Below are 576,716 nucleotides of genomic sequence, written 5' to 3' on the forward strand. Positions count from 1 at the left end.
TTATATATATGACAAAAAGTAGTGGACCCAGCACCCATCCTTGATCACAAGCCTCCAGTCTGAAAAGCAACCCTTCACCACCAATCCTCGATTTTCTACCTTTGAGCCGGTTCTGTATTGAAATGGCTAGTTCTCCCTCTGTTCCATGATATCTAACCTTGCTAACCAATCTTCCTTGGGGAACCTTGTCAAACCCCTTACTGAAGTTCATATGGTACCCTGGGATGTAGGCCATCAGGCCCAGGGGACTTGTCTGCCCTCAATCCTAATAGTGTGCTGTGTATCTTTTCCCTATCGACGTTGATTCTTTAAGTTTTACTGTTTCTGTAGCCTCTGACTTGTCCGTTCCAATAGGAATGGTACTATTGTCCTCCAACTTGAAAACCGAGGAAAACTATTGACTTAGCATCTCTGCCATTTCAGTGTTCCCCCCTTAAGTCACCGGTTTCATCTTCCAAGTGTTAGAAATGGGGTAAAGTGTTTTTTTTTGCAGATATAGAAAAAGCATACAGAAAAGGGGTACAGCAAGAGAACTATTAACCCTGCAGGTATTTAGGGACTTTTCAGTGTATAATTGTGGTTAATTAAATACTAACTTTGGTGTGTAATTACTATAACAAAAAGTTATTTTTGTAAAATTATGCTTTCAGCAAAAAACGTAGATAGCCAAAATGCTTGAGCTATACAAAATGATACAAGTTAATGAAATGTCCGAGGATGGAATGTACCAGCAGAATTGATATGAAATGTTAAACCAGGTCTAGATGTACTGTCGACAAAATAAATGTATGTGTCAGCACTTACAGAAAGGAAGGTTGCCAACCTGGGGAAGGGGGAAGTAATAAGGGTGGAGTGCAGCTGGGCAGTGGTCTGGCACAGTAAGAGAGATTGGGTAATTAGGAGTCTGGAGAGATGACCTCACTCAGCTCAAAGGGTATAACTGTACACTAACCTAAGTTCTAATTTACTTCAATTGCTGATTTGTTTATGCAATTGAAGCCCTTACTTGCAAGTTCGTAATACATTTTCTTGTTTCCAGTTTTGGTGGTCTCGTCTATATTTTATTAAATCTTGTTTCTGACACAAGGGACCAACATTTACCTTAGTGACTCTGTTCCCTTTAGCGTACCAACAGAAGCTTTTGCTACACTTTTTGATATTTTGTGCTCGGTTTCTTTCGTAATTTACCTTTATTCATTTGTTAGTATCCCTTTGATTATATTTGAAAGTTTTCCAATGTTTGAGCCTTCCAGAGGTCTGGAATAATATTTCGAAAAAGACTGAAAAATTCAAAAATAGTCTCCGTTAAAACTTAAAAAAACCCGCACCTTTCAGTTGTCTTGGGGCAAGGAACACGATCTCCCGCCCGTTGTCTCCGATTGGTTGGATGACCCATGTAGCCACGCCCGCTGCACGCGTAGTGACGTCACGAGCTCGGACCCCACCCCTTGAGAACCGGCGCATGCGCAGTATGGGCCCTGAAGCAGGACAAAGGCAGTGTGACTGAGTGTGGGAGAGGAATGGCGCCGGCGGCTGAAGGAACAAGAACAGGAGCCGCTGGAAAAGCTGAGCAGGTCCGGCAGCTCGTGTCGGGAGGAATGTGAGGAGGTGTTTCGGGTCCGGGGATCCTCCTTCAGAACAGGACCAGGTTTCAGGAACATCCCGGGGAGGTCACCAGGCCCGAGCGCCAAGACCTGGCTCCTGCCCCGGGGAGAGGAGATAGTGAGACAGGGTAGGATTGGGACCCGCGGGAGGAGGGAGACTGGGGAGTTTATAAACTCCTAGGGGGAGGTCTGAGGCCTCGGAATAAAACCCACAGCCCCAGTGTTCACTTCATTGGGAAGGGATCTCTCGGGTTGCCGGTGCAACCTGCCGCCATCTTTGTCAGGGTAAGGCGCTGTCTTGGGGCGGGGAGCGCGGGCGGCCATCTTGGTGAGGGCAACATTAACCGTCATTTCCGGAGGAGAATTCCAACCTTGTGGCAAGCTTGGACAGCAGGAAGTCATTCAGCAAATTTACCTGTTTTCTTTTCTCAAGCAACCTTGACATTTCATTATCATGTCCCTGATTCAGCTTCATTTCCAGCACCTTTGGAGGCAGCTTGTTCAAGCTAATTGTTACCTAAATGAAGTTTTCCTCCATACACACACAAGGCTATCTGGCTGCATGAGGGTATTCAGGTTTCTGTGTCCTGGATAATATGTGATCAGCAGGCATCTGGCAATCTACAGGAATTGCCGCCTATGTTATGTTTATTTAACTGTAGTGACATTAATCACATATTTTGTGAATTTCTTTTGCAGGAAGACACGCGGAAAGAAATCTGAAAGCAAATGACAACAACTTCTGACAGAGACACTTGATTCATTGGGACTTGAATATCAGCAACTGTTCAAATCGAGAAGAAACGTTTGCTTTTGTTTGCTTGAGAGATTTTGGATATTGGTGTGGCAGGAAGAATAGTGAGATACACAAGTGAGGGAGATTCAGTGCGCTGACTGTGCAAACTGCTTCAACCTATTGACTCAGCTTGGGGGATAAAAATCTAACCATTCACGGTGGGGAGAGACTGTGAACACATTTTGCCTGTAATTTCAAATCCAGAGCGACATAAGGAAAGCTCTCCCTATAGGGAAACCGTGGAAATGTGAGTATTGTGAGAAAGGGTTCCCTTGCCCCTCGGTGCTAGAAACTCACAGACGCGTTCACACCAGGGAGAGGCCAGTCACCTGCTCCATGTGCGGGCAGGGATTCAGTTGGATGGACAACCTGCAGGTGCACCAGTGGGTCCACACAGGAGAGAAGCCATTAACATACCCTATGTGCGGGAGGGGGTTCGTGCAGTCATTTACACTCCTGATCCACCAGCAGGTCCACACGAGAGAGAGGCCATTCACATGCCCCGTGTGCAGGAAGGGCTTGTGGGCAACGTACAGCAACATGAGCGGGTCCACACAGGGAAGATGCCGTTCACCTGCTCAGAGTGTGAGAAGGAATTCATTAATTCTTCCAGCCTGCTGACCAACCAGCTGGTCCACGCTGGAGACAGCCCACTCCCCCACTCTCAGTGCGGGAAGGCTTCTCCAGCTCCTCCCACCTGTGGAGGCACCAGTGAATTCATGTGCCATTGCAGGGGAATTGAAAGAACAACGGCTGAGTACCATTAGCGCCTGGACTATCAACCCAGTTCTGGGAACTCACACGTTTGAATCCTGTTGTGGCAGATGACGGAATTGGAATTTGGTCAGAAATCTGGAGTTCAGAATCTAACGATGAAACCGTTTTCAGGGCAACAAAGAAACCCCCCATCTGATTCACTCATGTCCTTTTGAGGGAGGGAAACTGCCGTTGTGGGAAAGGATTCACTCAGTCATCCCAGCTGCATCCTTTACCTGATCTGACCTACATGTGACTCCAGACCCACAGCAATGTGGTGGACTCTTGACTACGCTCCCTCATGTCTGGAAAATAGGTGGGGAGAAATTTACTTGGATACAGAGCATAGGTTGAAATTGCTGAGTGAGGCAATACTTCCTCTGGGTTAAGGCTGTACCAAGGATCCAATTACAAAGGGACACGTCTGTGCTGACCAATAGTAAAGAAAGTGGGGATGGGGAGTGTATGTACTATGACCTTGAACTGTTTTAAAATGAAATAAATTGATTTTCATATGCCTTTTTGCTGGGGAGATCTGAAGCAGTACTGAAGTTGGGTCACAATAAAGGTGACCTGAACTTACCATCAGACTCAGACACTGATATCTATGAGATCCAACAGGTTTTTGTTTTAAAGCTGCTAATTTCTTTCAGCCCCTAACACTAAGCTTCCAATTTTATGTATCAGAAGGAGCAGTGAACTAGTAGCTAGTATTGTTAGAAACTGTTAAGTCTGTCATCTCTGCACTTACTGCATTGTTTCATCTGCATTGTAAAGTTTACTGCCTGCAGCGGGAACGTGTGGGCTGTGTTCACTAGAAACTAAAAATCACACAACACCAGGTTATAGTCCAATAGGTTTATTTGGAAGGACTAGCTTTCGGAACACTGCTCCTTCATCAGGTAGCTGTGGAGCAGGATCATAAGGCACAGAATTTATAGCAAAAGATTAGTGTCATGCAATTGAAATGATATATTGAACCAACTTAGATTGCTGTTAAGTCTTTCTTCTTTTAGAATGGGTTGAAGGTTTCTGTTCATTAATATGTAAATCCCAGAACTAGTTTTAAGTCACATTCTCCAGATAACTTCAGGTTTTATAAAAAGAGGTGACATCTCACCTCAGTCAATGCATTAAAGGTGTAAGGTTTGAGTCTGTCTGTATCCCAATCTTGAGTTAGACTGGTTGTATTTTCAAAGTAGGGATTTATAAAATATGATATGGCTTGACTGCCTGCAGATTGCACACATTTTGTGGAAAACTGAATGTATCTGCAAATATAATTCTGAAAATCCAAATTCACCCCGTAGACTTGTGTGTGTGTGTGTGCACATAAGAGAGTGCGTGTTTGCATGCTTGGTAAAGTGTCATGATTTGGAGATGCCGGGTGTTGGACTGGGGTGTACAAGGTTAAAAATCACAACACCAGGTGATAGTCCAATAGGTTTAATTGGAAGCATTAGCTTTTGGAGCGCCGCTCCTTCATCAGGTGGTTGTGGAGGACACAATTGTAAGGCACAGAATTTATAGCAAAAAATTATAGTGTGATGTAACTGAAATTATACATAGAAAAATACCTTGATTGTTTGTTGAGTCTTTCATCTGTTCAAAAACCATGATAGTTTCACTTCTTTCATATGTAAATAGAGTCATAGAGATGTACAGCATGGAAACAGACCCTTCGGTCCAACCCATCCATGCCGACCAGATATCCCAACGCAATCTAGTCCCACCTGCCAGCACCCTGCCTATATCCTTCCAAACCCTTCCTATTCATATACCCATCCAAATGCCCCTTAAATGTTCTCAGGTTAACTGTAACAATTGGTGTTCGCTAACGTCAATTGTTACAGTTAACCTGAAAATGTAACTGATGTAAATCACAAAACCTTTTTTAATTTACATATGAAAAAAGTGAAACTATCATGGTATTCGAACAGATGAAAAACTCAACAAACAATCAAGGTATTTTTAATGTATAATTTCAGCTACATCACACTGTAAACTTTTGCTATAAATTCTGTGTCGTATAATTGCGTCCTCCACAACCACCTGATGAAGGAGTGGCGCTCTGAACGCTAATGCTTCCAATTAAACCTGTTGGACTATAACCTGGTGTTGTGTGATTTTTTAACTTGGTAAAGTGTAAGTGTGATGGAGTGTAAGCCTGTGGAAAGGGTGTATTTGTGTGTGTACCTGAGAGAGAGCGTGTGGATAAAAGCGAGGGGTTGCATTTTGGTAAAGCAAACAAGGGCAAGACTTGTACAGTAAATGGTAGAACAGAGAGACCTGGGGGGGAGTTCTTTGAAAGTTGCATCACCGGTAGACAGGGTGGTTAAGGTGGAGTTTAGCACACTTGCTTTCATTTTTCACGTCATTCAGTGTTGGAGTTGGGATGTCATGTTGAGGTTGTACAGGATGTTGATGAGGCCACTTTTAGTGTACTGAGTACAGTTCTGGTCGCCCTGTTATAGGAAGAATACTATTGGAGAAGGTTTGGAAAAGCTTTCCCAGGATGTTACCAGGATGAAGGGTTCAAGTTATAAGGAGAGGCTTGGACTTTTTTCACTGGAGCGTAAGAGGTTGAGGGTGACCTTGTAGAAATTTATAAAATCATGAAGGTTGTAGGTAAAGTGATTAGCAAATGTCTGTTCCTTCAGTGAAGGAGAATTAAAAACTGGGAGACATTTTTTAAGGTGAGAGGAGTGAGATTTTAAAAGGAACCTGAGGGATAACGTTTTTTTCATAGACGTTAGTTTGTGAGTGAATGAACTTCCAGAAGTGATAGACATAGGTATAGTTACAACATTTAAAAGACATTTGGATGGTGTAATGAAGGTGTAGGTGTGTAGTGTACCTTTTTGAGAGAGAGGAAGCGAGCAAGGACTGACTGAAAGCACAAAGTGTGCTGAACAATTTAAAAATGTAACATTTGGTTGAAACAAATAGCTGGGGTTGTGTTGCCATGGAACAAAAACAAATTCAATTCAGCCAATCAGTTTAAAGTATGCCCCGATACCCCTATCGAATTTGAATTTTACTGTTTGGAATGACACCAAACCAATGAAATGATCTGATGTTTTGGGGTATAAAACCAGACGTTTTGAACAGTTAGAGGGGAAACAGCAAAGACAACCAAGCAAGCACCAACACAAGGCCAGCGGATATCTCTCTTGAAGAGACAGGTTCTTCCATTTCTATCACTGGGTGACCCAAATGAGACATTTTTACTGATAGCTGCATAATGATCTTCCTGCTGGATTTTTTTCAGGGGGTACAGTTTCTGGTGAGAGAAATCCTGTATCCTGGGAAGGTGGGTAAATAAGTAAAAGTGCTGTTAATAGTATTTTAACTGTGGAACCACCAGCTCTTGTGGGGGCAGTGCATTCCTCAAAAACATTTTGGAGGAATTCTGTATAACTGTGAGACTGAAAACAGTTTTTCCCACTGAGCGTTAAACAGATACTGAGAATGTAACACGTTTTAAACTGTGTTCTTGGGAAATGGAGGAGGATTGAACTTGCCAACATGAACCAAACTTTGCAGAGAAAGGAAATTTCCTGGGACGGAAGAGCTTGATAGCAGTCAATAATTGTCAGATTATTTGATGAAGATAACAGCTCATATGGGGTGATTACTGGGGATCCCAGAAGATTTGTACAGAACTTGAAAAATCTTTAATTAGGTTTGAAACGATGTTTTGTGTTTTGATTGATAAGGTTTATCTGAAGGAAGAAACTGCTAACTTTAAAAAATCAAGGTTAAGGAGGGACATATTGATTATATGATTGATTGAGGACAGATAAAAAGACATTTATTGACATTGACAATAGGTGCAGGAGTAGGCCATTTTGCCCTTCGAGCCTGCACCGCCATTCAATATGATCATGGCTGATCATTCCTAATCAGTATCCTCTTCCTGCCTTATCTCCATAACCCTTGATTTCACTATCTTTGAGAGCTCTATCCAACTCTTTCTTAAATGAATCCAGAGACTGGGCCTCCACTGCCCTCTGGGGCAGAGCATTCCACACAGCCACCACTCTCTGGGTGAAGAAGTTTCTCCTCATCTCTGTCGTAAATGGAGATTGGAGTAGAGCTCAGAGTGATACAATTCTAAAGTTTCACTCTGTGAATGAATGGAAAACTGCTTAAAGATTGCCTCCTGGTCTTCTACTTCACCAATTAAAATTGGTTTGACAACTCTTGTAATCATAGAATCCGCACACTGTGGGAGCAGGCCATTCGGCCCATCGAGACCACACTGACCCTCCGAAGAGCATCCCACCCCAAAACCCATCTCTGAACACTGTGGGGCAATTTAGCAAGGCCAATCCACCCTAACCTGCCCATCTTTGTGACCATGGGTGAAACTGGAGCACTGAAAGGAGGGCAGAGGAATGTGCAAATCCCACACACAGTTGCCAGACGGTGGGATCGAACCCGGATCCCTTGCAGTGTGAGGCAGCAGCGCTAACCACTGAACCAGCGAAATGGCTGATCTTTAAAACATTGAGAATAGCTAAAATAATGTATTTAGAAACATCAATAAAGTCTGAAAGCATATTCAATTGCTTCAAAAAAACTGCAGACATCATTCTGAAACTTGCAGTTAAGCCACAGTTGAGAACAGGCTGTGAGGGAGGAATGAACTATTCCTAGTCTTGTGAAATTGGTACAGAATATGTAGAAATAGAGTCATAGAATTGCAGAGCACAGAAACAAACCTTTTGGTCCACGCCGACCACACATCCTAAATTAATCTAGTGATCTGTTTGCCAGTATTTGGCTCATATCTCTCTCAACCCTTCCTATTCATACAGAGGCCTTTCCAGAACCCATCCAGAAACCTTTTACATGTTGTAAATGTATCAGCCTTGACACACGGCCTCTGGCAGCTCATTCCATACACGTACCACGCCCTGCGTGAAAATTGATCCCTTTTGTCCCCTTAAAACCCTTCCCCTCTCACCCTAATCCGATGCCCTTCCAGTTTCGGACTTCCTCTACCCTGGGGAAAAGACATATAAAATTGAGCAGCCAGACAAAGTTCAAAAAGAATAAAATGTTGAGTCCCAGGAAAACAAAGTTGTCGCACCAGTCTTTTTTTTTCTCTCCTATTAGCATTTGGACTGAAAATCTGTCGGCTATACCAACATCTCCACAGGACATGCTACGCATGCTTCTCGGTGTCAGCAAGCACTGCGCATGTACGCCGGTGTCAGCAAAATACTGCGCATGTGTCCCGGTGTCAGCAAAATACTGCGCATGCTCCTATCTGACAGCGGAAACAGCGCGCCACATTCTTTTGATAGACCTATAGAAAGCGCTAGAAGACCGGAAGGAGTGTGGTCTTCTTGCCATTGAGAGCGCACCTATTCTCTGAATGCGGACATTGGACCATGAGCTTGTGAAGCTGTAGTTGCTGTTCCTGTCTGTCTGAATGAAAATTGAGCTTCACCTCAGACTGCAACTTTCCTCTGTCCAACATCTGTGAGTACAACACACTCTTTTCTCAGCCCCTTTTCCATTTTATTTTTTCATTCTGGAGTTCAGTTCTTGACCTGCAGCAAAGTTGGTTCAAGTCTGTGTCTTAATTAGCAAACACATGGCAAATGCAGTAACACAGTGTGAAGTTATAGTCTTTCCTGTGAAATAAAAACAGAAAGGAGATGCATTGTTTAAATACGTTGTTTATATTGGGATGTGGAACAAGTGAGAACTGCAGATGCTAGAGATCAGAGTCGAAAAATGTGGCGCTGGAAAAGTACAACAGATCAGGCAGCATCCGTGGTGCAGGACAGTCAATGTTTTGGGCAAAAACCATTCATCAGGAATGATGTGTGGATGTACAAAGGTGCCTCAGCTACGTTCTACTCAGGCTTTCTATCCCAGTCAATGCCAGTTGTCAGATAGGTGCAGCAAGCAATGAGCAAGGCAAGTGGTGTATTAGCAAGAGGAATTGAGTTCAGAAGTGGGGATGTCTTCCTGCAGTTAGGGGGTCATTGAATATATTCAAAGCTGAGTTTATCTGAATTTTAAATGTTAAAAGTAGTTATGGGCGAAGGCAAGGAAATTTTTTAAAAACTATTTTATTAGAAACTTTTTCAAATCTTTTACAAAACATCTATAGACAAAAAAGAACAATACCAAAATACAGAAAGATAGAGGCAGTACAACAATGTCATATCAAGATACTATTAATAATGAACTAACGACTATTCTACCAGAACAACCGTACCTACTTAGCTTAAACTAAACTACAATCAAATGTTTAAAAAATTAAATTAAACTGAATTCAAATTAAATTACATCACATTATTTTATTCTATTTCACTCACTACACCTCCACTGAGGCTCCCATCCCTGGGAGCTCCAGTTATTGTACCCATAATCTTTTCCCCCAGCCTCCCTTCCCAGGGCCCCACTGGTGCCCAAACTGATTCCCATGGCATACCACGGCCCTAATCAATATTGCTGATAAGTCTGCATCCATATAATTTAGAAAGGGTTGCCATGTCTTGTAAAACCGCTCTGTTCTGTGGTGCACCATATTCATGTGGTAGTCTTGGGGGAGGTGCTCCATCACTAGCCGATGCCACCCCATAAGACCTGGGTTTTTTTCCCCAATGTCTATTTCATTAAAATGTTCTTCCTTGCATAGTGAGTAAGAATGTTACACAGTCTCTTCCCATGTTTCCCAGGAGAGGGCAAATTTGCCAACCCCAGAAGAAGAAATGCCAGATCCACTTTAACTTCAATCCCAAGGATGTCCTTCGACTCCCTTACTATAGCACTCCAGAAAGTCTGGATCTTAAAAAATGACCAATAGCAGTGTGAGAGAGAGAGCCTCTACTAATTTTACATTTGGGACACCCTGGTGATACTCCTCTCTTGAACTTAGCTAGCCTCTGTGGCACCATATGAGCCCTGTGTAAAATCTTCAATTTCATTGCCTTTGCTGTGTTACGTATTGAAATTTTCCTTACATTTTCCCATATTTCTTTCCATACTTCCAATGAAGTATCCTCTCCGAGCCCCTGATTCCACATCCTACAGATTCCCTTCATGTCCCATAAGGCACGTCCCTTTTGTAAATAATACAAAGTACTGACTGAAGGAACACCAACACACTGGAGTACTCTTTCTCCACGTCTGACCTGTAAAGCTGAGCTGGGACCATCGTCTTTTTCTGTATATAATCCCTTATCTAAAAGTACCGGAATAGGTACAATCCATATTTCTGACTTAGCTGGCTAAATGACATCAAGACCTCCCTCTTGAATAAATCTCCCAGACAGGAGATTCCCTTATTCTCCCATGACTTAAAGCTGGAGTCCATTGCCCCAGGTTTAAATCCTTGGGCTTCCACCAATGGGGTAAACAGTGAGGTCTTAAGCCAACTGCCCTCATCTTGCCTCATTATCCTCCAGGCTTTCACAGTATTTAAAATGATTGGACTCTTACACTGCTCGGTCATGGATTTAATCTTATCCATAAATAATTAGGGGACATCGCAACGGCGAGGCTTCAACATCAAGCCAAATTGACCTCGAATCACCCCCATGCCCAGCCACCCAGATATGGTAACAAAGTGCATATTTGATGTCTCTTCAAGTCTGGAAGGTTCACCCCACTCCCTCACCCTGCGAGAGCTGCAATTTGGTAAATTTAATTAAGGGGCGCCTGCGACACCAAATAAAAGAACCTAGCCAACCATTGAGCCTCAGTAATACTCATCTGGGTAGCAACAACAGGAGCATTCTCAAGGGGTACAACAGGCGAGGAAGAACATTCATTTTATTCAGGGCTATTCAGCCTAACCATGATAACGGTAATCCGTCCCACCGCTGCAAATCCTGCTTTATCCTGTCGAGTAATTGTACATAGTTAGCCTTATACAGGTGGTGGAAGGTAGGGGTAATAATTCCCAAATACAAAAATCCTTTTGACGACCATCTAAACAGGAACTGCATTCCATCCTTCAGATCAGGCACCTCCACTAATCCCCCCACCAGCATGGCTTCCGATTTTGTAAAGTTGATCCTGTAGCCCGAAAAACAGCCAAATAAATTAATTGTTTGAATCAATCGAGAAACTGACTCCTCCAGATTGGCCAAGAACAAAAGGATGTCATCAGCACATAGGGTGATCTTATGCTCGCCCATTCCCACCTCTGGCCCCACTATTTCAGGATCCCTCCTGATAGCTTCAGCTAATGGCTCAATTGCCAAGATCAATAGCAGCGGTGAAAGAAGACATCCCTGTCGACTACCTCTCCCAGTATTAAAGTTATCTGACTTAGTGCCATTTGTGATGACTGCTGCCTTAGGATCATTATACAACACTACCACCCATCTAGCAAAGGATCCCCGCAGACCAAAATGTTTGTGGAGCCCAAACAAGTACAGCCATTCTATCCGGTCAAATGCCTTTTCTGCGTCTCAGGAGACCACCGAACCCAGGATCAATCTTTGCGGCATACCTGCACCATGTTCAGTACCCTCCTGATATTGTTGGAGGAGCTACGACCCTTAAAACCCATCTGATCATCTTTCATAATATAGGGCAACACCTTTTCCAACCTCAGGGCCAGCATTTTGGGTAGAATTTTTAAATCTACGTTCAAAAGTGAAATGGGTCTGTATGAAGCACATTCTTCAGGCTCTTTCCCCTTCTTTAAAATGAAGGTGATATTAGCCTCCCTAAGAGAGGGTGGAAGACAAACCTGTGTATCTGAATAGCTATACATCCCCAGAGGTGGCATTTATGAATTCCTTATAGAATTCACTTGGGAATCCATCTGACCCCGGTGCGTTGCCACTCTGGAGATGCTTTATTGTTTCCTGCACCTCCTGTATCGTCATAGGTGCATTCAACAGGGAAACCTGTTCCGCCTTTATACTGGGGAGGGGCAGGTTCTCCAAATTCAAACAATCTTTGTTTGGCAAAGGGGACCCTTTTTTGCCACCTGTGTGTGCAATGAGTCGAGAGCAGCCCAGAGAGCTGCAGCTTGACCAGTGAAGGCCTAATATAATATACTTCCTCAGCATCTGTTGTTGCTCCTCCCTCTGCTTCCTTCTAGTTGTTTAATACGAAATAACTAGGCCTCATAAATATGCCTTAGTGGCCTCCCACAGTATTGCCGGATTACTGGCCTTACCTGAGTTGATATCCCAGAAGACCCTGAACTTTCTTCTGATGTACTCAACGAATTTGCCATTCCTTAACAGGAATGGGTCCGTGCACCAGTGCCATGCATCCATTCCACCACCCTTGATTTTACCATCTAAATACACTGGTATGTGGTCTGAGACAGCTATCTGCCCAATTTTACAAGCCAGTGTTATATCCAAAATATCTGATGACATAAAAAACATGTCAACTCGCGTGTGGCACTTGTGTGGGTTGGAATAGAAAGTAAAGTCTCTTCCATTCAGGTGGAGGTGCGTCCACACATCCACTAACCCCAACTCCTCACACTGGGGCAGCACGGTGGCTCAGTGGTTAGCTCTGCTGCCTCACAGCACCAGGGACCAAGGTCCGATTCCGGCATTAGACGACTGTGTGTGGAGTTTGCACATTCTCCCCGTGTCTGCATGGGTTTCCTCTGGGTGCTTTGGTTTCCTCACACAGTCCAATGATGTACAGGTAAGGTGAATTGGCCATGCTAAATTGCCCATGGTGTTAGGTGCATTAGCCAGAGGGAAATGGGTCTGGGTGGATTACTCTTCGGAGGGTCAGCGTGGACTTGTTGAGCCAAACGGCCCATTTCCACACTGTAGGGAAACTAATCATGTCCACCAACTGCTTAGATTGTGCAGTCATACATGAGAGGCCCCTTGTTACCCTGTCTACCTCAGGATCTATGAGGTGATTAAAATCCCCTCCTATGATTGTGCTGTGCACCCCAAGACTCATTAATTTAGCAACTGCATCAATCAGAAATGTAAGAGGGTGCATGTGGTGGGGTGGGGGAGGATACACATTCAGGACGCCATACTCTTCTCCATGTAGTTGAGCTTTAAGAATGATGAACTGTCCAAGTTCATCCTTAATTTGCTCAATTACCTGGAAAGGGAGGTTCCTTCTTATCAGTATAGCCACTCCTCTACTCTTAGAGCTAAAGGAGAAGAATACCCTATCATAACTCCCCCACCTTACCCATAGCTAACATCCTGGATCCTTCCAGCTGAGGCCGTGCCCTAGCCCCAGGCAATTCACAGATGAAAAAAAAACGTTATTTACATTCTGAGAGTTAAAAATGGATGCCCATTCCCCCCTCTCCCGCCCTCCCCCCACCCCCTCCAACACACACCCCACCCCCCCCCCCCCCCCCCCACACACACACACACACACACAAAACCCTTCTCCATACATCTTAACCAGAGGTATAGCCACCCCCAAACCAAAACCAAAAGGACAGCAGTTAAAACAAAAGTCCCCACATAATGCACAACTGACCGATATACTAAATAATTCTGGTTTTACATCAAGGCAGTACAGAGAAGCCGATAACCACAAAAAAAATGGAGAGAGGAAAAGAAAAGAAGGGGCAGAAAGAACTGTACCATTGTCCATATCGATGGCCCCATCCTGACCTGAGTCCTTGAATTCAGAGAATTCACAAAGTCCTTCACCTTTTCTGTTGAATCAAAATGAGATACCGACCTCCCGTGAGCGAAATGCAACATGGCCAGGGACCTCAAGGAATATTGAATGTTCAGATCCCTTAATTTTCTCTTAACTTCATTAAAAGCCCTTTCTCTTCTTAATTCTTGCTCCTGAGAAGTCCTGAAAAGATATTATTCTTGAGCCTTTGTGCATTAAAGCCAGTGGATCTCTTCCCAGTCTTCTTGGTGTTTCAATCACTAACTGTTTTTCTTTATAAAGCAGGAGTCGCACAAGGACCGTGCAGGGGTGTGGGTCTGGTCCTGACATGCACATTGCAATTCGGTGGGACTGCTCTAAGCCAACAGGCCCGACTCCAACTCCAGCCCCAAGAACGTCAGGAACCACTTCTCCAGGATTCCAACGAGGTCTTCGCCTTCCTCACGTTCCGGAAGACCCACGAGCTGTAAGCTTTTTCTCTTACTTTTGTTTTCCAGGTCGTCCACTTGCTCCTGAAGGACCCGAACCTGGTCTTCCAGCGTTTGGATCCTTCCTCCTGAGACCTCCGCCACGGTCTCCGATGCCACGGTCCTCTCCTCCTCTGCCTATTCTCTTTGGTCCAACATTTGAATTTCCTGCTCCATGCTTTTCCAGCGTGGCAGATAGTGGTTCCACCGCTGCTTCAATCTTTTCTCAGAGTTTGGCAAACTCCGAGAGTAACTGCTGCCCCATTAAATCCAAAGGGACTGCTCTGGGAGTTTGAGCAATGGCTCCAGGCACCCCCGATGCAGTAGGGGAGTGCCCTGCCTGCTGCACCCCTTTCGGCCCCTTTCCTTCATTTGCTTTCATTCTGGTCCTAAAGCTGTCAAACCACAATTATAGCAGCTCCAGATGTTCACTAAGTTTATATTAGTATTTTTTTCTCCTAAGGATGGTTAATGAGGGGGGGGGGGGGGGGGGGGTGTAAAGGTCCACATTGCCAGAGGATATGGCACAGAGCCCAACACAGCAGACCACTCAGACCACCGCCATCTTGGATCTCCAAGAAAATGGTTTTCAGACCAGTAGAGAACAACTACAGGATCATACAGCACAGAAACAGATTCTTCAGTCCAACTAGTCCATGCTATGTTCTCAAATTAAACTGGTCCATCTGCCAGTGACTGGCCCATATCTCTCCAAACCTTTCCTATTCATGTTCTTATCCAAATGTCTTCTAAACATTGTTACTGTTCCTGCATCCACACTTCCTCTGGACATTGATTCCACACACAAACCACTTTCTTAAAAAAAAGGTTCTCCTCATATATTTTTAAAATCTTTCTCCTCTCCCCTTCAAAATTTGCTCCCTCATCTTGAAACCCCCACCCTAGGGAAAGGACATCTGCTGGTCACCTCATCTATACCCCTCATGATCTTATAATCCTCTCTATAAAGTCACCTCTCAACCTCCTACAGTCCAGTGAAAAACATCTCAACCTATCCACCCAGATGTAAGTATATTCATATCCAGTTATGATCTGTTCAGTGCTGGCGCAAGCTCGAAAACCAAATGGTCTACCCCTGCTCATACTGTGTGAGACCATAAGACATGAGAACAGAAATTAGGCCCTTCAACCCATCGAGTCTGCTCCGCCATTCAATCATGGCTGATAAATTTCTCAACCTCATTCTCCTGCTTTCTCCCCATTACCTTCGATTCCCTTGATACTCAAGAAGCTATCTATCTCAGTCTTACATATACTCGGTGACCTGGCCTCCTGTGGCAATGAATTTTATAGATTCAGCACTCTCTGGCTGAAGACATTTCTTCTTATCTCCATTCAGAAAGGTCTTCCCCTCTCTTACCAATGGAGACATCTTGTCAATGTCCACTCTGTCCTGGCTGTTCAGCATTCTGTCTGTTTCATTTAGATCCCCCCCTGAGTGTGGGCCTATTAATCAGCATGGACCAGATCCTTCAGGATGAGGTACAGAGGAATTAGGTTCAGCAAAGTGAGAATGGGGGAGAGTCTGAGGGATGGGGATTTTCAGCTTTCTGGGAATGAGAGAGGAAAGAAAGTTTGATATAAATTAGAATTGATTACATAGGCTGATTGGCCAAGGAGTGGCAGATGGAGTTTAATTTAGATGAGTATGAGATTTTGCATTTTGGTAAGGCAAATCAGGGCAGGACTTATACACCTAATGCTAAGGTCCTGGGGAGTGTAGCAGAACAAAAAGACCTTGGAGAGCAGGTTCATAGTTCCTTGAAAGTGGAGTCGCAAGTAGATCAGATAATGAAGGAGCTGTTTGATATGCTTTCCTTCATTGGTCAGTACATTGAGTTAGACCATGTTTTGGAATACCACACTCAGTTCTGATCTCCCTGCTGTAGGAAAGATGTTGTGATACTTGAAAGAGTTCAGAAAGGATTTAGAAGGCTGTTGCCAGAGTTGGAAGGTTTGAGCTCCAGGGAAAGGCTGAATAGACTGGGTCTATTTTCCCTGGAGTGGAGGCTGAGGGGTGACCTTATAGAAGTTCATAAGGGGCATGGATAGGATGCATAGCCAAGATCTTTTCCCCAGGATATGGGAGTCCAAAAGTATAGGGCATAGTTTTGAGATGAGAGGGGTAACCTGAGGGGAAACTTCCTCACAAAGATGGTGATGTCTCTGTGGAATGAGCCGCCAAAGGAAGCGGTGGAGGCTGGTACAATTACAACATATTAAAAGGCATCTGGATGGGTACATGAATAGGAAAGGTTTTGACGAATATGGGCCAAATGCTGGCAAATGGGACTGGATGAATTTAGGATATCTGGTCGGCACCAGCAAGTTGGGCCGAAGGGTCTGTTTCCGTGCTGTATGACTCTAATCGTCCTCAGTGAAAGTAGAAGTGTGGTTGTGAAGAAGAGACTTTCAGAGCAGTTTTCAAAGATGTTTTGCCCTGACTGGGAGCAGAAGTTACAACAAAATCTTTCAGTTGTGAGACAGTAACTGAGTGAGGGAGCACATCTGGAATTCTAGTGGAAAGTGGGAATTCATTGCACTGTGGGGAAAAGTGCTTTCAGGTTTACTGGCAGTAAGTACAGTGTGCTGAGTGGAGAACCTAGTGAAGGGTTAGGTGAGTTTTTGTTTTAAACTGCTCATTTCATTCAGCCTCCAACATTGTATTTCCAACGCTGTCCATCAGAAGGAGCGGTGAATCAGTAACTGGTATCGTTAGAAGCCTTACGGTTTTCAGTACAGCAGATATTGCATTGTTTCATCAGCATTGTAAAGGTTACTGGCAGCAGTGGGAGGTGTGGGCTGCATTCACTAGAAATGATTAAGCAGTTACAGAACACACATACAAGAGGGCAGGGTGGGACTTGTCTTTCGATTTGCAGAAAGTGGGAGGTTCTGTGAGCTGTCATCCTGAGTGCACACAATCATTGAAGCCCTACAGTGTGGAATCAGGCCATTCAGCCCATAAAGGCAACGCTGACCCCTCTGAAGAGCATGCCACACAGACCCACCCCCACCCCACCTATCCTGTCCTGTCATTTCTGCTGGTGAATTAGACTAGGACTAGGGGACATGGCCTCAAGATTAGGGAGAGTAGATTTAGGACAGAGATGAGGAAGAACTGCTTTTCCTGGAATGTGGTGAATCTATGGAATTGTCTGCCCAAGGAAGCAGTAGCAGCAGCTTTATTAAGTATATTCAGGATACAGTTGGCTGGGTTATTGCATTGTAGGGAATTAAAGGGTAGTGGGGACAATGCAGATAGGAGGAGCTGAGATGATGATCTTAATGAATGGCAGAGCAGGCTGGATGGGCCAAATGGCCTACTCCTGCTCCTATTACTGTGAAACTATAACTGTGCATTTCCCATGGCTAACCCACCTAACTTGCACATCCCTGGACACAATTTGCAATTTAGCCTGGCCAATCCAAATCAAGGCCGGTGAGCAGTGTGGTGATGTGGAAAATGAACGTTGGAGAACGATAAAAAGGGACAAGGAGGATAAACGTACCAGCAATCAAAGCTGGATTCAAAAGATCACAAAAAATAAAAGTAAAAGCTGAATGTGTGCTGCATTGTAACAAAAGTGAATGAATTGGCTGCACACATTGAAGAGAATAATTATGATCTGAGACTCCTTACAGAGTGGTTTAATGGGAAGCTCGGTAAAGGTAGAAGATTGGCATTGCTAATCAAAGCACTGATCACAGGGTAGCCTGGTGTCAGCTCGGATTTCAGGTCCTGATTTCTCTGTCCTCTGTTGATCTCCCTGTTCCCACAGAGTAAGGTGTCGTATGTCCTCCGCTCTGCTGGGTTTTTGCTGAAGCTTTGACCCCCTTTTCCACCTTCCAGAACAATAAAACATTCAGCCACTCAAGGCCCAACCCACATTGCCCCAGCCTGTCAACCATCCAGAGAGACTATCGTAGTGGGGAATAAACAAGAAAAATGAAACAAAATTAGGAATAAATAGGTGAGCATGTTTAATGTTTGTTCGTTAGGAGGTAAGCCAGAAATCAGGGTCTCCCAGGATTCTTATGGTACCCAACTTGAGGAATTCTGTCTCCCTTCTATCTAACTATTAGTACCCAACTCTGATTTATAACAACATTTACAGAAATAAAGCATTTGTTATCAAAAAGGCATAGAGATAAACAGCATAGACATAGACATTTGCTTTCTCTCATGCACGCACACGTGCATATAAGTGTATAGGGTGAATTTGTATTTGTAGAATTATATTTATAGATACATAGAACATGACAGCGCAGTGCAGACCCTTCGGCCCTCAATGTTGCACCGACCTGTGGAACCAATCTGAAGCTCACCTAACCGACACTCTTCCATTCTCGTTCATATGTCTATCCAATGACAATTTAAATGCCCTTAAAGTTGGCGAGTCTACTACTATTGCAGGCAGTACGGTCAACACCTCGACTACTCTGAGTAAAGAAACTATCTCTGACCATCTGTCCTATATCTATCACCCCTCAATTTAAAGTTATATCCCCTCGTGCTAGCCATTGCCATTCAAGGAAAAAGGCATTCACTGTCCAACCTATCGAACTCTCCGATTATCTTATGTCTCAGTTAAGTCATCTTTCAACCTCCTTCTCCCTAACGAAAACAGCCGCAAGCCCCTCAGCCTTTCCTCCTAAGACCTTCCCTCCATACCAGGTAACATCCTAGTAAATCTCCTCTGAACCTTTCCCAAAGCTTCCACATCCTTTCTATAATGCGGTGACCAGAACTGTGCGCAATACTCCAAATCTGGCCGCACCAGAGTTTTGTACAGCTGCAGCATGATCTCATGGTTCTGAAACTCAATCCCTCTACCAACAAAAGCTAACACACCGTGTGCCTTCTTAACAGCCCTATCAACCTGGGTAACTTTCAAGGATCTACGTACTTGGACACCGAGATCTCTCTGCTCATCTACACTACCAAGAATCTTACCATTAGCCCAGTACTCTGCATTCCTGTTGCTCTTTCCAAAGTGAATCACCTCACACTTTTCCGCATTAAACTCCATTTTCCAGCTCTCAGACCAGCCCTGCAGCTTATCTATGTCCCTCTGTAACTGACAACATCTTTAGTCAGTATCCACAACTCTACCGACTTTAGTGTCATCCGCGAATTTACAAACCCACCTTCTATGCCCTCATCCAGGTCATTTATAAAATGATGAAGAGCAGTGGACCCAAAACAGATCCTTGTGGTAACTCACTCATAACTGAACTCCAGGATGAATATTTCCCATCAACCACCACCCTCTTTCAGCAACCAATTTCTGATCCAAAAATTTGATTTTGTTCAAAAAATGCACAGGCTGCTGGCAGTCAATGCAGGCAATGCATGCATGTAATATTTTGTAAATTTCACTTTGGAAACAGAACCTGTCAGATTCAAAATTGGGATACAGACTGACTGTGACCTCATACCTTTAATGCATTGTCTGAGCTGAGATGTCACCTTTTGTTACAAACCTTAAGTTATCTCGAGAAGGTGATTTGTAAGAAGTTCTGAGATTTACATATTAATGATACCTACAACCCATTCTAAAAGATTAAAGACTGATGGTTTGCCACGTCTGTATGTTTAGTTTCTCACTGGTGTTGGTGTCAATGCCTTGATCCCGTGTCTGGTTGTTTCTAAAGATGCTGTATTGCAGGTTTATCCTGAATTTATACAGTTTTCCTTTGCTTCCCAAAAACAGATCTGCTCACACTGAGCAGTATCCCAATGTCGTGAAAAATGTTAACTTTCAGGTAGAGAGTTATTCAAGAGATGTTTTTACTTTTTTGGCCCTGTAAGGTCCTGAATTAGCATCCTTCAGGAGAATTAGAGTGGAGTGAGAATGGATGGGGGGGAGAGAGATTGGGATGGTGCTTTCAATTTTGTGGAATAACGAAAGAAAAGATTGTTTTGCAGAAAAAGAATTGCTTGTTCTGAATTTCTACCCTGGGCTGATGTTAAAGTGGAGATTTGAGACGGCCCAGGGAATCCCTTGTGGTCTCAGACCTGTAAAGCCTCTCTCTTGATTTGTCCCGGAAATCGTACTGTTTGGAAGTCTGGAATAAAATCCTGTTATGGACAGTTTAGTATAATTTTAGTTATCCCCTTTATTCACTAATAGCATCACTGTGACAACATAACATTGATACCTATCAGCTAAACTAACTAGGTTCTAATAATCTAGGAGAGTAGGTTACCAGCTGTTCAAATGCCCAGCAGGCTACTCCAATGTATTGATACAAAGTGGCTTCCTTTGTACAAAAGTTTGAAAAAGAAATTGCATGTTCTTAATTAGACAGATAACAGTGAAAGACAATAATTCATAAGGAAGAAAAGCTAATTGACAGATCTGTGAAGCTTGACTAATCGCTCCTACAGGCCCTAAGCCATTCGTCAGGTGGGAAAAACAGTTGAGTTAGGCGCCTGCTCGCAAGATAAACTCCTCTCATAAAGAGGTACCAGTCTCAGCTGATTGGAGAGTTCACAAGATAACCTTGCACAGCTCACATGTCAGATACAGTTGTTTTATAAAACGGCTTCTTAGTAAGGAGGGCAAACGTTCAATCATAAAATGGCTTCCCGACACATTGTGCAAGAATCTCTTCAATATTCGACCCAGAATAATTTCTAAGCTAGGAGCAGACTCCTGCTGTTTAAACACTAAATCATTCTGTACCTGAGGCTGAGATGTTACTGTAAGGTTGCATTTAAACTGATTCATTCGTCTTCGAATGAAACATGCCTTCTTTTCAAGTTTGTGTTTGAAATTCAAATAAGACATAAGATCTGATTAGTTAGAATTGACAGTGGGGCAGTCTGTAAAGTCTGTAAAAACAGCAAGTAAGTTAAAGCTTTATCAGTATTTCCTTTTACAGAGTTTGCATTTCATAACCAGAATTGGCTACTCAAAAGCATCAAAAAGTCTCAAAATGCAATTAAATTCAATCCATAGCAGCTAAGCACTAAGAGTTAATTTTCTACTGGATTCAACAGCCTCAGCATTAAAATGGTGTCTCTCTCTAGTGTCCTTTTGAACTCTCAATTCAGGGTTTTGTAACAGCAAAGATTTATTTTCTCTGTGACTGCCCTGCTTGCAAGGGGTATAAGAATCCATTATAATTGACAGCAACTGACCGTTAATTACAAAGTTTTTGATAGTACCAAGTTTCGTTTCAGGGTCAGAATGAAACACTGTCATTAATTTCACAAGGGAACGGCTGTGAATGTTATCACTTGGTGTCCTGTTCATACAGATTCACCGATGCTAAGGCAAACGTTCTTAATTGTCTTACAGCATCCTGCTATCACTTGGTAAGCCCAGATGTCCCTATCTTTTGCATTCTTTAAGATCCCCCCTTTTCTGAGCCTTGCTGTCTGTCTATGTTCCAGTGAAATAAATGTGTTCCATAATTCAGCATTACATTTAGTCTAAATGTTTAAAGACAAGTTTTAAGGCTACAGACCTTCTCAGTGACAATGATGACTTTTGTAATCTCTTTTTACAGAGTATTTGATCTGAAAACTGAAGTTTAAAAATCAACAGATGAAGGGCTTATGCCCAAAACGCCGACTCTCCTGCTGCTCAGATGCTGCCTGACCTGCTGTACTTTTCCGCACTTTTCGACTCTGACTCTCCAGCGTCTGCTGTCCTCAATTTCAAGTCAATGTCTGACAGTTGTTCAGTCCATTGGGACTGTAACGAGTTTTGACTAAGATTCTGTGAGAAGGAGCAAAGTTTTTTGGTCCCTGTTTCAGTAAGTTTTCAGCATCAGTGGGACTGAATGAGAGACCCTACTGTTACAGCGCACTGAGTGTGGAACCTAAAACAGTTATCCAGCCTGGAAAGAGGAATTCACGGCGGGGAGGGACTGTACACGTGTTTGTGTGCCGTTGAAGCTTCAGCCATGGAGAAACCTGAGGAATCCCACCCCGTGCAGAAACCTTGGAAGTGTGGCGACTGTGGGAAAGGCTTCCATGTGCCGTCTGTCCTGGAGGCTCATCAGCGCAGTCACACTGGGGTCAGGCCATTCTCCTGCCCTGAGTGCGGGAAGGGGTTCAGCAGTTCCTCCACCCTGCTGAGGCACAGACGGGTCCACACGGGGGAGAGGCCCTTCAGCTGCCCGGAGTGCGGGAAGGCCTTTAGCAATTCCTCTGACCTACTGAAGCACCAGCGGGTCCACACCGGGGAGAGGCCATTCGCCTGCCCAGAGTGCGGGAAGGGGTTCAGCAGTTCCTCCGCCTTGCTGACCCACCGGCGGGTCCACACAGGGGAGAAGCCCTTCAGCTGCCCCAAGTGTGGGAAGGCCTTCACCCAGGCCTTTTCCCTGCTGAGGCACCAGAGTGTCCACACAGGGAAGAGGCCATTCACTTGCCCAGTGTGCGGGAAGGGGTTCAGCGATTCCTCCGCCCTGCTGACCCACCGGCGGGTCCACACTGGGGAGAGGCCTTTCAGCTGCCCTGAGTGTGGGAAAGCCTTCACCCATGCCTCCAACCTGCTGACCCACCGGTGGGTCCACACCAGGGAGAGGCCCTTCAGTTGCCCCGAGTGTGGGAAGGCCTTCAGCAATTTCTCCCACGTGCTGATCCACCGGCGGGTCCACACCGGGGAGAGGCCATTCACTTGTCCTGAGTGTGGAAAGGCCTTCAGCAATTCCTCTGACTTACTGAAGCACCAGCGGGTTCACACCGGCGAGCGGCCCTTCAGCTGCCCTGAGTGCGGGAAGGCATTCACCCAGGCCTGCAACTTGCAGAGGCACCAGCGGGGGCACCAGCGCTCCCAACAATCGGATTCTGTCGGTGAGGCTGCTGTGGGTCACCCCCAGGACTGAACCTCCTGCCCAGTCTGACAGTGGGAGAGTTGGTGAGCTTGTTTTGTTTTCTGCTGTATTGCACCCACTCCCACGGTGGCTCAGTGGTGAGTAGCATTGCCTCACAGTGCCAGGGACCCGGCATTGGGGCAACTATCTGTGTGGAGTTTGCACATTCTCCTCCTGTGCCTGCGTGGGTTTTCTCTGGGTGTTCCGGTTTCCTCCCACAGTCCAAAGGTGTGCAGGTAGGGTGGATTGGCGAAGCTAAATTGTCCCAGTGTTCAGGGATGTGTAGGTGTGGTGCATTAGTCAGGGGAAATGTCGAGTAATAGGATAGGGAAATTGATTGGGTTACTCTTCAGAGGGTCAGTTTGAACTTGTTGGGCTGAAGGACCAGCGTCCACACTGTAGGGATTCTGTGATTCCATGAACTTTGATCCATTGGGCGCTACTGCACGTTCTCACTGAAACAATCTGCACAAACCTCAGCCTGTGAGACCATCAAAGCAGACGTTAGGCCATTCAGCACATCGAGTCTGCTCTGCCATTCGTGAGAGACAAAAACAAACTGCAGATGCTGGAATCGAAAGTCGGCAAGCAGGAGGCTGGGAGAACGCAGCAAGCCAGGCAGCACCAGCAGTGACGTCAGTGTTTCAGTTATTAACCCAAATCATTGACTTCTCTACCAGAAATGATTTACCAGGATGTTGCTGAGAGGTTGAATAGACTGGGGCTGTTTTCCCTGGAGTGTCAGAGGTTGAGGGGTGACCTTATATGGGTTTATAAAATCATGAGGGGTATGGATAGGGCAAATAACAAGGTCATTTCCCTGGAGGTTGGGCAGTCCAGAACCAGAGGGTTTATGGTGAGAGGGAAAATATTTAAATTGGACCTAAAGGGCAACCTTTTCATACAGAGGGTGACGCATGTATGGAATGAGCTGCCAGAAGAAGTGGTGGAGGGAGGTACAATTACAGCTTTTAAATGGCATCTGGATGGGGACATGAATAGGAATGGTTGAGAGGGATATAGGTCAAGTGCTGGAAACAGACCCTTTGCTCCAACTCATTCATGCTGACCAGATATCCTAAATTAATCTAGTCCCATTTGCCAGCACTTGGCTTGTATCCCTCGAAACTCTTCCTGTTCATACACCCGTCCAGGTGCCTTTTGATTAGATTCCCTACAGCGTGGAAACAGGCCCTTCGGCCCAACAAGTTCTCACCGACCCTCCGAAGAGTAACCCACCCGAACACTACAGGCAACTTAGCATGGACCTCAAGGGACAAGTTTTCACACTGAAGGTGGTGCATGTACAGAATGAGCTGCCAGAGGAAGTGGTGGAGGCTGGTACAATTACAACATTTAAAAAGCATCTGGATGGGTATATGAGCTAAATGATGACAAATGGGAGTAGATTAAATTTTGGATGTCTGGACGAGTTGTAGCGAAGGGTCTGTTTCAGTGCTGTACATCTCTACGACTAGGCCTCTCGGGTTCACACACACACAATCTGTCAGTAACGGTTCGGTTGAAGCAATGTGGTATCTTTTAGAGACTTCGAGTCAAAAGAGATGCACAGCAGTGAAACAGACCCTTCAGTCCAACTCGTCCATGCTGACTGCATATCCCAAATTAATCTCATCCCATTTGCCAGCACTTGTCCATATCCCTCTAAACACTTCCTATTCATGTTCTAATCCAGATGCCTTTTAAATGTTGAAATTGTACCAGCTTCCACCACTTCCTCTGGCAGCTCATTCCATACATACACCACTCTCTCCGTGAAAAGGTCACCCCTCAGGTCCCTTTTAAATCTTTTCCCCCTCATCCTAAACCTCTAGTTTTGGATTCCCCACCCTGGGGAAAAGATTTTGACTATTTACCCTATCTGTGCCCCTCATAATTTTATAAATATCTACCAGGTCACTCCTCAGCCTCCGATGTTCCAGGGAAAATACCTGCAACTTATTCAATCTCTCCCTATAACTCAAACCCTCCAACCTCAGAACCATCCATTTAAATCTTTTCTGAACCTTTTCAAGTTTCACTACATCCTTCCTGGAGACACAATTTGCAGGTGTTCAGTGTTATGGACCAGGCAAGATCCCCTCAAAACATTCTAGGAAGGTAGCCCAGACCCTAACTTTTTTTAGTTGTTTTAGGCAGAGGTATTTCAGGAGTGATGTAGCTGGTCAAATCACTTGGCTTCCAGGAAAACAATTTATTTACACACCGCCGAATGAAACCTTCGTGACCACTCCATTGACTGGTGTTGCCACCTTCAGGGTAAAATCGACTGAACGCCCAGATCTCTAACTCCCCCTCGCGAGAGCCAAGAGTCCTCAGTTCTATTGAGAGGGGGAAATTGGCCGTCAGTCATCTCTGTATTAGAGAATGCATCGTTTAAAAAAAACTGAGAAGGGGATTCCTGACAGAAGATTCAACAGAAGGCGGCACAGAGTATTCCAAGAGACACGTAACCTGGCTGTAATCTGAGAGACTAAATTCCATTTTTTGTTACGAGGGGCAATCGTATTTATTGTTGAAACTTTATTGCTGGAACAGCACAGCAGGTCAGGCAGCATCCAGGGAACAGGAGATTTGACGTTTCGGGCACAGGCCCTTCTTCAGGAATGAGCAGAGAGTGTTCAGCAGGAGAAGATAAAAGGTAGGGAGGAGGGACTTGGAGGAGGGGCGTTGGAAATGTGATTAGGTGGAAAGAGGTCAAGGTGAGGGTGATAGGTCGGAGTAGGATGGAGGCGGAGAGGTCAAGAAGAAGACTGCAGGTCAGGAAGGCGGTGCCGGGCTGGAGGGATTCGGCTGAGACAAGGTGGGGGGAGGGGGGATGAAGAAACTGGTGAAGTCCAAGTTCATCCCCTGTGGTTGGAGGGTTCCCAGTCGGAAGATAAGACGCTCCTCCTCCGACCGTCGCGTTGTTGTGGTTTGGCGGTGGATGAGTCCAATGACCTGCATATCCTCGGTGGAGTGGGAGGGGGAGTTGAAATGCTGTGCTACAGGGTGGTTGGGTTGGTTCGTCCGGGTGGCCCAGAGGTGCTCTCTGAATCGCTCCGCAAGTAGGCGGCCTGTCTCCCCAATATAGAGGAGGCCACACCGGCTGCAGCGGATGCAGTAGATGATGTGGGTGGAGGTGCAGGTGAATCTGTGGCGGATATGGAAGTTTCCTTTGGGGCCTTGGAGAGAAGTGAGGGGGGAGGTGTGGGCGCAAGTGTTGCACCTCCTGCGGTTGCAAGGGAAGGTGCCGGGAGTGGAGGTTGGGTCGGTGGGGGGTGTGGATCTGACAAGGGAGTCGCGGAGGGAGTGGTCTCTACGGAAAGCTGATAGGGGAGGGGAGGGAAATATATCCTTGGTGCTGGGGTCTGTTTGGAGGTGGCGGATGATGCGCTGTACATGGAGATTGGTGGGGTGGTAGGTGAGGACCAGTGGGGTTCTGTCCTGGTGGCGGTTGGAGGGGCGGGGCTCAAGGGCGGAGGAGCGGGAAGTGGAGGAGATGCGGTGGAGGGCACCGTCGACCACGTCGGGGGGAAAATTGTGGTCCTTGAAGAAGGAGGCCATCTGTGTTGTACGTATTTTGAACTGGTCCTCCTGGGAGCAGATGCGGCAGAGACGAAGGAATTGGGAGAATGGGATGGCGTTTTTACAGGGGGCAGGATGGGAGGAGGTGTAGTCCAGGTAGCTGTGGGAGTCGGTTGGTTTGTAGTAGATGTCCGTGTTGATTCGGTCGCCTGAGATAGAAACAGAAAGGTCTCGGAAGGGGAGGGAGGAGTCCGAGACTGTCCAGGTGAATTTGAGGTCGGGGTAGAAGGTGTTAGTGTAATGGACGAACTGTTCAACCTCCTCGTGGGAGCACGAGGTAGCGCCGATACAGTCATCAATGTAGCGAAGGAAAAGATGGGGTGTGGGGCCAGTGTAGTTGCGGAAGATGGATTGTTCCACATACCCTACGAAGAGGCAGGCATAGCTGGGGCCCATGCGGATGCCCATGGCTACTCCTTTTGTTTGGAGAAAGTGGGAGGATTGGAAAGAAAAGTTGTTCAGGGTGAGGACCAGTTCGGTCAGTCGAAGGAGGGTGTCGGTGGAAGGGTACTGGGTGGTACGGCGGGAAAGGAAGAAGCAGAGTGCTTTGAGTCCTTCGTGATGGGGGATGGAGGTGTACAGGGACTGGATGTCCATGGTGAAGATGAGGCGTTGGGGACCGGGGAAGCGGAAATCCTGGAGGAGGTGGAGGGCATGGGTGGTGTCACGAACGTAGGTGGGGAGTTCTTGGACTAATGGGGACAGGACCGTGTCGAGGTATGCCGAGATGAGTTCGGTTGGGCAGGAGCAGGCTGAGACGATGGGTCGTCCGGGGCAGTCAGGTTTGTGGATTTTGGGCAGGAGGTAGAAACGGGCGGTGCGGGGTTGTGGGACTATGAGGTTGGAGGCGGTGGATGGGAGGTCCCCTGAGGTGATGAGGTTATGGATGGTCTGGGAGATGATGGTTTGGTGGTGGGGGGTGGGGTTATGGTCAAGGGGACGGTAGGAGGAGGTATCTGCGAGCTGGCGTTTGGCCTCAGCGGTGTAAAGGTCAGTGCGCCAAACTACTACTGCGCCTCCCTTGTCAGCTGGTTTGATGGTGAGGTTGGGGTTGGAACGGAGGGAGTGGAGGGCTGCGCGTTCCGAGGGTGAGAGGTTGGAGTGGGTGGGAGGGGTGTGGGAGTTCAGGTAGCGGTTAATATCGCGGCGGCAGTTTGCTATGAAGAGGTCGAGGGCAGGTAGGAGGCCAGCACGGGGTGTCCAGGTGGACGGAGTGTGTTGGAGGTGGGAGAAGGGGTCGTCAGAGGGTGGGCGAGAGTCTTGATTGAAGAAGAAGGCACGGAGGCGAAGGCGGCGGAAGAATTGTTCGATGTCACTCCGTGTATTGAATTCATTGACCCGAGAACGTGTGGGAACGAAGGTGAGACCTCTGCTGAGGACTGATCTTTCATCCTCAGAGAGGGGCAAGTCTGGAGGGATGGTGAACACACGGCAGGGCGGGGAGCTAGGACCTGGTGTGGGACTGGAGCTGGATGTGGGGGCGGGGTTAGGCCTGGGGGCGGGGACAGAGGTCGGCGTGGGGGCGGAGTTGGACATGGTGATGGAGACCGGGGGGGGGGGGGGTGGTTTGGCGCGGTGACGGAACTTGGCCGGGGGGTGGAGTTAGGCGTGGTGGCGGAACACGGCGGGGGGGCGGGGTTAGGCGTGGTGACGGAACGCGGCGGGGGGGCGGAGACACATGCGGCGATGTGGTCCAAACGTAGATTGCTGACGTCACTGGGGGCGGAAGTAGCTGCGGCGACCACGGAGACAGAGTTCTTCCCCATAGCCGCGGAGGTCGCCAATCTGTTGGCGATTGTCTTCATGACGATCGCAGAGCAGGTTGTCTGTGCGGCGATCCCGGAGGCGGTTGTTTGGGCCGCAATCATGAAGGTTGCGAGGTCGGTGGGGGCGGAAGTGACGTCATCGGCGGCGGCGTCTGCGGCTATTGCCGCGGGCGCTGTAGCGGCCGCGTGTGTAATGGCGCCGGACTGGTTTCGGAGGCCGATGGAAGTTTCTGGAACGGTTGAGGAATCCGGAGTTTGGGGGTAAGTGCATGAAAGTTTTTGGTACTTACTGCCTTTAATTTCCGAAATGGCTAGAAAGAACTGTTTGTTCAGTCTATGGATTTTTCTGTAAATGAAGAACAGTAGAGGTCCTTTACAGGTCTGTGAGAGAGTTGTCCTGAGCTGGGGTAGGTCGAGTTGCAGGGAATGTAGGTAGCGGCGCATGGCTGCAAGCGTGGAGTGGAGGATCCGGAGGGAGGTCCGTTGCTGGAGGCTGCGGATTTGTTGCAGGTACTGGTAGTCCTGGTTGGGTCCAAATTGTGTTGGTCGGAAGGTGATCTGGAGTCCATGGGGGATCAGTCGGTTCCGTAGGCAGGTGCTGAGAAAGGAGATATGGCTGTGGTAACGAGTCTGCTTCAGAATGTGGCTGAAGAGCTTCTGTGCAGAGGAGATGACCTGGGGTGTGCAGTGAGAGAGGGACTCACTGAAATCTTTGTAGAGAGAGGCAGAGAGCTTCTTCAAGGAAGGCATCCTTGTAAGAGGATTCGCAGTAGGTTGAAATCTTCGAGGAGAAAGTGAGGTCTGCAGATGCTGGAGATCAAAGTTGAAACTTTATTGCTGGAACAGCACAGCAGGTCAGGCAGCATCCAGGGAACAGGAGATTCGACGTTTCGGGCACAGGCCCTTCTTCAGGAATGAGCAGAGAGTGTTCAGCAGGAGAAGATAAAAGGTAGGGAGGAGGGACTTGGAGGAGGGGCGTTGGAAATGTGATTAGGTGGAAAGAGGTCAAGGTGAGGGTGATAAGTCGGAGTAGGATGGAGGCGGAGAGGTCAAGAAGACGACTGCAGGTCAGGAAGGCGGTGCCGGGCTGGAGGGATTCGGCTGAGACAAGGTGGGGGAGGGGGGATGAAGAAACTGGTGAAGTCCAAGTTCATCCCCTGTGGTTGGAGGGTTCTCAGTCGGAAGATAAGACGCTCCTCCTCCGACCGTCGCGTTGTTGTGGTTTGGCGGTGGATGAGTCCAATGACCTGCATATCCTCGGTGGAGTGGGAGGGGGAGTTGAAATGCTGTGCTACAGGTTGGTTGGGTTGGTTCGTCCGGGTGGCCCAGAGGTGCTCTCTGAATCGCTCCGCAAGTAGGCGGCCTGTCTCCCCAATATAGAGGAGGCCACACCGGCTGCAGCGGATGCAGTAGATGATGTGGGTGGAGGTGCAGGTGAATCTGTGGCGGATATGGAAGTTTCCTTTGGGGCCTTGGAGAGAAGTGAGGGGGGAGGTGTGGGCGCAAGTGTTGCACCCTCCTGCACCTCTTTCCACCTATCACATTTCCACCACCCCTCCTCCAAGTCCCTCCTCCCTACCTTTTATCTTCTCCTCCTGAACACTCTCTGCTCATTCCTGAAGAAGGGCCTGTGCCCGAAACATCGAATCTCCTGTTCCCTGGATGCTGCCTGACCTGCTGTGCTGTTCCAGCAATAAAGTTTCAACTTTGATCTCCAGCATCTGCAGACCTCACTTTCTCCTCAATCGTATTTATTGGATCATCATATCACGAGAATCTTGTTTCATTCCAGAACAGTCAGTAGTTAGAAGGGATTTATTTGGTTTGTTAATAGTTTAGTTCATCTGTTCACCGTTATTGTTGGATAAATAAATGGATTTTTGTTGCTTTAAGTGTCAGGGATTTATTTTTAACATTAGAGCAGGTTACACCACTTTTCACATTAATTTTACAGATTATAGGGCGATGCGCTTCTCTTTGGGTGTTTCGGTTTGAGATCTCTGGTGGGGTGGGGGTTGGTGTCTAACAGTATTGACGTGATGTCATGCTGAATACAGTGGAGTCAATACTAATCCCAGCCTCTTGCTCTGGTTGTGGGTGAATTAATTTGGCCACTGACTCAGAAACAACACACAGAACCAACTACTGAAACAACGATTCACACGTCATTGCACGTAGCAACTAAAACTAAAAACCCTCAAGGAAGCAAGTTCAGTCTCACCGCTGCCACACTCCCCCCACCCGGCTATCACCTGATTGCTGGCAGAATTTAACCGAGTTTCCATCGACAGTGCCCATCTCTGGAAATGTCAAGGGGTTTGACGCAATATTGTTCTTCCAATACTGCTGCTGCATCATTCTGGAGCGAGAACGTAGAACAATACAGCACAGTTCAGACCCTTCAGCCCTCGATGTTGTACCAGCCTTTTATCCAACTTGAAGATGAGACTAGCCTGCATTCCCCTCAATTTACTGCCGTCCATGTGCTTGTTCAGCAGTCGCTTAAATGTCCTTTAATGTATCTGACTCTCATTCCAACCCTGTAAGTGCATTCCATGCACTCACCATTCGGAGTAAAAAACCTACCTCTGCCATCTTCCCTAAACCTTCTCCCAATTACCTTAAAATTATGCCCTGTCATGACAGACAGTTCTGACCTGGGGAAAAAGTCTCTAGCTATTCGTTCTATCTTTGCCTCTCAACATATAGTACACCTCTATAAAGTCACCTCTCATCCTTCTTCGCTCCAATGAGAAAGGCCCTAGCTCCCCCAACCTAAGACATGCCCTCCATTCCAAGCAGCATCGAGGTAAATCTCCTCTATACCCTCTCTCAGCTTCCACAGCTTCCTGTTGTGGTTCTCTTCACCGAGCTGGGAATTTGTGTTGCAGACGTTTCGTCCCCTGTCTAGGTGACATCCTCAGTGCTTGGGAGCTTCCTGTGAAGCGCTTCTGTGATGTTTCCTCTGGCATTCTCCCTACACATCTTCCCTAAAATTAGGTGACTAGAAGTGAACACAATATTCCAAGTGTGATCTAACCAGTACTCCATACAGCTGCAGCATAACCTTGCAGCTCTTAAGCTCAATCTCCCCGCTAACGAAAGCCAACACACCGTACACCTTTGTAACAACCTTATCAACCTGGGTGGCAACTTTGAGCGATCTATGGACTTGGACTCCAAGATCCCTCTGTTCCACCACACTGTCAAGAATCCTGCCTTTAACCCCATAGGTTGAACAAACAGAGGAGTTTGGTGAAATGAGAATCATTAGATAAATGCTACTGAGCGAACTGATGGTGCTATGGGCTGGCAAATCTCTGGGTACAGGTGGACTTCATCAGAGAATTTTAAAAGGTGGCTAATGAGTTCATATTTGCATTAATGTTAATTTTCCAAGATTTATTAGATTCAGGCAAGTTTTCCTCAGACTGGAGAGTAACATATTTAATACTTCTGTTCTCAAAGGGAAAGATACATCATGGAAAATGTGGTCCCTTGAGTCTATGGCAATTAAACATTTGTTTTTGAATCAATTAAAGAGATTATAACCACCAAGGCAAAAAGCTTGTGGTAATTGAAAAGAATCAGCATGCTAATATGAAAACGAAATGTTGTTTCACCAATTTATTCATAGAATTCCGAGAGTGTGGAAAGAGACCATTTGGCCGATCAAGTCCTGCACCAACCCTCAAGTGCATCCCACCCAGATCCAGACCGCCACCCTACTCCCGTAACCCTGCATTTAGCATAGCTAACTCACCAAGCTTGTACATCCAAGGACAATACGCAATCCAGCATAGCTAATCCACCCAACCTACACATCTTTGGACTGTGGAGCCCCCAGTGGAAACTCACTAAGACATAGATAGAACATGCAAACTCCAAACAGATAGTCGACTCAAGGCTGAAATCAAATAGGTGTCTCTGGCCGTGAGAGGGAGCCACTGTGCCACCATGCTATCCTAAAGGAATTCTTTGAAAGAGTATGTAAATTGAAGCCTGCGGATATACTGAACTCGAATATCCTAAAGGTGTTTGACATGTTTTCACGAAAAGCATACTACACAGAGGAGCTCATGGTGTAGAGTATAGTTATAGAACATCAACTGACTGGCAGAAAACAGAATATGCAAAAAATGGTTCTTTTGTCAAATTGGTTGTATATGACAATGTATGGTGGGGTTCCAACAGGGATCTCTGCTGGCTCCTCAACTTTCTACAATTATATAGATGACTTACAGGAGGGGATCAAAGGTATGTGGTTACATTTGCAGGCAACACAAAGATAGATGGAGATGTACATTGTGGGGATGACATATCAATGATGCAGATTGATAGATTGGTTAAATAAATAAGCAAAACTCTTGCAAGTGGTGTACAATATGGTAAAATGCAATTTGTTATCTACTTGGAGAACAACTGCATAATTCTGAGATGTAGAGGGATCGGGGGGCCTTGCAAATAAGTCACAAGTTAGAATGCAAGCACAGCAAGTGATTAGAAAGGCCAATGACATAAATGTAAGGCGATTATGCCTCAGTTACAGAGCAATGGTGGGACTACATCTTGAACACGGTGCTCGGTTTTGATATCCTTACCTAAGGAAGAATGAAAATGCATTAAAGGCAATTCACAGAAGGTAAACTAGATTGACACCCACAATGAACAGACTGTCTAATGGAAAATCATTAGACAGGCAGGTCTAACTTTCAACCAGAGTTTGGAATAGCAAGGGGTGATTTGATTGAAGTTTCTATGAGCCTGAATGGTCTTCAAAAGATGGATGTTGAGGGATGTTTACTTACTGTTGTGAACGAACAATTAGATCACCCATTTATAGAGTCAGAGATGTACAACATAGTAACAGACCCTTCGGTCCAACCCGTCCATGCTGACCAGATATCCCAACCCAATCTAGTCCCACCTGCCAGCACCCGGCCCATATCCCTCCAAACCCTTCCTATTCATATACCCATCCAAATGCCTCTTAAATGTTGCAATTGTACCTGCTTCCACCACTTCCTCTTGCAGCTCATTCCATACACATACCAACCTCTGCGTGAAAAGGTTGCCCTTTAGGTCTCTTTTATATCTTTCCCCCCTCACCCTAAACCTATGCCCTCGAGTTCTGGACTCTCCGACCCAGGGAAAAGACTGCCTATTTATCCTATCCATGCCCTCATAATTTTGTAAACCTCTATAATGTCACTCCTCAGCCTCCAATGCTCCAGCAGCTCAAATCCTCCAACCCTGGCAACATTCTTGTAAATAGTTTCTGAACCCTTTCAAGTTTCACAACATCTTTCCAACAGGAAGGGGACCAGAATTGCACGCAATCTTCCAACAGTGGGCTAACCAATGTCCAATACAGCCGCAACATGTCCTCTCAACTCGTACTCAATACTCTGACCAATAAAGGAAAGCATACCAAATGCCTTCTTCACTATCCCATCTACCTGCAACTCCATTTTCAAGGAGCTATGAACCTGCACTCCAAGGTCTCATTGTTCAGCAACACTCCCGAGGACTTTACCATTAAGTGTATAAGTCCTGCTAAGATTGGTTTTCCCAAAATGCAGCACCTCACATTTATCTGAATTAAACTCCATCTGCCACTTCTCAGCCCATTGGCCCATCTGGTTAAGATCCTGTTGTAATCTGCGGTAACTCTCTTCGCTGTCCACGACACCTCCAATTTTGGTGTCACCTGCAAACTTACTAACTGTACCTCTTATGCTCGCATCAAAATCATTTTGGTAGATGACAAAAAGTAGAGGGCCCAGCACCGATCCTTGTGGCACTCCACTGATCACATGCCTCCAGTCTGAAACACAACCCTCCACCACCACCCTCTGTCTTCTACCTTTGAGCCAGTTCTGTATCCAAGTGGCTAGTTCTCCCTGTATTCCATGAGATCGAACCTTGCTAATCAATCTGCCATGGGGAACCTTGTCGAACACTTTACTGAAGTCCATATAGATCACATCTACTGCTCTGCCCTCATCAATCCTCTTTGTTACTTCAAAAAACACAATCATTTGTGACAAAGAAGGAGGGAAATTTTTTGGAAGGTTGTGCAGCTTTGGAATACTTTGCGACAGAAGATAGTGGAGACAGGACCATTGAATATTTCTTAGGCAGAAGTAGATTAATTCCTTTGCCTAAGAAGAGGTTATGGGGATGGATGTGAATGTGCAATGTATAACACAAAGTAATCAGCCATTATCTTCTTGGAGTGAAGCAGCTTAATGAGCCGAATGGCTTACCTCAGCTCCTAATTTGGACATTCATATATTCTGCTAGCTAGAATGACCTGAGTTTGACCAGCATATATTTCCAATAAACCCATGTTGATTCTGCTCAGTCCTATCATTAATTTTTAACTGTCCTGTTGTTGTACCTTTCATTATAGATTCCCTGTGCTCTCTTCCTTCTTTCTAAAACAGTGGGATGACATGTGCCACTTTCCAATTACCACTTTCCAGTGAACTAGCGTTAACCACCAAGCCCAGGGAATTTAGCTACTTTAAATCCTATTCAATTCTCTGATGCATTTTTGTTTCATACATATTAATATCCGTCAGTTCTTCATTTATACTAGCCCCTACAATCGCCATAATTTCTGGAAGCTATTAGTATTTTCCACTGAATGACATTTCCATCACTGAAACTCTTACCAGCAACATCCTGTGATTTAAACCTGTGACCTCCTGATTCAGAGAGAAGGCTGATCCCTACTAGCAGCTGGTTTGGATGTATGACTGTCACCAACACGGGGGCAGTTTGGGAAATCCATTCTTGTTGGGCCAGTAAATACTCAATTCATGCTGCTCAGCATCAAAGGAGTTGACAGTGTTAAGACAGTGTCAGTATCAAAGGAGTTGACAGTCAGTAATTTGATTTATCTGAAACAGGTGAGATGTTTCCTGCCTCTGTGCCAAAAGCAAAGATCATGTCCAAAGAATCTGTCCCTAGTGGAGGTTTACTGCTAACAATTGGAGTCCAAGACCTTTGTCCTTGGTTACTGATAGCTTATTGCTCGAGAGGTTGGATCAAGGGGAACACCTATCTAGTTCTTGGTCAACTATCAACTATCCAAGGGCAGAGGGGCATCAACTTGTGCAGAAAGGAGCAGGAAGAAGCTAAACAACATTCATGGGTTAAACGAATGAGTGGAAAAAAATGTTTAATGTCACCCAATACGACAAAATCAGACCATTTACTTTTCACCCAAGAAAGACTGATTGGAGAACTGCTAAATTATGAGAAACTAAGCACTATAAAAGGGAAAAAAAGACTTTGGAGACCAAGTACACAAATCATCAAAAGTAGCAGACAGGTACAAAAACCAATTGAAAAATACAAATAGAGGCCTCTATTACAAAGGAGATGAAATACATGGGGTTGAAAGTTATGTTTCAGTTCCAAGCATCATAGAATTCTAACATCACAGATAGACACCATTGGCCTTTCATGTCTGATAATTGAATTCTGGTGGAGTTTCCTCGCTTTCACATTTGTGGTGTGAAATTCTAACACCACCTCTGCACACTTCTGGAGACCTCGAGTTTACAGAATCACGCCACATTCCTCTCTACCTCCTCCAGGAATAACCATTTCTCCTGAGATACTGCCAGTTCCTCAGATTACTTGGTACCCCCGAATCCAATCCGCATGTCAGGAAATCTCTGGTGCTGCCCCGACACCAACAGTCACCCTTGGAACTGAAGAAAATGCAGAAATCTAAGGTGCAAAGAGACTTGGGTGTTCTAGTCCAGGATTCTCTCAAGGTAAACTTACAGGTTGAGACAGTAGTTAGGAAGGCAAATGCAATGATGACATTTAATTTGACAGGACTTGAATGTAAAAGTCGGGATGTACTTGAGGCTTTGTAACACTCTGGTCAGGCCATATTTGGAGTATTGTGTGCAGTTTTGGGCCCAAATCTCAGGAAGGATGTACTGGCCTAGGCGTGTGTTCAGAGGAGGTTCACGAGAATGGTCCCAAGAATGAACATCTGAACAAATAAGGAATGTTTCAGGACTCTGGGTCTATATTTAATGGAATTTAGAACGATGACGGGGGATCTAATTGAAACCGACAGAATTCTGAACAGACTGGATGTTGGGAAGATGTTTCATAGAACATAGAACATAGAACAATACAGCACAGAACAGGCCCTTCGGCCCACGATGTTGTGCCGAACTTCTAACCTAGATTAAGTACCCATCCATGTACCTATCCAAATGCCGCTTAAAGGTCGCCAATGATTCCGACTCTACCACTCCCACGGGCAGCGCATTCCATGCCCCCACCACTCTCTGGGTAAAGAACCCACCCCTGACATCTCCCCTATACCTTCCACCCTTCACCTTAAATTTATGTCCCCTTGTAACACTCTGTTGTACCCGGGGAAAAAGTTTCTGACTGTCTACTCTATCTATTCCTCTGATCATCTTATAAACCTCTATCAAGTCACCCCTCATCCTTCGCCGTTCCAACGAGAAAAGGCCGAGAACTCTCAACCTATCCTCGTACGACTTCCTCTCCATTCCAGGCAACATCCTGGTAAATCTTCTCTGCACCCTCTCCAAAGCTTCCACATCTTTCCTAAAGTGAGGCGACCAGAACTGCACACAGTACTCCAACTGTGGCCTAACCAAAGTCCTGTACAGCTGCAACATCACTTCACGACTCTTGAATTCAATCCCTCTGCTAATGAACGATAATACTCCATAGGCCTTCTTACAAACTCTATCCACCTGAGTGGCAACCTTCAAAGATCTATGTACATAGACCCCAAGATCCCTCTGTTCCTCCACCTGACTAAGAACCCTACCATTAACCCTGTATTCCGCATTCTTATTTGTTCTTCCAAAATGGACAACCTCACACTTGGCAGGGTTGAACTCCATCTGCCACTCCTCAGCCCAGCTCTGCATCATATCTAAGTCCCTCTGCAGCCGACAACAGCCCTCCTCACTGTCCACAACTCCACCTATCTTCGTATCATCTGCAAATTTACTGACCCACCCTTCGACTCCCTCATCTAAGTCATTAATAAAAATTACAAACAGCAGAGGACCCAGAACTGATCCCTGCGGAACTCCACTTGTAACTGGGCTCCAGGCTGAATATTTACCATCTACCACCACTCTCTGCCTTCGACCGGTTAGCCAGTTTTCTATCCAATTGGCCAAATTTCCCTCTATCCCATGCCTCCTGACTTTCCGCATAAGCCTACCATGGGGAACCTTATCAAATGCCTTACTAAAATCCATGTACACTACATCCACTGCTCTTCCCTCATCCACATGCTTGGTCACCTCCTCGAAGAATTCAATAAGACTTGTAAGGCAAGACCTACCCTTCACAAATCCGTGCTGGCTGTCCCTAATCAAGCAGTGTCTTACCAGATACTCATAAATCCTATCCCTCAGTACCCTTTCCATTACTTTGCCTACCACAGAAGTAAGACTAACAGGCCTGTAATTCCCGGGGTTATCCCTATTCCCTTTTTTGAACAGGGGCACAACATTCGCTACTCTCCAGTCCCCTGGTACCACCCCCGTTGCCAGTGAAGACGAGAAGATCATTGCCAACGGTACTGCAATTTCCTCTCTTGCTTCCCACATAATCCTAGGATATATATCCCGTCAGGCCCGGGGGACTTGTCTATCCTCAAGTTGTTCAAAATGTCCAACACATCTTCCTTCCTAACAGGTAGCTTACCAGTCCATTTCACACTCTCCTCTTCTACAATACGGTCCCTCTCGTTCGTAAATACTGAAGAGAAGTACTTGTTCAAGACCTCTCCTATCTCTTCCGACTCAATACACAGTCTCCCACTACTGTCCTTGATCGGACCTACCCTCGTTCTCATCATTCTCAGGTTTCTCACATACGCATAAAATGCCTTGGGGTTATCCTTGATCCTATCCGCCAACGATTTTTCATGCCCTCTCTTAGCTCTCCTAATCCCTTTCTTCAGGTCCCTTCTGGCTATCCTGTATCCCTCCACTGCTCTGTCTGAATCCTGTTTCCTCAACCTTATGTAAGCCTCCTTCTTCCTCTTTACCAGACATTCAACCTCTCTCGTCAACCAAGGCTCCCTCACACGACCATTTCTTTCCTGCCTGATAGGTACATACATATCATGGACACGTCGTATCTGCTCTTTGAAAAAGTTCCACATTTCCACCACATCCTTCCCTGACAGCCTATGCTCCCAACGTATGCTCCTCAAATCCTGCCTTACAGCATCGTAATTTCCCTTCCCCCAATTATAAAATCTACCTTGTTGTGCGCACCTATCTCTCTCCATAACCAAGGTGAAAGTCACAGAATTGTGGTCACCATCACCAAAATGTTCACCCACTAACAAGCCCACCACTTGTCCCGGTTCATTACCGAGTACCAAATCCAATATGGCCTCCCCTGTGGTTGGACAATCTACATACTGCGTTAGAAAAGCTTCCTGGACACACTGCACAAACACCGCCCCATCCAATCTACTTGATCTAAAGAGCTTCCAATCAATATTTGGGAAGTTGAAGTCGCCCATGACTACGACCCTGTGGCTTCTGCACCTTTCCAAAATCTGTTTCCCAATCTGTTTCTCCACATCTCTGCTGCTATTGGGGGGCCTATAGTAAACACCCAACAAGGTGACTGCACCTTTCCTATTTCTGACTTCAGCCCATACTACCTCCAGAGGCAGATCCCCCTCAAACTTCCTTTCTGCAGCCGTTATACCATTTCTAATTAGCAATGCCACCCCCCCTCCTTTTTTCCCACCCTCCCTAATCTTACTGAAACACCTGTAACCAGGAACCTCCAACAACCATTCCTGTCCCACATCTATCCACGTTTCCGTGATGGCCACAACATCGTAGTCCCAGGTACCGATCCACGCCTTAAGTTCACCCACCTTATTTCTGATACTCCTTGCGTTGAAGTATACGCACTTGAGCCCATCTCTGTGTCCGCAAGTAGTCCCTGTCAGTGCTACCTTCTCCACAGCCTCCCTACAGTCTTGGGCATCCTGACAAACAGCTAACCTACTTGCTGGACTACAAGTCCGGATCCCATCCCCCTGCCAAATTAGTTTAAACCCCCCCGAAGAGTGCTAGCAAACCTACCCCCCAGGATATTGGTGCCCTTCTGGTTCAGGTGCAACCCGTCCTGTTTGTACAGGTCCCACCTTCCCCAGAATGCAGTCCAATTGTCCAAATATCTGAAGCCCTCCCTCCTACACCAGCCTTGCAGCCACGTGTTCAACTGCACTCTCTCCCTATTCTTTGCCTCACTGTCACGTGACACCGGCAACAACCCAGAGATGACGACTCTGTCTGTCCTAGCTTTTAGATTCCAGCCTAACTCCTTGAGTTCTTGAATGACCTCCCCACCCCTCTTCCTACCTATGTCGTTGGTGCCAATGTGCACCACGACTTCTGGCTGCACACCCTCCCCCTTAAGGATTCTGAAGACACGGTCTGAGACGTCTCGGACCCTAGCACCCGGGAGGCAACAAACCATCCGTGAGTCTCGCCCATGTCCACAGAACCGCCTGTCCGTCCCTCTAACTAGAGAGTCCCCTATAACTAGCGCTCTCCTCCTCTCCCCCTTTCCCTTCTGAGTCTCAGAGCCACAGACCCCTTCACTGCAGCTTACACCTGCAACGCTGTCCCCCCCAACAGTTTCCAAAGCTGTATATTTATTTTTTTTGCTAGGAAAGGTTAGGAGCCAAGGGCACAGCCTTAGACCAAAGGGAAGACCCTTTAGAATGGAGGTAAAGAGAAACTTCTTCAGCTAGAGTGGTGAATCTATGGAATTCACTGCCACCGAAGACTGTGGAGGCCAGGTCATTGAGTACATTTAAGCTGTGAAAGATAGTTTCTTGAGTATGAAAGGGATCAAGGGTTACTGGGAGAATTGGGTTTAGAAACTTATCAGCCATGACTGAATCGCAGAGCAGTCACAATGGGCTGAATGGCCTAATTTCAGCCCCTATGGTCTTATGATTCACTGATGTGTGGAGGGGTGAGGAACGGGGGGAAAGAGATGAATACAATTAAGGGGAAGCTGGATACAGATGAGGGAGAAAGGAAGAGAAGGAAATACAAGAATTGTACATTAAATTACAGAACACATGCAGAGGGATCTGGGCATATAGATCCCTGAAAGTGGCAAAGCATGCAGCACGTGGTCAAGAAGGCATACAGCATGCTTGTCTTGAGTGTAAGAGTTGGTGAGTTATGTTACAGCTATTTATTCCGGCCACATTCATAACATTGCGTGCAGTTCTGGCCAGCATGCTACCGGAAGGACGTGGATGCTCTGGGAGAGGGTGCAGAGAAGGTTCACTAGGATGTTGCCTCTCATGAAAGCAAAAATCCTCTTTGGATTTCTTTTGATTTGCGAAAACAGGTACTAATGTGGGTCTTTTGTAAAAGCAAAGTGGTATAAAGCAAACGTGCGATAAGTGGGGGATATCAGTTTGCTGATGAGGGATGGGAAGGGGCGATGAAGAGGGGTAGGTGGAGGCTCAGGCAGAGCAAAAACACTTATAGAGGCCAATTGAGCCGACCAGCCTAGCCCTGTGGGACAGAGACAAATGTATCTATTTCAGACCTACCTGCAGGGGTTGGACAAACATTACACTCCATCCAGGGTAAAAATGTCCTCCATCTGTTTCTGCAGATCAATTCCGTAGGGAAGGTGCTATCAGACAGCACTGGAAGTAAAGTGGGTGCGAGAGCAGCAAACCCGACAGAAAGGATCCTCTTGCCCCTCCCACTTCACCCACTAAACAGGGTTCAAGGTGTGACTCAGCGGCAGTAACAGCAGAATACACTGGCACGAGAGTGTGTCCAGCAGAGATTCACACGATCGATCCCTGGAATGGTACGCCTAACATACGATGAATGGCTGATGATCCTGGGATTGTATTCATTTGCGTTCAGAAGGTTGAGGAGAGATCTAATAGAAACTTACAAGATCATGCTTGGCTATGAAAGGCTGGATACTGGGAAGTTGTTTCCATTAGGCGGAGGAGACTAGGATCCAGGGACACAGCCTGATAATTCGAGGGGGTCAATTTAGAACAGAAATGAGGAGACATTTCTTCAGCCAGAGAGTGTGGGCCTGTGGAATTCATTGCCAGGGAGCGCAGTGGAGGCCAGGACGTTAAATGTCTTCAAGGCAGAGATTGCTAAATTCTTGATTAAGGAATTAAGGGCTACAGGGAGAGTGTGGGTAAGTGGAGCTGAAATGCCCATCAGCCATGATTAAATGACAGAATGGACTTAATGGGCTGAATGTCCTTACTTCCACTCCTATGTCTTATGGTCTTAATTCATCGATGTTGACTAGATATTCTAAATTAATCTAGTCCCATATGCCAGCACATGGCCCATACCCCTCTGAACCCTTCCTATTCAGAAACCATCCAGATGCCATTCACATATTGTAATTTTACCAGCCTCCACCATTTCCTCTGGCAGCTCATTCTTTACGCTCAATACCCTCTGAGTTAAAAAGTTGCCCTTAGGTTTCTTTTAAATCTTTGCTCATCCACCTCACCCTAAAACTATTACACTTTAGTTCTGGACACCCCCAGACCCAGGGGACAATACCTTGTCTATTTTCCCAATCCATGCCTTTCATGATTTTATAAATGTATACAAACGCCTCTGCCGCACTCGAGAAAACAGCCCAAAACAATTCAGCTCAAACCCTCCAACACTGGCAGCATCCTTGTAAATCTTTTCTGAACCCTTTCAAGTTTCACAACGTCCTTTTGATAGGAGTGAGAGCAAAAGTGGCCTAACCAATGTCCTGTACAGCCACAACATAACCTCCCAACTCCGATACTCAGAGGATTGGGAAAGTTGTATTTTGTGGGTTTTGAAAACTGGGAAAGAATGGAAGTATAACCTGAACTTTTGAGGGTCAGTTTGGAAGCATCAACAGTTCGGGGGGGTGGCAGAAAGAAGAGATGAGGGAAGGAAGCCAAATGTGCTGCAGCCAACACGGAGCAAGAACAGAGGATGTAAAACTGTTGCAGCCAGCTTGAAGCTGCAATGTGGATCATTGCACGTGCTGTACTTGAACCTGATGCATTTATTTGTGGGAATCAGATGCATTTTAAAAATAAAAATGAAGTATCTCCCCCTCCCCAATTGCTATCATCCGTCCCTCCTCACCCGGGTAATTAAGACACATACCTGAGTTGGCAGAGTAGATTCCCTCCTTGGATTCACTCCAGTTGCTACAAGTGAACAGATTTCCCCCTCCCTCTCTCCCTCCCAGGATGAGGAGTTGCCCAGAGGAGGGTGTTTCACATTGAAAGTGAAACTGCCACTTCCGCATTGTGATGTCAAAAATGGGGCAGGGAGAGGGGACAGGCCAAGAGCAGAACTCTGCAGCAGATGGAAGGAGAGCAGTTTGCAAAAATCCCTTCCCTTCAAAGAATCCTCACAGTGTGGAAGCAGGCGACTCGGCCCAACAAGTCCAAACCAACGTCTGAATGGTAATTCACCCATATCCCTCCCCTTATTGCCCTACATTTATCCCAGAGTAATACACCGAACTTACACATCCCTGGACACTATGGAGGGAATTTAGCCTGGCCAATCCACCCTTGAAGATCTGGATCCCAGACGGGACCCCTCCGTCTCGAGATCGGTCAAAGAACGAACAGAATGCAGACTGTACAAAGCAAAGTTATCAGTTTAATAAAGCAAGGCAGTCTGACACAATTCTGTCCAGCAACACAGAAGTTAAAGCTTCTGAGCTCCGTGGCGAAATTGCAGAATTACTTTCGAAAATTACACATCATTTACATGTTTTTTAAGAGACAGCACAGCCTTAAAAGACCAATCAAATGGAATAAGGTGACATGATTGACAGCAGGTTAGTCCAATATTTCCTAGGAAACAGATTGTTTTACTCTCAAAATCATCCTGTGCTTGCTAGTTCAAGGTTAGTTCGAATACCAAATTCATATGATTCATATTATGAAACTCCATTGTTTTCTTTTCCCCAAAGCTAACCAACTCAGCAAAGTAGCAATTCAAGTTCACAGTGTCAAATCATAACCTGAAGCTATTTTAAATTGAAAAGCCATTTTGTGGTTAATAAAAACCAACATACACCTGTTGCTCCTAACAACAGCCTAAATTCAAATTTTAAATTCTCATCTGCCCCTGGGTTCATCTCCATCATTGCAAGCTCATCAGACGAGCCCCTTGCAAGGGGTGGGGGGGGGATGATAAAGATCGAACTTGCCCTGCTGTGTGGACTTGCCATGGCCAGCATTGGTGCACAAGAAGGGACAGTTTACCTGTGCGATCCCGAGCAACCAGAGACTGTGCACCAACTATGCCAGGAGGATGTCCTTGTCTGCTGAGGGACTGTACATTACCAAGAATGACTATTGCAGTGGTCAGAGATTGAACAGGAGAAAGTGAGGGCTGCAGATGCTGGAGATCAGAGCTGAAAATGTGTTGCTGGAAAAGGGCAGCAGGTCAGGCAGCATCCAAGGAACAGGAGAATCGACGTTTCGGGCATAAGCCCTTCTTCTGAAGAAGGGCTTATGCCCGAAACGTCGATTCTCCTGTTCCCTGGATGCTGCCTGACCTGCTGCGCTTTTCCAGCAACACATTTTCAGCTTCATCAGAGATTGAACAGTTCATTTACAGAACAAGTCTAAATGGTCTTTACCCTGTAAAGGTGTTGTGTGCCAGTTTGATACCAGTTGTGCTATGAGCTACCCTGGTAAGCCTTGCCCCATCCAAATAGGTCACACCACAAAAGAGAAGATAGGAAAATGTTATCTTTCGATTACAATTTGTTTCTTCAAAGTCACAATAGAATATTTGGCAGGGATGAAGTGGTCTGTTATGTGCTGACTTCAGCAAAAGACTTTTTGACCCCTAATGGCACCAATGTCTTCCCAATTATGGGATGGGTGGAACTGTTCTGGTACAATAACCGCATCTCTTACCAAAAGACCTATCTATTGAACAGCCTTAAGGAAGTCACAAAGACAGGCATGCCTCTTATTGGCAAGGTCCCTCCCTTACCTACAGTAAACCTGGTTATTATTTTGAATACAGTAAGTACTCCTCATGCTGTAACTGTAGGAACATAGTCTCCCCTGAGTTTTGCATAGAATGGAAGAACCCAAAAGCTCTACAAAACAGTAATATCACTCTTTGGGATATGCAGCTCTCAGTGACTTTTTTCTGTAGGAGGATTTTCAGGAGTTATTAGCCATCAAAACCGTACTTATATCGTTTGTGGCATCACCCTTTTGGGTAATGAGACAACTGCTGCTTTATTGAGATCAGGATTTAAAATTTGAATTTAGGCTGTTGTTAGGAGCAACAGGTGTATGTAGGTTTTTATTAACCACAAAATTGCATTTCAATTTTAAATATTATTTTAAAATAAATATAACAAAATAGCTTCAGGTTATGATTTGACATTGAACTTGAATTGTTGCTTTGCTGAGTTGGTTGGATTTAGAAATAAAAGAGAACAATGGAGTTTGCATAATATGAATCATAAGTAATTTGGTATTCGAACTAACCTTGAACTGGCAAGCATGGGATGATTTTGTGGTAAAACAATCTGTTTCCCAAGAAATATCGTTGGACTAACCTGCTGTCAATCATGTCACCTTGTTACATTTTATTGGTCTTTTCTTGTAATTCAGGCTGTGCTGTCGCAAAAATAAATAATTCGTAATTTTCGAATGTAATTGTGTAATTTTGCCACGGAACACAAGCTTTTAACCTGTGTTGCTGGACAAATCTGTGCTAGGCTGCCTTATGTCATTAAGCTGATAACGTTGCTTTAAATAGACCGTACTCCTAGTGATTCTTTTGACCGATCTCGGACCGAGACACCCAATTGAGGGGGTCCAGACCTTCACCCCAACCTGCAGAACCCCGAACACTATGGATACACTTACCTCGGCCAATCCACTCTAACCTGCACATCTCTGGACACTGGGGGTAAATTAGCATGGTCAACATACACTAACCAGACCATCCTTGGGGATTATCAGTAATTTAGCATGGCTGAACCCCTCTCCTAACCTGCACATCGCTGGACAGTATGGGGAATGAAGCTCGGCCAAGGCCGAGGTTACCACGAGGTTGGAATTCTCTCCCAGAAATGACAGTGGATGGTGCCCTCACCAAGATGGCCGCCCGCGCTCCGCGCCCCAAGTCAACATGCGCCTGACCTTCACAAAGATGGCGGCTGGTTGCCAGGCAACCCGAGAACGCCTTCGCCGGTGAAGTAAACACTGGGCCTGTGGTGATTTTATTGGAGGCCTGAGGCCTCCCCCTCGGAGTTTATAAACTCCCCAGTCTCCCTCCTCCTGCGGTCCCCAATCCGACCCTGTCTCACTGTCTCCTCTCCCCGGGGGCAGGAGCCAGGTCTTGGCGCTCGGGCCTGGCGACCTCCCCGGGATGTTCCTGAAACCTGGTCCTGTTCTGAAGGAGGGTCCCCGGACCCGAAATGATTTCTCTCGGCACGAGCTGCCGGACCTGCTCAGCTTTTCCAGCGGTTCTTATGACTTCAGCCACCTACACCATTCTGCTCCCACACTCAGTAACACTGCCTCAGTCCCGCTGCAGGACCTGCACTGCACATGCGCCAGCTCACAAGGGGCGGGGTATGTGACGTCTCCCGGGTTGAGGGGGCGTGGCTGGGGAGGCTACCAACCAATCGGTGACAATGGGGGCGGGGCGATCGCTTTGCCGGCCCCCAGCCTCCAGAAAGGTGTTATTTTAAAAAGTTTCAACGTAGTGTTTTTTTAACTTTTCAGCCTATTGTGAAATGTTATTCTGGACCTCTGGAAGGGTCAAACATTAGGAAAGTTTAAAACATAAACAAAGGCATATTAAAAAATATAAATAAAAATAGGTAAGTTAACTTACAAAAGAGACCTCGCACTAAATATCAAAAAGGACAGCAAAAGCTTCTGTTGGTATGCTCATGGGAATAGAGTCGCTGAGCTCAGTGTGGTACCTTGGAAGATGAGAACTGTGAGTTCATGGGGGAACATTGAAGTGGCAGAGATGATCTCAGTTTTTATGTTGGCAGACAACAGAACTATTCCTATTAGAATTGGCAAGTCAGAGTCTATAGAAAGGGTAGAACTTAAACGTTGAGAGGGTAAAGGTACACAGTAAACTATTTGGATTGAGGACAGACAAGTCCACTGGTGCTGATAGCCGACACCCTGGGTCCTGAAGGAAGTGGCAGCGGAGATAGTGAACTCATTAGTTACAATATTCCAAAAATCTCTTAACATGGGAAAGATTCATTGCGTCTATTTAAGACTGAGATATACATATGTTCCTGATTGTCAAGGGGATCAAAGGTTATGGGAAGAAAGCTGGAGAATGGAGTTGAGAAACATCTCAGCCATGATTGAATGGTGGAGTAGACTCGATGGACTGAATGGCCTAATTTCTGCTCCTGTGTCATATGATCTTATGGTTCCATTGGTTTGGAAAAATGTTAATGTAACACCTGTATTCAGAATGGGAGGGAGGCCATATGTGGGAAATTGCAGACCAGTTCGTTGAACATTTGTTATAGAGTCATAGAGATGTGCAGCACGGAAACAGACTCTTCAGTCCAACTTGACCATGTCAAAAGATATCCTAACCTAATCTAGTCCCATTTGCCAGCACTTGACTCATATCCCTCTAAACCCTTCCTATTCATCTACCCATCCAGATGCCCGTTAAATGCTGTAATTGTACCAGCCTCCACCACTTCCTCTGGCAGCTCATTCCATACAAGCACACCCTCTACATGAAAAAGTTGCCCCTTAGGTCCCTTTTACATCTTTCCCCTCTCACCCTAAATCTATGCCGACTAGTTCTTGACTCCCCCACTCCATCGAAAAGACCTTGTCTGTTTATCCTATCCATGCCCGTCATTGTTTTATAAACCTCCATCGGGTCACCCCTCACCCTCCGAACCTCCAGGGAAAACAGCCCCTGCCTATTAAGCCTCTCCCAAACACTCCAACTCTGGAAACATCAGTGTAAGTTTTTTCTGAAACCTTTCAAGGGAGAAGGCAGGAAAATGGGGGTGATGAGCAGTCTTGATTGAATGACGCAGCAGACTTGATAGGCTGAATGGCCTAATTCTGCTCCTATATTTGTGAACTTTTGAACTCTGGAGCAGGCAGGACTTGAACCCAATCCAGGGTTAGGGTGACTACCTCTGTGCGACAAGACATCCAGAAAATCATCAAATCCTCCCCATCGGGGAATTGCACCCCCAGTCTCCTGAGTCACAGATGGGGATACTAACCACCAAACTACCGAGGATGCTGGACAGTTGCAAGATGATGGAGATAGGGGTGGAGAATAGGTGGGTGCTTCAGGAACTATTATAGACATGAAAGTGTGAATGGCATCCTTATGTACTGTGTAAAAACAAGGACTGCAGATGCTGGAAACCAGAATCTAGATTAGAGTGGTGCTGGAAAAGCACAGCAGGCCAGCAGCATCCGAGGAGCAGGACTAAGCCAGCCAATGATCTGACCTGTGCCACACAAGCACAGTCCCCCTGGAGTGTTACCTGAGGTATGTTCAGGCTGTAGGAAGAGATCCAATTCCCTGTTTGATCTGGAATGTAATCCCCACAGGCACACAGGGAGTGGTGATCCACTTGCTCCACATGTGGGAAGGGATTCACTGAGTCATTCAAATTCAAACACATCATTGACTTCCTACTGGACAGAAAGGATTAAACTTCTCAGCAACAACCACTTTTTAAAAAGTTTCATTTTTATAGTCGTAGCGAGAATCACAGTTTCTCAAACTGTGGGACAATACTGGTGATGTTGAGAGACCAGGTTTGGAATGCATGGCCGCCCAGGTAATAATGGTTGCTATGGGGCTCACAGTGATGACTGAGGGGCCTTTAGATGCTCGGTTCTTTCTGTGTTGTTGATGAGGCTTGGCCTCATGGACTGCTCTCTGAAATCAGATTCAAAATAAGTTTTGAAAATTATGAGAAAAATCATACCCAGAAAAGACAGTGAAAAACTGTTCACCATGGTAAAAGCATTGAGAATAAGAATGCAGATTCCAAATCCATTACAAGGAAGAAAATGTGATGTGAGAAAGAAATTTCCCACAGTGAGTAAATAGATCTGGAAGACAGCGCATGGAGCAGTGGTTAAAGCAGGTTCAGTTAAGAGCATTGGAAAATTATTTGATGACAAGCAATGTACCAGTTTCCAAGGAAATGTCAGGAAAATGACACAACGTCAGAAAGCTCATTTAGAGAGCTGCATGGACACAATGGGCTGAATGGCCTGCTTATGTGATTTAGTAATTCAGTGGTTCATAATTGCTTATCAGGTCTTCGTCAGTTGTGAACGTCAAGCTAACATCTGCTATTTTGTATGGTCAGTCAGATCAATGTTTTATAACTGCAGGGATTGGGACTAGGACCCCAGGTATTCACAGTATGTGTCAATGATTTAGATGAGGGAACTAATTGCAATATGTCACAAATTGCAGATGACACGAAGCTGGGTGGAAGGGTGAGCTGTGAGGAGGATGCAATGTTATTTGGACAGGCTGAGTGAGTGGGCAAATGTATGTCAGATGCAGTTAGTGTGGATAAATGTGAGGTTATCCACTTTGGTAGTAAAAATAGAAAAGCAGATTATTTGAATAACTGGAACCTGGGAGATGGGAATGTTCACCAAGAACTAATCCAAGATGGAGGACCGGAAAAGTTGTGGCTGTAAGAGCTGCTCCTTTGTTGAGATATTTTCAGTGTTGGAGGTGATTTCCTTGAATTCCAGAAGCAGAAATTAATATTTTATATGTCATGGCATTGTTTTGGAACTTTAGAGTAAAAAAAATCAAGACAACAGCACTTTCAAAAAGAAAGACAGCCAAAGGCAGCGATAACATGGTCTGTAAGGGAGAGAGAGAGAAAGAAACCTATCCTACTAACTGACACAGCAGTGAATCTGCATAGTTACTGCCTTTGCTGTTTGAAATCATGTATCTCTGGACATCTTGGAAAAATTAACAAACAGCAAAATTCGCAACTGATCTTAGAGGAACATGTGTAGGAGAGCTCACAGCACAACAACAGATTAGTGCATAGTTTTTAACGTAACCTTGCTGTACGTCTGCAGTAATGAATAGAGTGGGTTCTTTCTTGATTATATGTTTTGAGATTTTAGACCAGCAAGTCCACAACAGGGAATGGCCAATCACCTGCTCCAAGCACAGGAAGGGATTCATCAATTCCTCCAGCCTGCAGAGGCACTAGCGGGTCCACACCAGGCACAGCATGCTCACCTGCTCTCAGTGTGGGAAGGGCGTCACACCCTCCTCCCACTTGCAGAGGCACCAGTGAGTTCATGTGCCATCACAGGGTGATTGAAGGAACAAGGGCCAAGTGCCATTATTGACTGGACTATCAACCTAGTTCTGGGGACTCCTGGGTTCGAATCCAGCCACAGCAGATGGCGGAATTGGATTTCAGTCAGAAATCTGGAATTCAGAATCTAATGATGAAATAATTTTCTGGGAAAAGAAAACCATCTGATTCACTCATGTCAGGGTCTGTCTGCAACCCAATCTTGAGTCAGACCGGTTCTGTTTCCAAAGTAGGGATTTATAACATGTCACATGGATTGACTGCCTGAAGATTGTGTGCTTTTTGAGCAAAATATAATGTATATGCAAATAAAATTCTGCAATTACAATTTCACCCCATAAGCTGATGTGTGTGTGTGTGCATGAGAGCGTGTGTGTATGTGCCTAAGAACGTGTGTGTTTGCATACGAGCATTCTTGGTAAAGTGTGTGAGTAATGGGGTACAAGCCTGTGTGAGTGGGGTCACTTGTAGTGTGACATGAAACCAAGGTCCCTGTTGAGGCCATCCTCATGGGTTCTGAACTTGGCTATCAGTTATACAACACACATTGGAGCGGGCAGGGTGGGGCTTGTCTTTCAATTTGCAGAAGGTGGGAGACACTGGATGCTGTGATCCAGGGCAAACACATCCTGGAGGATATTCTCCAGAGAGATGGAGCTGGAAGACAGGCTGCAGACATGTTGAGGGTAAAGCGGGAAAGTTAACCAGACACGTTTTTCTGGGAGACGGTCATTCCCCTCTGAAGAGAGCCTTTTGTTTGCATCAGTGGACAGGGTCAGGAGGGTGTAAGTGCAGGTCTGGCAGGTAAAGGGGATCTGAGAGAGGGCTGCAGGTGGGAGGAGCTAACTGGTTGGGCAGTGGGAATAAAAACAACATTGGGGAGGGGGAGGTGGTGGTAAGTGACAGAACAGTGATAGGGATGGTCTCCGTTCTTTGCAGTTGTCAGCAGGAGCACAGATGGCATTGGTGTCTGTTTGGTGCCAGGATTCAGGAACTGATGTGCGCTGGGCTGGAGAAGTGGGAAAGGGAGTTTGCAGTGGGTGTGGTCCAACAATGTCAGGAGGAGAGAGCCTCTGCTGAGGGCACATGGGAAGTTAGAAACTACTAGGACAAAGCAGAACATCAAAGCTCTGGGCAGCACGGTGGCTCAGTGGTTCGTACGACTGCCTCATGATGTCAGGGACCTGGATTCGGTCCTACTCTTGAGCAGCTGTCTGTGTGGACTTTAACACGTTCTCACCCTTCTGTCTGCGTGAGTTAACTCTGGGTGCTCCAGTTTCTTCTCACAGTCTAAATATCTGCAGTTCAGGGCGGATCGGCCAAGCTAAAGTGTCCACATATGTGCAACCGAGGGTCAGTTAACCATGGGGAACTGCAGGAAAAACGGGTGGGTCTGGATCGGATATGTTTGGAAGGTCAGTCTGAATTTTATGGGCCAAATGGCCTGTCGGGATTATATGATTCTACTGCCTTAGCCAAGCATGTATTGAGAAATGATTGCCTCATGTCTGCTGTGGGTAGAGTGGGTTCCATTTCATGAGACACTGACACCAGTCCTGAGGAAGGTGGGATTTTCCTGTCAGTCCCCCAACCCTTTGCCCCCCCCCCCCTCCCGTCCACTTTCTCTCCTCACACTCTGCACCCACCAATTCTCTGTGCTCAGCCTTCTTCTCTCTCTTCCCCTCATTTTCTGCACCCCACCTCTGTCCCGTCATTTTCTCTCTCTCTCTACCCCGCTCCCCTGTCCATTCTCTCTCCCTTCTACCATTCCCCCATGCTTTCTCGTTCCCTCTTTGATTGCTGTATCTCTTTCTCAGGAAAGAGAGAAAATCGATAGTGATGACTCTACCTGGAAGACAGGGGTGTGCAAGAAATGGCTGATCTTTTAAATTAAGAACAGCTAAAATTATATATTCAGAAACATTGTTAACATCTAAAAGCATATTAATTTATTTTTTAAAAAGCTGCAGTCATGTTTCTGAAACTTGCATTGAAATAGACGCATAGAGTCATACAGCAGAGAAACAGATCCTGCAGTCCAACTCGCCCGTGCCCTCCAGATATCCTAAATTAATCTAGTGACCCATTTGACAGCATTTCGCCCATATCTCTCTCACACCTTCCTATTCAGATACCCATCCTTTCAAATGTTGTAACGGTACCAGCCTCCACCACTTCCTCTGGGCAGCTCATTCCACACACACACCACATTCTACATGAAAGTTACCCCTTAGGTCCGTTTTAAATCTTTCCCCTCTCACCCTAAATCTATGCCGTCTAGTTTTGGACTTCCTCTACACTGGGGAAAAGACATACAAAGCCGGACGAAATTCAAAAGGAATAAAATGTCGAGCCACAGGGAAAAATAAAATTGTGGCTACAGCTTTTTTCTCCTATTGACATTTGGACGCTTAAAATCTGTCAGTAACGCCAGCACCGCCACAGAGCGTACTGCGCATGCTTCTCTGTATCAGCGAGCACTGCGCATGTGCTGCGGTGGCAGCAAAAGCACTGAGCATGCTCGTCGCTGTCCGCGGAAACGGCGCTTGACTTCCTTCTGAAGGACCAATGGTGAGACCCGGAGGACCGGAATGAGCCTGATCCTCCTGCCAATCAGAGCCGCCTCTTTGTCTGAATGCGGAAGTTGGTCCGTGAGTTTCTGAAGCTACTGTTGTTCCTCTCTCTTGCTGTTGTTCCTCTTTGAATGAAGATTGAGCTTTATCCCAGACTGCAACTCTGCCCAACATCTGTGGGTACTGCACTCTCTTTTCTCACCCACTTTTTCATTTCTTTTTCGTTCTGGGATTCAGTTGCTGACTTGCACGAACTGAAGGGAAAGGGAGTGAATCCAGGGAGGGGACAGACTCTGGAAAAGTTGGTCCAGGTCTGTGCCTCAATTGGCAAACGCACAGCAAATGCAGTACCACAATGTAAAGTTAAAGTCTATTGATTTAAAAAAGGCAGAAAGGAGGTGCATGGTTTAAATGATAATATATTGCTATGTGGAGAAAGTGAGGACTACAGATACTGGAGATCAGATTCTGGATTAGTGGTGCTGGAAGAGCTCAGCAGTTCAGGCAGCATCCAACGAGCAGTCAAATCGACGTTTCGGGCAAAAGCCTTTCATCAGGAATAAAGGCAGAGAGCCTGAAGCGTGGAGAGATAAGCTAGAGGAGGGTGGGGGTGGGGAGAAAGTAGCTTAGAGTACAATAGGTGAGTGGGGGAGGGGATGAAGGTGGGGGTGGAGGGGAGGGTGGAGTGGATAGGTGAAAAACAAGATAGGCAGCAGGGACAAGTCATGGGGACAGTGCTGAGTTGGAAGTTTGGAACTAGAGTGAGGTGGGGGAAGGGGAAATGAGGAAACTGGAGAAGCCCACGTTGGGGTTGAAGTGTTCTAAGGTGGAAGATGAGGCGTTCTTCCTCCAGGCGTCTGGCAGTGAGGGAGCGGCAGTGAAGGAGGCACAGGACCTCCATGTCCTCGGCAGAGTGGGAGGGGGAGTTGAAATGTTGGGCCACAGGTCGGTGTGGTTGATTGGTGCGGGTGTCCCGGAGATGTTCCCTAAAATGCTCTGCTAGGAGGCATCCAGTCTCCCCAATGTAGAGGAGACTGCATCGGGAGCAACGGATACAATAAATGATATTAGTGGATGTGCAGGTAAAACTTTGATGGATGCGGAAGGCTCCTTTAAGGCCTTGGATGGAAGTGAGGGAGGAGGTGTGGGCGCAGGTTTTGCAGTTCCTGCGGTGGCAGGGGAAGGTGCCAGGATGGGAGGGTGGGTTGTATGGAGCGTGGACCTGATCAGGTAGTAACGGAGGGAACGGTCTTTGCGGAAGGCGGAAATGGGTGGGGAGGGAAATATATCCCTGGTGATGGGGTCTTTTTGGAGTTGGCGGAAATGTCGGTGGATGATGTGGTTTATGCAAAGGTTGGTAGGGTGGAAAGTGAGCACCAGGGGCGTTCTGTCCTTGTTACGGTTGGAGGGGTGGGGTCTGAGGGCGAAGGTGCGGGATGTGGACGAGATGCGTTGGAGGGCATCTTTAACTACGTGGGAAGGGAAATTGCGGTTTCTAAAGAAGGAGGCCATCTGGTGTGTTCTGTGGTGGAACTGGTCCTCCTGGGAGCAGATACAGCGGAGGCGGAGGAATTGGGAATACGGGATGGCATTTTTGCAAGAGGTAGGGTGGGAAGAGGTGTAATCCAGGTAGCTGTGGAAGTTGGTGGGTTTGTAAAAAATGTCAGTGTCAAGTCGGTCGTCATTAATGGAAATGGAGAGGTCCAGGAAGGGGAGGTAGGTGTCAGAGATGGTCCAGGTAAATTTAAGGTCAGGGTGGAATGTGTTGGTGAAGTTGATGAATTGCTCAACCTCCTCGGGGGAGCACGAGATGGCGGCAATACAGTCATCAATGTAGCGGAGAAAGAGGTGGGGAGTGGTGCTGGTGTAATTACGGAAGATCGACTGTTCTACGTAACCAACAAAGAGACAGGCATAGCTGGGGCCCATACGGGTGCCCATGGCTACCCCTTTGGTCTGGAGGAAGTGGGGGGATTCGAAGGAGAAATTGTTAAGGGTGAGAACCAGTTTGGCCAAACGAATGAGAGTGTCAGTGGAAGGGTACTGTTGGGGACGTCGGGAGAGGCAGAAACGGAGGGATTGGTGGCCCTGGTCATGGCGGATGGAGGTGTAGAGGGATTGGGTATCCATGGTGAAGATGAGGCGTTGAGGGCCCGGGAAATGGAAGTGTTGGAGGAGGTGGAAGGAGTGGGTGGTGTCTCGAACGAATGTGGGGAATTCCAGGACTACGGGGGTTAGGACAGTGTTGAGGTAGGTAGAAATGAGTTCAGTGGGGCAGGAGCATGCTGAGACAATGGGTCGCTGGAAAAGCACAGTAGGTCAGGCAGCATCCAAGGAGCAGGAGAATCGACGTTTCGGGCATGAGCCCTTCTTCAGCCTCATCGAGCTCATGCCTGAAACGTCGATTCTCTTGCTCCTTGGATGCTGCCTGACCTGCTGCGTTTTTCCAGCATCACATTTTCAGCTCCGTTCTCCAGCATCTGCAGTCCTCACTTTCTCCGAGACAATGGGTCGGCCAGGGTGGTCAGGCTTGTGGATCTTGTGAAGGAAGTAGAACAGGGCAATGCAGAGTTCCCGGACTATGAGGTTGGAAACTGTAGGTGAGAGATCCCCTGAGGTGATGAGGTTCTGTATGGTCTGGGAGATGATGGTTTGGTGATGGGGGTGGGGTCATGGTCGAGGGGGCGGTAGGAAGAGGTATCCTTGAGTTGGCGTTTGTCTTCAGCGGTGTAGAGGTCAGTGCGCCAGACTACCACTGCGCCCCCTTTATCTGCTGGCTTGATGGTGAGGTTGGGATTGGAGCAGAGGGATTGGAGGGCTGCGCGTTGAGGGTGAGAGGTTGGAGTGGGGTAGACAGGTTGAGACGGTTAATGTCCTGGCGGCAGTTGGAAATGAAGAGGTCGAGGGCAGGTAATAGGCCAGCGTGGGGGGTCCAGGTTGGTGCAGTGTGTTGGAGGTGGGCGAAGGGGTCCTCAGAAGGTGGTCGATTGTCCTGATTGTGAAAGTAAGCTCGGAGGCGGTGGAAGAAATGTTCAACGTCACGGCGTGTATTAAATTCATTGATGCGTGGACAGAGGGGGATGAAGGTGAGTCCTTTACTGAGGACTGATTGTTCGTCCTCAGTGAGGGGAGGGTCTAGAGGGATGGTGAAAACTCGGCAGGGCTGGGAGCTTGGATCTGGTGTGGGTGTGGAGCTGGGAGTGGGAGCGGAGCCAGTAGCTGGAGTGGGTGTGATGGTGGGAGGAATGGGGGTGGAGTCATGAGCAGGGGTGGGGTTCCCCTCAGGGTTCTGGGGGCCGGGAATGGAAACAGTGGGATCTGTGGGGGGCGTGTCAGCAGAATGCAGGTGAGTGGCGTTGGTGGGGGCGGAAGTGGTGGCAGACACGGCGGGATGGGTGGCGGAAGTCACTGAGCGTGTGACATCAGTGATGAAGTGAGGGGCGGAAGTGATGTCACGTGTGATGCATGAGGAATTGTGAGGGGCGGAAGTGGTTGTGGGAGTGGCCATGATGGGGGCAGAAGTGACATCATCAATCAGCGTGGGGGTGGCAGCTGCGCCAGAGTCAAGTGTGGTGCTTGAAAAGCACAGCAGGTCAGGCAGCATCCGAGGAGCAGGAGAGTCGACGTTTTGAGCATGAGCCCTTCATCTGGAATGATGTGTGGATGTACAAAGGGACCTCAGCATCCTTCTGCACCAGTTGTCAGACAGGTGCAGCAAGCAGTCAGCAAGGCAATAGGAATTGAGTTCAAAAATGGGGATGACTTCCTGTAATTAGGGGGGGTCATTGAATATATCCAAGGCTGAGGTCATCTGACTTTTGAACAACAAAGAAGTGGATGCTTATGGGGAAGGCAAGAAAATGGTTTTGAGACCATTACAGAATCATACAGCACAGAAATAGACCCTTCAGTCCAACTAGTCCATGCTATGTTCGCATACTAAACTAATCCCGTATGCCAGTGTTTGGCCTATATCCCTCTGTCACAAAGCTGGTCCTTTTTCTAAAAGCTGGTCCTTCTTCTCAAGGATACTGTCTCTTTGGTTTTTTTCAGAGTGGTGGTAAAACGGCCCCGGGATCCAAAACGGATGGTTTAGTACAGAAATGAAAAGGGTATTAGTTGGCTTTTTTGTTTATACGTCAACAGATGAGACTTTAGGCCCAAGCTTTTATGTTTTTGAAGTGACCTGCATAATGAAAGACGAGTGATCTGTGGTGAAAGCTGAGGCCTTGTTTAAGTGAGTTCAGCAGTGGACTGTGTGGAGAAAGGTTGTTAAACTCTCTCTCCTTCTGCCCTTCTAACTTCGACCTGTCAGCCTCTGTTTCAGTTTTACTGTATGTTTAAGGGGTTTGTTTATTGGGACTGTTGTGTACATTTGGAACAGCATAATTAAGTCTAGTTTAGACAGACTGAGTTCTGTGGGTACTCTATATTCCGTTATTTGTGTTCCATTCTATATTCTCGTGAATACATTAATCGGTTTTAAAACCTGGTAGTCAACCTAGCTAACTTTGGGTAATTTTCACTGTGCACTTACTGAAACAGATAGCAAAGTTACGGTCTGTGCTGCCTGCTTAAGCATGTTTTGAGTGGTCTGGCCTAGTCCATAACACGTCCAAACCTTTCCCATTCATGTCCTTATCCAAATGTCTTTTAAACATTGTAACTGTACCTGCATCCCCCACTTCCTCTGGACATTCCACACACAAACCATTCTCTATGGGAAAACAAAGGTGTCCCTCCTGTCTTTTTAAAATCTTTCTCCACTCACCTTCAAAATTTGCTCCCTAACCTTGAAACCCACACTCTAAGGAAAGGACACCCATCATTCACCTCATCTATACCCCTCATGACTTTATAAAGCTTGATAAGATCACCTCTCAGCCTCCTATGCTCCAGTGAAAAAGGTCCCAGCCTATCCACCAAGATGTAGGTATATTCATATCCAGTTCAATGTTGGTGCAGGCTTGAAAGACCAAATGACCTACTCCTGCTCCCAGTTCTCTCTTACTATGTCCAGGACAGCAAGAGACCATAAGACCTAGGAGCAAAAATTAGGCCATTCAGCCCATCAGGTCTGCTCCACTATTCGATCATGGCTGACAGGTTTCTCAACCCCATTCTCTTGCTTTCTCCCCACAACCTTCAATATCCTTGATGCACAAGAACCTATTTATCTCTGTCTTGAATATACTCAGTGACTTGCCTAACACAGCCTCTGTGGCAATGAATTCCATAGATTTCACACTCTCTGGCTACAAAGGTTTCCCCTTTATCTGTGTTCTCAAAGGTCTTCCCTTTACTCTAAGGCTGTGCCCTTGGGACCTAGTCTCTCCTACCAATGGAACCATCTTCCCAACATCCACCCTGTCCAGGCCAATCAGTATTCTGTATGTTTCAGTTAGATCCCCCAGGCATGGGCCTGTAAATCAGCGTAAACCAGACACTTCAGGATGAGTACAGCACGGGTTAGGTTCAGCAAAGTGAGAATGGAGGGAGGATGTGGGGATGGAGATTTTCAGCGTTTAGGAAATAAGAGAGGAAAGAAAGTTCAATCTAAATTAGAATTGAATGGATGGGCTGATGGGCCGAGGAGTGGCAGATAAAGTTTCATTTAGATAAATGTGAGGTGTTGCGTTTCGGAAAGGCACATCAGGGCAGGGCACTTAATGGTAAGGCCGTGGGGAGTGTTCCTGCATCAAGAGACCATGGAGTTCAGATGAGTAGTTCTGTGAATGTGGAGTCACAGCTAGACACGGTAGTGAAGAAGGCGTTTGGGGGCACTTGCCTTTATTGAGCAGAGCATTGAGTACAGGAGTTGGGAGTCATGTTATGGCTGTACATGACATTAGTTAGGCCACTTTTGGAATACTGCATTCAGCTCTGGTCTCCTATGTTAGAAAGATGTTGTGAAACTTTATAAGTGTTTGGAAATGATTTACAAGGCTGTTGCCAGAGTTGGAGGGTTTGAGTTATAGGGAGAGGCTGAAAAGACAGCGGCTGTTTTCCTGGAGCGTAGGAGGCTGAGAGATGACCTTGTAGAGGTTTATAAGGGGCATGGATAAGGAGTCCAAACGAGGGAGAGAGAAAAAGAAATTTACACTGCAGTGAATCTGCACAGTTACTGGACATTGCAGTGCATCTGGGAAAGGTTAATGAACAGCAAAATTCACAGCTGACCATGGAGGAACCTGTGTGGGGGAGCTCACAGAACAGGAACAGAGAAGTGTATAGTCTTTAACGTGTAACCCAGCTGTAAGTCTGCAGTCGTGAATGGAGTGGATTCTTTCTTGATTATATGTTTTACTGACATCTGTCTCTTGATTAAATTTTAAAAATATAAACCACAAGCACTGTGTTAGCCCGGAGCACTTTTTTTAGAGCAAAAAGACAGTACTATTTTCTGGGTCTGTAGATTGTGAAGGAGCAAAGGTAACCTTTATGAGAGTGATATGCTCTTCCTGTCAGATGTGGGAGATTAGGGAGAGTATCCATGTTACTGGTGATTATGTCTGCAGTAAGTGTGTTTGCTTACAAATCCTATTGGATAAGTGGCAGCAACAGTTCGAGGTAATGAGGAATTTACAAGACCTGGGGCTATGATGGTTTGGCAGTTATAGGAAGGGAGAAAAGCCGCAGCTACAGTCAGGGAGATGGGTTAACTCCAGGAAAGGTAGGGGGGGTAGGCAGGTAGTGCAGGAGTCTTCTGTGGCTGTCCCCATTTCAAACAAGTCTGCTGTTTTGGAAAATGTAGGGGGTGATGGTCTCTCAGGGAATGTAGCACGAACAGCAGTGTTGCAGGATGTGGAGATCTGGAAAGAGGAATTCACACAAAGCAGGGGCTGTACACACGTTTGTGTGCGGTTGAAGCTTCATCCATGGAGAAACCCGAGGAATCCTGCACCATGGAGAAACCGTGGAAGTGTGGCGACTGTGGGAAATGCTTCAGTTTCCCGTCTGCCCTGGAGACTCATCGGCGCAGTCACACTGGGGAGAGGCCATTCCCCTGCCCAGAGTGCGGGAAGGGTTTTACCCGCTCCTCCAACCTGATGGTCCACTTGTGGGTCCACACAACGGAGAGTCCATTCTCCTGCCCCGAGTGTGAGAAGAGCTTTGCCCACGCCTCTACCCTCGTGGCCCACCAGCGGGTCCACACTGGGGTGAGATCCTTCCCCTGCCCTGAGTGCGGGAAGTCCTTCAGCAAATCCTCCACCCTGCTGGCCCACCGGTGGGTCCACACTGGGGAGAGGCCCTTCAGCTGCCCTGAGTGTGGGAAGGCCTTCGGTAATTCCTCTGCCCTGCTGAGGCACCAGCACATCCACACCGGGGAGAGGCCGTTCCCCTGCCCTGAGTGCAGGAAGAGCTTTAAACGCTCCTCTGACTTGCTGGACCACTAGCGGGTTCACACGGGGGAGAGACCATTCAGCTGCCCTGAGTGCAGGAAGGGCTTTACCCAGGCCTCCAACCTGCTGAGGCACCAGCGGGTCCACACCGGGGAGAGGCCGTTTGCCTGCCCCAAATGCAGATGGAGGTTCATGTCATCCAGTAACTTGCAGAGACACCAGAGGGGGCACCAGCAGATTCCGCCAGCGACGCTGATGTGGGTCACCCCCAGGACTGAACCTCCTGACAGTTCTGACAGTGGGTGCAGTGGGAGCGTCAGCGAGCTCTCTTTGTTTTCTGCTAGACAGCACCCCCACACCCCTCCCATCTTCCCCCAACCCCAGGTTGGCTCACGGGCGGCACAGTAGCTCAGTGATTAGTGCCACTGTGTCACATCGCCAGGACCGGGGGTCGATTCCACCCTCAGGGTGACTATCTTTGTGGAGTATGCACATTCTCCCCCCATGTCTGCAAGGGTTTCCTCTGGGTGCTCCCACAATCCAAACATGAGCAAGTGAATTAGCCAAGCTAAATTGTCCCAGAGTGTTCAGGGATGTGTAGGTGCAGTGTATTGTTTAGGGGGTAATGTAGACTAATGGGGCAGGGGAATGGGTCTGGGTGGGTTACTCTTCAGAGGGTCGGTAAGGACTTGTTGGGTTGAAGGGCCTGTTTCCCTGTAGGATTCTGTGAGCTTTGCTTGCAGTGCTGCTCACTGAGCCTGGGACTGCACGTTCCCACTGAAGTGATCCGCACAAACCTCAGACGGCAGCCAAACCAATGTACCAAACTAAAGGGGTAGCCATGGGCACCCGCATGGGACCCAGCTATGCCTGCCTCTTTGTCGGGTACATGGAACAGTCCATTTTCCTCAGTTACACCTGTTCCTCCAGTACATCGATGACCATATTGGTGCCACTTCATGCTCTCACAAGGAGTTTGAACAGTTCGTCATCTTTATCAACACCTTTCACCCCAACCTCAAATTCACCTGGACCATCTCCCTTTCCAGGACCTCTCCATCTCTGGCGACCGACTAACCGTGGACATCTACTACAAGCCCACCGACTCCCACAGCTACCTAGATTATGCCTCCTCCCACCCCACCTCCTGTAAAAACGCAATCCCTTATTCCCAATTCCTCCGCCGCATCTGTTCCCAGGATGACCAATTCCACCTAGAAAATCCCAGAGGGCCTCCTCCTTCCAAGTTCGCAATTTCTCTTCCCACGTGGTCGACAATGCCCTCCAGCACATCTCCTCCACATCCTGCAACACCGCCCTTGAACCCCACCCCTCCCAACGGAACAAGGACAGAACCCACCCCCAACCATCCTCACCTTCCACCCCACCAACCTCCGGATACATCACATCAGCCTCTGCTACCTACAAACGGACCCCATCACCAGGTATATTTTTCTCTCCCCACCCCTACCAATATTCCAGAGAGGCCATTTCCTCTGCGACTCCCTCGTCAGGTCCATGCACCCACAACCAGCCCACACCCCACTCCCGGCCCCTTCCCCGCCACCACAGGAAGTGTAAAACATGTGTCCATACCACTCCTCTCACCTCCATTCAAGGCCCCAAAGGATCTTTCCACATCTGACAGAAATTTACCTCTACCTCCACCAGTGTCATCCACTGTATCCATTGCATCCAATGTGGTCTTCTCTACGTCGGAGAGACAGGACGCCAACTTGTGGATTGTTTCAGAGAACCTCTCTGGGACACCCACACCCACAAACCTAGCTGCCCTGTGGCTGAACACTTCAACTCCCCCTCCCATTTCATCAAGATCATTGAGGTCCTGGGCTGTCTCCATCGCCAAACCCTTACCACCTGACGCCTGGAGGAAGAACACCTCTTATTCCACCTTGGGACCCTGCAACCACGTGGGATCAATGTGAAATTCAAAAGTTTCCTCATGTATCCTCCTTCCCTTCCTCTTCCGCCCCCCCCACCTTATCACAGCCCCAAGCCTCCACTCGCCCTCCTGACCTGTCCATCACCTTTCCCATCTATCCGCCCCACCCTCCTCTCCGACCAATCGTCTTCATCTGCTTATCGCATTCTCAGCTACCTTCTCACCAACACCACCCCCCCCCTTCCATTTATCTCTCACCGCTCCCGGCCCACAAGCCTCATTGCTGATGAAGGGTTTATGCCCTAAATGTCAATTCTCCTGCTCCTTGGATGCTGCCTGACCTGCTGTGCTTTTCCCGCACCACACTCTCGACTCTGTCCACCTATGTTGTCAGAGATATAGGACCTGCTCCAAATTGATCCACAGTCCAGGTGATGGGACAGGAAACCGCTTCCTTTCTCGAGACAAGTCTCCCGAAGAGAACTTGCTGGCTAACTGATGTACTGAACTTCACAGTGCCCCACTGCTCTCAATTATCTGGAAGGTGTCCACACATGTGCCTAAGGTGGTGCTCGAGACCTTTAATATCTCTTTGGGATTGATCCCCATTCATTTGAGGCTGTGTAGTCATACAGCCTGGAAACAGACCATTCAGGACATGATCCCCAACTAAACTAGTCCCACCTGCCTGCTCCTGGCCCTTATTTGATAGTCATAGTCATAGAGATGCACAGAACGGAAACAAACCATTTAATCCAACTCATCCATGCTGACCAGATATCCTAATATAATCCTACCGAAGGATGCAGGATTAAGAGTTCTCTTTGGCAAGAGACCTTCACAAGCTGTAGTAATGGACTCACCAAATTATGGGATCAGGAAAAAAAGGATTTTCATCTCATACTTTGGAGACATGGTAACTAGATTTAGCCTGTCTACAATAATATATATAAAGAGGAGGGGATCATAACACAGGAAATGGAAAAATGAATAAGGAATGGAAGGGGTGGGGGGGAATGGTAGCTAAAATACAGTGAAATGGGGGATTTCATTCAAACCTAATTTAGAGGTATGCATGAAAATATAGAGACTGCAGTACTGAACATGACAGTAAAATATCCCTTTTAGAAAGTCGCATGTGCAAGAAATCAGACAGAGATACATAAAATCCCTACAGTGCAGAAAGAGGCCATTTGTCCCATTGAACCTGCACTGACACACCAAAGAGCATCCCACCCAGGATCATCCTGTTCTCCTGCATTTAGTATGACTAATCTACATAACCTACACATCACAGAGCAATTTCGCATGGTCAATCCACCTAACCTGCACATCTTTGGACTGTGGAAGGAAACCCATGGAAGGAAACAGACTGTGGAAGGAAACAGGGAGAACATGTAAACTCCACACAGACACTCACCTGAGCCTGGAATTGAACCTGGGTCCCTAGTGCTGTGAGGTAGCAATGCCAAGCACTGTGCCACCCTAATATGATATAACATTTAAACAAATGCTCTAAGCTGCAAATTTGTCCATGTGAAGAACTTACTGCAAATGATTTGAAGCAAGATCCATATGAATTGTGTTTTGGAAGAGATCCAGAACATATGTCATTAATGATTGAAAATCTTCGACCTTTGGAATGGTCTGTGAGAGAGAGTGTTGGAGTCAGATTCAATTATGGCATTCAAAAGATAGTTGGATCATTAAACTGAAAAGGAAAGTAATCCATGTTCGGTGAAGAGTAGTACTGGATACTGTGGGTGATTATAATTAGGTCAGTCAGGTGAGTTCCCTTATTGGAGGTGTTCACCTGCTCTTAACATTTCACTTCAATAACCTTTAGATTCCCAATATCTGTTGGGCACTTTCTCTGTTCAAGTGTCTACTCGAGTGACTCGGTGTCAAATTTTGTTCATGAATTGTTCCCCTGATATCTCATGAGAGGGGCTATGATATTAGCAGTGGTATCTAAATAGTTGTGGGTCACAATGTGCTCAAGTGAGAAAGAATAAACTGACCATTCTTAAATATTCATTTTTAAACCATGGAAATAAAATTAATGTTTGGAAAATATACAACTTGTCATGTACTAAGAAGATCAGAAATAGGAATGGAAATAGGCAATTGACTGTTGAGAAGCTCTGTCTTTCATCACCATCCATGGCTGATCATTTATCTGAATTCTCTTTCCTGCACGTTTTGTTTTCCATGTCTTCACCTGATGAAGAGGCTACGCTCCAAGCGCGTACGATTTCAAATAGACGTGTTGGACTATAGTTTGTGTGACTTATGACTGAAAAAAAATTGAGTTTGTTATTACACATACTGGAGCAGTGGGATTTAAACCTGAGCCTCAGGGCTCTATGCGAGACTACAGCTGCATCACAAAAAAAACCTCTGTAGTAAATAGGTCCTCTTCTGTTGAATGAGAGGAAACATCTTCTTCCTCAACATGAGACACAACCACTGTACCCCTACAGCCCATTACAGTAAATTGAGCCCATCTCCTGTTGAATGAATGGGTGAGAACACCTTCCTCCTGAACCCCTCGAGCCCATTGTAGTAAAGGGGCGGGGACAGTGAAGGGCCTGCGAACCTCTCCACCAATCCTAAAGGCTGCGGTCGGTGCGGACGAATCGGAGAGCGACAATCCGGGTTGTGGCTTCCTTTTTGACTGCAAAGCCGGCCGCCATTGGTCAGGTGGAGTAAGGTGCACTCTGATTGGAGGAGGCGCGGATGACGCACGTCACTGAAGGAGGAGACGGAAAGAAGAAGAAAAACAAAGATGGCGGCGCGAGGTTGCGGTTTTCTCATCGACTCAGCGGGCGGTTTCTGACGGAGGGAGGGGGCAGACATGCACCGTTTACCTCAGAAAATACATTTTAAATTAAAGCCGGAACTTTTCAAACAAAAGTTGTGAAGAAAAGGAGACAGTGCCCGGTGGGGTTTATTGTTTATTTGTGTATAATTCCCGGGGCCCGGGAAGGGGGAGGTGACGGTTATCGGGTGAACGAGAAAACAAATTAAAAATGTCGGCGGTGGAGGAGAGAGAGTCGGCGCCCGCGGCTTCTTCGGCGGCGGCCGGAGCCCAGGAGCTCAACAACCCCCCGGAGCTGGAGGAAGGTCCGAGCTCCAAGAAGCGGGGGGTCCGGCTGGAGGCTGGATTTGCTCAAGGCTTGTATCTATTAACTTATTTAAATGGTACCTACTGTATGGGGCTATGGTTTACATTAAAACCGGAGGGTCATGTCAGAGTGTTTGTTTATATTGAGCAGTTGTAGTTGGTAAAATACACTCCCTGGAGGAGCACCACCTATGATGCTGCATTTCTTGCCTTCTGCCCTTCGCCCATTTGTTATCTCCCATTTGATTTTACATTTTATTTGGTCAAATTTAATTTCACAATAATCGGACATGGTATTCACTGTGTGCTATCAATTTGTTTGTTGGAATATTGTAAGACAAAATTAATGGTGTCATGTCATTTCTGATGTCAGAGTTTCACATTGAATGTGCAGATGTGAATACCACATGTGAAAATAAATCAAGAACTCCTGCTTTTAACAAATGCAGTTCACTGATATTAATGGCTTTGTCTCATTTCGGGGTGCTGATTCAAGTCTGACCAACAGACTCTTTCATCCCGTCATCCAACTTTATTAAAGTCTGATAGGAAATAACTCTGGCAGGCTAAAATTTATACAATTTATTTATAAGATTTATTTACACGTCCGTTGTGCTTGACGTGGTCTCCTTTGCTTTAGGGAGACTGGACTTGCAGAACGTTTCGGAGAACACCTCTGGGACAAGCGAAGTAAATGATCCACTGTCCTGTGGCTGAACACTTTAACTACCCCTCCCACTCAGGTAAGGCATGTGTGTCCTGGGCTGCCTCCATCGCCAAACTCTAGCCACCTGACACCTGGAGGAAGAACACTTCATCTTCCATTATGGGACCATCCAACAATTGGGATCAGTATAGATTTCACCAGTTTCCTCAATTCCACCCTCCCCCTCCCCCTTAACAAGCTTTATGGGATAGTTAAGTATGGGATCAGAAAAAAAAATGCATTTTCATCTTATACTTTGGTAAACATGGTAACTAGACTTAGTCTACAATAATCTATAAAGAGAAAAGGATCATAAGTCACGGTAATGGAAAAATTGATAAGGAATGAAAGGGGGAATGCTAGCTAAGATACAGTGGAAATGGGGGGAATTTCATGCAAAACTAATTTAGAGGTATGTGGGAAAATATAGACACTGCAGTACTGAACATGACAGCAAACTGTCCTTTTCAGAAAGGTGCATTTGCAAGACGTCAGACAGAGATGCATAAAATTCCTACAGTGCAGAAAGAGGCCATTTGTCACATTGAGTCTGCACTGACCCACCAAAGAGCATCCCATTCAGAATCACCCCATGCCCCTGCATTTACCATGGCTAATCCACCTAGCCTACACATCATGGAGCAATTTAGCCCGGTCAGTCCACCCACCCTCCATATCTTTGGACTGTGGGAAGAAACGCCTGTAGACAGGGAGAACATCCAAACTCCACACAGTCTGTCACCTGAAGTTGGAATTGAACCTGGGTCCCTGGCGTTGTGAGGTAGCAGTGCTAAGCACCGTACTACCCCAATATGTTATAAAATTTGAAAAAACCCACTAAGTTGTAAATTTGTTCATATGAAGATATTACTGCAAATGATTGGAAGCAATAGTCCAAATGAAATCTTTTTGAGTGTGATCCAAAACGTAATTCTAATCTAATGATTGAAAATGCTTCGACCTCTGGAATGGTCTGTGAGAGTATGTGTTGGAATTAGATTCAATTATGGCATTCAAAAGAGAGTTGGAACATTAAACTAAAAAGTAAAGTAATTGCAGTGTTCGGTGAAGAGAAGTACTAGGTTCTGTGGTGATTATAATGTCAGTTAGGTGGATCGCACAGAATATGAGTTCCTTGATTGGGGCTGTTAACCTGGTCCAATCGGGGAGCCCTGGCTGACAGAAACAGGCATGTCAGAGGTTCTTTTCACTCTGAGCAAACTGGACCAGTGTCAAGGTTTCTGCACATGTAAATAAAGGGTAACATGGTGACACGCCTCTGTGGGGTTGTTTCAGGTACAATCCCCATATTTCCAGGCTGGCTGTCTCCCATTGGATAGTTGACATGTGAATCTCCTGGTCAAGGAGGCGCATGTCTGGGGATTGACCAATAGGAAGCCCAGAAGGACTGGAAGGTGCCTGCTCCTCCTACCAATCAGAATTCCCCACCCCCTCCCCATGTCTAAATGCAGAAGTTGGACCATGAGCTTCTGAAGCTGCTGCTGCTCCTCTCTCAATGAAGATTGATCTTCACCTCAAAGTGCAACTTTCTCCCTCTGTCCAATATTTGTTGGTACAACACTTTTTTTTCGAAGGATGCCATCTTTTCTGATCATCACAGTTAAAGGGGTGTCTTCCATATGATATTCAAAGGGACGGTCAGTTAGGAAGGCAGGGTCATGTCTTGTGTTATTGTGTGGTATGTGTGAAAGCTGCAACAAGACATCTCAACTGCGATGCTCAGTGCTCTGACTGATGAAAGCAAGCGGGCCAAAAGCCTTTCCTGTCTACCTGTGACTCCACTTTCTAGGAGCTATGAACCTGCACCCTAGATCTCTCGGTTTGAATACTGCATGTGAAACAGATTCGATGCTTATTGGTAGACATTATTAGTTGGTGCTTATCTCGACTATTTCAGTACCTTATCTCGATACATAATTCCTGGCTCTCTAATCGTATACTTTTGTTATTCTTTTCTGCCTTTAATATAGCACTGAATCTATTTCACATGCAGTGTCTCCAACCAAGAAGTTCGAGACACTGCATGTGACACTGCAGTGTCTCGAAGAAGTCCTAGAAAGTGGAGTCATGGGTAGACAGGGAGATGAAGAAGACTTTCAGCATGCTTGCTTTCATTGGTCAGAGCATCGAGTATAGGAGTTGGGACATCTTGTTGCAGCTGTACAAGATGTTGGTAAGGAGTACAGCATGCAATTCTAGTCACCCTACTGTTGGAAGGATATTACTAAGTAGAAAGGATGCAGAAAAGATTTACTAGGATGCTACTTGGCTAGAAGGAGAGGCTGGATAGGCTAGGACTTCTTTTTTCCCCAGGAGCACAGGGGACTGAGACGTGATATAAAATCACGAGAGGCATAGATAAGGTAGACAGCCAAAGCTTTTTCCCCATGTGGGGGTCTAAACTTAGAGGACATAAGTTTAAGGTGAGTGGAGGAGAGATATAAATGGGTCCAGAGGGGCAAACGTTTACACGGAGAGAGTGGAGAGTGTCTCGAACAGATTGGCAGAGGTGGTGGTGGAAGCGAATACAATTTTGTCGTAGAGTCATGGAAACAGACCCTTTGGTCCAACCCGTTCATGCTGACCAGATATCCCAACCCAATCTAGTCCCACTTGCCAGCACCGGGCCCATATCACTCCAAACCCTTCCTATTCATATACCCATCCAAATGCGTCTTAAATGTTGCAATTGTACCAGCCTCCATCACATCCTCTGGCAGCTCATTTCATACACGTACCACTCTCTGCGTGAAAAGGTCTCTTTTATATCTTTCCCCTCTCACCCTAAACCTATGACCTCTAGTTCTGGACTCTCCGACGCTAGGGAAAAGACTTTGCCTATTTATCCTACCCATGCCCCTCATAATTTTGTAAACCTCTATAAGGTCACCCCTCAGCCTCCGACGCTCCAGGGAAAACAGCCCCAGCCTGTTCAGCCTCTCCCTGTAGCTTAGATCCTCCAATCCTGGCAACATCCTTGTAAATCTTTTCTGAACCCTTTCAAGTTTCACAACATCTTTCCGATAGGAAGGAGATCAGAATTGCATGCAATATTCCAACAGTGGCCTAACCAATGTCATGTACAGCCGCAACATGACCTCCCAACTCCCAACTCCTGTACTCAATACTCTGACCAATATAGGAAAGCATACCAAATGCCTTCTTCACTATCCTACCTACCTGTGACTCCACTTTCAAGGAACTATGAACCTGCACTCCAAGGTCTTTGTTCAGCAACATTCCCTAGGATCTCCCATGGGGAACCTTGTCGAACGCATTATTGAAGTCCATATAGATCACATCTACTGCTGTGCCCTCATCAATCTTCTTTGTTACTTCTTCAAAAAACTCAGTCAAATTTGTGAGACTTGATTTCCCAAGCACAAAGCCATGTTGACTATCCCGAATCAGTATTTGCCGTTCCAAATACATGTACTTCCTGCCCCTTAGGATTCCTTCCAACAACTTGCCCACCACCGAGGTCAGGCTCACCAGTCTATAGTTCCCTGGTTTGTCTTTACCCCCCTTCTTAAACAGTGGCACCACGTTTGCCAACCTCTTGTCTTCTGGCACCTAACCTGTGACTATCGATGATACAAATATCTCAGCAAAAGGCCCAGCAATCACTTCTCTAGCTTCCCACAGAGTTCTTGGGTACACCTGATCAGGTCCTGGGGATTTATCAACTTTTAACCGTTTCAAGGCATCCAGCATTTCCTCCTCTGTAATCGGGACATTTTGCAAGATGTCACCATCTATTTCCCTACAGTCTATATCTCCCCCATTTTTTGTGGCTCCACACAAAGGCCCCCTTGCTGTTCTTTGAGGGGCCCTATTCTCTCCCTAGTTACCCTTTTGTCCTTAATATATTTGTAAAAACCTTTTGGATTCTCCTTAATTCTATTTGCCAAAGCTATCTCATGTCCCCTTTTTGCCCTCCTGATTTCCCTTTTAAGTATACTGCTACTGCCTTTATACTCTTCTAAGGATTCACTCTATCTATCCCTGACATATGCTTCCTTCTTTTTCTTAACCAAACCCTCAATTTCTTTAGTCATCCAGCATTCTCTGAACCTACCAGCCTTCCCTTTCACCCTGACAGGAGTATACTTTCACTGGATTCCCATTTTCCAGCCGTCCCTTTACCTGCGAACATCTGCCTCCAATGAACTTTCAAAAGTTCTTGCCTAATACCGTCAAAATTGGCATTTCTCCAATTTAGAACTTCAACTTTTAGTTCTGGTCTATCCTCTTCCATCACTATTTTAAAACAAATAGAATTATGGTTGGTGGCCCCAAAATGCTCCCCCACTGACACCTCAGTCACCTTCCCTGCCTTATTTCCCAAGAGTAGGTCAAGTTTTCCACCTCCTCTAGTAGGTACATCCACATACTGAATTAGAAAATTGTCTTGTACACAATTAAGAAATTCCTCTCCATATAAACCTTTAACACTATGGCAGTCCCAGTCGATGTTTGGAAAGTTAAAATCCCCTACCATAACTACCCTATTATTCTTACAGATAGCTGAGATCTCCTTACAAGTTTGTTTCTCAATTTCCCTCTGACTATTGGGGGCTGTATAATACAATCCCAATAAGGTGATCATCCCTTTCTTATTTCTCAGTTCCACCCAAATAACTTCCCTGGATGTATTTCCAGGAATATCCTCCCTCAGCACAGTTGTAATGCTATCCCTTATCAAAAATGCCACGCCCCTTCCTCTCTTGCCTCCCTTTCTATCCTTCCTGTAGCATTTGTATCCTGGAACATTAAGCTGCCAGTCCTGCCCATGCCTGAGCCATGCCTGAGCCTGTAATTGCTATGATATCCCAGTCCCATGTTCCTAACCATGCCCTCAGTTCATCTGCCTTCCCTGTTCGGCCCCTTGCATTGAAATAAATGCAGTTTAATTTATTAGTCCGACCTTGTCCCTGCCTGCCCTGACTGTTGACTCACTTCTGTTCTCAGCTGTACCCGTCTCAGATCGATCTCTTTCCTCACTATCTCCTTGGGTCCCCCCCCCCACCAACCTTGCTAGTTTAAATCCTCCCAAGCAGTTCTCGCAAATTACCCTGCCAGTATATTCGTCCCCTTCCAATTTAGGTCCAATCCGTCCTTCTTGTACAGCTCACTTCTACCCCAAAAGAGATTACAATGATCCAAAAATGTGAATCCTTCTCCCATACACCAGCTCCTCAGCCATGCATTAATCTGCTCTATCCTCCTATTCCTGCCCTCACTAGCTCGTAGCACTGGGAGTAATCCAGATATTACTACCCTTGAGGGCCTCCTTCTTAAATTTCTGCCTAACTCTCTCTAATCTCCCTTCAGAGTCTCAACCTTTTCCCTTCCAATGTCATTGGCTCCAATGTGGACAATGACCTCCTACTGGCCCATCTCCCCTGTGAGAACATTCTGCACCCTCTCTGGGACAGCCTTGATCCTGGCACCAGGGAAACAACACACCATTCTGCTTTTTCTCTGCTGGCCACAGAACGTTTTATTCCTCTACAAACACTGCTCCAGGTTAAATTAATAGCTATGGCTTATATTTTATGTTTAATCAAAAGACTTGTCTCCAAAAACACATCATCAAGAAAGAATCCACTATACTCACTACTGCAGCTTTTCTCTTGGGACAGACTTAAAACAACAATTAACTTATCTAATTCTGTGCTGTGAACTTCGCCCAATAGTTCCTCCAAGATTCGTTGTGAATTTCACTGTTTGTTAATTTTCCCAGATGCACTCCGATGTCCAGCGATACACGAATTCAAACAGTCATTGAAGAAACATTTAGACAGATACATGGATGGGAGGGGTATGGAGGGATATGGCCTAAATGCAGGGGAATGGGACTAAATTAATTGTGAAAACTAGGCATCATAGGAACTGTTTCCATGCTATAGACCTCTATGACTCAATTTCAAGACAGAGGGTTAGAATCGTAGAATCCCTACAATGGGGAAGCAGGCCATTCGGTCCACCAAGTTGCCACTGACCCTCCAAAGAACATCCCACTCAGATCTACCCCAACCCTGCATTTTCCATGGCTAATCCCCTGAGCTTGCTTATCCCTGGACACTGGTAGTTTAGCATAGCCAATCCACCTAACCTACACATCCCTGAACACTATGGGTACATCTGCACGGCCAATTCACGCTAACCTGCACCTCTTTGACTGTGGGAGGAAACCGATGCCGACACTGGGGTAATGTTCACACCCCACATGAACATTGCCCAAGGTTGGAATTGAACCTGGTCCCTGGTGCTGTGAGGCAGCAGTGTTAACCACTGAGCCATTGTGCTGCCCCATGGTTATTATGATACTAAAGGTTTTAATTTGATATTTTAAGTTAAGAACAACACCTGTGCCCCCTGTAACCCTGCAAGTTTATTTTTGTTTCAAATACCCATTCAGTTTTGAAATCATTGATCCTTTGACTGGTGGGGAGAGTTTCAAAAGAGATTTACCAGATGTTGTTGGGGATGGAGGGTTTGAGCTATGTGGATAGGATGGATCGGTTGGGACTCTTCTCACTGGAGCTTCAGACATTGAAGGTGACCTGGTAGAGGTTTATAAAATCTTGAGGGGTATAGATAAAGTGAATGAGGTGTATTTTCCATAGGCTGGGGGATTTCAAGACTAGATTAGATTAGATTAGATTACTTTACAGTGTGGAAACAGGCCATTCGGCCCAACAAGTCCACACCAACCCGCCGAAGCGCACCGACCCAGACCCATTCCCCTACAGTTACCCCTGCACCTAACACTACAGACAATTTAGCGTGGCCAATTCACCTAATCTGCACATTTTTGGAGTGTGGGAGGAAACCGGAGCACCCGGAGGAAACCCACGCAGACACGGGGAGAATGTGCAAACTCCACACAGTCAGTCGCCTGAGGCGGGAAATGAACCCGGGTCTCTGGCGCTGTGAGGCAGCAGTGCTAACCACTGTGCCACCGTGCCACCCACTAAGGGGCACATTTTTAGGGTGAGAGGAGACAGAAGTGGCAAAGGTCTTTTACACAGTGGTTCATGTGTGGAATGAACTGCCAGAGGGAGTGGTGGTGCTGCTACAATTACAACATTTAAAAGGAGAGGTGTGGGGGGGATATTGGGTCAGCAGCAGGCAAGTGGGACGAGTTTAGTTTGGGATTATGTTCAGCATGGACTAGTTGAACCGAAGGGTCTGTTTCCATGCCTTACAACTCGAGGAGTCATTCAGGTTACAATGGTCTGACTATCCAGATAACGCATGTGCTCACATCCCTATTAGTCTCTGATCAAATGTTACGGTATATAAGATAACAGAATGTAAAGGAAGATCTTTTGGTTTTGGGGATGTGAAAACCAGAATTGTCTCCTCTAAATCTCTGCGCTGACTTTCATAATCTCTTTATACAGGTTACAAGAAGGGAAGGATCTACAGAGAGAAGTCTGAAAGCAAAAGTCATTTCAGGTCTGAAACAGACACTCAACTCGCCATGATCTGAAGATCACAAGTCTCTGGACCTCAAATGTGAAACATTTATCTATTCTGTTGGCTTCAAAAGTTTTTAAACATCAGTGCGATTGGAAATGCATGGAATGTGAGAACACGCACAGATGTGTGTGAAAGTGTTCGACTGACCATCAGAGGAAGTATTCCCAGGAACACTACCTGAGTGAGAGTCTTCCTGTGTACTTGGCTGTGGAAGGAGCTTGAACCAGTTAGACAGATCGAATCCTCACTGCACAATTGTTACGGACCAGACCGGATCCCCGAACAAATACTTTAAGAAGGTAGCCGTGACCCTCATTTTTTTCTCATTTTAAAGCCATATGTGAAATGTGACTGCTGGCCGTTAAGCAAAACATGATTTGCTTAAAGGCTGTCATTAAAATACAGCTAAAGAGAGGAATTTAGGATAATTCTGCAGACTGGAAACTTAATAGACACAGAGTAACTGTTACTAACTAACTATTCCGATACAGTAACATCCCTTTAAACACACCCTTTTTGGCAAAAAGGCGAATTCCAACACACATTTTCACATCATGTTCTCCAGAAGGAACAAACCAACGAGCAAATTCAGAGAGAGTAGCAGCCAAGAGACACTTACTGAAGCTTCCAACTCCTCCTGCTTAAGGCAAAAATCTAAAATAAAAGTAGGAAATGTGGTCGAGGGTGCTGGACACACCCAAGCTGCTCCCATTGGTCTGTTCTGAATGTTGTGGTTGTGCTAGCCTCCGCCACTTCCTCTAATGGCACGTTCTGTGTGCGCACCACCCTCTGGGTTGGGGGTGGAGGTTGCCCATTGGGTCCTGTTTGTGTCTTTTCTCTCTCATCTTGGACCTATGCCCCATGGTTCTGGACTCCCCCATTCTTGGGGGTGGGGGGGGGATCCTTAACTATTCACCCTACCCACACCCCTCATGATTTTGTAAACCTCTATAAGGTCACCCCTCTTCTTGTAAATCTCATTAATGCAAAGCCAAAGATTCATCAATGTCCAACTGACAGATGTCCAGCTCCCAAAATAGTCTCTCATATTAATTTCCATCAGAAAGTGGTGATGCCAAGACAATGTCTTGCTCCCTCTGAGGTAAGGACTTGGCCACTTCATCCGGCCGATAGTTGTATGAATCGTAGAAGAATCATGGAATCGCTACAGTGCAGAAACAGGCCCTCAGCCCAACAATCCATACTGAGCCTCTGAAGAGTAACCCACCCACACCCATTCTTCTACCCTATTGCTCTACATTTACCCCTGACTAATGCACCGCACCGACACATCCCTGAACACTATGGGACAATTAAGCATGATCAATTCACCCTAACCAGCACATCTTTGGATTGTGGGAGGGAATGAAGCAACCAGAGGAAACCCACACAGACACTGGGAGACAACTTGGAAACTCCACACACACAGTTGCCCCGAGGGAGGAATCGAACTCTGACTCAGCCAGCAATTCAGACCCTGGCAATTTCCACTCACTTCCAGCCTCTTGTCTCAAAAGTGACTGGAATTGAAAGATTCCATCTGAAGTTTTATTTCTCTTCAGTTCCGACCTTCACTGTCGGTCAACGAATCTCTGTTTCCTTTGTCACAATTCTGACAACCTTACAGAGGGGAGGGAGCAACTGGAGATTTATTTTCAGAGTCTAGATTTATTTTCAGAGCAACTCCAATTCACGCTGTGTCAGTCGGTTTCCCTTCGTATGATCAACCTTACCCATGTCGTCTTTTCCCCAGAGATGGGGAATTGAAGATTAGAGGGGATGAATTTGAGATGTGAGGGGAAAGACTTAGGAAGGACCTGAGGGGAAACGTCTTCATGTAGAGGTGGTGCAACAGTTCTGGTCGCCACATTACCAAAAGGATATGGGCGCTTTGGACAGAGTGCAGAGAAGGTTTATGAGGATGTTGCCTGGTGTGGAAGGTGCTAGGTATGAAGAGAGGTTAGGTTTGTTTTCATTAGCAAAAAAGGAGATTGAGGGGGGACCTGATTAGGTTTACAAAATCATGAAATGTATAGACAGGGTGGATAGAGATAAGCTTTTTCCCAGGGTGAAGCCCTTCACCCTGGGAAAGGTCATGCTTTCAAGGTGAGAGGTGGAAAGTTTAAAGGGGATACATGCGGCAAGTACTTTACACAGAGGGTGATGGGCACCTGGAACCATTGCCAGCAGAGGTAGTAAAGATAGGCATGGTAGATTCATTTAAGATGCATCTAGGCAGATGCATGAGTAGGTGGGGAGCAGAGGGATACAGATGCTTAGGAAGTGGGCAACAGGTTTACACAGTAGGTTTGATCGGCTCAGGCTTGGAGGGCTGAAGGGCCTGTTCCTGGGCTGTAAATTTTCTTTGTTCTTTGTATGTGGAGTTGGCTGCCAGAGAAAGTGGTTGAGACAGATACAATAACAACGTTTAAAAGGCATCTGGACGGGTTTTTGGATCATAGAATTATAGCATCTCTACAGTGTGGCAACAGTCCCTTTGGCCCAAAACATTCACACTGGCCTTCTGAAGAGTATCTCACCCAGACCCATTCCCCTATTATTCTCCATCTTCCTCTATAAGAGTACCCTTCAGTTTCCAGAGAAAAAAATCCCAGTCTATCCAACCTCTCCCTATAACTCAATTTTTCCAGACTCGGTAGCATCTTAGTAAATCTGTTCTGCACTCTTTCTAGTTTAATAATTTCCTTTCAATAGTAGGGTGACTAGAACTGAAGGCAGTATTCTGAAAGTGGTCTCACGAAGATCTTATAAAGCTGCAACAAAATGTCCCAACTCAATAAATACTGAGAAACTGGACATTGGTAATCAGAAACAAAAACAGAAGTTGCTGGAAAAGCTCAGCAGATCTGGCAGCATCTGTGGAGAGAAATCAGAGTTAACATTTTGGGATCAGTTTTGAGGGGCACCAGACCCAAAACGTAAACTCTGATTTCTCTCCATGGGATGCTCCAATGCTCAGTGCTCTGACCAATGAAAGCAAGCGTGCTGAAAGTCATCTTCACCGCCCTGCCTACCTCTGAGTCCACGTTCAAGGAACTATGCACCTGCACCCTCTAGCTCACTTACAATTGACATGTATGTCCTGCCCTGGTTTGACCCACCAAAATGCATTGATCGAAATTAAACTCCATCTGCCAATCTTCAGTCCATGGCCCACTTAGAGTCATAGAGTAAGACAGCATGGGAACAGGCCCTTTGGCCTAAACTGGTCCATGGTGCCCACCCAGCTAGTTCCAATTAGAGTCATAGAGATATACAGTACAGAAGTGATCCTTCAGTCTAACTCATCCATACTTACCAGATATCCTAACCTAATCTAGTCCCATTTGCCAGCACTTAGCCCATATCTCTATAAGCACTTCCTTTATTCATATACCCATCCAGATGTCTTTTAAATGCTGCAGTTGTACCAGCCTCCACCACTTCCTATGGCAGCTCATTCCAAACATGCACCACCCTCTGCTTGAAAAAGTTGCTCCTCAGGTCCCTTCCCCTTTCACCCTATACCTATGCCCTATAGTTCTGACTTTCCCACCGCAGGGAAAAGACCTTGTATATTTACCCTGTCCATGCTCCTCATGATTTTATCAACCTCTAAAGTCACCCCTCAGCCTCCGATGCTCCAGGGAAAACAGCCCTCTGATTTTGGTGCAGTATCTTGTATAGTTTCAGCTGACCTCAATGTATTTCCAATGAAGTTAATCATTTCACTGAATGATAAAGAGATGGACAGGGTTGTGGTCTGGCCCCGGACCTTTGTGACGTTTCCCAGACTCTGATCTCCCTCCTTGAGGCCTTTTCACACTGGATCCTGTATTCATGTAACATTTACCTGCTGCATCGTGGCAACCGCCAATTCATTGGATACTTGCCCATCGCTTCAGGAACCTTTTAAATTCCTCATTAAAGACGATCCAAATGCATATTGATCTTTGATCAGTTCCATCAAATTTATGGTTACACCTACTGTTAGAATTCTTTAGCTAATAAGTTGTTGCTTCCCATGTTTACCAGTCACCTCTATCTTTATCCTTGGGTGTCTTATGATGTATTCATTCACCTCACATTCCAATGTCTGCTAATTTCTGTATCAATGATTCGTTCCTCTCCGTATGATATGGGGCTGCTTTCACTATCTGAAACTGGTTGGAATCTTTTCTTCTAATGCTTTAATGATTTTTTTGTTCTGCAGGTAGATCTGTAACTACTAAAGGACCTATATCTATAAATATTTGAAGGATCTTCGAGTCATAGAGATGTACAGCACAGAAACAGACCCTTTGGTCCAACCTGTCCATGCCGACCAGATATCCCAACCCAATCTAGTCCCACCTGCCAGCACCCGGCCCATATCCCTCCAAACCCTTCCTATTCATATACCCATCCAAATGTCTCGTAAATGTTGCAATTGTACCAGCCTCCACCACATCCTCTGGCAGCTCATTCCATACACGTACCACCCTCTGCGTGAAAAGGTTGTCCCTTAGGTCTCTTTAATATCTTCCCCTCTCACCCTAAACCTATGCCCTCTAGTTCTGGACTCCCCGACCCCAGGGAAAAGACTTTGTCTGTTTATCCTATCCATGCCCCTCATAATTTTGTAAACCTCTATAAGGTCACCCCTCAGCCTCCGACGCTCCAGGGAAAGCAGCCCCAGCCTGTTCAGCCTCTTCCGATAGTTCAAATCCTCCAACCCTGGCAACATCCTTGTAAATCTTTTCTGAACCCTTTCAAGTTTCACAACATCTTTCTGATAGGAAGGAGACCAGAATTGCACGCGATATTCCAACAGTGGCCCAACCAATGTCCTGTACAGCCGCAACACGACCTCGCAACTCCTGTACTCAATACTCTGACCAATATAGGAAAGCATACCAAATGCCGCCTTCACTATCCCACCGACCTGTGACTCCACTTTCAAGGAGCTATGAACCTGCACTCCAAGGTTTCTTTGTTCAGCAACCTAATCTAAATATTAGAACAGATTGATTAAATAATTAAAGAGTCGACAGAGTTATTATCGTTTTACTTGTCAGAACTATCTTAAGCAAACATTTTTCCCAAGATGTCTAACTCCTGTCAACTATGTTCCGCTGCATTAACCATGGCTAGTTGTCTGTGTCCTGCTCAGTTATGGCCAGTCAGAACAGGAAAAGACTTTGGCTTTTCACCCTATCTGTGCCCCTCATCATTTTATAAACTTCTGGAATTGTCTGAAGACAAGTATCTGTGATGCTGGAGATCACTGGAGGAGGCCAAGATGGATCATCCACTTGGTACTTCTGGCTGAAGATTGCTGTGAGTGCTTCAGCCTGATTTTTTTGTGCTGATGTGCTGGGCTCTTCCATCATTGAGGATGGGGATATTGGTGGAGCCACCTCCTCCAATGAATTTGTTAATTGTCCACTACTGGATAGGGTAGGACTGCAGAGCTTCGATCTGATCCATTGGTTGCATTATTATTATTCACAATTTATAATAATGATTTGGAGTTGGGGATAATGGGTCACAGGTCAAAGTTTGCAGAGGACTGTGAAACTTTGCAGAGGAACATAGATATTTTGAGTGAGTGGGCAAAGGTCTGCAGATGGAAAACAATGTTAATAAATGTGAAGTCATCCATTTTCATGGGAATAGCAGTAAAAAGGACTATGACTTAATGGTGAGAAGTTGCAGCATGCTGCTGTGCAGAGGGACCTGGGTGTCCTTGGACACGAATCAGAGGGTTGGTCTGCAGGTGCAACGAGTAATTAAGACGGCAAATGGAATTTTGTCCATCATTACTAAAGGGATTGAGTTTAAAAGGCGGGAGTTATGTTGGCCGTTCCAACAATCAAGTTTACGCCATTCCCTCCGAAGAACGTTTCTCACAGATCCCCCTCCCACCCTATCCAGTCGTTTCTGCTGGTGGGTGAGACCTGGACTAGGGGTATTGGCCTCAATATGAGGGGGAGTAGAATTCGGACAGAGATGAGGAGGAACTGTTTTTCCGGGAGAGTACTGAATCTTTGGAATTCTCTGCCCAAGGAAGCAGTAGAGGCAGCTTCATTAAGTATATTCAAGACACAACTGGATGAGTTTTTACATAATAGGGGAATTAAGGGTAGTCGGGATCATGCAGATAGGAGGAGCTGAGACAATGAATCGATCAGCCATGATTTTAATGAATGGCAGAGCAGGTTCAATGGGCCAAATGGCCTGCTCCTGCTTCTATTACTATGAAACTATAACCCTACATTTTCCATGGCTAACCCATCTAATCTGCACATCCCTGGACACAATGGGCAATTTAGCATGGCCAATCTAAATTGAGGCTTGTGAGCATTGTAGTGATGTGAATAATGAACATCAGAGAATGATAGAAGGGGACAAGGAGGATAAATGTATCAGCACTCAAAATTGGATTCTAAAAATCACAAAACTTGAAACTAAAGAGTGTGTCGGAATGTGTGCTGCATTGTCACAAAACTGAATGAATTGACTGCACACGTTGAAGAGAATAATTATGATCGGAGACTCTCTACAGCGATGCGGCTTCAGGATGACAAGGATTAGATCCTGAATATTGAGGGGGTGCCATTCAAGTCAAATGGGAAGCTAGGTAAAGGTAGAGAGTTGGCACTGCTCATCAAAGCACTGATAACATGGTCGTGTGGTGTCAGCTTGGATTTCAGGTCCTGATTTCTCGTCCTCTGTTGATCTCCCTGTTCCCACAGAGGAAGATGTCAGCTGTTCTCAGCTCTGCTGAAGCTCTGACCTTCACCCCCACCCCCACCCCCCAGCCCTAACACCTTCTGGAACAATAAAACATTCAGTCGATCAAGGCCCATTCCACAATCTCCCAGCCTTAGGTCGCTTTTAAATCTTTGCCCTCTCACCCTAAACCAATGCCCTCTGGTTTCAGACTTCCCCCACCCTGGGGCATAGATGTTACCCATTTCCCCTATCCGTGCCACTCATGATTTGATAAATCTCGACAAGTTCACCCTCTGCTTCTGACGGCCCAAGGGCAACATCCCCATCCTTTTCAGTCTCATTTTATACCACAAACCCTCCAACCCTGGCGACATCCTTATCAATCTATTGGAGTTTCACGATATCTTCCTATCCTATAGGAGGGAGACCAGAATAAATGCAACATTCCAAAGGTGGCCTAACCAATGTCCTGTACAGCTGCAACTTGACCTTCCAACTCCTATACCCAATGCACTCAGTGGGTCAAATGGCCTCTTTCTGCACTGCAGATGTTTTATGATTTTAATTGATATAATATGTAGATTTATATTAAATATAAATTGCTTCATATGGTGTAAGTCTGATATTCACTGTTGTATAAGCTGCATGGCTATGATCTTTTACCTAATATAGTAATGGAATTACATGCTGTATTTCTTGTCATCAATTTTATTTAATAGGTGAGCAGGAAGTCATTCAGCAACTTTACTGGCTTTATTTTATCAAGCAGTGGAGTTTAATTTAGATAAATGTGAGTTGCTGCATTTTGGGAAAGCAAATCTTAGCAGGACTTATGCACTTAATGGTAAAGTCCCAGAGAGTGTTGCTGAACAAAGACACCTTGGAGTGCAGGTTCATAGCTCCTTGACAGTGGAGTCACAGATAGATAGGATAGTGAAGACGGCGTTTGGTATGTTTTCCTTTATTGGTCAGAGTACAGGAGTTGGGAGGTCATGTTGCTGCTATACAGGACGTTGGTTAGGCCACTGTTGAAACATTGCGTGCAGTTCTGGTCTCTTTCCTATCGGAAAGGTGTTGTGAAACTTGAAAGGATTCAGAAAAGATTTACAAGGATGTTGCCAGGGTTGGAGGATTTGAGCTATAGGAAGAGGTTGAATAAGCTGGGGCTGTTTTCCCTGGAGCGTCGGAGGCTGAGGGGTGACATTATAGAGGTTTATAAAATCATGAGGGGCACGGATAGGATGAACAGACAAAGTCTTTTCCCTGGGGTCGGGGAGTCCAGAACTAGAGGGCATAGGTTTAGGGTGAGAGGGGAAATATGTAAAAGGAACCTAAGAGGCAACTTTTTCACTCCAGTACATGTATGGAATGAGCTGCCAGAGGAACTGGTGGGAGCTGGTACAATTGCAACATTTAAAAGGCATCTGGATGGGTATATGAATAGGAAGGGTTTGGAGGGATATGGGCCGGGAGCTGGCAAGTGGGACTAGATTGGGTTGGGATATCTGGTCGGCATGGACAGGTTGGACTGAAGGGTCTGTTTCTGTGCTGTAACCTGTATGACTCTATGATGTTTCATTTTCATATCCTTATTCAGTTTCATTTCCAAGTCATTGTAACCAAATGAAGTTTTCCTCAATACACACTTAAGGCTATCTGGCTGCCTGATGTGTCCTGGATAATATGTGATCAACAGGCATCTGGTAATCTACAGGAGTTGTCATTTTTTTTAGATTACTTAGTGTGGAAACAGGCCCTTCAGCCCAACAAGTCCACACCGACCCACCAAAGCGCAACCCACCCAGGCCTATTCTCCTACATTTACCCCTACACCTAACACTACAGGCAATTTAGCATAGCCAATTCACCTAACCTGCACATTTTTGGACTGTGGGAGGAAACCGGAGCACCTGGAGGAAACCCACACAGACATGGGGAGAATGTCCAAACTCCACACAGTCAGTTGCCTAAGGCGGGAATTGAACCCGGGTCTCTGGCGCTGTGAGGTAGCAGTGCTAACCACCATGCCGCCCACATTATATTTATTTCACTGTACTGACAGTGATCACTTATTTTGTGAATTTCGTTGCAGGAAGACATGAGGAAAGAACCAAATGTTACATCAACCTCTGATGGAGCCACTTGATTTATTGGGAAAGGAAATCAAGGAAATCGTACCAAACATCATCTTCACTATCCTATCTACCTGCAACTCTGAAGGAATTATGAATCTGTACTCCAAAGTCTCTTTGTTCAGCAACACTCCCTAGGACCTTACCATTAAGTGTATAAGTCCTGATCTGATTGGTTTTTCAAAAATGCAGCACTTCGCATTCATCTGAATTAAACTCCATCTGCCACTCCACAGCCCATTGGCCCATCTCATCGAGATCCTGTTTTAATCAGAAGTAAACTTCTTCGCTGTCCACTATACCTCCAATTTTGGTGTCCTCTGCAAACTTACTCCACCTATGTTCATAGCCAAATCACTTATATAAATGATGAAAAGTAATGGACCCAGCACCGATCCTCGTGGCACACACTGGTCATAGGCCTCCTGTCTGAAAAGCACCCCTCCACCACTGTCTTCTACCTTTGAGCTAGAACTGAAAAAAATAATTCTGAGGTCAAAATGCCTTCCCTCGTTGTGGTTCTGTTCGCCGAGCTGGGAATTTGTGTTGCAGCCGTTTCGTCCCCTGTCTACGTGACATCCTCAGTGCTTGGGAGCCTCCTGTGGAGTGCTTCTGTGATCTTTCCTCCGGCATTTATAGTGGTTTGTATTTTCCGCTTCCGGTTGTCAGTTCCAGCTGTCCGCTGCAGTGGACAGATACAAATCACTATAAATGCCGGAGGAAACATCATAGAAGCGCTTCACAGGAGGCTCTCAAGCACTGAGGATGTCACCTGGATAGGGGACGAAACGTCTGCAACACAACTTCCCAGCTCGGCGAACAGAACCACAACAACGAGCACCCGAGCTACAAATCTTCTCCCAAACTTTGAATGCCTCTCCTCTTCTTCTCCTGCTCACAGTATGCTGGCTGTAGCCAGCCAGCTGAGAGTCAGTCCTCAACGGAGGAGATTCCAATCTCCTGGTATTTTTTTTTTACTGAGGTAACTAAATCTCTTGGTTAAACTTTTTTTTAAAATCCGCTCACATTTTTTTCCCCAGCACCCATGTGTGTGCGGAGGTGTGAGATAGCAGATACATTCAATTTTGCTCAAAGCGCACAATCTGCAGGCAGTCAATCCATTTTTTATTTGGAAGTAGAACCAGTCTGACTCAACATTAGGAAACAGGCAGGCTCTAACCTCACACCTTAAATACATTGTCTGAGCTGAAATGTCACCTTCAAATTACATCGAGAACGTTCCTTATAAGTAGTTCTGGGATTTACATATTAATGAACTGAAACCTGCAACCCATTCTAAAAGCTGAAAGACTTGACAGCAATCTAGATTTGTTCAATTCAGTTGTATGACACAGAATTTGTCCCAAAAAATTACAATGTCTTGTGATCCTGCTCCACAGCTACCTGATGAAGGAGCAGCACTTCGAAAGCTCGTCCTTCCAAATAATACCAGGTTATGTTCCAATACGTTTGTCTGATTTTTACCTTTGTTTCTCGTGAACACAGCCCACACTTTCTGCTGCAGGCAGTAACCTTTACAATGCTGATGAAATGATGCAGTACCTGCAGAGATGAAAAACTTAACAGTTTTAATTTTAATTCTGTCTTATGATCCTGCTCCACAGCTACCCGATGAAGGAGCGGTGCTCCAAAAGCCGGTACTTCCAAATAAACCTGTTGAACTATAACCTGGTGTTGTGAGACTTTTAATCTTTGTTTCTAGTGAATACAGCCCACATCTCCCACTGCTGCCAGTAACCCTTACAATGCTGATGAAACAATGAACCCGAACTCCTGAAAAATTTATAATTTCTCACAATTCTGCCACTCGTTCACTTCTGATCCAGGACATTGGAAACTTAGTGCTGGAGGTTGAAAGAAATGAGTAGCTTTAAAACAAAAACTTGTTGAATCTCTCAGCTTTCAATGAGAGTCTGAGTCTGACGGTGAATTCTGGTAACCTTTATTGCAACCCTGCTTCATTACAGTTTCAATTTTTCCCAGAAAAAAGGTGCACGAAAAGTAGCGTTTTTTAAAAAAACAGTTCAAGGTCAAAGCGCACACACTCCCCATCCCCCACTTTCTTTACTATTGGTCAGCACCAAATTATCCCTTTGTAACTGGATCCTTGGAACAGCCTTCACCTGGAGGAAGTATTGCCTCACTCAGCAGTTTCAGCCTACACTCTGTATACAAGTTAGTTTCTCCAGCTCATTTGCAGGAGGGAGGTGCAATCATGAGTCAACCACACTGCTGTGGGTCTGGAGTCACGGGTAGGACAGACCGGGTAAAGGATGCAACTGGGATGACAGTGAATCCTTTCCTGCAAAGGTAGCTTCATTCTCTAAAAAGGACTTGAGTGAATAAGATGGGAGTTTTCTTCCCCTGAAAATGGTTTCATCATTTGATTCTGAACTCCAGATTTCAATTGCGCCATCTACCATGGTGGGATTCAAACCTGGGAGACCCCAGAACTGGGTTGATTGTCTAGTCGAAAATGGTACTTATCCGTCACTCCTTCAATTTCTCTGTGATGGCACGTGAACTCGATGTCTCTGGAGGTAGGAGGAGCAGGTGAAGCCCTTCCTGCACTTGGAGCAGGTGAATGGCCTCTCCCCAGTATGGATCCGCTGGTGGGTCAGCAGGTTGGAAGAATTGGTAAATCCCTTCCCACACTCAGGGCAGGTGAATGGCCTCTCCCCTGTGTGGACCCGCTTATGCTGCCGCAAATTGCTCAAATGATTGAATCCTTTCCCACACACAGAGCAGGTGAATGGTCTTTCCCCTGTGTGGATCCGCTGGTGGTTCAGCAGGCTGGAAGAATCAATGAATCCCTTCCCACACTCTCGGCAGGTGAACGGCCTCTCCCCCGTGTGGAGCCGTTCATGCTTCCTCAAGTTGCTCACACGACGGAAAGCCTTCCCGCACTCTGAGCAACCGAACGGCCTCTCCCCAGTGTGGACCCGCTGGTGGGTCAGCAGTGCAGATGAATGCGTGAACCCCTGCCCGCACACCAAGCACGTGAACGGCTTCTCTCCCGTGTGGACCCACTGGTGCGCCCGCAGGTTGGAAGAATTTGCGAATCCCTTCCCACACACTGAGCAGATGAACGGCTTCTCCCCGGTGTGAACGCGTCTGTGAATTTCCAGCACTGAGGGGGAAGGGAATCCTTTCCCACAGTCCCCACATTTCCACGGCTTCCCCATGGGGAGAGTGTTCCTTGTGTCACTCTGGGTTTGAAATTACAAACAGAACGGGTACACAGTCTGTCCCCACCGTGAGGGGTGTGATTTTGATTCCCCCAAGCTGAGGAAATGGTTTGAAGCACTTTTTCACAGTCAGCACACTGAATCTCCCTCACTTAGTTTTCTTCCTGCCACACTCGTGTCCAAAACCTCTCAAGCAGACCAAAGCAAACATTTCCTCTCAACTTGAATGGCTGCTGATATTCAAGTCCCAATGAATCAATGAGCTCTGCCAGAAGTTGATGTATCAATTGCTTTCAAATTTCTTTCCCCATGTCTTCCTGCAAAAATAAACTCACAAAATAAGTGATCACGGTCAGTACAGTTAAGTAAAGATACATTGATGGCAATTCCTGTAGATTGCCAGGTGCCTGCTGATCACATTATCCAGGTCACAGAAACCTGAAAACCCTCATGCAGCCAGATAGCCTTAAGTGTGTATGGAGGAAAACTTCATTTAGGGGACAATGACCTGGAACAAGCTGCCTACAAAGGTGCTGGATCAAGATATGAAAATAAACTGTCAAGACTGCTTGCAAAAAGAAAGCCAGGAAAGTTGCTGAATGAGTAAGGTGGGGGATAGGTCCCAGGGAAATAGTGAGGAAAGAGATTAACCCGAGATTCGTACAGTTGGGAAAGGGAGTGAATCAAACAGTCAGGGCAGGAAGGAATAATGCAGAGAACAACGAAGGACTGAAGTTATACTGCATTTACATCAAAGCAAGAGACCTAACAGGGAAGGCAGATGAAATCAGGGTTCATGGTCAGAAACATGGGACTGGGACATCATAGCAATTACAGAAATGTGGCTCAGGGATGGACAGCTCAATGTTCCAGGATACAAATGCCATAGGAAAGATACAGGGGGGACAAGAGAGGTGGGGAGTGGTGTTTTGATAAGGGATAGTATTACAGCTGTACTTAGGGAGGATATTCCTGGGAATACATCCAGGGGAATTATTTGGGTGGAATTGAGAAATAAGAAAGGGATGATCACCTTATTGGGATTGTAATATAAACCTCTAATAATCAGCAAGAAATTGAGATACAAATTTGTAAGGAGATTTCAGTTATCTGTAAGAATAATAGGATGGTTATGGTAGGGGATTTTAACTTTCCAAACATTGACTAGGACTGCTAGCGTTCAGGGTTTAGATCAAGAGGAATTTGTTAAGCGTGGACAAAACAATTTTCTGAGGCAGTATGTGAATGTTCCTACTAGAGAAGTTGCAAAACCTGACCTACTTTTAGGAAATAAGGCAGGGAAGGTGACTGAGGTGTCAGTGCTGGACCACTTTGGGAAAGGGACAGACCGGATCTAAAAGTTGAAGTTCTAAATTGGAGGAAGGCTAATTTTGATGGTATTAGGCAAAAACTTTCAAACGTTGATTGGGAGGCAGATGTTCACGGGTAAAGGGATGGCTGAAAAATGGGAAGCCTTCAGATATGAGATAATAAGAGTCCAGAGACAGTATGTTCCTGTTAGGGTGAAAGAAAAGGCTGGTAGGTGCAGGGAATGCTGGATGACTAGAGAAATTGAGGAGCTGGCTAACAACAAGAAGGAAGCATATGACAAGTATGGACAGAACAAATCGAATGACTCCTTAGAAGAGTATAAAGGTGGTAGGAGTATGCTTAAGAGTGAAATCAGGAGGCAAAAAGGGACATGAGATAGTTTTGGCAAATAGGGTTAAGGAGAATTAGAAGGGTTTTTATAAATTAAGGACAAAAGGGTAATTGGGAGAGAATAGGGCCCCTCAAAGATCAACAAGGCAGCCGATGTGTGGAGCTGGAGTAGATGAGGGAAATACTAAATGAATATTTTGCATCAGTGTTTACTGTGAAGGAGGACATGGAAGATATAGAATGTGGGGACATAGATGGTGACGTCTTGAAAAATGTCCACATTACAGAGGAGGTAGAGCTGGATGTCTTGAAACACATAAAAGTGGATAAATCCTCAGAAGCTAGGCAAGTGACTCTTGGGCTCCTTGCTGAGATATTTGTATCATCGATAGTCACAGGTGAGGTGTCGGAAGACTGGAGTGGCTAACGTGGTGCCACTATTTAAGAACGGTGGTAAGGAAAAGCCAGGGAACTATAGACCAGCGAGCCGGACATCAGTGATAGGCAAGTTGTTGGAGGGAATCCTGAGAAACAGGATTTACATGTATTTGGAAAGGCAAGGACTAATTAGGGATAGTCAGCATGGCTTTGTGCTTGGTAAATCAATCAAACAAAGTTCCTCATGGAAGACTCATTAGCAAGGTAAGATCTTATGAAATACAGGGAGAACTAGTCAACCGGATACTGAACTGGCTTGAAGGTAAAAGAAAGAGGATGGTGGTGGAGAGTTCCTTTTCAATCTGGAGCCTGTGACCAGTGGTGCCACAACGATCGATGCTGAATCCACGACTTTTTGTCATTTATATAAATGATTTGGGTGTGAACATAGCAGGTATAGTTAATAAGTTTGCAGATGACACCAAAATTGGAGATTCAGTGGACAGCGAAGAAGGTTGCCTCTTATTAAAATAGGATCTTGGGCTGAGGAGTGGCAGATGGAGTTTAATTCAGATAAATGCGAGGTGCTGCATTTTGGAAATGCAAATCAGATCAGGACTTATTCAACCTCAATGTCATGGAGATGTACAGCATGGAAACAGACCCTTTACCGCACTTAGGTGGTAGTGTGGGGGTTAAATTAAAATAAAAGAGAAAAAAAAAATGGAAACAGACCCTTCGGTCCAACTTGCCCATGCTGACCAGATATCCAAAATTTATCTAGCTGCATTTACCAGCCCATCTCTCTCTTGACCTTTCCTATTCAAACACCCATCCAGAGGCCTTGTAAATGTTGTCATTGTACCAGCCTCCACCACTTCCTCTGACAGCTCATTCAATACATGCACCACCCTCCACATGGAACTTTACATCGTTCCACTCTCATTCTCAACCTCTTGCCTCTACGTCTGGACTCCCCTACGCCAGGAAAGAGACCTTGTCTATTTACCCTATCCATGCCTCTCATGAATTTACAGTAAGATCACCCCTCAGCCTCCAACACTCCAGGGAAAACAGCCCAATCTATTCAGCCGCTCCCTGTAGCTCAAACCCTCCAACCCTGGAAACTTCCTTGTAAAGCTTTTCTGAACCTTTTCATCCTTGCTACTCAAATACTAATTTTACACAGAGGGTGGTTCATGTGTGGAATGAACTTCCTGAGAAAGTGGTGGATGCCGGTAGAATTAAAAGACATTTGTTTCAGTACATGAATAGGAAAGGTTTAGAGGGATACAGTCCAAGAGCAGGCAGGAGAGACTGATTTAATGTGGGATTATGGTTGGAATGGACTGGTTGGACTGAAGGTCTGTTTCCATGCTGTATGACTCTATGGCAGGCTTTCAGTTCTTGAAAGTGGAGTCACAGGTAGACAGGTCAGTGAAGGTGGTGTTTGGTACACTTCACAGGACATTGGTTAGGCCACTTTTGTAGTATTGCATGCAATTCTGGTACCAGTGATCCCACCCTGACATGCCATGCACTAGAGATAATGACTAAAATTGACTGGGTCACAGAATAAAATCATAAAACCCCTGCAGTGCACAAAAAGGCTATTTGGTCCATTGAATGCATCGGGTCTAGGAATTGGGAGGTCATGATGCAGCTGTACAGGACATTGGTTAGGCTACTTTTGGAATATTGCATTTGATTCTGGTCTCCCTGCTACAGGGTAGGAAGGATGTTGTGAAACTTGGAAGGATGTTGTGAAACTTGGAAGGATGTTGTGAAACTTGAAAGGATGCAGGACAGATTGATAAGGATGTCGCCAAGGTTGGAGGGCTTGTGGTATAAAGAGAGGCTGTTTCCTTGGTGCATCAGAGGCCGAGGGATAACCTTGTCAATGTTTATAAAATCATGAGGGGCATGAATAGAATAAATAGGGAAGCATACTTCCCCAGGGTGGGGGTGTCCAAAACCAGAGGTCATAGGTTTAGGGTGGGAGGGGAAAGATTTAAAAGTGACCTAAGGGTCAATGTTTTCACACAGAGGGTGGTGCGTTTATGCACTGAGCTGCCAGAGGAAGTGGTCAGTACAATTACATTTAAAAGGCATCCAGATGGGTATGTGAATAGGAAGGGTTTGGAGGGATAAAGGCCAAATGCTGGCAAATGGACCTAAATTTACATAGGATACCTTGTCTGCAAGGATGTGTTGGATCGCAGTCTATTTCCGTGCTGTATGTCTCTATGTCTATTTGACTACAGATGCTTTATTTCTGTTGATGCAAATATTTTTATCAATCATGCCTGGGTGGTAATACTTAGAGTCATAGAGATGTACAGCATGGAAACAGACCCTTCGGTCCAATCTGTCCATGCCGACTAGACATCCCAACACAATCTAGTCCCACCTGCCAGCACCTGGCATAGATGTAAGGGAGCGAGAATTCCTCAATTAGGGCACTATAAGAACCCTGGGAGACACCGATTTCTGGTTTACGACCTAACGAGCAAACATTAAGTACAAGCACCTATTTATTCTCAATTTGGTTTCATTTTTCTTGTTTTATTCCCTGCTACGATGATTCTCTCTGTCTGGATGGTTGACAGGCTGGGAGATTGTGAGTTGGGCCTTGATTGACTGAATGTTTTATTGTTCCGGAAGGTGTAAAAGGTGGGGGGGGAGGGGGGGGGGGGGGTCAAGGCTTCCTGCAGAGCTGAGAACAGACTGACATTTTACTCTGTGGAAACAGGGAGATCAACAGACGGCAGAGAAATCAGGACCTGAAATCTGAACTGACACCAGACTACCCTGTGATCAGTGCTTTGATTGGCAGTGCCTCTACCTTTACCTAGTTTCTCATTTGACTAGAATGCCACGTACCCCTTCAATATTCAGGATCCAATCCTTGGCACCCTGAAGCCATGTCTCTGTAAGGAGTCTCAGATCAGAATCATTCTGTTCGATGTGTGCAGTCTATTCATTCACTTTTGTTATGATGCAGCACACCTTCAGACACACAGTCTCCAGTTACAATTTTTGTGATCTTTAGAATCCAGCTTTGATTGCTGGGACATTTACTCTCCTCGTCCCTTTCTATCATACTCTGATGTTCATTTTCACATCACAACATTGTTCACCTGCCTTGATTTGGACTGGCCATGCTAAATTGCCCAGGGATGTGCAGGTTAGCTGGGTTAGCCATGGGAAATGCAGGGTTATAGTTTCATAGTAATTGAAGCAGGAGTAGGCCATTCGGCCTGTCAAGCCTGCTGTGTCATTCATTAAGATCATAACTGATCTATCCATTGTCTCAGCTCCTCCTACCTGCATTATCCCAACTACCCTTCATTCCCCACCATGCAAATACTTACTCAACTGTGTCTTGAACATTCTTAGTGAAGCTGTCTCCACAGGTTCCATAGGCAGAGAATTTCATGGAGTCACTACTTTCCGGGAAAAGGAGTTCCTCCTCATCTGTGTCTTAAACCGATTCCCTCTAATCTCGAGGCCATGACCTCTAGTCCTAATCTCACCCACCAGCAGAAATTACTGGATTGGTTGGTGGTGGTGATGGTGGGGTGGGGGCGGGATGAGGGGGAAGCATTTCGGAGGGACCAACGTGGACTTGAGGGGCTGAACAGCCTACTTCCACACTGTAGGACTTCTATGATTTACCGCACTTATTTTTGCCTTGGATCACAGCTCCCAGAACCTCCCAGCTTCTGCAAATTAAAAGACAAGTCCCATTCTGCCCTCTCGTATGTCTATTATTTAACTGCTTTATCATTTCTAGTGAATATCGCCCACACCTCTCACTGCTGCCAGTAATGATTAGATTAGATTACTTACAATGTGGAAACAGGCCCTTCGGCCCAACAAGTCCACACCAACCCTCCAAAGAGCAATACAATGCTGATGAAACAATGCAATACCTGCAGTACTGAAACCCGTAAGGCTTCTAACGATACCAGTTACTGATTCACCGCTCCTTCTGATGCACAGCATTGGAAATACAATGTTGAAGGCTGAATGAAATGAGCAGTTTAACTCAAAAATCCACCTAACCCTTCACTAGGCTCCCCGCTCAGCCCACTTTACTTACTGCTGGTAAACCTTAAACCACTTCATCCCCACAGTGCAATGAATTCCCACTTTCCACCGAAATCCTAGACGTACCCATGTACTCAGTTGCTTTCTCACAATTGAAAGATTTCATTGTAACTTCTTCTGCTTCCAGTAAAGGCAAAACATTTTTGAAAGCTGCTCTCAAAGTTCAGTCTTCACAATCACACTTCTGCTTTCACGGAAGATGATTAGAGTCATACAGCACAGAAACTGAGCCCTCAGTCCAACTCATCCATGCCGGCCAGATATCCTAAATTAATCTAGTCCCATTTGCCAGCATTTGGCCCGTATCCCTCTAAACCCTTCTTATTCATGTACCCATCCAGATGCCTTTTAAATGTTGTAATTGTAGCAGCGTCCACCACTTCCTCTGGCAGCTCATTCCAAACATGCACTACCCTCTGTGTGAAAAAGTTGCCCCTCAGGTCCATTTTAAATCTTTCCCCTCTCAAATGAAACCTATGCCTTCCAGTTTTGGATTCGCCTGCCATGGGGAAAAGATTTTGGCTATTCACCCTATCCATACCCCTTATAAAATTCTGTAAGGTCACCCCTCAGCCTCCGATGCTGCAGAGAAATTATCCCTGGTCTATTCAGCATCTCCCTATAGCTCTAACCCTCCAGCTCTGCCAACATCCTTGTAAATTTTTCCTGAACTCTTTCAAGTTTCACAACATTGTTCCATAGGAGGGGGCCCAGAACTGCACACACTATTCCAAAAGTGGCCTAACCAATGTCCTGTGCAGCCATGACAATGACCTCCCACCTCCTATATTCAATGCTCTGGCCAGTAAAGGAGAGCGTACCAAATGCTTTCTTCACTATCCTGTCTCCCTGCAATTCCACTTTCAAGGAACTAGAACCTGCAAGGTCTCTTTGTTTAGCAACATTCCCCATTAACTGTGTAAGTCCTGCCCTGATTTGCCTTACAAAATGCAACACCTCATATTTATCTAAATTAAACTCATTCTACCACTCCTTGGCCCATCAGCCCATCCTATCAATTCTAATTTATATTGAACTTTCTTTCCTCTCTCAGCCCCGAAAAGCTGAAAAATCTCCATCCAACACACACTCCCTCCATTCTGACTTTGCTGAACGTAATTCCTGCTGTACCTCAACCTGAAGGGTCTGGTTCATGCTGATCAACAGGCCCACACTCGGGAGGGGGGGCAGGGGGTGGAATCTAGTTGAAACGGACAGAACACTGAATGGCCTGGACAGAATGCACATGGGGAAAATGGTTCCATTGGTAGGAGAGACTAGCACCTGAGGGCACAGCATTAGAATAAAAGGAAAACCTTTTAGAACAAAGATAAAGAGAAATCGTTTCAGCCAGAGAGTGGTGAACATGTGGAAGTGACTGCTACAGAAGGCTGTGGACGCTAGTCACTGAGTATATTTAAGACGGAGGTAGATAGGTTCTTGAGTATCAAGGGGGAAATCGAGGGTTACGGGGAGGAAGTGGGAGAATGGGATTGAGAAACTTACCAGCCATGATTTAATGGCAGAGCAGCCCCAATGGGCTGAGACACCTAATTTATTCTCCTGTGTTTTATGGTCTCTTGCTTTTCTGGACACAGAGAAAGAATTGGGAGCAGGAACAGACTGTTTAGCCTGTCGAGCCTGCACCAACATAAGTGGATATGAAGATACCTACATCTAGGTGGATAGGCTGGAAATATTTCCACTGGAGCAGAGGAGGTTGAGAGGTGACCTTATCGAGGATTATAAAATCATGAGGGGTATAGATAAGGTAAATGGCAGATATCTTTTCCCTTGGTGGGGGTTCAAGATTAGGCAGCAAATTTGAAGGTGAGCGGAGAAAGATTTTAAAAAGGCATAACGGGCACTGATTTTTAAAAACACAAAGTGGTTTGTGTGTGAAATGCATGTCCAGACGAAGGGGTGGACACAGGTACAGTTAGAACATTTAAAAGACATTAGGATAAGTACATGAATGATGAAGTTGAATTCAGATAAATGCGAGGTGCTACATTTTGGAAAAACAAATCAGTGCAGACTTATACACTTTATGGTGAGGTCCTGGGGAATGTTGCTGAACAAAGAAACCTTGGAGTGCAGTTCATAGTTCCTTGAAGGTAAAGTCGCAGATAGATAGGATAGTGAAGGCAGTATTTGGTATGCTGTCCTTTATTGGTTAGAGCATTGAGTAATGGAGTTGGGAGGTGATGTTGCATCTGTACAGGACATTGGTAAGGCCACATTTGAAATATTGCATGCAACTCTGGTCTTCTTGCCATCAGAAGGATGTTGTGAAACTTGAAAGGGTTCAGAAAAGATTCACCGGGATGTTACCAGGTTTGATAGATTTGAGCTCTTGGGTGAGGCTAAACAGGCTAAGGGTGTTTTCCTTGGAGTGTCAGAGGCTGAGGGGTGACCTTACAGAAGGGCATGGATAGGGCAAATAGACAATGTCTTCTCTGTGAGGTGGGGAGTCCAGAACTAAAAGTTTAGGGTGAAGGGGAAAGACATAATAGGGACCGAAGGGGAGCTTTTTCACAGGAGAGTAGTGCGTGTATGGAATGACCAGCCAGAGGAAGTGGTGGAGGCTGGTATAATTACAGCATTTAAAAGGTGTCTGGATTGGTCTATAAATAGGAAGGGTTTAAAGGGATATTGACCAAGTGCTGGCAAATAGGACGAGATTATGATAATTGATCATCATGGACTAGTTGGACTGAAGGGTCTGTTTCTGTAACCAATCTATACTGGTCTTAAAACCATTTTTTTGCCTTCCCCCATAACCATCCACTTCTTTGTTGTTCAAAAATCAGATGAACTCAGCCTTGGACGTATTCAATGTCGCCCTAACTGCAGGAAGGCATCCCCACCTCTCAGCTCAATTCCTCCTCCTAATACACCACTTGCCTTGCTTGCTGCATCTGTCTGACAACTGGCACTGACTGGTGTAGAATGACATCTACATCTGTACATCTACACATCATTTCTGATAAAAGGTTCCTGCATTTACCCTGTGTTTTTCAATTGAGACACAGAACTGAACTAACTTTCCCAGAATCTGTCCCCTCCCTGGATTCACTCCATTTCGCTTCAATGTCTGCAAGTCAACAGCTGAACCCCGGAATGGAAAATGGGGTGAGAAAAGAGAACACTGTACTCACAGATGTTAGACAGAGGAAGAAAGTTGCAGTCTGGGCTGAAGCTCAATCTTAATTCAGAGAGAGGAGCAGCACCAACCTCAGAAGCACATGGTCCTACTTCCGCATCCAGTCTATAGGTTTGCTGTGATTGGCAGGAGGCCCAGTCCCCATCCGGTCCTCCAGAGCGTCCCATTGGTTCACCAAAACAAGATCGTGGGGCGTTTCCCCGTGTCGCATGACCAACACGCGAAGTTGCTGACATCGAGTAGCATGGGCAGTATGGAGATGCTGGTTATTACTGACAGATTTTCAAAGTTAAAAACCACACAATGCCAAGTTATAGTCCAACCGTTTATTTATTGATTTCCAATTTATTTGGAATCACTAGCTTTCGAAGCGCTGCTTCTTCATCGGGTGGTTGTGGAGCAGAATCATAATACACAGACTCTTTAGCAACAGGATTGCAGAGTCATGGAATGTAATATTAAACAAATTTAGCTTACCTCTATCATCTTTTAGAATGACCATGTTACTTTCGATTCCTTCGTATGTAAATCCCAAAACTTTTTAAAAGTTATGTTCTCAAGATAGGTTTTAACAATAGGTGTCATCTCAATCAGATAATGCATTGAAGGTGTTAAGTTAAAGTCTGTCTGTGTCCCAATGTTACGTCAGACTGATTCTATTTCTATCGAGACGCATGTGTCCAAAAATGAGACAGATACTAAGGAGTGGTGAGTGTGATGGTGGGATGAAACTTGTTAATATCAGTGTCATTAGTTCAGTGACTCCTCGCCATGGGTCCAGAGGAAGAAAGATCATCAATATATCTGGTGTATAGTGTTGGTTGGAGGACCTGTGCAGGAAAGAAAGACATAAGACTATGGGGTGAATTTGCATTTGCAGAATTATATTTGTAGATACATTCTATTTTGCTCAAAAAGTGCACAATCTGCAGGCAATCACTCCATGTAATATTTTATAACTTCCTACTTTGGAAATAGAACCAGTCTGGCTCAAGACAGGCTCAAACCTTACACCTTTCATGCATTGTCTGAGCTGAGATGTCACCTCTTTTTATAAAACCTTCAGTTATCTCGAGACTGTGACTTAAAAAAAGTGCTGGGATTTATATGTTAATGAACTGAAATCTGAAACTTATTCTAAAGATGAAACACTTCAAAGCAATCTAGGTTTGTTCAATATATCATTCAATGTCCTTTAGCTACAAATACTGTGTCTTATGATCCTGCTTCACAGCTACCCAATGAAGGAGCAGCACTCCAAAAGCTAGTACTTCCAAATAAACCTGTTGGACTATAACTTGGTATTGTGTGATTTTTAACTTTGTTTCTAATGAAAACAGCCCACACCTCCCACTGGTGCCAGTAAACTTTACAATGCTGAGGAAATGATGAACCTGCAGTCCTGAAAAATGAACAATTTCGAATAATACGAGCTACACATTGACTGCTCCTTCTAATATATGGCATAAGAAACCTCGCACTGGAGTTTGAAAGAAACGAGCAGCTTTCAAAGAAAAACCTGTTGGATCTCATAGCCTTCCATGTCTGAGTCCTTCGGTAAGTTCAGGTAACCTTTATTGTGGCAAAAGTGAGGATTGCAGATGCTAGAGATCAGAGTTTGGATTAGAGTGGTGCTAGAAAAGCACAGCAAGTCAGGCAGCATCTGAGGAGCATGAAAATCGACATTTTGGGCAAAAGCCCTTCATCAGGAATCAGATTCCTGATGATTGGCTTTTGCCTGGAACGTCGATTTTCCTGCTCCTCAGATGCTGCCTAACTTTTATTGTGACCCACTTAGTTACAGCTTCAGATCTCCCCAGCAAAAAGGCATAGAAAGAGTAGCTTATTTGCATTTTTAACAGCTCAAGGTCAAAGCGTACACACTCCCCTGCACCCCACGTTCTTCACTGTTGGTCAGCTGAGTTGTCCCTTTGTAATTGGATCCTTGGAACAGCCTTAACCTGGAGGTAGTATTGCTTCACTCAGCAATTGCAACCCATACCCTGTATCCAAGTAAGATTCTCCCTGCTCATTTGCCGAGGGGCTTTCAAGCATCAACCACACTGCTGTGGATCTGGAGTCACGTGTAGACCAGACCAAGTAAAGGATGCAGCTGGGACGACTGAGTGAATCCTTTCCAACAACAGCAGTTTCCTTCCCTAAAACATGAGTGAATCAGATAGGGATGTTTTTCTCATCATGAGGTCCTAAAATCCAGATTTCTGACTGAATTCCAATTCCACCATCTGCTATTCAAACCCGGGAGTCCCCAGAACTGGGTTATTAGTCCAGTCGATAATGGCACTCGGCTGAAGCTCCTTCAATCCCCCTGCAATGGCACGTGAACTCACTGATGTCTCTGCAGGTGGGAGGAGCGGGTGAAACTCTTCCCGCATGGAGAGCAAGTGAATGGCCTCTCCCCGGTTTGAACCTGCTGGTGGGCCAGCAGTGTAGATGATGGAGTGAACTCCCTCCCGCACATGGAGCACTTGAACGGCTTCTCTTCCACATGAACCCGCTGGTGCTTCTACAGATGGCCCATCTCACTAAATCCCTGTCCGCATACGGAGCGGGTGAACAGCCTTTCCCCTTTCCTCCATGTGGATGCGTCTGTCGGTTTCCAGCATCGATAGGAAAGGGAATCTTCCCCCACAGTACCAACATTTCCACATGGGGGGAAGCTTTCCTTGTGTCACTCTGTGTTTCAAATTACAAACAGAAAGGGTACACAGTCTCTCCCCACCGTGAGTGGTAAGATTTTGATCCTCCAAGCTGAGTAAATGGTATGAAGCACTTTCCACAGTCAGCGCACTGGATCTCCCTCACTCGGGTGTCTCACTTGGATTTTCCCAAAGTCCCAACATTTCCATGGTTTCCCCATGAGGGGAGCATTCTTTGTGTCGCGCTGGGTTTGAAATTCAAAACAGAATGGATACATAGTCTCTCCCCACTGTGAGGGGTGAGATTTTGATCCCCCAAGCTGAGTAAATTGTTTGAGCATTTTTCACAGACAGCGGATTGAATCTCCCTCACTCGGGTGTCTCAATATTATTCCTGCCATACCAGTGTTCAAAATCTCTCACATAGACAAAAGCAAACATTTCTTCTTGAATTGAATGGCTGCTGATATTCAAGCCCCAATGATTCAAGTGGCTCTGTCAGAAGATGATGTATCATTTGTTTTCAGATTTCTTTCTGCATGTCTTCCTCCAAAAACAAATCACAAATTGAGTGATCACTGTCAGTACTGTTAAATGAACACAACATTGGTGGCAATTCCTATATATTGCCAGATGAGTGCTGACCATATATTATGCAGGACGCAGAAAACCCTCATGCAACAAGATAGCCTTCAGTATGTTTGGAGGAAAACTTAATTTAGATCGCAATAACCTGGAACAAGCTGTCGACAAAGGTGCTGGAAATGGAGCTGAATCACGAATATGATAATGAAATGTCAAGACTGCTTGGGAAAAGAAAGCCAGTGAAGTTACTGAATGACTTCCTGCTGTCATCGTAAATACAAAAGAGACAAGCAATATAGAATGTAACTCTATTACTGCATTAGAAGGTGAAAAATCATAGCCACAAAGTTTTTATAACAGCCAATAATATCAGATATACACCATATGAAGCAACAGATGTCTACATTTGAAATCAATGTGCCAATCCCTTAAATACTGCTCAGTTCCATGAGAAACTACCCTTATAATTTTGAACATGAGGAAAGAAGTAACCTTTTCCAGGGTACAAACTCTATACGTGCCAAACCGAGGGAATACACAAGGAAAATGTCTTTGAGAGGGACAGAGAGCATCTGAGCACCTTTGGAGAGCCTGCTCCCTCCATGGAGTCACTCCAGTTGCTACAAGTGAACAGTCTCCACCCAACACAACCCCCCCACCCACGCCTCTCTCTCTCCTCCTCCCAGGATGAGGAATAGAAAGGGGAAACATTGCTATGCTCCCAGATGTTGCCCAGAGGGAGGGAGTTTCACTCTGAAATTGACAGGGCTACCTCCACGTTGAGACGTCCACAATGGGGGAGGGAGGGGAGGACACTTTGCAAACTCCTTTCGCTCTCCTCCACGTCAATGCAGTTTGAGTTCAAGCAAAGCACAGGGTTTAATTTTAGCTTTGCACTCTCAGAAAACTCCCACCTCTGTGAATCCAACACTTTACTCCCCCCTCCACTCCATGGAAATATCGATTTGAGAGATTCCAGAGTTGGAGTTGCTACCATACCTGCTGTCGGGGTGTGGTGTAAAATTATGTCCCAATACATGTGTGAATCATAATGCAACACATGTATTGGGCCAAGCAGTGGAATGTGGCTACCAATAATCCACATCCTATGCTTCCCTCAGCACCGTTCTCGGGATGCCTCTCAAATGTCTATCAGTGGCACTGGCAGAATCACACCTATTTGTTGACCACTTATAGCAGTGCTCGCCACTTTACCAAGGTGCAGTGGAAAGTGCTGATGAATCCTTGGAACATTTCCCTGGATCGGTTTAAGCGAGCATTGGACCGATCCGAGGAGCTTAAGCAGATATTACGAAAGCATCAAACCAATGTCACCAAGGTTACGGTGTCTACCTTTATACATGGACAGGAGGTAGTACATGCTGCCCGTGTAGTGGACGTGGAGTCAGCTCATCATTGGTGGGACATATTGAGTGGTATGTCCTCCACTGCGGGGACATTCCTGTTCCCACCCTTGTCGATCCTGGTAGCGGTCCTGGTGATTTTAACATGCTGTAATGTCCTGACTTGCTTGTATATTTGGCGTGTACGTAGGCGCTTGTTAGAAAGAATACATATGGGCATAATGTAACACATGTATTGGGCCAAGCAGTGGAATGTGGTGTAAAATTATGTCCCAATACATGTGTGAATCATAATGCAACACATGTATTGGGCCAAGCAGTGGAATGTGGTGAAAGGGTTAAAATTGTGTCCCAATACATGTGTGAATCTAACCGAAAATGGAAGGTGTCGCTTAGTCCCGTGTGAATCTTATTATACACCTTCCCGTGTGAATCTTCTTATCTGTATGTAACCAGAATGGAATGTGTTTTTTAGCCTTGCTCTGCTGTTCACATGAATGTTTATATCTGGAAAAGAGTATATCAGCTGGAAAAGTCTCCAGTTCGGTAGAGTCTGCTCCGGGGTTGCGTTTAACCGCCGAGCGTGGGTTGTTGGCAACCGCTCTACGAGAACTGACGGCTCCCAGTTCCGGTAACACGTAGAGTGAGTATAAACCAGACCCGTTGTAAGTACGAGACCTGGTTGTGGCGACGCTGCGGGGAATAAAACACTTATATTCTAGCAGACTCGCCTCTTGGCTGTTTGTTCTGTGTCAGACTACTTTCCTGCGAGCCTGGTCCTTGACCTTGAGAATTTTTTAAAACACGGGGGTTTGGTAGAAGCTGTTTATTTTAATGAACCATTTCAATTCAACTTCATCCTGGCCATTCAAATACTAATTTTACACAGAGGGTGATTGATGTGTGGAATGAACCTCCTCAGGAAGCGGTGGATGCGGGTACAATAAAAAGACATTTGTTTTAGTACATGAATAGGAAAAGTTTGGAGGGATACAGGCCAACAGCAGGCAGGAGAGACTGATTTAGTTTGGGATTATGGTTGGCATGGACTGGTTGGACCAAAGGTCCATGACTATGCTGTATGACTCGATGGTAAGTTCATAGTTCCTTGAAAGGGGAGTCGCACATAGACAGAATAGTGAAGAAGGTGTTTGATATGCTTGCCGTTATTGGTCAGTGCACTGAGTGCAGGAGTCGGGAGGTCATGTTGCGACTGTAGAAGACATTGGTTAGGCTACGCTTGGATTATTGCAAGCAATTTTGGTACCAGCGATCCCACCCTGACACACCATAAACCAGAGATAGTGACTGAAATTGACTCTGATACAAAATCAAATCATTAAATCGCTGCAGTGCAGAAAGAGGCCATTTGACTCATTGAATGCATTGGGACAGGAGTTGGGAGGTCATGTTGTAGCTGTACAAGACATTGGTTCACCCACTTTTCGATTCTTGCATTCGATTCTGGTCTCCCTACTGTAGGATAGGAACGATGTTATGAAACTTGAAAGTGTGCAGAAAAGATTGATAAGGATGTCGCCAGGGTTGGAGGGTTTGTGGTATAAGGAGAGCCTGAATAGGATGGGGCTGCTTCCCTGGAGTGTCAGAGGCTGAGGGGTGATCTTATGGACATTTATAAAATCATGAGGGGCATGGATAGGGTAAATAGGCTAGAGGAAGTGGTGGAGGCTGGTACAATTACAACATTTAAAAGGCATCTGGATGGGTGTGTGAATAGGAAAGGTTTGGAGGGATATGGGCCAAATGCTGGCAAATGGGACACTAGATTTATATAGGACATCTTATCAGCATGGATGTGTTGGATCAAAAAGTCTATTTCCGTGCTGTATATCTCTATGTCTATTTGATAACAGATGCTTTATTTCTGTTGATGTAAATATTGTTAGGGAGAGAGAATTCCTCTAGTAGGGGACGATAAGAATCCTGGGACACCCCTAATTCTGGTTTACTATCTAATGAACACACTTTAAGCACCAAATGTGCATTTATGTCTCATTTTGTTTCATTTTTCTTGTTTTATTCCCTGCTCCGATGATTCTCTCAGTCTGAATGGTTCTCAGGCTGAGAATATTGTGGATTGGGCCTTGATCGACTGAATGTTTTATTGCTCTGGAAGGTGTAAAAGGGGCTCAAAGTTTCAGCAGAAAGCCAGCTGAGCTGAGAACAGACAACATCTTTCTCTGGGAACAGGGAGAAGAGGACAGAGAAATCAGGACCTGAAATCGGAGCTGACACCAGAGTACCATGTTATTAGTGCTTTGATTAGCAGTGCCAACCCTCGACCTTTACCTCGCTTCTTATTCAACTTGAATGCCATGTACCCCCTCAATATTTAGATCCAATCCTTGTCATCCTGAAGCCATGTCCCTGTAAGGAGTCTCAGATCATAATTATTCTCTTCAATGTGTGCAGCCAATTCATTCAGTTGTGTTACATTGCAGCACACATTCAGCCATACAGTCTTCAGTTTCAATTCTTGTGTTCTGTAGAATCCAGTTTTGATTGATTAGGTTAGATTCCCTACAGTGTGGAAACAGGCCCTTCGGCCCAACAAGTCCGCACCGACACCTGAAGAGTAACCCTCCCAGACCCATTTCTTTCTGATTAATGAACCTAACACTATGGACAATTTAGCATGGTCATTTGACCTGACCTGCACATCTTTGGACTGGGACATTTACTATCCGTGTCCCTTTCTATCATTCTCTGATGTTCATTTCCACATCACTACATTGCTCACCTGCCTTGATACGGATTGGCCATAAAAAATGCATGTTCATACATTCCCAGTAATAGAAGCAGGAGTAGGCCATTTGGTCCATCGAGCTACTCCACCATTCATTAATATCATGGCTCATCTATCCATCGTCTCAGCTCCTCTTACCTGCATTATCCTGACTATTCTAAATTCACCTACCATACAAAATCCCATCGAACTATGTCTTGAATATGGCTGCTTCTACTGCTTCCTTGGGCAGAGAATTCCAATGATTCACCACTCTCTGGGAAAAGCAGTTCCTTCTCCTCTGTCTTAAACCTACTCCTCCTAATCTTGTGACCTAGTCTCACCCACCATAGAAACAACTAGATAGGGTGGGTCTGGGTGGCATGCTCGTCGGATGGGTCAGTGTAGACTTGATGGGATGAGTGGCCTGCTTCCACACTGTAGTGATTCTATGATTTACCGCAGTTGTGTTTGCAATGGACCGCAGCACCAGAACCTCCCACCTTCTGCAAATAGAAAGACAAGTCCCACCCTGCCCTCTTGTACATGTGTTATCTAACTGCTTAATCATTTCTAGTGAATACAGCCCACGCCTCCCGCTGCTGCCAGTAACCTTTACAAAGCTGATGAGACAATGCTATACCTGCAGTACTGAAAATCATAAGGCTTCTAACGATACCAGTTGCTGATTCACCACTCCCACTGATGGACAGCATTGGAAATACAATGTTGGAGGCTGAAAGAAATGAGCAGTTTAAAACAAAAACTCACATAACCCTTCACTCGGCTCCCTGCTCAGCACACTTTACTTAAATCACTTCAACTCCACATTGCAACAAATTCCCACTTTCCACCAATATCCTGAATGTCCTCACTCACTCAGTTGCTGTCTCACAAATGAAAGATTTCATTGTAGCTTCTGCTCCCAGTCAGGACAAAACATCTTTGAAAGCTGCTCTGAAAGTCCAGTCTTCACAATGACACTTCTGCTTTCCTTCAGTCCAAATTGTCCGTGCTGACCAGATATCCCAAATTAACAGTCTTATTTGTCAGCACATAACCCATACCCCTCTCAATTCTCCCTATTACCAGATGCCTTTTGAAATGCTTTAATTATACCAGCCTCCACCACTTCCTCTGGCAGCTCATTCTATACACACAACACCCTCTGCGTGAGAAAGGTGCCTGCAAAGTTCCTTTTAAATATTTCCCCTCTCACCTCAGACCTACTCTGGGGAAAAACTTTTGGCTATTCACCCTATCCATGCTCCTTATGAACTTCTATAAAGTCAACCCTCAGCCCCCAATGATCCAGAGAAAACAGCCCAGTCTATTCAGCCTCTCCATATAGATCAAACACTCCAACTCTGGCAATAGCCTTGTAAATCTTTTCCAAATCCTTACAAAGGTTCGTAACACTTTTCCTGTAGCAGGGAAACCAGAACCAAATACAGTATTCCAAAAGTGGCCTAATCAATGTCCTGTACAGCCGCAACATGACCTCCCAACATCTGTATTAAAATGCATTGACCTATTAAAGCAAATATACCAAACACCTTCTTTGCTATCCTGTCTACCTGCGACTCCACTATGAACCAGCACTCCATGGTATGTTTATTCAACAACACTCCTCATTAAATGTGTAGATCCTGCCCTGATCTGCCTTTCCAAAATCCATATTTCAAAATGGGGTCGAGAAACGTATTAGCCGTGATTGAATGGTGGAGCAGATCTGATGGACTAAATGGCTTAATTTTTGTGCCTATGTCGTATGGTCTCTTGCTGTCCTGGACACAGTGAGAGAATTGGAAGCAGGAATAGGTCATTTGTCTTTCCAGCTTTCGCCAGTATTGAACAGTTCATAACTGGATATAAATATACCTGCATCTAGATGGATAGGCTAGGACTTTTTTCACTGGAGCATCAGAGGTTGAGAGGTGACCTTAGAGAGGATTATAAAATCATGAGAGGTATAGATGAGGTGAACGGCAGGTATTCTTTCCCTAGTGTGGGTGGTTCAAGATGAGGGAGCAAATTTTGAAGGTGAAGAAAGAAATATTTTATAAAGACATGAGGGGCACCTTTTTTTAAAAAGATAAAGAGTAGTTCGTTTGAGGAATCAATGTCCAGAGGAGTTGCTGGATGCAGGTACAGTTACAATGTTTAAAATACATTTGGATAAGTACATGAATAGGAAAGGTTCAGAGGGGTATAGGCCAATCATTGGCAGGTGGGACCAGTTTAGTTTCAGAACACCGCCAGCATGGACTAGTTCAACTAAATGGTCTGTTTCTGTGCTGTATGACTCTGTAACTGTTCTGTACTGGTTTTAAAACCATTTTCTTGCCTTCTCCCATAACTTCTTTGTTCTTCAAAGTCACATGAATTCAGCCTTGAATACATTCACTAACCGACCTAACTGCAGGAAGACATCCCCACTTCTGAACTCAATTCCTCTTGCTGATATACCACTTGCTTTTCTCATTGCTTGCTGCACTTTCTGACAACTGGCAGTGACTGGTGTAGAAGGACACTGAGGCCCCTTGGTCTATCCACACATCACTCCTGATGAAGGGCTCGTGCCCGAAACGTCGACTCTCCTCCTCCTCAGTTGCTGCCTGACCTACTGTGATTTTCCAGCGCCACAATATTCAACTCTGATCTCCAGCATCTCACTTTCGCCACATCTCAACATATCACCATTTAAACAATGCACCTCCTTTCAGCTTTTTTTTTATACTGCAAAGGCTAGAACTTCACATTGTGGTACTGCATTTGCCATGTGTTTGCAAGTTGACACACAGACCTGGATCAACTTTTCCAGAGTCTGGCCCCTCCCTCGGTTCACTCTTGAACCCCAGAATGAAAAGGTGGTGAGAAAAACACTGTTGTACTCACAAATGTTAGACAGAGGAAGGAAGTTACAGTCTGGGGTGAAGTTTAACCTTATGCAGAGAGAAAAGAGCAGCAGCAGCTTCAGAGCTCATGGTCCAACCTCCACATTTCCACAATGGCCTGCTCTGATTGGCAGGAGGACCAGACTCCTTCCGGTCCTCCAAGATTGTCCACTGCTCCACGGAAAGGCGCTCGCGTGCCGTTTCTGCGTATTCCCAAGAGTCTCCACAGTGCTTGCTGACACTGGCGGTCATGCGCAGTGCTTGCTGACACCGCGGAGCATGCTCAGTGTGCAGGAATTTGTAACAAATTTTCAAGTTAAAAATCACAAAGCACCTGGTGATAGTCCAACAGACTTATTTGGAAGCACTAGCTTTCGGAGCCCAGCTCCTTCATCGGCTGATTGTGCAGTATAACATCGTAAGACACAGAATTTATGATCTTACGATCTTATATTCCACAACCACCTGATGAAGTAGCAGCGCTCCGAAAGCTAGTGCTTCCAAACAAGCCGATTGGACTGTAACCTGGTGTTGTGTGATTTTTAACTTCGTACACCCCAGTCCAACACGGGCACCTCCCGATCATGACAAATATTAAGCGTCCAAATGCGAATACGAGAGAAAAATGCCGAAGCTATTTTATTTTGCTGATTTTTTTTCCCTGTGCCTCGACATTTTATTTCTTTTGCATTTTGTCAGGCTGCTCAACGTTTCTGTCTTTTCCCCTGGATAGAGGTATTCCAAAACTAGAGGGTAAAGGTTTAGGGTGTGGGGGAAAGATTTTAAAAGATCTAAAAGACTAGGACGAGAACATTCACCCCTTACTGGGGGAAAGTGAGGACTGCAGATGCTGGAGATTAGGGTCGAGATTGTGGAGCTGGAAAAGCACAGCAGGTCAGGCGGGATCCGAGGAGCAGGAGACTCGACGTTTCGGGCAAAACCCTTCGTCAGGAAATAGCCATGGGGAACTGCAGGGCTGTGGCGTAAACGAGTGAGTCATAGTGGGATGCTGTTGGGAAGGGCTGAAGAAGGGCTTATGCCCGAAACGTCGATTCGCCTGTTCCCTGGATGCTGCTTGACCTGCTGCGCTTTTCCAGCAACACATTTTCAGCTCTGATCTCCAGCATCTGCAGACCTCACTTTCTCCTGCTGTTGGGAAGGTCGGTGTGAATGGCCTGTAGGGATGATATGGTTCCACTGCCTTAGCCACGCGTATTTTGAGAAATGTGGGAAGAGTGGGTTCCAGTTCGTGGGACATTGACACGAGTCCTGGAGAAGGTGGCATTTGTGCTGTCTCTCTCTTTACATTCTGCCCCCTGTCCATTTTCTCCCAATCCACTGCCCCCTGCCCATTCTCTCTCCTCACACTGCACCCTCTATTTTCTCCCCCAACCCTCTGAACCCCTGTCCATTTCCCTCCCTTCTCCACCACCATCAGCGACCCCCACACCGCCCCCCCCCCCCGACCCCCACAATCGTCCTTTCTCGTGCCTCAGCCCTCTTTGATCGCTGTATGAAGTCTTTCTCAGGGAAGAGAGAGAATGGATGGTGATGACTTTACCTGGGAAACACGGCATGTGAGAAATAGCTGATTTTTAAAATTGAGAACAACTAAAACCATATTTTCAGAAACTTCGTTAAAGTCGGGAAGAATGTTATTTTTTTTTCAAAAAAAGCTGCACAAATCTTTCTGAAACTTGCATTGATGTATGTGCAGTTAGGCCACAACAAAGGACAGACTGTAAGGAGTGAATGAGTGAATAAAAGACAAGTCCAACCTTGCTCTCGAGAAGAAGGTGAAAAATGCAGATGCTGGAGATCAGAGTCGAGAGTGTGGTGTTGGAAAAGCACAGGTCCGGCAGCATCCAAGGAGCAGGAGAATCGACGTTTTGTGCATAAGCACTTGGCATTCGGCCATCGCTCCTTCAATCCCCCTCTGATGGCGCGTGAACTCACTGGTGCCTCCCCAGGTGGGAGGAGCAGGTGAATCCCTTCCGGCACTTCCAGCAGGTGAACGGCCTCTCTCCAGGGTGGAGCCGCTGGTGGGTCAGCAGTGCAGCTGACTGAGTGAAACCGCTCCCGCACATGGGGCTTCTCTCACTTGTGGACTCACTCATGCGTCTGCAGATGGCTGATCCGACTGAAGCCCTTCCTACACACTGAGCAGGTGAATGGCCTCTCCCGGTGTGAATGCGTCTGTGGGTTTCCAGCAGGGATGGGGAAGGGACAGACCCCACATTTCCAAGATTTCCCCTTTGGAGGGAGCTTTCCTTGTGTTGCTCTGGGATTGAAATTACAAACAGAACGGGTACTTAGCCTTTCCCACCTTGAGGGGTGAGACTTTGATTCCTCCAAGCTGAGTAAATGGTTTGAAACACTTTTCACAGTCAACGCACTGAATCTCCCTCACTCGGTGTCTCAGTATTCTTCCTGCCACAGGACTGTCCAAAATCTCTCAAACAAACAAAAGCAAACATGCCTTCTTGATTGGAATGGCTGCTGATATTCAAGTCCCAATGAATCAAGTGGCTCTGTCAGAAGTTGATGTATCATTTGTTTTCAGATTTCTTTCTGCACATCTTCCTACAAAGAAAAATCACAAAATAAGTGATCACTGTCAGTACAGTTAATGAACATAACATAGGTGGCAATTCCTGTAGATTGCGAGATGTCTGCTAATCACATTTTATCCAGGCCACAGAAACCTGAAAACCATCATGCAGCTAGATCGGCTTAGCTGTGCATGGAGGAAAACTTCATTTCAGTCACAACAACATGGAACAAACTGCCTACAAAGATGCTGGAAATGGAGCTGAATCAAGGATATGAAAATGAAATGTTAAGGCTGCTTGAGAAAAGAAAGGCAGTAAAATTGCTGAATGACTTCTGCTGACCTATTAAATAAAAAATTATGACAAAAAAAGGACGTAACTCCATTACTACATTAGAAGGTGAATAATAATTACAACAGAAACTTTTACAACAGCCAACAATATCAGATATACACCATATAGAACAAAGAACAAAGAAAGTTTACAGCCCAGGAACAGGCCATTCAAGCCTGAGCCGATCTAAATGTACTGTCTGAACCTGTCGGTCAATTCCTAAGCATCTGTATCCCTCTACTCCCCACCCACTCATGCATCTATCCAGACGCATCTTTCATGAATCGACCGTGCCTGCCTCTACCACCCCTGATGGCAACGCGTTCCAAACGCCCACCACCCTCTGTGTGAAGTAAAACGCATTTTCACTTTGAGTAAGTGCTGCCCTTGCCGCGTTCATTGTAACGGGAACTCTGCCCCATCCCCATCTCGTTAAACGAAGCTGCTTTTTGAGAGTATCGACTGGCCGTTTTTGCACAAGGCAGTGTAAGAAACAAGGGCTCGCCTGAGGTTTGAACCCGGGATCTCTCGCATGCCCACGCACTAGAAGGCCCAAGTCAATGCACCCCTAGACCAACGACTCACAGGCCACGAGCATTCTACATTTTTTGAGCAATGTGCCTATCCCTTAAATGCTGCTCAGTTCCTTGAGAATCTAATCTTTTAGTTGTGAACATGAGGAAAGGAGCAATCCTTTTCTAGGGTGCAAACTGTATACGTGCCAAACTGAGGGAATACGCAAGCAAAATAGCTTTAAGAGAGATAGAAAGTATTTGAGCACCTTTGGAGTGTCTGCTCCCTCCCTGGATTCACTCCGGTTGCTACAAGTGAACAGTGTTTCACCCACCCCGACCTCCCCTTCCCCCTCGCTGCTGGAGGATGGTATATGGAAAGGGGGAGACATTGCTTGGCTCCCAGATGTTGCCCAGAGGGAGGGAGTTTCACTCTGAAACTGACAGGGCTGCATCCGTATTGTGACGTCAACAATGGAGGGCGGGCCGGACAGCTGTCCTGCAGTTGAGGCACGTGTGGAGGGGAGGGCACTTTGCAAATCCAACTCTCCTCCAAGTCAATGCAGTTTGAGTTCAAGCAAAACAAGGGGTTTAAATATACTTTAGAAAACCTCCTTTGTGCCGTGGGAAAACTCCGGCCGCGGGAAATGCAGTGTTACAGATTCATAGTAACAGAAGCAGGAGTAGACCATTTGGTCAACTCCGTCATTCATTAAGATCACAACTCCACCAACCTGCACTATCCCGACTACCCTTAATTCCCCTTCCATGCAAAAACCCATCCAACTGTGTCTTCAATATACTTCATGAAGCTGTCTCAACTGCTCTCTTGGGTAGAGAATCCCATGGAGTCTCACAGAGTGACACAGATGTACAGCATGGAAACAGACCCTTCGGTCCAACTCATCCATGCAGCCCAGATATCCTAACCTAATCTAGTCCCATTTGCCAGCACTTGGCCCAAATCCCCATAAAACCTTCCTACCCTCCAACCTCCAACCCTGGCAACATCCTTGTAAATCTTTTCTGCACCTTTTCTAGTTTCACAACATCTTTCCGATAGGAAACAGACCAAAATTACATGCAATATTCCAAACGTGGCCTGACCAATGTTCTGTACAGTGGCAACATGAGCTCCCAACATCTATCCTCGATGCTCTGACCAACAAAGGAAAGCACACCAAACGCCTTCTTTACTATCCAATCTGCCTGCGTTTCTACTTTTAAGGAACTGTCAACCTGAACTCCAAGGTCTCTTTGTTCAGCAACACTTCCAAGGAACTTACCATTAAGTGTAAAAGTCCTGCTCTGATTTGTTTTTCCAAAATGCAGCACCTCATATTTATCTACATTATCCTCCATCTGCCACTGCTCAGCCCAATGGCCCATCTGATCAAGGTCCCGTTGTGATCTGAGGTAACCTTCTTTGCTGTCCACTACACCTCCAATTTTGGTGTCATCTACAAACTTGTTAACTATACCTCCTCCGTTTACATACAAATCATTTATATAAATGACAAAACGTAGCGGACCCAGCATCAATCCTTGTGATACACCATTGGTCACAGGCCTTCAGTCTGAAAAGCAACCCTCCTTCACCACCCTCTGTCTTTTGCCTTCTAGCCAGTTCTGTATCCAAATGGCTAGTTGACCCTGCATGCCATGAGATTAAACCTTGCTCACCAGTCTCCCATGAGGAACCTTGATGAACGCCTTCCTGAAGTCCAGAGAGATCACGTCCATCGCTCTGCCCTAATCAATCCACTTTGTTACTTCTTCAAAAAACTCAATCATGTTCATGAGACATGATTTCCCAAGCATAAAGCCATGCTGACTATCCCTAATCAATTCTTGCCTTTCCAAATACATGTAAATCCTGTCTCTTAGGATTCTCTCCAAAAACTTGCCCATCATGGATGTCAGGTTCACTGGTCTATAGTTCACTGGCTTTTCCTTACCACCTTTCTTAAATAGTGGCACCACATTAGCCACCTTCTAGCCTTCCGGCACCTCACCTGTGACTATTAATGATACAAATATCTCAGTAAGAGGCCCAGCAATCACTTCCCCAGTTTCCCATAGAGTTCTCGGGTACTCCTGATCAGGTCCTTGGGATTTATCCACTTTTATGCATATCAAGATATCCAGCAATTTCTCATCTGTAATATGGGCATTTTTTCAACATGTCACCATCTACTTTCTCACATTCTATATCTTCCATGCCCTTCTCCACAGTAAACACTGATGCAAAATATCCGTTCAGTATCCTGCAACACCACCACCCCCCCCCCCCCCCCCCCCCCCCCATCTACTGCAGCTCCACACAAAGGCCGCCTTGCTGATCTTTGAGGGGCCCTATTCTCTCCCTTGTTATCCTTTGGTCCTTAATGTATTTATAAAAACCCTTTGGGTTATCCATGACTCTATTTGCCAAAGCTATCTCATGTCCCCTTTTTGCCCTCATGATTTCCTTCTTAAGTATGCTCGTACTGCCTTTATACGGTAAGGATTCACTCAATCTCTCTGTCGATACCTGATATATGCATCCTTCTTTATCTCATTTTCTCTAGTCATCCAGCATTCCCCAACCTGGGTGGGTTGCGCTTCGGCGGGTCGGTGTGGATTTGTTGGGCCGAAGGGCCTGTTTCCACACTGTAATCTAATCTAATCTAATCTAAACCTACCAGCCATTCCTTTCACCCCAACAGGAATATACTGTGTCTGGACTCTTGTTATCTCATATTTGAAGGCTTCCCATTTTCCAGCAGTCCTTTAACCTGCGAACATCTGCCCCAATCAGCTTTTGAAAGATCTTGCCTAATACCTGAGTCTTTCTCCAATTTAGAACTTCAACTTTTAGATCTGATATGTTATTTTCAATCACTATTCTAATGTTAATAGAATTATGGTTGCTGGCCCTTAGGTTTTGCACCCTCGCCAGTATGTACATCCACATTGTGAATTAGAAAATGTCCTTGTACACACTTAACAAATTCCACTCTTTGGCAGATAGGTAAATGGGCAGGAGTTATACCTTGGGTCCACTCTTCCTTCATTCCCATCAACCCTAACCCCATTCCCACCCCAATAGTCCAACGGCACTTTCCCCTGCAACTGCCGAATGTGTGACACCAGCCCATTTACCTGCTCCCTCCTCACTATCCAAGGGCCCAAACTTACCTTCCAGATGAAGCAGCACTTTACCTGCACTTCCCACAACCCAGTCTATTGCATTTGCTGCTCACAATGTGGTCTCATCTACATTGGGGAAAACGAAGCATAAACTGGGTGACTGCTGCACAGAACATCTACGTTCTACCTGCAAAAAAGACCCTGAGCTTCCAGTTGCCTGCCAATTCCACACCCCACCCTGTTCCCTGGCCAACATCTCTGTCTCAGGTTTGCTGTAGTGTTCCAGCGAAGCTCAGCACCAGCAGAACGAAGAGCACCGAATATTTCACTTGGGGAGCATACATCCCTCCGGTCCCAATATCGAATTCAATAATTCTAGGGCCTGAAATCCATAGTATCCTCGTCCCTTCCACACACACCAAGCCTTGTTATCACATAGTCTGTCATTACACACTACCTATTCTTAGCCATGAACAGTCTCCATTCACCCTCCCACGCAAATCGTTATCAACTCCTTTTCCTGTCCAACAGTTCTTCCCTCGCTTTGGGCTCTGTCCTGATCTATCATTAACTGCATCCGCCTTCCTCCCACAATATCTCCTGCATATAAACCAACGTTTTCCCAGTCACCATCAGTTCTGTGGAAGGGTCACCGGCAACTCCTGTTTTTTGTTTCTGATATACAGAATCCACAGTTCTTTCACCTTTTTATTGAGGTAGAGGTGTAAATTGTTTCGAGAGACAGAAGGTGTGCGGGGGGTGGGGGGTTGGGGCGGGGGGGGGGGGGGGGGAGACAGAACAGACATGAACTGTTGATCTCCGTTGTTCCTCATAACGTAAAATCATTGCAGTGCGATCACTTCCCTTAAGCATGAATAGAGGTTCCCTGCCCGAGCTTGTGGCGCAACGGTAGCGCGTCTGACTCCAGATCAGAAGGTTGCGTGTTCGAATCACGTCAGGCTCACTAACGTCAACTTCTTGCATTTCAAATCAAGAAAGGAGTAGGTTCACTCCGTATATCTGTTGAGACAAATATTCATTGCGGAAACTTTCGATCACACGTGAAGCTTTGCAATCTGTTTGATTTGTGAACCCTGTGTCAGGGGGGTGGTGTGCCCATTTTCTGGGTAAATGCGCAACTCCCCCAGTTCATCACGGGATTGAAACACAGCCGCCTCCCCCTGGGCAGCCGCTTCGCGCATTGGTGACAGCGCGGTGTGAGTAACTTAATACCAATATTTTTACAACATAATCCAAAGATTCCAAGCTTTATGTTTCAATCTATCATGAGAGTGACAGCGAGTTCAGATAGAAATGTTTCCCACCAACAGCAAATCCTTTCCTCTCACTGGACACAGTTAAAATTATCTTTATTCAACAGAAGGAGCGGAAACTCTCGTCTGACGGCCCCTCTCCACATTAACGGTGAGCCTGAATTTTATAAACGGTGTCAGTAAAATCCAGTGGCGGACACTGATTTGGTTCAATCGATTTTTTTGCCAAGAGTAATTCACCGAGAGGATGCTGCTGTGTGAAACAGCGTGGGGAATTACTGCAGGGCCTCCTGCGCATGGGACACACCGCAACTGATGTGTTTCACCTTCACCAGTTTATTCCTATCTCGGAGAAGAGAGGTTTGATGATTCGGATCATAGCAGCCAGACAGAGGACAGGAGAAGAGCACTCAGACTTTCACAAGCTTGTCACCACAGCTGGGTCATCGTGGCCCGTGTGTCAGTATAGGATAGTGAGCTGCATCTTCTGACCGGAAGCACAGCAAATTGGAGTGCTGGTGGGACTATCACACAGGAGAAAACGGCTTCGACCTATCAACTGGAGTGGCTCCCAATGCGCAACTCCGCTCACCTCAACTGAATAACTGTTAACAAATTACTCAGTGATTCAAAGGAATACTCGGTTTTGAATCTGCATTGTGTCATGTACCTTCGAGAATGATGTCAAAATACCTTCATTGCTGTGATGGAGTATCCTGGTGGGCAGAATATATCCGTTGTCAAATTTCCGAAGTTCTGTTGGTCCAACTCAGAATCACGAAATGTGGGACAGCGCAGACTGAGGCTACGCAGCCCACCTTAGCTCTGCTGGTTCAACACAATATGTAAATAAGTGTCTCATTCTGTCGCCTTCTCCCTGTAAATCTGCACATTGTTACATTGAACGTGACCACCGAATTCCCTTTTGTGTCCATTGAATCTACCTCTTTGTCACTGTCAGACAGCGACTTACTGACCCCACTCCCTGTGTGAAAACGGTCTTCCTAATGTCACTTTTACTTATTTTCCTGATGACTTTAAATCCCGGCCAAATCGTTCTCGATCCTTTCAGGCCTGGGAGCATTTTCACTGCATTATTTCCTCTGTCTAAAACCCTCATGACGTGGAAAACTTCAATCAGACCAGCTTTCAGTCTTCTGTTCACCAAAGACAGCTGCCCCAAACTTTCCAATTCCCTTCATTGCTGACATTCCTCAGGACGGCACTATTCACGTTAACCTGTTCAGCGCTGTCTGCAATCACTTCACTTCCCCGCTTCCTGAAGTGTCACCCTCAGAATTGAGCGTAATACAAGTAGAGGATTCATTCAGACTCGGATTGCGCGGGCGAAAAATCTGCAATACTTGTTTTCACTTTGAACACGTGTTTCCCTTCGCCGTGTTCACTGCAATGGCAGCTCTGCGCCGTCCCTAATTCAGGCAGTCCGATCTTATTTAACAAAGCGGCTTTTTGAGAAAATTGATCGGGCATTTTTGCTCAGGTCAATTTAAGGAATGATGGTTCGCCTGGGATTGGAACCCCGGAACTCTCACACGTCTGCATTCGCTAGAAGACCCAAAGCTAGAATCATATCCCAGACTAACGAGCCACCAGCCATGGGTGCAGCCACCCCCTGAAGCAGCTGAGACTTGCTCAGTACGAAATACATTGTACATTGCTCCCAGAATTGCAAGAAGAGAAGAGTTTCAAGGACATCTGCTTCTCAATCTGTGTCCCTGCTCCCAGGACGCTGCTGTTTGTCCCGTCCCCAGGGACCGGGCTCTCTCCACTGGTGGATAATTGAACCATTTCGTTTCTACTTGCAAGCTGTGCTGGTGGAAGGCAGAGCCCATTCACTCTTCTGCTCTCTCACACTATTACGTGAGGCAGGAGAAGTCAGTTACAGGAGAAAGTGAGGTCTGCAGATGCTGGAGATCAAAGTTGAAACTTTATTGCTGGAACAGCACAGCAGGTCAGGCAGCATCCAGGGAACAGGAGATTCGACGTTTCGGGCACAGGCCCTTCTTCAGGAATGAGCAGAGAGTGTTCAGCAGGAGAAGATAAAAGGTAGGGAGGAGGGACTTGGAGGAGGGGAGTTGGAAATGTGATAGGTTTCCACCTATCACATTTCCAACTCCCCTCCTCCAAGTCCCTCCTCCCTACCTTTTATCTTCTCCTGCTGAACACTCTCTGCTCATTCCTGAAGAAGGGCTTGTGCCCGAAACGTCGAATCTCCTGTTCCCTGGATGCTGCCTGACCTGCTGTGCTGTTCCAGCAATAAAGAAGTCAGTTACAGTCATGCGTAGGAAATGGGCAACTTTGAACTTGTTACAAAGGTCTTGTTAACGGAGAGATAGAAAAATGCTGTGCTGTCGGGACAGAGAGAAATGGACACCGGAGACTCTTCCCTCAGGTAAATTGATATGAGTGCATTTTTGTGCAGCCTGCTTGGTGTTCAGAACTTGTCTTGACAGCAATCCCGCAGAAAGTCTTTTTTACATGGCTGTTGGTTTCTTTACTGCAGGAAATGGACTAAAACAGCAAGTCATGTGTTTCAACTTCACCGCATTATCAGCTCATTGGCATCTCAGAGAAGTGGTTTTGCGATTCAGTTCATAGGAAACCGACGAAGAACAGGAGAAGACCACTCAGACCTCCAAAAGCACGTCACTTGAACGGTGTGAGTTTCGCGACAGTATCGGCATGATAGGGGACATTTCGACACTCAGGAAGTCGTTTGAAAGGCAAGATGCTGAACAGAATACCATCGCAAAGGAAAATCGCTCAAGGAGACATTGAACAACAGCAGGGGATGGTTTCGATCCATCGACCTCTGGGTCTAGCACGCTCCCGCTGCGCCACTCTGCTCCTACGCCCAGCATCGTATTCCACAGGTCCCTGCAGCCTTTCGTCGGGCGCGTGGCATGCACGTTCGAGACTGATGTCAAAGATCTCCACTGCTGTCGTCTTATATGGTGTTGCGCAGACGTATGGAGGCTGTGTAAATATAAACGTTTTCTAACTTCCCACATTCTGTTGGTCGAACTGTGATTTCACTCTGAATAGACGCCATGCGGCCCACCTTCGCTCTGCTGGGGCGACACAGTAAGTGAACGTGGGTCTCTATTCGTATCATTCTCTTGCCTTCTCCATGTAATTCTGCACATTGTTACTTTCAACATGACCACCGGATTCCCGTTTGCGTCTAATGAATCTGCCTCTTTGTCAGTGTCACTCCCTGTACGAAAGCGTTCTACCTATTGTCACTTTTGGTTCTTTTCCTCATGACTTTAAAACTCTGCCGAATCGTTGCCGATCCTTTCAGGCGTGGGAACATTTTGACTACATCACTTTCTCTGTCTAGACTTCGCAAGCTTCAATCGGGCCAGATTTCAAACTTCTGTTCTCTGAAGAGAGCTGTCCCAAATTTCCAATCGACCCTCATCGCTGACAGCCCTCAAACACCGCACCACTCACATCAACCTATTCAACGGTATCGCCAATCATTTCACTTCGCTGCTTTCTGTCCCATTGGTACGCCAGGGAGCCCAACCTCGTTAAACGAAGGTGCTTTTTGAGAAAATTAAGCAGGCACGTTGGCACAAGTCATGAAACGCAGGCTCGTCCGGGATTTGAACCCGGGATCTCGCGCACGTCTGCGTCGACGAAGACCCAAAGCGAGAAACATACCCCTAGACCAACGAGCCACACAGCAGGTGCACCTGCGCCCCCACTCTACCTCTTGAACCAGCGGAGTCTTGCTCAGAGTGAAGTATATTTGACATTGAACTGGCTGGGGCTGTTTTCTCTGGAACGTCGGAGGCTGAAGGGTGACTTTATGGAGGTTTACAAAATTATGAGGGGCATGGATAGGATAAATAAGCAAAGTCTATTCCCTAGGGTCGGGGAGTCAAGAACTAGAGGGCATAGATTTAGGGTGAGAGGGAAAAGATATAAAAGAGACCTAAGGGGCAACTTTTTCACGCAGAGGGTGGTGCGTGCATGGAATGAGCTGCCAGAGAAAGTAGCGGAGGCTGGTACAATTGCAACATTTAAGTGGCGTTTGGATGGATATATATAATAATAGGAAGGGTTTGGAGGTATATGGGCCGGGTGCTGGCAGGTGGGACTAGATTGGGGTGGGATATCTGGTCGGCATGGACGGGTTGGACCGAAGGGTCTGTTTCCATGCTGTACATCTCTATGACTCTATGAACAGCTGCTTCTCATTCTGTCTCTCAGCTGCCGTTTGCCCGTCCCCAGGAACCGGGCCCTCTCTACTGGCAGAAAATTAAACCATTTTCTTTCTAAACTTTTCTCTGACACCGGAGTGACCAGTGACAAGCATTGCCCTCCTCAACATAGGGTACAGAGAACAGGAGAAGACCCCGCAGACCTCCACGAGTGTGTCATCTCAACTGTGCACATTGAGTGAAATTAATGTGAAATATTTACGTCGAAGTTTTTTGGGAAGCAGATGAGAAGGCGAGGTGCACAACAAGCTGCTAAAGTCGACATTGAGTGAATAGGAAAGATGGTTTCCCTTCTGGGTTATGCTCCCATCACGCACCGGCAGACATATCGCCGGCAAGCAAATATTAACTCTGTCTAAATTGCCACATTCTGTTTTTACGAACCGTGATTTCACTCAGAAGCACAATTTACCTGCTCCCTCCTGAATATCCTTCCAGGCTCGAACATATCTTCCAGGTGAAGCAGCACTTTACCTGCACATTTGCCGCAACCTAGTCTCCTGCATTCGCTGCTCATAGTGTCGTTTCCCCAACGGAGCATGAAGTATAAACTGGGTGACTGCTTCGCAGAACATCTCGGTTCTGCCCGCAAAAAACGGCCCCGAGCTTCTGCTTTCCTGCCACTTTAACATGCCACCCTGTTCCCTGGCCAAAATCTCTGTCTCAGGCTTGCAGCAGTGCTCCAGCAAAGCTCAGCTCCAGATGGAAGAACAACGCCTCATATTCCACTTCAAAACCCTACAGCCCTCCGGTCTTCAAGATCGAGTTGCACGACTTTAGGGCCTGAAATCCCCCATATCCTTGACCCCTACCACACACATACGAGCACCTTGTTATCACATAGTCTGCTACGACACACTACTTATTGTTAGCCACGAACCCTCTCCATTAACAGTTATTCACCCTCCCACACTGATCGTTATTCACTCCTTTGTCCCTCCTATTGTTCTCTCTCTGAGCTGGCGGGAAAGAGAGCAATGTACACTGGAGACTCTGAGCCAGCTGAAACTTGAAATACATTCCACTTTGCTCCAAGAATTGCAAGCAGCAAAGAGTTTCCAGAACATCTGCTTGTCATTCACGTCGGAACCGGCGTGGCGAATTACTGCAGGGAAGGCACAAAACCACAAGGCTATGCGTTTTCAACTTTATCAGCTCATTGGCATCTCAGAGAAGTGGTTTCGCGGTTCAGTTCATAGGAAACCAACGAAGAACAGGAGAAGACGACTCAGACCTCCAAAAGCCCGTCACTTGAACGGTGTGAGTTTCGCCACACTATAGGTATGATACGGGGCATTCAGACAGTCAGGAAGTCTTTTGAAAGGCAAGATGCGAACGGAGTCCCATCGCAAAGGAAAGTCGCTCAAGGAGACACTGAACAATAGCAGAAGATGGTTTCGATCCATCGACCTCTGGGTGACAGGCCCAGCACGCTCCCGCTGCGCCACTCTGCTTTTACCCACAGCGCTGTTTTCCACAGGTCCCTTCAGGCTTTCGTCTGACAAGACTGTTGTCAAAGATCTCCACTGCTGTCGTCCTTATATGGTGTTGCGCAGATGTATGGAGGCTGTGTAAATATAAACTTTTTCTAACTTCCCACATTCTGTTGGTCGAACTGTGATTTCACTCTGAATAGACGCCATGCGGCCCACTTTCGCTCTGCTGGGTCGACACCATTTCACTTGCCTGTTTTCTGCCCCATTCGTTCTCCAGACAGCCCAACATCGTTTCACGACGGTGCTTTTTGAGAAAATAAATGGGCCATTTTTGCACAAATCAAGTTCAGAGACTTGATTTTTTTGGGAAGCGGATGAGAAGGCAAGGTGCAGAACAGAGCGCCGTTATACGGGAAAGCTGCTAAAGACGACGTTGAATGAATAGGGGAGAATGGTTTTTCTTTTGGGTTTTGGTCCCAACGCGCACGCGTTGTGCCATTCTCCTGCATTGCTCGGCAGTTTTTCCAGAGAAGTATTCAGCTTTTCATCTGGCGTGTGGCAGGCACGTTTGAGAATGAGGTCAAAAGATCTTCACTGCTGTCGTGTCATATGCTGTTGTACAGACATATCGTTGATGTGCAAAAATAAACTCTTTCTAAATTTTTAAATTCTGTTTTTCGAACTGTGATTTCGCTCAGAATCACTAATTATCAAAACTCGCAATATTCAAACTTTAACAAAGTGCTCATAGAAATGATTAGTGAACACCTGGAAGAAATTGTTCCAACCTTACCTGGGGAATTTCGCTTTGACGGGTCTTGAACTTTAAGTGGAAGGAAGGGAAATTTGCCTCGAGGCTGTTTAATGTGGAGATGTGTTCTCCATGTAAACTGGTCGTAGTGGACCATCCCAGTGCTTCCCGATGCGGGGCTGCCTGACCCCCAGGGCGATTTACTTGTAGCAACTGGAGTGAATCCAGAGAGGGAGCAGATTCTGCAAATGTGCTCAAATACTTTCTATCTCTCTTTTAGGTATTTTCCTTGTGTATTCCCTCAGTTTTGCACGTATGCAGTTTGCACGCTGGAAAATGCTTTTTTCCTCATGTTCACAATTAAAAGTGTAGTTTCTCATGGAACTGAGCCGCATTGAAAGGATTGGCATATTGATATATATGTGTACACGCATTTAGTTGAAGATTAGATTAGATTAGATTAGATTTGAATGAAGTTTTCCTCTAAACACACCTAAGTCTATCTGCTGCATGAGGGATTTCAGGTTTCTGTGTGCTGGGTATTATGTGATCAGCAGGAATCTGGCAAACTACGGGAACTGCCACCTATGTTATGTTCGTTTAAGTGTCCCGCCAACGATCACTTATTTTGTGATTTTTTTTTGCAGGAAGACGTGCCGAAAGAAATCTGAAAACAAATGATACATCAACTTCTGACAGAGCCACTTGATTCATTGGGACTTGAATATCAGCAGCCATTCCAATCAAGAAGACATGGTTGCTTTTGTTTGCTTGAAAGATTTTGGAAACTGGTGTGGCAGGAAGAATACTGAGACACCGAGTGAGGGAGATTCAGTGCGCTGACTGTGAAAAGTGCTTCACACCATTTACTCAGCTTGGGGGAATCAAAGTCTCATCCCTCATGGTGGGGATAGACTATGTCCCAGTTCTGATCGTAATTTCAAACCCAGACCAACACAAGGAAAGCTCCCCCAATGGGGAAACTGGGGAAATGTGGGGACCGAGGGAAAGGATTCCCTTCCCCATCCCTGCTGGAAACCCACAGACGTATTCACAGCGGGGAGAGGCCATTGACCTGTTCAGTGTGCAGGAAGGGCTTCAGTCGGATCAGCCATCTGGAGACGCACAAGTGAGAGAAGCCATTCACGTGCCCCATGTACGGGAGGGGGTTCACTCAGTCAGCTGCACTGCTGACCCACCAGTGGGTCCACACCGGAGAGAGGCCGTTCACCTGCTGTCAGTGCCGGAAGGGCTTCACCTGCTCCTCCCACCTGGGGAGGCACCAACGCGTTCACGTGCCATCGCAGGGGGAGTGAAGGAGCGATGGCCGAGCGCCGCTAACAACCCAGCTCTGGGGACTCTCAGGTTCGAATCCTGTCGCGGCAGATGGCAGAATTGGGATTCGGTCAGTAGTCTGGACTTCAGAATCTAAGGATGAAACCATTTTCAGAGGGCAAAAACCCATCTGATTCACTCATGTCCTTTTCAGTGATGGAAACTGCCGTTGCGGGAAAGGATTCACTCAGTCGTCCCAGCTGCATGCTTTACCCGGCTGTACGAAGGATCCAATTACAAAGGGACAACTCAACTGACCAATAATAAAGAAAGTGTGGTGGGTGGAGTGGGGGGGAGTGTGTGCACTTTGAGCTTGAGGTGCTTTTTTTAAAGAAAAGCTACTTTTTGTACCCCTTGTGATGTGGAGATCTGAAGGTGTAACAAAGTTGGGTCACAGTAAAGATTACCTGAACTTACTGTCAGGCTTAAACTCTCATTGAAAGCTGTGAGATCCAACAGCTTCCCATTTCTTTCTGCCACCAGCACCGAGTTTCCAGTGTCGGTCTCAGAAGGAGCAGTGAATGAGTAGATAGTACTGTTCGAAATTGTAAATTTTTCAGGACTGCAGGTTTATTGTTTCATTGGCATTGCAAAGTTTACTGGCAACAGTGGGAGGTGTGGGCTGTATTCACTGGAAACATAGTTTTAAAATGACACAAACACCAGGGTATAATCCAACAGGCTTATTTGGAAGCACTGGGTTTTGGAACGCTGTTCCTTCATCAGGTAGCTGTTGAGTAGGATGGTAAGACACAGAATATATAGCAAAAGATTATAGTGTCATGCAACATAAATGATATATTGAAGAAACCTGTTAAGTCTTTCATCTTTTAAAATGGGTTGCAGATTTCGGTTCATTCATCTGCAAATCCCAGAACTTCTTTTTAGTAACATTCTCCAGGTAACTTAATGTTTTATAAAGGGAGGTGACACCTCAGGTCAGACAACGCATGAGAGCTGTGAGGTTAGAGTCTGTCTGTATCCCAGTCTCGAGTCAGACTGGTTCTATTTCCAAATATATAATCCTGCAAATGCAATTCACCCCAAAGACTTCTATGTGCGAGTGCATGCATGAGACAGAGCGTCTGTGTGTGTGTGTGTGTGCATGCTGGGTAAAGTGTGCGTGTGATGGACTATAATTGTGTGAGAAGGTGTGTGCATGGATGTGAGTGTGAGGGGTGTCTCAATGTGTGTATGAGAGAGAGCCTGTCTTTCAGAGTGGGTCTGCATGACCGTGTGAGTACTTGAGTGTGTGTCTGTGTGTGTGTGTGTGTGTGTGTGAGAGAGAGAGAGAGTTTGCGTGTGTATTGTGTAGCTGTGTCCTGTCTGTATTGTGTCCTGTAGTGAGACATGGACCCACGGTCTCAGCTAAGGTCACTCTCGTGTGTTCCAAACTTGTTATCAGCCTCTGCTCGGCTACTAGATATGATTAAGCAGTTAAGCAGCTTCACAACACACACTGGAGAGGGCAAGGGCTTATGTCTGAAACGTTGATTCTCCTGCTCCTTGGATGCTGCCTGACCTGTTGTAATTTTTAAGAATCACATTCTCGACTCTGACCTCCAGCATCTGCAGTTCTCACTTTCTCCTCATGGGCGAGGTGGAACTTGTCTTTTATTCACTCATTCACTCTTACGGCCTGTCCTTGGTTGTGGCCTAACTGTGCACATATCAATACAAGTTTCAGAAAGATTTCTACAGGTTGTGTTTTTAAAAAAAGAACATTCTTCCAGACTTTAACTGAATATATGATTTTAGCTATTCTCAATTTTAAAAATCAGTCATTTCTCTCACACCCTGTTTCCCAGGTAGAATCGTCACCACCCATTCTCTCTTTCTCCTTAAAAGGGCTTGATACAGCGATCAAAGAGGGCTCAGGCACCAGAAAGGACGGGGCCGGTCGCTGGTGGGGGTGGAGAAGGGAGAGAAATGGAGAGGGGGACAGGGGTTGGGGGGTAGAGAAGGACTGGGGTTCAGAGGGTTATGGGGAGAGACTGGAGATGCAGTGTGAGGAGAGAGAATTTGCGGGGGGGGGGGGGAGAAAATGGACGGGGGGTGCAGAGTGTGGAGAGAGAGACAGCACAATCCTACCTTCCCCAGAACTGGTATCAGTGTCCCACGAACGAACCCACTCCTCCCACAGCAGACTTGGGGCAATCATTTCTCAATATACGCGTGGCTAAGGCAGTGGAATCATATCATCCCTACAGGCCATTCACACCGACCTTCCCAATAGCATCCCATCCAGACCCACTCGATTATGCTACAGCTCTGCAATTCCACATAGCTATTTCCTGATGAAGGGTTTTGCCGGAAACGTCGATTCTCCTGCTCCTCGCACACTGCCTGACCTGCTGTGCTTTTCCAGCACACACTCCCGACCCTAATCTCCAGCATCTGTAGTCGTCACTTTCGCCCTGTAGGGGGTGAATGTTCTATGCCGAGTCTTTTGAATCTCTTCAAATCTTTCCTCCTCACCCTAAACCTGTACCCTCTAGTATTGGAATATCTCTACCCTGGGGTAAAGACAGGAACGTTGAGCAGCCAGACAAAATACAAAAGGAATAAACCGCAGAGGCACAGGGAAAAAAAGCATTTCGGCAAAACAAAATGGCGTTGGCATTTTTCTCTTGTATTCGCATTTGGACACTTAAAATTTGTCATGATCTGGAGGTGCCCGTGTTGGGCTGGCGTGTACAAAGTTAAAAATCACACAACACCAGGTTACAGTCCAAACGGCTTGTTTAGAAACACTTAGCTTTCGGAGCGCTGCTCCTTCATCAGGCGGTTGTGGAGTGCAAGATCAGAAGATCATAAATTCTGTGTTACCATGTTATACTCCACAACCGCCTGATGAAGGAGCAGCGCTCCAAAAGCCCGTGCTTCCAAATAAGCCTGTTGGACTATAACCAGATGTTTTGTGATTTTAACTCTAAACTTTGTCAGGAACACCAGCATCGTGACAGAGCATACTCCGCGGTGTCAGTAAGCACTGCGCATGTCTGCCGGTGTCAGCAAGCACTGTGCAAGTCTGCCGGTGTCAGCAAAGTACTGCGCATACTCCTGGGTGTCCGCCGAAAAGGCGCACGAGCTCCTTTCCATTGACCAATGGAGAATCTTGGAGGACCCGAAGGAGTCTGGTCCTCCTGCCAATCAGAGTCGGCCGTTGTCGAAATGCGGAAGTTGGACCGTGAGCTCTGAAGCCGCTGATGCTGCTCTTTTGTCACTGAATGAAGACTAAACCTCACCCCAGACTATAAATTCCTTCCTCTGTCTAAAATTTGTGAGTATAATAGTGTTTTTGTCAACACGTTTTCCATTTTCTTTTCATTCTGGGGTTCAGTTATTGATTTGTAGCAAATGAAAGGAAAGAGTGAATCGAGGGAGGGGACAGACTCTGGAAAAGTTGATTCTGGATCAGTGGTGCTGGAAGAGCACAGCAATTCAGGCAGCATCCGAAAAGTTTCGAAATCGACGTTTCGGGCAAAAGCCCTTCATCAGGAATAAAGGCAGAGAGCCTGAAGCGTGGAGAGATAAACTAGAGGAGGGTGGGGATGGGGATAGAGTAGCAGAGAGTACAATAGGTCAGTGGGGGAGGAGATGAAGGTGACAGGTCAGGGAGGAGAGAGTGGAGTGGATAGGTGGAAAAGGAGCTGGGCAGGTCGGACAAGTCCAGACAAGTCAAGGGGTTCATGTTGCTGGAGGTTAGAAACTAGGATGAGGTGGGGGAAGGGGAAATGAGGAAGCTGTTGAAGTCCATATTGATGCCCTGGGGTTGAAGTGTTCCGAGGCGGAAGATGAGGCGTTCTTCTTCCATGCGTCTGGTGGTGAGGGAGCAGCGGTGGAGGAGGCCCAGCACCTCCATATCCTCGGCAGAGTGGGAGGGGGAGTTGAAATGTTGAGCCACGGGGCGGTTTGGTTGATTGGTGCGGGTGTCTCGGAGATGTTCCCTAAAGCGCTCTGCTAGGAGGCGCCCAGTCTCCCCAATGTAGAGGAGACCGCATCGGGAGCAACGGATACAATAAATGATATGAGTGGATGTGCAGGTAAAACTTTGATGGATGTGGAAGGCTCCTTTAGGGCCTTGGATGGAGGTGAGGGAGGAGGTGTGGGCACAGGTTTTACAGTTCCTGCGGTGGCAGGGGAAAGTGCCAGGATGGGAGGGTAGGTCGTAGGGGGCGTGGACCTGACCAGGTAGTCATGGAGGGAACGGTCTTTGTGGAAGGCTGAGAGGGGTGGGGAGGGAAATATATCCCTGGTGGTGGGGTCTGTTTGAAGGTGGCAGAAATGTCGGCGGATGATTTGGTTTATGCGAAGGTTGGTAGGGTGGAAGGTGAGCACCAGGGGCATTCTGTCCTTGTTGCGGTTGGAGGGGTTGGGTCTGAGGGCGGAGGTGCGGGATGTGGATGAGATGCGTTGGAGGGCATCTTTAACCACGTGGGAACGGAAATTGCGGTCTCTAAAGAAGGAGGCCATTTGGTGTGTTCTATGGTGGAACTGCTCCTCCTGGGAGCAGATACGGCGGAGGCGGAGGAATTGAGAATACGGGATAGCATTTTTGCAAGAGGTAGGGTGGGAAGAGGTGTAATCCAGGTAGCTGTGGGAGTCGGTGGGTTTGTAGAAAGCTTTTTGGATGCTGCCTGAATTGCTGTGCTCTTCCAGCACCACTGATCCAGAATCTGGTTTCCAGCATCTGCAGTCATTGTTTTTACCTCTGGAAAAGTTGATCCAGATCTGTGTCTCTCTTTGCAAACGCAGTGCCACAATGTAAAGGTATAGCCTTTGATGTATGTAAAAAAAAAAGCAGAAAGGAGGTGCATTGTTTATGTAGTGATATGTTGAGATGTGGCGAAAGTGAGATGCTGGAGATCAGAGTTGAAAAGTGTAGCGCTGGCAAACCACAGCAGGTAAGGCAGCAACTGAGGAGGAGAGTCGACGTTTCGGGCACGAGCTCTTCGTCAGGAAAGATGTGTGGATGGACAAAGGGGCCTCAGCGTCCTTCGAAACCAGTTACTGCCAGTTGTCAGACAGGTGCAGCAAGCAATGAGCAAAGTGATATATTAGCAAGAGGAATTGAGTTCAGAGGTGTGGATGTCTTTCAGCAGTTAGGCCCGTCATTGAATGTATTCAAGGCTAAGTTCATTTGCCTTTGATGAACAAAGAAGTGGATGGTTTTGGGGGAAGGCAAGAAAATGGTTTTAAGACCAGTATAGAACAGTTACAGAGTCATACAGCACAGTAACAGACCCTTCAGTCCAACTAGTCCATGCTGACTATATTCACAAATTAAACTAGTCCCACCTGCCAATATTTGGCCCATATCCTTCTGAAACTTTTCTATTTGTGCACTTATTCAAATTTATTTTAAATGTTGTTACTGTACCTGCATTCACTACTTCCTCTGGATATTCATTTGCCACACACTCCACACTCTTAAATGAAAAGTGTGCTCCTCATGTCTTTTTAAAATTTTTCTCCTCTCACCTTAAAAAGATTGCTCCCTATTCTTGAAACTTCAGCTGATATTGACCTCCTCTATGCCCCTCGTGATTTTATAAACCTCAATAAGGTCACCTCTCAACCTCCTATGTTCCAGTGAAAAGTTTCCAGCCTATTCATCTAGATGTAAGTAGATCCATATTCAATTATGATCTGTTCAATGCTTGTGCAGGCTCGAAAGACCAAATGGCCAACTCCTGCTCCCAATTCTCTCACTGTGGCCAGGACAGCAAGAGACCATAAGACATAGGAGCAGAAATTAGGCCATTCAGCCCATCAGGTCTGTTCATATCATTCAATCGTGGCTGATAGTTTTCTCAACCCCATTCTCCCACGCTCTCCCTGGAACTCTCCATTCCCATGATACTCAGGAACCTATCTACCTCAGTCTTAAATATCCTCAGTGACCTGGCCTCTACAACCTTCTGTAGAAATGAATTCCATAGATTCACCACTCTTTCACTGAAGAAGTATCTCCTTATCTGCGTTCTAAAACGCCTTCCCTTTACTCGAAGGTTGTGCCCTCGGGTCCTAGTCTCTCCTACCAATGGAAACATCCTCTGAAAGTCTACTCTGTCCAGGCCATTCAGTATTCTGTATGTTTCCATTAGATCCCCCTGAGTGTGGGCCAGTTAATCAGCATGAAACAGACCCTTCAGGATGAGGTACAGCAGGGATTAGGTTCAGCAATGAGAGAATGGAGGGAGAGTATGTGGGACAGAGATTTTCAGCTTCTAGGGAATAAGAGAGGAAAGAGAGTTTAGCATAAATTAGAATTGATTGGATGGGCCAAGGAGTAGCAGACGGGGTTTAACTCAGAGAAATGTGAGATGTTGCATTTTGGTCCAGCAATCCAGGCAGGACTGACACAGTTAAGGGGAGTGTCGCAGAACAAAGAGACCTTAGAGTGCAGGTTCATAGTTCCTTGAAAGTGGAGTCTTACATAGACAGTATAGTGAACAAGATGTTTGGTATGCTTTCCTTTATTGGCCAGAGCATTCAGTATAGGAGCTGGAAGATCATTTTGCGGCTGTACAGTACATTGCTTAGGCCATTTTTGGAATACTGCATTCAATTCTGGTCTCTCTGATGTAGGAAAGATGTTATGAAACTTTTGAGAGGGGTCAGAAAATACTTAGAAGGCTGTTGCCAGATTTGGAGGGTTTGAGCTGCAGGAAGGGGCTGAACAGGCCAGGGAGATATTTTCCTTTGGAGCATCAGAGGCTGAGTGGTAACCTTTAAAGAAGTTTATAAGGGGCATGGATAGGGTGAATACCCAAGATCTTTTCTCCATGGTAGGGGAGTCCAGAACTAAAGGGGCAGAAATTTAAGGTGAGTAGGGAAAGGGACCTGAGGGACAACATATTTTCAGACAAGGTGAAACGTGCATGGAATGAACTGCCATAGGAAGTGGGGAGGCTGATACAATGACAATATTTAAAAGCCACTGGATGGGTACTTGAACAGGAAGGATTTAGAGGGATGAGTAAATGCTGGCAAATGGGACTAGATTAGATTGTGATATATAGTTGGCACGGATGAGTTGGGCCAAAGGGTCTGTTTCTGTGCTGTATGACTTTAATCATCTTCAGTGAAAGCAGAAGTGTTGTTGTGAAGACCGGACTTTCAAAGCAGCTTTCAAAAATGTTTTGCCCTTACTCAGAGCAGAAGAAGTTACAATGAAATCTTTCATTTGTGAGACAGAAACTGAGTGAGTACATCTGGGATTTGGTGGAAAGTGGGAATTCATTGCACTGTGGGGATGAAACCCTACCCTATCCAGTCATTTCTGCTGGTAGATGAGACTCGGCCCCAAGATTAGGGGAAGTAGATTTAGGACAGAGATGAGGAGGAACTGTTTTTCCTGGAGAGTAGTGAAACTATGGAAGTCTCTGCCCAAGGAAGCAGAGAAAGCAGCTTCGTTAAGTATATTCAAGACACAATTAGATGGGTTTCTGCATAATTGGGGAATTAAGGATAGTTGGGACCCTGCAGGGAGGAGGAGCTGAGTTGATGGATAGATCAGCCATAATCTTAATGAATTGCAGAGCAGGCAGGACGGGCCAAATGGCTGACTCCTGCTTCTATTACAATGAACCTATAACCCTGCATTTCCCATGGCTAACCCAACTAACCTGCACATCCCTGAACACTATGGGCAATTTAGCCTGGCCAATCCAAATCAAGGCTTTTGAGCAATGTCGTGATGAGGAAATGAACATCAGAGAATGATAGAAAGGGACAAGGAGAGTAAATATACCAGCAATCAAAACTAGATTCAGAAGATCACAAAAACTGAAACTAAAAACTGAATGTAAGCTGCATTGTAACAGAAGTGAATGAATTGACTGAACACATTGAAGAGAATAATTATGATCTGAGACTCCTTACAGGGACATGGCTTCAGGATGGCAAGGACTGGATCCTGAATATCGAGGGGGTAGTCAAATGGGAAGCTCAGTAAAGGGAGAGGGTTGGTGCTGCTCATCAAAGCACTGATCACAGGGTAGTCTGGTGTCAGCTTGGATTTCAGGTCCGGATTTCTCTGTCCTCTGTTGATCTCCCTGTTCCCACAGATGTTGGTCTGTTCTCAGCTCTGCTGGATTTCTGCTGAAGCTTTAACGCCCCCTTTTACACGTTCGGGAAAAATAAAACATTTAGTCAATTGAGACCCAATCCATAATCTCCCAGACTGTCAACTAGTCCAAGTAAATCTGAAGTAGGGGTCTCCCAGGATTCTGATAGTGCTCTACCTGAGGAATTCTCTCTCCCTTACATATAACTATTAGTACCCAGCTATGATTTACAACAATACTTGCACCAACAAAAATAAAGCATCTGTTATCAAATAGACATATGGATATGCAGCATGGAAACAGGGTTTCTCTATTACACACATAGAACCACACTCTCCATGGAGATGAATTTGAATTTGCAGCATTACATTTGCAGATACATTCTATTTTGCTCAAAAATTCTAAATTGGAGGAAGGACAAATTTGACGGTGTTAGACAAGAACTTTGAAAAGCTGATAGTGTGCCAATGTTTGCAGGTAAACGGACGGCTGGAAAATGGGAAGCCTTCAGAACTGTGATAACTAGAGTCAAGAGAAAATATATTCTTGTTAGGGTGAAAGGAAAGGCTGGTAGGGAAAGGGAATGCTGGATGACTGGAGAAATTGAGGATTTAGTTCAGAAAATGAAGGAAGCATATGTCAGGTATAGACAGGACAGATTGAGTGAAGCCTTACAGTATAAAGGGAGTAGGAGTATACTTAAGAGAGAAATCAGGAGGGGAAAACAGGGGACATGAGATAGCTTTGGCAACTAGAGTTAAGGAGAATCCAAAGGATTTGTACAAATACATTAAGGACAAAAGAATAAGTAGGGAGAGAATAGGGCCCCTCAAAGATCAGTAAGGTGGTCTTTGTGTGGAACCGCTGGAGGTGGGGGAGATACTAAATGGGTATTTTGCATCAGAGTTTACTGTGGAAAAGGATATGGAAGATAGATGGGAAATAGATGGTGACATCTTGAAAAATGTCCATATTACGGAGGAGCAAGTGCTGGATGCCTTGAAATGAATAAAAGTGTATAAATTCCCAGGACCTGATCAAGTGTACCCTAGAACTTTGTGGGAATCTAGAGAAGTGATTGCTGGGGCTCTTGCTGAGATATTTGTATCATTGATAGTCACAGGTGAGGTGTCGGAAGACTGGAGGTTGATTAACGTTGTGCCACTGTTAAAGAAAGGTGGTAAAGACAAGCCACGGAACTATAGACCAGTGAGCCAGACGTCGGTGTTGTTGGAGGGAATCCAACTGAGGGACAAGATGTACATGTACTGGAAAGGCAAGGACTGATTAGGGATAGTCAACATAGCTTTCCGTGTGGGGAAATCATGTCTCACAAACTTGAATGAGTTTTTTTGAAGAACTAACGAAGGGAACTGATGAGGGCAGAGAATACATGTGATCTATATGGACTTCAGTAAGGTGTTCGAGAAGGTTCCCCATGGGACACTGGTGAGCAAGGTTAGATCTCATGGAATACAGGGAGAACTTGCCATTTGGATACAGAACTGGCTCAAAGGTAGAAGGTGGTAGTGGAGGGTTGTTTTTTCAGACAGGAGGCCTGTGACCAGTAGAGTGCCGCAAGGATCTGTGCTGAGTCCACTACTTTTCATCATTTATATAAATGATTTGGATGTGAGCATATGAGGTATAGCTAGAAGTTTGCTGATGACACTAAAATTGGAGGTGTAGTGGACAGCGAAGAAGGTTACCTCAGATTACAACGAGATCTTGATCAGATGGGCCAATGGGCTGAGAAGTGGCAGATGGAGTTTAATTCAGATAAATGTGAGGTGCTGCATTTTGGGAAAGCAAATCTTAGCAGTACTTATACACTTAATGGTAAGGTCCTAGAGAGTGTTGCTGAACAAAGAGACCTTGGAGTGCAGTTTCATAGCTCCTTGAAAGTGGAGTTACAGGTAGTGAAGAATAGTATAGTGATTGGATAGTGAAGAAGGCATTTGGTCTGCTTTCCTTTAATAGTCAGAGTATTGAGTACAGGAATTGGGAGGTCATGTTGCGGCTGCACGGGACATTGGTTAGGCTACTGTTGGAATATTACATGCAATTCTGGTCTCCTTCCTATCAGAAAGATGTTGTGAAACTTGAAAAGGTTCAGAAAAGATTTACAAGGATGTTGCTAGGATTGGAGGATTTGAGCTATATAGTGAGGTTGAATAGGCAAGGGCTGTTTTCCCTGGACCGTCAGAGGCTAAGGGGTGACCTTGCAGAGATTTAATTAAATCATGAGGGGCATGGATAGGATAAATGGACAAAGTCTTTCCCCTGGGGTGGGGGAGTCCAGAACTAGAGGGCATAGGTTTAGGGTGAAAGAGACCTCAGAGGCTACTTCTTCACTCAGGGAGTGGTATGTGTATGGAATGAGCTGCCAGAGGAAGTGGTGGAGGCTAGTCTGGATGGGCATGTGAATAGGAAGAGTTTGGAGGGATATGGGCAAGTTGCTGGCAGGTGGGACTTGATTGGGTTGGGATAACTGGTCGTCATGGATGAGTTGGACTGAAGGGTCTGTTTCCATGCTGTCCATCTATGACTGTATAACTCTAAATGCACAATGTGCTGCCAGTCAATACATGTAATATTTTGTAAATTCCACTTTGCAAATCGAAGCGGGCTGACTCAAGATTGGGATACAGACAGACTCTGACCTCACTCCTTTCATGCATTATCTGAGCTGAGATGTCACCTTTTCTTATAAAACCTTAAGTTATCTCGAGAAGGAGCCTGACAGGAAGTTCTGGGACTTGCATATTATTGATACCTGCAACCCATTCTAAACGATGAAAGACTTAACAATCCAGGTTTGTTCACTATATAATTTCAGTGGCAGGACACTATAATGTTTTTCCATAAATTCTGTGTCTTATGATCTTGTACTCCACAACCAAATGAATAAGATGCAGTACTCCGAAAGCCGGTGCTTCGAAATAACTTGTTGGACTGTAACCTGGTATTGTGTTATATGTAACTTTGTCCAGGTTGGGGTGGATTCGCCATGTTAAATGACCCATAGTGTTCTGATTTGGATGGGTTCAGGTGGATTGGCAGTGTTCAGTTACCCATATTGTCGAGGGATGTGCAGGTTAGGGTGGATTGGCTGTGCTACTTTACCCATAGTGCCCAGGGATGTGCAGGTTAGCATGGATTGGCCGTGCTAACTTAACCTACACACCCCTGGGCACTATGGGTAAGATGGATTCACTGTGCTAAATTCACTCTTTCATTAAGAGAGTGGTGCGTGTAAGGAATGAGCTGCCAGAGGAAATGGTGGATGCTTGTACAATTATGACATTTGAAAGGTATCTGGATGGAAATATAAAATGGAAGGGTTGAGAGGGATATGGGCCAAATGCTGGCAAATGGGTCTAGATTAATTTAGAATATCTGGTTGGCATCGACGAGTTGGACTGTTTCCATGCTGTATATCTCTGACTCTGGCTTGCCACATCTGTACGTTCAGTTTCTCCCTGGTGTCGGTGTTAATGCCTTTGATGTCTCATTTTGCTCTCTCCTTTCCAGGGATGTTAACCACTTCATGTCTGGTTGTTCCTCAAGAACTTGCATTGCAGGTTCACCCTAAACTGACACTATTTTTTCAGCTTCCCATAATCATACCTGCTCACTCTCAACAGTGGAGTTATCCAAAATTCAGAGAGATGTCAGTCTTGAAGTTTTTGCTGTTCTGTCCCTGTAAGATCCTGAATCAGCACCTTCAGGAGAATTAGTTAGAGCAGTGTGAGAACAGAGGGGGAGAGAGAGAGTGCGATGGTGCTTTCAATTTTCAGTGTGGAATAACAAAAGAAAAGAATGTTCTACAGAAAGTAGAATTGCTTGTTCTGAATTTCTACCTTGCACTGACAGTCATGACTTTTGTAATCTCTTTTTACAAAGCATTTGATGATCTGAAGATGGAAGTTTCAAAATCAACAGATAAACGGCTAATGCCCGAAACATCAACTTTCCTGCTCCTCGGATGCTGCCGGACCTGTTGTACTTTTTCAGCGCCGCACTGTTCAACTCTGACTCTCCAGCTTCTGCAGTCCTCACTTCGACGTCAATGTCCGACAGTCACTCAGTCCATCAGGACTGCAACAATTTTTGACTGTGATTCTGTGAGAAGGAGCAAAGCCTTTTGGTTCCTGTTAGAGCACGTCTTCAGCATCAATGGGACTGGATGAGAGACCCTACTGTTGCAGCGCACTGATTGTGGAACCTGAAGCAGTTATACGGCCTGGAAAGAGGAATTCACGGCAGGGAGGGGCTGTACATGCGTTTGTGTGCAGCTGAAGCTTCGGCCATGGAGAAACCCAATGGATCCCGCCCCGTGCAGAAACCGTGGAAGTGTGGCGCCTGCGGAAAAGGCTTCTGTGTCCCTTCTATCCTAGAGACTCATCAGCGCAGTCATACTGGGGAGAGGCCCTTCAGCTGCCCCGAATGCGGGAAGGCCTTCAGCAATTCCTCTGACCTGGTGAGGTACCAGCGGGTCCACACAGGGGAGAGGCCCTTCAGCTGCCCCGAGTGTGGGAAGGGCTATACCCAGGCCTCCACCCTGCTGGCCCACAGGCAGGGGCACACCGGAGAGAGGCCGTTCTTCTGCACTGAGTGTGGGAAGGCCTTCAGCAATTCCTCCATCCTGCTGGCCCACTGGCAGGTGCACACTGGGGAGAGGCAGTTCACCTGCTCTCAGTGTGAGAAGGGCTTTACCCGCGCTTCCCATCTGCGGAGGCACCAGCGAGTTCATGTGCCATCGCAGGGGGATTAAAGGAGGGATAGCCAATTGCCTTATTGACTGGACTATCAACCCAGTTCCAGGGACTGCCAGGTTTGAATCCTGCCGTGGCAGATGGTGGAATTGGATTTCGGTCAGAAATCTGGTGTTCAGAACTTCATGAAGAAATGATTGTTTGGGGGACATCACCCATCTGATTCACTCACATCCCTTTTTAGGGAAGGAAACTGCTGTTGTAGGGAAGGATTCACTCAGTTGTCCCAGCTGCATCCTTTACCCGGTCTGGCCTACACGTAACTCCAGACCCACAATAGCATGATTGACTCTTCATTGCCCACCACTGCCACCGGTCATTGAGTGGGTAAACACTTACTTGTTTACAGGGTATGGGTTGAAATTGCTGAGTGAGGCAATACTTCCTACAGTTAAGGCTGTACCAAGGATCCAATTACAAACTGACAACTCGGTGGTAACCATAGTAAAGAAGGTAAGGTGGTGTGGGGTGGGGATGCACGCTTTGACCTTGAGCTATTTAAAAAGCAGCTACTTTTTCTACACCTTTATGCTGGGGGGGATCTGATGCTGTAACAACGTTGGGTCACAATAAAGGTTACCTGAACTTATCGCCAGGCTCAGACTCTCATTGAAGGCTTTGAGCTCCAAGAGGTTTTTGGTTTAAAGTTGCTCATTTCATTTCAGCCTCCTGCACTAAGTTTCCAATGTCATGTATCAGATGGAGCAGTGAATGAGTAGCTCGTATCGTTAGAAGTTGTAAATTTTTCAGAAGTGCAGGTACTGCACCGTTTCATCAGCATTGTATAGTTTACTGGCAGCAGCGGGAGATGTGGGCTGCGTTCACTGGAAACGGTGTGGAGCTGCCGGTGTTGGACTGGGGTAGATAAAGTTAAAAATCACACAACACCAGGTTATAATCCAACAGGTTTATTTGGAAGCACTAGCTTTCAGAGTGCTGCTCCTTCATCGGGTAGCTGTTGGTCGGGGAATAACACACCGATTGTATAGCAAAAGATCACAGTGTCATGTGACTGATAGGATATATTGAACAAACCTAGATTGTTGTTATGTCCTTCATCTTTTAGAATGGGTTGCAGGTTTTGATTCATTAATATGTAAATCCCAGAACATCTTTAAAGTCACGTTCTTGAGATGACTTAATGTTTTATCAAAAAAAGTGACATCTCAGTTCAGACAATGCATTAAAGATGTGAGATTCGAGTCTGTCAGTATTCCAATCTTGAATCAGACTGGTTCTATTTCCAAAGTAGGAATTTATAAAATATTGCATGGATTGACTGCCTGCAGATTGTGGGCTTTTTGAGCAAAATTGAAAGTATCTGCAAATATAATTCTGCCAATACAAATTCACTCCATAGAGTTTTGTGTGTGTGTGTGTGTGTGTGAGTGTGGGTGTGTGTGTGTGTTTGTGTGTGTGTGTGAGAGTTTGTGTTTGAGTGCGTGCATAAGAGTGAAGTGTGAGTGTGATGGAGTTTAAGCCTGTGAGTGTGTTGTGGGGTGTATGTGTGTGTGCACCTATGAGAGAGGTATGAATAAATGTGAGAGGTTGCATTTTGCTAAACAAGGAAGGGCTGGACATAGTGAGTTTTGAGAAGATTTGTAGCTCAGGTTGAGGTTTTGGATGTAGGTTTGCTTGCTGAGCTGCAAGGTTCATTTCCAGATGTTTCGTTACCTACTGGGTAACGTCTTCAGTGGGCTTCAGGCGAAGAATTTTCAGCTTTGCTATGTATAGTTAATGGTAGGTCTCTGGGTTGTATTGTAGAACAGAGACACTTTGGCAGTGGTGGCGGGGGGAGGGGGGGTGGAGTTAGGGGGTTCAGGTATATAGTTCTTTGAAAGTTGCATCACTGGTAGACAGGTGGTAAAGAAGGCATTTCGCACCATTGCCTTCACTGTCCACCCCATTGAGTATAGAAGTTGGGACATCACATTGAGGATGTACAGGATGTTGGTGAGGCCACTTTCTGGGTACTGAGTACAGTTTTGGTGGCTCTGTAATAGGAAGAATACTATTAGAGAGAGTTCCGTAAAGATTTACCAGGATGTTGCCAGGACTGGAGGGTTTGAGTTATAAGGAAAGGTTGGGACTGTCTTCATTGGAGTGTAGCGCGTTGAGGGGTGACCTTACTAAGATTTATAAAATCATTAGGAGTGGAGGTACAGTGAATAGCAAAGAGCTCTTCCTTAAGACCATAAGACACAGGAGTGGAAGTAAGGTCATAAGTCCACTCCGCGATTTAATCATGGCTGACGGGCATTTCAACTCCACTTATCATACTCTCCCCATAGAGATACCAAGATTCCTTGCGATACCAAGAATTTATCAATCTCTGCTTTGAAGACATTTAATGTCCCGGTCTCCACTGCGCTCCATGGCAATGAATTCCACAGGCCCACCACTCTCTGGCTGAAGAAATGTCTCCTCATTTCCATTCTAAATTGACCCCCTCTAATTATCAGGCTGTGCCCATGGGTCCTAGTCTCCCTGCCTAATGGAAAAAAAATTACCAGCATCCACGCTTTTTAAGCCATGCACTATCTTGTAAGTTTCTGTTAGATTTCCCCTCAACCTTCTAAACTCTAATGAATATAAATCCAGGATCCTCAGCTGTTCATCGTCTGTTAGGCCTATGATACCAGCGATCATCGTGTGAATCTCCGCTGGACACGCTCCAGTGCCACTATGTCCTTACTGAGGTGTGGGGGCCAAAATTGGACACAGTATTCTAAATGGAGCCTAACCAGAGCTTTATAAAGTCTCAGTAGCACATCGCTGCTTTTACATTCCAACTCGCTTGAGATAAATGACAACATTTATATTTGCTTTCTTACGCATGGACTCAACCCGCAAGTCAACCTTTAGAGAATCCTGGACTAGCAGTCCCAGATCTCTTTGTACTTTGGCTTTATGAATTTTCTCACTGTTTAGAAAATAGTCCATGCTGTATTCTATTTTTCCGAAGTGCAAGACCTCAGATTTGCTTACATTGAATTTCATCAGCCATTTCCTGGACCACTCTCCTAAACTGTCCAAATCTTTCTGCAGCCTCCCCACCTCCTCAGAACTACCTGCCTGTCTGCCTAACTATGTATCGTCAGCGAACATCGTGGGAATGCCCCCAGTCTTTTTTATCCAGATCATTAATATATAAAGTGAACAGCTGCAGCCCCAACACTGAGCCCTGCGGGACACCACTTGTCACCAGCTGCCATTCCGAAAAAGAACCTTTTATCCCAACTCTCTGCCTTCTCTCAGGCAGCCTATCCTCAATCCATGCCAGTAGCTCAACTCGAATACCATGGACCCTCACTTTACTCAGCAGCCTCCTATGAGGCACATTATCAAAGGCCTTTTGGAAATCTAGGTAGATAACATCCTCTGGGTTTCCCAAGTCTAACCTACTTGTTAACTCTTCAAGTTTGTCAGGCACGACCTCCCCTTGCTAAATCCATGCTGACTTATTTTAATCCGGCCATGCACTTCCAAGAATTTAGAAATCTCATTCTTAACGATAGATTTTAGAATTTTATCTACAATTGAGGCTAATCGGCGTATAATTTTCCAGCTTTTGTCTTGATCCTTTCTTAAACAAAGGACTTACAACAGTGATTTTCCAATCATCTGGGACTTTGCCTGACTCCAGTGATTTTTGAAAGATTACAACCAACATCTCTGCTAATTCTTCAACCACCTCCCTCAGAACGCTAGGCTGTAGCCAGGAGGGCCAGGAGATTTCCCAATTTTTAGACCTATTAGCTTTTCTAGCACTTTCTTTTTTGTAATGGCTATCATACTCAACTCTGCCCCTTAACTCTCCTTAATTGTTAGGATATTACTCATGTCTTCAACTGTGAAAACTGACACAAAGTATTTATTAAGTTCTTCAGCTATTTTCTTATCTCCCATCACTAACCTTCCTGCACCAATTTGGAGCAGCCCAATTTCTACTTTTGCCTCTGGTTTGTTTCTTATGTATTGCAAAAAAACTTTTACTATCATTTCTAACATAACTGGTCCACTTACCTTCATATTTGATCCTCTCCTGCCTTATTTCTCTCTTTGTTATCTTCTGTTTGTTTTTGTAGTCTTCCCAAGCTTCTGATTTCCCAGTGGTCTTGGCCACTTTATAGGCTCTCTTTTTCGTTGATACATTTCCTGACTTCCTTTGTCAGCCATGGCAGTCTTCTTCCCCCCTCCCTCCCCACGCTGCCCGATAATCTTTATTTTTGGGGGGATGAACCGCTGTACTGTGTCCTCAATTACACCCAGAAATTCCTGCCATTGTTGCTCTACTGTCTTCCCCACTCGGCTCTGCTTCCAGTCAATTTTTGACAGTTCCTCCCTTATTGCCCTTTATTTAACTGTAACACCATTACATCTAATTTTGCCTTCTCTCTTTCAAACTGCACACTGATCTCTACCATATTATAATCGCTGACTCCTAAGTGTTCATTTGCTTTAAGATTTTTAATAAAGTCTGGCTCATTAAATAGCACTAAGAATTGAAATATGCTCACTTCGGCCACAATTGAGGACAGTGTGTTAGGGGCGAATGGCCTATTCCTAGCCTTTTGCAATTGGTTCTGGCTCTGTGGAAATAGAACCATTGAGTTGTAGAGCACAAAAAACAATCCTTCGGTATGTGCCAACCAGATAGCCTAAATTAATCTCATCCCATTTGCCAGCACTTTGTCCATATCCCTCTAAAACTTCCTATTCATGTACCTATCCAGATGCCTTTTAAATGTTGTATTTGTACCAGCCTCCACCATTTTTCCTGGCAGCTCATTCAGTTCACAATTCAGCCTCTCCCTGTAGCTCAAACCCTCCAACCCTAGCAACATTCTTATAAATAATTTCTGAACTCTTTTAAGTTTCACAACATCCTTCTTGTTTAGTGAGTAATAGGCTGTGAACAATCTATTTTGTTCAGGTCGTAAGAGGGGGCTTTTCTTGAGGCGAATTAACTTTCACACTTTTTTTTTAATCCTTGGGTTCCTTTTAAATCTTTCCCCTCTCACCCTAAACCTGTGCCCTCTAGTTTGGGATTCCCCCTCCCCTGCGGGAGAGACAGGCAAAAGGAATGAGATGTGCAGTCACAGGGAAAAAAATTGTGACTCCCGCCTTTTTAATCCCAAATTGGCAATTGGACACAAACTCTGTCAGTAACAAACAGCGCCGGTCGCCATTGGTCAGGTGGAGTAAGGTGCGCTCTGATTGAGCGGAGCGTGGATGACGCGCCTCACAGAAGGAGGAGACGGAAAGAAGAGAAAAACAAAGATGGCGGCGCGAGGCTGCGGTTTTCTCATCGACTCAGCGGGCGGTTTCTGACGGAGGGAGGGGGGCAGACAGGCATCGTTTACCTCAGAAAATACCTTTAAAATACATTTCAAATTAAAGCCGGAACTTTTCAAACAAAAGTTGTGAATAAAAGGAGACAGTCCCCGGTGGGGTTTATTGTTTATTTGTGTATAATTCCCGGGGCCCGGGAAGGGGGAGGTGACGGTTACCGGGTGAACGAGAAAACAAATTAAAAATGTCGGCGGTGGAGGAGAGAGAGCCGGCGCCCGCGGCTTCTTCGGCGGCGGGAGGTGGAGGAGCGGCGGCGGGGGGTAAAGTCCGGCGGAGCACAAGCTGGAGGAGAGGCTGCACTCGGTGCTGTGCTGGACCGTGAGCCTGGAGCTACCCGCGGCTTCACTCTACCAGGTACCGGGCTGGGCTGAGGGGGAACCCGGGGGATAAGGCGGATCGCCATTAGCCTGGAGCCACAATCACTCCCATTCCTAAAACAAACATAATTTCTATTAGAATCACCATCTAATCCTCCATACACCTTCTATAATCCATGTAGGAGGGCAGGCTGTACCATCTGACTGAACTGTTCCGATGTTAAATTGTGTATAATGTATAGATATCTTTTTTTATAAAATATACAATGTTATTTAACACATTAGATATGAAATACTGTCATCATAGGATTTGCAGCACTTCACAGCGCTGTAGAAGGTCACAGGCAATATTGTGTACGAGAGCCTGTGTAAACCTCTATGGTTATGTTTTATAAATGTGATTTGAGGTAATTGCACGTAAAATGGGTAGGATTGTGTGTGTGTGTGTGTGTGTGTGTGTATGTAGGTATGTTATTTAGATCCTGGGGTTTTGTCTTGCCCAGTGATGGAGGGAGGGGAGTGGGCATACTAATTAATCATTTTACAAAATCCAGCATTTTGTTGAAAAGCTTCATTTCTTTGCGATTGTCATCTTCCAAAGAATCAACCTACCCAGTATTTAAATGGACATGTGCACATCTTTAGTTGTGTATGAATGCTGGAAATCTTTTTTTAAAAAAAAAATTCTTTACTTTATTTCCTGTTCTCCATGCATGGCGAATTGGACGTGTTTGATTTCTTTTTCTTGCAAGTGTTGTGAAAAGTAGTCTGATCATGTAAAAGTCGACCCTAGTTCTTCATAGACAACCGACCCATGTTTGTGAGACAGTGTGATGGCCGTCATGTTCCACTCCAGCTCTGCAGTCTGTCGGTTGTTCGGCTCTGTTCCTGTCTTCCAGTCTGTTGTCTGTATATTCCACTCAGTTTTCAGAATTACCATAATTTTTTTTTGCTTTATTCATCAGTTGAGCTTCTGCTTATGATACGGTATGAATCTTGACAGGCATGAATTTCAGCCCCTCAAGTAGTATCCAAGTAACAGTCGACCCCCTAAATTTAACCTTAAAAAGTAGTCAAAAATTTGACTATTACTTGAGTATATACGATATAAATGAATTAATGTTCATTGCTTCTTCGCTTTACGCTATTTTGCCTTATGAAAGGTTTCATAGGAACGCTCCACTTTTGGATAGTGGGGAAAACCTGTATCAGTACAACACAGTCACAAGCCATTCTTATTTGGTTTAGGCACCCCTGTCAAGCCTGTGCCAATTCTTAATTTTCACTTGGACCTGCTATTTATTGCCCATGTGCGGTTTCTATCCTTCTGTTCATCTCGCGTTCATGTGTCTATCAAGATACACCTTAAACGTTGCTAAGATGCCTCCTTCCACCACCCATCAACCCTCTGTGTGAAAAATCTTCCCCTCCACTTCTCCTGTAGACTGCCCTCCTCTTGCCTTGAACCTGTGCCCTTTTGTTGTTGTTCTTTTCACTCTGGGGAATAAAAAAACCTCTGAGTAACATAGAATCCCTAGTGTGGAAAAGACCATTCGGCGCAACATGTGCACACTGACCCTCTGAAGAGTAACTGACACAGACTTATTCACCTACTCCTATTACGCAACATTAGCCCTTGACTAAAGCACCCTCTCCCAGAGCATCCACGTTCCTTCTGATAGCGTGGTGACCAGAACTGCATACAATATTCCGAATGTGGTTGAAATAAATAGCTGTAATGTAACTTGCCAACTCTCACACCCAGGAAAGGCAAGCATCCTATGTGCCTTCTTGACCACCATACCCACCTCTGTTTCCACTTCCAGATCCCTCTGCATGCCAGTGCTCCTAAGAGTTCTGTCATTTATTGTACAGTTCTTGTATTTCTTTCACCCTTGTGGCTGTATCCAGCTTCCCCTTAATTCTACTCTCCCTTCATCTCTTTGCCCACTCATCACCCCTCCACACATCAGCATATCATAAGACCATAGGAGCTGAAATTAGGCCATTCATCCCATTGAGTCAACTCCACCATTCAATCGTGGCTGTTAACTTTCTCAAGCCCATTCGTCCCGGAACCCTTGATCCCCTCGATACTCTAGAACATTTCTGTCTCCATCTTAAATCTGCTCAATGACCTGGCCTCCACAGCCTTCTGTGGCTGTGAATTCCATAGATACACCACTCTCTGGCTGAAGAAGGTTTTCCTTATCTCCCAACTAAAGGGTCTTCCTTTTCTTCTTAAGGCTGTACTCTCGGGTCCTACTTTGTCCTAACAATGGAAACATCTTCCCAACATCCACTCTGTCCAGGCCGTTCAATATCCTGTAGGTTTCAATTGTAACCCCCCTCATCCTTCTAAACTCCATATAGTCCCAGAGTCCTCAAAAGTTCCTCATATGTTAAACGTTTCATTCCTGGGACCATTCTCGTGAACCTCCTCTGAACACCCTCCTGGGCCAATACATCCTTGCTAATAGGAGGCCCAAAACTGCTCTCAATGCTGCAAATGTGGCCTGACCAGAGCCTTATAGTGTCTCAGAAGTACATCCCTGCTTTTGTATTCAAGTCCTGTCAAAATAAATGCCATTATTGCATTTGCCTTCCTAACTACTGACTCAACCTGCAAGTTTACTTTGAGAAAATCCTGGACTTGAATTCCCAAGTCTCTTTGCACTTCGGATTTCTGTATTTTCTTCCCATAATCCTTCTGTTCCAACAGTGACTGTCTGGTGTCAGGGCAGCACTAGTGATTTACTGACATGTGGATTGTATTTGGGGATACCAAGGAATGTCAGGAACTGCGAGTATCTCAGGAGCAGTCGTTATTCCTGGAAGAGGCAGACAGGAATGTGGTGTGGTCCTGTAAACTCCAGAACTTTGATAACTTCATGAGTCAGCAATAACACTTTCTGGACCAAGAAACGAAAGGGCCAATGAGAAACTGCTACAAGGGAGTTAACAAATAACATACATTAACTATCGCTGGGAAGAAGGAGGCAAAACAATGAGCTGTTTCTTTGGACAGATGAGATAATGGTGTTTAATAACTGTGTGACAAAAGGACAATTAATTCTGCCTGTAGAAGGAAGGCCTTGGTGTAGAGGGCATACAAGGAGCAGGAAAATCAACATTTCGGGCAAAAGCCCTTCATCAGGAATCCTGTATTCCTGATGAAGGGCTTTTGCCTGAAACGTTGATTTTTCCTGCTCCTTGAATGCTGTCTGAACTGCTGTGCTTTTCCAGCACCACTCTAATCTAGACTCTGGTTTCCAGCATCTGCAGTCATTGTTTTTACATTGGCGTAAAGGGGTTAATTGCAGGACAGGCTGTTTCAAACAGGTGGAAAACCCTCAAGGATAAGAAGGTAAGCTACAGACCTGAGGTCTCCAGAAGTGTGGGGAGATGGTGTCAGAATCTAAAGAAACGTTACACCACAAATCTGAAAGTGACGGAACTCCACCAGAATTCAACTCCAGAATGTTTCAGCTGCAGTGCTTGGAAGAACAACCCTGCATCAAACCCCTGTAAACTTCCAGAGATGGGCACTGTTGGTAGAAACAATGTTAAATTCCGCCATCACTTGGGTGATAGCCAAGATTTGGGGGGTGAGGGTGAACTTGCTTACTTGAGGGGTTTTATATTTTGGTTCCTCCTTACAATAAAGTGTAAATTATGATTCAACAGTTGGTTGTCTGTGCAGTTTCTGAGTCAGTATTCAAATTAAAGCGATTCACCCACAATCAGAGTGAGAGGCTCGGATTAATAATGACTCCTTTGCATTCAGCAGGACGGCACGTCAATACTGTTATAAAGCGAATGCTGAATCCCCTCCCCTCTGAGATCTCAAACCGAAACACCAAAAGAGGAGCGCATTGCCCTATAATTGGAAAATTAGTGTGAAAAGTAGTGTCATCTGCTCTAGTCTTAAAAACAAAAATAAATCCCTGACACTTTAAAAATCAACAAAAAGCAATTTACATATCCAACTTGAATGGTGAACAACTGAACTAAACTATTAACAAACCTAATAAATCCCTTCGAACTACTGACGATTCTGGCATAAAACGGGATTTTTGTCATATGCGGTTCCAGTAAATACAAGACCCACTAAAACAACAAGAAATAGAATTTCGTCTCTCAGAGTACGTTTTACAGAATATTCTCAGCATCCTTCTATTGAATCTTTTGTCAGGAATGCCTCCTGCAATTCCTGCTCTTCTGGTTTTTTTGTAAATGATGCTCTCTCATTCACAGCTGATGTCTCTCTCTCGTGCTGAGGACTCTTAGCTCTAGCAATGGGGAGTTAGCTCTGGGGTTCTGTCCAACTGTCCCCTTCTTTTATGCCCTTGATGCCATATTGAGTTTTTACAATAGGATTGGTCCTCTGTTGTCAAAACCATCAGATTTAAATTTAATAGATATTGGTAGCCAAAGGACCGGATTTAAATTGATTGGCTAAATTGAAAAGACATTATCTTGGCCTGTTAACTGTACAACCTTGTGATAGAAATGTTTCTGTTTGTGTGCTCTCTGTTGTGATGATGTTACTCCTTTAAGAAGATTATGTCATCTTGATTTTTTTTCTCCCAGAGGGGTTGTAAAAGGCAGAGGGTCCGATTCGACTGGGCTAAGGGACTTCACTAATGGCCAACAGATGTTGGCAAAGGCAACAATCGGAAAAAGGTTTGAGATTTTTTTTTCCTGAAACACTTCTACAGCGAAACAGTCTGTAAGGTCACCCCTCAGCCTCTGACCCTCCAGGGAAAATAGCCCCAGTCTATTTCAGCCTCTTGCAACAGCTCAAACTCTCCAACCCTGGCAGTATCTTTGTAAATCTTTTCAGAACCCTTTCATGTTTCACAACTTGTTACAAACATGTCGACTAATTCAGAGAAGCCTCTCAATTACAGCTGTAAATAGAGAAAGTGTGTTTAATCATGAGTCATGAATAAAGGCTGTATTAATATTTTATTGTGAAGTTTTACTCCTACATCTCCAAACAGAGCATACAAACATGATCAGAGGGGAGTGATTGAGAAAATATGTGGGGCAAAAATTTTAGAGTGTGGCTTGTGTATGGAATGAGCTGCCAGTGGAAGTGGTTGAGGTCGGTACATTAACAACATTTAAAAGACATTTAGTCAAACACATGGAGAGGAAAGGCTTAGAAGGATAGTGGCCAAGTGCAGGGAAATGGGGTTACTGTTGATGGACATTTTGGTCGGCATGGACCAGTTTGGGCCGATGGGCCTGTCTCCGTGCTGTAGCACTGACTCGTGTCTCTTTGTCTCTCCAACAGTTTTGAGTTTTCAGATGAGCATCTCACTTAATCACACTGAATAAAATCCGATCTCATGAGTCAACTCTGATGTGGAAGTGCTGGTGTTAGATTGGGCTGGACAAGGTCAGAAGTCAAATGGCACCAGGTTAGAGTCCAACAGGTTTATTTGAACTCAAGATTTCAGAGCACTGCTCCTTTGTCGGTGAAGTGATGAAGCAGCAGCATTGAAGAAGGAGCAATGCTCCTAAAGCTTGTAATTTCAAATAAACCTGTTGGTCTCTAAACTGGTGTTGTGTGATTTCTGATATCTTCAGCTGTGGGTTTGTGTCGAACTTAATGAGATATTTTGTCCAACTCGGCATTTTTAAACAGTATCACTTGGAGGGATTCACTTGAAACCTTTCAACAGGTGAGTTCAACAAGACTGAACTATTCAAAGTTACTTGGACTCAATTTTAAAACTTGCATCAGGACCGGTAGACATAGAGATGTACAGCACGGAAACAGACCCTTCAGTCCAAATCATCAACGCTGACAAGACATCCTAAATTAATTTGGTTCCATTTGTCAGTATTTGGCCCATTATCTTTCTGAACCCTTCCTGTTCATGTCCGAAACCAGATGCCTTCTCAGTGGTATAATTGTACCAGCCTCCACTTTCTCTGGAAACTCATTCCATACATGCACTACCCTCTGCGTGAAAACATTGCCCCTTACATCCCTTTTAAATCTCTCACCCAGCCAAATAGCCTCTCCCTGCAGCTCAAACCCTCCAACCCCCGCCAACATCCTGGTAAATTGTTTCTGATACAGAAGTCAATGTTTTGGGAAGAATCCTTCTTCAGTCCTGAAGGAGGGTTAATACCTGAAATGCTAACTTCACCTCCTAATGCTACCTGGCTTGCTGCGTTCTCCCAGCCTCCTGCTTGCCTACTTTGGATTCCAGCAACCGCAATTATTTTTTGTTTCTAACAAATGGTGGAGCAGACTCAATGGGCTGAATGGCCTCATGTCTGCTCCAGTGGTCTTGTGGTCTTAGGTTTCTGCAGATTCTTAGGAACGTGCAGTCCCAGACTCCGAGTAATGTCGCCCACTGGAAGCAAAGTTTATGGAATCACAGAATCCCTACAGAATGTAAACAGGCCTTTTGGACCAACAAGGCAACACCAACCCTCCATACAGTTACCCACCCAGACCTATTCTCTTAACCCTATTACTTTACATTTACTTGGAGAAGGTGAGGATTGCAGATGCTGGAGATCAGAGGGAAGAATGTGGTGCTGGAAAAGCACAGCAGATCAGGCAGCATCCGAAGACCAGGAGAATCCTGATGAAGGACTTATGCCCAAAACGTCGATTCTCCTGCGCCTTAGATGCTGCCTGACCTGCTATGCTTTTCCAGCACCACACTTTTGACCAGTCTACATTTACCCCTGACTACTGCACCACACTTACACATCCCTGAACACTATGGACAATTTGGCTAGGCTAACTCACCCTAACTTGTACATCTTTGTATTGTGGGAGCAAAAGCGGAACACCCGGAGGAAACCCATGCAGACACGGGATAATCAAACAGTAGATTCAAACCCGAATCCATGGCTCTATGAGGCAGCTGTGCTAACCACTGAGCCACCATGTCGCCCCGAACCACTTTAGAGTTGCACTTGGGGGTGCGAGGCAGTGTGCAGTCCAGAAATTTTTTGACAATTGGTACAGTGGGAAAGTTGGTGGGCTTTTAAGAGTGGGGCACAAGGTTTAATCCACAGTAGCGTCACTGGCAGTATCCGATTGTTGGGAGCACTGGTGCCCCCGCTGGTGTCTTTGCAAGTTGCTGGAAAATGTGAACCTCTTGCCACACTCAGGGCAGCCGAATGGCCTCTCCCCTCTATGGACCCGCTGGTGGGTCAGCAGAGCAGAAGAATTGCTGAAGCCCTTCCTGCACTCAGGACAGTAGAACGGCCACTCTCCCATGTGGATCCGCTGGTGGGTCAGTAGGTGGGAGGAGCAGTTAAAGCGTTTCTCGCACTCTGGGCAGGAGAACGGCTTCTCCCCAGTGTGGACCCGCTGGTGCCTCAGCAAGTGGGAGGAATTGCTGAAAGCCTTCCCGCACTCGCGACAGCTGAAGGGCCTCTCCCCCGTGTGGACCCGCCGGTGGGCCACGAGGTTGGAGGAGACTGCAAAGCCCTTCCCGCACACTGAGCAGGAGAATGGCTTCTCCCCGGTATGGACCCGCCGGTGGGTCAGCAGTTGGGAGGGCTGGGGAAAATTCTTCCCATACTCCGGGCAGGCAAATGGCCTCTCCCCAGTGTGGACCCGCTGGTGTGTCAGCAGGGAGGAGGAACTGCTGAAGCCCTTCCCACATTCAGGGCAGGGGAACGGCTTCTTGCCTGTGTGGACCCACTGGTGCCTCAGCAGGGCAGAGGAATCGCTAAAGGCCTTCCCGCACTCGGGGCAACTGAATGGCCTCTCCCCCGTGTGGACCCGTTGGTGCTTCAGCAGGTCAGAGGATTTGCTGAAGGCCTTCCCACAGTCAGAGCAGGGGAAGGGCCTCTCCCCGGTGTGGACACGCTGATGCGCCAGCAAGTGGGAGGAGTGGGTGAAGCTGTTCCCGCACTCGGGGCAGGTGAATGGTCTCTCCCCAGTGTGGACTCGGCGGTGGTCCAGCAGGTGGCAAGAGCGGATAAATCCCTTCCCACACTCTGGGCAGGAGAACGGCCTCTCCCTGGTGTGACTGCGCTGATGAATTTCCAGGGCAGATGGGACACTGAAGCCTTTCCCGCAGTCACCACACTTCCACGGTTTCTCCATGGGGCGAGATTCCTCTGGTTTCTCCATGGCCGAAGCTTCAGCTGCACACAAACGCGTGTACAAACCCTCCCTGCCGTGAATTCCTCTTTCCAGGCTGCATAATTGTGACCGGCTGCACATTCAATGCGCTGCCACAGTAGCGTCTCTCATCCAGCTCCACTGATGCTGAAAGCGTACTGAAACAGAAACCAAAGAATTTTGCTCTTTCTCACAGAATCATAGTCAAAAATCATTACAGTCCCATTGGATTGATTGACTGCCTGTCATTGACATGAAAATGAGGACTGCAGACGCTGGAGAGTCCGTCAAAATGTGTGGTGCTGGAAATACACAGCAGGTCAGGCAGCATCCAAGGAGCAGGAGAGTTGCTGTTTCGGGCATAAGCCCTTCAACTACTGAATTTGAAACTTCAGTCTTCAAATCTTCAAATGCATTGGAAAAAACAGATTATGAAAGTCATCACTGCCAGTCAGGGTAGAAATTCAGAACAAGCAATTCGACTTTATGCGGAACATTCTTTTCTTTTGGAATTCCATGAAATTGAAAGCACCATTACCCTCCTCTGATTGCTCTACATTTACACCTGATTAATGCATCTAACCTACACATCCTGGACACTATGGACAATTTAACATGGCTAATTCACCCAAACCTGCACATCTTTGGATAGTGGGAAGAAATCCGCCGCAAACACCAGACGGAGAATGTGCAATATCCACACACACAACGGCCCCGAGGCTGGAATTGTATCTGGCTCTCTGGTGCCGTGAGGCAGCATCACTAACCACAGACACTGTACCTTCCTTTTCCAGTCCCGCCACCAAGTCACTCAGCTTGAGCTCAAGCAAAGCACTACGTTTAATTTTCGCTTCACACACACTGAACTTTCGGCCCGTCCCCACTTCCCCCACAGGAAATGCAAACAGCTGGGGGGTTGCCACATCGAATCCCTACATTGCGGAATGAGGCCATTTGGCCCAACAACTCTCCATTTACCTCCGACTAATATACCTAATCCACACATCCCTGAACACTATGGGGCAATTGAGCATGGCCAATTCATCCTAACCTGTACATCTTTGGACTGTGGGAGGAAACCGGAGCATCTAGATGAAATCCACACAGCCACGGGGAGGACAATGTCTGTGTGGAGTTTGCACAGTCACCTGAAGCTGGAGTCAAATCCTTGTCCCTGGTGCTGTGAGGCAGCAGCGCTAACCACTGAGCCACGTGCTGCCCGTGTGTGCTGAAAGAGATGCAATGTGGAACTTTATTGACTGTACCGCACAGTGGATTGTTGAGTAAGGTTGAGTCTCAAAGGATCTGGAAAGAGGTAGCCAACATTTAGGAGCGCATTGCGACAGATGCTGGAATCCGTCCTGAAAACAACAAATGCTGTAGATCACAGCTGGTCAGGCAGCGTCCACATAGAGAGAGCAAGCTAACATTTCAGGTCTTCTTTGAGATTTATAAAATCTTGATGGATACAGAGAAGGTGAATGCAGGGAGTCATTTCCCTGGAATGAGGGATTTCAAGACTAGCGGACATATTTTTAAGGTGAGAACAGAAAGATTTAAAAACAAAATAAGGGGTAACATTTTTACACAGAGTGCTTCACGTGTGGAATGAATTTCCAGAGGAAGTGGTAGATGCGCCTACAGTCACAACATTTAAATGACATTTGGATAAGTACATGAATAAGAAATGTTCAGAGGGATATTGGGCCAAGTACATGTAGGTGGGACTAGTTTAGTTTGGGATTATGGTCAACATGGACTGGTTGGACGGAAGGATCTGTTTCCGTGCTGCGTGACTCTGACTGGATACAGTGGATGTGGGGAAGATGTTTCCACCAGTAGGAGAAACGAGGACCAGAGGACACAGGCTCAGGGTGAAGGAATGCCTTCAGAACTGAGATGAGGAGGAAATTCTGCAGCCAGAGGATGGTGAATCTGTGGATCTCATTGCTGCAGAGCGCTGTGGAGGCCAAGTCGTTGAGGGCATTTAAGACAGGGATAGATAGGTCTTTGATAAGTAAGGGGATCAAGGGTTACGAGGAGAAGGCAACAGAATGGGGTTGAGAAACATATCGGCCATGATCGACTGGTGGAGCAGACTCAATGGGCCAAATGACCTCATTCTGCTCCTGTGTATTGTAGTGTTAAAACTGGGCAGATTACTGAAGTGGTTTTCATGAACAATTTCAGAGTCCTGAAGTAAAGTCGTAGAGGTGTACAGCACGGAAACAGACCCTTTAGTCCAACTCGTCCATGCCGACCAGTTATCCTAACCTAATCTCGTCCCATTTGCCAGGACTTGGCCACTATCGCTCTAAACCTTTCCTGTTCATATACCCATCCAGATGCCTTTTAAATGCCTTAGTTGTACCATCCTCCATCACTTACTCTGACACTCATTCCATACATTCACCACCCTCTGCATGAAACACTTGTCCCTGAAGTCCCTTTTAAAATCTTTCCCCTCTCACTCTAAACCTATGCCCTCTAGTTCTGGACTCCACAACCCAGGGAGAAGACCTTGTCTGTTTATAAAATCATGAGGATTATGGATAGAATAAACGTGTCGAAGGTCACCCCCCCCCCCCCCCCCCCCCCACACAAAAGCTTCTGACGCTCCAGGAAAACAGTCCGAGTCTATTCTGCCTCTCCAGATAGCTAAAATCCTCCAAATCTGGCAACATTCTTGTAAATCTTTTCTGAACCCTTTCAAGTTTCACAGCATCCTCCTGTTAGGAAGGAGACCAGAATTGCACACAATATTCCGAAAGTGGCCTAACCAGTGTCCTATACAGCTGGAACGTGACCTCTCAACTTTCCTACCCAATGCTCTGACCGATAAAGGAAGGCAATACAAATGCCTTCCTCACTGTTCTATCTACCTGCGACTCTACTGTCAAGAAGCTATGAACCTGCACTCCAAGGTTTCTTTGATCAGCAACACTCCCTCGGACCTTACCTGATTTGCTTTTCCAAATGTAATACCTCACATTTATCTAAATTAAACTCCATCTGCCATTCCTTAGCCCATTGGCCCATCGGATTAAGATCCCATTGTCATCTGAGGTAACCTTATTTGCTGTCCACTACACCTCCAATTTTGGTGTCATCTGCAAACTTACTAACTATACCTCTTATGCTCACATCCAAATCATTCATATGAATGATGAAAAGTAGTGGGACCAGCACCAATCCATGTGGCACAACACTGGTCACAGGCCTCCAGTCTGAAAATCAACCCTTCACCACCACTCTGTCTACTACCTTCAAACCAGATCTGTATCCAAATTGCTAGTTCTCCCTGTATTTCTTGAGATCTAACCTTGCTAACCAGTCTCTCATGAGGAACCTTGTTGAATGCCTTTCTGAAGTCCATGGAGATCATGTCGACTGCTCTGCCCTCGTCAATCCCTTGCTGCTTCTTCAAAAAATTCAATCAAGTTCGTGAGGCATTATTTCTCACGCACAAAGCCATGCTGACTATCCCTAATCAGTCCTTGCCTTTCCAAATACATGTAAATCCTGTCCCTCAGGATTACCTCCAACCACTTGCCCTCCGGCAATGTCAGGCTCACTGGTTGATAGTTCCCTGGCTTTTCCTTGCAATCTTTCTTAAATATTGGTACCACCGTTAGACAACCTCCAGTCTTTCATCACCTCACTTGTGACTACCGATGGTACAAATACCTCAGCAAGGGACCCAGCAATCACTTCTCCAGCTTCCCACAGAGTTCTAGGGTACAACTGATCAGGTTCTGGGGATTTATCCACTTGCATGCATTTCAAGACATCCAGCACCACCTCCTTTGTAGTATGGACATTTTTACATTTTTCAAGATATCATCATCTGTTTCCACACATTCTATTTCTTCCATGTCCTTCCCTACAGTAAACACTGATGCAAAATACTTGTTTATTATCACCCCCAACTCCTGCAGCTCCACACATCGGCTGTCTTGCTGATCTTTGAGGGGCCCTGTTCTCTCCCCAGTTACCCTTTTCTCCTTAATGTATTTATAAAAACCCTTTGGATTCTCCTTAACTCTACTTGTCGAAGCTATCTCATGTTTCCTTTTTGCCCTCCTGAGTTTACTCTTAAGTATAATCCAACTGCTTTGTACTGTCAGGATTCACTCGATCTCTCCTGTCTATACTTGTCATATGCTTCCTTCTTTTTCTGAACCAAAAGCTCAATTCCTCTCGTCATTCAGCATTCACTACACCTACCAGCCTCCCCTTTCACCCTGGGTTCCAGATGAGAGTGGTGCTGGAAAAACACAGCAGTTCAGGCAGCATCCAAGGAGCAGGAAAATCGATGTTTTGGGCAAAAGCCCTTCATCTAATCTATAATCTGGTTTCCAGCATCTGCAGTCCTTGTTTTTACCTTGTTTTTCCCCTTTCACACTAACAGGAATATACTGTCTCTGGACTCTCAGTTTCTTATTTTTGAAGGCTTCCCATTTTCTAGCTATCCCTTTACCTGCGAACATCTGCTCCCAGTGAGCTTTTGAAAGATCTTGCCTAATACCAAGTTAGCCATCCTCCAATTTAGATCTGGTCTATACTTTATCATCACTCTTTTATAGCTCATAGAATTATGGTCACTGGCCCCAAAGTGCTCCTCCACTGACAGCTCAGTCACCTGCCCTGCCTTATTTCCCAAGAGTAGGTCACGGTTTGCACCTTCACTCGTCAGAACATCCATTGACTGAATCAGAAAATTTTCTTGTACACATTTAAATTCCTCCTTAACTCTACTTGTCGAAGCTATCTCATGTTCCCTTTTTGCCCTCCTGAGTTTACTCTTAAGTATACTCCAACTGCCTTTGTACTGCCTTTAAACACTATGGAAGTCCCAGTCTATGTTGGGAAAGTTAAAATCCCTGACCATAACCACCCTATTATTATTATTACAGATAACTGAAATCTTACAATTTTTTTCTCAATTTCCCTCTGACTATTAGGGAGTCTGTAATAAAATCCCAATAAGGTGATCATCCCTTTTCTTATTTCTCAGTTCCACCCAAATAAGCTTCCTGCATGTATTCCCAGGAATATCCTCCCTAAGCACAGTAATATATCCCTTATCAAAAAAGCCACTCTCCCTCCTCTCCTGCCCCCCTTTCTATCCTTCCAATGCCATGTGTGTTCTAGAACATTAAGCTGCCAGTGCTGTCCATCCTTGAGCCATGTTTCAGTAATTGCCATGATATCTCAGTCCCAAGTTCCTAACCATCATCTGCCTTCCCTGTTTGGCCTCTTGCAATTGAAATAAATGTAGTTTAATTTATCAGTCCTACCTTGTTCTCTGCTTTGTTACTTCCTGCTCTGATTGTTTAACTCAGTCCCTTTCCCAACTGGACCAGTCACAGACTGATCTCTTTCCTCACTATTTCTCTGGGTCCCTGCAATCCCTGCCCCCCACCCACCCCTACCTTACTAGTTTAAATCCTCCTGAGCAGCTCTCGAAAATCTCCCAGCAATATATTAGTCCCCTTCCAATTCGGGTGCGATCCATCCTTCTTGTACAGGTCTTTTCTACCCCAGAAGAGATTCCAATATTCACATTTTTGGATCCTTTCTCCCATGCATCAGTTCCTCAGCCACACATTCATCTGCCTTGTCCACCTATTCTCACCCTCACTAGCAACATTCCCCATTAACTGGTTAAGTCCTGGATTGCTTTCCTAAAATGCAACACCTCACGTTCGTCTAAATTAAACTCCATCTGCCAATCCTCGGTCCAGTATTCCATCCGATCGATTATAATTTATAGCAAACTCTCTTTCCTCCCTTATTCCCTAAAAGCTGAAAATCTCCATCCCACACACTCTCCCTTTCATTCTCATTTTACTGAACCTAATCCCTGCTCTGCCTCATCCTGAAAAGTCTGGTTCATGTTGATGAACAGGCCTACACTCAGGGGGGATTTAATTGAAACATGGCTTAGCTGAATGGCTTGGACAGAGTGCATGGTGGGGGAGATGTTTCAGTGGTAGGAGAGATGGGGACTCGAGGGCACAGCCTTCGAGTAAACGGAAGATCTTTTCGAAAGGAGATAAGGAGAAACTTCTTCAGCCAGACAGTGGCGAATCTATGAAATTTACTGCCACAGAAAGCTGCGGTAGTGAAGTCACTGAGTATATTTAAGACTGAAACAGATGATAGGTTCTTGAGTATCAAGGGGAGAAAGCTGGAGAATGGGGTTGAGAAATTTATCAGCCATGATTGAATGGTGGAGCAGACCCAGTGGGCTGATTGGCCTAATTTCTGCTCCTGTGTCTTATGGTCTCTTGCTGTTCTGGACACAGTGAGAGAAACTTGGGAGCAGGAGTAGGCCATTTGGATCTTTCAAGCCTGCACCAGCATTCAACAGATCATGACTGGATATTAATATACCTACATCTAGGTCGAAAAACTGGGAATTTTTTTCACCGGAGCATAGAGGTGACCTCACAGAGGATTATAAAATCACAAAGGATAGAGATGTCCTTTCGCTCAGATGTGAGCTTCAAGATTAGGGAGCACATTTTTAAGGCGAGAGGAGAAAGATTTTAAAAAGACATCAGAAGCACCCTTTTTTAAGAGAGTAGTTTGTGTGTGGAATGAATGTCCAGAGAAAGTCCAGAGGTCAGATCAGTTTTCCTTCGTGTGAATCCAAGGAAAGCGATGGGATCAGACGTAGGACCAGGCCGTGCATTCAGAGCATGTGCAGATCAACTGGCAGAGGTCTTCCCGTACACCTTCAACCTCTCCCTGCAGCAGGCCACTGTCCCTGCCTGTTACAAGAGGGCCAACATCATCCCTGTGCCTCAGAAGACTCATGCAGCACGTCTCAATAACTACCGCCCAGTTGCCCTAACTTCGGTGGTCATGAATTGCTTTGAAAAGCTGGTCATGGCATTAATCAACTCCAGCCTTCCCACTACTCTTGCCCCACTCCACGTCAGATGCTATATCATTTGCTCTTCCCTCCTCCCTAGAACATCTTGACACCAAGAACAGGTACGTAAGAATCCTACTTATTGACTACAATTCAACCTTTAACATTATTATCCCCTCGAGACTGATTACTAAACTTAGTGATCTCGGACTAAGCCCCACTCTCTGCAACTGGATCCTCAGTTTCCTTACCCACAGGCCACAATCAGTGAAGACTGGGGACAATATTTGATCCTCACTAACACAACACTGTAGCCCTCCAGGGGTGCATACTCAGCCCCCTACTGTACTCACTGTATACCCACGACTGCGTCACCAAATACAAGACTAATGCCATTTGCAAGTTCACTGGCACCACTATAGTCAGTCAAATCTCAGATGGCAACAAAACAGACTGCAGACGGGAGGTGGAAGACCTGGAAAAATGATGCACTGAAAACAAACTAGATCTCAATGCTAGCAAAACCAAGAAACTCGTTATTGACTTTTGGCGGGATGTTACTCACGCACCCATACACATTCAGAGCACAGAGGTGGAATGAGAGGAGAGTGTCAAGCTCCTGGGAGTGGTCATCCACAACAAGCTGTCTTGGATGTATCACTACCTGGTATGGCAACTGTACCATTCAAGATTGGAGATGGTTACAGAGAGTGGTGAACTCAGCCCAGACAATCACAAAGGTCAACCTCCCATCTATAGAATCCATCTACCAGGCCTGCTGTCAAGGGAAGCCGCCAGCATTCTTAAAGATCCATCCCACTCTGGCAATGCTTGTCTCCAACCTCTACCATCGGGGACAAGGTACAGAAGCCTGAACAAACGCACCAGCCGGTTTTGTAACAGTTTCTACCCTACTATTGTTAGAACACTGAATAGACTCTCAAACTCTCAGGATTTGCCTGAACGTTTGTTTTTGTTTTTGCCGCTGTTTACCTATTATTTACTATGCTACTTAACTATGTGATCGCAAGACAACACTTTTCACAGTGCCTCAGGACATGTGACAATAAATAAATTCCATTCAGTTCAAGTGGTGGATGTAGTCCAGTTAAAAGGGTTAAAAAACATTTGGATCAGCACTTGAATAGGAATGGTTCAGAGGGATATGGGCCAAACACTGGCAGGTGCAACTAGTTTAGTTTGAGAACATAGTCAGCATGGACTAGTTGGACAGAACAGTCTGTTTCTGCACTGTCTGACTGTCTAACTGTTCTATACTGGTCTTAAACCCATTTTCTTGCCTCCCCCATCCACTTCCTTGTTGTCGAAAATTCAAATGAACTCAGCCTTGAATATATTCAATGAACCCCACCCCCAACTGCAAGAAGACATCGCCACCTCTAAACTCAATTCCTCTTGCTAATGTACCACTTGCCTTGCTCATTGCTTGCTGATATAGAAGGACGCTGAGGCCTGTTTGTACATCAACACATCATTCCTGATGAAGGGCTCGTGCCTGAAATGTCGAATCTCCTGCTCCTCAGATGCTGCCTGAACCTGCTATGCTTTTCCAGCCCTACACTTTTCGACTCTGATCTCCAGCATATGCAGTACTCACTTTCTTCACATCCCAATATATCACTATTTAAGGAATGCGTCTCCTTTCTGCTTTTTTTTAAAACAGCAAATGCGATAACTTCACATTGTGCTACGACATTTGCCATGTGTTTGCTAACTGAGACACAATCTTGGACCAACTTTTCCAGACTCTCTCCCCTCGCCGGGATTCACTCCCTTTCCTTTCAATTACTGCAAAACAAAAATTGAACCCCAGAATGAAAACAAATGGAAAAGGGGGTGAGAAAAGAAAGTGCCGTACTCACAGATGTTGGACAGAGGAAGGAAGTTGCAGTCTGGAGTGAAGCTCAATCTTCCTTCAGAGAGGAACAACAGCAGTAGCAGCTTCAGAAGCTCATGGTCAAACTTCCGTATTCAGACAATAGCAAGGCTCTGATTGACAAAGGAACCAGGCTCCTTCCGGTCATCCCGAGCTCCCCATTGGTCCATCAAAAGAAGGTCGCGGTCCGTAATTGCGGACAGCGTGGGGCATGCGCAGTTCTTGTTAACGCCGCTGAACATGCGCAGTACTTACTGACACCGAGGAGTATGCGCAGTGTGGTCTGTGGCGATGCTGGTGTTGTTGACAAGATTTTGTACCCGAATGTCAAATGTCAACAGGAGTTTAAAAAAAGCTGAAGCCACATTTTTTTAAACCTGTAGCTCGACATTTTATTGCGTTTGCATTTTGTGTGACTCCTCAACTTTTGAATGTCTTTTCCCCAGGGCAGGGGAGTCCCAAACTAGAGGGCATAGATTTCGGTTGAGAGGGAAAAGATTTAAAGGGACCTCAGGGTCAGAAAAAAACACTTTGAAAGTTAATTCCCCTCAACAAATGCCCGCTCTTATGCCCTGAACAATATAGATTGTTCACAGCCTATTAATCATGAGTAGCAATGATGTTGTGAAACTTAGAAGGGTTCAAAAACGATTTACAAATATGTTGCAAAGGTTGGAGGGGTTCAGCTGCAGGGAGAAGCTGAATAGGCTGGGGCTGATTTTCATACAGCGTTGGATGCTGAGGGTTTATAAAACCTTATAGACATTTATAAAATCATGAGGGGCATTGAAAGGTTAGATAAACAAGGTATTTTCGCTAGGGTGGGAGAGTCCAGAACTAGAGGGTATTCATTTTGGGTGAGAGGGGAAAGATATAAAAAGGACCTAAGGAGCAAATTTTTCACGCAAAGGGTGGTGCATGTATTGAATTAGCTGCCAGAAGAAGTGGTGGAGGCTGGTACAATTACAAAATTTAAAAGACATTTGGATGGGTATATGGGCCAAGATTAATTTAAGATACCTGGTCAGCATGGACTGACGGGTTTGTACAACTCTATGGTTCTATTTCTGCATAGTCAGAATCAATTTCACAAGACTAGGAATAGGCCGTCCACAAATTACACCCTGTCCTCAACTGTGGACTAACTGGACATATTTGAATGCAAGTTTCAGAAAGATGTCTGCAGCTTTTCTATAAAGTTGAACATGCTTTCATGATATTTCTGAATATATCATTTTAGCTATTCTCAATTTTAAAGATCAGTCATTTCTCATGCAGCCGTGTCTACCAGGTAGAGTCATCAACATCCATTTTCTTTCTCTCTTCCTAGAAGGGTTTGATACAGCGATCGAAGAGGGTTTGAGGCATCCGCAAGGACAGGGAGTGGATGGAAGAGAAGGAGAGAGAATGGACAGAGGGGCAGAGTGTCAGGGGGTGAGAGAGATAATTGACAGGGGGACAGAGGGTGGGAGGATGAGAACACTGGGGGGAACAGAGGGTGATGGGGATGGAGAAGATTGTGGGGACCGATGGTGAGGGAAAGAAAAAGACTGGTGGGCAGAGGTGGGGAGGAAAAGAATGCAGGGCAGAGGGTGGGGGTTGAGAGAGAATGGACGGGGACAGTGGGTGGGGAGAGATTGGACAGGGGGGCAGAGGGTGGGGGGGAGAGACTGCCCAAATCCCACCTTCCCCCGGACCGGTGTTGATATCTCATGAACTGGAACCCACTCCTCCCACAGCAGACTTGTGTCAATCATTTCTCAATATATACGTGGCGAAAGCAGTAGAATCATAATTCTGACAGGCCATTCGGCCCATCGAATTCACACTGACATTCCAAATAGCATCCCATCCAGACCCATCCGCTGACCCTACAGCCCTGCAGTTCCTCATGGCTAACCCACTCTAATCTGCACACTTCAGCATTGCCAATCCACCCTAAACTGCAGATCTTTGGACTGTGGGAGGAAACCAGAGCACTCGCAGGTAACCTACACAGACACAAGGAGGAGGACGTGCCAAAGTCCACACAGACAGTTGCCCAAGGATGGAATCAAACATGTACCCCTGGCACTGTGAGGCAGTGGTACTAACCACTGAGCCACTGTGCCGTCCAGAGTTAGTTTCTAACTTTTCACGTACCCTCAGCAGAGGCTCTCTCCTGACATTTGTGGACCACACCTGCTGTAACCTCCATTTCCCACATCTTCAGCCCTGAGCACATTGGTTCCCGAATCCTGGCATCAGATAGACACCGATGTCATCTGCCCTCCTGCTACCAACTGCGGAGACTGGAGACAATCCCTGTCACTATTCTGTCCCTTTCCACCATCTCCCCAATGTTGTTCGTACTCCCAGCACCCAGCCAGTTCGCTCCTCCACTCCCTTGCAGCCTTCTCTCCGATCCCCTTTACCTGCCTAATCCACGCTCACACCTCCTGACCCTGTCCACTGACTCAATCAGAAGGGTCTGTCCGGAGAGGAATGACCAACTCGTGGAATAAAATGTCTGGTTATTTTTTTCATCAAAGGTCTGCAGCCTGGCTTTCAGCTCCATCTCTCTGAGCCGAATGTCCACCAGCATGTGTTTGCCCTGGATCACAGCATCCAGAGCCTCCCACCTTCTGCAAATCAAAAGACAAGTCCCACCTTACACTCTCCAAAGTGTGTTGTGTAACTGCTTAATCATTTCTGGTGGCCGAGCAGAGGCTAAGTTCAACTTGGATTCCAAACTTGGGTATCAATAGCCATGAGGATGGCTTCAAATGGACCTTGGGTTGACGTCACACTACATGTGACTCCACTACACTATACAGTCTCTCTCTCTCACACACACACACACACAGACACACACACACTCACACACACACACATGCATGTAAGTCAATAGGGTGAATTTGCAGAATTATATTTGCAAATACATTGTATTTTGCTCAAAAAGTGCACAATCTGCAGGCAGTCAATGCATGTAATAATTTTATAAATTCCTACTTTGGAAATAAAACCAGTCTGACTCAAGATTGGGATACTGATAGACTTGAACCTCACACCTTCCATGCATTGTCTGAGCTGTCACTTCTTTCTTTAAAATAGAGTCATAGAGTCTTAGAGATGTACAGCATGGAAACAGACCCTTCAGTCCAATCCGTCTACGCCAACCAGACATCCCAACCTAATCTAATCCCACCTGCCAGCACCCAGCCCATATCCCTCCAAACCCTTCCCATTCATATACCCATCCAAATGCCTCTTAAATGTTACAATTGTACCAACCTCTGGCAGCTCATTCAACACGTACCACCCTCTGCGTGAAAACGTTGCCCCTTAGGTCTCTTTTATATCTTTCCCCTCTCACCCAAAAGGAATGCCCTCTCGTTCTGGACTGCCCAATCCCAGGGAAAATACTTTCTCTATTTATCGTATTCATGCCCCTCATAATTTTGTAAACCTCTATAAGGTCACCCCTCAGCCTCCGACGCTCCAGGGAAAACAGCCCCAGCCTGTTCAGCCTCTCCCTATAACTCAAATCCTCCAACCATGGCAACATCCTTGTAAATCTTTTCTGAACCCTTTCAAGTTTCACAACATCTTATGGGCGGCACGGTGGCACAGTGGTTAGCACTGCTGCCTCACAGCACCAGAGACCAGGTTCAATTCCCGCCTCAGGCGACTGACTGTGTGGAGTTTGCACGTTCTCCCCGTGTCTGCGTGGGTTTCCTCCGATTTCCTCCCACAGTCACAAAGATGTGCAGGTCAGGTGAATTGGCTATGCTAAATTGCCCGTAGTGTTAGGTAAGGGGTAAAGGTAGGGGTATGGGTGGGTTGTGCTTCAGCGGGTCGGTTTGGATTTGTTGGGCCGAAGGGCCTGTTTCGACATTGTAATGTAATCTGTAATCTTTCCGATAGGAAGGAGACCATGCAATATTCCAACAGTGGCCTAACCAATGTCCTGAACAGCTGCAGCATGATCTCCCAATTCCTGGACTCAATACTCTGACCAATAAAGGAAAGCATACCAAACGCCTTCTTCACTATCCTATCTACCTTAAGTTATCTCGAGAATATGACTTAAAAGAAGTTCTAGGATTTGCATATTAATGAACTGAAACCTGCAACCCATTCTAAAAGATGAAAGACACAACAGCAATCTTGGTTTGTTCAATATATCATTTCAGTTGCATGACACTGATCTTTTGCTATAAATTCTGTGTCTTATGATCCTGCTCCACAGCTACCTGATGAAGGATCAGCGCTCCGAAAGCTAGTGCTCCCAAATAAACCTGTTGGACTATATCCTGGTGTTATGTGATTTTTAACTTTGTTTCTCATGAACACAGCCACAACACTTCCTGCTGCTGCCAGTAAACATTACAATGCTGATGAAACGATGCAGTACCTACAGAGATGAAAATCTTAACAGTTTCTAACGATACTTGCTACTGATTCACTGCTCCTTCTGATACACTTCTTTGGTAGCGTAGTGCTGGAAGCTGAGTGAGCAGCTTTAAAACAGAAACTGTTGGATTTTAAATCTTTCAATGTCTGAGTCCGAATTTAGGTAACCTTTATTGCGACCCAACTTTGTTACAGCTTCATGATCTCCCCAGCAAAAAAATTACAAAAAGTAGCTTTCCTTTTCTTCAACAGCTGAAGCTCATAGCACACACACACACACCCCTGACCTCCCCTGACACCCCAGTTGCTTTATTATTGGTAAGCACTGAGGTGTCCCTTTGTAACTGGATCCTTGGTACAGTCTTAACCCGGAGGAAGTAATGCCTCACTCAACGATTTCAACCCATATACTGTATCCAAGTAAGTTTCTCCCCACTCATTTTCCAGGGGCAGGGGTGGGGACAGGGGTTTAAAGTCGACCGTATTGCTGAGAGTCTGGAGTCATGTGTAGGCCAGACCCCGTAAAGGATGCATCTGGGACGACTGAGTGAATCCTTTCCCACAACAGCAGTTTCCTTCCCTAAAAAAATCATGAGTGAATCAGATGAGGATGTTTTCCCCCTGAAAATGGTTTCACCATTAGATTCTGAACTCCAGATTTCTGACCAAATTCCAATCTGCCATGGCGGGATTCAAAACCGGGAATTCCCAGAGTTGAGGTAGTAATCCAGTTGATAATACCACTCGGCCATTGCTCCTTCGATCCCAGTGATGGCACATGAACTCACTAGTGCCTCCGGAAGTTGTCCACCCAACCAAATCCCTTCCTGCACTCAGGACAGGAGAACAGCCTCTCCCAGTGTGGACCCACTAGTATGTCAGCAGGGAGGATGAACTCATGAACCTCTTCCTGCAGTGACAGTCGGTGAACGGCCTCTCCCCAGTGCGGACCCAAGGATGTTTCAGCAGGCCAGGAGAATTGACGAATGTATTCCTGTACTTGGAGCAAGTGAATGACTTCTCCCTGGTGTGAACATGCCAGTGCATCAGCTGGTTGCACAGCCAACTGAATCCCTTCCCACACACAGAGCAGGAGAATGGTCTCTCCCCTGTGTGAATGCTTCTATGAGTCTCCAGCACTGACGGGGAAGGGAACCCTTTCCCACAGTCCCCACATTTCCACAGTTTCCCCATGGGGAGAGCTTTCCTTGTGTCGCTCTGGGTTTGAAATTACCAACAGAATGGGTACACAGTCTCTCGCCACTGTGAGGGGTGAGACTTTGATTCTCCAAACTGAGTAACTTGTTTCAAGCACTTTTCACAGTCAGTGCACTGAATCTCCCTCACTTGGGTGTCTCCGTAATCTTCCTGCCAAAGTGTCCAAAATCTCTCAAGCAGACAAAAGCAAACATTTCTTCTCAATTGGAATGGTTGCTGATATTCAAGTCCCAATGAATCAAGTGGCTCTGTCAGAAGTTGATGTATCATTTGCTTTCAGATTTCTTTCTACATGTCTTCCTGCAAAATTAAATTCACAAAATACGTGATCACAGTCAATACTGTTAAATGAACATAACATAGGTGACAATTCCTGTAGTTTGCCAGATGCCTGATCACATATTATCCAGGACACAGAAACCTGAAATCCCTCATGCAGCCAGATAGCCTTAAGTGTGTATGGAGGAAATCTTCATTTCGGTGACAATAACCTGGAACAAGCTGCTGACAAAGGCACTGGAAATGGAGCTGAATCAAGGACAATGAAAATGAAATGTCAAGGCTACTTGAGAAAAACAAACCAGTAAAGTTGCTGAATGACTTTCTGCTGTCCTATTCAATAAAAAAGATGACAAGAAATACAGAATATAACTTCAGTGCTAGATTAGAATGTGAAAAATAATAGCCACAAGGCTTTTATAACAGCGAATAATATCAGATATACACCATATGAAGCAACATATGTCTACATTTTATATCAACGTGCCAAACCCTTAGATTCTGCTCCATCCCATGACTAACTACCCTTTTAATTCTGAACATGAGGAAAGAAGCGATCTTTTTCCACCATGCAAATTGTATATAAATAAACCTATCAAACTGAGGGGAAAAAAAATTAATATACCGTTAAGAAGGACAGAGAGCATCTGACACCTTTGCAGAGTCAGCTCCCTCCCTGGATTCACTTCAGTTGCTACAAGTGAATAGTGTCTCCTTCCTCTCTCTCTCCCTCCCAAGATGAGGAATGGAAAGGGCGAAGATATTGCTTTGCTCCCACGATTTCTCCATGATGTGGGAATCCTTGTCTCTCTCCAGCTTTGGGAATCGGTTGAAAGACCACTCATATATGGAACGTGTTCCATCTATTGCTGCTGCAAATGGGGTGTTGCTATTTCAGGCTGTGTACCCGCTTAAAGCTCTTCCCACAGTCAGTTCATTGGAACACTCTCACTCAGGTATGCATACCTCAGTCTCACTGATGTTTGAAACCTTGTGAAGCAGACAGGACAGGAGAGAAATAAAAAAAATTCTACTAGATTCAAAGGCCGATGATATTCCCGTGCCAATGAATTGATTGTCTCTATCAGATCTTGTTTTGAGATTTCTGGCTGTAAATCCTCCCTTTCTCATATCCTGTAAAAGGAGATCACAGAAGACATTGCTGTCTACACAGTATAGAAATTCAAAACAGACAATTCTGCTTTCTGTGGAATATTCTTTTCTCCTTCCCTCAAAAATGTGAATCGTAATGCTACAGTCTCCCTCCATTCTTACTCTACTGTGGCTATTATCACCCTCATTCCCGTTCTCCTAAAAATGCTGAAAAATGTTGACTAACAGATCCTGTGGAACCCTAGGTCTGAATATCATACATAAGTTGAAGCATTTTATCCATATCTCCCCTGTCAAGGTCCCACAGGATGTTTATAAGCCCTTCGCCAAAATAATCCATTCACCCCATCGAATCTGCTCCACCATTTATTACCATAATGATTAATATTATAATCCAAAAATCCACATTCATGCCTTATTATTGATTCCCCATTGATTAAAATTCTGCCCAACATCTGCCTTAAGTATACTTAGTGATTGAACTTCAATAGCCCTGTATTCATTACCCTCTGAGAGAAGATATCCACCTCATCTCCATCATAAATATGCAAACACTTAAGATTAGAGGCTATTCCTTCTGGTCTGAGACTCTCCTACAAATGAACACTACCTTTTTGGCAACTAACCTTTCAGGCCCACTAAAATTCTGATATTTATTCATTCAGATCTCCTCTCATTCTTCCAAACTCGAACGAATGCTCAGCTCAGCTCCGCAACATTGCAAAATTAGCAAACACGTCAATTCCCGGGATTAATTTTGTGAACGCTCTCTCACCAGCTTCCAATGTTTCTGTCATCTCCTCTACTTTGAGGGACCAGAGTGCAAAACACGCAAGTTACAGCATAATAAAAGAATGATAAATAATAGACATTTTTCGAGCAGAAATTCGAAAATGTGCAAAAATAGTCAGATGGAAAAGAGTCCAATCATGTAGTGGTAAGGAGCCTGATGGCTTGGGGGAAGAAACTGTTGCCTAGTCTGGTCGTGATAGATTGAATTGGGAGGTGGGTGTGAGGATCTAAAGTTGGAATTTAGGCAACAAAATATGTACATTTTTATTTCAACAAAATGGCTTCTCGATTTAGAAGAATACTACAAAATGGCCTGTGAACCATACTGCTGAATATACTGCTGATTCGCAGAATTAACTTGCAGTTCAAAGATAAGAGGACAATAGAATTTTCATAAGATGAATACTGACACATTATTTGACCATTTGAACTAACCTTGAACTAATACATGGCATGACAATTTATGTAAATTAGATATCCTTCTTAAAGAAAATATCATTGTATTAACTTGCTGTAAATCATGTCACCTTATTATATGTGATTGGTCTTTCTCGTAATTAAGACTACTATTTCTTAAAAACCATATAAATAATGTGCAATTTTCAAATGTAATTGCGCAACTTCATCATGGAACACAGAAGCTTCAATCTCTGTGTTGCTGGATAGAATTGCGTTAAGATACCTTAATTCAATAAACTAGAGAACCTTGCTTTTCGAATACACCGCATTTGTCGATTCCTTTGACCGATCTCGAACCAAGAGGCCCCTCTTGAGGAGACGCAGATCTTCATTTTGGTGCCGTGACACGTTTCGGCTCGGACAGATTGTGAACAGCAGTGTACGAGTTAAATGTCCTTCACTATTGAGTGTTGAGGAATCCGGCCTGCCAGACGTGATTGTTTTTAGAACGTTTGGTTTTCCTGTCAGTCAAGTGGTGTCTGACGTGACCAGTCCAGCCCGAAAGAATCGGTCTTAGCAATGGATGAGTCTGGGGGACTTGTTAAATGTTTAAAAAGGGGGGAGAGATTAATTGAAGTTGAGGGTGCTTTGGTACTTACGGATAGTGTTCTTCGAAAATTGCTGAACTCTGAGGGGAGGGTTGAAATCTGAATTCCCAAGCTTTATTAATTTTTGGTTTTTTAAAAAAATTCTTTCTCCCGAGCTTCGTTGCTTTCAGAAATAAAACAAAATCAATCTCCAGAGATTGGTTATTTTCTGGCGTTATCTTTTTAATAGAAAAAAATTCGATCGCTTAAAATTCATTTATTTTCGGTTGGGGTTGTGTTAACTTTGTTGAAACTTTATTGCTGGAACAGCACAGCAGGTCAGGCAGCATCCAGGGAACAGGAGATTCGACGTTTCGGGCACAGGCCCTTCTTCAGGAATCATTCCTGAAGAAGGGCCTGTGCCCGAAACGTCGAATCTCCTGTTCCCTGGATGCTGCCTGACCTGCTGTGCTGTTCCAGCAATAAAGTTTCAACTTTGATCTCCAGCATCTGCAGACCTCACTTTCTCCTCGTTGTGTTAACTTTGTTAGTTTTCGGTTTAAAAACAAACTCCGATTGCCTAAACTTCGTTTATTTTCGGGTTCGTTTCATTTGAACTTCGTTATTTTTCGGGTTGTAGCTTCGTTTATTTTGGGGTCGCGTCATTAAAACTTCGTTACTTTTCGGTTTAAAGAAACTCCGATTGCCTTCGTTTATTTTCGGGTTCGCGTCGTTAAACTTCGTTACTTTTCGGGTTTTAAAAAAACTCCGATTGCCTTGATTTAGAGATGCCGTTGTTGGACTGGGGTGTACAAAGTTAAAAATCACACAACACCAGGTTGTAGTCCAACAGGTTTAATTGGAAGCACACTAGCTTTCGGAGCGACGCTCCTTCATCAGGTGATAGTGGAGGGCTCGATCGTAACACAGAATTTATAGCAAAAATTTGCAGTGTGATGTAACTGAAATTATACATTGAAAAATTGATTGTCTGTTAAGCCTTTCCTCTGTCAGAATACAGTGATAGTTTCACTTCTTTCATGTGTAAATCACAAAACCCTTTTTTTAAAGTTGCATTCTCGGGTTAGCTGTTAACAGTGGCGATACCTAGATAATATTTTGAAGGAGTTAGCCCCCTATGTTCTCTGTCTATGACCTGATGTTTAGATTGATTCTAATCTAAAAAGTGATATAACAGAGTTTTACATAAATTCATACAGTTTTTGAGCTCAGAGTTCTACATGAATGTATGCAGTTTTTGAGCAAAGTGCAATGTAACTCTGCAAGTACAAATTCACCACACAAAATATATGTGTGCATGTGGGTCTTTGTCTGTCTGTGTGTGTGTGTCTGTCTGGGTTGGGAGTTGAGAGTGTGAGAATGTGTGTGTGTGCGTGTAGTCAGTGCAGAGTGTCTTAAGTCTGTGAGGAGGTGCATGTGTGAGTGTGTGTGTCTATAAGGGTGTGTGTGGGCGCCTGTGTGCGCGTCTGTGTGTACCTGTGCCTGTGTGTGTTTGTGTAGGAATATATGTGAGTGTGTGTGTAGTGCAATGGTGATCACCTGTAATGTGACATGAACCCAAGGTCCCGGTTGAGGCCCTCCCTATGGGTACCGAACTTAGCTATCAGCCTCTGCTCGGCCACTTTCCTCTGCTGCCTGTCCCGAAGTCCACCTTGGAGGATGGTCACCCGAAGGTCCGAGGCTGAATGTCCTGGACCACTGAAGTGTTCCCCAACTGGGAGGGAACCCTCCTGTCTGTTGATCGTTGTGTGGTGCCCATTCATCCGTTGTCGTAGCCTTTGCTCGGTTTCCCCAATGTACCATGCCTCCAGGCATCCTTGCCTGCAACGTATAAGATAGACAACGTTGGCTGAGTCACATGAGTACCTGCCATGTACAAGGTGGGAGGTGTTCCAACGCATAATAGTGGTATCTATGTCCACAATCTGACACGTCTTGCAGCGTCCACCGTGACAGGGTTGCATGGAGTTGTCCTGAGAGCCGGGCAGTTTGCTACGAACAATGATCTGTTTGAGGTTTAGCAGTTGTTTAAAGGCAAGTAGTGGAGGTATGGGGAAGGTCTTGGTGAGGTGCTCATCCTCATTGATAATGTGTTTCAGGTCACGAAGAACATGGCGTAATTTTTCAGCCCCTGGGAAGGACAGAACAACGAAGGGTACCCTGTCAGTTGCAGCATATGTCTGTCTCCTAAGGAGGTCATTACGGTTCCTTGCTGTGCCACAGGCTCCCCGACCCTGGGGAAAAGACTTTAAGTACTCACCCTATCCATGCCCTTCACAAACGTCTATAAGATCACCATGCAGCCTCCGATGCTCCAGGGTAAATATTCTCAGCCTATTCAGCCTCTCCATGTAGCTCAAACCCTCAAAATCTGGCAACAGCCTTGTCAATCTTTCGAAGTATCACACATGTTTCCTACAGCAGGGAGACCAGAACAGAACACAGTATTCCAAAAGTGGTCTGACCAATGCCCTGCACATCCACAACTTAACCTCCCAACTCCTGTACTCTCTGTTCTGACCAATAAAGGCCAGCATACCAAACGCCTTCTTCACTATCCTGCCTACCTGCGACTCCAATTTCAAGGAACTGTGAACCTGCAGTCCAAGGTCTCTTTGCTCTACAACACTCGCCTTAACTGTGTCAGTCCTGGCTGGATTCACTTCTCCTTATCAACAGCTCAAGGCCAGGAGCCTGGAATATTTGAGGTCCTTTTCATATATGGAGTTGTTTTTCTTATTCCTTGACTGTTGATATGGTAGTTTACTGGCCTTGTAAGTCTGCTGTTAGGTCGGTTTAACTTTACTATTTTTTTCTGCCTGTCTGCAAAGTCAGGCCCTTACTTCCCTGTGCTTTTATAGATTTCACAATAAATGTTAATTTTCCATTACACCGCTGGGTACCTTTTAAATGCTGTAATTGTACCAGCCGCCACCACTTCCCATGGCAGCTCATTCGTTACACGCATCATCCTCTGAATATAGGAGTTGCCTCTTCGGTTCATTTTAAATTTCAGTTAATTCATTCACTTTTGTTACAATACGGCACACATTCAGACACACCATGTATCGTTTCAGTTTTTGTGACATTAGTATCCAGTTTCGATTGTTGGTCCATTGGTGACGCTGTTGCTTGGTGACGGTGAGGCTCCCCCGGCCCCGCCCATCCCCCCGTGCAGACGTCACGCGGGGGCGAAGGCGGTTGGGAGGAGAAGTCGCTCGAGCGGGGAAGCAGCGGGAGGGCGGCCGTTAGGAAAATGGCGCCGTGCGGCCCGGGGCAGACACCTGTCACTAACCTTGTACTTGTACTTTTTAATCGTCACTGATTTTTTTAAAATCCTTGTACTTTTCACCCTTGCGGACTAATCTAATTTATAGATTAAGGTGTAGGTTATGTTGGATTGGCCATGCTAAATTACCCATAGTGCCCCGGGATGGGCAGGCTGTGGTGGATTGATCATGTTAAATTACCCATAGTGCCCTGGGATGTGCCGGTTAGGGTGCATGAGCCATGGGAAATACAGGGTAAAAACAAGGACTGCAGATGCTGGAAACCAGATTCTTGATTAGAGTGGTGCTGGAAAAGCACAGCAGTGCAGGCAGCATCCGAGGAGCAGGAAAATGGACGTTTCAGGCAAAACCTCTTCATCAGGAATAGAGGCAGAGTGCCTGCAGGGTGGAGAGACAATTGAGAGGAGGGTGAGGGTGGGGATGGGGGTGGTGGGAAAGTAGCATAGAGTCCAATAGGTGAATGGGGGTGGAGATGGAGGGGATAGGACAGGGAGGAGGGTGGAGGGAAGGTAGCAAAGAGTACGATGGGTGAATGGGGGTGGGGATGAAGGTGATAGGTCAGAGAGAAGGGGGGAGTGGATGGGTGGAAAGGAAGATAGGCAAGTAAGACATGTCATGGGGACAGTGCTGAGCTGGAAGTTTGGAGCTGGGGTGAGGTGGGGGAAGGGGAAATACAGAGTGAGGGGATGGATATGGGTGGGACACTCTTCAGAGGGCCAGTGTGGAATAGATAGGCCGAATGGCCTGCTTCCACATTGTTGGGATTCTATTGAATCTCCCCAAAAAGGAGCATTTTATCGGCATCTATCTTATCAAGCCCTTTTCAGAATTCTATTGGTTTCAATAAGATCATAGAGGTATACAGCACAGAAACAGACCTTTCGGTCCAACTTGTCCATGCCGACCAGGATTCCCAAACTAAACCAGTCCCACTTGCCTGCATTCGTCCCATATTCCTCGAAACGTTTCTATTCATGTACCCATCCGAATGTCGTTTAAATGTTGTAACTGTACCTGCATCTACCACTTCCTCAGCAAATTCATTCCACATACAAACCACCCTTTGTCAAAACAGTGCCCCTCCGGTTCCTTTTAAATCTCTCTCCTCTCACCTTGAAAGAATATGCCCCCTAGTTTTGAGCTCCCCTACACGAAGGAAGAGCCCTTTGCTATTTACCGAACTTCACTCCTTATGATTTTATAAATCTCGATGAGGTCACCCCTCACCCTCCTTGTGCTCAGTGAAAGATGTCCCGGCCTCTCCTTATAACTCAAAACTTCCAGTCCTGGCAATGTCCTAGTAAATCTTTACCGAACCCTCTCTAATAGTCTTCTTTGTATTACAGGGCCACCCGAACTGTACCGAGTACTCTAAACCACCCTGTCTACCAGTGATACAACTTTCAAAGAACTACGTACCTAAACCCCACCTCCCCATGTCTCGGGTTTGGAGAGATACGGGCCGGGTGCTGGCAGGTGGGACTAGATTGGGTTGGGATATCTGGTCGGCATGGATAGGTTGGACCGAAGGGTCTGTTTCCATGCTGTATATCTCTATGACTCTATGTCTCTCTCTTTCACAACGTGACCCAGGGTCCTACAATTAACTGTACACATCCTGCCCTTTCTTGTTTTAGTAAAACATAAAGCCTTGCGTTCATACCTGTCTCATACACACATACACCCACACTCTCACAGACTTATACTCCAACACACTTTCACTTTACCAAGCATGCACACACTCTTACATGCACACTCACGCACAAACTCACATGCGCACAATCACAGCAATCTAGGTTTGTTCAATATATCCTATCAGTTGCATGACACGGTGATCTTTTGCTATAAAATGTAATGTCTTTGATCCTGCTTCACAGCTACCCAATGAAGGAGCAGCACTCCAAAAGCTGGTGCTTTCAAATAAACCTGGTGTTGTGAGAGTTTTAAAATTTTATCCACCCTAGTCCAAAACTGGCACCTCCACATCTAGTGAACACAGTCCCAGTGCTGCCAGGAAACTTTACAATGCTGATGAAATGACGCAGTACCTGCACTCCTGAAAAATTTACAATTTCTAACGACACTAGCTACTCATTCACTGCTCGATCTGAAACACAACATTGGAAACTCAGTGCAGGAGGCTGAAAGAAATGAGCAGCTTTAAAACAAACCTCTTGGAGCTCAAAACTTTCAATGAGAGTCTGAGACTAGCAGTAAGTTCAGGTAACCTTAATTGCGATCCAGTTTTGTTACAGCTTCAGATCCCCCCCCCCCCAACAAAAAAGCAGAGAAAAAGTAGCTACTTTTCAAACAGCTCAAGACCAAAGTGCACGCACATCCCCCCACAACCACACTTTCCTTAGTATTGGTCACCACCGAGTTGTCCCTTTGTAGTTGGATCCTTGGTACAGCCTTAACCTGTGGGAAGTATTGCCTCACTCAGTAATTTCAACCTGTATCCAAGTAAGTTGGATGGGCAGTGTCGAGTCAACCACACTGCTGTGGGTCTGGAGTCACGTGTAGGCCAGCCTGGGTAAAGAATGCAGCTGGAACGACTGAGTGAATCCTTTCCCACAACGGCAGTTTCCTCCCCTAAAGAGGATGTGAGTGAATCAGATGGGGGTTTTCTCCACCCACCCCCCCAACAAAAAATGGTTTCATCATTAGATTCTGAACTGCAGTTTCTGACCCAATTCCAATTCTGCCATCTGCCGCAGCTGGATTCGAACCCAGCAGCCCCGAAACTGGGTTGACAGTCCAGTCGATAATGGCATTCGGCCGTCGCCGCTTAAGTGCGTCCATAGTTGGGAGGAGCAGGTGAACGGCCTCTCCCTGGTGTGGAGACACTGGTGGATCAGCAGCTTAAATCGAGCAGGTGAACCCCGTCCTGCACTCGGGGCCCCTGAAGGGCCTCTCCCCCTAGTGGAGCCGCTAGTGCCTCTGCAGGTGGCTCACCTGACTGAACCCCTCCCCAAACTCTGAGCAGCTGAAAGGCGCCTCCCCCGTGTGGATCTGCCGGTGGCTCAGCAGGGTGGAGGCCTGGGTAAAGGCTTTCCTGCACTGGGGGCAGCTGAACGGCCTCTCCCCTGTGTGGATCCGCCAGTGCGTCAGTAGGTTGGAGGAATTGCTAAAGGCCTTCCCGCACTCTGTGCAGGGGAACGGCCTCTCCCCCAAGTGGATCCGCCGGTGCCTCAGCAGGGCGGAGGCCTGGGTAAAGGCCTTCCTGCACTGGGGGCAGCTGAACGGCCTCTCCCCCATGTGGACCCGCTGGTGGGTCAGTAGGTTAGAGGAATTGTTGAAGGCCTTCCTGCACTCGGGGCAGCTGAAGGGCCTCTCCCCGGTGTGGACCCGCCGGTGGGTCAGCAGGGCTGAGGAATCACGAAAAGCCTTCCCGCACACGGGGCAGCTGAAGGGCCTCTCCCCTGTGTGGATCCGTTGGTGGGTCTGAAGGTTGGAGGAATTGTTGAAGGCCTTCCTGCACTCGGGGCAGCTGAAGGGCCTCTCCCCCGTGTGGATCCGCTGGTGGGTCAGCAGGGCAGAGGAATCATGAAAAGCCTTCCCGCACTCAGGGCAGATGAAGGGCCTCTCACCCGTGTGGACTCGCTGGTGGGTCAGCAGGTTGGAGGAATCGCTGAAGCCTTTCCCGCAGACATAGCAGAAGAACGGCTTCTCCCCAGTGTGGCTGCGCCGATGAGTCTCCAGGACAGACGGGACATGGAAACCTTTCCCACAGTCGCCACACTTCCACGGTTTCTGTATGAGGCAGGATTCCTCAGGTTTCTCCATGGCCAACGCTTCAGCCACACACAAACGCGTGTGGAGCCCCTCCCCACCGTGAATTTCTTTTTCCAGGCCGTATAACTGCTTCAGGCTCCACACTCAGTGCACTGCAACAGTAGGGTCTCTCATCCAGTCCCACTGATGCTGAAAATGTACTCAAACCGGAACCAAAAAGCTTTGCTCCTTCTCACAAAATCATAGTTGGAAAATTGTTGTCGTCCCGATGGAGTGAGTGACTGTCAGACATTGATGTCAAAGTGAGGACTGCAGACAATGGAGAGCCCTTCATCTGTTGATTTTGAAACTTCTGTCTTCAGATCGTCCAATACTCTGTTAAAAAGAGATTACAAAAGTGATCATTGTCAGTGCAGGGTAGAAATTCAGAACAAGGAATTCTACTTTCTGTGGAATATTTTTTTCTTTTGTTATTCCACAAAATTGAAAGCACCATCCCACTCTCTCTCTCCCCGTCTGTTCTCACTCCGCTCGAACTAACTCCCCTGAAGATGCTGATTCAGGATCTTACAGGGGCAGAAAAGCAAAAATGTCAAGACTAACGTCAAGACAAATCCACCTGAAAGTGGGATACTGCTGAGAGCGAGCAGGTCTGCCCCTCAGGTCCCTATTAAATCATTCCCCTCTCAGCTCAAACATATGCCCTCTCGTTCTGGACTCCCATACCCAGGGGAAAAGACCTTGGATATTCACCCAATCCATGCCCCTTATGAACATCCATCAGACAATAGACAATAGGTGCAGGAGTAGGCCATTCTGCCCTTAGAGCCAGCACCATCATGGCTGATCATCCGCAATCAGTATCCTGTTCCTGCCTTATCCCCATAACCTTGGATTCTACGATCCTTAAGAGCTCTATCCAACTCTTTCTTCAAAGTATCCAGAGGCTTGGCCTCCACAGCCTTCTGGGGCAGAGCATTCCATACACCCACCACTCTCTGGGTGAAGAAGTTTCTCTTCAACTCCGTTCTAAGTGGCCTACCCCTTGTTTTTAAACTGTGTCCTCTGGTTCAGGACTCACCCATCAGCGGAAACATGCTTCCTGCCTCCAGAGTGTCCAATCCTTTAATAATCTTGTACATCTCAATCAGATCCCCTCTCAGCCTTCCAAACTCAAGCGTACGCAAGCCCAGTCGCTCCAATCTTTCAGCATAAGATAGTCCCGCCATTCTGGGAATTGACCTCGTGAACATATGCTGCATTCCCTCAATAGCCGGAATGTCTTTCCTCAAATTTGGAGACCAAAACTGTGCACAATATTCCAGGTGCAGTCTCACCAGGGCCCTGTATAGTTTCAGAAGGACCTCTTTGCTTCTTTACTCAATTCCTCTTGTTATGAAGGCCAGGATGCTATTAGCTTACTTCACTGCCTGCTGTACCTGCATGCTTACTTTCATTGACTGATGTACAAGAACACCTAGATCTCCTTTACGTAACTTGACTCCATTTAGGTAGTAATCTGCCTTCCTGTTCTTGCCACCAAAGTCGATAACCACACATTTATCCACATTAAACAGCATCTGCCATGCATCCGTCCACCCACCTAGCCTATCCAGGTCACCCTGTATTCTCCTAACATCCTCCTCACATTTCACCCTGCCACCCAGCTTTGTGTCATCAGCAAATTTGATAATATTACTTTTAATACCTTCATCTATATCATTAATGTAAATTGTAAAAAGCTGCAGTCCCAGCACTGATCCCTGCGGCACACCACTGGTCACTGCCTGCCATTATTCTTACTTTCATTATCACTATTCTTTGTTTCCTGTCAGCCAACCAATTTTCAATCCATGTCAGTATTTTGCCCTCAATACCATGTGCCCTAATTTTGCTCACTAACCTCCTATGTGGGACTTTGTCAAAGACTTTCTGAAAGTCCAGGTATACTACATCCACTGGATCTCCCTTGTCCGTCTTCAGAGTTACATCCTCAAAAAATTCCAGAAGATTAGTCAAGCATGATTTCTCCTTCATAAATCCACGCCAACTCTGACCGATCCTGTTACTGCTATCCATATGTGTTGTAATTTCATCCTTTATAATTGACTCCAGCATTTTTCCCACCACTGAGGTCAGACTCACTGGTGTATAATTCTGTTTTCTCTCTCCCTCCCTTCTTAAAAAGTGGGACAACATTAGCCACCCTCCAATCTGCAGGAACTGATCCTGAATTTATAGAACATTGGAAAATGATCACCAATGCATCCATGATTTCTCCCAGTCTACCTGCATGTTGAAATCCCCCATAACAACTGTACTAATATCTTTGTGACAGGCCAATTTCAGCCCCTTATTCAACTTACACACTACATCCAGGCTACTGTTTGGGGGCCTGTAGATAACTCCCATTAGGATCTTTCTACCCTTAGAATTTCTCAGTTCTCGCCATACTGACTCTACATCCCCTGATTCTAGGTCCCCCCGTGCAAGGGACTGAATATCATTCCTTACCAACAGGGCTACCCCACCCCCTCTGCCAGTTAGTCTGTCCTTATGATAGCATGTATACCCTTGAATATTCATTTCCCAGGCTCTGTCCACTTGAAGCCACATCTCAGTTATCCCCACATCATCGTAACTGCCAATTTCCAAATGAGCCTCAAGCTCATCCACTTTATTTCGAATGCTTCGTGCATTCATATTTAATATTTTTAATTTGTTACTCCCCTCACCCTTCCTATCAATCCCTATTTCACTTGACCTTATGGCATGATCCTTTTCTTTTGAGTTTTCTGCTCCATTGATTCCATTGTCTTTCTTGACTTCTCTTGTTCTAACTTTCTTCTTAAACTTCCAGTTTGTCCCCTCTATCCACCTCCCCCCCCCCCTCCCCGCCATTTAATTTAAACGCAGCTGTGTTGCAGTGGCAAACCTACCTGCCAGAATGCTGGTCCCCCACCTATTAAGGTGCAACCCGTCCCTCTTGTATAATTTATCCTTACCACTAAACATCAGCCTCTCATGCTCCAGGGAAAATATCCCTGGCCTATTCAGCCTCCCCCTGTAGCTCAAACCCTCCAACCCTGGCAACAGCCTTGTAAATCTTTTCCAACTCCTGTCAAAGTTTCACAACATCTTCCCTCTAGCAGAGAGACCAGAACTGAATGCAGTATTCCGAAAATGGTCTCACCAATGTCCTGTACAGCTGCAACATGACCTCCCAACACCATACTCAATGCTCTGACCAATAAAGGAAAGCATCCCAAACGCTTTCTTCACTATGTTCCTGAGACTCCGCTCTCAAGGAACTATGAACCTGCAGTCCAAGGTCTCTTTGTTCTACAACTTAACATTTGTATAAGTACATGAATAGGAAAGGTTCTGAGGGATATGGCCCAATCTAGGTGGGACTAGCTTAGTTTCTGAATATAGTCAGCATGGACTAGTTGGACTGAAGGGTCTGTTTCTGTGCTGTCTGACTAACTATTCTGGACTGGTCTTGAAACCATTTTCTTGCCTTCCCCCACAAAAGTCCACTTCTTCGTTGTTCCAAAATCAGATGAGTTCAGCCTTGAATATATTCAATGACCCTCTAACTGCAGGGAGACATTCCTACTTCTGAACTCAATTCCTCTTGCTAATATACCACTTGCCTTGCTGATTGCTTGCTGCAACTGTCTGACAACTGGCAGTGACTGGTGTAGGAGGACGCTGAGGCCCCTTTGCACATCCACACATCATTCCTGACGAAGGTCTGGTGCCTGAAACATCAACTCTCCTGCTCCTCGGATGCTGTCTGACCTGCTGTGCTTTTCCAGCACCACACTTTTCGACTCTGATCTCCAGCATTGGAAATTCACCTCCTTTCTGCTTTTTTTTCCATAGCAAAGGCTGTAACTTTATATTGTGGCACTCCATTTGCCATGTGTTTGCCAACTGTGGTCTTCTCTACATCATGGAGACTGAGCATAAACTTGGGGAATGGTTCGCCGAGCATCGCAGCTGGGTCCACAGAAGCCGACTGGACCTCCCAGTCGCCACTCATTTTAATTCCCCTTCCCAATTTGACCATCTTTGGCCTCTTCCATTGCCACAACAAAGCAAACTGCAAATTGGAGGAACAACACCTCATCTTGTGCCTGGGCAGCCTGCAGCCCTGAGGATCAACATTGAGTTCTCCAATTTCAAATCACCTCCCTTCACCACTCTGGAAAAAGGTGGTGAGAAAAGAGAGTACCGTGCTCAGAGATGTTGGACAGGGGAAGGGCATTGCAGTCTGGGGTGAAGCTCAATCTTCATTCAGAGAGAGATAGGAGAGCAATAGCAGCTTCAGAAGCTCATGGTCCAACTTCTGCATTTAGACAATGGGGGGGGGACTCTGATAGGCAGGAGGACAATTCCAACTCTGGACTCCTCCCGTGGGTTAAACTTGTATGTCTGATGATCTTGCTCTATGGGTTATTGACTGTGTACATTATGCAACTCGCGGTGGTGCCCGTTCGGTCGCCCTCTTTCTCCTGACGGCTTGGTGGCATCCCCGCCTCCAACAACGAGCTCAAAGGGTTAGCGGCCGGTGTCTTATTTGTCAGGAACATAACCCCGGAAAAGGCTTGCCTTGCACTCCGTGTAGAACTCCCTTACCGGAGGGTCCCTTTGAGACACTTCAACTGGACTTCATTGAGTTGCAGAAATGTCAGTGCTATAAATATGTTTAGCTTATTGTTGATGTTTTTTCTAAGTGGATTGAAGCCTACCCTTCCCCTAACACTGCTGCTGAGACTGTGAAAATTTTGCTTAAGGAAATTATTCCCTGCTTCGGTATACCTGCGTGCATTAGCTTGGACAATGGATCGCACTTTGTTGGTAATAGTAATGAAGAACTCTTGATGAAGTACAGATTTGAGACGGCCCAAGGAATTCCTTATGAACTCAACTTGCAAGCCTCTCTTGGTTTATCCCGGAGATCGTACCTTTGGTAGTCTGGAATTTTACAAAAACTCTTGCAGACAGTTTTAGTTTAATTTTAATCATTCCTTTCCTTTACTAATAGCATCACTGTTACAACATAACCCTGATACCTATAAGCCAGGCTAACTGGATTCTAACAACCCAGGAGAGTAGGACATTGTTCTTCCTTCAAGAGCCCTGGCAGGCTACTCTGTTGTACTATCACAAACAGACTACCGTTATAGCTGAAAACGTGTTGCTGGAAAAGCGCAGCAGGTCAGGCAGCATCCAAGGAGCAGGAGAATCGACGTTTCGGGCATGAGCTCCTGCTCCTTGGATGCTGCCTGACCTCCTGCGCTTTTCCAGCAACACATTTTCAGCTCTGATCTCCAGTCCTCACTTACTCCTAGAAGACTACCTTTATACACAAGTTTACAAAAGACGATACTGTCACAAACACAAAAAGTTAACAAAAGCACTGCATGTTCTGAACTGGACAGATAATAGTGAAGGACAATAATTCAAGGGAGAAGTCAATTTGTAGCGAGTTTCATTTTGAGGTCAGAATCAAACATTGTTATTAATTTCACAAAGGAACAGCCATGAATGTTATCACTCGGTGTCCTGTTTATACAGATTCACTGATGTTCAGGCAAACGTTCTTAATTGTCTTACTCTCCCTGCCTATTTTCTATTGTGCAGCAAATGTGTTGTATAATTCAAAATTAAACATTTTTAGTCAAAATGCTTAAGGATAAGTTTTCCAATACTGTATGAGCCCTCCTGCCACCTGTTTGCTGATGTCTTTTAACTCTACTGCAGGGTCATATGAGAATTGCTTTAATGGAACCAGCTTTGGGTGTGTATGTTCCACATAACATCTCCTGCCTATTTGAGACTTGTCTCACCCACTCCTGTAAGACAAAGGGGCCATATACCTCCTGCCCGTATAGACAAACAGCTTGCGTTCCACTGGCTGGGATACAGCAGGCCTTATGTGGCATAAGTAACTATACCCATCTCCATGTACGGAATCCTTCCCTTGCGCATTTATGGGTCCTGTTTCTTTTCAGAATCTCATACTGTCACCAAGACCATTTGCAAGAGAGTTAAGGGAGAGCCTAATGGGAACAGAATTCTGAGGACCATTGTCTACCAGATGCACAGCACAGAAACAGGCCCTTTGGTGCAACTCATCCATGCTGATCAGATATCCTAAATCAATCTGGTCCCATTTACCAACACCTGGCCCACATCCCTGTAAACCCTTCCTATTTGTGAAGGGCACTGCTTGTCATTGGCCACTCGGGTGTTTCCTTTCTTCCTGGTGGTGGAAATTGAATAAAGATTCATACACCTTGTGTCTCTCACTGTGTCTCACACCTGCACACACACAACATGGGTTCTGGGGAAAAAAATAAGCACTACCGCAGTTAGGCGGTAGCATGGGGGTTAAAAGGAAAAAAAAAATTAAAAAAATACACAGGAGTGACAGACATCCTGTTCATTCTGAGAGCTGCCAATTTAAAAAAAAATGAACCCTTCCTATTCATTTACACATCCAGATGCCTTTTAAATGTTGTGATTGTACCAGCCTCCACCACTTCCTCTGGCAGCTCATTCCTTACATGCACTACCCTCAACATAGGCATTTCCCCAAAGGTCTCTTTTAAATCTTCCCCACACCCTCACCCTAAACCTATTACCCTGTAGTTCTGGACTCCCCCATCCCAGGGAAAACACCTTGACTATTTATCCTATCCATGCCCCTCATGATTTTATAGAAATCTGTCGGGTCACCCTTCAGCCTCTGGCGCTCGAAGGAAAAACAGCCCAACCCTGGTCAGCTCAAACCTTGACAACATTCTTGTCAATCTTTTCTGAATCCTTTCAGGTTTCACAACATCCTTCCTCTAGCAGAGAGACCAGAACTGCACACAACATTCCAAAAGTGGCCTAACCTGGTGCAGCTACAACATAACTTCTCAACTCATCTACTCAATTAAAGGATTAAGAAAGTTTTCAAAACCCACAAAAGACACTGGAGAAAGAATGGAGGAACTTTTACGGGTCAGCTTGGACATCAGGGCGGGGGGATGGGAATGAGGGAAGGAAGCTGAATGTCCAAGGTGGAGGAAGAACAGAGGGTGCAAAACCGGCTTGAAGCTGCAATGAGGAATATTGCATGTGCTGTACTTGTACCTGTTGCAGTTACTGGTGGGAATCGGATGCATTTTAAACATCAAAACAGAAAAAATGTCCACCCCTCTCCCTTTCCAATCTCTATTCTTCCGTCCCTCTTCACTGGGGTAATTAAGAAACCTACCTGAGTTTGTGGAGACTGCTCCCTCCCTGAATTCACTCCAGCTGCAACAACAGAAGAGACTTCCCCGCCTCCCGTCTCTCCGGCCCTCTCAGGATAGGAGTTGCCCAGAGGGAGGGAGTGTCACTCAAACTGACAGGGCCACTTCTGCCTTGTGACGTCATTAAAGGGGCGGGGAAATGTGACGGTTAAGGGGCGGGGCGAGGTGGACAGCGGGCCACCTCACTGCACCTGCGCGGCCCTGCAGCAGAAGGGGAGGAGAACCCCTTCCCTTCAGGGAATCCCCACAGTGTGGAAGCAGGCTACTCTGACCCACGAGTCCACACTGACCCTCCCAAGGGTAACCCACCCACACCCCCACCGCTCTACATTTAACCCTGAGGAATACACCTAACCTGCACATCCCTGGATATTATGCGGAATTTGGCATAGCCAATCCACCCTAACCTGCACATCCCTGGGCAGTATGGGTAATTTAGCAGGGTCAACCCACCCTAATCTGGACAAAGTTAAAAACCACACAACACCAGGTTTTGTCCAACAGGTTACTTTGGAACCAGCAGCTTTCGGAGTGCTGCTCCTCCATCAGGTGGTTGTGGAGAATAATACCACAAACACAGAATTTATAGCAAAACATTCTAGTGTCCTGCCACTGAAATGACATATTGAACAAACCTAGATTGTTAAGTTTTTCATCTTTTCAAATGGGTTGCAGGTATCATTACTGTGTAAATCCCACATCTTCCGTCTGTCACCTTCTCAAGATAACTCAAGGTTTTATAGCAAAATGTGACATCTCAGCTCAGACAGTGCATTAAAGGTGTGAGGTCAGAGTCTTCTGTGTCCCAGTCTTGAGTGAGACTGATTCTATTTCCAAAGCAAAATTCACAAAATATTGCATGTATTGACTGCCTGCAGATTGTGCATTTTTTGAGCAAAATAGAATGTATCTGCAAATTTAATTCTGCAGATACACATTCACTGCCATGGACTTCTATGTGTGCGTATGCGCATGAGGGAGGCAGATAGATAGAGAGAAAAAGGGAGAGAGAGAGAACAGAGAGAGAGAGAAAGGGGGAGAGAGAGTGGTGCAGGCAGGCTGAGAGAGAGGTGCGGGCAAGCAGGCAGACAGAGAGTGTGTTTGTTAACCACCTCCTTGCCTGGTCAGCCTTTTTCCCTGTCTACAATTTGCTTTTATAGAATCACCTCGCGTACATTGTTATGAATATTGTCTAATAAGAGTAGATGTATTTAGTCGATGAATCAAAACCATCCCAATGGCTGAAACAGCTGACACTCTAATGTTGGACAAGTGGGAAATATTTGCATCAGTTAACCAAAACTCTTTAGAGTTTACATTCATGGGTACGCCAAGCCTCGGCATTAGGACCGGGGCATATTGGAGCTGAGATGGAAAGGCCCGTTCCTAGTCCTGCTGGGTTACCCGGTCAGCAGTCAGGGTCAAGGGGAGGCCGCATGGACACACCCAACACAATGCAAACGAGCGCCACCTCCTGGAGGAACATCAGAAGACCCCGTCAGAGACACATCTTCAGCCTTCATCCGTGAATGGCTCAGCCTGATCATTCTGCCTTTCACTGCACTCTTTCTTATCTTTCTTTCACGAACTATGTTTGATTGGGCCTGATAACCTCTAGTAAACAGAAATTACAGTTTAATATTTTCTTTATGCACAGAAGGTCAACCATTCTAGCTGCTGGCTATGTGCCCATATCCCCATCCATCCCGAACTCGTACCAAGCGAGTCCTTATGTAGTTTGAGCGACTTGAAGCTTTCTTTCCCCCTGCCTTTGGAACTGCTCGATTGGAAATCAAAGTCACCCCGCAGACAATCCTGTGCTCGGCTCAGTTCACTGTTGTGGCCCTCCTCTCCAGTGATCTCCCAGTTGCCGAGATTTCCCCTTCCTGATGAAACCCCTGATGATGATTCCCAATCCTTGGAGCCTTCTGCCCCTGTCCTTACTGAACCCGAGGACTAACAGTCCGATCTCCAAACACTATCTCCTGACAATCCCCCTGGCTCTGGGTATAATCCCCCTTTTGCTGACACCCCCAATCTCCTCTTTTTAATAAAAAAGGAGGGATTGTGGGAGAATTTGATCAAAATTGACACAAAACTGCGTGGAAGCCATTTTATCACAAAGCAATGTTTAAAGGAAAATGTAGACTGTTAACATAATGCTGTCTGAGCCCTGGCTAAGGAATTCTGTTTTGATAGCCTGACCTTGTAGCTGCAGGCTGTCTCTGCTCCTCAGGCCATTAGACTGTGCTGCTTCATAGAATGATGGATTGGTTATCTCTGTCCCTTATCCGTAATTCGAGCCTAGCTGAACCTGCAGTATAAGATAACATTCAGTTTTGCAGGCATTAGGAAGTGTAGGTCTGGACAATGTATGTGAACTTTACAACTGCCCCTCAGTTGCATAATTAATGGAGAGTGGGGCTTGTGTTTGACATAAAACTTGTAACATTCTGTATTTTATTGGAATACATCGGATTTTGTTTTGAACTAAGAGGTATTCCCCATGGCAATGAATAAAGCTAGTTAATTGCTCAAGTTCTCCTCTCCTGACTACTTTGCTTTAAATGATTTGACACACGAGTTACTTTGCCCCAACAATACTAATAGTTACATCTAGGGAGAGAGAATTCCTCAAATAGGGCACTCTCAAGATCCTGGGAGGCCCCTATTTCTGGTTTACTTCCTAATGAACAAACATTAAGCATTTATTTATTTCTGATTTTGTTTCATTTTTCTTGTTTGATTCCCTGCTCTGACTACACTCTGTGTCTGGATGGGTGACAGGCTGAGATTGTGGGTTGGCTTTCAATTGACTGAATGTTTTCTTGTTCTGGAAGCTGTAAAAGAGGCGTGAAAGCTTCTGCAGAAGTCCAGCAAAGCTGAGGACAGACCGACATCTTACTCTGTGGGAACAGGGAGATCAGAGGACAGAGAAATCAGGCCCTGAAACCCGAGCTGACAGCAGACTACTGTGTGCTCAGTGCTTTGGTGAGCAGTGCCAACCCTATGCCTATACCTCGCTTCCCATCTGACGACACCTCAATATCCAGGATCCAATCCTTGCCATCCTGAAGCCATGTCTCTGTAAGGAGTCTCAGATCATAATTATTCACTTCAATGTGTGCAGTCAATTCATTCACTTTTGTTACAATGCAGCACACATTCAGACTCACCATGTATCATTTCAATTTTTGTGATATTAGTATTCAGTTTCGATTGCTGATACATTTCCTCTCCTTGTCCCTTTCTGTTGTTCTGATGTTCATTTTCCACATCACTACATTGCTCACCGGCCATGATTTGGATTGGCCATGCTAAATTGGCCACAGTGTCCAGGGATGTGCAGGTTAGGTGGGTTAGCCATGGGGAATGCAGGGTTATAGTTTCATAGTAATAGAAGCAGGAATAGGCCATTTGGCCCTTCCAACCAGCTCCGCCATTCATTAAGATCATGGATGATCTATCCATTGTCTGAGCTCCTCCTCCCTGCATTGTCTCAACTACCCTTAATTCCCAGACTCAACAGAGACACTCAGCATTGCAGCTGTACTGCTACCTGATAAACAAATTCTTTCCTTCCATGGGAATATCCTTCTCTTTGCAAGGACCTATTGCACACTTATCAGCTACTAACCAACACCGTCCAGACACTACGTCGCTGGGCAATGTGACTTAGTTACTCAATATCATGCAATTAACAGTTTGCTAATTGTTAAATGACTGTAACCTATATAATCACATAACTCTCTGTTTCTCGTCGGAGTGACTTGTGACTATTAGGTCGACTTGGCTCTCCCCGTGAGCTCCCGAATAAACAGTCAATAACTCAAGGTTTGTGTGTCATGATTACTTATCCAATACTTATTGGACTACTACGAGCAAGTCACCCACAGCATAATCCACTTCCATCCCCAACATGGATCAAGAGGCCATCCTTTTTTGCCAGACAAGTGAATGTATCAAGCTCAGGAAACAAAGCCTGTCAAACATTAACAGGCACAGATCTAAACCAACCTTTTCCAGAGTCTGTCCCTTCCCCTCGATTGACTTCCTTTTTCCCTCAGCTCCTACAAACCAACAGCTGAACCCAAGGATAAGAAAAGAAATGGGAAAGGGGGCGAGAAAAGAGAGTGCGGTACTCCAGATGTTAAACAGTGAAAGGAAGATGCAGTATGTACTGAAACTCAATCTTCATTCAGCGAGAGAAGAGCTTCAGAAGTTCATGGTCAAACTTCCATTCAGACAATGGCGGGGGTTTTAATTGACAGGAGGACCAGACTCCTTCCGGTCCTCCTGGGATTCCCAAAGGTTGGTTGCACCGTCCATCAGAACGACGAGGGACGGGGCCCCATTCCGATCTCACACATGAGCCCCATGAACATTGCTCACAGCTGATAGAGCAGTATCTGGGTCGCATGGGATTGTGGGTAGGACATCAGCCATGAACGAGATGAAATAAAGAGTCCCATATGCCTTCTTAACGGTCCTTTTTCATGTGTTCATGACATACACACCAGGAGACAATCTTTAATCGATATTCAATTGATCCACTGAGTGAAACACTACAGATGTTTAACTCGAAACTCTATTTCCAATTCAGTGTCAGTATATCGCTCTTTGTCCGTCCTCAAATAAGGACCAAATCATGCCTGCCTTGAAGAAGTTTTCCTCTTCTCTCTACAAGAATCTCAGGGAGTCCCTCTCCCACTGCAACTCTCAGGTCATTTCCTCTGCCCTGAAGCTCTTCAAACTTCCAGCTCAGCACTGTCCCCATGACTTGTCCGGATTTGTCCGACCTGCCGAGCTCCTTTTCCACCTATCCACTCCACCCTCTCCTCCCTGACCTATCACCTTCATCTCCTCCCCCATTCACCCATTGTACTCTATGCTACTCTCTCCCCACCCCCACCCTCCCCTCGCTTATCTCTTCACGCTTCAGGCTCACTGCCTTTATTCCTGATGAAGGGCTTTTGCCTGAAACGTCGATTTCAAAGCTCCTTGGATGCTGCCTGAACTGCTGTGCTCTTCCAGCACCATTAATCCAGAACCAAATCAAAGCCCGACGTCTATTCCACCTGAACACTGATTTTTTTTTAGTTTGCAGATTCCAACCATTTATTAAAAGTTATTCATGGTACGTGAGCATTGCTGGCTGGCCAGCATTTAGTTCCGCTTGAAAAGGTAATGGTGACCTGCCTTCTTCAACTGCTGTGGTCCACACGCTGTACAGTGACCCATAATGTCCTTACGGAGGGTATTCCAGGATTTAGACCCAGCAACACTGAAGGAACAGCAATATATTTCCAAGTCAAGATGGTGAGTGGCTTGGAGGGGTACTTGCAAGAAGTTGTGTTCCCAAGTATCTGTTGCCTGATCCTTCTAGATGGAAGTGGTTGTTGGTTTGGAAGGTATTTTCTCAGGATCTTTGGTGAATTTCTGTGTTGTGTCTTGTAGATCATATGCACTCCTGCTTCTGAACAGTCGGGCAGAGGGAGTGGATGTATGTGGAGATGGTGCCAATCAAGCAGGCGACTTTGTCCTGGATGGTATCAAGCTTTTTGAATGTTGTTGAAGCCGCACCCATCCAAGCTGGTGGGAGAGTAGTCCGTAATACTGTTGACTTCTGCCTTGTAGAAGATGGGCAGGGTTTGGGGAGTTTCTTGCCACAATATTCCTGACCTGTTGCCTGCACTTGTTGCCATTCTGTCTGTTAGTCTAGTTGAGTTTCTGGTCAATGGTAAACCCCAAGGATGTTGATAGTGGGGTGTTTAGTGACAGTAACACTGTTGAATATCACGGGGCAGTGGTCAGATTATCTCTTTTGGGGATGAGTCATTGTTTGGCATTGGCGTGGCATAAATGTTACTTGTCACTCATCAGCCCATTGGATATTGTTAAGATCTTGTTGCATTTCAAACTGAACTGCTTCAGTTTGTGAGGAATTGTGAACATCGTGCAATTATTGGTGAATATCACCACCTCTGACCTTATGATGGAAGAAGGTCACTGATGAAGATGGTTGAGCCTAAGACACTACCCTATGAATTCCTGCAGAGACGGTCCTGGAACTGAGATGACTGACCTCCAACAACCACAGCCATCTCTCTGGGTGCCAGGTACACCTTAACAATTAAGATACATAACAATTATTTTAAAACAAATTGAAGGAATACATACGAGACACCCCTCTTCTGGGAGACGCCAGTGCAAGTTTTTCTGTTCCAGAAACAATCTGATAAATGTTTACTGTCATCAACTTTTTTGATCTTGGCCAGCCACAGCTCTCCCTGTCCATTCCCCCCATCACCCACAGATCCCACTGTCTATTATCCCCCGCCATCTACAGCGCGCCTTGTCCATTCTCTTTCCATCCCCAGCTTCTTGTCCATTCTCCCTCTATACTTCAAACAGCCTGTCCATTCTCTCTCACGCAACCCTCTGCAACCCTGTCATTTCATTCCTCACCCTCTGCCTTCTGACCAGTCCTTCTACACACCCTCTGCCCCATCTATTCTCTCTCCACCACACCTTCTGCCCCCATCTATTCTCTCACCACACCCTCTGTCCCATTTCTATTCTTCCAGGCCTCCACCATCTCCTCTCTATCCATTCTCTCTCTCTCCCTCCCTCCCCCCACCATCTGCCATCCCCGCCCATTCTCTCTCCCCTGTTGTGGGGAAAAACACTAGGCTCGGATTAAGAATTGAGGTTCAATGACAGAGTTTATTGCACGAGGAAATACCGGGGCACCGGGGATAGAAAGGCACCAACAGAACAGTGTCAGCTGCGAGACTTCTCTCGACCTGGAGCACACGTCAAGAAACTTTTATACATCTTGTGATACAATCGGTCAGGGATGAGATTATTGCCTTTGTAACATGATTTGTTTATGGTAATCCTTGTAGAATTGTTGATAGTTTCGGTACAGTCTTTGTCAGTTCAGGCACAGCCTTTGTTAATTTCCGCACAGTCGTTGTCAGTTTCAGTGCAGACATTGTCCATTTCAATGTCTGCATGGAAATCCATTGTTGTAGTAATGGGCGCTAATTGCTCTTCCTGAGAAGGGGGATTCCTGCAGCCCTGGCTATTAGCATTTGGTATTGAATCTGTATCAAGCTGTTAGCACTTCTATAATGGGTGTTGGCTGGACCCAGACACTTCGGCGGGCAGTGTTCATTACTCATGTGTATTCTCTCCCCCACCCGCCTTAAACTAATCACCTGGGTTGTGAGTCCATTGTGCTGGCATTCTGGTGGCCCCAGGCAGTATCTGTATCAGCTCTGCTGTTTCTCTCCGTATTGTCATCTGGCGGCCATCTTGTGTGCCAAGTTGGCCAACTGATGGCTCAGTGATCATCTTGTGTATCTGTGTGTCTAGTGTCACCCTGCCCTGTGCCATCTCCCACTTCTCCGCCACACCCATTCTTTCTCCCCCGCCCAATCTCTCTACCAACCCCACTTATTCTCTCTCTCTCTGTTCCCCCCCCCCCCCACAGTTTCTCTCTGTCCCCCATCCATTCTGTCTCTTTTCTCCCCAGCCCCAACCACACCCTTCTTTTCTCATGCCTCGTACCAGCTTTGACCGCTGTATCAAGCCCTTCAAAGGACACACACACACAGAGAAAATGGATGGTGATGACTCTACCTGGGAGTCGGGAGGGGTGAAAAATGGAGAAAGTGAGGACTGCAGATGCTGGAGATCAGAGCTGAAAATGTGTTGCTGGAAAAGCGCAGCAGGTCAGGCAGCATCCAAGGAACAGGAGAATTGACGTTTTGGGCATAAGCCCTTCTTCAGGAATTCTCCTGTTCCTTGGATGCTGCCTGACCTGCTGCACTTTTCCAGCAACACATTTTCAGGGGTGAGAAATGGCTGATCTTCAAAATTGAGAATACCTAAAATGATATCTTCAGAAACATCGTTAAAGTCAGAAAGCACGTTCAAGTTTTTCAAAGAGCTGCTGAAATCTTTCTGAAACTTTCACTGAAATAAGCATAGTCAGGCCACAGCTCAGGAGAGGCTGGGAGGTGTGAATGGGCGAAAGTGAGGACTGCAGGTGCTGGAGATTAGAGTGGTGCTGGAAAAGCACAGCAGGTCAGGTAGCATTTAAGGCTTTTGTCTGAAACTTCTATTTTCCGGCTCCCTTGGATGCTGCCTGATCTGCTGTACACTTCCAGCACCACTCTGATCTTGACTGTAAGGGGTGAATGGCCTAATGAAGTTGTTCCAACTATCTAGAAATAGCGTCACAGAGCACAGAAACATACCCTTCGGTCTATGCCGACCAGATATCCTGAATTAATCTAGTGACCCATTTGCCAGTATTTGGCCCCTTATCCCTCTGAATCTGTCCTATTCATACCCCCATCCAGATGCATTTTAAATATTATCATTGTACTAGCCTCCACCAATTCATCTGGCTGACACGCACCACTGTCTGTGCAAAAAGGTTACCCCTCAGAAACCTTTCCCCTCTCACCCGAAACCCATGCCCTCCAGTTCTGAACTCGCCCCCCAACGTGGGGAAAAGACATACAAAAGTTGAGCAGCCAGACAGAATGCAAAAGCAATGAAGTGTCGAACCACAGCGAAAAAACAAATTGTGCCTCTACCCCTTCGTGGGCGGCACGGTGGCACAGTGGTTAGCACTGCTGCCTCACAGCGCCTGAGACCTGGGTTCAATTCCTGCCTCAGACGACTGACTGTGTGGAGTTTGCACGTTCTCCCCGTGTCTGCGTGGGTTTCCTCCGGGTGCTCCGGTTTCCTCCCACAGTCACAAAGATGTGCAGGTCAGGTGAATTGGCCATACTAAATTGCCCGTAGTGTTAGGTAAGGGGTAAATGTAGGGGTATGGGTGGGTTTCGCTTCGGCGGGTCGGTGTGGACTTGTTGGGCCGAAGGGCCTGTTTCCACACTGTAACGTAATCTAATCTAATCTAATCTTATTTACCCATTGGCATTTGGACTCTTAAAATCTGACAGGAACACCAGCATCCCCAGTGAGCATACTGCGCATGTTATCCGGTGTCAGCAACGCAGTGCCAATGCCCACCGGTATCATCGCGTTCCGCAAAAAAAGGCTCGCGACCTTCCTTTGATGGCCCAGTAGGGAACCCTGGAGGACCGGAAGGAGACTGGTCCTCCTGCCAATCAGAGCCACAGCATTGTCTGAATGCGGAAGTTGGACCATGAGTTTCTGAAGCTGCTACTCCTGCTCCTCTCTTTCTGAATCAACATTGAGCTTCACCCAGACTGCAAATTCCTTCCTCTGTCTAAGATCTGTGAGTACAGCACTCTGTTTTCTCACCCCCTTTTCCGTTTCGTTTTCATTCTGGGATTCAATTGTTGATTTGCAGGAACTGAAAGGAAAGGGAGTAAACCCAGGGAGGGGACAGACTCTGGAAACATGGTCGAGGTCTGTGTCTCAATTGGCAAAATAGACAGGCAGGAGGCTGGAAGGACACAGCAAACCAGGAAGCATCAGGAAGTGGAGAAGTTGATGTTTCGGGTGGAATTCTTCTTCAGGACTGGGGATGGGTGCTGGGGCAGGGGTCTAAAGTGGGGATAAGTGAAGACAGGGAGAGGTTACGGCCTGATGAGTCAATGGGTGAAAGAAATCAGGTTAATGAAAGGGAGAAGTGGAAATGAGGGGCACGGGGCTGAGAAGGGAGTCGGGGGGTGGAAAGGGAGGTTATTTGAAATTGGAGAACTTGATGTTGAGTCCTACAGGCTGTAGGCTGCCCGGGCGGAAGATGGGGTGTTGTTCCCCCAATTTGCGGTTTGGTTCGTTGTGGCAATAGAGGAAGCCTAAGATGTTCTTGTCAGAAAGGGAGTGGGAAGGGGAATTAAAATGAGTGGTGACTGGGAGGTCTGGTCAGCCTCTGCAGACCCAGCTGTGATGCTCGCCAAACTGTTCCCCAAGTTTACACTTGGTCTTCCCGATGTAGAGAAGACCACAATTTACAAACTGACAAATGCAGTATCTCAATGTGAAGTTATAGCCATTGCTGTGAAAAAAAGCAGAAAGGGGATGTATTGTTTAAATGGTGATATATTGGGATGTGGAGAAAGTGAGAACTGCAGATTCTGGAGATTAGAGTTAAAGTGTGGGGCTGGAAAAAGGCAGTAGGTCAGGCAGCATCCGAGGACCAGGAAAGTTGACATTTTGTTCCTGAGCACTTCATCAGGAATGATGTGTGGATGTGCAAAGGGGCCTCAGCATCCTTCTACACCAGTCACTTCCAGTTGTCAGACAGGTGCAGGTGAAGAGCTTTTGCCTGAAATGTCGATTTTTCCTGTTCCTCAGATGCTGCCTGACTGGCTGTGCTTTTCCAGCATCACTCTAATCTCGACTCTGATTTCCAGCATCTTCAGTCCTCACTTTTGCCTGGATAGGTGCAGCAAGCAATCAGCAAGGCAAGGGGAATATTAACAAGAGGAATTGCGTTCAGAAGTGGGGATGTCTTCCTGCGTTAGGGGGTCATTGAATATTATTCAAGGCTGAGTTCATCTGATTTTTGAACACCAAAGAAGTGGATGTTTCTGGGGGAAGGCAAGTAAATGATTTAACACCAGTATAGAACAGTTACAGAGTCAGACACCAACAAAACCAGACCCTTTATTCAAACTAGTCTAAGGCCGACTATATTCACAAACTAAACTAATTCCACCTACCTGTGATTGGCACATATTCCTCCGAACCTTTCCTATTCATATACTTATCCAAATGTCTTTTAAATGTTGTTACTCAACCTGCATCCACATTCATTCCACATACAAACCACTCTGTGTAAAAAAGAAAAGTGCCCCCCCCCCCGCCTTTTTAAAATCCTTTCTCCTCGCACCTTCAAATTTGCTGCCTAATCTTGAAACCCCCACCTTAGGGAAAGGATACCAGCGGTCACCTCATCTCTGCCCCTCGTGATTTTATAAACCTCTGTCAGGTCATCTCTAAACCTCCTGTGATCCAGTGAACAAGTCCCAACCTATTCATCTCGATGGTTGTGAATCTGCCGATAATCTGTTGAATGTTGGTGCAGGCTTGAAAGACCAAACAGCCTACTCCTGCTTCCAATGCACTCTGTGTGTGTCCAGGACAGCAAGAGAACATAAGGCATCGGAGCAGAAATTGGACCATTCAAGGTTTGCTCTGCCATTCAATCATGGCTGATAGGTTCCTCAGCCACATTCTCCCACTTTATCTCCGTAACCTTTCATCACCTTGAGACTCAAGAACGTCTCCATCTCAATCTTGAATATCCTCGGTGACCTGGCCTGCACAGCCTTCTGTGGCAGTGAATTCCACAGATTCACCGCTCTCTGGCTGAAGAAGTTTCTCCTTATCTCCATGCTGAAAGGTCTTCCCTTTACTCTAAGGCTGTGCCCACTGGTTCTAATCCCTCCAACCAATGGAAACAGCTTTCCAAATTCCACTCTGTCCAGGCTGTTCAGTATTCCTTGTTTCAATTAGGTCCCCACACCCCCCCAACCCCCTCCACCCCCACCCCCCCCACTCCACCCTGAGTGTGGGCCTGTTAATCAGCATGAAGCAGACCCTTCAGGATGAGGTCCAGCAGGGATTAGGTTCAGCAAACTGAGAATGGAGAGAGGGTGTGTGGGGTGGAGATTTTCAACTTCAAAGGAATAAGAGAGGAAACAGAGTTCACTATGAATGAGAATTGATCAGGTGAGCTGATGGGCCAAGAAGTGGCAGTTTAGTTTAAGAGGTGTGTAGTTTGCATTTTGGTCAAGCAATCCAGGCAGGACTGACACAGTTAAGGGGAGTGTTGCAGAACAAAGAGACCTTAGAGTGCAGGTTCATAGTTCCTTGAAAGTGGAGTCACCGGTAGACAGGATAGTGAAGAAGGCATTTGGTATGCTTTCCTTTATTGGTCAGAGCAGAGAGTACAGGAATTGGGAGGTCATGTTGCAGCTGTGTAAGTCCACATTTGGAAGACTGCATTCATTTCTGGTCTCCCTGTTATAGAAAAGATGTTGTGAAACTTTGAAAGGGGTCGGAAAAGATTTTTAAGGCTCCTGTCAGAGTTGGAGGGTTCGAGCTACAGGGAGAGACTCAAATGGCTGGGGATATTTTCCCTAGAGCACTGGAGGCTGAAGGGTGACCTTATAGACATTCGTAAGGGGCATGGATAGGGTGAATAACCAAATTACTTTTGCCAAAGTAGAAAGGTCCAAAACTAGAAAGTATATGTTTGAGGTGAGGGAGAATTTTAAAAGGCATTTGGATGGGTACATGCAAAGGAAGGGTTTTGAGGGATATGAGCCACATGCAGGCAAATTGGATTAGGTTGATTTAGGATATCTGTTTGGCCGGACAAGTTGGACCAACTGGGCTGTTTCCGTGTTGTATGACTCTAATCTTTGGTGAAAGCAGAAGTGTGATTGTGAAGGCTGGAGTTTCAGAGCAGCTTTCAAAGATGTTTTGCCCTTAATGGGAACAGAAGAAGTTACAATGAAATCTTGCATTTGTGAGACAGCAACTGAATGAGTTGCATCCAGGATTTTGGTGGAAAGTGGGAATTCATTGCACTGTGGGGATGAAGCTCTACCTATTGAGTAATTTCTGCTGGTGAATGAAACCAGGCCTCAAGATTAGGAGGAGTAAATTTAGGACAGAGATGAGGAGGAACTGCTTTTCCTGGAGAGTAGTGAATCTTTGGAATTCTCTGCCCAAAGAACCAGTGGAGGCAGCTTCATTAAGTATATTCAAGACACAGTTGTATGGGTTTTTGCAATGGTAGGGGAATTAAGGGTAGTTGGGATAATACAGGGAGGAGGAGCTGAGAGAATGGATAGATCAGTCATGATCTTAATGAATGCCGGAGCGGCTGGATGGGCCAAATGGCCTATTCCTGCTTCTATTACTCCGAAACTATAACCCTGCATTTCCCATGGCTAACCCACCTAACATGCACGTCCCTAGACATTATGGCCAATCCAAATCAAGGCCAGTGAGCAATGGAGTGATGTGGAAAATGAACATCAGAAAACAATTGAAAGGGACAAGAAGAGTAAATGTACCAGCAATCAAAACTAGATTCTAAAGATCACAAAAATTGAAACTAAAAATGGTGTGTCTGAATGTGTGCTGAATTGTAACAAAAGTGAATGAATTGACTACATACATTGAAGTGAATAATTGCAATCTGACACTCCTACAGAGACATGGCTTCAGGATGACAAGGATTGGATCCTGAATATTGAGGGTGTCCTCAAATGGGAAGTTAGGTAAAGGTGGAGGGTTGGCACTGCTAATCAAAGCACTGATCACAGGGTAGTCTGGAGTCAGCTCAGATTTCAGGTCCTGATTTCTCTGTCCTCTGTTGATCTCCCTGTTCCCTTCTACACCTTCTGGAACAATAAAACATTCAGTCAATCAAACCCCAACCCACAATCTCCCAGCCTGTCAACCATCCAGGCACAGTGTAGTCACAGCAGGGAATCACACAAGAAAAATGAAACCAAATTTGTAATAAATAGGTGCTTGTGTTTAATGTTTGTTCATTAGCAAGTAAACCAGAAATAGGGCTCTCCCAGGATTCTTATACTGCCCTATTTAAGGAATTCTCTTCCCCCTTATATCTAACTATTAGTACCCAGCTATGATTTACAACAATACTTACCAACAGAAGTAAGGCATCTGTTCTCAAATAGGTAGAGACATACAGGATGGAAATAGACATTTTCTCTCTCTCATGACCACACCGCACCACACCGCACTACACTTCACTTGCAGAGCTGGGCTAAAATGTCACTTTTTGTGATAAAACTTTAAGTTCTCTTGAGAAGGTGCCTTACAGGTAGTTCTGGGATTTGCATGTTAATGATGCCTGCAACCCAATCGAAAAGATGAAAGACTGAACAATCCAGGTTTGTTCAACATGTCATTTCAATGACATGGACATTGTCATGTTTTTCCATAAATTCTATGTCTTATGACCTTATTCTCGACAACCACCTAATGAAGGAGCAGCGCTCCAAATGCTAGTGCTTCCAAACACACCTGTTGGTCTCCAACCTGGTGTTGTGATTTTTAACTTTATCCATTTTAGGGGGGGATTTGCAATACAAAATTATCCATAGTGTGTAGGGATGTGCAGGTTAGGATGGATTGGCAGTTCTAAATTACCCATAGTGCCCAGGGATGTGCAGGTTAGGTGCATTAGTCAGGAGCGTTAGTATTGTTAGAAACATGTTTAATAAAATTTAGACGAGACCACCAAAACTGGAAACAAGATAATTTATCCTACGATCTTGCAAGAAAGGGCATCAAATGCAGAAGCAAATGAGCAAATTAGAACTTAGGTTAATGTACAGTTATACGCTTTGAGCTGAGTGAGGGCATCTCTCCAGACTCCTAATTACCCAATCTCTCTTACTGTACCAGACCACTGCCCAGCTGCACTCCACCCATATTACTTCCCCCTTCCCCAGGTTGGCAACCTTCCTTTCTGTAAATGCTGACACATACATTTATTTTGTCAAGATCTGGTTTAACATTTTGTATCAATTCTGCTGGTAAATTCCACCCTCGGACATTTCATTAACTTGTATCGTTTTGGATAGCTCAAACATTTCGGTTATCTCAGCTTTTTGCTGAAAGCATAACTTTACAAAAAGAACTTTTTGTTATAGTAATTACACACCAAAGTTAGCATTTAATTAACCACAATTATACACTGAAAAGTCCCTAAAATACCTGCAGGGTTAATAGTTCTCTTGCTGTACCCCTTTTCTGTATGCTTTTTCTATATCTGCAAAAACGTACTTTACCCATTTCTAACAATTCCCCCATTTCTTTTCTTAACCATTTGTTGTTTTTGCAATCTTATTTTCTGCCCTCTTTTCACCCTATGGTGTCGAGGTTCACAATCTAGTCATTTCTGACCTTCTAAGTTTGTACCATTATTGGTTGTTGTCCTCCCAAAGACATTACCAGCTTAGTCATTATCCATTTTATCACATTAAACCCTATCAGTAAACCTACAATTATTAGTAGCTCATAAATGCCTAAATTCACTAACCGTTTTCCCACCCGGTCAATCTCCAGTTACCCCATCCCCATCCTTCATCTTTTCGGAGTTCATCTTCAATTTCTCTATTTACTATTTCCACCTTATCTTCCACTATGGAAGAGATGTCTGGGATGAAGGTGCAGCATTCTTTACCAATCAGAGCACAGGTTCCCCCTTTTTTGGCCAAAAGATAGTCTAAAGCCATTCGATTCTGTAAAGCTGTCAGTCTTGTGGCAATCATTTCAGTGGTTATGGCCGATATTTGGGATTGAGTTTCTCCCATCGCGCCGGTGGTATCATTAATTAAATTTTCAAGGGCAGCCACTATTTCTGTATTTCCACCCCTGCCCTTGTAGTGCCGTAGTTTGGGAGTAGTGTCCACAGTAGATGGTCTCCTTCTGAGACCTCTCTGGTCTTGCGTCTTATCCCCCCCTCCTTTCTCAGGTTGGGCTCATGCTTTTCTATTCGGAGGTGAGGGACTATATAAGCGAGGTAACAGCAGCCACTCCAACCTTTCTGGTTTTGGGGAAGTGTTTCGTCAACTTCATAACATGACACATTTGATCACACGAACATATTTTTTCCCAGGAATAAATGGATAGGCCTTCAGACCGCATACCCAATATGTTCCGTTTAATATTTGGGGAGTGGTCATGGCAGTGGCTTGACTGGTGTGGACACAAGATGATTTTCCCAGTTGGAAAGGTGCAGCATCATTCTGATTACAGAAACAGGTGGTATTTACTGCTCCTTTTGGTGGGGAAATTCTAAGACTATCAATAGCGCCCTGATTTTTCGGGGCTGGCCTTGGGATCCATCCCGCAAAGTTATATTTGCTTCTTTCAAACCTCCACTTTGTATTATTTGAACCCACATCAAATTATTGTATATCGTACACTTCTTTTTTAGTGAGCGGTATTACCGAGGTGGGGATCCCAGATTCGCCATGGTGTGGGACCTCTGCACAGACCCAACAGTCGGCAAGTCCCTCTTGTTTAGCATAATTCTGGCACAGCGTAGTGAAGTGATTTTTCCCACTTCCTTGAATAGTTAGTACTACAAACATTACAATACTATACCAGTATCTACCCATCTCTGAACTCTGCCTACCATCCTGTCTTAACATTTTAGGTGTCACACAGCCCTTACAATCAATAACAATATATATATATATATATATCAGCAAACGTTAAAAGAGTCTTTTGTCTCCGTTCATTCTTTCTTTCTTAACTTTCAGAGGGTTGTCTGTAGGATGAGCGTGCCAGTCCACCTTTGGGGCATTCACAGGACCTTTAACGCGAGTGTGATGACTCCACCCTTTCTCAGCAGTCCGAATAGCTGTTTCACTAGTTAGGAGGGTTAGGAATGGTCCCTCCCAGCTCAGGTGCAGTTTGGTATCTTTCCAGGTCATGATCAGGACCCAATCACCCGGTTGTATTCGATGTGCTGCAAACTCGAGTGGCAGTGTCTGTACCAACAGGCCTTTATTCCTAAGAATAGACAAAGAAGAGCCGAGCGCCACAGTATAGTTCTTTAAAAACTTATCATTGAACTCTGACCAGCCGTTAGGCAGTCTTTCAGCCTCGATAATGCTTCCCTCTATCCCGTCTACTACAGTATATTCATTGTGCTTTTTACCCTCAATCATCCGGGAGGACCCGTCGATAAACAACCGAGCTCCCGCATGCAACGGTACGTCTCTTAAGTTCATTCGCACTTTAGTCTGATATTCAGTAATATCAAAGCAGTCATGTTCTGGATTGCCAGGGGCTACCCCCCTCTCTCCGCCACAGAAATGCAGTTGGATTCAAGCAACTGTCTGTGACTAACACAAGGTCATTCTGTTCTATTAAGATTGTCTCATATTTCAAGATCCTGGAGTCTGTGAGCCATTGTCCTGCATTCTGATTTAAGAATTCTTTGCCTTTTACTCCAGAAACCTTGAGACCTTTGTTAGTTAATTTAACATGGGCGGCACGGTAGCACAGTGGTTAGCACTGCTGCTTCACGGCGCCAGAGACCCGGGTTCAATTCCCGCCTCAGGCGACTCTCTGTGTGGAGTTTGCACATTCTCCCCGTGTCTGCGTGGGTTTCCTCCGGGTGCTCCGGTTTCCTCCCACAATCCAAAAAAAAATGTGCAGGGGTTAGGTGAATTGGCCATGCTAAATTGCCCGTAGTGTTAGGTGAAGGGGTAAATGTAGGAGAGTGGGTCTGGGTGGGTTGCGCTTCGGCGGGTCGGTGTGGACTTGTTGGGCCGAAGGGCCTGTTTCCACGCTGTAAGTAATCTAATCTAATCTAAAGCTTAGGGATGATCGTTCTGCTCCCGTATCCACTAAAAATACTGTTTCCTCTCCTTCAGGTCCCACCTTTAAATTTATCAAGGGTTCCCGGTGGGTCACAGGAGGAGGGAACCCCTGACTCCCCTAATCTTCATCAAAAATCATCAATGATACCGCTTCTCTTTGTCGTCCTAACCTTGGACATTGTCTATCGTATTTTTTTCAACCGCTGCAACCATTATTTTAGCTTTTTGTTTTTATTTTTGTTTCTCCTCTTCCCTTTTCACATACACTTTCTGTGCCTCATATCGCAGATCATCTATCTGGTTTTCACTCCAGCCTTCTAATTTCTGTAATTTCTTTTGTATGTCCGGCTATGATTTAGTCACAAATTGGACCTTTAAAAGTCCCTGTGCTACCGGATCATCGGGATTCATTCCCGAATATTTTCTAGTGGCTTATTTTAATCTCTGTAAAAAGGATGACAGGGCTTCCTCCTTTTCCTGTCTTACTTGAAAAGCTTTAAAAAACTTCTGAGATTTAGGTGCTGCTTCTTTAATACCCAAAATGACCATTTCTCGTAAGTCCCTCATTTTTCCTCTATCATGTTCATCCATACCCTTCCAATGTGGGTCCACATTGGGGAATTTGTTTTTGGCTGGTATCACTCCCTCACCCACCGGATGTCTCTTTTCCATTCCCTCAGAGCACCTCTTCTAATCATGCCCCTTTCTTCTCCTGACCGTACCTGATGTGGGGTGCTGACTACTAAGGCTCCCCTAAAAGTAAGTTTCCGACTCTCCTCTACCAATAAGGCTATTGCTACCACTGCCTGCACACACACTGGCCAGTAATGTAGTTTTCCATTCTTTAATTAACAATGAATTAATGCAGTCATGTTTTAAATTAACCATGAATCAATAAAACAGGTCACTGAGAATGTATGAAGGAATCCTGCCAATTAATATTGATTCAGGCTAACACAATTGAATTATTATAAATATTAATTATTAATTATATATTTTTGCTCAAGCACATTCATTTATAAGAACCTCAACAGATTCAATAGCACCTTTTGCAGTTAATCAAATCCCCAATTTGGTGGCAATATCTCATCATGAACGCAAAACTGATTCTTCGTGCCTCTCATCACAAAACTGTTGCCATAATCCAATTAACTTTTGTTTTTGTTCCCACTCCCTTGGGCTTAAAATTTAAGGATGACCTTGCTGTCCCCATATTGACTAGGAAAACTACGTCCTCTTTGTAAGGTGCCATCTTTAAATTTATCAAGGGTTCCTGGTGGGTACCCGGGGGCAGGAACTCCTGACACCCCTATTTTTCATCAAGGTTCATAAACGACACTGCCTTTACTTCCGTTTTCGGATCTGGACACTCTCTCTTAAAGTGACCTGTCTTTCCACAGTAATAACATCCCGCCTGTGGGGATTTCCACTTTGATCCTTCTTCCTGTCTACCAGACCCCTTAACATCTCCTCCCCGATCCTTTCTCCTCCCTTTTGTAACATCTCCTCACCCAATGTTTTGTTTAAACCTTGATTCTTTTAAAGAAATATTGCAATTTTTCTTGCTCCCTGTAATCTCAAATACAATTTATCAATTGATGCTTGCTTTTCTTTAAAGCCTGTTCCTAACTATACATTTTGGAATCTTACTTGTAAATATATATTTATATATTATAAATTCTTTTATTCGGTGTTTAATATTCAAAATGCAAAATGCACACAGTTCCCAACTCTGAAATCCACCACAATCACCCGGTTCCAGTCCCCTGATTCAAATCCAAAACTAGTCCTCCCAAGTAGTCCTGACCAGTCATTGCTCAATTGCAATGCTATAGATCGTGAAATAACCAGAGCTGCCTTAAAAGGATTTGTCTATTCAAGTTAAAACTTCAACTGTCCTCCATAAATCGCTTTTATGTAAGGATAAAAGGGATTAGTTAGAAACTGATAGTCAGGCAGTCATGACCTGTAAAAAGAACATTTTATTTCATAATCTTGCAAAATCCTTAACCTTAACAGAAATCATGTTAAAATTTCCATAATAGAAATCAGATTCAAAACAATCCCGGATCTCAAGCTCCAGGGAACATTCAATCACCAACAAACAAATGTGCATTCACACTGAATCACAAAGGGTTAAACTTTCTACTAGCTGTACAGCTCTTTTCTCTCTCTCTCTCACACACACACACACAGACACCATGTCTCACAGACACTTTGCGTTTCCCGCAACGACTCCTCTAGCTTTTGAATATTTTTCTGGGCGTCTGCCATAAGTTAGTTACAAAGTGCACCCTCAGTAGCCCTTCAGCTACTAGCCCTTCTGATACGAAGCATGATCTGATTCCTCCTGACTGTAAGGCTGTTTTTCATTGACATTTAATCTTTTTGTTTTTTATCCTTTCCTCGCGTCCGAGGATTGTACTTCCAATCTCTTAACATTTTTCCTAAAGGACTGTCCATTGGGATGTGGTCCTCGAACGTCCCTCTCATGTCCCCTTCTACATCTAAATTGCTATTCTTATTTCCCATTTTAATACTCGGCCGTTTTCTTTATATAATTTCAATTAACCTCTCTGAAGTTCGGTGTTACCTTCTTCCACACCCACTTCAGGGTCCTAATCTCCGCGTGGGGGTTTCCCTTCTTAATAACCGGTCTAAGGCTGGGTGATCGAATCAGTTAGACACCTTATTTGTTAGATTAACCTAGCCAATTAAAGACCTTTATTCTCTATTTTTTTAAGTTGCCAATTCCTCCCGTACTTCTCGTACGGAACCGACCACCAAGGTAATACTTAAAGGTCAATTTTCATACCTTGGTCTGTGCACATATGTTACTTGGTCGAATGCGCACCCCGTCCCGCGGCAATACCAGACAGCAAAATACGTTGTCAATCGAGGTCGCCCGAAATTTACCTTTATCCGGGTCTTATGTACACAAGAGTAACCTGACTGAACCACCACGTCTTACTGCCCTTCGCACCGTGGCGAAACAGCAAGTAATGCTGCAAATCCCGGCCGCCCGCGAATGTGGGTCTTACGTCCATAAGAGTTACCCGACCAACCCGCCGTGTCTTAGTGCGCCTCGCTCGTGGCAAAGACTGACAACAAAACAAAACCCGCTGCCTACCCCAGTCACCCAGATAATACTTATTTAAGACCTTTTTCTTACCCGGGTCTTGTGCACAAGAGTTACCCGACCGACCCTGCTGCATCGCGTCTGCCCGTCCTGTCTCCAGGGTCTCCCAGTCCGGATCAAGCTCGCCCAGAGCTGCCTCGGCAACAAGGGGAAACTAGAGATCGCCGAAATCAGCGAGGTGCACCTTCTCCGTTTCTCCAAGAATGCCGAGTGACCGGAGCTTGGGATCCCGGAACACGCCCCCAAATCTTTTAGAAACAAGTTTAATAAAATTTAGACGAGACCACCAAAACTGGAAACAAGACAATTTATTCTACGATCTTGCACGAAAGGGCATCAAATGCAGAAGCAAATGAGCAAATTAGAACTCAGGTTAGTGTACAGTTATACCCCTTGAGCTGAGTGAGGGCATCTCTCCAGACTCCTAATTACCCAATCTCTCTTACTGTACCAGACCACTGCCCAGCTGCGCTCCACCCTTATTACTTCCCCCTTCCCCAGGTTGGCAACCATCCTTTCTGTAAATGCTGACACATACATTTATTTTGTCAAGATCTGGTTTCACATTTTGTATCAATTCTGCTGGTACATTCCATCCTCGGACATTTCATTAACTTGTATCGTTTTGTGTAGCTCAAGCATTTCAGTTATCTCAGCTTTTTGCTGAAAGCATAATTTTACAAAAATAATTTTTTGTTATAGTAATTACACACCAATGTTAGCATTTAATTAACCACAATTATACACTGAAAAGTCCCTAAATACCTGCAGGGTTAATAGTTCTCTTGCTGTACCCCTTTTCTGTATGCTTTTTCTACATCTGCAAAAACAACACTTTACCCCATTTCGAACAGTTTTGAACAAAAAGGCTAGGGGAATGGTTGAGGGTGAGTTACCCTTTGGAGGGTCGGTGTGGACTCGTTGCGCCGAGTGGCCTGCTTCTACACTGGGGATTCTCTGAAGGGAAGGAATTTCTGCAAACTGTGCAGGGCAGCACAGGCGGAGTGCGGGGTCCCGCTTCCGGCCGAGCCCCGCATCTCGTCCCGCCCCTTTCTCTTGCCCCGTCTCCCATACCCTCCCCCACCCCCGACCCATTGATGGCGTCACAATGCGCGGAAGTGGCCCTGTCAGTTTCAGAGTGAAACTCCCTCCCTCTGGAGGAATTGTTCATCCTGGGAAGGCGAGAGAGGGGAGGGGTGGAAATCTGTTCACTTGTAGCAGCTGGAGTGAATCCAGGGAGGGAGCAGATTCTGCAAACTCAGGTATGTGTCTTAATTACCTGGACGAGGAGGGATGGAAGGATGGGGTGGGGCTGTTTTCCCCAAAGTCTGAAGGGTGACATTACAGACATTTTATAGAATCCTGAGGGGCATGGATAGGGTCAATACTCAAGGTCTTTTCTTTCAGATGGGGGAGTCCAGAACGAGAGGGTAAGAGGTTTCCGGTAAGGCCGGGGTGGGGAGATGTAAAAGAGATCTTAGGGGAAACTTTTTTGATGGAGAGGGTGGTGCAGTTATGGAATGAGCTGCCAGATGAGGTGGTGGGTTCTGGTACAATTCCAGCAGTTAAAAGGCACGTGGATGGGTGTATGAATACGAAGGGTTCAGTGGATCGGGGCAAGTGATGGCAAATGCGACTGGAGCCATAGAGATGTACAGCACGGAAACAGATCCTTTGGTCCAACTCATTCTTGCCGAACAGATAGCCAACCCAATTTAGTCCCAGCTGTCAGCACCCGGCCCATATAGGGGCCAAGTGATGGCAAATGTGGCTAGATTAATGTAGGATATCTGGTCAGCTCGGACAAGTTGGGCCAAAGGGTCTGTTTCCGTGCTGTATGACTCTAATTATCTTTGGTGAAAGCAGAAGTGTGGTTGTGAAGACTGGGCTTTCAGAGCAGCTTTCAAAGATGTTTTGCCCTGACTGGGAGCAGAAGAGTTTCACTGACGTGTGTCGGTGTTAATGTCTTGATGTCTCAATTTGCTCCCACCTTCCTGGGGACGTTAACCATTTTGTTCCACAAATAGCTGCATTGCAGGTTACCCCATGAATTGACACACTTATGTTTGCTTCCCAGAATCAGACCTGCTCACTGTCAACTGTATCCCAGTGTTGTGGAGTTATCCAAAATGCAGAGAGATGTCAGTCTTGACGTTTTTGCTTTTCTGCCCCTTTAAGATTCTGAATCAGCACCTTCAGGGAATTAGTTAGAGTAGAGTGAGAACAGAGGGGAAGGGAGAGTGGGATGGTGCTTTCAATTTTGTGGAATAACAAAAGAAAAGAATATTCCACAGAAAGTAGAATTCCTTGTTCAGAATTTCTACCCTGCACTGACAGTGATGGCTTTTGTAATCTCTTTTTACAGAGCATTTGAAGATCTGAAGATGGAAGTTTCAAAATCAACAGATGAAGGCCTTATGCCCAAAATGTTGACTCTCCTGCTCCTCAGATGCTGGCTGACCTGCTGTGCTTTTCCAGCGCCACACTTTCTGACTCTCCAGTGTCTGCAGTCCTCACTTTGACAGTCACTCAATCCATCGGGATTGCAACGGTTTTCAACTATGATTCTGTGAGAAGGAGCAAAGCGTTTTGGTTCCTGTTTGAGTACGTTTTCAGCATCAGTGGGACTGGATGAGAGACCCTACCATTGCAGTGCACTGAGTGTGGAGCCTGAAGCAGTTATATGGCCTGGAAAGAGGAATTCACAGTGGGGAATAGGCTCTGCACACGTTTGTGTGTGGCTGAAGCTCCAGCCATGGAGAAACCAGAAGAATCCCGCCCCGTGGAGAAACCGTGGAAGTGTGGCGACTGCAAAAAAGGCTTCAGTTTCCCGTCTGCTCTGGAGACTCATCGGCACAGCCACACTGGGGAGAGGCGATTCCCCTGCCCTGTCTGTGGGAAGGGCTTCAGCGATTCCACCAACCTCCACACCCACCAGCGGGTCCACATGGGGGAGAGGCCCTTCAGCTGCCACAAGTGTGGGAAGGCCTTTTCCCAGGCCTCCAACCTCCAGACCCACCAGCGAGTCCACACAGGGGAGAGGCCCTTTAGCTGCCCTGAGTGTGGGAAGGCCTTTACCAATGCCTCCAACCTCCAGACCCACCGGCGAGTCCACACGGGGGAGAGGCCCTTCAGCTGCCTCGAGTGTGGGAAGGCCTTCAGCAATTCCTCCCACCTGCTGACCCACCGGCGGGTCCACACAGGGGAGAGGCCCTTCAGCTGCCTCGAGTGCGGGAAGGCCTTCAGGAATTCCTCCCACTTGCTGACCCACCAGCGGGTCCACACGGGTGAGAGGCCCTTCAGCTGCCCTGAATGTGGGAAGGCCTTCAGCAATTCCTCCCACCTGCGGAGCCACCAGTGGGTCCACACAGGGGAGAGACCCTTCAGCTGCCCTGAGTGCGGTAAGGCCTTCAGTAATTCCTCCCACCTGCTGAGGCACCAGCAGGTCCACACCGGGGAGAGGCCTTTCAGCTGCCCTGAATGCGGGAAGGCCTTCAGTAATTCCTCCACCCTGCTGAGGCACCAGCAGGTCCACACCGGGGAGAGGCCCTTCAGCTGCCCTGAGTGCGGGAAGGCCTTCACCAATTCTTCTAACCTGCTAGGCCACCAGCAGGTCCACACTGGGAAGAGGCTGTTCCCTTGTACAGAGTGTGGGAAGGCCTTCAGGTATTCTTCTCACTTGTTGACCCACTGGCGGGTCCACACCGGGGAGAGGCCCTTCAGCTGCCCCGAGTGTGGGAAGGCCTTCAGGCATTCCACTAACCTGCTGACCCACCGGCGGGTCCACACAGGGGAGAGGCCGTTCCCATGCCACGAGTGCGGGAAGGCCTTCAGCAATTCCTCTAACCTGCTGAGGCACCAGCGGGTCCACACGGGGGAGAGGCCCTTTCGCTGCCCCGAGTGCGGGAAGGCCTTCACCCGCTCCTCCTACCTGCGGAGCCACCAGCGAGTTCATGTGCCATCGCAGGGGGATTGAAGGAATGACGGCCAAGTGCCATTATCGACTGGACTATCAATCTGATTCCGGGGACTCCCGGGTTCGATTCCCACTGCAGCGGATGTTGGAATTGGAATTTAGTCAGAAATCTGGAGTTCAGAATCTAACGGTGAAACCATTGTCGGTGGGGTGGGGGTGGAAGAAAACTCCCACCTGATTCACGCAGTTCTTTTTTTAGGGAGAGGATTCACTCAGTCGTCCCAGCTGCATCCTTTACCTGATCTGGCCTACACGTGACTCCAGATCCACAGCAGTATGATTGACTCTGCACTGTCCATCCAACTTACTTGGATACAGGATACGGGTTGAAAATGCTGAGTGAGGCAATAATTTCTCCAGGTTAAGGGTGTACCAAGGATCCAATTACAAAGGGCAACTTGGTGGTGACCGATAATGAAGAAAGTGAGGGGTTGGAGGGAGTGTGTGCACTTTGACTGTGAGCTGTTTTTAAAACATTGCTACTTTTTCTATGCCTTTCTGCTGGGAGATTCTGAAGCTGTAACAAAGTTGGGTCGCAATAAAGATTACCTGAACTTCACGCCAAGTTCAGACTCTCATTGAAAGCTTTGAATTGCAACCAGGTTTTTGTTTTAAAACTGCTCATTTCTTACAGGTGAAAGTGAGAACTGCTGATGCTGGAGATCAGAGTCAAGATTAGAGTGGTGCTGGCAATGCACAGCAGGTCAGGCAGCATCCAAGGAGCAGGAAAATCTACATTTTTCAGGCAATGTTGATTTTCCTGCTCCTCAGATGCTGCCTGACCTGTTGTGCTCATTTCTGACAGTCTCCTGTACTATGTTTCCAATGTTGTGTATTGGTTGCAGCAGTGAATGAGTAGCCAGTATTGTTAGAAATTATGAATTTTTCAGGAGTGCGGGAACTACATCATCCCATTGTCATTGGACAGTTTCCTGGCATCACTGGGAGGTGTGGGCTGTGTCCACTGGAAATGATGTGGAGGTGCTGGTGTTGGACCAGTGGGGTGGATAAAGTTAAAAATCACACAACACCAGGTTATCTTCCTTCTGGTTTATTTGGAAGCACTGGCTTTTGGAGCGCTGCTCCTTCATCAGGTAGCTGTGGAGCAGAATCATAAGACACAGAATTTATAGCAAAAGCTGACGGTGTCATGCAACTGTCATGCAAGATATTGAACAAATCTAGATTGCGGATTAGTCTTTCATCTTTTACCATGGGTTGCAGGTTTCAGTTCATTGATATGTAAACCCCAGAACTACTTTTAATTCACCTTCTCGAGATGGTTTAAGGTTTTATAAAAATAGGTGACGTCTCAGCTCAGATACTGCATAAAAGGTGTGAGGTTCGAGTCTGTATCCCAATCTTGAATCAGACTGGTTCTATTAACCAAAGTAGGAATTTATAAAATATTACATGCAGTTTGTGTGCTTTTTGAGCAAAATTGAATATATCTGCAAATATAATTCTGCAAATGCAAATTCACCCCATAGACTTATGTGTGACTGTGTGTGCATGAGAGTGTGTGTGCGCGCATGCGAGTTTGTGCACATATGCTAATGAAGTGTGTGTGAGAGATGGAGTATAAGCCTGTGATATGGTGTGAGTGTTAGGCTGTGTGTGTGTCTGAGCCAGTGACAGACAAAGGCAAGGGGTTGCATTTTGCTAAAACAAGGAAGGGCAGGACGTGTACAGTTAATGGTCGGGCCCTGTATCGTGTTCTAGAACAGATTCATGGGGGGGGGGGGGCGGCGTGGAGGGGTTCTGGTATATAAAGTTAAAAATCTCTCAACGACATGTTATCGTCCAACTGGTTTATTTGGAAGCACAAGCTTTCGGAGCGCTGCTCCTTCATGGAGTGTTTGTGGAGCAGGTACATAAGACACAACCACCTGATGAAGGAGCAGTGCTCCAAAAGCTAATGCTTGCAAATGAGCCTGTTGCAGTATCACCTGGTGTGGTGTGAATTTTAACTTCATACACCCCAGTCCAACACCGGCATCTCCAAACCGGGGACATAGTTCTTTGGAAGTTGCATCAGTGGTAGACAGGGTTGTGAAAGAGGCGTTTAGCACACTTTCCTTCATTGTTCACACCGTTCAGTGTAGGAGTTGGGACATCACGTTGAGGTTGTACAGGATATTGGTGAGACCACGTGGAGAGGACTGAGGACACTTCTGTTCGCCCTATCGACGACCACAAGTTGATGGGTGACCTTATTTCGATTTATAAAGTCTTGGGGCGTATAGGAAAGGTAAATATCACAGAGGGAAAAATTATGCATCTCCCCTTTTTTACTTCTCTTGGCATTTGGACACTTAAATTCTGTCAGTAACAGCCTCATCGCCAAAGAGCATACTGCGCGTGCTCGCCGGCGTCAGGATGAAATTGCGCATGCTCTTCAGTGCACGCAAGGCACGCCTCGCGACTTTCTTTTGGTGGGCCAATCAGGAGCACTGGAGGACCGGAAGGTGACTGGTCCTCCTGCCAATCAGAGCCTTCCTATTGTCTGAATCCAGAAGCTGGAACACGAGTTTTGGAAGTTGCTGCTCTCTCTCTGAATGAAGATTGAGTTTGTTCCAGACACCCTTTTTACTTCTGCTAATCTAATCGTTTTACCACATCTGTCTGTAGCGTGCACCACCCCCCCGATAGCTGGGTCTTATTACTTTTGCTGATGCAGCACAGGGTCTTATTTGGTTACCTTGTTCAAACTAACTCCCTCTGTGCGTGACCATTGCTATTGTCATGTCAAAACATCTGCTTCTACCAGTCGACCACCTCCCTTTTCAGTTAGTTATGTTTTTGGAATATACCCTCATGCCTTGCGATTTTTGCAGAAGCAAGATGCAGCTACTTGTAACTGCTTGCAAGCATATTTAGCTTAACATATTCCCCCCAGCACGGACGAGTTGGGCCGGAAGGTCTGATTCTGTGCTGTAACACTGGAATTGTCTTCGATGAATGCAGAAGTGTGGTTGGACTTTCAGAGCAGCTTTCCAAGATGTTGTGCCCTTACTGGGAGCAAAAGAAGTTACAATGAAGTCTTTCGTTTGTGAGACAGCAACTGAGTGAGAGTACATCTGAGAGTTTGGTGGAAAGTGGGAATTCATTGCACTGTGGGGACAAAGCCCTACCCTAGACAGTCATTTCTGCTGATGGATGAGACCAGACCTCAAGTTGATGGGAGTAGATTTAGAGCTGAAAATGTGTTGCTGGAAAAGCGCAGCAGGTCAGGCAGCATCGGGCATAAGCCCTTCTTCAGGAATGAGGAAAGTGTGTCTTCTCTATATCGGAGAGCGAGTGCAGAAGCTGCAGATAAAAGGGGGTGGTGGTGAAGTGGGGGTAGGTCGAGATAGTTAGAGGAAACAACCTGACTGGTCAATGGGAGGAATGAATCTGGTTGGTGGCAGGGAGGAGGATGGGAATGGAGTTAGGGAATGGAGAGGGATGTTTTTTTTGAAATTGGAAAACTCAACGTTGAGTCCTTCGAGCTGCAGGCTGCCTGGAAGATGAGGTGTTGTTCCTCCAATTTGCGGTTAGATTCGTTGTGGCAATGGAGGAGGCCAAAGATGGTCATGTCAGAAAGGGGGTAGGAAGGGAAATTGGAATGGGTGGTTACTGAGAGGTCTGGTCGCCCTCTGCAGACACAGCTGCGATGCTCGGCGAATCGTTCCCCAAGTTTGCACTCACTCTCCGATATAGAGAAGACCACAATTGGTAAACATATGGCAAATGCAGTACCACAATATGAAGTTATAGCCTTGGCTGTGGAAAAAAAAACACAGAAAGGAGGTGCATTGTTTAAATGGAGATGTATTTGAATGTGGAGAAAGTGAGAACTGCAGATGCTGGAGATCAGAGTCAAAAAGTGTGGTACTGGAAGAGCACAATAGGTTAGATAGCATCCGAGGAACAGGAGAGTTGACGTTTTGGGCACGAGCCATTTATCAGGAATGATGTGTGGATGGACAAAGAGGCCCCAGCGTCCTTCTACACCAGTCACTGTCATTTGTCAGACAGGTGTAGCAAGCGATCAGCAAGGCAAGTGTATATTAGCAAGAGGAATTGAGTTTAGAAATGGGGATGTCTTCCTGCAATTAGGGGGTCATTGAATATATTCAAGGCTGAGTTCATCTGATTTTTGAACAACACAGCAGTGAATTTTGTGGGGGAAGGCAAGAAAATGGTTTTAAGAACAGTTCCAGAGTCATACAGCACAGAAACAGACCCTTTAGTCCAACTAGTCATAGAGATGTACAGCATAGAAACAGACCCTTCGGTTCAACCCGTTCATGCCAAGCAGATATCCCAACCCGATCTAGTCCCACCTGCCAGCATTTGGCCCATATCCCTCCAAACCCTCCCTATTCATAATACCTGTCCAGATGTCTTTTTAAATGTTGCAATTGTACTAGCCTCCACCATTTCCTCTGGCAGCTCATTCCATACACATAATACCCTCTGTGTGAAAAAGTTGCCCCTCAGATCTCTTTTGTATCTTTTCCCCTCACCCTAAACATATGCCCTCTAGTTCTGGACTCTTTCCCCCTGACCCCCTTCCCCGGATAAGGCTTTGTCTATTTATCCTATCCATGCCCTTCATGATTTTATAGGTTACTCCTTAGCCTCCAACGCTCAGGGGAAACAGCTCTAGCCTCTCTATAGATCAAATCCTCCAACCCTAGCAACATCCTTGTAAATCTTTTCTGAACACTTTGAAGTTTCACAACATCTTCCCGATAGTAAGGAAACTAGAATTGCACACAATATTCCAAATGTGGCCTAACCAATGTCCTGTACGGCTACAACATAACTTCCCAAATCCTATACTCAGAGGATCGGGAAAGTTTTCAAAACCTACAAAAGACAACTGGGAAAGAATGGAGGGACAAACCAAACCTTTGAGGGTCAGCTTGGAGGCATCAAGGTCTCAGGACAGGGGTGGGGATGACCCCAGCTATGGGCCACATGCCAGCAAATGGGACTAGATTGATTTAGGATATCTGGTCAGTACAGTCGTGTTGGACAGAAGGGTCTGTTTCTGTGCTATATATCTCTATGACGAACTTTTGCCATGTCAATAGGTTCACTTTCACTCTAATGCCGGTGTTAATGCCTTGACGTCTCATTTTGCTCCCACCTTCCCGGGGACGTTAACCGTTTTGTGTCTGGTTGTTCATCAAGAAGCTGCGTGGCAGGTTCACCCTGAATTGACACTTTTTGCTTCCCAAAATCAGACCTGCTCACTCTCTGCAGTATCCCAGTGTTGTGAAAGATATTAACTTTTCAGATGGAGGTATTCAAAATTCAGAGAGATATCAAGTCTTGACATTTTTGCTTTTTCTGCCCCTGTAAGATCCTGAATCAGCACCTTCAGGAGAATTAGTTAGAACGGAGTGAGAATAGAGGGGGAGAGAAAGTGGGATGGTGCCTTCAATTTTGTGAAATAACAAAAGAAAAGAATGTACTGCAAAAAGTAGAATTGCTTGTTCAGAATTTCTACCCTGCACTGGCAGTGCTGAGCTTTGTAATCTATTCTGACAGAGTTTTTGAAGATTTGAAGAGGGAAGTTTCAAAATCAACAGATTTTGAACGGCTGATGCCCGAAACATTGACCCTCCTGCTCCTCGGATGCTGCCTGACTCCCCTGTGCTTTTCCAGTGCCACATTTTTCGACTGACTCTCCAGCATCTCCGGTCCTCATTTTGATGTCAATGTCTGACAGTCACTCAATCCACCAGGGCCAGCAAAGATTTTCAACCGTGATTTCTGTGAGAGGGATCAAAGCTTTTTGGTTCCTGTCTGAGTACGCTTTCAGCATCAGTGGGACTGGACGAGAGCCTCCACTGTTGCAGCGCACTGTGTGTGGAGCCTGAAACTGTTATACGGCCTGGAAAGGGGATTTCACGGCAGGGAAGGTCTCTACACGTGTTTGTGTGCAGCTGAAGCTTTGGCCATGGAGGAACCAGAGGAATCCCGCCCCGTGGAGAAACCGTGGAAGTGTGGTAACTGTGGGAAAGGCTTCCATTTCCCATCTGCCCTGGAGACTCATCGGCGCAATCACACCGGGGAGAGGCCATTCCCCTGCACCGCTGCGGGAAGGCCTTCAGACATTCCTCCCACCTGCTGGCCCACCAGCAGGACCACACGGGGGAAAGGCCTTCTGCTGCCCCGAGTGCGGGAAGGCCTTCATGTTTTTCTCCGCCTGTTGGCCCATCGGCGGGTCCACACAGTAGAGAGGCTGTTCAGCTGCCCACAGTGCAGGAAGGCCTTCAGGTATTCCTCCACCCTGCTGAGCCACCGGCGTGTCCACACGGGGGAAAGGCCCTTCAGCTGCCCCGAGTGTGGGAAGGCCTTCAGCACATCTTCCACCCTGCTGAGGCACCAGCGGGTCCACACCGGGGAGAGGCCGTTCACCTGCTCTCAGTGTGGGAAGGGCTTCACCTACTCCTCCCACCTGCACAAGTACCAGCGAGTTCACGTGCCATCGCAGGGGGATTGAAGGAGTGACAGCCGAGTGCCATTATCGATTGGACTATCAACCCGGTTCCGGGGACTCCCGGGTTTGAATCCCCCCACGACAGATGACAGAATTGGTATTCAGTCAGAAATGTGGATTTCAGAATCTAACAATGAGACCGTTTCAGGGAGAGGGTGTTGGGGGGGAAAAAGCCCCCATTTGATTTACCATCTCCCTTGTTAGGGAAGGGAACCGCCATTGTGGGAGAGGATTCACTCAGTCGTTCCAGCTGCATCCTTTACCTGGTCTGGCCTACATGTGACTCCAGACCCACAGCAGTCTGGTTGACTCTACGCTGCCCTCCCACCCCCCCCCCCCCCCCCCCCTCTCCCCCGGCAAAGGAGCGGGGAGAAACTTAGTTGGAGACAGGGTATGGGTTAAAATTGCTGAGTGAGGCAATACTTCCTCCGGGGTAAGGCTGTACCAAGGATCCAATTACAAATGGACAACTTGGTGCTGGCCAATAGCAAAGACAGTGTGGTGGTGGGGGATGGGGGTGGGTGAGTAGGAGGGGAAGTGTGGTGGCGGGGGAGGAGGGGAGGTGTGGTGTGTGCACTTTGACCTTGAGCTGTTCAAAAAGCAACTACTTTTCCTCTGCCTTTTTGCTGGGGGGATCTGAAGCTGTAACAAAGTTGGGTTGCAATAAAGGTTACCTGAACTTACCACCAGGCTCAGACTCTCATTGAAAGCTTTGAGCTCCAAGAGGTTTTTGTTTTAAAGCTCATTTCTTTCAGCCTCCTGCACTAAGTTTAGAACATAGAACAATCCAGTGCAGAACAGGCCCTTCGGCCCTCGATGTTGCGCCGACGTGCGAACTATTCTCAGCTCGTTCCCCTACACGAGCCCAAAATCATCCATGCGCTTATCTAAGGATTGTTTAAATCTCCCTAATGTGGCTGAGTTGACTACCTTAGCAGGTAGGGCATTCCACGCCCTTACCACTCTGTGTAAAGAACTTGCCTCTGACATCTGTCTTAACTACAAATTGAGGGGTGATAGCTTTATGTCCTCTCGTACAAGCTGACGTGATCATCCTAGGAAAAATTCTTTCTCTGTCTACCCTATCTAATCCTCTGATCATTTTTTTATGTCTCTATCAAATCCCCCCTTAGCCGCCGCCTTTCCAATGAGAAAAGACCCAAGTCTCTCAGCCTTTCCTCATAAGACCTTCCCTCCAGACCAGGCAACATCCTGGTAAATCTCCTCTGCCCCTTTTCCAATGCTTCTGCATTCTTTCTGTAATGGGGTGACCAGAACTGTACATAATATTCCAAGTGTAGCTGCACCAGCGTTTTGTATAGTTGCAGCATGATATTGCGGTTCCGGAACTCAATCCCTCTACCAATGAAACCTAACACACCATGTGCCTTCTTACCAGCACTTTCCACCTGGGTTGCAACTTTCAGGGATTTATGCACATGGACTCCAAGATCCCTCTGCACATCCACACTACCAAGAATCTTTCCATTGACCAACTACTCTGCCAATCTGTTATTCTTCCCGAAGTGCATCACCTCACATTTACCTGCATTGAACTCCATTTGCCACCTCTCGGCCCAATTCTGCAGTTTATCCAAATCCCCCTGCAACCTATAACATTCTTCCAAACTGTCCAGTACTCCACCGACTTTAGTGTCGTCTGCAAATTTACTAATCTATCCACCTATGCCTGCGTCTAAGTCAGTTATAAAGATGACAAACATCAGTGGTCCCAAAACATCCTTGTGGAACACCACTAGTAACTGGACTCCAGACTGAATATCTTCCATCAACCACCACTCGCTGCCTTCTTCCAGATTCTAATCCAAACTGTTAAATCACCCTCAATTCCACGCCTCTGCATTTTCTCCATCAGCCTACCAAGTGGAACCTTATCAAAGGCTTTACTGAAGTCCAAGTATACCATATCAACTGTCCTACCCTCATCTACATGCTTGGTCACCTTCTCAAAAAACTCAATGAGGTTTGTGAGACACGACCTGCCCTTGACGACACCATGTTGACTATCTGAAATCAAATTGTTGCTTGCTAGATGATTATAAGTTTTATCTCTTATAATTCTTTCCAAAATCTTTCCTACAATAGAAGTAAGGCTCACTGATCTATAATTACCTGGGTCATCTCTGCTGCCCTTCTTGAATAAGGGCACAACATTTGCAATCTTCCAGTCCTCAGGTACTAAACCCGTAGACAACGACGACTCAAATATCAAAGCCAAAGGCTCTGCTATCTCCTTCCTAGCTTCCCAGAGAATCCTCGGATAAATCCCATCCAACCGAGGGGACTTGTCCACTTTCACGAATTGATAACACCTGTGCGGAGCTAACCTCGATCCTTTCAAGTCTAATATCTCGTACCTCATTCTTTTCCTGAGTGAACACCGATAAGAAATGTTCATTTAGCATCTCCGATCTCTACAGGGTCCACGCTCAACTTCCCACTTCTGTCTTTGACTGGCTCTATTCCTACCCTAATCGTCCTTTTATTCCTCACATACCTACAAAAAGCTTTAGGGTTCTCCTTTATTCTATTTGCTAAAGACTGCTCTTCTTAACTCTCTCTTTAAATCCTTCCTCGGTGATCTGTAATTCTCCATCGCCTCATCTGTACCATCTTGCCTCATCAACACATAAGCCTCATGGAACAGCATCATAAGACACAGAACTTATGTCAAAAGATCAGTGTCATGCAACTGATAGAATATATTGAACAAACTTAGTCTTCATCTCTTAGAATGGGTGTGCGCTTTGGTTCATTAATATGTAACAATGTTCTTGAGATGACTTAAGGTTTTATAAAAAAACATCTCCGCTCAGACAATGCATTAAAGGTGTGAGATTTGAGTCTGTCAGTATTCCAATCTTGAATCAGACTGGTTCTGTTTCCAAAGTCGGAATTTGTAAAATATTAGATGCATTGACTGCCTGAAGATTGTGTGCTTTTTGAACAAAATTGAATGTATCTGCAAATATGATTCTGCCAATACAATTTCACCCCATAGTGTGTGTGTGCATGAGAGAGTGAGAGTGTGTGCATGGAGTTTATGCGTGAGCGTGCGCAGAAGTGTGTGTGTATGCTTGGAAAAGTGAGTGTGATGGAGTGTGATAGAGTGTTGAGGGGTGTGTGTGTGTCTGTTTGAGAGATAGAGTATGTGTGTGAGAGAGAGGCTTAATAAAAGCAAGGAGTTGCATTTTTGCTAAAACAAGGACTTGCACAGATAATGGTCGGGCCATGAGTCGTGTTATAGAACAGACAGTCATGGGGGGTAGTGGGGGATGTTCAGGTATATAGTTCTTTGGAAGTTGCATCACTGCTAGACAGGGTGGTTACGGTGGCATTTCGCAACATTGCCTTCATTGTTCACACCATTGAGTATAGGGGTTGGGACATCATGTTGAGGTTGTACAAGATGTTGGTGATGCCACTTTCAGAGTACTGAGTACAGTTCTGGTGGCCCTGTAAAAGGAAGAATACTATAAGAGAGGGTTTAATAAAGATTTACCAGGATGTTGTAAGGACTGGAGGATTTGAGGTTATAAGGAGAGGCTGAGACTTTATTCACTGGAGCACAGGAGGTTGGGGGGTGACCTCATTGAGATTGATAAAATCATGAGGAGTGGAGGTAAGGTGAATAGCAAATGGCTCTTGCTTAGCATAGGGGAACTCAAAACTGGGGGGGCATTTTTTTTAAATGTAAGGAGAGAGATGTAAAAGAAACTGGAGGGGCAATATTTTGAAAGAGGGTGATTTGCATGTGGAATGAACTTGCTGAGGATGTGGTAGATGCAGATACAGTTACAACATTGAAACAGCATTTGGATGGGCACATGAATGGAAAGGTTTAGAGGGATATGGGCCAAATGCAGGCAAGTGGGACTGGTTTAGTTTGGAATCCTGGTCGGCATGGACGAATTGGACCGAATGGTCTGTTTCTGTGCTGTATCCCTCTATTGAAACCAGTAGAATTCTGAAAGGGGCTTGACAGGATAGATGCAGATAAAATGCTCCTTTGTGGGGAGGGTCATAGAGTTCCAACAATGTGGAAGCGGGCCATTCAGCCCATCTATTTCACTCTGGCCCTCTGAACAGTATCCCACCCATACCGAACCCCTTACTCCGTATTTCCCATGGCCAATCCACCCTAACCTGTACATCCCTGGTCACTATGGGTAACTTAGCACGACCAATCCTCCCTAACCTCTACACCCTAATCTATAAATTACCTTCTCATGCAGAGCTTTTCTAAGAAAAATGTCAGTCTAACTCAACATTGGGACACAGAGAGAATTCACAATTATTGTCTCTTAAAGGGATATTTCTGCTTATAAATAGGGCAATGTCTCTTCGAAATGTAGATTCACTTAGATATAACTGCGTCACTTTACATATTAAGATATCCCTTTGAATGTGCCCACATCCCTTTGAAATGTAATCTTGTCCATTTAAACCTCTTTATTTGCAGAAATAGCCCGTAAAAATGTCCATGTCCCTTTAAAATGCAGATTTCCCCCTATAGATATGACGCCGTTCCGTTAGATGTGGGAATATCTGTTTAAGTTGAGCCGTGAGCTTTCCCAATGTAGACAGGGCTCCTGGAAACGTGGCAGTGTCCCCCCTGCAGCTGCAGAGCGAGACAGGAGAGTTTGTTTTTGTGAATGAGCAGTTGTAGCGCGAGGTGGCTGTTGCTTGGTGACGGTGATGCTCCCCCGGCCCCGCCCATCCCCCCGTGCAGACGTCACGCGGGGGCGAAGGCGGTTGGGAGGAGAAGTCGCTCGAGCGGGGAAGCGGCGGGAGGGCGGCCGTTAGGAAAATGGCGCCGTGCGGCCCGGGGCAGACACCCGTCACTGGGCACCGCCGCCTTCCTGGTGCAGCTGCTGTGTCACGGCCACACCGGCCGGCTGTACAGCAGCCAGGAGCCGGTGAGCATTCTGGAGGCGGATGGGGTTAAGGGCCTGCTTGGGAACTCGTCGGCCGCCTGGGTGGTGGAGTTCTCCTGGTCGTGGGGCGGCCCCTGTGTCAACTATGGGGCCACCTGGAAGGTACTGGGCCCGGGAGGTGAAAGGTGAGGCAGATTGGGGGGGACGGAGGGGAAGGAATGTGGGGCCTGTCCTGTCATAGTGACATTTTACACTTACTTTCCATCTGCTTTTACTGGCGCCTGTGCTGTTTCCCTCTCACTGTTTGTTTTAATCCTTGTGCTGTTTCCCCCTCACTGTTTGTTTTAATCCTTGTGCTGTTTCCCCCTCACTGTTTGTTTTAATCCTTGTGCTGTTTACCCCTCACTTTGTTTAATCCTTGTGCTGTTTACCCCTCACTGTTTGTTTTAATCCTTGTGCTCTTTGCTGTTACTTGTGCAATTGCTGAGGTTAGTGTGTAAATACTAGTGAAGGAGATTATGCACCAGCATGTATATGTTCCTCAATCATTGAAGGGGGGGACCTATTGAGAATGGTTAGTAAAGCATGTGGTGCACTAAGCCTTGTTAACATGGATATAGTTTGTTATTTGGAAAAGTAGACTTTATTATTTAAAGTCACAGACCCATTCGGTCCAACCTGTCCATGCCAACCAGATATCCTAAATTAATCTAGTCCCATTTGCCAGCACTTCCTGTTCATATATCCATTCAGATGTGTTTTAAATGCTGTAATTGTACCGGCCTCCACTACTTCCTCTGGCAGTTCATTTCATATGGGCTCCCCCATCCAAAGGAAAATACCATGTCTAGTTATCCTATCAATGTCTCGCATGACGATATAAAAGCGTATAAGGTCACTCCTCAGACTCTGGCAAGCTACGGAAAACAGTCCCAGTCTGTCCTTATGTCTCTCCTCACCCGGGTAAACAAGACACATACCTGAGGTCGTAAAGTCTGCTCCCTGGAATCAATCCAGTTGCTACAAAGTGAGCCTGCTCCGCAATCATTAAGATCATGGCTGACCTGTCCATCGTCTCATCTCCTCCTCCCTGCACTGTCACAAGGAACCCCTTAATTCCCCTACCAGGCAAAAACCCACCGAACTGTGTCTTGAATATACTTAATGAAGCTGCCTCTATTGCTTCCTTGGCCAGAGAGTATTCCATAGATTTTGATGAAGACCTTTTGCCCAAAACATCTATTTTCCTGCTCCTCGGATGCTGCCTGACTTGCTGTGCTTTTCCAGCATCACTCTAATCTAGACTATTCCATAGATTCACGACCCTCTGGGAAAAGCAGTTCCTCCTCATCTCTGTCTGAAAGCTACTCCCTCTAACCTTGAGGCCCAGTCTCACCTACCAGCAGAAGTTACCGGACAGCGTACGGCTTCATCCCCACAGTGCAATGACATTAGGAAGATGTTTCCATTGGTAGGAGAGACTAGGACCAGAGGGCACAGCTTTAAGAATAAAGGGAAGACCTTTAGAAACAGAGACAAGCGATGTCGCCTTTTCTGCTGACAGCGAGGAGTATGGACAATGTGTTGGTGATACCGGTGACACCAGCGACACCCTCCAACGCATCTCGTCCCCATCCCGCACCTCTGCCCTCAGACCCCACCTCTCCAACCGTAAGAAGGACAGAACTCCCCTGGTGCTCACCTTCCACCCTACCACCTTCGCATAAACCAAATCATCTGCTGACATTTCCACCACCTCCAAAAAGACCCCACCACCAGGGATATATTTCCCTCCCCACCCCTTTCCACCTTCCGTTCCGTCCGTGACTACCTACAACCCACCCTCCCATCCTGGCACCTTCCCCTGCCACCGCAGGAACTGCAAAACCTCCTCCCTCACCTCCATCCAAGGCCCCAAAGGAGCCTTCCACATCGATCAAAGTTTTACCTGCACATCCACTAATATCATTTATTGTATCCGTTGTATTGTAAAGTTAACTCACTGTTAACTTTAGCTTGGTCATACACTTGAATTTTCTTCACTTTATTATGGGGTGCCTGGGTCGAGGGTGGGGCACTGGTCGGGAGAGGATATGATGGGTTTTCGGAAAGGAAGTGATTCCCCCGGAAACGAGGGGGAAAATCTCCGTTTAAATATGTTTTTGTTTTTTTATTTAGAAATAGTTTTTTATTATATTGTGAATGTATTAAAGAATCTTTATTTTTGTGAATTTTCTATGGTCTATGCTCGTGGTGTTTTGGATGGTGTTTCTCCTCCGGGGGGGTCTCGGACTTGCCTGGATGATTATGGTTAGTCATTCGATTAAATGGTGCACCTGGAATGTCAAGGGGAGTAATTCTCCAATCCAAGGGAAGAAAATATTACCAAACCTCAAAAAAGAAAGGGTTGATATAGCTCTTCTACTGGAGACCCATTTATTGGATAAAGGACATTTGAAATTACAACAGGGTGGATTTGATCAGGCCTTCTATTCTTCCTTCAGCTCAAAAAGTAGGGGAGTAGTCATTCTTATTTGGAAGAATCTCCCTTTCAAAATCATAAGTCAGATAAAAGATGAATCTGGACGATATATACTAATTAAAGCCCTTATAAATGGAGAGGAATATGGGATTTTAAACCAGTATTGTCCCCCGGTGCATCCTTTCAAATTTATAACGGAAGCCTTCTCCAAACTGATGGCTCTCGGTGCTCGTCATACAATTATAGGGGGAGACTTGAATTGCATTATGGAGCCGGAAATAGACAGGATACCCAAGAGTACTACGGGTGTATCCCCCAGATCTAGACAATTGTCGGATTTGAATCAAGAATTAGGATTAATACATGTGTGGAGGTGCCTCCACCCGCAAGGCAGAGATTTCTCTTTTTACTCTAATCCACATAAATGTCACACGAGAATTGACATGTTTTTTGCCCCCTCGAGTTTTTTAAATTCCATATCATCCTGTAAAATAGGTGATATGATAATTTCTGATCACGCTGTTGTGTATATGGAAATCAAGGCTAGGAACAATGAGGCATCCCCCTGACATTGGTGTATGGGTTCCTTCTTAACGAAGGATAGTAAATTTGCAAAATATTTTGCTCAAGAATTTAAAGCTTTCTTGGAAATTAATTTAGGTACGGCAAGTAACCCGTCAATGATGTGGGAGACTATTGAAGCTTATGCGCGAGGTCTGATCATTTCATACTCGGTGACCCAGAAAAAATTAAAGGGAGAACAACAGCGTCTACTTGCTGCTCGCTCAAAAGCAGCTGAAACAGCATACGCTGACAGACCTTCTATTGCCAAATTACAAAGGATTACGGTCCTTAGGACAGCTCTGAATACCACGCTCACCCAAACGGCAAAGAGGGAAATATTATTTGCAAAACAAAGATTATATGATTTCGGCAATAAACCTCGTAGATGCTTAGCATTTCTTGCAAGGAAAAAAAGGGCCCCTCAAGCTATCACGGCTATCAGGGAAAGTGCTGGTACTCTGACTCACGATCCTAAAAGGATCAACACAATCTTCGGAAAGTTTTATTCTGATCGCAGGATTGTGAAGATAGAGCCAGGAGGATGCAGTCCTTTTTTAAAAGCCTTTCCGGACTTAACCCGGAACAGGTATCGGTCCTGAATGCTCCCCTAACAACCCAGGAAATACTTGACGCGATCAGGTAACTTCAGAGCGGTAAGGCACCTGGCCCAGAGGGCTTTCAGGTTTAATTTTACAAAGAGTTCACAGGAGTATGAGCTGGCCCACTTATGGACATGTATAACTACTCATATAAGTCAGGGCTGCCTCCTGCCTTCACTGAAAGAGGTGAATATCTCCCTTATTCTCAAAAAAGGAAATGATCCAGATGATTGTGTGTCTTGCTAACTGTAGATTTTAAAATTCTCTCTAAAACATTAGCATTGAGGCTAGAGATATGTGTCTCAACACTGTATAATGATCCCAAAGCAGTTGTGATCACCAATGAATTAGGTTTGGATAGCTTCAGTGTGGGTCGGGGCTGCCGTCAGGGATGTCCTCTCTCACCGTTGCTATTCGCGCTAATAATTGAGCAAATGGCGGAAGCTATACGGGCTGACTCTAATATAACGGCCCCGAGGGTTGGTACAGGTTAAACATAAAGTTACCCTATATGCAGATTATGACCTCCTTTTTCTTAGTAATCCTCTGATGTCCGTGCCTCACTTAATCCAAGTTATTAATACATGTAGTGCATTTTCAGGCTACAAAATTAATTTTTCAAAATCAGAGGCCATGCCTCACTAGTATGTCCCACTTATTGGATGGAGGATTTCTTATACTTAGGCGTTTTCATCACCCCAGTATTTGGCCAGCTATACAAGGTCAATTTTGTGCATCTATTGAAAAGGGTAAGACAGTGCCTTAAACGCTGGGGAAACCTTCCAATTTCCTGGCTCGGTAGAATAGCCCTAATTAAAATGAGTGTCTTGCCCTGTCTCTTATACCCTATGAGAATGCTTCCGGTGATGCTGCCGAGGCCGGCACTGCGCAGATTGTATGGTTGGCTGGGTTCTTTCATCTGGAATCCTAGACGGCCCCTCATTAAGTTAAGGAAGCTACAGCTTCCACAGGCAAGGACGTAGGGCTGGACTTTCCAGACTTTAGGAAGTATCAGTTAAGTTCCTTGTTAAGCTACATAGCCGATTGGGTCACGTCTGACCCGCAATCAATCTAGATGGACATCGAGGCTTCTCAAGTACAGTGCCCTCTTATTAAACTCTTATTTTTAGATCAAATGAAAATCATTACGGACCACTGTAGAAACCCTACAGTACTAAACACAATTAAAGCTTGGAATATAATGTTGCAAAACGAGGGTAATTCACATAAAACATCCCCCTATACTCCTATAGTGGGGGCATGGGGTTTTCAACCAGGGCTTACAGATGCCATATTCAAATCCTGGAGATCCAGCGGTATCTCCTGTTTAGGGGATCTGTTTGAGAAGGGGGTCCTGATGTCTTTTGAACAGCTGCATCAGGAATTTGGATTACCTAATGGAGACCTCTTTCGATACTTCTACATTCGAGACTACATACAGAAGACGACTACGTTATTAGATGTTCTCTATAAATCAGATAGAGAAGGTAGGTTGTTGTGGCCAATAGGTCAGCACTCTTTATCATTTATTACGTGATGAAGTGTTGGAAGATATGGGCCGTCCGCTTAGAACATTGGATCAGGATTTGGGGCTGGAAATTTCTACAGAAATGTGGAATGACATCTGGGAAAATGCCAAAAAAAATCTCCATTTGTAGCAGAACCCAGGCCATTCAGTTAAAGATACTCCATAGGGCCCATATGGCACCGGAAAGATTGGAGATGCTCCTGTCCTAAATTTTGCCAGTGTGTCCCAAATGTAAAGCAGAGGTGGGCATTCTTACACACCGCTTATGGACATGCCATAAGATCCTCAAATACTGGACCAAAGTAGTAAACGCCCTGACAGAAATCTTGGGAACGGAAATTACAGTAGATTCAGTATCTCCTCTTCTGGGCTACTCGAGCTTACCTTCTCTGGATGTGCACGGGAGGAAATTATTTTCCATTCTCTCCTTCTATGCAAGAAAAAATATCTTAGTAAACTGAATTGGCACAGATTAATCATGGAATGTATTCCCTTCGACTTCCTTACAAATATGGTGCACCAAAAAACTGAATTATTCTATAAAATATGGCAGCCCTTTTTGAATTTCATAGATACAGATATTTCGGCCATTCTTTCAAGGGTTTTCATCTAGTTGAGGTAACAGTTCTGGCTCGGGCCCCTTGGGAGAGGAATCCCGCATGAATACTGGTTTTATTACGACTTGATGTTAACTCATCCCGAGCATGTACTTCACTACTTCATTACTATGTTATCCTTTTTTCTTTTGAATAATGTAAGATATTTGATCATACACTCTGGTTAGTTATAGGTTGGATTAGTAGTTGAGTTTTGTCTTTTTCTTCTCTGTATCTCTTCTTTTTGTTTGACAGGTTTTGGCTATTTATTTAATATTTAATTGTATATTAGTGTTTGTACTTGTTTTTTTTATTTGTAAACTTGTAAAAACATGTTAAATTTTCAATAAAAATATCTATAAAAAGAAAAAGGATCATCTGTACAGATGCATGAGTAGGGGGAGAGCAGAGGGATACAGATTCAGGAATTGCGTGATAGGTTTACACAGGGGATTTTGATCGGCTTAGGCTTGAAGGGCCGAAGGGCCTGTTCCTGGGTTGTAAATTTTCTATGTTGAGGTTGTACAGGATGTTGGTACAGTTCTGGTCACCCTGTAATAGGAAGAATACTATTAGAGACAGTTCGGTAAGGATTTACTTGGACGTTGCCAGGACTGGAGGGTTTGAGTTATAGGGAGAGGCTGGGACTTTTTCACTGGAGTGGAGGAGGTTGAGGGATGACCTTATTGAGATTTGAAAAATCATGAGGGGCGAGGGTAAGGAGAATAGCGAGGGGCATGCGCGGTTATGTCGAGCTGGGAGTGGGGAAGTGAAACAAAATTGTGGCTCTACCCTTTTTTCCTCCTATTGATATTTGGCCAGTTGAATCTGTCAGTTACACCAGCATATCTACAGAGCCTACTGCGTGTGCTCCTCAGTGTCAGCAAAAAACTGCACATGCTTCTATCTGTCTGTAAAAATGGTGCATGAATTTCATTTGCCGGCCCAATGAGGAGCCTGGTCCTCCTACCATTCAGAACAGCCCTATTGTCTGAATCGGAGACGTCGATTTTCCTGCTCCTCTGATGCTGCCTGACGTGTGCTTTTCCAGCATTACTCTAATCTTGACCCATGAGCTTCTGAAGCTGCTGCTGCTCCTCTCTCTCTCTCTGAATGAGGATTGAGATTCATCCAAGACTGTAATTTCCTTCCTCTGTCCAACTGCACTCTCTTCTCTCACTCCCTTTTCTATTTCTTTTATTTTCATGCTGGGATCCAATTGTTGACTTGCAGCAACTGAAAAGAAAGGGAGTGAATCCAGAAAGAGGACAGACTCTGGAAAAGCTGGTCTTGGTCTGTGCCTCAAACACATGGCAAGTGCAGTACCACAGGGTGAAGTTATAGCCTTTGCTGTGGAAAAAAAAAGCAGAAATGAGGTATATTGTTTAAATGGTGATATATTGGGAAGTGGAGAAAGTGAGGACTGCAAATGCTGGAGATCAGAGTCAAAATGTGTGTGGCGCTGGAAAAGCACAGCAGGTCAGACAGCATCCAAGGAGTAGGAAAGTTGACGTTTCAAATACGAGCCCTTCATCAGGAATGATGTGTGGATGTGCAAAGAGGCCTCAGCGTCCTCCTGCACCAGTCGCTGCCAGTTGTCAGACAGGTGCAGCAAGCAATCAGCAAGGCAAGTGGTATATGAGCAAGAGGAATTGAATTTAGAAGTGGGGGTGTCTTCCTGCAGTTAGGGGGTCATTGAATATATTCAAGGCTGAGTTCATATCACTTTTGAACAACAGAGAAGTGGATGGTTCTTGGGGAAGGCAAGAAAATAGTTTTAAGGCTAGTACAGAACAGTGACAGTCATACAGCATAGAAACACACCCTTCTATCCATGCTGACTATATTCACAAATTAAATTAATCCTACCTGCCTGTGTTTGGCCCATGTCCTTCCGAACCTTTCCTGTTCATGTACTTATCAAAATGTATTTTAAACATTGTAACTGTACCTGCATCCACCACTTCCTCTGGACATTCATTCCACACACAAACCACTCTTTTTTTTTAAATAAAGTGCTCCTCATGTCTTTAGACTCGTTCTACTCTCACTTTAAACATTTGCTCCCTAATCTTGAAATGACACCTGCCATTCACCTCACCTATACCCCTCATGATTTTTTAATAATTTTTAAACCTCTCTAAGGACACCTCTTAACCTCCGATGCTCCAGTGAAAAAAGTCCCAGCCTCTGCATCTCGATGTAGGGAGATCCATATCCATTTGTGATCTGTTCAATGCTGGTGCAGGCTTAAAAGACCAAATGGCCGACTCCTGCTCCCAATTCTGTGTCCTGGACAGCAAGAGACTATAAGACATCGGAGCAGAAAGTAGGCTATTCAGCCCATCGGGTCTGCTCATACCATTCAATCGTGGCTGATCAGTTTCTGAGTGCCATTCTGCTGCTTTCTCCCTGTCACCCTCGATCCCCTCAATACTCAAGAACCTAGCTATCTAAGTCTAAATATCCTCAGTGACCTGGCCTCTGCAGTTTTCTATGCCAATGAATTCCATAGATTCACCACTCTGACTGAAGAGGTTTCTCCTTATCTCCATTCTAAAAAGTCTTCCCTTTCCTCTAAAGCTGTGCCCTCGGGTCTTAGTTTCTCCTATCAATGGAAACATCTTCCCAACATCCACTCTGTCTAGGCTGTCCAGTATTCTGTATGTTTCAATTAGATCTCCCCTGAGTATGGCCCTGCTAATCAGCATGAACCAGACCCTTCAGGATGAGGTACAGCAGGGGATTAGGTTCATCAAATTGAAAATTGAGGGAGAGTGTGTGGGATGGAGATCTTCAGCTTCTAAGGAATAAGAGAGGAAAGAGAGTTCACTATAAATTATAATTGATTGGATGGGCTGATAGGCTAAGGAGGGGCAGATGGAGTTGAACTTGGAGAAATGTGATGTGTTGCATTTTGGTCCAGCAATGCAGGCAGGACTTACACAGGGGGAGTGTTGCAGAAGAAAGAGACCTTGGAGTGCATGTTCATAGTTCCTTGTAAGTGGAGTCGCAGGTAGACAGGATAGTGAAGATGATGTTTGGTATGCTTTTCTCTATTGGTCAGAGCATTGAGTGAAGGAGTTGGGAGGTCATATTGTGGCTGCACAGGACATTGGTTAGGCCACTTTTGGAATATTGTGTGTAATTCTGATCTCCATCCTATGGAAGGATGTTGTGAAACTTGAAAGGGTTTGGAAAAGGTTTATAAGGCTGGTGTCAGAGTTGGAGGGTATGAGCGAGAGGGAGAGGCTGAATAGGCTGGGGCTGTTTTCCCTTGGTGTCGGAGGCTGAGAGGTGACATCATAGAAGTTTATAAGGGGCATGGATAAAGGTGAATAGCCAAGGTCTTTTCCTCTGAGTAGGGAAGTCCAAAACTAGAAGGCAGTGGTTTGAGCTGTCTCAATCAGATCCCCTCTGTCTTCTAAACTCAAGGGTATACAAGCCCAGTCGCTTCAGTCTTTCAGTGTAAGGTAATCCCCCCATTCCAGGAATTGACCTCGTGAACCTACGCTGCACTCCCTCAATAGTCAGAATGTCTTTCCTCAAATTTGGAGACCAGAACTGCACACAGTACTCCAGGTGTGGTCTCTCCAGGGCCCTGTACAGCTGCAGAAGCACCTCTTTGCTTCTATACTCAATTCCTCTTGTTATGAAGGCCAGCATGCTATTAGCCTTCTTCACTACCTACTGTACCTGCATGCTTGCCTTCATTGACTGGTGTACAAGAACACCCAGATCTCTCTGTACTGCCCCTTTACCTAAATTGATTCCATTGAGGTAGTAATCTGCCTTCCTGTTCTTGCCACCAAAGTGGATAACCATACCTTTATCCACATTAAACTGCATCTGCCATGCATCTGTCCACTCACCTAACTTGTCCAGGTCACCCTGTAATCTCCTAACATCCTCATCACATTTCACCCTGCCACCCAGCTTTGTATCATCAGCAAATTTGCTAATGTCATTGCTGATACCATCTTCTATATCATTAACATATATTGTAAAAAGCTGCGGTCCCAGCACGGATCCCTGCGGTACCCCACTGGTCACTGCCTGCCATTCCGAAATGGAGCCGTTTATCACTACACTTTGTTTCCTATCAGCCAACCAATTTTCAATCCAATGTAGTACTTTGCCCCCAATACCATGCGCCCTAATTTTACTCACTAACATCCTGTGTGGGACTTTATCAGAAGCTTTCTGAAAGTCCAGGTACACTACATCTACTGGATCTCCCTCGTCCATCTTCAAAGTTACATCCTCAAAAAATTCAAGAAGATTAGTCAAGCATGATTTCCCCTTCATAAATCCATGCTGACTCTGTCCTATCCTGTTACTACTATCCAGATGTGCCGTAATTTCCTCCTTTATAATAGACTCCAGCATCTTTCCCACCACTGAGGTCAGACTAACTGGTCTATAATTTCCTGCTTTCTCTCTCCCACCTTTCTTAAAAAGTGGTATAACATTAGCCACCCTCCAATCCTCAGGAACCGACCACGAATCTATCGAACTCTGGAAAATAATCACCACCGCATCCACGATTTCCCGAGCCACCTCCATCAGTACCCTGGGATGCAGACCATCAGGCCCCGGAGACTTATCAACCTTCAGACCTAACAGTCTCTCCAACACCAAATCCTGGCAAATATAAATTCCCTTCAGTTCAGGTCCTTCAGCCACTGTTACCTCAGGGAGATTGCTTGTGTCTTCCCCAATGAACACAGATCTGAAGTACCCATTTAATTCCTCTGCCATCTTTGTTCCCCGTAATATATTCCCCTGTTTCTGTCTTCAAGGGCCCAATTTTAGTCTTAACCATTTTTTGCCTTGCACATACCTAAAAAAGCTTTTACTATCCTCCTTTATATTATTGGCCAATTTACCTTTGTACCTCATTTTTCCTCTGCATATTTCCTTCTTAGTAATCCTCTGTTGCTCTTTAAAAGCTTCCCAGTCCTCAGTTTTCCCACTTATCTTTGCTATGTTATACTTTTTCTCTTTTAACTTTATATGTTTCTTAACTTTTCTCGTCAGCCACAGCCACCCAATGCCGCCTCCTGGGATCTTTCTTCCTTTTAGGAATGAACTGATCCTGCAACTTCTGCATTATATGCAGAAATATCCGCCATTGTTCCTCCACGGTAATCCCTGCTAAGGTATTGCACCATTGAACTTTGGCCAGCTCCTCCCTCATAGCTCCATAGTTCCCTTTATTCAACAGAAGTACTGTCACTTCTGACTGTACCCTCTCCCTCTCAAATTGCAGATTTAAGCTTAATGTATTATGGTCACTACTTCCCAATGGCTCCTTCACTTCGAGGTCTCTGACCAATTCTGGTTCGTTACACAATACCAGATCCAGAATTGCCTTCTCCCTGGTCGGCTCCAGCACCAGCTGCTCTAAGAATCCATCTCTGAGGCACTCCACAAAGTCTTTTTCTTGAGGTCCAATACCATTCTGATTCTCCCAGTCTACCTGCATGTTAAAATCCCCCATAACAACTGTAGTGACATCTTTAAGACAGGTCAATTTCAGCTCCTGATTCAACTTACATCTGACATCCAGACTACTGTTTGGGGGCCTGTTGATGACTCCCAAGAGGGTTACCCTTAGTATTTCGCAGCTCTATCCACACTGACTCTACATCCCCTGACTCTAGGTCCCCCCGCGCAAGGGACTGAATATCCTCCCTTACTAACAAGGCCACCCTACCCCCTCTGCCTGCCGGTCTGTCCTTACGATAGCACATGTAGCCTTGAATATTTATTTCCCAGGCCCTGTCCACTTGAAGCCACGTCTCAGTTATCCCCAAAATATCGTATCTGCCAATTTCCAAAAGAGCCTCAAGCTCATCCATCTTATGTCTAATGCTTCGTGCATTCATGTATAGTATTTTTAATTTGTTACTGCTCCCACCCTTCCCATCAACCCCTATTTCACTCAACCTTACAGCATGATCCCTTTCCGAGTTTTCTGCCTCATTGGTAGTTGTCTTTCTTGACTTCTCTTGTTCTAACTTTCCCTTCAATTTCCTTTTTAAACATCTAGTTTGTCCCCTCCCCCCCCGCTACTTCGTTTAAATGTAGCGGTGCTGCAGTAGAAAACCTGCCTGCCAGAATGCTGGTCCCTAACCTATTAAGGTGCAAACCGTCTCTCTTATAGAATTTATGTTTACCACAAAATATACCCCAGTGATCCAAGAACTTAAATCCTTGCTTCCTGCACCAGTTCCCCAACCACATGTTCAAGTCCATTATCTCCCTGTTTCTGGCCACACCAGCACGAGGAACTGGAAGCAAACCGGAGATAATCACTTTGGACGTCATGCTTTTCAGCCTTCTTCCTAGTTCTCCGAAGTCCCGCTGTAGTATGTTCCTCCTCTTCTTCCCGACATCATTTGTGCCGACATGTACCACCCACCTCTGGCTCTTCACCCTCGTCCTTGAGGATTTCCTGCACTCTGTCCGCGATGTCTTTCACCCTGGCACCAGGAAGGCAACACACCATCCTTAAATCCCATCTGCTGCCACAAAAACCCCGGTCAGTTCCTCTCATGATGGAGTCCCCTATTACCACGGCTCTGTGCGATGTCCGACTCTTCCGCTCTGCCTCTGCGCCAACTTTTGATTGACAGACCTGGCCGCCTTGCGAACTGGCAGTGTCATCAGTCTCTACTGTTTCCAAAAGCTTCAACTTGTTCCTGACAGGTACTTCTCCCGGGGTCTCTTGCACCTGTCTCCTCTCTGCCTTCCTCATCGTCTGCTCTCTTCTGGTATGGTCAGTGTAATAACCTCACTGAAGGTCTTATCCAGAAAGATCTCGTTCTCTTGGATGAGCCTAAGGTCCTCGAGTTCTTTCATCAGCGCTGCAATATGCTCGGTCAATAGCTGAATATGCACACACTTTCCACACATATACGAGCCAGACACACCAGAGTCGTTGCCCTCCCACATCAAGCACGTAGCGCACTGAACCAGCTGGGCAGTCATGTCTTCACCCTCTTCAACTGTGGTGTAATCACTTCACTCAAACTTCTTGTCAAAGATTCCTGAGCTGAAGCCTCACTCTTCGATCCAAACTTCCTTAGACCCTCTTTTTGTGGCAAGTCTGAGGACCTGGGGTTAGAACTCACCCACTCTAATAGCAATCACTTACCTTCCCGACCGGCTTTGCGCTCCGCTTGAACTTCCGCCCAGCTCCTGCTGCTCTCTGCTGTGAAAAGACTGTTGGCGTCGAGGTAAGTTCTTTATATAGCAATCACTTACCTTCCCGACCGGCTTTGCGCTCCGCCTGAACTTCCGCCCAGCTCCCGCCGCTCTCTGCTGTGAAAAGAAAAGGGTTTTGGTTAACTGATGGAAATATTTTCCACTTGTCCAACAATCCAATATCAGCTGTTTCAGTCATTGAGATGGTTTTGATTAATCTACTAAATACTCTTATTAGACAATATTCATGACAATGTATGCGAGGTGATACTATATATGCAAGTTGTAGACAAGTAAAAAAGGCCGACCAGGCAAGGAAGTGCTTAACAAACACAGGGCATCCCTCTTCGAGTATGCATCTTGTTTGTTTACAAATTAAACACGCTTCAGATCTTTTCCTAGCTGCTTTCCCAAAATCTGGGTACCACCAGGTTTGAGTATGTTAACAATAATGTACATCAACTGAAATAGGCAGCAGCAAAGAATGAACACAAACCAGTCCAGCAGGGGTCACCCACATTTTGGTTTGAGTATTGAGGGATTACCCTTTTTGAGGCCCCTGTGATATCAGTACCATACCCAGGCTAATGTGCATTGAAACCAGATTATGAAGTGTTAACTTTTCTGCAAACTTCTGCCTGTGTGTGTCTCTCTGTAACATTTTCCAACTTTCTTCATATCTCAATTTGTCAGCTCTTGTTTATTCCTTCCTTCCTTCCAAGGCTAATGAAGCACACGCTTTCCAGAACAGTCCAAATTAGGGAGTTGAGCCTCGTAAAGATTAGATTAGATTAGATTACTTACAGTGTGGAAACAGGCCCTTTGGCCCAACAAGTCCACACCGCCCCGCCGAAGCGCAACCCACCCATTCCCCTACATTTACCCCTTAGCTAACACTACGGGCAATTTAGCATGGCCAATTCACCTGACCTGCACGTCTTTGGACTGTGGGAGGAAACCGGAGCACCCAGAGGAAACCCACGCAGATACGGGGAGAACGTGCAAACTCCACACAGTCAGTCGCTTGAGGTGGGAATTGAACCCGGGTCTCTGGCTCTGTGAGGCAGTAGTGCTAACCACTGTGCCACCCACAAATCCTAGCTATGACACATAGCTGCCTAACCAAGTATGCAAACTCTCAATATCTGTAAGCCGTTCCATTTGCAACTCGAACACTCTTTTCAAAGTAAGTTGTTCGTGTCTCTGCATGAGTCCACAACCCGGTGAAATACAACGGAGTCTTTAATGGTTGCCCAATGTGTCCTGTGCCAAATTCATTCAAGTCTAGATGTCCTGAAGTGAACAATTGTACTTCAGATTTCTACGACCCAATTAAAACTAATGTTGGGCACTCTAATGGATCGGGGGCATTTTACATAAATAATTATTCCCTCCGGTGTGGAAACGGGCCCTGCAGCCCAAAAAGTCCACACCGATGCTGCGAAGAGCAACTCACCCAGACCCATTCCCCTACATTCACCCCTGACGAATGCACCTAACACTATGGGGCAATTAAGCATGCCAAATTCACCTAACCTGCACATCTTTGGACTGTGGGAGGAAATCCGCTCAGACACTGGGAGAATGTGCAAATGCCACACAGACAGTTGCCCGAAACGGGGATTGACCCAAATCACTCCAAAAGTTACTGCTTCCAAAAATAGACAAATTATTTTCCCTGGGATCGGGGAGTCCAGAACGAGAGGGCATAGGTTTAGGGTGAGAGGGGAAAGATATAAAAGAGACCTAAGGGGCAAATTTTTCACGCAGAGGGTAGTACATGTATGGAATGAGCTGCCAGAGGATGTGGTGGAGGCTGGTACAATTGCAACATTTAAGAGGCATTTGGATGGGTATATGAATAGGAAGGGTTTGCAGGGATATGGGCCGGGTGCTGGCAGGTGGGACTGGATTGGGTTGGGATATCTGGTCGGCATGGACAGATTGGACCGAAGGGTCTGTTTCCATGCTGTACATCTCTATAACATTCCAAAAGTTACTGCTTCCAAAGAAGCCTGTTGGACTCCAACCTGCAGTTGTGTAATTTTAACCTTTATCCAGGTTAAAGTGGATTAGCCATGCTAAATTCCCCATAGTGCCCAGGGATGTGCAGGTTAGGGTGGATTGGCTATGCTAAATTAGGCATAATGCGCATGACTCAGGGTGAAATGTCGAGCAGTGCGGATAGGGGTGGGTGAGTGACCCTTGGGAGGGTCGGGTCGGTGAGGCCGAGAGGCTTGTTTCCACACTCTGGGAATTGTCTGAAGGAGGAGTTTAGGGAAAGTGTTGTCCTCCCCCTGCTGCAGGGCAGCGCATGCGCAGTGCGGTGGCCCGCTGACGGTCTCGCCCTGTCCTCTTTCCGTCACTATTCTCGCCCCGCCCCTCGATCCTTTATTGACGTCACAACGCGGAAGTCGCCCTGTCAAAGTGAGTCTCCCTCCCTCTGGGCAACTCTTCATCCTGGGAGGGAGACAGAGATGGGAGGAGGGGAAATTGTTCACTTGTAGCAACTGGAGTGAATCCAGGGAGGGAGCAGACTGCGCAAACTCCGGTATGTGTCTTAATTATCCGGATGAGGAGGAACTGAAGAATCGACGTTGGGATGGCGGAGGGGTAGATAGCTTTTCTATTTTTATGTTTAAAATGCACCCGATTCCCACCAGTAACTGCAACAGGTGCAAGTACAGCACATGCAATATTCCTCATTGCAGCTTCAAGCCGGTTTTGCACCCTCTGTTCTTCCTCCACCTTGGCTCCAGCACATTCAGCTTCCTTCCCTCATTCCCATCCCCCCGCCCTGATGTTCCAAGCTGACCCTCAAAAGATCGGTTTGTGTCTCCATTCTTTTTTGTGGGTTTTGAAAACTTTCCCAATCCTCTAATTATAAGAGTTGGGAAGTTATGTTGTAGCTGCACCAGACATTGGTTAGGCCACTTTTGGAATGTTGTGTGCAGTTCTGGTCTCTCTGCTAGAGGAAAGAGGTTGTGAAACTTGAAAGGGTTCAGACAAGATTGACAAGGATGTTGTCAGGGTTTTGAGCTGAACAGGCTGGGGCTGTTTTCTCTCGAGCGCCAGAGGCTGAGGGGTGACCCTACAAACTTTTATAAAATCAGGAGGGGCATGGATAGGGTAAATAGACAAGATCTTTTCCCTGGATGGGTCATAGGTTCAGGGTAAGAGTGAGATTTAAAAGGGGCAACTCCTATATTCAGCAGTTGGTGCGTGCAAGGAATGAGCTGCCAGAGGAAGTGGTGATGGCTGGTACAATTACAACATTTGAAAGGCATTTGAATAGGGTAGGGATGGGTAATTGAATAGGAAGGGATAGAGGGACATGGGCCAAGTGCTGGCAAATGGGACTATATTGATTTAGGATATCTGGTCGGCATGAACAAGTTGGACTGAAGGGACTGTTTCTGTGCTGTACATTTGTGATTCTGGCTTGCCACTAATGTTTGCCATGTCTGTATACTCAGTTTCTCTCTGCTGTTAGTGTAAATGCCATTGTTAGAAACAAAACTCACTTATAAATCAGCCGGAGACAAAGCCGTGGAAACAAGGACAATTTATTACAAACTTGCAAGTCCGGGCACCCCGCTAGCCTGGCAAAGAATGCAAAGTTATGCAATCATTTTTATACAGTTTGTGTGTTGCAGGCTCACATCCCTTTCCCTATTCTTACCCTATCATAATCATTTATTTCATTTCATTCCCTTATTTGGACTAACCTTAAGATAATTACTTCACTTGTTTTTCTCTTTCCTTATCTCTGTACGGCTCCCCTTGGATGACTGCATTCTTTGTCTTGTTACTATAAGCTTTATTGTGAAAATGCCCTTCCTTCCTTCTTTTTGTGGTCAGCTACAACACTCTATAGTTATTTCCGAGCTTAAAACGATTTTCTTTAAAACTACTTCTTTAAAAGACCCCTATATTCATTAAAGTCTTGGCCTTAAGTATACTACATGCTACAAGAATTCCATGACCGTTTGTATAATGTCTCACCCCTCCCCATCTACAGAAGTTACACTCCACTAGCTCTTACAACAACTACCTTTCTATATCGCCTGCAGCAAACTACATTTCTTATTTTCCACACCATGATGTCTCATTTTGCTCCCCACGTCCTGTCAATAGGTACACCTGGAAATGACTCTGTCAATCACACAAGCAATTGTCTATTCTTTGATACGGCCGGGTCGGTAGACTCTGATCAGCCCAGAAGGATGAGTACTCCTAGACCGCCAAAAGAATTCGCCGACTTTACCAGAGTTTGCAGAGAGCTTGTGTACATTGTTTATAGTCAGACGTGCAGCATGATCACATATTAACAACCAATCAGATCCCACAAAGTCCTTGTCCACTTTTGACTGAGCCTATCATAATTTCTTGTAAACAACCTGTTCTTGGAATTGTATTTGTCCTCTCTGGTGATTAGGGCTAAGCTGTTACTTCTGCAATTAATGGTTAGGTTCACATTGTTACTTCTGCATTTGCAATTTTCTTCACCGGATTTACGTCAGTCTATGGTTTCATATTTGTTCTGAGTCATGAGTATCTGCCTGACTCAGTTCCAACCGAGTTAGCCAAGCAGAAACCATTTTGTCCTACCTCCCAGATGCCCACACCCTCATTCCTCCCTTTGATCGCACCACGATAATGGAAAGGGAAGGCTAATCCAAACAAATCTATAATACAATCCCAATAAGGTGATCATCCCTTTCTTATTTCTCAGTTCCACCCAAATAACTTCCCTGGATGTATTTCCAGGAATATCCTCCCTTAGCACAGCTGCAATGCTATCCCTTATCAAAAATGCCACTCCCCCTCCTCTTTTGCCTCCCTTTCTATCCTTCCTATGGCATTTGTATCCTGGAACATTAAGCTGCCATCCCTGAGCCATGTTTCAGTAATTGCTATGATATCCCAGTCCCATGTTCCTAACCATACCCTGAGTTCATCTGCCTTCCCTGTTAGGCCCCTTGCATTGAAATAAATGCGTTTAATTTATTAGTCCTACCTTGTCCCTGCCTGCCCTGACTGTTTGACTCACTTCTGTTCTCAACTGTACCCGTCTCAGTTCGATCTCTTTCCTCACTATCTCCCTGGGTCCCACCCCTCCACCTTACTAGTTTAAATCCTCCCAAGCAGTTCTAGCAAATTTCCCTGCCAGTATATTAGTCCCCTTCCAATTTAGGTGCAATCCATCCTCCTTGTACAGGTCACTTCTACCCCAAAAGAGATTCCAATGATCCAAAAATGTGAATCCTTCTCCCATACACCAGCTCCTCAGCCAGGCATTCATCTGCTCTATCCTCCTATTCCTCCCCTCACTAGCGTGTAGCACTGGGAGTAATCCAGATATTACCACCCTTGAGGACCTCCTTTTTAAAATTCTACCTAACTCTCTCTCTAATCTCCCTTCAAAGTCTCAACCATTTCCCTTCCAATGTTGTTGGTTCCAATGTGGACAATGACCTCCTGCTGGCCCCCCTCCCCCGTGAGAATATTCTGCACCCTCTCTGAGACATCCTTGATCCTGGCACCAGGGAAGCAACACACCATTCTGCTTTTTCTCTGCTGGCCACAGAAACGTCTGTCTGTACCTCGGACTACAGAATCCCCTAACACAATTGATCTCTTGGAAGCAGACGTACCCCTCGTTGCATTAGAGCCTGTCTCAATACCAGAAACTTGGCTGTTTGTGCTACGTTCCCCTGAGAATCCATCACCCTCTACATTTTCCAAAACAGCAAAACTGTTTGAAATGGGTATATCCACAAAAGACTCCAAACAGGTATGCTGTTTTGGAAAATGTCGGGGGTGATGGATTCTCAGGGGAATGTAGCAATGCAAGGGGCCTAACAGGGAAGGCAGATGAACTCAGGACATGGTTAGGAACATGGGACTGGGATATCATAGCAATTACGGAAACATGGCTCAGGGGACTGGCAGCTTAATGTTCCAGGATACAAATGCTACAGGAAGGATAGAAAGGGAGGCAAAAGAGGAGGGGGAATAGCATTTTTGATAAGGGATAGCATTACAGCTGTGCTAAGGGAGGATATTCTTGGAAATATATCCAGGGAAGCTATTTGGGTAGAACTGAGACATAAGAAAGGGATGATCACCTTATTGGGATTATATTATAGACCCCCCTCAATAGTCAGAGGGAAATTGAGAAACAAACTTGTAAGGAGATCTCAGCTATCTGTAAGAATAATAGGGTGGTTATGGTAGGGGTTTTTAACTTTCCAAACATCAACTGGGGCTGCCATAGTGTTAAAGGTTTAGATGGAGAGGAATTTCTTAAGTGTGTACAAGACAATTTTCTGATTCAGTATGTGGATGTACCTACTAGAGAAGGTGCAAAACTTGACCTACTCTTGGGAAATAAGGCAGGGCAGGTGACTGAGGTGTCAGTGGGGGAGCACTTTGGGGCCAGTGACCATTATTCTATTCGTTTTAAAATAGTGATGGAAAAGGATAGACCAGATCTAAAAGTTGAAATTCTAAATTGGAGAAAGGCCAATTTTGACGGTATTCGGCAAGACCTTTCAAAAGCTGATTGGAGGCAGATGTTTGCAGGTAAAGGGACAGCTGGAAAATGGGAAGTCTTCAGAAATGAGATAACAAAAATCCAGAGAAAGTATATTCCTGTCAGGGTGAAAGGCAAAGCTGGTAACTATAAGGAATGCTGGATGACTAAAGAAATTGAGGGTTTGGTTAAGAAAAAGAAGGAAGCATATGTCAGGTATAGACAGGATAGATGGAGTGAATCCTTAGAAAAGTATAAAGAAAGTAGGAGTATACTTAAGAGGGAAATCAGGAGGGCAAAACGGGGACATGAGAGAGCTTTGGCAAATAGAATTAAGGAGAATCCAAAGGGGTTTTGCAAATATATTAAGGACAAAAGGGTAACTAGGGAGAGAATAGGGCCCCTCGAAGATCAGCAAGGCGGCCTTTGTGTGGAGCCACAGAAAATGGGGGAGATACTAAATGAATATTTTGCATCAGTATTTACTGTGGAAAAGGATATGGAAGATATAGATTGTAGGAAAATAGATGGTGACATCTTGCAAAATGTCCAGGTTACAGAGGAGGAAGTGCTGGATGTCTTGAAACGGTTAAAGGTGGATAAATCCCCAGGATCTGATCAGGTGTACCCGAGAACTCTGTGGGAAGCTAGAGAAGTGATGGCTGGGCCTCTTGCTGAGATAATTGTATCATTGATAGTCACAGGTGAGGTGCTGGAAGACTGGAGGTTGGCAAACGTGGTGCCACTGTTTAAGAAGGGTGGTAAGGATAAACCAGGGAACTATAGACCAGTGAGCCTGAGCTCGGTGGTGGGCAAGTTGTTGGAGGGAATCCTGAGGGACAGGATGTACATGTATTTGGAAAGGTAAGGACTGATTCGGGATAGTCAACATGGCTTTGTGCATGGGAAATCATGTCTTACAAGCTTGATTGAGTTTTTTTGAAGAAGCAACAAAGAAGATTGATGAGGGCAGAGCAGTAGATGTGATGTATATGGACTTCAGTAAGGCGTTCGACAAGGTTCCCCATGGGAGACTGTTTAGCAAGGTTAGATCTCATGGAATACAGGGAAAACTAGCCATTTGGATACAGAACTGGCTCAAAGGTAGAAGACCGTGGGTGGTGGTGGAGGGTTGTTTTTCAGACTGGAGGCCTGTGACCAGTGGAGTGCTACAAGGATCGGTGCTGGGCCCTCCTACTTTTTGTCATTTACATAAATGATTTGGATGCAAGCATTAGAGGTACAGTTAGTAAATTTGCAGATGACACCAAAATTGGAGGTGTCATGGACAGCGAAGAGGGTTACCTCCGATTACAACAGGATCTTGACCAGATGGGCCAATGGGCTGAGAAGTGGCAGATGGAGTTTAATTCCGATAAATGCAAGGTGTGCATTTTGGGAAAGCAAATCTTAGCAGGACTTATACACTTAATGGTAAGGTCCTGGGGAGTGCTGCTGAACAAAGAGACCTTGGAGTGCAGGTTCATAGCTCCTTGAAAGTGGAGTCGCAGGTAGTTAGGATAGTTTGGTATGCTTTCCTTTATTGGTCAGAGTATTGAGTACAGGAGTTGGGAGGTCATGTTGCGGCTGTACAGAACGTTGGTTAGGCCACTGTTGGAATATTGCGTACAATTCTGGTCTCCTTCCTATCGGAAGGATGTTGTGAAACTTGAAAGGGTTCAGAAAAGATTTACAAGGATGTTGCCAGGGTTGGAGGATCTGAGCTGCAGGGAGAGGCTGAACAGGCTGGGGCTGTTTTCCCTGGAGCTGAGTCGGAGGCTGAGGGGTGACCTTATAGGGGTTTATAAAATTATGAGGGGCATGGATAGGATAAATAGACAAAGTCTTTTCCCTGGGGTTGGGGAGTCCAGAACTAGATTAGATTAGATTACATTAGATTACATTACAGTGTGGAAACAGGCCCTTCGGCCCAACAAGTCCACACCGACCCGCCGAAGCGAAACCCACCCATACCCCTACATTTACCCCTTACCTAACACTACGGGCAATTTAGCATGGCCAATTCACCTGACCCTGCACATCTTTTGGACTGTGGGAGGAAACCGGAGCACCCGGAGGAAACCCACGCAGACACGGGGAGAACGTGCAAACTCCACACAGTCAGTCGCCTGAGGCGGGAATTGAAACCGGGTCTCAGGCGCTGTGAGGCAGCAGTGCTAACCACTGTGCCATCCTGCCGCCCACAACTAGAGGGCATAGGTTTAGCGTGAGAGGGGAAAGATATAAAATAGACCTAAGGGGCAACCTTTTCATGCAGAGGGTAGTACGTATATGGAATGAGCTGCCAGAGGATGTGGTGGAGGCTGGTGCAATTGCAACATTTAAGAGGCATTTGGATGGGTACATGAATAGGAAGGGTTTGGAGGGATATGGGCCGGCTGCTGGCAGGTGGGACTAGATTGGGTTGGGATAGCTGGTCGGCATGGACAGGTTGGACCGAAGGGTCTGTTTCCATGCTGTACATCTCTGTGACTCTAAATGCCCTTCAAGGTGGACCAGCCATCAACATCCTGTAGAGTGGCACCACCATCTTTGCAGCTCATCTGGTCATATTTATCATGGCCATCAACATGTGTGTGAGCCATGGGATTGCAAAAGGAGCATCTTCTGGGGCAAATCTATATCACTAAGGGACCTCATAAGCCTAGCAATTAAATACCTAACAATACCGACAAACAGAAGAAAATTATTCTGACATACATAGCTAAATTGATAAGCCAATTGTACCAAGAGCCCGATCCCCATTTTCCCCAACTGGTACCTTCAAGGAATACCTGGATCTCGTCTTGTATCTTAGTAATAGTGCGATCAGGAATGCCCATAATGCATTTATCTTGGACAATGGTGCAGACCTCACCTTCCTGGGCGAGTATATAGTCTAAGGCATACCGATTCTGCATAGAGTAAAGATGCAGATCTGATAATCCCAGTTTATTCTGTTCCAGAGCCTCTTTAGTCTTATTCCCGAGAATAGTCAGGCTGTAACAGAGGGAATTGTGGTTCTTTTGACTTATCACCCCAGCCGATCCTTCCAGCCCCCCGGTACTCGGTGGGGGGGAGGAGGTGGAGAAGGAGTGTTTGACCTTGAGCTATTTAAAAAGCAGCTACATTTTCTCTGCCTTTTTGCTGAGGGGATCTGAAGCTGTAACAAAGTTGGATCGCAATAAAGGTTACCTGTACTTACTGCTGGGCTCAGACTCTCAGTTGAGCTGCAAAGCTTTTTATTTTAAAGCTGTTCATTTGTTTCTGCCTCCTGCACTAAGTTTCGAATGTTGTGTATCAGATGTAAATTTTTCAGGAGTGCAGAGTTTGTCATTTCATCGCATTGTAAAGTTTACTGGCAGCATCGGGAGCTGTGTGCTGTGTTCAGTAGAAATAATGTGGAGGAGCCGGTGTTGGACTCGGGTGTGTAAAATTAAAAATCACGCAATACAAGGTTTATTTGGAAATACTAGCTTTCGGAGCGCTGCTCCTTCGTCAGGTAGTTGTGGAGAATAAGATCATGATCACAATTTATATCCAAAGGAGTCTAGTGTCACAGAAATGTGATACATTAAACAATTCTAGATTTAAATCTTTTAGAATAGATTTCTGCTCTTTGGTTTGTTAATCCCAGAACGTGTTTTAAATAGCATTCTCAAGAATGTAATTTAAATGCAGAGCTTTTCTAACAATGTCAAGTCTGACTCGACATTGGAACCCAGACAGAATTCACAACTATTGTTAGAAAAGTTCTGCATTGAAATGAAATGTATCACCACCACCCACGGTGCCCCTGTGCATTCTTGCCTGCCACCCACTGTGCCCCCAATCCACTGCCCTCCATGATCCACAGCATTGTGTCCATTCCATCTCTCGCCCAACACCTCCATTCTCTCTGTCATGCCACCCTCTGCACCCTTGTCCATTTTCTCTCTCTTGTCCCCCTCCCTCAGCTCACCCCCGTCCATTGTCTGTCCCTGCTGTGTGCCCCTCCTCCAGCCCTCTTTGATCGCTGTGTATCAAGCTGATGAAGAGAGAGAATGGATGTTGGGAGACAGGAGGGGCCAGAAATAGGTTATATTTAAAATTGAGAACAGGTAAAATTATACATTCAGAAACATTATTAAAGTCTGAAAGCATGTTCAATTTTTTAAGAGCTGCTGGAATCTTTCTGAAAATTGCACTGAAATATGTGCAGTTAGGCCACAGCTCAGGATAGGCTGGAAGGGTGAATGGCCTGTTCCTAGTCTTGTGATATTGGTTCTGATGATGCAGAAATAGTCATAGCGTTGTATAGCATGGAAACAAACCCTTCAGTCCACGCCGACCAGATATCCTAAATTAACCTAGTGACCCATTCGCCAGAATTTGACCCATGTCCCTCTTAAACCCTTCCTATTCATATCCCCATCGAGATGCCTTTTAAATGTTGTAATTGTACCAGCCTCCTCCACTTCCTCTGGCAGCTTATTCCATACACGCACCATCCTCAGCTTGATAAGGTTCCCCCAACCCCCACCTTCCCTCTCTCCCTCCCAAGATGAAGAGTTGCCCAGAGGGAGGAGGTTTCACTCTGAAACTCAGAAGATCATTTCCACACAGTGACATCAACAATGGAGCAAGAGGTGTCTGGGTAATGTGCTGGGGAAGGGGCAGGGCCAAGCTGAAGGCGGGCCCCCACACTGCACCTGCTGCACATGGCTGGCCGGATGGTCCGCGCTGCCTTGCAGAGTTTGCAAAAATCCCTTCCCTTCAGAGAATCCTCACATTGTGGAAGCAGGTCACTCTGCCCAACGGGTCCACACTGACTCACCGAAGGGTAACTCACCGACACCCGTTTCCCCTATCCCGATTGCTCGACATTTACCCCCAACTAATACACCGAACTGGGCAGTATGGGTAATTTAGCGCAGCCAATCCACCCTAACCTGCACATCCCGGGGTACTATGGGTCATTTAGCATGGTCAATACACCCTTCACCTGGACTAAGTTAAAAAGCATACAACACCGGGTTAGAGTTAAGCAGGTTTATTTGGAAGGGCTCCTATTTGGAGCGCTGCTCCTTCATCAGATGGTTGTGGAGAATAAGGTCATAAGGCACAGAATTTATGGAAAAATATTATAGAGTCCTGCCACTGAAATGATATCTTGACAAACCTGGATTGCTGAGTCTTTCATCTTTTAGAATGGGTTACAGGTATCATTAATGTAAATCTCAGAACTTCCTGTAAGGCACCTTCGAGAAAACATAAGGCTTTATAACAAAATGTGACATCTTAGCTCAGACAATTCTTTAAAAGAGTGAGGTTAGAGTCTGTGTGTATCCCAATCTTGAGTCAGACTGGTTCTATTTCCAAAATGCCAGAAGTTTCTCCTTGCCTCCATTCCCTTTACTCTGAGGCTGTGCCCACTAGTTCTAGTCTCTCGAGTCAATGGAAACTTTTTCCCAACTTCCATTCTTTCCAGGCCATTCAGTATTCATTACGTTTCAGTTAGAACCCCCCTGCTTGTGGGCCTATTAACCAGCGTCAACTGCATCCTTCAGGATGAGTTCCAGCAGGGATTAGGTTCAGCAAACTGAGAATGGAGGGAGTGTGTGTGGGATAGAGATTTTCAACTTCTAAGGAATAAGCGAGGAAAGAGAGTTCACTATAAATTAGAACTGATCAGGTGGGCTGATTGGTCCAAAGTGTGGTAGATGGAGTTTAAATCAGAGAAATGTGTGGTTTGCATTTTGGTCAAGCTATCCAGACAGGACTGACACTGTTAAGGGGAGTGTTGCAGAAGAAAGAGACCTTGGAATGCAGGTTCATAGTTCCTTGAAAGTGGAGTTACCAGTAGACAGGATAGTGAAGGAGGCATTTGGTATGCTTTCCATTATTGGTCAGTGCATTGAGTATAGGAGTTGGGAGGTCATGTTGTGGCTGTGTACGACATTGGTTAGACCACGTTTGGAAGACTGCATTCATTTCTGGTCATCCTTTTACAGGAAAGATGTTGTGAAACTTTGAAAGGTGTCGGAAAAGATTTACAAGGGTGCTGTCAGAGTTGGAGGGTTCGAGCTACAGGGAGAGGCTCATTCAGCTGGGGATATTTTCCTGAGAGCATTGGAGGCTGAGGGGTGACCTTATAGACGTTCATAAGAGGCATGGATAGGGTGAATATCCAAGGTCTTTTCCCCAAGGTAGGAGAGTCCAAAACTAGAAGGCATATATTTGAGGTGAGTGGGAATTTTTAAAGGCATCTGGATGGGTACATTAATAGGAAGGGTTTAGAGGGATATGGGCCACATGCAGGCAAATTGGAAGTAGATTAATTTAGGATATCTGTTTGGCCGGACAAGTTGGACCAAAGGGTCTGTTTCCGTGCTGTATTACTCAAATCTTCTTTGGTGAAAGCAGAAGTGTGATTGTGAAGGCTGGAGTTTCAGAGCAGCTTTCAAAGATGCTTTGCCCTTAATGGGAGCAGAAGTTACAATGAAACCCTGCATTTGTGAGACAGCAACTGAGTGAGTGAGGACATCCAGGATTTTGGTGGAAAGTGGGAATTCATTGCACGGTGGGGATGAAGCTCAACTTATTGAGTCATTTCTGCTGGTGAGTGAAACCAAGTCTCAAGATTAGGAGTACATTCAGGACAGAGATGAGGAGGAACTGTTTTTGCTGGAGTTTAGTGAATCTATGGAATTCTCTGCCCAAGGAAGCAGTAGAGGCAGCTTCATTAAGTATGTTCAAGACACAGTTGGATGGGTTTTTGCAATGATAGGGGAATTAAGGGTAGTTGGGACAATGCAGGGAGGGGAGGATCTGAGACAATGGATAGATCAGCCATGATCTTAATGAATGGCAGAGCAGGCTGGATATGAAACTACAACCCTGCATTTCCCATGGCTAACCCACCTAACCTCGACATTATGGGCAATTTAGCATGAACAATCCAAATCAAGGCCAGTGAGCAGTCTAGTGATGTGGGAAATGAACTTTAGAGAATGATGGGGACAAGGAGAGTAAATATACCAGCAATCAAAACTGGATTCTAAAGATCACAAAAATTGAAACCAGAAACGGTATTTGAATGTGTGCTGCATTGTAACAAAAGTGAATGAGTTGACTGCACACATTGAAGAGAATAATTGTGATCCGAGACTCCTTACAGAGACATGGCTTCAGGATGACAAGGATTGGATCCTGAATATCGAGGGTTTGGTCAAATGGGAAGTGAGGTAAAGGTATAGGGTTGGTGCTGCTAATGAAAGCACTGATCACAGGGTAGTCTGGTGTCAGCTCGGATTTCAGGTCCTGATTTCTTGGTCCTGTGCTGATCTCCCTGTTCCCACAGCGTAAGATGTTGTTCTGATCTCCGCTTTGCTGGATTTCTGCTGAAGCTTTGTCCCCCCTTTTTTTTTCACTTTCCGGAACAATAAAGCATTCAGCCAATCAAGCCTCAACCCACAATCTCCCAGCCTGTCAACCATCCAGACACATAGTGTAATCATAGCAGGGAATCACATGAAAAATGAAACCAAATTTGAAACAAATAGGTGCTCGTGTTTAATGTTTGTTCATTCAGAAATAGGGGTCTCCCAGGATTCTGATTCTGTCCTACTTGAGGAATTCTCTCTCTTACATCTATCTATGAGAACCCAGCTATGATTTACAACAATATTTACACCAACAGAAGTAAGGCACCTGTTCTCAAATAGACATGGAAATAGACATTTTATCTCTCATGTGTGCACACACACAAGTCCACAGGAGTGAATGTATATTTGCAGAATTATATTTGCAGAGCTGAGCAGAAATGTCACTTTGTTATTAAAATTATATGGAGAAGGTGCCTTCCAGGAAGACTGGGGTGTGCATATTAATGATACCTGCAACCCATTTGAAAAGATGAAAGATTAACAATCCAGGTTTGTTAAATGTATCATTTCAGTGGTAGGACACTGTCATGTTTTTCTATAAATTCTGTGTCTTATGATCTTATTCTCCACAATCACCTGATGAAGGAACAGCGTTCCAAAAGCTAGAGCTTCTAAATAAACCTGTTGGGCTATAACATGGTATTGTGATTTTTAACTTTGTCTAGGTTAGGGGGGATTGGCTATGCTAAGTTATCCATTGTACCCAGGGACGTGCAGATTAGGTGTGATAGTCAGTGAGTAGAGCATCAGGTGTAGGGGAATGGGTGTGGGTGGGTTACCCTTCAAGGGTTGGTTTGGACTCGTTGGGCTGAGTGGCCTGCTTCCACGCTGTGAGGATTCTGTGAAGGGAAGGGATTCCTGCAAACTGTGCACCTTGCCCTGACCCTTTTGTTTCGTCCCTTCTCCCTCCCCCTCCCTCACCCATTGGCGTCACAACATGGAAGTGGCCCTGTCAGTTTGAGTGAAACTCCCTCTCTTTGGGCAACTCTTTATCCTGGGAGGGACAGAGAGGGGAGGGGGGAAATCTATTCACTTGTGGCAATTGGAGTGAATCCAGGGAGGGAGCAGACGCTGCAAACTCAGGTATGTGTCTTAATTACCCGGGTGAGGAGGGACAGAAGGATGGGATGGGGCTGTTTTCCCCATTGCGCCACAGCCTGAGAGGTGACATTATAGACTTTTATAAAATCATGAGCATGGATAGGATAAATGGACAAGGTCTTTCCCTTGGGATGGGGGAGTCCTGAACTGGAGGGTCATTGGTTCAGGGTGAGGGCAGTGGGGAAATGTAAAAGAGACCTCAGGGGCAACTTTTTCATGAAGAGGGTGATGCGTATATGCAATGAGCTGCCAGAGGAAGTGGTGGGGGCTGGTACAATTCCTGCAGTTAAAAGGCATCTGGATGGGCGTATGAATAGAAAGGGATCAGATGGAGAGTGGCCAAGTGGTGGCAAATGCAACTGGAGTCAGAGATGTACGTCACAGAAACAGACCCTTCGATCCAACTCGTCCTTGCTGACCAGATAGCCAACCCAATTTAGTCCCAGCTGCCGGCACCCGGCCTATATAGGGGCCAAGTGATGGCAAACGTGACTAGATTAATTTAGGATATCTGGGCAGGTTGGGCCAAAGAGTCTGTTTCTGTGCTGTGTGACTCTAATTGTCTTCAGTGAAAGCAGAAGTGTGGTTGTGAAGGCTGGACTTTCAGAGTATGTTTTGCCCTGACTGGGAGCAGAAGCGTTTGACTGAAGTGTATTGGTGTTAATGCCTTGATGTCTCATTTTGCTTTCACCTTCTCGGGATCATTAACCATTTTGTGTCTGGTCCTTCCTCAAGAAGCTGCATTGCAGGTTCACCCTGAATTGACACTTTTTTTGCTTCCCAAAATCAGATCTGCTCACTCTCAGCAGGATCCCAGGGTTGTGAAAGATATTAACTTTCAGGTGGAGTATCCAAAATTCAGAGAGATGTCAGTCTTGATGTTTTTGCTCATCTGCCCCTGTAAGAACCTGAATCAGCAACTTCAGGGGAATTAGTTAGATCAGAGGGGGAGAGAGAGTAGGATGGTGCTTTCAATTTTGTGGAATAACAAAAGACAAGAATATTCCACAGAAAGTAGAATTGCTTGTTCAGAATTTCTACCCTGCACTGACAGTGAAGACTTTTGTAATCTCTTTTTAACAGTGTATTTGAAGATAGAAGTTTCAAAATCGACGCGTGAAGTCCTTATGCCCGAAATGTTGACTCTCCTGCTCCTTGGATGCTGCCTGACCTGCTGCGCTTTTCCAGTACCACACATTTCGACACTGACTCTCCAGCGTCTGCGGTCCTCACTTTGACGTCAATGTCTGACAGTCACTCAATCCATCGGGACCGGAAACAATTTTCAACTGAGTCTGTGAGAAGGAGCAAAGCGTTTTGGTTCCTGTTTGAGTACGTTTTCAGCATCAGTGGGACTGGATGAGAAACCCTACTGTTGCAGCGCATTGAGTGTGGGGTGTGTAGCAGCAGGAATTGACGGCAGGGAGGGACTGGAAACGTGTTTGTGTGCAGCTGAAGCTTCGGCCATGGAGAAACCCGAGGAATCCTGTCCCATGGAGAAACGGTGGAAGTGTAGTGATGGCAGGAAAGGCTTCTGTTTCCCGTCTGCCCTGCAGATTCATCGACACATCCACACAACGGAGAGACCATTCTCCTGCCCAGAGTGCGGGAAGGGCTTTGCACAGGCCTCCGCCCTGCTTAAGCACCAGCGGGCCCACACCGGGGAGAGGCCATTCCCCTGTCCCGAGTGCGGGAAGGCCTTCAGCAATTGCTCCGACCTGCTGAGGCACCAGCGGATCCACACAGGGGAGAGACCGTTCCCATGCCCCGAGTGCGGGAAGGCCTTCAGCAATTGCTCTGACCTGCTGACCCACCGGCGGGTCCACACGGGGGAGAGGCCCTTCAGCTGCCCAAGTGTGGGAAGGCCTTCAGCAATTCCTCCAACCTGCTGAGGCACCGGCAGGTCCACACCAGGGAGAGGCCTTTCAGCTGCCCTGAGTGTGGGAAGGCCTTCAGCGATTCCTACCACCTGCTGAGGCACCAGCAGGTCCACACGGCGGAGAGGCCCTTCAGCTGCCCCGACTGTGGGAAGGCCTTCAGCAATTCTTCAACCCTGCTGAAGCACCGGCGGGTCCACACGGGGGAGAGACCATTCCCCTGCCCCGAGTGCGGGAAGGCCTTCAGCGATTCCTCCCACCTGCTGACCCACCAGCAGATTCACACGGGGGAGAGGCCGTTCTCCTGCCTCGAGTGTGGGAAGAGATTTACTCAGGCCTCCAACCTGCTGACCCACCGGCGGGTCCACATGGGGGAGCGGCCGTTCAACTGCCCCGAGTGCGGAAAGGACTTTACTCGCTCCTCCCATCTCCGGAGGCACCAGCGAGTTCACATACCATTGCAGGGGGGATTGAAGGAGCGACGGCCGAGTGCCATTATCGACTGGACTATTAACCCAGTTCCAGGGGGTCCCGGGTTTGAATCCCACTGCAGCAGATGGCGCTATACAGGGTATGGGTTGAAATTGCTGAGTGAGTCAATACTTCCTCCAGGTTAGGGCTGTACCAAGGATCCAATTACAAAGGGACAACTCAGTGGTGACCAATAGTAAAGAAAGTGGTTGGGGGTGGGGTGGGGAGTGTGCGCGCTTTGACTTTGAGCTGTTTAAAAAGCTACTTTTTCTCGGCCTTTTTGCTGAGGGGATCTGAAGCTGTAATAAAGTTGGGTCGCAATAAAGGTTGCCTGAGCTTGCTGCTGGGCTCAGACTCTTATTGAAAGCTTTGAGCTCCAAGAGTTTTTGTTTTAAAGCTGTCATTTCTTTCAGCCTCCTGCACTAAGCTTCCAATGTCGCGTATCAGATGGAGTCGTGAATGAGCAGCCAGTATCGTGAGAACTTGTCAATTTTTCAGGAGTGCAGAGTGTGTCATTTTATCGGCGTTGTAAAGTTTCCTGGCAGCATCAGGAGGTGTGGGCTGCGTTCGCGAGAAATTATATGGAGGAGCCGATGTTGGACTGGGCTGGATAAAGTTAAAAATCACACAACACCAGGTTATAGTCCAACAGGTTTATTTGGAAGCATGAGCTTTTGGAGCACTGCTCCTTCATCGGGTAACTGTGGAACAGGATCATAAGACACAGATTTTATAGCAAAAGATCACAGTGTCATGCAACTGAAATGACATATTGAACAAACCAAGATTGCTGTTAAGTCTTTCACCTTTTAGAATGAGTTGCAGGTTTCAGTTCATTAATCTGTAAATCCCAGAACTACTATTAATTCACGTTCTCGAGATGACTTAAGGTTTTTTTTAAAATAAGTGACGTCTCAGCCCAGACAATGCATTAAAAGTGTGAGGTTCGAGTCTGTCAGTATCCCAATCTTGAAACTAAAACCAGTCTAATTCAAAGTAGGAATTTATAAAATATTACACTGACTGCCTGCAGTTTGTGCACTTTTTGAGCAAAGTAGAAATATCTGCAACCCATTCTGAAAGTTGAAAGGCTTAACAATCCAGGTTTGTTCAATATATCATTTCAGTGGCAAGACACTGTAATGTTTTTTCTATAAATTCTGTGCTTTATTCTCCACAACCACCTGATGAAGGAGCAGCACTCCAAATGCTGGTCCTTCCAAATAAACCTGTTGGACGATAACCCGGGTTTGTATGATTTTTAACTTTGTCCAGTTTAGGGTGGATTGACCGTGCTAAAGTACCCATAGTGCCCAAAGAGGTGCAGGTTTGTGTGGATTGGCTGTGCTAAATTACAGTGTTCAGGGGTGTGCAGGTTATGGTGAACTGGCAAGGCTAAGTTACCCATAGTGAAGATCTTGACCTCTCTTAAGGGGCCTTTTGGTTGGAGATTGGTCAAAAGAATCAATTAAATGCAGTCTGTACAAAGCAAGGTTATCAGTTTAATAAGGCAGCTTGACGCAATTCTGTCCAGCAACACCGTGATTAAAGCTTCTGTGTTCCATGGCGATGTTGCGTGATTACATTAGAAAATTACACATTATTTATTTGTGTTTTTTTTAACAGACAGTACAGTCTTAATTACAAAAGACCAATCAAATGTAATAAGGTGACATGATTTACAGTAGGTTAATCCAATGATATTTCCTGGGAAAGGGGTCTTAAGTACGTAAATGGTAGCAGTTCAAGGTTAGTTCAAATGGTCAATTAATGTGTCAGTGTTCATTTTAAGAAAAGTCCATTGTCCTCTTATCTTTGGATTTTAGCTTAATTCTGCAAAACAGCAGGACAAGTTCAGAGTTCAATCATTATTCTCAGCCATTTTGTTGTATTATTTTAAATTGAAAAGCCATTTTGTGGTTAGTAAAAATCTACATATACTTGTTGCGTCTGACAATAACCTAAATTCAAATTTTAGATCCTCACCTGAAGCATCAGTGTCTGAGGGGTGACCTCATAGACGTTTGTAAGAGGCATGGATATGGTGAATACCCAAGGTCTTTTCCCCAGGGTAGGGGAGTCCTACCCTGTTTGAGGTGAGATGGGAATGATTTCAAAGGGATCTGAGGGGCAACTTCACGCAGAGAGTGGTACATGTATGGAATGAGCTGCCAGAGGGAGTGGTGGTGGCTGGTACAATTACAACATTTTAAAAAGCATCTGGATGGGAATATGAATAGGAAGAGTTCAGAGGGATATGGGCTACATGCAGACAAATGAGACTAGATTAGTTTAGGATATCTGATTGGACGAATTGGACCAAGGGTCTGATTCCGTGCTGTATGACACTAACACTAATTGTCTTTGGAGAAAGCAGAAGTGTGGTTGTGAAGACGGGACTTTCAGAGCAGCTTTCAAAGATGTTTTGCCCTTACTGGGAGCAGAAGTTGTTACAATGAAGTCTTTCATGTGTGAGACAACAACTGAGTGAGTGAGTACATCTGGGATTTTGGTGGAAAGTGGGAATTCATTGCACTGTGGGGATGAAGCCGTGTCCTATCCAGTCATTTCTGCTGGTGGGTAAGACCAGGCCTCAAGATTAGGGGGAGTAGATTTAGAACAGAGATGAGGAGGAGACAGTGAGGACTGCTGCTTTTCCTGGAGTGTAGTGAATCTAGGGAATTGTCTTCATTAAGTATATTTAAGACACAGTTGAATGGGTTTTTGCATGGTAGGGGAACTGAGGTTAGTTGGGGCAATGCAGGTAGGAGGAGCTGAGATGATGGATAGGTTGACCATGATCGCAATGAATAATGGAGCAGGCTAGAATGGCCAAATGGCCAACTCCTGCTTTTATTTCTACGAAACTATTTCCCATAGCTAACCTACTTAATCTGCACATCACTGGGCACTATGGGTAATTAACATGATGAATTCATTCTAACCTGCACCTACCTGGACACCATGGGTAATTTAGCACAGCCAATCTAACCGAATCCGCACAACACTGAACACTGGGTAATTTAGCATGGTCAATCCACCCGAACCTGGACAAAGTTAAACATCACACAACACCAGGTTATAGCCCAACAGGTTTATTTGGAATTACTAGCTTTCAGAGCACTGGTGGTTGTGGAGTATAAGATCATAAGGCACTATGATGATATATTGAACAAACCTGGATTGTTACCTCTCTCATCTTGTACAGTGGGTTGCAACTATTATTCGTATGCAAATTGTGATAACATAAGGTTTTATCACAAAAGGTGACATCTGGGCTCACTGGTTCGCACTGCTGCCTCACAGCCCCAGGACCTGGGTTCGATTCCAGCCTCTGGCGACAGTCTGGGTGGAGTTTGCACATTCTCCCCGTGTCTGCGTGGGTTTTTTCTGGGTCCTCTGGTTTCTTCCCACAATCCAAAAATGTGCAGGTTAGGTAAATTGGCCATGCTAAATTGCCTATTGTGTTACATGCATTAGTCAGAAGTAAATACGGGGAATGAATCCTGGTGGATTACTCTTCGGAGTGTCGGTGTGGACTTGTTGGGCCAAAGGGCCTATTTTGATACTGTAGGAAACTAATCTAATCTCGGCTTAAACAATGCATTAAAAGTATGAGGTCAGAGTTTGTCTATATCCCAATCTTGAATCAGACTAGTTCTGTTTCTAAAGTAGGAATTTATAAAATACAATATGTTCTGACTGCTTGCAGATTGTACATTTTTGAGCAATGTATCTGAAAATATAATTCTGCAATTGCAAATTCACCCCCAAGGACTTGTGTGTGCTTACATGCATGAGACAGCGAAAACGTCTATTTCCGTGCTGTATATCGGTCTATTTGATAACAGGTGCTTTATTTCTGTTGGTGTAAATATTGTTGTAAATCATAGCTATGTACTAACAGTTACATGTAAGGGAAAGAGAATTCCTCAAGTAGGGCATTATCAGAATCCTGGGAGACCCCTATTTCTGGTTTACTTCCTAATGAACAAACATTGAGCATCAGCACCTATTTATTTCTAATTTTTGTTTCATTTTTCTTGTTTGATTCCCTGGTATGATTACACTTTGTGTTTGATTGGTTGTCAGGCTGGGAGATGGTGGGTTAGGTTGCGATTGACTGGATGTTTTATTGTTCTGGAAGATGTAAAGCGGGGAGGGGTCAAAACTTCAGCAGAAATCCCGCAGAGCCGAGAACAGACCAACATCATACTCTGTAGGAACAGGGAGATCAACAGAGGACAGAAATCAGGACCTGAAATCCGAGCTGACACCGACGACCCTGTGATCAGTGCTTTGATTAGCAGTGCCAACCCTCTGACTTTACCTAGCTTCCCATTTGACTACTCTCTTGATATTCAGGATCCAATCCTTGTCATCCTGAAGCCATGTCATAATTATTCTCTTCAATGTGTGCAGTCAATTCATTCACTTTTGTAACAATGCAGCACACCTGCAGATACCCTGTTTTTAGTTTCAATTTTTATGATCGTTGCAATCCAGTTTTGAATCCAAATACATTTACTCTCCTTGTCTCCATCGTTTCTCTGATGTTCATTTCCCATGTCACTACATTGCTCACTGGCCTTGATTGGGTCCCCCCACCTTATCTCAGTCCCAACCCTCGGACTCAGCACTGCATTTTTGACCTGCAATCTTCTTCCTGGCCTCTCTGCCCACACCCCCTCTCCGGCCTATCACCCTCACCTTAACCTCCTTCCACCTATCGCATTCCCAATGCCCCTCCCTCAAGTCCCTCCTCCCTACCTTTTATCTTAGCCAGCTTGGCACACCTTCCTCATTCCTGAAGAAGGGCTTGTGCCCGAAACATCGATTCTCCTGTTCCTTGGATGCTGCCTGACCTGCTGCACTTTTCCAGCAACACATTTTTCAGCTTCCTTCGTCATTTCCGCCACCTCCAAACAGATCCCACCACCAAGGCTATATTTCCCTCCCCTCCCCTATCAGCATTCCGGAAAAACCACTCCCTCAGTGACTCCCTCGTCAGGTCCACACCAACCCAACCTCCACTACCGGCATCTTCCCCTGCAACCGCAAGAAATGCAAAATGTGCGCCCACACCACCTCCCTCACTTCCCTCCAAAGCCCCAAGGGATCCTTCCATATCTGTCACAAATTCACCTGCACCTCCACACACACCATTTATTGCAGCCGCTGCACCCGATGTGGCCTCCTCTACATTGGGGAGACTGGCCGCCTACTTGCAGAACGTTTCAGAGAATACCTCTGGGACACCCGCCCCATAGTGGAACACTTTAACTCCCCCTCCCACTCCGCCAAGGAATGCAGGTCCTTGCCCGCCTCCATTGCCAGACCATGGCAACACGACGCCTGGAGGAAAAGCGCCTCATCTTCTGCCTTGGGATGAATGCAGATTTCTTCAGCTTCCTCATTTTCCCCCTCCCCCCACCTTATCTCATTCCCAACCCTGGACTCAGCACCGCCTTCTTGACCTGCAATCTTCTTCCTGACCTCTCCACCCCCACCCCATCTCCAGCCTATCACCCTCACCTTAACCTCCTTCCACCTATCGCATTCCAAACGCCCCTCCCCCAAGTCCCTCCTCCCTACCTTTTATCTTAGCCTGCTTGCGCAGTCTCCTCCTTCCTGAAGAAGGGCTTGTGCCCGAAATGTCGGTACTCCTGTTCCTTGGATGCTGCCTGACCTGCTGTACTTTTCCAGCAACACATTTTTCAGCTTTGATTGGGATTGGCCGTGTGAAATTACCCATAGTGCCCAGGGATGTGCAGGTTAGGTGTATCTGTCAGGGTAATGTAGAGCGGTAGGGGAATGGGTATGGGTGGGTTCCCCTTCAGAGGGCCGGTGAGGACTCGGGCCGAGTGGCCTGCTCCCACACTGTGGGGATTCTCTGAAGCGAAGGGATGTTTGCAAACGGTGCAGGACAGCGCAGGCGCAGTGTGGGACAGCTGGCTGCTGCTTCACCACGCCCACCTGTTCCTTTTATGACGTCACAACGTGGAAGTGACAAACAGATTGAGTGAAAATCTCTCCGTCTGGGCAACTCTTCATCCTGGGGTGGGAGGGGGGGGGAAATCTGTTCACTTGTAGCAACGGGAGTGAATCCAAGGAGGGAGGAGACCCTGTCAACTCAGGTATGGGACTTAATTACCAGGTGAGGAGGGGCAGAAGGGTAGAGATTGGGAAGATGGAGGGTTAGATATCTTTTCTGTTTTCCTTTGCGAAATGCACCCAATTTCCACAAGTAACTGCAACAGGTATAAGTACAGCACATGCAGCTTCAAGCCGGCTGTGCATCCCCTGATATTCCTCTGCCTTGGTTCCAGCACATTTGGCTTCCTTTCCCATCCCCACTCCATTCCACATTTAAAAGGCGTCTTGATGGGTATATGAATAGGAAGTGTGGAGGGATATGGGCTAAGTGCTGCCAAACGGGACCAGATTGATTAAGGATATCTGATCGGCATGGATGAGTTGAACCGAAGGGACTAATCCTGTGCTGTATAGCTGGTAGACAATGGTCCTCAGAGTTCTGTTCCTATTAGGCTGGTGCTTAGCTCTGTTGCACATGGCCTTGGCGACAGCATCAGATTCTGAAATGAGAAAAGACCTAAAATATGTGCGAGGGAGGGGTTCTGTTCCAGGTCCATACATGGATATGGTGTAGTTACTTATGCCGCAAAAGGCCTGTTGTCCCCCAGCCAATAGAACGCAAGCCGTTGATGTACACAGGGAGGAGGTCTGAGGCTCCTTTGCCTTACGCAAGTGGGTGAGACAAGTCTCAATTAGGCAGGAGATGTTATGTGGAACATGAACAATTGCACACCCATAGCTGGTACCATTAAAGAAATTCTCATACGACAGTGGAGTTAAAAGGTGTCTGTAAACAGGTAGCAGGAGGGCTAATACAGTATTGGAAAGTGATACTGTATTTCTTTCAGAGAGTCGGCAGTAGGGAGTCTGACAAATAGATTGGGATCAGAGGACTGGGGATGGGTCAAGAAAGTCATCTACCGATAGAGAAGAGTAACGTACTACTGCCTCTGGGGTGAGCAGCGTTCTGTGGACCTGTATAAATAAGTTGTTTGTAGACTTAGGAGTTTCCCCAGCAGGCTTCCCTTTTCTCGAGCAGGCCTGTCCTGCAAAAAGGGATGGTGTTCCCAGGCGTCCTTAAAATATTTACCATAATAACGGAATGGATCAGTTTTATCCTCACTCGGCTTGCGTCTGCAGGTAAAATCAAAAAGACAGGTTCGGTAACGACATGATTTCTACTGTCCAGATGGACCATCTGGTCTTTCTGATGTAAGAGTCCATTGTAATAATCAATCTTCATCACGTTCCACACGTCAAAGGCGTCTGGTCCGGTGCACTGGATGACATCTCCTCAGCACGGGTGGTGGATAATCTCTGATCATTCCTGGTTGCATCCATATTTAGTGGCTTTCTCCATCAGATGTTGTATGTGATCAAACAGGTCAGTAGATATGCAATCTCCCACATGTCCCTCCTCTTATTACAGATACTTGAACTAAGAATAGCATTAGAACAACAGCAAAATTCAAAAACCCAAATGGACAGGGTCCACTCCTTTTCTTGGGATTCCAGTATTCTCTCCTCCTCTTCCCCCCTTTTGATTGGTGCGGCCAGTCAATTTACAATGGTGCAGGTGGACCCAAGCCGTGTGCCCAGCGACTTTGACCACCGTAGGGGTGGGAAGTAAAACCTGGAAGGAGCCATCCCATCTTAACGAGCACCAATGAACCAGGCTCTACCCGTGACAAGGCTGAAAGGGAGGGAACATTGCCGTAGGCCGCACGTATAACGTTAGTTAGAGCAAGAACATAGCCAATCATTGCTTCGGTCATGTGGTGGAAGTGGACTGAGGAGGGAGCCGAATTGTTCCGAGGGGTACGGAGCGGGCAACTGCAGGGAATCTCAGCTGGAGACAGTTGTGTCTCACCTACAGACGTGGATCGCACCTGAAATAAGGCCACAGGGAGTAGCATAACTAATGCATCCACTAGAATACAGAAGGAGCTTGATACGATAAGGAAATGTTAACCACACTGTTGGCTCTCGATGCAGGTGCAGTGGCACTGAATCACAAGATAAAAGTGACCTCACCGTTATGACCTCAGTTATTTACCAGTTAATATCAGTGGATCAACTATCTGTCAATGAAGTGATATCGTGTATTGATTGGTAATTGTCTGAATATACAATGCGATCACGGCCCATGTTTTCCTTTAAGAAAAGTGTACAAGTGCCTCTGTATTAAGCCATGTGCGCAGTTCCTCTGAGGAATACAGAAATGTTTCCGGACACACTGTATCCAGCCATATGAAGAAATAAAGAGTGAAGTCTAAAACAGTCATACCGATGGTGAGGGTTCATTGATTGATCGCAGAACCGAGTGACCCCACCAGGGGTCTGATTTTCACTTGCAAACTCAGGTATGTGTCTTAATTACACAGTGAGGAGGGACAGAAGGATAAAAGATTGGGAAGGGGATGGGATAGATGTCTTTTCTGTTTTTACTTTATCTTTTCTTTTCTATCAGGGACTGACACTGATGACCTTTGTAATCTCTTTTCACAGAATATTTGAAGTTGTGAAGACGAAAGTATCAAAGTCAACAGATGGAAGGCTTAGGCCAGAAACATTGACTCTCCTGCTCCTCGGATGCAGCCTAACCTGCTGTGCTTTTCCAACGCCACACTTTCTGTCTCTAACTCTCCAGTGTCTGCAGTCCTCACGTTGACATCAAAGTCTGACAGTCACTCGATCCATCAGGACCACAACAATTTTTGACTATGGTTCTGTGCCAAGGAGCAAAGCTTTTTGGTTCCTGTTTGAGTACATTTTCAGCATCAGTGGGACTAGATGAGAGATTCTACTGTTGCAGTGCACGGAGTGTGGAGCCTGAAACAGGGATACGGCCTGGGAAGAGGAATTCACGGCAGGGAGGGGCTCTACACGTGTTTGTGTGTAACTGAAGCTTCGGCCATGGAGAAACCCAAGGACTCCCGCCCCGTGGAGAAACCATGGAAGTGTGGCGACTGTGGGAAAAGCTTCCGTTTCCCGTCTGTCCTGGATACTGATCGGCACAGTCACACCGGGGAGAGGCTGTTCCCCTGCACAGAGTGCAGGAAGAGCTTTACACGGGCCTGCAACCTACTGACCACCAGCAGGTCACACGGGGGAGAGGCCCTTCCCTTCAGCTATTCCACCACCCTGCTGAAGCATCAGCGGGTCCACACAGGGGAGAGGCCCTTCAGCTGCACCGAGTGCGGGAAGGGATTTACCTGGGCCTCCACTCTGCTGACCCACCGACGGATCCACACCGGGGAGAGGCCATTCACTTGCCCAGTCTGCTGGAAGGCCTTCAGTGCTACCTCTACCCTGCTAAAGGGGAGAGACCCTTCAGCTGCCCTGAGTGCAGGAAGGCCTTCAGCGATTCCTCTGCAACATCAGCGGGTCCATACAGGGGAGAGGCTGTTCGCTTGCTCAGTGTGGGAAGGGGTTCAGTCAGCTGAGCCACCTGTGGAGGCATGAGCAGCTCCACGAGAGGGACAGGCCCTTCGGGAAGGGGTTCACCTGCTCGGTAAAGCTGCTGACCCACTGGTGGGGGTAGTGGCCATTCACCCGCTTTCAGTTCAGGAAGGGCTTCACACACTGCACCCAACTGTAGAGGCACCAGTGTGTTCATGTAGGGTCAGGGGTTGTGCAGGTTAGGGTGGATTGACCCATAGTGCCCAGGGATGTGCAGGTTAGGTGTATTAGTCAGGGGGGGTAAATGTAGAGCACTAGGGGTGGGGGAATAGGTGTGGGTGGGTTACCCTTTGGAGAGTTGGCGTGGACTCGTTAGGCCGAATGGCCTCGCTGAAGGGAAAGGATTTTTGGAAACTGTACAGGGCAGCACTGGCGCAGTGCGTGCAAGCGGCCGTCCGGAGTAAGCGCAGTGCGGCAGCATGTTTTTGGGCCTCACTCCATTGATAATATCACAAGGCGGAAGTGTCCCTGTCAGGTTTGAGTGGAACTCCCTCCCTCTGGGCAGCTCTTCCTCCTGGGAGGGGGAGGGAGAGGGAGGAGAGGGCGAAATCAATTTTTGTTTAAGGTGGACGTGTGGGGCGAGTCCAGAATCAGATGGCAGACGTTTCAGGTGAGAGGGGAAAGATATACCAAGGGGCAACCTTTTCATACAATGAAGAAAAGCTCTGCCTTTAAATTACATTCTTGAGATTTGATATTTAACAGAAGTTCTGGGATAACATTCCAAGGAACAGAAACGTATTCTAAAAGATTTAATCTAAAATTGTTTCGTGTATGACATCTCCATGACACTGGACTCGTTTGCCTATACATTTTGTGATCGTGATCTTATTCGCCACAACCACTGCTGAAGGAGCAGTACTCTGAACATGAATGCATCCAAATAAACCTGTTGGACGATAACCTGGTGTTGGGTGGACTGGATTTGCTAAATTATCCATAGTGTTCAGGGACGTGCAGGTTAAGGTGGATTCGCCATGGGAAATACAGGGTAGGGGGTGGGTATGGGTGGGGTGGACTCAATGGGCCCAATGGACTGCGTCCACATTGTCTATAACTTACCCCCACAACGGAGCATTTTATCTGCGTGTGCCCCGTTAAGCCCCTTTCAAAATGTTACTGGTTTCAATAAGATCACTTCTGGTTCTTAGAGTCATAGAGGCATACAGCTCAGAAACAGACCCTTCAGTCCAACTGGTCCATGTCGACCAGGATTCCCAAACTAAACCAGTCCCACTTGCCTGCATTTGGCCCATATCCCTCTAAATGTTTCTATTCATGAACCCATCCAAATGTCTTTTAAACATTGTAACTGTATCTGCATCTCCCACTTCCTCAGCAAGTTCATTCCCCAAACAAACCACCCTCTGAGTCACTGCCCCTCAGGCTCCCTTTAAATCTCTTTGCTCTCGCCTTAAAGAAATTGCCATTCGTTTTGAGTTCCCCTACGTAAAGGAAGAGCCCTTTGCTATTCACCTTCCCTCCTCCCCTCATGATTTTATAAATCTCAGTAAGGTCACCCCTCAATCTCCTACGCCCCAGTGAAAAACGTTCCAGCCTCTCCTTCTATCTCAAACCCTCCAGTCCTGGTAACATCCTGGTAAATCTTGTCCAAATGCCCTTTAATAATAATCTTCTTACAACAGGGCAACCAGAAATGTACTCAGTACTCAAAGTGGCCTCATCAACATCCTGGACAATCTCAACATGATGTCCCAACTCCGATCCATGACAGTGTGAACAATGAAGGCAAGCATGCGAAACACCTCTTAACCACCCTGTCTACCAATGATGCAACTTTCAAAGAATTATGTCCCTGAAAACCCCATGTCTCTCTGTCTTACAACACGACCCTGGGCCTTACCATTTACTGTACAAGTCCTGCCCTTGCTTCTTTTAGCAAAATGCAATCCCTCGATTTGATCCATACCTCTCTCGTACACATGGTCTCTCTTTCAGACACACACACACTTACACACACCCTCTCTCTCATTCATGCGCGCACACATGTCAATGGAGTGAATTTGTATTGGCAGAACTATATTTACAGATACATTCAATTTTGCTCAAAAAGTGCACAATCTGCAGGCAGTCAATCCATGTAATATTTTATGAATTCCTACTTTGGAAATAGAATCAGTTTGATTCATTGGGGGGGTCATTATAGGTGATCATTATGGGGGACTGTAACTTGCCCAACATTAACTGGAAATGCTTTCACTCTGGTACGTCTTATGGATCAGTTTTGTCCAGTGTGTGCAGGAGGGTTTTCTGGCACAGTATGTCGAAGGGCTGACTAGAAGGAAGGCCACACTGGATCTGGTACTTGGTAATGAACCAGGCCAGGTGTTTGATTTAATGGTAGGTGAGCACTTTAGAGAGAGTGACCATAATTCAGTTAGGTTTCATTTAGCGATGGAAAGGGATAGGAACGTGCCGCAGGGCAAGAATTATTGATAGGGCAAGGGCAATTCTAATGCAATGAGGCAAGACTTAGGATGCATAGAATGAGGTAGCAAAATGCAGGGGATGGGGACAATTGAAATGTGGAGCTGGTTTAAGAAACAGATATTGTGTGTCCTTGGTTGGTATGTCCCTGTCAGACAGGGAGGAAGTGATAAGGTAAGGGAACCATGGTTTTCTACAGAAATTGCATCTCTTGTTAAGCAGGAGGAGACCTTTGTGACAATGAGATGAGACGGTTCAGATGAGGCCATGGAGAGCTACAGATTAGTTAGGAAGGATTTAAAGAGAGAGTTAAAGCAAACAGAGGACATGAGCAGTCTTTAGCAGGTGGAATAAAGGAGAACCCTAAAGCTTTCTATAGGTATATGAGGAATAAAAGGATGACTAAGGTAGGAATAGAGCCAAAGACAGAATTGGGAAGTTGTGTGTGGGCCCTGTGGAGATCCAAGAGGTGTTAATGAATATTTCTCATCGGTCTTCACTCAGGAAAAGGAGACTATTGTAGGGGAGAAGAATGAGATACGAGATATTAGACTAGAAAGGATCAAAGTTAGTAAGGAGGAGGTGCTATCAATTCTAGAAGGAGTGAAAGTAGACAAGTCCCCTGGGCCGGATGGGATTTATCTGAGGATTCTCTGGGAAGCTAGGGAGGATATGGTGGAGCCTTTGGCTTTGATCTTTGAGTCATCATTGTCTACAGGTTTAGTACCAGAGGAGTGGAGGGGTGCAAATGTTATGCCCTTGTTCAAGAAGGGCAGTAGAGATGACCCAGGTAATTATAGACCAGTGACCCTACGTCTGTTGTAGGGAAGCTTTTGAAAAGGAGTATAAGAGATCGGATTTATAATCATCTAACAAGTAACAAGTTGATTTCAGATAGTCAACATGGTTTTATCAAGGGCAGGGCATCTCTCACAAACCCCATTGAGTTTTTTGAGAAGGTGACCAAGCATGTGGATGAGATTATGGCAGTTGACGTGGTGTACATGGACCTTAGTAAAGCCTTTGATAGGGTTCCACATTGTAGGTGTTGGAGAAAATGCAGAGGCATGGGACTGGGGGTGATTTAGCAGTTTGGATCAGAAACTGGCTTGCTGAAAGAAGACTGAGTGGTGATTTATGGAGAATAATCAGCCTGGAGTCCAGTTACTAGTGGTGTGCCACAAAGATCTGTTTTATGACCACTGCTATTTGTCATTTTTATAGATGACTTGGACGTAGACATAGGTGGATGGGTAAGTTTGCAGTTGACACTAAAGTTGGTAGTTCCAAATAAACCAGTTGGACTATAACCTGGTGTTGTGTGATTTTTAACTTTATCAACCTCAGTACAATACCAGCACCTCCACATAGTTTCTCATGAACACAGCCCACACCTCCCAGAACTGCCAGTAAACTTTACAATGCTGATGAAATGACACAGTACCTGCAGTCGTGAAAAATTTACAATTTCTAACGATACTAGCTCCTCATTCACTGCTCCATCTGATACACAACATTGGAAACTTAGTGCAGAAGACTGAAAGAAATGAGCAGCTTTAAAAAAAAAACCTCTTGAAGCTCAAAGCCTTCAATGAGAGCCTGAGCCCAGGGTAAGTTCAGGTAACCTTTATTGTGAGGAGAAAGTGAGGTCTGCAGACGCTGGAGATCAAAGCTGAAACTTTATTGCTGGAACAGCACAGCAGGTCAGGCAGCATCTAGGGAACAGAAGATTCGACGTTTCGGGCACATGCCCTTCTTCATTTATTGTGACCCAACCTTGTTACAACTTCAGATCCCCCCAGCAAACAAGTGTACAAAAAGTAGCTTTTCTAAAAAACAGCTCAAGGTCAAAGCCCACACACTCCCATCCCCCTGCCTTTCTTTACTATTGGTCAGCACTGAGTTGTCCCTTTGTAATTGGATCCTTGGTAAAGCCTGAACCCATAGGAAGTATTGCCTCACTCAGCAATTTCAACCTATACCCTGTCTCCAACTAAGTTTTTCATGGCTGTGGGTCTGGAGTCATGTGCAGGTCAGACCGGATAAAGGATGCAGCTGGGACGACTGAGTGAATCTTTTCCCTAAAAAGGAAGTGAGTGAATCACATAGGAATTTCTCCACCCCCACTCCCCAAAAATGGTTTCATCGTTAGATTCTGAACTCCAGATTTCTGACTGATTTCCAATTCCACCATCTGCCGCGGTGAAATTCAAACCTGGGAGTCCCTGGAACTGGGTTGATAGTCCAGTCAATAATGGCACTCGGCCGTCGCTCCTTCAAACCTCCTGCGATGGCTCTGCAGGTGGAAGGAGTGGTTAAAGCCCTTCCCGCACTGAACCTGTCAGTACCTCAGCAGGGCAGAGGAATAACTGAAGGCCTTCCCTCACTCGGGGCAGCTGAAGGGCCTTTCGCCTGTGTGGATCCACCGGTGGATCATCAGGGCGGAGGAATTACTGAAGGCCTTCCCGCACTCGGGGCAGCTGAAGGGTGTTACGCCTGTGTTGATCCACCGGTGGATCAGCAGGGCGGAGGAATTACTGAAGGCCTTCCCGCACTCGGGGCAGCTGGAGGTCCTCTCGCCCGTGTGGATGTGCCAGTGGGTCAGCAGGTGGGAGGCCTGGGTAAAGGTCTTCCCGCACTCTGGGCAGTGGAGGGCCTCTCCCTGGTGTGACTGCCAATGAGTCTCAAGGTCAGACGGGGCATAAAAGCCTTTCCCACAGTCGCCATACTTCCATGGTTTCTCCATGGGGCAGAATTCCTCCGGTTTCTCCATGGCCAAACCTTTAGCTGCAGACAAACACATATAGAGTCCCTCCCTGCTATGAATTCCTCTTTCCAGGCCGTATAGCTGTTTCAGGCTCCACGCTCAGTAGGCTGCAAAGGTGGGTCTCTCATCCAATCCCACTGATGCTGAAAACGCACTCAAATAGGAACCAAAAAGCTTTGCTCCTTCTCACAGAATCACAGTCAAAAATTGTGCTGGTCCCGATGGATTGAGTGACTGTCAGACATTGACGTCAAAGTGAGGACAGTGGTTACTGGATAGTCAGTGTAGGAAAGTCCGGCGCTGGAAAAGCACAGAAGGTCAGGCAGCATCCGAGGAGCAGGAGATCGATCTGTTAATTTTGAAACTTCCATCTTCAGATCTTCAAATAATCAGTAAAAAGAGTCATCACTGTCAGTACATGGTAGGAATTCAGAACAAGCAATTCTACTTTCTGTGGAATATTCTTTTCTTTTGTTATTTCACAAAATTGAAGCACCATCCCAGCCTCTCTCCCCCTCTGTTCTTACTTCGCTCTAACGAATTATCCTGAAGGTGCTGATTCAGGATCTTACAAGGGCAGAAAAGCAAAAACATCTCTCTACATCTTGGATACCTCCACCTGAAAGTTAATATCTTTCACAACATTGGGATACTGCTGAGAGTGAGCAGGTCTGATTTTTGGAAGCAAAAAAAAACAATGAGTTTGCAATAACCCCTTCTCTTCAGACAATCCCCACAGTATGGAAGAGGCCACTCAGCCCAACACGTCCACACCGACCCTCCAAAGCCACACCCATTTCACTACCCCTATTGCTCCACATTTACCCCTGACTAATGCATCTAACCTGCACATCCCTGGGCACTGTGGGTAATTTAGCATGGCCAATCCACCCCACACAACACCAGGTTAGAGTCAGAGGTTTATTTGGAAGGACCAGCGTTCGGAGCACTACTTCATCAGGTGGTTAAGATCATAAGGCACAGAATTTCTACAAAAATATCAGTGTCCTGCCACAGAAACGATATTTTGAACAAACTTGGATTGTTAAGTGTTGTATCTTTCAGAATGGGTTGCAATTATCATTAATGCGTAATCTGAGAAATTCTTGTTGGTCACCTTCTCAAGATAACTAGGTTTTATCGCAAAAAGTGACATCTCAGCTCAAGATAATGCATAAAAGTGAGGTCAGAGTCTGTCTGTGTCCAAATCTTGAGTCAGACTGGTTCTATTTCCAAAGTGGAATTTACAAAATATTACATGGATTGATTGCCTGCACTTTTTGACCAAAATAGAATGTATCTGCAAATATAATTCTGCAAATTCAAATTCACCCCCATTGACGTATACGTATGTATGTGCATGAGAGAGAAAAAAGTCTATTTCTGTGCTGTATATTAAAAAAACAGTGAGGGTAAACAGCACAACGATTAAACAAACAGTGAGGGTAAACAGCACAAGCGCCATTAAAAGCAGATGGAAAGTGAGTGTAAAATGTCACTATGACAGGACAGGCCCCACATTCCTTCCCCTCCGTCCCCCACCCCCCAACCTGCCTCACCTTTCACCACCCGGGCCCAGTACCTTCCAGGTGGCCCCATACAGCAGCGGTCCTGTGACAACCCCGCTGTCAGATGGAGAACTGGATTATGCGGACCCGACCCGAAGACACCAGAGCGGGGAAATGGCTTCAGCGTGGAGCCGGACAGCTACCTCAGCCCTGGGAGGGTGCAGCAGTTTGCTGTCACCACGGGGATGCACACAGCTACCCCAGAGGGGCAAGACCAGCAGCAAATGGACAGTGTCAACCTTGTAAACTGTTAAAATGGGGTTAAAAATTGCCAGCATCAATGTACGTAGTATCAAATCGGCTACGCGATGTGTTTCTATGATGGCCTTCCTGGCCAACGTTAAAGCCGACGTCCTGTTTCTGCAGGAGTGTGGGATACCGCACCTCAGCAGCTACAGGAGATGGTCGAGCTTATGGGCCCATGGGCCGTCACTTTGGTCGGGAGGCAATGTTAGCCGCGCCTCCGGGGTTAAGGAGGCGGTGGGTGAGCGCCTCCTCGTCGCCGACGTCAAGTACAGGAATGCTCCCCTGAGACTGATTAATGTGTATGCCCCAGTGGGTAAGAGTGAACGGTTGGCCGTCCTGCAGCAGCTTCCACTGTTATTGGCTACGTCCAGGCCGGTCATTGTGGCCGGAGACTTCAACTGTATCATTGATGCAGATGGACGATCCGGCGGGGGGGACAGTAAACTGGACACCACATCCAGAGCCCTGACGGACACGATAAAAGATGCCAAGCTGCACGACGTCTTCAGCACCCCTGCAGATGGAGCGCAACGTCGATACACCTGGTCACGGGCAGACGGGTCTATCCGCTCAAGGATAGATTACCTGTTTTTGTCCCGAACGTTCTCGGTCAGATCCACCGACGTCAAGCCGGTGTTCTTCTCTGACTGTCACCTACAGGACGAGCACCGGGCTGGTAAGGGAACGTGGAAGCTGAACACAAAGCTGTTGACCCCGGGAAACATTGAGGAGCTCAAGAGGGACTACGCAGGTTGGAGAATCGTGAAGCCCCTCTTTGAGTCCCCAGCAGACTGGTGGGAAACAGTAAAAGGGAACATCAAGAGGTTCTTCATCCTCAAAGGTGTTCAGGAGGCGAGAGAGAGGCGGGGAAAACTGTCCCAGCTCCAGGAAAGTATGCAGAATCTGCTCCTGCTGCAGACGATGGGGGTGGATGTCATGGAGGACCTCAAAGAGGTGAAGGGCCAGCAAGCCTCGCTCTTTGCTTCGGAGGCCTCCAAGATAATCTTCCGGTCCAGGGTCTGCTCGGTGGAGCAGGACGAGACGTGCTCACGTTTCTTCTTCCAGAAGGTGCACAAAGAGAGCTCCGTGCTCAGCAGCCTGAAGGAAGAAGATGGCTCGATAACGTCATCTCAGGCTGACGTCATGAGGATCAGTAAATCCTTCTATGCCAGTCTGTATGACGCAAAGCTGACCGACAGCACGGCCTCCCAGTCGTTCCTGTCCTCGATCACGGAGGTCACAGACGACAGAACACGGGAGAGGCTGGACCAGCCGCTATCTCTGGACGAGCTGACCAACGCCCTCGAGTCCTTCGAAAAGAATAAATCTCCCGGAAGCGACGGCTTACCGGTCGAGCTCTATTCTGCTCTGTGGGATTTGATTGGCCAGGACCTGCTGGAGGTGTATGTCAGTATGCTTCGGGCAGGTACCATGAGTGAATCCATGAGGAAAGGCATTATCACCCTCATCTACAAGCGGAAGGGGGAGAGGGAGGAACTCAAAAATTGGAGACCAATCTCACTGTTGAATGCGGATTACAAAATTCTGTCAAAGGTAATCGCCAACCAGGTCAGGTCTGCTCTGGGGTCGGTGATTCACCCTGACCAAACCTGTGCTGTGCCGGGCAGGAAGATCGCTGAGAGTCTCACACTCTTCAGGGATACGATCGCCTACGTGCAGGACAGAGGGTTGGACACCTGCCTGATCAGCCTGGACCAGGAGAAAGCCTTTGACAGGATATCACACAGGTATATGAGAGATGTTCTCTCCAAAATGGGTTTTGGGGAGGGAATCTGCAATTGGATCAGACTGCTCTACACCAACATTGTCAGTGCAGTCTCAATCAATGGGTGGGAATCAGATAGCTTCCCAGTCAGATCTGGAGTCAGGCAGGGCTGCCCTCTCTCTCCTGCCTTGTTTGTGTGTTGCATAGAGCCATTTGCCGAGTCCATCAAGAAGGATGCGAGCCTGAGAGGGGTGACTATTCCTGGCAGCGGGGGCCTGCAGGTTAAGGCCTCCCTGTACATGGATGACGTCACCGTTTTCTGCTCGGATCCGCTGTCCGTGCACAGACTCATGTGCATATGTGACCAGTTCGAACGGGTCTCGGGGGCCAAGTAAACCGATGCAAGAGTGAGGCCATGCTCTTTGGGAACTGGGCCGACCAATCCTCGATCCCCTTCACCGTCAGGACCGACCACCTGAAGGTGCTGGGTATTTGGTTCGGGGGGATCTAGGGCGTGCGCCAAGTCTTGGGAGGAGCGTATCAGCAAAGTGAGGCAGAAACTGGGCAGATGGACGCTACGGTCGCTCTCCATCGCGGGAAAAAACCTGGTCATCAGGTGTGAGGCACTGTCATTGCTATTATAAGTGGCACAGGTCTGGCCTATTCCCAGAACCTGTGCCGCCGCAGGCACCCGGGCCATCTTCCAGTTCATATGGAGGTCAAAGATGGACCGGGTCCGAAGGGACTTGCTGTACAAAGATCTGGGCAACGGGGGAAAAAATACACCCAATGCCACCCTCACCCTGATGGCCACCTGTGTGTGTGGCTGCATCAAGCTGTGTGTGGATCCCCGGTACGCAAACACCAAGTGTCACTACGTACTGAGGTTCTACCTGTCCCGGTGTTGCGAAGGATGGGCCTGGCCTCGCTGCCGCGGAACGCTCCGAGTAGTTAGACCGTTCCGTATCACCTGTCCTTCGTGGAGAAGTTTATGAAGAAAAACACCTTTGACCATAAGTCCATCAGGAAGTGGTCAGCACATAGTGTCCTTGAGACCCTTCAGGAAAAGGAGAGGGCGGATCCTATCGAGCGGTTCCCTGAGCAGACTGTCAAAGCCATTTGGCAGAATGCCTCATCACCAGAACTTTCCAACAAGCACCATGACATGGCTTGGCTGGTGGTGAGAAGGGCTCTGCCTGTGAGATCCTTTATGCACGCCCAGACTCTCAGCCATACCGCACACTGCCCTCGAAGCGGCTGCGGGGGGGAAGAGACTGTCACACACCTCCTTCTGGAATGTGCCTATGCAGAGGAAGTCTGGAGAGGAATGCAGTGGTGTTTGTCGATGTTCGTCCCGAGCAGCGCGGTGACGCGGGACTCCGTGCTCTACGGCCTGTTCCCCGGGATGCACACCGAGACAAACATCAACTGTGCCTGGAGGATCATCAACTCGGTGAAGGACGCTCTCTGGGCGGTCCAAAACTTGTTGATCTTCCAGCTGAAGGAGTTGACCCCGACTGAGTGTCGCAGACTGGCACATTCCAAGGTCCATGCAGTCATTTGGGCTCTGACACCTCAGCTAATTATATGGGCATATGATTGAAAAATGCACAGACCTGTATATAAAAATGATAAATTGTGATCTCTGTATGTACATGTTTACATATGTATGGCATGACCAACTGTACAGACCATCAAATTATTTTATGAATAAAGTATATATTTGAAATTAAAAAAAAAGGTGGCCCCATAGTTGACACAGCCGGCCGGTGTGGCCGTGACACATCAGCTGCGCCAGGAAGGCGGCGGTGCCCAGTGACGGGTGTCTGCCCCGGGCCGCACGGCGCCATTTTCCTAACGGCCGCCCTCCCGCCGCTTCCCCGCTCGAGCGACTTCTCCTCCCAACCGCCTTCGCCCCCGCGTGACGTCTGCACGGGGGGAGCCTCACCGTCACCAAGCAACAGCCACCTCGCGCTACAACTGCTCATTCACAAAAACAAACTCTCCTGTCTCGCTCTGCAGCTGCAGGGGGGACACTGCCACGTTTCCAGGAGCCCTGTCTACATTGGGAAAGCTCACGGCTCAATTTAAACAGATATTCCGACATCTAACGGAACGGCGTCACATATAAAGTGGGCAATCTGCATTTTAAAGGGACGTGAACATTTTAATGGGCTATTTCTGCAAATAAAGAGGGTTAAATGGACAAGATTACCATTCAAAGGGATGGGGGCACATTCAAAGGGATATCTTACTATGTGAAGTGACGCAGTTATATCTAAATGAATCTACATTTCGAAGAGATGTTGCCTATTTGTAAGCAGAAATATCCCTTTAAGAGACATACTCATATCTAAAGTGGTAAATATACATTGCGCTTAGAGGAGCAGAACACATTTAAAGGGCTGAGCTACAAGTAACGGGGCATTTTTATATTTAAAACGATACATTGAAATCTAAAGAGACTTGGACATAATTAATGGTATATGGTAATATTTACAAAGCATGACCATATTGGAAATAGTGCAGCCACTTTGAAAAAGGGGTTTGGGGTGGCCGTGAGATGGTTAATTTTTAAGGAAATAAGCAATTTATTACGATTTGAAATGATCTTGAAGGGGTAATGTAACCAGTAAATGGCAAAGGTAATTGCAAAATTCTTGAAAAGAAAACGATTCCAGATATATGCGGATGCAGGAAAATAATTCAACAAAAGAGCCATTATTAATTTGATGGACCAAACAATCTCCTTTTGAGAGATCTAAATGGGAGCATCAATATTTGAAGAAGAAATTCCTATTTTTGTCCTCCCCCCAAAAGTCTCTGTCTTGTCAGAGTACAGTGCAAGCCAGTACAATTTGTTATGCCACAGTAGACCTTGCAACTCAACCTCACGGTGGCACAGTGTTTAGCACTGCTGCCTCACAGCGCCAGAGACCCGGGTTCAATTCCCGACTCAGGCGACTGACTGTGTGGAGTTTGCACATTCTCCCCGTGTCTGCGTGGGTTTCCTCCGGGTGCTCCGGTTTCCTCCCACAGTCCAAAAAGATGTGCGGGTCAGGTGAATTGGCCATGCTAAATTGCCCATAGTGTTAGGTTAAAGGGGTAAATGTAGGGGTATGGGTGGGTTGCGCTTCAGCGGGTCGGTGTGGACTTATTGGGCCGAAGGGCCTGTTTCCACACTGTAAGTAATCTAATCTAATCTAATCTCACCGAATATTCATATCTGTGTTCTTAGCAGTCAAATACTGGCTCTACCAGTGATGCTCACATTCCACGAACAAATAAAACAGATTATGGTGCTGCTATCACTGCATGTGCCAGAATTAAAAGGATCAGAACAATTCTGAACTCACACTACACACAGTTTGTGTACAATACCATTATTTCTACTTAGTCTGTACCAAATTAAGAGCAGCCAGTTTACATTTCAGTGGCAATTCTGCATGTTGACTTTCTATCATCACAATCTCTTTGACGTTCTTGTATGTGCCTAAATTAATCTTCAGATTATTCAATTGTGAAACAATGTTACTAGACTAAAAATTCACAACTTCACCAACTGCCAAAACATTTTTTTTAGGCTATTTGGGCAGTAGCACTGACAAATGAAACATCAAAGAAATACAAAGGTATGAAGAGGGTTACATACATTTAACCAAATACAATGGCAGTGCAGAGAATTTCAGAAAAAGTGCAATAAATATTCACTTTTTACCCCTTGTTCAACTCATTCAAGAATTTCAAATTGAATTTGTGGTAATTCAAGAGCAAATGGCAACATTCGTTTGTTAATAGATTCACCATAAATTGTGAAAGATCACTTTTATCAAAGTCACAATGTTTAATCCCAAACGGAGCAATTAAGTACAAAGTTACTTTCAACTATTTAATAAGACACTGCAAACTTTATTTCAAATGAAAATACAAACATTTTATAATTTGGATAAGATCTTTAGAAAGGAAATATATTAAACAAAATAAACAAAATAGCTTTCCTGGGTATCAATATTGATAACAGTTGTGCAGCAATTATTTGGCAATTGACCAACTAATTGAAATGATTTCAGAATAAATGAGCTGCTTCATTATTATACATTGAGATATTTTAATACCAATCACATGAAAAGAAAATGGTTGCCTTAAAGAGCCAGGTAAAGTTAAATAAAATAGAAAAGCATCTTACAGAATTCACTTCAAATCATCTCTGGTGAATCACAAAAAGATGATGCTCAATAAACCAAATGATGGACAATCACTGGTAATGATGGAAAAACACTATAAAGAAGGTAGATATCTCAATTATACCTTAAAAGAATATCTACTCTGCCTTGGACAAGAACAACTGAAAGTTTTTTTTTGTCTGATTGAAATCTACAATAGCCAAGCTTTAGAAAATCCATCACTGAGCCCGATCTTGAATAAACGTTTTTTTCCCCAGGAAATCCTTTTCAACTTTCGGGCTTCTCCAGCTACAATTAGCATGAAGGAAAGGTGAAGCTCAGTGGGGAAAGGCTGAGTAATAGCATATCTAGGCTCTCACCTAAGTATTCTCCGAAGAAAAACATACATCTGGATGGGGACATGAATAGGAAGCATTCAGAGGGATATGGGCCAAATGCTGGCAAATGGGTTACAAATTAATTTAGCATATCTGGCTGGCCTGGACTGAAGGGTTTGTTTCTGTGTGCTCATTACAGATACCCCTCTTCTGGGATCCCCATATAAGCTGTTATTTTCATAAAATAATCTGACAATTGTTGACTTCCATCAACCTCCCGAGAAATTTCCTCTCTCTGCAAAGTGTTGTTCACGTTGGCAAGTTCAATCCTCCTCCGGTCCTCAGGAACACACTCTATAATGCACAACGTTCTCAATACCTGTTTAACATTCAGTGGGAAACTACTTTCAGTCCAACAGTTAGACAGAATTCCTCCGAAATGTTTTTGGCAAATGCACTGCTCCCACAAGAGCTTGTGGGCCCACAGTTCAATTGCTTTTAACAGCCTTTTTTTTTAAATTTCCCCACCTTCCCAGAATACAGAATTTCTCCCACCAGAAACTGTTTGCCCTGAAAAAAATCCAGCAGGATGATGATTATGGAGCTATCAATAAAAATGCCTCATATGGTTCACCCATGGAAGAACACCTCTTCAAAGTTACTGTTCCATTTGCCCTTTCAAAATTCCTCAAATTTAAGGTGTTCCATTGTAGCATTTAATTATGATCCATTAAAAGCAGTATCCAGTCTCATCTGAGTGCGGAACCAACTCAACTGACTGAACAAGCGAAATAACTTTTCTGTCTGCTCTTCAGATGTGACATCCTCTCCCTCTCTCTGTTGATGCTCCCTCTCAGTACTCCCTCTCAGTACCACTCTCGGAATACAATTGCTGATCAACAGTTTACTTGAACTGTTTAACATAAGGATTTAAAACCTGCTAGCCTGATCTCGCACAAAGCACAAAAGCCAAACTGTTCACCCGTGCCTGCACAGAGGAGAAATTTCACTTGGAATAGATCACAAAATAAGAACCGTTTCCAGTCCCACAACTCATGTGCTTCCCATGGACAAAGTTAAACATCACACAACACCAGGGTATAATCCAACAGGTTTGTTTGGAAGCACTAGCTTTCGGAGCGCCGCTCCTTCATCAGGTGGTTGTGGAGAATGAGATCATGATTATGGAATTTAGAGCCAATGGAGTCCAGTGTCATGGAAATGTAATGCATCAAACAATTTTAGATTAAATCTTTCACCTTTTGAATGGGTTTCTGTTCTTTGGTATGTTAATCCCAGAATTTGATTTTAATTACCTTCAAGAATATCATTCAAATGCAGAGCTTTTCTAACAATAGGTGTGAATTCTGTCTGCGTCCGAATATTGAGTCAGAGTGACATTTTTCTTAGAAACTCTGCATTTAAATTTCATTTTTGAGGAGGTAATTTATAGATTAGGGCGTAAAGGTTAGGGTGGATTGGCTGTGCTGAATTACCCATAATGACCAGGGATGTGCAATTTAGGATGGATTGTCCATGGGAAATACGGAGGATGGGAATGGATATGGGTGAAACTCTTCGGAGGGCCAGAGTAAAATAAATGGGCTGAATGGCCTGCTTCCACATTGTCGGGGGAGTCATAGAATCCCAACAAAGGAGAATTTTGTCTGCATCTATCCTGTCAAGCCCCTTTCAGAATTCTACTGGTTTCAATAAGATCACTTCTGGTTCAGAGAGGTATACAGCACAGAAACAGGCCCTTTGGTTCAATTCATCCATGCCAATCAGGATTCCAAAACTAAACTAGTCCCACTTGCCTGTGTTTGGCCCATATCCCTCTAAACCTTTCTGTGCATGTACTCATCCAGATTCCACATGCAAACCACCTCTGTCAAAACGTTGCCCCTCAGGTTCCTTTTAAATCTCTCTCCTCTCACTTTAAAGAAATATGCCCCTGAGTCTTGAGCTCCCCTACGCTAAGGAAGAACCCTTTGTTATTCACCTTACCTCCACTCCTCATGATTTTATCAATCTCAATAATGTCACTCCTCAACCTCCTGTGCTCCAATAAATAAAGTCCCAATCTCTTCTTATAACTCAAACCCTCCAGTCTTGGCAACATCCTGGTAAATCTTTACCGAATCCTCTCTCATAGAATTCTTCCTATTACAGGTTCACCAGAATCGTACTCAGTACTCTACAAGTGGCCTCACCAACATCCTGTACAACCTCAACATGATGTCCCAACCCCTATACTCAATGGGGTGAACAATGAAGGCAAGCATGCTAAATGCCTTCTTGACCACCCTGTATAGCAGCGATGCAACTTTCAAAGAACTGTGTACCTGAACCCCACCATGTCTCTCTTTTGCAGCACAACACAGGGCCCTAGCATTATCTGTACAAGTCCTGCCCTTCCTTGTTTTAGCAAAACACAAGCCCTCGCTTTTAATAGCTCACTCTAAGACACCCACACATAGACGCCCCCAACACTCTCACAGGCTCATACTCCATCACACAGTCACTTTACCAAACATGCACACACTTTACGTGCACTCTCATGCACAAACTCACATGCACGCATTCACACATCACTTTTTGGGCAAACTTGTATTGGCAGAATTATGTTTGCAGATACATTCTACTTTGCTCAAAAAGTAGAGAAACTGTAGGCAGTCAATCTGTGTAATATTTTATAATTTCCTACTTGGGAACTAGAACCAGTCTGATTCAAGATTGGGATACTGACAGACTCGAACCTCACACTTTTAATGCATTGTCTGGGCTGAGATGTCACTTTTTAAAAAAAAACCTTAAGTCATCTCGAGAATGTGAATTAATAGTAGTTCTGGGATTTACAGATTAATGATCTGAAACCTGCAACTCATTCTAAAAGGTGAAAGACTTAACAGCAATCATGGTTTGTTCAATATGTCATTTCAGTTGCATGACACTGTGATCTTTTGCTATAAAATCTGTGTCTTATGATCCTGTTCCACAGTTACCCGATGAAGGAGCAGTGCTCCAAAAGCTCATACTTCCAAGTAAACCTGTTAGACTATAACCTGGTGTTGTGTGATTTTTAACTTTATCCAGCCCAGTCCAACATCGGCTCCTCCATATAATTTCTCGCGAACGCAGCCCACACCTCCTGATGCTGCCAGGAAACTTTACAACGCCGATAAAATGACACACTCTGCACTCCTGAAAATTTGACAAGTTCTCATGATACTGGCTGCTCATTCACGACTCCATCTGATACGCGACATTGGAAGGTTAGTGCAGGAGGCTGAAAGAAATGACAGCTTTAAAACAAAAACTCTTGGAGCTCAAAACTTTCAATGAGAGTCTGAGCCCGGCAGCAAGTCCAAGTAACCTTTATTGCGACCCAACTTTGTTACAGCTTCAGATCCGCTCATCAAAATGGCAGAGAAAAAAGTAGCTGCTTTTTAAACAGCTCAAAGTCAAAGCGCACACACTCCCCCCAACCCCCCATCACTTTCTTTACTATTGGTCAGCACCAAGATGTCCCTTTGTAATTGGATCCTTGGTACAGCCTTAACCTGGAGGAAGTATTGACTCACTCAGCAATTTCAACCCATACCCTGTATAGCGCCATCTGCTGCAGTGGGATTCAAACCCGGGACCCCCTGGAACTGGGTTAATAGTCCAGTCGATAATGGCACTCAGCCGTCATTCCTTCAATCACCCTATGTGAACTCGCTGGTGCCTCTGGAGGAGGGAGGAGCGCGTGAAGTCCTTTCCGCACTCGGGGCAGCTGAAGGGCCTCTCCCCTGTGTGGACCCGCCGGTGGGTCAGCAGGTTGAAGGAATTGCTGAAGGCCTTCCCACACTTGGGGCAGCTGAAGGGCCTCTCCCCCGTGTGCACCCGCCGGTGCCTCAGCAGGTTGGGGGAACTGCTGAAGGCCTTCCCGCACTCAGGGCAGCTGAAAGGCTTCTCTCCATTGTGGACTCGACGGTGCCTCAGCAGGTTGGGGGAATGGCGGAAGGCCTTCCCACACTCGGGGCAGCTGAAGGGCCTCTCCCCCGTGTGGATCCGCTGGTGAATCAGCAGAGAAGAGGAATTGTTGAAGGCCTTCCCACACTCGGGGCAGCTGAAGGGCCTCTCCCCAGTGTGGACCCGCCGATGGGTCAGCAGGGAAGAGAAATCGCTGAAGGCCTTCCCACACTCAGGGCAGCTGAAGGGCCTCTCCCCCGTGTGCACCCGCCGGTGCCTCAGCAGGTTGGGGGAACTGCTGAAGGCCTTCCCACACTCTGGGCAGCTGAAGGGCCTCTCCCCGGTGTGGGTCCGCCGGTGGGTCAGCAGGTTGGAGGCCTGGGCAAATCTCTTCCCACACTCAGGGCAGGAGAACGGCCTCTCCCCTGTGTGGGCCCGCAGGTGCCTCAGCAGGTGGGAGGCCCGGGTAAATCTCTTCCCGCACTTGGGGCAGTTGAAGGGCCTCTCCCCCGTGTGGGACCGCTGGTGCCTCAGCAGGTCGGAGCATTTGCTGAAGGCCTTCCCACACTCTGGACAGGAGAATGGCCTCTCCCCTGTGTGGATGCGCCGATGAGTCTCCAGGGCAGACGGGAAATGGAAGCTTTTTCCGCCATCACCACACTTCCACCATTTCTCTACGGGGTGGGATTCCTCAGGTTTCTCCATGGCCGAAGCTTCAGCTGCACACACACACACACTTCCAGCCCCTCCCTGTCGTCAATTCCCCTTTCCAGGCTGTAGATGCTGCTACACGCCCCACACTCAATGCGCTGCAACAGTAGGGTCTCTCATCCAGTCCCACTGATGCTGAAAACGTACTCAAACAGGAACCAAAATGCTTTGCTCCTTCTCACAGAATCATAGTTGAAAATTGTTTCCGGTCCCGAAGGATTGAGTGACTGTCAGACATTGTCATCAAAGTGAGGACTGCAGACGCTGGAGAGTCAGTGTCGAAATGTGTGGTACTGGAAAAGCGCAGCAGGTCAGGCAGCATCCGAGGAGCAGGAGAGTCAATGTTTCGGGCATAAGAACTTCATGCGTTGATTTTGAAGCTTCTATCTTCAAATCCACTGTTTAAAAGAGATTACAAAAGTCATCACTGTCAGTGCAGGGTAAAAATTCAAAACAAGCAATTCTACTTTCTGCGGAATATTCTGGTCTTTTGTTACTCCACAAAATTGAAAGCACCATCCCACTCTGTTCTCACTCTGATATAACTAATTCCCCTGAAGGTGCTGATTCAGGATCTTACAGGGGCAGAAAAGCAAAAACATCAAGACTGATGTCAAGATAAATCCACCTGAAAGTGAATATCTTTCACAACACTGGGATACTGCTGAGAGTGAGCAGGTCTGCTTTTGGGAAGCAAACAAAAAAGTGCAAATTCACCCTGAACCTATGACCCTCCAGTTCGGGACTCCCCCATCCCAAGGGAAAGACCTTGTCCATTTATCCTATCCATGCTCATGATTTTATAAAAGTCTATAATGTCACCTCTCAGGCTGTGGCGCAATGGGGAAAACAGCCCCTCCCCACACGGGTAATTAAGACACATACCTGAGTTTGCAGCGTCTGCTCCCTCCCTGGATTCACTCCAGTTGCCACAAGTGAATAGATTTCCCCCCTCCCCTCTCTGTCCCTCCCAGGATGAAGAGTTGCCCAAAGAGAAGGAGCTTCACTCAAACTGACAGGGCCACTGCTGCATTGTGATGCCATCAATGGGAGGGGGAGGGAAAAGGGATGAAACAAAAGGGGAGGGGCGAGGTGCACAGTTTTCAGGAATCCCTTCCCTTCAAATAACCCCCACAGCGTGGAAGCAGGCCACTTGGCCGAACGAGTCCAAACCAACCCTCGAAGGGTAACCCACCCACACCCATTCCCCTCGACCAGTTGCTCTACTCCCTGACTATCACACCTAATCTGCACGTCCCTGGGTACAATGGATAACTTAGCATAGCCAATCCCCCCTAACTTGGACAAAGTTAAAAATCACAACACCATATTATAGCCCAACAGGTTTATTCAGAAGCTCTAGCTTTTGGAACGCTGTTCCTTCATCAGGTGATTGTGGAGAATAAGATCATACGACACAGAATTTATAGAAAAACATGACAGTGTCCTGCCACTGAAATGATACATTTAACAAACCTGGATTGTTAAGTCTTTCATCTTTTCAAGTGGGTTGCAGGTATCATTAATATGCACACCCCAGTCTTCCTGGAAGGCACCTTCTCCATATAATTTTAATAACAAAGTGACATTTCTACTCAGCTCTGCAAATATAATTCTGCAAATATACACTCACTCCTGTGGACTTGTGTGTGTGCACACATGAGAGAGAAAATGTCTATTTCCATCCTGTTTATCTCTACCTATTTGAGAACAGATGCCTTACTTCTGTTGGTGTAAATATTGTTGTAAATCATAGCTGGGTTCTCATAGATAGATGTAAGAGAGAGAGAATTCCTCAAGTAGGACAGAATCAGAATCCTGGGAGACCCCCATTTCTGGTTTACTTCCGAATGAACAAACATTAAACACGAGCACCTATTTGTTTCAAATTTGGTTTCATTTTTCGTGTGATTCCCTGCTATGATGATACTATGTGTCTGGATGGTTGACAGGCTGGGAAATTGTGGATTGGGGCTTGATTGGCTGAATGCTGTATTGTTCCGGAAAGTGAAAAAAAGAAGCGGCGGGGGGGGGGAAATCTTCAGCAAAAATCCAGCAAAACGGAGAACAGACCGACATCTTACGCTGTGGGAACTGGGAGATCAGCACAGGACCAAGAAATCAGGACCTGAAATCCGAGCTGACACCCTGTGATCAGTGCTTTCATTAGCAGCACCAACCCTCTACCTTTACCTCGCTTCCCATTTGACCAAACCCTCGATATTCAGGATCCAATCCTTGCCATCCTGAAGCCATGTCTCTGTAAGGAGTCTCGGATCATAATTATTCTCTTCAATGTGTGCAGTCAACTCATTCACTTTTGTTACAATGCAGCACACATTCAAATACCGTTTCTGGTTTCAATTTTTGTGATCTTTAGAATCCAGTTTTGATTGCTGGTATATTTACTCTCCTTGTCCCCATCATTCTCTAAAGTTCATTTCCCACATCACTAGACTGCTCACTGGCCTTGATTTGGATTGTTCATGCTAAATTGCCCATAATGTCGAGGTTAGGTGGGTTAGCCATGGGAAATGCAGGGTTGTAGTTTCATATCCAGCCTGCTCTGCCATTCATTAAGATCATGGCTGATCTATCCATTGTCTCAGATCCTCCCCTCCCTGCATTGTCCCAACTACCCTTAATTCCCCTATCATTGCAAAAACCCATCCAACTGCGTCTTGAACATACTTAACGAAGCTGCCTCTACTGCTTCCTTGGGCAGAGAATTCCATAGATTCACTACACTCCAGGAAAAGCAGTTCCTCCTCATCTGTGTCCTGAATCTCCTCCTAATCTTGAGACCTGGTTTCATTCACCAGCAGAAATGACTCAATAGGTAGGGCTTCATCCCCACAGTGCAATGAATTCCCACTTTCCACCAAAATCCCGGATGTACTCACTCACTCAGTTGCTGTCTCACAAATGCAGGATTTCATTGTAACTTATTCTGCTCCCATTAAGGGCAAAGCATCTTTGAAAGCTGCTCTGAAACTCCAGCCTTCACAATCACACTTCTGCTTTCACCAAAGAAAATTAGAGTCATACAGCATGGAAATAGACCCTTTGGTCCAAATTGCCCAGCCAAACAAATATCCTAAATTAATCTAGTCCAATTTGCCTGCAGGTGGCCCATATCCCTCTAAACCCTTCCTATTCATGTACCCATCCAGATGCCTTTAAAAATTCTCAAACATATGCCTTCTAGTTTTGAACTCTCCTACCTTGGGGAAAAGACCTTGGATATTCACCCTATCCATGCCTCTTATGAACGTCTATAAGGTCACCCCTCAGCCTCCAATGCTCTCGGGAAAATATCCCCGGCCGAATGAGCCTCTCCCTGTAGCTCGAACCCTCCAACTCTGACAGCACCCTTGTAAATCTTTTCCGACACCTTTCAAAGTTTCACAACATCTTTCCCGTAAAAGGGTGACCAGAAATGAATGCAGTCTTCCAAACGTGGACTAACAAATGTCCTACACAGCCATAACATGACCTCCCAACTCCTATACTCAATGCACTGACCAATAAAGGAAATGCCTCCTTCACTATCCTGTCTACTGGTAACTCCACTTTCAAGGAACTATGAACCTGCATTCCAAGGTCTCTTTGTTCTGCAACACTCCCCTTAACGGTGTCAGTCCTGCCTGGATTGCTTGACCAAAATGCAAACCACATATTTCTCTGAATTAAACTCCATCTACCACACTTTGGCCAATCAGCCCACCTGATCAGTTCTAATTTATAGTGAACTCTCTTTCCTTGCTTATTCTTTAGAAGTTGAAAATCTCTATCCCACACACTCTCCCTCCATTCTCAGTTTGCTGAACCTAATCCCTGCTGTAACTCATCCTGAAGGATGCAGTTGATGCTGGTTAATAGGCCCACAAGCAGGGGGGTTCTAACTGAAACAAAGAATACTGAACGGCCTGGAAAGAGTGGAAGTTAGGAAGATGTTTCCATTGGTTGGAGGGATTAGAACCAGTGGGCACAGCCTTAGAGTAAAGGGAAGACCTTTCAGAATGGAGGTAAGGAGAAACTTCTTCAGCCAGAGAGTGGTGAATCTATGGAATTCACTGCCACAGAACGCTGTGGAGGCCAGGTCACTGAGGATAATTAGAATGTAGAACAGTACAGCACAGCACAGAACAGGCCCTTCAACCCACAATGTTGTGCCGACCATTGATCCTCATGTGAGGTAAACCTAATATACAAACCCTCAAATTTCTGTGACCATATGCATGTCCAGCAGTCTCTTAAATATCCCCAATGACCTCGCTTCCACAACTGCTGCTGGCAATGCATTCCAAGCTCTCAACTCTCTGCGTAAAGAACCCACCTCGGACATCCCCTCTATACTTTCCACCAAACAGCTTAAAACTATGACGCCTCGTGTTAACAATTTCTGCCCTGGGAAAATGTTTATGGCTATCAACTCTATCTATGCCTCTCATTATCCTGTACACCTCAATTAGGTCCCCTCCCTTCCTTCCCTTTTCCAATGAAAAAGGTCCGAGCTCAGTCAATCTCTCTTCGTAAGATAAGCCCTCCATTCCAGGCAGCATCCTGGTAAACCTCCTCTGAACCCTCTCCAAAGCATCCACATCTTTCCTATAATAGGGCGACCAGACCTGGACACAGTATTCCAAGTGCTGTCTAACCAAAGTTTTATAGAGCTGCAACAAGATCTCACGGCTCTTAAACTCAATCCCCCTGTTAATGGGAGCCAAAACACCATATGCTTTCTTAACAACCCTGTCCACCTGGGTGGCAATTTTAAGGGATCTACGTACCTGCACACCAAGATCCCACTGTTCCTCCACACTGCCAAGAATCCTGTCTTTAATCCTGTACTCAACTTTCAAGTTCGACCTTCCAAAATGCATCACTTCGCATTTATCCAGGTTGAACCCCATCTCCCACCTCTCAGCCCATCTCTGCATCCTGTCAATGTCACGCTGCAGCCTACAACAGTCCTCTATACTGTCAACGACACCTCCAACCGTTGTGTCGTCTGCAAACTTGCGAACCCATCCTTCAATCTCCTCATCCAAGTCATTAATAAAAATTACAACGAGTAGAGGCCCAAGAACAGAGCCCTGTGGAACACCACTCACCACTGACTTCCAGGTAGAATATTTTCCTTCCGCTACCACTCGCTGTCTTCGTCGACCAGCCAATTCTGTATCCAGACAGCTAAATTTCCCTGTATCCCATTCCTCCTGACCTGCTGAACGAGCCTACCATGGGGAACCTTATCAAGTGCCTTACTGAAGTCCATATACACCACATCCACCGCTCGACCCTCATCAACTTGTCAAGTAACATCCTCAAAAGAACTCAATAAGATTTGTGAGGCATGACCTGCCCCTCACAAAGTCGTGCTGACTGCCTTTAATCAAGCCATGCTCTTCCAGATGGTCATAAATCCTATCCCTCAGAATCCTTTCTAACACCTTGCAGACAACAGACGGGAGACTGACTGGTCTGTAATTGCCAGGGATTTTCCTATTTCCTTTCTTGAAGAGAGGAATTACATTTGCCTCCCCCAGTCCTCAGGTATGACTCCGGTGGAGAGCGAGGATGCAAAGATCTTCGCAAGCGGTGAAGCAATCACATTTCTCGCTTCCCAAAGCGGCAGAGGACAAATCTGGTCTGGCCCTGGCGACTTGTCAATCTTAATGTTTGTCAAAATTTTCAATACATCGGCTTCCTCAATCTCTATCTGTTCCAGCATGCTTAACTGCTCCTCAATGGTTTCATTCACTACAAGGTCCTTTCCTTTAGTAAAGACAGAAGCAAAAAACTCATTTAGGGCTTCCCCTACCTCCTCAGACTCTATACACAAGTTCCCTATGCTATCCCTGATCGACTCTACTCTTTCTTTGATCATTCTGAGATAGAGACGTTCTTGAGCATCAAGGGGATCGAGGATTATGGGGACAAAGTGGGAGAACAGGTTTGAGAAACTTATCAGCCATAATTGAATGGCGGAGCAGACCCGATGGGCTAAATGGCCTTAATTTCTGCTCCTGTGTCTTACGGTCTCTTGCTATCCTGGACAGAGGGGGCGAGAATTGGAAGCAGGAGTAGGCCATCTGGCTGGTCAAGCCTGCACCAGCATTCAAAAAGATCATATATGCTGTTATGTGCTGTATAGCTCTACAACTGTTCCGTACTGGTCTTAAAATCATTTTCATGCCAACCCCCATAAACATCCACTTCATTGTTGTTCAAAAATCAGATGAACTCAGCCTTGAATATATTCAATGACCCCCTAACCGCAGGAAGGCATCCCCACTTCTGAGCTCAATTCCAAATATACCACTTGTCTTGCTAATTGCTGGCTGCACCTGTCTGACAACTGGCAGTGACTGGTGTAGAAGGATGCTGAGACCCCTTCCTACATCCACCATCATTCGAGATGAAACGTCAACTCTCCTGCTCCTCGGATGCTGCCTAACCTGGTGCTTTTCCAGTGCCAGAGAGAGTGAGAGAGCCCGAGAGAGAGCGAGATACAGGGCTCCCTATTGGTCTATCAAAATAAAGTTGCGCGCCTTTTCTACGGAATGATTTGGAGATGCTGGTGTTGGACTGGGATGTACAATGTTAAAAATCACAACACCAGGTTACAGCCCAACAGGTTTAATTGGAAGCACTAGCTAGTGCTATAACCTGATTCTGGATTAGTGGTGCTGGAAGAGCACAACAGTTCAGGCAGCATCCAAGGAGCTTCGAAATCAATGTTTCAGGCAAAAGCCCTTCATCAGGAATAAAGGCAGTGAGCCTGAAGCGTGGAGAGATAAGCTAGGGAAGGGTGGGGGAGTTGAAATGCTGGCCTACGGGGCAGTGATCCACACGGGCCCCCGATCCACACCCACTCCCCTATCCCCATTGCTCTACATTTAACCCTGAGTCATGCACCTTACCTGCACACCATGAGGAATTTAGCAAAGCCAATCCACCCTAACCTGCACATCCCTGGGCACTATAGGGAATTTAGCATAGCCAATCCACCTTAACTTGGATAAAGGTTAAAATTACAACTCCAGGTTGTAGTCCAACAGGTTTCTCTGGAAGCAGTAACCTTTGGAGTGATATGAGACATAAGCATGGAAACAGACCCTTCGGTCCAACCTGTCCATGCCGAACAGATATCCCAACCCAATCCCACCTGCCAGCACCCGGCCCATATCCCTCCAAACCCTTCCTATTCATATACTCGTCCAAATGCCTCTTAAGTGTTGCAATTGTACCAGCCTCCGCCACTTCCTCTGGTAGCTCATTCCATACACGTACCACCCTCTGCATGAAAAAGTTGCCCCTTAAGTCTCTTTTATATCTTTCCCCGCTCACCCTAAACCTATGCCCTCTAGTTCTGGACTCCCCGATCCCAGGGAAAAGACTTTGTCTATTGTTGGAAGCAGTAACTTTTGGAGTGATTTGGGTCAATCCCCGCTTCGGACAACTGTCTGTGTGGCATTTGCACATTCTCCCAGTGTCTGAGCGGGTTTCCTCCCACAGTCCAAAGATGTGTAGGTTAGGTGAATGTGCCATGCTTAATTGCCCCATAGTGTTAGGTGCATTCGTCAGGGGTGAATATAGGGGAATGGGTCTGGGTGGGTTGCTCTTTGCAGCGTCGGTGTGGACTTTTTGGGCTGAAGGGCCCGTTTCCGCACCGGAGGGAATAATTATTTATATAAAATGCCCCCGATCCATTAGAGTGCCCAACATTAGTTTTAATTGGGTAGTAGAAATCTGAAGTATAATTGCTCGCTTCAGGACATCCAGACGTGAATGAATTTGACACAGGACACATTGGGCAACCATTAAAGAATCCGTTGTATTTCACCGGGTTGTGGACTCATGCAGAGACACGAACAACTTACTTTGATAACAGTGTTTGATTTGCAAATGGAACGGCTGACAGATATTGACAGTTTGCACACTTGGTTAAGCAGCTACATGACATAGCCAGAATTTAGGAGGCTCAAATCCCTAATTTGGACTGTTCTGGAAAGTGTGTGCTTCGTTAGCCTTGGAAGGAAGGAAGGAATAAACAAAAGCTGACATACAGATATGAGGAAAGTTGGAAAATGTTACAGAGAGATACACACAGGCAGAAGTTTGCAGGAAAGTTAACACTTCATAATCTGGTTTCAATGCACATTAGCCTGGGTATGGTACTGATATCACAGGGGCCTCAAAAAGGGTACTCCCTCAATACTCAAACCAAAATGTGGGTGACCCCTGCTGGACTGATTTGTGTTCATTCTTTGTTGCTGCCTATTTCAGTTGCTAATGTACATTATTGTTAACACTCAAATCTGGTGGCACCCAGATTTTGGGAAAGCAGCTAGGAAAAGATCTGAAGCGTGTTTAATTTGTAAACAAACAAGATGCATACTCGAAGAGGGATGCCCTGTGTTTGTTAACCACTTCCTTGCCTGGTCGGCCTTTTTTACTGGTTTACAACTTGCGTATATAGTATCACCTCGCGTACTTCGTCATGAATATTGTCTAATAAGAGTAGATGTATTTAGTAGATGAATCAAAACCATCTCAATGACTGAAACAGCTGACACTGGATTGTTGGACAAGTGGGAAATATTTGCATCAGTTAACCAAAACCCTTCAAAGTTTACAGTCATGGGTACGGCAAGCTGAAGAATTAGGACCGGGGCATTTTGCAGCCTGCTTCCTTGGGCAGAGAATTCCACAGATACACTACTCTCTGGGAAAACCAGCAGCCCTCACTTCCTCCTCCTCAACTCTGTCCTAAACCTACTCCCCCAAAGCTTGAGGCCTAGTCTCATCCACCAGCAGAAATGTCTGGATAGGGTAGGGCTTCATCTGCAAATTGCAACAAATTCCCACTTTCTCCCAAATTCCCAGATGTACTCACTTAATTGCTTGCTGTCTCACAAATGAAAGATTTCATTGTACCTTCTTCCGGTCCCAGTAAGGGCAAAACATCTTTGAAAGCTGCTCTGAAAGCCCTGTCTTTGCAACCACACTTCTGCTTTCACCGAAAACAGTTAGTCATACACCACAGAAACAGATCCTTCCGCCAACACGTCTATGCCAACCATATATCCAAAATCAATCTATTCCATTTGCCAGCATGTAGCCCATAGTCCTCAAAACCTTTCCTATTCATGTACCCATCCAGATGTTGTAATTGTACCAGCCTCCACCACTTCCTGTCAGCTCGTTCCATACATGCAGTACCCTCTGAGAAAAAGTGGCCCCTCAGGTCCCTTTTAAATCTTTGCCCTCTCAGCTCAAACCACTGCCTTCTAATTTTGGACTCCCCTACCCAGAGGAAAAGACCTTGGCTATTCAACCTATCCATGCCCCTTATAAACTTCTATAATGTCACCCCTCAGTGTCCGACACTACAGGGAAAACAGCCTTAGCCTATTCAGCCTCTCCCTCTCACTCAAACCTTCCAACTCTGACACCAGCCTTATAAACCTTTTCCAAACCCTTTCAAGTTTCACAACATCCTTCCATAGGATGGAGACCAGAATTACACACAATATTCCAAAAGTGGCCTAACCATTGTCCAGTGCAGCCGCAACATGACCTCCCAACTCCTTCACTCAATGCTCTGACCAATAGAGAAAAGCATACCAAACATCATCTTCACTATCCTGTCTACCTGCGACTCCACTTACAAGGAACTATGAACATGCACTCCAAGGTCTCTTTCTTCTGCAACACTCCCCCTGTGTAAGTCCTGCCTGCATTGCTGGACCAAAATGCAACACATCACATTTCTCCAAGTTCAACTCCATCTGCCCCTCCTTAGCCTATCACCCCATCCAATCAATTCTAATTTATAGTGAACTCTCTTTCCTCTCTTATTCCTTAGAAGCTGAAGATCTCCATCCCACACTCTCTCCATTTTCAATTTGCTGAACCTAATCCCTGCTGTACCTCATCCTGAAGGGTCTGGTTCATGCTGATTAGCAGGGCCATACTCAGGGGAGATCTAATTGAAACATACAGAATACTGAATGGCCTGGACAGAGTGGATGTTGGGAAGATGTTTCCATTGACCCGAGGGCACAGCTTTAGAGTAAAGGGAAGACATTCTAGAATGGAGATAAGGAGAAACCTCTTCAGTCAGAGTGGTGAATCTATGGAATACATTGGCATAGAAGACTGCAGAGGCCAGGTCACTGAGGATATTTAGACTTAGATAGCTCGGTTCTTGAGTATTGAGGGGGTCGAGGGTGACAGGGAGAAAGCAGCAGAATGGCGCTCAGAAACTGATCAGTCATGATTGAATGGTATGAGCAGACCTAATGGGCTGAATAGCCTACTTTCTGCTCCGATGTCTTATAGCCTCTTGCTGTCCAGGACACTGAAAATTGGGAGCAGGAGTCGGCCATTTGGTCTTTTAAGTCTGCACCAGCATTGAACAGATCACAAATGGATATGGATCTCCCTACATCGAGATGCAGAGGCTGGGACTTTTTTCACTGGAGCATCGGAGGTTAAGAGGTGTTCTTAGAGAGGTTTAAAAAATCATGAGGGGTATAGGTGAGGTGAATGGCAGGTGTCATTTCAAGATTAGGGAGCAAACTTTTAAAGCGAGAGTAGAACGAGTCTAAAGACATGAGGAGCACATGTTTTTTTTTAAACAAAAGAGTGGTTTGTGTGTGGAATGAATGTCTAGAGGAAGTGGTGGGTGCAGGTACAGTTACAATGCTTAAAATATATTTTGATAAGTACGTGAATAGGAAAGGTTCGGAGGGATTATGGGCCAAACACAGGCAGATGGGATTAGTTTGTGAATATAGTCAGCATGGATTAGTTGACCTGAAGGATGTGTTTCTACGCTGTATGACTGTCACTGTTCTGTACTAGCCTTAAAACTATTTTCTTGCCTTCCCCAAGAACCATCCACTTCTCTGTTCAAAAATGATATGAACTCAGGGGGTCATGGAATATATTCAAGGCTAACTGCAGGAAGGCATTCCTACTTCTTAACTCAATTCCTCTTGCTCATATACCACTTGCCTTGCTGATCGCTTGCTGCACCTGTCTGACAACTGGCATTGACTGGTGTAGGAGGACGCTGAGGCTCCTTTGTCAATCCACACATCATTCCTGATGAAGGGCTCTTACCAGAAACGTCAACTTTCCTACTCCTCGGATGCTGTCTGACCTACTGTGCTTTTCCAGCGCCACACATTTTGACTCTGATCTCCAGCATCTGCAGTCCTCACTTTCTCCACTTCCCAATATATCACCATTTAAACAATACACCTCATTTCTGCTTTTTTTTTCCCCACAGCAAAATTTACAACCCAGGAACCCTGTGGTACTGCATTTGCCATGTGTTTTAGGCACAGACCTGGACCAGCTTTTCCAGAGTCTGTCCTCTTTCTGGATTCACTCCCTTTCTTTTCAGTTGCTGCAAGTCAACAATTGGATCCCAGCATGAAAATAAAAGAAATAGAAAAGGGAGTGAGAGAAGAGACTGCTGTTGGACAGAGGAAGGAAATTACAGTCTTGGATGAATCTCAATCTTCATTCAGAGAGAGAGAGAGAGAGAGAGAGAGAGAGAAGCAGCAGCAGCTTCAGAAGCTCATGGGTCAAGATTAGAAAAGCACACGTCAGGCAGCATCAGAGGAGCAGGAAAATCGACGTCTCCGATTCAGACAATAGGGCTGTTCTGAATGGTAGGAGGACCAGGCTCCTCATTGGGCCGGCAAATGTAAGTCATGCAGCATTTTTACAGACAGATAGAAGCATGTGCAGTTTTTTTGCAGACACCGGCGAACATGCGCAGCGCTTGCTGACACCGAGGAGCACGTGCAGTAGGCTCTGTAGATATGCTGGTGTAACTGACAGATTCAACTGGCCAAATGTCAATAGGAGGAAAAAAGATAGAGCCACAATTTTGTTTCACCTTCCCAGCCCCGGCTCTAGATAACCGCGCATGTTCCTTGCTTTTCTCCTTACCCTCACCCCTCATGATTTTTCAAATCTCAATAAGGTCATTCCTCAACCTCCTCCATTCCAGTGAAAAAGTCCCAGCCTCTCCCTATAACTCAAACCCTCCAGTCCTGGCAAAGTCCAAGTAAATCCCTCTCTAATAGTATTCTTCCTATTACAGGATGACCAGAACTGTACTCCGTACTCTAAACAAAATGGCCTCACCAACATCCTGTACAACCTCAACATAGAACAAAAAAAATTTACAACCCAGGAACAGGCCCTTCAAGCCTAAGCCAATCCAAATCCCCTGTCTAAACCTATCGCGTAATTCCTGAATCTGTATCCCTCTGCTCTCCCCCTACTCATGCATCTGTACAGATGCTGAAAATGTGTTGCTGGAACAGCGCAGCAGTTCAGGCAGCATCCAGGGAACAGGAGAATCGACGTTTCGGGCACAAGCCCTTCTTCAGGCCCGAAACGTCGATTCTCCTGTTCCCTGGATGCTGCCTGACCTGCTGCGCTGTTCCAGCATGAACCAAGGACAAACACTAATATACAATTAAATCTTAAATAAATAGCCAAAACCTGTCAAACAAAAAGAGAAGAAAAAGACAAAACTCAACTACTAATCTAACCTATAACTAACCAGAGTGTATGATCAAATATCTTACATTATTCAAAAGAAAAAAGGATAACATAGTAATGAAGTAGTGAAGTACATGCTCGGAATGAATTAACATCAAGTTGTAATAAAGCCCGAGCCAGAACTGTTACCTCAACTAGATGAAAACCCTTGAAAGAATGGCCGAAATATCTGTATCTATGAAATTCAAAAAGGGCTGCCATATTTTATAGAATAATTCAGTTTTTTGGTGCACCATATTTGTAAGGAAGTCAAGGGGAATACATTTCATGATTAATCTGTGCCAATTCAGATGTCCTAGAGGGCCCTCAGCCACCCAGTTTACTAAGATATTTCTCCTTGCAGAGAAGGAGAGAATGGAAAATAATTTCCTCCCGTGCACATCCAGAGAAGGTAAGCTCGAGAAGCCCAGAAGAGGAGATACTGGATCTACTGTAATTTCCGTTCCCAAGATGTCTGTCAGGGCGTTTACTACTTTGCTCCAGTATTTGAGGATCTTATGGCATGTCCATAAGCGGTGTGTAGGAATGCCCACCTCTGTTTTACATTTGGGACACATTGCAGATGCTCCTGCCCTAAATTTTGCCAATCTTTCCGGTGCCATATGGGCCCTATGAAGTATCTTTAACTGAATGGTCTGGGTTCTGTTACAAATGGAGATTTTATTTGGCATTTTCCCAGATGTAATTCCACATTTCTGTAGAAATTTCCAGCCCCAAATCCTGATCCTATGTTCTAAGCAGACGGTCCATATCTTCCGACGCTTCATCACGTAATAAATGATAAAGAGTGCTGACTGAGGGTACACCCACTGGCCACAACACTCTACGTTCTCTATCTGATTTATAGAGAACATCTAAGAACGCAGTCATCTTCTGTATGTAGTCTCGAATGTAGAATTATCGAAAGAGGTCTCCATTAGGTAATCCAAATTCCTGATGCATTTGTTCAAAAGTCATCAGGACCCCCTTCTCAAACAGATCCCCTAAACAGGAAATACCCTTGGATCTCCAGGATTTGAATGTGGCATCTGTAAGCCCCGGCTGAAAACCCCATGCCCCCACTATAGGAGTATAGGGGGATGTTTTATGTGAATTACCCTCGTTTTGCCGCATTATATTCCAAGCTTTAATTGTGTTTAGTACTATAGGGTTTCTATAGTGGTCCGTAATGATTTTCATTTTATCGAAAAATAAGAGGTTAATCAGAGGGCACTGTACTTGAGAAGTCTCGATGTCCATCCAGATCGATTGCGGGCCTGACGTGACCCAATCGGCTATGTAGCTTAACTGATACTTCCTAAAGTCTGGAAAATCCAGTCCTCCCCTTGCCAGTGGAACTTGTAGCTTCCTTAGCTTAATGAGGAGCCGTCTATGGTTCCAGATGAAAGAACCCAGCCAACCATACAATCTGCACAGTGCCAGCCTCGGCAGCATCACCGGAAGCATTCTCATAGAGTATAAGAGACGGGGCAAGACATTCATTTTAATTAGGGCTATTCTACCTAGTCAGGAAATTGGAAGGTCTCCCCAGCGTGAAGGTCCTGTCTTACCCTTTCCAATAGATGCACAAAATTGGCCTTGTATAGCTGGCCAAATACTGGGGTGATAAAAATGCCTAAGTATAGGAAACCCTCCAGAGACCACCGAAAGGGGAAGTGGGACATACTAGTGAGGCCACCCATCTGCATGGCCTCCGATGTAGCCTGAAAATGCACTACAAATGCATTAATAGCTTGGATTAAGCGAGGCACGGACATCAGAGGATTACTAAGAAAAAGGAGATCATCATCTACTTATAGGGTAATTTTATGTTTACCTGTACCAACCCTCGGGGCTGTTATATTAGAGTCAGCCCATATAGCTTCCGCCATTTGCTCAATTATTCGCGTGAATAGCAACGGTGAGAGAGGACATCCCTGACGGCAGCCCCTACCCACACTGAAGCTATCCAAACCTAATTCATTGGTGATCACAACTGCTTTGGGATCATTATACAGTGTTGAGACCCATTTGGCAAATACGTTTCCAACGCCAAACCTTTCCAATGTATAGAACAGGTATGACCATTCAACCCTGTCAAATGCCTTCTCCGCATCCAATGAGACTACTATTTCTGGTATTTTTTCCTGATGACAGACTTGATTCACATTCAAGACCCTTCTAATATTATCAGATGATCTACGGCCCCTAATAAACCCAGTCTGCTCCTCTTTTATGATATATGGCAGTATCCCCTCTAGCCTCAATGCTAATGTTTTACAGAGAATGTTAAAATCTACAGTTAGCAAGGATATTGGTCTGTATGATGCACAATCTTCTGGATCCTTTCCTTGTTTGAGAATTCAGTGAAGGTGGGAAGCAGCCCTGACTTATATGAGTGGTTGTACATGTCCATAAGTGGGCCAGCTAATACTCCTGTGAACTCTTTGTAAAATTAAACCTGAAAGCCCTCTTGGCCAGGTGCCTCACTGCTCTGAAGTTGCCTGATTACGTCAAGTATTTCCTGCGTTGTTGGTGGAGCATTCAGGAATGATACCTGTACTGGGATTAAGTCCGGAAAGGCCAGGCTTTTAAAAAAGGACTGCATCCTCCTGGCTCTATCTTCACAATCCTGCGATCAGAATAGAACTTTCTGAAGATTGTGTTGATCCTTTTAGGATCGTGAGTCAGAGTACCAGCACTTTCCCTGATAGCTTGAGGGGCCCCGTTTTATCCTTGCGAGAAATGCGAAGCATCTACGAAGTTTATCGCCAAATTCATATAATCATTGTTTTGCAAATAATATTTCCCCCTTTGCCGTTAGGTGAAGGCGGTATTCAGAGCAGTCCAAAGGGTCATAATCCTTTAGTAATTTGGCAATAGAAGGTCTGTCAGCGTATGCTGTTTCAGCTGCTTTTGAGCGAACCTCAAGTAGACTCTGTTGTTTTCCCTTTAATTTTTTCTGGGTCACCGAGTATGAAATGATCACAACTCTCGCATAAGCTTCAATAGTCTCCCACATCATTGACGGGTTACTAGCCGTACCTGAATTAATTTCCAGGAAAGCTTTAAATTCTTGAGCAAAATATTTTGTAAATTTACTATCCTTCATTAAGAAGGAATCCATACGCCAATGTCAGGGGGATGCCTCATTGTTCCTAGACTTGATTTCCATGTACACAGCAGCGTGTTCAGAAATTATTATATCTATTTTACAGGATGATAAGGAATTTTAAAAAGTCGAGGGGGCAAAAAACATGTCAATTCTAGTGTGACATTTATGTGGATTAGAGTAAAAAGAGAAATCTCTGCCTTGTGGGTGGAGGCACCTCCACACATGTATTAATCCTAATTCTTGATTCAAATCCGACAATTGTCTAGATCTGGGGGATACACCCGCAGTACTCTTGGGTATCCTGTCTATTTCCGGCTCCATAATGCAATTAGAGTCTCTCCCTATAATTGTATGACGAGCACCGAGAGCCATCAGTTTGGAGAAGGCTTCCGTTATAAATTTGAAAGGATGTACCGGGGGACAATACTGGTTTAAAATCCCATATTCCTCTCCATTTATAAGGGCTTTAATTAGTATATATTGTCCAGATTCATCTTTTATCTGACTTAGGATTTTGAAAGGGAGATTCTTCCAAATAAGAATGACTACCCCCCTACTTTGAGCTGGAGGAAGAAAAGAAGGCCTGATCAAAGCCACCCTGTTGTAATTTCAAATATCCTTTATCCAATAAATGCGTCTCCTGCAGAAGAGCTATATCAATCCATTCTTTCGAGGTTTGATAATATTTTCTTCGTAGGTTTGATAATATTTTCTTCCTTCTGATTGGAGAATTACTCCCCTTGATATTCCAGGTGCACCATTTAATCGAATGACTAACCATAACCATCCAGGCAAGTCCGAGACCCCCTGGGAGGAGAAACACCATCCAAAACACCTCGAGCATAGACCATAGTAAATTCACAAAAAGTGATTCTTTATTACACTCACACTATTATAATAAAAAACTATTTCTAAATAAAAAAAACAAAAAGATATTTAAACTGAGATTTTCCCCCTGGTTTCCAGGGGAATCACTTCCTTTCCAAAAACCCATCATATCCTCTCCCGACCAGTGCCCCACCCTTGACCCAGGCACCCCATAAGAGTGAATAAAATTCAAGTGTACGACCAAGCTAAAGTTAACAGTGAGTACCCTCCCTCCTCCCCACCCACCCCAACACCTAGATATATTTGGTGATGTTAATACACACTTATAACAGCACACAAACCAATAGCCACTCTCAGACAACAACTCACCAAAACGAAGGACCCGATACCCAGCATGAGCAAAACTAACATAGTGTACAAAATCCCATGCAAGGACTGCACAAAACACTATATAGGACAAACAGGAAGACAACTAACGATCCGCATCCACGAACATCAACTAGCCACGAAATGACATGACCAGCTATCCCTAGTAGCCACACACGCAGACGACAAGCAACATGAATTTGACTGGGACAACACTACCATTATAGGGCAAGCGAAACAAAGAACAGCCAGGGAATTCCTAGAAGTTTGGCACTCATCCACAAACTCCATCAACAAACACATAGACCTGGACCCAATATACCGGCCACTACAGCGGACAGCTGAAACTGACAACCGGAAGCGGCAGGGACAGGCCACTATAAATGTCGGAGGAAACACCACAGAAGCGCTTCACAGGAAGCTCCCAAGCACTGAGGATGTCACCTAGACAGGGGACGAAATGTTTGCAACAAAAACTTCCAGCTCGGCGAACAGAACCACAGCAGAGCACTACAGACTCAGACTTGCTGGGTTGCCGCCATCTTGGATTTCCCCCGCCCAGATGCACCTTCAATAAATCTACCGTCCCTGCCTCTACTTCTGCTGGCAATGCATTCCAGACATCTATCACCCTCTGAGTAAAGTACTTTCTGTGTGCATCTCCAACATGATGTCCCAACTCCTGTACTCAGTATGTGAACAATGAAGGCAAGCGTGCAAAACACCTTCGTCACCCCCGTCTACCAGTGATGGAACTTTCAAGAACAATGAACCCGAACACCCCCAGGTCTCTGTTCTACAACACGACCCTGGCCCAAATATAACCTGTACAAGTCTTGCCCTCTAATTTAGCAAAATGCAACCCCGCACATATCCATACCTCTCTCATACACACGCTCTCTCTCAGACACACACATACACCACTCTCTCAACACACACACCCTCGCGCAGGCTCATTCTCCATCACAATCACACTTTATCAAGCATGCACACATGCAAATACACACTCACCGACGCACACAGTCTTATACACAAACACACTACACACACTTTCCTGATGAAGGGCTTTTCCCCGAAACGTTGATTTTCCTGCTCCGCGGATGCTGCCTGACTTGCTGCAATACCACATTCTTGATCCTAAACTTGTTACCCTCTAGTTCTGGGCTCCCCCATCCAAAGGAAAATACCATGTCTATTTACCTTATCCATGTCCCTCATGACGATATAAAAGCGTATAAGGTCACTCATCAGACTCTGGCACGCTACGGAAAACAGTCCCAGCCTGTCCTTATGTCTCTCCTCACCCGGGTAACCAAGACGCATACCTGAGGTCACAAAGTCTGCTCCCTCCCTGGATTCACTCCAGTTGCTACAAGTGAGCCTGCTCCACAATCATTAAGATCATGGCTGATCTATCCATCGTCTCATCTCCTCCTCCCTGCACTGTCACGAGGAACCCCTTCATTCCCCTATCAGGCAAAAACCCACCTAACTGTGTCTTGAAAAAACTTAATGAAGCTGCCTCTATTGCTTCCTTGGCCAGAGAGTATTCCATAGATTTTGATGAAGGCCTTTTGCCCAAAACATCTATTTTCCTGCTCCTCGGATGCTGCATGACTAGCTGTGCTTTTCCAGCACCACTCTAATCTAGACTATTCCATAGATTCACGACTCTCTGGGAAAAGCAGTTCCTCCTCAACTCTGTCTGAAAGCTACTCCCTCTAACCTTGAGGCCCAGTCTCACCTACCAGCAGAAATTACTGGACAGGGTAGGGCTTCATCCCCAATTGCAATGACATTGGAAAGATGTTTCCATTGGTAGGAGACTAGGACCACAGGGCACAGCTTTAAGAATAAAGGGAAGACCTCTAGGAACAGAGATAAGCGATGTCGCTTTTTCTGCTGACAGTGAGGAGCATGGATAATGTGTTGGTGACACCAGCGAGCAGGTGCGCTGTTGTTCACACCACAGAACAGACACAATGTGCTCTGTGGCGATGCTGGTGTTATTGACAGATTTTAAGTGTTCAAATGCCAAGAGGAGAAACAAAGGGTAGAGCCACAGTTCTTTTTCCCCATGTGGCTCAACATTTTATAGCTTTTGCATTTTGTCTGGCTGCTCACTTTTTTTTTTAAATGTCTTTTCATCAGTATAGGGATGAGGTTCACAACAAGAGGGCATAGGTTTAGGGTGAGAGGAGAAAGATATTAAAGGTACCTAAGGGGCAACTTTTCCATGCAGAGGGTGGTGCACATATGAAATGAACTGCCAGAGGAAGTAGTGGAGGCCGGTACAATTACAGCATTTAAAACACATCTGAATGGATATATGAACAGGAAGGGATTAGTAGGATATGAGCCAAGTGCTGGCAAATGGGACTAGATTAATTTAGGATATCTGGTTGGCATGGACAGGTTGGACCGAATGGGTCTGTTTCCGTACTGCACATCTATGACTCTAAATAAAAAGTATATTTTTCCAAATAACAAACTATATCCATGTTAACAAGGCTTAGTGCACCATATGCTTTACTAACCATTCTCAACAGGTCCTGCCCTCTGAATGACTGAGGAACATATACATGCTGGTGCATAGTATCCTTCACTAGTATTTACACACTACCCTCAGCAATTGCACAAGTAACAGCAAAGAGCAAACAGCACAAGGATTAAAAAACAGTGAGGGGAAACAGGACAAGGATGAAACAAACAGAGGGGTAAACAGCACAAGGATTAAACACACAGTGAGGGGTAAACAGCACAGGCGCCAGTAAAAGCAGCTGGAAAGTGAGTGTAAAATGTCACTATGACAGGACAGGCCCCACATTCCTTCCCCTCCTTTCCCCCCCCCACAACCTGCCTCACCTTTCACCTCCCGGGCCCAGTACCTTCCAGGTGGCTCCATAGTTGACACAGGGGCCGCCCCACGACCAGTAGAAATTCACCACCCAGGCGGCCGACGAGTTCCCAAGCAGGCCCTTAACCCCATCCGCCTCCAGAATGCTCACCGGCTCCTGCCTGCTGTACAGCCGGCCGGTGTGGCCGTGACACAGCAGCTGCGCCAGGAAGGCGGCGGTGCCCAGTGACGGGTGTCTGCCCCGGGCCGCGCGGCGCCATTTTCCTAACGGCCGCCCTCCCGCCGCTTCCCCGCTCGAGCGACTTCTCCTCCCAACCGCCTTCGCCCCCGCGTGACGTCTGCACGGGGGGATGGGCGGGGCCGGGGGAGCCTCACCGTCACCAAGCAACAGCCACCTCGCGCTACAACTGCTCATTCACAAAAACAAACTCTCCTGTCTCGCTCTGCAGCTGCAGGGGGGACACTACCACGTTTCCAGGAGCCCTGTCTACATTGGGAAAGCTCACGGCTCAATTTAAACAGATATTCCCACATCTAACGGAACGGCGTCATATCTAAAGGGGGAAATCTGCATTTTAAAGGGACATGGACATTTTAACGGGCTATTTCTGCAAATAAAGAGATGTAGATGGACGAGATTATATTTCAAAGGGATGTGGTCACATTCAAAGGGAAATCTTAATATGTAAAGTGACGCAGTTATATCTAAATGAATCTACATTTCGAAGAGACGTTGCCCTATTTATAAGTAGAGACAATAGGTGTGAATTCTGTCTGCGTCCCAATGTTGAGTCAGACTGACATTTTTCTTAGGAGAAAGTGAGGACTGCAGATGCTGGAGATCAGAGCTGAACACGTGTTGCTGGAAAAGCGCAGGTCAGGCAGCATCCAGGGAACAGGAGAATCGACAACCCTTCTTCGCTCGTGCCCGAAACGTCGATTCTCCTGCTCCTTGGATGCTGCTTGACCTGCTGCACTTTTCCAGCAACACATTTTCAGCAGCTGACATTTTTCTTAGAAAAGCTCTGCATTTAAATTACATTCTTGAGAAGGTAAGTTATAGATTCGGGTGTAGGTTAGGGAGAATTGGCCGTGCTAAGTTACCCATAGTAACCAGGGATGTACAGGTTAGGGTGGCTTGGCCATGGGAAATACGGAGGAAGGGGTTGGGTATGGATGGGATACTGTTCAGAGGGCCAGAGTGAAATCGATGGGCTGAATGGTCTGCTTCCACATTGTCGGACTTCGATGACCCTCCCCACAAAGGAGCATTTTATCTGCATCTATCCTGTCAAGCCCCTTTCAGAATTCTACTGGTTTCAATAGAGGTATACAGCACAGAAACAGACCATTCGGTCCAATTCGTCCATGCCGACCAGGATTCCAAACTAAACCAGTCCCACTTGCCTGCATTTGGCCCATATCCCTCTAAACCTTTCTATTCATGTACCCATCCAAATGCTGTTTCAATGTTGTCACTGTACCTGCATCTACCACATCCTCAGCAAGGTCATTCCACATGCAAATCACCCTCTTTCAAAATGCCCCTCCGGTTCCTTTTAAATCTCTCTCCTTACATTTACAAAAAAATGCCCCCCTAGTTTTGAGTTCCCCTATGCTAAGCAAGAGCTATTTGCTATTCACCTTACCTCCAATCCTCATGATTTTATCAATCGCAATGAGGTCACCCCCCCCCAACCTCCTGTGCTCCAGTGAATAAAGTCTCAGTCCTTACAATATCCTGGTAAATCTTTATAAAACCCTCTCTAATAGTATTCTTCCAATTACAGGGCCACCAGAACTGTACTCCATACTCTGAAAGTGGCCTCACCAACATCCTGTACAACCTCAACATGATGTCCCAACCCCTATACTCAATGGTGTGAACAATGAAGGGAATGTTGCGAAATGCCACCTTAACCACCCTGTTTACCAGTGACGCAATGTCCAAAGAACTATTTTCTATAACACGAGTCATGGCCCGACCGTCATCTGTACAACCCCTTGCTTTTATTAAGACACACGCACGCACGCACACACACACACACACACACACTTTTCCAAGCATGCACACACACACTTCTGCGCACTCTCACGCACAAACTCTCACTCTCTCATGCACACACACACACGCACACAACTCTATAGGGTGAAATTGTATTGGCAGAATTATATTTGCAGATACATTCAATTTTGTTCAAAAAGTACACAATCTGCAGGCAGTCAATGCATCTAATATTTTACAAATTACGACTTTGGAAACAGAACCAGTCTGATTCAAGATTGGAATACCAACAGACTCAAATCTCACACCTTTCATGCATTGTCTGAGTGGAGATCTTTTTTATATAAAACTTTAAGTCATCTCAAGAACATTGTTACATATTAATGAACCAAAGCCCGCACCCATTCTAAGAGATGAAGACTAAGTTTGTTCAATATATTCTAATCAGTTGCATGACACTGATCTTTTGATATAAAATTTCTGTGTCTTATGATGCTGTTCCATGAGGCTTATGTATTGATGAGGCAAGATGGTACAGATGAGGCGATAGAGAATTACAGATCACCTCGGAAGGATTTAAAGAGGGAGTCAAGAAGAACAAAGAGAGGACACGAGCAGTCTTTAGCAAATAGAATAAAGGAGAACCCTAAAGCTTTCTGTAGGTATGTGAGGAATAAAGGATGATTAGGGTAGGAATAGAGCCAGACATGCGAGTTGTGCAAGGTTACTTTATGAACTCTCCAATTAGCTCAGACTGGTATCTCTTTATGATAGGAGTTTATCTCGCTAGCAAGCTGGGTAGGTTTTTACCACCTGATGGATAGTTCAAAGTCTGTAGGAGCGATCAGTCAAGCGCACACAGATCTATCAATTAACCTTTCTTCCTTACAAATTATTGTCTTTCACTGTTATCTGTCTAATTAAAAATATGCAATGTTTTTGCAAACTTTTGTATGAAGGGAGCCACTTTGTATCAGTACATCAGAGTAGCCTGCTGGGGCACTGGAAGAGCTGGTACTCGATTCTCCGAGTTATTAGAACCTGGTTAGTTCAGCTTATAGGTGTCAGTGTTATGCTGCAACAGTGGTGCTATCAGTAAATAAAGGGGATGACTAAAATTAAACTAAACTGTAAGAGGGTTTTATTCCAGGCTTCCAAAGAGTACGATCTCCAGGACAAACCAAGAGAGAGGCTTTACAGGTCTGAATCCATGAGGGATTCCCTGGGCCGCCTCAAATCTCCACTTTAACATGAAAGGTAGGACAAAATGGCTTCTGCTTGGCTAACTCGGTCGGAACTGAGTCAGGCAGATACTTGTGACTCAAAACAAACAAGGATCCACAGACTGACATAAATCCGGTGAAAAAAATTGCAAATGCAGAAGTAACAATGTGAACCTAACCATTGATCACAGAAGTAACGGTTTGACCCTAACCACCAGACAGGACAAATACGATTCCAAGAACAGGTTGTCTACAAGAAATTATGATAGACTAAGTCAAAAATGCACGAGGACCTTGCGGGATCTGATTGGTTGTTACTATGTGATCTTGCTCAATGTCTGACTCTAAACAATGTACATAAGTTCTATCCAAACTCTGTATAAGTCGGCAGATTCTTTTGGTACTCTAGGAGTACTCATCAGTGGCCCAGTGGTTTGCACTGCTGCCTCACAGCACCAGGGGTCCCAGGTTCGATTCCAGCCTCCGGGGGCTGTCTGTGTGGAGTTTGCATTCTCCCCGTGTCTGTGTGGGTTTTCTCCCACAATCCAAAGATGTGCAGGTTTGGTGTATTCGACATGCTAAACTACCCATAATATTAGGTGCATTAGTTAGAGGGAGATGGGTCTGGGTGGGCTACTCTTCAGAAGAGAAAGTGAGGTCTGCAGATGCTGGAGATCAGAGCTGAAAATGTGTTGCTGGAAAAGCGCAGCAGGTCAGGCAGCATCCAGGGAACAGGAGAATCGACGTTTCGGGCATAGGCCCTTCTTCAGGAATCAACTTCAGAGGATCGGTGTGGACTGGTTGGGCCGAAGGGCCCGTTTCCACATTGTTGGGAATCTAATCGAATCTAATCTTTCTGGGCTGATCAGAGTCTACTGACCCGGCTGTATCAAAGAATAAACTATTGCTTGTGTGATTGACAAAGAGTCATTTCCAGGTGTGTTTATTGACCAATCCTAGAAATCCGAAGATCCGGACTCGCAGTCCGAACAGCCAGACAGGAAATGGTTAATGTCCCCAGGATGTGGGGAGCAAATAAGACACCAAGGTATTTACCAGGGAGAAACTGAACATACAGACGTGACAAACATTAGTGGCAAGCCAGAATCACAGATGTCCAGCACAGAAACAGTCCCTTCAGTCCAAGCTGACCAGATATCCTAAATCAATCTAGTCCCATTTGCCAGCACTTGGCCCATGTCCCTCTAAATGCTTCCCAACATATACCCATCCAGATACCTTTTAAAGGTTGTAATTGTACCAGCAGCCACCACTTCCTCTGGCAGCTCATTCTTTACACACACCACCTTCTGTATATAGGAGTTGCCCCTTAGATTTCTTTAAAATCTCACCCTCGCCATAAGCCTATGAGCAATCCCAGATCAAAGATCTTGTCTGTTTACCCTCGCCATGCCCCACGTTATTTTATACAAGGTTGTAGGGTCACCCCTGTGGGATATAGGTAAAGCAGTGTTACTTCTGCAACCATAATTGCTTCTGCAAGGTAAATGAACTAACGCCAGGGTATAATTGTTTCAGCCAAGAGTGGAGTTAACAAGAATGAAAGCTATGTGAAGGAAATATATAATTGCTTTTGTATTAGCTAAAATGTGCATCCATTGTTTGCAGGCACATTTCATGTAAGATGTTACAGACAAACAGATAAGGTGCTGTGAGGGGAGGGGGTGTGGGTTAAGCTAGATATGCTCGTACAAACAGTTATAAGCATCTGTTTCCTGCTTCTGCAAAAACAAAAACAAACACAATCAAGGAGTTCAGAAGGCTCAGTGTCGGCGAAAAATGGGAGGAAATGTTGCTTTCGGAAACAAGGAAGCAGCTGGCAGTGAAAGGGGACATACGCTAACACTTTGTTCACGCACAAGGCCGGATAAGGCAAGAAATAGACAAGAGTAATGGGCGCCACCGGGAAAGAATGGAGGGACAAACCGATCTTTTGAGGGTCAGCTTGGAACATCAGGGCGGGGGGGGGAGGGGGGATGTGAATGAGGGTAAGAAGCTGAATGTGCTGGAGCCAAAGTGGAGGAAGAACAGAGGATGCAAAACCTGTTTGAAGCTGCAATGAGGAATATTGCATGTGCTGTACTTGTACCTGTGGCAGTTAATGGTGGGAATCGGGTGCATTTTAAACATCAAAACAGAAAAGATAACCAGCCCTCCCCCTTCCCAATCTCTATCCTTCAGTCCCTCCTCACCCGGGTAACTAAGACACATACCTGAGTTTGCAGAGTCTGCTCCCTCCCTGCATTCACTCCAGTTGCTACAAGTGACCAATTTCCCCTCCTCCCATCTCTGTCTCCCTCCCAGGATGAAGAGTCGTCCAGAGGGCGGGAGACTCACTTTGAAACTGACAGGGCCACTTCCGCGTTGTGGCGTCACAAAGGAACTAGGGGCGGGGCGAGGAAAAGTGACGGTACAGAGCACGGGGCGTGTCCGTCAGCGGGCCGCCTCACTGCGCATGCACTGCCCCAGCAGCAGACGGGGAGGACAACTCACTTTCCAAAACCCCTCCCTTCAGAGAATCCCCACAGTGTGGAAGCAGGCCACTCGGCCTCACCGACCCTCCCAAGGGTCACCCACCCACACCCACTCCCCTACATTTAACCCTGAGTAATGCACCTTACCTGCATATTATGCCTAATTTAGCATGGCCGATCCACCCTAACCTGCACATCCCTGGGCACTATGGGTAGTTTAGCATGGCCAATTCACCCTAACCTGCACATCCGTGGACACTATGGGTAATTCAGCATGGCCAATCGACTTTAGATTAGGTACTGGAAAAGCACAGCAGTTCAGGCAGCATCCGAGGAGCAGGAAAATCGACGTTTCGGGCAAAAGCCCTTCATCAGCAATAGAGACAGTGTGCCTGCAGGGTGGTGAGATAAATGAGAGGGAGAGGGGGGTGGGGAGAAAGTAATATAGAGTACAATAGGTGAATAGGGGTGGGGATGAAGGTGATAGGTCAGACAGGAGGGTGGAGTGGCCTGTTCGGATCCGAACTCCGCTTGGTTAAAGGTGGTCCGGAATCCGTGTAGGATGAGTTGGTTACGGAGGCAGGCACTGAGGAAGCAAATGTGGCTGTGGTAGCGAGTCTGTTTCTGGTCATGGTTGAAAAGCTTCAGGGCAGAGGAAATGACCTGGGAGTTGCAGTGGGAGAGGGACTCCCTGAGATTCCTGTAGAGAGAGGATGAAAACTTCTTCAAGGCAGGCATCCTTGCAAGAGGATTTGCAGTAGGGTTAAAATCAACTCGGTAAAAACAAGGACTGCAGATACTAGAAACCAGATTCTAGAATCACACAACTCCAGGTTGTAGTCCAACAAGCTTCTTTGGAAGCAGTAACTTTTGGAGTGCTGCCTCTTCATCAGGTGGTTGTGGAGGATAAGATCCTAAGACACAATTTAGAGCAAAACATTCCAGCGTCCTGCCACTGAAATGGTATATTGAACAAACCTGGATTGTTAAGTCTTCCACCTTTTCAAATAGGTTGCAGGTCTCATTACAATGTAAATCCCAGAACTTCTTGTTGTCACCTTTGAGATAACAAGGTTTTATAGCAAAAGCTCACATCTCAGCTCAGACAATGCATTAAAGGTGTGAGGTCAGAGTCTGCCTGTATCCCAAACTTGAGTCAGACTGGTTCTATTTCCAAAGTCAAATTTACAAACTATTACATGTATTAACTGCCTGCAGATTTTTGCTTTAAAAAATGCACATAGAATGTATCTGCAAATATACATCCACACACACACACAAACAAGTTTGTTGGTGAATTTGTCCATGCAGAATTATCTTACTTTGCTCAAAAACTGCATGAATCCATGTAAGATTCTGTAAATCAGTTTAACCATTGTGGCACAGACAGTCTCACACAGGGGAGCTCACACCAATTGGTAAAGTTCACTTGAGGATTTAACTATTTTAAAAGGTTTTGTGATTTACATTTGAAAGAACTGAAACTATCATGGTCATTCGAACAGATGAGAGACTTAACAAACAATCCAGGTCTTTTTCAATGTATAGTTTCAGTTACATCAACTATAAACTGTTGCTATAAATTCTGTGTCTTACAATCTTATATTCCACAATCCCCTGATGAAGGAGCTGCACTCTGAAAGTTAGTGCTTCCAATTAAACTTGTTGGACAGACTTCCTCAAGTAGGGCACCATAAGAATCAGGGGAGACCCCTATTTCTTGTTTACTTCATAATGAACAAACATTAAGCACGATCGCCTATTTATTTCTAATTTTGTTTCATTTTTCTTGTTTCATTTTTCTTGTTTAATTCCCTGCGATGATGTGGGAAAATTGTTAGATTTGGGTCAGCCATTTTGTCACATATTAAAGCCTGGAAACAATTTTGAATCTCAGCTTAGTGCCTGCTTGTTAAAGCTTGTGTTTCCCAGGCTCAGCGGAGACGGTTGGCCTTGCAGCTGTACTGCTTCCCGATAAACAAATTCTTTCCTGACATGGGGCTTTAATTCCATCCCCCACAGTTGGCGAGTCAGGCAGGAAATACCCTGGTCCTGCCAGGTCACCGGCCGATATCCTTTGAGAGATGAAATATAGAGGGTGGTTGCTGCTTTTGTTGTGTCCAAAATAAAGAAGAAAGCTAGCCAGGGACAAAAGTGCTATTAGAAATGTTGATACAATTCTCCCTACTCAGCCACAAGATACTAGTGAGAGACTCAACAGGGTCCTGGCGTCTGGATGTAATACTGCTGAGAGCACTTGTGCTTTACAAAGTTAATAAAAATCAATTTGCTTACCCCAGGGTTTTGAGAGGTGAAACCCTATTTGATAAGCCCTGGACCCACACTGAGGTCCATGGCATGTTTCAAGATGCCCCCAATCTGTTCGAGTGCCCAACATTAGTTTTAATTGGCGAGTAGAAATCTGAAGTATAATTGCTCGCTTCAGGATGTCCAGACTTGAGTGAATTCGACATGCAGGACACATTGGGCAACCATTAAAGACTCCGCTGTATTTCCCCGGGTTGTGGACTCATGCAGAGACACAAACAACTTGTGTTGAAAACAGTGTTTGATTTGCAAATGGAACAGCTGAGAGGGATTTAGAGCTTGCACACTTGGTTAAGCAGCAATGTGTCACAGCCAGGATTTATTTTCTTTTTTTTCTCTTTTTTTCTACAAGCCCAGCAAGCCCCCGCCCCTCCCACCTTTCCCCCATTTATTTTCTCTTTTTTTTTTTTTTTTTTTAAATTTAACCCCCACACTACCGCCCAAGTGCGGTAGTGCTTATTTTATCCCCAGCACCCATGGTGTGTGTGTGCAGGTGTGAGACACAGTGAAAGACACAAAGTGCACGAATCTTTATTCAATTTCCACCACCAAGAAGATAGGAAAACACCCGGGTGGCCAGTGACAAACACTGCCCTTCACATCAAGGGACAGTGCTGTGTGATCAAAACAGTGAAGGGGAGGGGAGGGACGGGACTAAATCAAAATAGAATTGGAGGGAGAAATGATGCACTCCACTCCCTGCGGCGCCCACCTCTCCCTGAACAACTCCAGGGTGTTGGTGGACACCGCGTGCTCCTTCTCCAAGGACACCCGGGCTCTAACGTAACCGCGGAAGAGGGGCAGGCAGTCGGCCCTAACGACCCCCTCCACGGCCCGCTGCCTGGACCTGTTGATGGCCAGTTTGGCCAGGCCCAGGAGCAGACCCACGAGGAGGTCTTCAGACCTGCCCTCCTTCCTCCGTACCGGGTGCCCAAAGATCAGGAGCGTGGGACTGAAGTGCAGCCAAAAACAGAGGAGAAGGTTTTTAAGGAAATCAAAAAGGGAGTGCAAACGCCCACACCCAATATATACATGGTCCACGGACTCCACAGCGCCACAGAACAAGCAGTTGGGCTGGGAGTCCGTGAACCACCGCAATCTGCGGTTGCAGGGGACTGCTGCGTGCAGCACCCTCCACCCCAGATCCCCGAGAGAAAGGGGGAGGACTCCCGCGTAGAGAGCCCTCCACTGGGGATCCCCACCGCCCGGTGGCAAATGGGCACGCCAAGGCGTGTCCGGACGGTGGATGAGGGAGAAGAGGTGGATGGTGTGCAGCAGCAGTCGGTACAGGGCCTTTCTCTTCACCTCCCTAAACGAAACGAAATTAAAATTTCGGAGGCGGCTCAGGTTGTGGGGCACAGGCTCCCGCGGGAAGTACGGGACCTTGGGGCCAATTTGAAATTCCGTCCGGGCTGGGGTGAGCGCGGACGGGATCCCACCGCACACCTGAGCGTCCTCCAACTGGTGCACTACGTCGGGTCCGAGCACCGCCGTTTTGAGGCGTCGGATGGCGGTGGCCACGTACTGGACGTCTACCGCTGCCCTGCCTGCTATGTCCTGCGGCAGCGTCCAGCCCAGGCCCCCGGCACCCAGCACGTCCCCGACCCTGGTCACCCTCGCCGCCGCGGCCCTCCCCTCCGACAGCCACTCGAACCCGCGAGTACGGAGGTGCGGATTCCTGAGCAACGGCTCCCTGACGACAGCCGCTACTCCAGCCGGAGGGTAGGCGCGACGCGATTCGACCATGTTCCAGACAGTGATCAGGTCCTGGTAAAAGACAGGCAGCGTCTTGAGGGCGACCTCCAAACCGTCACGGTCGACGAACAGGAGCTGCGTGTCGTAGTTGAGGTTACGCACCTGGCGGAAAAAATACGTCGCCAGGGCGCACCACCTAGGAGGAGGCTCGACGTGAAGGTATCGCCGCAAGGTCTGAAGGCGGAAGGTCGCGACCTGGGTGCGGACGCACACCAGCGACTGACCGCCCTCCTCAATAGGGAGACTCAGAACCTGCGCGGCGACCCAGTGCATCTTTTTGTCCCAGAAGAAATCGACCAACGTTCTCTGGATGTCAGCGACAAAGCCAGGAGGAGGGACCAAAGTGACCAGCCGGTACCACAGCATGGCGGCCACCAGCTGGTTTATGACCAGCACTCGACTCCTGTAAGATAGCACTCGGAGCAGTCCTGTCCAGCGGCCTAGGCGAGCCGAGACTTTGGCCTCCAGCTCCTGCCAGTTGGCCGGCCAGGATTCCTCGGCCGGGCCGAGGTAGACCCCCAGGTAGAGGAGATGGGTGGTACTCCAGCTGAACCCCCGTAACTCCTCCGGCAGAGAGTCCACCCGCCACGGGCCGACCAGTAGTCCGGAACATTTGGCCCAGTTGATCCTGGCGGAAGACGCCGCCGAGTACACGGCCTGGCACTCGCGCATCCTCCCCAGGTCAGCCGGGTCGGTGAAAGTGAGGAGCACGTCGTCGGCGTAGGCCGAGAGGACCACCCCCGTGCCCGCGCCGCGCAGAACCAGCCCCGACAACCTCCTCCGCAAGAGGCGCAGGAATGGCTCCACGCACAGGGAATACAGCTGGCCGGACAGGGGGCAGCCTTGACGCACTCCTCTCCCGAAGCGAAGGGGCGCCGTCAGGGACCCGTTAACTTTAACCAGACACTCTGCGGCGGCGTACAAAAGTCGGATCCGGGCGACGAACTGCGTCCCGAACCCGAATGCCCGCAGAGTCCCGAGCAGGTACTCGTGATCGACCCTGTCGAACGCCTTCTCCTGGTCGAGAGACAGGAAGGCGCTCGGCAGACCAGCCCGTCGACAGAAATGGATCAGGTCCCGGACCAGGTGGACGTTATCGTGTATCCTCCGGCCCGGGACCGTGTAGGACTGGTCCGGGTGAATCATGTGGGCCAGCACGGAGGCCAGGCGAGAAGACAACACCCTGGCGAAGATTTTGTAATCCGTGCTGAGGAGGGAGACCGGACGCCAGTTCTTCAAAGAACGAAGGTCCCCCTTCTTTGGCAGCAGGACGATGACTGCCCTGCGCCAAGAAAGGGGCAGCAGTCCGGCATTTAGACACTCCCCCAGGACCTGTGCGTAGTCGCTCCCCAGGACGTCCCAGAACGCCCTGAAGAACTCCACAGTCAGCCCGTCCAGCCCCGGGGTTTTGCCCCTCGAGAGCCGGTCAAGGGCGCCGGTCAGCTCCTCTAAGGTGACGGGAGCGTCGAGCCTTCCGGCGTCCTCCGGGCTGAGCTGCGGCAGGTCCTCCCACAGAACTCTGCGAGCATCCTCGCTGGACGGATCCGGAGAGAACAGAGCCGTGTAATAGTTCCGGACGTGGGCCCTGACTCCCTCCGGATCCGAGACGAGGGACCCGTCGTCGGCCAGCAGCACAAGGAGCTGCTGACGGGTGCCACGCCTTTTTTCCAGCGAGTAGAAGAAGGGGGAGCCGCGGTCCAGGTCCTGGAGGAGCTGGATCCGCGACCTCACGTACGCGCCCCGAGCCCCGACGAGCTGCAGGTCCCGGAGCGCGGCCTTCTTCTCTTCGTACACCCCGCGCAGGGCCGGGTCCGCGTCGGGCTGACCGAGGCGTGACTCCAGGTCGAGCAACTCCCTCTCCAACTCCCCGATCCTGGATTTCCGCCTCTTCGTCGACCCCCTCGCGTACTCCTGACAGAAGACGCGGACGTGAGCCTTGCCCACGTCCCACCATAGCCTCAGGGAGGGGAAGCTTCCCCGCTTCCTTCTCCAGCCGGCCCAGAAGCGACGAAACGAGTCCCGGAACCGCTCGTCCTCCAGCAGCAGGTTGTTAAAGTGCCAGTACGCGGAGCCGAGCCTGGCGCCGAACGGAAGGAGTTCCGCCCACACCAGGTGGTGGTCCGTGCACGACACCTGCCGCATGGAGGCCTTCGGGAAACAGGAGGCGTACGCCCGCGAAACGTACAGGCGGTCGATTCTGGACACTCCGACCCCAGGCCTCACGAAGGTGAAGGCGATGGAGTCGGGATGGAGATTCCGCCAGACGTCCACCAGGTCGAAGGACTTGACCAAGTCCCCCAACCTCTTCCCTGACGCGCGGTCAGTGCGGGCACCGCCGTGGTCCCTGCCCTCGAGGACGCAATTAAAATCTCCCCCGAGGACGACGCACTGGCCCTCGTCGATGGAAGCGAGATGAGCGGACACTTCTTGGAAGAAGCTCGCTTGCCTCGGCCCGGCCGGGGGAGCGTAGACGTTCACCAAGTGAAGCACCGCGCCCCCCAGCCGAACCGTCAGGTGAAGCAAACGGCCTGGCACTGGCTCCCTGACCCCCAAGATCTCCGGCTGAAAATGCGGGGCCAACAGGATAGCCACCCCGCCAGATCTGCGGGTGAGGTGACTCATGTAGACCCCCCCTCGCCACTCCAGGAGCCAGGTGGCTTCGTCTCCCGGGGTAGTGTGGGTTTCTTGCAGGAAGCACACCGCATACCTCCCGTCCCGAAGGACCGAGAGGGTCTGGAATCTGCGCTGCGACTCCCTGCTGCCGTTGATGTTGAGGCTGGCTATAGTTGTCTCCATGTCGGAAGCGTTGTGCAACCACCACCAGTACAATTAACAAACCCGTGTATATATTTACAGGGAGGACGAGGGAGGGGCACTGAAGTCCCTCGCCCTCACCAGGAGTGCTCCCAGGAAGTTCCTGACTCGCTTTCGCTCATTGACATCGAGCCCAGGCGCCTGGCGGGCAGCGAGGGCCGACCAGTAAACTTTCTCAAAAGAGCTCCAGCGGTCGAGCGCCAGTTGGGCTCTATCCCGGCGACTCCGAGTTTCCTCGACAAATTCCCGGAGTTCCTCGAGGGGGATGAGGGAGAGATCGGTGGGGGGCACCCGGGACTCAAAAAAGTCACTGCAGACGGAGTCCGCGTCGTCCCCGGTGTCCGCCACCGATCCCGAACCCTCCTCCGGGAGGTCGCCCTCGGTCACCGACCCCTCCCCCACCGAGAGAATGGGGGCTGGTCCGGCGCCGCCAACCGGCCTCAAACCCCCGGCGACCCCACCCCCAGGGTCACCGGCGGTACCTTCCTCGACGCACCCCTTCCCGGAACGCCCCGAGTTCGGGTCGTCGGGCGGCAGAGGCTCGGGGCCCCGCTCCTCTCCCGACACCGGGACGCCTGGCTCCTCGGGGAAAAGGTCATCCCCCAGGAAAAGGTCATCCCCCAGGGCCAAGGCCCCCGGAAAAACAGTCTGGGAGGGAGGAGCGAGGATAACACCCTCCTCCCCTCCACCGCTCGACGACCCAGCAGAGGGTCCCCCGTCGTCGCCCGCACCACGGCCCTCGTGGTCATCGAGGTCCTCCCCAGGGGCCGGAGGAGTCAAGGCAGCAGGAGGCCCTGCTGTAGCCCCCAGGGGTTTGGGCGAGTCGGGCCGCGGTGCGGGACAGTCGAGGGGCACCGTTGGCTCGTCCCCCGGAGAGGGGCAGCGCCGCCGGCGCGCTGCAGGAGAGTCCCTCCCCTCCAAGGGCCGGTGCCTCTTCCCCAGAGAGACCGGGGGGGATTTCTGGGCCTTCCCCTCCCCGCCCGCCTCGGTGGTCATGGGGCCCGGGGTCCCTCCCCCCAGCCTTTCCCGGAATACGAATGGCTGGGGGAAGACAGGGGGCGTGGCCAGGGTGGGGAGGGCCAGCCGTGTCACTTCCTTCCCCACCCCCGGTTTATCAGGTGAGGGTGGGCGGGGCAGGGGCCTAGTTCCCTCTCCGGGGCCCGGAGACACGGCCGTTGCAGGAGGCGGAACAGCGGTGGCCTCCCCCAGGTTAGTGCCAGGGCGTGGCTGGGTTGGGCAGGGCTCGGGCTCGGGGGCCCCCGGGCCAGGTGTTAAAGCCCGAGGGGTTTCTCCATCGGGGTGGGGAGTGGGTGTAGTGTCATTGGGGTCAGGGTCAGGTACAGGTTCGGGGGTTTGAGGGTCAGGGGTCCCGCGCCGGGGCGACGCTGGCACGGCCGCAGGGGCATTGTCGTGCCGGGGCGGGGTAGGTCGTGGGCTAGGTTCCGGGGAAGGGGATAGGGTGGTCTCCCCATGGGCGGGCTTGACGCGTCGCGTCTTTCTCTGCGCCTTCTGGCCTGCCGGACGCTCACCCCCCTCCCTGCCAGAGGCTGGAGCATTGGGAGCCTCTGGCTTAGCCTCCGGTGCCGGGGCCTGTGGTGTTGACTTCGGGGGAGGGGGAGTGGGTGCGGCGGCACCACCGTCAGCCATTGGTGTGGGCTGGGCGGCTTTCTGGGCGGGGCAGTTTTTTCGTATGTGCCCTACCTCGCGGCACAGGTGGCACCGCACGCCGTCCGCCGTCCAGAAGGCGCGATAGGCCGCGCCCTCATGGAGGACAGTAAATGAGCCCTCGGTGACCTCCTCCCGGGCCAGGCAAATGAACACCTGGCGCCGGAAGGAGTAAACGTGTCGGAGGGCAGGGTCCTTCAGACCGAGCAGGAGCGGCTGGACACCCGACCGGATCTCCCCCAGGGTGTTGAGGTGGGGGAGGAGGAGCTCGCTGGCAATGAAGGGCGGGACGTTAGAGATCACGACCCTCTGGGCCGTAACCTCCAGAGGGTCGACGGGCAAATGTGTCCCGCCCACAGCGAGCCCCCTCTCCACGGCCAGGTGGACCGCCTGCTCGGTCCTCAGGAAAAATACGGCCTTCCCGTACATGCGGGCCGCAGCGACGATGGCCAGTGGGCCGACCACACTAGCCATGGCCTTGCTGCAGGCCTCGATGGTCATGTTGGGGTGGGGATAGGCCTTGACCCCCAGGCGTTTGGTCAGGTGCCTGAAGGGGGTCGACGTCGCAGCCGGGGTTGTGGGAGCCGGGCCCAAGGCAGCGGCTACCCCGGCGTAGGTGCGGCTGGGCCCGGCGACTTTGGGGCTCGCCATATTCTGCCGCCTTGTACTTCGGCCCCAGGCAGCGGTGGAGGTGGGCCCCTGGTAGCAGCAGTGGTGGAGGGGCCCGAGGCGAGTCGCCAGAGGCAAGTCCCAGGCAGCGACAGCGGTGGCAGAAGCGGACCTCGGGCGAGTCCAAGGTAAGCCCTCGGTCGCAGTGGTGGGGGCAGACCTGTTGGGGAGAGTCCCCGAGGCAAGTCCCAGGCAGTAGTGGTGGAGATGGGCCCAAGGCGAGTCCCAGGCAGCAGCGGTGGAGGCAGGCCTCTGGCGAGTCCTGGGAAGTCCCCTCGGTTGCAGTGGTGGGGGCAGACCTGTTGGAGAGAGTCCCCAAGGCAAGTCCCAGGCAGCCCCAAGCCGAGTCCCAGGCAGCAGTTGCGGAGGCAGGCCTCAGACCACAGCAGCAGCGGTGGAGGTCCCGCGAGGGGCCCCAAGGCAAGTCCCAGACTGTATTGGAGGCAGGCCCCAAGCAGCAACAGCCGAGACAGGTCCGGGCAGAGCCCCAGAGACCTGCGGTGGCGAGGCCTAGGCCGCAGCTCCAAGACCAGGAGCCAGACCAAAAAGGCTCCCACCTCCTGCCTTTCTCCTTCTTCTTCTTCTTCTTCTCCTTCTTCTTCTTCTTCTTCTTCTCCTCCTTTCTCCCTTCCTGTGTGAGGCAATAGCAGAGGAGAGTCCCAGCACACAGACAGTCACTCACTCCCGCCGGCGCGCTGCAGGAGAGTCCATCCCCTCCGAGGGCCGGTACCTCTTCCCCAGAGAGATCGGGGGGGATTTATGGGCCTTCCCCTCCCCGCCCGCCTCGGTGGTCACGGGGCCCGGGGTCCCTCCCCCCAGCCTTTCCAGGAATACGAACGGCTGGGGGAAGACAGGGGGCGTGGCCAAGGTGGGGAGGGCCAGCCGTGTCACTTCCTGCCCCGCCCTGGGTTTATCAGGTGAGGGCGGGCGGGGCAGGGGCCCGGTGCCCTCTCCGGGGCCCGGAGACACGGTCGCTGTAGGAGGCGGACCAGCGGTGTCCTCCCCCAGGTTAGTGCCAGGGCGTGGCTGGGTTGGGCAGGGCTCGGGCTCAGGGGCCCCCGGGCCTGGTGTCACGGCGCCAAGGTCGGGCGTCAAAACCCGAGGGGTTTCTCCATCGGGGTGGGGGGTGGATGTGGGGTCAGCTGGGTTAGGATCAGGTAAGGGTTCGGGAGTGTGGGGGTCAGGGTTCCCGCGCCGGGGCGACGCTGGCACGGCCGCAGGGGCATTGTCGTGCCGGGGCGGGGTAGGTCGTGGGCTAGGTGTCGGGGAAGGGGATAGGGTGGTCTCCCCGTGGGCGGGCCTGACGCGCCGCGTCTTCTTCAGCGCCTTCTGGCCTGCCGGACGCTCACCCCCCTCCCTGCCAGAGGCTGGAGCATTGGGAGCCTCTGGCTTAGCCTCCGGTGCCGGGGCCTGTGGTGTTGACTTCGGGGGAGGGGGAGTGGGTGCGGCGGCACCACCATCAGCCGTCGGTGTGGGCTGGGCGGCTCTCTGGGTGGGGCAGTTTTTTCTAATGTGCCCCACCTCGCGGCACAGGTGGCACCGCACGCCGTCCGCCGTCCAGAAGGCGCGATAGGCCGCGCCCTCATGGAGGACAGTGAAATTGCCCTCGGTGACCTCCTCCCGGGCCAGGCAAATGAACACCTGGCGCCGGAAGGAGTAAACGTGTCGGAGGGCGGGGTCCTTCAGACCGAGCAGGAGCGGCTGTACACCCGACCGGATTTCCCCCAGGGTGGTGAGGTGGGGGAGAAGGAGCTCGCTGGCAATGAAGGGCGGGACGTTAGAGATCACGACCCTCTGGGCCGTAACCTCCAGAGGGTCGACGGGCAAATGTGTCCCGCCCACAGCGAGCCCCCTCTCCACGGCCAGGTGGACCGCCTGCTCGGTCCTCAGGAAAAATACGGCCTTCCCGTACATGCGGGCCGCAGCGACGATGGCCAGTGGGCCGACCACACTAGCCATGGCCTTGCTGCAGGCCTCGATGGTCATGTTGGGGTGGGGATAGGCCTTGACCCCCAGGCGTTTGGTCAGGTGCCTGAAGGGGGTCGACGTCACAGCCGGGGTTGTGGGAGCCGAGCCCAAGGCAGCGGCTACCCCGGCGTAGGTGCGGCTGGGCCCGGCGACTTTGGGGCTCGCCATATTCTGCCGCTTTGTACTTCGGCCCCAGGCAGCGGTGGAGGTGGGCCCCTGGTAGCAGCAGTGGTGGAGGGGCCCGAGGCGAGTCGCCAGAGGCAAGTCCCAGGCAGCGACAGCGGTGGCAGAAGCGGACCTCGGGCGAGTCCAAGGTAAGCCCTCGGTCGCAGTGGTGGGGGCAGACCTGTTGGGGAGAGTCCCCGAGGCAAGTCCCAGGCAGCCCCAAAGTCGAGTCCCAGGCAGTAGTGGTGGAGATGGGACAGCCAGGATTTATGAGGCTCAACTCCTGAACTTGGGCTGCTCTGGAATGTGAGTGCCTCATTAGCCTTGGAAGGAAGGAAGGAATAAACAAAAGCTGACAAACTGAGATATGAAGAAAGTTGGAAAATGTCACAGAGAGACACACACAGGCAGAAGTTTGCAGGAAAGTTAACACTTCATAATCTGGTTTCAATGCACATTAGCCTGGGTATGGTACTGATATCACAGGGGCCTCAAAAAGGGTACTCCCTCAATACTCAAACCAAAATGTGGGTGACCCCTGCTGGACTGGTTTGTGTTCATTCTTGCTGCTGCCTATTTGAGTTGATGATGGTCATTATTGTTAACACTCACAAACCTGGTGGCACCCAGATTTTCAGAAAGCAGCTAGGAAAAGATCTGAAGCGTGTTTAATTTGTAAACAAACAAGATGCATACTCTCAGAGGGATGCCGTGTGTTTGTTCACCACCTCCTTGCTTGAACGGCCTTTTTTAATTGTCTATAGAATCACCTCGTGTACATTGTTATGAATATTGTCTAATAAGAGTAGATGTATTTAGTAGATGAATCAAAACCATCTCAATGACTGAAACAGCTGACACTGGATTGTTGGACAAGTGGGAAATATTTGCATCAGTTAACCAAAACACTTCAAAGTTTACAGTCACAGATACGTCAAGTCGAAGAATTCAGAGTGGGGCATATTGGAGCCTGCTTCCTTGGGCAGAGAATTCCACAGATACACTAATCTCTGGGAAAAGCAGCAGCCCTCACTTCCTCCTCCTCATCTCTGTCCTGAACCTACTCCCCCAAAGCTTGAGGCCTAGTCTCAGCCACCAGCAGAAATGACTGGATAGGGTAGGGCTTCATCCTCTCAGTGCAATGATTTCCCACTTTCCACCAAAATCCCGGATGTACTCACTTAGTTGCTTGCTGTCTCACAAATGAAAGATTTCATTGTAACTTCTTCCGGTCCCAGTAAGGGCAAAACATCTTTGAAAGCTGCTCTGAAAACCCAGTCTTCACAACCACATTTCTGTTTTCACCGAAGACAGTTAGAGTCATACACCACACAAACAGATCCTTTAGCCCAACTCGTCTATGCCAACCATATATCCGAAATCAATCTATTCCATTTGCCAGCATGTGGCCCATATTCCTTAAAACCCTTCCTATTCATATACCCATCTAGATGCAGAGGGATGTGGGCCAAATGTTAGCAAATGGGACAAGATTAATTTTGAATTTCTGGTCGGCATGGACGAGTTGTACCAAAGGGTCTGTTTCCGTGCTATATGACTCTAATCTTCTTCGGTGAAAGCAGAGGTGTGATTGTGAAGGCTGGAGTTTCAGAGCAGCTTTCAAAGATGTTTTGCCCTTAATGGGAGCAGAAGAAGTTACAATGAAGTATTGCATTTGTGAGAAAGCAACTGAGTGAGTAACTACATCCGGGATTTTGATGGAAGGTGGGAATTTGTTGCACAGTGGGGATAAAGCCCTACCCTATTCAGTCATTTCTGCTGCTGGATGAGACCAGGCCTCAAGATTAGGAGGAGCAGATTTAGGACCGAGATGAGGAGGAACTGCTTTTCCCAGAGAGTAGTGAATTTATGGAATTCTCTGCCCATAGAAGCAGTAGAGGCATTTTCACTCAGAGAGACCTTGGAGTGCAGGTTCATAGCTCCTTGAAAGTGTAGTCACATGTCAATAGGATAGTGAAGATGGCGTTTGCTATGCTTTCTTTTATTGGTCAGAGTATTGAGTACAGGAGTCATGTTGTGGCTGAACAGGACATTGGTTAGGCCACTGTTGGAATACTGCATGCAATTCTGGTCTCCTTCATATCGGAAAGATGTTGTGAAACTTGAAAGGGTTCAGAAAAGATCTACAAGGATGTTGCCAGGGTTGGAAGATTTGAGCTATAAGGAGACACTGAACACGCTGGGGCTGTTTTCCCTGGAGTGTCAGAGGCTGAAGGGTGACCGTATAGTGGTTTATAAAATCATAAAGGGGCATGGATAGTATAAATAGACAAAATCTTTTCCCTGGGGTGGGGGAGTCCAGAACTAGAGGGCATAGGTTTAGGGTGAGAAAGGAAAGATATGTAAGAGACCAAAGGGGCAACTTTTTCACAGAGGCTGGTGTGTATATGGAATGACCTGCGAGAGGAAGCTGTGGAGACTGGTGCAATTGCAACATTTAAGAGGCATTTGGATGGGTATATGAATAGGAAGGGTTTGGAGAAATATCGTTTGGGTGCTGGCAAGTGGGACAAGATTGGGTTGGGATATCTGGTCGGTATGGGACGGGTTGGACCAAAGGGTCTGTTTCCATGCTGTACATCGCTATGACTCTAAACTCAAATACACAGTTGAATGGGTATTTGCAATGGTAGGGGAATGAAGGGTAGTTGGGACAATGCAGGGAGGAGGAGCTGAGTTGATGGATAGATCAGCCATGATCTTAATGAATGGTGGAGCAGGCTGGAAGGGCCAAATGGCCGACTCCTGCTTCTATTACTATGAAACTATAACCCTGCATTTCCCATGGCTAACCCACCTAACCTGCATATCCCTGGACATTCTGGGCAATTTAGCATGGCCAATCCAAATCAAGGCCAGTGAGTAACGTAGTGCAGTGGAAAATGAACATCAGAGAATGATAGAAATGGACAAGGGGAGTAAATATACCAGCAATCAAAACTGGATTTTAACGGTCACAAAAATTGAAACTAAAAACAGTGTGTCTGAATGTGTGCTGCATTGTAACAAAAGTGAATGAATTGACTGCACACATCGAAGAGAATAATTATGATCTGAGACTCCTTACAGAGACATGGCTTCAGGATGACAAGGATTGGATCCTGAATATGGAGGGGATAGTCAGATGGGAAGCTAGGTAAAGGTAGAGGGTTGGCACTGCTCATCAAAGTACTGATCACAGGGTAGTCTGGTGTCAGGTCGGGTTTCAGGTCCTGATTCCTCTGTCCTCTGTTGATCTCCCTGTTCCCTATTACACCTTCTGGAACAATAAAACATTCAGTAATCAAGCTCCAACCCACAATCTCCCAGCCGGTCAACCATCCAGGCACAGAGTGTAGTCATAACAGGGAATTAAACAAGAAAAATGAAACAAAATTAGAAATAAATAGGTGCTTATGCTTAATGTTTGTTCATTCGGAAGTAAACCAGAAATAGGGCTCTCCCAGGATTCTCGTGGTGCCCTACTTGGGGAATTTTGTCTCCCTTCCATCTAACTATTAGCACCCAGCTATGATTTACAACAATATTTACACCAACAGAAATAAAGCATCTGTTATCAAATAGGCAGAGGGATACTGATGTAGATTTTTTATTCTCTTTCATGCAAATACACACACACGTCCATGGGGGTGAATTTGTATGTGCAGGTTCGGGGGGGGGGGGGGGGGGGGTGGGTGGGGGGGGGGGGGGTTGGCTAGGCCAAATTACCCATAGTGCCCAGGGATGTGCAGGTTAGTCGGGGTAAATGTACAGCAACAGGGTGTAGGGGAATGGGTGTGGGTGGGTTAACCTTCAGAGGGTCGGTATGGAGTCTTTGGGCCCAGTGGCCTGCTTCCACACTGTGAGGATTCTCTGAAGGGAAGGGGTTTTGCAAACTGTGACACGCCTCTTGATATGTTGATGTCACAGCAGGGAAGTGGCCCTGTCCGTTTGAGTGAATCTCACTGTCTGGGCAACTCTTCATCCTGGGAGGGAGACAGAGATGGGAGGAGGGGAAATCTATTCACTTGTAGCAACTGGAGTGAATCCAGGGAGGGAGCAGACTCCGCAAACTCAGGTATGTGTCTTAGTTACCCGGGTGAGAAGGGACGGAAGGATCGACGTTGGGAAGGCGGGAAGAATAGATATCTTTTCTGTTTTGATGTTTAAAATGCACCCAATTCCCACAAGTAAGTGCAACAGGTACAAGTACAGCACATGCAATATTCCTCATTGCAGCTTCAAGCCGGTTTTGCATCCTGTTCTTCCTGCGCCTTGGCTCCAGCACATTCAGCTTCCTTCCCTCATTCCCATCCCCCCACCCTGATGTTCCAAGCTGACCCGCAAAAGTTCGGTTTGTACCTCCATTCTTTCGCGGTTGTCTTTTGTGGGTTTTGAAAACTTTCCCAGTTCTGAGTATTGGAGCTGGAAGGTTACGTTGTGCACTCTCCAGGACATTTGTTTGGTTACTTTTGGAGTATCGTGTGCAGTTTTTGTCTCTCTGCTAGAGGAAGGATATTGTAAAACCTGAAAGGATTCAGATAAGATTGACAAGGATGTTGTCAGGGTTTGAGCTGAACAGAGTGGAGCTGTTTTCTGTCGAGCGCCAAAGGCTGAGGGTGACCCTACAAACGTTTATAAAATCATGAGAGGCATGGATAGGGTAAATAGACAAGGTCTTTTCTCTGGCTGGGTTATAGGTTCAGGGTGAGGGTGAGATTTAAAAGGAACCTAAGGGGCAACTCCTATATTCAGAGGGTGCTGTATGTAAGGAATGAGCTGCCAGAGGAAATGGTGATGGATGGTACAATTACAGCAATTAAATGGCATCTGGATGGGTATATGAATAGAAAGGGTTTAGAGGACATAGGCCAAGTGCTGACAAATGGGACTGGATTAATTTAGAATACCTGGTTGGTACTGATGAGTTGGACCAAAGGGTCTGTTTCTGTGCTGTACATCTCTATGACTCTGGCTTTCCACTAACATTTGCCACGTCAATAGGTTCACTTTCTCTCTAATGTCGGTGTGAATGCCTTGATGTCTCATTTTGCTCGCACCTTCCTGGGGACGTTAACCATTTCGTGTCTGGTTCTTCCTCAAGAAGCTGCATTCCCGATTCACCCTGAATTGACACACTTTTTATTGCTTCCCAAAATCAGACCTGCTCACTCTCAGCAGTATCCCAATGTTGTGAAAGATATTCACTTCCAGGTGGAATTATCCAAAATGCAGAGAGATGTCAGTCTTGATGTTTTTGCTTTTCTGCCCCTGTAAGATCCTGAATCAGCACCTCCAGGAGAATTAGTTAGAGCGGAGTGAGAACAGAGGGGGAAGAGAATGTGGGAGTGCTTTCAATTTTGTGGAATAACAGAACACAAGAATATTCCATAGAAAGTAAAATTGCCTGTTCAGAATTTCTACCCTGCACTGACAGTGAGAGCTTTGTAATCTCTCTTTACAGAGTATTTGAAGATCTAAAGACGGAAGTTTCAAATTCAACAGATAAAGGCCTTATGCCTGAAACGTTGACTCTCCTGCTCCTCGGATGCTGCCTGACCTGCTGTGTTTTTCCAGCGCCACACTTTTCGACTCTGACTCTCCAGCGTCTGCAGTCCTTATTTTGACGTCAATGCCTGACAGTCACTCAATCCATCGGGACCGCAACAATTTTCAACTATGAGTCTGTGAGAAGGAGCAAAGCTTTTTGGTTCCTGTTTGAGTAGGTTTTCAGCATCAGTGGGATTGGATGAGAGACCCTACTGTTGCAGCGCACTGAGTGTGGAGCCTGAAACAGTTATATGGGCTGGGAAGAGGAATTCAGGGTGGGGAGGGGCTCCACACGCGTTTGTGAGCGGCTGAAGCTTCAGCCATGGAGAAACCCGTGGAATCCCGCCCGTGGAGAAACCATGGAAGTGTGGCACCTGTAGGAAAGGCTTCCGTTTCCTATCTGCCTCGGGCGGATTCCTCGGATTGGGATTTTTGCAAATGGTGCAGGGACTGCATGCGGCTTGGCCCCACCCCATTACCCAGACACCTTACCCCACCCCCTCGTTCCATTGTTGATGTCACTGCGCGGAACTGGTCTTGTGAGGTTCAGAGTGAAACCCCCTCCCTCTTTATCCTGTGGGGGGGGGGGGGGGGGGGGAGAGAGTAAATGAACTTTTGTATCTCTTTGCCCCAGGTTTGGGTTTCGGGGGGAGTCCAGAACTAGAGGGCATAGATTTAGGGTGGGGGGAGTGGAAGATTTGTGAGGGACCTAAGGGGCAACCTTTTCACGCAGAGGGTGCTGAGTTCATGGAATCAGCTGCCAGAGGAAGTGGTGAAGGCCGATATAATTACAGCATTTAAAAGGCATCTGGATGGGGATATGAATAGGAAGAGTTTAGAGGGACATTGGCCAAATTCTGGCAAATGGGTCACTAGGTTAAGTTAGAATATCTGGTTGGCGTGGACTGAAGGGTTTGTTTCCATGCTGTACAACTCTATGACTTTATTTCTACATAGTCAGAACCAATTTCACAAGACTAGGAACAGGCCATTCACCCCTTCCAACCTGTCCTGAGCTGTGGTTAAACTGCATATAATTCAGTGCAAGTTTCAGAAAGGTTTCAACAGCTCTTTTTAAAAATTTAACATGCTTTCAGACTTCAACTATGTTTCTGAATATATCATTTTAGGTATTCTTAATTGTAAAGATACGCGTACCTAGTGAACACGACCCACACCGCCGGGTGCTGCCAGTAAACTTTACAATGCTGATGAAATGATGCAGTACCTGCACTCACGAAAAATTTACAATTTCTAACGATACTAGCTCCTCATTCACTGCTCCATCTGATACACGACATTGGAAACTCAGTGCAGGAGGCTGCAAAAAAAATGCAGGAGTCTGCTTTAAAACAAAAACCTCTTGGAGCTCAAAACTTTCAATGAGAGTCTGAGCCTGGCAGTAAGTAAGTTCAGGTAACCTTTATTGTAACCCAACTTTGTTACAGCTTCAGATTCCACCCCCGCACCCCCCCTCACCAAAAAGGGGTTGAAAAAGTTGCTGTTTTTTTTTTAAATAAGCAGCTCAAGGTCAAAGCGCACACACTGCCACCCCCCTCCACCTCTCTCCTTTACTATTGGTCAGCACCGAGTTGTCCCTTTGTAATTGGGTCCTTGCTACAGCCGTAACCCATAGGAAATACTGCCTCACTCACCAATTTCAACCCATATCTTGTCTCCAAGTAAGTTTCTCTCCACGCATTTGCCAGTGAGGGGAGGGCAGTGGAGAGTCAACCAGACTGTTGTGGGTCTGGAGTCACGTGTAGGCCAGACCGGGTAAAAGGAGATAGCTGGAACGACTGAGTGAATCCTCTCCCACAACGAGTTTCCTTCCCTAAAAAGGACGTGAGTGAATCAGATGGGGGTTTCACCACCCCCAACCCCCGAAAATGGTTTCACCGTTAGATTCTGAACTCCAGATTTCTGACCAAATTCCAATTCCACCATCTGTCGCGGTGGAATTCAAACCCGGGAGCCCCTGGAATTGGGTTGATAGTCCAGTCGATAATGGCACTTGGCCATCACTCCTTCAATCCCCCTGCGGTGGCACGTGAACTCGCTGGTGCCTCCGCAGGTGGGAGGAGCAGGTGAAGCCTTTCCAGCACTCGGGGCAGCTGAAGGGCCTTTCGTCTATGTGGACCCGCTGGTGAGTCAGCAAGTTGGAGGCCTGGGTAAATCTCTTCCCACACTCAGGACAGCTGAAGGGCTTCTCCCCGTGTGGACCCGCTGGTGGGTCAGGAGGTGGGAGGCCCGGACAAAGGCCTTCCCGCACTCGGGGCAGCTGAAGGGCCTTTCCCCAGTGTGGAGCCGCTGGTGCCTGAGCAGGTTCGAGGAATTCCTGAAGGCTTTCCCACACTTGGGGCAGTTGAAGGGCCGCTCCCCTGTGTGGATACGCCAGTGGGTCAGCATGGTAGAGTCCTGGCTAAAGCCCTTACCGCATTCGGGGCAGGAGAACGGCCTCTTCCCCGTGTGGATGTGCCGATGAACCTCCAGGGCAGACGGAGCACGGAAGCTTTTACCGCAGTCGCCACACTTCCACCGTTTCTCCACAGGGCGGGATTCCTTGGGTTTCTCTATGGCCGAAGCTTTAGCTGCACATGTGTGGAGACTGTCCCCAACTTGAATTCCTCTTCCCAGGCCGTATAGCTATTACACGCTCCTCACTGAGTGCACTGCAACGGTAGGGTCTCTCATCCAGTCCCACTGATGCTGAAAACGTACTCAAACAGAAACCAAAACGCTTTGCTCCTTCTCACAGAATCAGAGTTGAAAACCGTTGCGTTCCCGATGGATTGAGTGACTGTCAGACATTGATGTCAAAGTGAGGACTGCAGACACTGGAGAGTCAGTGTTGAAAGGTGCAGCGCTGGAAAAGCGCAGGAGGTCAGGCAGCATCCGAGGAGCAGGAGAGTCAACGTTTTGGGCATAAGCCCTTCATTTGTTGATTTTGAAACTTCCGTCTTCAGATCCTCAAATGTAAAAAGAGATTACAAAAGCCATCACTGTCAGTGCAGGTTAAAAATTCTGAACAAGGAATTCTACTTTCTGTGGAATATTCTTTTCTTTTGTTATTCCACAAAATTGAAAGCACCATCCCACTCTCCCTCCCCCTCTGTTTTCACTCCACTCTAATTTTCCTGAAGGTACTGATTCAGGATCTTACAGGGGCAGAAAAGCAAAAACGTCAAAACCGACATCTCTCTGAATTTTGGATACCTCCACCTGAAAGTTAATATCTGTGGGATACTGCTAAGAGTGAGTAGGTCTGATTTGGGAAGAGTGTCAATTCAGTGTGAACCTGCAATGCAGCTTCTTGAAGAAGAACTAGACACAAAATGGTTTACGTCCCTGGGAAGCGGGGGAGCAAAGTGAGACATCAAGGTATTAACATAGACACCAGAGAGAAACTGAATGTAAAGATGTGGCAAATGTTTGTGGAAAGCCAGAGTCACAGATATACAGCACAGAAACAGACACTTGGATCAAACTCTTTGGTGCTGACCAGATATCCGAAATTAATCTAGTCCCATTTGCCAGCACTTGGCCCATATCCCTCTGAGCCCTTTCTATTCATATCCCCAACCAGATGACTTTTAAAATACTGCAATTGTACCAGCCTGAGCCACTTCCTCTGGCAGCTCATTCCATACATGCACCACCCTCTGCATGAAAACAATACCCCTTTAGGTTGCTTAAATCACCACCGCCCCCACTCCCGTCCTCAACCTTAACTTATTAACCTCCAGTTCTGGACTCCCCCATCCCAAGGAAAAGACCTTGTCTAATTACCCTCTCTCCCCTCACCTCACCTCTTCATTTTATAAAAGTCTTTCAGGTCACCCCACCCCCCCATCTATCCGTCTCTCCTCACCTTGAGTTTGCAGAGTCTGCTCCCTCCCTGGATTCACTTTAGTTGCTACAAGTGAACATATTCCCCTCCCTCCCTGGATGAAGGGTTCCCCTGACATGGCACGTCCGCGTTGTGACGTCACCAACGGAGCGAGGCCGGCAGCGGGGACCCCCACACTGCGCCTGCTCCGGACAGCGGCCGTCTGGTCCGCAGTGCGCCTGCGCCGTTTGCAAAACAGCTTTCCTTCGGAGAAGCTCCATAGTGTGGAAGCAGGCCACTCGGCCCAGGGAGTCCACACCGACCCTCCGAAGAGTAACCCACCCACACCCATTCCCTCCCCCCCGCCATTGCTCTGCATTTAACCCTTACGAATGCACCTAACCTGCACATCCTATGGCTAATCCACCCTAACCTAGACAGACATCCTAAATTAATGTAGTTCCATTTGCCAGCATTTGGCAGATGCCTTTTATATTGTGTCATTATTCCAGCCTCCACGACTTCCTCTGGCAGCAGGTTCCATATATCCACCACCCTCTGCGTGAAAAAGTTTCTACTCACTTCCCTTTCCCCATTCGCCTTAAACCTATGTTCTTCTAGTTCTGGACTCCCCTACCCTGGGGAAAAGACCTTGCTCTGATCCATGCCCCTTATATACTTTTATAAGGTCACCCCTCAGCCTCTGATGCTCCAGGGAAAATATCCCTGGCCTATCAGCCTCTCCCTGTACCTCAAATATTCCAACTCTACCAACAAGCCTTATAAAAGTTTTCCCACCCCTTTCAAAGTTTCACAACATCTTTCCTATTGCAGGGAGACCAGAACTGAATGTAGTATTCCAAAAGTGGACTAACCACATGTCCTGCACAGCCACAACAGTACTTGCCAAATCCTGTACTCAATGCTCTGACCAATAAAGGAAAGCATACCAAGGTCTCTTTGTTCTGCAACACTCCCCTTAACTGTTTAGGTCCTGCCTGGATTGCTTGACCAAAATGTAAACCTCACATTTCTCTAAATTAAACTCCACCTGCCACTCTTTGGCCGATCAGCCCATCCGATCAATTCTGATTTATATCTCTTTCCTCCCTTATTCCAGAGAAGCTGAAAATCTCCACCCCACACACTCTCCCTCCATTCTCAGTTTGCTGAACCTAATCCCTGCTGTACCTCATCCTAAAGGTCTGGTTCATGCTGATTAACAGGCCCACACTCACCGGGGGGGGGAGAGAGATCTAATTGAAACATACATAATACAGAACGACCTGGACATTGGGAAGATGTTTCAATTGGGAAGAGAGACTAGGAACAGAGGACCTTTTAGAATGGAGAAAAGGAAAATTTTCAGCCAGAGAGTGGTGAATCTATGGAATTCCTTGACACAGAAGGCTGTGGAGGCCAGGTCACTGAGGATATTTAAAACTGAAATAGATAGGTTCTTGAGTATCAAGGGGATCGAGAGGTATTGGGAGAAAGCAGGTGAATGGGGTTGACAAACTGATCAGCCACAATTGAATGGTATGAACAGACCTGATGTGTGAATGGCCAAATGTCTGCTCCTGTCTTATGGTCTCTTACTGTCCTGGACATAGTGAGAGTTGGGAGCAGGAGTAGGTCAGTTGGTCTTTCGAGCCTGCACCAGCTTTGAACAGATCATAACTGGATATTAATCTACCTAGGCTGGGATGTTTTCAACGGAACACAGGAGGTTGAGATGCGACATTATAGAGAATTATAAAATCATGAGGGGCATAGATGAGGTGAATGGCAGGTGTTGTTTCAAGATTAGGAGCAAATTTTTAAGGTGCGAGGAGAAAGATTTTAAAAAAGATATGAGGAGCACCTTTTTCCTTTGAGAGAGTGGTTTGTGTGTGGAATGAATGTCCAGAGGAAATGGTGGATGCAGGTACAGTAACAACGTTTAAAAGATGTTTGGATAAGGACATGAATAGGAAAGGTTCTAAGAGATATGGGCCAAACACAGGCAGGTGGAATGAGTTTAGTTTGTGAACATAGTCAGCACGGACTAGTTGGGCTGAAGGGTCTGTTTCTTGCCTTCCCCCAGAAACATCCACCTCTTTGTTGTTCAAAAATCAGATGAACTCAGCCTTGAATATATTCAATGACCCCCTAACTGCAGGAAGGCATCCCCACTTCTGAACTCAATTCCTCTAGCTTCGACTCTCCTGCTCCTTGGAAGCTGCCTGACTTGCTGTGCTTTTCCAGTGCCATACTTTTTGACTCTGATCTTCAACACCTGCAGTCCTCACTTTCCCCACATCCCAATATATCACCATTTAAACAATGCACTTCCTTTCTGCTGTTTTTTCCCCCCACAGCAAAGGCTATAACTTCACACTGTGGGACTGTTTTTGCCAATTGAGACACCGATCTGGATCAACATTTCCTGAGTCTGCTCCTCCCTGGATTCAGTCTTTACATTCAGTTACTGCGAGTCAACAATTAAAGCCCACAATGAAATAAAGAAATGGAAAAGAGAGTGCCGTACTCACAATGTCAAACAGAGGAAGGAAGTTGCATCATGGAGTGAAGCTCAATCTTCATTCAGAGAGAGAGAGGTGCAGGATCAGCTTCAGAAGCTCATGGGACAACTTCCGCATTCAGACAATAGTGGATGTTCTCATTGGCAGGAGGACTTCCTACTTCCGGTCCTCCAAGGCTCCCCATTAGCTTCTAAAGAAGATCGCGCCCCATTGCAGCGGACAGCTAGGAGCATGCGCTGTTCTTGCTGACACCGAGGAGCATGCGCTGTACACTCTGTGGCAATATTGCGATTACTGACAAATTTAAGTGTCCAAATGCCAATAGGAGAAAAAGAAACGGTTGAGCCAATATTTATTTTTCCCCGTGACTCGACATAACCAAACATACTCCTCACTATTTTTGCTAGTCACCTTGCCTACACCCCTCATGATTTTACAAATCTCAATAAGATCACCCCTCAACCTCCACTCCAGTGAATAAAGTCTCAGCCTCTCCTTATAACTCAAACCCTTCAGTCCCGACAACATCCTGGTAAATCTTTACCGAACCTTCTCTAATAGTATTCTTCCTATAACAGGGCGACCAGAACTGTACTCAATGTTCTAAAAGTGGCCTCACCAACATCCTGTACAATTTCAAAATGATGTCCCAACTCCAACATTCAACAGTGTGAACAATGAAGGCAAGTGGGCTAAACAACTCTTAACCACTTTGACTACCAGTGATGCAAATTTCAAAGACCTATGTACCTGAACCACACCCCCATGTCTCTGTCCTACAACATAACCCAGGGCCCTGCCAGTAACTGCTACAAGTCCTCCCCTTTTTTTAAGCAAAATGCAATTCCTCACTTTTATCTATACCTCTCTCGTACACACGCTCTGTCTCAGACACAGATACACACCACCCAACACTCTCACAGGCTTATACTCCATCACACTCATACATTACCAAGCATGCACACAGGCAAACATATACTCTTAGGCAAACTCTCACGCACGCGCGCGCACACACACACACACACACAGGTTTATGGGGTGAATTTGCATTTGCAGATACATTCAATTTTGATCAAAAAAGCACACAATCAGCAGGCAGTCAATCCATGTAATATTTTATAAATTCCTACTTTGGAAATGGAACCAGTCTGATTCAAGATTGGGATACAGACAGAGTCAAACCTCACATCCTTCATGTACTGAGCTGAGATGTCACTGATTTCTATAAAACCTTAAGTCATCTCAAGAATGCGACTCAAAAGTACTTCTGAGCTTTACATATTAATGAACCAAAACCCGCAACCCATTCTAGAAGATGAAAGACTAAACCACAATCTTGATTTGTTCTATATATCCTATCAGTAGTATGACACTTTGATCGGTTGCTATATGTTCCTGCTCCATAGCTACCCGATGAAGGAGCAGCACTCCGAAAGCTAGTGCTTCCAAATAAATCTGTTGGATGATAACCTGGTGCTGTGATTTTTTTCACTTTATCCATTCCAGTCCAACACCGGCACTTCCACATCGTTTCCAGTGAACACAGCCCACAGCTCCTGGTGCTGCCAGGAAACTTTACAATGCCGATGACATGGCGCACTCTGCACTCCTGAAAAAATTCTAACGATACTAGCTACTCATTCACTGCTCCATCTGATACACAACATTGGAAACTTAGTGCAGAAGGCTGAAAGAAATGAGCAGCTTTAAACAAAAACCTCTTGGAGCTCAAAGCCTTCAATGAGAGTCTGAGCTGGGGGTAAGTTTAAGTAACCTTTATTGTGACCCAACTTTGTTACTGCTTCAGATTCTCCCCAGCAAACAAGCAGAGAAAACATAGCAGATTTTTTTAAAAAACACCTCAAGGTCAAAGTGCACACAGACACCACATCCCCCGCCCCCCTTCTTTAATATTGGTCAGCACGGAGTCATCTCTTTGTAATTGGATCCTTGGTACAACCGTAACCCAGAGGGAGTATTGCCTCACTCAGCAATTTCAACCCGTACTCTGTATCCAAGTAAGTTCCTCCTCACCCATTTGGCAGGGGCTTTTTGAGTGGGGGGGGGGGGGGAGATGGAAATCAGCCACACTGCTGTGCGTCTGGAGTCACGTACAGGCCAGACCGGATAAAGGATGCAGCTGGGACGACTGAGTGAATCAAATGGGGGTTTCTTCCACCCCCACACCCCTAAAATGGTTTCACCGTTAGATTCTGAACTCCAGATTTCTGACCAAATTCAAATTCCACCATCCGTCGCGGAGGGAAATGAACCCGGGACTCCCTGCAACTCCGTTGATAGTCCAGTCGATAATGGCACTCGGCCGTCACTCCTTAAATTCCCCCTGAGATGGCACGTGAACTCGCTGGTGGCTCAGGAGGTGGGAGGAGTGGGTGAAGCCCTTCGCGCATTCGGGGCAGCTGAAGGGCCTCTCCCCCTTGTGGGCTCGTCGGTGCTTCACCAGGGCAGAGGGATCGCTGAAGGCCTTCCCACACTCGGGGCAGCTGAAGGGCCTCTCCCCGGTGTGGACCCGCTGATGCTTCAGCAGGTTGGAGGAATTGCTGAAGGCCTTCCCGCACTCGGGGCAGCTGAAGGGCCTCTCCCCGGTGTGGACCCGCTGATGCTTCAGCAGGTCCGAGGAATAGCTGAAGGCCTTCCCACATTCAGGGCAGCTGAAGGGCTTCTCCCCCGTGTGGACCCGCCGGTGGGTCAGCAGGATGGAGGAATTGCTAAAGATCTTCCCGCACTCAGTGCAGGGGAACGGCCTATCCCCTGTGTGGACCTGCTGGTGGGCCTGCAGGGCGGAGAAATTGCTGAAGGCCTTCCTGCACTCAGGGCAGGAGAACGGCCTCTCTCCGGTGTGACTGCGCCGATGAATCTCCAGGGCAGATGGAGCACGGAAGCCTTTCCCACAGTCACCACACTTCCATGGTTTCTCCACGGGGCAGGATTCCTCGGCTTTCTCCATGGCCGAAGCTTCAGTCGCGCACAAACACGTGTAGACGCTCTCCACGTCGTGAATTCCTCTTTCCAGGCTGTATAGCTGCTACACACTCCTCATTCAGTGCGCTGCAACAGTTGGGTCTCTCATCCAGTCCCACTGATGCTGAAAATGTTCTCAAACGGGAACCAAAAAGCTTTCCTCCTTCTCATAGACTCATAGTTGAAAACTGTTGCGTTCCCGATGGACTGAGTTACTGTCAGACATTGACATCAAAGTGAAGACTGTAGACGCTGGAGAGTCAGAATCGAGAAGTGCGGCGCTGAAAAAGCACAGCAGGTCAGGCAGCATCCGAGGTACAGGAAAGTCAACGTTTTGGGCATAAGCCCTTCATCTGTTGATCTTGAAACTTCCGTCTTCAGATCTTCAAATACTCTGTAAAAAGAGATTACAAAGGTCATCACTGTCAGTCCAGGGTGGAAATTCTGAACAAGGAATGCTACTTTCTACGGAATACTTTTCTTTATTCCATAAAACTAAAAGCACCATCTCACTCCGCTCTAACTAATTCTCCTGAAGGATCTTCCAGGGGCTGAAAAACATCAAGACTGACATCTCTGTGCATTTTGGATAATTCCACCTGGAAGTGAATAGCTTTCACAACACTGGGATCCTGCTGAGAGTGAGCAGGTCTGATTTTGGGAAGCAAAAAAAGAAAAGTGCCAATTCAGGGTGAACCTGCAATCAGCTTCTTGAGGAAGAACCAGACGCAAAATGGTTAACGACCCGGGAAGGGGGGAGCAAAATGAGACATCGAGGCATTAACACCGACACCAGAGAAAAACTGAACATACAGACATGGCAAACATCGTTGGAAAGCCAGGGTCATAGAGACATACAGCGCAGAAACACCCTTTGGTCCAACACGCTTGTACCAAACAGTACAAAGAGATCTTGGTGTTCTTGTACACCAGCTAATGAAGGTAAGCATGCAGGTACAGCAGGTAGTGAAGAAGGCTAATAGCATGCTGGCCTTCATAACAAGAGGGATTGAGTATAGACGCAAAGAGGTCCTTTTGCAGCTGAAAAGGGCCCTGGTGAGACCACACCTGGAGTATTGTGTGCAGTTCTGGTCTCCAAATTTGAGAAAAGACATTCTGGCTATTGAGGGCGTGCAGCGTAGGTTCATGAGGTCAATTCCTGGAATGTCAGGACTACCTTACGCTGAAAGACTGGAGCGACTGGGCTTGTATACCCTTGAGTTTAGAAGACTGAGAGGGGATCTGATTGAGACATAAGATTATTAAAGGATTGGACACTCTGGAAGCAGGAAACATGTTTCCGCTGATGGATGAGTGCCGAACCAGAGGACACAGCTTAAAAATACGGGTAGACCATTTAGGACAGAGATGAGGAGAAACTTCTTCACCAAGAGAGTGGTGGCTGTGTGGAATGCTCTGCCCCAGAGGGCAGTGGAGGTCCAGTCTCTGGATTCATTTAAGTAAGAGTTGGATAGAGCTCTCAGTGACAGTGGAATCAAGGGTTATGGAGATAAGGCAGGAACAGGATACTGATTAAGGATGATCAGCAATGATCATAATGAATGGCGGTGCAGGCTCGAAGGGCAGAATGGCCTACTCCTGCACCTATTGTCGATATTCCAATCAAATCCCATTTGCCAGCATTAGCCCATATTCTTTTAAACCCTTCCTATTCATATATATCCATTCAGATGCCTTTTTAAATGTTGTAATTGTACCAGCCTCCACCACTTCCTCTGGAAGCTAATTCCTTACACGTACCATCCTCTGGGTGAATACATTGCCCTTTTGGTCAGTTTTACACCTGCCCCTCTCCCCCACCCTGAACCAATTACCCACCCATTCTGGACTTCCCCACTCCAGGGAAAAGACCTTGCCTATTTACCCTATCCATGCTCTTCATGATTTTATAAACCTCTATAAGGTCACACTTCAGCCTCCGATTCTCCGCGGAAAACAGCCCCAGCCTGTTCAGCCTCTTTCTATAGCAGTGGATCCAAAGAAGTGGCGTACAAATTGACTAAAACTAAAGCAGCAGATCTGAAGACTGGGAGCAGTTCAGGTTTCAACAAAAGGATTGATGAAAAGGGGAAATGGGGTATGTGAAGAGGCAAAAAAAGCATTAGTGAAAACAATTACACTTAGAAACAGGCAAAGGTCTCATGTGGAAAAAAGAGATGGCAGACCAATTCACCACATACGTTGCTTTGATCCTCACAAAGGAGGACACAAGAAACATCCCCAAAATGTTGGGGAACACATGGTCCATTCAGGACAGAACTGAAGGAAATGAGCAGTTGTGTAGAAATGATGTTGGGGAAATTGATGGGATTAAAAGTTTACAAATCCCCAGCACCTGGTGATCCAAACCCCAGCCCAAGTCATCCAATTGTCAAATCTTGAGCTGACCTTAGCAGGACTTATACAGTTAATGGTAAGGTCCCAGGGAGTGTTGCTGAACAAAGTGACCTTGGAGTGCAGGTGCATAGCTCGTTGAAAGTGATGTTACAGGTAGATAGGACAGTGAAGGTGTTTGGTATGCTTTCCTTTATTAGTCGGAGTATTAATTAATGGAGTTAGGACGTCATGTTGTGGCTGTACAGGACATTGGTTAGGCCACTTTTGGAATATTGCATGCAATTCTGGTCTCCTTCCTATCGGAAGGATGTTGTGAAACTTGAAAGGGTTCAGAAAAGATTTACAAGGATGTTGCCAGGGTTGGAGGATTTGAGCTATAGGGAGAAGTTGAATAGGCTGGGGCTGTTTTCCCTGAAGCGTTGGAGGCTGACCTTATAGAGATTTATAAAATCATAATCATGGATAGGATAAATAGACAAAAGTCTTTTCCCTGGGCTGGGGGACATCCAGAACTGAAGGGCATAGGCTTAGGGTGAGAGGGGAAAGATATAAAAGAGACCCAAAGAACAACTTTTTCACTCAAAGGATGGTGCGTGTGTGGAATGAGCTGCCAGAGAAAGTGGTACAGGCTAGTACAATTGCAACATGTAAAAGGCATCTGGATGGGCATATGAATAGGAAGGGTTCAGAGGGATATGGGCTAGCTGCTGGCAAGTGGATTTAGATTCGGTTGGGATATCTGGTCAGCATGGATGAGTTGGACTGAAGGGTCTGTTTCCATGCTATGATGTTTGTCTTGAGTTTCCCATCTGAAACTTGCATCATCCTGAAAAGAAACGTACAAAAGACATCACTGTGAGCACAGATTTTAAAAAATTAGGGGACAGTTCGACTTTCTACAGAACACTTTTCCTATCTACTCGCTGAATGTATTAAGTTTGAATCCTACACATGATCCCTCCCCCTGCATTGAAGTTCAAATCCATCCTCATGTCTTTCCTCCACTCCTGGTGTTCGCCCTTTTCTCTTGTCTACAAACTGAAACTAACATCAACACGTCAATGCTTTCCTGGTCACTGCCATCTTGGAAGCACCCACATTCTGTTCCAGTGCCACAGATTATCACATTATTTCATCTCAAATTCACAGCCCATCTAAGTGTTTTTTTTTCTGGACCTCTCTCCCATTCCCTTTTCCTGTTTTAAGGCCACACAGACCAAGCTCAGGGCCAGGTCTCTCAGAGTGAAATGAGGAAATTCTAATTGACACAAAGGCTGCCCCGAAGTTGGAATTCTCTCCCGGAAATGACAGCGGACGGTGCCTTCACCAAGATGGCCGCCCGCGATGACGGCCCAAAGACAACCTCCGCCCGACCTTCACAAAGATGGCCGCCGGGCGCTCCAGGCCCAAAGACAACTTCCGCCTGACCCTCACAAAGATGGCCGCCGGTTGCCCGGGCAACCCGAATGCTCCTTCGCCGGTGAAGTAAGCACTGGGCCTGCGGGGCTTCTATTGGAGGCCTGAGGCCTCCCCCTAGGAGTTTATAAACTCCCAGTCTCCCTCCTCCCGCGGTTCCCAATCCTACCCTGTCTCACTGTCTCCTCTCCCCGGGGGCAGGTGCCAGGTCTTGGCGATCGGGGCTGGCGACCTCCTCCGGGATGTTTCTGAGACCTGTCCGTGTTCGGAAGAAGGATCCCCGGAGCCGAAACGCGCTGCTGGACCTGCTCAGCCTTTCCCAGCGGTTTTTGTCCTGGTCCCTTAGGCCCCTGGCGCCATCAGCAACACTGCCGCCGTCCCGCTGCGGGAGCTACACTGCGCATGCGCCAGCTCGTATAGGGGCGGGGACCTGATGAGTGATGTCATCTTCCGTTCAGGGGGCGTGGTTGGGAGAGTCCTCCACGAATTCGGAAACAATGGGGGCGGGGCGATAGTTTTGCTCGCCCCAGCCCCCTGAAGGTTGGGTTTCTTTTGGGTTCGAACGTAGTTTTTTTATTCAATGTTCAGAAGTGAGCTGAATGGGTTCTTTCTTGATTATAATGTTTTATTAAAATGTCTCTTGATTAAATTTTAAAAGTATAAGTGATAAATGCTAACTTAGCCTGGAGCACTTCTTTTTAAGAGCAAAAAGACATTGTTATCTTCTGGGTGTGTAGATTTTGGATGAGTAAAGATGGCCTTTAGTATAGTGATATGCCCTTCCTGTCGGAAATGGGAGATTAGGGAGAATTTCCACGTTACTGACGATTGCCTGCAGCAAGTGTCCTTGGTCACGAATCCTATCAGATCGACTGGATCTGTTGGAGCGACAGTTCGAGGCAATGAGGAATTTACAAGAGCTAGGGGGAGTGATAGATAGTTATAGGAAGGGAGAAAAGCTGCAGATACAGTCAGATAGATGAAGTAACACCAGGAAAGGTAGGAGAGGTAAACAGATAGTGCAGAAATCTTCTGTGGCTATCCCCGTTTCAAACAAATATGCAGTTTTGGAAAATTTAGGGGGTAATGGACTGGGGAATGTAGCATGAACAGCCAAGTTTCTGGTACTGAGACAGGGTCTAATGTAATGAGGGGTATGCTGGGGTCCAAGCGATGATTGTGACAGGGGACATCATCACAGAGAGACATTTCTGCAGCCAGCAGCGAATAATCAGAATGATGTGTTGCCTCCCTGGTACCAGGATCAAGGATGTCTCAGAGAGGGTGGAGAATGTTCTGAAAGGGGAGGGGGACAAGCAGATGGTCATTGTACACACTGGAACCAATGACAGCGGAAGGGAAAAGGATGAGATTCTGAAGGGTCAAAGAAAATTAGGCAGGAATTTAAATAAGGTGGTCCTAGAGGGTCTTAATATCTGGGTTACTCTCAGTGCTATGAGCTAGTGAGGGTAGGAATAGGAGGATAGAGAAGATGAATGTATGAGTGAGGAGCTTGTGCAGGGGAGAAGGGCTCACATTTTTGGATTGTTGGAATCTCTTCTGGGGTAGAAGTGACCTGTACAAGAAGGACGGATTGCACCTAAATTGGAAGGGGACTAATATACTGACAGGGAGATTTGCGAGAGCTGCTCAGGAGGCTTTAAACTAGTAAGGTGGGAATAGTGAGGAAAGAGATCAATCTGAGACTGGTACAATTGGGAAAAGGAGTGAGTCAAGCAGTCAGGGTAGGCAAGGACAAAGCAGAGAACAAGTTAGGATTGATAAATTAAATTGTATTTACTTCAATGCAAGAGGCCTAACATGGAATGCAGATGAAGTCAGGGCATGGGATATCATAGTAATCACAGAAACGTGGCTCAGGGATGGACAGGACTGGCAGCTTAATGTTCCACACTACAAATGTTATAGGAAGGATAGAAAAGGGGGCAAGCGAGGTGGGGAGTGGTTTTTGATAAGGGTTGGTATTACAGCTGTATTTAAGTAGGATATTCTTGGGAATACATCCAGGAAAGTTATTTGGGTGGAACTGAGAAATAAGAAAGGGATAATCACCCCCCTCCCAAGAAGCAGCAGGAAATTGAGAAACAGATTTGTAAGGAGATTTCAGTTATCAGTAAGAATAATATGGTGGTTATGGTGGGGGACTTTACATCTTTGCCCCCTCACACTAAACTAATGTCCTCTAGTTCTCGACTCCCCCGCCCCAGGAAAAGACTTTGTCTAATTTACCCTGTCCATGATTTTATAAACTTCTACAAAGTTACCCCTTAGCCTCTGATGCTCCAGAGAAGACAGCTCTATCCTCTTCAGCCTCTCCCTATAACTCAAACTCTCCAACTCTGGCAACATCCTTGTTAATCTTTTCTGAACCCTTTCATGTTTCACAACATCCTTCCAAAAGGAAGGAGACCAGAATTGCACGCAATATTCCACAAGTGTGATACAGCTGAAAAATGACCTCCCAACTCCTGTACTCAATGCTCTGACCAATAAAGGAAGGATACCTTCTTCACTATCCTATCTACCTGCAACTCCACTTTTAAAGGAGCTATGAACCTGCACTCCAAGGTCTCTTTGTTCAGCAACACTCCCCTGGACCTTACCATTAAATCTATAAATCCTGCTCTGATTTGCTTTTCCAGAATGCAGCCCCTCACATTTATCTAAATTGAACTCCATCTGCCACTCCTCAGCCATTGGCCCATCTGATCAAGATCCCGTTGTAAATCTGAGGTAACCTTGCTCGCTGTCCACTACACCTCCAATTTGGTGTCATCTGCAAACTCACTAACTATACCTCCTATGTTCACATCAAAATAATTTACATAAATTATGAAAAGTAGTGAACCCAGCACCGATCCTTGTGGCACTCCACTGGTCACAGTCCTCAAGTCTGAAAATCTACCTTCCACCGCCATCTATCTTTGAGCAAGTCCTCCTTGTGTTCCATGAGATCTAAACTCGAACACCTTACTGAAGTCCACATAAACCACGCCCACTGCTCTATCCTCATCAATCCTCTTTGTTACTTCTTCAAAAAACTCAATCAAGTTTGTGAGACATGATTTCCCATGCGCAAAGCCATGTTGACTATCCCTAATCAGTCCTTGCCTTTCCAAATGTATAAATACTGTCCCTCAGGATTCCTTCCAACAACTTGCCCACCACCGACATCAGGTCTATAGTTCCATGGCTTGTCCTTACTGCCCTTCTTAAACAGTGGCACCACGTTAGCCAACCTCAGTCACAGGTGAGGTGCCAGAAAACTATCAATGATACAAATATCTCAGCAACTTCACTCGCTTCCCACAGAGTTCTAGGAAACACATGATCAGGTCCTGGGGATTTATGCATTTCAAGACATCCAGCACCACATTCTCTGTAATATGAACATTTTTCAAGGTGTCACCATCTATTTGACTACATTCTATATCTTCCATGTCCTTCTCCACAGTAAACACTGATGCAAAATACTTGTTTAGTATCTCCCCCATCTCCTGCGGATCCACAGAAAGGCCACCTTGCTCATCTTGGAGGGGCCCTATTCTCCCCCTAGTTACCGTTTTGCCCTTAATGTATTTGTAAAAACCCTTTGGATTCTCCTTAACTCTCGTCGCCAAAGCCATGTCTTTTTGCCCTCCAGGAGTACAGGAGTTGGGAGGTTGTGTTTCTGCTCCTCCATCTGATGGTCTCTTGCTGTCCTGGACACAGAGTGAGAATTGGGAGCAGGAGTAGACTATTTGGTCTTTCGTGCCTGCACCAGCATTGAACAGATCATAAATGGATATGGTTCTCCCTACATAGCGGTGCAGAGGCTGGGACTACTTTCACTTGAGCACGGGTGACCTTACAGAGGTTTATAAAATCATGAGGGGTATAGGTGAGGTGAAGATTTAAAATACATTTGGAGATGTACATGAATAGGAAAGGTTTGGAGGGATACGGGCCAAACACAGGCAGGTTGGACTAGTTTAGTTTGCAAACATAGTCAGCATGGACTAGTTGGGCTGAAGGGTCTGTTTCTGTGCTCGGTGAAAGTGAGAACTGCAGATGCTGGAGATCAGAGCCACGATTAGTGTGGTGCTGGAAAGGCACAGCAGGTCAGGCAGCATCCAAGGAGCAGGAAAATCAACATTTCGGGCAGGAGGGGCTCCTGCCCAAAGCGTCGATTTTCCTGCTCCTCGGATGCTGCTTGACCTGCTGTGCTTTTCCAGCACCACTCTAATCGTGTTCCTGTGCTGTCTGACTTGAACAGTTCTGTTCTCGTCTTAAAACCATTTTCTTGCCTTCCCCCATAACCATCCACTTCAGAGACCCGGGTTCAATTCCCGCCTCAGGTGACTGTGTGGAGTTTGCATGTTCTCCCGGTGTCTGCGTGGGTTTCCTCCCACAATCCAAAAATGTGCTGGTTAGGTGAATTGGCTATGCTAAATTGCCCATAGTGTTAGGTGAAGGGGTAAATGTAGGGGAATGGGTCTGGGTGGGTTGCGCTTCAGCGGGTCAGTGTGGACTTATTGGGCTGAAGGGCCTGTTTCCACACTGAAAGTAATCTAATCTAACTGCAGGAAGGCATCCCCACTTCTGAACTCAATTCCACTTGCTAATATACCACGATTCATTCATTCCTGAAGAAGGGCTTATGCCCGAAACGTCGATTCTCCTGTTCCCTGGATGCTGCCTGACCTGCTGCACTTTTCCAGCAACACATTTCCAGCTCTGATCTCCAGCATCTGCAGACCTCACTTTCTCCTCCTAATATACCACTTGCCTTGCTGATCGCTTGCTGCACCCGTCTGACAACTGGCAGTGACTGGTGTAGAAGGACGCTGAGACCCATTTGTCTATCCACACATCATTCTTGAAGAAGGGCTCGTGCCTGAAACATCAACTCTCTTGCTCCTCAGATGCTGCCTGACCTGCTGTGCTTTTCCAGCACCACACTTTTCGACTGATCTGCAGTCCTCACTTTCTCCACATTCCAATGTATCACCATTTAAATAATGCACCTCCTTTGGGCATTTTTTTGTATCACAACAAAGGCTATAACTTCACACGGTGGTACTGCAGTTGCCATATGTTTGCCAATTGAGACACAGACCAACATTGCACAAGTATCCCCTCTCTGAATTCGCTCTTTCCTTTCAGTTTCTGCAAGTCAACAATTGAACCCCAGCATGAAAAAGAAATGGAAGCATTGGGCGAGAAAAAAGGGCCATACTCACAGATATTGAATGGAGGAAAAATGTTGCAGTCTGGGAGTAAAGTTCAATCTTCATTCAGAGAGAGAGAGGAGCAGAAGCAGAAGCTCAAGGTCCAACTTCCGCATTCCGACAATACGGCGGCTCTGATTGGCAGGAGGACCCGCCCCCTTTCGGTCCTCCAGGGCATCCTATTGGTTCTTCAAAAGAAGGTCGCGTGCCCTTTCAAGCACGTGCAGTGCTTGCTGACACCGAAGGTCATGCTCAGTATTCCCTGTGGAGATGCTACTGTTCCTGACAGATTTTAAGTGTCCAAATGCCAATAGGAGTTCAAAAGTCAATTTTTTATTCCCCCTGTGGTTCAACATTGTATTCTTTTTGCATTTTAATGGCTATTCAACTTTTGTATGTCTTTTCCCCAGGGTAGGGAGAGTTCAGAACTAGAGGGCATAGATTTAGGGTGAGACCAGAAAGATTTATGAGGGACCTCAGGGGCAACCTTTTAACACAGAGAGTGGTGTGTGTATGGAATGAGCTGCCAAAGGAAGTGGTGATGACTGGTACAATTACAACATTTAAAAGGCATCGGGATGGGTATATGAAAAGAAGAATTTATGGGGTATGGGGCAAATGCATCACTACATTAATTTAGGATATCTGGTCGGCATGAACTGAAGGGTTTGTTTCCCGCTCTGTGACTATTTTTACATAGTTGGAACCAATTTCACAAAACAAGGAATAAGCCATACACCCCTTCCAGCCTGTCCTGAGCTGTGGCCTCACTGCACATTTTTTAGTTCAAGTTTCAGAAAGATTTCAGCAGCTCTTGTAAAAAAAATTGAACATGCTTTCAGACTTCAACTATGTTTCTGAATATATCATTGTAGCTATTCTCAAATGTTTAAAATCAGCCCTTTCAGAACGTCATTTAAATACAGAGGTTTTCTGACAATAGGTGTGAATTCTGTCTGGGTCCCAATGTCGAATCAGACTGACACGCTTGTTAGAAAAGCTCTGCAGTTAAATTACATTCTGGGATTAACATATCAAAGAACAGAAGCCAATTCTAAACGATGAAATATTTAATCTAAAATTGTTTAATGAATCACATCTCCATGACACTCGACTGCTTTGACTATAAATTCTATGATCATGATCTTATTCTCCACAACCACCGAATGAAGGAGCAGCACTCTGAAAAACTTGTGCTTCCAAACAAACCTGTTGGACTATAACCTGGTGTTGAAAGATTTTTAACTTTATTCACCCCAGTCCAACACCAGCACTTCCACATCGTTTCTAGTGAACACAGCCCACACCTCCTGGTGCTGTCAGGAAACTTTACAATGCTAATGAAATAATGCAGTACCTGTACTCACAAAAAAATTACCATTTCTAACAATAATAGCTTCTCATTCACTGCTCCGTCTGATACACTACACTGGAAACGTAGTGCAGGAGGCTATAAGAAGTAAGCAGCTTTAAAACAAAAACCTCCTGGAGCTCAATAAGAGTCTTTCATTAAGAGTCTGAGCCCAGCGGTAAGTTACAGCTTCAGATCCCCCCAGCAAAAAGGTGTAGAAAAAGTAGGTTATATTTTTTAAACAGCTCAAGCTCAAAGTGCACACACTCCCTCCTTTACTATTAGTCACCACCAAGTTGTCCCTTTGTAATTGGATCCTTGGTACAGCCTTAACCTGTGGGAAGTGCTGCCTCACTCACCAATTTCAACCCATACCCTGTTTCCAAGTAATTTTCTCCCCACTCATTCTCCAGGAGGTGGGAGTGTTGAGTCAACCAGACTGCTGTGGGTCTGGAGTCATGTGTGGGCCAGACCTGCTCAAGGATGCAGCTGGGACGACTGAGTGAATTCTTTCCCACAATGACAGTTTCCTTCCCAAAAAAAAGGACGTGACTGAATCAGATGGGGGTTTCTCCACCCCCCACCTCCCGAAAGTGGTTTCATTGTTAGATTCTGAATTCCAGATTTCTGACCGAATTCCAATTCCACCATCTGCCACAGCGGGATTCAAACCCGGTAGTCCCTGGAACCGGTTTGATAGTCCAATCCAATATTGCACTCAACCGTTGTTCCTTCAATCACCCTGCGATGGCACGTGAAGCTCTTCCCTCACTCAGGGCAGCTGAAGGGCTTCTCTCTGGTGCAGACCCGCTGGTTTTTCCGCAAGTTGCCCATCTGACTGAATGCTTCCCACATACGGGGCAGGTGAATGGCCTCTCCCCAGTGTGAACCTGCTGCTATGTCAGCAGGTGGGAGGAATTGATGAAGCCCTTCCCACACTCAGGGCAGGGGAACAGCCTCTCCCCGGTGTGATTGCACCTATGAGTCTCCAGGGCAGATGGGAAACAGAAGCCTTTCCTGCAGTCGCCACACTTCCATGGTTTTTCTACGGGGCGTGATTCCTCGGGTTTCTTCATGGTGGAAGCTTCAGCCACACACAAACATGTGGAGCCCCTCCCCACCCTGACTTCCTCTTCCCAGCCCGTATAACTGTTTCAGGCTCCACTCTCAGTGCACTGCAACGACAGGGTCTATCATCCAGTCCCACTGATGCTGAAAACATACTCAAACAGGAACCAAAAAGCTTTGCTCCTTCTCACAGAATCAGAGTTGAAAACCGTTGCGGTCCCGATGGATTGAGTGACTGTCACATTGACGTCAAAGTGAGAACTTCAGACGCTGGAGAGTCAGAGTCGGAACGTGCAGTGATGGTAAAGCACAGCAGGTCAGGAGCAGGAGAGTCGACGTTTTGGGCAAAAGCCCTTCATCTGTTGATTTTGAAACTTCAGTCTTCAGATCTTCAAATACCCTGTAAAAAGGGATTTTAAAGGTCACCACTATCAGTCCAGGGTAGAAAAGAAAAGATAAAGTAAAACATAAAAGATATCTATCCCACCCATTTCCCAATCTCTATCTTTCCCCCCCCAACCTCACCCGAGTAACTAAGACACAAACCTGAGTTTGCAGAGTCTCCTCCCTCCCTGGATTCACTCCAGTTGCTACAAGTGAACAGATTTCGCCCCCCTCCCCCATCCCTCTCAGGGTGAAGAGCTGCCCAGAGGGAGGGAGTTCCACTCAAACCTGACAGGGACACTTCCCCGTCATGACGTTAAAGGCGCGAGGGGGTGGAGCAAGTCACGGGGGCGTGCAAAGGGGCGGGGCGTGTCAAGGAGGCGTGCGAAGGGGCGGAGCGGGTCAAGGGGGCGTGCAAAGGGGCGGAGCGGGTCAAGGGGGCGTGCGAAGGGGCGGAGCGAAGTCGACAACAGGTCACACCACACTGCGCCTGCTTCGGCCGGCTCTCAGGCCCGCCCGACGCTGCGCCTGCGCTGCACTGCATTGTACAGTTTGGACAAACCCGTTCTCTTCAGAGAATCCCCCAAAGTGTGGAAGCAGGCCACTCGGCCCAACGAGTCCACACCGATCCTCCGAAGGGTAACCCACCCAAACCCATTCCCCTATTGCTCTACATTTAACCCTGAGTAATGCACTTTACCTGCACATTCCTGGGCACTATGGGTAATTTAGCACGGCCAATCCACCCTAACCTGCACATTCCTGGGCACTATGGGTAATTTAGCACGGCCAATCCACCCTAACCTGCACATCCCTGGGTACTATGGGTAATTTAGCATGGTCAGTCCACCCTCACCTGGACAAAGTTAAACACCACATAACACCAGGTTATAGTCCAACAGATTGATTTGCAAGTACTTGCTTTCGGAGCACTGCTCCATCATCAGGTGATTGCGGAGTATAAGATCAGAACACACAGAATTTATGGAAAAACATGACAATGTCCTGCCACTGAAATGATATATTGAACTAACCTGGCTTGTTAAGGCTTTCATCTTTCAGAATGGGTTGCAGGTATCATTAATATGCAAATCCCAGAACTTCTTGTAAGGCTCCTTCTCGAGAGAACTTAAAAGTTTTATAACAAAAGGTGACATCTCCGCTCAGACAATGCATTAAAGGTGTGAGGTCAGGGTCTGTCTGTATCCTAATCTTTAGTCAGACTGGTTCTATTATCAAAGTGGAATTTACAAAATATTACATGGATTGACTGCCTGCAGATTGTGCATTTTTTGAGCAAAATAGAATGTATTTGCAAATATAAATCTGCAAATACAAATTCATCCCCATGGACTCGTTTGTGCATGAGAGAGAGAAAAAGTCTATTTCCGTGCTGTATATTTCTATAACTATTTTGTAACAGATGGTTTATTTCTGTTGATGTAAATATTGTTGTAAATCTTAGCTGGGTACTAATAGTTAGATGGAAGGGAGAGAGAATTCCTCAAGTAGGGCACCATAAGAATCCTGGGAGAGTCCTATTTCTGGTTTACTTCCTCATGAACAAACATTAAACACGAGCACCTATTTATTTTGAATTTTGTTTCATTTTTCTTGTTTGATTCCCTGCTATGACTACACTCTGTGTCTGGGTAGTTGACAGGCTGGGAGATTGTGGGTTGGGTAAAACTGAATGTTTTACTCTTCCGGAAGGTGTAAAAGGGGGGTCAAAACTTCAGCAGAGCTGAGAACAGACTGACATCACACTCCGGGGGAACAGGGAGATCAACAGAGGACAGAGAAATCAGGACCTGAAACCTGAGCTGACACCAGACTACCCTATGATTAGTGTTTGGATTAGCAGGGCCAACCCTCTACCTTTACCTAGCTTCCCATTTGATTACCCCCTCGCTATTGAGGATCCAATCCTTGCCATCCTGAAGCCATGTCTCTGTAAGGAGTCTCAGGTCATAATTATTCCCTTCAATGTGTGCAGTCAATTCATTCACTTTTGCTACAATGCAGCAAACATTGAGAAACAATGTTTTTAGTTTCAATTTTTGTGATCTTTAAAATCCAGTTTTGATCGCTGGTATATTTACTCTCCTTGTCCCTTTCTATCATTCTCTAATGTTCATTTTCCACATCACCTCACCGCTCAGCAGGCCTGATTTGGATTGGCCATGCTAAATTGACCAGAGCGTCCAGGGATGTGCAGGTTAGGTGGGTTAGCCATGGGAAATGCAGGATTATAGTTTCATAGTAATAGAAGCAGGAATAGGCCATTTGGCCCTTCCAGCCTGCTCCACCATTCATTAAGATCATGGTTGATCTATCCATTGTCTGAGCTCCGCCTCCCTGCATTATCCCAACTACCCTTCATTCCCGTACCATGCAAACACCCATCCAACTGTGTCTTGAATATATTTAATGAAGCTGCCTCTACTGCTTCCTTGACCAGAGAATTCCATAGATTCACTACTCTCCGGGATAAGCAATTTGTCCTCATCTCTGTCCGAAATCCACTCCCCCTAACCTTGAGGCCTAGTCTCACCCACCAGCAGAAATGACTGAATACGGTAGGGCTTCATCCCAACAGTGCAATCAATTCCCACTTTCCAACAAAATCCCAGATGTCCTCACTCACTCAGTTGCTGGGTCACAAATGAAAGATTTCATTTTAACTTCTTCTGATCCCATTAAGGGCAAAATATCCTTGAAAGCTGCTCTGCAAGTCCAGTCTTCACAACCACATTTCTACTTTCACCGAAGACGATTAGAGTCTTACAGCACAGAAACAGACCAGTCATCTCAACTTGACCAGATATCCTAAATTAATCGTGTCCCATTTGCCAGCATTTGGCCCACATCCCTCTCAACCCTTCCTATTCATGGACCCAGCCAGGTGCCTTTTAAATGATGTCACTGCACCAGCCTCCACCACTTCCTCTGGCAGCTTGTTCCATACATTCACCACCCTTTGTGTGAAGAAGTTGCCCCTCACTTCCCTTTCCCCATTCACCTTAAACCTATGCCCCTCTTAGTTCTGGACTCCCATACCCTGGGGAAAAGACCTTGGGTATTCACCCTATGCATGCCCCTTATAAACATGTTAGGTCACCACTCAGCCTCCGATGCGCCAAGAATATATCCTGGTCTATTCAGACTCTCCCTGTAGCTCAAACCCTCCTACTCTGGCAACACTTCGCAAATCTTTACCAATCCTTTTCAAAGTTTCACAACACATTTCCTGTAGCAGGGTGACCAGAACTGAACGCAGTATTCTAAAGATGGTCCAAACAATGTCCAGTACAGCCGCAACATAACCTCCCAACTCATCTACTCAATGCTTTGACCAATAAAAGAAAGCATCCCAAATGCCTTCTTCATTATCCTGTCTACCTGTGACTCCACTCTCAAGGAACTATGAACCTGCACTCCAAGGTCTCTTTGTTCTGCAACACTTCCCTTAACTATGTCAGTCCTGCCTGGATTACTTGACCAAAATGCAAACCTAACATTTCTCCAAATTCAACTCCATCTGTCATGCATTGGCCCATCAGCCCATCCGGTCAATTCTAATTTATAGTGAATTTTGTTTCCTCTCTTATTCCCTAGATGCTGAAAATCTCCATCCCACACACACTCCGTCTATTCTCACTTTGCTGATCCTAATCCCTGCTGTACCTCATCCTGAAGGGTCTGGTTCATGCTGATTAACAGGCCCATACTCGGGAGGGGGGAGGGTCTAATTGAAACATACAGAATACTGAACAGCCTGAACAGAGTGGACGTTGGGAATGTGTTTCCATTGGTTGGAGGGACTAGAACCAGTGGGAACAGCCTTAGAGTAAAGGGAAGACCTTTCAGAATGGAGGTAAGGAGAAACTTCTTCAGCCAGAGAGTGGTGAAACTTATCAGTCACGATTGAATGATGGAGCAGACCTGATTGGCTGAATGGCCTAAATTTCTGCTCTGATGTCTTATGTTCTCTTGCTGTCCTGGACAGTGAGAGAGAATTGGAAGCAGTAGGCCACCTGGTCTTACAAACCTGCACCAACATTCAATGGATTGGTTGTGATTCTGCTGACATCTAGATGAATAGGTTGGGACTTGTTCAATGGACCACAGGAGGTTGAAAGGTGACCATACAGAGGTTTATAAAATCATGAGGGGGATAGATGAGGTGACTGCCAGGTATTGGTTCAAGATTAGGCAGCAAATTTGAAGGCGAGAGGAGAAAGATTTCAAAAAGGCAGGAGGGGCACCTTTTTTTCAAACACAGAGTAGTTTGTGTGTGGAATAAATGTCCAAAGGAAGTGATGGATGCAGGTACAGTAACAATATTTAAAAGACATTTTGATAAGTACATGAATAGGAAAAGTTCAGACGGAATTGGGCCAATCTAGGTGGGACTAGTTTAGTTTGCGAATATGGTCAGCATGGACTAGTTGGGCTGAAGGGTCTGTTTCTGTGCTGTATGACCCTGTAACTGTTCTGTACTGATCTTAAAATCATTTTCTTGCCTTCCTCCATAAACATCCACTTCTTTGTTGTTCTAAAATCAGATGAGCTCAGCCTTGAACATATTCAATGATCCCCTAACTACAGAGAGACATTCTCAATTCTGAACTCAATTCCTTTTGCTAATATAACACTTGCCTTGCTGATTGCTTGCTGCACCTGTCTGACAACTGGCAGTGACTGGTGTAGGAGGACGCTGAGGCCCCTTAGGATGTTCACACATCATTCCTAATAAAGGGCTCGTGCCCAAAATGTCAACTCTGCCGCTCCTTGAATGCTACCTGACCTACTGTGCTTTTCCAGTACCACACTTTGACTCTGATCTCCACCATCTGCAGTTCTCACTTTCTTCACATCCCAATCCATCACCATTTAAACAACACACCTCCTTTCTGCTTTTATTGCCACAGAAAGGCTCTAACTTCACATTGTGGTACTGCATTTGCCATGTGTTTACCAATGGTGGTCTTCTCTACATTGGGGAGACCGAGCATAAACTTGGGGAACGGTTCGCCGAGCATCGCAGCTGGGTCCACAGAGGTCAACCGGACCCTCCCAGTCACCATCCATTTTAATTCCCCTTCCCACTCCATTCCTGACATGACCATCTTTGGCCTCCTCCGTTGCCATGCCACACCAAACCACAACTTGGAGGAACAACACCTCATCTCCCGCCTGTGCAGCCTACGGCTCGGAGAACTCAACATTGAGTTCTCCAATTTCAAATAACCTCACTTCCCATCCCCAACTCCCTTCCCAGCCCCGACCCCTCATTTCCACTCCTCCCTGCCACCAACCAGTTTCCTTCCTCCCCTTGACCAACCAGGTCGTACCCTCAGCTTGCCTTCACCTATCCCCACTTCACCACACTGCCCCTTGCACCCCCTTTATCTGCATCTCCCCCTACACTCATTCCCAGTCCTGCAGAAGGGTTACACCCGAAACGTCGACTTCTCCACCTCCTGATGCTGCCTGGCTTGCTGTGTTCTTCCAGCCTCCTGCCTGTCTATTTCGCCAGTTGAGACACAGACTCAGACCAACGTTTCCAGAGTCTGTCTCCTCCCTGGATTCACTCCCTTTGCTTTCAGTTGCTGCAAGTCAACAATTGAACACCAGAGTGAAAAAGAAATGGAAAAGGGGGCAAGAAAAAAAAAGAGTGTCGTACTCACAGATCTTGGACAGAGGAAGGAATTTACCGTCTGGGTGAAGCTCATGGTCCAACTTCCGCATTTAGACAATAGAGTAGCTCTGATTGGTAGGAGGACCTATCTCTTTCCGGTCCTCCAGGTCTCCCTATTGGGCCATCAGGAGAACGGCTTGCGCCTTTTTCTGGCGGACGGATGAACATGCGCAATGTTTTGCTGACACCGACGGGCATGCGCGCTGCGTTGCTGACACCGGCACACATGTGCAATATGCTCTTTGGGGATGTTGGTGTCAGTGACAAATTAAAAATCCAAATGCCAATAGGGGAGAAAAAAGATAAAGGCACAATTTTTTTTCCCCGTGGGTCGACATTTCATTGCTTTTGCATTTTGTCTGCTGCTCAACTTTTGTATGTATTTTCTCCTTGTTGGGAGAGAGTGTGCCCCAATGAGCTGTCTGTGGGAAGGAGCTGTAACCAGTTACACAGATGAAAAAACATTACACTATTCGCAGTAGGGAGTGACTGTCCATGTTTTCCGAATGTGATCACACTTTCAATTGTTCATCAGAAACAGGGAGCCAAAAGGTCACCAGAACTGCAGAGAAGTCGTGGAAAAGTGGGGAATGTGGGAAGGGATTCCATTCCCTATCGGTACATGAGATTCATCAGCTCAGTCGCAGTGGGGAGAGGCCGTTCTTCAAAACATTATTTCCTATTGACAAAAACACATCCACGCTGCCTGATTACCTTGAACTTATACAAGTGCCCTGTCATAACATCTTTAATCATAGCTTTGAACATTTTCCCTATGACATATGTTAAGGTAAATGGTCTGCAGTTTCCTGTTCTCAGTCACCCTTTTTGAAGAAAGGAGTTTTCCAATCTAAAGAAATCTTCCCTGAAACTAGTGAGGTTTGGAAAATTAAAACCAATGCATTAACTATTTCACGAGCTAGTTTTTCTTTAAGAGTCCATGATGAAATCTTTTGGGCACCTGAGACTTGTGAACTCATAGTTCCAACAGTTTACTCAGTACGACTTCCCTGGTAATTGTAATTGTCTTCAGTTCCTCCTTCCCTTTCAATTCCTGATTTCCAGCTAAAGTGTTACTTTTATCCTCTCTACTGAAGACAGATTCAAACTCTTTTCAATTCTCCGACCATCTCTTTATCCTCTGTTATTGAATCCCCAGACTCATTTTCTACAGAACCAACACTTACTTTGTTAACTTTAAAAAAAAAAGCTGATAAAACATTCCAATCTTTTTTTAAAATATTTTTGGCTTACTTTCTAACTCTAATTGCTGTGCTTCTGCCTGTATTATTTCTGATAATTTTCCCCAGCTCTCAACTCTCGCATCAACCTGTCTGCGTATTCTAAAGAACTGACCTTGGTTAAGTGTTGCAAAACAAACAGGGGCAAATTTTTCATCTCCAGAAAGTCTTAGTACTTAACACGATAACATTCACTTTGAAATATTGTTCTTCCAAACTTTACCAAGCACATCTTCCAGATTCAAAATCCCACAATGACACCCAGTTTTGTTATGATCATTAATTTTGAAGAGAAATTTGAATATCCAGTGATTGACTGGAAGAACTGTTCACGAGGTTTCCACATTTCTAAACAAAAAAAATCAACTGGATTAATTTAGCAGAATAGCACGTATGGCTTTAAATTGCAAATCCAGTTTTCTTTTGAGTGACGGATCCACACCAGATGAGGATCTAATACCTGGATTTAGGCTGTTGTCAGGACCTTTTATTAAACACAAAATGGCATCTCAATATAAAGTAATAGAACAACATGGCTTCAGGCTACACATTAACACTGTGTTTAAAATGGCTAAAAGCTGCATTTCTGCATTCCTGAGCTAACTGAATTACAGATTAAGCAAACAATGCCTTCTTCATAGTATGGATCTAATTAAGCTAGATAGGACATTACTGACCATCCTAGCTAACCTTGAAGCACAAGTATGAGGAGATAATGCATGTGAAACAACATTGTTTCCCAGGGTTAACCTGTTGTCCATTATGTAATTTCATGCTGTACTGTCTCCCAAGAAACATATGAAAATTGCTTTTTGTTCCAAGTTAATCACGCAATTTCTCCAAGGAACACAGAATATTTTAATATCTGTGTTGCTGGACAAATCTTTGCCCGGCTGTTACTAATTAAAGTGTGAAACCTTGCTGAACCTCCTAGAGTTCAGTTGATCGATCGCGGAACTGAGACACCCCCTCCTGGGGGTTGAGGTCTTCAACTCTCACTGTGCTTTTGGTGTGACCCATGATTACACAGACTTGTGGGAACATAGAGGATTTTTAACCCCCACGGGGCAGACTAATAGTAATGCCATTTTGTCCCATCAATCTGGCAGCTATCAAGATATTCAGCTCACGCTGAGGCAATGGATACAGTCTCCAAAGGAATGAGCAGATGGATGCTGCTGCCGAGCAGGCAGCCTTCCACCCCAAACTTCTGGTCCCATTGGGTCCCCAGCAAAACCCAGATAGAGACAATATGGGGATAGGAATGCCAGGCCTGGGTATGGGACTGAAATCACAGGGGAGGCCCCCTGCTGAACAGCACAAACTATGGCCTCAAATAGGGTACTCGTTTGATACTCAAACCGAAATGTGGGTGATCCCTGATGGATTGGTTTGTGTTCCTTCTTTGCTGCTGCTTCCTTCAGTTGATTATGTGCATTATTGTACACACTTGGGCAAGAAGGAAATGGTAATACTTATTACAAACTTGGTGACACCCAGATTTCCAGAAAACAGCGAGGAAAAGAGCTGAAGCGTGTTTAATTTGTAAACAAACAAGATGCATGCTGTAAGAGGGATGCCCTGAGGTTGTTAACTACCTCCTTGCCTCGTCAGCCTTTTTACTTGTCTACAACTTGCTTTCATAGAATTATGTCGCGTACATTGTTAACGATATTGTCTAATAATAGCAGATGTATTTTGTAGGTGAATCAAAACCATCCCAATGACTGAAACAGCTGACTGTCTAGTGTTGGACAACTGGGAAATATTTGCATCAGTTAACCAAAACTCTTTAGAGTTTACATTCATGGGTACGCCAAGCCTCAGCATTAGGACCGGGACATATTGGAGCTGAGATGGACAGGCCCGTTCCTAGTCCTGCTGGGTTACCCGGTCAGCAGTCAAGGTCATGGGGAGGCCGCATGGACACACACAACACAATGCAAACGAGCGCCACCCCCTGGAGGAACACCAGACGTCCCGTCAGAAACACATCTTCAGCCTTCATCCGTGAATGGCTCAGCCTGATCATTCTGCCTTTTACTGAACTCTTTCTTATCTTTCTTTCACTGACTATGTTTGATTGGGACACAATGGATAGCCTGATAATCTGTAGTAAACAGGAATTACAGTGTAATACTTTTCTTTACAGGACATTACCTTTATGCAGAAAAGCACAGCCGCTCTAGCTGCTGGGTTTGTGCCCATATTCCCATCCACTCCAAGGGAGGGATCCCCCTGAGATCCATACCTTTCAATGACCCTGCCGAATGGGGGCTGCATCAGGGTCATTCTGCTGCTGTCACAACTTTTCACATCCCCCTGGTTTCCGAAGTGGGTGAGCACCCCAAACTCTGACGGGGATAATACCCACCTCCACTGGCAATCAGTGGGATATACAATGGATACATTCAAGGGTTGGTTCCAGCCTCAATATTACCTCTCCTGTGATCTTCGGGCACCCGGTGCAAAGTAGGGAGGACAGGTCACAGGACCTCCTCATGGGTCTGCTCCTGGGGCTGGCCAAACTGGCTATAAACAGGTCCAGGCAGCAGGCCATGGAGGGGATCATTAGGGCCGACTGCCTGCCCCTCCTCTGTAGGTATGTCAGAGCCGGGGTGTCTCTGGAGAAGGAGCACGCGGTGCCCACTAACACCTTTGTGTATTATTTCCCCCTCCAACTCTATTTTGATTTGATCGCTGCCCTCCCCCTCACTATTTGATCATGCAGCATTGTCCTCTGAGAAGGGCACTGCTTGTCACTGGCCACTCAGGTGTTTCCTTTCTTCCTGGTGGTGGAAGTTGAATAAAGATTTGTGCACTTGTTGTCTTTCACTGTGTCGCACACCTGCACACACAACATAGGTGCAGGGGGAAATATAAGCACTCCTGCAGTAAGGTGGTAGTGTGGGGGTAGAGGAGAGAAAAAAAATACAAACCTGCCCGAACACCCCCGTCCCTGTTCCTCACCAATCTCACAGCCACGACTCCACCTCTAGGAAGTATTTGCATCAAGAATAAGCATCCCTCAGGATGGCAGGCTTGTTTCAGTAAGTGTCTGCACTCCCTACTCCTTACTTCAACTGCTTACTAGCCCACTGCAGACAGGAGCATACTTAACCTCAGGGTTCCCAACAAGACCACCATCAATTCCTCACTTCCCACCTTTTGGATTGGAACCTAATTTGTTGCCCTTCAACGGTTCTGATTTCATTTGTGGCCATACGGCCTACTCCTGGCTGCCTACCTCCTGGACTGGCAGCTGGTATTTAGGTTATGTTGTCCCTTTCCTTTACCACTCCCACACTTTGCCTTTTGAGAATTCCAAACCACACATCAAGAGAGTGCTCACAACTTTTCAGCACCTTTTCTCTACCTTCTTCCCTCCCTATGCTACCCTGCACCTTGAGGTTGAGGGTTAGTGAATTGCTACCACTATGGAAGAGATTGCCAATGCCACATCTTCAGCCTTTGATCTGCTCAATGCAGGGATGGTCACTGTCCACACCATTGCTCTCCAAAGTCACATGGCCCTCGACTCCCTGTTAGCCGAGAAAGGAGGCACTTATGCCCTTATCGCCTCTGACTGCTGTATCTACATCCCTGACTCCAGTGAGAACATTACTAACATTACCGCCCACATTGGGTAAGGTGGCCTCCTCCCTCCATAACACTACTCCCCATTGGGTGGCTGGCTTGGCTTTTGGGCTTCTGCTCTCTTCCAGGGCCTTGTGCTTCTCATTGCTGGTTTTGTTCTGCGAGCACATAGCATTATTTTCCAGAAACAGTTCTGTGCCCATTTCAGCTGCCTTCTGATGCCGAATATCCCAGCATCTTCCCAACTTGTGCCGCTTCTCATTTCTGACATTTCTGCACCAATAGATGGTTTCACTGACACTCTCTCTCCTGATCCTGGTGACCTGGACTATGACAGTTACCTTGGCGACTCTAAACCCCCATCACCAACAAACCCCACTGGGTTCACTACATCCCTCCTTTTGCCGGTTCCTCTGAACTGACCTCCTGATTTGGTAAAAGGAAAGAAGAAAGGAATTGTGGGAGAATTAATATATTCTGGTCAGCCATTTTGCCACATATTAAAAACCTGGAAACCACTTTCAATCTCAGCTTAGTGCCTGCTTGCCAAAGCTTATGTTTCCCAGACTAACATTGTGTTTCCCAGGCTCAATAGAGAGAGTCGGCCTTGCAGCTGTACTGCTACCTGATAAACAAATTCTTTCCTTGCATGGGAATATCCTTCTCTTTGCAAGGACCTATTGTATACTTATCAGATTCTAAACAAAACTGTCCAGACACTATGTGACTGGGTAAAGTGCCTCTGTTTACTCATTATCCTGCAATTAACAGATTGCTAATTGTTAAATGATTGTAACCTATATTATCACACAACTTTTGTTTGTCGTCGGAGTGACTTCTGATTATTAGGTCGTCTTGGCTCTCACTGTGAGCTCCCAAATAAACAGTCAATAACTCAAGGTTTGTGTGTCATGATTACTTATCCAATACTTATTGGACTACTACGAACAAGTCACCCACAGCATAATCCACTGCCATCCCCAACATGGATCAAGGGGCCATCCTTTTTTGCCAGACAAGTAAATGTATCAAGCTCAGGAAACAAAGCCTGTCAAACATTAACAGGCACAGATCTAGACCAACATTTTCCAGAGTCTTTTCCTTCACCTCGATTGACTTTCTTTTTCCCTCAGCTCCTACAAACCAACAGCTGAACCCAAGGATGTGAAAAGAAATGGGAAAGGGGCGAGAAAAGAGAGTGCGGTACTCCCAGATGTTAAACAGAGGAAAGAAGTTGCAACCTGGGATAAAGGTCAACCTTCATTCAGAGAGAGGTGTAGCAGCAGCTTCAGAAGCTCATGGTCAAAACCATCCGCATTCAGACAATAGGAGGGCTCTGATTGGCAGTAGGACCAGGCTCCTTCCGGTCCTTCAGGGTTTCCCAAAGGTTCGTCTCCCCGTCCATCAGAGCGATGAGGGGCGGCCCCAAATCGATTTCACACATGCGCACCATCAGCACTGCTCACGGCCGATAGAACGGTTTATTGATCGCATGGGATTGTGGGTGTTACATCAGCCATTAAAGAGATGAAATCCAGTGTTCCATATGCTTTCTTAACCGTCTTTTTTTGTATGTTGGTGACGTTTACGTCAGGAACTAATCTTTAATCGATATTAGATTGATACACTGAGTGAAACACTGCAGGCATTCAACTCTAAACACTATTTCCAATTCAGTGTCAGTACATCACTCTTTATTTGTCCTCACATCAGGACAGAATCAAAACCCGATGTCCGTTCCAACTGAACCTCGATTTTTGTTTAGTTTGCGGGTTCCAGCCCTCTGTTTCAATTATTTATTAAAAATTACTCATGGTACATGTGCAGCATTTAGTTCCCCTTGAGAAAGTGATGGTGACCCGCCTTCTTCAACTTCTGTGATCCATAATGGTACGGTGACCCACAATGTCCTTTGGCTGGGAATTCCAGGATTTAGACCCAGGGACACTGAAGGAACAGCAATATGTTTCCAAGTCAAGATGGGCAGTGGATTGGAGGGGTACTTGCAAGAGGTTGTGTTCCCAAGTATCTGTTGCCCTGGTCCTTCTAAACGGAAGTGGTTTTCTAAGGTATTTTCTAAGGATCTTTGGTGAATTTCTGTGGTACATCTTGTACACCACACACATTCCTGCTTCTTAACAGTGGGCAGAGGGAGTGGATGTATGTGGAGATGGTGCCAATCAAGCAGGCAACTTTGTCCTGGATGGTATCAAGCTTTTTGAATGTTGTTGAAGCTGCATCCATCCAAGCTGGTGGGAGAGTATTCCATTACACTGCTGACCTGTGCCTTGTCGAAGATGGACAGGGTTTGGGGAGTCAGAAGGTGAGTCACTCGCCACAGTATTCCTGACCTGTTGCCTGCTGTTGTTGCCATTGTGTCTGTGATTAGTCTCGTTGAGTTTCTGGTCAATGGTAAACCCCAATGATGTTGATAGTGGGGTGTTTAGTGACAGTAACAATATTGAATATCACGAGGCAGTGGTCAGATTATCTCTTTTGGGGATGAGTCATTGTTTGGCATTGGCATGGCATACATGTTACTTGCCACTCATCAGCCCATTGAATATTGTTAATATCTTGTTGCATTTCAAACTGAACTGCTTCAGTTTATGAGGAGTTGTGAATCGTGCTGAACATTGTGCAATTATTGGTGAATATCACCACCTCTGACCTTATGATGGAGGAAGGTCACTGATGAAGATGGTTGAGCCTAAGACACTACCCTATGAATTCGTGTAGAGTTGTCCTAGAACTGAGATAACTGACCTCCAACAACCATAGCCATCTCTCTATGTGCCAGGTATACCTTCTCACTTAAGATACACAATAATATTTCAAAACTAATTGAAGGAATACATACGAGACACCCCTCTTCTGGGAGCCTCCAGTGCAAGTTTTTCTGTTCCAGGAACAATCTGATAAGTGTTGACTGTCATTAACCCCTTTGATCTTGGCCATACAGAGCACCTCCTGTCCATTTCTCCCCTGCCACCCACAGCACCCCCATCCATTCTCCCCCGCCACTCAAGCGCCCCCTATCCATTATCCCCCGTTACCCCGAGTGCCCCCTGTCCTTTAGCCCCCGCCACTCAAAGTGCCCCCTGTCCATTCACCCCCGCCACTCCAGCACCCTCTATCCATTCTCCCCGCCACTCACAGTGCCCCCTATCCATTCTCCACCGCACTCACAGCCCCCGTCTATTCTGCCCGCCGCCCTGAGCGCTCACTGTCCATTGTCCCTGCCAAGTGCAGCGCCCCCTGTCCATTCTCTCTCCAGTCCCAGCTTCTTGTCCATTCTCTCTCTTTCCTCTGGACACCCTGTCTATTCTCTCTCATGCAACCCTCTGCATCCCTGACGTTTCTTTCCCCGTCCTCTGTCCCCTCCATCTATTCTCTCCCCACCGTCTGCCCCCCACTATTCTCTCTCACCACACCCTCTGTCCCATGTCCATTCTCCCCCATTCTCTGTCTCCCCATTCTCTCTCTCTCCCCATTCTCTCTCCCCTCCCCATTCTCTCCCTCTCCCCATTCTCTCTCCCCTCCCCCATTCTCTCCCCTCCCCATTCTCTCTCCCCTCCCCCATTCTCTCCCCCTCCCCATTCTCTCCCCCTCCCCATTCTCTCTCCCCTCCTCCATTCTCTCTCCCATCCGCCATTCTCTCTCCCCTTTCCCCCATTCTCTCTCTCCACTTCCCCCATTCTCTCTCCCCTTCCCCATTCTCTCTCCCCTTCCTCCAATCTCTCTCCCCTTTCTCTCATTCTCTCTCCCCTCCCCATTCTCTCTCACCCACACCCCATTCTCTCTCCCCTCCCCTACACCCCATTCTCTCTCCCCTCCCCAATCCCTCTCCCCCTCCCCCTCCCTCCATTCTCTCTCCCCCACCCCATTCTCTCTCCCCCACCCCCATTCTCTCCCCACCCCCATTTTCTCCCCCCACCCCCATTCTCTCCCCCCACCCCCATTCTCTCCCCCACCTCATTCTCTCCCCCAACCCCATTCTCTCCCCCACCCCCATTCTCTCCCCCACCCCATTCTCTCCCCACCCCCATTCTCTCCCCACCCCCATTCTCTCCCCACCCCCATTCTCTCCCCCACCCCATTCTCTCTCCCCCACCCCCATTCTCTCTCCCCCACCCCATTCTCTCTCTCCCCCACCCCATTCTCTCTCCCCTTCCCCATTCTCTCTCCCCTCCCCATTCTCTCTCCCCTTCCTCCAATCTCTCTCCCCTTTCCCTCATTCTCTCTCCCCTCCCCATTCTCTCTCCCCCACACCCCATTCTCTCTCCCCTCCCCTACACCCCATTCTCTCTCCCCTCCCCAATCCCTCTCCCCCTCCCCCTCCCTCCATTCTCTCTCCCCCACCCCATTCTCTCTCCCCCACCCCCATTCTCTCCCCACCCCCATTTTCTCCCCCCACCCCCATTCTCTCCCCCCACCCCCATTCTCTCCCCCACCCCATTCTCTCCCCCAACCCCATTCTCTCCCCCACCCCCATTCTCTCCCCCACCCCATTCTCTCCCCACCCCCATTCTCTCCCCACCCCCATTCTCTCCCCACCCCATTCTCTCCCCCACCCCATTCTCTCTCCCCCACCCCCATTCTCTCTCCCCCACCCCATTCTCTCTCCCCCACCCCATTCTCTCTCCCCCACCCCATTCTCTCTCCCCATCCCATTCTCTCTCCCCTCCCCATTCTCTCTCCCCTTTCCCCATTCTCTCTCCCCTTTCCCCCATTCTCTCTCTCCTTTCCCCCTCCCCTTTCCCCCATTCTCTCTCCCCTTTCCCCCATTCTCTCTCCCCCAACCCCCCATTCTCTCTCCCCCAACCCCCCCATTTTCTCTACCCAACCCCCATTCTTTGTTAATTTCCGCACAGTCGTTGTCAGTTTCAGTGCAGACATTGTCCATTTCAATGTCTGCATGGAAATCCATTGTTGTAGTAATGGGCGCTAATTGCTCTTCCTGAGAAGGGGGATTCCTGCAGCCCTTGCTATTAGCATTTGGTATTGAGTCTGTATCAAGCTGTTAGCACTTCTATAATGGGTGTTGGCTGGAGCCAGACACTTCGGCGGGCAGTGTTCATTACTCATGTGTATTCTCTCCCCCACCTTTTTTTATTATTTCAAAATATACTTTATTCATAGAAATAAATCTTTGGTACTTATACAATTCGTCATGTCGTTCATAGATATATACATTGCATGTCTTAACATTACAAAGAACAGATTGAATTAATCGAATTTACAGTTATCCTATTTACAGTTCCCTTCATTAACCATCCAGTCTCTTGGTATTTAGCTGTGGCTTCAGTAGAACCCACCTACTGAGTGGGTGCCCTGTTATACGATAGTAAATGAACCTTCTATAACCCCCAGTTTATGGGGTTACCATTGTCCATTTGACTGTCCTGACTCTGGGGTAGCTGTCTGCATCCCCATGGTGAGCATGAACTGCTGGACCCTCGCTGGGCTGAGGTAGCTATCCAGGCCCTCACTGGGGTCATTTACCTGCTCTGGAGTCATTGAGCCAAGGCAAGGGTCCGCACCGTCCAGTTCTGTGTCTGACAATGGGACTGTCAGAGGATCAAGCTCTCAGTTGCCTGCAGTTTTGGGGCAGTGGGTACCCCTTGGGTCTCACTGGGTGGAGGGTGGACTTCGAGGGGTCCGTTGTTTCCTGGTTGGGAGGAAATGCCCTCCTCTTTATCTACGGCGCTCTCCCCACCCGCCTTAAACTAATCAACTGGGTTGTGAGTCCATTGTGCTGGCATTCTGGTGGCCCAGGCAGTGTCTGTATCAGCTCTGCTGTTTCTCCCCGTATTGAGATCCGGCGGCCATCTTGTATGTCAAGTTGGCCAACTGATGGCTCAGTGACCATCTTGTGTATCTGTGTGCCTAGTGTTACCCTGCCCTGTGCCATCTCCCACTTCTCCGCCACCCCATTCTCTCTCCCCCGCTCAATCTCTCTATCAACCCCACTCATTCTCTGTCTCTTCACCCACCCTCTGACCGCCATTTTCTCTCTCTCTGTCCCCCATCCATTCTGCCTCTTTTCTCCCCAGCCCCCACCACACCGTCCTTTCTCGAGCCTCGAACCAGCTTTGACCGCTGTATCAAACCCTTCAAAGGACAGAGAGAGAAAGATAATGGATAGTAATGACTCTACTTGGGAGTCGGGAGGGGTGAGAAATGGCTGATCTTCAAAATTGAGAATACCGAAAATGATATCTTCGGAAACATCGTTAACGCCAGAAAGCACGTTGACGTTTTTTAAAAGAGCTGCTGAAACCTTTCTGAAACTTTCACTGAAATAAGCGCAGTCAGGCCGTAGCTCAGGAGAGGCTGGGAGGTGTGAATGGGCGTAAGTGAGGATGCTGGAAATTAGATTCAAGATTAGAGTGGTGCTGGAAAAGCACAGTCGCGGGAGGCTGGAAGAACACAGCAAGCCAGGCAGTGTCAGGGGGTGGAGAAGTCAATGTTTCCAGTGTAACCCTTTTTCAGGATTGGGGATGAGCGTAGGGGGCGATGCAAATAAAGGGTGTGCTGGGTGGTGAAGTGGGCATAGGGTTAGACAGGTAGAGGGTTCGACCTAGGCAAAAGTGAGGACTGCAGATGCTGGAAACCAGAGTTTAGATCAGAGTGGTACTGGAAAAGCACAGCAGGTCAGGCAGCATCCGAGGAGCATGAATATCGATGTTTCGGGCAAAAGCCCTTCATCAGGAATTTCCCCAGATTAGGGGAGTCCAAAGCTGGAGGGCGTATGTTTGAGGTGAGAGGGGAATGATTTAAAAGAGACGTGAAGGACAACTTTTTCACATAGACGGTTGTGCATGTATGAAACGAACTGCTAGAAGAGTTGGTGGAGGCTGGTACGATTATGTTTAAAATGCATCTGGCTGGGTACATGAAACGGGATGGTTTGGAGTCGTGTGGGTCACGTGCTGGCAAACGGGACTAGATTCATTTCAGATATGTGGTCGGCACAGACAAGTTGGGCCGTAAAGTCTGTTTCCATGCTGTGAAAGCAGAAGTGTGGCTGTGAAGACTGGACATTCTGAGCAGCTTTCAAAGATGTAAGAACAATGACTACAGATGCTGGAAACCAGATTCTGGATTAGTGGTGCTGGAAGAGCACAGCAGTTCAGGCAGCATCCAAGGAGCAGCGAAATCAACGTTTTGGGCAAAAGCTCTTCAGGAATAAAGGCAGAGAGCCTGAAGCGTGGAGAGATAAGCTAGAGGTGGGTGGGGGTGGGGAGAAAGTAGCATGGAGTACAATGGGTGAGTGGGTGAGTGGGGGAGGGGATGAAGGTGATAGGTCAGGGAGAAGAGGGTGGAGTGGATAGGTGGAAAAGGAGATAGGCAGGTAGGACAAGTCCGGACAAGTCATGGAGACAGTGCTGAGCTGGAAGTTTGGAACTAGGGTGAGGTGGGGGAAGGGGAAATGAGGAAACTGTTGAAGTCCACATTGATGCCCTGGGGTTGAAATGTTCCGAGGCGGAAGATGAGGCGTTCTTCCTCCAGGCGTCTGGTGGTGAAGGAGCGGCGGTGGAGGAGGCCCAGGACCTCCATGTCCTCGGCAGAGTGGGAGGGGGAGTTGAAATGTTGGGCCACGGGGCGGTGTGGTTGATTGGTGCGGGTGTCCCGGAGATGTTCCCTAAAGCGCTCTGCTAGGAGGCGCCCAGTGTTTTGCCCTTACTGGGAGCAGAAGAATACAATGAAGTCTTGCATTTGTGAGAGAGCAACTGAGTAAGGGAGTACATCTGGGATTTTGGTGGAAAATGGGAATTCTTTGCACTGTGGGATGAAGCTCAATCCTATCCAGTTATTTCAGCTCATGGGTGAGACTCGGCAGTTCATGCAGGCAGTCAATCCAGGTAATATTTTATAAATTCCTGCTTTGGAAATAGAACCAGTCTTATTCCAGATTGGGATACAGACAGACTGATCTCACACCTTTAATGCATGGTCTGAGCTGAGATGATACCTTTTGTTATAAAACCTTAAGTTATTTCAATAAAGTGTCTTTCAGGAAGTTCTGGGATTTAAATATTAATGATACCTGCAGACCACTCTTAAAGCTGAAAGGCTTAACGATCCAAGTTTGTTCAATATATCATTTCAGTGGCAGGACACTAATGTTTTTCTATAAATTCTATGCCTTATGATGTTATTCTCCACAACCACCTGATGAAGGAGCAGCACTCCAAATGCTGGTCCTTCCAAATAAACCTGTTGGACGATAACCTGGATGTGTGTAATTTTTTTTTAACTTTGTACAGGTTAGGGTGGATTGACCATGCTAAAGTGCTCACTGTGACCAGGGAGGTGCGGGTTTGTGTGAATTGGCTGTGCTAAATTACACATCGTGTCCAGGAATGGATTGGTCATGCTAAATTACCTGTCGTGCCCAGGAATGTGCAGGTTAGGGTTAATTGGCCAGGCTAACTTATCCAGAGTGACGATCTAGACCCCTCTTAAGGGGCCTTTTGTTTCGAGATTGGTCTAAAGAATCAATGGAATGCGGTCTGTACAAAGCAAGGCTATCAGTTTAATAAGGCAGCTTGACACAATTCTGTCCAGCAACACAGCGGTTAAAGCTTCTGTGTTCCATGGTGAAGTTGTACAAGTACATTCAAAAATTACACATTATTTATTTAAGTTTTTTAAGACACAGTACAGCCTTAATAACAAGAAAATACCAATCAAATATAATAAGGTGACATGATTTACAGCAGGTTAATCCAATGATATTTCCTGGGAAAGGAGTCTTAATTATGTAAATCATCATGCCATGGTAGCAGCTCAAGGTTAGTTCAAATGGTCAATTAATGTGTCAGTATTCATTTTAAGCAGACTCCATTGTCCTCTTATCTTTGGATTTTAGCTTAATTCTGCAAAACAGCAGGACAAGTTCAGAGTTCAATCATTATTCTCAGCCATTTTGTTGTATTGTTTTAAATTGAAAAGACATTTTGTGGTTAGTAAAAATCTGCATATACTTGTTGTCTGACAACCTAAATTCAAATTTTCGATCTTCACCTGAAGCATCAGAGTCTGAGGGGTGACCTTATAGACGTTTGTAAGAGGCATGGATATGGTGAAGACCCAAGGTCTTTTCCCCAGGGTAGGGGAGTCCTACCCTGTTTGAGGTGAGAGGGGAATGATTTCAAAGGGATCTGAGGGGCAACTTCATGCAGAGAGTGATGCATGTATGGAATGAGCTGCCAGAGGGAGTGGTTGTGGCTGGTACAATTACAACATTTTAAAAAGCATCTGGATGGGAATATGAATGGGAAGGGTTCAGAGGGATATGGGCCATATGCAGACAAATGAGGCTAGATTAGTTTTGGAGATCTGATCAGATGAATTGGACCAAAGGGTCTGTTTCTGTGCTGTATGACACTAATCATCTTTGGTGAAAGCAGAAGTGTAGTTGTGAAGACTGGACTTTCAGAGCAGCTTTCAAAGATGCTTTGTCCTTACTGGGAGCAGAAGTTGTAACAATGAAATCTTGCATTTGTGAGACAGCGACTGAGTAAAGGAAGTACATCTGCGATTTTGGCAAAAAATGGGACTTCATTGCACTGTGGGGATGAAGCCGAACCCTATCCAGTCACTTCTGCTGGTGGGTGAGACCAGACCTCAAGACTAGGGGGAGTAGATTTAGGACAGAGATGAGGAGGAGACAGTGAGGACTACTGCTTTTCCTGGAGTGTAGTGAATCTATGGAATTCTCTTCATTAAGTATATTCAAAATGGGTTTTTGCATGGTTGGGGAATTAAGGGTAGTTGGGGCAATGCTGCTAGAAGGAGCTGAGACGATGGATAGATCGGCCGTGATCGCAATGAAGAATGGGGCAGGCTAGATAGGCAAAATGGCTGACTCCTGCTTTTATTACTGTGAAACTATTTCCCATAGCTAACCCACCTCATCTGCACATCACTGAGCACTGTGGGTAATTTAGCATAGCGAATCCACTCTAACCTGCACCTACCTGCACACCATGGGTAATTTAGCACAGCCAATCCAACCGAAATTACGCAACACTGAACACTGGGTAATTTAACATGGTCAATCCACCCGAACCTGGACAAAGTTAAACATCACAACACCAGATTATAGCCCAATGGGTTTATTTGGAAGTACTAGCTTTCGGAGCACTGCTCCATCATCAGGTGGTTGTGGCGTATAAGGTCATAAGGCACAGAATTTATGGAAGAAGATTAAAGTGTCCTGCCACTGAAATGATATATTGAACAAACCTGGATTGTTACCTCTTTCATCTTTTACAGTGGGTTGCAACTATCATTCATATGTAAATCTCGATAACATAAGGTTTTATAACAAAAGGTAACAACATCTGGGTGGCATGGTGGCTCAGTGGTTCTTAATTCTGCCTCACAGCGCTTGGGACCCAGGTTCAATTCCAGCCACTGGCCACAGTCAGTGTGGAGTTTGCACATTCTCCCCGTGTCTGCATGAGATTTCTCCAGGTGCTCCGGTTTCCTCCCACAATCCAAAAGTATGCAGATTAGGTGAATTGGCCGTGCTTAAATTGCCCAGTGTGTTATATGCACTGGTCAGGGGTAAATATGGGGAATGGGGCCTGGTGGGTTACTGTTTGGAGGGTTGGTGTGGACCTGTTGGGCCTGTTTCCGTACTGTAGGGAATTGAATCCAATCTCAGCTCAGACATTGCGTTAAAAGTCAGAATCTGTCTTTATCCCCACTTGAATCTGACTAGTTCTGTTTCTAAAGTAGGAATTTATAAAATACAACGTTCTGACAGCTTGCAGATTGTGCATTTTTGAGCAAAATAGAATTTATCTGAAAATATAATTCTGCAAATGCAAATTCACCCCCATGGACTTGTGTGCTTACAGCTAAAAAGTTTATTTCCGTGCTGTGTATCTTTGTCTATTTGGTAACAGATGCTTTATTTCTGTTGGCATAAATATTGTTGTAAGTCATAGTTGGGTACTAATAGTTAGATATAAAGCAAAGAGAATTCCTCAAATAGGGCACTATCAGAATCCTGGGAGACCCCTATTTCTGGTTTACTTCCTATTGACAAACATTAAGCATGAGCACCTATTTATTTCTATTTTTTTGTTTCACCTTTTCTTGTTTGATTCCCTGGTACGACTGTACTCTGTGTCTGGTCGGTTGTCAGGCTGGGAGATAGTGGATAGGGTTTCGATTGACTGAATGTTGTATTGTTCTGGAAGGTGTGGGGGGGGGGGGGGAGTGTTGGGGAATCAAAACTTCAGCAGAGCTGAGAACAGATCAACATCTTACTCTGTGGGAACAGGGAGATCAACAGAGGACAGAGAAACCAGGACCTGAAATCCGACCTGACACCGGATTACTGTGATCAGTGTTTTCATTAGCAATGCCAATCCTCTACCTTCACCTAGCTTCCCGTTTGACTATCCCCTCGATATTCAAGATCCAATCCTTGTCGTCCTGAAGCCATGTCTCTGTAGGGAGTCTCAGAATATAATTATTCTCTTCAATGTGTGCAGTCAGTTCATTCACTTTTGTAACAGTGCAGCACACATGCAGACACACTGTTTTCGGTTTACATTTTTTATGATCTTTGCAATCCAGTTTTAATTGCTGGTACATTTACTCTCCTTGTCTCCATCATTCTGTGAGGTTCATTTCCCACATCACTACATTGCTCACTGGCCTTGATTGGGATTGGCCATAGTGCCCAGGGATGTGCAGGTTAGGTGTATTTGTCAGGGTAATGTAGAGCGGTAGGGGAATGGGTCTGGGTGGGTTCCCCTTCAGAGGGTCGGTGTGGACTCGTTGGGCCGAGTGGCCTGCTCCCACACTGTGGGGATTCTCTGAAGCGATGGAATATTTACAAACGGTGCAGGACAGCGCAGGCGCAGTGCGTGCGCCCGCTTGGCCCCGCCCATCCGCTCCTTTCGTGACGTCACAACGCGGAAGTGACACTGAATGAATGAAAATCCCTCCGTCTGGGCTAATCCTGGGGCGGGAAAATCTGTTCACTTGTAGCAACGGGAGTGATTCCAGGGAGGGAGCAGACCCTGTCAACTCAGGTATGGGAGTTAGTTACCAGGTGAGGAGGACAGAGATTGGGAGGAGTAGATATCTTTTCTGTTTTCCTTTTCAAAATGCACCCGATTTCCACAAGTAAATGCAACAGGTAAAAGTACAGCACATGCAGCTTCAAGCCGGCTGTGCATCCTCTGTTCTTCCTCTGCCTTGGCTCCAGCATTTTTTGGCTTTCTATCCCTCCCCCCCCCCCCCCCCCCCCTCCACCTGCCCGGTGTTCATACCTCAATGTTTTTCCGGTTGTCTTTTGTGGGCTTTGAAAACTTTCCCAATCGTCTGGGTACAGGATTTGGGAGATTGTGTTGTAGCTGTCCAGGACATTGGTTAGGCCACATTTGGAATATTGTGTGCAGTACTGGTCTCTCTGCTGTAGGAAGGATGTCATAGAGTCATGGATGTTGTGAAACTTGAAAGGGTTCAGAAAAGATTGGCAAGGATGTTGTCAGGGTTTGAGCTGAACAGGATGGGGCTGTTTTCCCTTGAGTACCAGAGGCTGAGGGGTGACCCTACAGATTTCTATAAAATCATGAGGGGCAGAGATAGGATAAATAGACAAGGTGTTTCCCTGGAATGGGAATCCAGAACTAGAGGGTAATAGGTTTAGGGTTGGGGGGAGATTTAAAAGGGCCCTAAGGGGCTACTCTTATATTCAGAGGGCGGTGCATTTAAGGAATGAGCTGCCGGAGGAAGTGGTGAAGGCTGGTACAATTCCAGCATTTAAAAGGCATCTCGCTGAGTATATGAATAGAAAGGGTTTGAAGGGATATGGGCCAAGTGCTGTCAAATGGGACTAGTGATTGAGGATATCTGATCGGCATGGATGAGTTGGACCGAAGGGACTATTTCTGTGCTGTACATCTGGTAGACAATGGTCCTCAGAATTCTGTTCCCATTAGGCTCACTCTTAACTCTATTGCACATGGTCTTGGCGACAGTATCACATTCTGAAATGAGAAAAGACCTATAAATGCGCAAGGGAATAGTTCCGTTCTGGGTGTGTACATGGAGATGAGTATAGTTACTGAAGTGTGTCGGTGTTAATGCCTTGATGTCTCATTTTGCTCCCACCTTCCCGGGGTCGTTAACCATTTTGTGTCTGGTCCTACCTCAAGAAGCTGCGTTGCAGGTTCGCCCTGAATTGACACACTTTTTTTTGCTTCCCAAAATCAGATCTGCTCACTCTCAGCAGGATCCCAGGGTTGTGAAAGATATTAACTTTCAGGTGGAGGTATCCAAAATTCAGAGAGATGTCAGTCTTGATGTTTTTGCTTTTTCTGCCCCTGTAAGATCCTGAATCAGCACCTTCAGGGGAATTAGTTAGAGCAGAGGGGGAGAGAAAGTGGGATGGTACTTTCAATTTTGTGGAACAACAAAAGAATATTCCACAGAAAGTAGAATTGCTTGTTCTAAATTTCTACCATGCGCTGATAATCCCTTTTGTAATCCCTTTTTGCAGAGTATTTGAAAATCTGAAGACTGAGGTTTCAAAATCAACGAATGAAGGGCTTACGCCCAAAACATTGACTCTCCTGCTCCCCGGATGCTGCCTGACCTGCTGTGCTTTTCGACTGTCTGTCCAGCGTCTGCAGTCCTTACTTTGCTGTCAATGTCTGACAGTCACTCAATCCATCGGGACCACAACCTTGTTTGACTGTGATTTCTGTGAGAGGGATCAACGCTTTTTCGTTCCTGTTTGAGGACGTTTTCAGCATCAGTGGGACTGGATGAGAGACCCAATTGTGACAGCGCCCTGTGTGTGGAGCCTGAAACAGTTATACGGCCTGGAAAGGGGATTTCACAGCAGGGAGGGGCTCCCCACGCGTTTGTGAGCAGCTGAAGCTGTGGCCATGGAGAAACCTGAGGAATCCCACCCCGTGGAGAAACCGTGGAAGTGTGGCGACTGTGGGAAAGGCTTCTGTGTCCCGTCTGCCCTGGAGACCCATCGGCGCAGTCACACCGGGGAGAGGCTATTCCCTTGCACCGACTGCGGGAAGGCCTTCAAACATTCCTCGCATCTGCTGAGACACCAGCATGTCCACACAGGGCAGAGGCCCTTCAGCTGCCCCGAGTGCGGGAAGGCCTTTGCCGACGTCTCCTCCCTGATGAGACACCAGCGGATCCACACGGGGGAGAGGCCCTTCAGCTGCCCCGAGTGCGGGAAGGCTTTTACCGATGTCTCCACCCTGATGAGACACCAGCGGATCCACACCGGGGAGAGGCCGTTCATCTGCTCTCAGTGCGGGAAGGGCTTCTCCCGCTCCTCCCACCTGCGGAGCCACCAGCGAGTTCACGTGCCATCGCAGGGGGATTGAAGGAGTGACGGCTGAGTGCCAATATCAATTGGGCCATCAACCCACTTCCAGGGACTCCCTGGTTCGAATTCCACCACGACAGATGGCAGAATTGGTATTCGGTCAGAAATGTGGAGTTCGGAGTCTAACGATGAGACCGTTTCAGGGAGGGGGTGGTGCAGGGGAGAAAGTCCCCATCTGATTCACTCTCTCCCTTGTTAGGGAAGGGAACCGCCATTGTGGGAAAGGATTCACTCAGTCGTTCCAGCTGCACCCTTTACCCAGTCTGGCCTACACATGACTCCAGACCCACAGCAGTCTGGTTGACTCGACACTGCCCCTTCCTGACAAATGAGCGGGGAGAAACTTACTTGGAGACAGGGTCTGGGTTAAAATTGCTGAGTGAGGCAATACTTCCTCCGGGTTATGGCTGTACCAAGGATCCGATTACAAAGGGACAACTTGCTGCTGGCCAACAGTAAAGACAGTGAAGGGGGTGGGACAGGGGGTGTGTGGTGTGTGCACTTTGACCTTGAGGTGCTCACAAAGCAACTGCTTTTTCTCTGCCTTTTTGCTGGGGGGATCTGAAGCTGTAACAAAGTTGTGTTGCAATAAAGGTTACCTGAACTTACTACCGGGCTCAGACTTTCATTGAAAGCTTTGAGCTCCAAGAGGTTTTTGTTTTAAAGCTGCTCATTTCTTTCAGCCTCCTGCACTAAGTTTAGAACATAGAACAATCCAGCGCAGAACAGGCCGTTCGGCCCTCGATGTTGCGTCGACCTGTGAACTATTCTCAGCTCGTTCCCTGATACTATCCCAAAATCATCCATGCACTTATCTAAGGATTGTTTAAATCTCCCTAATGTGGCTGAGTTGACTACCTTAGCAGGTAGGGCATTCCGCTCCCTTACCACTCTGTGTAAAGAACTTGTCTCTGACATCTGTCTTAAAGCTGTCACCCCTCAATTTGTAGTTATGCCCCCTCGTACACGTTGACGTGATCATCCTAGGAAAAAGTCTTTCTCTGTCTACCCTATCTAATCCTCTGATCATCTTGTATGTCCCTATCAAATCCTCCCCCCTTAGCCACCTTCTTTCCAATGAGAAAAGGCCCAAGTCTCTCAGCCTTTCATCATAAGACCTTCCCTCCAGACCAGGCAACATACTGGTAAATCTCCTCTGCTTTTCCAATGCTTCCACATCCTTTCTGTAATTGGGTGACCAGAACTGTACACAATATTCCAAGTGTGGCTGCACCAGCGTTTTGTATAGTTGCAGCATGATATTGCGGTTCCGGAACTCGATCCCTCTACCAATGAAACCTAACACACTGTATGCCTTCTTCACAGCACTATCCACCTGGGTGGCAACTTTCAGGGATCTACGCACATGGACTCCAAGATCCCTCTGTACATCCACACTACCAAGAATCTTTACATTGACCAAGTACTCTGCCATCCTGTTATTCTTCCCAAAGTGCTTCACCTCGCATTTAGCTGTATTGAACTCCATTTGCCACCTCTCAGCCCAATTCTGCAGTTTATCCAAATCCCCCTGCAACCTGTAACATTCTTCCAAACTGTCCAGTACTCCACCGACTTTAGTGTCGTCTGCAAATTTACTAATCCATCCACCTATGCCTGTGTCTAAGTCAGTTATAAAAATGACTAACAGTAGTGGTCCCGAAACTAGTAATCGGACTCCAGGCTGAGTATTTTCCATCAACCACCACTCGCTGCCTTCTTCCAGTTTCTAATCCAAACTACTAAATCACCCTCAATTCAATGCCTCTGCATTTTCTCCATCAGCCTCCCATGTGGAACCTTTTCAAAGGCTTTACTGAAGTCCAAGTATACCATATCAACTGTCCTACCCTCATCTACATGCTTGGTCACCTTCTCAAAGAACTCAATGAGGTTTGTGAGACGCGACCTGCCCTGGACGAAACCATGTTGACTATCTGAAATCAAATTGTTGCTTACTAGATGATTTTAAATCTTCTCTTATAATCCTTTCCAAAATCTGTTCTACAATAGATGTAAGGCTCACTGGTCTATAATTACCTGGGTCATCTCTGCTGCCCTACTTGAACAAGGGCACAATATTTGCAATCCTCCAGTCCTCGGGTATTAAACCCGTAGACAATGACGACTCAAAGATCAAAGCCAAAGGCTCTGCTATCTCCTCCCTAGCTTCCCAGAGAATCCTCGGATAAATCCCATCCTGCCCAGGGGACTTGTCTACTTTCACTCCTTCTCAAATTGATAACACCTGTGTGTAACTAACCTCGATCCTTTCGAGTCTAATATCTCGTACCTCATTCTTTTCTTGAGTGAACTCCGATAAGAAATGTTAATTTCGCACCTCTCCGAACTCTACAGGGTCCATGCTCAACTTCTCACTTCTGTCTTTGACTGGCCCTATTCCTACCCTAATCATCCTTTTATTCCTCACATACCTATAGAAAGCTTGAGCGTTCTCCTTTATTCTATTTGCTAAAGACTGCTCGTGTCCTCTCTTTGCTCTTCTTAACTCTCTCTTTAAATCCTTCCTCGGTGATCTGTAATTCTCCATCGCCTCATCTGTACCATCTTGCCTCATCAACACATAAGCCTCATGGAACAGCATCATAAGACACAGAACTTATATCAAAAGATCAGTGTCATGCAACTGATAGAATATATTGATCAAACTTAGATAGTCTTCATCTCTTAGAATGGGTGCGGGCTTTGGTTCAGTAATACGTAACAATGTTCTTGAGATGACTGAAGGTTTTATTAAAAAAAGACACCTCTGCTCATACAATGAATTAAAGGTGTGAGATTTGAGTCTGTTGGTATTCCAATCTTGAATCAGACAGGTTCTGTTTCCAAAGTCGGAATTTGTAAAATATTAGATGCATTGACTGCCTGTAGATTGTGTGCTTTTTGAACAAAATTGAATGTATCTGCAAATATAATTCTGCCAATACAATTTCACCCCAAAGAGTTGTGTGTGTGTATCTGTGTGCATGTGAGTTAGTGCATGTGTGTGTGTGTGCATGCTTGGGAAAGTGAGAGTGTGATGGAGTATGAGCCTGTGAGTGTGATAGAGTGTTGAGGGGTGTGTCTGAGAGATCGAGTATGTGTGAGAGAGAGAGGCTTAATAAAAGCAAGGGGTTGTACAAATAATGGTCGGGCCATGAGTCGTGCTATAGAACAGGCAGACATGGGGGAGGTGGTGTTCAGGTACATAGTTCTTTGGAAGTTGCATCACTGCTAGACAGGGTGGTTAAGGTGGCATTTCGCAACATTGCCTTCATTGTTCACACCATTGAGTAAAGGGGTTGGGACATCATGTTGAGGTTGTACAGGATGTTGGTGAGGCCACTTTCAGAGTACTCAGTACAGTTCTGTTGGCCCTGTAATAGGAAGAATACTATTAGAGAGAGTTTAATAAACATTTACCAGGATGTTGTAAGGACTGGAGGGTTTGAGTTATAAGGAGAGGCTGGGTCTTTATTCACTGGAGCACAGGACGTTGGGGGGGTGACCTCATTGAGATTGATAAAATCATGAGGATTGGAGGTAAGGTGAATAACAAAGGGCTCTTGCTTAGCATCGGCGTGCTCAAAACTAGGGGCCATTTTGTTTTAATGTGAGGAGAGAGATTTAAAAGGAACCGGAGGGGCAAAAGTTTGAAAGAGGGTGATTTGCATGTGGAATGAACTTGCTGAGGATATGGTAGCTGCAGGTACAGTGACAACATTGAAAAAGCATTTGGATGGGTACATGAATAGAAAGGTTTAGAGGGATATGGGCCAAATGCAGGCAAGTGGGACTGGTTTAGTTTGGAATCCTGGTCGGCATGGACGAATTGGACCGAAGTGTCTGTTTCTGTGCTGTATACCTTTATTGAAACCAGTAGAATTCTGAAAGGGGCTTGACAGGATAGATGCAGATAAAATGCTCCTTTGGTGGGCAGGGTCATCGAATTCCGACAATGTGGAAGCAGACCGTTCAGCCCATCTGTTTCACTCTGGCCCTCTGAACAGTACCCCAACCATACCCAACCCCTTACTGCGTATTTCCCATGACCAAGCCACCCTAACCGGTACATCCCTGGTCACTATGGGTAATTTAGCACGGCCAATTCTCCCTAACCTCTACACCCTAATCTATAACTTACCTTCTCAAGAATGTAATTTAAATGCAGAGCTTTTCTAAGAAAAATGTCAGTCTGACTCAACATTGGGACACAGACAGAATTCACACCTATTGTCTCTACTTATAAATAGGGCAACGTCTCTTCGAAATGTAGATTCACTTCGATATAACTGCGTCACTTTACATATTAAGGTATCCCTTTGAATGTGCCCACATCCCTTTGAAATGTAATCTTGTCAATTTAAACCTCTTTATTTGCAGAAATACCCGTTAAAATGTCCACGTCCCTTTTAAAATGCAGATTGCCCCTTTAGATATGACGCCGTTCCGTTAGATGTCGGAATATCTGTTTAAATTGAGCCGTGAGCTTTCCCAATGTAGACAGGGCTCCTGGAAACGTGGCAGTGTCCCCCCTGCAGCTGCAGAGCGAGACAGGAGAGTTTGTTTTTGTGAATGAGCAGTTGTAGCGCGAGGTGGCTGTTGCTTGGTGACGGTGAGGCTCCCCGGCCCCGCCCATCCCCCCGTGCAGACGTCACGCGGGGGCGAAGGCGGTTGGGAGGAGAAGTCGCTCGAGCGGGGAAGCGGCGGGAGGGCGGCCGTTAGGAAAATGGCGCCGTGCGGCCCGGGGCAGACACCCGTCACTGGGCACCGCCGCCTTCCTGGCGCAGCTGCTGTGTCACGGCCACACCGGCCGGCTGTACAGCAGGCAGGAGCCGGTGAGCATTCTGGAGGCGGATGGGGTTAAGGGCCTGCTTGGGAACTCGTCGGCCGCCTGGGTGGTGGAGTTCTACTGGTCGTGGGGCGGCCCCTGTGTCAACTATGGGGCCACCTGGAAGGTACTGGGCCCGGGAGGTGAAAGGTGAGGCAGGTTGTGGGGGGGACGGAGGGGAAGGAATGTGGGGCCTGGCCTGTCCTGTCCTGTCCTGTCCTGTCCTGTCATAGTGACATTTTACACTCACTTTCCATCTGCTTTTACTGGCGCTTGTGCTGTTTCCCCCTCACTGAAGGGGCAGGACCTGTTGAGAATGGTTAATAAAGTATGTGGTGCACTAAGCCTTGTTAACATGGAGATAGTTTGTTATTTGGAAAAATATACTTTTTAATATTTAGAGTCATAGAGATGTACAGCACGGAAACAGACCCATTCGGTCCAACCTGTCTATGCCAACTAGATATCCTAAATTAATCTAGTCCCATTTGTCAGCACTTGGTTCATATCCCACTAAACCCTTCCTATTCATATTCCCATCCAGATGCCTTTTAAATGCTGTAATTATACCAGCCTCCACTACTTCCTCTCGCAGCTCATTCCATACGTGCACCACCCTCTGCATGGAAAAGTTGCCCCTTCGGTACCTTTTATATCTTTCTGCTCTCACCCTAAACCTATGCCCTCTTGTTGTGAACCTCACCCCTATTCTGGGGAAAAGACACTTAAAAAAAAAAGTTGAGCAACCAGACAAAATGCGAAAGCTATAAAATGTTGAGCCTCATGGGGGGAGGGAGAAAAAAATGTGGCTCGACTCCATATTTCTTTTCTTGGCATTTGAACACTTAACATCTGTCAATAACACCAGCATCGCCACAGAGCATATTGTGTCTGCTCCTCGGTGTGAACAACAGCGCGCCTGCTCGCTGGTGTCACCAACACATTGTCCATGCTCCTCACTGTCGGTAGAAAAGGACACATCGCTTATCTCTGTTCCTAAAGGTCTTCCCTTTATTCTTAAAGCTATGTCCTCTGCTCCTAGTCTCTCCTACCAATGGAAACATCTTCCCAATGTCATTGCACTGTGGGGATGAAGCCCTACCCTATCCGGTCATTTCTGGTGGTCGGTGAGACGAGGCCTCAAGGTTAGAGGAAGTAGCTTTTAGACCGAGATGAGGAGGAACTGCTTTTCCCAGAGGGTCGTGAATGTATGGAATAGTCTAGATTACAGTGGTGCTGGAAAAGCACAGCAGGTCAGGCAGCATCCGGAGAGCAGGAAAATCGATGTTTTGGGCAAAAGCCATTCATGAAAATCTGTGGAATACTCTGGCCAAGGAAGCAATAGAGGCAACTTCATTAAGTATATTCAAGACACAGTTAGGTGGGATTTGGCCTGATTGGGGAATTAAGGGGTTGCTTGTGACCGTGCAGGGAGGAGGAGATGAGACAATGGATAGATCAGCCATGATCTTAATGAATGACGGAACAGGCTCACTTGTAGCAACTGGAGTGAATCCAGAGAGGGAGCAGACTTTACGACCTCAGGTATGTGTCTTGGTGAGGAAAGACAGAAGTTCTGGTTGCGACTGTTTTCCATAGCTTGCCAGAGTCTGAGGAGTGACCTTATACACTTTTATATCATCATGAGGGGCATGGATAGGATAAATAGACATGGTATTTTCCTTTGGATGGAGCAGTCCAGAACTAGAGGGTAATAGGTTTAGGATCGAGAATGTGGTGCTGCAGCAAGTCAGGCAGCATCCGAGGAGCAGGAAAATCGACGTTTCGGGGAAAGGCCCTTCATCAGAGAAGTGTGTCTGAGAGTTTGTGTGTAAGACTGCACGTAGGAGAGTGTGTATTTGCATGAGTGCCTGCTTGATAAAGTGTGATTGTGATGGAGTATGAGCCTGCGAGAGGGTGAGAGTTTTGAGGGGGTGGTGTATGAATATGTCTGAGAGAGGTATGGATATAAGTGAGGGTTTGCATTTTGCTAAAATAGAGGGCAGCAAGACTTGAACAGGTAATGGTAGGGCCCTGGGTCGTGTTGTAGAACAGAGACCTGGTGGTGTTCAGGTTCATTGTTCTTGAAAACTACATCACTGGTAAATAGGGGAGTGAAGAAGATGTTCAGCACACTTGCCTTCATTGTTCACTTGCTGAGTACAGGAGTTGGGACATCATGTTGGAGATGCACACAGAAAGTACTTTACTCAGAGGGTGATAGGTGCCTGGAACACATTACCAGTAGAGGCAGGGACGGTAGATTCATTTAAAGTGCACCTGGACAGATGCATGTGTCGTTGGAGAACTGAGGGATACAGATTCAGGAATTGGGCGATTAGGTTTAGACAGGGGATTTGGATCAGCTTAGACTTGGAGGGCTGTCGGGCCTGTTCCTGGGTTGTAAATTTTCTTTGTTCTACATTGAGGTTGTACAGGTTGTTGGTGAGGCCATTTTTCTGGAGTACTGAGTACAGTTCTGGTCGCCCTGTAATAGGAAGAAGACTATTAGAGGCTGGACCAATGAGGAGCACTGGAACTCCGGAAGGAGTCTGGTCCTCCTGCCATTGAGAGCAGCCCTATTGTCTGAATCCGAGACATCGATTTTCCTGCTCCTCGGATGCTGCCTGACCTGCTGTGCTTTTCTAATCTTGACCCATGAACTTCTGAAGCTGCTGTTGCTCTTCTCTCTCTGAATGAAGACTGAGATTCATCCAAGACTGTAATTTCCTTCCTCTGTCCAACAGCGCACTCTTCTCTCACTTCCTTTTCTATTTCTTTTATTTTCATGCTGGGATCCAATTGTTGACTTGCAGCAACTGAAAAGAAACGGAGTGAATCCAGAAAGAGGACAGACTCGGGAAAAGCTAGTCCAGGTCTGTGCCTCAAACACATGGCAAGTGCAATATCACAGTGTGAAGTTATAGTCTTTGCTGTGAAAAACAAAGCAGAAATGAGGTGTATTGTTTAAATGGTGATATATTGGGAAGTAGAGAAAGCGAGGACTGCAAATGCTGGAGATCAGAGTCAAAAAGTGCCGTGCTAGAAAAGCACAGCAAGTCAGGCAGCATCCAAGGAGTAGGAAAGTTGACGTATCGGGCACAAGCCCTTCATCTGGAATGATGTGGTTTAGGGTGAGAGGGGAAAGATATAAAAGAGACCTAAGGGGCAACCTTTTCATGCAGAGGGAGCTGCCAGAGGAAGTGGTGGAGGCTGGTACAATTGCAACATTTAAGAGGCATTTGGATGGGTATATGAATAGGAAGGGTTTGGAGGGATATGGGCTGGGTGGTGGCAGGTGGGACTAGATTGGGTTGGGATATCTAGTCGACATGGACGGGTTGGACTGAAGGGTCTGTTTCCATGCTGTACATCTCTATGACTCGAAGACTCTGTGGATGTCCAAAGGGGCCTCAGTGTCTTCCTACACCAGTCACTGCCAGTTGTCAGACAGGTGCAGCAAGCAATCAGCAAGGCAAGTGGAATATTAGCAAGAGGAATTGAGTTCAGAAGTGGGGATTTCTTCCTTCAGTTCGGGGGTCATTGAATATATTCAAGGCTGAGTTCATCTGAGTTTTGACCAACAGAGAAGTGGATGGTTAGTGGGGAAGGCAAGAAAATAGTTTTAACACCAGTATAGAACAGTGACAGTCATACAGCATAGAAACAGACCCTTCAGTCCAACTAGTCCATGCTGACTATATTCACAAATTAAACTAATTGGATCAGCTTAGGCTTGAAGGGTCGAAGGGCCTGTTCCTGGGTTGTAAATTTTCTTTGTTCTATGTTGAGGTTGTACAGGATGTTGGTGAGGCCATTTTGTTTTTGGAGTACTGAGTACAGTTCTGTTCCCCCTGTAATAGGAAGAATACTATTGGAGAGGGTTCAGCAAAGATTTACCTGGATGTTGCCAGGACTGGAGGGTTTGAGTTATAGGGAGAGGACGGGACTTTTTCACTGGAGTGGAGGAGGTTGAGGGATGACCTTATTGAGATTTGAAAAATCATAAGGGGTGAGGAGAATAGCGAGGAGCATGTGTGGTTATGTCGAGCCAGGGATGGGGAGGTGAAACAAAATTGTGGCTCTACCCTTTTTTCCTTCTATTGACATTTGGACAGTTGAATCTGTCAGTTACGCCAGCATATCTACACAGCCAACTGCACGTGCCCCTCGGTGTCAGCAAGCACTGCGCATGTTCGCCGGTGTCTGCAAAAAACTGCACGTTTCTATCTGTCAGTACAAATGATACATGAATTTCATTTGCCAGCCCAATGAGGAGCACTGGAACACCGGAAGGAGGAGCCTTGTCCGCCTGCCATTCAGGAGAAAGTGAGGTCTGCAGATGCTGGAGATCAAAGTTGAAACTTTATTGCTGGAACAGCACAGCAGGTCAGGCAGCATCCAGGGAACAGGAGATTCGACGTTTCGGGCACAGGCCCTTCTTCAGGAATGAGCAGAGAGTGTTCAGCAGGAGAAGATAAAAGGTAGGGAGGAGGGACTTGGAGGAGGGGCGTTGGAAATGTGATAGGTGGAAAGAGGTCAAGGTGAGGGTGATAGGTCGGTGTAGGATGGAGGCGGAGAGGTCAAGAAGAAGACTGCAGGTCAGAAAGGCGGTGCCGGGCTGGAGGGATCCGGCTGAGACAAGGTGGGGGGAGGCGGGATGAAGAAACTGGTGAAGTCCAAGTTCATCCCCTACGGTTGGAGGGTTCCCAGTCGGAAGATAAGACGCTCCTCCTCCGACCGTCGGGTTGTTGTGGTTTGGCGGTGGATGAGTCCAATGACCTGCATATCCTCGGTGGAGTGGGAGGGGGAGTTGAAATGCTGTGCTACAGGTTGGTTGGGTTGGTTCGTCCGGGTGGCCCAGAGGTGCTCTCTGAATCGCTCCGCAAGTAGGCGGCCTGTCTCCTGTTGGGGAGATTTCACTGCGGTGTTTAATGTAGGGCTAGGGAGGGTGACACTTCCAGCCCTGAAATGGTTAACAACAGCCAAGCGAGCTGCTGCAGGCGATTGCATGACTGCTGGAGCTTGTAAGGGATATGCATAATGTTAATTAAATCTTGGAGCCTGTAAATACCAGCCAGTATCAATTGCCCCATCGAAACTTGGGATTAATAAAGAAACTGATCGGAATCTGTAACTGTTAGACAAGTGTGAATTGCTCTATCGGAACCTGTAACTAGTGAGTGTGAATGGCTCTATTTAAGTCTAAAGTTGATAAGTGTAATTGACAATTTAGTTAAACTAAAACTATTGAAAATGGCTAGCCTGTCAGACGCATAGTAATTCCTTGACACAATGGACTATTGAATACGGGATCGGAACCGCTCCCAGGGATGGCTGAGCCATTGTCAAGCACAGCAGGAGCTGGACAGGCACTTCGATGCGGCCAATAGGAGGACGGATCCCCAGCGCGCGCAGATGAATGGACCAATGGGGAAGGCGAACTGACCGGGGACTCCAGGCAGCGCGAAGTATAATTGTGTCAACTTTGAACGGGAAGGGAGAACGCCTTCTCCAACGAATGCATGCTTGTAGATTCGTTGTATCAGTTAAGATTCTGTGAATAAACTGCTGTCTGCGTCTAATCACAGTTGCCAGTGTGAGTCTCTCCTTCCAAAAGAACACGCAAAGACGGGACCCTCCGGGTCCGTCTTAACACTCCCCAATATAGAGGAGGCCACACCGGCTGCAGCGGATGCAGTAGATGATGTGGGTGGAGGTGCAGGTGAATCTGTGGCGGATATGGAAGTTTCCTTTGGGACCTTGGAGAGAAGTGAGGGGGGAGGTGTGGGCGCAAGTGTTGCACCTCCTGCGGTTGCAAGGGAAGGTGCCGGGATATTTCCCTCCCCTCCCCTATCAGCTTTCCGTAGAGACCACTCCCTCCGCGACTCCCTTGTCAGATCCACACCCCCCACCGACCCAACCTCCACCCCCGGCACCTTCCCTTGCAACCACAGGAGGTGCAACACTTGCGCCCACACCTCCCCCCTCACTTCTCTCCAAGGCCCCAAAGGAAACTTCCATATCCGCCACAGATTCACCTGCACCTCCACCCACATCATCTACTGCATCCGCTGCAGCCGGTGTGGCCTCCTCTATATTGGGGAGACAGGCCGCCTACTTGCGGAGCGATTCAGAGAGCACCTCTGGGCCACCCGGACGAACCAACCCAACCACCCTGTAGCACAGCATTTCAACTCCCCCTCCCACTCCACCGAGGATATGCAGGTCATTGGACTCATCCACCGCCAAACCACAACAACCCGACGGTCGGAGGAGGAGGGTCTTATCTTCCGACTGGGAACCCTCCAACCGCAGGGGATGAACTTGGACTTCACCAGTTTCTTCATCCCGCCTCCCCCCACCTTGTCTCAGCCGGATCCCTCCAGCCCGGCACCACCTTCCTGACCTGCAGTCTTCTTCTTGACCTCTCCGCCTCCATCCTACTCCGACCTATCACCCTCACCTTGACCTCTTTCCACCTATCACATTTCCAACGCCCCTCCTCCAAGTCCCTCCTCCCTACCTTTTATCTTCTCCTGCTGAACACTCTCTGCTCATTCCTGAAGAAGGGCCTGTGCCCGAAACGTCGAATCTCCTGTTCCCTGGATGCTGCCTGACCTGCTGTGCTGTTCCAGCAATAAAGTTTCAACTCCTGCCATTCAGAACAGCCCTATTGTCTGAATCCGAGACGTCGATTTTCCTGCTCCTCGGATGCTGCCTGACCTGCTGTGCTTTTCCAGCACCACTCTAATCTTGACCCATGAGCTTCTGAAGCTGCTGCTGCTTCTCTCTCTCTTTCTCTCTCTCTCTCTCTCTCTGAATGAAGACTGAGATTCATCCAAGACTGTAATTTCCTTCCTCTGTCCAACAGCACTCTCTTCTCTCACTGCCTTTTCTATTTCTTTTATTTTCATGCTGGGATCCAATTGTTGACTTGCAGCAACTGAAAAGAAAGGGAGTGAATCCAGAAAGAGGACAGACTCGGGAAAAACTGGTCCAGGTCTGTGCCTCAAACACCTAAAAACTGAAGTACCACCGTGTGAAGTTATCGCCTTTGCTGTGGAAACAACAAAGCAGAAATGAGGTGTATTGTTTAAATGGTGATATATTGGGAAGTGGAGAAAGTGAGGACTGCAAATGCTGGAGATCAGAGTCAAAATGTGTGGTGCTGGAAAAGCACAGCAGGTCAGACAGCATCCGAGGAGTAGGATAGTTGACGTTTCGGGTAAGAGCCCTTCATCAGGAACGATGTGTGGATGGACAAAGGAGCCTCAGCCTCCTGCTACACCAGTCAATGACAGTTGTCAGACAGGTGCAGCAAGCGATCAGCAAGGCAAGTGGTATATGAGCAAGAGGAATTGAATTTAGAAGTGGGGGTGTCTTCCTGCAGTTCGGGGGTCATGGAATATATTCAAGGCTGAGTTCATATCATTTTTGAACAACAGAGAAGTGGATGGTTATTGGGGAAGGCAAGAAAATAGTTTTAAGGCTAGTACAGAACAGTGACAGTCATACAGCATAGAAACACACCCTTCTATTCATGCTGACTATATTCACAAATTAAACTAATCCCACCTGTCTGTGTTTGGCCCACATCCCTCCGTACCTTTCCTATTCATGTACTTATCCAAACATCTTTTAAATGTTACTGTACCTGCATCTTCCACTTCCTCTAGACATTCATTCCACACACAAACTACTCTTTTTTTTTAAAAAAAAAAGGTGCTCCTCAGGTCTTTAAAATCGTTCTACTCTCTCCTTAAACGTTTGCTCCCCAATCTTGAAATGACACCTGCCATTCACCTCACCTATACCCCTCATGATCTTTTAAACCTCTCTAAGGTCACCTTTTAACGTCCAATGCTCCAGTGAACAAAGTCCCAGCCTCTGCTCGATTGTAGGGAGATCCATATCCATTTGTGATCTGTTTAATGGTGGTGCAGGCTTAAAAGACCAAATGGTCGACTCCTGTTCCCAATTCTCTGTGTCCTGGACATAAGACATAGGAGCAGAAAGTAGGCTATCAGGTCTGCTCATACAATTCAATCGTGGCTGATAAGTTTCTGAGCCTCATTCTGCTACTTTCTCCATGTAACCCTTGATCCCCTTGATACTCAAGAACCTAACTATCTCGGTCTTAGATATCCTCCGTGACCTGGCCTTTGCAGCCTTCTGTGCCAATGAATTCCATAGATTCACCACTCTCTGACTGAAGAGGTTTCTCCTTATCTCCATTCTGAAAGGTCATCCCTTTACTCTAAAGCTGTGCCCTCAGGTTTTAGTTTCTCCTACCAATGGAAACATCTATCCAACATCCACTCTATCCAGGCTGTTCAGTATTATGTATGTTTAGATCTCCCCTGTGTGTGGGCCTATTAATCAGCATAAGCCAGACCCTTCAGGATGAGGTACAGCAAGGATTAGGTTCAGCAAATTGAAAATGGAGGGAGAGCGTGTAGGATGGAGATATTCAGTTTCTAGAGAATGAGAGAGGAATTAAATTAGAATTGATCGGGTGGGCTGAAGGGCAGTGGCAGATAGAGTTGAATTTGCAGAAATGTGATGTGTTGTATTTTGGTCAAGAAATGCAGGCAGGACTTAACACAGTGAAGGGGAGTGTTGCAGAACAAAGAGACCTTGAAGTACAGGTAAGTGGAGACGCAGGTAGACAGGATAGTGAAGATGATGTTTGGTATGCTTTCCTCTATTGGTCAGAGCATTGAGTGAACGAGTTGGGAGGTCATGTTGCGGCTGCACAGGACCTTGGTTAGGCCACTTTTGGAATATTGTGTGTAATTCTGGTCTCCATCCTATGGAAGGATGTTGTGAAACTTAAAAGGGTTTGGAAAAGGTTTATAAAGCTGGTGCCAGAGTTGGAGGGTTTGAGGGAGATACTGAATAGGCTGGGGCTGTTTTCCCTGTAGTGTCGGAGGCTCAGGGGTGACATTTTATAAGGGGCATGGATAGGGGTGAATAGCCAAGGTCGTTTCCTTAGGGTAGGGGAGTCCTAACCTAAGGTAGGACTCCCCTACCCTAGAGGGCAGATGTTTGAAGTGAGAGGGCAAAGATTTAAAAGGGACCTGAGGGGTCACTTTTTCACGTAGAGCGTTTTGCATGTATGGAACGAGCTGCCAGAGGAAGTGGTGGAGCCTGGTACCATTACAATATTTAACAAGCATCTGGATGGGTACATGAAGAGGCAGCGTTTCGAGGGATATGGGCCAAATGCTGGCAAATGGAAATAGATTAATTTTGGATATATGGTTTGCATGGACAAGTTGGGTGGAAGGGTCTGTTTCTGTGGTGTCTGACTATAGTTGTTTTCGGTGAAAGCAGAAGAGTGGTTGTGAAGACGGGACTTTCAGAGCAGCTTTCAAAAATGTTTGGCCCTTACTGGGACCGGAAGAAGTTACAATGAAATCTTTCATTTGGGAGACAGCAAGCAACTAAGTGAGTACATCTGGGATTTTGGTGAAAACTGGGAATTTGTTGCACTGTGGGGATGAAGAATGTCCATTTTCTCTCTCTCTCTCTCTCTCTCTCTCACCACCCCACCTCTGACCCCTGTCCAGTCCATCACCCCACCCTCTCGCTATTCATTCTCTCTCTCACCCCCCCCCCCCCCCACCTTCTGCTTCTTGTCCTTTCTCTTCCCACCAATTGCCCCCATCCATTCTCTCTCTCTCCCCACACTCTGCAGTCCCCCATTCGGTCTCTGCTCATACTCTGGACCCCACTCCATTCTCACTCACTCCTCCACAACACACTATCCCCCCATTCTCTCCCCCGGCCCCCATCACATTCTGTCCCTGTTCCACCAGTCTTTCTCTACCCCACACCCTCTGCCCCCTGTCCATTTTCTCTCTCTCTTTCACTCTCTCTCTCCCTACCCCCCAACATTCTCTTTTTTTCTCCTGTCCAATCTCCTCCATCAGCCCCTGTCCATTCCTCCAACCAGCCTCAATGCCCCCTGTCCAATTCCTCCTGCGACCCTCAGTGTCTCTTGTCCATTTCCTCCGGCCACCCACAGTGCCCCCTGACCATGCAGTTTGCCCCCTGTCCATTCCCCCCACCACCCACAGTGCCCCCCGACACCAACAGCACCCCTTGTCCATCCCCTCCATCACCCACATCAGCCCCTGTCCATTCCTCCAACCAGCCACAGAACCCCCTATCCATTCTCTCCCCCCACCCCCCCCCCACCACCTACAGTGTCTGTTGTCAATTTCCTCTGGCCACCCACAGTGCTCCCTGTGCATTCCACACCGGCCACCCACAGTGCCCCGTCCACTCCTTCTCTCCCCCCCCCCCCCCCCCCCAATCCACAGTACCCCTGTCCATTCTCCCCGCCACACACTGCACGCCCTGCCCAGTCCCCCTCGCCACCCACAGCACCGGCTGTCAAACCCACACCGCCACCCATAGTACCCCCTGTCCATTCCCCCCATCATCCATAGCTTCACCCCATCCATTCACCCCGCCAACCACAAGTCCCCCATCCATTCCCCCTGCCACCCAGAGCGCCCCCTGTCCATTCCTCCAGACAGCCTCAGTGCCCCCTGTCCATTCTCCCCGCCACCCACTGTGCCCCCGTCCATTCTCCCATGGACTATAACCTGGTGTTGTGTGATTTAAAACCATATTCAGAAACATCTGAAAGCACGTACTACTTTTTTTAAAAAGAGCTGCTGAAATCTTTCTGAAACTTTCATTGAAGTCTGCGCAGTTAGGCTACAGCCCCTATAAGGGTTGAATGGCCTTTACGTAGTCTCGTGAAATTGGTTCCAACTATGTAGAAATAGAGTTGTCGAGCACGTACACAAAGACTTTCAGTCCAGGCTGACCAGATATCCTAATTTAATCTAGTGACCCATTTGCAAGCATTTGGCCCATATCCTTCTAAACCCTTCCTTTTCATATGCTGGAGATCAGAGCTTAAAAATGTGTTGCTGGAAAAGCGCAGCAGGTCAGGCAGCATCAAAGGAACAGGAGAATCGACGTTTCGGGCATAAGCCCTTCTTCAGGAATCCTCATTCCAAACACACACCACCCTCTGTTTAAAAAGTTGCCCCTTAGCTCCCTAATAAATCTTTTCCCACTCATCCTAAATCTATGCCCTCAAGTTCTGGACTCGCTCCCACTACCCTGGGGAAAAGGCATAAAAAAGTTGAATAGCCAGACAATGCAAAAGGAATAAAATCTTAAGCCACAGGAAAAAATGTGATTCTACCCTTTTTTTTCGATTTGCATTTGGACCCTTAAAAGCTGTCAGTAATAACGGCATCTCCCCAGAGCATACTGCGCATGCTCATCGGTGTCAGTAAGGCGCATCGCATATTTGCCGGTGTCAGCAAATCACAGCGCATGTTCTTTGCTGTCCGCCGAAAAAGCGCGCGACCTACTTTGACGAACCAATAGAATGCCAAGGAGGACCGGAAGAAGACCGGTACTCCTGCCAATCAGAGCCCCCATGTTATCTGAATGCGGAAGGTGCACCATGAATTTCAGGACCTGCTGCTGATTCTCTGCCTCTGAATGAAGATTCACCTTCACGCCGGACTGCAACTTCTTTCCTCTGTCCAACTTCTGTGAGTGCGGCACTCTCTTTTCCCACCACCGTTTTCCACTTATTTTTAACATTGGGGTCAAGGGCTCTCCCCAAGGGGGTGCTGCGGAGAGCCCTTGACCCCAACATTAGTGACGTGGGGATAGTGAAGTGGGGATAGGTGAAGACAGGTAGAGGGTAGGACCTGGTTGATCAATGGGAGGAAGGAATCTGGTTGGCAGGGAGGGGGAGGAGCTGGGACAGGAAGGGAGGTTACTTGAAATTGGAGAACTCAATGTTGAGTCCTCTGAGCTGTAGGCTACCCAGGCAGAAGATGAGGAGGTGTTCCTCCAATTTGCAGTTTGCTTCATTGTGGTAATGGTGAAGGCCTAAGATGGTCATGTCAGAAAGGGCGTGGGAAAGGAAATTGAAATGGACGGTGACTGGGAGGTCCAGTCGGCCTCTGCAGACCCAGCTGTGATGCTCAGCGAACCATTTCCCAAGTTTACACTCGGTCTCCCCGATGTAGAGAAGACTACAGTTGGCAAACACATGGCAAGTGCAGTACCATAATATGAAGTTATAGCCTTTGCTTTGGGGGGAAAAAGCAGAAAAGGTGTGGTGTTTAAATGGTGATATATTGGGATGTGGAGAAAGTGAGAACTGGAGATCAGAGTCGGAAAGTCTGGCAATGAAAAGCACAGCAGGTCAAGCAGCATCCGAGCAGTAGGACAGTCGAAGTTTCGGGCATGAGCCCTTCAGGAATGATGCGTGGATGTTCAGAGGGGCATCAGCATCCTTCTGTGCCAGTTGTCAGACAGGTGCAGCAGGCAATGAGCAAGGCGAGTGGCGTGTTAGCAAGAGGAATTGAGTTCAGAAGTGGGGATGTCTTCCTGCAGTTAGGGTATCATTTAATAAATTCAAGGCTGAGTTAATCTGATGTTTGAACAAGAAAGAAGTGGGCGTTTATGGAGGAAGGCAAGAAAATGGTTTTAAGACCAGTTTAGAACAGTTCCAGAGTCAGACAACACAGAAACAGACCCTTCAGTCCAACTACACCATGCTGACTGTGTTCACAAACAAAACTAGTCCCACCTGTGTGTGTTTGGCCCATATCCCTCTGAACCTTTCCTATTCATGTACTTATCCAAATGTCTTTTAAACATTGTAACTGTACCTGCATCCACCACCGTGTCTGGACATTGATTCCATGCACAAACTACTCTCAAAAGAAAAGGTGCTACTCCAGTTTTTTGAAAATCTTTCTCCACTCATCTTCCTCATTTGCTCTCTAATCTTGAAATCCCCATCCTAGGAAAAGGACACCTGGGGTTCACCTCATCTACCCTACTCATGATTTTATGAACCTCTTTTAAGGTCACCTGTCAACCTCATGTGTTCCAGTGAAGAAAGTCCCAGCCTATCCACCTAGATGTAGGTATAATCATATCCAGTTATGAATTGTTCAATGCTGGTGCAGACTCGAAAGACCGAATGGCCTAGTCCTGCTCCCAACTCTCTCACTCTGTCCAGGACAGCAAGAGGCCCTAAGTCATAGGAGCAGAAATTAGGCCATTCAGCCCATCAGGTCTAATCACCCCATTCAATCGTGGCTGCTAGGTTTCTCAACCCCATTCTCCCTGTAACCCTCGATCCCCTTGATACTCAAGAACCTATCTGTCTCAGTTTTAAATATCCTCAGTGACCTGGCCTCCACAGCCTTCTGTGGAAATAGATTCCACAGATTCACCGCTCTCTGGCTGAAGAAGTTTGTCCGTTCTAAAAGGTCTTCCCTTTACTCTAAGGCTGTGCCCTCTGGCCCGAGTCTGTCCTACCAATGGAACCATCTTCGCAACGTCCACTCTGTCCGGGCTGTTCAAGATTACACCCACCCCCCCCCCCCGAGTGCGGGCCTGTTAATCAGCATGAACCAGACCCTTCAGGATGAGGTACAGCAGGGATTAGGGTCAGCAAAGTGAGAATGGAGGGAGTGTGTGTGGGATGGAGATTTTCAGCTTCTAGGGAATGAGAGAGAAAAGTGAGTTCGCTATAAATTAGAATTAGGATGGGCCAAAGAGTGGTAAATGGAATTTAATTTGGAGAAATGTGAGTTGTTGCATTTTGGTCAAGCAATCCAGGCAGGACTGACACAGTTAAGGGGAATGTTGCAGAACAAAGAGTCCTTGGAGTGCAGGTTCCATAGTTCTCAGGTAGACAGGATAGCCTTTGTTGGTCAGAGCATTGAGTAGATGAGTTGGGAGGTCATGTTGTGGCTGTCCAGGATGTTGGTTAAGCCAATTTTGGAATACTGCATTCAGTTCTGATCTCCCTGCTGCAGGAAAGATGTTATGAAACTTTGAAAGGGGTCAGAAAAGATATAAGCTATAGGGAGAGGCTGAATAGTCCAGGGACATTTTCCATGGAGCATCAGAGGCTGAGGGGTAAACATATAGGCCTTTGTAATGGGCATGGTGAGGAGGGAAAACCTAAGGTCTTTTCCCCCAGGGTAGGGGAGTTCAAGAAAACTAGAAGGCATATGTTTGAGGTGAGAGCAGAATGATTTAACAGGGGTCTGAGGGGCAACCTTTTCACACAGAGGGTGGTGCATGTATGGCACGAACTGCCGGAGGAAGTGGTGGAGATTGACACATTTAAAAGGCATGTGGACGTCTGTCTGTTCTCAGCTCTGCTGGATTTCTGTTGAAGCTTTGACCCCCCCCCCCCCCCCCCCCCTCTGCCTTTTACACCTTCTGGGACAATAAAAAATTCAGTCAATCAACACCCAACCCACAATCTCCCAGCCTGTCAACCATCCAGGGACTGTGTAGTCACAGCAGGGAATCAAACAAGAAAAATGAAACAACATTAGAAACAAATTGGTGCTCGTGTTTAATGTTTATTCATTAGAAAGTAAACCAGAAATGGGGCTCTCCCAGGATTCGTGTGGTGCCCTACTTGAGGAATTCTTTCTCTCTTACATCGAACTGTTAGTATGCAGCTCTGATTTACAACAATAGTTACATCAACAGGACTAAAGCATCTGTTATCAAATTGGCAGTGATGTACAGCACGGAAATAGAGTTTTTCTCTCTCATGCACACACGCACATACAAGTCCATGGGGGTGAATTTATATTTGCAGAATGATATTTGCAGATACATTCTATTTTGCTCAAAAAATACACAATCTGCAGGCAGTCAATCCATGTAATATATTGTAAATTCCTGTTTGGAAATAGAACCAGTCTGACTCAAGATTGGGGTACAGACAGACTCTGACCTCACACCTTTAATGCATTGTCTGAGCTGAGATGTCACCTCTTGTTATAAAACCTTGTTATCTTGATAAGGTGCCTTGCAGGAAGTTCTGGGATTTACATGTTAATGATGGCTGCAACCCATTCTAGAAGATGAAAGACTTAACAATCCAGGTTTGTTCAATATATCATTTCAGTGGCAGGACACTTTTTTTTTCTATGTGTCTTATGATTTTATTTTCCGCAACCACCTGATGAAGGATCAGTGCTCCGAAAGCTAGTCCTTCCAAATAAATGTGTTGGACTATAACCTGGTGGTGTGTGTTTTTTCAACTTTGACCAGATGCGGGTGGATTGACCATGCTAAATTACCCACGGTGCCCAGGGATGTGCAGGTTAGGTGTATTAGTCAGGGTTAAATGTAGAGCAATAGGGGTAAGGGAATGGCTGTGGGTGGGTTACCCTTCAGAGGATCGGTTTGGACTTGTTGGGCCGAGTGGCCTGCTTCCACACTGTGGGGATTCTCTGAAGGGAAGGGATTTTTGCAAACACACTTTTCTTTTGCTTTACAAAATCAGACCTGCTCACTCTCAGCAGTATCCCAGTGTTAGGAAAGATATTAACTTTCAGGTGGAGTTATCCAAAATTCAGAGAGATGTCTGTCTTGATGTTTTTGCTTTTCTGCCCTTGTAAGGTCCTGAATCAGCACCTTCAGGAGAATTAGTAGAGGAGAGGGAGAGATGGTGCTTTCAATTTTGTGGAACAACAAAAGAAAGGAATATTCCACAAAGTAGAATTGCTTGTTCTGAATTTCTACCCTGCACTGACAGTGATGACCTTTGTAATTTGTTTTTAACAGTGTATTTGAAGATCTGAAGCTTCAAAATCAACAGATGAAGGGCTTATGCCCGAAACGTTGACTCTCCTGCTCCTCGGATGCTGCCTGACCTGTTGTGCTTTTCCAGTGCCACACTTTTCGACTCTGACTGTCCAGCGTCTGCAGTTCTCACTTTGACGTCAATGTCTGACAGTCACTCAATCTATCAGGACTGCAACGGTTTTCAACCATGATTCTGTGAGAAGGAGCAAAGCTTTTTGGTTCCTGTTTAGTACGTTTTCAGCATCAGTGGGATTGGATGAGAGACCCTACTGTTGCTGCGCTCTGAGTGTGGAGCCTGAAACAGTTGTACGGCCTGGGAAGAGGAATTCACGGTGGGGAGGGGCTCCACACGTATTTGTGTGTAACTGAAGCTCCGTCATGGAGAAACCAGAGGAATCCAGCCCCGTGGAGAAACTATGGAAGTGTGGCGACTGCGGGAAAAGCTTCCGTGTCCCGAGTGTCCTGGAGACTCATCAGCGCAGTCACACTGGGGAAAGCCCGTTCCCCTGTCCCGTCTGCGGGAAGGGCTTCAGCACTTCCTCCACTCTGCTAACCCACCAGCGGATCCACACGGGGGAGAGGCCCTTCAGCTGCGCCGAGTGTGGGAATTCTCTTACCCAGGCCTCTGTCCTGCTAACCCACCGGCGGATCCACACGGGAGAGAGGCCCTTCAGCTGCCCCGAGTGTGGGAAGGCCTTCAGCAATTCCTCCAACAGGCTGAAACACCAGCGGGTCCACACGGGGGAGAGGCCCTTCAGCTGCCCAGTGTGCAGGAAGGCCTTCAGCGATTCCTCCACCCTACTGAGGCACCAGCGGGTCCACACGGGGGCGAGGCCCTTCAGCTGTTCCGAGTGCAGGAAGAGATTTACCCAGGCCTCCAATTTGCTGACCCATCTGCGGGGACACACGGGGGAGAGGCCCTTCAGCTGCCCCCTGTGCGGGAAGGGCTACACACGCTCTACCAACCTCCGGAGGCACCAGCGAGTTCACATACCATCGCAGGGGGATTGAAGGAGCGACGGCTGAGTGCCGTTATCGACTGGACTGTCAACCCAGTTCCGGGGGCTCCCGGGTTTGAATCCCACTGCAGCAGATGGTGCGATACGGGGTATGGGTTGAAATTGCCGAGTGAGGCAATACTTCCTCCGAGTTAAGGCTGTACCAAGGATCCAATTACAAAGGGATAACTTGGTGGTGACCAATAGTAAAAAAAGTGAGGTGGGTTGGGGGGTGGTGGGGTAGCGTGTGCGTTTTGACCTTGAGCTGTTTAAAAAGCAGCTACGTTTTCTCTGCCTTTTTGCTGAGGGGGTTTGAAGCTGTAACAAAGTTGGATCTCAATAAAGGTTACCTGAATTTACCCCTTGGCTCAGACTCTTATTGAAAGCTTTGAGCTCCAAGAGGTTTTTGTTTTAAAGCTGCTCATTTCTTTCAGCCTCCTGCACTAAGCTTCCAATGTCGTGTATCAGGTGGAGTGGTGAATGAGCAGCCTGTTTTGTTAGAAATTGTAAATTTTTCCAGGAGTGCAGAGTGTGTCATTTCATCGGCGTCGTAAAGTTTACTGGCAGCATCGGGAGGTGTGGCTGTGTTCACTAGAAATGATGTGGAGGAGCCGGTGGTGGACTGGCCTGGATGAAGTTAAAAATCACACAACACCAGGTTATAGTCCAACAGGTTTATTTGGAAGCACGAGCTTTCAGAGCACTGCTCCTTCATCGGGTAGCTGTGGCGCATGATCATTAGATTCAGATTTTATAGCAGAAGATCACAGTGTCATGCAACTGATAGGGTGTATTGAACGAACCAAGATTGCTGTTAAGTCTTTCACCTTTTAGAATGTGTTGCAGGTTTCAGTTCATTAACATGTAAATCCCAGAACATCTTATAATTCACGTACTCAAGATGACTTAAGCTTTTTTTAAAAAAAAAAGTGACAACTCAGCCTCGATAAAGGTGTGAGGTTCAAGTCTGTCAATGTCCCAATTTTGAATCAAACTGGTTCTATTTCCAAAGTAGGAATTTATAAAATATTATATGGATTGACTGCCTACAGACTGTGCACTTTTTGAGCTAAATTGAATGTATCTGCAAACATAATTCTGCCAATACAAATTTGCCCAAGAGGTGATCTGTGGATGTGAGTTTGTGCTTGAGAGTGCACGTAAGAGTGTATGCATGCTTGGTAAAGTGAGAGTGTGATGGCGCATATGCCTGAGAGTCTGTTGGGGGGGGCGTATGTGTAGGTGTCTGAAAGAACACGTGTGTATGAGTGAGGTATGAATAAAAGTGAGGGCTTGCGTTTTGCTAAAACAAGGAAGGGCGGGACTTGTACAGTTAATGGTAGGGCCCTGTGTCATGCTGTAAAAGAGAGACATGGTGGGGTTCAGGTACACAGTTCTTTGAAAGTTGCATCGCTGCTAGACAGGGTGGTCAAGAAGGCATTAAGCATACTTGCCTTCATTGTTCCCCCCACTGCGTATAGGGGTTGGGGCATCATGTTGAGGTTGTACAGGGATGTTGGTGAGGCCACTTTCAGAGTACTGAGTATGGTTCTGGTGGCCCTGTAATAGGAAGAATAAGATTTACCAGGATGTTGCCAGGACTGGAGGGTTTGAGTTATAATGAGAGGCTGGGACTTTTTTAACTGGAGCACAGGAGGTTGGGGGGTGACATTATTGAGATTGATAAAATCATGAGGAGTGGAGGCTCTTCCTTAGCGTAGGGGAGCTCAAGACTCGGGGGCATACTTCTTTAAAGTGAGAGGAGAGAGATTTAAAAGGAACCTGAGGGTCAAGGTTTTGGCAGGGTGATTTGTGTGGGGAATGAACTTGCTGAGGATGTGGTAGATGCAGGTATATTTAAAAAGTTTAAATAACATTTGGATGGGTACATGAATAGAAAGGTTTAGAGGGATATGGGCCAAACGCAGGCAAGTGGGACTAACTTAGTTTGGGAACTCTGGTTGCCATGGATGAGTTAGACCGAAGGGTCTGTTTCTGTGCAGTATACCTCTCTGAACCAGAAGTGATCTTATTGAAACCAGTAGAATTCTTAAAAGGGGCTTGACAGGATAGATGCCGATAAAATGCTCCTTTGTGGTGGGAGTCATAGAATCCTGACAATGTGGAAACAGGCCATTCAGCCCATCTATTCCACACTGGCCCTCTGAAGAGCATCCCACCCATACCCACCCCCTTACTCCGTATTTCCCATGGCCAATCCACCCTAAGTTCCACATCCCTGGTCACTATGGGTAATTTAGGACAGCCTATCCACCCTAACCTCTACACCCTAATCTGTAAATTACCTTCTCAAAAATGTAATTTAAATGTAGAGTTTTTCTCTAAGAAAAATGTTCGTCTGACTCCACATTCGGGCACAGACAGAATTCTCAATTATTGTTAGACAAGCTCTGCATTTGAATGACATTCTTGAGAAGGTAACAAAAAAGTCGTTCTGGGATTAACAAACCAAAGAGCAGAAACCTATTCTAAAAGATGAAGGATTTAATCTAAAATTGTTTGAGTCACATTTCCATGACACTGGATTCCATTGGATATAAATTGTCATCGTGCTCTCATTCTCCACAACCACCTGATGAAGGAGCAGCGCTCCGAAAGCTAGTGCTTCCAAACAAACCTGCTGGATTATAACCTGGTGGTGTGTGATTTTTAACTTTATCCATGGGAAACACATGAGTTGTGGGACCGGTAATAGTTCTTATTTTGTGATCTATTCCAAGTGAAATTTCTCCTCTGCACAGGCACGGGTGAACAGTTTGTATTCTGTGCGAGATCAGGCTAGCAGCTTTTAAATCTTATGTCAAGCAGCAGAAACAAACTGTCGAACAGCAATTGTATTCCGAGAGTGGTACTTCCAGCTCTGGTAATCCTGTTGCATCAACAGAGAGAGGGAGAGGATGTCACATCTAAAGAACAGACGAAAAGTTATTTTGCTTGTTGAGTCGGCTCTGCACTCAGATGAGACTGGATACTGCTTATAATGGATCATAATTAAATGCTACAATGGAACACCTTAAATTCAAGGAATTTTGAAAGGGCAAATGAACAGGAACTTTGAATAGAGATGTTCTTTCATTTCTAACCTTGGTTGACCCGTATGAGGCATTTTTATTGAGAGCTCCATAATCATCTTCCTGCTGGATTTTTTTTCGGGGCAAACAATTTCTGGTTAAAGAAATTCTGTATCCTGGGAAGGCAGGGAAATAAAAATACAAACGGGCTGTTAAAAGCATTTGAATTGTGGGCCGACGAGCTCTCGTGGGAGCAGTGCATTTGCCAAAAACATTTCGGAGGAATTCTGTTAACAGTTGCACTGAAAATAGTTTTCCTCACTGAACTTTAAACAGGTATTGAGAACGTTCCGCATTATAGATTGTATTCTTGAGGACTGGAGGAGGATTGAACTTGCCAACGTGAACCACACTTTGCAGAGAGAGGAAATTTCTCCGGATGAAAGAGGTTGATGGAAGTCCACAATTGTCAGATTATTTCATGAAAATAACAGCTGGTATGGGGATCCCAGAAGAGGGGCGTCTGTAATGAGCACACAGAAACAAACCCTTCAGTTCAGGCCAGCCAGATATCCTAAATTAATCTAGTGACCCATTTGCCAGCATTTGGCCCATATCCCTCTGAATCCTTCCTATTCATGTCCCTATCCAGATGAATTTTTTTCTTCGCAGAGTACTTGGGTGATAGCCAAGATATGCTATTACTCAGCCTTTCCCCACTGTGCTTAACCTTTCCTTCAGGCTAATTGTAGCTGGAGACGCCTGAAATCTGAAAAGGATTTCCTGAAAAAAAAAGGTTAATTCAAGATTGGGCTCAGTGATGGATTTTCTAAAGCTTGGCTATTGCAGTTTTCAAGCTGACAGAAAAAACTTTCAGTTGTTGTTGTCCAAGGCAGAGCAGATATTCTTTTAAGGTATAATTGAGGTATCTACCTTCTTTACAGTGTTTTTCTATCATTACCAGTGATTGTCCATCATTTGGTATATTGAGCATCATCTTTTTGTGATTCAACAGATATGACTTGAGTGAATTCTGTAAGATGCTTTTGTATTTTATTTAACTTTACTTGGTTCTTTGCCGTAAAGATTTACTTTTCATGTCATTGGTATTAAAATATTTCAATGTATAACAATGAAACAGCTCAGTTATTCTGAAATTATTTCAATTCGTTGGTCAATTGCAAAATAGCTGCATAACTGTTGTCAAAATTGATACCCCGGAAGCTATTTTGTTTAGTATATTTCCTTTGTAAAGATCTTATCCAAATTATAAAATGATTGTATTTTCATATGAAATAAAATTTGCAGTGTTTTATTAAATGGTTGAAAGTAACTTTGTACTTAATTGCTCCGTTTGGGATTAAACATTGTGACTTTGATAAAAGTGATCTTTCACAATTTATGGTGAATCTATTAACAAACAAATGTTGCCATTTGCTGTTGAATAACCACAAATTCAATTTGAAATTCTTGAATGAGTTGAATAAGGGGTAAAACGTAAATATTTATTGCACTTTTCAGAAATTCTCTGCACTGCCATTGTATTTGGTTAAACAAGATATGTGTCTCTCTTTATAACTTTGTTTCTTTGATATTTTATTTATCAGTGGTATTGCCCAAATAGCCTTAAAACATTTTTGGCATTTGGCGAAGATGTGAGTTTTCAGTCGGGCAACGTCATTCAATTGTGAAACAATCTGATGATTAAATTAAATACATATACGAACATCAACATGTAGAATTACCAATGAAATGTGAAATGTAAACTGTGGCTGCTCTTAATTTGGTGCAGACTGAATATCAATTGAAATGATAAGAATAAATAGCAATAATGGCACTGTGCACAAACTGTATGTAGCGTGAGGTCAGAATTTTTCTGATCATTTAATTCCGACACATGCAGTGACGGCAGCACCATGATCTGTTTTGTTTGTTTATGGAATGTGAGCATCACTTGCAGAGCCAGTATTTGACTGCAAGGAACACAGATATGAATATTGGGTGAGGACAAGATGAGGTTGAGTTGCAAGGTCTACTGTAGCGTAACAAATTGTACTGGCTTCCACTGTACCCTGACAAGACAGAGACTTTGGGAGGAGAACAAAATAGGAATTTCTACTTAAATATTGATGCTCCCATTTAGATCTCTCAGAAGGAGATTGTTTGGTCCATCAATTCTGCAATGGCTCTTTTGAATTATTTCCCTGCATCCACATATATCTGGAATCGGTTTATTTTCAAGAATTTTGCAATTACCTTTGCCATTTACTGGTTCCATCACTCCTTCAAGATCATTCCAAATCGTAACAACTTGCTTATTTTCTTAAAAATTAAACCATCTCACGGCCACCCCCACCCCCTTTTGAAAAATGGCTGCACTATTTCCAATATGGTCATGCTTTCTAAATATTACCATGGACTTCTTTTTATGAACAAGTCTCTTCAGATTTCAACGTATCTTTTTAAACATAAAAATGCCCCTTTACATGTAGCTCAGCCCTTTAAATGTGTTATGTTCCTCTCAGCGCAATCTTGCCCCTCGATAATGTATATTTACTCCTTTAGATATGAATATGTCTCTTAAAGGGATATTTCTGCTTAGAAATAGGGCAACGTCTCTTCAAAATGTAGAATCATTTAGATATAACTGCGTCACTTTACATATTAAGATATCCCTTTGAAATATAATCTTCTCCATTTAAATCTGTTTATTTGCAGAAATAGCCCGTTAAAATGTCCACGTCCCTTTAAAATGCAGATTTCCCCCTTTAGATATCGGAATATCTGTTAAAATTGAGCCGTGAGCTTTCCCAATGTAGACAGGGCTCCTGGAAACGTGGCAGTGTCCCCCCTGCAGCTGCAGAACGAGACAGGAGAGTTTGTTTTTGTGAATGAGCAGTTGTAGCGCGAGGTGCTGTTGCTTGGTGACGGTGAGGCTCCCCCGGCCCCGCCCATCCCCCCGTGCAGACGTCACGCGGGGGCGAAGGCGGTTGGGAGGAGAAGTCGCTCGAGCGGGGAAGCGGCGGCCGTTAGGAAAATGACGCCGTGCGGCCCGGGGCAGACACCCGTCACTGGGCACCGCCGCCTTCCTGGCGCAGCTGCTGTGTCACGGCCACACCGGCCGGCTGTACAGCAGGCAGGAGCCGGTGAGCATTCTGAAGGCGGATGGGGTTAAGGGCCTGCTTGGGAACTCGTCGGCCGCCTGGGTGGTGGAGTTCTACTGGTCGTGGGGCGGCCCCTGTGTCAACTATGGGGCCACCTGGAAGGTACTGGGCCCGGGAGGTGAAAGGTGAGGCAGATTGGGGGGTGGGGGACGGAGGGGAAGGAATGTGGGGCCTGTCCTGTCATAGTGACATTTTACACTCACTTTCCATCTGCTTTTACTGGCGCTTGTGCTGTTTACCCCTCACTGTGTGTTCAATCCTTGTGCTGTTTGCCCCTCACTGTTTGTTTAATCCTTGTGCTGTTTGCTCTTTGCTGTTACTTGTGCAATTGCTGAGGTTTGTGTGTAAATACTAGTGAAGGAGATTATGCACCAGCATGTATATGTTCCTCAGTTATTGAAGGGGCAGGACCTGTTGAGAATGGTTAGTAAAGTATGTGGTGTACTAAGCCTTGTCAACATGGATATAGTTAGTTATTTGTGAAAGTATACTCTTTATTATTTAGATTCGGAGATGTACAGCACAGAAACAGACCTTTTTGGACCTCCCCATCCATGCTGACCAGATATCCGAAATTAATCTAGTCCCATTTGCCAGCACGTGGCTCACATCCATCTAAATCCTTCCTATTCAGATGCCTTTTAAATGCTGTAATTGCACCAGCCTCCACCACTTTGCCAATTGAGACACAGGCATGGTCCAACTTTTTCAGCGTCTGTCTTCTCCCTGGATTCACTCCCATTCTTTTCAGTTGCTCCAAGTCAACAATTGAACCCCAGAATGAAACGTAAATGGAAAAGGGGGATCATTCCAAACATGCACCAACCCATGCTCTGATTGGAAAAGTTGCCCCTTCAATACCTTTTGTATCTTCCTGCTTTCACCCTAAATCTATGCCCTCTAGTTCTGAATTTTACCCCAACACTGGGGAAAAGACATAAAAACATTGAGCAACCAGACAAATGCAAAAGCTATAAAACATCGAGCCACATGGGGGGGGGGGGGGAGAATTATGGCTCTACCCTTTTTGTTCTGATTAGCATTTGTACACCTAATATCTGTCAAGAACACCAGCATCGCCACAGAGCATATTGTGTACACTCCTCAGTGTCAAAACACAGGGCGCATGTTTGCCGGCGTCACCAAAACATTGGGCATGTTCCTCGCTGTCGGCAGATAAAGGGCGAGACCTACTTTTGATGGACAAATAAGGAGCACTGGAGGACCGGAAGGAGACTTGTCCTCCTGACGTTCAGATCTCCCCTATCGGTGAATGCGGAAGGTGGACCATGAGCTTCTGAAGCTCCTGCTCTTCTCTCTGAATGAAGAGCTTCACCCCAGACTGCAACTTCCTTCCTCTGTCCAATATCTGTGAGTATGGCACTCTCTTCTCACCCCCTTTTCCATTTATTGACTTGGAGCAACTGAAAGGAATGGGAGTGAATCGAGGGAGGAGACAGACTCTGGAAAGGTTGGTCCAGGCCTGTGTCTCAATTGGCAAAATAGACAGACAGGAGATTGGAAGAACGCAGCAAGCCAGGCAGTAACAGGAGGTGGAGAAGTCGACATTTTGGGTGTAACCCTTGTTAAGGACTGGGGGTGGATACAGGGAGAACTGCAGAACAAGGGTGTGCTGGGGGCAGGGTGATGAAGTGGGGATAGGTGGAGACAGGTAGAGTGTACGACCTGGTTGGTGAATGGGAGGAAGGAATCTAGTTGGTGGCAGGCTGGGAAGGGAGTTGTGGGATGAGTAGGCAGGTTATTTGAAATTGGAAAATTCAATGTTGAATCCTCCGGGCTGTGGACTGCTCAGGCAGAAGATGAGGTGTTCCTCCAATTTGCGGTTTGGTTCGTTGTGGCAATGGAGGAAGCTAAAGATGGTCATGTCAGAAAGGGAATGAGAAGGCGAATTAAAATGGATGGTGACTGGGAGGTCCGGTCGGCCTTTGCAGACGTGGCTGTGATGCAAGTTTAAACCCAGTCTCCCCGATGGAGGGAAGACCACAGTTGGCAAACACATGGCAAATACAGTACCCCAATGTAAAGTTACAGCCTTTGCTGTGAAAATAAACAGAAAGGTGTATTGTTTAAATGGTGATATATTGGGATATGGAGAAAGTGAGGACTGGAGATTAGAGTCAAAAAGTGTGGTGCTGGAAAAGCACAGCAGGTCAAGCAGCATCCGAGCAGTAGGACAGTCGAAGTTTTGGGCACAAGCCCTTCATCAGGAATGACGTGTGGATGTTCAGAGGGGCATCAGTGTCCTTCTGTGCCAGTTGTCAGACAGGTGCAGCAGGCAATGAGCAAGGCGAGTGGCGTGTTAGCAAGAGGAATTGAGTTCAGAAGTGGGAATGTCTTCCTACAGTCAGGGGGTCATTGAATATATTCAAGGCTGAGTTCATCTGATTTTTATGTGGATGTTTATGGGGATGGCAAGAAAATGGTTTTAAGACAAGTATAGAACAGTTTGAGTCAGACAGCACAGAAACAGACCCTTCAGTCCAACTAGTCCATGTTGACTGTTCTCAAACTAAACCAGTCCCACCTGCCTGTGTTTTGGCCCATATCCCTCTGAACATTTCCTAATCATGTACTTATCCAAATGTCTTTTAAACATTGTAACTGTACCTGCATCCACCACTTCCTCTAGACATTCAGTCCACACAAAATTGTGCCCTTCAAGTCTTTTTAAAATCTCTTTCTCCTCTCACCTTCAAAATTTGCTCCCTTGAAATCCCTACCCCGGGGAAGGACATCCATCGTTCATCTCCTCAGTCCCCTCATGATTTTATAAACCTCGATAAGGTCACCTCTCCACCTCCTATGCTCCGGTGAAAAAGTCCCAGCCTATCCACCTAGATGTAGATAGATCCATATCCTGTCATGATCTGTTCAATGCTGCTACCAATTCTCACGGAGTGTCCACGACAGCAAGAGTCCACAAGACAAAGGAAGAAATTAGGCCACCAGGTCTGCTCATTCCATTCAATTATGGTTGATCAGTTTCTCAATCCCTTTCTTCCACTTTTAGCAAAGTGAAAATGGAGAGAGTGAATGTGGGGTGGAGATTTTCAGCTTAGAGGGAATGAGAGAGGAAAGAGAGTTCACTATAAATTAGAATTTATGGGATCGGTAGGTGAGCCGAAGAGTTGCAGTTGGAGTTTAATTTGGAGAAATCGGAGGTTTACATTTTGGTCAAGCAATCCAGGAAGGACTGACATTTAAGGGGAGTGTTGCAGAATAAAGAAACCTTGGAGTGCAGGTTCATAGTTCCTTGAAAGTGGAGTCTCACGTGGAGAGAATAATGAATTTAGTTTGCTTCATTGTTCAGGGCATTGAGTATAGGAGTTGGAAGGTCATGTTATACATCCTTCCCTCTTGAACGTGTGGTATCTAACTGCTTAATTGTTTCTAGTGAATACAGCCCACATCTCCTGCTGCTGCCATAATATGGTTTGTTTGGAAGCACTAACTTTCAGAGTGCTGCTCCTTCAGGTGGTTGTGGAGACGAAGGTCATGATCACAGAATTTATAGCCAACGGAGTCCAGTTCATGGAGATGTGATACATTAAACAATTTAGATTAAATCTTCCATCTTTTAGAATGGGGCTCTGTTCTTTGGTATGTTAATCCCAGAACTTGTTTTCAGTAACTTTCTCAAGAACGTAATTTAAATGCAGAGCTTTTCTATCAAAAATGTCAGGCTGACGCGACATTGGGACCCAGACAGAATTCACACCTATTGGTGGGTCGGCTGGGACTTTTTTCACTGGAGCACAGGAGGTTGAAAGGTGAAGGTATCGGGTGCCTCATTAGCAAGTTTGCACATGGTACTCAGATTGATGGAATATCAGATAGTGAAGGGGACTGTCAGATGATACAGTAGAATATAGATTGGAGAGTTGGGAAGAGAAATGGCAGATGGAGTTCAATCCAGACACACGTGAGGTGATGCATTTTGGAAGATGCAATTCAAGAGCGAGCTATACAGTAAATGGAAAGGTCTTGGGGGAAATTGATGTACAGAGAGGTCTGGGTGTTCAGGTCTATTGTTCTCTGAAGGTGGCAACGCATGTCAGTAGAGTGGTCAAGGCAGCATACAACACGCGTTCCATCATCGGACGGATTGAGTAAAAGAGTTGGCAGGTCATGTTAAAGTTATAAGATTTTGGTTCGGCCACATTTGGAATACTGCGTACAATTCCAGTCGCCAGATTTCCAAAAGGATGTGGATGCTTTGGAGAGGGTGCAGAGGAGGTTCACCAGGATGTTGCCTGTTATGGACAGTGCTAGCTATGAGGAGAGGTTGAGGGGGGGGGACTTGATTGAGGCCTATAAAACCATGAGAGGTGTAGACAGGGGTAGATAGGAAGAATACTTTTTCCCCAGAGGGGGAGACTTAATTACTAGGGGTCACGAGTTCAAAGTAAGAGGGGAAAGGTTTGAGGGAGATAAACATGGAAAGTTCTTTACGTAGAGGGTGGTGGGTGCCTCAAATGCATCGCCAGTGGAGGTGGTAGGGGTGGGATCGATTTCATCATTTAAGATGTATCTAGACAGATATATGAATGGGCAGGGAGCAAAGGGATACAGATCCTTAGAAATTAGGCAGCAGGTTTAAATCGAGGATCTTGATCAGCATAGCCTTGGAGGGCTAAAAGGCCTGTTCCTGTGCTGTAAGGTTCTTTGTTCTCTTTATAGAGGTTGACAAAACCATGAGGGGCATAGATAAGGTGAATGGCCTGTGTCGTTTCAAGATTAGAGAGCAAATTAAGGGGAGAGGAGAAAGATTTTAAAAACACATGAGGAGCACCTTTTTATTAACAGCGAGTGGTTTGTGTGGAATGAATGTCCAGAGGAAATGGTGGATGCAGGTTGAGTAACAACGTTTAAAGGACATTTGGATAAGTGCATGAACAGGAAAGGTTCAGAGGAATATGGGCCAGACACAGGCAGGTGGGACTAGTTTAATTTGTGAATATAGTCAGCATGGACTAGTTGGGCTGAAGGGTCTGTTTCTGTGCTGTCTGACTCTATAACTGTTCTATACTGGTCTTAATCATTTTACTTGCCTTCCCCCATTAACATCCACTTCATTGTTGTTCTAAAATCAGATGAACTCAGCCTTGAATATATTCAATGACCCCCTAACTTCCGGAAGACTTCTGAACTCAATTACTCTCGCTAATATACCACTTGCTTTGCTGATTGCTTGCTGCACCCATTTGACAACTGGCAGTGAATTGTGTGGAAGGACACTGAGGCCCCTTTGTATATCCACACAGCATTCCTGATGAAGGGCTCATGTCTGAAATGTCGATTTTCCTGCTCCTCTGATGCTGTCTGACCTGCTGTGCTTTTCCAGTGCCACACTTTTCGACTCTGATCTCCAGCATCTGCTGTCCTCACTTTCTCCACATCCCAATATATCACCATTTAAACAACGCACCTCCTTTCAGCAGTTATTTTTTCATAAGAGGCTATAACTTCACACTGTGGGACTGCATTTGCCGTGCGTTTGCCAATTGAGACTCAGACCTGGACCAACGTTTCCTGACTCTGTTCCCTCCCTGGAATCACACGCTTTCTTTTCAGTTGCTGCAAGTCAACAATTGAACTCCAGAATGAAAAAATGAAATGGAAAAGAGGTTAAGAAAAGAGAGTGCCGTACTCACAGATGGTGGATAGAGGAAGGAAGTTGTAGTCCGAGATGAAGCTCGATCTTCATTCGGAGAGAGAGGAGCAGCTTCAGAAGCTCATGGTCTACCTTCCGTTTTCAGACAATTGGGGAGCTCTGATTGGCAGGAGGACCAGGCTCCTTGCGGTCCTCCCTGGCTTCCCATTAGTCCATTTGAAGAAGGATTTGCGCCGTTTCTGCAGACAGTGAAGACAGTGGTTAACGAATATAAATGAGAGGAATAACCTAAGAGGGTTTGCCAAATATAAGGGTCAGGAGGAAGGGTCCCAGATAGTTGCTCTAACCGGTCCCGTAGCGGTGGAGGAAGTCGAACATGCCATTAAGGCGATGGACGTGAAAACCGCTGCGGGGCCGGATGGAGTGACGATGGGAGATATAATTAAAGTTTTCAATAAGGATAATTCGCTGCTGCCCAGGATATATTCTATTTGGGTTATAAAGGGCAAGATTCCTGACCAACTTAAGGTCAGTAGGACAGTGCTTATTCCAAAAGTTTTGCTGAACCGGCGAACATGCGCAGTATGATCTATGGAGATACTGTTCCTGACGGATTTAAAGTGTCCAAATGTTACATTTTCTCCACCCTCCTCCCCACCTTCGCTCGACATAACTGCGCGCACCCCTTGCTATTTTTGATGTTCATCTTACCTACACCCCTCATGATTTTATAAATTCAATGAGGTCACCCCTCAACCTCCTGTGCTCCAGTGAAAAGAGTCTCAGCCTCTCTTTCTAACTCAAACCCTCCAGTCTTGGTAACATCCTGGTAAGTCTTTACCGAACCCCCTCTAATAGTATTCTTCCTATTACAGGGCCACCAGAAGCGTTCTCAGTACTCTGCAAGTGGCCTCACCAACATCTTGTACAACATCTAAATGATGTCCCAGCTCCTTTATTCAATGGTGTGAACAATTAAGGTAAGTGTGCTGAATGCCTTCTGAACCACCCTTCCAACCAGTGATGCAACTTTCAATGAAGCATGTACCTGAACCCCCCCCCCCCCCCCAAATCCCTCTGTACAAGCCCTGCCCTTCCTTAATTCCTTGCAAAATGCAACCCCTCACTTTTATCTATACCTCTCTCATACACATGCTGTCTCTCAGACGTACACCCCGCTCCCCCCCAACACACACACCCTCTCACAGGCTTATACTCCATCACACTCACTTTACCAAGCATGTGCACACATACTCTCTTACATGCACTCTCACACACGCACACGTACCTATAACGATGGGGTGAATTTGCATTTGCAGAGTTATGTGCAATTTTGCGCAAAAGATGCACAATATGCAGTTGGTCAATCCATGTAATATTTTATAAATTCCTACTTTGGAAATAGAACAAGTCCGATTTAAGATTGGGATACTGACACACCTTTCATGCATTTTCTGGGCTGAGATGTCACCTGTTTTAAAAGAACCTTAAGTGATCTTGAGAATATGACTTAATAGTAGCTCTAGGATGTTCACATTAATGAACTACAACCTACAACCCATTCTAAAAGATGAAAGACTTAACAGCAATCTACATTTGTTCAATACATCATGTCAGTTGCATGATACTCGATCTTTTGCTATAAACTCTGTCTTATGATCCTGCACCACAGCTACCCGATGAAGGAAAGCTAGTGCTTCCAAATAAACCTGTTGGATTATAACCCGGTTTCGTGATTTTTAAACTTTGTCCAACCTAGTCCAATACCCGCATCTCCACCTCGTTTCTAGCGAACATAGCCCATTCCTCCCAGTGCTGCCAGTAATCTGCCGAGGAAACGATGCAGTACCTGCACTCCTGAAAAATGTACAATTTCTAATGATCTTAACTACTAATTCACTGCTCCATCTGATACACGACATTGGAAACTCAGTGCAGGAGGCTGAAAGAATGAGCAGCTTTAAAACAAAAACAGCTTGGAGCTCATAGCTTTCAATGAGAGCCTGAGCCTGGCAGTACGTTAAGGTAACCTTTATTGTGACCCAACATTGTTACAGCTTCAGATTCCCCCAGCAAAAAGGCAGAGAAAGAGTAGCTGATTTTTTTTTTAAACAGCTCCGGGTCAAAGTGCATATATACCCGCCACCTCACTTTCTTTACTATTGGTCAGCACCGAGTTGTCCCTTTGTAATTGGATCCTTGGTACTTGTTGTGGTTCTGTTCGCCGAGCTGGGAATTTGTGTTGCAGATGTTTCGTCCCCTGTCTAGGTGACATCCTTAGTGCTTGGGAGCCTCCTGTGAAGCGCTTCTGTGATGTTTCCTCCGGCATTTATAGTGATCCTTGGTACAGCCGCAACCCGTAGGAAATATTGCCTCACTCGGCAATTTCAACCCATACATGTCTCCAAGTAAGTTTCTCTTTGCGCATTTGCTGTTGGGGGGGGCAGTGTAGAGTCAAAAACACTGCTGTGCGTCTGGAGACATGTGTAGGCCAGACCGGGTAAAGGATGCAGTTGGGATGACTGAGTGAATCCTTTTCCTCCAATGACAGTTTCCTTCCCTAAAAAGGAAGTGAGTGAATCAGATGGAGGTTTTCTCCTCCCACCACACCTCCCCCCACCCCCTGAAAAATGGTTTCACCGTTAAATTCCAAACTCCAGATTTCTGACCAGATTCCAAATCCGCCATCTGTTAACGGGATTCAAACCAGTGAGTCCCCAGAACTGGGTTGATAGTCCAGTTGATTATTGCACTGAGCCGTTGCTCCTTCAATCCCCCTGCGATGGCACGTGAACTCGCTGGCGCCTCCGCAGGGGGGAGGAATGGGTGAAGCTACTCCCGCACTCGGGGCAGCTGAAGGGCCTCTTCCCTGTGTGGACCCGCTGGCCTGTCAGCAGGGCGAAGGCCTGCATACAGCCCTTCCCACACTCAGGGCAGCTAAAGGGCCTCTCCCCCGTGTGGACTCACCCGTGGGTCAGCAGGTGGGATGAATTTTTAGATTAGATTTTAGATTAGATTACAGTGTGGAAACAGGCCCTTCGGCCCAACAAGTCCACACCGACCCGCCGAAGCGAAACCCACCCATAACCCTACATTTACCCCTTACCTAACACTACAGGCAATTTAGTATGGCCAATTCACCTGACCCTGCACATCTTTGGATGGTGGGAGGAAACCGGAGCACCCGGAGGAAACCCACGCAGACACGGGGAGAACGTGCAAACTCCACAATGTCAGTCGCCTGAGGCGGGAATTGAACCCGGGTCTCTGGCGCTGTGAGGCAGCAGTGCTAACCACTGTGCCACCGTGCCGCCCACTAATTGCTGAAGCCCTTACTGCACTCGGGGCAGTATAATGACCTCTCCCTGGTGTGATAGTGCCGAATAGTCTCCAGGACAGACTGGGCACAGAAGCCTTTCCTGCAGTCGCCACACTTCCACGGTTTCTCCATGGCCGAACCTTCAGTCGCACACACACACACGTGTACAGCCCCTCCCTACCGTGAATTCCTCTTTCCAGTCTGTGTAACTGTTTTCGGCTCCACATACACTGTGCTGCAACAGTAGGGAGGCGGCAAGAGGGGGCAGGGCAAGGCCAACAGCAGGCTCCCACACTACACCGGAGTTGCCTTGCACAGTTTGCAAAACTCCCTTCCCCATCAGAGAATCCCCACAGTGTAGAAGACTCCACACCAACCCTCCGAAGGGTAACCCACCCAAACCCATTCCCCGACCCGTACTGCTCAACATTTACCCCCTGATTAATGCACCTAACCTGCACATCCCTGAGCACTCTGCGTAATTTCGTACTGTCAATCTACCTGAACCTGGACAAAGTTAAAAATTACACAACACCAGCAGTTTGTTTGGAAACACTAGCATTCGGAGCACTGCTTCTTCATCAGGTGGTTGTGGAGAATAAGATCATAAGGCACAGAATGTATGAAAAACATTAGTGTCCTGCCACTGAAATGATATATTGAACAATCCTGGATTGTTAAGTCTTTCATATTTTAGAATAGATTGCAGTAATCATTAATCTGTAAATTCCAGAACTTCCTGTCAAGCATCTTCATGATAGCCTAAGGTTTTCATAACAAAAGGTGACATCTCAGCTCAGACAATGCATTAAAGGTGAGGTCAGAGTCTGTCTGTCGTCCAGTTTCAGTCAGACTGGTTATAGAGTCAGCACGGAAACAGACTCTTCGGTCCAACTCTTATATGCCAACTAGATATCCCAACTGAGCTGAAAATGTGTTGCTGGAAAAGCGCAGCAGGTCAGGCAGCATCCAGGGAACAGGAGAATCGACGTTTCGGGCATAAGCCCTTCTTGGATTTCTGAAGAAGGGCTTATGCCCGAAACGTCGATTCTCCTGTTCCCTGGATGCTGCCTGACCTGCTGCGCTTTTCCAGCAACACATTTTCAGCTCTGATCTCCAGCATCTGCAGTCCTCACTTTCTCCTCCAACTAGATATCCCAACCCAATCTAGTCCCACCTGCTAGCACCTGGCCCATATCTCTCCAGTTGCTTCTTAAATGTTGCAATTGTACCACCTCCACCACTTCCTCTGGCAGCTCATTCCATACACGTTCCACCCTCTGAGTGAAAAAGTTGCCCCTTAGGTCTCTTTCATATCTTTCCCCTCTCACCGTAACCCTATGCCCTCTAGTTCTGAACTCCCCCACCCCAGGGAAAATACTTTTTCTATCTATCCTATCCATGCCCCTCATGATTTTATAAACCTCTATAAGGTCAACCCCCAGCCTCTGATGCTCCAGAGAAAACAGCTCCACATGTTCAGTTTCTCCCGAAAGCTCAAATCCTCCAATCCTGGCAATATCCTTGTAAATCTTTTCTGAACCCTTTCAAGTTTCACAACATCTTTCCGTTAGGAAGGAGACCAGAACTGCATGCAATATTCCAAATGTGGCCTAACCAATGTCCTGTACAGCCGCAACATGACCTCCCAACTCCTGTACTCCATACTCTGACCAATAAAGGATAGCATGCCAAACGCCATCTTCACTATCCTGTTGACCTGCGACTCCACTTTCATGGAGCTATGAATCTGCACTCCAAGGTCTCTTTGTTCAGGAATACTCCCTAGACCTGAAATCCAAGCTGACACCAGACTACCCTGTGATCAGTGCTTTGATTAGCAGTGCCAACCCTCTGCCTTTACCGAGCTTGCCATATGACTATTCCCTCTAGATTCAGGATCCAATCCTTGTCATCCTGAAGCCATGCCTCTGTAAGGAGTCTCAGATCATAATTATTCTCTTCGATGTGTGCAGTCAATTTTGTTACAATGCAATGCACATCAGACATGCCGTTTCCAGTTTCAATTTTTGTGATCTTCAGAATCCAGTTTTGATCGCTGGTACATTTACTCTCCTTGTCCCTTTCTATTGTTTTCTGATCATTTTCCACATCACTACATTGCTCACTGGCCTTGATTTGGATTGGCCATGCTAAATTGCCCAGAATGTCCAGGGATGTATAGGTTAGATGGGTTAGCCATGGGAAATACAGGGTTATAGTTTCATAGTAATAGAAGCAGGAGTAGGCCATTTGGCCTGTCCAGCCTGCTCCACCATTCATTAAGATCATGGCAGATATATCCATCGATTCAGCTCCTCCTCCCTGCATTGTCCTAATTACCCTAATTCCCTGACCATGAAAACCCATCCACCTGTGTCTTGAATGTACTTAATAAAGCTGCCTCTCTTCGTTGGGCAGAGAATTCCATAGATTGACTGCTGTGTGGGAAAAGCAGTTCCTCCTCATCTGTCCTAAATCTACCCTCCCCCACCCCCTCAACTTGAGGCCTGGTCTCATCCACCAGCAGAAATGACTGGATAGGGCACGGCTTCATTCCCACAGTGCAATGAATTCCCGCTTTCTACCAAAATCCCAGATGTACTCCCTCACTCAGTTGCTGTCTCACAAACTTCTTTTAATCCCATTAAGGGCACAACATCTTGGAAAGCTACTCTGAAAGTCCAACCACACTTCTGCATTCACCGAAGACAATTACAACATGGAAACAGACCCTTCAGCCCAACTCATCTGTGCCTAACAAGATATCCTAAATTAGTCTTGTTTCATTTGTCTACATGTGGCGCATATCCCTCTAAGCTCTTCCTATTCATGTACCCCTCCAGATGCCTTTTAAATGTTGTGGAAGGCAAGAAAATAGTTTGAAGACCACGACAGAACAGTTACAATCAGACAGCACTTCAGCGCAACTATTCCATGCTGACTATGTTCTCAAACTAAACTAGTGCCACTTGCCAGTTTTTGGCCCATATCCATCCGCACCGTGTCTGTTCATGTACTTATGGAAATGTCTGTTGCATCTGTGCGTGCATCCACCACATCCTCTTTACATTCACTCCATATATGAACCACTCTGTTTATAAACAAACCTTTTCTGATTCTGTCCACTCCGTGAATTCATTCCCTTTCCTTTTTTTGCTGCAAGTCATAAATTGAAGCCCTGAATGAAAAAAATGGAAAAGGAGTTGAGAGGAGAGTGCCGTACTCTCAGATGGTTGACAGAATAAGGAGGTTGCAGTCTGGAGCAAACTCAATCTTCATGGAGAGAGAGAGAGAGAGAGACACAGAGAGAGCGAGCAGCAGGAGCAGCTTCCAGCGTCTGCATTCAGACAATAGGAAGGCTCTGATTGGCAGGAGGACCAGTCACCTTCTGGTCCTCCAGGGCTCCTGACTGGCTCTTTCCCCCAATAAAGAAGCTCGTGCTTCCGAATAAACCAGTTGGATGATAACCTGATGTCGTGTGATTTTTAACTTTATGTACCTGAACTCTTCCCCACCCCACCCAGTGTCTCTGTTCTCCGCAGGAGCCTATCATTAACTGCACAAGTCCTGCTCTTTCTTGTTTTCGCAAAATAAAACCCCTTGCCTTCATCTGTCGCTCTCTCAGACACACACACATCCCCAACACACAGTCTCACAGACTTGTACTTCATCAAGCACACACTTCATTAGCATGCATAAGTCTATGGAGTGAATTTGCATTTGCAGATATATTCAATTTTGCTCAAAAAGCACACAAACTGCAGGTAGTCAATCCATATAATATTTTATAAATTCCCAGTTTGGTTAATAGAACCAGTCTGATTCAAGATTGGGATACAGACTCGAACCTCACACCTTTTGTGCAGTATCTGAGCTGAGATCTCACCTATTTTTATAAAACCTTAACCCATCTCGAGAAAGTAAATTAAAAGTAGTTCTGGAGTTTATATATTAATGAACTGAAACCTGCAACTATGGAAAATAAAGAACAATGAAAGCATGGGAAAGATTAAAGCATGAAGACCACTGGCAATCTGTGGAAGGCAAGATAGGATAAGCATAGTGGAATTTTCTTACACCAATTAGCAGAGTAAGGTTAAGACTGAAAGGTCACTATGGAGAGATGAGATAACAGAGAAACTTGCTTTATTACTTGTGTTAAGTGTTATTATGACAGGATTGGGACAATAAGTATTTGGGACATGACATTAAGATATCTAATTAATAGTTAATAGAGTAAGCTTGAGACAGGAGACTATTGTGACAGATGGAATAGCTAAATATCTCTCATGACAGGTTAGTCTGGAATGCAAAGATCACTGTAGCAGAGTTAGCAATAAATATCTAACCGTGACATTAGAATAACATTAAGTAGAATGTACAACTAAAGAGATAATGGGAACTAACATCACTGGTTTATTGTATGGCTAGAGTGAGGTACTTAGCTTATCATGTCCAACTATATTAATCAAACAGAAACATGATAAAAATGATAAAAATCCACGGACCCTGAGGTTCGGGGGAATTCGAGAATCTGCTTTCTCAGTGTCACGGTTTTTTGTTTGCAAATAAAAGACCTACTTCTTGAAGAACTCTCTGCGTCTCCTGGTGGTTCTCTACATTTTCTCCACAACAAATTTGGCGCTGCGAGCAGGGTTGTGCAGAGACCCACCTGGACAGAGGGCGGCAGTAACAGGGTGCTTGTTGGTCCACCAGGGGCATTCCCGAGACTGACAGAATAAGGGTACCCAACAAAAGAACGTTAGCATTTTTGCTGTGAATTTGGACTATATTCTGTTGGCTTCGAGTGGTCCTGGGGGACTCAGAGGTGCAGGAACCTGCCCGAGGGTCTCTCCGATCCAAGATCCAAAGGCGAGGGGTAAATTGCAGCTGATGGAGACGTGGAGAATAGGTCAAGAAAACTGCATAGTGGGGTAAGGGATGAGTAAGAATGGAACGTAGCAATTGTTGAGTAAAAATTCCACGTGGTGTATATAAGACCCTATAAATAGATAGGGTAGAATAAAGAAGGGGAAATTGTTTTACTGGAAGCACTGATAGACCTGTTTAGAAAATTGGCAGATTGGCAGTGGATGATTAAAAGTAAAATAGCAGAGAATAGTCATAGTGTTATATTGTTACTAGACTGTTAAGTGTTTTAGATAAGGCCTGTAGGATAATAGGATTTTTGGAAATGAACAAAGGGTCTGTTTAAGTAAGGCTCTGGGTGACAGCAATTGATTTAAAGCAGCTGTTAGCAGCAAAGCTCTGTGTGTGTGAGAGAGAGCAGGAGCAGCTGTAGCTTGCAGAATGTGTGTGTGTATGTGTCTGTGAGAGAGATAGAGTTTATAGTTTAATCATTGTGATCTGATTTGTATGCATAATTGTTTGTGGTGGTTAAATGTTTATTTTGATTTTATTTTGCACTAAGAATTTAAGAGTTCTTTTTTGAGAGAACTTTCTCAAGAAACATTTAGTGATTGGTGCATTTTGAAGATGCAGTGTTAGATTGGTTTAGGCTGAATGAATGAGAATAGATTGTTTGTATTAACTAGCTGCAACTGAGGACGTTTAGAAACTGAGATTGGGAAGGGACAATTGCAAGTTATAAAGTTAGGAATTGCTTATACTATTGAACAAAGTACTATCGGACTTGAATGGTATAAGCAAGTGATTTATGAGAGCAAAGACAATACATTAGTTGGACTGAAATATATCGTAGGATGGATAAAGGGACTGCAGTTGAGATACTGAGTGAGAAATTTCCAATGGCAAGAAATGATATTGTAAAAATTTCAGAGAAATGGGAAAAAAGAACTAAGGATTTATTGACTAAATGGCCAAAAAAAGGTACCTTTGATAAACATATGTGCAATGAGATGGAAGGATTAATTAAGAACTATAAGCCGCAAGATAAATCTAAAAATAAAAACCAAAAAAGGGATCAGGAGATGGAAATACTGAAACTTTTCAGAAACGAGGGTGAGGAACTGAAGGTAGCTTGTCAGGCACCTGTGGTGACCAGGAAAGCTGCAAAAGAACAAGCTGAGCAGTTACGGGAAACAGGAAAGCAGGAATCAGCTGCCCCCATCCTCTATACCCAGATGTAAAAGAGTTGAATAGACTTCCTCCCTACTTGAATGAAGAGGTATTGAAGCAGTGTCCAGTAATAAAGGGAACAGTAGAAATAGAGGGATAGTTAGAATGGTATGGAAGTGCGGAAGACAAAAATGAACTGAGGGAAAGAAGAGAAAGAGAAAAAAGGGACAGGCAGGAGCAAATAGAATCTATACAACGAGAGCAAGAAGAGATTAGTGTGCTGCGTGGGCTAAGGGAACAAAAAGCAATTGAGGAATACTCATTGCGATATGAAAGGAGGGCTGAAGAAAAAAGCTGTGAAAGTGACGTAAAACAAGCAGAAAGGGATGATGAGAGACCAGGAAAGAAAAAGGTCCCAGTATCTGAAGAATGGGAGGAATTAGAAATAGCATCGGACTCAGAGCCCGAGGGAGAATTATTGAGAAGTAGTGTTAGTAAAGGGAAAAAGGGCCAACAAGGAAGGATGCTCCTTATAAAAGAGGGGAGAAACCCAGCCTACATGCCTTGGGGAACTCAGGATCTGGAAAGACTGAAGAATGCGCTGCCGGGTTTACATGAGGGAGCAGGAAAGTGGATCAGGGCTTTTGAAGATGAAACCACAGGGCGATTGCTGGCTATAGGAGACTTGAAGGCACTGCTGGTGAGGTTGGTAGGGCTCCCGAAAGTCAAAGGAAATAATGGTCCGAATCCACTTGAAAAATGTGGCAGACAATCCAATGATTGACGGGGTCGGGTTTGATCAAGTGAGACAGAATGTATGGCAGGCCTTAAGAGACTGTTATCCACCCAAAATGGACCCCCAGGCTCAGATGGGATCCACTGGGAGAAAGTGAAAACCTGGCTGCTTACTTGGAGAGACAGTTAAAGAAATGGAGGCTGGAAACAGAGCAAGACATAGAGTCTAATCAGTTGCTGAACACAATGTTCCGAAATTCCATCAGAGGCAATGCCCTCCCAAGTCTGGTCAAGGCTGGAGGAGGTGGTGGGTCTGACATCATCAATGAGCCACCAGGAATTGAGAGATCATGTAGCTCATGTAGCTGAAAGGTTTCAAAAAGACAAAGAGAAACTGTTTGAACAGCAGGAGGAGGTGCAAAGGAAGCTGGCGCAAATGCAGCTCGAAGAGCTTAAAAAGAAGAAAATAAGACTAAAATGGTGTTGCCAGTAAGAACCGATACAGCAATCAACATTGGTGTGAACCAAGTGCCGGCGCAAGGGGGTTCCTATCAGGTAACCAGACGGGAGCCAGAAAGTCCCATGCCAGCAATTGAGGGTTTTAAGAGAAACTTTCCTGCAGGTGACTTATCCGAGGCAGGGCAGATTTAAACAACAGCCGAAACAGAACTGGAGTTCCCAAGGACAGGGACCTAGGAATGGTATATGATAAATAATCAGGCTCAAGGGGGGCCAGAAATGATGTGCTGGGGATGCCATCAACCAGGCCACTTTAGGAGGAATTGCCCTTATTGGACCGGACCCCCCTCTGCCCTACAGTGGGCCTAGACGGCAGGAATCCCCAGTGCCCACTTCCCAGACACCTACAGGCCCATATGGGATGTGTTAGGGATGCCCTGAGAACCTGGGTGGGAAAGGGCACTACCCTCTAGTAGCATGGGAGGCTGATCAAGAACCATTAATACAAGTTAATATAGAAAGGCGGCAGACACCGGTGATGATAGACACTGGAGCTACGTACACTTGTGTACAGACGCAGTGTGCCCCTTCCCATGTCAAGTAAATTTGTTAAAACTGTAGGGTTCTCAGGGAAATCACAGTTAATCCTATTTACAACTCCAGTACTGCGCAGCAAAAGTAGCAATTTTTTCAAAACAGCTCAAGGTCAAAGTGCAACCCCTCACTTTCTTGATTATTGGTCACCACTGAGTTCTCCCTTTGTAATTGGATCCTTAGTACAGCCTTATCCCGGAGGAGGTATTGCCTCACTCAGCAATTTCAACCTGTATCCAAGTAAGTTGGATGAGTAGCGTAGAGTCAACCAGACTGCTGTGGGTCTGGAGTCACGTGTAGGCCAGACCGGGTAAAGGATGCAGCTGGAACGACGTTCTCTAATAACTGCTCAAGTCTTCCCTAAAAAAGAACTGAGTGAATCAGATGGGGGTTTTCTTCCACCCCGACCTCACCGACAATGGTTTCATCTTTAGATTCTGAACTCCAGATTTCTGACCAAATTCCAATTCCACTATCTGTCGCGGTGGGAATCGAACCCGGGATCCCTGGAACTGGGTTGATAGTCCAGTCAATAATGGCACTCGGCCGTCACTCCTTCAATCACCCTGCGATGGCACATGAACTCGCTGGTGGCTCCGCAAGTGGGAGGACCGGGTGAAGCCCTTCCCGCACTTGGGGCAGCTGAAGGGCCTCTCCCCCGTGTGGACCCGCTGGTGGGCCAGCAGGTTGGAGACCTGGGCAAAGCTTTTCCCGCACTCGGGGCAGCTGAAGGGCCTCTCCCGGGTGTGGACCCGCCGGTGCCTCAGCAGGTAGAAGGAATCGCTGAAGGCCTTCCTGCACTCAGGGCAGCTGAAGGGCCTCTCCCCCGTGTGGACCCGCTGGTGCCTCAGCAGGGAGGAGGAATCACGGAATGCCTTCCCACACTCAGGGCAACGGAAGGGCCTCTCCCCCGTGAGAACCCGCTGGTGCCTCAGCAGGGTGGAGGAATCGCTGAAGGCCTTCCCGCATTCGGGGCAGCTGAAGGGCCTCTCCCCCGTGTGGACCCGCTGGTGGGTCAGCAGGTGGGCGGAATTGCTGTAGGCCTTCCCACACTCGGGGCAGCTGAAGGGCCTCTCCCCCGTGTGAACCCACTGATGCCTCAGCAGGTAGAAGGAATTGCTGAAGGCTTTCCTGCACTCGGGGCAGCTGAAGGGCCTCTCCCCCATGTGGACCCGCCGGTGCTTCAGCAAGTCAGAGGAATCACGGAATGCCTTCCCACACTCAGGGCAGTGGAACGGCCTCTCCCCCGTGTGGATCCGCTGGTGCCTCAGCAGGGTGGAGGAATCGCTGAAGGCCTTCCCGCACTCGGGGCAGCTGAAGGGCCTCTCCCCTGCGTGGACCCGCTGGTGGGTCAGCAAGCTGGAGGAATTGCTGTAGGCCTTCCCACACTCAGGACAACTGAAGGGCTTCTCCCCTGTGTGGACCCGCTGGTGGGTTAGCAGGTGGAAGGAATTGCTGAAGGCCTTCCCGCACTCAGGGCAGGGGAATGGCCTCACCCCCATGTGGATCCGCTGGTGCCTCAGCAGGTTGGAGGCCTGGGCAAAGGCCTTCCCACACTCTGGGCAGCTGAAGGGCCTCTCCCCCGTGTGGACCCGTCGGTGGGTCAGCAGGTTGGTGGAATTGCTGAAGCCCTTCCCGCAGTCAGGGCAGGGGAATGGCCTCTCCCCGGTGTGGCTGCGCTGATGAATCTCCAGGGCAGATAGAAAATGGAAGCCTTTCCCGCAGTCACCACACTTCCATCGTTTCTCCACGGGGTGGGCATCCTCGGGTTTCTCCATGGCCGAGGTTTCAGCCACACACAAATGTGTGTGGAGCCCCTCTCTACCGTGAATTCCTCTTTCCAGGCTGTATAACTGCTTCAGGCTCCACACTCAGTGCGCTGCAATAGTAGGGTCTCTCATCCAGTCCCACGGATGCTGAAAACATGCTCAAACAGGAGCCAAACAGCTTTGCTCCTTCTCACAGAATCATAGTTGAAAACCGTTGTGGTCCCGATGGATTGAGTGACTGTCAGACATTGACATCAAAGTGAGGACTGCAGACGCTGGAGAGTCAGTGTTGAAATGTGCAGCGATGGAAAAGCACAGCAGGTCAGGCAGCATCTGAGGAGCAGGAGAATCGACATTTCGGGCATAAGCCCTTTATCTGTTGATTTTGAAACTTCCGTCTTCAGATCTTCAAATACTCTGTAAAAAGAGATTACAAAGGTCATCACTGCCAGCCCAGGGTAGAAATTCTGAACAAGGAATTCTACTTTCTGTGGAATATTTTCTTTTGTTATTCCACAAAATTGAAAGCACCATTCCACTCTCTCTCCCCCCCTCTGTTCTCACTCTGCTCTATCTAATTCTCCTGAAGGTGCTGATTCAGGATCTTACAGGGGCAGAAAAGCAAAAACGTCAAGACTGACATCTCTCTGAATTTTGGATAATTCCACCTGAAGGTTAATATCTTTCACAACACTGGGATACTGCTGAGAGATAAGCAGGTCTGCTTTTGGGAAGCAAATAAAAACAAAGAGTTTGTGATAACCCCTTCCCTTCAGAGAATCCCCATAGTCTGGAAGCTGGCCACTCGGCCCAACGAGTCTCCACCCCGACCCTCCGAAGGGTAACCCACCCACCCATTCCCCTACCCCTATTGATCAACATTCACCTCCTGATTAATGCACCTAACCTGCACATTCCTGGGCACTATGTAATTTAGCACGGTCAATCCATCCTAACCTGGACAAAGTTAAAAATCACACAACACCAGGTGAGTGTTCAATGGGTTTATTTGGAAGCATTTGCTTTCAGAACGCTGATCCTTCATCAGGTTGTTGCGGAGAATAAGATCATAAGACACAGAATTTATAGAAATGCATTATAGTGTCCTGCCATTGAAATGATATATTGAACAAACCTGGATTGTTAAGTCTTTCATCTTTTAGAATGGGTTGCAGTTATCATTACTCTGTAAATCCCAGAAATTCTTGTATAAGAATACAAGACTTATACGTGTTTATGTGCATGAAAGAGAAAAAAAAGTCTATTTCTGTGCTGTATATTTCTAAACTGTTTGATAACAGATGCTTTATTTCTGTTGCTGTCAATGTTGTTGTAAATCATAGCTGGGTACTAATAGTTAGATGTAAGGGAGACAAAATTCCCCAAGTAGGGCACCATATAAATCCCGGGAGATCCTATTTCTGGTTCACTTCATGAACAAACATTAAGCACGAGCCTGTATTCATTTGTAATTTTGTTCCATTATTCTTGTTTTATTCCCTGCAAGGATGTGGGAGAATTGTTAGATTTGGGTCAGCCATTTTGTCACATATTAAAAGTCTGGAAACCATTTTGACTCTCATCTTAGTGCCTGCTTGCTAAAGCTTATGTTTCCCAGGCTAAGCGGAGACGGTTGGCCTGCAGCTTTACTGCTCCCTGATAAACAAATTCTTTCCATCCCCCACAGTTGGCGAGTCAGGCAGGAGATACCCTGGTCCTGCCAGGTCACCGGCCGATATCCTTTGAGAGGGGAAATATAGAAGGTACTTGCTGCTTCTGTTGTGTCCAAAATAAAAGGGAAAGCTGGCCAGGGTCAAAAATGCTGTTAGAAATGCTGATACAATTCTCGCTACTCAGCCACAAGATACTAGTGTGAATACTCAACAGGGTCCTAGCATCTGGACATAATGTTGCTGAGAGCACTTGTGCTTTACAAAGTTAGTAATAATGAATTTGCTTGCCCCAGGGTTTTGAGAGGTGAAACCCTAGTTGACAAACCCTGCACTCACACGGAGGTCCATGGCATGCTTCAAGATGCCCCTGATCTGTTCGAGTGCCCAACATTAGTTTTAATTGCCGAGTAGAAATCTGCACTGAGTATAATTGCTCGCTTCAGGATGTCCAGACTTGAATGAATTCGACATACAGGACACATTGGGCAACTATTAAAGACTCCGTTGTACTTCCCCTGGGTTGTGGACTCATGTAGAGAAACAAATAACTTGATTGAAAACAGTGTTCGATTTGCAAATAGAATGGCTGAGAGGTATTTAGAGTTTGCACACTTGGTTAAGCAGCTATGCGTCACAGCCAGGATTTATGAGGCTCAACTCCCTAACTTGGGCTGTTCTGAAATGTGAGTGCCTCATTACCCTTGGAAAGTAGGAATAAATAAAAGCTGACAAACAGATATGAAGAAAGTTGGAGAATGTTACAGAGAGAGAGAGGTGCGTAGGGAGGGGGGGGGTCGTAGGGAGGCAGAGAGAGGGGCGCAGGTAGGCAGAGAGAGGGGCGCAGGCAGGCAGTGAGAGGGGCGCAGGCAGGCAGTGAGTGAGAGAGAGAAAGAGGCGCAGGCAGGCAGAGAGAGAGGCGAAGGCAGAGAGAGAGGCGCAGGCAGGCAGAGAGAGAGAGAGAGGCGCAGGCAGAGAGAGAGAGAGAGAGAGAGGCGCAGGCAGGCAGAGAGAGAGAGAGAGGCGCAGGCAGGCAGAGAGAGAGAGAGAGAGAGGGGCGCAGGCAGGCAGAGAGAGAGAGAGAGAGAGGCGCAGGCAGGCAGAGAGAGAGAGAGAGAGAGGCGCAGGCAGGCAGAGAGAGAGAGAGAGAGGCGCAGGCAGGCAGAGAGAGAGAGAGAGAGAGAGAGAGAGAGAGAGGCGCAGGCAGGCAGAGAGAGAGAGAGAGAGAGGCGCAGGCAGGCAGAGAGAGAGAGAGGCGCAGGCAGGCAGAAAGAGAGAGGGAGAGGCGCAGGCAGGCAGAGAGAGGGAGAGGCGCAGGCAGGCAGAAGGAGAGAGAGAGAGAAAGCCATGCAGGCAGAGAGACAGACAGATAGGGAGAGACTGCCTCAGTGCCAACACCCTGCAGCTTGCAGAAAGGTTAACACTTTGTAATCTGGTTTGAATGCACATTCTCCTGGGTCTGGCACTGAAATCACAGGGGAAGCCCCTGCTGAAGAGCACAAACTATGGTCTCAAATAGGGTACTCCCTCCACACCCAAACCAAAATCTGGGTGACCCCTGCTGGACTGGTTTGTGTTCCTTCTTTGCTGCTGCTGCCTATTTTAGTTGATTATGTGCATTATTGTACACACTTGGGCAAGGAGGGAATGGTTAATACTCTGTTACAAACTTGTTGGCACCAGGATTTTCAGAAAGCAGCGAGGAAAAGAGCTGAAGCGTGTTTAACTTGTAAATTTTAGTTTGATCGTTCTGCCTTTCACTGCACTCTTTCTTATCTTTCTTTCACTAACTGTGTTTGATTGGGCCTGATAACCTCTAGTAAACGGGAATTACACTTTAATGCTTTTCTGGATACACAGTAGGTCAACCACTCTAGCTGCTGAGTATGTGCCCATATCCCCATCCATCCCAAACTCGTACCAAGCGAGCCCTTATGGAGTTTAAGCAACTTGCAGCTTTCTTTCCCCCTGTCTTTGGAACTGCTCGACTGGAAATCAAAGTCACCCGGCAGACAATCCTGTGCTCGGCTCAGTTCACTGTTGTGGCCCTCCTCTCCAGCGATCTCTCAGATGCCGAGATTTCCCCCTTCCTGATAATGATTCCCAATCCCTGGAGCTGTCTGTCCCTGTCCTTACTGAACCCGAGGACTATCTGTCTGATCTCCAACCACCACCCCATGACAATCCCCCTTTTGCTGACACCCACAATCTCTTCTTTTTAATAAAAAGGAGGGACTGTGGGAGAATTTGACCAAAATTGCCACAAAACTGTGGCAAAGTCATTTTGTCACAAAGCAATGTTTGCAGTAAAATGTAGCCTGTTAACATAATGCTGTCTGAGCCCTGGCTAAGGAATTCTGTTTTGATAGCCTGACCTTGCAGCTGCAGACTGTCTCTGCTCCTCAGGCCATTAGACTGTGCTGCTTCATAGAATGATGGATTGGTTCTCTCTGTCCCTTATCAGTAATTCGAGCTGAGCTGAACCTGCAGAATAAGATAACATTCTGTTTTATAAACATTAAGAAATGTAGGTCTGGACAATGTATGTGAACCTTACAACTGCCCCTCAGTTGCATAATTAATGGAGAGTGGGCTTGTGTTTTACCATAAAACTTGTAACATTCTGTATTTTATTGGAATATATCAGACTTTGTTTTGAACTAAGAGGTATTTCCATGGTCTCCTCTCCTGACTACTTTGCTTTAAACAATCTGACACACGAGTTACTTTGCCCCAACCATACTAATAGTTACATCGAAGGGAGAGAGAATTCCTCAAGTAGGGCACTATCAGAATCTTGGGAGAGCCCTATTTCTGGTTTACTTCCTAATGAATAAACATTAAGAACGAGCACCTATTCATTTCTAATTGTGTTCCATTTTTTCTTCTTTGATTCCCTGCTCTGACTACACTCTGTCCGGTTGATTGACTGGCTGGGAGATTGTGAGTTGGGTTTCAATTGACAATGTTTTATTGTTCTGGAAGGTGTAAAAGGGGCTTGAAAGCTTCAGCAAAAATCCAGCAGAGCCGAGAACAGACTGACATCTTATTCTGTGCAAACAAGGAGATCAACAGAGGACAGAGAAATCAGGCCCTAAAACCCGAGCTGACACCAGACTACCCTGTGATCAGTGCTTTGATTAACAGTGCCAACCCTCTACCTTTACCTCGCTTCCCGTCTGACTACCCCCTCGATATTCAGGATCCAATCCTTGTCATCCTGAAGCCATGTCTTTGTAAGGAGTCTCCGATCATTATTGTTCTTTTCGGTGTGTGCAGTCAATTCATTCACTTTTGTTGCAATGCAGCACACATTCAGAAACATTGTTTTTAGTTTCAATTTTTGTGATCTTTAGAATCCAGTTTTGATTGCTGGAATATTTACTCTCCTTGTCCCTTTCTCTCGTTCTCTGATATTTATTTTCCACATCACTACATTGCTCACCGGCCTGGATTTGGATTGGCCATGCTAAATTGCCTATAGTGTCCAGGGATGTGCAGGTTAGGTGGGTTAGCCATGGGAAATGAAGGGTTATAGTTTCATTGTAATAGAAGCAGGAGTAGGTCATTTGGCCCATCCAGCCTGCTCCGCCATTCATTTAGATCAGAGCTGATCTATCCATAGACTCAGCTCCTCCTCCCTGCAATGTCGCAACTACCCTTCATTCCTCTATCATTGCAAATACCCATTCAACTGTGATTTAAATATACTTAACGAAGCTGCCTGTACTGCTTCCTTGGGCAAAGAATTCCATAGATTCACTACTCACCAGGAAAAGGAGCTCCTCTTCATCTTCACACCGAACGCCACCTTCACTATCCTATCCAACTGAGACTGCATTTTCACGGAACTATGAACCTGCACTCCAAGGTCTCTTTGTTCTACAACACTCCCCTTAACTGTGTCAGTCCTGTCTGGATTGCTTGACCAAAATATAAATGATGGCATTTATCCTAGGATTCTCTGGGAAGCAAGGGAGGAGATTGCAGAGCCATTGGCCTTGATTTTTATGTCCTCTTTGTCTACAGGAGTAGTCCCAGAAGACTGGAGGATAGCAAATGTGGTTCCCTTGTTCAAAAAGGGGAGTAGGGATAGCCCTAGTAACTATAGGCCGGTGAGTCTCACTTCTGTTGTGGGCAAAGTCTTAGAGAGAATTGTAAGGGATAGGATTTATGCACATCTGGATAGGAATAATGTGATCAAGGATAGTCAGCATGGTTTTGTGAAGGGCAGGTCGTGCCTCACAAACCTTATTGAATTCTTTGAAAAGGTGACGAAGGAGGTTGATGAGGGGAAAGCGGTAGATGTGGTATATATGGATTTTAGTAAGGCGTTTGATAAGGTTCCCCATGGTAGGCTACTGCAGAAAATACGAAGATATGGCATTGAGGGTGAGTTGGAGGTTTGGATTAGGAATTGGCTGGATGGAAGAAGACAGAGGGTAGTAGTTGATGGCAAAGTTTCTTCATGGAGTGCCGTCACTAGCGGTGTTCCGCAAGGATCTGTTTTGGGACCATTGCTGTTTGTCATTTTTATAAATGACCTGGAAGAGGGGTTAGAAGGTTGGGTGAGCAAGTTTGCGGATGATACGAAAGTCGGAGGAGTTGTTGACAGTGAGGAAGCATGTGGCAGGTTACAGCAGGATATAGAGAAGCTGCAGAGCTGGGCAGAAAGGTGGCAGATGGAATTCAATGTAGCTAAGTGCGAGGTGATTCACTTTGGGAAGAATAACAAAAAGATGGGGTACTGGGCTAATGGTCGGATACTTGGTAGTGTGGATGAGCAGAGGGATCTTGGTGTCCATGTACACAGATCTCTGAAAGTTGCCACCCAGGTAAATAGTGCGGTGAGGAAGGCATATGGCGTACTGGCTTTTATTGGTAGAGGAATTGAGTTCCGGAGTCCTGAGGTCATGATGCAGTTGTATAAGACTCTGGTACGGCCGCATCTGGAATATTGTGTGCAGTTTTGGTCGCCATACTATAGGAAGGATGTGGAGGCATTGGAACGGGTGCAGAGGAGGTTCACCAGGATGTTGCCTGGTATGGAAGGAAAATCGTATGAGGAAAGACTGAGGCACTTGGGGCTGTTTTCACTAGAGAAAAGAAGGTTTAGGGGTGACTTGATTGAGGTGTACAAGATGATTAGGGGGTTAGATAGGGTCGACAGTATGAACCTTTTCCCGCGTATTGAGTCGGGTATTACAAGGGGGCATAGCTTTAAATTAAGGGGGGGTAGATATAGGACTGATGTTAGGGGTAGGTTCTTCACTCAGCGAGTCGTTAGTTCATGGAATGCCCTGCCAGTAACAGTGGTGGACTCTCCCTCTTTATGGGCATTTAAGAGGGCATTGGATAGGTATATGGAGGATAGTGGGTTAGTGTAGTTTAGGTGGGCTTGGATCGGCGCAACATCGAGGGCCCAAGGGCCTGTACTGCGCTGTATTCTTCTATGTTCTATGTTCTATGTCTACCTCAACCTCTCGAAATTAAACTCCATCTACCAGTCCTCAGCCAATTCTAATTTATAGCAAATCTCTTTCCTCTCTTATTCCCTCCAAGCTGAAAATCTCTATCCCACACACTCTCCCTCCATTCTCAATTTGCTGAACCTAATCCCTGCTGTACATCATCCTGAAGGGTCTGGTTCATGCTGGTTAACAGGCCTACATATTGAAACATACAGAATCCTGAACGGCCTGGACAGAGTGGTGTTGGAAGGATGTTTCCATTGATAGGAGAGACTAGAACCTAAGGGCCCAGCCTTAATGTGAAGGGAAAACCTTTGAGAACAGAGATAAGGAGAAACCTGTTCAGCCAGAGAGTAGTGAATCTATGGAACTCACTGCCACAGAAGGCTGTGGAGGATCCAGGTCACTAAGGATATTTAAGACTGAGATAGATAGGTTTGAGAATAAAGGGGGAATCAAGGGTTACGGGGAGACACAGGAAAATGGGGTTGAGAAACCGAGCAGCCATGATTAAATGGCGGAGCACACCCGATGGGCTGAATGGCCTCATTTCTGCTCCTGTGTCTTATGGTCTCTTGCTGTCCTGGACACAGAGAATTGGGAGCAGGAGTAGGCCATTTGGTCTTCTGATCTTGCACCAGCATTGAACAGATCATAACTGGATATGAATCTCCCAACATCTTGGTGCATAGGCAGGAACTTTTTTTCACTGGAGCACAGGAGGTTGAGCGTTGACATTCGAGAGATTTATAAAATCATGAGGGACATAGATGAGGTGAACGGCGGGTATCCTTTCCAGAGGGTGGGGGGTTTCAAGATTAGGCAGCAAATGTGAAGGTGAGAGGAGACAGATTTTAAAAAGGCAGGTGGGGCATCTTTTTGTTCATGGAGAGTGGTTTGTGTGTGGAATGAATGTCCAGAGGAAATGGTGGATGTAGGTACAGTTACAACATTTAAAAGACATTTGAATAAGTACATGAATACAAAAGGTTCAGAGGAATATGGGCCAAACACAGGCAGGTGGAACTAGTTTGAATTTGTGAATATAGTCAGCATGAACTTGTTGGACTGGAGGGTCTGCTTCTGTGCTGTATGACTCGAACTGTTCTGTACTGGTCTTAAAACCATGTTCTTGCCTTCCCTTCCCCTATAACCGTCCACTTTGTTGTTCAAAAATCAGATGAACTCAGCCTTGAATATATTCAATGACCCCCTAACTGCAGGAAGATATCCCCACTTCCGATCCGAATTCCTTTTGCTGATTGCTTGCTGCACCTGTCTGACAACTGGCAGTGACTGGTGTAGGAGGACACTGAGGCCCCTTTGTCCATCCACACAGCATTCCTGAAGAAGGGCTCGGGCCAGAAACATCAACTCTCCTGCTGCTTGGATGCTGTCTGACCTGCTGTGCTTTTCCAGCGCCACACTTTTCAACTCCGATCTCCAACATCTGCAGTCCTCACTTTCTCCACATCCCAATAAATCGCCATTTAAACAATGCACCTCCTTTATGCTTTTTTTCCCCACAGCGAAGGCTATAACTTCACATTGTGGTACTGCATTTGTCATGTGTTTGACAGTTGTGGTCTTCTCTACACCAGGAAGACCGAGCATAAACTCGGGGAATGGTTCACAGAGCATCGCAGCCAGGTCCACAGAGGCCGTCCGGACTTCCCAGTCACCACCCGTTTTAATTCCCCTTCCCATTGTGTTCTTCCAGCCTCCTGTCTGTTTTCCAGTGTCTCTCCTCCCTGGATTCAATCCCGTTCCTTTCAGTTGCTGCAAGTCAACAACTGAACCGAGAATGAAAAAAAAATGAAAAAGGGAGTGCTGTACTCACAGATGTTGGACAGAGGAACGAAGTTGCAGTCTGGACTGAAGCTCAGGGAGACAGAAACAGCAGCAGCACCAGCTTCAGAAGCTCATGGTCTACCTTCCGCTTTCAGACAATGGGGGGGGGGGGGGGGGGAAGGGGGAGAGAGGGCTGGGCTTTGATTGGCAGGAGGACCACGCTCCTTCCTGTATTCCAGGGCTCACTATTGGTCCGTCAAAACAAGGTCGCCCGCCTTTTCAGCAAACAGCAATGAGCATGCGCAATGTTTTGCTGACGCTAGCAAACCTGCGTACTACTTGCGAACACCGATGAGCATGCGTAGTGTGCCCTGTGGAATGATTGTAAGTGTTCAAATGCCAACAAAAGAAATAAAGAGTAGAGCCGCAATTTTTTTTATTCTATGTGGCTCGACATTTTTATCCCCTTTGTGTTTTTATGTCTCTTCCCCATTGTGGGGGGAGGTGGGAGTCCAAAACTAGAGGGCAGAGGTTCAGGGTTAGAGGGGAGAGATTTATGACGGACCTCAGGGCAACATTTTCACACAGAGGGTGATGTGTGTGTATAGAACGAGCTGCCGGAAGAAGTGGTGGAGGCTGTTACAATTCCAACATTTAAAAGGCATTTGGATGGTGGTATGAATAGGAAAGGTTTAGAGGGAATATGGGGCATAAACTGGCAAATGGGTCACTAGATGAATTGAGGATATCTGGTTGGCCTGGACTGAAGGATTTGTGGCTGTGCTCTGTAACTCAATTTCAACACAGTCAGAACCAATTTCACAAGACGAGGAATAGGCCATTCACCCCCGACAGCCAGTCCTGAGCTGTGGCCTAACTCCACATATTTGAATGCAAGTTTCAAAGATTTTACAGCTCTTAAAAAATTGAACATGCTTTCAGACTTTAATGATGTTTCTGAATGAGAATAGCTAAAATGATACAAATGTAAAAGATCAGTAATTTCAGAATGTAATTGAAATGCAGAGCTTTTCTAACAGTAGGTGTGACTTCTGTCTGTGTCCCAATGTCAAGTCAGCCTGATGTTTAAATTACTTTCTCGAATGTAATTGAAAACAAATTCTGGGATTAACATACCAAAGAACAGAAACCCATTCTAAAAGATGAAAGATTTAATCTAAACTTCTTTAATGCATCACATCTCCGTGACACTCAATTCCTTTGGCTATACGTTCTGTGCTCATGATCTCATTCTCCACAACCACCTGACGAAGGAGTGGTGCTCTAAAAGCATGTGCTTCCAAATAAACCTGTTGGACTATAACCTGGTGTTGTGTAACTTTTAATTTTGTCCACCCCATTCCAACGCCGACATGTCCACATCGTGAACGCAGCCCAAACATCCCGATGCTGCCAATAAACTTTACAACGCCGATGAAACGACAGACTCGACACTCCTGAAAAATGTACAATTTCAAACGATACTGGCTACTCACTCACTGCTCCATCTGATTTGCGACATTGGAAACTTAGTGCAGGAGGCTGAAAGAAATGAGCAGCTTTAAAACAAAAACCTCTTGGAGCTCAAAGCTTTCAGTGAGAGTCTGAGCCCGGTGGTTAAGTTCAGGTAACTTTTATTGTGACCCAACTTTGTTACAGCTTCAGATTCCCCAGCAAAAAGGCAGAGAAAAGGTAGCTGCTTTTTAAACAGCTCAAGGTCAAAGCCCACATATCTCCCCTACCCCACCTCACTGTCTTTATTATTGGACAGCACGAAGTTGTCCCTTTGTAATTGGATCCTCAATACAGCCTTAACCCGGAGGAAGTATTGCCTCACTCAGCAATTTCAACCCAAACCCTGTCTCCAAGTTTCTCCCCGCTCCTTTGCCAGGAAGGGGCAGTGTAGAGTCAACTGCACTGCTGTGGGTCTGGAGTCACGTGTAGGCCAGACCAGGTAAAGGGTGCAGCTGGGACAACTGAGTGAATCCTTTCCCACAACAGCAGTTTGCTTCCCTAAAAGGATGTGAGTGAATCAGATGAGGGTCCTACCCCACCCCCGAAAATGGTTTCATCGTTAGATTCGGAACTCCAGATTTCTGACCGAATTCCAAATCCGCCATCTGCTGCCGTGGGATTCGAACCCGGGATCCCCGGAACTGGTTGATCATCCGGTCAATAACAGCACTCGGCAGTCACTCCTTCAATCCATGTGAACTCACTGGTGCCTCCGCAGGTGGGAGGAGAGGGTGATGGCCTTCCCTCACTCAGGGCAGCTGAAGGGCTTCTCTCTGGTGTGGACCCGCTGGTGCCTCCGCAAGTTGCCCACCTGACTGAATCCCTTCCCACACTCGGGGCAACTGAATGGCCTCTCCCCCATGTGGAGCCCCCGGTGGGTCTGGAGGTTGAAGGTATTGTTGAAGCCCTTCCCACACTCGGGGCAACTGAATGGCCTCTTCCCCCATGTGGAGCCGCCAGTGGGTCTGGAGGTTGAAGGTATTGTTGAAGCCCTTCCTGCACTCGGGGCAGCTGAAGGGCCTCTCCCCGGTGTGGATCCGCCGGTGAGTGAATAGGGTCAAGGCCTGGGCAAAGCCCTTCCCGCACTCAGGGCAGGAGAATGGCCTCTCCCCGGTGTGACTGCGTCAATGAATCTCCAGGGCAGATGGGATACAGAAGCCTTTTCTGCAGTCGCCACACTTCCACGGTTTCTCCAAGGGGCAGAATTCCTCAGGTTTCTCCATGACGAAGCTTCAGCTGAACACAAACGCATGCGGGAGCAAAATGAGACATCAAGGCATTAATACAGACACCAGAGAGAAACTGAACTGATAGACATGGCAAATGTTGGTGGCAAGCCAGAGTCACAACGATATACAACACAGAAACAGACACTTTGGTCAAACTCTTCTATACTGGCCAGATATCCTAAATAAATGTGGTCACATTTGCCAGCACTTGGCCCATATCCCTTCCTATTCATATAGCCATCCAGATGCCTTTTAAGTGGTGTAATTGTACCAGCCTCCACCACTTTCTCTGCCAGCTCATTTCTTACACGCACCACACTGTGAAAAAGTTGTCCCTTAAGTCTTTTAATTCTCCATCTGCCTTGCCCTCACCCTAAACATACTACCCTCTAGTTGTGGACTCCCCTATCCCAAAGAAAAGACCTGGTCTAGTTACCCTATCCATGCCCATCATGATTTTATAAAAGTTTATAAGGTCACCCTTCAGACTCTGGCACGCTAGGGAAAACAAACCCACTCCATCCTTCTGTCCCTCCTCACCCGGGTAATTAAGTCCCATACCTGAGATTGCAGAGTCTGCTCCCTCCCTGGATTCACTCCAGTTGCTACAAGTGAACAGATTCCCAACCTCCCAATGTGAAGAGTTGCCTAACGGAGGGGTCTCAACTTCTGCCCCACCACCAAAATGGACCTGTTGGTTCTGGCAGCAGACACAGAGGAGTTCATCAGACGAATGAGACTCCGGGAATTCTTTCAAGGTGCCGGCAGTGATCCTACTGATGAACTGGAACAGTCATCACAGGGATCTGTAGAGGAGCGACCAAAGAAAGTGTCAACGTGGACCCCACCGGAGGGCCGCTGCCCTGGGCTTGACATGTATGCTCAAACTGTCAGGAAATATATAAATGCCAGATTCATCAGCCGTACCCACAAGGTAGAGCAAAACATCACCGGTTCACAGCGCAATGCCATCAACACTCTCAAAACCAATCACAATATTGGCTCCTCCTTTATCTGCTGGTTTGATGACATTGTCATTCAGAATAGAACAGATTACTGAAAGGAAGTGTACCGACAACTGAACAACTAGGAACACTACAGGCAACTACCAGCTGATCCGACCAAAGAACACACCCGAGAATCAAACACACTGATCAGAACTTTGGATCCAATCCTTCAGAGTTCCCTACGCGCCCTCATCCCACGTACTCCTCATGAAGGCGACTTCTACTGTCTTCCAAAGGTACACAAAGCCAACACACTGGGACATCCCATCGTGTCGGGCAATGGGACCCTATGTGAGAATCTCTCCAGCTATGTGGAAGGCATCTTGAAACCTATTGTGCAGGGGATCTCCAGCTTCTGTCGCGACACTACAGATTTCTTACAGAAACTCAGCACCCATGGACCAGTCGAACCGGGAACATTCCTCGTCACAATGGACGTTTCCGCACTCTACACCAGCATCCCCACAAGGATGGCATCACGGCAACAGCCTCAGTACTCAACACCAACAACTGCCAGTCTCCAAACACCATCCTACAACTCATCTGCTTTATCCTCAATCACAACGTCTTCACCTTTGACAACCAGTTCTTTTTCCAGACACACGGAACAGCCATGGGGACCAAATTTGCACCCCAATATGCCAACATTTTTATGCACAGGTTCGAACTCGACTTCTTCTCTATGCAGGATCACCAACCAACATTGTACACAAGATACATTGACGATATTTTCTTCCTCTGGACCCATGGCGAGGAGTCACTGATAAAACTACACAGTAACATCAACAAGTTTCATCCCACCATCAAACTCACCATGGACTACTCTCGACTGTCTGTCTCATTCTTGGACACGTGCGTCTCCATCAAGGATGGACACCTCAGCACCACACTCTACCGCAAACCCACAGACAACCTCACAATGCTACACTTCTCCAGCTTCCACCCAAAACATATTAAAATAGCCATGCTCTATGGACAAGCCCTACGCATACACCGGATCTGCTCAGATGAGAAGGAACGTGACGGACACCTGGAAGTACTCAAGGATGCCCTCACAAGAATGGGGTACGATGCTCAACTCATCGACCGCCAGTTCCGACGTGCCACAGCAAGGAACCGTAATGACCTCCTCAGGAGACAGATACGTGCTGCAACTGACAGGGTACCCTTCGTTGTTCAGTACTTCCCAGGAGCTGAAAAATTACGCCATGTTCTTCGTGACCTGCAACACATTATCAATGAGGATGAGCACATCATCAAGACCTTCCCCACACCTCCACTACTTGCCTTTAGACAATCACCAAACCTCAAACAGATCATTGTTCGTAGCAAACTGCCCGGCTCTCAGGACAACTCCATACAACCCTGTCATGGTGGATGCTGCAGGACGTGTCAGATTGTGTACATAGATACCACTATTACGTGTGGGGACACCTCCCACCTTGTACATGGCAGGTACTCATGTGACTCAGCTAACGTTGTCTATCTTACACAATGCAGGCAAGGATGCCCGGAGGCATGGTACATTGGGGAAACTGAGCAAAGGATACGACAACGGATGAATGGGCACCACACAACAATTAACAGACAGGAGGGTTCCCTCCCAGTTGGGGAACACTTCAGTGGTCCAGGACATTCAGCCACGGACCTTCGGGTGACCATTCTCCAAGGTGGACTTCGGGACAGGCAGCAGAGAAAAGTGGTCAAGCAGAGGCTGATAGCTAAGTTCGGTACCCATAGGGGGGGCCTCAACCGGGACCTTGGGTTCATGTCACATTACAGGTGATCACCATTGCACTACACACACACACACAGACACAGATATTCCTACACACACACACACTCTCACATACACACGGACACAGGTACACACAGACACCCACACAAACCCTTATAGACACACACACTCACACAAGCACCCCTTCACACACTTAAGACACTCTGCACTCACTACATACACACATACACTTTCTCAGACTCACAACCCCCACCCCAGACAGACAGACACACACACACACACACACAGACAGACAAAGACCCACATGCACACATATATTTTGTGGGGTGAATTTGTATTTGCAGGGTTACATTGTACTTTGCTCAAAACCTGCATGCATTCATGTAGAACTCTGAGCTCAGAAACTGCATGAATTTATGTAAAACTCCGTGATCTTACTTTTTAGATTAGAATCAATCTAAACATCATAGGATAGACAGAGAACACAGGGGAGAAAGTGAGGACTGCTGATGCTGGAGATCAGAGCTGAAAATGTGTTGCTGGAAAAGCGCAGCAGGTCAGGCAGCATCCAAGAAGCAGGAGAATCGACGTTTCGGGCATGAGCCCTTCTTCAGGAATGAGAAAGTGTGCCAAGCAGGCTAAAAAAAAGTGGTAGGGAGATGGGACTTGGGGGAGGGGCGTTGGAAATGTGATAGGTGGAAGGAGGTTAAGGTGAGGGTGATCGGCTGGAGTGGGGGTGGGGGCGGAGAGGTCAGGAAGAAGATTGCAGGTGAGGAAGGTGCTGCTGAGTTTGAGGGTTGGGACTGAGACAAGGTGGGGGGAGGGGAAATGAGGAAACTGGAGAAATCTGAGTTCATCCCTTGTGGTTGGAGGGTTTCTAGCCGGAAGATGAGGCGCTCTTCCTCCAGCCGTCGTGTTGCCATGGTCTGACGATGGAGGAGTCCAAGGACCTGCATGTCCTTGATGGAGTAGGAGGGGGAATTGAAGTGTTGAGCCACGGGGTGGTTGGGTTGGTTGGTCCGGGTGTCCCAGAGGTGTTCTCTGAAACGTTCCACAAGTAGACGGCCTGTCTCCCCAATATAGAGGAGGCCACATCGGGTGCAGCGGATGCAGTAAATGATGTGTGTGGAGGTGCAGGTGAATTTGTGGTGGATATGGAAGGATCCCTTGGGGCCTTGGAGGGAAGTAAGGGGGGGGGGGGGAGGGGAAGGTGTGGGCGTAAGTTTTGCATTTCTTGCGGTTGCAGGGGAAGGTGCCGGGAGTGGAGGTTGGGTTGGCGGGGGTTGTGGACCTGACGAGGGAGTCACTGAGGGAGTGGTATTTTCGGAACGTTGATAGTGGAGGGGAGGGAAATATATCCCTGGTGGTGGGGTCCGTTTGGAAGTGGCGGAAATGTCGACGGATGATAGGATGGGGGCCAACACCTTCAACATATTGTCTAGCTATCACCATTGTTAACAGCTAACCCGAGAATGCAACTTCAAAAAAAAAGTTTTTGTGATTTACACATGAAAGAAGTGAAACTATCACTGTACTCTAATAGATGAAAGGCTTAACAATCAATGTTTCAATATATAATTTCAGTTACATCACACTAAAGTTTTGCTATAATTTCTGTGTTACGATCGAGCCCTTCACTATCACCTGATGAAGGAGCGTCGCTCCGAAAGCTAGTGTGCTTCCAATTAAACCTGCTGGACTGTAACATTGTTTAAGGGAGGGAATATCGCTCTGAAACTGATCGGGCCACTTCCGCGCTGTGACGTCATCAACAGGATGAATGGGAGGAGCGAGAGCCGAGGACAGGGGGCGGGGTGATGACGACGGCGGGTTCCCGCACTGCGCCTGCTCCGGACAGCCCGCCGACCGGCTGGCCCGCACTGTTTGCAAAAAATCCCTTCCCATCAGGGAATCACCCCGCAGTGAGGAAGCAGGACACTCGCCCAACGAGTCCACATCGACTCTCCGAGGAGTAACCCACCCACACTCATTGCTCTACATTTGCCCCTGACTATTGCACCTAACCTGCACATCCCTGGATGTTATGGGTAATTTAGCATGGTCAAGCCACCCTAATCTGCATATCCCTGGGCACTATGGGTAATTTAGCATGGTCAATCTACCCTAACCTGGACAAATTTAAAAATCACAACACCAGTTTAGTGTCCAACAAGTTTATTTGAAAGGACTCGTGTTCAGAGCACTGCTCCTTCATCAGGTGGTTGTGGAGAATAAGATCATAACGCACAGAATTTATGGAAAAACATTAGTGTCCTGCCACTGCAATTATATATTGAACGTATCTGGATTATTAAGTCTTTCATCTTTGAGAATGGTTTGCAGTCATCATTAATATGTAAATCACAGATCTTCAGGTAAGGCCCATTTTCGACATAACTTAAGGTTTTATAACAAAAGGTGACATCTCAGCTCAAACACTGCATTAAACGTGTGAGGTCAGAGTCTGTCTGTATCCCAATCTTCAGTCAGACTGGTTCTGTTTCCACAGCGGAATTTACAAAATATTACTTGTATTGACTGCCTGCAGGTTGTGCATTTTTTGAGCAAAATAGAACAAATCTGCAAATATAATGCCACAAACATAAATTCACCCCCATGAAGGTGTCTTTGTGTGTGTGTGTGTGAATGAGAGAGAGAAAAGTCTATTCCCGTGCTGTAAATTCTATGTCTATTTGACAACAGATGCTTTATTCCCATCGGTGTAAATATTGCAGCTGGGTACAAATACTTAGATGCAAGGGAGAGATGTGGGGCACTTGAAGAATCCTGGGAGAGCCCTATTTCTAGTTTACTTCCTCACGAACAAACATTAAGCATGAGCACCTATTCATTTCTAATTTTATTTCATTTTTCTTGTTTGATTCCCTGCTATGACTACACTATGTGTCTGGATGGTTGACAGGTTGGGAGATTGTGGGTTGGGTTGCGACTAACTGAATGTTTTATTGTTCCAGAAAGAATAAAAGCGGGTCAAAGCTTCAGCAGAAATCCAGCAGAGCTGAGAACAGACCTACATCTTACTCTGTGGGAACAGGCAGATCAACAGAGGATAGAGAAATCAGGACCTGAAATCCAAGCTGACACCAGACTACCCTGTGATCAGTGCTTTGATTAGCAGTACCAACCCTTTACCTAGCTTCCCATTTGATTACTCCTCCATATTCAGAATCCAATCCTTGTCACCCTTAAGCCATGTAAGGAGTCTCAGATCATAATTATTCTCTTCGATGTGTGCTGTCAATTCATTCACTTTGTTACAATACAGCGCACATTCAGACACACCATTTTTAATTTCAATTTTTGTCATCTTTAGAATCCAGTTTTGATTGCTGGTAAATTTATTCTCCTTGTCCCTTTCTATCTTTCTCTGGTGTTCACTTTCCACATCACGACATTGCTTACTGGCCTTGATTTAGATTTGCCATGCTAAATTGCCCATAGTGTCCAAACGCAGTATTCCAAAAGTGTCCTAAACAACATACTGTACAGCAGGAACATGACCTCAACTCCTGTACTCAATGTTCTGACCAATAAAGAAAAGCATACCAAACACCATCTTCATTCTCCTATATAGCTGCAACTCCACTTTCAAAGAACCACGAACCCGCACCCCAAGGTCTCTTTGTTCCGCAACACTCCCCTTCCATGTGTCAGTCCTGCCGGGATTTCCTTACCAAAATGTAAACATCACATTTCTCAAAATTAAACTCCATCCGCCACTCCTCGGCCCATTGGCTTATCCGATCAATTCTAATTTAGAGTGAACTCTCTTTCCTCTCATATTCCCTAAAAGCTGAAAACCTCCATTCCACAGCCCTCCATTCTCACTTTGTTGAATCTAAACCCTGCTGTACCTCATTCTGAAGGGTCTGGTTCATGCTAATTAACTCAGGGGATATCTAATTGAGACATACAGAATACTAAACAGCATGGACAGAGTGCAAGTTGGGAAGATGTTTCCATTGGTCAGAGAGACTAAGACTCGAGAGCATAGCCTGAGAGTAAAGAGAAGGCCTTTTAGAATGGAGATAAGGAGAAACTTCTTCAGCCATACAGCGGTGAATCTATGGAGGCCAGGTCACTGAGGATATTTAAGACAGAGCTAGGTAACTTCTTGAGTGCCAAGGGGATTGAGGGTTACGGGGAGAAAGCGAGAGTATGGGGTTGATAAACTTATTAGCCACGATTGAGTGGTATGAGCAGACCTGATGGGCTGAATGGCCTAATTTCTGCTCCTGTCTTATGGTCTCTTGTTATCCTGGACACAGCGAGAGAATTGGGAGCAGGAGTCGACCATTTGGTCTTTCGAGCATGCACCACACTGAACAGATCATAACTGGATACGAATCTACCTATTTTAGAGGGAGGAGGAGAGCTTCTTCAAGGTAGGCAACCTTGCAAGAGGATTTGCAGTAGGTTAAGATCAACTAGGAAAAGTGAGGACTGCAGATGCTGGAGACCAGAGTTGAGAAGTGTGGTACTGGAAAAACACAGCAGGCCAGGCAGCATCCGAGGAGCAGGAGAATCAACGTTTCGGGCATAAAACCTTCTTCAGGAATGAAGCCACACATCATTCCTGATGAAGAGCTCATACCCGAAACATTAACTCTCCTGCTCCTCAGATGCTGCCTGGCCTGCTGTGTTTTTCCAGCACCACACTACTCAACTCTGGTCTCCAGCATCTGCAGTCCTCACTTTCTCCTACGAATCTAGCTATATCTAATTGGATAGGCTGGGACTTTTTCACTGGAGCATACGAGGTTGATAGGTGACCTTAAAGAGATGTATAAAATCATGAGGGGTAAAGATGAGGTGATTGGCAGGTGCCCTTCCCGAAGATGGCTGTTTCAAGATCAGAGAGCAAATTTTGAAGGTGAGAGGAGAAACATTTTTAAAAAACATAAGGGGCACCATTTTCTTTTCACACGTAGTTCAAGTGTGGAAAGAATGTTCAGAGAAAGTGGTGGATACAGTTTGACATTTAAAAGACATTTGGATAAGTACATGAATACAAAAGTATTGGAGGAATATGGGCCAAACACAGGCAGGTAGGACGAGTTTAGTTTGTGAATATAGACAGCATGAACTAGTTGGACTGAAGGGTCTGTTTCTGTGCTGTATGACTCTGGAACTGTTCTGTACTGTCTTAAAATCATTTTCTTGTCTTCCTCCACTTCATTGTTTTTCTAAAATCAGATGAGTTCAGCCTTGAATATATTCAATGACCCCCTAACTGCAGTAAGACACCCCCACTTCTGAACTCAATTCCTCTTGCTCATATACCACTTGCCTTGCTGATTGCTTGCTGCACCTGTCTGACAACTGGCATTGACTGATGTAGAAGGACGCTGAGGTCCCTTGGTGTGTCCAGACATCATTCCTGATGAGCTTATGCCCGAAACGTTAACTCTCATGCTCCTCAGATGCTGCCTGACCTGCTGTGCTTTTTCCAGCACCATACTTTTCAACTCTGATCTCCAGCATCTGCCGCTCTCACTTTCTTCACGACCCAATACATCTTTTAAACAATACACCTCCTTTCTGTTTTTTTCCCCCCACAGCAAAGGCTATAACTTCGCATTATGGTACTGCATTTGCCACGTGTTTGCAAATTGTGGTATTCTCTACATTGGGGAGACCAAGCAGAAACTTGGGGAAAGGTTTGCCGAGCATCACAGCTGGGTCCGCAGAGGCCGACCGGACCTCCCAGTCACCACCCATTTTATTTCCCCTTCCTACTCCCTTTCTGACAAGAACATCTTTGGCCTCCTCCATTGCCACAACGAACCAAACTGCACATTGGAGGAACAACACCCTATCTTCCTACAGCTCAGAGGACTCAACATTCAGTTCTCCAATTTCAAATATCCACCCTTCCCATCACCCCACTCCCTTCCCAGCCCCGACCCCTCATTTCCACTGCTCCCTGCTACCAAGCAGATTCCTTTCTCCCATTGACCAACCACGTCGTACCCTCAGCCTGTTTACCTATCCCCACTTCATCACCCTGCCCCCAGCAAGTCCTTTATCTGCATCCATCCCCAGTCTTGAAAAAATATTACACCCAAAACGTTGACTTCTCCACCTCCTGATTCTACCTGGCTTGCTGTGTTCTTCCAGCCTCCTGCCTATTAATCTTGCCAATTGAGACACACACCTGGACCAATGTTTCCAGAGTCTCTCCCTTCCCCGATTCATTCGCTTTCCTTTCAGTTGTTGCAAGTCAACCCCAGAATGAGAAAGAAGCGGAAAGACGAGGGCGAGAAAAGAGAGAACCATACTCACAGATCTTGGACAGAGGAAGGAATTTGCAGTCTGGGTAAAGCTCAATCTTCATTCAGAGAGGGAGGAACACGAGTAGCAGCTTCAGTAGCTCATGGTCGAACTTTCGCATTCAGACAATAGTAGCTCCGAACGGTAGCCACTGTCTTCTTCCGGTCCTCCAGTGCTCTCTATTGGTCAATTAAAAGAAGGTCGCGCGCCCCATTTTGCGGACAGCGACAAACATGCTCATGTTTTGCTGACACTGGTGGGCATGCGCACTGAGTTTCTGACACCGGCAAACATGCGCAGTATGCTCTGCGTGGATGCTGGTGTTCCCAATAGATATTAAGTTTCCAAATGCCAATAGGAAGAGATCGAGTCACAATTTTTTTCCCCCTGTGGCTCGACATTTTATTACTTTTGCATCTTGTCTTGCTGCATAACTTTCGTATGCCTTTTCCCCTTGTTGAGAGAGAGTGTCCCAGTGAGCTGTCTGTGAGAAGGAGCTGTAACCAGTTACACAGATGAAGAAACATTACACTATTCGCAGCAGGGGGTGACTGTACACGTTTCCTGAGTGTGATCACAGTTTCAGTTGTTCATCAGAAACAGAAAGCCAAAAGGATACCAAACTGCGGAGAAGCCCTGGAAATGTGGAGACTGTGGGAAGGGATTCCATTCCCTATCGGCACTGGAGATTTATCAGCTCAGTCGCAGTGGGGAATGGTCGTTCTTCAAAACATTATTACAACATTATCCCCCATTGACTAAAACACATTCAGCGCTGCCCGATTACCTTGAACTTATATAAGTTCTGTCATAGCATCTTTAATAATAGCTTTGAATATTTTCCCTTTGACATATGTTAAGGTAAATGGTCTGCAGTTTCTTGTTCTCGGCCTCCTTTTTTGAAGAAAGGAGTTTTCCAATCTAAAGGAACCTTCCCTGAAACTAATGGGGTTTGGAAAATTAAAACCAATGCATTAACTATTTCACCGGCCAGTTTTTCTTTAAGGGTCTTGGATGAAATCCTTCGAGTACCTGGGACTTGTCAGCTCATAGTTCCACCACTTTACTCAGTACTACTTCCCTGGTAATTGTTACTGTCTTCAGTGCCTCCTTCCCTTTCAGTTCCTGATTTCTAGCTGGTTTTGGGCTATTACTTGTATCCTCTCTAGTGAAGATAGATTCAAATTCTTTTCAATTCATCTGCCATCTCTTTATCTTCCGTTATTGAATCCCCAGACATTTTCTACAGAACCAACATTTACTTTGTTAACTTTTTTTAAGAAAAGCTGATGAAACTTTCCTTCCTGTTTTTATATTTTTGGCTAACTTTCTAACTCTAATTGCTGTGCTCCTGCCTGCATTATTTCTGATGTTTTGTCCCAGCTCTCAACTCTCGCATCAATCTGTCTGCTTATTCTATAGAACTGACCTTGGTTAAGTGTTGCACAACACACAAAGGCAAGTCTTTCCTCTCCAGAAAGTCTTAGTACTTAACACGATAACATTCACTTTGAAATATTGTTCATTCCAACTTTACCAAGCATATCCTCCAGATTCAAAATCCCACAATGACACCTAATTTTGTTATAGTCTCTAATTTTGAAGAGACATTTGAATACCCAGTGATTAACTGGAAAAACTGCTCATTAACTTCTCACATTTTAAACAAAATAAATTACCAATTAACAGGAGTAACTTAGCAGAATAACATGTATGGCCTTAAATGGTAAATCTAGTTTTCTTTCAATTGACGGAGCATGTCCATACCAGGGAGAGGTCGTTCACCTGCTCCATGTGCAGCAAGGGGTTCAACCAATCATCCACCCTAGTGACCCACCGGTGGGTCCACACAGGGGAGAAGCCATTTACCTGCTCCGTGTGCGGGAAAAGATTCGTTCAGTCCTCCAACCTGCAGAGTCATCAGCGGGTCCACGCTGGGGAGAGCCGTTCACCTGCTCAGTGTCCAGGAAGGGATTCATTGATTGGTCTTCCCTGTTGAGACAACAGCCTGTCCACAGTGGGGAGAAACCTGCTCCATTGGCAATCAGTTCAATCAGTCATCCCATCTAATCAGACACCAATCCAGCCACACCGAGTAGAGAACGTTTGGATGCTTGTTGGTGTGACTTGTATTAGTATTCAAGAGGGTATACTTTCCCTGGTGAGTTGAGCACATATTAAGACACATTTACTGATTTGGAACATGCAGTGGAATTGGGAGGTGTATACATGTCATGTTTGACTCTGTGAATAAACCTACCCTGTGTAAAGATTGGCTCAGGTTTCTCCCTCCTCCACAAGGCTGTTAGGACGATAACATGGCGTGAGATGTTGTATAATAGGTCTCCTTACTAACCCACTCACGAACACTTTCTATTTACTCATTCATAAGTCTTTACTAACCTGCTCACAAGAGCCCTATATCTAATAATACCACATTCCCATTTCATTCATTTATAATTCCTTGCTATAATGCGGCTTCATTCATTCATTCATAAAACCGTGGTTTTGCAGTATATTTTGAGATTACAAGATAGTCTAAATTAAAACACCCCTTTCAACTCATTCCTGCTTTTTCACACCTTCAACCCTCATCAGCTCTTGCTACAAGCAGTGTTTAGGCCTATTTCTACATCAAAAACTCCCTCTGAATCACTGTCAAAATAGTAATGTATTCAGAACAATACCAGTCCCCCGCCATCTTCTCTCCATGAAAGTCTTGTCTCATGAAAGATTATAATATTAATCAACCCTTGTCAACCATCTCTCAGGACCTGAATAGATACAGAACATCAAACAGTTTCCCTGACTCACAGCCACTGTCCCCTTTAAGAAACTGACTGTCGAGACTTCGCTTCTGTGAAATTGCATGAATGAATGAAACTCACGCCGGCAAATACTCAACAAATCTCACAACCCAGCTACGGTAAGCAGTTTAATATTCTTTTATTCAGGGCAGGTACCATGTCTAACTTATTTAGAGCATACAGTCCTAGTATTTTTTACTAACATTTACTAACTTAAAAGACTAATGGACTGACATCTCTTAATAATGCAGGCCTAGTATTTTTACTAACATTTACGAACTTAAAAGACAAAAGGACTGATACCGCTTAATTCTGCAAGCAGACCATACAGACAATCTCAATCCTATCGGGGGTAGCAGCCAGCATTTGTGTACAATAGATAAAACGCTGGAAAACCATAGTAACGGAATGTTAGTATATGTAAGAACTGTGTGTAAAGGGGCTGCTGTAAGGACGGTCTTTCGGGATTCCATCACCACCTCAAACTTGTACAACTTGCGGTTGCTGAATAAAGAGGCTATTTTGACCACTCACTGATTTTGGTTGCTATTTGAACACGATCCCATAACAGGAACAGAGAATGCTCGCCAGTGCTGAAGGCTGGACAAAAAGGAAATCTAGTTTCTGACGGTGGCTTTTGTGAGAAATACCCGGAGCCATTTGGAAATTGTCAGGGTCCGGGTGACCCAGTGATGTTCCCGGGCTCTAAGCCACACAACAAGTGACCTTTCCATCCAACTTGGCCACACTGACCAGGTATCCGAAATTAATCTCATCCCATTTGCCAGCAGTTGACCCATACCTCTCTCAACTCATGTATCCACCCAGATGCCTTTGAAATGTTGTAACTGTACCAGTCTCCACCACTTCCTCTGGCAGTTAATGCCATACACACATCACCTCCTGTGTGAAAAGGTTGCCCCTTAGATCCCCTTCTCTCTCACCTTAAACCTATGTCCTCTAGTTTTGGACATCAAAGTGTCTGGTTCCATGCTGTACAGCTCGATGAATCTTGTGGAAATGATAATATATTGGTGGGACACACTTGATGGGCCAAAGGGCCTTATTTGTCCTGTCTGATTCTGTGATCAGAAAACTCCAATAGGGTTCCCCAAAAAGCATGCCTCCCTGTGACTTTCAGAAACAGACACCATTTATAACAGGTTAATGCAATATTAAACTTTACGTGGAGTTTAAGAACAGACATTGTTCCATTAGAGCATGTTCCTTCTGTGCTGAAACCATTCTATTGTTTGTGGGAGATCAGGCTGAGGAGCTTTAACTATTTAGGTTTAGATGTTACGCATGTAAGTCTGGAATAACTGTGGATTAGGAATCATGTTTAGGGAGAATGGTATTCCCAACCTCTGTAATCCTGTTGGGTTAGAGAGAGAGAGAGAATGTCACACCTACAGAGCACACAGAAGAATTGTGCAGCTTGTCCAGTCTGTTGAGTTGGTTCTGCTCTCAGACAAGACTGGATGTAGCTTTTGATGGATCCCTATTAAACACTACATTAGAACACTCCAAATCCAAGGAATGTATCATGGGCAAATCAAACAGGACATTTGGAGAAGCAGGTGCTGACATTTCTATCCTTGTGTGGACTGGGGGGCGCGGGGTGGTGGTGAAGTCTTCAGGTCAGGAAACGTGTGGAGAGAGAAACAGTTAATGTCTCGAGTCTGATTTCACGCTTGTTCAAAACTGAAAGGGGCTGGGAAATGCTGGTTCTTATGTCGTAGACAGAGAAGGGACTAAGAGCGAGGGGAACACATGGTGAGAGTACCCAGAGCCAAATGCATAGATTGCTAACAATGGTGAACAAGTAATTGAGATCATTTGGGTGTTAATGAAGGTATGAAAGGAAGAAAGCTTCCACACTGCTCAGAACAAAGTCAACAAGACACGCCTGTGTGAGCAAATGGAACAAAACTGGAGAAGACTAAGCAGGGCAGACTCATACAGTGAATGGTAGAGCCCTGGGAAGTGTTGCTGAATAAATAGTACCAGGAGTGTGGGCACATAATTCTTTGAAAGTGGAAGGGTGGTCAAGAAAGTGCTTGCTTTCATGGGTCACAGCATTGAGTATAGGAGTTGGGACATTATTTTGTGGCTGTACAGGACATTGGTGAGACCACTTTTAGAACACAGCATGGAAGTCTAGTGGCCATTCATGTGGAAGGACCCTGTTAAACTTGAGAGGCTGCAGAAAAGAGTTGCAGGGATGTTGCTGGGACTGGAGGTTGAGTTATAGGGAGAGACTGGGGAGTTTTAACCCTGGAGCATCAGCACCTGAGGAGTGACCATACAGAGGTTTATACAATTATGATGGGCCTGGAGAGGGTGAATACGAAGGTCTTTTATCCTCAGGGTACAGAGTCCAGAACTAGAGGGCATAGAACATAGAACAATACAGCACGATGTTATGCCAAATATTTGTCCTAGCTTCGGCACCTATCCATGTACCTATCCAATTGCTACTTAAAGGTCACCAATGCTTCTGACTCTGCCACTCCCACAGGCAGCGCATTCCATGCCCCCACCACTCTCTGTGTAGAGAACCTACCCCTGACAGCCCCCTATACCGTCCATCCTTCAACTTAAATTTATGTATCCTTGTAACACTCTGTTGTACCCGGGGAAAACGTCTCTGACTGTCTACTCTATCCATTCCCCTGATCATCTTATAAACCTGTATCAAGTCACCCCTCATCCTTCGCCGTTCCAATGAGAAAAGGCCTAGCACTCTCAACCTATCCTCGTACGACCTATTCTCCATTCCAGGCAACATTCTGGTAAATCTCCTCTGCACCCTCTCCAAAGCTTTCACATCTTGCCTAAAGTGAGGTGACCAGAACTGCACGCAGTACTCCAAATGTGGCCTTACCAAGGTCCTACACAGCTGCAACATCACCTCATGACTCTTGAATTCAATCCCTCTACTAATGAATGCTAATACACCATAGGCCTTCTTACAAGCTTTATCCACCTGAGTGGTAACTTTCAAAAAGCTATGAACATAGACCCCAAGATCCCTCTGCTCCTCCACCTTACTAAGAACCCTACCGTTAACCCTGTATTCTGCATTCTTATTTGTCTTTCCAAAATGGACAACCTCACACTTGACAGGGTTGAACTCCATCTGCCACTCCTCAGCCCAGCTCTGCATCATATCTAAGTCCCTTTGCAGCTGACAACAGCTCTCCTCACTATCCACAAATCCACTAATCTTCGTATCATCTGCAAATTTACTGACCCACCCTTCGACTCCCTCTTCCAAGTCATTAATAAAAATTACAAACAGCAGAGGACCCAGAACTGATCCCTGCTGAACTCCACTTGTAACTGAAGCTCCAGGCTGAATATTTACCATCTACCACCACTCTCTGACTTCGACCAGTTAGCCAGTTCTCCATCCAACTGGCCAATTTTCCCACGATCCCATGCCTCCTGACTTTCCGCATAAGCCTACCATGGGGAACCTTATCAAATGCCTTACTAAAATCCATGTACACTACATCCACTGCTCTACCCTCATCCACATGCTTGGTCACCTCCTCAAAGAATTCAATAAGACTTGTAAGGCAAGATCGACCCGTCACAAATCCGTGCTGGCTGTCCCTAATCAAGCAGTGTGTTTCCAGATACTCATAAATCCTATCCCTCAGTATCCTTTCCATTACTTTGCCTACCACCAAAGTAAGACATAGGTTTAAGCATAGGTTTAAGGTGAGAGGGGGAAAGATTTATAAAGGACCTAAGGGGCACCTTGTTCATGCTTAGGATGGTGTATGTATGGAATGAGCTGCCAGAGGAAGTGGTGGAGGTGGGAACAATTACAACATTTGAAAGGTGTCTGGATGAAGGGTTTGGGTTTAGAGGGATAGCAGCCAAATGCCTGAAATTGGGACTGGGTCAGATTGTTGAACCAAAAGCTCTGTTTCCGTGTCATGTAAGTCTATGACTGAAACCAGAACCTTTTGCTGATAATCTTCCAGCTGAATGTTTTTAGTGCACCCAATTTCAGGAGAATCCTGGTTGGTGAAATTGACATAAGTCCTGTTTCCTGGAAATTCTGGGAAAATAAATGTTAATAATCCTCCAGTGAGAAAAACCCTAGCTCCCTCAACCTTTCTTCATAAGACGTGCCCTCCAGTCCAGGCAGCGTCCTGATAAAACTCCTCTGCACCCGCTCTAGGCTTCCATATCTTTCGTAATAATGAGGTGACCAGAACTGAACACAATATTCCAAGTGTGGTCTAACCAGGATGCTATAAAGCTGCAGGACAACCTCACAGCTCTTAAACTCAATCCCCCTAATAATGAAAACCAACACACCATAAGTCTCATTAACAACACTATCAACTTGCGTGGCAATTTTGAGGGATCTGTGGACATGGACCCCAACATTCCTCTGTTCTCCACACTGCCAAGAATCCTGCCTTTAACCCTGTGTTCTGCATTCCGATTCAACCTTCCAAAGTGGATAACGTCACACTTTTCCACGTTGAACTCCATCTGCCACTTATCAGCCCAGATCTGCATCTTGTCAATGTCTCGTTGTGGCAATAAATCAAATCAAATCAAATCAAATCAAATCAAATCTCTCACAAAGCCTGTCGATGGTTTTAATAGACACAGATCGAGAGCAACCTTATCCAGACTCTGTGCCCTCCCCTGGATTGACTTGCTTTCTCTCCAGTTGATACAAACCAACAGCTGAACTCCAGGATGAGAAAAGGAGGGGAGGGTGAGAAAAGAGGGTGTTGTGCTCACAGATGTTAGATAGAGAAAGGAAGTTGCCGTCTGGGGTAAAGCTCAGTCTTCTCTGAGTGAGAGAGGGCAGCAGAGGCTCATGGCCCACCTTCCGCATTCAGCCAATACGGGGGTGGCTCTGATTGACTGGAGGACGCGTCTCCTTCCGGTCCTCCAGAGTTTCCCAAAGGTTGGTCTGCCCGTCCATCAGAACGATGAAGGGCGGGGTCCCTTCCCGATCTCACACATGCGCACCAGCACATCCCTCACAGCATGTATGCGCTCTGCACGCGGCCAAATAGAGAGGTTTCTGCACCGCCTTGGATTGTGGGAGCTATAGCTGCCATTAATGAAATCAAGTGTCCCAAATGCCTTCTTAACCGACCCATTCACGTGGTAGTGAAATACGCGTGAGGAGCCAATCTTTAATCGATTTTAAATTTATTCACTGAGCGAAACCCTGCAGGTGTTTAACTCTAAACTCTATTTCTAACTCAGTGTCAGTATGTCGCTCTTTATCTGTCTTCAAATAAGGACGGAATCAATGCCATTCATCTGTCCCTCCTTAACATTATTTTTTTTCGTTTGTAGATTCCAACCCTCTGTTTCGATAATTTATTAAAAGTTACTTGTGCTACATGGAAGTTGCCAGCATTTAGTTTCCCTGGAGAAGGGGGTGGTCAATATGCTGCACGGTGACCCACAATGCCCTTCGGCAGGGAATTCCAGGATTTAGACCCAGCGACACTGAAGGAATGGCAATATGTTTCCATGTCAAGATGGTGAGTGGCTTGGAGGGTTACTTGCAAGAGGTTGTGGTCCCAAGTATCTGTTGTCCTGGTCCTTCTAGGTGGAAGTGGTTGTTGGTTTGGAAGATATTTTCTCAGGATTAGATTAGATTAGATTACAGTGTGGAAACAGGCCCTTCGGCCCAACAAGTCCACACCGACCCGCCGAAGCGAAACCCACCCATACCCCTACATTTACCCCTTACCTAACACTACGGGCAATTTAGCATGGCCAATTCACCTGACCCTGCACATCTTTTTGGACCTTTGGTGAATTTCTGCAGTGCGTCTTCTAAATAGTACACACTACGGCTTCTGAATGTGGATGTATGTGGAAATGGTGCCAATCAAGCAGGCGACTTTTTCCTGAATGGTACCAATCTTTTTGAATGCTGTTGAGGCTGCATCCATCCAAGCTGGTGGGTGAGTATTCTATTTCACTGCAGACTTGTGCCTTGTAGAAGATAGAATACAGTTTGGGGAGTCAGGAGGTGAGTTACTTGTCTGAAGTATTCCTGGCCTATGATCTGCTCTTGTAGCCACTGTGTGTATGTGGTTCTTCGAGTTGAGTTTCTGCTCAATGTTCAACCCCAAGGATATTGATCATGGGGCATTTAGTGACAGTAACATTGTTGATATCACAGGTCAGTGGTCAGATTATCTCTTTTGTGGATGAGTCACTCCTTGGCATTTTGCAAGGCATGCATGTTACTTGCTACTCATCAGCCCATTGGATGTGGTTTAGATCTTGTTGCATTTCAAACTGAACTGTTCAGTTTGTGAGGAGTTGTGAATAGTGCTAAACATTTCCACCTTATGATGGACGAAGGTCATTGATGAAGATGGTTGGGCCTAGAACACTACCCTATGAACTCCTGCAGAGACGTCCTGGAGATGACTGACCTCCAACAGCCATAGCCATCTTTCCATATGCCAGGTATGACTTAACAATTAAGACACACAAACACTATTTCACAACTAATTGAAAGAATAGGTATGAGACACCCCTCTTCTGGGTGTCTCCAGTGAAAGTGTTTCTAGAACTGAAAAAATCTGATAAGTGTTGACTTTCATCAACTTTTTTGATCTTGGCAGTTTCCTTTCTCTCCAACATTTGCATCATGTTAGCAAGTTGAATAATTCTTCTTTTTTCAGCAAAATGTTTTACAGAAGGTAACATTCTTAATATCTGTGTAACATTCCATGGGAAAACTTTCAGTCTGCCAGTTGTAGCAAATTTCTCTGAAAATATTTGACAAATGCACTTACAAGATGCAGTGTTCCCAAAGTTAAAGTACTTTTAACAGCCCCTTTATATTTTCCAAAATTCCCAAGAAAGGGGACATGAGCCACTTTTACCCACCACAAATCTGCTGAAACTGGAATAGACTTAGAGAGTCACACTGCATGGAAACAGGCTCTTCGGTTCAACTCATCCATGCTGAGCAAATTTCCCAATATGACTCAGTCCCAAGTTCCAGTATTTGCCCTATATCCTTCTAAACCCAAAATATTTATCTGGGCACATTTTAATTTTGTAATTGTCCCACCTCCAACACTTCGTCTGGCAGTTCATTTCATACATGCACCACCCTCTGCATGAAAATTTGTCCCTTAGGTCTCTTTTAAATCTTTCTATTCTCACCTAAAACTTATGCCTTCTAGTTTGCGACTCACCCACCCTGGGGAAATAGACCTAGGCTATTCGCCGTATCTATGCCCCTCATGATTTTATAAACCTCTATAAGGTCACACCTCAGGCTCTGATACTCCAGGGTAAACAAAAACATGCCCCAGCCCCTCTCTCTTTCAGTCTGTGTAACTGATTAAAGCTCCTTCCCACAGTCAGCTCACTGGGACACACTCACTCTCAGTCTGTGTAACCAGTTAAAACTCAGTTCACTGGTGTGTTCCTGCCTGAGTGCTTCTCTGGTCACACTGATGTCCAGTACCTTTTGAAGCATGTAGAATGGATTTCTCCTTCCAAATTCAAACCCCCAATGATATTGAGTGACCCTGTCAGATCTTGTTATGGAATTTCTTCCGAGATTTGTATCTGCAGATCTTCCCCTTCTGATACCCTGTAAATAAAGTTGAAAAAGTCATTACTGTCCATACCAAATAGAAATTCTGATTATATTGTATGTGTCTGTGTGTTTAAAGTACAAAACCAGTAACATACAATCGGTATTACATAGAACATAGAACATTACAGTGCAGTACAGGCCCTTCGGCCCTCGATGTTGCGCCAACCTGTCATACCAATCTGAAGCCCATCTAACCTACACTATTCCATGTACGTCCATAAGCTTGTCCAATATGATTAAATGTACATAAAATTGGCAAATCTACTATCATTGTAGGCAAAGCATTCCATACCCTTACTACTCTCTGAGTAAATAAACTACCTCTGACATCTGTCCTATATCTATCACCCCTCAATTTAAAGCTATGCCCCCTTGTGCTCGTCGTCACCATTCTTGGAAAAAGGCTCTCCCTGTCCACCCTATCTAACTCTCTGATTATCTTATATGTCTCTATTAAGTCACCTCTCAACCTTCTTCTCTCTAACGAAAACAGCCTCAAGTCCCTCAGCCTTTCCTCGTAAGACCTTCCCTCCATACCAGACAACATCCTAGTAAATCTCCTCTGCACCCTTTCCAAAGCTTCCACATCCTTCTTATAATGTGGTGACCAGAACTGTACACAAGACTCCAAGTGCGGCCGCACCAGAGTCTTGTACAGCTGTAGCATAACCTCATGGTTCCAGAACTCGATCCCTCTATTAATAAAAGCTAAAACACTGTATGCCTTCTTAACAGCCCTGTCAACCTGGGTGGCAACTTTCAAGGATCTGTGTACCTGGACACCGAGATCTCTCTGCTCATCTACACTACCAAGAATCTTACCATTAGCCCAGTACTTTGCATTCTGGTTACTCCGACCAAAGCGAATCACCTCACACTTGTCCGCATTAAACTCCATTTGCCACCTCTCAGCCCAGCTCTGCAGCTTATCTATGTCTCTCTGTAACCGACAACATCCTTCATCACTATCCACAATTCTACCGACCTTAGTGTCATCTGCAAATTTACTAACCCACCCTTCTACGCCCTCATTCAGGTCATTTATAAAAATGATGAACAGCAGTGGACCCAACACCGACCCTTGTGGTACACCACTGGTAACCGGACTTCAGGATGAACACTTCCTGACAACCATCACCCTCTGTCTTCTTTCAGCAAGCCAATTACTGATCCAAATTGCTATATCTCCCATAATCCCACTCCTCCGCATTTTGTACAATAGCCTACTGTGGGGAACCTTATCGAATGCCTTGCTGAAATCCATATACACCACATCAACTGGTTTACTCTCATCTGCCTGTTTGGTCACCTTCTCAAAGAACTCAATAAGGTTTGTGAGGCACAACCTACCCTTCACAAAACTGTGCTGACTATCCCTAATCAAATTATTCTTTTCTAGATGCTTATAAATCCTATCTCTTATAACCTTTTCCAACACTTTACCAACAACTGAAGTAAGGCTCACTGGTCTATAATTACCAGGATTGTCTCCCCTTCTTGAACAGGGGATCCACATTTGCTATCCTCCAGTCTTCTGGCACTATTCCTGTAGACAATGACAATTTAAAGATCAATGCCAAAGGCTCGGCAATCTCCTCCCTGGCTTCCCAGAGGATCCTAGGATAACTCCCATTCGGCCCAGGGGACTTATCTATTTTCGCACTCTGTAGAATTTCTAATACCTCTTCCTTGTGAACCTCAATCACACTTAGTCTAGTAGACTGTATCTCAGTAATCTCCTCGACAACATTGTCATTTTCCAGAGTGAATACTGTTGACAAATATTCATTTAGTGCTTCCCCTATCTCCTCTGACTCCACACACAACTTCCCACTACTATCCTTGATTGGCCCTAATCTTACTCTCATCATTCTTTTATTCCTTAAATACCAATAGAAAGCCTTAGGGTTTACCCTGATCCTATCCGCCAACAACTTCTCATGTCTTATCCTGGTTCTTCTGAGCTCTCTCTTTAGGTCTTTCCTGGCTACCTTGTAACCCTCAAGCGCCCTAACTGAGCCTTCACATCTCATCCTAACATAAGCCTTCTTCTTCCTTTTGACCAGAGATTCCACTTCTTTCGCAAACCATGGCTCGCGTGCTCTACAGCTTCCTCCCTGCCTGACAGGTATATACTTTTCTAGGACACACAGTAACTTTTCCTTGAATAAGCTCCACATTTCTAATATGTCTATCCCCTGCAGTTTCCTTCCCCATCCTATGCTTCCTAAATCTTGCAGAATTGATTTAAAATACACAGGAGACGTGAGGAAGGAGGTTTCAGGACATGGCACTCTCTGAACCCTAACAGGGTGTTGCAAGGGGCAGTGAAAAGATTTCAAAATGAAGTGGGTGGTCAGAGGGTTGTACAGTACAGAAACTCGACCCTTCAATCCGTCTCATCCATGCTGACCAGATATCCTAAATTAATCTATCGCATTTGCCAGCATTTGGCCAATATCCGTCTAAACCCTACCCATTCAAGTACCCATCCAGATGCCTTTTAAATGTTGCATTGGGACCAGCCTCCACCATTTCCTCTAGCAGCTCATTGCACGCACGCACCACCCTCTGTGTGAAAAAGTATAAACCTATGCCTTCCTCACCAAACCACGCCCCCTCCCCCGTTTTATCTGCACTTTGGGAATCTCTGGACTTGGACAGTAAAGTCCTCTTGTAGGGACCCACTATTTATTGCATACTTCCTTCCCTTATTAAATTTCTCAGAATGCCTGAAGATTGAATTCCATCGCTCTACCCCATTTACCAGCTGATCGATATCAGAGTGTAGCCGGAGACCATCCTCCTGACTATCAACACTATCACCTTTCCAACGTTTACTCCTAGACTGAGGGGATGGGGGCAGCACAGTCTCTGGCTGAGCAGTGGGAATTGTGTGTGTATGTGTGTATGTCACTTGCAGGGAGGACACTTTCTGAGCTCCCTTTTCTTCATTTTTTTATTCTCCCCAAGTCGATGCAGTTTGAGTTTCTTAAAACAAAAAAAAAGCAGGGTTTAATTTTAACTTCCCACTGGTTGAAACTTTGTCCTCCCCTCCAATGTCTGAGAGTGAGACACTTTCCTTCCCCTCCCTCCATGGGTAACACAGAATTGTGGGACTGGTATCTGACTGGTACTGGGGAGAGAGAGAGAGAGAGAGAGAAAGAAAGAAAGAAAGAATGTCACATCTAAAGAGCAGACAGAAGAATTGTTACGCTTGTTCAGTCAGTTGAGGTGGTTCTGCACACAGATGAGACTAGATGCTGCTTTTTCTGTATCATAATTAAACCCTACAATGGAACACCCTAAATTCAAGGAATGTTGAAAGGGCAAATCGAGTGAACGCATGGAAAACTGCTTAAAGATTGGCTAGCCTTTAACTTCACCAATTAGAAGTTGCTGGTTTGACAGCTCTCGTAATCATAGGATCCCTACAGTGTGGGAGCAGGCCATTCCACCCATTGAGTCCACACTGACCCTCTGAACAACATCCCACCCAGACTCAAAAATCTACACTGCATGTGTGCAGAGAAGGGGATGTTGGAAGTGAGTGGGATGCTTTTACCACCAGCCCCCCTCTCCAAGACACAAAAATTCACACAGTGTCCCCGTCAATTCCTCCTGCCACCCACACGACCTACTGTCCATTCTCTCTCTCTCCCCCCACCCTGTGCACCCGTTATCCCACCCACTTCCCACTGTCTGCCTCCCCATGCATTCTCTCTCTTCCCCTCATCCTCTGCTCTCCATCTCTCCCATCTATATTCTCTCTCCACCCACCCTCTGCCCCCTATCCATTCTTCCATCGCCCTCCACCGTCTGTTGTCCAGTCATTCTCTCCTGCCCACCCCACCCACTACCCCTGTCCATTCTCTCTCTGTCCCCATACTCTAAACGCCGACTATTCTCTCCCCCTCCCTATTCTCTGACGCCCCATTCTTTGGTCCGCCACCCTCTGCCCTGCAGGTCTTTCTCTTCTCCCCAGCCTTTGCCCCCCTCAGTCTTTCTCTAACCCCACCCTCTGTCCCCCCAGTCTTTCTCTTCTCCCCAACCTCTGCCCCCCTCAGTCTTTCTCTAACCCCACCCTCTGTCCCCCCCAGTCTTTCTCTTCTCCCCAACCTCTGCCCCCCCTCAGTGTTTCTCTAACCTCACCCTCTGGCCCCACAGTCTTTCTCTTCTCCCCAACCTCTGCCCCCCTCAGGCTTTCTCTAACCTCACCCTGTGGCCTGCCAGTCTTGCTGTAGCCACATCCTCTGCCCCCGTCCATATTCTGTATCTCTACCCCACATCCATTCTCTGCCCTGCATGCATTCTCTCTCTTTTCTCCCCAGTGCCCCCTCCCCACCCTGGTCTTTCTCATGCCTCCAGACGTCTTTGATCACTGTATCAAGCCCTTCTCAGAAGAGAGAGAGAGAATGGATGGTGATGACTCAACTGGGAGTCGGGGTAACAAATGTCTGATCTTTAAAAATGAAAATAGCTAAAATGATATATTCGGAAACATAATTAAAGTTTGAAAGCACGTTCAACTTTTAAAAAGAGCTGCTGAAATCTTTCTGATTCTTGCGCAGTTCGACCACAGCTCAGGACAGGCTGGAAGGGGTGAATGGCCAATTCCTAGTCTCATGAAACTGGTTCCAACTATTTGTGTGGAGAAAATGTAGAGAATCACCAGGAGACACAGAGAGTTCTTCAAGAAGTGAGTCTTTTATTTGAAAACACAAAACCGTGACACTGAGAATGCAGATTCTTGAATGCCCACGAACCTCAGGGTCCGTGGTTTTTTATATTTATTTTTCATGTTCCTCTTAGCTTATCAGCACGTCCAACTATATTAATCAAAAGTACCTCACTCGAGCTACACAATGAACCAGTGGTGTTAGTTCCCATTATCTCTTTAGTTGTGCCCTTATAGTTTTTTCCTACATTCTACTTAATGTTATTCTAATGTCACAGTTAGATATTTATTGTCAACTTTTGCAATAATAGTCTTTCATTCCAGACCCTACTTAATATTTTCCTAATGTCATGATTAGATATTTATTGTCAATAGTCTCAAGCAGGCTGACTCTACTAATTATTAATTAGATATTTAATGTCATGTCCCAAATATTTATTGTCCCAATCCTGTCAATCATATTTAGTAGGTGAGGCTAACTTTACCGACTGTTATCTCATCTTGCCATAGTGACCTTTCAGCCTCAACCTTACTCTGCTAATTAGAGTAAGAGCTTTCCACTATCCTTTGCAACAAATTGGCAGTGGTCTCCAGGCTCTAACCCTTCCCATGCTTTCATGCTCTTTTTTTTCCATACTATCTAAAGATAGAGTCACAGAGTTGTAGAGCACAGAAACAAACCCTTCGGTCCACACTGACCAGATTTCCTAAATTAATCTAGTGACCCATATGCCAGCATTTTGCCCCTTATCCCTCTGAATCTTTCCTATTCATATCCCCATACAGATGCATTTTAAATAATGTAATTGTACTAGCCTCCACCACTTGCTCTGGCAGCTCATTCCATAAACATACCACCCTCTGTGCGAAAAGATTGCCCCTAAGGACCCTCAGAAATCTTTCCCCTCTCACCCTAAATCTATGCCCTCCAGTTCTGGTCTCAGCGCCTTGTCCCCACAACAAAGGGAAAAGACATACAAAAATTGAGCAGCCAGACAAAATGCAAAAGGAATAAAATATCGAGCCACAGGGATAAAAATTGTGGCTCTATCTTTTTCCCCTATTGGCATTTGGACACAAAATCTGTCAGTAACACCAACATCCCCGTAGAGCATACTGCGCATGTTTACCGGTTGTAGCAACGCAGTGCGCATGCTGGCCAGTGTAAGCAAAACACTGAGCATGCTCATCACCATGCGCAAAAAAAGGCGCGAGACCTACTTTTGATTGACCAATAGGCAGCATTGGAGGACTGGAAGAAGACTGGTCCTCCTACCAATCAGAGCCAGCCCATTGTCTGAATGCGGAAGTTGGACCATGAACTTCTCAAGCTGTGACTCCTGATCCTCTCTGAATAAAGATTGAGCTTTACCCAGACTGCAAATTCCTTCCTGTGTCCCAGATATGTGACTACGGTACTCTCTTATCTCGCTCCCTTTTCCATTTCTTTTTCATTCTGGGGTTCAATTGTTGACTTGCAGCAATTGAAAGGAAAGAGACTGAATCCGGGAGGGACAGACTCTGGAAACGTTGATCCAGGTCTGTGTCTCAATTCGCAAAATAGACAGGCAGGAGGTGGAAAAGTCGACGTTTCACAACCACTTACTGATAGGAAGGAAATCCTAATTGCACACAATGGTTAGGCCACATTTGGAACAATGTCCTGTACAGCTCCAACATAACTTCCCAAGTCCTATACTCAGAAGATTGGGAAAGTTTTCAAAACTTACAAAAGACTGCTGGGAAAGAATGTAGGGACAAACCGAACCTTTGAGGGTCAGCTTGGAGGCATCAAGGTCTCAGGACAAGGGGGTGGGGATGACCCCAGCTATGGGCCACGTGTGAGCAAACGGTTCCAGATTGATTTACGATATCTGGTCATTACAGACGAGTTGGACCGAAGGGTCTGTTTCTGTACTGTATATCTCTATGACTCTGGCTTTCCACTAACGTTTGCCATGTCAGTATATTCAATTTCTCTCTGGTGTCAGTGTTAAGACCTTGACGTCTCATTTTGCTTCCCCTTCCCAGGGATGTTAACCATCTTGTTTCTGGTTGTTCCTCAAGAAGCTGCGTGGCAGCTTCATCCTGAATTGACACACATTTTATTTGCTTCCCAAAGTCAGACCTGCTCACTCTCAGCAGGATCCCAGTGTTGTGAAAGATATTAACTTTCAGGTGGAGGTATCCAAAATGCAGAGAGATGTCAGTCTTAATGTTTTTGCTTTTCTGTCCCTGTAAGATCCTGAATCAGCACCTTCAGGAGAATTAGTTAGAGCGGAGTGAGAACAGAGGGGGAGAGAGAGTGGGATGGTGCTTTCAATTTTGTGGAATAATAAAAGAAAAGAATATTCTGCAGAAAGTAGAATTCCTTGTTCTGAATTTCTACCCTGGTCTGATAGTGATGACTTTTGTAATCTCTTTTTACAGCGTATTTGAAGATCTGAAGGCGGAAGTTTCTCAATCAACTTATGAAGACCTTATGCCCGAAACATTGACCCTCCTGCTCCTCGGATGCTGTCTGACATCCCTGTGCTTTTCCAGTGCCACATTTTTCGACTGACTCTCCAGCATTTGCGGTCCTCACTTCAACATCAATGTCTGACAGTCACTCAGTCCACCAGGACCGCAACGATTTTCGACTGTGATTTCTGTGAGAGGGATCAAAGCTTTTTGGTTCCTGTCTGAGTATGTTTTCAGCATCAGTGGGACTGGATGAGAGACCCCACTGTTGCAGCTCACTGAGTGTGGAGCCTGAAACAGTTATACGGCCTGGGAAGAGGAATTCACAGCAGGGAGGGGCTGGAAATGCTTTTATGTGCAGCTGAAGCTTCGGCCGTGGAGAAACCGTGGAAGTGTGGCGACTGTGGGAAAGGCTTCCGTTTCCCATCTGCCCTGGAGACTCATTGGCGCAGTCACACCGGGGAGAGGCCATTCCCCTGCACCGACTGCGGGAAGGCTTTCAGACATTCCTCCCACCTGCTGGCCCACCAACAGGACCACACAGGGGAAAAGCCCTTCAGCTGTCCCGATTGTGGGAAGGCCTTCATGTTTTTCTCTGCCCTGTTGGCCCACCGGTGGGTCCACGCGGGGGAGAGGCCCTTCAGCTGCCCCGAGTGTAGGAAGGCCTTTACCTCGGTCTCCACCCTGCTGAGGCACCAGCAGATCCACACCGGGGAGAGGCCGTTCACCTGCTCTCAGTGCGGGAAGGGCTTCACCTATTCCTCCCACCTGAACAAGCACCAGCGAGTTCACAGGGGGATTGAAGGAGTGACGGCCGAGTGCCATTATCGATTGGACCATCAACCCAGTTCCGGGGACTCCCGGATTCGAATCCCGCCACAACAGAAGGCAGAATTGGTATTTAGTCAGAAATGTGGAGTTCGGAATCTAACGATGAGACCGTTTCAGGGAGGAGGTGGTGGGGAGAAAGCCCCCATCTGATTCACTCTCTCCCTTGTTAGGGAAGGCAACCGCCATTGTGGGAAAGGATTCACTCAGTCATTCCAGCTGCATCCTTCACCCAGTCTGGTTGACTCTACACTGCCCTCTCCCCACTGGCAAATGAGCAGGGAGAAACTTACCAGGATACAGGGTATGGGTTGAAATTGCTGAGTGAAGCAATACTTCCTCCAGGTTACGGCTGTAACAGGGATCCAATTACAACCTGGTGCTGCCCAATAGTAAAGACAGTGGGGTGTGTGTGGGCTTTGATCTTGAGCTGTTTAAAAAGCAGCTACTTTGTCTATGCCTTTTTGCAGGGGGGGATCTGAAGCTGTAACAAAGTTGAGTCACAATAAAGGTTACCTGAACTTACTGCCGGGCTCAGACTCTCAATGAAGGCTTTGAGCTCCAAGAGGTTTTTTGTTTAAAGCTGCTCCTCTCTTTCAGCTTCCTGCAGAGTTTCCAATGTCGTGTATCAGATGGAGCAGTGAATGAGTAGCTAGTATTGTTAGAAATTGTAAATCTTTCAGGTACTGCGTTGTTTCATCAGCATTGTAAAGTTTACTGGCAGCACCAGGAGGTGTGGGCTGTGTTCACTAGAAATGATGTGGAGATGTTGGTATTAGACTGGGTTGATAAAGTTAAAAAATCACACAATACCAGGTTATTGTCCAACAGGTTTATTTGGAAGCACTAGTTTTCTGAGTGCTGCTCCTTCATCGGGTAGCTGTGGAGCAGCATCGTAAGACACAGAACGTATATCAAAAGATCAGTATCATGCAACTAATAGAATATATTGAACAAGCCTAGATTGCTGTCAAGTCTTTCATCTCTTAGAATGGGTGCAGGTTTTGGTTCATTAACGTGTAACTGCCAGAACATCTTTTAAGTCACATTCTTGAGATGACTTAAGGTTTTATCAAAAAGGTGACACCTCAGCTCAGACAATGCATTTCAAGGTGTGAGATTTGAGTCTGTCAGTATTCCAATCTTGAATCAGACTGGTTCTGTTTCCAAAGGAGCAATTCATAAAATATTACATGGATTGACTGCCTGGAAATTGTATACTTTTTGAGCAAAATTGAATGTATCTGCAAATATAATTCTGCCAGTACAAATTCACCCCAAAGAATTGTGTGTGCAAGCATGTGAGAGTGTGTACATGCTTGGTAAAGTGTGAGTGTGATGGAGTATAAGCCTGTGAGAGTATTTGGGGGTATACATGTGTGTGTGTGTGTCTGAGGGGGAGCATGTGTGTGAGAGGTATTAATACAAGCAAGGGGTTGCATTTTGCTAAAACAAGGAAGGGCAGGACTTGTACAGATAATGGTAGAGCCCTGGGTCATGTTATCGAACATTCAGGCATGGGGGGGGGGGGGGTGTTCAGGTACATAGTTCTTTGGAAGTTGCATCACAGGTAGACAGGGCAGTTAAGAAGGCATTTAGCAGCATAGCATTCATTGTTCACACCATTGAGTATAGGAGTTGGGACATCATGTTGAGGTTGTACAGGATGTTGGTGAGGCCACTTTCAGAGTACTGTGTACAGTTCTGGTGGCCCTGTAATCAGAAGAAACTTATAAGAGAGGGTTCGGTAAAGATTTACCAGGAAGTTGCCAGGACTGGAGGGTTTGAGTTATAAGGAGAGGCTGGGACTTTATTCACTGGAGTGCAGGAGGTTGGGGGGGGGGTGACATCATTGAGATTGATAAAATCATGAGGAGTGGAGGTAAGGTGAATAGCAAAGGGCTCTTGCTTAGCATCAGGGAGCTCAAATCTTGGGGGCATATTACTTAAGGTGAGGAGAGAGATTTAAAGGTAACCTGAGGGGCAACATTTTGAAAGAGGGTGATTTGTATGTGGAATGAACTTGCTGAGGATGTGGTAGATGCAGGTACATTTACAACATTTAAACGACTTTTGGATGAGTAGATGAATAAAAAGGTTAGAGGAATATGGGCCAAATGCAGGCAAGTGGGACTGGTTTAGTTTGGAATCCTGGTCGGCATGGACGAATTGGACCGAAGGGTCTGTTTCTGTGCAGTACACCTTTATTAAAACCAGTAGAATTCTGAAAGGGGCTTGACAGGATAGATGTAGATAAAATGTTCCTTTGTGGGGAGGGTCATAGAATTCCGACAATGTGGAAGCAGGCCATTCAGCCCATCTATTTCACTCTGGCCCTCTGAACAGTATCCCACCCATACTCAACCCCTTACTCCATATTTCCATGGCCAAGCCACCCTAACTTGTACATCCCTGGTCACTATGGGTAACTTAGCACAGCCAATCCTCCCTAACCTCTACACCTTAATCTATAAATTATCTTCTCAAGAATGTAATTTAAATGCAGAGCTTTTCTAAGAAAAATGTCAGTCTGACTCAACATTGGGACACAGACAGAATTCACACCTATTGTCTCTTAAAGGGATATTTCTGCTTATAAATAGGGCAACGTATCTTCGAAATGTAGATTCATTTAGATATAACTGCGTCACTTTACATATTAAGATATCCCTTTGAATGTGCCCACATCCCTTTGAAATGTAATCTCGTCAATTTAAACCTCTTTATTTGCAGAAGTAGCCCGTTAAAAAGTCCATGTCCCTTTAAAATGCAGATTGCCCCCTTTAGATATGACGCCGTTCCGTTAGATGTCGGAATATCTGTTTAAATTGAGCCGTGAGCTTTCCCAATGTAGACAGGGCTCCTGGAAACGTGGCAGTGTCCCCCCTGCAGCTGCAGAGCGAGACAGGAGAGTTTGTTTTTGTGAATGAGCAGTTGTAGCGCGAGGTGGCTGTGGCTTGGTGACGGTGAGGCTCCCCCGGCCCCGCCCATCCCCCCCTGTGCAGACGTCACGCGGGGGCGAAGGCGGTTGGGAGGAGAAGTCGCTCGAGCGGGGAAGCGGCGGGAGGGCGGCCGTTAGGAAAATGGCGCCGTGCGGCCCGGGGCAGACACCCGTCACTGGGCACCGCCGCCTTCCTGGTGCAGCTGCTGTGTCACGGCCACACCGGCCGGCTGTACAGCAGGCAGGAGCCGGTGAGCATTCTGGAGGCGGATGTTCCTCAGTCATTGAAGGGGCAGGACCTGTTGAGAATGGTTAGTGAAGTGTGTGGTGTACTGAGCCTTATTAACATGGATATAGTTTATAATTTGTCAAAGTATACATTTTATTATTTAGAATGGTAGAGATGTACAGCACGGAAACAGACCCTTCGGTCCAACCCGTCCTTCCAACCAGATATCCTAAATTAATCCGGTCCCACTTGCCAGCACTTGGCTCATGCCTCTAAGCCCTTCCTATACATATACCCATCCAGAGACCTTTTAAGTGTTTAATTGTAGCAGCCTCCACCACTTCCTCGGGCAGCTCATTCCATTCACGCACCACCCTCTGCATGGAAACGTTGCCCCTTAGGTACCTTATATATCTTTCTGCTCTCACCCTGAACCTAGGCCCTCTAGTGCAGACCTTTTTTTTAGATTAGATTAGATTAGATTACTTGCAGTGTGGAAACAGGCCCTACGGCCTAACAAGTCCATACCGACCCCCCGAAGCGCAACCCACCCATACCCCTACATTTACCCCTTTAACCTAACACTACGGGCAATTTAGTATGGCCAATTCACCTGACCCGCACATCTTTGTGACTGTGGGAGGAAACCGGAGCACCCGGAGGAAACCCACGCAGACACGGGGAGAATGTGCAAACTCCACACAGTCAGTCGCCTGAGTTGGGAATTGAACTCGGGTCACTGGCGCTGTGAGGCAGCAGTGCTAACTGCTGTGCTACCGTACCGCCCACCTTCACCCCCAACACTGGGGAAAAGACATAAGAAAGTTGAGCAGCCAGACAAGACAGAAAAGCCACAAAATATCGAGCCAGATGGGGGAAAAAAGTTGTGGTTCTACCTTTTTTTTTCTCCTATTGGCATTTGGACACTTCAAAATCTGTCAATAATGCCAGCATCACCACTGAGCATATTTCATACTTTCCTCTGTGTCAACAAGCATTGCGCATGTTCCTTGCTTTGGTTGTCACCCTTGTTCAGGACTGGGGGTGGGTGTTGGGAGAGCTGCAGAACAAGGGTGTGCTGGGAGCAGGGTGGTGAATTGGGGATAGGTGGAGACAAGTAGAGGGTACAAACTGGTTGGTCACTGGGAGGAAGGAATCTGGTTGGGGGCAGGGAGGGGTGGGGAAGAGCCTGGGAAGGGATTCGAGGAGTGGGGAAGGAGGTTATTTGAAATTGGAGAACTCAGTGTTGAGTCCTCCAGGCTGTCGGCTGCCCAGGTGGAAGATGATGTGGTGTTCCTCCAATTTGTGGTTTGGTTTGTTGTGGCAATGGAGGCGGCCTAAGATGGTCATGTCAGAAAGGGAGTGGGAAGGGGAATTAAAATGGGTGGTGATTGGGAGGTCCGGTCGGCCTCTGCAGACCCAGCTGTGACGCTCGGCGAACCGTTCCCCACGTTTACCCTCTGTCTCCCGAAGACCACAATTGGCAAACACATGGCAAATACAGTACCCCAATGTGAAGTTAGAGCCTTTGCTGTGTTTAAAAAAAAGCAGAAAAGAGGTGCATTGTTTAAATGGTAACAGATTGGGATATGGAGAAAGTGAGGACAGCAAATGCTGGAGATCAGAGTCAAAGTGTGGTACGGGAAATGCTCAGTCAACATTCGATGAGCAGGAGAGTTGACGCTTCAGGCACGGGCCCTTCATCAGGAATGACGTGTGGATGTACAAAGGGGCCTCAGCGTCCTTCTACAACAGTCAATGCCAGTTGTCAGGTGCAGTGAGCAATGCAAGTGGTATATTAGCAAGTGGAAATGAGTTCAGAAATGGGGATGCCTGCCTGCAGTTAGGGGATCATTGAATATATTCAAGGCTGAGTTCATCTGATTTTTGAACAACAAAGAGGAGGATGTTTATGGGGGAAGGTGAGAAAATGGCTTTTAAGACCAGTACAGAACTGTTACACAGTCATACAGCATAGAAACAGACCCTTCAGTCCAACTAATCCATGCTGACTATGTTCTCAAACTGAACTAGTCACACCTGCCTGTGTTTGGCCCATATCCCTCTGAACCTTTCCTATTCATGTACTTATCCAAATGTCTTTTGAATGTTGTTACTGTACCTGCATCCACCACTGTCGGGATGTTCATTCCACACACAAACCACTCTTTAAAAAAATAATGCTGCCCCTCAAGTCTTTTTAAAATCTTTCTCCTCTCACCTTCAAAGTTTGCTCTCTAATCTTAAAATCCCCACCCGTGGGGAATGACACCCACCATTCACCTCATCTCTTCCCCCCCCCCCCTCATGATTTTATAAATCTCTAAGGTTACCTCAACCTCCTGTGCTTCAGTGAGAAAAGTCCCAGCCTATCCACCCAGATGGAGGTAGATTAATATCCAGTTATGTACGGGACTTTGGTGGAAAGTGGGAATTCACTGCACTGTAGGGATGAAACCCTACCCTATCCAGATATTTCTGCTGGTGGATGAGACTAGGCCACATAATTTGGAGGACTGGATTTCGGATAGGGATGAGGAGGAACTATTTTTCCTGGATAGTAGTCAGTCAATCTATGGAATTCTCTGCCCAAGGAAGCAGTAGAGACAGCCTCATTAAGTATATTGAAGACACAGTTGGTTAGGTTTTTGCATGGTAGGTTAATTAAGGACAGTTGGGATAATGCAGGGAGGAGGAGCTGAGACGATAGGCAGTTTTACCATTATTTTAATGAATGGCGGAGCAGGCTGGATGGGCCAAATGGCCTATTCCTGCTTCTATTACGATGAAACAATAACCCTGCATTTCCCATGGCTAACCCACCTAACCTGCACATCCCTGGACATGATGAGCCATTTTGCCTGGTCAATCCAAATCAAGGCTAGTGAGCAATGTCGTGATGTGGGAAATGAACATCAGAGAATGATAGAAAGGGACAAGGAGAGTAAATATACCAGCAATCAAAACTGGATTCTGAATATCACAAAAATGGAAACAAAAATTGGTGTTTCTGCATGTGTGCTGCACTGTAACAAAAGTAAATGAATTGTCTGCACACATTGAAGAGAATAATTATGATCCGAGACTCCTTACAGAGACATGGCTTCAGGATGACAAGGATTGGATCCTGAATATCGAGGGGGTAGTCAAATGGGAAGCTAGGTAAAGGTAGAGGGTTGCCACTGCTAATCAAAGCACTGACCACAAGGTAGTCTGGTGTCGGCTCTGATTTCAGGTCCTCATTTCTCTGTCCTCTGATCTCCCTGTTCCCACAGAATAAGATGTCAGTCTGTTCTCAGCTCTCCTGGATTTCTGCTGAAGCTTTGACCCCCACCCCCTCTTTGAATATTTTATTGTTCCAGAAGGTGTAAAGTCAGTCAATCAAAGCCCAATGCACAATCTCCCAACCAACCAGACACAAAAGTGTAGTCATAGCAGAGAATCAAACAAGAAAAATGAAACAACATGAGAAATAAATAGGTGCTAGTGCTTAATGTCTGTTCATTAGGAAGCAAACCAGAAATAGGGCTCTCCCAGGATTCTGATTGTGCCCAACTTGAGGATGCTCTCTCCCTTACATCGAACTGTTAGTACCCAGCTATGATTTACAATATTTACATCAGAAATGAAGCATCTTATCAAATAGAGATAGACACGTACAGCACGGAAGTAGACTTTCTCTCTCTCTCACGCGCGCGTACACACAAGTCCATGGGGGTGAATTTTTATTTGCAGATACATCCTATTTTGCTTAAAAATGCACAATCTGCAGGCATATTAAATACATATAATATTTTGTAAATTTGACTTTGGAAATAGAACAAGGTTTGGACTCTGACCTCACACATTTAATGCTTTGTCTCAGCTGAGATGTTATCTTTTGTTACAAAACCTTAAGTTATGTTGAGAAGTGCCTTACAGGAAGTTGGAGATTTACACATTAATGATGCCTGCAACCCATTTGAAAAGATGAAAGACTTAATCCAGGTTTGTTCAATATATCATTTCAGTGGCAGGACACTGCAATGTTTTTCCATAAATTCTGTCCCTTATGATCTTATTCTTCACAACCACTTGATGAAAGAGTTTTGTGCCGAAAGCCAGTGCTTCTAAATAGCTTGATGTTATGTGATTTTTAACTTTGTCCAGGTTAGGGTGGATTTGCCATGCTCAAATTACCCATAGTGCCCAGGGATGTCCAGGTTAGGTGCATGAGTCAGGGGTGAATGTAGAGAAATGGGGGTAGGGGAGTTACTTTCTGGAGGGTCGGGTGGACACGTTGGGTCGAGTAACCTGCTTCCACACTGTGGGGACTCTCTGAAGAGAAGAGATTTCTGCAAACTATGCAGGGCAGCACAGGTGTCTCCATGTGAGTTTGTGCGTGAGTGTGTTTTTGCATGTGTGCTTGCTTGGTGAAGTGAGTGTTATGGTGTATCAGCCTGTGCGAGGGTGAGTATTGGGGATGTGTGTGTGTCAGAGAGTATGTGCATAAGAGAGGTGTGGATAAAAGCCAGGGGTTGCATTTTGCTAAAACAAGGAAGGGCAAGAGGGTCTGCAGAGGCTGACCAGATGTCCCAGTCACCACCCATTTTAATTCCTCTTCCCTCTCCCTTTCTGACATGACCAGCTTTGGCCTCCTTCATTGCCACAACGATCCAATCCACAAATTGGAGGAACAACACCTCATCTTCCACCTGGAGTTGTCTAATTTCTCCCCTCCCATCCCCCAACTCCCTTCACGGCCTCTGCCCCTCCCATTCACTCTTCCCTGCCACCAACCAGATTTCTTCCTCCCATCGACTATCAGGTTGGACCCTCTTCAACACCTTGCTCCCAGCACCCCTTTATCTGCATCTTGTCCTACACCCATCCCCCATCCGGAAGAAACACCTGAAACGTCGACTTCTCCACCTCCTGATGCTGCCTGGCTTGCTGTATTCTTCCAGCCTCCTGACTGTCTATATTGTCAATCGAGACACAGACCTGGACCAACTGTTCCAGAGTCTGTCCCCTCCCTGGATTCACTCCCTTTCTATTCAGTTGCTGCAAGTCAACAATTGAACCCCAGAATGAAAAATAAATTGAAAAAGTGGGTGAGAAAAGAGAGTATTGTGCTCACAGATGTTGGACAGAGGAAGAAAGTTGCAGTCTGGGGTGAAGCTCAATCTTCATTCAGAGAAAGGAGCAGCATCTGTAATCAAATAGACAGAGTCATAGATGTACAGCATAGAAACAGACCCTTCACTCGAACCTGTCCATGCGGAGCAGATATCCTAACCCAATCTCGTCCCACTTGCCAGCACCTGACCCATATCCCTCCAAACCCTTCCTATTCATAAACCCATCCAGATGCCTTTTAAATGTTGCAATTGTACGAGTGTCCACCACTTCCTCTGGCAGCTTACTCCTTAAATGCACCACACTCTGCGTGGAAAAGTTGCCCCTCAGAATTCTTATATCTTTCCCCTCTCACTGAAAACCTATGTCTCTAGTCCCCCCCTCCGCCACTGACTCCAGGGAAACGACCTTGTCTATTTATCCTATCCTTGCTCTTCATAATTTTATAAACCTCTAAAAGCTTCTGACCCTCCAGAGAAAATATCCCTGGCCTACTCAGCCTCTTCTTGTAGCTGAAACCCTCCAACTCTGGCAACAGCCTTGTAAATCTTTTCTGATCCTTTTCAAAGTTTCACAACACCTTTCCGATAGAAAGGAGACAAGAGGTGGATGCAGCATTCCAAATGTGGCTTAACCAATGTCCTGCACAGCCACAACGTGACCTCCCATACTCAATGCTGTGACCAATAATGGAAAGCATACCAAACACTGCCTTCACTATTCTGTCTACCCGACACTCCATTTTCAATGAAGTATGAACCTGCACTCCAAGGTCTCTTTATTCTGCAACACTACCCTGTCAGTCCTGCCTGGATTGCTTGACCAAAATGTATTTCTCTAAATTAAACTCCATCTCCCATTGGTCTATCTGATCAATTCTAATTTATAGTGAACTCTTTTTCTTTCATTCCACAGAAGCTGAAAGTCTCCATTCCTTCATACTCTCCCTTGATGCTGCCTGACCTGTTGTGATTTTACAACACCACACTATGATCTTCAGCATCTGCAGTAGTCATTTTTCCAACATTTCCAGAGTCTGCTCCCCCGCCCCCCAGATTCACTCTCTTCCGTTTCAGTTGCTGCAAGTCAACAACTGAGGCCCTGAATGAAAAATAAATGGAAAACGAGGGTGAGAAAAGAGTGCCATACTCACAGATGTTGGACAAAGGAAGGGAGTTAGTCTGGGGTGAAGCTCAATCTTCATTTAGAGAGAGAGGAACAGCAGCAGCAGCTTCAGAAGGACATGGTCCACCTTCCACATTCAGACAGTAGGGGGGCTCTGATTGCCAGGAGGATAAGTTTCCTTCCAGGCCGCCAATGCTCTCCATTGGTCAATAAAGGTCATGAGCCGTTTCCGGGGACAGCGACGAGCATGCAGTTTTTGCTGACATCGGCTAACCCGCACAGACCTTGCTGACACCAGCTAACCCGCACAGACCTTGCTGACACCGAGGAGCATGTGCAGTATGCTCTGGAGATGCTGCTGTTACTGACAGATTTTAAGTGGTCAAATGCCAATCGGGAAAAAAAGAGTAGAGCCACAATTTTGTTCTCCTGTAGCTTGAAGTAACCGTACATGCTTGTCGCTATTTTTGTTATTTGTCTTACCGACACCACTCATGACTTTGTAAGTCTCAATAAGGTCACCCCTCAACCTCCTGAACTCCACTGAAAAAAGTCCCAGTCTCTCCTTATAACTCAATCCCTCCAGTCCTGGCAACATCCTGGAAAATGTTTTCCAAACCCCCTCCAATAGTATTCTTCCTATTACAGGGCGACCAGAACTGTACTCAGTACTCAAAGTGGCTTCACCAACGTCCTGGATATCCTCAACATGATGTCCCAACTCCTATCTCAACGGTGTGAACATTGAAGGCAATGCTGCTAAATGCCTTCTTAACCATCCTGTGTCCCAGCAATGCACCTTTCAAGAACAATGTACCTGAAAGCCACCATGTCTCTCTGTTCTACAACACGACCCAGTGCCCTACCATTACCTGTACAAGTCCTGCCCTTGTTTTAGCAAAATGCAACCCCTTGCTTTTATCCACAACTCTGTCATAAACATGCTGTCTCTCAGACACACACACATATGCACCACTCACCCCAACCAAAATACTCACCCTCTTACAGACTTATACTCCAATCACACTCACACTTTACCAAGCATTCAGGGCCAACACACACACACTCACACACAGATAATAGTCTATGGGGTGAATTTGCATTTGCAGATACATTCAATTTTGATCAAAAAGTGCAGAATCTGCAGGCAGTTAATCCATGTAACATTTTATAAATTCCTACTTTGGAAATAGAACCAGTCTGATTCAAGCAAGAGTGGGATGCAGACAGACTTGAACCTCACACCTTTCATGCATTACATGAGCTGAGATGTCACCTATTTTTATAAAACCTTTATAAAACATTTGAGAATGGGGACTTAAAAGTAGTTCTGGGGTTTATATATGAATGAACTGAAACCTGCAACCCATTCTAAAAGATGAAAGACTTACTATCATTCTAGGTTTGTTCAATATATCCCATCAGTTGCATGACACTGTGATCTTTTGCGAAAAATTGTGTCTTATGATCCTGTTCTACAGCTACCCGATGAAGAGCAGCGCGCTGAAAGGTAGTGCTTCCAAATAAACCTGTTGGACTATAACTGGTGTTGTGTTTTTAACTTTGTCTACCCCAGTCCAACACTGGCTCCTCCACATCATTTCTAGTGGAGACAGCCCATACCTCCCGGTGCTGTCTGTGAACATTACGATGCCGATGAAATGACGCAGTAACCGCACTCCTGAAAAATTTACAATTTCAAATGATATTAGCTAGTCATTCACTGCTCCATCTGATACATGACATTGGAAACTTAGTGCAGGAGGCTGAAAGAAATGAGCAGCTTTAACACAAAAACCTCTTGGAGGTCAAAGCTTTCAACTGTACCATTCAAAATCAGAGACAATTACACAGAGTGGTGAACTTAGCCCAGACAATCACAAAGGTCAACCTCCCATCTGTATAATCCATCCATCAAGCCCACTGTCAAGGAAAGGCTTCCAGCATTCTCAAAGACCCATCACAGCCTGGCAATGTTTGTCTTCAACCTCTACCATCGGGGTGTATATTACAGAAACCTGAACACATACACCAGCCAGTTTTGAAACAATTCCTACCACACTGTCATTAGAATACTGAATGGACTCTCAAATCTTACCATTCGCCTGGACCTGTGTTTTTGTTTTTGCAGCTGTTTATTTATTATTTACATATCTTTGCTACTTAACTCAGATCTGCCTGTACTGCTCACAAGACAAAGCTTTTCACTGTATCGCGGCGCACGTGACAATAAATCAATTCAATGAGAGTCTGAGCCCTTCAGTAAATTCAGGTAACCTTTACTGCGACCCAACTTTGTTACAACTGCAGATCCCCTCCAGCAAAAAGGTGTTGAGAATGTAGCTTTTTCTTTTAAACAGCTCAAAGGCCCAAGTGCTCACACTTCTCCCACCCTCCACTTTCTTTACTATTGGTCAGCACCAAGCTGTCCCTTTGTAATTGGATCCTTGGTACAACCTTAACCTGTATTGCCTCACTAAGCAATTTCAACCCACACTCTGTATCCAAGTACATTTCTCCGCACTCATTTGCTGGGGGTGGCAGTGTAGAGTCAACCACACTGCTATGGGTCTGGAGTCACGCAAAGGCCAGACCGGGTAAAGGATGCAGCTGGTTTCCAGTATCAGTGGGACTGGATGAGAGACCCTACTGTTGCAGCGCACTGAGTGTGGAGTCTGAAACAGATATACGGGCCTGGAAAGAGGAATTCACAGCAGGGAGGGCCTGTACACAATTTTGTGTGCAGCTGAAGCTTTAGCCACGAAGAAACCTGAGGAATCCCGTCCTGTGGTGAAACCGTGGAAGTGTGGCAACTGTGGGAAAGGCTTCTGTTTCCCGTCTGTGTTGGAGACTCATCGGCACAGTCACACCGGGGAGAGGCCGTTCTCCTGCCCTGACTGAGTGAATCCTTTCCCACAACGGCAGTTTCCTTCCCTAAAAAGGACATGAGTGAATCAGATGGGGGTTTTCTCCAGCTCCCCCCACCCATGAAAACAGTTTCATCATAAGATTCTGAACCCAGATTTCTGACCAAATTCCAACTCCGCCATCTGACTCAGCGGGATTCGAACCCGGGAGTCTCCGGAACTGGGTTGATAATCCAGTCAATAACGGTACTCTGTCATCACTCCTTCAATCCCCTTGCGATGGCACATGAACTCTCTGGTGCCTCCGCAGGTGGGAGGAGCGGGTGAAGCCCTTCCCACAGTGAGAGCAGTTGAACGGCCTCTCCCTGGTGTGGACCCACCAGTGTCTCAGCAGGTTGGAGGAATCGCTGAAGGCTTTCCCACACTCAGGGCAACTGAAGGGCCTCTCCCGTGTGGACCCACTGGTGCCTCAGCAGGGCAGAGGCCTGGGTAAAGCCCTTTCTGCACTCAGGGCAGGTGAATGGCCTCTCCCCCGTGTGGACCCGCTGGTGGGTCAGTAGGTTGGAGGAATTGACGAAGCCCTTCTCACACTCAGGGCAGGAGAACAGCCTCTCCCCGGTGTGACTGCGCCGATGAGTCTCCAACACAGACGGGAAACAGAAGCCTTTTCCGCAGTTGCCACACTTCCACGGTTTCACCACAGGGCAGGACTCCTTGGGTTTCTTCATGGCTAAAGCTTCAGCTGCACACAAAGTTGTGTACAGGCCCTCCCTGCTGTGAATTCCACTTTCCAGGCCGGTATATCTGTTTCAGGCTGCACACTCAGTGCGCTGCAACAGTAGGGTCTCTCATCCAGTCCCACTGATACTGAAAACGCACTCAAGCAGGAACCAAAAGCTTTGCTCCTTCTCATAGATCCATAGTTGAAAATTGTTGCGGTCTCAATGGATTGAATGACTGTCAGACATTGACATCAAAGTGAGGATTGAAGACACTGGATAGTCAGAGTCGGAAAGTGCGGCACTGGCAAAACACAGCAGGTCAGGCAGCATCTGAGGAGCAGCAAAGTCTGTTTCGGGCATAAGCCCTTCATCTGCTGATGTTGAAACTTCCGTCTTCAGATCTTCAAATACTCTGTTAAAAGAGATTACAAAAGTCGTCACTCTCAGTCCAGGATAGAAATTCAGAACAAGGAATTTTACTTGCCGTTGAACATTCTTTTCTTTTGTTATTTCATAAATTTGAAAGCACCATCCCACTCTCTCTCCCCTTCTGTTCTCACTCTGCTCTAACTAATTCTCCTGAAGGGGCTGATTCAGCATCTTACAGGGGCAGAAAAGCAAAAACGTCAGGACTGACATCACTGAATTTTGGATAACTCCACCTGAAAGTTAATATCTTTCACAACAACATTGGGATATTGCCGAGAGTGAGCAGGTCTGATTTTGGGGAGTAAAACAAGTGTAAATTCAGATTGAACTTGCAATATAGCTTCTTGAGAAAAAAAAAGACACGAAATGGTTAACATCCCCGGGAAGTGGGAGTGGAATGAGATATTAAGGCTTTGACACAGACACCAGAGAGAGACTGAACATACAGACGTGGCAAATGTCTAGTGGAAAGCCAGAGTCAGAGATATACAGCACAGAAACTCTCAGTCCAACTTGTCCATGCCGACCAGATATCCCAAATTAATATCGCCCCGTTTGCCAGCACCTGGCCTCTTCCTCTGTACCCTTCCAATTCATATACCCATCCAGATGCCTTTTAAATGCTGTAATTGTACCAGCCTCCACCACTTCCTCTGGTAGCTCATTCGTTGCAAGCACCACCCTCTGAATGAAAAAGATGCCCGAGGACCCTTTTTAATCTGCTCCCCCACCCCACAGCCCTCACCCTGAACCTCTAGCTCTGGGCTCTCCCATCCCAAGGAAAAGGCCTTGTCTATTTACCCTATCCATGCCTCTCATGATTTTATAAACGTCTATAAGGTCACCTCTCAGCCTCCGGCACGCAAGGGGAAACAGTCCCAGTCTGTTTGGCCTCTCGCTATCACTCACACCCCCTGGCTACATCATTGTAAATCTTTTCTGAACCCTTTCCAGCTTCACAACATCTTTCCAATAGGAGGGAGACCCGAATTGCACACAATCTCCCAAAAATTGCAGTGGTTCTGTTGGCCAATGGCAATTTAATTCCAAAATGTTAATTCCTTCATGAGAAGGGAATAATTGGCAATGTAGCTGTGAGAGGTCCCTTGCGGAAGAGTGAAGAACTGAGTGAGAATTTTCCATTACGATGGAGAGCAACAGAGTTGATACTGAGACTGGGGACTTAAATCTAAAGCAAGGAAATTACAGGCACAAAAAGGCTGCAACAAACGAGGGCACATTATTGAAAGAAATGACAAACATTTAGATAGCACCTGGAGTAACTGCAATAGTTGTTCCATCCTGTCTGAAAAATAAAACAAAAGGTGGCCCAGCCACAGCGAACAAGGGATATTATGGGCAGGACTGGATCCAAAGAAGTGGCATACAAATTAGCTAAAAAAAAGCAGCTAATCTGAAGACTGGGAGCAGTTCAGGTTTCAACAAAAGGATTGATTAAAAGGGGAAAATGGGGTATGCGAAGAGGGAAAAAAAAAGGATTGGTGAAAACAATTACAATTAGAAACCGGCAAAGTTCTCATGTGGAACAAAGATGGCAGACCAATTAACCACATATGTTGCTGATATAATCACAAAAGGAGGGCACAAGTAACGTCCCCAAAATGTTGGGGAACACATGGTCCATTGAGAGCAGAACTGAAGGAACTGAGTAGTCGTAGGGAAATGGTGTTGGAGAAATTGATGGGATTAAAAGTTTACAAATCCCCAGCACCTGGTAATCCACACCCCAGACTATGGCCCGAGATGCATCATGCAGTTGTCCAATTTAGGCTGATCTTAGCAGGACTTCAACACATAATGATAAGGTCTTTGGGAGTATTGCTTAACAAAGAGACCTTGGAGTCTAGGTTCATAGTTTCTTAAAAATACATGAGGAAGTGTGGTGGAGATGGTGGATTCATTAGTTATAATATTCCAAACTTCTCTAGATGTGAGAAAGATTCATTGAGTTTATTTAAGACTGAGATAGGTAGGTTGTTGATTGTCACGGTGATCAAAGGTTATGGGGAGAAAGTGGGAGAATGGGGTTGAGAAACCAGTCATCCATGGTGGAGATGGGCTGAATGGCCTCATTTCTACTCCTATATCTATGGTTCCAGTGGATTTGAAAAATGCTAATGTAACATCTGTATTCAAAAAGGGAGGGAGGCAATATGTGGGAAATTGCAGACCAGTTAGTTGAACACCTGTTGTTAGAATCAATTATCAAGGAAGCAATATCAGAACATTTTGAAAGTCAAAACTCCATTCATCATGGTTTTATGAAGGGCAAATCAGATTTGACTAAGTTCTTCAAAGATGTAACAAGCAAAGAGGATAACGGTGATCCTGTAGATTTAATATATCTGGCCTTTCAGAAGGCATTTGCTAAAGTGCCACACAAAAAGTTACTTCACAGGTGGGATCATATGGGATTAGGGGTAATTTATCAGCTTCAATAGGTGACTGGCTGATCGGCAGAAGACAGACACCGAATCTATGGCTTTTTTTCTGGACGGCAAGATGTAACTAGTGAGGTGCCACAGGGTAGGGTCCTTGGACCCCAGCTATTTACAATCCACATTAGTGACTTGGATACAGGGATAAAAGGCTCTTTTGCCAAATTTGTAAATGACACAAAAATAGGTGGGACGGTAAATTGCAATGAGGAAATAAGAACCTTGCAAATGGATATAGATAGGTTAGGAGAGTGGGCCCAAATGTGGTAGATGGAGTTTAAGGTGGATAAGTGTGAGATCATGCATTTTGGTCAAAAAAAGGAAGGTGACCTACTGTCTAAATGGGAGAGACTTTGGGGTTCTCTGGTGCAGAGGGATCTGGGTATCCTCATTAATGAGTCACAGAAAACTAGCATGCAGGTACAGTAGATCAGAAAGAAAGTGAATGCAATGTTGGCTTTGATAGCTAAAGGAATAGAATACAAAAGGTAAGGAAATGTTGCTGCAACTATACATGGCATTGCTAAGGCCGGACCTGGAGGATTGTGCCCAGTTTTAGACCCTTATTTCCCCTTATATGGTTATGGTAGGGGATTTAACTGTCCTAACATAGACCGGGACTGCCATAGGTTTAAGGATTTCGTTGGAGAGGAATTTAAGTGTGTACAAGAAAATTTCTGATTCAGTATGTGGATGTATCTACTAGAGAAGGTGCAAAACCTGACTTACTCTTGGGAAATAAGGTAGCGCAGGTGACAGAGGTGTCAGTGGGGGAGCACATTGGGTCAGCGACCATAATTCTATTAGTTTTAAAATAGTGATGGAAAAGGATAGACCAGATCTAAAAGTTGAAGTTCGAAATTGGAGGAATCCTAAGTCTGACAGTATTAGGCAAGAACTTTCAAAAGCTAATTGGGGGCAGATGTTCGCAGGTAAAGGGACGGCTTGAAAATGGGAAGCCTTCAGAAATGAGATAATGAGGAGACCAGAGGTGTTATATTCCTGTTGGGGTGAAAGGAAAGTCTGATAGGTGTAGGGAATGCTGGATGACTAGAGAAATTGAGGGTTTGATTCAAAAAAGAAGGAAGCATATGTCAGGTATAGACAGGATAGATCGAGTCAATTCTTAGAAGAGTATAAAAAGGTACGAAGTATAAACAAGTATACTTAAGAGTGAAATCAGGAGGGCAAAAAGGGGACATGAGATAGCTTTGGAAAATAGGGTGAAGGAGAATCAAAAGGGTTTTTACAAAATACATTAAGGACAAGAGGGTAACTAGGGAGAGAATGGGGCACCTCAAAGATCAGCAAGGTGGATTGTGTGTGGAACCGCAGAAAATGGGGGAGATACTAAATGAGTATTTTGCATCAGTATTTCCTGTGGAAAAGGTTATGGAAGATATAGACTGTAGGGAAATAGATGGTGACATCTTGAAAAATATCCATATTACAGAGGTAGTGGTGCTGGATGTCTCGAAACACAAAGGTGGATAAATACCTGGGACCTTATCAGGTGCCCCTAGAACTCTGTGGGAAGCTCGGGAAGTGATTGCTGGGCCCCTTGCTGAGATATCTGTAAATCAATAGTCACAGGAGAGGGACCAGAAGTCCAGAGGTTGGTTAACTTCTGAACTCAATTTTTCTTGCTAATGTACCATTGCCTTGCTGATTGCTTGTTGCTCCTGTCTGACAACTGGCATTGATTGGTGTAGGAGGACGCTGAGGCCCCTTTGTACGCCCATTTCTGATGAAAGACCCATGCCCAAAACGGCGACTCTCCTGCTCCTCCGTTGCTGTCTGACCTGCTGTGTTTTCCCGGCACCACAATTTTCGACTCTGATCACCAGTTCTCACTTTATCCACATCCCAATATATCACCATTTAAATAATGCACCTCCTTTCTGCTTTTTTTGGCAGCAAATGCTATAACTTCACATTGTGCTACTGTATTTGCCATGTGTTTGTCAACTGTGGACTTCTCTACATCGGGGAGACCAAGAGTAAACTTGAGGAACGGTTCGCCGAGCATCGCGGCCGGGTCCGCAGAGACGGACGGGTCCTCCCAGTCACCACCCATTTTAATGCCCCGTCTACAGTTCCCCCAACACTCTCCCCCTCCGCCACGAAGAAGGTTTACACCCAAAACATCGCCTTGTGCTGGCTGGCTTAGTGTGTTCTTGCAGTCTCCTGCCGATGTATTTTGCCAATTGAGACACAGACCTGGACCAATTTTTCCAGTGTATGTCTCTGCCTGGATTCACTCCTTTTCATTTCAGTTGCCGCAAGCCAACAACCGAACCCCAAATTGAAAAAAATGTGAAATGGAAAAAGTGGGTGAGAAAAGAGACTACCATACTCACAGATGTTGGACGGAGAAAGGTTGTAGTCTGGGGTGAAGCTCAATCCACATTCCAAAGAGAGGAGCACAAGCATCAGCTTCAGAGGCTCGTGGTCCAACTTCCGCATTCAGACAATGCGGTGGTTCTGATTGGCAGGAAGACCAATCTCCTTCTGGTCCTCCAGGGCTTCCGATTGGTCCATCAAAAACAGGTCGCGCGCCTTTCGTTTGGGCAGCGATGAGCATGCGCACTGCGTTGCTGACGCCAGCAAATATTGGCAATATACTCTTGTGGGGATGTTAGTTTTACGGACAGAGTTTAAGTCTCCAAATGCAAATAGGAAAACAAAGGTAGAACAACAATTTTGTTCCCCCGTGGCTCGACATTTTATTGCTTTTGCATTTTGTCTGGCTGATCAACTTTTGTATGTCTTTTCCGCAAATTTGGGGGGGGGGAGCCCAGAACTAGAGGGCATAGGTTGAGGATGAGAGGGGAAAGATTACTGACGATCTTAAGGGCCAACCTTTTTGCACAAAGGGTGGTATGTGTATGCAATGAAGTGGTGGAGGCTGGTACAGTTACAATATTTAAAATGCATTCTCATAGGGCTATGAATAGGAAGGATTCAGAGGGAAATGGGCCAAATGCTGGCAAATGGGTCACGAGATTAATTTAGTTTGTTTCTGTGCTATACAAATCTATGACTCTATTTTGACATAGTCAGAACCAATTTCATGAGACTAAGAATAGGCCATTCACCCCTTACAGCCTGTCCTGAGCTGTGGCCTAACTGCGCCTATTTCAATGCAAGTTTCAGAAGATTTCAGCAGCTCTTAAAAATTGAACATGCTTTCAGACTTTAATGATGTTTCTGAATGTATCATTTTAGCTATTCTCAATTTTAAAGATCAGCCATTTGTCACCCGTCCTGACTCCCAGTTGAGTCATCACCATCTATTCTCTCTCTCTTCTGAAAAGGCCTTGATACAGTGATCAAAGAGGGCTCGAAGAATGAGAAAGGATGGGGAGAAAAGAGAGAGAATGGATGAGAGGGCAGAGGGTGGTGTGTAGAGAAACAGAAAATGAGCAGGAACAGAGGGTGGGGTTAGAGAAAGATTGGGGGGCAGAGGTTAGTGGGGGGGGGGGGAAGAGAAAGACCTGCAGGGCAAAGGGTAGTGGGAAAAGTGAGAGAATGGGGCAGCAGAGAATGGTGGAGGGGGCCAAGAGAGAATGGGGTACAGAGCATTGTGGGGTAGAGAAAGAGTGGAGTGCAGAGTGTGAGGGGAGAGAGAATAGATGGGAGTCAGTGGATGGCAGGAGAATGGACAGAGGGCAGAACGTAGGTGGAGAAAGAGAATATATGGGGGAACAGAGGGATGGAGAGCAGAGGATTTGGGGGAGAGAGAAAATGCATGGGGAGTCAGAAGATGGGAAGAGGGACTGGACAGGGATGCAGAGGGTGGGGTTGAGAGAAAGAAAGAGAGAGAGAATGGATGGTGTGCTGGGGGTGGCGAGGGAATGGACAGGGGTGCCGTGGGTGGCACGGGGGAATGGAGAGGGGGGAGCCATGAATGGCAGGGGAGAATGTATAGGGGTGCTGTGGGTGCCACAGGGGAGAATGGGCAGGTCGTGCGTAGCTGGTGGGGGAGAATGGACAGGGTGCTGTGGGTGGCAGGGAGAATGGTCAGGGGATGCTGTGGGTGGCGGGGAGAATGGACGGGGGGGGGCGCTGTGGGTGGCGGGGAGAATGGACGGGGGGGCGCTGTGGGTGGCGGGGAGAATGGACAGTGGCACTGTGGTTGGCAGGGGGTAAGGCCAGAGGCACTGTGGTGTTGGAGGAATGGATAGGTGGTGCTGTGGGGATGTTTGGGTCTTGGAGGGAGATGGTGGTGGTGAAAGCATCCCACTCACTCCCAGCATCCCCTTCTCTGCACACATGCGGTGTACATTTTTGTGAGTCTGGATGGGATGCTGTTTGGGATGTCAGTGTTGACTCGATGGGCCAAATGGCTTGCTCCCACACTGTAGGGATTCTATGATTAGGAGAGCTGTCAAACCAACAACTTCTAATTGGTGAAGTAAAAGACCAGGAGCCAATCTTTAAGCAGTTTTCCATTTATTCACTCAAACTGCCCTTTCAATTGAATTCCTTGAATTTAATGTGTTCCGTTGTAGTTTAATTATGATCCATGAAAAGCAACATCCAGTCACATCTGAGGGCAGAACCAACTCAACTGACTGAACAAGTGTAACAACTCTTCTGTATGCACTTTAGATGTGACATCCTTTCCCTCTCTCTCTGTTGACCCAACGGGATTACCAGGGCTAGAATTACCACTCTCAAAATACAATTGCTGTTTACTTCTGCTGCTTAACATAAGTGTTTAAAAGCTGCTAGCCTGATCTCGCAGAAAGCACAAAAACAGACTGTTCACTTGTGCCTGCGCAGAGATAAAATTTCATTTGGAATAGATCACAAAATAACAACAGGTGCCAATCCCACAACTCTGTGTTACACATGGAGGGAGGGGAGGGGAAGGAAAGTGTTTTACTCTCAGACGTTAGAGGGGAGGACAAAGTTTCAGCCAGTGGGAAGTTAAAATTAAACCCTGTGCTGTTTTCTGTTATAAAAACTCAAATCGCATGGATTTGGGGAAAATAAAAAATGAAGGAAAGGGAGCTTGCAAAGTTTCCAAGCCCCCACAACACACACACACACAATTCCCACTGCTCAGCCGGAGACAGTGCTGCCCTCCTCTGTTTAGGAGTAAACTCTGGAAAGGTGGTGGTATTGATAGTGAGGAGGATGGTCTCCGGCTATACTTTGATACCAATCAGCTGGTAAATGGGGCAGAGAGATGGAATTTAATCTCCAGGCATTCTGGGAAATGTAATAATGGAAGAAAGTAATCAATAAATAGTAGGTCCATACAGAGTGCTGAGGAACAAAGGAACCTTGCTGTCCATGTCCAGAGATCCCCGAAGGTATCAGTACAGATAAAACGAGGGAGTGAGGAAGGCATAGATTTGTATTTTTTTCATACAGAGGGTGTGCGTGTGTGGAATGGGCTGCCAGAGGAAGTGATGGAAGCTGGTACCATTATAACATTTAAAAGGCATCTGGTTGGATATATGTATTGGAAGGGTTGAGAGAGATATGGGTCAAATACTGGCAAATGGGTCACGAGATTAATTTAGGATATCCAGTCAGCATGGGTGAGCTGGACTGCAGAGTCTGTTTCTGTGCTGTATGACTCTACCCGCCGAGTTCAATGCAAGTTTCAGAAACATGTTTGCAGTTTTATGCTTTTAGACATTAACGATGTTTCTGAATATATCATTTCAGCTGTTCTCAATTTTAAAGATCAGCCATTTCTTGTGCTCCCCTGTCTTCCAGGTTGAGTCATCACCATTCATTCTCTCTCTTTCCCGAGAAGGGCTTGATACAGCAATCAAAGAGGGCTCGAGGTAGGAGAAAAGATGGGGGGAAGGTAGAAGGGAGAGAGAATGGACAGGGGTGCAGAGGGTGGGGGGGAAGAGGGAGAGAGAGAGAGAGAGAGAGAATGGATAGGGGAGCAGAGGGTAGGGGGAGAGAGCGAGAAAATGGACAGGAGACAGAGGGTGGAGGGGAGGAGAAAGACTTGGGGACAGAGAATGGGGGGCAGAAAATGAGGGGGAGAGAGAGAGAATGGCTGGGCAGAGAGATTTGGTGAGTGCAGACTGTAAGGAGAGAGAGAATGCATGGGGACAGTGGATTGGGGAAGTGACAGCTCAAATCCCACCTTACCCAGAATGGTGTCAGTGATCCATGAACTGGAACCCACTCCATCCACAGCAGACTTGGGGGCAGTCGTTTCTCAATAGACACATGGCTAAGACGGTAGATTCATATAATCCCTACGGGCCATTCGGCCCATAAAATTCAGACTGACCTTCCAAACAGCATCCCACCCATTTTCCCTGCAGTTCCCCATAGTTAACCCACCCTAGGTTGCAGATCCCTGGACACTTCAGCATGGCCAATCCACCCTAAACTTCAGATGGTTAGAATGTCGGAAGAAACTGGAGCATCCAGAGTTCACCCACGCAGACACAAAGGTGAGAACATGCCAAAGTCCACACAGAGAGCTGCATGAGAGTGGAATTGAACCCAAGTCCGTGGTACTGTGAGGCAGTGGTGCTAACCACTGAGCCACCATGCCACCCAGAGCTTTGAAGTTCTGCTTTGTCTTTGTAGCTTCTGACTTCTCATGAGCCTTCAGCAGCGGCTCTCTCCTCCTGACATTGTTAGACCATGCCTGCTGCAACTTCCCTTTTCCATTTCTCCAGCCCTGAGCACACCGGTTCCCAAATCCTGGCGCCAGGCAGACACTGATGCAAACTGGTCTTCTGCTGCCAACTGCAGAGAATGGTGACAATCCCTGCCACTATTCTCTCCCTGACCCACACTGCCCCCTCCCCAACATTGTTCTTACTCCCACCAAGCAGCCTCGCTCGTGCAGACCTCTCAGATCCCCTTTATCTGTCTGACTTGTGCTGACATCCTCCTGACCCTGTCCACTGACCCAGTCAGAAGGCTTTGTCCGTAGAGGAATGACCATCTCCCAGAATAAAGTGTCCAGTTAACTTTCCCCTTTTCCCCCAACGTGTCTGCAGCCCGGCTTCCAGCTGCATCTTTCTGAGCCGAAGGTCCTCCAGCCTGTGCTTGCCCTGGATCACAGTATCCAGAGCGTCTCAACTTCTGCAAATCGAAAGACAAGGCCCACCCTGCCCTCTCCAATATGTGTTGAGTAACTGCTTAATCGTTTCTGGTAGCTGAGCAGAGGCTGATAGCCAAATTTAGGGTGGCCTCAACTGGGACATTGGGTTCATGTCTCACTACAGGTGACCCCACTACACTATACACTCTCTCTCTCTCACTCTCACACTCACACTCATGCTCGCTCTCAGACACACACACATGCACACACCCTCTCACAGGCTTATACTCCATTACTCTCACACTTTACCAAGCACGCACATACACAAACACACACTCTCTCATGCAGACACACACATCAGTCTATGGTGTGAATTTGCAATTGCAGGATTTTAATTGCAAGTACATTCTATTTTGCTCAAAAAACGCACAATCTTCAGACAGTCTATCCATGTAATATGTTATAAATTCTACGATGGAAATAGAACCAGTCTGACTCAAAATTGGGATACAGACAGACTCTGACATGAGTGAATCTCATGGGATATTTGTTTCCCAGAATATGGTTTCATCATTAGATTCTGAACTCCAGATTTCTGACTGAATTCGAATTCTGCCATCTGCCACAGTGTGATTCGAATCCAGGAGTCCCCAGAGCTGGGTTGATAGTCCGGTCGATAATGGCACTCGGCTGTCATTCCTTCAATCACCCTGCAATGGCCTCCACAGGTGGGAGGAGGGGGTAAAGCCCTTCCCACACTGACAGCAGGTGAGCAGACTGTCTCCAGTGTGGACCCGCTGGTGCGTCTGCAGGCTGGAAGAATCAATGAATTTCTTCCTGCATCGGAGCAGGTGATTGGCCGCTCCCTGTTGTGGACCCGCTGGTGAGCTTCTAAAATCTCAAAACAAATAATCAAGAAAGAACCCACTCTATTCACTACCGCAGACTTACAGCAAGGCTACACATTAAAAACTATGCACTTATCTGTTCCTGTGCTGTGAGCTCTCCCACACAGATTCCACCAAGACCAGTTGTGAATTTTGTGTTTGTTAATTTTTCCTAGACACACTCCAATGTTCAGAGATACATGATTTCAAACAACAAAGGCAGTAACTACATAGATTCACTGCTGTGTCAGCTAGCAGTGTAGGATTTTCTCTATCTCTCTCTCTTTCAGACCATGTGCTCGCTGCCTTTAGCTGTCTTTTTTCTCTTTTAAAAGTGCTGTTGACTTGATTTTTTTACTCCAAAGTTCCAAAACAATGCAACAGTATATAAAACAGTAAGTGCTGCTCCTGGAATTCAAGGAAATCGCGTCCAACACTGAAAATATCTTTAAAAAAGAGCAGCTCTTACAGCCACAAATTTTCCGGTCCTCCATCTTGGATTAGTACTTGGTGAACATTCCCATCTCCCAGGTTACAGTTATTGAAATAATCTGCTTTTCTATTTTTGCTACCAAAGTGGATAACCTCACATTTATCCACACTAAACTGCACCTGCCATACATTTACCCACTCACTCAGCCTGTGCAAATAACGCTGCATCCTCCTCACAGCTCACCCTTCCACCCAGCTTTGTGTCATCTGCAATTTGTGATACATTCCAATTAGTTTTCTCATCTAAATCACTGACATATACTGTGAATACCTGGGGTCCTAGTCGCAATCCCTGCAGTTCCCCAATCATGAATCATTATACAACATCAATCTGACGGATCCTCCCTGACTGACCGTACAAAATAGCAGATGTTAGCCTGATGTTCATAACTGACGGAGACCTGATAAGCAATTATGATCCACTGAAATACTAAATCACAGAAGCAGGCCATTCAGCCCATTGTGTCCATGCAATTCTCTAAATGAGCTTTCTGACCTTGTGCCATTTTCCTGACATTTCCTTGGAAACTGGTACATTGCTTGTCATCAAATAATTGTCCAATGCCCTTAATTGAACCTGCTTCAACCACTTCTCCATGCAATGTCTTCCAGATCTATTTACTTACTGTGTGAAATTTCTTTCTCACATCACATTTTCTTTCTTGTCATCAACTTCAAATTTGCGTTCTTATTCTCAATGCTTTTACCATGGTGAACAGTTTTTCACTATCTTTTCTGGGTATGATTTTCGTCATGATTTTCAAAACTTCTTTTAAATCTGGCTTCAGAGAACAGTCCATGAGGCCAAGCCCATCAACAATTCCAGCCTCGGGCGACTGTCTGTGTGGAGTTTGCACATTCTCCCCGTGTCTGCGAGGGTTTCCTCCAGGTGCTCCAGTTTCCTCCCACAGTCCAAAGATGTGCAGGTCAGGTGAATTGGCCATGTTAAAATGCCCATTGTGCTAGGTGGCTTAGTCAGAGGGCAATGGGTCTGGATGGGTTACTCTTCAGAGAGTCAGTGTGGACTTGTTGGGCTGAAGGGCCTGTTTCTACACTGTAGGGAATCTAATCTAATAAAACAATACAGAAACAACCGAGCATCTAAAAGGACGGCTCCTCAGTCATCACTGTGAGCCCCACAGCAACCATTGTTACCTGGTCGGTAATATTGGCCCACAGTTTGGAAAACTGATTTTCGCTACGTCTGCAAAGATTGAATTTTTTTTTAAGGCAGTTGTTGCTGAGAAGTTTAATCCTTTCTGTCCAGTAGGAAGTCAATGATGTATTTGGGTTTGAATGACATGTGGAGCAAGTGGATCACCGCTCCCTGGTATGCATGAGAGCATTACATTCCAGATTAAGCAGGGAATTGGATCTCTTCCTACAGCCCGTACATACCTCTGGTAACTTCCCAGGGGACTGTGCTTGTGTGGCACAGGTCAGATCATTGGCTGGCTTAGAATGTTTTAGAATGTTACAATACATAAGGAGGCCATTCAGACTATGATGTCAATAATAGTTCCTGAAACACCCACCCACTCTCCATCTCTATCTCCACCATCTTGCAACTGTCCAGCATCCTCGGTAGTATAGTGGTTAGTATCCCCACCTGTGACTCAGGAGACTGGAGGATTTGATATTTTTATGGATGTCTTGTAGCGCAGAGGTAGTGACCCTAACTCTAGATCGGGTTCAAGTCCTGGCTGCTCCAGAGTTCAAAAGTTCACAAATATAAGAGCAGAATTAGGTCATTTAGCCCATCAAGTCTGCTCCGCCATTCAATCAAGACTGCTCATCACCCCCTTTTCCTGCTTTTTCTCCAAACCCTTGAAAGGGTTCAGAAAAGATTTACATGGATGTTTCCAGGGTTGGAGAATTTGGGAGAGGCTTAATGGTCCAGGACTGTTTTCCCTGGAGCTTCAGAGGGTAAGGGGTGACTGTATGAAGGTTTATAAAAAAATGAGGGGCATGGATAGGATAAACACAAAAGGTGTTCAAAGTCTGTGAGAAGATTTGTAGCTCAGGTGCTCGTTGTTGTGGTTCTGTTCGCCGAGCTGGGAATTTGTGTTGCAGATGTTTCGTCCCCTGTCTAGGTGACATCCTCAGTGCTTGGGAGCCTCCTGTGAAGCGCTTCTGTGATCTTTCCTCCAGCATTTGTAGTGGTTTGAATCTGCCGCTTCCGGTTGTCAGTTCCAGCTGTCCGTTGCAGTGGTCAGTATATTGGGTCCAGGTTGATGTGTTTATTGATTGAATCTGTGGATGAGTGCCATGCCTTTAGGAATTCCCTGGCTGTTCTCTGTTTTGGCTTGTCCTATAATAGTAGTAACAGTCTTAAATAAACTCAGTGAATCTTTTCCATGTTCAGAGATCTTCAGAATATTGTAACTAATGAATTCACTATCTCTGCTGCCACTTCCTTCAGGACCCGAGGATGTAGGCCATCAGGCCCAGGGGACCTGTCTGTCCTCAATCCTAATAGTTTGCTGTGTACCTTTTCCCTATCTATGTTGGTTGTTTAAGTTCTCCCCTTTCTATAGCCTCTGACTTGTCCATTTCAATAGGAATTGTTCTGTTGTCCTCCAACAAGAAAACTGAGGACAAGTATTAATTTAGCATCTCTGCCATTTCAGTGTTCCACCCATTAACTCACCATTTTCATCTTCCAAGGTACCAATACTTACCTTAGCGACTCTGTTCCCTTTACTGTACCAACAGAAGCTTTTGCTGTTCTCTTTGATTTTTAGTGCAAGGTTTCTTTTGTAATTTATCTCATCTATTTTAATTAATTTTTTTTAGTATCCCTTTGTTTATGTTTGAAAGTTCAATGTTTCACCCATCCAGAGGTCTGGAATACTACTTCTGAGCAGGCTGAAAAGTTTTTTAAAATGTCAAAACGTTTTTCAAACCCCTTCATGTGGCTGGGGGCCTGAAAAACGATCACCCCGCCCCCATCGTCTCCTCCAACCACGCCCCCTCCGGTGAAGACGTCATGCACCGGAACTCCGCCCCTTGAGAGCTGGCGCATGTGCAGTGTAGGTCCTGCAGCGGGACAAAGACAGTGTTACTGTTTGTGGGAGAGGAATGGCGCCGGCGGCTTAAGGAACAAGAACAGGAGCCGCTGGAAAAGCTGAGCATCCCTGGCTGCATGTGTGGGGAGAAATCCGAGGAGCCGTTTCGGGTCCGGTGATCCTCCTTCAGAACAGGACCAGGTTTCAGGAACATCCCGGGGAGGTCGCCAGGCCCGAGCGCCAAGACCAGGCTCCTGCCCCCGGGGAGAGGAGACAGTGAGACAGGGTAGGATTGGGACCCGCGGGAGGAGGGAGACTGGGGAGTTTATAAACTCCTAGGGGGAGGCCTCAGGCCGCGAATAAAATCCTCACAGGCCCAGTGTTTACTTCACGAGGGAAGGACCTCGCGGGTTGCCGGGGCAACGGCCGCCATCTTTGTGAGGGTCAGACATGTTTTGGGGCGGGGAGCGCGGGCGGCCATCTTGGTGAGGGCACCATCAACTGTTATTTCTGGGAAAGACTTCCACCGTTGTGGCAGCCCCGGCCTTGGCTGAGCTTAATTCCCCACACTGTCCAGCGATGTGCAGGTTAGGGTGGATCGGCCGTGCTAAATTACTGCTAATGCCCAAGGAAGTTCTGGTTAGTGTTTATCGGCCATACTAACTTACCCTGATGAAGGGCTCCTGCCCGAAACGTCAATTTTCCTGCTCCTCGGATGCTGCCTGACCTGCTGCGCTTTTCCAGCAACACATTTTCAGCTCTTTCCGTCTGTTGTCGGGTTCCGCTGTCGGACTAGCTCCGCCCATTATGACATCACAACACGGAAGTGACCCTGTCAGTTTCAATGTGAAACACCCTCCTCTGGGCAACTTCTCATCCTGGGAGGGAGAGAGGGAAGGGGGAATCAACTGGAGTGAATCTAGGGAGGGAGCAGCCTCTGCAAACTCGGGTATCTGGCTTAAATACCCGGGCGAGGAGGGACGGATGATAGCGATTCCCGCAAATAAATGCATCGGGTACAAGTACAGCGCATGCAATAATCCACATTGCAGCTTCAAGCCAGCTGCAATAGTTTTACATCCTCTGTTCTTCCTCTGTCTTGGCTCCTGCATTTCGGCTTCCTTCCCCCATTCCCACCCTGGACCCGAGACATTGGTGCTTCCAAGCTGACACTCATAAGTTCGGGTTGTCCCTCCATTCTTTCTCAATTTTCAAAACCCACAAAAGACAACTTTCCCAATCTTCTGAGCATTGGAGATGGGAGGTTACATTGAGACTGGTTAGGCCGCTTTTGGAATATTGTGTGCAGTTCTGGTCACCCTCCTATCGGAAGGATGTTGTGAAAAAAGATGACAAGGATGCTGCCAGAATTGGAGCGTTTGAGCTTAATTGGTTGGTGCTGTTTTCACGAGTGTGCCGAAGGCATTTGTACACATTTATAAAATCATGTAAGGCATGGATTGGTTAAATAGACAAGGTCTTTTCCCTGGGTTTGCGGGAGTCCAGAACTAAAGGGTAATAGCTTAGGGTGAGGTGGATGAGCCAAGAATGAAAAGAAACCTAAGGGCAACTTTTTAATTCACAGTGTAGTGAATGTAAAGAATGAGCTGCCAGAGGGAATGGTGGAGGCTGGTACAATTACAATATGTGAAAGTCCTTGCGAGATCAAGAATTTATCAATCTCTGCCTTGAAGACATTTAACATGCTGGCCTTCACTGTCCTCTGTGGCAATGAATTCCACAGGCCCACACTCTATGGCTGAAGAAATGTCTCCTCATTTTTGTTCTAAGTTGACCCCCTCTAATGCTCAGGTTGTGCCCATGGGTCCTAGTCTCCCTGCCTAATGGAAACACCTTCCCAGCATCCACCCTTTCTAAGCCATGCATTATCTTATAAGTTTCTATCAGATCTCCCCTCAACCTTCTAAACTCTAATGAATACAATCCCAGGATCCTCAGCCATTCATCGTATGTTAGACGTACCATTCAGTGATTCTTCTACTCTGCTGGCCCACCGGGGGCTCCACTCTGGGGAGAGGTCCTTCAGCTGCCCAAAGTGAGGGAAGGCCTTCAGCAATTCCTCTGTCCTACTGAGGCACCAGCGGATCCACACGGGCGAGAGGCCCTTCAGCTGCCCTGAGTGCGGGAAGTGCTTTACCCAGGCTTCCCACCTGCTGACCCACCAGCGGGTTCACATGGGTGAATGGCTGTTTACCCGCTCTGAGTGCGGGAAGGCCATCGGTGACTCGTCAGACCTGAGGAGGCACCAATGTGTCCACACCAGAGAGAGGCCGTTCCCCTGCCCTGAGTGCAGGCAGAGGTTCACGTTGTCCTGCAACTTGCAGGGGCACCAATTCTCCCAACAGTCGGATTCTGCCAGCGATGCTGCTGTGGCTCACCACCAGTCTTGATTCCTCGGCATTATGATCTGCCTTCAAATTGGTCAATTGGTTCACTCAGCTGTTATTGGTATGATGTGAATTCAGTCCTGAGATTGAGTCAACTTTACAGTGGTCTCCTAAAAAGCTGGAAATAAATTTCTAGGACCTTTGCAGTTGTAGAGTCATTGAGTCCAACAGCAAGGAAACAGACCTTTCGGTCCAACCAGTCTATGCTGAACATAAGCTGAAGATATGTTGCTGGAAGAAGGATTCCTGAAGAAGGGCTTATGTCTGAAACGTCGATTCTCCTGTTCCCTGGATGCTGCCTGACCTGCTGCGCTTTTCTAGCAACACATTTTCAGCTCTGATCTCCAGCATCTGCAGACCTCACTTTCTCCTATGCTGAACATAACCCAAACTGAACTCGTCCCACCTGCCTGCTCCCAGCCCATATCCCTCTAAGCCTTTTTTATTCATGTACTTATCCAAATCATTACAAATACCAAAGGAATTCACTCCTCTTAATCCTTTATTTCCAAAAGCAATTAGGAGTCTAACTGCTTCCTCCCCCACCTCCCCCTAAGCCTTTGCCCTCTAGTTCTGGACTCTCCCAACCCAGGGAAAAGACCTTGTCTCTTTATCCTTTCAACGTCCCACATGATTTGATAAACCTCTATAAGGTCACCCCTCAGTCTCCAATGTTCCAGGAAAAACAGCCCCAGCCTATTCAGACCCTCCCTGTAGCTCAAACCCTGGCAACCTCCTTGTGAATCTTCAAACAGTTCAGAAAAGATCTACAACATCCCTTCTAGAGCAAGGAGATTGGTTAGACCACTTTTGGAATACTGTGTGTATAATGTCCTGTACAGTTGCAACATGACCTCCTAAGTCCAATACTCGATGCTCTGACCAATAAAGGAGAGCGTGCCAAACACCTTCTTCACTATTCTACCTACAACTCCATTTTCAAAGAACTATGAACCTGCGCCCCAAGATCTTTGTTCAGCAATACTCCCCAGGATCTTACCATTAAGTGTATAAGTCCTGCCCTGATTTGGCTTTCCCAAAATGCAACACTTAAGTAAACTACATCTGCAGAAAAAAACACATGGTCTTTTAAAGGGATCACGCAATGCTTTCCCCATTTTGCAATTTTACACATACCACCAAATTCGAAATTCTTGCCACCCAACCTACAATTACAGAGGAACCGCGATTATCCAAACGAGATGGGCGGGCACTATTTCATTCAGATAACTGATTGTTTAGTTAATTGATTCAATGCCTGTCCTGTGGGGCTCAGTTTTCTGAAGTTTCCTTCTTCCTCGCTCTGCCTGCCTTGCTCCCTCTGTCTGTCTCAGGGTTTGTTTCTGAGCAGACACACACTTTTATGTGTAAGGGACTTGCAGCATTTCTGAAGCCCCAGGCGCCCCCCCATCCCCCCGCCCCCATCAGCTCCCATGAGTATCCCGCCGGCCCCCTATCCCTCTCTGGAGCAGCCGGACTGGACACCAACAGTAAGAATGCTGCTGCCGTTGGTGGGGGGGGGGGGGGGGGTTAAGTCTCAAATAGTGCACACACTACTTTTATTCGCAACAGGTTCCACCTTTGCCCTGTACAGGATAATGCAAGCGGGCATCAGAGCCGCCCTGCTTTGCCACGGGACTATGCCTACATCAGGAAACTATAAGAATTCATTTTGTGTTTTAAACAGCAGTCGCAGCTTTAAACCCACAGAACTCAGCAGCTGCCGGTCCGCCCACGTGACCGGGAGATGGGAGACAGATGACAGATAAAATCCACACTATACCAACACTACCCATGACTCATAGACCAAAACTCCGGAATTAATTAATATGGAAACCCATCTCCTAATCACATCAAGAGACTGACTGATTGATACGGACCCACCCTGACACAAAGGACAGGCATCCACCACACAGGAACGGACAGACCAATACACACCAACACCCCAAGGGAACAAAGGGGGCTGCCCTCACAGAGAGAGACAAGCAGATAATACCCAGACCCGTTTTACATAAACCAATTAGCACCCTATTGTGCGTGCCCTGCAACTCTCCTGGGATGGCAGGAAACATTCTATTTGCACCTACTCCAGTGATGATGGGGAACTATCATCCCATTCATCCTCAAATTCCACACATCCTGACAACTAAAAGTATATAATATGTAGCAGCATGCAGGAACAGGAGAGCGGCTGAGATTCGGACCTCGGTTGGTCTCCGCCGGCGTTACTGTAGCAATAAACGTTACCGATTGTTGAACTGCACTCTGGGCTCGGACTAATATCATTTCATTCGCGCTAACAATAATATTGGAGAGATTATCTGGGAAAGGGAAGTTGAGGGTACTCGCCTGTATAGAACTTCAGGGGAAGTGTGGGAGAGAGAGAAGCCAAGCAGTCAGTCATTGGGAGATGGTGCCTGGGCTCCCATAGATATCCAGGATTGTTGACAGCATTTCAGTAAGCTGAGTGCATTTTTAATCATTATAAACAAAAGGCGCAATCAATGTTGAAACACCTCTTTGATGTAATGTTTCTATCGGGACCTTGAGATCTTCTTCGGATAATCCAATATTCAGATAATTAAGTTTCCTCTGTACTCTATCCAACTTCACAACACATCACTTCTGGAAGATGACATTTCAAATCTGCTATTAAATTAAGAAAGAGAGGGTTTAGGGTCCTTTCTCAAAATCTTTAGAAGGGGCTGGGCATGGGTCTGGTCTGGTCCATAACAGCTGTCACTAACTTGTTACCCACCAGCATTGCCATCAGCTTATAGTACCCAATAGCTGCCAATTATGGCCACATTGATGTGGTTTCTTGGCTCAAACACCACAGAGTAGGATATGGTCTGAATACTTCCCTGCAACACAGACCTTTACGGATCAGACAAGAACCCCTCAAAAAATGTGAAGAATGTAGGCCACACCCTAACTTGTTAATTTATTTTTTTAGGCAATTTCACAAAATTTATTTAGTGAAGTGGATATTCCAGGACTGATGCAGCTGGTCAAACCTCTCAGTTTCAGACAAAACAATTTATTTGCACACTACAGATGAAACACAAACAAAAGAAAATAGAATTGAGAATAACTGATATGAAAACTCAACTGACTATTGCAACTTAACAAAGCTGTTCCAATTTCGCAACATCCTGTGAACACACCTCTTGGCAAAAGGTAAATTTGAACACAGGTTCTTACAGGTAGGAGAGATTTCAGAGAGTGGAGTCAGGCAAAATAATGTCTATTAAAGCAAGTTTCATTGTAGCTGCTTGTCTAGGTCCCCAGTAATTTTCTGACTCTGCTAAAACCAAACCAAACTGGGAAAAAAAAACTGAGCTGGGAGAACTGGCCACTCCCCTTTCATTGTGCAACTGTGTTTAAAAAATCTCTAAAGGCTTCCTCTGGTTGTTGATTCAGGCAGTGTCTGTTAGCCTTTTCCACACCACTGCTTTTACAACCCTTCTTGAACAAAACCAAGGACAGTATAACCTTGTTTAAGGGGCAGAATCGTCCCATCACCATGTAATATGGGTTCTTGTGGAGGCAGATGTCTTGAAGTTTATTAAAAACACTCATTATTTGCACCATTACAAGATCTCAAGCTGAGACACAGACTGGGTCCTGGGCTCATTGATGCACCACATGACTAGAACACGACTTGTGGCTGACTGAGTGACCACATATTGCATTGTGACTACTGAGGTGAGGGAACAGACTTTGTTGTGGAATGCCACATTGTGAGGTGATCTAACTGCGTGTAATGTACATGGTCTTTCTGCAATCCATGCAAAGCTACACGAGACGTCATCCTCTCATCTTCAAAAAGGTAGATGCCGGAACTTCAGTTTTAATCCTAGGTTCTAAAATGGCCACTGCAGACTGCAGGATATTTCTCTCTTCGTGGAAGCAGGGATAAAAAATCCCCAGGACCTAATCAGGTGTACCCGAGAACTCTGTGGGAAGCCAAAGAAGTGATTGCTGGGTCTCTTGCTGTGATATTTGTATCATTGAGAGTCACAGGTGAGGTGCTGGATACTGGAGGTTGGCAAACGTGGTGCCACTGTTTAGGAAGGGTGGCAAGGACAAGCCAGGGAGCCATAGACCAGTGAGCCTGACCTCGGTGGTGGGTAAGTTGTCGGAGGGAATCCTGAAAGACAGGATATATGTGTATTTGGAAAGATAAGGACTGATTAGGGATAGTCAACGTGGCTTTGTGCTTGGGAAATCATGTCTCACAAACTTGAGTTTTTTACAGAAGTAACAAAGGATTGATGAGGGCGGAGCGGTAGATGCGATCTACATGGACTTCAGTAAGGTATTCGACAAGGTTCCCCATGGGAGACTGATTAGCAAGGTTAGGTCTCAAGGAATACAGCGAGAACTAGCCATTTGGATATAGAACTGGCTCAAAGGTAGAAGACAGAGGGTGGTGGTGGAGGGTTGTTTTTCAGACTGGAGGCCTATGACCAGTGGAGTGCCACAAGGATTGGTGCTGGGTCCTCTACTTTTTGTCTTTTACATAAATGAAATGGATGTGAACATAAGAGGTACAGTTAGTAAGTTTGCAGATGACACCAAAATTGGAGGTGTAGTGGACAGCAAAGAGGGTTTGATTTTAGCAGAGTCAGAAAACTACTAGGGACCTAAACAATAGGATCTTGACTAGATGGGCCAATGGGCTGAGAAGTGGCAGATGGAGTTTAATTTAGATAAATGTGAGGTGCTGCATTTTGGGAAAACAAATCTTAGCATGACTTATACACTTAATGGTAAGGTCCTAGAGAGTGCTGCTGAACAAAGAGACCTTGGAGTGCAGGTTCATAGCTCCTTGAAAGTTGAGTCGCAGGTAGATAGGATAGTGAAAAAGGGGTTTGGTATGCTTTCCTTTATTGCGACTGTACAGGACATTGGTTAGACCACTGTTGGAATATTGCGTGCAATTCTGGTCTCCTTCCTATCGGAATGATGTTGTGAAACTTGAAGGGGTTCAGAAAAGATTTACAAGGATGTTGTAAGGGTTGGAGGATTTGAGATATAGGGTAAGGCTGAACAGGCTGGGACTGTTTTCCCTGGAATGTTGGAGGCTGAGAGGTGACCTTATAGAGGTTTACAAAATTATGAGGGACATGGTTAGGGTAAATAGGCAAAGTCTTTTCCCTGGGGTTGGGAGTCCAGAACTAGAGGGCATAGGTTTAGAGTGAGAGGAGAAAGATATAAAAGAGACCGAACGGGCAACTTTTTCACACAGAGGGTGGTACGGGTATGGAATGAGTTGCCAGAGGAAGTGGTGGAGGCTGGTACAATTGCAATATTTAAGAGGCATTTGGATGGGTATATGAATAGGTAGAGTTTGGAGGGATATGGGCCGGGTGTTGGCAGGTGGGACTAGATTGGGTTGGGATATCTGGTCGGCATGGACGGTTGGACCGAAGGGTCTGTTTCCATGCTGTACATCTCTGTGACTCTATGAATGTAGAGGCTGCTTGGTTTAACATTAGTCACAGGGAGAAATGCTGCAATCAGTTAATAAGGAAAATAAATTGTGACATTTATAATCTTGTTGCAATCAGGCAGAGTTAACAAAGGATTGTGAAAGGGACTCACTCATTGGGAAATCTATTCTAAGAAAGTAACAAGCAATGTGGATCATTCAATTTGATTTGCTTTGCTTTATTATTGTCGCATGTACCTAAGTACAGTGAAAGGTTTTGTTTTGTGTGCAGATATACTACACAAGGTGCATCAGAGTAACAGAACAGAGCAAGGAATGCAATGCAACGGCTGCAGAGAAGGTGCACAAAGAGTGAAATCAACATTAAATTTGAAATTTGAAGTGTCCAGTCAAAGGTCTAATCCAGGGTCGGAGGGGTCTTTGATGTTGGCTGAGTTCCTGAGGCAGCAGGAAGTACACATGGAGTCAATGGTTGGAAGGTTGTCTTGTGTGATGGACTGGGCTATGTTTGCAACTGTATGTAGTTTCTTTCGGTCGTAGGCACAGCAGTTGCCGTACCAAGCCGCAATGCATCCAGAAAGAATGCTTTCAATGGTGCAGCCATAAACATCGCTAAGAGTCTTTACAGATATGCTGAATTGCCTTAGCTTCCTGATATAGAAGAATACAGCGCAGTACAGGCCCTTTGGCCCTCGATGTTGCGCCGATCCAAGCCCACCTAACCTATACTAACCCACTATCCTCCATATACCTATCCAATGCCCTCCTCGTTCTTATGAAGTAGAGGAACCCATGGATGTACTGATATATGTTAAGTGAGTGCACAAAAGTTTGGCAATTGGAGTAAAATGTTAATAAACGTGAAGTCATCCATTTTGGTTGGCATAACAGTAAAAAGGATTATTACTTGAATGCTTAAAATAATTGCAATATGCTGCTGGGCAGAGGGACCTGGACGTCCTTGTGCATGAATTACAGAAGGTTGGTCTGCAGGTACAGTAGGTATTTAAGAAGGCAAATGGAATTTTGTCTTTCATCACTAAAGGGATCGAGTTTAAAAGCAGGAAGGTTATGTTGCAGCTGTTTCGGGTGCTGGTGAGGCTACACCTGGAGTACTGTGTGCAGTAATATGCTCCTCATTTAAGAAAGGATGTACTGGCACTGGAGTGTGTGCACAGGAGGTTCACTAGGTTAATTCCAGAGGTAAGGATATTGGTTTATGAGGAAAAACTGAGTAAGCTGGGATTATGTTATTGGAATTTAGACAAATAAGGTGGAATTTTATAGAAACACGTAAAATTATGAAAGGAATAGATAAGACAGACTTAGAGAGGATGTTTCCACTGGCAGGTGAAACCAGGATAAGAAGGCAGAGCCGCAGAATTAGGGGGGAGCCGATTTAGGACTGAGTTGAGCAGCACTTTCTTCACACAGAAGTGGCTGTGAACTTGTGGAATTCCCTGCCCAGTGAAGTAGTTGAGGCTACTTCAGTAAATGTTTTTAAAGCTAAGATAAATAATGTTTTGAGCAGTGAAGGAATTAAGGGATACGGTGAGAGGGTGGGTACGTGGAGCTGAGGCCACGAAAAGATCAGCCATGATGTTACTGAATGTTGAAGTGGACTCGAAGGGCCAGTTGGCCGACTCCTGCTCCTAGTTCTTATGAAGTAGAGGAACCCATGGATGTACTGATATTCCAGAAGTCTTTTGGTATGATGCCACATCGAAAGTCATTATTCAAAATAAGAGCTCATCTTGTCCAAGTCATTTAACAGCGTGGATAGAGCATTGGTGAGTGAACAGGCAACAGTCATCAAAATGTTTCGGGTTGTCAAGGGGTGATGAATGGAACACAGTGCAAGGGCTTCCATTTTTTTCACAATGTCTTTTCACAGCTTTGATGATGGAAGTATCTGCAAAGGTGTTCAGTTTGGTGATGGACCAAACCTAGGTAGCAAACTCATGTACAAACAGGGAATAAGACAACTGTAAAGTGTGGTTGACAGGTTGGGACCAGGCAAGATTGGAGTTTAATGCAGGAAAACCTGTCCAACTTAAATGAAATGTTCTCATTTCTGGTAAGGGGGTAGAGTATAATGTCAGGGTGTTTTGCTCCATTTGTCGGTGGGTATTGGGAAGACCACCATATTTGGTTTCTTTACTTAGTAAATACATTCAAAGCAGTTCATAACTGAATTTACTCAACTTATAATCAGAGTCAAGGGGTTGTCGGGTTGCGATGTTATCAGTTAGAGCTTATAAAAATCAGATGATTTGATGGAGATGTATAACATCCTGTGAGGACTAAACAATGTGAATGGATGAATGCCATTGTGCCAGAGGCTAGAAATGAGTGGACCCAGTTAACAAATAGGTGGCCACTCAACTAAGAGAGGAGAGTTATGTTTTTCTCTGAAGGCTTCCTGAGTCTTTAAAATTCACTTCTTTAGAGAGCAGAATGAGATAGAACAGAGGTTAGCACCGCTACCTCACAGCATCAGGGACCTGAATTTGATTCCACCCTTGGACGACTGTCTGGGCTGAGTTTGCACATTCTCCCCCGGTGTCTGTTTGGATCTCCTCTGGGTGCTTCAGCTTCCTTCTTCCAGGAGGGAGAACAGCATGGGATTACAATCGGAATAAAGATTCCTCTACTCTTAAATTGAAAGTGAAGCTACCGCGACACTGTCCCAAACAAATACTGCCATGACAGGCACAGCATTGGCTTGGATACAGAGTAAAACTCCCTCTACGCTTTCCTATTTAAACACTCCCAGGACAATGACAGCAGAGGATTAAATAAACAGTAGAACTTCTTCCATTCTGACTGACACTTGGTATGTTCTACACCAATCCTCAAGGATAATTCAGAAGTGAGACTATTATCTGGCACTGAATTCACACTTCCTAATGGGAAATGACCAGGTCCAGAAAATCACCTAGTGAAACATAGATAAAGCACACACAATGCACAACAGAACCAGAATTTTATTGGGATCAAAGACTTTTAAATGAGAGGAGACACGGTCCTTGCAAGAATCCGAATGTGAGCTGAACAATTATCTCACTCTCATCAGTTTCTCTGGGGATGCAGTGTCCACCTCACTGCTGTCTGGTCAGTTCATCTGTTCTCATTCAGAGTGAATTGTGGCTGACCACATGGTGGCCTGGGGTCAAGAGGTTAGAGGGTAAAGGTCAACTTGGATAGAGGGGATCTTGTGTCATGCTAGTGAGGTCGGGTGTTGCTGATTTACTCAACTTATAATAATCAGGGACAAGGGAATGTCAGACTGGGCTTGTATCAGTTCAAGCTTAGAAGAACCAGATGATCTGATGGAGGTGTATGACATCTGAAGAGGACTTTACATTCACATTGTTATGTCCACTCATTTCTAGCCAGACACTAGCCTCTCATTTAAGATAAGAGAGTTTTGTTTTTCTCTCAAAGATTCCCGAATCTTTGAAATTCATTTTTTTTTAGGGAAACATGGAGTGGTGATACAGTGGTTAGCACTGCTGCCTCACGGCATCAGTGACCCTAGTGTGGTTCTACCCTCGGACCAACTGTCTGCGTGGAGTTTGCACATTCTGCCCCTGTGTCTGCCTGGGTTTCCTCTGGTGCTCTGGCCTCCTCCCACAAGATGTGAAGGTGAGGGTGGATTGGCCATGGGAAATGCACAGTTCCGGGATAGGATAGCAGAGTGGGTCTGGATGGGATAGTCAGTGCTGATGCAATGGGATGAATGGCCTGCTTGCACACTAAGGATTCTAGAACCGCCTGGAACCTGTAACTGACCAGATGACACGTGGACACTTTTCTTACACTGCTTTTATTCAAGCCTGCAGAGCCATTTCCACAAGATGGCAATAAACTCCCCAAATACTAAAATACATCCGTTTTATATACTGTTGTTATTTTAAGAGCAGTTTACATATACCAAATCAATAGTATACAGTTGTTTTATGGTTATCGTTATCCAGTTACAATTAGTGGTTCTGGTTATTTCATCTGCCTTACCTTATTGTATTCAACCAACTACAAAATCCAATGTTCGAACAGTATTTTTCTTTTTGTCGTGACCGTTACCTTGAATACTGACTTGTGACCTCCTTATTGCTCTCAAAGTTCCTCATTTGTCCATACATTGTCAAGGTTTTACTTTAGTCGAATGTGTTCCTGGCTTTTTACAGTTAGCACCCGATCTTCTGCTCTGGTCAACGTTTTCCCTTTCCAGGTCTATACTGAGGATTTCATGAGAAACCTCAGAATGTGGTGAGACTGTGGAACTCACTACCATCGCAACAGGTTGGCATGAAAAGCATTACAACCAAGGGTAAGCCAGCCAATACAAATGAGTGTCACTGTCACCAGATTCACAACACAATGAAATTAAAACATGCAAAGTCCCTCAAAATTTCTCAACTGTTCCTAACCAGACTTGATGAACAGATCTTGCACACCAAAATTATAATTTAAACAAAAACCAACAATTATAAATACTGAAACTTTGCTAGGGCAAAGTTAAGCACGATAATCTAATTAATAGCAATGATCATTTCCCCACCATCTCAGAAACAGAGACTGAAGAAAGAAAATTTTAAAATTCCCAATTCAAAAATGGATTGCCAAGCATTTGTGCAATCCTTAGACAATGGATTGTTCACAGGCACGTAACTGTAAATCTAAATTCAAAGTCACTGCTGAATACGAATGGACACCCCAAAGTATTTAGCTATTTATTGTCGACTCGTTCCCAGAAAGAGCCAACAAATCTTTATGTGGGCAGAAAAAACTAGAAAGAACACTCCCGGGCACAATGAGCAGCAATGCCCACTGGAAGCAAAGTTGGGGGTGGGGGCACGCTGACTCTCCCACTGCAGTCAGTGTCAGAATGGGAAGGGTTCAGTCCTGGGAGTGACCCACAGCAGTGTCACCGGCAGAATCAGATTGTTGAGAGCACTGGTGCTTCCACAAGTTGCAGGATGATGAGAACCTCTGCACACACTAGGGACAGGACTATGGCCTGTCCCCAGTGTGGATCCGCTGGTGCCTCAGCAGGTTGGAGGAATTGCTGAAGGCTTTCCCGCACTTGGGGCAGGGGAAGGGCCTCTCCCCTGTGTGGACCCGCTGATGGGCCAGTAGGTGGGATGTCTGGGTAAAGCCCTTCCCACACTCGGGGCAGGAAAATGCCCTCTCCCCGGTGTGGACCTGCTGGTGCCTCAGCCAGGCAGAGGTATCCTTGAAGGCCTTCCTGCACTTGGGGCAAGTGAAGGGCTTCTCCCCTGTGTGGACCCCCTGGTGCCTCTTCAGGTGGGAGGAACTGCTGAAAGTCTTCCCGCACTCTGGGCAGGCAAACGGCTTATCTCCAGTGTGGACTCGCTGGTGCCTCTGCAGGTGAGAGCTATTACTGAAGGCATTCCCGCACTCGGGGCAGCTGAAAGGCCTCTCCCCCGTGTGGACCCGGTGGTGCCTCAGCCGGGCGGAGGAATTGCTGAAGCCCTTCCCGCACTCGGGGCAGCTGAAGGGCCTCTCCCCTGTGTGGACCCGGTGGTGCCTCAGCCGGGCGGAGGAATTGCTGAATGTCTTCCCGCATTCAGGGCAGCTGAAGGGTTTCTCCCCCGTGTGGACCCGCAGGTGCCTCAGCTGGTTGGAGGAATTGCTGAATGTCTTCCCGTATTCAGGGCAGCTGAAGGGTTTCTCCCCCGTGTGGACCGGGTGGTGGGTCAGGAAGGCAGAGGAATAGCTGAAGGCCTTCCTGCACTCAGGGCAAGTGAATGGCTTTTCAGCTGTGTGGACCAGCTGGTGCCTTTGCAGGTGGGAGGAACTGCTAAAGGTCTTCCCACAGTCGGGGCAGCTGTAGGGTCTCTCCCCTGTGTGGACCTGCCGGTGCCTCAGCAGGTGGGAGTAATTGCTAAAGCCTTTTCCGCACTCATGACAGGAGAACGGCCTCTCCCCGGTGTGACTGCGCCGATGAGTGTCTAGGTCAGACGGGAAATGGAAGTCTTTCCCACAGTTGTCACACTTCCACGGTTTCTCCACAGGGCGGGATTCCTTGGGTTTCTCCATGACCGAAGCTTCATCCGCACACAAAAGCACGTACAGCTCTTCCTCGGCGTGAATTCCTCTTCCAAGGCCGTATAACGTTTTCAGGCTCCACACTCAGAGCGATGCAATAATAGGGTCTCTCATCTCGTCCCACTGATGCTGAAAACGTATTGAAACAGGAACGAAAAAGCTTGGTTCCTTCTCACAGAATCATAGTAGAAAATTGTTGCAGTCCTGATGAATTGAGTGACTGTCAGTCATTGACATGAAAGTGAGGACTGCAAATGCTGAAGAGTCAGAGTTGAAAAGTGCGATGCTGGAAAAAGCACAGCAGGTCAGGCAGCATCCGAGGAGCAGTAGAGTTGATGTTTTGGGCATAAGCCCTTGATCTGTTGATTTTGAAACTTCTGTCTTCAGATCTTCAAATACTCTTAAAAGAAATTACAAAAATCATCACTATCAGTCCAGGGTAGAAATTCAGAACAAGCAACTCTACTCTCTGCAGAACATTCTTTTCTTTTTCCACAAAATTGAAAGCACCATCTCTCTCTCTCTCTCTCTCTCTCTTTTTCTCGAGTTTTATCTTTCACGATGTTGGGATACTGCTGAGAGTGAGCAGGTCTGATTTGGGAAGCAAAAAGTGTCAATTCAGGATGAACCTACAGCTTCTGGAGAAATAACCAGACACAAAATGGTTAATGTCCGGGGAGGTGGTGAGGAAGAAATGAGACATCAAGGCATTGGCACCAACACCAGAGAAAAACTGAACATACAGACGGAGTAAATATTAGTGGCAAGCTAGAGTCATAGGGATATACAGCACAGAAACAGGTCCTTTGGTCCAACTCGTCCATGCTGACCAGATATCCTAAACTAATCTAGTCCCATTTGATAGCACTTGACTCATATCCCTCTAAACCCGTCCTATTCATATAACCATTCAGATGCCTTTTAAAATGTTGTAATCACACCAGCCTCCACCACTTCCTCTGGCAGCTCATTCCTTGCACGCACCACCTTCTGCATGAAAAAGTTGCACGATGGGTCCCCTTTAAATCTCCCCTATCCTCACTCTAACCCTATTATCCTCTAATTCTGGACTCCCCCAATTCCCTACCTTGTCATCTATCATACCCTATCTATGCCCCTCATGATTTTATAAATGTGTATAAGGTCACACCTCAGCCTCCCTTGGGTAAACCTTACCCTTGGGTAAACAACCCCAGCCTATTCAGCTCAAACCCTGGCAACCTCCTTGTAAATATTTTCTGAACCCTTTCAGGTTTCACAACATCCTTCCGATAGGAGGGAGACCAGAATTGCACACAATATTCCAAAAGTGGCCTAACCAATGTCCTATACATCCACAACATAACTGCCCAACTCCGCTACTCAGAGGATTGGGAATTTTTTTCAAAATGCACAAAAACACAACCAGGAAAGAATGCAGGGACAAACTGAACTTTTGATGGTCAGCTTGGAAGCACCAATGCCTCAGGGCAAAGATCCTTTTGTTACACAATGATTGTTCAATTTTGTGACCAAAATAATTGGATTTGTAATTACTTATATCAGATATTGTCATCATCTCAGGCAAGAACACAACCAATTTTTTTCAGACAGTACATTTACATGATTCGATACAATTCCCTATTCCTTACTTTACCAGAACATTACCAGGAATGGAGGGTTTGAATTATAAGGAGAGGCGAGATAGGCTAGAACGTTTTTCCGCTGGAGCCTAGAAAGTTGAGAGGTGACGTTGTAGAGGTTTAGAAAATTGTAAGAGTATAGATAAGGTGTCTTTTCCCTAGGGTTGGCAGAAAAGAAGCTCATAAAGTCAGTACCGTATGGAAACAGGCCCTGCAGCCCAACAAGTCCACACCGAGTCCGGAAGAGTAACCCACCTAGACATATTACCCAACATTTACCCCCTGACCAATGCACCTGACCTGCACATACACCCTCACCCCCACGCTGTATTTCTTACCAGGTGCCACCTGCATGTTGCCTCCTCCTCCAGGCCCCGCCCCCACGCTGTATTCCATACCAGGCACCGTCACCACTTCCTCCAGGCCCCGCCCCCACACTGTATTCCATACCAGGTGCCACCTCCATGTCTTCTTCAAAGACCACCAGGGATATATTTCCCTCCCCTCCCCTATCAGCATTCCGAAAAGACCACTCCCTCCGTGACTCACTCGTCAGGTCCACACCCCCCACGAACCCAACCTCCACTCCCGACACCTTCCCCTGCAACCGCAAGAAATGCAAAACTTGCGCCCACACCTCCCCCCTTACTTCCCTCCAAGGCCCCAAGGTATCCTTCCATATCCGCCACAAATTCACCTGCACTTCCACACACATCATTTATTGCATACGCTGCACCCAATTGGGGAGACAGGCTGTCTACTTGCGGAACGTTTCAGAGAACACCTCTGGGACACCCGGACCAACCAACCCAACCACCCCGTGGCTCAACACTTCAACTCCCACTCCACCAAGAACATGCAGATCCTTGGACTCCTCCATCGCCAGACCATAGCAACATGACGGTTAGAGGAAGAGCGCCTCATCTTCTGCCAAGGAACCCTCCAACCACAAGGGATGAACTCAGATTTCTCCAGTTTCCTCATTTCCCTTCCACCCACCTTGTCTCAGTCAAATCCCTCGAACTCAGCACCGCCTTCCTAACCTGCAATCTTCTTCCTGACCTCTCCGCCCCCACCCCCATTCCAGCCTATCACCCTCACCCTGACCTCCTTCCACCTATCGCATTTTCAACGCCCCTCCCCCAAGTCACTCCTCCCTGCCTTTTATCTTAGCCTGCTGGACACACTTTCCTCATTCCTGAAAAAGGGCTCATGCCCGAAAGGTTGGTTGTCCTGCTCCTTGGATGCTGCCTGACCTGCTGCGCTTTTCCAGCAACACATTTTCAGCCACCTTCATGTTGCCGCCTCCTCCTCCAGGCCCCGCCCCCACGCTGCCACCGTCTCCCAGGCGCCGCCCCCACGCTGCGTTCTACCCCAGGCCCCGCCCACACTGCCGTGTCGCCCACGTGGAGACTCGAGCTGAAAATGTGGCTTCTTCAGGGCTCATCCCCGAAACGTCGATTCTCCTGCTCCTTGGATGCTGCCTGACCTGCTGCTCCTTTCCAGCATCACATTTTCAGCTCTGATCTGCAGTCCTCACTTTCTCCACGTGGAGACTCTATCCAGCACCGGGCCTCTCCAGTCCAATGTGAGGTCGGTACCCAGGCCATCGCGACCGCCCCAGTACTCACCCGCAACCTCGGTCTCCGGTAACGCTGTCCCGGAATCTGCCGATAACAAAACTCGGACCGACCTCGACTTCATTCCAGCTTCTGACTCAAAGTGGACAGGCAGGAGGCTGAAAGAACACAGCGAGCCAGGCAGCAGCAGGAGGGGGAGAAGTCGACGTTTCTGGTGTAACTCTTCCTCAGGTTTGGGGGTGGGTGTCGGGGGAGCTGCAGATAAAGGGGGTTGTGGGGGCAGGGTGGCGGAGTGGGGATTGGTGTAGACAGGTAGAGGGTTTGACGTGGTTGGCCAGTTGGAGAAACGAATCCGGTTGGTGGCCGGCGGGGGGTTGGGGGGAGGGGAAGAGAGGGTCGGTATTTGAAATTGGAGAACTCAATGGTGAGTCCTCCAGGCTGAAGGCTGCTTAAGCGGAAGTTGAGGTGTGGTTTGTCATGGCAATAGAGGAGGCCGAGGATGGTCATGTTGGAAAGGGAATTAAAATTGGCGGATCTGGGAGGTCCTGTCGGCCCGGCTGAGATGGTTGGTGAACTTTCCCTCAGTTTATGTTTTGTCTCCCCGATGTAAAAAAGACCACATCAGGCGCATCTGATATTGTAAACTAGGTTGGAAGAGGTGCAGGTTAACCTCTGTCTCAGCTGGAAGGACTAGTTGGGGCTCTGGATTGAGGTGAGGGGGTGGTACCTGCTTGGAGCATTTCTATCTATACACTGTATCACCTTTCATAGAACAAACAATCCTAAGGAGCACCATAAAACATAAGATCACTATCTTGGTCATAGAATCATACAGCATGGAAACAGACCCTTCGGTCCAACTAGTCCATGCTGACCCTGTTCCCAAACTAAACTAGTCCCCCTGCCTGTGTTTGGCTCATATCCCTTCAAACCTTTCCTATTCATGTACCTATCCAAATGGAGATTTGGCCGAGCAGGGGAGTGTAGCTACATCATATACCCTAGACCGGCGGAGCAATTCTCTTCTAGGGGGTCATCCTCCGCGACCGAGCGTTGAGCTTCAGGAGGGACGCACATGGAACTGTGAGGGAAGGGGGAAAACCACCTACCCAGCCAGATCAGCCAAATCAACCCTGAAAATCAATGGGGTGACAGATGTCGCACCCAGATCGCACGATGGGTTGGGGGAGTCCAGAACTATAGGGCATATGTTTAGGGTTAAGGGGGGGGGGGGTGGTGGGGGTTGAGATTTACAGGAGACCGAAGGGGCAACCTTTTCACACAGAGGGTGGTACGTGTTGAGTTGCCAGAGGGAGTGGTGGAGGATAGTACAATTGCAGCCATTAAAAGCCATCTGGATAGGTATATGAATAGGAAGGGTTTGGAGGGATATGAGCTGGGTGCTGGCAGGTGGAACTAGATTGGGTTGGGATATCTGGTCAGCATGGAGAGTTGGACCAAAGGGTCTGTTTCTGTGCTGTTCATCGCTTTGGCTCTATGACTTTTAAACATTCAGCACTTCCTCTAACAGTTCACTTCACACACAAACCTCCCTCTGTGTAAAAACAGTTGCTCCTCCAGTCCTTTTTCAGTCTTTTTCCTCTCACTTTAAAAATATATGCCCTAGTTTTGAACTCCCCTTCCCTTAGAAAAAAGACATTTGCTATTCACCTTATCTTTGCCCCTCATGACTTTATAAACCTCCATAAGGTGGCCCCTCTACCTCCTACACTCCAGTGAAAAAACATCCCAGCCTATCCAGTCTATAAATCATTCCAGCAACATCCTGGTCAAAAAGGGTGAGTTTTAACAATTGACCATAAGGGCAATGAAGACTCAACCAGCTTACAGTGGGTTTGGAATCACATGTAGGCCAGACCAGGTTCAGACAGCAGAAAACCAGGTGAGTTTTTTTTTAAAAGATTAGATTAGATTCCTTACAGATTCTTTACAGTGTGGAAACCGGCCCTTCGGCCCAACCAGTCCACACCGACCCTCCGAAAAGTAACCTACCTAAACCCAATTCCCTCTGACTAATGCACCTAACACTATGGGAAATGTAGCATGGATAATTCACCTAACCTGCACATCTTTGGACTGTGGGAGGAAACCGAAGCACCCGGAGGTAACCCACACAGGCACAGGGAGAATGTGCAAACTCCACACAGACAGACAGTCTCCCGAGGTGAACCACTGAGCCACCGTGCCGCCCATTTTTACAACAATCCGCAACAGTTTTGTAATTAGACTCTTCATTCCAGATTTATATTGAATTTACATTCCACCATCTGTTTCAGTAGGTTTTGAACCCAGGGAATGTTTACCTCTGTCACCACTGCAAAGAATGTCAAACATGACCTTGATAAGAACTGTTTCAGGGGTGGAAACCAGACTAGAGGGCTTTAAATGTGGAAGTCTGGAAAAGATGGGAATGGCTAATTCAACAACGTTACATCCAAACCAACACTTCCATTGATGCGATAGTAACAGGAACTTTTTAGTTTGAAGATTTTCAGCAACACTGAGTAAGAAGGAACAAAATTGATATAAGAAACACAGCAATTGCTACAATGTGCCCACTCCCAATATAAGGTCATTTGGTATTCAATTAACCGTCTACAAGAGGCAATATTGGAAAGGAATGACACAGTTCAAAGATATAAGAGGGGAGACACAGACAAAGGGACAGGAGTAGGCCACTCGGCCCTTCGAGCCTGCTGCAACATTCAATAAGATCATGGCTGATCTGAATACAACCTCAGCTCTACATTCCTCCACATCCCCGACAATCTGTCACCCACTTGGTTAGCAAGAACCTATCTACCTCTGCCTTAAAGATACTGAATCCGCTGCCTTTTGTGGAAGACACACAACCTTAAAGAGAGTAAAGAAATCCTCATTTCTGTCTTAAAATGTGCAACCTCACACTTTTAACATATGACTCCCTAGTTCCAGATGTTAAGATAGGGATACAAGCTGCATTCAAATAACATCTGTGGTATAGTCAACTGCCTCAAAGTGCTTCATGTGAAAATAAGAAGAATTATTTTCTAAAATTACAATACCGGAGCACAGATTACGACAGGTGACGAAAGACTTGGTCAAAGGGGCAGGTTTAGGGCAGCTCTTTAAACAGGTTCATTTCCCAAACATCAGAGGCCAAAGACAGAAACAGTAAACACAAAATAGTAAAGTACAGGAAACAGCAGCGTAGTCGTAATGTCACTGGGTGAGTAATCCAGGGACATGGGATCAAATCCCATCACAGCAAGTGGTGAAATTTGAATAAACCAACTAATAAATGTGGAACACAAAGTTAGTCTCAGCATGGTGTCGACGGCACTGATGTCAATTATCATAAAAAAACATGTCCTTTCAGGAAGGAAACTGCCATCTTTACGTGGTCTGGCTTACATGTGATTGCAGACCCACAGCAATGTGGATGACTCTTAAACTGCCCTCTGAAATGGCGCAAGCAAGACACCTTGCAATTAAGGATGGGCAACAAACATCACCGTTGTGAAAGAGTCAAAAACAGAAATTGCTGGAGAAACTCAGCCAGTCAGGCAACACTGTTGGAGAGTGAGAAAGAAACTGAGTCAATATCCTGCCCTAAGTCCAGAACAGCTGTGAAGAAGGGTCAAAATGCACTCGAAATGCTAACTCTGATTCTTTCTCAACACGTGCTGCTAGTCCTGCTGAGTTTCTCCAGCAATTTCTGCCTTTGTGTATTTCAGATCTCCAGTATCCGCAGTTCTTCATTACACTGACTTAGGGAAGCTCAAATCCCATAAAAGGGTAAAGCAGAAGGGCTGGAATTACTCAGCAAGTCTGGCAGCAGCTATGGAGATAAAAACAGTTAGCTCTTCAAGTCATTGAATGATCTTACATCAGGGACATATTTTTGGGGAAGTTGTAACTGCAACATCTGGGTGAACTCTCTCAGCCATGGGTCAGGCTGACTCAGCATTCTGGTCCAAATTACCATCCTGCTCATTACCTGTTACCTGCTCAATTTGTTGCTCGTTATATTTCTACGGTTGCCACATTCCTATGTTTTAAAATGATATTGCAATCAAATATGAATTTTCAGATGTAAGTAAGCAGAGGGTTTGGAATATAAGTGTAACTTTTAAACAAAAAGTATTTATTCGTTCTTGGGGTGCAGGCATCGCTGGCAATGCCAGCATTTTTACCCATCCTTAACCATCCTGTGGTTGGTTGGAAAAGAGATTGAAGGTGTCTGAGATGGTCTTGATCAGCAGAGCAAAGCCCAAGACGGGTGTGTTCAAGTAAAAGTACCCTCCACTCCCACAGCCAAGTCTGCATTCATTGCAATTACAGAGGTCTTCAGGACAGATAGGACAGCTCTCTCCATCAGCACTCTGTCCAATCTAAAACTCCCAGGACAGGGACAGCATCAGAATACAGCCTCCTCTGCTCTTTTCAGTTGAAAGTGAAGCAACCATGACACTGTCCCAAACAAACAGTGCCAAGAAAAACACATCATTGGGTTAGATACAGAGTAAAACTCCCTCTAACGTTCCCATTCAAACACTCCCAGGACGGAGACAGCAGAGGGTTAAATAAAGAGTACAGCTCCTTCCATTCTGACCGACACTTGGTATGTTCTACACCAATCCTCAATGATAATTCAGAAGTGAGACTATTATCTGGTACTGAATTCACACTTCCTAATGGGAATGACAGGAACAGAAAATCGAGTGAAACACAGATTGATAAAACACACAAAGTGCAACAGAACCAGAACTTTATTGGGATCAAAGACTTTTAAGTGACAGGAGATATTGTCCCTGCAACAATCCGAATGTGAGCTGAACAACTTTCACACTCGAGTTGGTTTCTCTGGGGATGCAGTGTCCACCTCACCGCTGTCTGGTCAGTTAATCTGTTCCGTAAGAGCTGAGTTGTAGCTGACCACATGCTGGCCTGGGGTCAAGATGTTAGAAGGTAAAGGTCAACTTGGATTGAAGGCATCCTGTGTCATGTCAGTGAGGTCAAGGTTCGCTGCATTACTTAGCTTATCGGGGTCAAGGGGATATTGGGCTAGGCTTGTATCAGTTTGAGCTTCGAAGAATTAGATGATCTGATGGAGATGTATAACATCCTGAGAGGACTTAATGTGAATGTATGAATCCCTTTGTGGCAGAGACTAGAAATGAGTGGACACAGTTAACAAATAAGTGGCCTCTCATTTAAGATGGAAAAGTTTTGCTTTTCTCTCAAAGGTTCCCGAGTCTTTGAAATTCACTCCCTCAGAGCTGCACAGGGTGGTGGCTCAATGGTTAGCACTGCTGCCTCACAGCATCAGGGCCCCAGGTTTGATTCCACCCTCAGCCAACTGTTTGTGTGGTGTTTGCACATTCTCCCTGTGTCTGTGTGGGCTTCCTCCCACAGTCCAAATGATATCCGGATTAGGGTGGATTGGCCATGGGAAATGAAGGGTTACCAGATTAGGGTAGTTGGAATGGATGGTCAGTGTCAACTTGATGGGCTGAACGGCCTATTGCACGCTGGTCGGGATTCTAGAACTGCCTGGAGCCTGTAACTTACCAGATGATACGTGGACACTTTTCGTACACTGCTTTTATTCAAGCCTGCAGAGCCACTTCCATAAGTTGGCAACAAACCCCCCAGATGATCAAGTACATCTGTTTGATATACTGTTCAATTATTTTAAGAGCAGCTTACCTATACCAAATCAACAGTATACACTTGTCTTAGGGAAATCCACAGTCGATAAATGTCATGCTGGAAAATCACAGCAGGCCAGGCAGCATCCAAGGAGCAGGAGAATCAACGTTTCAGGCTTAAGCCCTTCTCCTGCTCCTCGGATGCTGCCTGGACTGCTGTGTTTTTCCAGCATGACATTTTTCAACTCTGGTACTCCAGCATCTGCAGTCCTCACTTTCTCCGTAGGGAAATCCACATCCAATTACGATTAGTAGTTCTGGTTATTTTATTTGTCTTACCTTATTGGATTTAACCAACGACAGCATCTCGACATTTGCCTAATTACAATATCCAATGTCTATAGAGTACATTTTTTTGTCATGACTGTTACCTTGAACACTGACTTGTGATCTCTGCATTGTTGTCAAAGTTCCTTATTTGTCTCTTCATTGTCAAAGTTTTACTTTGCCGAATTCTTCCTGGCTTTTTGCAGATAGTACCTTATATTCTGCTCGTCAACATTTTCCTTTCCAAGTCTGTACTGAGGATTTCATGAGAAACTTCAAGATTGTGGTGAGACTGTGGAACTCACTACCACAGTGAGTAGTTAGGGTGAAGGCAAGGGTAAGCAAGCCAATACAAACGATTGTCATTATCACCAGATTCACAGCACAATTAAATTAAAACAATGTCCCTCAGAATTTCTCAGCTCTTCCTAGTCAGACTTGAAGAACAGATTTTGCACACCAAAACTATAATTTAAATAAAAATTAACAATTATAAATACTGCAACTTTACTCAGGCAAATTTAAACAAGATAATTTAATTAATAGCAATGATCATGCCCCCACCATCTCACAGACAGAGACTTAAGGGGTAAATTAAAAAAGAAAATAAAGAAATTACCAATTCAACCAGTTTCCAACAATTGATTTCCAAGCTTTTGTGCAATTTTTGGACGATGAGTCGTTCACACGCACATAACCGTATATCTAATTTCAAAGTCACTGCTGAATGTGAATGGTTGTCCCGATGCATTCAACTACTTCTTACAGACTGCGACTCATTCCCAGAAAAAGCCAACAATTCTTTAACTGGACAGAAAAAAAAAAAAAGAGTACCTTCTGGGCTCAACATGCCGCAGCTCCCACTGGAAGCAAAGTTGGACGGAGGGAAGTCCAGCAGGAAACAAAAATAGCTCACTGACTCTCCACTGCCAGAACAGGCGGGAGTTTCAGTCCTGGGGGTGACCCACAACAGCTTCACCGGTGTAATCCGATTGGTTGGGAGCACTGGTGCCCCCGCAAGTTGCAGGTCAACAAAAACCTCCACCCACACTAGGGGCTGGCAAATGGCCTCTCAACATTGTGGATCCGCCAGTGCCTCAGCAGATGGGAAGAATTGCTGAAGGCCTTCCTGCACTCGGGGCAGGGGAAGGGCCTCTCCCCGTGTGGACCCACTGGTGTGTCAGATTGGAGGAATGGCTGAAGCCCTTCCCGCACTCAGGACAGCTAAAGGGCCTCTCCCCCGTGTGGACTTGTTGGTGGATCTGAAGGGTGGAGGCCTGTGTGGATGCACCGATGGGTCTCCAAGGCAGAGGGGACACAGAAACCTTTCCCGCAGTCGCCACACCTCCACAGTTTCTCCACAGGGCAGGATTCCCCGGGTTTCTCCATGGCCGAAGCTTCAGCCGCACACAAGTGTGTAGAGCTTCTACCCGCCGTGATATCCTCTTTCCAAGCCGTATTATTGTTTCAGGCTCCACAGTCCACTGCAACAGTACAGTAGCTCATCCAGTCCCACTGCTGCTGAAAACGTACTGAAACAACAATGAAAATACTTTGCTCCTTTTCACAGAATCATAGTTGAAAATCATTGTGGTCCAGATGGACTGAGTGACTGTCAGACATTGACGTCAAAGTGAGGACTGCAGACACTGGAGAGTCAGTGTCGGAAAGTGCAGCGCTGGAAAAGCACAAGTCAGGCAGCATCTGAGGAGCAGGAGAGTCAATATTTCAGGCACGAGCCCTTCATCTGTTGATTTTGAAACTTCCGTCTTCAGATCTCCAATATTCTAAAAAGAGATCACAAACATCAATGTCAGTCCAGGGTAGAATTGGTTGTTCTGAATTTCTACTCTGTGGAATATTCTTTTCTTTTGTTATTCCACAAAATTGAAAGCACTATCCCACTCTCTCTCCCCCTCTGTTCTCACTCCACTCTAATTCTCCTGAAGGTGCTGATTCAGGATCTCACAGGGCAGAAAAGCAAAAACGTCAGGACTGACATCCCTCTGAATTTTGGATACCTCCACCTGAGTTAATATCTATCACAATATTGGGATAGTGCCGAGAGTGAGCAGGTCTGATTTTGGGAAGAAATTTTTTAAAAAGTGCCTCAATTCAGGGTGAACCTGCAAAGCAGCTTCTTGAGGAACAGCCAGACACAAAATGGTTAACGTACCCAGGAACGGGGGAGAAAGTGAGGCATCAAGGTATTAAGACCAACACCAGAGAGAAACCAAACAAAGACGTGGCAAATGTTTGTGGAAAGTCAGATTCACAGAGATATACAGCACAGAAACAGATACTTAGAGCAAACTCTTCCGTGCTGATCAGACATTCTAAATTAAGGTAGTCACATTTGCCAGCACTTGGCCCACATCCATCTGAACCCTTCCTATTCATATACCATCCAAATGCCTTTTCAATGTTACAATTGTACCAGCCTGCATCACTTCCTCTGGCACCTCATTCCATACACACACCACCCTCTGCGTGAAAACAATACCCCTTAGGTCTCTAAAATCTTCACCACTCCCATCCCCGTCCTCAGCCTAAACTTATTAACCTCCAGTTCTGGACTCCCCCATCCCAAGGAAACCACCTTGTCTATTTACTCTATCCCCGCCCCTCGATTTTATAAGTAATCTTTCTGGTTGACCCGCCCCCCCCAGTCTCTGGCACGCTGGGGAAAACAGCACCTCCCACCCTCCATCCGGCTCTCCTCACCTTGAATTTGCAGTATCTGCTCCCTCCCTGGGTTCACTCCAGTTGCTACAAGTGAACAGATCCCCTCCAGAATGAAGAGTTGCTTAGAGGGAGGAAGTGAGTTTCACTCTGAAACGGACATGGCCACTTCCGTGTTGTGACGTCACCAGTGCCGCACTGCGCTTGCTCCGGATGGCGGCCGCCTGGATCGCACTGCCCTACGCAGTTTGCAAAATTCCTTCCTTTCAGAGAATACCCAGAGTGTGGAAGCAGGTCATTCGGCCCAAGGAGTCCACACCGACCCTGCGAATGGTAACCCACCCACACCCATTTCCCAAACCCTATTGCTTTACATTGAACCCTTACTAATGCACTTAACCTGCCCATCCCTAAACACCATGGCTAATCCACCCTAACCTGCACATCCCTGAACCTGACAGAACAATTTAACATGGCTAATCCACCCTAACCTAGACAGATGCCGGCCAGAGATCCTAAATTAATGTCGTTCCACTTGCCAGCATTTGGCCCATATCCCTCTAAACCCATGCTATTCATGTACCCAGATGTCTTTTAAATTGTGTCATTTTTCCTCCAGGCAGCAGGTTCCAAACATCCGCCAACCTCTTCGTGAAAAAGTTTCACCTCACGTCCCTTTCTCCATTCACCTTAAACCTAAACTCCTCTAGTTCTGGACCCCCCCCCCCCTACCATGGGGAAAAGACCTTGGGTATTCACCCTATCCATGCCCTTATAAACTTCTGTGAAGTCAGCCTTCAGCCTCTGATACTCCAGGGAAAATATACCGGAGGTATTCAGCCTCTCCCTGTAGCTCAAACCCTCCAACTCTGACATCAGCCTTATAAATCTTTTCCACCCCTTTCAAAGTTTCACAACATGGTCTCTTTGTTCTGCAACACTCCCCTTAACTGTGCCAGTCCTGCATCGATTGCTTGACCAAAATGCAAACCACACATTTCTCTAAATTAAACACCATCTGCCATTCCTCAGCACATCTGATCAATTCTAATTTATATTTATTTCCTCTTATTCCAGAGAAGCTGAAAATCTCCAATCCACACACTCTCCCTCCATTCCCACTTTGCTGAATCTAATCCCTGCTATATCTCATCCTAAAGGGTCTGATTCATGCTGATTAACAGGCCCACACTCAGAGGTGATCCAATTGAAACATACAGAATACTGAACGGCCTGGACAGAGTGGATGTTGGGAAGCTGTTTCCAATGGCAGGAGAGACTGGATCCAGAGGGCACAGTCTTAAAGAAAAGAGAAGACCTTTTAGAACGGATTCAAGGAGAAACATCTTCAGCCAGAGAGCAGTGAATCTATGGAATTCCTTGACACACAAGGCTGTGGAGGCCAAGTCAATGAGGATATTTAAGACTGAGACAAATAGATTCTGGAGTATCGAGGGGTCCCGGGAGAAAGTGGGAGAATAGGGTTAACAAACTTATCAGACACATTTGAATGGTAACAGCAGACCTGATGGGCTGACTGACCTAATTTCTGCTCCTGTCTTCCAGTTTCTTACTGTCCTGGACACAGAATTGGGGGCAGGAGTATGCCATTTGGTCTTTCAAACCTGCACCAGCATCGAACAGATCATAACTGGATATGGATCTACCTACATCTAGGTGGATAAATTGGGAATTTTTCACTGGAGCACAGGAGGTTGAGAGGTGACCTTTTTAGAGGATTATAAAATCATGAGGGGTATAGATGAGTTGAATGGCAAGTGTCGTTTCAAAATGAGGAGCAAATTTTTAAGGTGAGTGGAGAAAGATTTTAAAAAAGACATGAGGAAAACCTTTTTCTTTTAAGAGAGTGGTTTGTGTGTGGAATGAAGAAATGGTGGATGCAGGTAGAGTAACAACATTTAAAAGACATTTTGATAAGTACATGAATAGGAAAAGTTTGGAGGAATATGGATGAAACCAGGTGGGACTAGTTTAGTTTGTGAATATAGTCAGCATGGACTCATTGGACTCAAGGGTCTGTTTCTGTGCTGTTTGACTCTAACTGTTCTGTACTGGTCTTAAACCATTTTATTTCCTTCCCCCACAACCATCCACTTCTTTGTTGTTCAAAAGTCAGATAAACTCAGCTTTGAATATATTTAATGACCTCCTATCTGCACAAAGACATCCCCACTTCTGAACTGAATTCCTCTTGCTGATATACCACTTGCCTTGCTGATTGCTTACTACACCTGTCTGACAACTGGCATTGACTGGCGTAGAAGGATGCTGATGCCCCTTTGTACATCCACACATCATTCCTGACGAAAGACTCGTACCCATAAAATCGACTCTCCTGCTCCTTGGAAGCTGCCTGGCCTGCTGTGCTTTTCCAGTGTCACTTTTTGATTCTGATCTTCAACACCTGCAGTCCTCACCTTCATCCACATCCCAATATCACCATTTAAACAATGCCCCTTCTTTGTTTTTTTCTTCCCCCACAGCAAAGGATATAACTTCACATTGAAGTATTGGATTTGCCATGTGTTTGCCAATTCAGACAGTCCTGGACCAACATTTCCTGAGTCTGCTCCTTCCTGGATTCAATCCGTTTCCTTTCAGTTGCTACAAGTCAGCAATTTAAGCCCACAATGAAGAAAAGGGCATGAGAAACGTGGACAGAGGAAGGAAGTTGCAGTCTGGGGTGAAACTTAATCTTCATTCAGAGAGAGAGGTGCAGGACAACTTCCACATTCAGACAATAGGGGATGTTCTGATTGGCAGGATGACTACCAAACTTCTGGTGCTCCAGGAATGCCCGAATGGCTAAAGGTCGCGCCCCATTTCAGCGGAAACTAGGAGCATGAGCATTTTTTAGCTGACAAAAATAACAAGCGCCGTTCTTGCTGACACCGAGGAGCCTGTGCAGTATGCTCTGTGGAAATGCTGCTATTACTGACAAATTTTAAGGGTCCAAATGCCAATACATAAAAAAAAGGGTAGACCCACAATTTATTTTCCTCCGTGGCTCCTCACTATTTTTGCTAGTTACCGTACCTATACCCCTCATGATTTTACAAGTTTCAATAAGGTCACCCCTCAACCTCCTATGCTCCAGTGAAAAACGTCCCTGGCTCTCCTAACTCAAACCATCCAGTCCGGACAACGTCCTGGTACATCTTTTCCAAACCCTATCTAACAGTGTTCTTCCTGTAACAGGGCGAACAGAACTGTACTCAGCATTCTAAACGTTGCCTCACCAATATCCTATACAACCTCAACGTGATATCCCAACTCCAATATTCAATGGTGTGAACAGTGAAGGCAAGTGTGCTAAATGCCTTAACCACCCTGTCTACCAGTGATGCAACTTTCAAAGAACTATGTACTTAAACCACGCCCCATGTCTCTGTTCTACAACATGATCCAGGGCCCTACCAGTAACTGTACAAGTCCTGCCCTTTGTTTTTGTAGCAAAATGCACTCCTCGCTTTTATCTATACCTCTCTCATACGCATGATCTCTCTGAGACACACTCCCACCACCCAATATTCACACCTTCACAAGCTTATACTCCATCACACTCTTGCATTACCAAACATGCACACAGGCAAACGCTCTTATGCAAACTCTCAGACACACACACACACACACTCGTCTATGGGATAAATTTGCATTTGCTGATACATTCAATTTTGATCAAAAAGCACAATCTGTAGGTAGTCAATATTTTAATAATTTTTAAAATTGTAATATTTTAAAACTTCCTACTTTGGAAATGGAACCAGTCTGATTGGGATACAGACAATCTTCAGACTCTAACCTCACACCGTTCATGTACTGAGCTGTGATGTCACCGATTTTTATAAAACCTTAAGTCATCTCGAGAACCTGACTTAAAAGTACTTCTGAGCTTTACATATTAATGAACCAAAACCCATTCTAAAAGATTAAAGACTAAACCGCAATCTAGGGTTGTACAATATAGCCCGGTTGTACGACACTGATCTTTTCTATAAAATCTGTGTCTTATGATCCTGCTCCACAGCTACCTGAAGGAGCAGCACTCCAAAAGCTAGTGCTTCCCAATAAACCTGTTAGACTATAACCTGGTTTTGTGTGATTTTTAACTGTATCCACCCCAGTCCAACATCGACTCCTCCACATTGTTTCCAGTGAACACAGCCCACACCTGGTGCGGTCTATAAACCTTACAATGCTGACGACATAACGCAGTACCTGCACTCCTGGAAAATTTCTAACCATACTGGCTACTCATTCACTGCTGCAACTGATACACAACATTGGAAACTTAGTGCAGGAGGCTGAAAGAAATGAGCTGTTTTAAAACAAAAACCTGTTGCAGCTCAAAGCTTCCATGAGTCTGAGACTGGTGGGAAGTTCAGGTAATCTTTATTGCAACCCAACTTTACTACAGCTTCAGATCCTCCCAGCAAAAAGGCATAGAAAAAGTAGCTGCTTTTTATACAGCACAAGGTCAGAGCATTGTCAGTCCAGGGTAGAAATTCAGAATATGCAATTCTACTTTGGAGGAACATTTTTTGCTTTTGTTATTCCACAAAATTGAAAGCACTATCCCACTCTCCCACTCCCGGTGTTCTCACTCTGCTTGAACTAATTCTCCTGAAGATGCTGATTCAGGATCTCAGACAGAAAAAGCAAAAAACGTCAAAACTGGCATCTCTGAATTTGGATAACCCCATCCAACAGTTAATATATTTCACAACACCATGGTACTGCTGAGAATGATCAGGTCTGATTTTGGGAAGCAAACACAAAAGGGTGTGTCAATTCGGGGTGAACCAGCAATGCAGCTTCTTGATGAAGAACCAGACATTAAATTGTTAACATCCCCAGTAAAAAAAAAAGGGTGGGTGTGGAGGAGGTGAGACATCAAGGCATTAACACCAACACTCGAGAGAAACTAAACATACAGACATGGCAAGCATTATTGGAAAGCCAGGGTCATGGAGATATACAGCACAGAAACAGACCCTTCAGACCAACTCATCCGTACAGAAAATATATCCTAAATCAATTAGTCCCATTTGCCAGCACCTTAGCCGATAACCCTTTAAGCCCTTCTTATTCGTTTTCCTCATTCAGATGCCTTTTCAATATTGTAATTGTACCAGCCTGCATCACTTCCTCTGACAGCTTATTCCTTTCATGCACCACCCTCTGAATGAAAAAGTTGCCCTTCTGCTCCCTTTTAATCTCGCTACCCCCCCACCCACCATCCCCCTCCACATCCCCCAATGGTGAACCGATGACCTTCTCACTTCGGACTCCCCTATCCCCAGGAAAAGAGATGGTCTATTTACCTTATCCATGCCCCTCATGATTTTATAAACATCTATAAGGCCACCCCTCAGCCTCTCACACTCCAAGGAAAACAGCCCTAACCTATTCAACCTCTCCCTATAGCTCAAATCTCTCAACCCTGGCAATATTCTTGTAAATCTTTTCTGAACCCTTTCAAGTTTCACAACATCTTTCCAATAGGAGGGAGACCAGAATTGCATGCAACATTCCAAAAGTGGCTGTTGGGCAATGGTAATTTAGTTCCAAAATGCTAATTCCTTCACCGAGAAGGAAATAATTTGCAACGTAACTGAGAGAGGCCCCTTACGGAAGAGTGAAAAACAGAGAGAGAACTTTCCATTAAGGTGGAGAGGAACAGAGTTGATTCTGTGATTGGGGACTTAAATCTAAAGCGAGAAAATTACAATGGCAAAGGCACAAACAGGCCACAACAAATGAGGGAACATTATTTAAAAAAAAATGACAAACATTTAAATAGCACCTGGAGGAACTGCAATAGTTGTCCCTTCCTGTCTGGCAAAATAAAATACAAAAGGAGGTCCAGCCACGGCTAACAAGGGACATCATGGATCGTACTGGATCCAAAGAAAGGGCGTACAAATTGGCCAAGGAAAAGCAGATCTGAAGACTGGGAGCACTTCTGGTTTCAGCAAAAGGATTGATTAAAAAGGGGAAAATGGGGTATGTAAAGACAAAAAAAAAAAGGATTAGTGAAAATAATTACAAATGAGAACAGGCAAAGTTCTCATGTGGATCAAAGAGATGGCAGACCAATTAACCACACATGTTGCTTGTATCATCACAAAGCAGGACACAAGTAACATCCCCAAAATTTTGGGGAACACATGGTCCATCGAGAGCAGAACTGAGTAGTTGTTGGGGAAATTGATGGGATTAAAAGTTTACAAAGCCCCAGCACCTGATAATCCAAACTCCAGGGTATGGACTGAGATAAGTCATCCAATTGTCAAACCTTGGGCTGATCTTAGCAGGGCTTACACACTTAACAGGAAGGTCCTGGGGTGTGTTACTGAACAACCAGACCATGGAGTGCAGGTTCATAGCTCCTTGGAAGTAAAGTCGCAGGTATTTAGGATAGTGAAGGTGGCATTTGGTATTCTTTCCTTTATTGGTCAGAGCATTGAGTACCGGAGTTGGGAAGTCATTTTGCAGCTGTTCAGGACATTGGTTAGGCCACTTTTGGAATATTGCATGCAATTCTAGTCTCTTTCCTATCAGAAGGATGTTGCTAGGGTTGGAGGATTTAAGCCACAGGGAGAAGTCAAACAGACTGGTGCTGTTTTCTTGGAGAGTCGGAGTCTGAGCAGTGACCTTATAGAAGTTTATAAAATCATGAGGGTCATGGATAGGATAAATAGATAAAGTCTTTTCCCTGAGGTGAAGGCATACGTTTAGAGTGAGCGGGAAAAGATATAAAAGAGTCCCAAGGGGTAGCTTTTTCACACAGAGGGTGTTGCATGTATGGAATGAGCTTCCAGAGGAAATAGTGGTGGCTGGTGAAATTGCAACACTTAAAAGGCATCTGGATAGGTATATGAATACGAAGGGTTTGGAGATATATGGGCTGGGTGCTGGCAAGTGGGACAAGATTAGGTTGGAATATCTGGTTGGCATGGACAGGTTGGATTGAATGGTCTGTTTCTGTGCTGTACATCTCTATGACTCTATGATGTTTGTCTTGAGTTTCCCATCTGAAACTTGTGACATCCACTAAGTTAAATCTACAAAAGATGTCACTGAGTACAAGATTAAAAGCTCAGGGGACAGTTCTACTTTCCACAGAACACTTTTCTTCTCTACTAGCTGGAAGTATTAAAAATTTCAATCCTACACATTGTCTCTCCTCCTGCATTGAAATTCACATCCACTTCCTCATGTCTTTCTTCCACTCCTGGTGTTTTCTCTTTTCTCCAGTCTACAAACTGACAACAATATCAACACGCCAATACTCTCCAGGTCACTGCGATCACCACTTTCTTGTCCAGCGCCACAGATTATCACATTCAACTCAAATTCAGGATCTCTCTCTCACTCCTTTTTCCTGTGTTAAGGGCAGATATACCCTCAGCGCCTGGTCTCTCAAAGTGAAATGAGGAAATTCTAGTTGACACAAAGGCTGTCACGAGGTTGGAGTTCTCTCCCGGAAATGACCGTGGATGGTGCCTTCACCAAGATGGCCGCCCACCCCAAGACAACATGCGCCTTACCCCCACAAAGATGGCGGCCGGTTGCACTGGCAACCCGAGAGGTCCTTCTCCAATAAATACTTGACCTGTGGGGCTTTAATTCGCGGCCTCAGGCCTCCCCCTAGGAGTTTGTAAACACCCCAGTCTCCCTCCTCCCGCGGTTCCCAATCCTACCCTGTCTCATCTCCCCGGGGGCAGGAGCCAGGTCTTGGCGCTCGGGCCTGGCGACCTCCCCGGGATGTTCCTGAAACCTGGTCCTGTTCTGAAGAAGGATCACTGGACCCGAGACGCGTTTGGGCGGGGGGGGGGGGGGGGGGGGTGAGAATAAGGGTGATGTCATCACCAGCTGAAGGGACGTGATTGGACGAGTCTTCCAAGAATTTGAAAACAATGGGAGCGGGGCGATAGGTTTGCCCGCCCCCAGCCACCTGATAGGTGGGTTTATGTTCAGTTTGAACAAAAGTATGTTTTCAATTTTCAGCCTGTACAGAAATGGTATTCCAGACGTCTGGAAAGCTGAAACGTTGGGAAACTTTCAGACATAAACAATGGGATACTAATAAAATGAATAAAAGTAGGTAAAGTAAATTACCAAAGAAACCTAGCACAAAATATCAAAAAGAAAAGCAAACGCTTCTAGTCGTATGCTAAAGGGAACAGAGTAAATGTTGGTCCCTTGGAAGATGAAACCGGTGAGTTAATCGGGGGAATACTGAAATGGCAAGCTTCTTAATTAATACTTTTCCTCAGTTTTCACCTTGGAGGACAGCAGTACCAGTCCTATTGGAACAGCCAAGGCAGAAGCCATAGAAAGCGTAGCACTTAAACAATCAACGTTGATAGGTGCACGAGGAGGATTAAGGGTAGACAAGTTCACTGGGCCTGATGGCCTACATTTTAGGGTACTAAAGGAAGTAATGGCGGAAATAGTGGAAACATTAATTCCAACATTCCAAAATTCCCTGGACATGAGAAAGACTAATTGAGTGTATTTAAGACTGAGATAGGTCGATTCTTGGTTGACAATGTGAACAAAGGTTACGGAGAGAAAGCGGGAGAATGGAGTTGAGAAACTTATCAGCCATGGCTGAATGGTGGAGCAGACTTGATAGGCTGAATGGCCTGATTTCTGCTCCTATATCTTATGATCTTATGTTTCCAGTTGATTGGAAAAATGCTAATGTAACATCTGTATTTAAAAAGGGAGGGTGGCAATATATAGGAAATTGCAGACCAGTTAGTATAGTATCTGATGTTGGGAAGGTATTCGTATCAATTATAAAGGAAGCAATATCAGGACGTTTGGAAATTCAAAACTCCACCCATCAGAGTCAGCATGGTTTTATGAAGGGCAAATCAGGTTTGACTAAGTTCTTCGAAGATATAACAAGTGAATTGGATAATGGGGATCCTGTAGATGTAATATATCTGGCCTTCCAGAAGGCATTTGTGAAAGTGCCACTCAAAAGGTCAATTCACAGGTGGGATCATATGGGATTAGGGTTGATTTATCTGCTTGAATAGGTGACAAGCTGATGGGGAGGAGACAGACAGTCTGAATCGATGGCTTTTTTATTCTGGATGGCAAGATGTAACTATTGATGTGCCACAGGGTTGGGTCCTTGGAGCCCAACTATTTACAATCTACATACAGGGATAAAAGGCACTATAGCCTAATTTGCAGATGACACAAAATAGGCAGGATGGTAAATTGCATTGAGGAAATAAGAACCTTATTTCCGTGGGCGGCATGGTGGCACAGTGGTTAGCACTGCTGCCTCATAGCGCCAAAGACCCGGGTTCAATTCCCGCCTCAGGCGACTGACTGTGTGGAGTTTGCACGTTCTCCCCTTGTCTGCGTGGGTTTCCTCCGGGTGCTCCGGTTTCCTCCTACAGTCCAAAGATGTGCAGGTCAGGTGAATTGGCCATGCTAAATTGCCCGTAGTGTTAGGTAAGGGGTGGGTGTAGGGGTATGGGTGGTTTACGCTTCGGCGGGTCGGTGTGGACTTGTTGGGCCGAAGGGCCTGTTTCCACACTGTAAGTAATCTAATCTAATCTACTAGATATAGATAGGTTAGGAGAGTGAGCCAAAATTTGGCAGATGGAGTTTGGTAGATAAGTGTGAGGTCATGCATTTTGGTCACAAAAACAGGAAGGAGACCTATTATCTAAGTGGTGAGAGGCTTTGGCGTGATCTGATGCACAGGGATCTGGGTATCCTCGTTCATGAGTCACAGAAAACTAGCATGCAGGTACAGTAGATAATAAAGATAGCGAATGGAATGTTGGGTTTTACAGGTAAAGGAATAGGATATAAGGTTAAGGAAGTGTTGCTGCAACTGTACATGGTATTGCTGAAACCACACCTGAAGGATTTGCCGAGTTCTGAAACCCTTACTTCAGAAAAGATGTAGTTGACAGGAGGTCCACTAGATTGATCCCACAGATGAGGAGGTCTTTTTTTATAGATTAGATTACATTACAGTGTGGAAACAGGCCCTTCGGCCCAACAAGTCCACACCGACCCGCCGAAGTGCAACCCACCCATACCCCTAACCTAACACTACGGGCAATTTATTATGGCCAATTCACCTGACCCTGCACATCTTTGTACTGTGGGAGGAAACCCACGCAGACACGGGGAGAACGTGCAAACTCCACACAATCAGTCGCCTGAGGCGGGAATTGAACCCGGGTCTCTGGCGCACCGTGCCGCCCATAAAGGTTGTTGAATGAAGAGAAATTGAACAGTTTAGACTGATACTTTTGAGAATTTAGAAGAATGAGAGCAGATCAAATTGAAGTATTCAAGATGATAAAAGATATGGATAAAGTAGACATGGAATGGACGCACCCTCTTGGGCATTCTAGGAGAGGTCACAGACTAGGACAAGGGGGAGCAAATTTAAAACAGTGTTGCGTGAAACTACTTCTCCCAAAGGGTTGTGAATCTGTGGAATTCGCTCCCCCAAAGTGTTGGAAGCTGGGACAGTGAATAAATTTGAAGAGGTGTGGAATAGGTTTTTAATTGGTGATGGGTTGAAGAGTTATGGGGAGAAGGCAGGAAAATGGGGGTGAGGAGCGTACCGGCCATGATTGAATGGTGAAGCAGTAAGATTTACAGGGATGTTGCTGGGACTGGTGGTTTTGAGTTGTAGGGAGAGGCTGGGGCTTTTTTAAAACCTGGAGCGTCATAGTCTGAGTAGTAACGTTATTAGAGGTTTCTAAAATCATGAGCGTCACAGATAGGACGAATAGCCAAGGTCTTATTTCCCAGGATGAGGGAGTCAAAAACTAGAAGGCATAGGTTGAAGGTGAGAGGGCGAAAGATTAAAAAAGGACCGAAAGGGCAATGTTTGGACACAGAGGGTGGTGCTTGTATGGGATGAGCTGCCAGACGAAGTGATGGTGGTTGGTCCAATTACAATATTTAAAAGGTGAATGGATGACTGGTTTGGGTGTAGATGGATTTGGGCCAAATGCTGGAACTTGGGACTGGGTCAGTTTGGGACATCTGGTCAGCATGAATGAGTTGATCCAAAGGGTCTGTTTCTGTGCAGTGTGACTCGATGTTTCTCACTCTATGACTGAAAGCAGGCCTTTTTGCTGATAATCTTCCTGTTGCATTTTTTTAGAGCACTCAGTTTCAGGAGATTTGTGGTGAGTGAAATTGGCACATGTCCTGTATCCTGGAAATTCTGGAAAATAAATAATTCTCTGTGAACGGTACAATCCACATCCCCCGACGTGAATGGTACAATCCTCTCCTTCCCCTCTGCACCTCACCCGCCCCCCCCCCCCAATCCCGAATGGTAAAATCATCCTATCCTTTCTACCCCTCCCCATGAATGATGCAATCCTTCCCTCTCAATGGTACACTCCTTTCCTCCCTCACCCATGTAGGGTGCAATTCTCCCGTCTCCGAATGGTACAATCCTTCCAACTGTCAATGGTAAAGTTCTCCCCTACCCACATCCGCCATGAATGAAACAACCCTCCCTGTCTGGACTGTACAATTCTCCTTTTCCCATGTCCATGGGATGATTCTTCCTCACTTCCACCCCCACCCCCATGAGTGACAGCATCCTTTTCATCCCCATTCGCCGCCCCGCACCACCACCCCGACCAGGAATGGAACAATCCTCCGTCGGGGAGTCCAAAACTAGAGGGCATAGGCTTAGGGTGAGAGGGGAAAGATATAAAAGAGACCTAAGGGGCAACTTTTTCACACAGAGGGTGGTACGTGTATGGAATGAGCTGCCAGAGGAAGTGGTGGAAGCTGGTACAATTGCAACATTTAAGCGCCTTTTGGATGGCTATATGAATAGAAAGGGTTTGGAGGGATATGGGCCTGGTGCTAGCAGGTGGTGCTAGATTGGGTTGGGATATTTGGTCGGCATAGATGGGTTGGACCGAAGGGTCTGTTTCCATGCTATACATCTCTATGACTCTATAAGTTTAAAGACTTCATATTATGTATGTACACTATCTTTGCCGCTTGTAATATTTCATCCTCCTGAAGAAATCCTTCAAAACATATTAGCACCAGGTATGAAACTGACTGTGTGACTACTTTAAGTGAAGGAGTTAATAAGAATGAGAAAGGAGCGGCTGAATATCCAAACCTACCCATGTAACAGTCAAGAAGGCACAACAATGCATTTTCTTCCACATGAGGCTTAAAAATTCAGCATGTCCATAAGGATCCTCACCAACATTTACAGATGCACCATAGAAAGCATTGTGTCTGGGTGCATCACGGCCTGCAACGGCAACTGCTCTGCCCAGGACCAGAAGAAACTACAGAAGGTTGTGTGCACAGTACCGTCCATCCTGGAAGCTAACCTTCCATCCATGGAATTCATCTTCACTTCTCATTGTCGTGGAAAGGCTGCCAACATTATTCCCGCAGCCACCCCCGCCCTGGCACCCAGGAATGATCTCCTACACCCTCTTCTGTCAGGCAGAAGATACAGAAGCTTGAACATACAAACCAAAAGTTTGAGAATAGCTTCTTCCCTGCCATTATTAGACTGTTGAATGTAACTCATGAATTTGAAATCTGATGTTGACCTTGCTTTTGTGCACCTTTTGTGCAGCCATAATCCTACACGCCTCGCTCTGTCTAAGCACAGTATGACCTGCATGTCCTTGTTTGCTAGGATCTGACTGTACTGCTCACAAATCAAAACTTTTGACTGTACTTAGGTACATCGAACAATACAACACAGTATAGGCCCTTTAGCCCTCGACGTAGTGCCGACCCTTTATCCTACTCTTAGATCAAACTAACCTACATATCCTTCATTGTACTAACTTCCACGTGCCTATACAAGAGTTGGTTAAATGTCCCTAATGTATCTGATTGTACTATAGCCGCTGGCAGTGTATTCCATGCACCCACCATTCACTGAGTAAAGAACCTACTCTAACATCTCCCCTGAACCTTCCTCCAATAACCTGAAACTTATTCCCTCTTGTAAGGGCATTTCTGCCAAGGCTATCCACTCTATCTATGCCTCTCAACATCTTGTACACCTCTATCAAGTCACCTCCATCCTTTTTCGCTCCAATGAGAAAAGCTTTAGCTCCCTCAACCTTTTTTCATAAGACATGCCCTCCAGCGCAGTCAGCATCCTGGTAAATCTCCTCTGCATCCTCTCTAAACATCCACATCTTTCCGACAATGAGCCAACCAGAACTGAACACAATATTGCAAGTGTGGTCTATACAGGATTCTACGGAGCTGCAGAATAGCCTCATAGCATTTACACGAAGTCCTCCTGCTAATGAAAGCCAACATACCATACGCCTTCATAACAGCCCTATCAATCTGCATGGCAACTTTGAGCAATCAGTGGACATGGACCCCAAGATCTCTCTGTTCCTCTACACTGCCAAGAATCTTGCCTTTAAACCTGTATTCTGCATTCAAATACGACCTTCCAAAGTGAATAACTTCACATTTTCCCACGTTGAACTCCATCTGCCATTTATCAGCCCAGTTCTGCATCTTGTCAATGTCTAATTGCAAACTAGATCAGCCCTCCACACTACCCACAACTCCACCAACTCAATGTGGGACATATGGCAATAAATCAAGTCAAAAAGCTCTCACAAAGAACTCTCAGAGGGAATCTCACCCCTGACCAGTGCCGTTTCTCATGTAGATCCAATATTCTTGTATCTATGTTAGAGTGGTGCTGGAAAAGCAAAGCAGGTCAGGCAGCATCCGAGGAGCAGGTAAATCGACGTTTTGGGCAAAAGCCCTTGATCAGGAATAACGTTGATTTTCCTGCTCCTCAGATGCTGCCTGACCTGCTGTGCTTTTCCAGCACCACTCTAATCTGGACTCTGGTTTCCAGCATCTGCAGTCATAGTTTTTACCTACATTCTTGTATCTTTTCTGACTGCAGATCAAGAGGCCATCCTTTTTACGAGACAAATAAATGTGTCAAGTTGAGGAAACAAAGCCTGTCAATGTCTTTAATAGACACAGATCGAGACCAACATTTTCCAGAGACTGTCCCCTCCTCTGGATTGACTTGCTTTCCCTCCAGCTGCAACAAACCAACAGTTGAACCCGAGGATGACAAATAGAAAAGGAGGGGAGGGTGAGAAAAGAGGGTGTTGTGCTCACAGATAGAACAAAGAAATTTTATAGTCCAGGAATATGCCCTTCAGCTGTCCAAGCCTGAGCAAATCCAAATCTTCTGTCTGTCTAAACCTGTTGCCCAATTCCTAAGCATCTGTATCACTCTGTTCCCCACCTACTCATGCATCTGTCCAGGTGCATTTTAAATGAATTTACCGTGCCTGCCTCTACTACCTCTGCTGGCAATGCATTCCAGACACCCACCACCCTTAAAAACTTTTCACCTCTCGTTATTGAATCTTTCATCCTGGGAAAGAAAGCTCATCTCTATCTACCCTGTCTATATCGTTCATCATTTTGTAAACCTCAATCAGGTCCCCCCTCAATCTCCTTTTTTCTAATGAAAACAAACCTAACCTACTCAACCTTTCTTCATAGCTAGCACCTTCCATACAAGGCAACATCCTCATAAACCTTCTCTGCACCCTCTCCAAATTGTCCACATCATTTTGATAATGTGGCGACCAGAACTGTACACAATATTCTCAAAGCAGTCGAACCAACATCGTTTAAACTTTTAACATGACCTGCCAGCTCTTATATTCAACACCCTGTCTGATGAAGGCAAGCATATCATATGCCTTCTTGACCACTCTATCCACCTGTGCAGCAACCTTCAGGGGACAATGGACCTGCACTCCCAGATCTCTCTGCTCATCAACTTTTCCCTAGGCTCTTCTGTTCACTGTATAATTTGCTCTAGAATTAGACTAGCCAAAATTCATCACCTCATATTTGCCTGGATTGAACTCCATCTGCCACTTCTCTGCCTAACTCTCTAGTCTATCTATATTCTCCTGTATTCTTTGACAATCCCTTATGCTTTCCGCTACTCCGCCAATCGTTGTGTCATCTGCAAATGTGCTAATCATACCAGCAGTGCTCTCTTCCAGAGCCCTGATCCCTGTGGAACTGGTCACCTTTCTCCATTTCAAGAAACTCCCTTCAACTACGACTGTCTATCTCTTGTTGCTCAACCAGTTCTTTATCCTCCTAGCTAGAACACTCTTTGATTGGCAGGAGGACCAGACTCTGATTGGCAGGAGGACCAGACTCTGATTGGCAGGAGGACCAGACTCTGATTGGCAGGAGGACCAGACTCTTTCCAGTCCTCCAGGGTTTCACAAAGGTTGGCGAAGGCGAAAGTGAGGACAGTAGATGCTGGAGATCAGAGTCTAGATTAGAATGGTGCTTGAAAAGCACAGCAGATCAGGCAGCTTCCGAGGAGGAGGAAAATCGACATTTTGAGCAGAAGCCCTTCATCAGGATCAAAGGTTGGTCTGCCGTCCATCAGAACAATGTGGGGCGGGCCCCATTCCGATCTCACACATGCGCACTGCCTGCGACCGACAGAGCGGGTTCTGCAGCGCATGGGATTGTGGGAGATATAGCTGCCAGTAACGAGGTGAAATGAAGTGTTCCGTATGTCGTCTTAATCGTACTATTCACGTGATATTGAAGTACACGTTAGGAGCCAACCTTTAATCGATTTTAAATGATACACTGAATGAAATACTATAGGTGTTTAACTCTAAACTCTATTTCCAATTCAGTGCCAGTATATTGCTCCTTATCTGTCCTCAAATAAGGACCGAATCAATGCCCTCCATCTGTTCCTCCTTAACGTTAATTTTTCTTTAGTTTGCACAATTCAACGCTCTGTTTCAACGATTAATAAAAGTTACTCGTGGTAAATGGGCGTTGCTGGCTGGCCAGTATTTTATTCCCCTTGTGGTGGTGGTGGGCTGCCTTCTTCAACTGCTGAAGTCTATATGTTGTATGATGACCCACAATGCCCTTAGGGAGGGAATTCCAGGATTTACACCCAGCAACACTGAAAGAATAGCGGTACGTTTCCAAGTCAAGATGGTGAGTGGCTTGGAGGGGTACTTGCAAGAGGTTGTGTTCCCAAGTATCTGTTGTCCTGGTCCTTCTAGATGGAAGTAGTTGTTGGTTTGGAAGCTATTTTCGAAGAATCTTTGGTGAATTTCTGCAGTGCATCTTGTAGATAGTACACACTACTGCTTCTGAACAGTGAAGCAGAGGAAATGAATGTATGTGGACATCGCGCCAATCGAGCAGGTTATTTTGTCCTGGATGGTATCAAGTCTTTGCTTGAAAACTGTTGAAGCTGCAGCCATCCAAGCTGATGGGAGAGTATTCCATTACATTGCTGACTTGTGCCTTGTAGAAGATGGACAGATGAAAATATTTGACAAATAGACTATTTCCACAAGACCTAGTATTCCCAAAGTTAAAGTATTTTTAATAACCCCTTTATATTTTCCAGAATTTCCAGGATTGGGGACTTGCACCACTTTTACCCACCACAAATCTCCTGAAACTGGGTGCAGTAAAAAAAAAATCCAGCAGGACGATTTTCAGTAAAAAAAAAAGGTCTGGTTTTGATCATAAAAATAATCAATTTATAGAGTGACACTGCATGGAAACAGACCCTTCAGTTCAACACATCCACGCTGACCAATTGTCCAAGATCTGACCCAATCCGAATTTCCAGTATTTGGCCCAGATCCTTCTCAACCCAAATTATTCATCCAGGCACCTTTTAAATGTTGTAATTGTACCCAACTCCACAACTTCCCCTGGCAGCTTGTTCTACACCTACACAACCGTCTACATGAAAAGCTTGCCCTTTAAGTCCCTTAATCCACATCCCTGCCACTCTGTGACAGCACCACCTGTCTATTCAAGACTGTCACCCGCAGTGCCGCCTGTCTCTTCCCCCCCGCCACACACAGCGTCCCCTGTCTATTCCCCAACGCCACCCACAACACCTCCTGTCCCTTCCATCCCACCACACACAGCGCTGCCGGCCATTCCCTCTGGCACCCACTGCAGCCCTGTCCATTCTCCATGCCACCTACAACGCCCCCATCCATTCCCTATGCCACCCAAAGCACCCTCTGTCCAGTTCCCCCCGTCAATCACCCACGGCACCCAAAGCTCTCCCGGTCCATTGCCCCCCATGCCACCTACAGCGCCTCCTATCTATTCTGCTCTGCCACAAACAGCATCCCCTGTCCTTTCTGCCCCGCCACCCACAGTGCCCCGTCCATTCATCCACGTGACCTATAGCACCCCCTGTCAATTTCCCGTCACCTCAGTGCCCCCTGTCTATTTCCCCAACAACCCCCAGCGCTCTCTGTCCATTGACCCCCACATTCCACAGCATCCCCTGTCCAGTCCCACCTGCCACCCAATGCACTCCAAGTCCATTCTCTCTCTATCCCCAGCTTCTTGTCCATTATTCCTCTCTACCCCGAACACCCGGTCCATTCTATCTCCCCATCTTCTGGCCCTGTCCTTTCTCTCCCCACCCAGTGCACCCCATCCATTCTCTCTCTCCCCCCACGCTCTGCACCCCCAACCATTCGCTCTCTCCTCACACTCTGCACCCCACACTATTCTCTCTCATTCCTTCCCAACACTCTGCCTCCCCCATTCTTCCTCTGTGGCCCCTCTCACATTCTCTGTCCTGCCATCCTCTGTCCCACCCCCTCACCGTCTTTCTCTACCCCCACCCTCTGCTCCCCTGTCCATTCTGCCTCTTTTCTCCCCAGCCCACAAACCCACCCCCTGTCCTTTCTCGTGCCTTGAGCCCTCTTTGGTCGCTGTATCAAGCCCTTCTAAGAAGAGAGTGAGAGAGAGAGAGACAAAATATATGTGATGACTCTACCTGGGAGACCGGAGGGACGAGAAATGGTTAATCTTTAAAAGTGAGAATTGCTAAAATGTTATATTTAGAAACATCGTTAAAGTCTGAAAGCACGTACATTTTTTTTAAAAAGAGCTCCTGAAATCGTTCTGAAACTTGCAGTGAAATATGCGCAGTTAAGCTATAGCTCAGGACAGGGTGTAAGGGGTGAATGGCCTACACCTAGTCACGTGAAATTGGTCCCCCTTGTGAATTAGAGTTGTAAAGCACGGAAACAAAACCTTCAGTGCAGGCCGACCAGATATCCTAATTTGGCCGATATCCCTCTAAACCCTTCCATCCAGATGCCTTTTGAATGTTGTAATTGTACCAGCTACCACGACTTCCTCCGGCAGCTCATTCCAAACAAAGTCGCCCCTTCGGTCCCTCATAAATCTTCCCCCCCCCCCCCTCACCCTAAACCTATGCTTCTAGTTCTGGATTCGCCCCTTCCACTACCCTGAGGAAAAGGCATAAAAATGTTGAGCAGCCAGACAGAATGCAAAAGGAAAAAAATTGTGGATCGACCCTCTTTTTCTCCTATTGACATTTGGACACAACTGTCAGTAACAGCAGCATCTCTACGGAGCATACTGCGTATGCTTTACGGTGTCAGTAAGGCACTACGCATGTTTATCAGTGTCAACAAATCACTGCGCATGTTCCTTGCTGTCCGCGGAAAAGGCGCGCGACCTACTTTTGATGAACCAATAGGAAACCAAGAGGACCGGAAGATGACTGGTCCTCCCGTCAATCAGAGCCCCCATTGTCTAAATGCGGAAGTTGGACCATGAGCTTCTGAAGTTGCTGCTGCTCCTCTCAATGAAGATTGTGCTTCACTCTGGACTGCAACTTCCTTCCTCTGTCCAACTTCTGTGAGCACATAATTCTCTTTTCCGACTCCGTTTTTCCATTTATTTTTCATTCTTAAATTAAGGGGCGTGGGTTTCCTCCAAGTGCTCCGTAGTCATCCCACAATCCAAAGACGGAGAGATTAGGTGAATTGGCCATGCTAAATTGCCCATAGTAATCAGGGATGTGTCGGTTAGGTGCATTAGTCAGGGTAAATTGAGAGTAATAGAGTAAGGCAATGGATCTGGATGGGTTGCTCTTTGGAGGGTTGGTGTGGAATTGTTGGGCTGAAAGGCCTCTTTCCACACTGCAGGGATTCTATAAATTGTTGACTTGTAGCAACTGAAAGGTAAGGAGCGGGCAGACTCGGGAAATATTGGTCCAGATCAATGTCTGAATTGGCAAAATACACAGGCAGGACGCTGGAAGAACACAGCAAGTCAGGCAGCGTCAGGAGGTGGACAAGTTGATGTTTTGGGTGTAAACCTTCTTCAGGACTGAGCGTGGGAGCTGCAGAACAAGTGGGTGCTGGGGGCAGGGTGGGGAAATGGGGACAGGTAAACACCTGGTTGGTCAATGGGAGGAAGGAATCTGGTTGGTGGCAGGGTGGGAGAGGGGATCGGGATGGGAAAGGAGGTTACTTGAAATTGGAGAACTCAATGTTGAGGTGTTGTTCCTCCATTTTGCAGTTTTGTTTGTTGTGGCAATGGAGGAGGCCAAAGATGATCATGTCAGAAAGGAAATGGGAAGGGGAATTAAAATGGGTGGTGACTGGGAGGTCCGGCCGGCCTCTGCGGACCCAGCTGCGATGCTCTGTGAAGTGTTCCCCAAGTTTACACTTGGTCTCCCCGATTGTAGAGAAGGCCACAATTGGCAAACACATGGCAAATACAGTACCACAATATGAAGTTATAGCTTTTGCTGTGAAAAAAGTAGAAAGGAGGTGTATTGTTTAAGTGGTGATCTATTGGGATGTGGTGAAAGTGAGAACTGCAGATGCTGGAGATCAGAGTCGGAAAGTGTGGCACTGGAAAAGCACAGCAGGTCAGGGAGAATCCGAGGAACAAGAGCCCTTCATCAGGAATGATGTGTGGATTTACAAAAGGGCCTCAGCGTCCTTCTACACCAGTCACTGCCAGTTGTCAGTCAGGTGCAGCAAACCATCAGCAAGGCAAGTGGTATATTACCAAGAGGAATTGAGTTCAGAAGTGGGGATGTCTTCCTGCAGTTGGGGTGTCATTGAATATATTCAAGGCTGAGTTAATCTGATTTTTGAACAAGAAAGAAGGGGATGTTTATCGGGGAAGGCAAGAAAATCCTTTTACGACCAGTACAGACCAGTACAGAACAGTTACAGAGTCATACAGCATAGAAACAGATCCTTCAGTCCAAATAGACCATGCTGACTGTGTTCTCAAACTAAAGGAATCCCACCTGCCTGTGTTTGCCCCATATCCCTCTGAACCTTTCCTATTCATGTACCTATCCAAATGTCTTTTAAACCTTGTAACAGTACCTGCATCCACCACTTCCTCTGGACATTCATTCCACACACAAATCACTCTCTTAAAAGAAAAAAGGTGCAATTCAAGTCTTTTTAACATTTTTCTTGTCTCACCTTCATAATTTGCTCATGAATCTTGAAGCCCCACCTGTCGGAAAGGATACCTGCTGTTCACCTCCTCTATCACCCTCATGATTTTAAAAACCTCTCCTGTGCTCCAGTGAAAAAGTCCCAGCCTATTAAACTAAATGTAGGGATATTCATATCCAGTTATGATCTGTTCAATGCTGGTGCAGACTTCAAAGACCAAATGGCCGACAACTGCTCCCAATTCTGTGTCCAGGACAGAAATAGACCATAAGACTTAGGAGCAGAAATTAGGCTATTCAGCCCATCAGGTCTGCACATACCATTCAACCATGACTGATGGGGTTTCTCAACCCCATTCTCCCACTTTCTCCCCGTAACCCTCAGTCCCCTTGATACTCAAGAACCTATCTATCCCCGTCTTAAATATCCTCAGTGACGTGGCCTCCACAGCCTTCTGTGGCAAAGAATTCCATAGATTCACCGGTCTCTGGCTGAAGGAGTTTCTTCTTATCTCCATTCTAAAAGGTCTTCCCTTTACTCTAAAGCTGTGCCCTCAGGTCCTAGTCTGTCCTCCCAATGGAAACATTTTCCCAACATCCACTCTGTCCAGGCCATTCAGTATTCTTTATGTTTCAATTAGATCGCCCCTGAGTGTAGGCCTGTTAATCAGCATGAACCAGGCCCTTCAAGATGAGGTGCAGCAGGGATTAGATTTCGCGAAGTGAGAATGGAGGGAGAGTGAGTGGGATGGACATTTTCAGCTTTGAGGCAATAAGAGAGGAAAAAGAGTTCCCTATGAATTATAATTGATCGATGGATCATGGATTGGCAGATGGAGTTTAATTTGGAGAAATTAGTCAATCCAGGCAGGACAGACACAGTTAAGGGGAGTGTTGTAGAACAAAGAAACCGAAGAGTGCAGGTTCATATTTCCTTGAAAGTGGAGTCTCAGGCAGACAGGATAGTGAAGAGGGCATTTCATGTGCTTTCCTTTATTGGTCAGAGCATTGAGTATAGGAGTTGGGAGGTCATATTGCAGCTGTACAGGACATTGGTTAGGCCACTTTTGGAATACTGCATTCTCTTCTGGTCTCCCTGCTACAGGAAAGATGTTGTGAAACTTTGAATGGCGTCAGAAAAGATTTACAAGGCTTTTTCTAGATTTGGAGAGTTTGAACTACTGGGAGAGACTGAATAGGCCAGGGATATTTTCCCTGGAGCATCGGAGGCTGAGGGGTGATCTTACAGATGTTTGTCAGGGGCATGAATAAGGTGAATATCCAAGGTGTTTTCCCCAGGGTAGAGAAGCCCAAAACTAGAAGGCATACGTTTGAGGTAAGAGGACAATGATTTAAAAGGGACCTGAGGGGCAACCTTTTCACTCAGAGGGTGTTGCATGTATGGAACGAACTGGCAGAGGAAGTGTGGAGACTGGTACAATTACAACATTTAAAGGCATCTGGATGTCTATCTGTTCTCAGCTTTGCTAGATTTCTGCTCAAGCTTTGACCCCCCTTTTACACCTTTTGGAACAGTAAAACAAGACCCAACCCACAATCTCCCAGCCTGTCAACCATCCAGACACAGAGTGTAGTCATAGCAGGGAATAAAACAAGAAAAATGAAACAAAATTACAAATTAATAGGTGATCATGCTTAATGCTTTGTTCATGAGGAAGTAAACCAGAAATCGGGCTCTCTCAGGATTCTTCTGGTGCCCGACTTAAGGAATTCTGTCTCCCTTACATCTAACTATTAGTACCCAGCTGTGATTTACAATATTGACACCAACAGAAATAAGGCATCTGTTATCAAACAGACATAGAAATATACAGCACAGAAATAGACCTTTTTTTCTCTATCATGCACATTCACATGTATAAGTCCATGGGGGAGAATTTGTACTTGCAGAATGGTATTTGCAGATCCATTCTATTTTGCTCAAAAAAAATGTACAGCCTGCAGGCAGTTGATCCATGTACTATTTCGTAAATTCCACTTTGAAAATAGAATCAGTCTGACTCAAGATTGAGATACAGGCCGATTCTGACCTCACACCTTAAATACATTGTCTGAGCTGAGATGTCACCTATTGCTATAAAACCTTAAGTGCTCTTGAGAAGGTGACACACAAGAAGTTATTGGATTTACATAGTAATGATAGCTGCAACCCATTCTTTAAGTTGAAAGACTTAACAATTCAGGTTTGTTCAATATATCATTTCAGTGGCAGGTCACTGTAATGATTTTGCATAAATTCTGTCTTATGATCTTATTCTCCACAACCACCTGATGAAGGAGCAGCGCTCCAAATGCTCGTCCTTCCAAAAAATCCTATTGGACTCTTACCTGGTGTTGTGTGATTTTTAACTTTGTCCAAGTTAGGATGGATTGGCCATGCTAAATTAGCTATAGTGCCCAGAGATGTGCAGGTTAGGTGCTTGAGTCAGGGGTAAATATAGAGCAACTGTGGGGAGGAGAATGGGTGTGAGTGGGTTACCCTTCGCAGGGCCAGTGAGAACTCATGGGGGTTCTCTGAAGGGAAGGGATTTTGACAAACTCATTTTTTTGCTTCCCAAAATCAGACCTGCTCACTCTCAGCAGTATCCCAATGTTGTGGAAGATATTAACTTTCAGGTGGAGTTATCCAAAATTCAGAGAGATGTCCGTCTTGATGTTTTTGCTTTTCTGTAAGATCCTGGATCAGTACCCTCAGGAGAATTAGTTAGAGTGGAGTGAGAACAGCAGGGGGGAAGAGAGAGAGAGAGAGAGATTTTTGTAGAATAACAAATCTGAATTTCTACCCTGGACTGACAGTGATGACTTTTGTAATCTCTCTTTACAGAGCATCTGAAGAGCTGAAGATGCAATATTCAAAATCAGCAGTGAAGGGCTTATGCCTGAAGCGTTGACTGCCCTGCTGCTCGGATGTTGCCTAACCTGCTGTGCTTTTCCAGAGCCACACGTTTTGACTCTCCAGTGTCTGCAGTCCTCACTTTGACATCAAAGTCTGACATTCATTCAATCCATCAGGACTGCAATGATTTTTGACTGTGATTTTGTGAGGTGCAAAGCTTCTTGGTTCCTGTGGAGTATGTTTTCAGCATCACTAGGACTGGATGAGACCCTACTGTTGCAGCACATTGTATGGAGTCTGAAACAGTCAAACGGCCGAGATAGAGGAATTCACGGTGGGGAGAGGCTCCACACATGTTTGTGTGCGGTAGGAGCTTTGGCTATGGAGAATCCCGAGGAATCCTGCCCATTGGAGAAACGATGGAAGTGTGGTGACTGTGGGAAAGGTTTCCGTTTCCCATCTTGCCCTGGAGACGCATCGGCGCAGTCACACAGGGGAGAGGCCGTTCCCCTGCAGTGAGTGCAGGAAAGCCTTCAGCCATTACTCCGACCTGCTGAGACACCAGCAGGTCCACCCTGGGGGAGAGGCCCTTCAGCTGCCACGAGTGTGGGAAGGTCTTCAGCAATACCTCCCACTTGCTGACCCGCTGGCGGGTCCACACAGGGGAGAGGCCCTTCAGCTGTCCTGTATGTCGGGAAGCCTTCAGTAATTCTTCCTCCCTACTGAGGCACAGGCGGGTCCACTCGGGGGAGAGGCCATTCACCTGCCCCAAGTGCGGGAAGGCCTTCAGCAATTCCTCTGACGTGCTGAAGTAAAAGTGGGTCCACGAAGAGGAGAGGCCCTTCTGCTGCCCTGAGTGCGGGAAGGAATTCATTCAGGTGGGCAACGTGCAGAGGCACCAGCAGGTCCATACCAGGGAGACGCCCTTCAGTTGCCCTGAGTGCAGGAAGGGCTTCACCCGTTCCTCCCACCGGTGGAGGCACCAGCGAGTTCACATGCTGTCGCAGGGTGATTGAAGGAGCGACGGCTGAGTGTCATTAACCAAGTTCCGGGGATTCCCAGGTTCAAATCCTGCCGCTGCAGATGGCGGAATTAGCATTCGGTTAGAAATCTGGAGTTCCGAATCTAACGATGAAACAATTTTCAGGGGGATGGGCCTAGAGAAACTCCTATCTGATTCACTTACATCATTTTTGGGGAAGGATGCTGCCATTGTGGGAATGGATTCACTCAGTTGTCCCAGCTGCATCCTTTACTCATCTGGCCTACACGTGACTCCAACCCAAAGTAATGTGGTTGACTCTACACTGCCCCAACCTGGCAAATGAGCAGGGAGAAACTTACTTGGATACAGGATATGGGTTGAAATTGCTGTGTGAGGAAATACTTCCTCTAGGTTAAGGCTGTACTAAGGATCCAATTACAAAGGGACAACTCAGTGGTGAGCAATATTAAAGAAAGGTGGGGTGAGTACGTAGTGGAGTGTGTGTGCTTTGACCTTGAGCTGTTTTTTTTTTAAATAACTATTTTTTGTACGCGATTTTCCTGGAGGGGATCTGAAGCTGTAACAAAGTTGGGTCACAATAGAGGTCACCTGAACTTACAGCTGGGTCCAGGTTCTCATTGAAAGCTTTGAGCTCCAAGAGGTTTTTGTTTTAAAGCTGCTCATTTCTTTCAGCCTCCTGCACTAAGTTTCCAATGTCATATATCAGAAGGAGCAGTGAATGAGTAGCTGGTATCGTTAGAAATGTTAAATTTTTCAAGAGCGCAGGCATTGCATCATGCCATTGTAACGTTTACTGGCAGCACCAGGAAGTCTGGGCTGGGTTCACTAGAAATGATGTGGAGGAGCTGGTGTTGGACTGGGGTGGATAAAGTTAAAAATCACACAACACCAGGTTAAAGTCCAACAGGTTTATTTGGAAGCACTAGCTTTTGAAGCGCTGCTCCTTCATCAGGTAGCTGCGGAGCAGAATCATCAGACACAGATTTTATAGCAAATTATCTCAGTGTCATGCAACTGATACGGCGTATTGATCAAAACTAGATTGCGGATTAGTCTTATAAATTAATCTTATGTAAGTCTACAAGGTCACCCCTCAGACACTATTCTTCCGTCTCTCCTCACCCAGGTAATTAAGAGACGTACCAGAGTTTGGTCCCTTCCTGAATTCAATCCAGTTGCGACAAGTGAACAGATCTCTTCTCTCTTCCCCCCCCCCCCCCCCCCCATCCCCGGATTCAGTCCTGTTGCTGCAACTGAACAAATTTCCCTCCGCACCCCCATCCCCCGCTGGATTCAATCCAGTTGCTACAAGTGAACAGATTTTCCCCCGTCTCTTCTCGCAGGATGAAGAGTTAGCTAGAGGGAGGGTCTGCGTTGTGATGTCATCAATGGATCGGCAGGCAGAGGCAGGCTGAAGGTTTGGGAGATGAAGCGAGACAAAGGGTTTGGGCCAAGACAGTGGGCATGGCGAGGCAGGCAGCAGAAACCCCCACCGCGCCTGCTACGGACGGCTGGCCTGCACTTCCCTGCACAGTTTGCAAAATTACCAACCTATCAAAGAATACCCACAGTGTGGAATAGGCCATTCAGCCCAAAGACTCCACATCAACTCTCCCAAGGGTAATCCACCCACACTCATTTCCCTATTGCTCTACATTTACCCCTGACTAATGCATCTAACCTGCACATCCCTGGACACTATTGTGTCTGAATTACCCGAATGAGGAGTGACGGTAGGATAGATTGGGATGGGGCAGTGGTTGAAATTGTTTCTGTTTTTATTTTTAAAATGCTCCTGAGTCCCACAAATAAATGCAACCAGTACAAGTACAGCACATGCAATACTCCTCATTGTATCTCCAACCCAGATTTGCATCTTCTGTTCCTCCTCCACCTTGGCTCCAGCACACTCTTCTTCCTTCCCTCACCTCATGGATGGTAAAGAAGGCATTTAGCACTATTGCCTTCACTGCTCACATCATTGAGTGTAGGAGTTCGGATATCATGTTGAGGTTGTACAGGATGTTGGTATGGCCACTTTCTGGGTACTGAGTACAGTTCTGGTGGCTCTGTAATTGGAAGAATACTATTAGAGACGGTTCCGTAAAGATTTACCAGGATTTTGCCAGGACTGGAGGGTTGAGGTATAAGGAAAGGTTGGGGTTCATTGGAGTGTAGGGGGTTGAGGGGTGACCTTACTAAGATCTATAAAATCATGAGGAGTGGCGGGAAGGTGAATAGCAAAGAGCTCTTCCTTAAGACCATAAGACACAGGAGTGGAAGTAAGGCCTTAAGTCCACTCCGCCATTTAATCATGCCTGACGGCCATTTCAACTCCACTTACCATACTCTCCCCATAGAGATACCAAGATTCCTTGCGATACCAAGAATTTATCAATCTCTGCCTTGAAGACATTTAATGTCCTGGTCTCCACTGCACTCCATGGCAATGAATTCCACAGGCCCACCACTCAGTCTGAAGAAATGTTCATCACTTGCATTCTAAATTGACCCCCTCTAATTATCAGGCTGTGTCCATAGGTGCAAGTCTCCCCACCTAATGGAAAAAACTTACCAGCATCCACTCTTTCTAAGCCATGCACTATCTTGTAAGTTTCTAATAGATCTCCCCTCGACCTTCTAAACTCTAATGAATATAATTCCAGGATCCTCAGCTGTTCATTGTCTGTTAGGCCTACGATATCAGGCATCATCGTGTGAATCTCTGCTGGACATGCTCTAGTGCCACTGTGTCCTTCCTCAGGTGTGGAGCCCAAAATTGGACACAGTATTCGAAATGGGGCCGAACCAGAGCTTTATAAAGTCTCAGTAGCACATCGCTGCTTTTACAACCCTCTTGAGATAAATGACAACATTACATTGCTTTCTTAACCACTGACTCAATCTGCAAGTTAACCTTTAGACTAACAGTCCCAGATCCCTTTGTACTTTGGCTTTATGAATTTTCTCACTGTTTAGAAAATAGTCCATGCCTGTTTCTTTTTTTCAAAGTGCAAGACCTCACATTTGCATACATTGAATTTCATCAGCCATTTCCTGGACCACTCTCCTAAACTGTCCAAATCTTTCTGCAGCCTCCCAACCTCCTCAGAACTACATGCCTGTCTGCCTAACTTTGTATCATCAGCGAACTTCGTGGGAATGCCTCCAGTCCCTTTATCCAGATCATTAATATATAAAGTGAACAGCTGCAGCCCCAACACTGAGCCCTGCGGGACACCACTTGTCACCGGCTGCCATTCTGAAAAAGAACCTTTTATCCCAACTCTCTGCCTTCTGTCAGGCAGCCAATGCTCAATCCATGCCAGTAGCTCACCTCTAACACCATGGGCCCTCACCTTACTCAGCAGCTTCCCATGAGGCACCTTATCAAAGGCCTTTTGGAAATCTAGGTAGGTGACATCCACTGGGTTTTCCAAGTCTAACCTACTTGTTAACTCTTTGAGTGCGAGCAGCAGCTAAAGTAAGACAGTTTGTTTTAAAATTACTTACCGGTAGCGGGCAGCGGTGTTTTTTTCTCTCTTTACAGAAAGAGCGGGAGTAGCAGGGGAAGTGACGAAGACCGGAGGGGCAGCTGGAAAGGAAAGCAGTGAGTATAAATACTCACCCTTCGACGCCAACGGTCACTTTGAGTGCGAGCAGCAGCTAAGGTAAGACAGTTTGTTTTAAAATTACTTACCGGTAACGGGCAGCGGTGTTTTTTTCTCTCTTTACAGAAAGAGCGGGAGCAGCAGGGGGAAGTGACGAAGACCGGAGGGGCAGCCGGGTAGGTTTTTTTCCCTTTAAAAGCGCGCAGGAGCTAGGTTGGAAGCTCAGAGTTAGAACGAATAGAGTTGTTGTCTTTGGTTTGTTACCCGTGCCACGTGATAGAGAGTCGAGGAATAGGGAGAGAGAACAGTTAAATGCGTGGCTACAGGGATGGTGCAGGAGGGAGGGATTCCGGTATTTGGATAACTGGGGTTCTTTCAGGGGAAGGTGGGTCCTCTATAAACAGGATGGTCTGCACCTGAACCTGAGGGGCACCAGTATCCTTGGTGGGAGGTTTGCTAGTGCTCTTGGGGGGGGGGTTTAAACTAACTCTGCAGGGGCATGGGAACCCAGACTGTAGCTTTAGGGTACAGGACCTGGAGTGTAGGGAGGTTAGGAACATGGCATCAATTTCAAAGGAGGGTGCCTGTAAACAGGAAAGTGGATTGAAGTGTGTATACTTCAATGCAAGAAGTATACGAAATAAGGTAGGTGAACTTGCAGCGTGGGTTGGTACCTGGGACTTCGATGTTGTGGCTATTACGGAGACATGGGTAGAACAGGGACAGGATTGGCTGTTGCAGGTTCCAGGGTTTAAATGTTTTAGTAGGGTCAGAGGTGGGGGTAAAAGAGGGGGAGGTGTGGCATGGCTTGTCAAAGATAGTATTACAGCTGTGGAAAGGACGATGGATGAAGACTCGCCATCTGAGGTAGTTTGGGCTGAGGTTAGGAATTGGAAAGGTGAGCTCACCCTGTTAGGAGTTTTTTACAGGCCTCCTAATAGTCCTAGAAACGTAGAAGAAAGGATTGCGAGGATGATTCAAGAGAAGAGTGAAAGTAATAGGGTGGTTGTTATGGGGGACTTTAACTTTCCTGATATTGATTGGGAAAGCTATAGCTCAAGTTCGTTAGATGGGTCAGTGTTTGTCCAATGTGTGCAGGAGGGTTTCCTGACACAATATGTAGATAGGCCAACAAGAGGTGAGGCCATACTGTATTTGGTTCTGGGTAATGAACCAGGCCAGGTGTTAGAATTAGAGGTAGGTGAGCACTTTGGGGACAGTGACCACAATTCGGTGACTTTTACTCTAGTGATGGAGAGGGATAAGTGTGCACTACAGGGCAAGAGTTATAGCTGGGGGCAGGGAAATTATGATGCTGTGAGGCATGACTTAGGATGTGTGGTTTGGAAAAGTAAGCTTCAAGGCAAGGGTGTAATTGATATGTGGAGCTTGTTCAAGGAGCAACTATTGAGTGTCCTTGATAAGTATGTACCCGTCAGGCAGGGAGGAAAGGGTCGTGTGAGGGAGCCGTGGTTTAATAAGGAATTGGAATCCCTTGTTAAATGGAAGAGGGCGGCCTATGTAAAGATGAGGCGTGAAGGTTCAATTGGGGCGATTGAGAGTTATAAGGTAGCCAGGAAGGACCTGAAGAGAGAGCTAAGAGCAGCAAGGAGGGGACATGAAAGGTCCTTAGTTGGTAGGATTAGGGAAAACCCTAAGGCTTTCTATAGGTATGTCAGGAATAAAAGAATGACTAGGGTAGGAATAGGTCCAGTCAAGGATAGTAGTGGGAAGTTGCGTGTGGAGGCTGAAGAGATTGGGGAGACACTGAATGAATACTTTTCGTCAGTATTCAATCAGGAACAGGACATTGTTGTCAATGTGAGTACTGAGTCACAATTAAGTAGAATGGATGGCTTTGAGGTATGTAGGAAAGAGGTGTTGGAAATTCTGGAAAGGGTGAAAATAGATAAGTCCCCTGGGCCTGATGGCATTTATCCTAGGATTCTCTGGGAAGCAAGGGAGGAGATTGCAGAGCCATTGGCCTTGATTTTTATGTCCTCAGTGTCTACAGGAGTAGTGCCAGAAGATTGGAGGCTAGCAAATGTGGTTCCCTTGTTCAAGAAGGGGAGTAGGGATAACCCTAGTAACTATAGGCCGGTGAGTCTCACTTCTGTTGTGGGCAAAATCTTAGAGAGAATTGTAAGGGATAGGATTTATGAACATCTGGATAGGAATAATGTGATCAAGGATAGTCAGCATGGTTTTCTGAAGGGCAGGTCGTGCCTCACAAACCTTATTGAATTCTTTGAGAAGGTGACTAAGGAGGTGGACGAGGGGAAAGCAGTAGCTGTGGTGTATATGGATTTTAGTAAGGCGTTTGATAAGGTTCCCCATGGTAGACTACTGCAAAAAATACGGAGGTATGGCATTGAGGGTGAGTTGGAGGTTTGGATTAGGAGTTGGCTGGCTGGAAGAAGACAGAGGGTAGTAGTTGATGGCAAAGGTTCATCTTGGAGTGCCGTCACTAGCGGTGTTCCGCAAGGATCTGTTTTGGGACCATTGCTGTTTGTCATTTTTATAAATGACCTGGAGGAGGGGTTAGAAGGTTGGGTGAGCAAGTTTGCGGATGATACGAAAGTCGGAGGAGTTGTAGACAGTGAGGAAGGATGTGGCAGGTTACAGCGGGATATAGATAAGCTGCAGAACTGGGCAGAAAGGTGGCAAATGGAGTTCAATGTAGCTAAGTGTGAGGTGATTCACTTTGGTAAGAGTAATAAAAAGATGGGGTACTGGGCTAACGGTCGGATACTTGGTAGTGTGGATGAGCAGAGGGATCTTGGTGTCCATGTACACAAATCTTTGAAAGTTGCCACCCAGGTAAATAGTGCGGTGAAGAAGGCATATGGCGTACTGGCTTTTATTGGTAGAGGAATTGAGTTCCGGAGTCCTGAGGTCATGTTGCAGTTGTATAAGACTCTGGTGCGGCTGCATCTGGAGTATTGTGTGCAGTTTTGGTCGCCATACTATAGGAAGGATGTGGAGGCACTGGAACGGGTGCAGAGGAGGTTTACCAGGATGTTGCCTGGTATGGTAGAAAGATCGTATGAGGAAAGGCTGAGGCACTTGGGGTTGTTTTCATTGGAGAAAAGAAGGTTTAGGGGTGACTTGATAGAGGTGTACAAGATGATTAGGGGTTTGGATAGGGTCGACAGTGAGAATCCTTTTCCACGTATGGAGTCAGCTATTACAAGGGGGCATAGCTTTAAATTAAGGGGGGGTAGGTATAGGACAGATGTTAGGGGTAGGTTCTTTACTCAGCGAGTCGTGAGTTCATGGAATGCCCTGCCAGTAGCAGTGGTGGACTCCCTCATTATGGGCATTTAAGCGGGAATTGGATAGGCATATGGAGGATAGTGGGCTAGTGTAGGTTAGGTGGGCTTGGATCGGCGCAACATTGAGGGCCGAAGGGCCTGTACTGCGCTGTATTCTTCTATGTTCTATGTTCTTCAAAGAATTCTAACAGGTTTGTCAGGCACGACCTCCACTGACTAAATCCATGCTGACTTATTTTAATCCAACCATGCAATTCCAAGAATTTAGAAATTTCATCCTTTACGATGGATTCTAGAATTTTATCTACAACTGAGGTTAGGCTAATCGGTGTATAATTTTCCATCTTTTGTCTTGATCCTTTCTTGAACAAAGGACTTACGACAGTGATTTTTCAATTGCCTGGGACTTTCCCTGACTCCAGTGACTTTTGAAAGATTACAACCAACGCCTCTGCGAATTCTTCAGCCACCTCCCGCAGAACGCCAGGATGTAGCTATCAGAACCAGGAGATTTCTCAATCTTTAGACCTTTTAGCTTTTCTAGCACTTTCTCTTTTGTAATGGCTACCATACTCAACTCTGCCCCTTAACTCTCCTTAATTGTTAGGATATTACTCATGTCTTCCACTGTGAAAACTGATACAAAGTATTTATTAAGTTCTTCAGCTATTTCCTTATTGCCCATCACTATCTTCCTGCATCAATTTGGAACAGCCCAATTTCTACTTTTGCCTCTGGTTTGTTTCTTATGTATTGCAAAAAAACTTTTACTATCATTTCTAACATTACTGGTCCGCTTACCTTCATATTTGATCCTCTCATTCCTTATTTCTCTCTGTTATCTTCTGTTTGTTTTTGTAGTCTTCCCAGGCATCTGATTTCCCAGTGGTCTTGGCCACTTTGTAGGTTCTCTTTTTTTCATTGATACATTTCCTGACTTCCTTTGTCAGCCATAGCTATCTTCTTCACTGCCCTCCCCCCGATAATCTTTCTTTTTTGGGGAGGATGAACCTCTGTACTGTGTCCTCAATTACACCCAGAAATTCCTGCCATTGTTACTCTACTGTCTTCCCCACTAGGCTCTACTTCCAACAAATTTTTGTCCGTTCCTCTCTCATTGCCCTTGTAATTACCTTTATTTAAGTGTAACATCCAATTTTGCCTTCTCTCTTTCAAACTGCACACTGAACTCTACCATATTATAACTCCTAAGTGTTCCTTTGCTTTAAGATATTTTTATAAAGTCTGGCTCATTACATAGCACTACGAATTGAAATATGCTCAGTTAGGCCACAGTTGAGGACAGTGTGTAAGGGGCGAATGGTCTATTCCTAGTCTTGTGAAATTGGTTCTGGCTCTGTAGAAATAGAACCATTGAGTTGTACAGCACAAAAACAATCCTTCAGTATGTGCTGACCAGATAGCCAAATTAATCTAGTCCTGTTTGCTCGGACTTTGTCCATATCCCGCTAAAACTTCCTATTCATATACTTATCCAGATTTCTTTTAAATGTTGTATTTGTACCAGTCTTCACCATTTTCTCTGGCAGCTCATTCAGTTCACACACCAACCTATATGTGAAAAAGTTGCCCCTTGGGGCCCTTTTAAATCTTTCCCCTCTCACCCAAAAACTAATGCCCACTTGTACTGGACTCCTCCACCCCAGGAAAAAAACCTTATCTTTTTGACCTATCCATGCCTGTCGTGATCTTATAATCCTCCATAAGATCACCCGTCAGCTTCCGGTGCTCCAGTGAAAACGGCCCCAGCCAATTCAGCCTCTCCCTGTAGCTCAAACCCTCCAACCCGAGCAACATTCTTATAAATAATTTCTGAACTCTTTTAAGTTTCACAACATCCTTCTTGTTTAGTGAGTAATAGGCTGTGAACAATCTAATTTGTTTAGGTCGTAAGAGGGGCTTTTCTTGAGGTGAACTAACTTTCACACTTTTTTTTCTAATCCATGGGACCCTTTTAAATTTTTCCCCTCTCACCCTAAACCTGTGCCCTCTAGTTTGGGATTCCCCTCCCCTGGGGAGGAGAAAAGCAAGGAGAATGAGAAGTGCAACCACAGGGAAAAGAAATCGTGACTCCCGTCTTTTTATCCCAAATTGGCAATTGGACACAAACTCTGTCAGTAACAACCGGCGCCGGTCGCCATTGGTCAGGTGGAGTAAGGTGCGCTCTGATTGGGCGGAGCGTGGATGACGCGCGTCACAGAAGGAGGAGATGGAAAGAAGAAAAACAAAGATGGCGGCGCGAGGCTGCGGTTTTCTCATCGACTCAGCGGGCGGTTTCTGACGGAGGGAGGGGGGCAGACAGGCATCGTTTACCTCAGAAAATACCTTTAAAATACATTTCAAATTAAAGCCGGAACTTTTCAAACAAAAGTTGTGAAGAAAAGGAGACAGTCCCCGGTGGGGTTTATTGTTTATTTGTGTATAATTCCCGGGGCCCGGGAAGGGGGAGGTGACGGTTACCGGGTGAACGAGAAAACAAATTAAAAATGTCGGCGGTGGAGGAGAGAGAGCCGGCGCCCGCGGCTTCCTCGGCGGCGGGAGGTGGAGGAGCGGCGGCGGGGGGTAAAGTCCGGCGGAGCACAAGCTGGAGGAGAGGCTGCACTCGGTGCTGTGCTGGACCGTGAGCCTGGAGCTACCCGCGGCTTCACTCTACCAGGTACCGGGCTGGGCTGAGGGGGAACCCGGGGGATAAGGCGGATCGCCATTAGCCTGGAGCCACAATCACTCCCATTCCTAAAACAAACATAATTTCTATTAGAATCACCATCTAATCCTCCATACACCTTCTATAATCCATGTAGGAGGGCAGGCTGTACCATCTGACTGAACTGTTCCGATGTTAAATTGTGTATAATATATAGATATCTTTTTTTAATAAAATATACAATGTTATTTAACACATTGGTTATGAAATACTGTCATCATGGGATTTACAGCACTTTACAGCGCTGTAGAAGGTCACAGGCAATATTGTGTACGAGAGCCTGTGTAAACCCCTATGGTTATGTTTTATAAATGTGATTTGAGGTAATTGCACGTAAAATGGGTAGGATTGTGTGTGTGTGTGTGTGTGTATGTAGGTATGTTATTTAGATCCTGGGGTTTTGTCTTGCCCAGTGATGATTTGGCTGTGGAGGGAGGGGAGTGAGGGTACTAATTAATCTTTCTACCAAATCCAGCATTTTGTTGAAGAGCTTCATTTCTTTGCGATTGTCATCTTCCAAAGAATCAACCTACCCAGTATTTAAATGGACATGTGCACATGTATAGTTGTGTATGAATGCTGGAAATCTCTTTTTTTTTTAAATTCTTTACTTTATTTCCTGTTCTCCATGCATGGCGAATTGGACGTGTTTGATTTCTTTTTCTTGCAAGTGTTGTGAAAAGTAGTCTGATCATGTAAAAGTCGACCCTAGTTCTTCATAGACAACAGACCCATGTTTGTGAGTCAGTGTGATGGCCGTCATGTTCCACTCCAGCTCTGCAGTCTGTCGGTTGTTCGGCTCTGTTCCTGTCTTCCAGTCCGTTGTCTGTATGTTCCACTCAGTTTTCAGAATTACCATAATTTTTTTTGCTTTGTTCATCAGTTGAGCTTCTGCTTATGATACGGTATGAATCTTGACAGGCATGAATTTCAGCCCCTCAAGTAGTATCCAAGTAACAGTCGACCCCCTAAATTTAACCTTAAAAAGTAGTCAAAAATTTGACTATTACTTGAGTATATACGATATAAATGAATTAATGTTCATTGCTTCTTCGCTTTACGCTATTTTGCCTTATGAAAGGTTTCATAGGAACGCTCCACTTTTGCATAGTGGGGAAAACCTGTATCAGTACAACACAGTCACAAGCCATTCTTATTTGGTTTAGGCACCCCCGTCAATCCTGTGCCAATTCTTAATCCTCACTTGGACCTGCTATTTATTGCTCATGTGCGGTTTCTATCCTTCTGTTCATCTCGCGTTCATGTGTCTATCAAGATACACCTTAAACGTTGCGAAGGTGCCTCCTTCCACCACCCATCACCCCTCTGTGTGAAAAACCTTCCCCTCCACTTCTCCCGTAGACTGCCCTCCTCTTGCCTTGAACCTGTGCCCTTTTGTTGTTCTTTTCACCCTGGGGAAGAAAAAAACCTCTGAGTAACATAGAATCCCGAGTGTGGAAAAGACCATTCGGCGCAACATGTGCACACTGACCCTCTGAAGAGTAACTGACACAGACTTATTCACCTACTCCTATTACGCAACATTAGCCCTTGACTATAGCACCCTCTCCCAGAGCATCCACGTCCTTCTGATAGCGTGGTGACCAGAACTGCATACAATATTCCGAATGTGGTTGAAATAAATAGCTGTAATGTAACTTGCCAACTCTCACACCCAGGAAAGGCAAGCGTCCTATGTGCCTTCTTGACCACCATACCCACCTCTGTTTCCACTTCCAGATCCCTCTGCATGCCAGTGCTCCTAAGAGTTCTGTCATTTATTGTACAGTTCTTGTATTTCTTTCTCCCTTGTGGCTGTATCCAGCTTCCCCTTAATTCTACTCCCCCTTCATCTCTTTGCCCACTCATCACCCCTCCACACATCAGCATATCATAAGACAATAGGAGCTGAAATTAGGCCATTCATCCCATTAAGTCGACTCCACCATTCAATCGTGGCTGTTAACTTTCTCAAGCCCATTCGTCCCGGAACCCTTGATCCCCTTGATACTCAAGAACATTTCTGTCTCCATCTTAAATCTGCTCAATGACCTGGCCTCCACAGCCTTCTGTGGCTGTGAATTCCATAGATACACCACTCTCTGGCTGAAGAAGGTTTTCCTTATCTCCCAACTAAAGGGTCTTCCTTTTCTTCTTAAGGCTGTACTCTCGGGTCCTACTTTGTCCTAACAATGGAAACATCTTCCCAACATCCACTCTGTCCAGGCCGTTCAATATCCTGTAGGTTTCAATTGTAACCCCCCTCATCCTTCTAAACTTCATATAGTCCCAGAGTCCTCAAAAGTTCCTCATATGTTAAACGTTTCATTCCTGGGACCATTCTCGTGAACCTCCTCTGAACATTCTCCTGGGGCACATCCTTGCGAATAGGAGGCCCAAAACTGCTCTCAATGCAGCAAATGTGGCCTGACTAGAGCCTTATAGAGTCTCAGAAGTACATCCCTGCTTTTGTATTCAAGTCCTGTCAAAATAAATGCGATTATTGCATTTGCCTTCCTAACTACTGACTCAACCTGCAAGTTTACTTTGAGAAAATCCTGGACTTGAACTCCCAAGTCTCTTTGCACTTCGGATTTCTGTATTTTCTTCCCATAATCCTTCTGTTCCAACAGTGACTGTCTGGTGTCAGGGCAGCACTAGTGATTTCCTGACATGTGGATTGTATTTGGGGATACCAAGGAATGTCAGGAATTGCGAGTATCTCAGGAACAGTCGTTATTCCTGGAAGAGGCAGACAGGAATGTGGTGTGGTCCTGTAAACTCCAGAACTTTGATAACTTCATGAGTCAGCAATAACGCTTTCTGGACCAAGAAACGAAAGGGCCAATGAGAAACTGCTACAAGGGAGTTAACAAATAACATACATTAACTATCGCTGGGAAGGAGGAGGCAAAACAATGAGCTGTTTCTTTGGACAGATGAGATAATGGTGTTTAATAACTGTGACAAAAGGACAATTAATTCTGCTTGTAGAAGGAAGGCCTTGGTGTAAAGGGCATACAAGGAGCAGGAAAATCAACATTTCGGGCAAAAGCCCTTCATCAGGAATCCTGTATTCCTGATGAAGGGCTTTTGCCCGAAACGTAAATTTTTTCTGCTCCTTGAATGCTGTCTGAACTGCTGTGCTTTACCAGCACCACTCTAATCTCGACTCTGGTTTCCAGCATCTGCAGTCATTGTTTTTACCTTGGCGTAAAGAGGTTAATTGCAGGACAGGCTGTTTCAAACAGGTGGAAAACCCTCAAGGATAAGAAGGTAAGCTACAGACCTGAAGTCTCCAGAAGTGTGGGGAGATGGTGTTAGAATCTAAAGAAACGTTACACCACAAATCTGAAAGTGACGGAACTCCACCAGAATTCAACTCCAGAACGTTTCACCTGCAGTGCTTGGAAGAACAACCCTGCATCAGACCCCTGTAAACTTCCGGAGATGGGCACTATTGGTAGAAACAATGTTAAATTCCGCCAACATTTGGGTGATAGCCAAGATTTGGGTGGTGAGGGTGAACTTGCTTACTTGAGGGGTTTTATCTTTTGGTTTCTACTTACAATAAAGTGTAAATTATGATTTAACAGTTGGTTGTCTGTGCAGTTTCTGAGTCAGTATTCAAATTAAAGCGATTCACCCACAATCAGAGTGAGAGGCTAGGATTAATAATTACTCCTTTGCATTCAGCAGGACGGCACGTCAATACTATTATAAAACGAATGCTGAATCCCCTCCCCTCTCTGAGATCTCAAACCGAAACACCAATAGAGGAGTGCATTGCCCTATAATCGGAAAATTAGTGTGAAAAGTAGTGTCATCTGCTCTAGTCTTAAACAAAAATAAATCCCTGACACTTTAAAAATCAACAAAAAACAATTTACATATCCAACTTGAATGGTGAACAACTGAACGAAACTATTAACAAACCTAATAAATCCCTTCGAACTACTGACGATTCTGGCATGAAACAGGATTTTTGTCATATGCTGTTCCAATAAATACAAGACCCACTAAAACAACAAGAAATAGAATTTAGTCTCTCAGATTACATCTTCCAGAATATTCTAAGCATCCTTCTATTGAATCTTTTGTCAGGAATGCCTCCTGCAATTCCTGCTCTTCTGGTTTTTTTGTAAATGATGCTGTCTCATTCACAGCTGACTGTCAGAGCTGATGTCTCTCTCTAGTGCTGAGGACTCTTAGCTCTAGCAATGGGGAGTTAGCTCTGGGGTTCTGTCCAACTGTCCCCTTCTTTTATACCCTTGATGCCATATTGAGTTTTTACAATAGGATCGGTCCTCTGTTGTCAAAACCATCACATTTAAATTTAATAGATATTGGTAGCCAAAGGACCGGATTTAAATTGATTGGCTAAATTGAAAAGTCATTATCTTGGCCTGTTAACTGTACAACCTTGTGATAGAAATGTTTCTGTTTGTGTGCTCTCTGTTGTGATGATGTTACTCCTTTAAGAAGATGTCATCTTGATTTTTTTTCCCAAGAGGGGTTGTAAAAGGCAGAGGGTCCGATTCGACTGGGCTAAGGGACTTCACTCATGGCCAGATGTTGGCAAAGGCAACAATTGGAAAAAGGTTTGAGATTTTTTTTTTCTGAAACACTTCTACAGCGAAACAGTCTGTAAGGTCACCCCCCAGCCTCTGACCCTCCAGGGAAAATAGACTGGGGCTATTTCAGCCTCTTGCAACAGCTCAAACCCTCCAACCCTGGCAGTATCTTTGTAAATCTTTTCAGAACCCTTTCATGTTTCACAACTTGTTACAAACATGTCAACTAATTCAGAGAAGCCTCTCAATTACAGCTGTAAATGGAGAAAGTGTGTTTAATCATGAGTCATGAATAAAGGCTGTATTAATCTTTTATTGTGAAGTTTTACTCCTACATCTCCAAACAGATAATACAAACCTGGTCAGAGGGGAGTGATTGAAAAAATATGTGGGGCAAAAATTTTAGAGTGTGGCTTGTGTATGGAATGAGCTGCCAGTGGAAGTGGTTGAGGTTGGTACATTAACAACATTTAAAAGACATTTGGTCAAACACATGGAGAGGAAAGGCTGAGAAGGATAGTGGCCAAGTGCAGGGAAATGGGGTTACTGTTGATGGACATTTTGGTCGGCATGGACCAGTTTGGGCCGATGGGCCTGTCTCCGTGCTGTAGCACTGACTCGTGTCTCTTTGTCTCTCCAACAGTTTTGAGTTTTCAGATGAGCATCTCACTTAATCACACTGAATAAAATCCAATCTCATTAGTCAACTCTGATGTGGAAGTGCTGGTGTTGGATTGGGCTGGACAAGGTCAGAAGTCAAATGGCACCAGGTTAGAGTCCAACAGGTTTATTTGAACTCAAGATTTCAGAGCACTGCTCCTTTGTCGGTGAAGTGATGAAGCAGCAGCATTGAAGAAGGAGCAATGCTTCTAAAGCTTGTAATTTCAAATAAACCTGTTGGTCTCTAAGCTGGTGTTGTGTGATTTCTGATATCTTCAGCTGTGGGTTTGTGTCGAACTTAATGGGATATTTTGTCCAACTCGGCATTTTTAAACAGTATCACTTGGAGGGATTCACTTGAAACCTTTCAAGAGGTGAGTTCAACAAGACTGAACTATTCAAAGTTACTTGGACTCAATTTTAAAACTTACATCAGGACCGGTAGACATAGATGTACAGCACGGAAACAGACCCTTCAGTCCAACTCATCAACGCTGACAAGACATCCTAAATTAATTTGATTCCATTTGTCAGTATTTGGCCCATTATCTTTCTGAACCGTTCCTGTTCATGTCCGAAACCAGATGCCCTCTCAGTGGTATAATTGTACCAGCCTCCACTTTCTCTGGAAACTCATTCCATACATGCACTACCCTCTGCGTGAAAACATTGCCCCTTACGTCCCTTTTAAATCTCTCACCCAGCCAAATAGCCTCTCCCTGCAGCTCAAACCCTCCAACCCCCGGCAACATCCTGGTAAATTGTTTCTGATACAGAAGTCACTGTTTTCGGAAGAACCCTTCTTCAGTCCTGAACGAGGGTTAATACCCGAAATGCTAACTTCACCTCCTAATGCTACCTGGCTTGCTGCGTTCTCCCAGCCTCCTGCTTGCCAACTTTGGATTCCAGCAACCACAATTATTTTTTGTTTCTAACAAATGGTGGAGCAGACTCAATGGGCTGAATGGCCTCATGTCTGCTCCAGTGCTCTTGTGGTCTAAGGTTTCTGTGGATTCTTAGCAACGTGCAGTCCCAGACTCCGAGTAATGTCGCCCACTGGAAGCAAAGTTTATGGAATCACAGAATCCCTACAGAATGTAAACAGACCTTTGGGACCAAAAAGGCAACATCAACCCTCCGTATAGTTACCCACCCAGACCTATTCTCTTAACCCTGTTACTTTACATTTACTTGGAGAAAGTGAGGACTGCAGATGCTGGAGATCAGAGTCAAGAATGTGGTGCTGGAAAAGTACAGCAGATCAGGCAGCATCCGAAGACCAGGAGAATCCTGATGAAGGACTTATGCCCAAAACGTCGATCCTCCTGCGCCTCAGATGCTGCCTGACCTGCTATGCTTTTCCAGCACCACACTTTTGACCAGTCTACATTTACCCCTGACTACTGCACCACACTTACACATCCCTGAACACTATGGACAATTTAGCTAGGCTAACTCACCCTAACTTGTACATCTTTGTATTGTGGGAGCAAAAGCGGAACACCCGGAGGAAACCCATGCAGACACGGGAGAATCAAACACTAGATTCAAACCCGAATCCATGGCTCTATGAGGCAGCTGTGCTAACCACTGAGCCACCATGTCGCCCCGAGCCACTTTAGAGTTGCACTTGGGGGTGTGAGGCAGTGTGCAGTCCAGACATTTTTTTAAAAGCCCACCAACTTTCCCACTGCACCCATTGTCAGAGTGGGGCACAAGGTTTAATCCACAGTAGCGTCACTTGCAGTATCCGATTGTTGGGAGCACTGGTGCCCCTGCTGGTGTCTTCGCAAGTTCCTGGAAAATGTGAACCTCTTGCCACACTCAGGGCAGCTGAATGGCCTCTCTCCTCTATGGACCCGCTGGTGGGTCAGCAGAGCAGAAGAATTGCTGAAGCCCTTCCTGCACTCAGGACAGTAGAACGGCCACTCTCCCATGTGGACCCGCTGGTGGGTCAGAAGGTGGGAGGAGTGGTTAAAGCGTTTCTCGCACTCTGGGCAGGAGAACGGCTTCTCCCCTGTGTGGACCCGCTGATGCCTCAGCAGGTGGGAGGAATTGCTGAAAGCCTTCCCGCACTCGCGACAGCTGAAGGGCCTCTCCCCTGTGTGGACCCGCCGGTGGGCCACGAAGTTGGAGGAGACCGCAAAGCCCTTCCCGCACACTGAGCAGGAGAATGGCTTCTCCCCGGTATGGACCCGCCGGTGGGTCAGCAGTTGGGAGGGCTGGGGAAAATTCTTCCCACACTCAGGGCAGGCAAATGGCCTCTCCCCAGTGTGGACCCGCTGGTGTGTCAGCAGGGAGGAGGAACTGCTGAAGCCCTTCCCACATTCAGGGCAGGGGAACGGCTTCTTGCCTGTGTGGACCCACTGGTGCCTCAGCAGGGCAGAGGAATCGCTAAAGGCCTTCCCGCACTCGGGGCAACTGAATGGCCTCTCCCCTGTGTGGACCCGCTGGTGCTTCAGCAGGTCAGAGGATTTGCTGAAGGCCTTCCCACAATCAGAGCAGGGGAATGGCCTCTCCCCGGTGTGGACAAGCTGGTGCGCCAGCAAGTGGGAGGAGTGGGTGAAGCTGTTCCCGCACTCGGGGCAGGTGAATGGTCTCTCCCCAGTGTGGACTCGGCGGTGGTCCAGCAGGTGGCAAGAGTGGATAAATCCCTTCCCACACTCTGGACAGGAGAACGGCCTCTCCCTGGTGTGACTGCGCTGATGAATTTCCAGGGCAGATAGGACACTGAAGCCTTTCCCGCAGTCACCACACTTCCACGGTTTCTCCATGGCCAAAGCTTCAGCTGCACACAAACGCATGTACAAACCCTCCCTGCCGTGAATTCCTCTTTCCAGGCTGTATAATTGTGACAGGCTGCACATTCAATGCGCTGCCACAGTAGCGTCTCTCATCCAGCTCCACTGATGCTGAAAGCGTACTGAAACAGAAACCAAAGAATTTTGCTCCTTCTCGCAGAATCATAGTCAAAAAGCGTTACAGTCCCAATGGATTGATCGACTGTCTGTCATTGACATGAAAATGACGACTGCAGATGCTGGAGAGTCAGTCAAAATGTGTGGTGCTGGAAATACACAGTAGGTCAGGCAGCATCCAGGGAGCAGGAGAGTTGCTGTTTCGGGCATAAGCCCTTCAACTACTGAATTTGAAACTTCAGTCTTCAAATCTTCAAATGCACTGGAAAAAACAGATTATGAAAGTTATCACTGTCAGTCAGGGTAGAAATTCAGAACAAGCAATTCTCCTTTATGCGGAACATTCTTTTCTTTTGTAATTCCATGAAATTGAAAGCACCATTACCCTACTCTGATTGCTCTACATTTACACCTGATTAATGTATCTAACCTACACATCCTGGACATTATGGACAATTTAACATGGCTAATTCACCCAAACCTGCACATCTTTGGATAGTGGGAAGAAACAGGTGCACTGGAAGAAATCCGCAGCAAACACCAGACGGAGAATGTGCAATATCCACACAGACAACGGCCCCGAGGCTGGAATTGTATCTGGCTCTCTGGTGCCGTGAGGCAGCATCACTAACCACAGACACCGTACCTTCCTTTTCCAGTCCTGCCACCAAGTCACTCAGCTTGAGCTCAAGCAAAGCACTACGTTTAATTTTCACTTCACACACACTGAACTTTCGGCCCGTCCCCACTTCCCCTACAGGAAATGCAAACAGCTGGTGGGTTGCCACATCGAATCCCTACAGTGCGGAATGAGGCCATTTGGCCCAACAACTCTCCATTTACCTCTGACTAATATACCTAATCCACACATCCCTGAACTCTATGGGGCAATTTAGCATAGCCAATTCATCCTAACCTGTACATCTTTGGACTGTGGGAGGAAACCGGAGCATCTCGATGAAACCCACACAGCTACGGGGGGGGGGGGGGGGGGAGACAATATTCAAACTCCACACAGACAGACAGTCACCTGAAGCTGGAGTCAAATCCTTGTCCCTGGTGCTGTGAGGCAGCAGTGTAACCACTGAGCCACGTGCTGAAAGAGATGCAATGTGGAACTTTATTGACTGTACCGCACAGTGGATTGTTGAGTAAGGTTGAGTCTCGAAGGATCTGGAAAGAGGTAGCTAACATTTAGGAGCGCATTGCAACAGATGCTGGAATCCGTCCTGAAAACAACAAATGCTGTAGATCACAGCTGGTCAGACAGTGTCCACATAGAGAGAGCAAGCTAACATTTCAGGTCTTCTTTGAGATTTATAAAATCTTGCTGGATACAGAGAAGATGAATGCCAGGAGTCATTTCCCTGGAATGAGGGATTTCAAGACGAGCGGACATATTTTTAAGGTGAGAACAGAAAGATTTAAAAACAAAATAAGGGGCAACATTTTTACACAGAGTGCTTCACGTGTGGAATGAATTTCCAGAGAAAGTGATGGATGCGCTTATAGTCCCAACATTTAAATGACATTTGGATAAGTACATGAATAAGAAATGTTCAGAGGGATATTGGGCCAAGCACATGTAGGTGGGACTAGTTTAGTTTGGGATTATAGTCAACATGGACTGGTTAGACCGAAGGATCTGTTTCCGTGCTGCATGACTCTGACTGGATACAGTGGATGTGGGGAAGATGTTTCCACCAGTAGGAGAAACGAGGACCAGAGGATACAGGCTCAGGGTGAAGGAATGCCTTCAGAACTGAGATGAGGAGGAAATTCTGCAGCCAGAGGATGGTGAATCTGTGGATCTCATTGCTGCAGAGCGCTGTGGAGGCCAAGTCATTGAGGGCATTTAAGACAGGGATAGATAGGTCTTTGATAAGTAAGGGGATCAAGGGTTACGAGGAGAAGGCAACAGAATGGGGTTGAGAAACATATCGGCCATGATCGACTGGTGGAGCAGACTCAATGGGCCAAATGGCCTCATTCTGCTCCTGTATATTGTCGTCTTAAAACTGGGCAGATTACTGAAGTGGTTTTCATGAACAATTTCAGAGTCCTGAATTAAAGCCGTAGAGGTGTACAGCACAGAAACAGACCTTTTAGTCCAACTCATTCATGCCGACCAGTTATCCCAACCTAATCTCGTCCCATTTGCCAGGACTTGGCCACTATCGCTCTAAACCTTTCCTATTCATATACCCATCCAGATGCCTTTTAAATGCCGTAATTGTACCATCCTCCATCACTTCCTCTGACACTCGTTCCATACATGCACCACCCTCTGCATGAAACACTTGTCCCTGAGATCCCTTTTTAAATCTTTCCCCTCTCACTCTAAACCTATGCCCTCTAGTTCTGGACTCCACAACCCAGGGAAAAGACCTTGTCTGTTTATAAAATCATGAGGATTATGGATAGAATAAACGTGTCGAAGGTCACCCCCACCCCCCACCCACCCCCACAAAAGCTTCTGACGCTCCAGGAAAACAGCCCGAGTCTATTCTGCCTCTCCAGATAGCTAAAATCCTCCAAACCTGGCAACATTCTTGTAAATCTTTTCTGAACCCTTTCAAGTTTCACAGCATCCTCCTGTTAGGAAGGAGACCAGAATCGCACACAATATTCCGAAAAGGCCTAACCAGTGTCCTATACAGCTGCAACGTGACCTCTCAACTTTCCTACCCAATGTTCTGACCGATAAAGGAAGGCATACCAAATGCCTTCCTCACTGTTCTATCTACCTGCGACTCTACTGTCAAGAAGCTATGAATCTGCACTCCAAGGTTTCTTTGATCAGCAACACTCCCTCGGACCTTTCCTGATTTGCTTTTCCAAATGTAGTACCTCACATTTAACTAAATTAAACTCCATCTGCCATTCCTTAGCCCATTGGCCCATCGGATCAAGATCCCATTGTCATCTGAGGTAACCTTATTTGCTGTCCACTACATCTCCAATTTTGGTGTCATCTGCAAACTTACTAACTATACCTCTTATGCTCGCATCCAAATCATTCATATGAATGATGAAAAGTAGTGGGACCAGCACCAATCCATGTGGCACAACACTGGTCACAGGCCTCCAGGCTGAAAATCAACCCTTCACCACCACTCTCCGTCTACAACCTTCAAGCCAGATCTGTATCCAAATGGCTAATTCTCCCTGTATTTCTCGAGATCTAACCTTGCTAACCAGTCTCTTATGAGGAACCTTGTTGAATGCCTTTCTGAAGTCCATGGAGATTATGTCGACAGCTCTGCTCTCGTCAATCCCTTGTTGCTTCTTCAAAAAATTCGATCAAGTTCGTGAGGCATGATTTCTCACGCACAAAGCCATGCTGACTATCCCTAATCAATCCTTGCCTTTCCAAAGACATGTAAATCCTGTCCCTCAGGATTACCTCCAACCACTTGCCCTCCGGCAATGTCAGGCTCACTGGTTGATAGTTCCCTGGCTTTTCCTTGCAATCTTTCTTAAATATTGGTACCACGTTAGACAACCTCCAGTCTTTCATCACCTCACTTGTGACTATCGATGGTACAAATACCTCAGCAAGGGACCCAGCAATCACTTCTCTCGCTTCCCACAGAGTTCTAGGGTACAACTGTTCAGGTTCTGGGGATTTATCCACTTGCATGCATTTCAAGACATCCAGCACCACCTCCTTTGTAGTATGGACATTTTTACATTTTTCAAGATATCATCATCTGTTTCCACACATTCTATTTCTTCCATGTCCTTCCCTACAGTAAACACTGATGTAAAATACTTGTTTATTATCTCCCCCAACTCCTGCAGCTCCACACATAGGCCGTCTTGCTGATCTTTGAGGGCCCTGTTCTCTCCCTAGTTACCCTTTTCTCCTTAATATATTTATAAAAATCCTTTGGATTCTCCTTAACTCTACTTGTCGAAGCTATCTCATGTTCCCTTTTTGCCCTCCTGAGTTTACTCTTAAGTATACTCCAACTGCCTTTGTACTGTCAGGATTCACTCGATCTCTCCTGTCTATACTTGTCATACGCTTCCTTCTTTTTCTGAACCAAAAGCTCAATTCCTCTAGTCATTCAGCATTCATTACACCTACCAACCTCCCCTTTCACCCTGGGTTCTAGATGAGAGTGGTGCTGGAAAAACACAGCAGTTCAGGCAGCATCCGAGGAGCAGGAAAATCGATGTTTTGGGCAAAAGCCCTTCATCTAATCTAGAATCTGGTTTCCAGCATCTGCAGTCCTTGTTTTTACCTAGATTTTCCCCTTTCACCCTAACAGGAATATACTGTCTCTGGACTCTCAGTTTCTTATTTTTGAAGGCTTCCCATTTTCTAGCCATCCCTTTACCTGCGAACATCTGCTCCCAGTTAGCTTTTGAAACATCTTGCCTAATACCAAGTTAGACATCCTACAATTTAGATCTGGTCTATACTTTATCTTCACTCTTTTATAGCTCATAGAATTATGGTCACTGGCCCCAAAGTGCTCCTCCACTGACAGCTCAGTCACCTGCCCTGCCTTATTTCCCAAGAGTAGGTCACGGTTTGCACCTTCACTAGTCAGAACATCCACTTACTGAATCAGAAAATTTTCTTGTACACATTTAAATTCCTCCTTAACTCTACTTGTCGAAGCTATCTCATGTTCCCTTTTTGCCCTCCTGAGTTTACTCTTAAGTATACTCCAACTGCCTTTGTACTGCCTTTAAACACTATGGCAGTCCCAGTCTATGTTTGGAAAGTTAAAATCCCTGACCATAACCACCCTATTATTATTAAAGATAACTGAAATCTCCTTAAGTTTTTTCTCAATTTCCCTCTGACTATGAGGAAGTCTGTAATAAAATCCCAATAAGGTGATCATCCCTTTTCTTATTTCTCAGTTCCACCCAAATAAGCTTCCTGCATGTATTCCCAGGAATATCCTCCCTAAGCACAGTAATATATCCCTTATCAAAAAAGCCACTCTCCCTCCTCTCCTGCCCCTCTTTCTATCCTTCCAATACCATGTGTGTTCTTGAACATTAAGCTGCCAGTGCTGTCCATGTTTCTGTAACTGCCATGATATCTCAGTCCCAAGTTCCTAACCATCATCTGCCTTCCCTGTTCGGCCTCTTGCAATTGAAATAAATGCAGTTTAATTTACCAGTCTTACCTTGTTCTCTGCTTTGTTACTTCCTGCTCTGATTGTTTAACTCAGTCCCTTTCCCAACTGGACCAGTCACAGACTGATCTCTTTCCTCACTATTTCTCTGGGTCCCAGCAATCCCTGCCCCCCACCCACCCCTACCTTACAAGTTTAAATCCTCCTGAGCAGCTCTCGCAAATCTCCCAGCAATATATTAGTCCCCTTCCAATTCGGGTGCGATCCATCCTTCTTGTCCAGGTCTTTTCTACCCCAGAAGAGATTCCAATATTCACATTTTTGGATCCTTTCTCCCATGCACCAGTTCCTCAGCCACTGATTCATCTGCCCTGTCCACTTATTCTCACCCTCACTAGCAACATTCCCCATTAACTGGTTAAGTCCTGGATTGCTTTCCGAAAATGCAACACCTCACGTTCGTCTAAATTAAACTCCATCTGCCAATCCTCGGTCCATTATTCCATCCGATCGATTATAATTTATAGCAAACTCTCTTTCCTCCCTTAATCCCTAAAAGCTGAAAATCTCCATCCCACACACTCTCCTTTCATTCTCATTTTACTGAACGTATTCCCTGCTCTGCCTCATCCTGAAAAGTCTGGTTCATGCTGATTAACAGGCCTACACTCAGGGGGGATTTAATTGAAACATAAGAATGCTGAATGGCTTGGACAGAGTGCATGTTGGGGGAGATGTTTCCAGTGGTAGGAGAGATGGGGACTCGAGGGCACAGCTTTCGAGTAAATGGAAGATCTTTTCGAACAGAGATAAGGAGAAACTTCTTCAGCCAGACAGTGGCGAATCTATGAAATTTACTGCCACAGAAAGCTGCGGTAGCCAAGTCACTGAGTATATTTAAGACTGAAACAGATGATAGGTTCTTGAGTATCAAGGGGAGAAAGCTGGAGAATGGGGTTGAGAAACTTATCAGCCATGATTGAATGGTGGAGCAGACCCAGTGGGCTGATTGGCCAAATTCCCGCTCCTGTGTCTTCTGGTCTCTTGCTGTTCTGGACACAGTGAGAGAAACTTGGGAGCAGGAGTAGGCCATTTGGTCTTTCAAGCCTGCACCAGCATTCAACAGATCATGACTGGATTTTAATCTACCTACATCTAGGTGGATACACTGGGTTTTGTTTTCACTGGAGCACAGAGGTGACCTCACAGAGGATTATAAAATCATGAAGGATAGCGATGTCCTTTCGCTCAGATGTGAGCATCAAGATTAGGGAGCACATTTTTAAGATTTTAAAAAGACATCAGAAGCACCCTTTTTTAAGAGAGTAGTTTGTGTGTGGAATGAATGTCCAGAGAAAGCCCAGAGGTCAGATCAGTTTTCCTTTATGTGAATCCAAGGAAAGCGATGGGATCAGACGTAGGACCAGGCCGTGCACTCAGAGCATGGGCAGGTCAACTGACAGAGGTCTTCTCGCACATCTTCAACCTCTTCCTGCAGCAGGCCATTCTCCCTGCCTGTTTCACGAGGGCCAACATCATCCCTGTGCCTCAGAAGACTCATGCAGCACGTGTCGATGACTACCACCCAGTTGCCCTAACTTTGGTGGTCATGAATTGCTTTGAAAAGCTGGTCATGGCATTAATCAACTCCAGCCTTCCCACTACTCTTGCCCCACTCCAATTTGCCTATTGGCAAATTGGGATCCACGTCAGATGCCATATCATTTGCCCTTCCCTCCTCCCTAGAACATCTTGACACCAAGAACAGGTACGTAAGAATCCTACTTGACTGCAGTTCAGCCTTCAACACTGTTATCCCCTCGAGACTAATTACTAAACTTAGTGATCTCGGACTAAGCCCCACTCTCTGTAACTGGATCCTCAGTTTCCTGACCCACAGGCCACAATCAGTGAAGACTGTGGACAACATTTGATCCTCACTAACACTCAACACTGGAGCCCTCCAGGGGTGCATACTCAGCCCCCAACTGTACTCACTGTATACCCATGACTGCGTCACCAAATACAAGACTAATGCCATTTACAAGTTCACTGGCACCACTATAGTCAGTCAAATCTCAGATGGCAACAAAACAGACTGCAGACGGGAGATGGAAGACCTGGAAAAATGATGCACTGAAAACAAACCAGATCTCAATGCTAGCAAAACCAAGAAACTCGTTATTGACTTTTGGCGGGATGTTACTCATGCCCCCATACACATTAACAGCACAGAGGTGGAATGAGAGGAGGGTGTCAAGCTCCTGGGAGTGGTCATCCACAACAAGCTGTCTTGGATGTATCACTACCTGGTATGGCAACTGTACCATTCAATATTGGAGACGGTTACAGAGAGTGGTGAACTCAGCCCGGACAATCACAAAGGCCTACCTCCCATCTATAAAATCCAGCTACCAGGCCTGCTGTCAAGGGAAGCTGCCAGCATTCTTAAAGATCCATCCCACTCTGGCAATGTTTGTCTACAACCTCTACCATCAAGGAGAAGGTACAGAAGCCTGAACAAACACACCAGCCAGTTTTGTAACAGTTTCTACCCTACTATTGTTAGAACACTGAATGGACTCTCAAACTCTCAGGATTTGCCTGAACCTTTATTTTTGTTTTTGCCGCTGTTTACCTGTTATTTACTATGCGACTTAACTATGTGATCGCAAGACAACGCTTTTCACTGTGCCTCAGTATATGTGACAATAAATAAATTCAATTCAGTTCAAGTGGTGGATGTAGTCCAGTTAAAAGGGTTAAAAAGCATTTGGATCAGCACATGAATAGGAATGGTTCAGAGGGATATGGGCCAAACACTGGTAGGTGCAACTAGTTTAGTTTGAGAACATAGTCAGCATGGACTAGTTGGACAGAACAGTCTGTTTCTGCACTGTCTGACTGTCTAACTGTTCTATACTGGTCTTAAACCCATTTTCTTGCCTCCCCCCATAACCATCCACTTCCTTGTTGTCGAACATTCAAATGAACTCAGCCTTGAATATATTCAATGAACCCCACCCCCAACTGCAGGAAGACATCACCACCTAGGAACTCAATTCCTCTTGCTAATGTACCATTTGCCTTGCTCATTGCTTGCTGATATAGAAGGACGCTGAGGCCTGTTTGTACATCAACACATCATTCCTGATGAAGGGCTCGTGCCTGAAATGTCGAATCTCCTGCTTCTCAGATGCTGCCTGAACCTGCTATGCTTTACCAGCCCTACACTTTTCGACTCTGATCTCCAGCATATGCAGTCCTCACTTTCTTCACATCCCAATATATCACTATTTAAGGAATGCGTCTCCTTTCTGCTTTTTTTTAAAAACAGCAAATGCGATAACTTCACATTGTGCTACTACATTTGCCGTATGTTTGCTAACTAAGACACAATCTTGGACCAACTTTTCCAGACTCTCTCCCCTCGCCGGGATTCACTCCTTTTCCTTTCAATTGCTGCAAAACAAAAATTGAACCCCAGAATGAAAACAAATGGAAAAGGGGGTGAGAAAAGAAAGTGCCGTACTCACAGATGTTGGACAGAGGAAGGAAGTTGCAGTCTGGGGTGAAGCTCAATCTTCATTCAGAGAGGAACAACAGCAATAGCAGCTTCAGAAGCTCATGGTCAAACTTCCGTATTCAGACAAAAGCAAGGCTCTGATTGACAAAGGAACCAGGCTCCTTCCGGTCATCCCGAGCTCCCCATTGGTCCATCAAAGAAAGTCGCGTCCGTAATTGCGGACAGCGTGGGGCATGCGCAGTTCTTGTTAACGCCGCTGAACATGCGCAGTACTTACTGACACCGAGGAGTATGCGCAGTGTGGTCTGTGGCGATGCTGGTGTTGCTGACAAGATTTTGTACCCAAATGTCAAATGTCAACAGGAGTTTAAAAAAAAGCTGAAGCCACATTTTTTAAAATCTGTAGCTCGACATTTTATTGCGTTTGCATTTTGTGTGACTCCTCAACTTTTGAATGTCTTTTCCTCAGGGTAGGGGAGTCCCAAACTAGAGGGACTCCCCTTCCCTGAGGATTGAGAGGGAAAAGATTTAAAGGGACCTCAGGGTCAGAAAAAAACACTTTGAAAGTTAATTCCCCTCAACAAATGCCCCCTCTTATGCCCTGAACAAGATAGATTGTTCACAGCCTATTAATCATGAGTAGCAATGATGTTGTGAAACTTAGAAGGGTTCAAAAAACGATTTACAAATATGTTGCAAAGGTTGGAGAGGTTCAGTTGCAGGGAGAGGCTGAATAGACTGGGCTGATTTTCATACAGCGTTGGATGCTGAGGGTTTATAAAACCTTATAGAGATTTATAAAATCATGAGGGGCATTGATAGGTTAAATAAACAAGGTCTTTTCGCTGGGGTGGGAGAGTCCAGAACTAGAGGGCATTCATTTTGGGTGAGCGGGGAAAGATATTAAAAGGACCTGAGGGGCACATTTTTCACGCAAAGGGTGGTGCATGTATTGAATTAGCTGCCAGAAGAAGTGGTGGAGGCTGGTACAATTACAAAATTTAAAAGACATTTGGATGGGTATATGGGCCAAGATTAATTTCGGATACCTGGTCAGCATGGACCGACGGGTTTGTACAACTCTATGGTTCTATTTCTGCATAGTCAGAATCAATTTCACAAGACTAGGAATGGGCCATCCACAAATTACACCCTGTCCTCAACTGTGGACTAACTGGACATATTTGAATGCAAGTTTCAGAAAGATGTCTGCAGCTTTTCTATAAAGTTGAACATGCTTTCATGATATTTCTGAATATATCATTTTAGCTATTCTCAATTTTAAAGATCAGTCATTTCTCGTGAAGCCGTGTCTACCAGGTATAGTCATCAACATCCATTCTCTTTCTCTCTTCCTAGAAGGGTTTGATACAGCGATCGAAGAGGGTTTGAGGCATCTGCAAGGAGAGGAAGTGGGTGGAAGAGAAGGAGAGAGAATGGACGGATGGGCAGAGTGTCAGGGGGTGAGAGAGATAATTGACAGGGGACAGAGGGTGGGAGGATGAGAACACTGGGGGGAACAGAGGGTGATGGGATGGAGAAGATTGTGGGTACCGATGGTTAGGGAAAGAGAAAGACTGGTGGGCAGAAGTGGGGAGGAAGAGAATGCAGGGCAGAGGGTGGGGGTTGAGAGAGAATGGACGGGGACAGTGGGTGGGGAGAGATTGGACAGGGGGGCAGAGGGTGGGGGTGAGAGACTGCCCAAATCCCACCTTCCCCAGGACTGGTGTTGATATCTCACGAACTGGAACCCACTCCTCCCACAGCAGACTTGTGTCAATCATTTCTCAATATATACGTGGCAAAAGCAGTAGAATCATAATTCTGACAGGCCATTCGGCCCATCGAATTCACACTGACATTCCAAATAGCATCCCATCCAGACCCATCTGCTGACCCTACAGCCCTGCAGTTCCTCATGGCTAACCCACTCTAATCTGCACGCTTCAGCATGGCCAATCCACCTTAAACTGCAGATCTTTGGACTGTGGGAGAAAACCAGAGCACTCGCAGGTAACCTACACAGACACAAGGAGGAGGACGTGCCAAGGTCCACACAGACAGTTGCCCAAGGATGGAATCAAACATGGACCCCTGGCACTGTGAGGCTGTGGTACTAACCACTGAGCCACTGTGCCGTCCAGAGTTAGCTTCTAACTTTTCACGTACCCTCAGCAGAGGCTCTCTCCTGACATTTGTGGACCACACCTGCTGTAACCTTCCTTTCCCACATCTTCAGCCCTGAGCACAATGGTTCCCGAATCCTGGCACCAGATAGACACCGATGTCATCTGGCCTCCTGCTTACAATTGCGGAGACCGGAGACAATCCGTCACTATTCTGTCTCTTACCACCACCTCCCCAATGTTGTTCGTATTCCCAGCACCCAGCCAGTTCGCTCCTCCACTCCCTTGCAGCCCTCTCTCAGATTCCCTTTACCTGCCTGATCCACGCTCACACCTCCTGACCCTGTCCACTGACTCAATCAGAAGGGTCTGTCCGGAGAGGAATGACTAACTCCTGGAATAAAATGTCTGGTTATCTTTTACATCAAAGGTCTGCAGCCTGGCTTTCAGCTCCATCTCTCTGAGCTGAATGTCCACCAGCATGTGTTTGCCCTGGATCACAGCATCCAGAGCCTCCCACCTTCTGCAAATCAGAAGACAAGTCCCACCCTACACTCTCCAATGTGTGTTGTGTAACTGCTTAATCATTTCTGGTGGCCGAGCAGAGGCTAAGTTCAACTTGGATTCCAAACTTGGGTATCAATAGCCATGAGGATGGCTTCAAATGGACCTTGGGTTGATGTCACACTACATGTGACTCCACTACACTATACAGTCTCTCTCTCTCTCACACATACACAGACACACACACTCTCATACACACACACATGCATGTAAGTCAATAGGGTGAATTTGCGGAATTATATTTCCAAATACATTGTATTTTGCTCAAAAAGTTCACAATCTGCAGGCAGTCAATGCATGTAATAATTTTATAAATTCCTACTTTGGAAATAGAACCAGTCTGACTCAAGATTGGGACACTGACAGACTTGAACCTCACACCTTCCATGCATTGTCTGAGCTGTCACTTCTTTTTATAAAATAGAGTCATAGAGTCAAAGAGATGTACAGCATGGAAACAGACCCTTCGGTCCAATCCGTCTACACCGACCAGACATCCCAACCCAATCTAATCCCACCTGCCAGCACCCAGCCCATATCCCTCCAAACCCTTCCTATTCATATACCCATCCAAATGCCTCTTAAATGTTACAATTGTACCAGCCTCCATGACATCCTCTGGCAGCTCATTCCATATACGTACCACCCTCTGCGTGAAAAACTTGCCCCTTAGGTCTCTTTTATATCTTTCCCCTCTCACCAAAAGGAATGCCGTCTAGTTCTAGACTCCCCAATCCCAGGGAAAATACTTTGTCTATTTATCGTATCCATGCCCCTCATAATTTTGTAAACCTCTATAAGGTCATCCCTCAGCCTCCGACGCTCCAGGGAAAACAGCCCCAGCCTGTTCAGCCTCTCCCTATAACTCAAATCCTCCAGCCCTGGCAACATCCTTGTAAATCTTTTCTGAACCCTTTCAAGTTTCGCAACATCTTATGGGTGGCGCAGTGGTTAGCACTGCTGCCTCACAGCGCCAGAGACCTGGGTTCAATTCCTGCCTCCGGCGACTGACTGTGTGGAGTTTGCACATTCTCCCCGTGTCTGCGTGGGTTTCCTCCGGGTGCTCCGGTTTCCTCCCACAGTCATAAAGATGTGCAGGTCAGGTGAATTGGTCATGCTAAATTGCCCCTAGTGTTAGGTAAGGGGTAAATGTAGGGGTATGGGTGGGTTGTGCTTCAGCGGGTCGGTGTGGATTTGTTGGGCCGAAGGGCCTGTTTCCACACTGTAATGTAATCTGTAATCTTTCCGATAGGAAGGAGACCACAATTGCATGCAATATTCCAACAGTGGCCTAACCAATGTTTTGAACAGCTGCAGCATGATCTCCCAATTCCTGTACTCAATGCTCTGACCAATAAAGGAAAGCATACCAAATGCCTTCTTCACTATCCTATCTACCTTAAGTTATCTCGAGCATATGACTTAAAAGAAGTTCTAGGATTTGCATATTAATGAACTGAAACCTGCAACCCATTCTAAAAGATGAAAGACTTAACAGCAATCTTGGTTTGTTCAATATATCATTTCAGTTGCATGACACTGATCTTTTGCTATAAATTCTGTGTCTTATGATCCTGCTCCACAGCTACCTGATGAAGGAGCAGCGCGCCGAAAGCTAGTGCTCCCAAATAAACCTGTTGGACTATATCCTGGTGTTATGTGATTTTTAACGTTGTTTCTCATGAACACAGCCACAACACTTCCTGCTGCTGCCAGGAAACATTACAATGCTGATGAAACGATGCAGTACCTGCAGAGATGAAAATCTTAACAGTTTCTAAGGATACTTGCTACTGATTCACTGCTTCTTCTGATACACGACTTTGGTAACATAGTGCTGGAAGCTGAGTGAGCAGCTTTAAAACAGAAACTTGTTGGATTTTAAATCTTTCAATGTCTGAGTCTGAATTTAGGTAACCTTTATTGCGACCCAACTTTGTTACAGCTTCATGATCTCCCCAGCAAAAAAATTACAAAAAGTAGCTTTCCTTTTCTTCAACAGCTGAAGCTCAAAGCACGCACACACCTCCCTGACCTCCCCTGCCACCCCAGTTGCTTTATTATTGGTAAGCACTGAGGTGTCCCTTTGTAACTGAATCCTTGATACAGTCTTAACCCGGAGGAAGTAATGCCTCACTCAGCAATTTCAGCCCATATACTGTATCCAAGTAAGTTTCTCCCCACTCATTTTCCGGGGGCAGGGGTGGGGACAGGGGCTTAAAGTCGACCATATTGCTGAGAGTCTGGAGTCATGTGTAGGCCAGACCGGGTAAAGGATGCATCTGGGACGACTGAGTGAATCCTTTCCCACAACAGCAGTTTCCTTCCCTAAAAAAATCATGAGTGAATTAGATGAGGATGTTTTCCCCCTGAAAATGGTTTCACCATTAGATTCTGAACTCCAGATTTCTGACCAAATTCCAATCTGCCATGGCGGGATTCAAACCCGGGGGAGTTCCCAGAGTTGATGTAGTAATCTAGTTGATAATACCACTCGGCCATTGCTTCTTCGATCCCAGTGATGGCACATGAACTCACTAGTGCCTCCGGAAGTTGTCCACCCAACCAAATCCCTTCCTGCACTCAGCAGGAGAACAGCCTCTCCCAGTGTGGACCCACTGGTATGTCTGCAGGGTGGATGAACTCATGAACCTCTTCCTGCAGTGACAGTAGGTGAACGGCCTCTCCCCAGTGTGGACCCAAGGATGTTTCACCAGGCCAGGAGAATTGACGAATGTATTCCTGTACTTGGAGCAAGTGAATGGCTTCTCCCCGGTGTGAACATGCCAGTGCATCAGCTGGTTGCACAGCCAACTGAATCCCTTCCCACACACAGAGCAGGAGAATGGCCTCTCCCCTGTGTGAATGCTTCTATGAGTCTCCAGCACTGACGGGGAAGGGAACCCTTTCCCACAGTCCCCACATTTCCACAGTTTCCCCATGGGGAGAGCTTTCCTTGTGTCCCTCTGGGTTTGAAATTACCAACAGAATGGGTACACAGTCTCTCTCCACCGTGAGGGATGAAACTTTGATTCCCCAAACTGAGTCACTGGTTTCAAGCACTTTTCACAGTCAGTGCACTGAATCTCCCTCACTTGGGTGTCTCTGTATTCAAAAAGTGTCCAAAATCAAACATTTCTTCTCAATTGGAATGGTTGCTGATATTCAAGTCCCAATGAATCAAGTGGCTCTGTCAGAAGTTGATGTATCATTTGCTTTCAGATTTCTTTCTACATGTCTTCCTGCAAAATTAAATTCACAAAATACTTGATCACAGTCAATACTGTTAAATGAACACAACATAGGTGACAATTCCTGTAGTTTGTCAGATGCCTGATCACATCTTATCCAGGACACAGAAACCTGAAAACCCTCATGCAACCAGATAGCCTTAAGTGTGTATGGAGGAAATCTTCATTTCGGTGACAATAACCTAGAACAAGCTGCCGACAAAGGCACTGGAAATGGAGCTGAATCAAGGACAATGAAAATGAAATGTCAAGGCTACTTGAGAAAAACAAACCAGTAAAGTTGCTGAATGACTTTCTACTGTCCTATTCAATAAAAAAGATGACAAGAAATACAGAATATAACTTCAGTGCTAGATTAGAATGTGAAAAATAATAGCCACAAGGCTTTTATAACAGCGAATAATATCAGATATACACCATATGAAGCAACATATGTCTACATTTTATATCAACGTGCCAATCCCTTAGATTCTGCTCCGTCCCATGAGTAACTACCATTTTAATTCTGAACATGAGGAAAGAAGCGATCTTTTTCCGCAATGCAAATTGTATTTAAATAAACGTATCAAACTGAGGGGAAAAATTTAGTATACCGTTAAGAAGGACAGAGAGCATCTGATACCTTTGCAGAGTCTGCTCCCTCCCTGGATTCACTTCAGTTGCTACATGTGAATAGTGTTGCCTCCCTCTCTTTCTCCCTCCAAGGATGAGAAATGGAAAGGGCAAAGATATTGCTTTGCTTCCACAATTTCTCCATGATGTGGGAATCCTTGTCTCTCTCCAGCTTTGACAATCGGTTGAAAGACCACTCATGTATGGAACATGTTCCATCTATTGCTGCTGCGAATGGGGTGTTGCTATTTTAGGCTGTGTACCCGCTTAAAGCTCTTCCCACGGTCAGTTCATTGGAACACTCTCACTCAGGTATGCATACCTCAGTCTCACTGATGTTTGAAACCTTGTGAAGCAGACAGGACAGGAGGGAAATTAAAAAATGCTACTAGATTCAAAGGCCGATGATATTCCCGTGCCAATGAATTGATTGTCTCTATCAGATCTTGTTTTGAGATTTCTGGCTGTAAATCCTCCCTTTCTCGTATACTGTAAAAGGAGATTACAGAAGACATTGCTGTCTACACAGTATAGAAATTCAATACAGACAATTCTGGTTTCTGAGGAACATTCTTTCTTTTCTCCTTCCCTCAAAAATGTGAATCGTAATGCTACAGTCTCCCTCCATTCTTACTCTACTGTGGCTATTATCACCCTCATTTCCGTTCTCCTAAAAATGCTGAAAAATGTTGACTGACAGATCTTGTGGAACCCTAGGTCTGAATATCATACAGAAGTTGAAGCATTTTATCTTGTCAAGGTCCCACAGGATGTTTATAAGCCCTTCGACCAAAATAATCCATTCACCCCATCAAATCTGCTCCACCATTTATTACCATAATGATTAATATTATAATCCAAAAATCCACATTCATGCCTTATTATTGATTCCCCTATTGATTAAAATTCTGCCCAACACCTGCCTTGACTGTACTTAGTGATTGAACTTCAATAGCCCTGTCATTCATTACCCTCTGAGAGAAGATATCCACCTCATCTCCATCATAAATATGCAAACACTTAAGATTAGAGGCTATTCCTTCTGGTCTGAAACTCTCCCACAAATGAACACTACCTTTTTGGCAACTAACCTATCAGGCCCACTAAAATTCTGATACTTATTCATTCAGATCTCCTCTCATTCTTCCAAACTCGAACGAATGCTCAGCTAAGCTACTCAACATTTCCTCATTAGCAAACACGTCAATTCCCGGGATTAATTTTGTGAACGCTCTCTCACCAGCTTCCAATATTTCTGTCTTCTCCTCTACTTCGAGGGACCAGAGTGCAAAACACGCAAGTTACAGCATAATAAAGAATGCTGAATAATAGACATTTTTCCAGCAGAAAATCGAAAATGTGCAAAAATAGTCAGATGGAAAAGAGTCCAATCATGTAGTGGTAAGGAGCCTGATGGCTTGGGGGAAGAAACTGTTGCCTAGTCTGGTCGTGATAGATTGAATTGGGAGGTGGGTGTGAGGATCTAAAGTTGGAATTAAGGCAACAAAATATGTACATTTTTATTTCAACAAAATGGCTTCTCGATTTAAAAGAATACTACAAAATGGCCTGTGAACCATACTGCTGAACAAACTGCTGATTTGCAGAATTAACTTGCAGTTCAAAGATAAGAGGACAATAGAATTTTCATAAGATGAATACTGACACATTATTTGACCATTTGAACTAACCTTGAACTAATACATGGCATGACAATTTATGTAAATTAGATATCCTTCTTAAAGAAAATATCATTGGATTAACTTGCTGTAAATCATGTCACCTTATATGTGATTGGTCTTTCTCGTAATTAAGACGACTATTTCTTAAAAAAATGTAAATAATGTATAATTTTTAAGTGTAATTGCGCAACTTCATCACGGAACACAGAAGCTTCAATCTCTGTGTTGCTGGATAGAATTGTGTTAAGATACCTTAATTCAATAAACTAATGAACCTTGCTTTTCGAATAGATCGCATTTGTCGATTCCTTTGACCGATCTCGAACCAAGAGGCCCCTCTTGAGGAGACGCAGATCTTCATTTTGGTGCCCTGGCACGTTTCGGCTCGGACAGATTGTGAACAGCAGTGTACGAGTTAAATGTCCTTCACTATTGAGTGTTGAGGAATTCGGCCTGCCAGACGTGATTATTTAGAGAACGTTTGGTTTCCTGTCAGTCAAGTGGTGTCTGACGTGACCAGTCCAGCCCGAAAGGATCGGTCTCAGCAATGGTTGAGGTAAAAACAATGACTGCAGATGCTGGAAACCAGATTCTGGATCAGTGGTGCTGGAAGAGCACAGCAATTCAGGCAGCATCCGAGGACAGGCAAAATCGACGTTTCGGGCAAAAGCCCTTCATCAGGAATAAAGGCAGAGAGCCTGAAGCGTGGAGAGATAAGCTAGAGGAGGGTGGGGGTGGGGAGAGAGTGGCATAGAGTACAATAGGTCAGTGGGGAAGGAGATGAAGGTGATAGGTCAGGGAGGAGAGGGTGGAGTGGATAGGAGCTGGGCAGGTCGGACAAGTCCGGACAGGTCAGGGGATCGAGTTGCTGGAGGTTAGAAGCTAGGATGAAGTGGGGGAAGGGGAAATGAGGAAACTGTTGAAATCCACATTGATGCCCTGGGGTTGAAGGGTTCCGAGGCGGAAGATGAGGCGTTCTTCCACCAGGCGTCTGGTGGTGAGGGAGCGGCGGTGGAGGAGGCCCAGCACCTCCATATCCTCTTAGCAATGGTTGAGTCTGGGGGACTTGTTAAACTAATTAAGACTACTATTTCTTAAAAAACATGTAAATAATGTATAATTTTTAAGTGTAATTGCGCAACTTCATCACGGAACACAGAAGCTTCAATCTCTGTGTTGCTGTTTAAAAAGGGGAGAGATTAATTGAAGTTGAGGGTGCTTTGGTACTTGCGGACAGTGGTCTTCGAAAATTGCTGAACTCTGAGGGGAGGGTTGAAATCTGAATTCCCAAGCTTTATTAACTTTTGTTTTTTTTAAAAAAATTCTTTCTCCCGAGCTTCGTTGCTTTCAGAAATAAAACAATATCAATCTCCAGAGATTGGTTATTTTCTGGTGTTATCTTTTTAATAGAAAAAAATTCGATCGCTCAAAATTCATTTATTTTCGGTTTGGGTTGTGTTAACTTCGTTACTTTTCGGTTTAAAAAAAACTCCGATTGCCTTAAATTCGTTTATTTTCGGGTTCGCATAATTTGAAATTCGTTATTTTTCGGGTTTATGTTTCATGCTAAATTGGGAAAACGACACTGCAGTGGACTAGGTTGTGGCAAAAGTGCTGCTTCACCTGGCAGGTATGTTAGAGCCCTTGGATATTCAGGAGGGAGCAGGTAAATGGGCAGGTGTTACACATTCGGAGGTTGCAGGGGAAAGTGCCTTGGCACTATGGGAGGTGGGTGTGGGGTGTTGCGAGTGAAGGAAGAGTGGATCCGAGGTGGAACCCCTGGCACAACGGGTGCGTGTTGGGACCATAACCCAGCTGAGAAAGCATTCTCTCCTATTCACTCAATGTCGTCTTTAGCAGCTTTCCGGTATAACAGCGCTCTGTTCTGCACCTCGCCTTCTCATCTGGTGCCGAAAAAAGCTTGGACATAAATATTTCCCAGTGAGATACTGGCCCAATGTGCACAGTCGCGTTGATACACTCGTAGAGGTCTGCGTGGACTTCTCCTGTTCTCTGTATCCTATGTTGAGGAGGGCAATGCTTGTCACTGGCCACTCGAGTGTCAGAGAAAAGTTTCGAAACAAAATGGTTGAATTATCTGCCAGTGGAGAGAGCCCGGTTCCCGGGGACGGGACAAACAGCAGCAGGGAGACTGAATGAGAAGCAGCTGTTCGGGAAACTCTTTGCCGTTTGCAATTCTCAGAGCAATCTCAAATGTATTTCATACTGAGCAAGTCTCAGACCACGCAAGCGATGTGGGGGGTTAGTAGCATTCCGGCCCTCTGGCTCGTTGGTCTAGGCGTATGATTCTCGCTTTGGGTCCTTTACTGTACCGAGTTGCGAGAGGTCCCGGGGTCAAATCCCGGACGAGCCCGCGTTTTTTAACTTGACTTGTGCAAAACTGCCTGATTAATTTTCTCAAAAAACGCCTTCGTGAAACGAGGTTGGGCTGTTTGGAGTACGAATGAGGTAGAAAACAGGGAAGTGAAATGGTTGGAGATAGTGTTCAACAGGTTGACGTGAGTGGTGCTGTGTTTGAGGAATGTCAACAATCAAGGGAGATTGGAAAATTGGAACAGCTCTCCTCGGAGAAGCGAACTTTTCCAAGTCATGAGGGACCTAGAAACAGAAAATAATGTTGTGAAAATGCTCCCACACCTGAAAGGATCCTCAACGATTCGGCAGAATTTTAAAGTCACGAGGAAAAGAAGTAAAAGTGACATTAGGAAGAACGTTTACGTACAGGGAGTGGTTAGGGTTAGTAAGTCCCTGTCTGACACTGACAAAGAGGAAGATTCAATGGACACAAAAGGGAATTCGGTGGTCACGTTCAGATGTGCAGATTTACGCTGAGAAGGCGAGAGAATGAAACGAATAGAGACACACGTTTACTTAAGTGTAGAACCAGCAGAGCGAAGGTGGGCCGCATGGCCTCCGTCTGCGCTGTGACACATGTTGTGATTCAGTGTGAAATCACAGTTCGACCAACAGAATGTGAGAATTTAGAAATAAGTTTATATTTACACAGCCTCCATACGTCCGCGAAACAGCATATTACACGACAGCAGTGGAGGTCTTTGACATCAGGCTCGAACGTGCCTGCCGCGTGCCAGACGGAAACCTGAAGTGTTCTGTGGAAGGAGCGCCGCGTGTGGCAGCAGAGTGGCCCGGCGGGAGCGTGCTGGGCCCATAACCCAGATGTCGATGGATCGAAACCATCCTCTGCTATTATTCAATGTTTCCTCGAGCTGCTTTCCTTAAGATCGGTGCTCTCTTCTGCAAGCTGCCTTTGCATCGATTTACCAAAGTGTCGGATATCGATGCACTCGCCAAATCAGGTGGCATGGTTTTAGAGGTCTCAGTGGTATTCTGGTCTTCGCCGGTTTCCTCTTGAACCGAATCGCAAACCCAGTTCTCTGCGATGCCAATCAGCTGGTAAAGTTGAAACACATGCCTTGTGGTTTCGTCCATTCCTTGCAATAATTCGCCACCCTGGTTCAGACGAGAATGACAAGCATGTCAGAAACCGCATCACGACTCAGACATCGTCCCCTCCTATTAGGACGGATACCACCGATTGTGAATAACCTCAGAGAGAGAGACAAGTGACAGACAGTCGCCGTGGACGCGATGGGCTGAACGGCTTCTGTCTGCGCGAGAATGATGCTACGTGTTTATGCCGTCCCACTGCCTGTCTCTGGGACAGAGAGGCTGAGGGGGCAAAACTGGTTCATTTTTAACCGTCCCTTCCGTGTTGGACTGCCTGCAGTCCCTCAGCTCAGGGCCGTGGGGATGACTCTCAGTGAGTGAAGGTTTCACTCGGATTCTCTTCATCTGGGACACTTGGGGCTCAGATGTTAACTGCTGCGCGGTCGCAGCAAAGAAAGCAATGCCCACTTTGCAATAGACTTTCCGTAAGATTGCTGCGTGAAGACGATTTCTGAACACCAAGAAGGCTGCACAACAATGTGAATTTACCTGAGCGAAGAGTCCTCGGTGTCCATTTCTTTCTGTCCTGCCAGCACAGCATCTTTCTATCTCTCCGATAACAGACCCTTGGAGAAAGTTCACAATCAAAGTTGTTCATGTTCCCCGCATTAATGTAACTGACACCTCTCACCCCAAGGGTTTCAGAGAGAGAGAGAGAGAGAGAGAGAGAGCAGAAGAGCGAATGGACTCTACCCGCACCCCACCCTACACCCCGTCCCACCCCCCAGAACAACGTGCAAGTAGAAATGAAATGGTTTAATTATCCACCAGTGGAGGTAGTCCAGTTCCTGGGGATGAGACAAATATCAGCGCCCCGGGGACAGAATGACAAGCAGATGTTCTGGAAACGCTTTGCTGCTTGCAATTGTTGGAGCAATGTGGAATGTACTTCACACTGAGCAAGTTTCAGCTGGCTCAGAGTCTCCGATGTACATTGCTGTGTTTGTCGCCAGCTCAGAGAGAGAACAATAGGAAGGACGTAGGAGTGAATAACGATCCGCGTGAGAGGGCGAATAACTGTTAATGGAGACTGTTAGCGGCTAACAATACGTAGTGTGTCATAGCAGACGAGGTGATAACAAGGAGTCGTTTGTGTGGTAGGGGTCAAGGACATGGGGGAGTTCAGGCCCTAAAGTTATGGAACTCGATATTGAAGACCGGAGGGCTGTAAGGTCTCCAAGTGGAAAATGAGGTGTTGTTCTTTCATCTGGAGCGAGAACACTGCTGCAAGCCTGAGACAGAGATGTTGGCCAGGGAACAGGGTGATGTGTTAAAGTGGCAGGCAACCGCAAGGTCAGGGCCTTTTTTTCCGCGGGCAGAACCGGGATGTTCTGCGAAGCAGTCACCCAGTTTATGCTTCATGCTACATTGGGGAAATGAGACTGTGAGCAGCGAATGCAGTGGACTAGGTTGTGGCAAAAGTGCTGCTTCACCTGGCAGGTATGTTAGAGCCCTTGGATATTCAGGAGGGAGCAGGTAAATGGGCAGGTGTTACACATTCGGCGGTTGCAGGGGAAAGTGCCTTGGCACTATGGGAGGTGGGTGTGGGGTGTTGCGAGTGAAGGAAGAGTGGAACCGAGGTGGAACCCCTGGCACAACGGGTGCGTGTTGGGACCATAACCCAGCTGAGAAAGCATTCTCTCCTATTCACTCAATGTCGTCTTTAGCAGCTTTCCGGTATAACAGCGCTCTGTTCTGCACCTCGCCTTCTCATCTGGTGCCGAAAAAAGCTTGGACATAAATATTTCCCAGTGATATACTGGCCCAATGTGCACAGTCGCGTTGATACACTCGTAGAGGTCTGCGTGGACTTCTCCTGTTCTCTGTATCCTATGTTGAGGAGGGCAATGCTTGTCACTGGCCACTCGGGCGTCAGAGAAAAGTTTCGAAACAAAATGGTTGAATTATCTGCCAGTGGAGAGAGCCCGGTTCCCGGGGACGGGACAAACAGCAGCAGGGAGACTGAATGAGAAGCAGCTGTTCGGGAAACTCTTTGCCGTTTGCAATTCTCAGAGCAATCTCAAATGTATTTCATACTGAGCAAGTCTCAGGCCGCGCAAGCGGTGTGGGGGGTTAGTAGCATTCCGGCCCTCTGGCTCGTTGGTCTAGGCGTATGATTCTCGCTTTGGGTCCTTTTCTGTACCGAGTTGCGAGAGGTCCGGGGTTCAAATCCCGGACGAGCCCGCGTTTTTTAACTTGACTTGTGCAAAACTGCCTGATTAATTTTCTCAAAAAACGCCTTCGTGAAACGAGGTTGGGCTGTTTGGAGTACGAATGAGGTAGAAAACAGGGAAGTGAAATGGTTGGAGATAGTGTTCAACAGGTTGACGTGAGTGGTGCTGTGTTTGAGGAATGTCAACAATCAAGGGAGATTGGAAAATTGGAACAGCTCTCCTCGGAGAAGCGAACTTTTCCAAGTCATGAGGGACCTAGAAACAGAAAATAATGTTGTGAAAATGCTCCCACACCTGAAAGGATCCTCAACGATTCGGCAGAATTTTAAAGTCACGAGGAAAAGAAGTAAAAGTGACATTAGGAAGAACGTTTACGTACAGGGACTGGTTAGGGTTAGTAAGTCCCTGTCTGACACTGACAAAGAGGAAGATTCAATGGACACAAAAGGGAATTCGGTGGTCACGTTCAGATGTGCAGATTTACGCTGAGAAGGCGAGAGAATGAAACGAATAGAGACACACGTTTACTTAAGTGTAGAACCAGCAGAGCGAAGGTGGGCCGCATGGCCACCGTCTGCGCTGTGACACATGTTGTGATTCAGTGTGAAATCACAGTTCGACCAACAGAACGTGGGAATTTAGAAATAAGTTTATATTTACACAGCCTCCATACGTCCGCGAAACAGCATATTACACGACAGCAGTGGAGGTCTTTGACATCAGGCTCGAACGTGCCTGCCGCGTGCCAGACGGAAACCTGAAGTGTTCTGTGGAAGGGGCGCCGCGTGTGGCAGCAGAGTGGCGCAGCGGGAGCGTGCTGGGCCCATAACCCAGAGGTCGATGGATCGAAACCATCCTCTGCTATTATTCAATGTCTCCTCGAGCTGCTTTCCTTAAGATCGGTGCTCTCTTCTGCAAGCTGCCTTTGCATCGATTTACCAAAATGTCGGATATCGATGCACTCGCCAAATCAGGTGGCATGGTTTTAGAGGTCTCAGTGGTATTCTGGTCTTCGCCGGTTTCCTCTTGAACCGAATCGCAAACCCAGTTCTCTGCGATGCCAATCAGCTGGTAAAGTTGAAACACATGCCTTGTGGTTTCGTCCATTCCTTGCAGTAATTCGCCACCCTGGTTCAGACGAGAATGACAAGCATGTCAGAAACCGCATCACGACTCAGACATCGTCCCCTCCTATGAGGACGGATAACACCGATTGTGAATAACCTCAGAGAGAGAGAGAGAGAGAGAGACAAGTGACAGACAGTCGCCGTGGACGCGATGGGCTGAACGGCTTCTGTCTGCGCGAGAATGATGCTACGTGTTTATGCCGTCCCACTGCCTGTCTCTGGGACAGAGAGGCTGAGGGGGCAAAACTGGTTCATTTTTAACCGTCCCTTCCGTGTTGGACTGCCTGCAGTCCCTCAGCTCAGGGCCGTGGGGATGACTCTCAGTGAGTGAAGGTTTCACTCGGATTCTCTTCATCTGGGACACTTGGGGCTCAGATGTTAACTGCTGCGCGGTCGCAGCAAAGAAAGCAATGCCCACTTTGCAATAGACTTTCCGTAAGATTGCTGCGTGAAGACGATTTCTGAACACCAAGAAGGCTGCACAACAATGTGAATTTACCTGAGCGAAGAGTCCTCGGTGTCCATTTCTTTCTGTCCTGCCAGCACAGCATCTTTCTATCTCTCCGATAACAGACCCTTGGAGAAAGTTCACAATCAAAGTTGTTCATGTTCCCCGCATTAATGTAACTGACACCTCTCACCCCAAGGGTTTCAGAGAGAGAGAGAGAGAGAGAGAGAGAGCAGAAGAGCGAATGGACTCTACCCGCACCCCACCCTACACCCCGTCCCACCCCCCAGAACAACGTGCAAGTAGAAATGAAATGGTTTAATTATCCACCAGTGGAGGTAGTCCAGTTCCTGGGGATGAGACAAATATCAGCGCCCCGGGGACAGAATGACAAGCAGATGTTCTGGAAACGCTTTGCTGCTTGCAATTGTTGGAGCAATGTGGAATGTACTTCACACTGAGCAAGTTTCAGCTGGCTCAGAGTCTCCGATGTACATTGCTGTGTTTGTCGCCAGCTCAGAGAGAGAACAATAGGAAGGACGTAGGAGTGAATAACGATCCGCGTGAGAGGGCGAATAACTGTTAATGGAGACTGTTAGCGGCTAACAATACGTAGTGTGTCATAGCAGACGAGGTGATAACAAGGAGTTGTTTGTGTGGTAGGGGTCAAGGACATGGGGGAGTTCAGGCCCTAAAGTTGTGGAACTCGATATTGAAGACCGGAGGGCTGTAAGGTCTCCAAGTGGAAAATGAGGTGTTGTTCTTTCATCTGGAGCGAGAACACTGCTGCAAGCCTGAGACAGAGATGTTGGCCAGGGCACAGGGTGATGTGTTAAAGTGGCAGGCAACCGCAAGGTCAGGGCCTTTTTTTCCGCGGGCAGAACCGGGATGTTCTGCGAAGCAGTCACCCAGTTTATGCTTCATGCTACATTGGGGAAATGAGACTGTGAGCAGCGAATGCAGTGGACTAGGTTGTGGCAAAAGTGCTGCTTCACCTGGCAGGTATGTTAGAGCCCTTGGATATTCAGGAGGGAGCAGGTAAATGGGCAGGTGTTACACATTCGGCGGTTGCAGGGGAAAGTGCCTTGGCACTATGGGAGGTGGGTGTGGGGTGTTGCGAGTGAAGGAAGAGTGGAACCGAGGTGGAACCCCTGGCACAACGGGTGCGTGTTGGGACCATAACCCAGCTGAGAAAGCATTCTCTCCTATTCACTCAATGTCGTCTTTAGCAGCTTTCCGGTATAACAGCGCTCTGTTCTGCACCTCGCCTTCTCATCTGGTGCCGAAAAAAGCTTGGACATAAATATTTCCCAGTGATATACTGGCCCAATGTGCACAGTCGCGTTGATACACTCGTAGAGGTCTGCGTGGACTTCTCCTGTTCTCTGTATCCTATGTTGAGGAGGGCAATGCTTGTCACTGGCCACTCGGGCGTCAGAGAAAAGTTTCGAAACAAAATGGTTGAATTATCTGCCAGTGGAGAGAGCCCGGTTCCCGGGGACGGGACAAACAGCAGCAGGGAGACTGAATGAGAAGCAGCTGTTCGGGAAACTCTTTGCCGTTTGCAATTCTCAGAGCAATCTCAAATGTATTTCATACTGAGCAAGTCTCAGGCCGCGCAAGCGGTGTGGGGGGTTAGTAGCATTCCGGCCCTCTGGCTCGTTGGTCTAGGCGTATGATTCTCGCTTTGGGTCCTTTACTGTACCGAGTTGCGAGAGGTCCGGGGTTCAAATCCCGGACGAGCCCGCGTTTTTTAACTTGACTTGTGCAAAACTGCCTGATTAATTTTCTCAAAAAACGCCTTCGTGAAACGAGGTTGGGCTGTTTGGAGTACGAATGAGGCAGAAAACAGGGAAGTGAAATGGTTGGAGATAGTGTTCAACAGGTTGACGTGAGTGGTGCTGTGTTTGAGGAATGTCAACAATCAAGGGAGATTGGAAAATTGGAACAGCTCTCCTCGGAGAAGCGAACTTTTCCAAGTCATGAGGGACCTAGAAACAGAAAATAATGTTGTGAAAATGCTCCCACACCTGAAAGGATCCTCAACGATTCGGCAGAATTTTAAAGTCACGAGGAAAAGAAGTAAAAGTGACATTAGGGAGAACGTTTACGTACAGGGACTGGTTAGGGTTAGTAAGTCCCTGTCTGACACTGACAAAGAGGAAGATTCAATGGACACAAAAGGGAATTCGGTGGTCACGTTCAGATGTGCAGATTTACGCTGAGAAGGCGAGAGAATGAAACGAATAGAGACACACGTTTACTTAAGTGTAGAACCAGCAGAGCGAAGGTGGGCCGCATGGCCACCGTCTGCGCTGTGACACATGTTGTGATTCAGTGTGAAATCACAGTTCGACCAACAGAATGTGGGAATTTAGAAATAAGTTTATATTTACACAGCCTCCATACGTCCGCGAAACAGCATATTACACGACAGCAGTGGAGGTCTTTGACATCAGGCTCGAACGTGCCTGCCGCGTGCCAGACGGAAACCTGAAGTGTTCTGTGGAAGGGGCGCCGCGTGTGGCAGCAGAGTGGCGCAGCGGGAGCGTGCTGGGCCCATAACCCAGAGGTCGATGGATCGAAACCATCCTCTGCTATTATTCAATGTCTCCTCGAGCTGCTTTCCTTAAGATCGGTGCTCTCTTCTGCAAGCTGCCTTTGCATCGATTTACCAAAATGTCGGATATCGATGCACTCGCCAAATCAGGTGGCATGGTTTTAGAGGTCTCAGTGGTATTCTGGTCTTCGCCGGTTTCCTCTTGAACCGAATCGCAAACCCAGTTCTCTGCGATGCCAATCAGCTGGTAAAGTTGAAACACATGCCTTGTGGTTTCGTCCATTCCTTGCAGTAATTCGCCACCCTGGTTCAGACGAGAATGACAAGCATGTCAGAAACCGCATCACGACTCAGACATCGTCCCCTCCTATGAGGACGGATAACACCGATTGTGAATAACCTCAGAGAGAGAGAGAGAGAGAGAGACAAGTGACAGACAGTCGCCGTGGACGCGATGGGCTGAACGGCTTCTGTCTGCGCGAGAATGATGCTACGTGTTTATGCCGTCCCACTGCCTGTCTCTGGGACAGAGAGGCTGAGGGGGCAAAACTGGTTCATTTTTAACCGTCCCTTCCGTGTTGGACTGCCTGCAGTCCCTCAGCTCAGGGCCGTGGGGATGACTCTCAGTGAGTGAAGGTTTCACTCGGATTCTCTTCATCTGGGACACTTGGGGCTCAGATGTTAACTGCTGCGCGGTCGCAGCAAAGAAAGCAATGCCCACTTTGCAATAGACTTTCCGTAAGATTGCTGCGTGAAGACGATTTCTGAACACCAAGAAGGCTGCACAACCATGTGAATTTACCTGAGCGAAGAGTCCTCGGTGTCCATTTCTTTCTGTCCTGCCAGCACAGCATCTTTCTATCTCTCCGATAACAGACCCTTGGAGAAAGTTCACAATCAAAGTTGTTCATGTTCCCCGCATTAATGTAACTGACACCTCTCACCCCAAGGGTTTCAGAGAGAGAGAGAGAGAGAGAGCAGAAGAGCGAATGGACTCTACCCGCACCCCACCCTACACCCCGTCCCACCCCGCAGAACAACGTGCAAGTAGAAATGAAATGGTTTAATTATCCACCAGTGGAGGTAGTCCAGTTCCTGGGGATGAGACAAATATCAGCGCCCCGGGGACAGAATGACAAGCAGATGTTCTGGAAACGCTTTGCTGCTTGCAATTGTTGGAGCAATGTGGAATGTACTTCACACTGAGCAAGTTTCAGCTGGCTCAGAGTCTCCGATGTACATTGCTGTGTTTGCCGCCAGCTCAGAGAGAGAACAATAGGAAGGACGTAGGAGTGAATAACGATCCGCGTGAGAGGGCGAATAACTGTTAATGGAGACTGTTAGCGGCTAACAATACGTAGTGTGTCATAGCAGACGAGGTGATAACAAGGAGTCGTTTGTGTGGTAGGGGTCAAGGACATGGGGGAGTTCAGGCCCTAAAGTTATGGAACTCGATATTGAAGACCGGAGGGCTGTAAGGTCTCCAAGTGGAAAATGAGGTGTTGTTCTTTCATCTGGAGCTAGAACACTGCTGCAAGCCTGAGACAGAGATGTTGGCCAGGGAACAGGGTGATGTGTTAAAGTGGCAGGCAACCGCAAGGTCAGGGCCTTTTTTTCCGCGGGCAGAACCGGGATGTTCTGCGAAGCAGTCACCCAGTTTATGCTTCATGCTACATTGGGGAAATGAGACTGTGAGCAGCGAATGCAGTGGACTAGGTTGTGGCAAAAGTGCTGCTTCACCTGGCAGGTATGTTAGAGCCCTTGGATATTCAGGAGGGAGCAGGTAAATGGGCAGGTGTTACACATTCGGCGGTTGCAGGGGAAAGTGCCTTGGCACTATGGGAGGTGGGTGTGGGGTGTTGCGAGTGAAGGAAGAGTGGAACCGAGGTGGAACCCCTGGCACAACGGGTGCGTGTTGGGACCATAACCCAGCTGAGAAAGCATTCTCTCCTATTCACTCAATGTCGTCTTTAGCAGCTTTCCGGTATAACAGCGCTCTGTTCTGCACCTCGCCTTCTCATCTGCTGCTGAAAAAAGCTTGGACATAAATATTTCCCAGTGATATACTGGCCCAATGTGCACAGTCGCGTTGATACACTCGTGGAGGTCTGCGTGGACTTCTCCTGTTCTCTGTATCCTATGTTAAGGAGGGCAATGCTTGTGACTGGCCACTCGGGCGTCAGAGAAAAGTTTCGAAACAAAATGGTTGAATTATCTGCCAGTGGAGAGAGCCCGGTTCCCGGGGACGGGACAAACAGCAGCAGGGAGACTGAATGAGAAGCAGCTGTTCGGGAAACTCTTTGCCGTTTGCAATTCTCAGAGCAATCTCAAATGTATTTCATACTGAGCAAGTCTCAGGTCGCGCAAGCGGTGTGGGGGGTTAGTAGCATTCCGGCCCTCTGGCTCGTTGGTCTAGGCGTATGATTCTCGCTTTGGGTCCTTTACTATACCGAGTTGCGAGAGGTCCCGGGTTCAAATCCCTGAAGTTGGCATGTTCTCTCCCCCTTGTGTCTGTGTTGGTTACCTCTGGGTGTTCTGGCTTCCTCCCACAGTCCAAAGATCTGCAACCAGTTCTTCATCCAGACACCCCCTCTGGACAAGCCCTTCGCATACATAGGATCTGTTCAGGTGAGGAGGAACACTACGCAATGTTCTTCACAGCTTGCAGCACATTATTGATGAGGATGAGCACCTCACTAAGACCTTCCCCACGCCTCCACTTACCCCCTTCAAACAACCGCCAAACTTTAAACAGATAATTGTTCGCAGTAAACTGCCTGGCCTTCAGGACAACATGATACAACTCTGTCACGGCAGATAATGAAAGACGTATCAGAATGTTGACACGATTACCACTATTACACGTGGGGACACACCCCACCATGAGGGCAGCAGGTACTCATGTGACTCAGCCAACATTGTTTATCTCATATGCTGCAGGCAATGATGCAAACAAGTCTTGGTATATTGGTGAGACCGAGCAGAGGCTACAGCAACAGATGAATGGACACTGCACAACAATCACCAGCCAGGAGTGTTTCCTCCCAGTCAGGGAACAGTACAGCGGTCTGGGACATTCAGCCTTGGACCTTCGGGTGACTATCCTTCAAAGTAGACTTCAGGATGGGCAACAACGGAAAGTGGCTGGGCAGAGGCTGATAGCCAAGTTCAATACCCTTTGAGACGGCCTCAACCGGGACCTTGGGTTCATGTCACACTACACTATACATTCTCTCTCTCTCTCTCATACACACGCGCGCGCATGTATTCACACACACCCTCTCGCAGACTTATACTCCATTATACACTCTCTCTCACACACACACACACACCCCCACACCCTCTCAGACTTATTCCCCATTACACTCTCTCACACACACATGATCACTTGGTTTCTCCTGCACACACACACACATACATAAAAGTTTGTGGGTTGAATTTGTACTTGCAGAATCGCATTTTATTTTGCTCAAAAACTCATACACGTAAGATTCTGTAATACAACGATAGAAATAGAATCCGTCTGACCTAACATTGGGACACAGACAGACTTTAACTTAACACCTTCAATGCATCATCTGATTGAGATGACACCTATTGTTAAAAGCTAGCTTGACAACGTAACTTTTGAAAAGTTTTAGGATTTACATGTGAAGGAACCGAAACTAACATGGTCATTCTAAAAAATGGTCGAGGTAAGCTAAAGTTGTTTAATATTCCATCCCACGTCACTGCAATCCTGGTGCTATAAAGTCTGTGTGTTATGATTCTGCTCCACAACCAACGATGAAGGAGCAGCGCTTCGAAAACTAGTGATTCCAAATAAACCTGTCGGGCTATAACCTGGCATTGTGTGATTTTTAACTTTGAAAATATGCAGTAATGCCAACATCTCCATACTGCGCATGCTACTCGGTGTCAGCACGCACTGCGCATGTTCCACGGTGTCATCAAACTATTACGCATGCTCACGCAAAAAGCGGAAACACTCCGTGACCTTGTTTTGATGGACCAATGAGAAGCTCTGGAGGACCGGATGTAGACCGGTCCTCCTGCCAATCACAGCAAACCCATCGTCTGGATGCGGACGTAGGACCATGTGCTTCTGAGCTGGTTGTTGCTGCTCCTCTCTCTCTGAATGAAGATTGAGCTTCACCCCAGACTGCAACTTCCTTCCTCTCTCCAACATCTGTGAGTTCAACACACTCTTTTCTCAACCCCTTTTCCATTCCGGGGTTGAGCTGTTGACTTGCAGGAACTGAAGGGAAACGGAGTGAATCAGGGAGGGGACAGAATCTGGGAAAGTTAGTCCAGGTCTTTTTTTCAATGGCAAATACAGGAGAATTGACATTTCAGGCTCGAGCCTTTCATCAGCAATGATGTGTGGATGAACAAAGGGGCCTCTGCGTCCTTCTAATCCAGTCAATGCAAGTTGTCAGACAGGTGCAGCAAGTAGTGAGCAAGGCAAGTGGTATATTAGCAAGAGGAATTGAGATCAGAAGTGGGGACGCCTTCCTGCAGTTTGGGCGTAATTGAATATATCCAAGGCTGAGTTCATCTGATTTTTGAACAACAAAGAAGTGATGGTTATGGGGGAGGCAAGACCAGTGCAGATCACTTACTATGCTGACTATGTTCTCAAACTAAACTGGACCCACCTGCCTGTGTTTAACCTATATCCCTCTGAACCTTTTATATTGGAGTCATAGAGATGTACAGCACAGAAACAGACCCTTTGGTCCAATTTGTCCATGACTATCAGTTATCCTAATCTAGTCTATTTGCCAGCCCTGGGCCATATCCCTCGAACCCCTTCTATTATAGACTGTGAGAAACAAAAAGCTCACTCACTTTAATAATTTCAGTCCGAGACAAATATCTGAATAACAGCTTCTTTTTTTATTTATACACCTATAGGTGGGTGCCTTGTCTAATTACCAGGTAAGGTAATTACAGAATGCACACTATATCCAAAAAACCCTCACAATTTATACCATATTTTTTTCCTTATTCCATTGTCTGTTCCCTGCTTCGCTTACGTCACTCATTTCCTTAAGACTTATCCCACAACTTCTGTTTATCCTGTTTTGTCCGTGACAAACTCTTATCTCTGACTCCCATAAGGGTGTTTGACGTCAGTCTATTATAGATTATTGATTAGGCATATCTTTTCTTCTATCAGCATCTATTTCCATCCAGAGGCCACTTTGACCTCTTTGATTAGGGTTAGTTCCTGTGTCTTCAGGAAGGGAAACAGATGCTTTCCTGTTTGCCCATATATCCACCATTGTTCTGTATTCATGTCTCATGCTCACATATCCTTTGTTTTTGCTGAATATGTATTTTCTCATTCCTATTCTGTATCAGAATTTATACTTGCAGAAATAACATTAATTCATTTATATCCCACAATTTCCCCTTTTTCTTTTCATTACTATCTGTTATCTTCTGCATTTTTGTCTCCCTCTTTTTTTTTAAACATTGTTCCCAAAATTCGCAAGCATCATTTCAGAGATTTCATCCATCTTAGTCTCACTCATCTCCTTATTATTTAGTTGATAAAGTCCCTCTGTCAAATTTCCCCTCAGGGGCATTCGTTTCATCAAGGCTGTTTCAATCAGCCTCTGGGTGAGCCCTCGTATACAGGGTATGATACAACAGCCAATGGCCACCAATACCCCGACTACTACTATCAGGGAAGTAAGGATAGAAACCACGACCCCCTTCCATTTTCCAAACCAGGATTCAAGCCACCCTGTGAGAGATGTGTCTACTCCTGAATTCTCAGCCAGTTCCTCTGCTAAGGTAGTCAATCCCCTTAAGGCCCGAGTATTTGAACCATCAGGCGCAGTATTATTAGGAATAAAGGTACAACAGCTTCCTCCTAACATCACACATACACCCCCTTTCTCTGCTAAAATCATATCAAGGGCTATTCTATTTTCCCATGCCATCCTACTCGTCGCATCAAGCTGTTCTGATATTCCTTTAACCGCCTCTCTTGTATAATTTATAAATCGCTGTTGATTATAGAAAATGTAATTTATCCAATCTACATTTTTATTAATTGTTACCCACCAAAAGAGAGCTGACTCAAAGCCTGCTGCAATCTGGTTACGAGCGTTGAATTCATCAGGTACTCCCCTAGGAACTCCTACCGAATCAAGATAAATCCTGTCATCAAAAGAAGTATCTAACAGTAATCTCTTACCCCTTCCCCTTTTTCTTACTATCTTCTCCTTCTCAAATGCCAAGGTAAATGGAATTGCCAATTGTACAATTGCGCATATCCCTTTCCAATCCGGAGGTAGTGTGGGTCTCAATATTTTTCCTCCACAGTACCACCACAGATCCGCTCGGGGAACCTTTAATGCTGAGTAGTTCCCTCCCTTCTCCGTTTCGGTAACATTCTTAATCTCTGTACATAATTTCAGTTCCCCCAAATCTCTCGACCGACTCGTACCTCGCCTGTGCACACATGACGTGTGATTTCCAACTGCGGCGGAAAATGTGGGGGGAACTTTTGCATCTTTCTCCTCCAAGGGAGGGAACATCAGAGATAGGGAGGTACAATTCCTATCATTCCATGCAGTCTCATCCTGATACAGGGCTATCATACATTTCATGCCCTTCCTGTCTCGCTTCCATCCGAGAGGAAAGGGAACCACCTGGGCCACTGGCCTACCGGAGGCACATGCATAGCAATTGCTTTTGTTCAGACTTTTTACAGTATACTTTACCCATTCAACCCAGGCATTTGTATCCCCGTACCCAGTCTCTATCTCGATGGTCTGTTTCAAATCCTTTACCTCTATAATTTTTACTACTTTAGGATCATCGGGAGGGGTGAAAAGTTGTATCTCATTACCCAGTAATTCGACCCGTTTTCCCTGTCCTACGCTAATTCGAAAACAACAGCCCACAAATTCCTTCCCATTTGCTTTCATTTCAATCCCAAATGTTTCATTTAATTGTATCTCATAAGTGCCACCTCCCAAAACTGCTTCGTGCCATGTGGTTTTCCTTATCGTTAAATATATGGGGTTACACTTTTTATTGGGACAATCGCGTGCTGGTCGGAAGGGGGCCCGGTGTATTGTGACAAGACCATTATACCAGGTACCATCCCCGAGGCCATCCCCATAGGACTTAAGATGTATCTCTGAGTTGCGGTATTGTCTCTGATTAGCTACATTCCCACAATTTACTAAACTACATACATCAGTGTCTATTACTTGTGGATTATCAGACTCAGGAACCATTAATAATACATATGAAAATGATATTTGACAAAATCCTAATACCAAGAGGGCTAGCATCATAACTCTAAGCATTCCCAGTATTCTAATCGCTATGCTAAAACACAAAAAGGCTTAATATACAATCTTACAGAAATAATCCCGCGCCCGCGTCGCCACTGTATAGTCAATTACTCAAAGTCTCTTTAGTCTGAGTTTCAGCGGGTCTTGCGTTGATTCGGCTGTCCAGACTTCTTCCTCAACTGGAGGGTCCACTGGCCCTTTGATCCGAGTGTAATGAGTCCAGCCTTTTTCCGCCGTCCTTATTGCCGTTTCGGTAGTCAAAAGAGCCTGGTACGGCCCTTCCCAGTCTGGCTGCAGCTTAGTCTCTGTCCATGATTTTATTAAGACCCAATCTCCTGGCCGGATGGGATGAACAGCAAATTCAAGGGGCGGAGTCTGTGCCAATAGACCCTGTTTTCTGAGGAAAGATAAAGAGGAGGACAAGCCCAGTATATACTTCTTTAAAAACAAATCTTTAGTTTCAGGAATTGGCAATTCTCCCTGCGTTCCCAAATAAGGTAATCCAAATAAAATTTCATAGGGGGATAGTCCCAAATCTTTCCTCGGGGCTGTTCGTACTCGCAAGAGAGCTATAGGTAAACATTTGGTCCAAGGGAGTCTGGTTTCTATGATCAATTTAGAGAGCTGTCGTTTGAGTGTTTGGTTCATTCTCTCGACTCTTCCTGATGATGGTGGATGCCATGGAGTATGGAATTCCCAGGAAATCCCCAACCCCTTCATTACCCCCTGTAACACTTTAGAGGTAAAATGAGTTCCTTGGAATCTATACGGTTCACTAACCCATATCGGGGAATTATGTGCTCTAATATTGTTTTAGACACCCCATTTGCAGTGGCGGTAGCCAGGGGGTATGCTTCAACCCAACCAGATAAATGATCTACTATGACCAACATATATTTTAATCTTCCTACTCTAGGTAGTTCAGTATAATCTACTTGTATACTCTGAAAGGGTCTCAATCCTGGGTCTCTTCCTCCCTGGGCCTGTTTTCTCAGAACTTTTTTATTTACCTTTCTGCATATTATGCATCCCTCACATATTTGTTTAGCAATGGTATATATCCCTTTACATCCATATTCCCTGAGAACTAAATCACACATTGCTTGTACTCCCCAGTGACTGCCTTGGTGTAGGATAGCCATAATCTCTCGCATCATCATTTTGTTTAACATTTCCCTTCCATCAGATAACTTCCAATGCCCGTCAGCTGTCTTTGTA

At 46.2% G+C, this 576,716-nt stretch overlaps 10 protein-coding genes, 1 long non-coding RNA gene, 1 other non-coding gene and 2 pseudogenes across 39 annotated transcripts; 7 read left to right on the forward strand and 7 right to left on the reverse strand.

The window, feature by feature from the left end:
• The first annotated feature begins 8,609 nt into the window (after positions 1–8,609).
• On the forward strand, positions 8,610–360,650 carry LOC148143355 (uncharacterized). Of its 2 annotated transcripts, XM_087974129.1 has the most exons (4): positions 8,610–8,649; positions 14,053–14,233; positions 21,777–23,131; positions 360,159–360,650. In XM_087974129.1, the coding sequence occupies exon 3, from the start codon at positions 22,176–22,178 to the stop codon at positions 23,097–23,099; it is 924 nt and encodes a 307-aa protein (XP_087830255.1). In that variant the 5' UTR covers positions 8,610–8,649; positions 14,053–14,233; positions 21,777–22,175; the 3' UTR covers positions 23,100–23,131; positions 360,159–360,650. The 2 variants fall into 2 exon arrangements, with proteins under 2 accessions (XP_087830255.1, XP_087830256.1); XM_087974130.1 differs by lacking the exon at positions 14,053–14,233 and having other exon boundaries at positions 8,614–8,649.
• LOC148143356 (uncharacterized) lies at positions 59,373–77,275 on the forward strand (annotated as a pseudogene).
• LOC148143357 (uncharacterized) lies at positions 84,427–94,623 on the reverse strand. The gene is made up of 2 exons (XM_087974141.1): positions 94,431–94,623; positions 84,427–85,433 (listed from the first exon to the last, which is right to left on the reverse strand). Exon 2 carries the CDS (start codon positions 85,111–85,113, stop codon positions 84,427–84,429), a length of 687 nt encoding a protein of 228 aa, XP_087830267.1. The 5' UTR covers positions 85,114–85,433; positions 94,431–94,623.
• Positions 112,109–112,180, forward strand: trnaw-cca (transfer RNA tryptophan (anticodon CCA)). Its single transcript has one exon. It is a non-coding gene; the product is annotated as a tRNA-Trp (tRNA).
• On the reverse strand, positions 145,450–171,563 carry LOC148143359 (uncharacterized). The gene is made up of 2 exons (XM_087975176.1): positions 170,941–171,563; positions 145,450–146,793 (listed from the first exon to the last, which is right to left on the reverse strand). The coding sequence occupies exons 1-2, from the start codon at positions 171,561–171,563 to the stop codon at positions 145,833–145,835; spliced, it is 1,584 nt and encodes a 527-aa protein (XP_087831302.1). The 3' UTR covers positions 145,450–145,832.
• LOC148143360 (uncharacterized) lies at positions 201,710–203,321 on the forward strand. The gene has a single exon (XM_087974115.1). It carries the CDS (start codon positions 201,987–201,989, stop codon positions 203,277–203,279), a length of 1,293 nt encoding a protein of 430 aa, XP_087830241.1. The 5' UTR covers positions 201,710–201,986; the 3' UTR covers positions 203,280–203,321.
• LOC148143361 (uncharacterized) lies at positions 244,528–255,361 on the forward strand (the record flags this gene model as incomplete). The annotated part of the gene is made up of 2 exons (XM_087975178.1): positions 244,528–245,171; positions 253,676–255,361. Coding segments are annotated over 2 exons (807 nt in total), but the record flags the coding sequence as incomplete, so codon positions are not given.
• Positions 271,247–272,551, reverse strand: LOC148143362 (uncharacterized). Its single transcript, XM_087974126.1, has one exon. The coding sequence runs from the start codon at positions 272,545–272,547 to the stop codon at positions 271,591–271,593; it is 957 nt and encodes a 318-aa protein (XP_087830252.1). The 5' UTR covers positions 272,548–272,551; the 3' UTR covers positions 271,247–271,590.
• On the reverse strand, positions 316,957–328,434 carry LOC148143363 (uncharacterized; annotated as a pseudogene). The gene is made up of 3 exons (XR_015751672.1): positions 328,215–328,434; positions 323,620–324,665; positions 316,957–317,564 (listed from the first exon to the last, which is right to left on the reverse strand). The product of XR_015751672.1 is annotated as an uncharacterized LOC148143363 (transcript).
• A 5,065-nt stretch (positions 360,651–365,715) lies between the features above and the next one.
• LOC122545878 (uncharacterized) lies at positions 365,716–425,273 on the forward strand. 26 transcript variants are annotated; one of them, XR_015751181.1, is made up of 4 exons: positions 388,481–388,707; positions 395,236–395,340; positions 408,966–409,041; positions 416,140–416,353. XR_015751181.1 is itself a non-coding variant. In XM_087974148.1 (3 exons), the coding sequence occupies exon 3, from the start codon at positions 381,910–381,912 to the stop codon at positions 382,540–382,542; it is 633 nt and encodes a 210-aa protein (XP_087830274.1). In that variant the 5' UTR covers positions 365,783–365,854; positions 380,745–380,825; positions 381,511–381,909; the 3' UTR covers positions 382,543–383,657. The 26 variants fall into 26 exon arrangements, 9 of the variants coding, with proteins under 9 accessions (XP_087830277.1, XP_087830274.1, XP_087830276.1 ...); XR_015751182.1 differs by lacking the exon at positions 416,140–416,353 and adding an exon at positions 415,600–416,125; XR_015751170.1 differs by lacking the exons at positions 408,966–409,041; positions 416,140–416,353 and adding exons at positions 396,629–396,768; positions 400,332–402,616 and having other exon boundaries at positions 388,483–388,707.
• LOC148143364 (uncharacterized) lies at positions 406,067–416,370 on the reverse strand. Its single transcript, XM_087975179.1, has 2 exons — positions 416,260–416,370; positions 406,067–407,695 (listed from the first exon to the last, which is right to left on the reverse strand). The coding sequence occupies exon 2, from the start codon at positions 407,285–407,287 to the stop codon at positions 406,067–406,069; it is 1,221 nt and encodes a 406-aa protein (XP_087831305.1). The 5' UTR covers positions 407,288–407,695; positions 416,260–416,370.
• Positions 425,274–426,355: 1,082 nt separating the features above from the next.
• On the forward strand, positions 426,356–443,072 carry LOC148143365 (uncharacterized). Its single transcript, XR_015751195.1, has 3 exons — positions 426,356–430,919; positions 436,147–436,337; positions 443,002–443,072. It is a non-coding gene; the product is annotated as an uncharacterized LOC148143365 (long non-coding RNA).
• Positions 443,073–486,597: 43,525 nt separating this feature from the next.
• LOC148143366 (uncharacterized) lies at positions 486,598–499,549 on the reverse strand. Its single transcript, XM_087975180.1, has 4 exons — positions 499,543–499,549; positions 498,073–498,340; positions 489,729–489,738; positions 486,598–487,602 (listed from the first exon to the last, which is right to left on the reverse strand). The coding sequence occupies exons 1-4, from the start codon at positions 499,547–499,549 to the stop codon at positions 486,598–486,600; spliced, it is 1,290 nt and encodes a 429-aa protein (XP_087831306.1).
• A 40,463-nt stretch (positions 499,550–540,012) lies between these two features.
• LOC148143367 (uncharacterized) lies at positions 540,013–541,458 on the reverse strand. Its single transcript, XM_087974118.1, has one exon. It carries the CDS (start codon positions 541,399–541,401, stop codon positions 540,319–540,321), a length of 1,083 nt encoding a protein of 360 aa, XP_087830244.1. The 5' UTR covers positions 541,402–541,458; the 3' UTR covers positions 540,013–540,318.
• Positions 541,459–576,716: the final 35,258 nt, after the last annotated feature.

This window comes from Chiloscyllium plagiosum, unplaced genomic scaffold (assembly GCF_037043375.1).
Source record: "Chiloscyllium plagiosum isolate Xiang-an unplaced genomic scaffold, Cpla_swu_hap1 HiC_scaffold_27, whole genome shotgun sequence".
NCBI classification, from domain to species: Eukaryota; Metazoa; Chordata; class Chondrichthyes; order Orectolobiformes; family Hemiscylliidae; genus Chiloscyllium; species Chiloscyllium plagiosum.

What these genes read in the sequence shown, in the direction of transcription:
- LOC148143355 (XM_087974129.1), top strand. Translation starts at nt 22,176, where the DNA reads ATGGAGAAACCTGAGGAATCCCACCCCGTGCAGAAACCTTGGAAGTGT.
- LOC148143357 (XM_087974141.1), bottom strand. Translation starts at nt 85,113, where the DNA reads ATGGGGAAGCCGTGGAAATGTGGGGACTGTGGGAAAGGATTCCCTTCC.
- LOC148143359 (XM_087975176.1), bottom strand. Translation starts at nt 171,563, where the DNA reads ATGGAGAAACCTGAGGAATCCTGCCTCATACAGAAACCGTGGAAGTGT. An exon ending in CGGATCCACTTGGGGGAGAG is followed by an intron (nt 146,794 to 170,940) that starts GCCGTTCCCCTG and finishes CACCAGGGAGAG; the next exon opens with GCCGTTCTCCTGCCCAGAGT.
- LOC148143360 (XM_087974115.1), top strand. Translation starts at nt 201,987, where the DNA reads ATGGCCTGGAAAGAGGAATTCACAGTGGGGAATAGGCTCTGCACACGT.
- LOC148143362 (XM_087974126.1), bottom strand. Translation starts at nt 272,547, where the DNA reads ATGGAGAAACCTGAGGAATCCCACCCCGTAGAGAAATGGTGGAAGTGT.
- LOC122545878 (XM_087974151.1), top strand. Translation starts at nt 381,910, where the DNA reads ATGGAGAAACCAGAGGAATCCAGCCCCGTGGAGAAACTATGGAAGTGT.
- LOC148143364 (XM_087975179.1), bottom strand. Translation starts at nt 407,287, where the DNA reads ATGGAGAAACCCGAGGATGCCCACCCCGTGGAGAAACGATGGAAGTGT.
- LOC148143367 (XM_087974118.1), bottom strand. Translation starts at nt 541,401, where the DNA reads ATGCGTTTGTGTGCAGCTGAAGCTTTGGCCATGGAGAAACCGTGGAAG.